Source organism: Alligator mississippiensis, chromosome 3 (assembly GCF_030867095.1).
Source record: "Alligator mississippiensis isolate rAllMis1 chromosome 3, rAllMis1, whole genome shotgun sequence".
NCBI lineage: Eukaryota > Metazoa > Chordata > Crocodylia > Alligatoridae > Alligator > Alligator mississippiensis.
The window spans coordinates 175948323-176525038 of record NC_081826.1 but is presented as its reverse complement, the minus strand read 5'-3'; the positions used below and the strand labels follow the sequence as shown (position 1 = coordinate 176525038).

Sequence of the window (576716 nt, the reverse complement as noted above, 5' to 3'; positions counted from 1 at the left end):
GGCGCTCTGGTGTAGTGCCCGAAGACTGGAAGAAGGCCAATGTGGTGCCTATCTTCAAGAAAGGGAGGAAAGTGGATCCGGCTAACTATAGGCCCATCAGCCTGACTTCTATCCCAGGGAAGATCTTAGAAAAGTTTATTAAGGAGGCCATCCTTAATGGACTGGCCGACGCCAACATCTTAAGGGATAGCCAGCACGGGTTTGTTGCGGGTAGGTCTTGCTTGACCAATCTCATTTCCTTCTACGACCAGGTGACCTATCACCTGGACAAGGGAGATGAGATTGATGTCATATATCTTGACTTCAAAAAAGCCTTCGATCTGGTGTCCCATGATCGTCTCTTGGAGAAACTGGCCAATTGTCGCCTTGGGTCCCCCACGATCCACTGGCTGGAAAATTGGCTCCGGGGTCGGACCCAGAGGGTAGTAATTGATGGAAGTCACTCATCGTGGTGTCCTGTGACCAGTGGGGTCCCCCAGGGCTCTGTCCTTGGACCCATACTGTTCAACATCTTCATTAATGATGTGGACACTGGAGTCAGAAGCGGACTGGCCAAGTTTGCCGATGACACCAAACTTTGGGGCAAAGCATCCACACCAGAAGACAGGCGGGTGATCCAGGCTGACCTGGACAGGCTCAGCAAGTGGGCAGATGAGAATCTGATGGTGTTCAACGCCGATAAATGCAAGGTTCTCCACCTTGGGAAAAAAAAACCCGCAGCATCCTTATAGGCTCAGCAGTGCTATGTTGGTTAGCACTATGGAAGAAAGAGACTTGGGGGTCATCATTGACCACAAGATGAACATGAGCCTGCAATGCGATGCTGCGGCTAGTAAAGCGACCAAAACGCTGGCTTGCATCCATAGATGCTTCTCAAGCAAATCCCGGGACGTCATTCTCCCCCTGTACTCGGCCTTAGTGAGGCCGCAGCTGGAGTACTGCGTCCAGTTTTGGGCTCCACAATTCAAAAAGGATGTGGAGAAGCTTGAGAGAGTCCAGAGAAGAGCCACGCGCATGATCAGAGGTCAAGGAAGCAGACCCTACGATGACAGGCTGAGAGCCCTGGGGCTCTTTAGCCTGGAAAAGCGCAGGCTCAGGGGTGATCTGATGGCCACCTACAAGTTTATCAGGGGTGACCACCAGTATCTAGGGGAACGTTTGTTCACCAGAGCGCCCCAAGGGATGACGAGGATGAATGGTCACAAACTACTACAAGATCGTTTCAGGCTGGACATAAGGAAGAATTTCTTTACTGTCCGAGCCCCCAAGGTCTGGAACAGCCTGCCACCGGAGGTTGTTCAAGCGCCTTCATTGAACACCTTCAAGATGAAACTGGATGCTTATCTTGCTGGGATCCTATGACCCCAGCTGACGTCCTGCCCTTTGGGCGGGGGGCTGGACTCGATGATCTTCCGAGGTCCCTTCCAGCCCTAATGTCTATGAAATCTATGATTTATGCACAGTAATTGCATAACTGGAGTACTGTGTCCAGTTCTGGGCACCCCACTTCAAGAGGGATGTGGACAACATTGAAAGGGTCCAGAGGAGGGAGACCTGCATGATCCGGGGACAATGAGAGGCTACGGGACCTGAACGTATTCAGCCTTCACAAGAGAAGACTGAGGGGGGACCTTGTGACCATCTATAAACTTACTAGGGGGGACCAGAAGGGTTTGGGGGAGACCTGGTTTCCCCTAGCGCCCCCCGGGATAACAAGGAATAACGGCCACAAGTTGTTGGAGAGTAGGTTTAGATTAGACATCCGCAAGAACTACTTCACAGTTAGGGCGGCTAAGATCTGGAACCAACTTCCAAGGGATGTGGTGCTGGCTCCTACCCTGGGGGTCTTTAAGAAGCGTCTCAATGCCTACCTGGCTGGGGTCATTTGAGCCCAGTTTTCTTCCTGCCCAGGCAGGGGGTCGGACTTGAAGATCTACAAGGTTCCTTCTGACCCTACTTCTATGATTCTCTGATAACATTTTGACTACAATTATTCTCCTTTAGAACAACCACTCTATAGTGAGCAAGTTGCTTGTGACGCTGTAGGTATTATAGGGCTTGCTAGTACTGCCCTGCGCTCATCTGCCTACAGGTGGCAACAGGGTAGACCTTGGCTCTGGATCACCAGGTCTGCCAGGAAGTGGATCTTACGTTTTCTCATCTGCCACGGCTTTGATGACGTATATATTCCTGGGAGGCAATGCCCACAGTGATCCTGCCTGGTCTTGATACCTGTATCTTCTGTGGGGCTCTAAACCTCCCCTTTACCCCAGCCTAGCCTCTCCAGATGGTGTTTTACGATATTCTTCCACAGCCAGGTTGCAGTCCTGCCAATTATAACCTTATTTGCCCCTACCCCAGGGTGTCCTAGTGCCTCTTTTGGGTACACCCTTCCAGGGGCCGGTCTTGGCCTATGCTCAAAAAATCAAAGTAAACAGCAAAAAGAAATTACAGAAAACCCTGGCTGCTTCTCAGTCTTCTTGTCAGGTTCTGGTAATGTCCCCTTTTCTCATGATCAGGTGCTCAACCTCCCAATTACCATAATTCAGGCAAACAATCCCCTAATCCATTTTTTGCTGTGTGCTAGCCTGCCCTGCACCCCTATGAATGCTCACAGTCTCTTTGGGGTTTTCCTCCCTGTGCAGGAATGCTCTACCTGTGACTGTAGATTTTTTCCTTCAGGCCCTCCTCTGGATTCTCTGCTGGAAAACTCCACTCCGGAGATTCTCTCAGGCCTTGTGGACTCCCTCACTCTGGATCTTCAGCTGCAGCTCCGCTCTGGAGATTACCACTAGCCGCTTGGTTGCAGGCCTCTGCCTGCCTCAGGTTCACTCCCACAGCGTTACTCAGGCAAGTTCTGCAGTTTCCGCCTGCTGAGACGCTCAGCCGCTTCTCTCTCTCTGCAGCCTGCAGGGAACTGACCCCTCTCTGGGGCTGGAAATACCTTTGAGTGACCTCCCTCCACCAATCCTGAGTGAGATGCTGCTCTGGAAATTGGGTGGGTATTTTCCTTCCTTTCTGGGCTGCAGCTGCAGCCCTGCCAGCCCTTCATGCTGTAAGTTCTGTCTCACTCCTTCACATTGCTATAACTAAGTTTAGAAATCCATGAACGCATAAATGTCATTTAAATTCCCAGGGCTCCTATACACGTGTGGAATCTGCTCTGATGCACTGGAAATAGGGTCTGTTGGAGCATAGAAACTGATGCACTCTGGTAGTCTTCCTCATCACGTGCATCAGCATCCCAGTACATCTCAGCACTGAAAAAATGGTGGTGAGCGTCCTTTGAAATAAAACATGTTCAACGAGCATCAGTTCAAAGTGCCCCACTGCCATTTTTTCAGTACGAAGGATGCGTGTGGATGCTAATACACATGATGCATGGGCACTTTTAATTAGTGCAACTCATTAATTAAAGCACCTGGCACCATGTCCCACACCACGTCTAAAAATGTCCCCAGATTCCAACACATGGATAACAGTGCACCAGGCTATGTGAATTTCATTTATCCTCTAGTTGCCCAGCTTTTTTACATTCTCTGGAAATTACCCACTCTCTTCACTTGTTCTGACCAACCTATGCCACCTGCATATTATAACTGTCACCCTGATCATCATTCTTTTCCAGAATCATTAAGGAATTATGCTTATCCAGAGGGATCACTGACTAAGTTCCTGGGGAACCTCTACTGTTAGCTATTTTCTAGTCATCGGCAGAACTTTAGCTCTTACCACATGACTATTTTAATCTCCTTATTGTTCTACTCTCTAACTTGGCTTTTGGAAAATGGAAATAAATTATGTCAATCAGTTCTCTTTTATGTTCGATTTGTAAGTTGCTCAAAAATTATAATATATTGGCAATAAAAAAATTGTGTACAGAAAAATGTTGTAGGCCCTTATCACATCATGTCTTTTAATACGTGCACTAAAGAAAACTCTAAGAATAGTTATCTTAAACAATTGCTTCTGCTGATTTAACTACCAGAAGAGCAGGATTAACTGACTTATGATTCCAAATTTACTTTATGACTTTTTGGAAGAAAAAACGATGAATGCAGTCACTGGTTGGAGTCAGGGTAGCAGTAGGTAATGTAATTGGCTGACCTGATAACATCACATTCTGGAAAAGTCAGACATAGTAAACTTATTTCAGTGCTACATTAGACGTAGAGCTTTTGTTGCTTCTTAATATGCCACTTCTGACCACGAAGGCCCATTTATTTCAGGATCTATTATTTCATGAATGACGGGAATGGGAGCTCAGAGCAAGAAGCCCTTTGATGGAGCAACAAGATGTCTTTTCAAACAGACAACAGCAGCCAGAGCAGTAACTATAAAATTTCAGTTTTATTTTAATTCAGTGGCAATGCATCCCTTAGGTACTGTACTACAATCAGAGACCATTATAAACGGCACCGCAAATGGGCTTATGTCATGTAATCTTACATTACGCATAAAGAAAGAAACCTGTAGATTTTAACATGGATACTCAGAAGAGTCAACTGTGGAAGAACTATGGTAAATAAAATCCTAAATCAAACATAAGTACCATGAATCCTAAATGCTCATCATGGTGTCAGATAACTCTAATTCCTGTTCTTTATCAAGTCCATCACAAAGCTCTTGAAGCCACACAAATTTCTTTCATTTTGGTACCTTTAAAATCACAATTAATGTCACAATAGTTTTAGTTTTGGTTAAGTTTTTGTATTTTAGGGGAAAACTAATTGACTGAAGAGTCAAATAAGAGCTCATGCCTTTACTGTGGGACTGTTCTCTAATAAACACTGATGCCTAGCAAACTGAACTTTTGAAACTAAACATTATTTTATAGTTTGTCTGTGAAGCTCTAAGCAGTGCCAAGATAACTCTACAAATGCTGAAGTCTTTTTTTAGCATGTTATAAATTAATTCAGCTCAGCATTAACAACAAGCATGAAACATTTTAGCTTCAGTGGCAATTTTTTGGAAAAAGTTGTACAACGACTGGCAACAGAGGTTTCGAATGAAAATGCCATCTCAACCATAAGTATAGCATTGCTAGTGCCATGCTATAAAGGGGATCCTGTTCAGCTACATACCTTCTGTATTTTACAACCTTTCCATGCACCAGGGGATCAGTCATTAAAAAGCCACTTCAGAAATAAAATAAAGCCCTTCTTCTCCGCCTGTGACAAGTTTCCATCAAGTGAAAACCTAACACTAATGCCTCGATAGCAGGCTGTTTATTGCCTGTTCCAGACAGTTTAAATGTGGGCTCTGAATAGGGTGGGGGGAACGAAGACACGCAACAGGCTTCAGGAGAAGAAAGGCTTGATTTGGGTGGCTTGAAAACTTCCTCTCTGCCCTTCCACCTAAAGGTAAGGCAGACTTCCAACAAGATTCCTTCTCTACCCCTCAAGGGTATTTTAATTCTATTCTCTCAGCCACAACCCACTGCACTTTAAAAAAACAAAACAAACTATGGTAGATCAAGTCTGCCAAAAGAAAATGGTTAAAATGCTTACTCCTCAGAAGCAAGTTACATTTTGAATTATATGGGTTGTCCAGCTAGATACATAAAAGAAAATATGTAAACAATTTTTTGGTGGGGGAATGTAGGAGTTAATTTCTTAGGTCAGTTTGTCGCAGGGCACCTCGGTGCCCCTGCTCCTATAGAGGAGAAACTGCCAGGGAGCGAGTGAGCGCACCCTGGCCTGACATAACGAGCCCAGCTGAGGCTTGCTCAGGTAATGAGCGCAGCTGCAGGTTGCCGGAGCAACCAAGCGGAGCCAGCTGCCTGTAGGGGGCAGGGCCTGGCCCTTATAAAGCCCAGGGCCGAAGCCAGGCTGGCAGTTCTCTGCCAGCAGCCAGAGAGGCAGGAGCTCCCTCAGCCGAGATATGGGAAGGAGCCTGAGTTGCAAGTACAGCTCATGATAGCCCTGGAGGCTCGAGCTATGATACTGAGTTATGGCCATGCGGCTTGTGGTTATGTTACAGCCTAGGGGCTTGTGGTTTTGTGTTGTGTTTGTGCTATTACACCCGGAGGCTTGGGTGAGGCTGTAGGGGTTGGAGGAGGCCTCAATCACAGGGACCCCAGAGAGTGTGGGGTGCCCTAGCGCCAAGAGGGCGCTTTATTTCCATAGCACCAGGGAAGGCGCAGCTCGCACGCCAGTGCATGAGCAACTGGCGGCGAGGAGCGCGGCCAGTGGGTTGCAGGCGCAACCCGTAGGTTGCGGACGGGGACCTAGACCCCGGATTGCGTGTGGGGGGGAACATAGACCCCGGCCCCAGGAAAGGGGCAATAGTATTGAGTAGCCCAGTGTGGGCACGGCGAACCCCAAAGAGGGGGAGCGCCACTGTACGTTATTGAGTAGCCCAGTGTGGGCACGGCGAACCCCAAAGAGGGGGAGCGCCATTGTATGTTATTGAGTAGTCCAGTGTGGGCACAGCGAGCCCCAGAGAGGGGGGAGCGCCATGCCGAGGAGCCCAAGACGGGCATAGCGAGCCCAGCCGCAGGCTAGTGCGGCAACACCCCTCAGACTGAGGCAGGGCGCTGCGGTTGCCCCGAGAAGACAGGGAGTAGCAGAGCGGTGAGCCAGGGTCAGAGAGGGTGCCCGTGCGGTTGGCCCATAGGACCGGAGGCCCGCTAGAGAGTTGTATATGATTGAGAAGCCCCGTGGGGGCGTGGCGAGACCCAAAGAGGGGGAGCGCCATTGTATATGATTAAGAAGCCCCGTGGGGGCGTGGTGAGCCCCAAAGAGGGGGAGCGCCATACTGAGGAGCCCTAGAGAGGGGCCATTACTGAGGAGCCCTAGAGGGGCCATATCGAGGAGCCCGAGACGGGCATAGCGAGCCTGGCCGCAGGCTAGTGCAGCAACACCCCTCAGACCGAGGCAGGGAGCTGCGGTTGCCCCTGGGAAGACAGGGAGTAGCAGCGCGGTGAGCCGAGGTCAGAGAGGGTACCCGTGCGGTTGGCCGGAAGGGCCGGGACCCACTAGAGAGTCCCTGAGCGGAACCACACCGGCAGGGGAGGCCCAGAGTGGGCTAGACGAGAGTCCCAGCAAGAGGCTGGGCATGAGAGAGGGAGCCCATGGAGGCCCGGGAAGTGGGCGAACAGACCGGACAACGTCTATTACATCTGCGAGGCTTGGGGCGTGGTATTAGGGGTTGGTAGGAGCCACGCATAGCCCCTAAGGCTGGGGTGCTTGGGTAGCGCCCATTGTACGGGGAGACCCACGAGGGGTCCAGGAGCTTACGTGCCCGAGGAAACACAAGGCAGCCTCCCTATTACATATTCCATCAAGACGTGGCGGGCGAGAATGGAGGGTGCCCTCGGGCCGAAGTAGCGCGGTGAGAGGGCCTCAAGGAGATCACGGCCCTCCATGAGGACCCCGCCATGACACAGTTTATTATTCCAAGTTCAGTTTTCCTCTATAGGGTGAATATATTTTAGAAAATAATTAAGACTGGTTAGAGAACTGACCTTTTCAGGAGGGAAAACAGTTTCACGATAGTCTCTTACTTCTGCTACTAAAAATTCATTAACATATTTTGAAGAAATAAAATTGTAAGTGGCAATATGATAATATTTCTCTCAAAGAATGACACATTATTCTGTATAACCAAAATGAAAAACACTTAGAACGCATAAGAAACTCACCTTTAGTGAGACTTCCTGAGCACTCTGTCCATTTAACATTCGTAGGACTTTTCTTTTTCCTGCCTAATGCACTAAATGCCCACAAGTACTCAAGACTGGATCACTATAGTGTGCATTTTAGGGACATATGGAGACCCCAAATGCATGTAAGCATTTCATAACTGCAAAAGCAAAAAGTGCCATGCTGGGAAGAAACCACCAGCAGTCAAGGGAAAACTGGCTCACAGGGCAAACCAAGAGAGAAAGGAAAGAGTGCACAAGGGACAAGTTGCTCCTTCTCATCCCCTATCCTTTCTTTTACTCAACTTGGGGAATACTCCCCCATCAGGCACTTGACTGGGGAATTTTAGAACTCCACACACTTCCCTACCAATAGATGAAGCAACAAGCAGCAGCAAAGGCCTTTCAGTTGACATTCCTGTAACTTTCTTGACAATAATGTCCCCTCACCAACAACAAGGGAAGAGGTCACAGGAACCTTTACAACTTTCCCCAGTGTAATTTCTAGCCTATCATACCAGGACAAGTAGCATCAACTAACCTCCCTGAACATTCAATATGTAGGCTGCAGATTGATAATGGCTGCAACCCATCTGACACAAATGTTGCTGCTGTGAAGAGAGGGAGAGAGGGAGAATGCTGAATCACAGGTGAAAGGATACATATATAGATGTTTGCAATGCATGACGCTGGATGGAAGCACTGATAGACCTAGCGGAAGTATGAAAGACTAGGTGGTATATGATCTACAGATGGTAAAACGCATCAGTAACAGAGGCAAATATTTTCAAGCAGCTTCCTATTGGAAGTCTGGAAGCACATCATTAACCTGATGCCAGATACACACAATATTTTGTGAATGCTACTTAAAAATTCATGTAAAGATAAATCTTGGTAAGACCTCCTCTGGCAGGAAGGCATAAAGCCAACCAACTTACTCAGATCAAAGTGAGTCTGATTACTAGACCCATACTTAATCAATATTTCTGGGACATGCCCTTTCCTGGTCACCTTTCCATTGCAAAAGGAACATGAATATCACAGGTGTACAAAGACAAAATATATTATTTAATTATAATACATAAAAATGACAATGTAGATTAAAAATTAAACTCTATGAATGACTTCAGTGATTCACTCATCTGCTATTAAAAAAACCTAAAAGAATAAGTCACATAAGCCTACCGTTATACCCTCCTCGAAAGCCCCACCTCAGCTGCTCTCTCCATCACCTTCTGGATGCTTCAACTAAGTTTAGCAACACAAAATTCCCAGTCTTTCCTACAAAGCCTGTTTCCCTATTTCACACCACCATGTTACCTGTCTATCCCTAGGAGTCAGCTTTGACACCATTTCTCTCACATGCGCATAGCTATGTTGTAGCCAATCTTGCTGCTGCATCCAGGCCCTCATCTCTTGTCTTGATGCCTGTAACCCTCTTTTCATCCCATTCCAACATACATAAGACAAACTTCTGAACAGAGGTTAATGGCCCTTTTCAAAGCCCTCCTTGTCCAGTGACTATATCAAGTAACTGTTTCTTCTAACTTTCAAGAATTTCATAGGCCTCTGTCTCTCTCTGATATTACCTATTCTTCCTTCTGTGTTTTTCTACCATGCTGTTTGACCAATGACGCTAAGCTTAACCATCCACCTGCTCATCCCAAAAACCATACCTTCACCCTTGCTTCCAAAATACCTCTTGTTTATAATCTTATTCCTTTTCTTCTAACCCCTTTCAAGACCTAATCCTACTGCAACAGCAATATGGCATAAGCCAAAATTAGGCTGACTGATAGGCTGTTGTTAAAACCTGCTTTTCAGTAATTTTCAAACTCAAAATAGTTGTAAACATGCACACAGAAATATATTAATGCATATAGAACATACCTAGATTTGACTCCCTTGCTGCCTCTCCTTTGTGTATGGACTGTGATCTTACAACATGAACTCTGTAAGGTAGGACCACATCTAAGTAAAACATCTGTCCAGGACAAGATGTAATGGTCCTGGTCATGACTACTAGCAGCTCCCACAATAGAAATGTTAACACTGTTAACATAAAATTGCTGTAAGAACTTCCATAACAGCATATAGTCAGTGACTTGTCATGGAGGCATCTTCCTCACAGAGAAAGTAAATGATACAAAAAGCTATATTTTAATCAAGACAGAGCTTGAGTTAGCACTATTAATATTAAAAATGCAGTCAGATTTCTGTGCCACAGGTCAGCCCTCCAAAAACAGGATATGGGAAGCCATATGTTAAAAAAACAGTGTTTAGTTTCTTGTTTTCACATCTGTATAACTAAACGCAACCCTAGCTAAGCAAGTAAGAAATATACCAACACTGAACTAATAAGCAACTCTAAACCTTGCTCTTCAATGTCATTTTTCTCTATATTCATGCTTATGAAGTTTCTAATATTATTGCCTTCCTTTATTGTTCTCTTATACCTCTGATACATCCACATTCCCACCCCCAACCCCCACCCAATACAAACCTCTGGAATATGAAACAAGCCTTTCAATTAATCTCTCAAAAAGGTGCTGCTGATTTCTTTGGAAGGAAAATGATACGGCACTGATAATTCCAACCATTTTGAATGATGTTAAATTGATCAGAATAAAGGAGCCAAATTATGCTTTAATCTGTATAATATAGCCAAAATACCCAAATATTTAAGATAACTGATGGTTAAACACCCATAATTGTGGATAGTTTATGATAGAAACCTAGAAGCCCATCTACAAACCATCAGATGAAACTGAAAACTTTATGAAAGAACAAAAAATACAATTGAATACAACCAAATACATGATCAGAACTTGGAAAAAGGTAAACAAAAACTAAAAGTCACTTACTTCAGATTTAGAGGACACATTTTCCTCCATGTCAGAATCATTGGGATCCACAATATCATCAAATGGTGGTAAAGTAGGTTTTTTTTTCTCAAGTGACTCACTTTCCATTTTGACTTTCCCCATTTTAGGCTGAGATTTATCCTTTGTTTGCTTTTTGTCAGAAGAACAAGTAAGTATCAGTGGAGGAGCACTAGAAAAACTTTTAAATAAAGACTCTGAGCTATTTTTTTTCCTTTTTTTGGCAGAAAGTTCCTCAGAATCTGTAACAGTCGGCCTTTTTGTTGGGGCCTTCTTTTCTTGCTGGTGTCCACCGGTTATAGTAAGGATGTTGTTCTCAGATTTTGGCTCCTTAGACATGGTTTTAGGTTCCTTGAAAGCCATCTTAGGAACTATTTTTTCATCTTTTAGTGGTTTGTTTTCTTTGGGTTTCTTAGAGGATTCTTTGGAAGATTTGTTGTGTTCCCTGGAAGGTTCTTTGAAGGCACTTTTATGGTCTTTTGAGTCCTTAGAAGGTTTTTCTTTGTGCTCCTTTGTTAATTTGTGGGGCTTTGAAAAACTGTTACTACTGCTGCTGCCGCTACTGCTGCTTGTGTTTATACTCCTACTTGGGTCCTGCAACAAGTATAAGCACAAGAAAAATTTAGAAACAAAGGAAAAAGGAACAAACAGGATCTACATCAAGAATCTAGACTGTAGAGCTTAATCACTCAAAGAATGTGTACATAGGCAAGAATATTACTTCCAGGTTTACTTAAAAGTAGCATCCTTTCCATTTAAAATAAATTGTCTATACATTTCTTAAGATAAAATCAGTTTTCAAACATGAATACAGTACCTCAACAGCTAAAGATAGTGGACTTTTTCATTAATCTGTAGTGGATATAAGAAAATCTATGAGACTCTGGAAAGCTAATTTAGAATGCTTGGCAGATAAAGTAGGCCAATTTTATCTCCAGAACAAACTAGGATGCTAAAAACAGAAGCATAAAATGATGAGGACAAAAACAAGAGTTTTGGAAATTCTAATACAATGTCAAGTTTTAAAGAAAAAACGTTGCAATGATAAGCCAGTGGAAGAACTTGTACTTTATATTTATAGCAAAATAATGTAAGGGTTGGAACCAACACAGCCTTATCATAATGTTTCAGACAAAGCATTATGTTGCCCCACCTTTTGATAGAGCCCATTTTTCATATCTAGTGCTAAATGTGGATCTGCATTGGAGAACAACTATCAGCACCCTCCTGGCTGTCCAGTATTCTAATGAATGAAGGAGTTTCTTGGTTGTTTTTGAAAACTGCATTGGAGGATAAAGTTTTAGTAGGTTCCGGTGTTTCATACTGTTGCTTTGTCCTTTCCTTGATTTTATGATCTTTATTTCATTCTGCTCCAAACTCAATCTTTGACAAAGAACAACATTACTTCTTTAAAAAGGTCTGTATTTCAGGATTTTTCCTAGGCATACAATAGCTTCACAATAGGTTTCTTTGCCCAAATCCACTATTGTAAAAACCTAAAAGGTCAAATCTAAAGTGGAGCCAGAATCTTTAAATGGAACCAGGAATAATCACATTTTAAAACTCCTGAAAATGTTATTTTTGGGAAGGTCTTTCTTTTATGAACTGGCATTACTGTTACCTTGCCCTATTTTCAAAAGATGCTGAACGTGCCTGCAGCTCCCATTGACTTAATGGTTAGTAACTAGTGATCAGTGCCTCTGAAAATTCATTTTACTCCAGGGATGCAAGCACCAAATATGTACAATAATTCTTCCCCCAAATAAGCCTCTTTTTACTGAATCAACAATTCCATAAGAAAGAAATTCACTTTATAAAGTATAACATTAATTAAATAATGCTGAATAGTTTCTTAGGTTGATTATACAACAACAAACTTAATATATGTATTTCTATATACCAAGTTTTTATGAAGACATGTATATGAAAAGAATTACTGTTTACAGTTGTTAGGGGTCTGCGAAGTTTCAGTCGCCAATTCTATTCAGAAAAGATTTGGCTCAATTCAGAGGCCGAATCACCGAATCAGAATCAAATCAGGAAACAAAAAAAACCCCACACTGAATCGATTTGGAGCCTCCAAATTGATTTTAAAAAGATTCAGAAAAAGATTCAGAGATTTGGCGATCTGGAATGCAATCTTGCAGGGAAACAGAAACTGAGAGAAGGGAGGGGAAGCAGGGGGAAAAACTGGTATCTGTAGCTGGCCAGTGACTGTGATCTTTTCCAGAGTCCCCTTCCAATCACGGTGCTTTGGGGGAGGGACGTAGAAACAGCATATAAGCCTCTGTCTGCAGCCTTTCTGTCGCTTTTGTGAGCTGTTTCTGCCTGAGCAACAGCATCTGAAAGGTACTACTGGACTGGCTTGGCTTCCTAGTCGGTCTCCTGCTAGTGTCTCTTCTTGGAAAGGATTGGATACAGCTTACTAGTTACCCTTGCCTAGAATCCCTCTACTTATCCAATCCATTTCTTTCAACTTATTCTTCTCCCAAAAAAACTCTTATTTGTTCTTCTTATTCCCTCCCACCACCACCACACACACACACACTTTTTAAAAAGAAAGCTGTGTTTTGCTTGCCTGGCAGTGTGTGATCCATCACTGTGCAGGAAAGCACATACATTATACACACTCGCACACATAAAGTAAACAGAGAAGAAAATATATTACAGTTACACACACATACAGTAAACAGAGAGAAGAAGAGATATTACAGTTGTGTACGCGCACATATTTTCCAGCACAGCAAACATCATGAAGCATGCTGGAAAGGCAGGTGCCAGGCCTTAGGGTAGGGGAAGAGCTGCAAGTTCCCCCCATCCCCTCAAACAGACGCATCCTCTTTCTTGGCAGCAATGACTCCTCTGCTGCCAGTGGGTGCAAGGAGGTGGAAGCAGTACCTCTCCCTGCACCATCTCCCCTAACACCAGAAATAGCCACAAGTACCAGCATGACAGTCTCCTCCACCCCAATTTCATCTCCCAGCGAGAGCCTTCCAGTGCCGGAGGAGGAGCTGGATCTGGAAGCAGGGGACCCGAGCACGCTAGCAAAAGAAATTCTGGGGAATGAGGGGGAATCTGAGTTTGTGCTCCGCACCCCTCAAAGTTCCCCTAGAGCCAGATCTCCTTTTCCAGAAGGCACCTCGAAGGAGGTTGTGGGGGCAGATGGCTCAGCTTCCCCTGTTGTTGTGCCTCTGCCTGCTGAGGAAAGGATAAGGCAGGATCCCCACCTGCAACCCAGAAGCTGAAGGGTAGTGTAGTGTGGGATCATTTTGAAGTGGCAGATGATCCCAAGTATGCTATCTGCCAGCACTGCTGAAAGCAGATCAGCCAGATCAAGGAAGTGAAACACTTCACCACCACAGCGATGCTGCTGCAACTCAGGAGACAGGACCCCCTTAGCCCTTGTTCCTCCTCAGCCTGGCACCAGTGTGAGTGTGCCCAAAAAGAAGTCCCCCTCTCACTCCAAAGCCCCCATCCCAATGAAGCAGAGGCAGGTCACCCTGGAGCAGTGGGGGAAAGCCACAGACAAAGCGGGGGGCACACTGCATAGGCAAATAAGGTAATCCAGAACATTGGGGACATGCTTGCCCTCGATGGCCAGCCCTTTTCCTTAGTTGAGCATCCAGGGTTCATAGATTCATAGATGTTAGGGTCGGAAGGGACCTCAATAGATCATTGAGTCCGACCCCCTGCATAAGCAGGAAAGAGTGCTGGGTCTAGATGACCCCAGCTAGATATTCATCTAACCTCCTCTTGAAGACCCCCAGGGTAGGGGAGAGCACCACCTCCCTTGGGAGCCCGTTCCAGACCTTGGCCACTCGAACTGTGAAGAAGTTCTTCCTAATGTCCAATCTAAATCTGCTCTCTGCTAGCTTGTGGCCATTATTTCTTGTAACCCCCAGGGGCGCCTTGGTGAATAAATACTCACCAATTCCCTTCTGTGCCCCCGTGATGAACTTATAGGCAGCCACAAGGTCGCCTCTCAACCTTCTCTTGTGGAGGCTGAAAAGGTCCAGTTTCTCTAGTCTCTCCTCGTAGGGCTTGGTCTGCAGGCCCTTAACCATACGAGTGGCCCTTCTCTGGACCCTCTCCAGGTTATCCACATCCTTCTTGAAGTGTGGCACCCAGAATTGCACGCAGTACTCCAACTGCGGTCTGACCAGCGCCCGATAGAGGGGAAGTATCACCTCCTTGGACCTATTCGTCATGCATCTGCTGATGCACGATAAAGTGCCATTGGCTTTTTTGATGGCTTCGTCACACTGCCGACTCATGTTCATCTTGGAGTCCACTAGGATTCCAAGATCCCTTTCCACTTCCGTGCCACCCAGCAGGTCATTCCCTAGGCTGTAGGTGTGCTGGACATTTTTCCTCCCTAGGTGCAGCACTTTGCATTTCTCCTTGTTGAACTGCATTCTGTTGTTTTCTGCCCACTTGTCCAACCTGTCCAGGTCTGTTTGCAGCTGTTCCCTGCCCTCCGGCGTGTCCACATCTCCCCATAGCTTTGTGTCATCTGCAAACTTGGACAGAGTACATTTCACTCCCTCGTTCAAGTCACTGATGAAGACATTAAAGAGTATCGGTCCAAGGACTAAGCCCTGCAGGACCCCACTGCCCACACCCTTCCAGGTCGAAACCGACCCATCTACCACGACTCTCTGGGTGCGACCCTCCAGCCAATTCGCCACCCACCGGACTGTGCAGTCATCCACATCACAGCCTCTTAACTTGTTCACCAGTATGGGGTGGGATACCGTATCGAAGGCCTTCCTGAAGTCTAAGTATACGACATCCACCCCTCCTCCTGTGTCCACGCGTTTCGTAACCTGGTCATAAAAAGAGACTAGATTGGTCAGGCACGATCTGCCTGCCATGAACCCGTGCTGGTTTCCCCTCAGCATAATTTGTCCTTCTGGGCTCTCACAAATGTGAGCCTTGATAATTTTTTCAAAGACTTTGCCAAGGATGGAGGTGAGACTGACTGGCCTATAGTTGCCTGGGTCCTCCTTCCTCCCCTTTTTGAAAATGGGGACCACATTGGCCCTTTTCCAGTCCTCCGGGACTTGGCCCGTGCGCCACGAGCTTTCAAATATTCCCGCCAGTGGCTCTGCAATTATGTTGGCCAGTGCCTTCAGCACCCTCGGATGGAGCTCATCTGGGCCTGCTGACTTAAAGGCATCCAGTTCTTCCAAGTGACTCTGCACCATCTCAGGGTCTACGCATGGAAGTCTGGTGCCTTGCTGCTGCCTCTCTACAACCCCAGTGAGAGACTTGTCGTGCCCCTCGCTTAGGAGGTTCAGATGGCTGAACCTCTGGCACTCCTGGCCCCATACCACCAAGTGCCCACATGGCATCACCTTTAGCAGAACGGTGGTGCCCTCCCTGTATGAGGCATGCAGGGAGTACTTGAGGGAGGAGCTGCACAAGGCAGAGTCGCAAGTAGGCTTGCACTTCACCTCGGACATCTGGAGCAGCTGGGGTGGAGATCATGCCTATCTCTCCCTCACAGGGCACTGGTGCCATCAGTCAGGCTGTTGGTGGGCTCTCCTCCAGGTGGAGGTGATGGATGAGTCCCACACAGCAATTAAGACCATGGTCGCCATAAACTGCATGGTGCAGCGGTGGCTTGTTGGGCAGGGTGAGCTCACCTGTGGGTTCATGGTCACCAACAATGAGGCCAATATGGTCAAGGAAGTGCATGATGTGTTCGCATCCACTATGTGGCACACAAGTTCCACTTCATAGTCAGGAATGACTTGGAGGGGGACAGAGCTGCCAGTGATGGTGCCATCACTACCACCCAGATGATTTCAAAATGCAGGAAGGTGATGGGCTACTTCCACCACAGAATCAAGGGGGGCAAGATGTTGTAGGACAAACAGGCAGAGCTGAATGTCCCAAAGCACAAAATCATGCAGGATGTGGAGACTCGGTAGAACTCCATATACCTGATGCTGGAAAGGCTGGTGGAACAACAGAAGGCCATCCATGAGATGCCTCTCAGGGAGACTGGGATCAGTGGCCCCCTTAAAGCGGGATGGGATACCATCTCCCAAATGTTGGTGGTCATCAAGCCGTTCCTCGAGGCCACTGAGACCCTCAGCACTGGTGATGCTCTCCTTAGCCAGGTGATCCCAGTAGTCAAGGAGCTTGAGAACCAAATAGGGAATGTTCCTGGCTGGGGCAAACCACTTCAACCAGATGTGCAAGCATTGGTGAAGTGCCTGAAGGAGGACATCAAAAAATGGTTGGATCCGTTGCAGTCCAGTACAGTCCATGTGCTGGCGGGCATGTGTGATGCAAGCATCAAGGGGAGCATGTGCAGCACCAAAACCCTCGATCACTGGATGGAGGTGCTGGTGAATAGAGTCAGGAAGGCAGAAGGGCAGAGGCGAGGGGATGTGGAAAAGTCCACTTTCACGCACCAGGATTCCCACCACCAACCAGTCTCCTTCAAGCCAGCCACTGCCAATGTGGGCCAAGGGCATGGCTTCAATGTTGGGGTCCAGAGGCACCAGACCCCAGCCTCAGGCAGGCAGTACCGAGGCTTCAGTGGCTACCTATTTCGCCAAGGACATGGAGCCACTGGACTGTGAACACTTGGCCTATTGGGTAACCCACAGCCAGATGTGGCAGGATTTGGTCATGGTTACCTGGGAACACCTGTCCTGTCCACCGATCAGTGTTCCAAGCGAGAGGGTGTTCAGCATTGCTGGGGATGTTTTGACAACCCACCACAACTCCTTGGATCTTCATTTGGTAGAGCAGCTAGTGTTCCTGAAGGTGAACCTCCCGCTGCTGGGGTTTCCCAAGCTCCACCTGCAGATGGAGTGAGTGCCACCCTCCTCACTCTGTCCACACCTATTCCCTTTTTTTTTTTTTAAACCATTTAATGCCCCGCTCTCAGAGCTGGAGGAGGCAATCACTGCATCACCAGCCACCAGGGAAAGAACATCTCTCTCCTGAGCTCCTGTGTCAGGATGAACTTGGAGGTATGGGCTGGGGCTAAGGGGAAGGAGGAGACCCCCGGTCTTGGGTATGACCTAAAACTGTACCAGGGTCAGGAGGCCTGGCGGGACTGCCAGTGGTGCAGCAGACCCCAAGAAATGCCAGGATCATGAACCTCGCTGGTGAAAGACAGGTAGGAGGCACCTTATAATCTCCAGCCACCACATGCACGCACTGTCCTGACTAGGGAAAGCCCAGACCTGTAAGATCTTTGAGAAGCCTGAGACTTGCTGGTTGCAGTGGAGTTGTGAGGCTCCAAGTGAGCTTAGCTGCCTTAGATGCCATCTGTAAAGCATGGGCTGCAGTGTAGGGGGAGGTATGGAGCTGTGGAACACGTCACCCCTAGACATCAGGGGCCTAAATGGGCAGCCTCCCACCAGGGTAACATCTGAATCAGTTTTCCATCAAGGTGTGGTGGGTGGTTGGCCCAGAAACAGGTGGGCGGGCCACGATCTCACCCACACCAGGAAGGCACCCTGTTACAGGCTACCATCCTGGCTGGTTTCATCCCACTCTGCCTTAACAAACACAAGGCAGACAAGGGTCTTTGGATCAATCTGATATCTTGTATTAGACCAACTGAATAGTTGGAGAAATGTATCTTAGCAAGCTGTTGGGTTTGAAAACTCTTTGTCAGGCTGAGGAAGCATCTGCAGTTGGTGTGTGCACTCTTCCTTGATGGAAGAAATAGTAAAGAAGTCAGCGGCTGGCATGCAATGCATGTAAGAAAAACAGTCAGTAAAAATGTAAGATTGAGGCATCAGGAGGTCAGAGACAGGCTGGGAGGGGGAAGCACGGGAAGGGGGATATTGCAGGTAAAATTGGAGAGGTACCTGCTACCTAGGGAGTCAGATGTCCATCAGGTTGTAGTGCGTCATAAATCCAATATCTATAATGAGTCCATGAGTTTCTGTATCTAGGAGGTTGATGAAGTGAAGTTCATAGTGAAAAGTGGTTTGTAAATTCCCTTTGAGGATCAGGCCTGAGAGACTGGAGAGAGAGTGGCTTTCTTGTGAAAAATGTGCCCCCACAGGTAGTTTGGTATTCTTCTCTGCAATAGATTTTTGGTATGCATTCATTTTGGTGTACAGTTGTTGCTTGGTGTCTCCCATGTATTTTCCATCAGGGCATTTGGTGCACTGGATGAAATGTATAACATTTCTGGAGGTGCAGCTGTAAGACCCAGGAATGGTGATGGTTCTGTTGTGGAGTGTAATAATTGTGGGGTAATGGAGATATGTTGGCAGGTTTTGCATTTCTTGTCAGGGCATGGTCTGGATCCATTCAGTGTGTTTTGGGCTGTAGGAAGTTGGTTTCTGGTGACTGGGTTAGAGAGGTTCGGTGCTTGTTTGAATTTACAAACCACTTTTCACAGATGAGCCTATGAGCTTCACTTCATCGACCTTCTGGATACAGAAACTCATGGACTCAATATAGACATTGGATTTATGACACATTGCAACCTGCCTGACATCCAACTCCCTATGTAGCAGGTACCTCTCCACTTTTACCTGCAACACCTCCTTCCTGCACCACCCCTCCACGCCCCACCTCCCCAGCCTGTCTCTCACCCCCTGATGCATCCATTTCCATTTTCACTGACTGGCTTTCTTGCCTGCATTGCATGCCAGCCTCCAGCTTCTTTACTATTCCTTCCATCCAGGAAGAGCACACACACCAGCTGCAGACGCTTCCTCAGCCTGACAAAGGGTTTTAAACCCAAAAGCTTGCTAAGATATATTTCTCCAACTATTCAGTTGGTCTAAAAAAGTATATCAGAGGTACCCTCGACTGATCCATGCTGGGGCTAAGACCCAAAGTGGGGTCAAAGGGCCAGGGGCCATGAGGAATGCCCAGAGCAAGAGGCTCAGGATTCTGACTGGCCTGAAGGCAGGGCTGTTACGCCTCAGCTCTGTATTCTTGAGCAACCCTGGCACAGGATGCAGTCTGTCTGACTCACAAAGGACTCCCCCCCGCCCCTCTACCTAAACGAAACTGATTAAGATGCAGTGAGAGACGCACCTAAAACTCTCCAGATAAGGGTGATAAGAGTGAAACAACTGCCCTAGGTCTCATTTACATCCGAGATGGAACCAGATGACCATTCATTTACATGAGAGATGGAAAACAGAAAGCCTGAAGCAGAGACTGCAGTGAATTCTGGGACCAGAGAAGCAGGAGAGCGCTGCATGATGGGGAATCTGTGCTTCCAATGTTAATTAACCCATGTTCACACACACCCAGCTCAGCATTTATCAGACCAGTTCTAATCTGGATTTGCTAAGGACTCCCCCCCCCCCCCCCCCGACACACACACACACACACACACACACACACACACACACAGCTCTAAGTTTAATAGGCATCTCGGGCCGTACATTCCCCGGTCCCACTATGGGAGGCCTATTTAAACTTGATTGACTAAAACTCGGTTGCCGGGTTAGGGAATGCTGAGGCAAGAGACCGAGTCTGAGGGGGTACGGGCAACATTTGAACAATGGTTAAGGGTTCATCACAGCATCCAGCCTGCTGGAGCCCTAATCCCAGGTGTTGTCGTATCTTTCCCGAGACGACTGGTGGGAGTCCTCTCCACAAAAGGTTATGAGCACCCCAATAATTGCTTTAAGTCTGTTAAAAGACTATAGTAAAATCTGGAAAAGTCATGCTAAGCTGAGGCTTGTGCACAACAAGTAAAAATCCAAAATCCTGATACTGCAAGCTATCTATTGTTCCTGAAGAAACCATGAGATATCCCATCAGGATATCTGCCATCCATAGGAATCTCAAGCTGGCTCCCAAGTATTTGGGTTACTCCCTAATCTTAAGTGTTTCCTGATTATCAATCAGTTTCCTGAGATGGTCCAAACCAGATAACCCCTTGTCAATAGAAAAGACAATGATTTACACTACTGAGGGTGCTTCAAAGCAGCTGAACTGAGGGTATAAAAATCTGTAAGTGTGTGTGCTTAAAAAGGAGAAAGAGAAAGAAAAAGAAGAAGCAGGAGGAAAGAGGGAGAAAGAAAGAAGAAGAAGAAAACTCCTGTGCTGACACCATCCCCTGTTGTTCTTGGGACGCTGGAAGAACAGATCGTCTCTCTCTTCAAGGATTGTGCCTGTCAGCTTTGCAGCCTGGGTACCGTGGACTCGGTGAGATTCCCAGCGTTCTCTCTTCTTTCTAGGCATAAACTTCTGAACCTGAACTGTATCAGTTAAGCTTGAGCTAAGTTTCCCCAAATACTTAGTGAAACCAGGGTAGTATTGTCATTGTTTGTGTTTGTTTTTCTTTTGCATGTCTATTACTACTAGTACTATTATATATTTCATATGCTTAGCAATAAATAACTTTTATAGTCAAACTGGTAGTAATTGGGTATATTTTTCCTTCTCTGCTTCTTTTTCCTTCTGTGCTCTGCAGCAACGCTTCTTTTACCTATGCTAAAGATCCCGGTGAAGCCTAAATTATTGTGGGGTCTGCTCATCAAGAGGCCAAAGATTGGGACGTGCTGAGTTTGAAACACATAAGGGGATCAGCTTGTACAGGCTGATTGACCCAGTTTGACTCAGACGTGCCCTTATGAACTGAATGCTGGCCCATGAGGGTATCAGCTGGACACCCAGCCGGATTCAGAGGGATTCTGTTTACCTGTGTGCTTGTGTCTGACTGCATTTTATTGTTGCTCTTATGAACTGATTCTTGGCATATGAGGGTGTCAGCCTGTCCATGCTGATCAGTCCGGCCAGGTCAGGCGTGTCACGTTAATTTGTGTGTGTTTGTGTGTATGACTGATTTGGTGACTGGAGGAACCCAGTCCCATTGAGATTGAGTCCTGCAAGATAGCTCCACTGGGGGTGAGGGCTTGCAGAAGGGAGAAATACAGCTCCATATAGTAACACAAGCAGCACATTGACAGAATCACCAAGACCCTAGAAACTATCCCTAATAAATGAGCACACCCCAAAGTATTGGGCAAATTTGGTAACAGGGCCAGGGCCTAAAGGGATGCCAAAGGTCCCAGAGAGGGGACCACAGCTGGAGAGGGTAAAGGATGCAATCTGGAAGGTATGGGCCACAGTGTAAAGAGAGGTACGGAGCTGCACAATGAATGTCACCCCAAGACGCCTAAATGGGCAGCCTCCCACCTGGGAAACATCTGGATCAGTTTTCCAGCAAGGCATGGCAGGTAAAAGAGGGCCGGGCGGCTGGCCTAGAAACAGGTGGCCGGGCAGAGATCTAACTGGCACTCTTACAGGCTACCATCCCTGCTGTTTTCATCCCACTGTGCCTTTTCACACACAAAGTCACCTATGTCATGAGTTTTGTTTTGAACAGTTTGAGGTGCAGTTTCCAGAAACCCCTGCACCTATCTCCTTGAAACTTGGCAGGCCTCATGCCCTTAGAATGAGCTACCACTCCTGCTGTTTTCATCCAAATCTAACAAAAAATGACAAAGTTACAAAGTTATAGGCATTTCAGTGATTCCCTATTATAGTCTATGGTCAAATCTCTCTGAATCAGCGCCAAATCTTCCGAAGCCAATTCAGCCGAATCAATTCAGGACAGTGATCCGGATCTCCGAATCGAATCACTGTCCTCCGAATTGGCCAAATCCAAATCAAATACTTTCTTATTTGCACAGGCCTAATAGTTTTCAAAACAACTAGCAATTCTCTTTTCTCAAAGGCTAAGTGTAAATGTGGTAGAAATTAAAGTATATTTATACAACTTAACTTAAAATTTCACGAACTCAAGGAGATTCTTCATTGTAAAGACCACCCCCCCAAAAATCTAATAAATATTTCCAATTGGGTTTGTATAAACTTATCAAAATGTACACAGATATTTGTAAATAAATCTAGTTCATTTAATAAGGGCATGCTAAAACAAAGGAACAAGAAACTCTGCACCAACTTCCCATGGAATATCCACTTTTAAAGTCATTCATGATCCAGCCAAACAAGGTTCTTTGGGTAAATCTGATATCTTTTATTAGACGAACTCAAGTAGTTGGAAAAAATTCTCCTTTGCAAGCTTTTAAGCAAAAACACCCCTCATCAGATTGAGGAAGCATCTTCAGTTGATCTGTACTAGAAACCAGAGGCTGGTACGCATGTAAGAAAGCCAACCGATAACTGGCTTTATGGAAGTATCAATTTTGACAAAATTTTATTTGGCCGGGGGGAGGAAAAAATGAAATACTATTGTAATGAGATGCAATTGTTCCATATACATTTTTTCATGGAACACCATATTTTTTAATTTAATGTGCTGAAATCAAGCACAATATATTCCTTATGCAAAACTGCCTTGTAAAAAAATTGTTTTAGATCTTTTTATTTTGCTTTTGAATAGAAGAAAATTGGAATATTGCAGAATCTTTCACTAAATGAAAATATCTGCTTCCTAACCAGCTTTACCACAGAAGACAAATGTGGCTGGGATAAACTGTCAGAGAATACTCTTATTAGTTGGAGTACTACGAATGCACTTTTCATTGTGGCTCAAAACCACACTAGTATTTTAAATACAGACTGCTTTTGAAATTTCCTGAGTTATCTATCAGTTTAATATACACTACTGATGTGCCATACCAATGTAAGACACATGACTGCAAATGCTAAGCAGTAAATTAAATCTATTATTCTTTTTAACAGTGAAAACTATTCTGATGACATTTGAATGTCTGAAAGTAAGCCACTTCCCCATTTCCCATACTTCTAATTAAAAAGTTAAATGAAAACATCAATCACTCCTGATTTCAGACCATTTTCCTGGAGTTTTCTAAAGTTAACTGAGAAAAGAAAAAGAAGTGCATTTGTATACCTTAAGTTTTATGTAAAACATAACCCACAGACATGCCTTCTGATTTGGTTACTAGTATTCTTTTTGTGCAAGAGGTCAAGTTTTGATTCTTAGTTTCTCAGGGCACAAGCAGCGCTTCAGTACCAAATCCTAAAAAGAGTCCCTGCATCACTTAACTATCTCGATTGTGAGCAAACTGAAGCACTTTTAGAAGGGAACCTCATTGTAGTGCTATTCAGCAGGAAAGGTAACAGCTGTGAAATGAGTTCAGTGGTGGCATAAAGTAGTATGAGAACCTTAGACCCCTCCTTGGGATTTAAAAAAAACCCAAAACAAAACAAAAAACACCCACAATGTTATATTATCTGCCAAACCAAGGAGGTTGATATGCTCATTGAAAGCATTATGTTCACCAAGGATTTATTTGCCTAGCAAGCATGTGTGTGAAGAATTATTTCACCATACATTACAACAGCCACTAAAGTTCCTAGGTTCACTCTCATTTAAGTGAATAATGTTCTATTCCACTTCCCAACTTAGATAGCTCTACAGAGTTCAACAGATAGGAGGAAAACGGATAATGACAGGCAAAAATTGAAATAATAAGGGAAAAAAAGTATTTTTATATATTCAATTAATACAAATGTAAATTGGTTATACTGGCAGGGGCATACTGTGAAAAAATACATGTACATTCTTTGGCGTACATGCTTTGTGCTAAAAAAATATTGATTCATGTTTTTTCCTTGCTTATCTAACAGAGATCAAAATGTTTGTTTCCCTCGCTGCCCTAAGAAATGCCGCAAGCAACAAGTGAGCAATACATTCTGGCACACTGGTTACTTTCAAGTTATGACTGGAACATTGAGATTGTGGATTACTGGCTGATGATATATTTACAAACCACTGCTTGCACATTTGTGTACCATAACATAAATGAATTCCTTTATGGTTTTGTTGATACACACACACACACGCATACAGACACACACACACACACACACACGCATACAGACACACACACGCATACACACACACCCCAGGCTTGTCCAACATACGGGCAAGCCATTTTCTGAGGCCCAAGGTGCTGCGAAGGGAAACAAAAGTAAACAACGTACTTTTGTTTCTGGGGGGTGATGTGATACCACTTCCTGTGAAGTCTTTGAATATGGCTCGCCGGCCCACTGGATAATAAAAAGTTCATGATCTGGCCCCACATTCAAAAAGGTTGGGCACCCCTGATATACACACACACATATATATAAAAACACACACACATCTTTATACACACACACACCTATATACACATATACATACAAACACACACATATACACACACACACACGCATATATAGATGTACACACACACACACACACACACACACCCATCAAACTACAGGCCCATCAGCCTGACCTTGTCAGGATGACCTTGCCTATCCTGGGCAAGGTCTTAGAAAAATCTATTAAAGAGGCCATCCTTAATGGACTGGCCAACGCCAACTTCCTGTGGGACAGCCAGCACAGGTTTGCTACGGGTAGGTCTTCCTTGACCAATCCCATTTCCTTTTATGACCAGGTGACCTATCACCTACACAAGGGAGAAGAGAGTGATGTCATATATCTTGACTTCAAAAAAGCCTTTGATCTGGTATCCCATGACACTGGCCAACTCTGGCCTTGGGTCCACCATAATCAGCAGGCTGGGGAATTGGCTCCATGGTCAGACCCAGAGGGTGGTGGTTGTCGGAAGTCAATAGTCATGGTGCCCCGTGACCAGTGGGGTCCCCGAAGGCTCTGTTCTTGGACCCATATTGTTCAACATCTTCATTAATGATGTGGACATTGGAGTCAGAAGCGGACTGGCCAAGTTCGCCAACGACACCAAACTCTGAGGCAAAGCATCCACACCTGAAGACAGGAGGGCGATCCAGGCTGACCTGGGCAGGCTCAGCAAATGGATGGACAAGAACCTGATGGCATTTAACACTGAAAAATGCAAGGTTCTCCACCTTGGGAGGAAAAACCTGCAGCATACTCATAGGCTCAGCACTGCTATGCTGGCTAGCACTATGGAAGAAAGAGACTTGGGGGTCATCATTCACTACAAGATGAACATGAGCCTGCAATGCGATGCTGAGCCTAGTAAAGCGAGCAAAACACTGGCTTGCATCCATAGATGCTTCTCAAGCAAATCCCAGGACGTCATTCTCCCCTTGTACTCAGGCTTGGTGAGGCTGCAGCTGCAGTACTGCGTCCAGTTTTGGGCCCCACAATTCAAAAAGGATGTGGAGAAGCTTGAGTACAGAGAAGAGCCACACACACGATCAGAAGTCAGGAAAACAGACCTTATGACAACAGGCTGAGACCTATGAGGCTCTTTAGCCTGGAAAAGCGCAGGCTCAGGGATGATCTGGTGGCCACCTATAAGTTTATCAGGGGTGACCACCAGTATCTGGGGGAATGATTTTTCACCAGAGCGCCCCAAAGGATCACGAAGTCGAACAGTTATAAACTACTGCAAGACCGTTTCAGGCTGGACAGAAGGAAGAATTTCTTTACTGTCCAAGCCCCCAAAGTCTGGAATAGCTTGCCATCAGAGGTGGTTCAAGCACCTGCATTGAACACCTTCAAGAGAAATTTGGATGCTTATCTTGCTGGGATCCTATGACCCCAGCTGACTTCCTGCCCCTTGGGCAGAGGACTGGACTCGATGATCTTCCGAGGTCCCTTCCAGCCCTAATGTCTATGAAATCTACACACACACACCCCCCCTCTCTATATATAGACATGTGCATATATGTGTGTGTATACGCACACACATACATACACATACACACACACACACATATACACATACACACACACACATACATATACACATACACACACATACACATATATAAACACAGACATATATACATATATACACACATACGTATACATATATATACACACGTATATATACCCATATATGCATACACACACACACACACACACACACACACACACACATGTACACACGTATATATACACACACATGCACACATGTAGCAGGGGTGTAGGTTGTTGCCGTGTTGGTCTAAGGACATAGGCAGACAAGGGTCCTTGGGTGAATTTGATATCTTTTATTAGACCAACCCAAATAGTTGGAGAATAGTTATTAAGCAAGCTTTCGGGTTCAAAAACCCTTTGTCGGGCTAAGGAAGTTTCAGCAGCTGGTGTACACAGCTTCCTTAGGGTTCGAAGGGTTTTTGAACCCGAAAGCTTGCTTAATAACTATTCTCCAACTATTTGGGTTGGTCTAATAAAAGATATCAAATTCACCCAAGGACCCTTGTCTGCCTATGCACACATGTATACACACTCGTATATCTATACACACACACACACACATATATATATTTATCTATATGTTTATATACACACATACAGACACATGTGTGTATATACACACACAACCACATGTGTGTGTACACACATGTATATATACACACAGATATATACACAAATGTATATATACACACACATACACATGCACATACAAATACACGCATGGACATATACATACAAATACACGCATGGACATATACATACAAATACACGCATACACACGTGCACACATACCCACGCATACACACACACACACGTGTGCACACACACACACATAGATACACACACACGCATACACACACAGATACACACACTATACACACAAATACACACATACACACAAATGTGCACACACATATACACACATACACACAAATGTGCACACACATATACACACATACACACACACACGCCTATATACACACATGCACATAAACACACATATACACCCATGCCCACCCATACCCACATACACACACGCATACATAAACCCACACACACGTATACACACACACGCATATGCACACACCCAGACACATATGCACACATACACACATATATATACACAAACATGAACAGACACACAGAGACACATACACACAGACACGCACATATACACTCACATGCATGGACAGATACACACACATATACACATACATGCTCACACACAAATATATACACACGCACAAATATATACATGCATACACATACCCACATATATGCACAGACACAAACACACATACACACGCATACACAGATATACACATACACACAGACGCATGCACACACAGACACATATGCACACACCCACACAAACACATGTATACACATAAACATGAACAGACACACTGACACACAGACACTCACACGAACAGACATATACACGCACATGTACACACAGAAATATACACATATACACGCATACACACACCCACACACATGCACACAGACACACACACAGACACAGACACATGCACAGACACAGACACACCCTCACATACACACCCACACACACACGCATGCACACACACACACGTGCACACACACACATTATGATGACCAGAACCAGAGGGATTAATAAGCAATAAATATGTGCTTCTTAGAGGCATTTGGTATTTTGCCTAAACAGGTAATATTAGTTAATATAAAGCTTGTAAGTTTGTAAACTGCAAATGTAACTTGTCTGTCATAAGTTTAACCAAAATGATAAAATTAACTGTTTGTGGAACTTACTGGGCCCCATAGGCAAAGCTGTAGATGCAAGATTAGCTGACCTAACGGTTTCTGCTCAGGGTTCAGCTTTAGCTATAAAAAACTGGATCCAACTGCCTGGCACACCCAACACATTCCAGGAAAGCACATCCCAAGAAAGCATATTCAAATGAAACCTAAAAGGGGTTGGGGCTTAGGCGGAGCAATGTCAATTTCAAACCTAAAGGTGCTGCATTATAATTTGCTTATTGGATAAACCCGAGTTCAGGTAGTAACCTTTCATGATAATTTTTAACACCTTTCAATCCCATAGGGTAACAGCTATAGGGCAACATTGTGAGTGGCTCTAAAGCCAACAAATTAGCATAAGACTAGGTATAAAAAGCGTGTGCATCAGGTGACCAGCAGGAAGGAGGGAACAGAACGATCAATTCTGTTCCATGCCCAGACCCCGGACTCCCAGTGTGAGTGAGGATCAGATCCTGATCAAGGGATCTTCCCCGGTAACCCCTCTGACAGCATCAATTGGGGACACCTGACTTCACTGGAATCACTTGACGCATACCTGGCACTGAGGGACTATCAATAAGTTGCCAAGCCACGTCTGTCTGTCTGTTGTTTTGAACAGCCCAGTGGCTAATACTTTGCAGTGCCCAGTTGGCCTGCAACAGAACTGATCTATCTATCTGTTGTTATTATCTGTTGTTTACTATTAGCTCTTTAATACTGCATGATCTGCTTATTGCATTTATCTTTCTGTTAACTGTTGTGTATGTGTAAGCTATAATAAATTTGCCTTTACTTCACTCCTAACTTTGCCTCCTCGATCCAAAACTGAATCAAACAGCTCAGTTGGTCTGTGATCAAATTGATACACTCACAGTGCCCAGCTGGCCTGTGACAACACATATACACACAGTCAAAAATACACACACATATATATACACACATGCACATACACACATGCATTATGTACACATACACCCACATATATACAGACACACATATATACACACATGCACATATGCATATGCACACACCCACACATATATACGCACAAACACGCACACATGTATACACACACGCACATATAAATACACACATACATACACACGCATGCTTACATAAACACACTCACATACACACATGCACACACATACACACGCACACATATATACATGAATACACACACCCACACATACATACACACACACAGGCACACACACAAACACATGTATACACACAGAGGCACACAGACACACACACATACACACACTCACATGCACATATACACACACATATGCAGACACCCACACATATATGCACACACAGACACAAACACGGACACACATGTATACACACAGATATTTATACACACAGACAGAGACATGTATACACACACACGCACATACACATATATATACACCCACACCCACCCACATATATAGATACACACACACATATACACGCATACCCACACCCACAGACACACACATACATGACACATATACACAGATGTGTGTGTGTAGTTAGTGTGTGTGTTTGTGTATGTATAGTGTGTATACAATACACTATAGTGTGTATATACACAGAGAGACACCCAACAAATATCAACAGAATACTTAATGTGAAGAAAATATGCTTGTTAAAATAACTGTAGGCGTTTCCCTTTATGAGCAGAGTAGCTTGTTTGTTTTTTTTTAAGTACACAAATTTCTTTAAGAAACATAATTCCCTTAATATAGTGGGGCTAACAGACCTTCAAAAAGACAAAATATTTAGGAAAGCAAGATACAATCATAATATAGAAGTTGAGACATTGAGTGAAAACTAAAATGACTCGAGAACTAAACATCATGTCTTACAGAACCAAGTGTTGTGTTGGATTCTTCCTCTGCACCCTACCTGCAATTTCTTCACACGGACCTTCACATTACAAAATGTAGTCTCTCAATTTAGTTAAAAATGTTGCCCTAGGGCAAGCAACTTCCCAAGAAAACAGTCTCAAAGAACTCAAGTAGCTGATATACTTTATGAAGCTAGCTAGCAAATTAAGCATTTTTCTGGTTCATTAAGTGGTTCATTAAATTTGATTTAGTCATTAAATTGGCTACCTCAGCACTACCAACCTAAACTACTGTATTCTGTGTTTAGTCTAGAAATTTAAGGTTAGCAGTCATTAAAAATGCACGTTATTTTATTTTCACTTGTAATAAAAAAAAGTTAGTTCAAATTTTACTGCAATCTCTGGATAACCTGGATGTGCTAAGGTGAAGCCAGGGAGTTTGTGTTAAATTTGGCTCTTGAGGTAGGAGTTGGCTCTCAAGTGGGAAAAACTGAATAATTTCAGAACATTTATTTTTTCCAATGAATCATGAACTATTTAGTAACACAAAATTTCTAATATAAATACCTTTAAAAATATTACTAAACAAAGTTCATCCATTTGTAAAGATTTTGGTGTACAACAGAAAGGGAATGCTAAATACACAGAACTCTAGCAGAGAAAGAAGGTAAAAGGGGAAAATCAATTTTGAAGAGGGATGCTTAAAGTACTTTTGAAGTGTTTTCCCTCCTCTTTTCATTCACTGCTTTTTCAGTTGTCTCCTAAAAAGTATTTCCCTTACTGATTATTCTTTTTACAGATATTTTTTGCCCTCACCCTCCTAAAGCTTTCAGCACTTGGCTTGTCTTTTCTGTCTGATCCATATTACAGGTTACCCTTAAGGCCAGCAGAAATGGGGAACAGTGTTAGTTGGCAGGTGTCAAAAAACCAGTATGGGGAGCACAAGACATTGTGGTTTCTATAAATGAGAAAAAATGCCCTCCTTCTCAACCCACTGATTTTTTGGGGAAGGTTATTGTTATTATTCAAAAATAATGAACCATTTGATTCTAAGACCCTCCACAACAGATGATGATGATCGTCATCATCATGAGATCAAAATATATATCTACAGTACTGCTCTTAAATATTTTGCATAATTTACAAAAAATCACTACAATGCATTTAAGAGCAACACAATGATTATTACTAGCCAGATTTAAAATGCTACTTGAGATATCTGTGCATCCCAAAAGCATACAGAGTCCCTGAGAATGTGCACAATAAGGAGTGCTGAAGACAAGACTTGTAGCTCTTCACCAAATCCCCATCACCTTGCCACATTTTGAAAGGGTCAATCTACATCAATTTGGGCCCACTGCTGGGAACCATTTGAACATCATGGTCATCACACTGAATTATAGACATTAAGAAGTACAGACACTTGTATGCTTAAATCTGTATTTTAGAAGCTTGCGTGATTGCAAGGAAACTGTGAGAGTTGTCATTACCAATCAATGTGTTCTGGATTTTGATAAATAAAAATTTAGCCAATAATATCATTTTTAAATTTTCTGTCAATCAGGTGCTGAAAGGCAGCTGTGAAATTCTTCCTTGTGTGAACTTGAGTACAGAAGTTGAAAACTGTCAGGGAAGAAATAACATTCTTGGGTTCTTTGCCTCAAATATTTATGAAGAGAAACTGACCTGAGTTTTAGTATTCGTAAATACCAATCTAAACAAATTTAAAAGTGCTATCTGTGAAATAGAGGCTAAATTAATCTTCTTTTTTTTTTAATTGTATTTACTGGATTTTTTTTAAGAGTGTTGGGAAACTTGCATGCAGGCATTTGTACCAAGACCACATGACATGCACAAAACTACACTGACGTTGATAGAATTACTCCACTTTACATGCACTCAGAGTCTGGCTTTAGTAGAAGACGCTACTCAAATTCGAACTGAAAAAACTCCTCAAAGAGTGGATTTCAGTTTGTGGAATTTTAGCATATAAGAATACACAACATTTTAATCAGACTGAATAAAATTATATTGCATTTCCATCCCTCCAAATCCAACCAATACACCTAAATAAAACAGCACATTGGAACATAGCTTTGCAGACATTTCTTGTCACATGATGTACAAATGGGGAACTGATTTTGTACATGGCGGGGGGGGGGGGGTTGAAGGACAAAAGTTGCTGCAGAGGCAGGAAATGCTGGGCAATATTTTAAACTGATGCAATGACTTGTCCTGCTGTTAAATATTGCAATGAACAGCAGTTAAGATTGAACAAAGAAGAGAGCAGTTAATTGGTACAGCATCTCCCATGGCTCAGAGCTCAGTGTTAATTTTATTCTAAGAGCAGGCTTGGTATTTTCCCTCAATAATCTCTGCCAAAGTAAAAATAAAAAACCCAACCCTCCCCCCCTCAAAAAAAAAAAAAACACCTAGGGACTTGTGGATAAAATGAAAACAGTGATTTCAGTTTGACAGTACTGCTGTTGAATAGTCCTATTTTGTAACCAGATAATGCAGCATCTTTCCCTTTTACCAGTTTCATAGAACACAAGCCTCAATTGATCTGTATCTACATTTGCACTACTTACTGCAGCAGCCGTTGTACTGTCAGGCATCAGAAATTGGTGACATCTCCATCAAGTGGTAATTTATATTGAGTATTAACTCCTGAGGCAGGAATGCAACAAACATGCAACCACCTTTTTCTGCTGTCAGACCCAACTCCCTGTCCCACATTTACTAGCAGATTTTTCCACTAAACAAATGGACCCAGAATAGACACACAGTAAAACAACAGCAACAACAAACAACAAACCCCCCTGTCATCATTTGCTAAGTGCCTACCTGCCCTTCCCTTAGGAAACTGTTGATAAACAAGCTATCAAGCAAAGCATTTGAGACTGAGATGGCAATACAAGGTTCAGAGGAGGGAGAATGGTCAATAAAGCACTCTGAGTGTTGGTCCAATTCCCTGACCCAGTGGAGACTTCCTATGTGAACCTGGGCAAGCTACTGAGCCACTCCATGTATATTATTCAACAGGTACGCTTAGGAATGTCCCTCTTTGAGACAACTCATTTATTCGGTGCTTTAATATCATACACAGATGCAGGTACTTGAAATTTGTCTACAGAGCAATATTTTGTACATTTATAAACTATATAAAATAAAAGAAATCATCACCATCCTAGCCGTACAAAATCAGGTCAAACAATGAACTTCAAAACCAGTGTCAAGAAACAAAGGAAATAAAACCTATAAATGACACAGTATTTAACAGAAGGGAACAAACAGGATAAAGAGGACTTCTCTGTTAAACAGCTGTTTCTATTACGTTACTATATTTACTCGAATATAAGACAAAGTTCCACCCCCACCCCCCACCAGCATAGGGGAAAAGACCCTCATCTTACATTCATATACAAGGAAACCACATTAAATACATTGTCTATTGTTAAACTGCTGCCAAAAGCAGCATGTGCTTAGTAATGGAAACAAAGTTGATTAAAATGCAGCCAGTACACATGGTCCATATTGGGTGTACATACTGATGGGAACCTACTACTTTTTTTTTTTTTTGGTGGCCCTTAAAGGCAGTTGCTTCCCCAGGAGGGAAAGAACACCAGATCTGGAGGTACTAAAATACTAGGCCAGTACTTGGAGATACCGGAACAAGCTACGACACTCTCCCGTGGTGCCAAAAATGCTGATGGGTACTAACCAAACGGATAGGTTGGTGTAGTCCATCTGAATATGGTAGCTCCCATTGCTCTCAGTCCCCCTCAGCATGGACTATCTTTCAAGTTATGGTGATCTAATGTATTGCATATATTTCAACGACTTCTTCACTCCCACAGCTAAGCTGCACTTTTCTTTCCCATTTCCAGTTATTCCTGTTTCTTCATGTGTAGTGTCTACTATTGGGAGGTGGAGGGGAGGAGTGGTCTGTTTACTTTGGCAGTTAAAGAAAGCCAAGAGAGGCCATGACCAGCCTGGTGGAAAAAACAGGTGTGGAGCACTGGTAGAATGAAGGGATGCTGGTGATGGCGGCAGATTTCTATCAGGAGCTCTACGCCGTAAGACTGGAGGACCCAGGGGCTATGTAGGACTGTCTGCAGAGGCTCATCTGGGTCCTCAGAGAGTAAAAAGGGCTGATACTGGTAAAGGAGTGGACCATGGAGAAGGTTGACAGGCCCCTGTGCAGTTTCAAGAACAGTAAGACTCTTGGGGTAGACAGGCTCCCCAAGGAATTCTTTGTTACCTTCTGGGATCAGGTGGTCCCCAATCTGCTGAAGGTCTTCAAAGACATAGGAGGAGGGCAGGGATGGACTAAGGCCTTATGACCCTCTTGTACAAGAAGGGTCCAAGAGAGGAGTTGAAGAACTGGAGGTCTATAACCCTCCTGAACTTCAACTATAAACTGCTGGCCAAGATGTTAACTGAGCGCCTTAAATCTGTTATAGGGACAGTGATACACGAAGACCAGACATGCGCAGTACCAGGGAGACCAATCCATGGAGCCCTGCTGCAGCTATAGGACGTACTGCAGTACCATCAAGAGAGGGGCCAGAGCATTGCTGTGCTGCACCTCTACCTGGAGAAAGCCTACGACCAAGTATCCTACCAACTCCTGTTCAAGACACTAAAGATGGGAATCCCATCGACCTTCATTGCCTGTATAAAGAAGTATATGTGGATGAGAGCAGCCAGGTGCTGGTAAACAGGCTCATGACTGTACCAATAGTGGTGGAGTTGAGAGTCTGGCAGGTGTTCTCACTCTCCCCAATCCTGTTCATCTGCATAATGAAACCTCTAGCTAGGAGGCTCAAATAGACCCCAGAATTAATGGAGTGCAGGCCCCAGACACAACCAAAAGGAACCAAGGGCCCTAGCCTACATGGATGACCTCCATGTCTTCTGCATGGACAAGTGGTCAGTCAAAAAAGTACTGAAACACACACAAGTATACAAAAGCAGTAGTAGAGGCCAAGTTCAATGTGAGCAAGAGCACCTGCCTGGTAATGGGTGATCTGGGGGACCTGTCATCCCTGGGGGTCTGCAACTGACCAGATGGAGGGCATGGGAAAAGACTGAGGCCAAAGTTAACTGCCAGAGTCTCTGAAACTGAAACTCTGGCAAACACACCACCTCTCGGGGGGGGGGGGGGGGAGGGGTGCGTGGCACTCATGACGGCAGTGTTCCTATCAGTGCTTCTGTACACCACACTGCTCTTCCCTCCCCCTCAGAATCTACACAGCCATCTGTGTTTTCTTCTGGGGCTCCAGATGGGACAACACGAGGAAAACCTCATACAAGACAAAACAGGCAGGAAGCTAAGTTAAAGTATGTTTGTGAAATATCTGTATTAAAACTTTATTCAGTTAAAAAAAAGAAAGATAAAATGGGTCAATTCAGTCAGTGTTTTCAAATTTGCTCCTCACTTCCATGTGCTCGGAAAGAGCATTCCATTCTCATAAAGAGGCTGTGACAGATGTTTACACAGTCCAGTGTGTGGCAAATTTGCTTAGTGGTCACACCCAGAGAGTGGTAGTAGATGGGTCAGTATTGACTTGGAAGGATGTGGGTAGTGGAGTCCTGCAGGGTTCGGTCCTTGGACCTGTAGTCTTCAATATCTTCATCAGCGACGGATGTGGGTGCGAAGTGTACTCTGTCCAAGGTTGTGGATGATACTAAATTGTGGGATGAAGTGCACACTCCGGAGGGTAGGGAACGATTGCAGGCAGACCTGGACAGATTGGAAAAGTGGGCAGTACACAATAGGATGCAGTACAACAAGGATAAGTGCACCTAGGGCGCAAAAATATCCAGCACACCTACAAGCTGGGAAGTGACCTTCTCAGCAGCATGGAAGCAGAAAGTGATCTCGGAGTCATAGTGGACTCCAAGATGAACATGAGTCGTCAGTGTGACAAAATCATCAGCAAAGCTAACACACTTTATCATGCATCAACAGATGCATGACAAATAGAACCAAGGAGGTGATACTTCCCCTCTATTGGTCAGACTGCAGTTGGAGTACTGCGTCCAATTTTGGGCACCTTACTTCAAGAAGGATGTTGATAGACTTGAGAGGGTCCAGGGGAGGGCCACTCATATGGTTAGGGGCTTACAGGACAAGCTGTATGAGGAGAGCCTGAGGGAACTGGACCTCTTCAGCCTCCACAAGAGAAGGCTGAGATGTGATCCTGTGGCCACCTACAAATCCATTAAGGGGATGCAGAAAGGGATTGGAGACGCTCTGTTCACTAGGGTGACTCTTGGGGTAACAAAGAACAATGTTCAAAAACTGACAGAGGGCAGATTTAGGCTAGATATCAGGAAAAACTTCTTCATGGTAAGGGTGGCATAAATTTGGAATGGGCTTCCAAGGGAGGTGGTGCTCTCCCCTACCTTGGGGGTCTTTAAGAGAAGGCTGGATAGGCACTGTTTTCTGCCTAGGCAGAGGATCAGACTCGATGATCTGTTGAGGTCCCTTCATCTATGCATCTATGATGAGGGTGGGTGGGGTAAGGGGGCCTCCCAGATTCATTTTCCCTGCTGTAGTAGTGGGAAGGGGACAAATTCAAGGCAAACCTCCAATAAGTAGATTCTATACCTGGAAAATTATAACAAATTTATAAGTAATTCATATATAAAATCTAATTATTGGGGGAGTTAACTTACAATCAGGGTCATCTTATATTTGAATAAATGCAGTATTTTTTTTATTTTGGCTAGAAAAAGAAGTCATGCTATGCTATTTATTCACTTCCTCTCACAGTCAATTCATGTACCACATTTACTCAAATCCAAGATGAGCTTTCCCCCCTCCATTTCACATGTAGAAAAAACACCCTCATTTTGGATTACAGAAATGGTTGTCAGCCTTTTTTGTATAGGGACCTATTTGTAAACATCAGTGGACAGTCCCAAACCAGTGCCCCTCACTGCCGCCCCCAGGCCCCAGCCCCCCAGTGTGTGGGGCAGGGGGCAGGTGTGTGGGGCAAAGGATGGGTGTGTGTGGAGTGGGGGGGGGCCAAGCAACCCCAGGCAGGCTGGAACTACCAGCCTGCAAGGGAAAAGCTACAGTTTTCCACGTTTTTCTCTTTTGATTTTTAAGTTTGTTGATCCATTTTTAAAAAGCTATCTGTGACCCTTTAATATATTCTTGCACCCCACTTTCGGGTCACGACGCATGGGTTGAGGAACACTGGGTTACAGTATCAAGCTAGTGCAGGCAGCAGCAGCTGGAGTCTGAGCCAGAGCTACAGGAGTGACTACATGGTGTGCAGCTCAGGGGGAGAGCAGGGGACACTGTGCAGTGGAAAGGAAGCTGCTACAACTTTGGGTCCGGCTTTGGCTGTGACCCAGACCCAGGCTTGCAGATGCTGATGTTTGGCCAGGACTGGAGCCATCATGTTCTCTAGAACCACAGAAGGGAGGTGGGGCACCAACACTGGGGAGAGGAGTCAGGCTGTCTGCCTCCCTTCTCAGTGGTTGGGGAAAGAATTTAAGACGGCCCTCCAATCATTAAATTCTACACACGGAAAATTATAATATATTTATGTATAGAGTTTAACAATTGGGTGGTCATTTTAAATTCCAGCTTGTCTTGGTTTCAGGATTCTCTGCTGTTTACAACAGGTTAATTGTTCAGAAAGCCTCACTGGAATAATCACACTTTTGTGGAAGAATCTTGTTTCTATTATTTACTAGCTTTACTTATTTGCAGTGATGATTTGGAGACTGATAGCAGATTATTAAATTTTAAAATAGCAGGTAGAAAAATACATGCAAATTTTACACAACAAAGAAAAAGAGAATACCACATCACAAGACGTATTTTGCCTGTTTATTTTACATGTTAATTTTATTAATTACAGTAAAAGCTCTGTTATCTGGCATCCGCCGGGAATGGGGGATGCCAGATAACAAAATATGCTGGTTAATTGAGCGGCCCGAATAGGTGTCCTTGCCTGTTCGTGCTGCCGCCCCTCCCGCGGCATCACTGCCCCTCCCATGGGCCCTGCGGGCCCCACAGGACAGGGAGATGGGCCCCATGCAACCTGTTATGCCCCTGGGCCATGGGGGCTTGGCAGCGCAGGCTGGGGGCTTGGAGAAGCTGGAAGTGCCAAGGTGGGCACTTCCGGTTTCACTTTACCTTACAAGCCAGCATGCCGCTTAATAGAGTGTGCTGGCTTGTAGGGGCCAATTATTGGAACTTTTACTGTATTCAATTAGATTATGCAAAACTCTAGAACTTTTTGTTCAGAGATTATACCTTTTATTCATTAGTTAATCTTTTATCTATTTTGGAATATTCTAATAACTATTCTATGGTATATTTTGTAAGATTAATAATGAGATCATTGTCACATGAAGCAAGAAGATTTTTTTGTGAACACTATGTTCAAAGATTAGTGACATGAGTATCACAGAGATTCTACAGTACTCGGCATGCACTATACATAGAAAGACAGGTTTATTGTAGTGATTTGAGTATAGTAAATCTGCTTAATAAAATTTTACTGAATTGCTTTCTATAAACGTAAGACATGTAAAAAAATGACTATTTTTTTCCATTAATAGAAAAAAAGAAACCAAACCTCTCACTCACTACAAAAAAGTATCACGCACACACACACACAACACAAATTTACTCATTTAGAAAATTCAAAGTCTTATATTTGAATAAATATCCCACATTATCTCAAATATAAGATCACTCTGAATATAAGACAACCCCTAGTAATTAGTTTATCTATATGGGCAATTTATACATTTTGATTTAATTTACCAGGTATAGAATCTTATTATTGGAGATCTGTCTTGCATTTGTCCCCCTCCCACTGTTGCACCAGGAAATAAAAATCTGAGGATTCAGGTAGCCCCTTTGCCTCCCCGCCAACTTCTTCTCCCTGCATCCCCTTGCCCTGCTCCTGTCAGATCTTGCTTTCATTGAGCACATGGCAGTAAGAACCAAATTTGAAGAAACTGACCTTGAAATAAAACACAGCTGCGGGCCCCATGGGACAGGGAGATGGGCCCCATGCAGCTTGTTATGCCCCCAGGCCAGGGGGGGATGCAGCCTGTCTGAGTTGTTGGACAGGACAAGTTTTTATGGGACAGGTGTGTGTGTATAAAGAAAGGGGCTGTAATCCTAGATGTCTCTAGGAAGCAGTCTCCAAGGAGCCTAGGATTGTCCTTCAATTTGCATAGAATACCCATACACTTAGTTCACCCAGAACAGATTAATTTACCTTTTTCTGAAACTGCTGTAAGTTAGCACAGATACTCCATAAACACACTTTTAAGTAACACTTTGGTACCTACCTATATATAGAAAAAAAACTATGCATGATATTAGTCTAAAGCCAAAAGGCTCATGATTTACCATAGAGTTCATTGGGTTGGGCCCCAGCCAGAATCAACAGCATTTTAAGACATGGTGACTACAGCTCAATATTTGTGCATACTCTGGATAAACCCTCACAAAGGATCCATGTGCTAATTATCCCACCACTCATGACTAGAACTGGGTGTTCTTTTCATAAGTCCTGGAGTGCTCCAAAATGTATATAGGCAATTTGGTTCAGTTCTACCTCATAGAAGGTGAGGCTACACAAGGATCATATGCACAAGGTGAGAGAGGGGATGACAGGGATTTGGGGTGAACTGTTTGGGGCCCCATTTGGTGATGTTTGCCAGACATTTAAGGCTGGTGAAGAAACAGGAATAATTGGAAATGGGAAAAAGATGCAGCTCAGCTGTGGTAATCAAGAGGAAGTCAAAATGTAATGTATGCAATGTGGTGGCTCTCCATGACCTGGGAATCAGCGCTAAGGGGGGCTCTGCTCAATGGACACTACCATATATCTTATTCAGATAGGTTGTACTAGCCTATGCTTGGGGTAGGTTCCCATCAGCCTGTTTGCCCCACATGGACTGTATACTTTATAGTCATGCTCAGAGTTGGCTGCATTTAATCAGCTTCATAGTTAGTTTCCATTACTGAGCACATGCTGTGATAGGCAATGTATTTAATGTGGTTTTCCTGTATGGGAATGCAAGATGAGGGATTTTTTCCCCCTTTGCTGACTGGGGGAAAACCTTGCATTTAAGTAAATACGGTTAATACTTTGAACTGCTATTTATTCTCTCTCTATTCAAATTCTGCATTTGTTTCTAAGGGGTGAATAAATGTTCATGGTGAAGGGGCTGCACCTAAACATATTGACCCTGTATTGCAGGTGTGAAAAAGCAAAAGCTGCCTCATCTCAATTTCTTGCATCAAAATAGGTCTCACCTTTTGCCCATGAGATGATTTCTTCTTCACTTCAGAAAAAGACAGGGAGTTACTGGGAAGGCTGGGGAGATGAAGGCTCTGTCCCGAAGGAATTGATGTGCCGTCTGACATTACCATGATCTGCCATAAAAGAGAGGGAAAATAATACAGTATTTCCCCCTTCAATATTTGACTATCTTAGGAGTTAGCAATCACTTTAAGGGTGAACAGACAAATAAGCCTCCAATACAGCCAGCACTCTTGCTCTCCTCTCTCAGGGACTGCATTGATAAAATTACTGACTCATCCTCCATTCCAATGAGCAAAACAAATCTTGTTAATTTGTTTGTAAAGACAACTTAAGCTGAAAAGAGTTGGCACATTCTATTCCAGTAGAGAAAGTGTTTTACAAAAAGACTTGTTGAAGTCTACAAATTTTACATATAGACTTCAGACCACTTCTGAGTAAGATTAAAATCCTCTTTGTACATAAAGTCCACATGCGCAAAGACATTCAATACTTTAGAACCTTATTGGCCAAAACCATTACATTTATCCACTTTGGAGCAGGAAGCTGTCCCGTTAATTGTCATGCCAGTACAAAATATAAATGCGAATTAATTTTTGCTCAAGAAGAATAAAGCAGTATGACAGAAGATGTACTGAAGATGCAACAGAAAGTCTTGCAAACTGCTTCCAGTACTGGACTTAAGCAATATGACTCCAACATCCTCTAAAAGAAGGAATCCATCTTACTAGTGAGGCAGGTAAAATGCAAGGCCAATATTTCAAGGTCCTCCATGTGCACGCACCAGATGGTCAAGCACCTGGATAAGCACCAGGTGGTCAATAAGAGCGAATAGGTTTTTAAGCTATCAAATCCTTCTGGATCTTCTAGAAACAAACCCTATCCTGTTCTTAAAGACCATTCTTGCCTTCTGAATGCACAGAGATTAGAGACCCTATAGGAGATGATTGCTTGGCCAAATAGGATGCAGATTTATACTCCATCTTTGACCAACCAGCACAAGTCAAGGGGAACTCTGTTTACTGTTTTAAAATGCAAGTGGACTCTGGGGAGAAACTAATCCACAGTACTATTAATAAGTATATCTCTAAGCTACAAGAGCTCCTTCCACATGTTTGTTTAACTCCCCAAGATAGCTGGCAAAGATGAGGAGTAGGTGATGTAGGATGTCAAACCCATGATAACAATTTCCCATTTTTGATAGTTTAAGTATCATACGTGGACATCCATTTACTATACCCACTCAATTACTGATTAACTTGTATTTTCTCATCTTATAGTAAATAGGGTGAGGTCTCAGAATCACACTAACAGGGCTACCAATTTGAGCAATAGGCATTCAGGTTTACCCAAAGGACATCTAATAAAGTAGGTCCTTGATGCATTGGTTCAACTGACTCAGGCTCCTAATATAGGGGAATTCCAGAAAACAGTGCTGTCACAGATCGACTGTCCAGGAGATAGTGCACAATGGATAGTCAAGTGAGAACACTTCAACTTCACTAATTGGTTTGAGTTAAAGAATAGGCGACTTTACTTTCATCTGCTAGATATTCTTTAACCAAAGCACATCAAAGCTTAAGGCTGAAGTCAGCACGATAAGCTGCAAGGAAGGAGGCTGTAACACATGCACAGCATGTCTAGTGTCAAGGGTAAGTCTCCAGTGGAGTTTACACATATGCTTAAACTAGTACTGTTACAGAGTATACACACTTTGCCTCTACAGTTCAGGTTTTCTCCCCAGAAGCAGACTCCACATCACAATACTGTAACAAATATGTACCTATTTTTTATATAAAATATTTTTTGTATTAAAAACTGTTTGAACTGCAGGATAAAAAGGCAAGAGCACACCCTCCATTACGGAGTTTAATCATCTTTACCTCCTTGACTGAATGTCTGCCTTCAGCAAGTCAGGGCACCAGGCCAGATGTGAGTTCAAAAGTGCCTGTTATTGCTTGAAAATTAAAAAGCAAGTGAAATACAGAGCCAAGGAACCATCTCAGGTGGTGCCAAAAGTTAGAACTTGAAAGATCATTAGTAATTACAACCACCACTTGCTTAATGCTCAGCTTGTTTTTGTAGAATTATAGAAAGGGACCTTGAGGGCCATTTGGCCCAAACCCCATGCATGAATACAGGAATAGGCCAAGAAGGATGCAGGCTGGCATGGGAGGTTCAAACCGAGGCCCTGCACTTGATGGGCTGCCAGCCAAACCACGTGGCTAGCTGGAAAAGGCTGTGTGTGTTTTAGAAGTAAACTATAGCCTTTAAAAAACACTAAGCTGTAGAAAGTAAAAAAGCAATAGAAACATAAACATCAGGAATATATCAGTGTCTCCCTCCTTCCATAACCCATGGGTAGGGACTTACTGAAACTGTGATTTCACAGAATCCAGCATTGCCCACAAAAGCGGGCAATGCCCACAAAAAAAAAAATTACTAAAAAATAAAATGCTGGCTCTCCAGAGGGAGCCAGCAGTCCTCACTGTGCTGTGGCTCAGCTGCACAACACACTGGGGGGAAGTGGAAAGGGGGGCTGCTCACATGATGGGCAGCCCAAGTTGGCTGTTGCCCCCACCCCTCACTGCTGATTGGCTGCAAGAATTGTCCATCATATCCCTGCCCCTCTCCACCAATCAGCAGTGAGGGGCAGAGCTGCATGATGAACAGCCCTCACAGGCAATTGCTGGCAAGGGACAGGGCCACTGGAGCTCCTTAGCCGGAAGCGTTGGGGGCCCACCACACTGAGCCCACGAAAATGGTTGCTGGGCCCGCATTCTCCCCATGAAATCAGCTGGCAAGCACCTCAGATTCAATAGGTCCCTACCCATGAGATAAAGCATCCTCTTCATATATCCAGTTACTCCAGACCGACCTTCAAAAAAGCCCCTCAAGCTGAGAACACATCTGTGGAAACTGAATAAATTCCCTTGAGAACTGAATTAAAAAAGGAGAAAATCAGAGGTCCAGTTAAAGTACTGTTGGAAAATTTAAGCTACTAGATTACAGTAACATTTTGAAGGCAAGAGGGTACAGCTACTACTCTGCAATTAAGAGAAGCCATTTTGAAAAATACTTTACAGTGAAGAAATACTATCCCAAAACAGCTGATTTTAGATCAAGGCTCAATTATAATGTAGCTGTCTCCCCTGAGCCCACTCCAGGCAATAAAGAAAAGCCTCTGATCAAGTCTTAAGGATGATCCAGGTCTACAGTAGACTCTACAGTGGAAGGCTAGGTTTGCAACTCAGGCCAAGGCTTGCAACTTATCTATTTGGAAGCAAGGATTCAAGCTATTTAAGGCCACCCACTGACAATTTTCAATGCCTTTCAAATACACGAGGGCCATTTCTTCTTTTGCTCTTAGTCACTGTTATGCACTGAAGGTCATATGTTAGGTTATATATTTCCAACTCAGAGAAATCCTCCTCGTGGTGTGCTGATGACTGTTTTGAAATGGGAATCAACTATCTGGTGAAGCTCTTCAAATCAAGACTTAGTGTAAGAAATGTTTTGAAGAGATAGACTCACACCATCAAAGTACAGGGAAATCTAACAACTTGCTAGAAAGGGGATTCAGCAGATGGAATCTCTTTACAGGAAGTCAGTCAGTGAGGAGGAGGAGGACATGATCACAATGGGCAAATATCAAAGTACCAAGGCCATGTCCACTCAAGAGATCATTGGAAAGTACAGCTGGAAGGGACCTCACAAGATCATCTAGTCCATCCCCTGCTCAAAGGAGGATCATACCCTAACTATACTATCCCAGCCAAATGTCTATCCAAGCTGTTCTTGAAATTTCCAAGGACAGATATTTCCCAACTTCTCCAGGTAGCCTGTTCCAATACTTGACCACCCTCAGAAAGATCTTCCTAATTTCCAACCTAAATTTCCCCAGCTGCAGCTTGAGATCATTGCTCCTAGTCCTGTCTCCAATGGCCACAGAGAAAAGCCCATCTCCATCTTCTCTGATATTTGAAGACTATTAACAAATGCACCTCAGCCTTCTTTTCTCCAGACAGAATAACCCTAAGCTCTTCAGCCTGTCCTTATAAGTCATACTTCCCAGGGCCCTAATAATTTTCGTTGTTATGAACAGAACTCTTTCCAAATCTGTGCTTCCTGAAGTGTGGGGCCCAAAACTCAACACAGTACTTCAGGTGAGACCTCATCAATGTTGAAAAGACCAGAAGAATCTCTTGGCCTGATCTGCAAGTGACACTTCTGTTCATACAACCCAGGATGCTGCTAGATTATTATTTTTATTTATTTATTTATTTTGAAAAATGAGTGCACTGTTGGCTTAAATTCAGTTTATGGTCTACTGTAATCCCCAGGTCCATCTCTGCTGCACTGCAGCCTAGCCAGTCATTCCCCAGTCAGTATTTGGTCATGCAAATACACTCTATCCCAAGGACAAGGCTTTACCCTTACACTTGTTCTGTTCTTGGTGCATCACATCTCATCTCACTGATTGCGGACCATTTCTCCAGTTCATTCAGGACATTCTGGATCATAGCCCTACCCTCTGGAGTATCTGCAATCCCATTCAACTTGGTGCCAGCTACAAATTTGCCAAGTGTACACTTGATACCCTCATCCAAATCATTAATGAAGATACTAAACAACACTGGACCCAGGACAGACCCCTGGAGAACCCCATTTGATACCTGCTCCCTACTAGACATTGAGCCATTGATGACTACCCATTGAGTACAATGATCCAACCACTCACATATCCACCTTATAGTACTTTCATCTAGCCTTAGCTTGTTAAATGAGAATGTTGTGGAAGGCAGCATCAAAAGTCTTGCTACTGTCAATCTATATGACATCCACTGCTCTCTCCCCATCCACAGAGCCTATAACCTTATCAGAGAAGGAAATCAGGCTGGTCAGACATAACTTACTCTTGGTGAATCCATGCTGACTGTGCCTGATCCCCTTGTTCTCCCCTCTAAATGTTTCACAACAGATTCCTTGAGGACCTGCTCCCAGGTCTTTCCACGTATCGAGGTAGTTCCCTTCTGCTTCCTTTTCTTTAAAGATGAGTACTACATATGCCCTTTTCCAACCATCTAGGGCTTCACCTGACCTCCATGAGTTCTCAAAGAGGTTAGCCAATGGCTCTGAAGTTACCTAAGCCAACTCCTACACTACCTTATAGTGCATCCCATCTCGGCCTGCCAACTTGAAAGCATCTAGCTTCTCTAAGTTGTCTCCTTCCCTATCTTTCCTGCCTATCAAACCTGTCATCTGGTAGCTGTTCCTATTTGTGAAAGCTTAAGTAAAGCAGGCATTAATACTTCAGCCTCCTTTTTTATCATTTGTAACTAGATTGCCTATGGTTTCTCTGGCCTTCCTCTTGCTTTTGACATGCTTGTAAAATCCCTTTTTATTGCCTGTTACATTCCTTGTCAACTGCATCTCAAATTGTGCCTCGGCCTTCCAAATTTTGTGCCTGCATGCCCATGCAATTCTCTGATACTCCTTAGCACTATGACTAAGTTTCCATTTTTGTAGGGTTCCTTTTTGAGTTTCAGCTTGTTAAAGAGCTTGCTGTCTAGCTAACTCCAGCCTCACTTCCTAGTCTTCTGGTGCATTAAAATAGCTTGCTCCAGCATCCTTAAGAGGTCCTCCTTAAAGTAAAGGCAACTGTCCAGGAATCCTTTTGCTCTTGCCACCCAGGGGATCCCGCCCACTAGTTCCCTGAGTTTGTTAAAGTCCAGTGTACATTTTCTGCTGCTCTCCTTAGGATCTTGAAGTTTATCATTTTGTGGTCACCATCACCCAAGCTACCTGCCATCTTCACATTTTCAACCAATTGCCCCTCTTCCCTTCCCCTCCCTCGCAGTTGGCCTCACTACCACCTGTATCAAAAAGTTATCGCCAAGACACTCTAGGGATTTGCTGGACTGCTTGTGCACTGCTGTTTCCTTCCCAGAAGATGCCTTGATAATTAAAGTCCCCCATAAAAAAAAAAAAAGCAAAAAACAAACAACCCCCCCCCCCATATCTGGAAGCTTCCATCAATTATTTAAGACTTCATCTACCTCCTCCCCTTCGTTTGGTGGCCTGTAGTTGATACCCATTATGACATCTCCCCTGCTATTCTCTTTTGACCCCTGCTATTGTCCTTTTTGACATTTACCCAGAGGCTTTCAATAGACCAACTTTCCACTTCATACACAGCATGCATACATTGCCTTTATATATATGGCAATACCTCCTCCTCTTTTCCCCTGCCTATGCTTCCAGAACAAGCTATACCCATCCACAAACATACTTGTCAGTTAAACCATCCCCTTACATTTCCATAATCCCAATTACATCATAATTCTGTGCTTGAACTAGGACCTGCAATTCTTCCTGTTTGTTCCTCATATTTCTCATATTAGTATATACATGCTTCAGGTATCTAACTGACTATCTTATCTTCTCCCTGAAAACATTTCTAAGGGTTCTGCTGTTGTTCCCCTTACTAAGTTTTTATCCAGGTCCCCAGGCTTCTTATTTACGTCTGGGCTTTTGTCTCCATTCTTGGATGAACCTACTTTAAAACTCTTCTCACTAGGTTAGCAAGCCTGTACACAAAAACATTCTTCCTTCTCTGTCAGGTAGACCCTATCTCTATCCAGAAGTTTATCTTCCTGGAACACCATCCCAGAGTCAAGAAAGCTGAAACCCTGCTGGTGACATAATTTTTGCCGCCACATGTTGATCTCTATGATGCGTCTTCTCCTAGCTGGACCTTTACCCTTGACTAGAAGGATTGATAAGAACCTCAGCAAGGGTGAAGGGGCCTCCCATCCCCTTCACCCTTGCACCCAGAGCCATGTAGTCCCTTTTGATCTGCTCAAGGTCACCCCTAGCAGTATCATCAGTGCCCACATGGATAAACAACATAGGATAAGAAAGAACTAGATGAGTCTCATCAGTCTGTCTGTGATGTCTCAGATGCACATTCCTGGCAGGCAGCAGACCTCCTGAGCTAGCAGGTCAGGCCAGCAGATGGATGCTTCCATTCCCCACAGGAGGGAGTCACCAACAACCACCACCCCATTGCTTCTTGGCAACAGTGGTCTTGATCCTCCTCCCACAGGGGTGCATGGTATGGTTTCTCCTTGTCACTGTGGTGGGCTCCTTCTCATACAACGCTAGGGCCTCGTACCTATGCTCCATCTGGACAGCCACAGGTCTAAAAGAGGAGTGCTGCATGTTGCCAGACAAGCCAGTTTCCACCTTCTAGAGTACCTGTGTTTTGCATCTTCCAATGCCTTCTCTGGAGGTCTTTGTACATTGAGCTGATGCAGGTTTCATGCTCATAGATGCTCTGAGCACCTGAATCTCCTCCTGCAGCTCCCTTACCTGATTCCTGAGAGAATACACTAGGAGGCACCTCTCACACTGCAAGCACTCTCCCACCTGGTTGTCCCTGGCAGTGACAGGTAGGCTTCAGTCCCTGCCAAGTTAGACCAGAAACTGGATGGAAGCCTTGGTGGTCAATAGCCATGCTTGGACAGAGCCCACAGGTTCAGGCAGAAGAAGAGCTGGCAGAAGCTTTAGCATTGCAGTGTTTTCCAGATATCCTGTTGATTCTCCTGCCAGCTCCATCATCTTCTGTTGGAACCTCCTGGAAAAAAATCCTTTTCCTCCTTTACCTGCTCTTACTTAGCAAGCATAGAAGGAAGGGTGAAAAAGAGTGTCCAGGCCAACTCCCCACTCAGACTCCCCTGTTTGCTTACCTGCTCACCGGTCCTGAGGTGCTGGCTCCTGTGTTGCTGTTGTGGAATCAGAAAAAAATAAATGCCTTAAACTTTGATCATTTGAGTTATAAGATGACAACCGCTTTGTGGAAAATTGCTGGCTCTGTACAGTAGAACAGATAAGGGAAAGTGTTTGTTCTTTGTAACTCCTCTGCAACTGCTTTGCTCACCACGGACTTGAAGATAGCAAAAAGTATGTACAACTCTGATTTCCAGGTGCAGGCAGGGAGTGTTATTTCTCTCTTGTCTCCTCCATAGATCTCATCTCAGCAAAGAAGTAATGAAGTAATGTTTATAGCTGCTTTTCTAGCTAATTTCACTATATAATCACGTGAGTTGTAAGTGACTGTTAAAAAGTATATAAGCCTCCTGATTTTGCTCTTGCGGGGGAACCCCTTCCAAGTGCTTGGGAAATCCATGTCACTTTGGAGTCCCCCCTACAGCTGTAGTTTCTTTTGAATAAAAGCTTCTGCTGACCTGACCCAAAAGTATGCTGCGTGTGTTTCCACGACAATTCTTGGTGCCATGACTCAGATCCAGAACACGTGCTGAGGAAGGAGGACCGTGGACTGCCCCCCCTCCCCAACCCGAGGCACCAAACTTGAGAGGTAAGAGACCTAATTCAAAATCTCTATTGGGGTTTTGGAGGAGGACTGCCCGTAGGCTCCCAACTTGGCCGTGGTAACTGGATATGAACCTTGTTAAAACAGGTCAGTCTGAACCTTACTGCCGGCTAAAATTTTCTGTCTGGTAAAGGATCCAATTTTGTGTCTGGTAACGTACGTTTTATTCAGGGAGAAACCGTTTGAAGCACCTTCATCCAACAGCACATCGGGCTTTTAGTTAATTAACTAAGGCGGTGTGGGGGAGGAGGTCTGGCTGACTCAATGAATGTGTGTGTGTGTATTTAGAAATATGAGTCACTGACCAGGTCTGAGACTACGGCTGGGTTCAGCCGTCCCAATTCTGCCTGACAGGGCAGTTTTGAAAGCGAAGGGGCCCAACTGGAACCTCGTGACCTAGTGGACAGGGCTTCAGAGTGATTTTGTCTTTTCCAAACCCCTTGTCCCAGTAGCTTCTGCCAAAACAGAAGTAAAAGGATCCCTTTTGTGTTTCCCTCCCCATTTCCATTTTATGAGCCAGTGTCAGGTCAGAAGGCTTTTGTCTGGGCAGTGAAAAACTGCAGGGCAAGGCACTGAGCGGCCCGGACATCCTAAATAAGCTATCCTACGTCTCCCTGTGTGACTGAAAATGGGAACATGTCAGTCAAAACAAGTTCCTGTCCCCTCTAAGGGGACTCTGGTGTACTTTATATACACACACTATTCTCCCGAGGCTTGCAAGTACCTGGATAAGTGGAACTGGTATACTAAGGGTGATCCCGTGAAGCATTTTCCACAGGAAGGAACATTTGATCAGGATAAAATAGTGCACTTAAGAGGGGCTTTAGAGTCCCGTGGATCCAAAACACCACAAAACCAGTGTGACACGTTCTTTTATTGGTATGATGAGATGTCCAAAAGGCGGACAGAATCTCAAACTAGAAGTCTAAAAGACAATCAAGAAAAATTAAAACAGCAGTTAAAAGCTGTTCAGGAGAAATTGGTTGCTCCCCCAAATTACACGCCGGCCACTGCTCCGATGTATCCAGCATTGCCCGGTGTGCCCCCACCGCCAAGGCCAGCAGAGGATATCCTTGACCTTTGTTCGAGCCCTGCTCTCCTGGGACTCCTACATCAGCAACAACCCGTTCAACATCAGGCTGCAGCCCAGGCTAGTAACCCATTAACTGAAGCTCCTTTGGTAAATTCATCCACGGAGCTTAATAGTCCAGACTCATCCACCACATCTGCCACTCAATCATCACCAGTGTGGCAATTTACTCCTGGGTCACAACCCACCACAGGTGTATTTAGAAGAATGGGAATAGGCACGGAAAGATCTCCCATCAATCTTAGATCCCGAGTTGCACAAGTTTACCCCCTAAGACAAATGCCAGGCATTGGCACCGATGGACAAAATATAGTAACCGTGCACACACCCTGGACTCCAGGTGATCTCTACAATTTAACTCAAAAATTCCCAAAAATCAGGGATGACCCAGAAACATTTCAGGAAGAATTGCAGACTGTTATAAATTGTTATAATCCAACATGGGCTGACATTAATCAGCTCACGCGATCCATTTTGCCCAAGGAAACTATGCTGCGTCTGTACGCTGCCTGTACTTGGCCAGATCAAAACCCAGGGACTGGCCAAGACTTTATTGACAAGAGAAATGCTTTGGTTCGGGCAGTTCTCACAATTTTCCCGAAAAAGGCAGACTGGACCAAAATAAATACCTGTAAACAAAACAAAAATGAACACCCCAATGACTATTTGGAACGCCTCAAACAGGCATTTGAACAATATTCAGGAATGGATGACCTGGTCGGAAATGCTAAACAAGCAATAGTGGCAGCATTCGTCCTGGGACTTAACCCTAAAATTGCTGAGAAAATTCAAACAGTAATTATTGGCTGGGAAACTAAAGATTTGACTGAAGTCCTTGCTGCAGCTAACCATTTTCATAACAAATTGGAACAGTCTAAAGACAATGCTGAGTTTAAGTTAATGGCCTTACAGATTTCTCAGTTGCAGGGTCCAGGTAGAAGAAGGGGACGAGGACGGGGAAGGGGAGGCCCGAGTAGATTCAGGGGAAGAGCTAGATCCTCGGGCCCACAAAACCCAGGCTATGGGAACCAATGTCATTATTGCAAGCAAGAAGGACACTGGAAATCAGAATGCCCCAACCGCCCCGGCCAAAGACCCAGCCCCCACCTCCTCTTCCTGTCAATTTTCCAGTGTTGAATAGGACAGCCTGAGGGACAGTGACATCATCGCTCCTTTGCTTGCTACTGACCAATCTGGTCCGTTTGTTGAATGCTTTATTTCTGGTAAACCTGTCTCCTGTCTTGTTGATACCAGAGCCTCCCGCTCCATGCTAAAGGCTACTGAGTTTCCTTTCCTACCTCATTCTCCTGAAACTGTAAATGCTGTCGGTATAGGCAGACAACCTATCCCACATCCTGTCTCTGAACCTGTCTCCATCTCTATTGGCCCTTTGTCTGAAAATCATGCCTTTCTTCTTAGACCCTGTGCACCTGTCAACCTTCTTGGAAAGGATTTCCTGTGTAAACTGGGATGCGTGATTTATTGTAGCCCAGATGGTGTTTACCTTGAGGTACCGGAACATAGGGAAACCGAGCTTGTGGCTTTGCTAACCCAGGAGTACTCTGATCCTGACACTTCCTACTTGCAAGAGGAACTGTTGGCATGAGTACCTCCACAGCTGTGCTCCATCCATGTAAATAAAGTGGGGCACATGCTGAGTGCTGAACTGGTGCGTATCACCTTGAACCCTGCCAAGCCACTTCCTCATGTCCCACAGTATCCCATCTCAAAGGAAGCTGAGGAATGGATCAAGCCTGTCATTTCCTCACTCCTTGAGCAAGGGATTATTGTCCCAATACGCTCCCCTTGTAACACACCTATCCTACCTGTCAAGAAACCTGGTAAAGATACTTATCACTTTGTGCAAGACCTTTGAGCTGTAAATGCCGCTGTTTTACCCGCTTTCCCCGTGGTCCCTAACCCTGACACTATTCTTTCCTGTATCCCTTCAGATGCCACATATTTCACAGTAGTGGACCTTTGTTCTGCTTTTTTCTCTATCCCCTTTCATGAGGATAGCCAGTATCTGTTTGCATTTACTTATCAGGGATTCCAATATACCTGGACAAGACTCCCTCAGCGATATACAGAGTCCCCCACCCTGTTTTCCCAGATCCTGAAGAAGGATTTGGATCCTATCATGTTCAAAGGGGAGTCCACCCTTGTTCAGTATGTTGATGATCTGTTGTTAGCCTCACCCACTTTGGAGGCCTGTAAGCAAGATACTTTGACACTCCTCACAGCTTTAGCTCAGAAAGGCCACAAGGCCTCAAAATCTAAATTGCAGCTCTGTAAGTCTAAGGTACATTATTTAGGGCATGATATCTCAGCAGGAGAACGACACCTTTCCCCTAGTACAGTTTAAGCTATCCTCAACATTCCCAAACCTATGACTAGAAAACAAATGAGGGGATTCTTAGGTGCAACGGGTTATTGTAGACAGTGGATCCTGGGTTATACTGCTTTTGCAAAACCCTTGCAAGCATTTACTCATGATACCACCCCGGAACCCCTCCCTTGGACTCCTGAAGCCGAACAAGCATTTGTAGCCCTTAAGCAAGCCCTCACTGTTGCTCCCGCTCTTGGACTCCCTAATTATAAGTAATCCTTTACCTTGTTTTGTCATGAACGGGAAGGAATCACTTTAGGAGTACTCACTCAGCTGCGTGGTGAAAAGCATCGCCCAATTGCATATTACAGCTCTGCCCATGATCCTGTGGCTGCGGGACTTCCTCCTTGCCTCCGTTCAGTTGCAACTGCTGCCTTGTTGGTTGAAAAGGCAGATTCTCTAGTTTTGGGACACTCTTTAACCATTGCGGTTCCACATGCTGTGATGGCCCTTTTCCTTAAGGGCAAAACTCAGCACATTTCCAATTCCTGTCTTACTAAATATGTGAAACTTCTACTGTCTGCTGCAAATGTAACCTTAAATCGCTGTTCAATTCTGAATCCTGCGTCACTTCTGCCAATCGCCTCTGATGGTGAGCCTCGTGATTGCCTGTCTGTCACAACTCAATTGTTAACCCCTCGAACTGACCTCAAGGACATTCCTATCCCGAACTCTGACCTTGTTTTGTTTGTTGATGGTTCCTGTCTTAGAAATGACGTAGGCAAATTAGTTGCGGGATATGCAGTATGCACTCAGTATGCTGTTTTGGAAGCCTATTCTTTACCCCAAGATCGTTCTGCTCAAGTTGCTGAACTCATTGCTTTACCACGTGCTTGCATTCTTGCAAAAAATCAAACCACAACCATTTATACTGACTCTAAGTATGCTTTTGGTGTTGTTCATGATTTTGGACAAATCTGGAAACAAAGAGGGTTCCTCACTTCATCAGGGACCCAAATCAGTCATGCTTGTTATGTAAAAGCGCTCTTAGAAGCTGTTCAATTGCCTTCTGCTATTGCTATTGTTAAATGCAAAGCTCATGAGAAACCCTTTGATGATGTCACACGAGGAAATATCTGGCAGACCATTCTGCCAGAAACGCGGCCCTTTCTGGCCCACAGGCTCCTAACTCTGTTTTTGTTTGTTTTTCAGCAGACCAGTCTCCTTTGGCTAGCCTTTCAAGTCTGGCCCTTCTTCAAAATCAGGCCCCCAAAAAAGAAAGAAATGGCTGGCTGCGTGCAGGATGTTCACTGCACCCCAACTCTCTCTGGCGCTCCCTGGACGGCCGCCTGGTGGCGCCTAGAAAGCTTTTGCCATATCTTGCTCGTTTAACCCACTCTGTGGCCCATATGAGCAAAGGGGGGATGATTGCTACAGTACAAAGAGATTGGTTTGCCCCAAATTTTCCTTCCATGGCACAACAGTACTGTAGCTCCTGTCCCATCTGTTTAGTTCACAAAATTGGGCGATGGGTAAAAACAACACCCGCAGCCCATCCCCCTCCATGGGGACCGTTTGTAAATCTGCAAATTGATTTCGTGCAGCTACCTAAGTGCTGTTCTTATGAGTACATTCTTGTTATTATTGATGTGTTCTCTGGATGGGTAGAAGCCTACCCATGCGTACATGCTGATTCCATCACTGTAGAGAAGAAATTGCTCAAAGAATTGATCCCTAGATTTGGAATGCCCCTCACAATAGATAGCGACGAGGCACCCATTTCACAGGACAGATAGTAAAAAACATCTGCCAAGCACTCAACATACAGCAACACCTACACTGTAGTTATCATCCACAATCAAGTGGTGCTGTAGAACATAAAAACTCTGATTTGAAAATGCGCATTTCGAAAGTTTGTGCTGAAACAGGCCTCAAATGGCCTGATGCCCTGCCCATTGCTCTTATGCACATTAGGAACACTGTTAACAGAAAACATGGCCTAACCCCTTATGAAATACTCATAGCACAACCCATGAGGATGCCAGCTACACCACCTGTTGCCCCACACCAAACAGACCTACAATTAACTGATGAAACTGTACTACATTATTGCAAGGCATTAATGAAGTATGCCAGGTCTGTTCATTCACAGGTCCAAGCTTTACCTCAACCACCGGATGTTCCCCGTCACAACCTCGAACCAGGAGATTGGGTCTACGTAAAGGTCTATCAACGGAAAAACGCACTTCAACCCAGATGGAAGGGACCTTTCCAGGTACTTCTGACCACTAATTCTGCTGTTCGTTGCCAAGGTCACCAAACGTGGGCTCACGCCTCACACTGCAAAAAGGTATCACCTCCATTGGACCCTGAAGCAGCTGAATTCCAACCAAAGTTGGGACCTTTCCCTGAAGCCAAGGACAAAGACCCTCAGGACCTCACTCAGGCAAGTGAGGAGCATCAGGGTGCAAGTGCTAGTAACCTTTCCCCTGAACCCAACACCTCAGCCCAGCAGGATTCATCAGTTGAAGAACGAAGATATCATCTCCAGCCTCGAAGAAAGTGAATACTCCCATTCGGAAGATCACCACCTCGATCAAAACCAAGAGCCGACGTTATCAGTCCTTTAGGTAACCTGAGCCCAGAGGACGAAGAAATACTTTGGCTGCCATCCTGGGTTTGGCTGGTAGTGTTTTTTTTCTTACTGGTGCTGGTTATGTTTGTTGTTGAAATTCTTTGTCCCTCCTGTCTCTAAAATGGCACTGATATCCTTATACATCACACTTGGGTATCTTAGTATCACCCAAGGGGGGATGAGAGGAAAATTTGTACTTGCAGATCTCCCTTACGGTGGCTCAAGCTGGAAATAAAAGTGACTGCTGGATATGCTCTTACAGCCCAGCGCACCTGCACCAAGGAATCCCAATGATCGGAGTACCAATATCCCTCCAGCAATGGGGAAAAATAAACGATGGCTTCGTTAGACCCTACTCGTTAGCTGCCCATCAGTCTGCTCCTAAGGAATGGAGGGCCGCCCCTGCTAACTGGATAATCTCCCCAAGAGTAGAGGCGCCTTTCTGTTACAGATCCAACAACACCAGAGCTTATAATAAAGCCACACCTGTAGGACACTACCCTCATTGCCTAACTACTCTAGACTATAGCCCTAATAGCACAAGTGGAATCTTGTTGGGTAACGTACCCTCTCTCAATTGTACAGGATTCATGGTCTACAACTTCTCTAATGAACCTCATGTTGCTCTCATTGCAAACAGATCGGAATTTTACATTCACTCCAATTTTACTTCTTGTAATATATCTCGGTCCAGCAGGATAGCAGCCAAACGTGGTCCGTCCTATACGATGCATGTCAATCAAAAGTGCCAGATAAGGCAGAACACCTGTTCATATTTGAGTATCCTTTCTGCCCCAGGCCTTTACTGGCTCTGCGGAAACAGAGCTCATAAAATCTTGCCCTGGAATTGGGTGGGGGCATGCACTCTTGGACGTGTTATCCCTGGTTTCAAAATGCATAGTGCAATATATCTGGAACAAATAAAAAATTTCAACCATCACATGAAAAGGGCAGTTAACCCCTTAGCTACCAGAAACACAGGGTTCCATCAATTTGTGAGAACCTTCATACCGTGGCTTGGAGTAAGAGGATTGGAACTAGCCATAATTAACATTTCAGCCACAATGGAAGCTATGGGAAATGCCACTGCAGATGCAATTCAGGCTCTGCAAGAAGAGATCTCCCAGATCTCACAAGTAACCATACAACACCACATAGCCCTAGATTACCTAGTGGTATCCCAGGGAGGAGTATGTGCCTTAGTAAACTCCACCTGTTGTGTCTATGTCAATCAGGACATGCGAATAGAAACCGACATTAGTAAAATTCGAAATCAGTTAAGGGTCCTACATCAAGTGGCCTCAAAAAATACCGAATGGGGTCTAGAAGAAATGTGGTCTTGGCTAACCTCCTGGCTCCCAGATTTCGGGGCCCTTCGTAAGAAAATTCTGTATAGAATATTGTTTGTCTTGATAGTTCTGACAATGTTTTATGTCTTAGTGCAACTGATCCTCTGCTGCGTGAAAGCCAGCAGGAGAAGCTTTAGCAAGGTAAGAAAACACACGGCAGAGTCTAGAATAATGGTGTTACAAAAGTGTGAGCAGATTGAAAGAAAACATGAAAGACTGCATGATGAAATAGAGGGACTCATGAGAATGGAAGTGTAAGGCTAAAGTGAGACTAAATAGTCTCAAAGGGTGGACTGTGAAATCAGAAAAAAATAAATGCCTTAAACTTTGATCATTTGAGTTATAAGATGACATAACCGCTTTATGGAGAATTGCTGGCTCTGTACAGTAGAGCAGATAAGGGAAAGTGTTTGTTCTTTGTAACTCCTCTGCAACTGCTTCGCTCACTGCGGCCTTGAAGATAGCAAAAAGTATGTACAACTCTGATTTCCAGGTGCAGGCAGGGAGTGTTATTTCTCTCGTCTCCTCCATAGATCTCATCTCAGCAAAGAAGTAATGAAGTAATGTTTATAGCTGCTTTTCTAGCTAATTTCACTATATGATCACGTGAGTTGTAAGTGACTGTTAAAAAGTATATAAGCCTCCTGATTTTGCTCTTGCAGGGGAACCCCTTCCAAGTGCTTGGGAAATCCATGTCACTTTGGAGTCCCCCTACAGCTGTAGTTTCTTTTGAATAAAAGCTTCTGCTGACCTGACCCAAAAGTATGCTGCATGTGTTTCCACGACACTGATCTGGCAAGCCTAGCCTTTCTGCTTAGGCACCTCCTTGTTCACACTGCAATCAGCCACAATCACCCAATTACTTAAAGAAGCTAGATGCTTTCAAGTCAGCAAGGCTGGATGGGATACACTGTGGTACTGAGGAGTTGGCCGAGGTAATGTCAGAGCCAGTGGCTATCCTTTTTGAGGACTCATGGAAGTTGGGTGAGGTCCTGTATGACTGGAAAAGGGCAAATGTAATGCTCATCTTTAAGAAAGGGAAGATGAATTTGACCAGGTGGTCATCACCGCTTTGAGTAAGAATAATGCCTCACCCTCCTGCCTTCATTGTGCTGGATGTGCTTACAGATGAGTGCTAGTGCTGACCACCATACCACCAAGTGTGTGAGCCAGCAATCTGGTTGACTTAACCAAATTCACAGTCCAAGTCCATCACCAGTTTACAAATGCAACTAAACTTCCTGCTGACACCTGGACCTATACCAGTGTGGCTTTTTCAGTTGGTTCATAGGATCATAGAAAAGTAGGGCTAGAAGGGACCTTATGAGGTTATCTAGTCCAACCTCCTGCTCAAGGCAAGGTAATCCTCAACTAAACCATGTTAGTAGTTAGTGAAGGATAGCCTGCTTCTTCTGTTGTCATACAGTATTTTAAGTAGCTGCCACCAATTTCAGCAATGGGCACAGACACCCCCTTGATATCTTTGTTACTGAAAAGAAATAAAGCCCTTGCTTGTCCACATTTGAAGATGCTCCATAATACATTTGGTATCTTGCATCCTGTCAGCACACTCTATAGTGTTGTTCAAGAACCTGCCTTATTATTGACCAGGGCCTGTGTAAGTGAGCAGTACCTTTTCTGCATCATCATTTTAACATGTACCATTAATGGTTCCAGCACTCAAAATTCTCACTTATTCTAGAGATATTCTGACTCCTAACTACATTTAGATACAGCACAGTAATAACTACTTGGTTAACTTCTATCATCAAAAACAGTTGACTTGCCAACACCAAATTGGTTAACTATCCATTCATAGCAGCCCTGGATAACACCCCAAACTCCTGATAGCAACAACCACCTACATTTAGCCTAGAACGGTTTCTCTCATTTACATGTCCTGACATTGAAGGGCTGGGGCAAGTTCCTCATTTGGCATGTGGCCTTTGATGTGCAAGTTCTGCATTTGCTGCTGGTCATCCAAGGACTGTATTGGCATTAAGAAAATAAGTCCTTCACTTGACACTTGTAAGCTCTGCCCCACAACTGCTAGTCAGCGCTGGAAGACTCTAAAGCTATTAAAACCTGTATCAGATGCTCACTGATTTTTAAAGTCTTAAGCAAAGACCAACAAGATTTTTTTTTCCTTATCCAACTATTAAAATGTATATTAGGGTTCAACATACTGAAGTAGGCAGTATCAACTAAAACCAACAAAAATTGCCTCCAACAGCTGTCATTTCTATTCATTAAAACAAAAAGGAATATAACCCAATCAGAATTCTTTCAGTTGTGTGTTAGAAGATAGGAATAAATGTGAAACCACAGCTTAACCAAATTCAATTAACCAATCATGGAGAGCAAAGATTAAAAGATAATCCTTTGCCTAGAGCATCCATATACCTAAGGATAGTCCTGAATAGAGTCCAGTTTTCTCAACTGATGCATAGAAACTGCAGCTGGGGGGTGTGAAAGGAGGCAATAGCTTTGTCTTCATTATGGTAAATTACATGTCTTGCAATTCCTATACACACACACACAACACACACTATACAGCATAAACCATCAGAGATATTTATCAACTATTACTAATTCAAAATATAGGGAATCTCCAATAGTAGTATCATGTGATGTCCCTTAGCAAATGCCAATTCTTAACATGGACAGTTAAGGAGAACAAAGGACTATTTTATCACAATTTGCAACCAGTTTATTGTCATTACTTAAGTGTACCACCTCACAATGGCCCTTTTAAATTTTTTTCCCTGCAGGCATTATTAGACCAGCTGCCTGCCCAGGAACATAGAAGTTACTGTCACTTCTAAATTTATATCAGAAAAAAATACAGGCAAAAGAAAACAACTGTAGATAAAAATTCACTGCTTCAGGAATTAAAATTGACTATTCCTTGCATTCTCTAGATCCAAAACTTCAAAAACTGATCATTAAGAATCATACATATTAGTAGCAACTCCCCACAGTGTTATAAACTGTATAGTTCTCATACATTTTCATAGTTGCTCACAAAGGTTATTTTAAAAACTTCCTTGTATGAAAGGAAAAAAGTAAAAGGTTGTCTGTGTAAAGTGGTTAAGAGAGTACTGATGGATCTGGAGCACCTTTGCAAAAAGTCAGGAGTATTAGTTACACAACTACACTCTGCACAAACATTTTTTTTCTGCACCTTTGGCAGACGGGGCCGTATTACATTTCTGTCTCAACATGAACGAAAAATATTTTCACTGTCTTTTCCTGCAAGCCTCACAAGACAGTTGTTTGTAATAATATATTGAAACGGATGGCACTTTAGGAAGATTGGGCTTTCCAAAGGCAAAAATTCAATTTAACTGTTACTACGCTGCCATGTACAATCTTCAGAATTAGCTGTTCTCTATGGACAAGAAGCAGAAAGGATCTGACTTATTTTTTTAAACTGTAAACAGTGCAATGGAACCAAGTGAGCCATTTTTACCTCCTATATAAAGTATGCAAAGTGTGCCACATCATGCCCATACCCTGGACACTGTCCAGAACAAAAACAATCTACACATTATTCTGCAACAACTGCTTGCTTTAGATCAGAAAAAGATGTCCTCATTCAAGAGCTTTCATTCATAGATAAAGAAATTTGTAATACTTTTCCCTCCTTTGGGATCTGGCCTAGTAATCCAGTTCATGGCATATATCAGCTGTCAGAGACCTTCTCAGGTTGTGGCCTGGAATGACCCAGTTTGGGTGAGAGGCAAATGAGCAGGCAGCTACTAGAACCCATGCCCCCTCCCCCCACCATACTTCTTCCTGTGGAAGCACAGAGAGAACTCCCTCTGCTGAAGGCTCCTTGATACCAAAGTCCTATATCTGCAGACCAGAACTGGCCTGTATGCCATAGTTACCAGCACCAGGTGTTCTCTTTTCCATAGCACACTTCCTGTTCTGAAACAAATTCTACTTCAGTGTCACAAGATAAACAGACGAGACTTCACTAGTGATACAAATCTGTATCTGAACATGCAGTTATTTCTGTTCCTGGAAATCCTTCTCTTTCTTCTTCCCCACCAAGAGATTCTAAAATCCAGAGATTAAATTCAGTGTTGGCAGAAAGAAGCTGTGGAGCCAAGCTAAATCATTTTGATGGGGCTTCCACACAGAAAATCTATGTCCACAGAAGCCAAGCTCTCAGGAAGGACTTTATAAATTAAACATTGCTTTGTAAGACTATTTGGAGCAAATGTTCTTATCAACTTTCCTGTTTAGAAAAATATCAGATACAAAGCAAAATCAACTCCTGCTCCTTCCTGTGAGGAGAAAAAGCATGCTTCTTAATTGGAAAGGAAATCTGATGTTATGGATCTGAATCTTTAGACCCTGTTGCTAATGAGGTTTAAGGATACGTAGTGCTTCACTTCTGTTGATATCAAAAAACAATATTAGAGTATATTCTTACTTACTGCAAAGCTAGTCTGTATAACTGGTATATGAATCTGAGCACAAAGTTCAGCCAACTGCAGGTACACACAGCCACCCTGCAAAGCCCTAAGCAAGTTACTGTCTTCTCACTGGTACACTTACCTGCCTGTGTCACTAGGACACTTGAGGGCATATTCCATAGTTCTTTCTGTTGAGCAAGCTGAGCCACTCTATGGGTTTCCCAGTGAATTACAAAACATGCATGTCTTTCTGAATGAATAGTGATGAGTCACAGAAAAACAGTGGAGGACTATCTGTACTTAAATAATTTGACATCAATAAAAAGGATGTCATGAATGAATGCAGAAGCTGTGTTCTTGTCAATATCCACAGCCAGGTAACCTAGTGCAGATCTGAAGCACTCAACACAATTTGTATGTGTAGAGAAGTGTATAGCTACAGACAGTTCCCAAGTAGGAATCTAAAAGAATTCTGCGGTGAACACAGATATCCAAAATAAAAGTCTATATTGTTTCAAAGACCTTATTCCACAGTGGCCCTATTGGGTGAACTCCAGTATATTCCAACAGGCATTCGAATTGGTTCTCTACTGTACCTTTTTTCTTCCTGCGTGGGAAGAAAGTCCCCATTTATTTCCAAAGCATGTTTACACAAAGACTACCTTTCATCTGATAGAAGAGGAGAATGTGGAGTTGTGTTTATCATTTAGAAAGACATCCTGGGATAGGCACAGTACGGAATCAGTGCAGCACAAAAGAACAGGGCAATATTCAGGCAAATGTACCTACTTATCTGAGCAAGTAAAGATAAAGAGAAATGCAGGATGTGAGTTCTGGAGACATTCTGGGCATTTATACACATCCCTTTTTGTCCCGCGACGTGCCAAAGATCCACTGCTCCAGAGCAGACTCAATTAATTGAGTCTGCTGTGCACGCGAGTTGATGCAAACTGTGCGGTGCCACATGCAGTTGTATAAGTGGCAAAATGCATGCTAGCATGCAGAAAATGGCGGCAGTGCACTTTTGAACTGAAACACCTTTTATGTGCATTAGTTCAAAAGAGTGCCACCACCATTTTCGCAGCAATGATGCACATGTCACTGCTTATACAACTGCATGCATCACAGCACTGGGCACTTTGCGAAGTGCCTGGCACTGCTGTGCTTGCATGTGTAAAAATGCCCAAAAGTTCTCCATAAAAACTATTAAAAAAGAAAATTAAAGTCCTCAATTTTGGAGCACTGGTTATAAAACCAATCTTTTTCTTCTGAAAAGAAAACACAGTATTTTATATTTAAGTACCACTACTCATCTCAAGATCTTAAGGGAGATTAATGTGATTTTGTCTTAGATGCTGCAACTGGAGGAATTTACCACTAAACCTCTGATTTAGATCTTTTGAGATTGCTGCGCTTGGCTACAAAAGTGCAGACAGGATTATCCATTGCTTGGTCCTTTATATAAGGGAAATTCACTACATGCATTTCCCTTCTATGTGCAAGTACTTCTCAGTTAATTCCCCTGCAATGCTCATCTTGCTCTGAAGTATAATAGCTGCCTCAAGAGTTCTTTCAACTGTCCCTTCTATCATCCATGCTAGCCAGGAAAAAGAGAGTGCCCCTTAGTCAAAAAGCATGGAAAAATATATATTAAAATGGGCTTACTAATGCTGAAGCTATATCGACCTTCAGTTATTCATGCATATGTTTTTAAGCTAATGAATGAACTAGTCCTTATTATGTTTTAAGTCCCAAATTGACTAGACAAACAGTTGACAGCATTTTCGACTGTAGACTGGAACAAACTGAGGCAAGCCACTGTTCCAACCTGACCACCACTACTGCCTTTTCCTGCCGCCAATTCTCCCCACCCCCTGGTATGGCATAGGCAGGGTCCTCATTGCCCAGCCCTGGTGCAGACAAAGCCTCCCACAGTTGCAATGCCTCCAAAGCCCCCCATTGCCAAGACACCACCAAAACCTCCAGCTCCTTGGACCAGATTCAATGACTCCACAGGATGGATCTGGCTCGCCAGCCAGCTGAACCCTGGACTAGACCGATTATTAGCAGATAGAATTTTCATGGGGAAAATATGCAAGACTGGCAGCTTCAGATTACTAGTTATCTGGCACAAGAGCGAGAAGAGTCAGTGACTGGTTGGTCTTTTCTAAAAGGCAACGGGGAATGATGCAAAATAATTTTTAAGTCACACTAATATATTCACAGCAGCAGATTGCCAACAGTTCTTTCCTTTATAAAGATATAAATATACAGATGAAATTGAGAAATGAGATGGTCACAAAATAGTCAACCCAACCTGATTATTTTTAAACAAACCATGTATAACAGGTGTCCGTGCTACTTTTTCTAGAGAAGCCCTGACTAGCGTACAATAAATTAAAGCATGCAAAAGCAGTAACTTTTCAAATGTTCCAGATTATAATTTTAGTTTATTTCTAAACACTTTAAAGCAGCAAGTAATCCATGGTTACACTCTACCTAGCAAATGCAAGTTAAGAACAGCTTATTTTTCTATCCCTACGTAAGACAACAGCAGCAACAATTTTATTCTGTTGCCCAGAAACATGTCTACCTCCCTCTTCCCAACTACATATGCCATTTACGTGTGTTTCTTTTTCTTTCTTTTTTTAGAGAATATCATCAAAACAATATTTTGCCTAATACAAAACTAGGCCTCCTCTTAAACTTCAATTCAGGACCTCAAATTGCTGCTTCTTCACAATATAGTAAATAAAAAGCATGGGCTAAAAGGGGCGGAATAGTTGAAGACATTTAACCATTCCTCCCCCTTTGGCCCATGCTTTTTATTTACTATATTTACTTGTACAAAACCTGTTAGTTGAACTTAAAAACAATCCCCTCTACCAGCCAAAAAAAAAAAACTTTTATTATTTTTAATCAAAGTGAAAGCACAAACGAGGCTTAACACAACCACTTAACACCAAGTCATTTACTTCTCATTTAGAAGCATGTAGTAATATAATATAAAGTGACCCTCCCCACACACTGACTTCCTACTTGCATCCATCCTACTAATGTAGAAAATGTACGCTGGCACACCTTACACTTCCAGAAGTTGTCTTTTGGTTCCCAGTGTGCACAATTGAAGACTACTTCAAAGTCTACTTTTATCTGTTCTCCTATATAAGAATGACTAAAAAGTCATGCAATTTATAAATTTAATCCATTTAATTTTTCATATGCTATACTCGTGACTTCCGTTTTCAACACCAAAATTTAACTGTTACTTGATCTTGCCACACTGCATCCTGCATTTCTGCTCCAGGGGCCCCTATAAAACAATGTTTCATTTATAAGGTTTCAGTTCCTTATTGCCTTTGCAGAAATACACCTGAATTCCCGTGACCTTAAAAAGGCAAAGGCACCTTTAGCTAACACTGTACTTTGGGACAATATAATTCACCTTTAAGGGGAAAAAAAAAGTTTGCTTACCTGTTTCCTCTCAGACAATACACATAAAGCTAATCACTCGGACACTCAATTTTATTCTCAAAACAACTTTTATTATACTCATAATGTACCAGCAATAAGCAGCAAGTTCTTTAATTTGGTGGCTCCCCACATGGGTGTGGGACTCACCCCTCCAGCCTTCAGTAGCTTTCTTCGGAATTCCTCTGTTGGGTTGTTGAATGTGAGCTTTTCACAGCGGAGGTGATTTACAGGTGGATGGCCTTCAAGGTGCAGGAATAAGTCATAGTCAAAGCGGACTTTCTTAGGTTCTTCCTAAAGGTTAAAAAAAACAGCCAGGTAAATTCTACCACCACAAGCAATGACCTTGAATACAAAGGCTACGTAAAGAGTTAATTTAAAAAAGGTGTCAGCTAAAATGAGAGTCAAAATTTTTTTTACTGTTGGTTAACATAAAAATTAGTGAAACTGAGGTCATTTCAGTTCATTGAAAATGTAAGTTCCTATGTAGAAACCTGAGGGGTGACTCTTCTTCACAAGTGGTAAAAAAAGGAATGGAACTGTTAAAGCATACCATATAAGAATGCCTGTCTGTGGCCTCTGCTCATTTTTTTAATCATTATTAATGAAATTTCAATATACTAGATCCAGTCTATCCAACTATATTGCAACATTCAACCAGAAAAAAAAAGGTATCTTGAACCCAACTTGAATGCAATTAATTTTCCTTGTATTGAGGAGTGAAACTTAATAGATAGTAATTTTATATAAAACTTTGCAATGTTCCCTGTACCAATATGAAGAACAAAAAAAGGAGACAGATACACCCTGGAAAGGATCATCGCTGCTCTATCACTTGGAGAGCTCTCCACCAAAAAAAGTCACTGATCAGACTCCAGTTTGTAACACCAGAAAAAGTAACTGAGTAAATGTTAGGTGATAGGTTTACAGTGTTCTAGCTTATTTCTCCCTTAGAAATCCCAAATGCTGTAACTGCAGCAGAATAAGCTTTGTGATAAGGCAGGCTTAGGCATGCCTTACTCTGTACAACCCCTTTCCTTCCCTATGCAATGTATAACACAAGCTATCAAATAATGGAACTCTTCTAAGACAAGGTACAAATAAAAACAAATAAGAAGTTTGATTTATAAATTGTCTTTAAGCTCTCCAAGGTAAAAATAGGTAAAATTTCAGTGTATATCACACACATCTTTTTCAACAAAACCTCCTCAGAGAAGGGAGCTGTAGGTGTGCCATATTCAGTGACAAACGTATCATTTGCACTTGTAAAAAGATCACAAAATGTTTACTTTTGACCCAGGATTCCAAGGATATGGCCAGCAGGAAGCTTGGAAATCTTAATTATAGTCAAAGCCAAAGCAAAGATTTCAAATAAAGTCAGGTCAAGTCCTCAAAGCTATCCTATCTCTGAACTTGAAGGAGTGGCCCATGAATAGGGGCTGGGATAAGAATCCTGCAGTAGCTTGTTTTTGAAGTCCGAGGAGAGCAGTTCCTTTTAGATGCACCAGTTGCTTGATAGACCACTTTGAAATATATCATGGATGAAGATATTAGGGTTATTTTTAGAGAAGCTAATACCTGTTTTCTTGGGTAAAATGAAGTGAACTTCTACTTGGACAGAGAGCTGTAATGGTCCCATGGGCCATCAGTTGATACCAAAGGGTATGCTATAAAGATGAAGTTTTAAGAATTTACAAACTGGAGTCTTCAAAGAGTTCTGCTGAAAGTTAGATGACCAGTCACTTCAAAGTAGAGAAGCACTACTGCAAGAAGCATCTCTAAAAGCCATGACTATTGTTTAATAGCAGCCCTGACAGTGAGCGCATATTGCAGTTCATCAGGCTCCCCTATGGAGTATGTAAAAATTTAAAAAATTGAATTTTCAACCTAGGGAATCCTTGGATTTAAAAACCTGTTTTTCAGGTATTAACAAGCACACCTCAATTGTTACTATCTGCACCCTGTTGCTGCAGAACACATGATGAGTTTTTCTGCATTCCTGAGATTCCTTAAAGCTTGGAATATTTTCCAGAGGGAAGAACCTATTGGATTTTCTACCAATGTCTTTTAGGCTCAGGAGCCAGAATACTGTAATTCTTCGAGTCCAAGATGTAAAGCTGATGGCTTCCTGCACCCCCTTCCTTGTTCTAGATATTAGGATACTTTCCAAATCAGAAATGGAAAATTTGTCTACCTTGAATAAGTGATGACCATCTGTCTCCTCTTCCTCCACCAATCTATCCCCTCTTTTTTCTGCATTGGAGTCACTGTGAAGCAACTTGGGGGAGGAAGAGTAGCTGAAGCAGGAGAAAGCTGCATTTTTACTGAAGAATGATGGCTCTATTTTTGTCCCTGTTTTTCTTTAGCATGCTATCAACCCCAGAAGGGCTCCACTGATGCATCAATGTGAAGAACTGGCCAACTCACAGTCTGACTGCTGCTTGTTGCATTCCATGGCACCAAGATAGGGGTGAGGGATGTTTGCAGCTTCCTAATTCCAAATGCTGTTTGAGAGTGATGTGAGCTGTAATCATTGGAGCCTTCTTGATTTCAGTACATGCGACAGCTCCTGCTGGAGATCTCCTGAGGCCTCCGCATTCAGCTAAGGCAGCCAAAAGTCTGGGTGGAAAACAAAAAAAGAAATGTCGGGCAGGAAGCCTCTGTAGAGGTGCTTCAATGAATCTCTCTTCTGACTGTCTCCCCAGTTTTGGGATGAACTCTGAACAGGAGGGAGGTTAAAGACCCAGAAAATGGGTTTCTTTTTCTATAATTCAGTCAGATTTCTTGGAATGAAACATGCTGCTTTCCTAAAGAAGACAAAGCTGAAAAAAAAGTACCCAAAAAAGCCAGTTACCCATTGAAGCAGTTTTCATTTCTTTCTTTGCCAGCAGATGAAATAAAATGAGCCCTACACTCCACAGATTGATACAGGGAACATTTCAGAATTAGGAGTCAAAACCTACAACCAAGGTGGTACCTGAGCAGTTCCTAAACTAGGATGAGCAGAATAAATATACCTTGCACCTTGACAGAACTGTCCATGGAAGGAATAGTAACATCAAAGTACCCACTTAAAGGCATACAAAAACTCATGTAAGTGCACTTATCTATGCCACATTTTAAAATGAGCAGGTTTTCAGCAAATAATTTGACTCTACAGATCAATTTCCATTCTCCAACAATCTTATTTAAAAGTTCTGATAAAGTACCTATTTGTTTCAAATAATGGCTTTAAATTATATTTTAGTACTAGCAGATAATTAAACAAAAACAGTAGTAAAAAGTAACAGCAGGAGCTGGTAGGTACAAAACTTGAAATACTATCAGCCTTAAAACACTGTATATTAAAATCCAAGAAACTGTGCAAACTTGGAATATTTCTGATTCTTTTTTTATCTGAAAAGTTTAGACATACAGTCCATCTCACATATACTAAAATCTCAATATTTACTATCACAGGGTCCTGGAATAAGCATAGGAGTTATTTATGTTTAAAATGTGAAATTTCACAGTACCACTACTTAGAAGAATTGCATAAGGTCTATTTTTAAATGGTACCTCCTGGGAAGCTGGTAATGTTGAGTTAAAAAGAATCAATATTCACACATACTCTAACAGAACGTCCTTTCAAATTGAGATGTAGTACAAAAAGGTTCCCTCTGAAAGGCCAAAAAGTGAACCAATTATAGGAAATTGGCAATATTAAATAGAACAATGGGCTCATCACAAAAATCAACAGTATCAAAATCAACTTCCTTTATTTAAGTCCAACCACCACTTTAAGAACTTCCCAAAATATGGGTTGAAAACCCTACCAGTTTCTGACAAAGAGGTTTGTAATATTTCTGGATAAACTGGATATTTTACCACCAAATTCTAATGTCATATGGCAATCTTCACAAGTTACTATGCAAGTTAAAAAATATATAGTGCAGTCATTCAGCCCAACTATATTTTAAGATTGTATTTGCCAGGATTATGAGTTGTGAATTGAAATGTGAGTATTAAAAATTGCCTACTATATTAATTTTTGTAGACAGCTGAAAAAAGGTCAGAGTACATACCTTATTTTTGAAGTAAACTTCAATTGGCAAAATGAAACCAGCATACCCAGATTCTTCAACTTTATAAGGTGGATCTTTGCACACTGAAAAAAGAAAAAGTATCTGCTTAACAACAAAAGTAATTTGCATCTAAAAGAAGACAGGAAGAACAGCCAGCAAATAACTTGTGGGATAATACTGTTGACTAATTTGATGCTCTTACTGTTCATATTTAGGAGCACATCCTGGTCCCATTGAGGTCAATGAGAGTTTTGACATTCACTTCCATACAACCAAGGCTTGCCTCCAATGCATACCTTAAGCTCATTTATTATGCATATAGATCCAGTGTGGGTAACAATGTTCCCTATTCCTCCCCTCTAGACTCCAGAGAGGAAGAAGAGTAGGTACAGAAGCCAATTGATTAAAATACGGTGGGCACACAAGACACCATAATCTAGGGCCTGATATATGAGTGGAAAATTTGCAGAACTCCATCCAGGAAAGGTAAAAAATACAAAGCATTAATGGGATGCACTTATAGAGGAGACAGACTTGCACCGTAAACACAGCATATTTCCCAAACTAAATCATCATCTACTACATACTCAGATTGAGAGTGCTGCTCTGCAGATGCAACTCTCTTATGAAACCATGGGGCCTCTACGCAACTGACCAATGTGTTTGTCAGGAGTAGCAAACCATGGATAATCTCCTGAGATGCTTGGTAGCACCATAATGCACCCCACAAGATTTGCAAATACCAACACCAGAAGCAGTGGCCTGCGCAAAATATTGGGATCAGACCATATAGAAAGGGTGGACTGGAGACATGACAAGTCAACAATGATGACTACACACTGATAAACCAAGCATCCTAGCATATTGCAATTTGCTGCTGTCAGCAAGGTGAATTGTATTTTCAGTATTAGAGCCATATACTACTGTCCAGTAAGATACAGACTCCTACAAATAGGATAGAGATTAATATTAAAACAAAAATCCCTAAATAACATTTTCCCTTAAGTTGTCAATATGGCTCCCAATTCAAGTCAGAATACAATGCCAACATTTAAAAAAAACAAAACAAAAACAGTTAAAACGCAGGATAGAGGCTTCTTTTTTTCTATCTTTTTTTATTTTGTTCACTGATTGCAGAATTCAGGACACATTAGAAAAAAAAGAGATCGTGTAAAGGCAGTTCAGGCTCAGGAAACCCAGCATCTCCAGTGGAAAGTCAGATGCTTTAAAATGTTACATCGGTGTTTGTGCCAACTAATTTCCTGGGTGATTTCTATCATCTTAATTATACTATGCAAGACTGCCAGATTCTCTGTGGATGAATGGCACAGCCGATGCAGCTCCTCTATGAAGATTCAACTTCTCTGGAATGATTAGGGTCTAGTTATATCAATGATCATTGTTACCAAATGCTTAGGTTCAGTCTGTCAGTCAATTCCCAAGGTATATTAATAGCTACTATAGTGTAAGAGCTCTTTAGGATTGCCAGAAAGGTTGCATTACAAAAAAGGTACTTTGTGTAAAATGAATGATTTTATATGCCTTCAAGTACTATGTTATTACTGCAGGTTCTCTGTATAGTAGTAACAACCAATAAGTGTGAAATGAAGTTTACAGACCAGCAGGAGACAAGCTGCCTACCACAAATATGTTGTCTAGACATGTGGTGCTCAACCTTTTTCGTATCAGGACCCATTTGTAAACATTGATGGCCAGTCTTGACCCACTGCCCCCCACCCCCAGTCCCCCGTGTGAGGTAGGGGGGTGGGTATGTTGGGCATGGGTGCCCCAAGCAGCCCCTTGCATGCTGGAACTCTGCCAGCCTACAAAGGAAAAGCCATAACTTTTTTCTCCCTTAAAGGAAAATCCATTTTTAAAGTTTGTTTGCAACCCTTTCATATATCTTTGTGACCCACCTTTGAGTCACGACCCATGGGTTGAGAAACACTGGTCTGGACAGCCAGAGAAATACAGGTTTCTCTTACTTTATGCGGGTTCTGTATGTGCAAATTAGCACTTATGAGATGACACTTTTTATACCAAAAATTTGTTATATGCAAGATAAATTCACTCTTATGTGATCAGTGTGGTGGAAGCCTGCAGTCAGCAGCTTTGTGCAGTGCATTGTGGAAGTGACATGCACCAAAATATAGTCTTTGTGTGGACCTGTGCTCCTAACTCATTGTCTGCAACACATTTCTGTAGTTGCCATCCCCATTATGATAGTGCCCTGTGCTTGTGTGTACTTGTGCTGTTGGTTTGTACCAAAATTGTCTGGTAAAAGTGGTAGAAATGGGTCTGGGCAGTCGAGACCTTGAGGTCTCAGAACGTATCCCTATTTGTTAGACTGTAAAGTGGGTTCCCTTTATGTGAATTCAAGTTATGCGCCGTTTTCCAGGAACGCATGTACAGCATAAAGTGAGGGAAACCCATAACTGACATTTAAGGGCTCCTACAGATGAGGGCAGAACCTATTCAAATGCGCTGAAAATCCAGCATGTCAGAGCAGACTCAATTAATCAACTCTGCTAGAGCACAGAAACTGACACACTCCAGCAGCCTTCTGCATCACATGTATCAGCATCCCACACGTCTCTGCACTAAAAAAATGGTGGTGGGACACTCTGAAATAAAACACATTCTATGAGCTTTAGTTCAAAGCGCCCTGCACCAGGGCGGGGATGTGCAGGGATGCTGATACACGTATAGCACGGGCACTTTTAATTAGCGCAGCTCACTAATTAAAGTGCCCGGTGTCACGTCCCAAAACATACGTAAAAATGCTCTAAGATGCTAATGGGTGTTCCTGGTACAGAACCTGTCAGAAAGATCTGGCTTCCAGGATAAGTGTAGTTGCTACTACACAGTTAGATGGGCGGCAAATTGGCTAGATGGTCACACCCAGAGAATGGTGGTGGATGGGTCGTTTTCGACCTGGAGAGATGTGGGCAGTGGAGTCCCCCAGGGCTTGGTCCTGGGGCCTGTACTGTTCAACATCTTTATGAGCAATCTGGATGTGGGTGTGGAATGCACACTGCCCAAATTCACTGATGACACCAAGATGTGGGGTGAGGTGGGTGTGCTGGAGAGGAGGGACAGAATCCAGCTTGAGCTAGACAGGTTACAGAGGTGGGCGGATGAGAATAGGATGAAATTCAACGCAGCCAAATGCAGGGTACTGCATCTAGGGAGAAGGAACCAGCAACACACCTATAGGCTGAGGAACAACCTTCTTGTCAACACAGTGGCAGAAAGGGATCTTGGATTCACTGTTGACTCCAGGATGAACATGAGCCGCCAATGCAAGGAAGTGGTCAGTAAGGCTAATCGCACCTTGTCGTGCATCTACAGATGCATTACAAGCAGGTCCAGGGAGGTGATCCTTCCCCTCTATGCAGCATTGGTCAGCCACAGTTGGAGTACTGTGTCCAGTTCTGCACACCACACTTCAAGAGGGATGTGACTAGCATTGAGAGGGTACAGAGGAGGGCCACTCATATGGTCAAGGGGCAGCGGGTCAGGCCCTATGAAGAGAAGCTAAAGGGCCCGAATCTATTCAGCCTCCACAAAAGGAGGAGAGGGGATCTGGTGGCCATTTACAAACTCACCAGGGGGGACCAGTGGAAATTGGGTGAGGCTCTGTTTCCTCAGGAACCACCAGGGGTTACTAGGAATAACAACCACAAATTGTTAGAGAGAAGGTTCAGGCTGGACATCAGGAGATACTACTTTACAGTTAGGGCTGGAATGGATTCCCAAGGGAGGTGGTGCTCTCTCCTACCTTGGGGGTCTTTAAGAGGAGGCTGGACAGATATTTGGCTGGGGTGTTATCACCCCGGCACTCAATCCTGCCCAGGACAGGGGGTCAGACCTGATACTTTGTTTAGGTCCCTTCCAACCCTAAACACTATGAAACTACTACAACCTAAAGGGAAGTGAAGCAGGTGCTTTCTCATGTATTACTAGGCAAACTCTGCTGCTTGCTGTACAACAGGATAGAGCCACAGTTCCTTTTCCTGTGGGGTGACTGGCATAGCTAGCCCCATGCTGTTCTTTGCCAACAGCCTGTGAAGGGCATGCAATGATAAGGAAGATTCTATGCAATGCTGCTTCCCTTCCTCTCTAGCTGTGCAGCCTTCACAATCTGGTTTAGGGGTGATGGATAGGAGAAGGGATGGCATGGAAATCAGCAGGAATAAACTATAGTATTTTACATTTGTTGTATTTATTCTGTTATTTCCTCCCTCCCCCCAATCTTTATTTGAAAAAGAGATTGGCAGAAAAAAAGAGAAATATAGTTTTAAAATGTCCCTTAGCAGAGCTGCTCCTTAAGAAAGATTCTGAAGGACAGCATTTAGGCATGATAGAGTATGGGGGTGGAAGGAGGGTCACAGGGGGCTTTTAAGCTTCACTCTCAGCCTCTTACTTGAAAATGCGCAGAGGCGGTATTCCACATAACACATACAGTTCACAAGTCTCCTCTTTAAGGCAGCAAAGCCTCTGCATGGTGAAACAACATTTCAAAATTTACCACAACAGCCTTAGTTAAGAGCAGTTACTTGTTATAACAACAGCTATTGACAATCTCCTGAATTCAGGTTACATGAGCCCCACTCCTGTTGGCTGCCCTTGGAAGAAAAGCCTTACTTGTATTACTCCACTGACTTTTGACCCTACAGGTGTAGAGACAGGAGACTGAAAACCATTTATAAAAACAGGGAGAGGTTAAGCTGCAAGATGTTTACCCAGATGGAAGTGATGCAACACAGAAACTTTTTATAGACGAGAATAATAGGCTGGCTGGCGCTGAAGTTTCAGGCTCCTATTATATGACATGCACTGAGGGTTTAGTCACCTTTCACATTTCTCTGGTATCATGTTAATTACTTCTTGCACACTGAACTGGTCCAGAAAACACCTTCAACATAAATATTTTCTTCCCTTTCCCTTGAATAGCTATTCTCTTAGATTTACACAGCTGTTGCAAATATTGAACAAGTACTTTGACAATGTTTCACTTTACCACTCTGAAAATAAAACCTGTTACACTTACAGCTCTTGTAAAAACTTGGGGTGATGGGTTACAAAACACATTCCATCATGAGGATGGTATTTCCTTTACCACAGAATGAGCCAGCTCTGCCAGTGGCAAGTAGAATTCTACCGGCTAGCATACAGAGGGCTACTGAACAAAGAGAATGACCAAGAAAAGTGGCAGAAACCTACACATGCAGGAAGCACAGCATTGCAAACAAACACCACCCACACTTCCCTATGCTCTTGTAGCAGATACCAATACATGTGCTAGCAGAAGCAGTCCCTGCGTACTGATTCAGCTAACAGCACTTGCAGCACAAGCTTCTCCAGCTTTAACAGTTCCCACAGTACTCGGAGCTGCTGCAACTCTATCTGTAACTTAACCATTGGGTAATCATTGCCTAGAACATTTTGGAGAGCTCGAGAACAGGAGTATGGGTATGACAGGATCTGGGAAAGCCATAAATAGCACAAAGATCAATGTGGCACAATAGGGAAGAATCAGCAAATACAAGCCAACAGCATACAAAAAAATGCAGAGGTTGGGTTCAAGTAGATGTGGGAATGCAGGAACCAGTGCACTAAAAATATGTATAAAATGATAGATGCCATAAAAAAAATTTGGAATTTTCAGGTGGCACAGTTAAAAACGTAAAAGTCAGTAAAGTGACTTCTACAGCAGTGCTAACTTGGTCAGATTGTGCATCATTTATTTGCTGGCATACTTTTCAATGCAAAGAGTAAGATACATATTTAACAGAAATGCAAGGAAAACTGTAGGCACATAGCAAGGGAAAGTTAGCTAAAGATAGTCAAATTTCCACAACATTTTTGAGCAGGCATTTCTTGTATGTGATACTTCCGGATACTCTTCCCTCCATATATTCTGATCAATTATACTGCTTCAGGCAAGAGCCTATGAAGGTAGCGTCTATAGAGGTTCCAAAGAAAAAGAAAGCAACCCCCTCATGCCAAGGGCCATACAAGTTAATGATAAGTATTAGTAGTCTAAAAAGCTTATACATCTACTTACTAGGAGCCTTGAAAGTTTGATCTAAGGCTACAAAACAAAAAGGGCGGGGGAGGGCAGAGAGGAGATAAAGGGGCAAAGGGAGAGGGTGGATGAAAATTATGCGCTCTCAATGAATTCTAAGAAGTGTACATACGTGCATGTTGGGCTCCTATACACGTGCAGGGAGCCAGCTCCAATGCACTGGAAATCCAGCATGTCAGAGCAGACTCAATTAAAATCAAGTTTGTTGGAGTGCAGAAATTACTGTGCTTCAGCAGACTCTAGCATCACATGCAAAGCATCCTCGCACTGAAAAATGATGGCGGGGTGCTTTGAATTAAAGCTTGAACAAGCTTTAGTTCAAAGTGCCCCGCTGCCATTTTTTCAGCACGGGGACGCTGATGTGTGTAACGATCAGGTGCTTTTAATTAGTACAGCTTGCTAATTAAAGCGCCCCCCCACACCTTCTGGAGCATGTGTAAAAAGGTCCATATACTTAATTATGTACCTTATAACTTAAATTTCCTATTACACAGTCCGTATATGCAAGGTTCAAGCACTCTAAACCAGGGATGTCAAAGATATAGCTCAGAGGGCTCACAGAAGAGGTGGGCATTTGGTGGCAGGGTACACAACTGAACTGCAGCGTACAGAAACCCTGTTGAGGATGGACGTCAGTAGTGGAGGGGCAAGCAACAGGTTCATTATCTATGTAGTTCAGGAGGCTGCAGTGGTTAAGGACATGACTGCTTGTCCCACTGCCAGAGGCAGGTCCAGATCTGGCCCACAAGGACCATTACAGTCTGGAGCCAGCCCAAGAGGTATAATTAAATATAATGGAAATCACCCAGGACATTAGTCTGGATCCAACCTGCGAAAAACCCCACAGTCCAGAGCTGGCCTGAGGAGGGGAAGTAGGAAGCAAGGGAGTTTGACACCCCTGCTCTAAACTTTGTTCAAGTGTAACAGAAAACACACCCACTTAGCAGAAGTTATAGGGAAGTGTGATATATAGCAGCATAAGTTCATACTATATATCCTTGCTGAAGCCCAAAACAAATTACAAAGCAACTATAACCTCATTTAGAATATGGAAAAGCAGTATTTTCTGTACTTCCACAATTCCGCGTTTTCTGTACTTCCACAATCCAAGAAAGGGAGAGTGCTTTTCCTCAGACCTTCTACACTTGCACACAAAAGCCCACCTTTGAGCAGAATAGGCAGAAAGTTTGACCACATAGAGTAAGTTCTGGGAAAGTCATCAGTAAGTAAAATCAGGGGTTGTTAGAGTAGTAACTGTCTTGTGACATTAGCCATGACATAATTCTTGAGAATACTCTGGTCACCATTAAAAAGGTCAATATTTACCTAAAGTGTGGTATCTGAAATATTTTGTTATTCTTTTTGCTGAGAATAGACAATAGCTGTGGTATTTCAGATGCCACTATAAATTCAACTGTGGGTTAGTGTTGACTTATGGTGAATGTACTGTTACATGTTCTACATAAAAGTATAGAGAGAATACAAGCTAGATTAAAAACTTCTCAAACCACAATAGTAAATCGGTAACAATATGATCCATTGGTCCTGCAGAGCTTTGCCATTTGCTTCTACAAGCAGTGTACCTCACAATTGCTAAAATGCTATAAAGAGTGCCCTCTAAACAAAATAACAGTTCCCAGGGATCTCTGCAGCATTTTGGAATTTGAGTTTCTTGTAAGGAACCATTGCAAAATTATAATCAGATTGTAAATCAATAAATGCTACTTGGCACTTTTACACTACTATCTGTAGCATCTTAGACTTCCATACAAGTAACTATCTGCATCTCCTCCTTTTATATGAGGAAACTGAAGCACAGAGAAGCTAACACTGAGAACCCATTTCCCATTCAATTCCAGCACAACTCAAGTGTCTAAGATGTTGCATTTGTGTCCCAGGATAAAAATGGATAAACCATTTTATCCTGGGACTGAGTGCAATCATTCAGATGTCCATGGCTGCTGTTCAAGGATACATCCTAAAAAGGTTCACAGGATAAGAAGTACTAACAGTTTATCCTGGGGCATCACAAAGTGCATTTAAACACTTACCTTGGGATTGCATAAATGGTAGAAAAGCAACAAGCATTCAGCCACTCACTAAACCCTGATTAGAAGACCAATGAGTGTATACACCCATCCTAGAATTATCTCTGTTCTGGGACAAACATAGGCACAACTTGTCCAGGGACAAACGCAATGTCTGTTCCTAGCCTTAGTTACTAGGCTACCTTTGGAAAACACTATCTAATGAATTGCCTAATGATACAGAAAGAATGGGAGTCTAAAGATACCAGTCCTGTTCCTGGTTCTACTATTGCTTTCTACTCCACTCTCCAGGAGAACTAATATGCCAATCTATTTGATTTTTCTACTTCATCAGTCCTAGGTATCACTTATTTTTCTGGTGGTTGTACCAGCCAAAACCATGCATAGGGTTGTAATCTAAACCTAGAAAACTAACTGGAATTGAATTAAGAACCTTCAGTTGTTTGTGCAATCTAGTAAGTACAACTATAGGAAAATGGCATGGACTGTAAACACATATAGTAGGATGTCTGAAGATACAGACGATGAGATCTAAAACTAAAACACAGTTTTGCATTAGCATAGAATATGGTGTAGCAGAAAGCCCCTTTTCCTCTTGCCTCCATTTGCTCTCCCCTCTTTAAATATGTTTTTCCTCTTCTACCTTTTCTTCCTTCCTCTTTCTTTCACTTTAAGATAAAGAATTGTATTTTAAAATTTGTATGTGTGCATTTTGTATCTCCCTGTGTATTTTGGTATTTTTATCTATTTGTGTGCCATGGCATTACTTTTGTAGCTTATATTTTATACTCCTCACCTTTCAACTTTCAACTAAATGTGTTTAGTTTCATAAGTAAGTTATACATTGTAACAATGTTAACAAGGGCAGGAATCAAACTGCCCTTCCCTGTATCAGGCTGGCCCCTGAAAGAGCGAGTGAATCAGTAACACTGTAGCAGCAGACAGCAATTAACACCTGGGAAACTGCAGATCAACCAAGGGAAGAACTCAATACAAGACAATGTAACAACCGGGAAATCTCTAAACGTCACTGATCAAGGGCTAGAAGCCCTGGCCTGAGTTAATCAATGCCAGAGACCAACTTTTGGGCTCAGTATCTCCAGATCGACCGCTCCCAGAGCCCTATTCAAAATTCATCAACAGACTCCCAAACCTGCACATACATGCGGACGACCCCTGGGGCTGACAGATGCCATCCAGTAGCCACCGAAGGGGGAAGTCCCACGAGGGTCAACGACCCCTGGATTGGGCAAACCTGAAAACTGGGGAGTCGCCAAAGTCTGCCAAGGACAGATAAAAAGCAGTGAAAAGTGACCCTCAGCGGCGCCCTCTTGATCTCCAACTTGACCAGCACCCGACCTGTCCAGCCAGAAGGACCAGCCGGCGACCCCCTTCTGGAAGATAACACCACGTTGAAAGAAGCTTCAACGACAGACTCCAGCACCTGTGGGATAGGTATACCTGACTCTTGTAGCTTGCTAGTGTGTGTGTGTGTGTGTGTGTGTGTGTGTGTGTGTGTGTGTAAGGACCAGCCCCAAGGTTTATGATTTAACTCATTACAGTGTTTCAATCCGCCTAATAAACCAGAATTTTAAGGATCCCGAGTTGGACATTTGTAGCCAACATTGGCATGGCATATAAACATTCATTTTACTGTTTTAGGATTAAATTTGTGTAATTTCTTCTTCTTCACATGTATACATACATTTGCATACTACTCTCTATGGACGAATATTGTATTATATAGGAGGAACCCTATATTTTGAGGTATACGCACAAAAGGACATTGTGCTTTCAATCTTACTTTTTTATGAATGCTGAACTCTTTGCACCTGTCTTCCCAAATACAGACACATTCCAATTACAGACCTCTGCCAATTTCATCACTTAGAGATAAATAATTTATCTCCCTAATATAGTGCACATAACATGCATTGTGGGTATTTTATAAACTCTTCCCTGCTGCCCATCCATTTTCTCACTGGAACTCTCTTCCTAGAATCGAGATTAACTTCATGAGGCTCTTCTAAACCATATGAAGAAAACTGTCATACCAAACCATTTTTTCCATAAGAAAATATTACTGATACTATCACTGGAGCCCTGATTACAGTTTTTATTAGTTAAATGTTGCCACAGGACCAGCAGAGGGAGTAGTAAACAATCATTCAAAACCAAAACTAACATCATATTTTTGGAATTATAATAATACATCTAAGCTTGCACAGTTACGCACGTGGAAGTCCAGAAACGCCAAATTCAAACTTGTATGTACAAGCCTAATCCTACTTTGTGTTTAAAGAGAGCAGCAGATCTTGAACATATGATTGCAATTGTTTCTCAAACAACAGTAGTTTTTCTTACATCTTTAGATTCACCTGTAACAGCCGGTAATATTTTTCATTGTTTTGTATTACACGTCACTAATTTAGACATTTTTATGGCAAGATCTCTTCTCTCTAAATTACCTATAGGTGTTAATGACTGTCACTAAGTTACTACGCATTTTCAACCTCTCTTTTGCAGAGTTCAGAGCATTAGGTAGTGAATCACAAAATTAGCATAGCTATTAATTTACATGGCCTAATGACAGGAGTTAACTGTCATTACTGCTCTGTCATATGCACCTTCTATGTTTTGAAAGTATAGATTACCAAATATTCAAGTAAATACCCATCAAAGATAGTCCAGCATGCCCAAAAAACACCCAGTACTGCAAAATGCTATACATGTATATACCTAGTGTATGCATGCTATAGGGAAGAAGTGAAATACCACATTGTATGGTAATGCACACGTGTACAGGAAAATTCACACTAAGTTTTGTACAGCAAACCTAACTTTGACATTCATTCCTTTCTACCACTTAGCTGTGCAACCTTAAAAGGTTGTATTACTTTTTTTTTTTTTTTTAATATACAGGATTTTCTAATTTTTAAAATGCAGCACTTCACTCTCCAGGACTGTGCTGACTCACAAGAAATTGTCCAGAGTACTTGAAATTTCATAACCAGAAACTGTGTCTGTCCTTCCCTTTTCAGAAGTTCCATTAGGGTCCTGAGCACATAAAGAACTCCATCAAACAAAGCTATGCATAGAAGGAACCTAGCTCTGAAGTGCACAGAAACCTTCTCTTATCTATTTTCATATTACAAGGGCTGCAGGAACCTTGCTCCTAGCTTCAGGTATACAGAAAGTAATTTCAACTAGGCTCTCCCCTATACAGCTAACTTATTCTTGCATACAAAGGCAGCTATCCTTCCCCCCACCACCACACAAGACATGATTTTTATGGTCTTAAATCAGTCCAAGAAAAAAAAATCCAGGTTTCCTTCAAAACAAGCAAAAGGTATTTTTCAATTAGAATTATTCTTATACTACACCTCAACCTACAAGAGAACATTTGCTCAACTGGTTACAATAATTAGTTAAAATATAAAGTGGAATAAAGTATTTTCTCTTTTGTACAGACTCAAGACAGAACAATTCTTGATAAATTTCAGCCCTAAGAGTACTTGGTAAGAAAAGTGAACATTTTACTGTTGTCCATCACTTTCTGAGAATGCATTAGAACAAAAAATGGCATAAACAGTTTCAATGCAACTGTTTAAATCAAGTTAATAATTGTTTAATTTGATTAATTGATGCAGTTTATGCTGCTACTTCTATAAATACTTATTCTGAATAAGCTGTTTTTGAATACAGGTTTCCCTCGATTTATGCGAATTTGCTCTTATGCGATGACCCTTTTTATACCTGAAATTTGTTATATGTGAGGTAAATTCACTATTATGCAAATCAGCATAGGCACGCTCTCCTCTCCCCCAAGCAGGTAAGTCTGTGAGGGAAGGGGAAAAGGGCTGTGAGTAGAGCGGAGGGGTAAGGGCCCCACTCACTGCAGCCCCTGCTGCAGCTGCTCTGGGAGCAGCCGATGCCAGCAGCTTGCAACCACTGTGCTGTGCCATGCCCCGGAACCCCACGGGGCTCCGCTTCCCCCAGGGTACTGTGCCCCAAACCGCCCGGCACAGTGCAGCCCAGCAGCTACAAGCAAGCGGCGTCCAACACTCCCAGGGTTGCAGTAGGGGTAGGCAACTGCCTGCAGTGGGATGAGAGCAGGCTGGGCTGACAGCAGCACCAGGTTCTTCCTGGTGCTCAGGGTGGGCTGTGGTGATGGGAGGGTGGCTGCTACCACCCCAAAATTTGCTGTATCCCCCCCTTGCAATCTGCCCTCCCAGCACTGCTGCCGAGCACCAAGAAGAGCCTGGTGCCACCGCCAGCCCTAGCCTGCAGCAGCCACCAGCCCCAGCCTGCTCTCATCCCACTGCAGGCTGCTGCCAGCCCCTGCTGCAGCCTTGGGAGTGGCAGATGCCACCTGCTTGCAGCCACTGGGGTCCACCATGCCAGGGGTGCAGGGCATGGTACAGCCCAGTGGCTGCAGGCAGCTGGAATAGGCCACTCCCGGGGCTGCTACAGGAGGGGCTGCGGTGAGTGAGGAGAAGCAGAGAAGTGGGGTGAGTGGAGCTGCTGCCCACCCCAAGCGTCATGAAGAGCCCAGTGCCACCCCTGCTACAGCCCTGGGAGCAGCAGACACCACCTGCTTGAAGCCACTGGCCTGCACTGTACCCCTGTCCCCGCCCCTTCCCTAGCCATAGCCTCACTCCCTCCCTTCCTCAACACCATGGGAACACATCCCTATCTGTTTCATTGTAAACTGGGTTCGCTTTATGCAAATTTGATTTATGCTCCAATCCCTGGGAACGCATCTACTGCATAAATCGAGGGAAACCTGTATTACAAAACAGTAGGTTTACATGTAGCCCTGAATATAAACTAAACTGTGAAAACTGCAAAATGAACATTAACAAAGAGTTTTTTTCTAGTGTTTCTTCTGGTAACTTCCCACTTCTTCTTCATATAACGCAGAAATTTTGTTCCTAAAACTTCTTGTTTTTCTTCCTCCTCATCCCTACCCCCTGACTCTCAGACAAAGAACTAAAAATCAGAGGTTCAATGATGCATCCTGTAACAATGCACAAAAGGATGTTTTATTACTATATGTTCTTGCTCCAGAGAAACAAATTAAAACTTAAATTTGCAGACTCTGAACAGTTAAGCTTACAGTGCTAAGGTTCTTTCACTGACCAAAAGTAACTGAGTGCATGGACATTTTGGACTAAGAAAGATAGGGTAACTTTCTCAGTTGATTCAGTCTGTGTGGGGAAGGAAGGTGGAGGGAGATGGCAATCTCAAAAAAGTGCTTCTTTGCACAGTTTCCTTCTGTATACTATATATCCAGTTTCAATCTTGTTTCCATTGAGCCAAACAGAACATGTTTCAGTTGCAACATACAACCTTGTGGAGCCAATTTACCTTTCTGTAGGTTATATATTCACACGCAAAAGGTGGGTTTTTACTACTGCATAACTAAATACACATTAGCTATTTAGATGTAAAAACAGAACAGAAACAAGGCCCTGTAGTTAATAGTGCTGACCTTGCCTTCCTACCTTGCAATAAAACTACAAGTACCCTAGCTCTACTTAGGGTTTTACACAGAGAAAATTATCATGCATTAGTTATCCTGTTCTAAACAAACACACACACACACACACACCTGTGTCACTGAAGACAAAAACCTCATGTTTGCTTTAGACCTCTACCTGCCTTAGTTCAGTGCTCTGACCCTCTCCTCCACTCAGCAAGTGTTTTCTGACACTGGGATTTCATACAGAACTGCCAGCCTTCCATTAAAAGAGGTCTGGAATATCATAAATGGTCATGGCTTTGGAAGTTTAACATACAGAAAGTCTTGCCATATGAAATGAGTGAGAAGCCCTCATCTGAGAGGATGACAGAAGGAATCCTAAATCAGGTGGTCACCAATTTTGTATTTTAAGTTTTCATGTTACAGTGAATGGTCTACAAATTTCAATTTTTACTTCAGAGGTCATTAACATTTGAAGAGGAATAAACGTATTTATATTTTGCATATTCCTATATCTTCATGTGGATTTCCATGGAATGCATGTTGAAATAAATATACAAATATGCTTCCCTAAATATTCATGTATATTCACAACAGAAAGTGTCTAATAATTCTGCTTTTAGCAAAAGAGTATGCATTTTTAATCACACAATTGATAAATTCAATTTTTGAAGCATGAAAAGACTCAAACTTTAAAAACTATATATATATTATACATACACACATACACACACACATATACATATATGTTCTTGTCCATACTGAAAAAAGTCAACCTAAAAGAATAATATCAATTCTGCACAATTATTTGCACAAGTAGTCTGTGTTTTATCTTGATTGCCAAAGTACATTTTTTTAAAACTACTAAATAAATAATATATAGTGAAAACAATAATGGTTGGTCTTTCCTAAAATCTGGCATAAAGGATTGAGAATGCCAAATATATCTCTGCATGCCTCTATTTTCAGTCTGAGAACAATTATTTTCTGAGCCATCAGAATTACTTCATGCTTGTGTCAGGTTTCTTCCTGGGGCTACAAGCACAGGCTTAGAATTTACTTATCACATCTTCCATTGCTTCTTTGTGTCAGCTTCATTTGATTAATAATTAGCAAATACTACTCCTTTTATTAAACACATTTAATCCAACTGAACACAGACCACAAATATGGACAGGGATCTGAACTATTCCATCTTCACACGATCTTCCAAAGACCTCAGAACTAGTTCTCCAACTAAAAGACACATCACAGAAATGAGAAATAGTTTTTACTAGAGAACTGGAGAAAGCTGATAACATTAACTTTTAATTAAGAAATGGGAAACAAAATCTAAAGAAATCTGTCAGAAGGGGTCCACTCCAAAGGTAATGACAATCTATTAATGGATATCAGATCAGGCCCCACTGTTAGTTATCTAATCTGTTATAATTGCTATGAACATTTATTACCCCAACCTACAATATCTGCTATTTCCCTACTCTTGACTGTGCCAGTTAAAACAGATGTATATTTTTTCCCAAATGGACAAGTTAATAGGGGACAGATTCTTATTACAAGGTTCTAGCATCCGCCAGACTGTATCAGAGCTCTCCTCTGAAGTAAGAGGTAAAAAACAGAGCTTTTTTAGAATCAGAAAGTAATAAAATGATTAAAACTAAGAGATGGAGAAGGCAGATTATTAGGTGGATTCTCCAGGAAAGGTGACATAAACTGAAAAATGCAAGACAAGGATATTTGTGGGTGATATATTTTTTACTGGATCAAATGGAAGGGTTTTGTTCTTCCCATTTTTCCTGGACCATCACTACTACATCACCCCAAAACTATGACAAGTTCAAAAAGCCAGTTAATGTGAGTTTAGATTTTGTTTTTTGAATAATTAACTTTGTGTCTAAGAAGGACATTTGTATAAAAGAGGCATGTCCTGACTGGGCATTGGTAACCAACATTATTACATTAGACATCTATCTTATTGCCATATTGTATTCAAAAGGTACAGTACCTGTTAGGCCCATTTCTCACACTTTGAAGCCTATAGAACAAGATAAAGTATGCATCTAGGTCAATAGAAAATAGTTCCTTAAGAAAAGTCTTATAAGAAAAACAAAATTATTTCCTTAAAAAATAAACATATTGAAACAAAAATGCTTGTAAAATTTCCCAATCGTGTATTAACACCCATAGGAACACAAACACTACACTACATTTTGCAGTTAATTCAGCAACTAGGGAGCAGGGCTAATGGCAAATAAACTACATTTTCAAGGATAGTCTGTTGTTTTCAATCTGATCATGAACAGTATTTATATTCATGTATGCTATCCTATGCGTTTTAGCCCATTTAAACTAACAGTAATATTCCTTCCTTTTCATGTCCTTGTGACAAGGTTTTTAGCAGAATCCATAGATTTCTTGGACTCTGCAAAAGCCACACCAGGAGTGCTTCTACCGTGGCCTAACAGCGATATTAGTGTGATATAAGCTTAAGGGAGAATGAGGGTGCAGTTGAAAGGACTGTCTACACAGATTGTCTACAGGAATGCTACACTTGATTGTTCTGGCTTCTGTTCAACATTACTTCTGTGAGTTAAGGAACATCACAAAGTTCTACAACTCCAAATGCCCTAAAGCACATATATTGGTAATCTCTAAGCAAATCCATTCTATAATGAACAGGATGTAAATACATACTACAAAGGAAATTCAGCTCAATAGCTTTGCATGTAGTGGTATGCAGGTAGTATAGCATACAGGTAATTGGGGAAGTGGTGGGGAAAGGATGTCAGAGTTAATGAGAAACTGTTCTTGATACCCAGATTAAAGCTATGCATGAGGAGTGGCATATACAGTTGAGTTTTTATACAATTTGGGACTGTTTCAATCTAAAAAAAAAAACAAAACTGAAATAATTAGGCTCCTTAACCAAGATTTTTTTTTCTTTTCTTGGGAGACTTACAAGTAAAAAAAAGTCAGTGAATGATATTTACTAACAGCTCAATAGTCTCTGAAACTCTGGTTGTGTCATGTATCATTTGTACCAAAAAAATCTACACTGTAAATAAGGAATTCGAGGGCAAATTATATTAGATTTTTGCAAATGAAGAATCTTTGAACTGACATAGGGTTTAATCTTTGGTGTCTGTTTCATCATTTTCTTTTATTGTAAATCAACTGTAAACAGGATTAAAAAACAAAAAAAGTGATGCACACAAGCAGATGCATTTTTATCAGACTACTAGTACATAATACATGTAAGGAAAATATGTGGAACAAGAAATACAATGCATTGACACTACAATCCAAACACACATTGTTAGATTTTGACTGGATTGATTAAGAAAGCAGCTGGCTTTATTAGTTATAAAATCTATTCACTCTCAATTTCTCCAGTGAAACACATATGTCTAGTCACTTTTCGGAGTAAAATCTCCTTGAGGCAGTTTTGCTAGCTCTCTTCCCCCCCCAGCCTCCCCAATGTATAAAGTGTTTCCTCAAGTTTTGTAAAAAGCACTAGGCAGTTTCAACATTGACTAGTGTTACAGAATGCCTCAACCTTTCTTTTAAGCAAGATTGTTGGCATATATTGTATGAAAAATAATTTTTAGAGTCACTAATAATGGGAAGTATGTTTGGATAAAGAATTATGCCATAGCCCTAGCCTACAATGTGTTTCACAAAGCAAACAATTTTAAAACATTACTATAGTGAATGAGGCAAAACTTGACTAAGTTGCCCTGAAAAATCAAGTACAGTTATCAGACTGAAGTGATAAAAGTTCTCATTAAGCTGAATTAAATCCTCCAATATATGGCATTTTCAGCAAAACATCCTTTCCTACAGGATGAGCAGAGGCAGCAAATGCTGTTTTTTGTTACCCCAGTTCATAGAGAAACTCAGAAAGTAAATTAAAGGCTTGACAAATAAGTTGCGTTTTAAAAATTATTTGTACTTTGATAGTCTCCAGTAGTATTACCACAGTACGACTTATCCCTGACGCTGAACAAGTTTCTTTGTTGACCCAACTCTTGAAAGATTCCTAAGACTGATGCATGTTTATACAGTCACGTGTTTTCTTTACCTCTAGCCCTTAGCATATAACCAAGACTGAATTAGACACCCTTATTTACATGCAAAGCTGCATTAATTTAATTCAAATGTGATTTTTAAAATAATCTAATGAAGCCAGTACCAAATAAAATGTGGACATTCTAAACTCTTTCAACCTTGTTTCCATAAATTCAATTCAATTCAATTCAATAAGGAATCTGTGGAAACCATATGGATGGATTAAACTGAATTCAGTGTCCTCATTCTTTGGTACTGCTTTAACCACATCAGTTTAACTAATTTTCAAGGCAAATGGGTAAAACCTTGAAAATGGACAAAAGCTACACGAACATTCCTTCTTCTCATGTCTTTGTCATAAACTAGATATGAACATCTATGAATATCCCTGTTTTAAAACAAAACCTAGCACTGAAATAGCTAAAAAAAGTATTGTTTCTAAGTAGCACTGTGGTCAAGACTTGACTGAGTTCTTCTCCAAGCTTAACTGCAATTTGAGTTCTCTTCAACAGTTTTCCTTCTCTGGGCATTTCATCTGATGTCTATTTCTGTTTACATCCTTCCTCTTAAGCATAGGGTTAAAAATTGGAGAATGGGGAGGACTTAGTCAAGCAAGGGGTCCTGTACAAAACAAAGGCAAGACACAATCCAGGGAAGCTCTGAAAACAAGAAACTCCTCTCCCATGATTTTAAGAAACTGATGGTAGCTACTTAAAATACTGCATGACAACAGAAATATTTATGCCTTTTTGCACCCCAAATAAATCATTACTTCAATTTAAATCCACAAAATTATATACAGCCGGCTATAAATCACTTCAATATAAAGTAAATGTTCCCACAGTTACTGGACTCTTGAGACAGAAAGCTTTCTGAAATTATAGTAGGTTTGCTATATTGAGTGTACACATGCTATACACTTTGAAGAAATTAAAGCAAAACAAAAATGAAATATAACAACTTAGCATCCAGTATCTACTCTGAAGGGACATATATGCAGTTGTAACTACCACTGCTTAAGTCCAGCAATTGGATGGCTTATTTTTCCAAAATCCAATAATAAGATATCTTGCAGATTTATGAGGGTTGTAAATATGCAGACAACTACTGATATATCTATAGATATAGATATCAGATTTGAAGGTCAAATTCTAATGTTAGCTACCACAGACCATGAGAGAATACAATTTGGCATGAAGAGTTTTTTAAATACATATACATATAAACTAGGGCTATGCAAAACTTCAGGTGCCAATTCAATTCGGAGGAGATTCAGCCCGATTTGGTGGCCGAATCTCCAAATCCAAATCAGATCAGGGGACCAATAAAAAGGTCCAAATCGATTCGGAAAAGATTCGAACAGCTTCAATGATTCGGGCAGTCCCCGCCTGCTGAAGCAGGGAGCTGAAGACAGACTAGAAGCTGGTAAGTAGGGACCGGGCTAGGGGAGGCTGGAGGAGGGGAAAGGGGACCCCTACTAGGGCCCATCCCCTGCCTGCTCCCCCTGCCCCCCCCCCCATGGTTGCCCTGCCTGCCCCAGCTCCTGGCCCTTTAAGAAAACAAAAAAAACCAAAAAACCCCCAGACTCACTGGCTCTTGCATTGGCCTCGGGGCTTTGGAAGGCTCGTGCAGAGCCCCCAACACAGCATCGGGAAGTAGGGATTGCCACCTGCTGGGCAGAAACCAGTGAGTCGGCAGGTTTTGGAGGGGGGGGTTTCCCTTAAAGGGCCGGAGCTGGGGTGGGTGGGGCAGCCATGGGGGGGCTGAGACAGTGCAGGGGGCATTGGGGGGCTCATGCAGAGCCTTCCCATGCATCGTGGGGCAGTGGGAATCGCCCCCCACCTGGTAGCACCTGGTGAATCAGGGCTTTTTTTTTTTTCTTCAAAGTGCTAGGAGCTGGGGCTGGGAGAGCAGGTGGGGGATGGGCCTGTGCTGTCACCACAGGAACAGGGGAGCAGTTCCTGTGGTGAATCGATTTGGAACAGTGATTCAAATCACCAAATGGAATCACTGTTCCCTTAATCGTTCGAATCCAAATCCAAAGTGAATACTAGCTGTTTCGCACAAGTCTAATATACACATATATACTGTATAATATGGGAGGTGCCCCACCCCCTACTCGCCATCTTGGTCCCACCCCCTAACTCCTGACCTTTGCCACTGGAAGCCCCTCCCTTTGCCCCCAAAAGTACTTCTTTTGGGAAGGGGGTTTGCCATCTTGGAACTGGAAAAAAAAAATTGTGTACTAAAAATCAAACATTGACAATAACAGATTTTAATTTTTTAAAATATTTTTGTCCTTATTTGTGTGCGTGTGTGTGGTGTATATAGAGGTGATTGCATAATAGCTCAATATGAGATCTTACACTTGTATATTGTAGGGGAGTGTGGAAGGGTAGGGGGGTATTAAGGGGTCGGTATGTTGTTTGTGGGGGGCTGTATGTGTTTGTGTGTGTGTGAACATGTGTGTCTATTTGAGAGAGAGAGAAGGTGTGGGGGTATGTGTGGATGTCAGTGGGTTTATGAAAGGGGACTGGGTGTGGGAGTCCCACGTGGGCTCTGGGTGGCTGCAGCAGGGAACTGCCGGCAGTGGGAGGGACCGCTTTTCAGCCATGCTGAGCAACAGCTTGTGTTGCGCTGGCGCTGCTAAGCCTGGACAAGTGAGCCGGGAGTAGGCGCAGGGCATGCGGAGTTGTGGCTGCACGTGTGGGTCCCCACTGGTACTATAGGGCTGAGGCCAAAGGCAGCGGCAGCTGGAAGGAGCCACCGCCAGCCAGGCTGTCTTGAAAGGCAGTCCAGCTGCGGAGCAGCCCCAGCCCCACTGTGTGCCCAGAGGACAGCAGGACACGCCACGGCTGGACTGTGCCTGGGCCAGGGGACCCACCACGGACTGGACAAATACAGCCCATGGGCCAGATCCAGCCCATGGCAGGTATTTTGCCCACCCCTGCCCTACTGCCATGGTACAGCTGGAGCACTATCAAAAGCTGGTGCTGCTTCCTCACCAATGGCAGTGGAAACTGTTCCTGCTGCTGCCACTGTAAGAACAACAGAAGTTGTCAGTGCTCTTGCAGCAATAGCTGGAAGAGACGCTGGTCCTGCGGGCACTGTGGCAGTCATTACCACTGCCAGTCCCTCCCCCCAGGAACAACTAAAAGCTCCCCTGTTCCTGTAGTGACAGCAGCAGCAGAAAGAGCCTGGAAGAGCCACTGATCACTGGCAGCCTGCTAGAGATGACAGGCTGTCAGCAATGGGCTCAGAAAGGCTCCTCTTCTAAGGTCAGAGGGAACACAAGTGCAGCCCCTATGCTTCCTGGTTAAGGGAGCACACCTTTGAGATGACTTTTGTAGCTCTCCAGCCAAGGGGCTGGAACACCTGAATGCCCAACAGCACTATTTGTGTAATACTACGAATAAACATCAGTTCACAGTCTCACAGCATAAGGCACTAACAGATCTAACTGACTTTGTGTCTACACAACTGAGGCAGCTTTCTCCAAAATGTAAGAATGACATGTGGACACTCCACTCCCAAGTTAGAGAGAGACAGTAAAATTGCTGTCAAGGTTCCTTACTGTGTGTGTGGTATATATAGAGGTGATTGCATAATAGCTCAATATGAGATCTTACTCTTGTATATTGGAGGGGAGTGTAGTTCTTATGACATCATTAAAATGTCAACAGATACCACAGAATTACTAAAAATACTGCCCACCCTAATTTTAAGGTAGGGAAGTAGTTATTCCTCGAGCAGGGGTAGGCAACAGTTTTGGCCGAAGTGCTGAAAAACCCCACAATGCCTACCTTGGAAGGCACCGGAGTACCGGCATGCCAGAAAAACAAAACAAGGGCAGGGGACACACAGTAGGATGCCCTGCTTGTGCCCCTTGCTCCCCACCCAAAACCCCTGCCCCCCAGCCCAGGCTCCGTGGCTATCAGCAGCTACCCAGAACCTGGGCCAGCTGCAAACATCTGCTGCCTCTCTGCCCTGGCTCTGGCTCCAGGCTCAGCTGCCTCCGAGCCCTAGACCCAGCCCCGGGCTCCGGGGAGGCCCCAGATACCAGTGATGCTCCCCACTGTGCTGCCCTTGCCGCCACCTCTGCAGAGCAGCATTGGAACCCAGAGTGGAGGGGCACAGTGGGGGATGCAGAAAGTTGCCTGCCGCTACAAGCTCCCCATTGCCCTGGCCACACTTCCCCTGCAGGTGGGGGCAGCAACGAGGGGCACAACCCTGCGTGCTGCCCATGCTGCTCCCGTGCACGCAGGGGAACTGTGACCCGGGCAGCATGGAGCTTGCAGCAGCAGGCAGTTTCCCTGCACATCCCCTCTGTGTGCTGCCACTCCAGGTCACACACGTTGCGCTCTGGAGGGCCCAGGGGAGGGCAACAGGGCTGGGAGCTGTGCCAGGTTCCAACGCTGCTCTGCAGAAGCAGTGGCGAGGGCAGCACAGTGGGGAGCACTGCCGGTATCTGCTGCCTCCCCAGAGACTGGAGGCAGCTAGGGCCAGGGCCAGGGCAGAGGCAGCAGATGTTTCCAGAGGGCCCAGGTTCTGGGTAGCTGCTGATAGCCATGGAGCCCAGGCTGCTTGCAGCAGGGCTTCCATCCTCCCAGCTGGCTTCTGGGAGCAGCCCAAACTGTTAAATATTGTTGTCACTGGTTGTGATGCATCAGCCTCTGAAAATATGAACTAGAGGGTGCTGGGCAGTTGGAAGGTGGGGGACAGAGGAAGGGAGCAAAAGATCAGACCTAAGTATCTAGAAGCTGAGATAATATCTGCTTAAAATTTTTGTCAGGCATTCTTTTTTATAAAGCAGTCTCCCAACTTCTAGTATTCTTCTAAAGACAGTGGTTAAGCCCTTTTATACTCAAGGAACTCCTTGAAATATGCCAACTCCCAGCTTCCAGGGCTATTCTTTTCTTGCAAGGAACTCAGAAAAAACACAAAAGATCAGAATGTTTTTGACACACAGATTCCTATTGGGAATCTCTGGGTTTATCTTGCAAATCATGCTGTGGCACCCTGGTTGACAATCACTGTACTACAAGCCTTTGTAGTGAGGTGTCCTGAATTCGACATCGTAAACCGGGTCCAGCTGCAGCCAGTGAAAGATGTGCACTCCTGCTCACTTCTGCAATGCCTCTTTATATGCACATCAGAACTGCAGCAGCTGGTTCTGGCTCTGTATTCCCAGCAAACTGTCAAATGTGCAGTCTGCTGTGACACCAAGTCTTTCAGCTTGACTTTTTTTTTAGCTTAATCCCTCTATCGCATCAAATTATTTATGCATCAGCTTGTATTTTATCCAAGTTAAATCTCATTTCGTGATTTTTTTGCCTGTTTCTTAATCACTCACAGTCCCCTCTGTATTATTTCCTCTGTGTTCACAACTACTCCCAATTCAGCATCATTTGCAATTTCATTAGCGAGCTGTTTACTCCTTCTACATGGTTAATGAGGATCTTAAATAAGACAGGACTTAACACAGATCCCCTTGATACTTTACTGAACACCTTCCACTGAACATGATATGCTTTCCCATTTGCCATAACCTTTGTTTATGGTCCTTCAAGCTAGTTTCCAAACCAGGAGAGCATTCACATTCAAGCTGATTTGAATTAATTTTGAGAATTAGATTGCATGAGACTATCAGGTACTTGTAACTGTTGCATGTTTTACAAATTTGACTTGTTTGATATTTACATTGGTACAGCAGAGGAAATAAATCAAAGTATAACAGCCACTGACTTGTGAATTATGCTAGCAAGTTAAATGTTTCAATTCTGCCTTGTTACTCTTACAGGTATGAAAGATAGGTTTTTAGATAGTCCCCTGTGTCAGTCTCTGAGTGAACTGAAGAACTGGCAGGGACTTTGGTGAACAACTCCTGTACGGTTAGTTGATGTTATGGGGTATTATCACAATTGTAATAAACTTCCATTTTTCTTCTTGCCAAATTCAAGACATACCTTCTCCCTTCTCTCTCCATTCTTGAATCTGGAATGGGTCAAGCCACGAACAAACACATACCACTCTGGATTCATGTGGTAATATAGAAATAGGCATTTAAAATGTGATGCAGGTTCATGAATTATGTATAATCCCCCCAGTAGTTTTGACATACTTTTGCAAGATTCCCTTCCCTCCTTTTGCCTCTGCCGCTTCCCATAATACGTTCTGCCTCTACAACGTGAGAGTCATACAGACACAGCCTTTGTAATTTGCTTTATGGGTGCCTACATGACTCTCACTGCTCTAGTACTTACGCACTTCGGTCATGAATAGATTTTATCCTAAAAATCTGTGAAAATGGGAAATATTATCGCAATTTTACATGCAGAGCTCCGAGACCGAGTTATCAAAGTGGCCCTGGAAGTCTGTGGTCGAGCCAGGAATTGATTTATAATCCCAGATGGGCAGCATGTGCATTCAAACCATTCTTCAATTTTTCTCTCTCCTCTTCCTCAAACACCTTCTCCACATAGATTTCTCAAATCCTTTAAAAAACAGCATTTAAAATAATTATGTTGAAAACACCCCCATGTTCCAAGCACATCTGTTTTCATCTCTGCAGGGAGTGGGCAGGAAGGAGTCATAAGGAGGTAGGGGAAAAGGTAAGAGCATGTTAGCCCTATACTGGCTGCCTCTACTGGAGTACAACTAAGAGTGTAGGTAGTTTCCGGCTGCAGTTTAATAGCCTACTTTGAAATTCAAGTTTGCTCGTTCCTTCCTCCAAAATAATTATTTTAATTGTGAAACCAGGACCTGCCTGACAGCAATATTGGCACAAGGCTCTAGGCAAGCCCGTTCCTTTGCCTTTTTACTTTCCTCCTCCCAGAAGACTGTGACAAGTCATTTATTTGTCTGTAGTTGGCAAGTAGAGAAAGGAACCCCTTTCATAATATACCTTCAGAGTGGAGGGATTTTAAAAGAAAGCATTGGAGATAGTTTAGTTGAGTACCTGCCTAGTTAATAGGAGACTGGGGTTTATATTTGAGTTTCAGCTACTAACATCAAATTAAGCTGTTCTCTTTTGTTCCAGTTTCTCCTCTAGGCAGCTGTACATGTGTGGACAGCTTCTTCCGTTCACCTGGATGCCTGTTAACTCTCTCATCTCCTTGAGGTCTCAGCTTCCTTAAACTTCCTCCAAAAAGTCTCCCCATTGAGATCTGAGAAAAAGTGAGGGAGATGCAAAGGAACAAGGATTTTCAATCTCTGACCCCTGACAACACCCAGCTGGCTGTGTCAAATGAAGAGCTCAGGGAGAGAAAAGCCGAGGAGAATCGTGGTGGTCCAGTTTAGATCCAAACTTTCAGCATCAACCATGGCTTCACGGAACAGATAGAGAGAAGTCCAAATCTACTTCCCTGCCTCTGAATTGATCTTGAGAGTGTCCAGCTTAAGAGCACTGTCCATTCACTGTCCTATTGCCACCCACCTCTAAACTTGAGGATTCTGAGCTAAGTGAAAATAGGACTCATCTAACAAAGCTGAGAAACTCTTGTGTATGAAAAAGACCTTCTGTGCAACTCCAGGAGGAGTTCCTAACACATTAGAAAATAAGGTCATGGACTATGAACATGCATACACTGTTACAAACCACCTTAATTATCCTCCAAAACTACACCCGTTTCCCTGTAAGGACCATCCCCTAGCTCAATGGCTGACAACTTTTTAAAGTGGCAGGTCGAAACAACTGGCTAAGGTCAGAAGTGGGCCAATATTTCCCACCCAGCCACTGCCACCACTTTTCCTTGGTGCCCAGCTGCAGCATGGACAAATCCCCCTTGCTGCCAGGTCGCCAAAGCCTCCCAGTTTCCTGGGCTGGATCCAATGGTGAGCCAGTTCTGGCCCACAGGCCATATGTTGCTAACCCCTGCCTTATCTAGCCAAGAGAATGATGGGAGGGGAGAGACCAACATATGTTTCATCCGAGACATGGGGTAGCAAGGGGGGAAGGGGCCCACCCAAGAGGAGTCGGCATGCATAAGCCCACCCATCATTTAAAATGGGAGGGAGGGAGAGATTCCCTTCAACTCTTCAGGACAACTTTGTTAGTCAGGATTCAGATATGCATTGTTCACATCATAGCCTAGAATTCTGCACATCCAGTGCTACATATCTTGATCTTCTATCTTCCATTACAGTAAAAAGTTATTTTATTAAAGCATTTGGAGACTGATTATTTTATGAATTGTGCTGTGTTTTTTCCTTTACATCATTAAACTACAATATTCTCCAATGGAGCCCTTAATATATACCATGCGTCAGGATGAATTTCCCAGAGGCTAGTAGCCAATTCCACTTGCCAAAATGTCCTTGGCACCTACATTTTTTTTCTTCATAGAGCCAGCTGTTGTTATAAATTAACTGTTAAGAGAACTGAATGAGACATTTAACCTCTTGGGCATCAAAATTATATTATAGTTAGAAAAATGCCTGTAGAAGAGCACCTGGGCACCAAAGTTATCAGTTTCACTTGTATCCTCCAAGTAATTATTTTGGTTACTGACAGGCAAATTGTATATTACTGTTTGATCTGCATGGCTGCAGAAGGGCAAGCTGTACTAGGGATATGTTAGGACAGATTGGTGATTTATTTCATTCGGCATACTGATGTTTTTGCAGGCATAACATGTTCCCTCATCCCCACTTTGATAACGCGCTTAACTGTATCTATTTGAGAGGATGAAACATCTCACCAGCTCAGTCTGGTTATAATCAGATACCTAAGCTTATCAAGAGAGGGTATTATTTACAAAAGATTTACAAAATCCTTTTGGGAAACCTTACTAAGCTATTTCTTCTCCTCCCAACCTCCAAAATGTTGCCATAATTAAATTCCATGGATTTATTATACTTTACAAGAAAAAGATGTATGTATGTATTTCCTTGCTTTGGGATCATAGGAAGTATGAGCAGCTGACTGGATCTGTCCCATCACTATTTTATATCTACCATCTATCTCTTTTTTATCTTCTTCTTAGCCAAACTAAATGGTCCATAGAGATGTACTTCTCAGAGGCAAAGCTCCCATTAGCTCAGCCCTTTTAATGGCCTTACCAAATAGAAAACTGGATAGGATAGAAAACTGGTACAGTATTACATGTCAACAATTTGTGAAAAGTGCCTTATTCCCCTAATCCTTAATATACCAAGAATATCTAGATCACAGAAAGAGAACTAGAAACTATATGAAAAATTATTTTGTTTTAAGGAGGAAGGCAGTATTTACCTAGAGGTGAAACTTCATTGCATTAGACCTAATTGAAAAAATAAATTCACTGAATTCAGGAAGTGACTTTGATCATCTGTGTTCTGTATAACACCTCCAATATTGGTTGAAGTAGAGGCATAAGTTATATAAGCTGGTAAAATGGCTGGTAATATGAATATTTCTCTATATAGTATCTTATTTGCGATGATTGCTGCATTTTATCTCATTGCCTTTTGCTTCTACATAAGCTAATAATAACAAATAGTGTCCAATACAACTTTCCATACTCTTGAGACTTTTTGCCTCACTTGCAATGATGGGAAAAAAGTCCATGAAATCAGATCTTGAGAAAACATAACTCGGTCACTACTTTAAAAAGAAAATAAATTTTGAGTTGCACAGGTAAGACATCAACCAAGAAGCTGTGTGGCTCTCTTATCCCTCAGATTGGTATTTTAGGGTCAGTGTGCTTCTTTTATTTTGTTTTTTAAATAAGAGCTAAAGTACCAACATTGATTTACCAAAACCAGGATTCTCAGCAAGTTGTTTTTCATGAGGATGGCAAATCTAATATTTTGGAACTATCATTATTTAACAAAAAGACAAGTATTTAAAATAAAAATAAATGATAACTGTCATATTGAATGTAATATTTGAATGTTTGTAATAGTTGCCCATTAGCCAGTTTAGGAAGAAGACAAGATTTATCTTCTTATCTAGGCCATTGTTTTGGTCTACGTGCGGAAGGTCCTGACTTTGCTCAAAGTCTTAACTCTTGAATTTTATCTTTAGAGGCCTTTAACAAAGTTAACCTAAAAATGACCCTTAAGCAAACATCCCACATTCCGAGAAATCAAAACCTAGGAGTCAATTCAGTGATATGGAAATTCCTCAAAGTAATTAAATGGTCAAGAAAAGAAACTAATTACCCAGCAGAAATCTGCTGAGTAAGATCTGAGTCCAAATTTGGGATTAGTGAAAGGTTTGGGTAGGAGGGGCCCAAGATGGCAACTCACTCAATAAAAACTGTAACCTACTGTCCCAATTTGAAGGTAACCTCACTTGCAGAACAACGAAGGAAGAATCGCAAGTGTAGGCCAGATCAGACTGATCACCTGAACCACCCTCTCCGTGAACACGAATCTCTTAGTTCACGCTGAAGCTGCGGAGCACCCAAAAGGGACTGAAGGAAGGGGACTTAGTCCTATCAGTATTGAGGCCAGCCCGCTGAGGCCAGCCCATTGAACCGTACTACTGAGGCCAACCCATTAAATTGTACTACTGAGGAATGAAACCGTATTTAGGTGTTTGGCTTCTCGGAATTCTAGGATTGTAAGTATATTATGAAAAATAATAGTATTGATTCAAATTTAACTTTGAGTTGTAATTGTAATTGTTTTAAAGAAGTGCATTTGGAGCATTGTTTCTGATATCAGTAGTTATTGTGTTCTTAATATTTGTGGTGTTTCTTAAAGCTAAGCAGTGTTATATGCGTAGCAAAGAATTTTAAAATAAAATTGTGTTGTATGAATTAAGTGTGTAATCATTGTGAAATCGTGCAATCAACTAGATACTACCCCAGCCAGCGCATCAAACGAATCAGTAAGTTGTGTGGGATTTTCTCTATTCCATAACCCACTAGAGACAATAACATGGGACCCAATTTTATGGACAAACTGGATTCTTCAAGTCAATAATTACCTGGTTTTGTGCAGGATTTTGCATAAGGGGACATTAACCAAAAAATATATTATGTTTTATGATTATAATGTTTATATCATAACACAATATTATATACAATATTAATGTTATAATACATTAGGCTGATTATAATATTGTTTAAATGATGTTGCAGTTACCAAACCATGCACCCTGTTTAAAGTCAGTATTTTTCTGGAAAAAGAACCTTATGAATCAGTGCAAGATGAGTCATAGTTGCAAATAATTAAATTTCCAAAAGAACCCAAAATGAATGAACTGTTATAATCTCCAATTAGCCTGTTAAAGTTGTAGACTAAGACTTCCGATGTCAGAAAACATGAGGAAGAAAGGGAAAAGCTTACATTATAAAGTTAGATAATAAGTAAATGTAGTTTAAAAACTAAAAAAACAAAAACAACAAAAAAAAACCTAAAACAAAAAATAACCCACTGCAAAAATTACATTTCGTGAACAATTACTGCATCATGTAAAGAGCTGCTACAACCCTATGTCTAACTCCAAAGGAATACCACTACTATAGATCAAAAGTAGTTTAATGCCAGTACAAGAGAAGAGCCAACTAAAAAAAAACCAACAATAGATGGAAGAGTAGATTCTGGATTAACATGTCAAGTTTGCACATGATCTTTATTTCAGTTTCTGTCAAAGGGTAACAAGCTTAATTCAAACATTCTACAGTGTAAAACTAAAACTTATTTCCTGGGAGGGGTCCAAAAAAAAAAAGTTTAAAGTAGACTATGCCAAAAACCTAAAAAAGATTACTTTGTTTTAAACATGCTAACCTACTTGAAAAAAATTCATTCTCAAAAAAAAATTAATAAATAAAAAAGAAGTGCTGCAAGGTTGGGAAACAAGGTTCCTTCGATGAATTTGATATCTTGTATTAGACCAACCCAAATAGTTGGAGAATAGTTATTAAGCAAGCTTTCGGGTTCAAAAACCCTTTGTCAGGCTAAGGAAGTTTCAGCAGTTGGTGTGTGCTCTTCCTGGATGGAATGAAACGTAAAAAAGCCAGAGGCTGAGCTGGGGAGTCAGTTGCCAGGCAGATTATAATGTGTCAAAAATCCAATGTCTATGTTTAGTCCATGATCTCTAGTATCCAAGAGGTTGATGAAATGGAGTTCATGGGCTCGTCTCTGGGAAGTGTTGTGTAAGTTTCCTTTGAGGATCAGGACTGAGAGATTGGAGAGAGAGTGGCCCTCCTGTGAGAAATGTGCCCCCACCAGTAATTGGGTATTTCTTTGATAGATTTCCGGTGTGCGTTCATTCTGGTGCACAGTTGTTGTTTGGTCTCTCCTACATATTTTCCATCAGGCCATTTGGTGCATTGGATGAGATATATTACATTTCTGGAGGTGCAGCTGTAAGATCGAGGAATGCTGATGGCTCTGTTGTGGGGTGTAGTAATAGTGGGGGTGGTGGAGATGTGTTGGCAGGTTTTGCATTTCTTGTCCTGGCACAGTCTGGATCCTTTCGGTGTGTTCTGGGCTTGAGGAAGTTTGCTTCTAGAGATGAGGTTGGTGAGGTTCGGTGCTGGAGTATTCTAGAGAAAGTTGGATGGAGGGATGGTGATTGTTGAATTTCTGATGGAACTCAATCAGAGATTGTAGGTTTTCAGTCCAAATGATGAAGATGTCATCAATATATCTTAAGTATAGCAAGGGTTTGATGGTGCAGTTCTTGAGGAAGTCTTCTTCCAGGTGGCTCATAAAAAGGTTGGCATGCTGTGGGGCCATTTTAGTGCCCATTGCTGTTCCCATCATCTGGAGGAAGTGTTGATTATTAAAAGTGAAATTGTTGTGTGTGAGGATGAAGTGTATAAGGTCAGTAATATCTTTGGGTCTGTATTCTGAGTTGTAATCTTGTTCCTGTAGATATGTAAGGCAGGCTTGGATGCCATCCTGGTGCGGGATGTTGGTATATAGGCTGGTAACGTCCATGGTGGCTAGGAGTGTGTTGTTGGGAAGGTGGTCTATGTTTTTAAGTTTCTGTAGAAAGTCTGTGGTGTCTTGTACAAAACTTGCTCTGTGGGTGACAAGCAGTTTTAGGATTGAGTCAACGAAACCTGATATTTCCTCTGTTAGGGTCCCATGGTTGGATATGATAGGTCTGGCAGGGTTCCCTTGTTTATGGATTTTAGGGAGCATGTAAAAAGTCCCTGGGTTAGGTAGCGGGGGGATCAAGGTCTGTAGTTTTTCTTGTAGTCTTGATGGAAATGATTTGATGGTATTGTTGAGTTTTTTGGTGAAAAGGGGAGTAGGATCTTCTTGTAGTTCTTTGTAGTAGGTGGTGTCAGAGAGCTGTCTCTTGGCTTCCTTTATGTAATCCTCATGGTTTAGGATGACTATGGCTCCTTCTTTATCTGCTGGTTTTATTACTATTTGGTGGTTAGATCTTAGAGATTCTATGGCCTTTTTCTCTGGTAGAGAAAGGTTGTTGTGGTGGTGTGTGTTGCTGATTATTTCAGTATTCATTCTTTCCCTGAAGCAGTCAATGTAGCGGTCAAGGTTAGGGTTTCATCCACTGTGAGGTGTCCAGTCTGATGTTTTTTGGGGCTTTTTGGCATTGATCCTTTCCTGAATGTTGTCAGAGGATGAGTTGTTGTTGGGAGTGGGTTCATTTTGGTCGTGGAAATTTTCTTTGAGGCGCAGGCGTCGGAAGAATTCTTCTAGTTCTCCACATTGAAGTACTTTATTAGGGTATTTTTCTGGACAGAAATTTAGGTCTTTAGAAAGGACAGATTTTTCAGTTTTGGTAAGCATGTGTGGAGAGATTGATAATATTTGTGGGTTGGTTGCTGCTTTCAGTTTTATCAAGTTTGAGGTTGGAATGTTGTAAAGTGTTGGCATTATTCCTCTGATGGTTGTTTTGTGGCTGGGGAGTTTGTTCTTGGAGTAATTTGTTCCATTTCTTCTTTTTATGTAGGATGAATGCTGTAGAAAGTTTTTCGTAGTCTCTTTGAATCCACCGTATATTGTCAGGGAACATGCATGGATTTCTGTCTTTTAAGTTGTTGTAGTATATGGTGATTTTCTTCCTGAGTTGGTCTCTTTTGGAGTAGAGTAGGTGAAGTAGATTATTTCTAAGTTTCTCTGAAGTTTTTCTGCATAGCTGTGAAGCATATTTGGAGTTGTGTGTAGTAGTCAGGGGATTGTAGATGTTTAGTCCTCGGGGAATGAAGTTGTGTTTCTTGCAAAGGCTTAGAAAATATGTCGCTGTTGAGTTTGGCTTCTTTCTTCTTTCAAGGTTGGGAAGAATTCACTTTGAAAAAAAGAAAGATACTCTTAGAGGTGTAGCAACCTCAGGAGCACCTGGGGCAGGGGAGAGAGGATGAAAGATGGTATGTTGACCACTGTAGATGGAGAGAGGGAAGATGTGGGTGAGGGGAAAGGAAGGGAAGGCTTATCTTCTTGAGCTACTGCTCAGATGACAGCTGGGCTCCTTGGGAGCCAACCCTGGTGCCCCATTTGCTCCCTCCTCCTCAAAACACATACATATAGGATGTAGGGCTATGCCTGCTCTGGCAAAGGCTCTCTGGAGAGGTGGGCAAGAAAGCATCATTCTACTCCCCCCCCCCCCCCCCCCGGATATACTGCTTGGTGGGCACTGCAATGCCCAGTTCCTACAGCTGGGCAGGGCCAGTTCCAGGTTGTGCCTGCCATGGCAAAGACCCAGGGGATATATCCAAATGACCACACACATGTGGTTTGCAGTGCTGAAAGCTTATCCGTGGTGCTGCAAAACAAATGCCCTGCACATGCATAGGGTCACTGCACTGCTAATTAGCTATGTGGCAGTGCACATGGCAGCAGCATGTGCCGCCCAACACCAGAGGCTAGCCAGCCAGAGCCAAACTCTAGCTGCCGACCAAGCTCCATGCACCCAGGATCACTGCCACTGCAGCCCCGGGAGGCCCCCAGGATCCCAGGTAAGGCTGCTGGCACTATCCCAGGTGCTGGATGCAGCCTCCCGTGCCCTACCCAGGGCAACTTGCCGCATACCAAAGCACATGTGCAGTGGCGTTCCCCAGGGTCATGTAGCAGCGGCACAAATATGTGCTGCTGCCATTTGTCCCAGAGGAAACAAGTTCCTCCCTGTGGGGATGCATCCAGGGAGGCAATTCCGGCACCCCCTCATAGTTGGTGCCCCATCCTAGTTACACTACAGGATATTGTATACCTGCTTCAAGTGCACATTTCTATGCAACACTATCAAGAAAGGTAAAACAAAGTAAAAAATTTGAGCAAAACACATTTTCTCTCTGTCTTCCAGTTCTTGAGCCTTTAAGTTTCACCTGTTTCAAGTTTTCTCCCCTAACCACAAAGACTAAAGTTAAACTTACTTAAAAATAATGAAACATTCTCAGTAATAGCTTGACTCCAAAACTTGGGGCTTTGAAAATAAACACCAAAAATATCACAAGACTTGAAATTAAATTATTCAAGTAAGAGGAAATAGTTGAAATGGAGCACCGGTCTATTGTATATCCATAAACTAAACTAAATACTTATTTACACTCTTGCATATATTACCCACAAAGATAGTTCTCAGCTTGTGGAATATTAGTAAGTAGCCCATTTATTGCTCCCTTCAGGATACAATGGCTCTGGAGATTTTGAACAGAATATCTGCTCTATATCATCATCTTGAACACAGTGCAATAAATACCATGGCAATTTTGTAACTATGTGAAATAGCTTCTGGTTTTAGTCCATGACTGATCTCACAACTCCTTACATTTAGGAAAAGGATGCCACTTAGGAATAAATATCATTTGAAATAGTGTGTTTTTTAAAAAAAGGTGAAGCAATGAAGCTTTTAAACATCTAGCGTATGCTAAATTGGGAAGCAGCACAGTTCAGTGTCCTTTGAAATGGTATTAGAAGGTTTCAGTTTTGTCTTCTACCATTCAGTCAATGGAGCTATGACAATATAGTAGGGCCAACAGGCAGCCCCCATGAAGTTTAAGTATACAGACATTTTCTATTGTGGAAATAGATTATACTATTATACTCATGCAGAATAAAATCATTTTGATTTCACTTTAGTCTATATTGGTTTTAACCATCATATAGTAAACGGCTGCGGAAAAAAGTATATGGAGGAAGCAGGCTATAATCAAAATCTACAAGCAGAAAGCTAATTTGATTAAATGGAAATTAAAGCATCAGTTAAATCACTTTCTATTAAAGTCTTTCTTACTTTTATGAAGTGAATATCCAATACTCATGAAGCTTGCTTATTCTAATTCAAAACTAATTGTTTTGCGTAATTGGCATCAGTATTATTTTAATTGTTTTACACTTGTAAAATGGTTGAAGCATATTAATGAAGCAATCTCATCCATCACAAGGTGTGGTTCAGAATGGTAGCCTAGACAAGCAAGATGCTATGTTTGAAATTCTGCCATCTGCATTCATACGTAGTTTACCAAACAATGAGAACTGTGACTTTTTAACAAAGTAACTGTCTTTTATAGTCTACATTACAAATTGATGACAACAGGACAATGCAGCAATTATCCAAAGCCCCCCAAAACAGGCTATCCAAGCCAAAGATCATCACCTTAGGTAACAGAGTAATGCATGTTTTCTTTCTGACTTTAGCACTAGAATTACTGCTGCATTCAAATAATTATGATGTGCTTTCAGGACTGATCTGCTTTTTAATCCAGACAATAGCATTGCTACAGGGATGAAACAAGAAGTAGAGAAAATAGGAAAGTCCAACTGTCTGATGAACATTCCCAACTAAACAAATAAACAAATTTCCATCTTGATGCTGGGAATAGCTCTGGATAATCTTTGGATGGGAAGTGGGGTGTGATGTTGACCTGTCCTTACTTCATTTTCCTTAACATCTTGTTGGTTTTTCCATATAAACTTTTATTTATCATTAGAAGCTGGAGTTTGTAAGTCTCAGCATTGCCAGCTGTTGTGGTAACCCAACTAACTCAATACAGTGAAGTGATATTAAGCATTTGTTAGCTTGGAAAAAGAAGGGCATCCTTTCTTTTTATATAAAGTTCTCCCCCATCCCCATTGTTATTAATGATAATTTAGGATCTTCAAAGTGGAGTTGGTTTTCCAGTGACATGTATAATATTTTCCAGTTTGTACCATTCACTTCCATATGCTATTAATTATGCAGATGGAAAGGGTTTGTTGGCATATCCTGGGCACATGGACCATCACAGACAGCTCAAAACTCCTACTCTGAAAGTATGCGTTTCCCCCGCTATTCATTCTCTAAGCTCAGGATGCTGAGCATAGCTCTATCAGGAGGACTGAAGGTAATATTTCGTGATTGCACCACTTTATTTGGAGTGGTGTGGGCAGGGAAAATTACTTTGATGGCCTTTTCAATGCAGGATTTTTAGCCTGGCTGAAGAGTTCATCATGATTTTCCATTTCTCCTTCCACCATACGACACAGAGTAGGAAGCTATGGACCTGATAGTATCTATATTTTCCTGCTTGGTCTTTCTGGAGAAGCCCTGCAGGTGGCAGCAGCTCAGGCTTGGACTTTCACATTCTGCATTGATGTTCTCAGCTTGGCATTAAACTAGCAACTCCCCAATAGCCACAAAAAAAAAAAAAAAAAAAAAAAAAAGATATTTCCTTGAAATTCCCTTCTCCACCCCCCCTCCCTCCCCCACTCGTGATGCAAAAAAAAATAGTTTAAAATACAGGCAGAAAGATTTTTCAGAGGACACAGATTACAACTGGATTTTAAGACGGTATGTTTCTGATGTTGTTCATGGAGCATCTTTCTTACCGCAGAGATCATCACTGTAACCATTCACCTTTACAAAGGCTGCATAACAAAAAGACACTAAATACCTGCAGCTCCTAATTAATTCAGCAGCAGAAGCAAGTAATCTACAACCTGAGGAAACAAGTCCAGAGTACAGCAATGCTACTTTTTTTGTTTTGTTTTACAAATGTCAGGCTTCATCACTCATGTAAAACAAATCACTTTCTGATTCCATTTCTCCATCTGTAAACAAGCTGATGCTTACACAAATTACGAAATTAATGTAGGGAGTTAAAGCTAATAACAGGACGCCTAAAATGCCCCCCCTCCCATCCTATGCTGCCAACAACTGTAAAGATAAATCCTATCTGCTGAAAAGTGAACACTTTGCTCTGAAGTTACTACAAAAATGTCATCAGGGGAGTTCTATATGAACTGCATCTTCAACACAGTGATTCTCAACCAAGGTGCTGGGGAACCCTGGGATGCCACCAGGTCTTCTGAAAGCTACTGTGAGGAGGTAAGTGAAGTGTTAGGGGATAAACAGGTTAAACTAAGCAGATACACCCAGGAGCAGTTGCTGGGCCCCTCTGCAAGTAGGTAAGCACTGTAATATATAATTAGTTTTTGAAATTCTGTGCTAGTCAATACATGAAAGTTATGGGGCAGCTAGAAGAAAATTACTTAGCAGAGGTCCTCCAAGATAAATCCCAAGACCTATCCAATTAAATTAGGGGTGCACCGATGGAGATTTTTGGGGCTGATACCAATGGCCAATTTTTAACGAGCCATATCAGCTGATACCGATCTGACTGCCAATAGACAACTGGGCAACATGGAGAGCAGCGTCAGGCTAGTAGGTCTGTTGTGGGGGAAGAGGTGGGGGGGAGGGAAGGGGCACGGGGAGGGCAGATTAATACCCCAGCAGTGAGAGATAGAGTGGGGTTGAGGCAAGGGCAGGGCGCTGCATGACCAGGGTGGGGCATGGGACCAAGTCGTGAATGGTTCATCTGGGGGATGCGGGGGAGGGGAAGGGCATCTCCTGCTGCTGCATGCATACCAGGAAGACATGGGGAGATGCCCCTGGATCTGTGTGTGGGGTAAGGACAGGAGAAAATCTTGAGCATATTGTTCCTGTGCCCACCTATACTCTAATAGGCGTTCCCACGCAGCTTTTGCCCAGGTAGTTGATCTGATTAGTCCCGGACTTGCGGGGGGCCCCAGAGGGTACCTCGGCTGATGTCAGGAGACCCCCTTAACTTGCCTGCCACGACTTTTGATGGATCCTCAGTGGAGGGGGTCTCCTTCGAGGGAGCCTCCAGGGTCGTCATGCCTTGCGGTGGGCACTCACGGGGCTCCGACCTCCCCTACACCCCGGCCAAATGCCACCTTCAGCTGGAGGTCTTCACGGCTTGCTTTACCACTGGCTCCTACTTGTTTCTTCACCCAGACGTCCCATTGTTCACCGGCAACAGGACCTGGTGTCCTGGGCCGTGCTCCGGCACGAGGCTGAAAGGCTCTTAATTTTTGCCGCCCTCACTCCTATCCTAACACCCTCTGTGACACCACGTTAAATACCCACCACCGTGCTAGCCTGAGGGGTGCAGCCGTCAGGCCAGAAGGGGTCTAGAAGGAAAGCCGAGTGACTCGGCCCATGAGACCCTGTGCTTCCCCGGTGCCCCCTCGGCTCCCAGCTTCCCCATAGCTTCTTCCTCTGCTGTCCTCACCACTGGCTTCGCTGCCAGCTTTCTGACTGGCTCCTTCAGCGGTTTCTTCACCCACTTCCTTGTTGGCTCTTCTGCCGGCTCCGCTGCCAGGTCCGTTGCGGGCTCCTCTGCCTGCTTCGCAGCTCCCTCCCTCGCCGGCTCCGCTGCCGGCTCCCACGCCGGCTCCGCTGCCGGCTCCGCTGCCGGCTCCCACGCCGGCTCCGCTGCCGGCTCCGCTGCCGGCTCCCTCGCCGGCTCCGCTGCCGGCTCCCTCGCCGGCTCCGCTGCCGCTGCCGGCTCCGCTGCCGCTGCCGGCTCCCTCGCCGGCTCCGCTGCCGCTGCCGGCTCCCTCGCCGGCTCCGCTGCCGCTGCCGGCTCCGCTGCCGCTGCCGGCTCCGCTGCCGGCTCCGCTGCCGCTGCCGGCTCCGCTGCCGCTGCCGGCTCCCTCGCCGGCTCCGCTGCCGCTGCCGGCTCCCTCGCCGGCTCCGCTGCCGCTGCCGGCTCCCTCGCCGGCTCCGCTGCCGCTGCCGGCTCCCTCGCCGGCTCCGCTGCCGCTGCCGGCTCCGCTGCCGCTGCCGGCTCCGCTGCCGGCTCCGCTGCCGCTGCCGGCTCCGCTGCCGCTGCCGGCTCCCTCGCCGGCTCCCTCGCCGGCTCCGCTGCCGCTGCCGGCTCCCTCGCCGGCTCCCTCGCCGGCTCCGCTGCCGCTGCCGGCTCCCTCGCCGGCTCCCTCGCCGGCTCCGCTGCCGCTGCCGGCTCCCTCGCCGGCTCCGCTGCCGCTGCCGGCTCCCTCGCCGGCTCCGCTGCCGCTGCCGGCTCCCTCGCCGGCTCCGCTGCCGCTGCCGGCTCCCTCGCCGGCTCCGCTGCCGGCTCCGCTGCCGCTGCCGGCTCCGCTGCCGCTGCCGGCTCCCTCGCCGGCTCCCTCGCCGGCTCCGCTGCCGCTGCCGGCTCCCTCGCCGGCTCCCTCGCCGGCTCCGCTGCCGCTGCCGGCTCCCTCGCCGGCTCCCTCGCCGGCTCCGCTGCCGCTGCCGGCTCCCTCGCCGGCTCCGCTGCCGCTGCCGGCTCCCTCGCCGGCTCCCTCGCCGGCTCCGCTGCCGCTGCCGGCTCCGCTGCCGCTGCCGGCTCCCTCGCCGGCTCCCTCGCCGGCTCCGCTGCCGCTGCCGGCTCCCTCGCCGGCTCCCTCGCCGGCTCCGCTGCCGCTGCCGGCTCCGCTGCCGCTGCCGGCTCCGCTGCCGCTGCCGGCTCCCTCGCCGGCTCCGCTGCCGGCTCCCTCGCCGGCTCCCTCGCCGGCTCCGCTGCCGGCTCCCTCGCCGGCTCCGCTGCCGGCTCCCTCGCCGGCTCCGCTGCCGGCTCCGCTGCCGGCTCCGCTGCCGGCTCCCTCGCCGGCTCCCTCGCCGGCTCCGCTGCCGGCTCCGCTGCCGGCTCCCTCGCCGGCTCCGCTGCCGGCTCCGCTGCCGGCTCCCTCGCCGGCTCCGCTGCCGGCTCCGCTGCCGGCTCCCTCGCCGGCTCCGCTGCCGGCTCCCTCGCCGGCTCTCTCGCCGGCTCCGCTGCCGGCTCCCTCGCCGGCTCCCTCGCCGGCTCCGCTGCCGGCTCCCTCGCCGGCTCCCTCGCCGGCTCCGCTGCCGGCTCCCTCGCCGGCTCCGCTGCCGCTGCCGGCTCCGCTGCCGCTGCCGGCTCCCTCGCCGGCTCCGCTGCCGCTGCCGGCTCCCTCGCCGGCTCCGCTGCCGCTGCCGGCTCCCTCGCCGGCTCCGCTGCCGCTGCCGGCTCCCTCGCCGGCTCCGCTGCCGCTGCCGGCTCCGCTGCCGGCTCCGCTGCCGCTGCCGGCTCCGCTGCCGCTGCCGGCTCCGCGACCGGCTCCGCTGCCGCTGCCGGCTCCGCTGCCGGCTCCGCTGCCGCTGCCGGCTCCCTCGCCGGCTCCCTCGCCGGCTCCGCTGCCGCTGCCGGCTCCCTCGCCGGCTCCCTCGCCGGCTCCGCTGCCGCTGCCGGCTCCCTCGCCGGCTCCCTCGCCGGCTCCGCTGCCGCTGCCGGCTCCCTCGCCGGCTCCGCTGCCGCTGCCGGCTCCCTCGCCGGCTCCCTCGCCGGCTCCGCTGCCGCTGCCGGCTCCCTCGCCGGCTCCGCTGCCGCTGCCGGCTCCCTCGCCGGCTCCGCTGCCGCTGCCGGCTCCCTCGCCGGCTCCGCTGCCGGCTCCCTCGCCGGCTCCGCTGCCGGCTCCCTCGCCGGCTCCGCTGCCGGCTCCCTCGCCGGCTCCCTCGCCGGCTCCGCTGCCGGCTCCGCCGCCGGCTCCCTCGCCGGCTCCGCTGCCGGCTCCCTCGCCGGCTCCGCTGCCGGCTCCCTCGCCGGCTCCGCTGCCGGCTCCCTCGCCGGCTCCGCTGCCGGCTCCCTCGCCGGCTCCGCTGCCGGCTCCCTCGCCGGCTCCCTCGCCGGCTCCGCTGCCGGCTCCCTCGCCGGCTCCCTCGCCGGCTCCGCTGCCGGCTCCCTCGCCGGCTCCCTCGCCGGCTCCGCTGCCGGCTCCCTCGCCGGCTCCCTCGCCGGCTCCGCTGCCGGCTCCCTCGCCGGCTCCGCTGCCGGCTCCCTCGCCGGCTCCCTCGCCGGCTCCGCTGCCGGCTCCCTCGCCGGCTCCGCTGCCGGCTCCCTCGCCGGCTCCGCTGCCGCTGCCGGCTCCGCTGCCGCTGCCGGCTCCCTCGCCGGCTCCGCTGCCGCTGCCGGCTCCCTCGCCGGCTCCGCTGCCGCTGCCGGCTCCGCTGCCGCTGCCGCTGCCGGCTCCGCTGCCGGCTCCGCTGCCGCTGCCGGCTCCGCTGCCGCTGCTGGCTCCGCTGCCGCTGCCGGCTCCCTCGCCGGCTCCCTCGCCGGCTCCGCTGCCGCTGCCGGCTCCGCTGCCGCTGCCGGCTCCCTCGCCGGCTCCCTCGCCGGCTCCGCTGCCGCTGCCGGCTCCGCTGCCGCTGCCGGCTCCCTCGCCGGCTCCCTCGCCGGCTCCCCCGCCGGCTCCCTCGCCGGCTCCCCCGCCGGCTCCCTCGCCGGCTCCGCCGCCGGCTCCCTCGCCGGCTCCGCCGCCGGCTCCCTCGCCGGCTCCCTCGCCGGCTCCGCCGCCGGCTCCCTCGCCGGCTCCCTCGCCGGCTCCGCCGCCGGCTCCCTCGCCGGCTCCCTCGCCGGCTCCGCCGCCGGCTCCGCCGCCGGCTCCCTCGCCGGCGCCGCCGCCGGCTCCCTCGCCGGCTCCGCCGCCGGCTCCCTCGCCGGCTCCCTCGCCGGCTCCGCTGCCGGCTCCCTCGCCGGCTCCCTCGCCGGCTCCGCTGCCGGCTCCCTCGCCGGCTCCGCTGCCGGCTCCCTCGCCGGCTCCCTCGCCGGCTCCGCTGCCGGCTCCCTCGCCGGCTCCGCTGCCGGCTCCCTCGCCGGCTCCGCTGCCGGCTCCCTCGCCGGCTCCGCTGCCGGCTCCCTCGCCGGCTCCGCTGCCGGCTCCCTCGCCGGCTCCGCTGCCGGCTCCGCTGCCGGCTCCCTCGCCGGCTCCCTCGCCGGCTCCGCTGCCGCTGCCGGCTCCGCTGCCGCTGCCGGCTCCCTCGCCGGCTCCGCTGCCGCTGCCGGCTCCCTCGCCGGCTCCGCTGCCGCTGCCGGCTCCCTCGCCGGCTCCGCTGCCGCTGCCGGCTCCCTCGCCGGCTCCGCTGCCGCTGCCGGCTCCGCTGCCGCTGCCGCTGCCGGCTCCGCTGCTGCTGCCGCTGCCGGCTCCGCTGCCGGCTCCGCTGCCGCTGCCGGCTCCGCTGCCGCTGCCGCTGCCGGCTCCGCTGCCGCTGCCGCTGCCGGCTCCGCTGCCGGCTCCGCTGCCGCTGCCGGCTCCGCTGCCGGCTCCGCTGCCGCTGCCGGCTCCCTCGCCGGCTCCCTCGCCGGCTCCGCTGCCGCTGCCGGCTCCCTCGCCGGCTCCCTCGCCGGCTCCGCTGCCGCTGCCGGCTCCCTCGCCGGCTCCCTCGCCGGCTCCGCTGCCGGCTCCCTCGCCGGCTCCCTCGCCGGCTCCGCTGCCGGCTCCCTCGCCGGCTCCCTCGCCGGCTCCGCTGCCGGCTCCCTCGCCGGCTCCGCTGCCGGCTCCGCTGCCGGCTCCCTCGCCGGCTCCGCTGCCGGCTCCCTCGCCGGCTCCCTCGCCGGCTCCGCTGCCGGCTCCGCTGCCGCTGCCGGCTCCGCTGCCGCTGCCGGCTCCCTCGCCGGCTCCGCTGCCGCTGCCGGCTCCCTCGCCGGCTCCGCTGCCGCTGCCGGCTCCGCTGCCGCTGCCGGCTCCGCTGCCGGCTCCGCTGCCGCTGCCGGCTCCGCTGCCGCTGCCGGCTCCCTCGCCGGCTCCCTCGCCGGCTCCGCTGCCGCTGCCGGCTCCGCTGCCGCTGCCGGCTCCCTCGCCGGCTCCGCTGCCGCTGCCGGCTCCCTCGCCGGCTCCGCTGCCGCTGCCGGCTCCCTCGCCGGCTCCGCTGCCGCTGCCGGCTCCGCTGCCGCTGCCGGCTCCCTCGCCGGCTCCGCTGCCGGCTCCGCTGCCGCTGCCGGCTCCCTCGCCGGCTCCGCTGCCGCTGCCGGCTCCCTCGCCGGCTCCGCTGCCGCTGCCGGCTCCCTCGCCGGCTCCGCTGCCGGCTCCGCTGCCGCTGCCGGCTCCGCTGCCGCTGCCGGCTCCCTCGCCGGCTCTGCTGCCGGCTCCTTTGCCGGCTTCTCTGCCGCTGCTGCAGCTGCAGCAGCAGCAGCTGCTTTCACTGTCCTGGACAGTCATCCGCCGCGGGTGCGTGCTGCTTGCCTCGGGTCCTCCTGCGGGCTCTCTGGTAGCCTGCCTGTCCCCAGTGCCCTTGGGGGTTTGTTTTTTTTATTTCTGCCGGGTGGTGTCCCCTGCTGACGTCACCCAGCCCCAACTGAATATGGGCGCAGCTAATGAACCGCACAGGCGGTTTTCCTGCGCGCGCTTTCCTGTTCCTTCCGGCCCCTGCAAATGGTAAGTAGGGGCTTTCTTCCTCTTCTATTTTGGCTTGGGGTTCCCCCATAACCCTGGCATCCCCCTCTTCTAAACTTGCATCCCGGGGACAGTTCCCAAAGCAAAATAAGCCACTAATGTGATGTAGCAAAAATAACAAATTCTAGGATAATTGCAGAGGCATTTCCAAGACAGACAGTGAATTACACTATATAAATCACTGGTGAGAATTCACCTGAATTCAATGTACAATTCTGGCTACTCAAGAAGAATGAAATTAAACTGAAACAGGTACAGAAGAGTGCTACAGGGAGGATTGGAGGAATGCAGAACCAGTACTTGGAAAGGAAAAAGTTTGGTTTGTTAAGCCTAGCAAAACAAAAGTCGCTCTGTGTATAGGGTTAGTTTAAAACTAGAAAGACAAAAAAAACTTTAATTTTAAGGACAGTGTTCACCCAACAATAAGGTATTAGGCTGGAAATTAGAATGTTTTTAACCATAAGCAGAGCAAGGTTCTTTCAGAATAGCTGTCCAATGGAAGCAATGAAGGCAAAAGGAAAAAACTATATCCATTTAAAGATTTATTAGCATGATCATATGATATGGAGGGATGGAGCATAAAATTAGCCTTTCAGAATTTATTTCAGAGTATCCTCACTGAGCATCTGTTAAAGTTTTTGGAAAAGCTTACATGACATGCCCCTCCTTTGTCATATTATATTTTTCTACCATTATTTCTACCTAGTCTGTCAGAAAGAGGGCCTGCTGCAGAAACAAAACTGTAAAAGTTCCAAGAGAGCCAAAACCTGCCAAGTTACCCCTCAGTTAGCCCGCTCACTCTAATAAAATTTAAAGCTAAATCAACACAGAAAAAACCCAGAAAACTAGATACTCACATTAATAAAACTTCAAATCTGCACATTTATTGCCTACAAGTTGGAAATACAAAAAAAGGGAGGTTACCACTGCCTCCTATGTAACCTTTTTGTAACTGTTTTTCTAGTTAATATCTTACTTTTTGCCTTATCACATAGAATAGATGACAAAGGCTGTACATGGTTGGAACTGATGCTGCTCTTGGCTCTAACAGAACCACAGAGTCAGTAAATGTAATTATGCAGCCTTAACACTGCATTAACAATTTTTGCAGTTGTTATAAAACAGAACATAAAAATTGATATATACTAAAGGAATGTATTACAAAGTCTGCTGAAGACTGTCAGTGCTTAAGATCAGGTAACATATATGGCTATGCTAAAGGCTGCAATTCAACTGAGGGGTACTGTTAAAACTTTCTCTACTTTCTATTTCTGCAACTTGTGGCCAGCTTTACCTTAAATGGTCCCTTATTGTTTCTATATATTTCTAGTCTTTTTTTCACTATCCTCCTTAACATTTTAAAACATATTCCATTAAAAAACATTCTGCAGGATTGTTCTACATCATTCTGATAAATTATTCTATTTAAAACAATAATAATGTTGAACTCTCAACTTTTACATACCATAACAACCATCACTACTTGTGGCATTGAACAACCAACCAACATGCATTACCAAGGTAGGATTTTCAAAGAACATTGCAAAAGGTAATTTGGGAGCAGAAGGAAAATTAAGCACCTGAAGTATATATGAATTAAGGCTACTCATCTTTCTGTCTGCAAAATTCCCACAGACATTTATCCTCAAGGAAACATTTCTTCATTGGGTTCATATTCTGGATAAACCAGACTTGGTCATCCTATTATGGTATGACACAAGTAAAGGTAGCAGTTCTTTTAATCCAGCTGCATTGACCCTGAGCCAAAAACCAGGCTTGACATTGGTTTACTACCAAAGGAATCTATAGTACATTTAGAGACGCTGTAAAACCTGCATTTAGGAAAAAAGAACTGAAAGGGGACTTCTAGATCCAGGCATACAATCTATTTTATAAAATGATCAAATTCCATCCTAGTAACTTTTTTGTTTGCCACTACTCTAATTATAAGGTTCTGAAACAGCCTTACAATCATTTGATTCTTTTCCTACTCCCCACCGACAAACACACACACCCCTAACACAAGAGCATAAGCACTCACTTGCAATCAAGGTCAATGGGAGCTTAGAGTGTTCGGAAGCAAAACAGAATCAGGCCCTATATTTGAAAGAGACAACAGAATTTTACATTTGGCCAAAACCTCTATCTTCTTGTGGAAATGAATCTGTCCCAGCAGCACCTCTAACAAATACTACAAAAGACTCTTTAAAAAATCATGCATGTGTATCTCAGTTTAATCAGCAAAGCAGCAGCAGCAGAGGAAGGAAGGTAAAATGTCTTCTTTAGGTTACATATGAAATATGAAGCATAGCTAAAAAAATAATCTGAGGAAGCCCGATACACTATCCTGAACTATCTAGGCATATTACTTCTGTAGTATTAGCTTCTTTTAGCTTGTTTAGTTTTGTCTGTATGACTTATTGCAAACAAGGTCACAGGAATGAATGTCTCTTCCTCCCTTTTTAATAGATGTGTAACTGTCCATGAAAAGACAGAAGGCAGGCCAAGATGGTACATACAGCCTAACAAGCTACACATCTGAGGAAGTAGGCTGTAGCATACAAAAGCTCATGCCTCTCAACGTATCTACAAAGGTGCCACCCTGTCCCGCCTTCCTTAAAGCTAACATAGCTAACTACGTCTCACTACATTCAAAGTTACCGAAGTTTTTTCTATCAGAGGGAAATATCCACAGACGCTATCAGTATAAAACAATTTGGTGCTAAATAAAGAAACCACCCAGCCTCCACTCCCATCCTAACAGAGAACAAATATGTTGTTAGCTATTGTCCATTCCTTTAGTATAGTAGAAAATACCAAAAAAAAAAAAAATGCACCTTTCTTTACCATTGCTTTAAAAAGACTAAATTAATACTGAAAAAATGATTTTGTGTACCAAAACTACTTTAATGACAGAGGGAGAGAAGCATGCATTTGTAGTGACCTTGGGACTGAACAGACTTGCTTTTGAGATTTGACAGGAATGGTTTGCAGACCAGAGAAATAAAAAGCATGTGTAGTAAGGATACAGTTGCATTTGATCTGGAATGAAAACAAGAGCTTTAGCTGTCATTTAAAACTTCTGAGCCTCCTTTACAACAAAAATTGATTCGTCACGTTTCCCTCAAACTTTTAAATGTTCATTGTCAAGACACTTCTTCCTCACTACCTTCCTTGATTTATGAAAAAAGGTTTTGACCCTTATTTCTCAACAGCTCTTACTGGTCTTTCTTATCCCAATTTAACAGTTATCCTTCAAAATTCATTTTTGAAAAATTCTGTGTGGCCATTTATAAACTCATTAATGCAAAAGCTTTATTGTTTATGGGGAAACTTCCTAACAATGACAGACAGACAGACACTCTACAATCACTTTTTGGGAAAACAAATGACTGTGCTTCTATGGCTAAGGTCTGTATTGAAGCATCCAAGCCTGAAGAATCAAAAGCAATTCTCAACTATACCATCAAAACAGACCAGCATCATTATCTACTACCTTACCACTCCTTCATATATTCCCATATCAAAATCCAGATTTTTATGACATCTAAATTTGTGTTGGATATCTATAGTAACTTACAGGGAAGGTGGCACTGGAAAAAATTACTTGCAATCTCTGACAATGGTTTATCTAACTTTGTCAGAGCAAAGACACCTGCACTCAGAATATCAATATTTGAAGGTCTTTTTTCCAAATATGGAGCAGACTATAACTGACAACACAAAACCTTTAAATGGAGCACATCTTGCTACACACAGACACATATCCTTTTGTGTTCCAGACTTTAAAACTGAGGAATTTTAAAAAGGGAGAGAAATACATACTGCTTGCCTAATCTATTTCTAAATCTGGTGAAAAATTTAAGGAGGTTTAGTACAAACTGTGTAATTTATAAAGAGTTTTGCTTAGAATTCTCTTGGCTTGTATCATTTTACTTGTTGTTATATAATCATGTGTCAAGAAAGAATTTAGTGGATATTAACTTGCTGGAGTGCTTGTATTCTCACTGCCATGTATTTGCATTTTCACAGACCTGTATTTTGCATGTTGGCTTCTATTCCATCTAGGAGAACACAAAACACCATCAGACTCTCCCTATACCTCAAGACAGGTGTTTGTACCCAAAACCTTGCAAAGAACAATTTTTCCAACTGTTTGGCTGGTCAAATAAAAGAACCTTGTCTGTGTAGAATCATTGTACAAATATATTATTTATAAATAATATATATAATAAATATATACAATATTTATTATATTATTTCCAAGATGAGAGGCAAAAAGAACTGGACTGCTTGCTAGCAAAAAGACAAATCAGAGAAGCAAGCATGAAGAAGCTTCACCTTTACTTCATGTGGCTGGTGTAGCCATTGTTTTTTCCATTACTTTAATTATTCAACTCAAGTTATATTCTCTAATGTATTCTCTTCTCCTGCTCAATATTGATTTATTTCAATTTCTGATCATCAGTTATTTCCATTACTCTTTATTTCAAACATGCTTTTCAGTGCCTTTCATTGAATTTTCTTTGTACTGCCCATGGATGAGACAATTAAAAGGGATGGATTACATTAAAATTTAGGGAGGTAGAAAGACTGACAAGTGGGGCATAAGAAAAATAAAAGGAGAAGGAAAGAATATATTTTGTTGCGTATGTATGTTACCATGCTTGTCACATTGGGCAAAACAAATATTCTTGCCTTCAGGCATATGGCACAGGCACATGTAAGATTCACTATTTTCAAACCTTATTTATTTGACGCAGACTCTACAACTATTTAATTTTGTACTTGCATCATCTAAAATTTCTTTACAGATTTTAGAATAATGAAGAGTGAGGGTATTTTTTCTTGAAAAAATTCTGTCCTGCAAAACCAGAATGTGTTCATCTCAATTTTTGTTTTATGATGGAGTTTGTCAATTTCACCTATATTTGCCCAGACATCCTGTCCTACTTTGTTGTGCCAGTGGGAATGGTTGTTGTCTGACCAACAGATATCCGTTTTCATCTTGTCTGACCATACTGTTACAGATCATCTGTACTACACTAATTTATTCTCTTTCTTCAAAGCAAAGGAAGTCTGCAAAGTTGAATTTATAAAAATACTCAAGTATTAGTACAGTTGTTAAGGATCTCACAGAGATTAACCAATAACCTTTTTTTACCATCTCCTAAAGGCAAACTGACTCGTGGATTGTGCTCAATTTCCCAAAGTCAAGACTGAACACAGTTATACCCCCAGTAATTAATTTTTTAAATGGTATAAGACATTTTAGCTAATTACCATTACAACATTAGGATTAATAATCCTCCATCAGATTACTTGTGCAATGTAAAAATATGAAGGGAGTCTATCATAATAATAGCATTTATTTCATGAAGGTACCAGTTTAGTCTATATTTAGTCCATGATCTCTAGTATCCAGCAGGTTGATGAAATGGAGTCCATAGGCTCATCTCTGGGAAGTGTTGTGTAAATTTCCCTTGAGGATCAGGACTGAAAGATTGGAGAGAGAGTGGCCCTCCTGTGAGAAATGTGCCCCCACCGGTAATTGGGTGTTTCTGTCTTTGATGGATTTCCGGTGTGCGTTCATTCTGGTGCGCAGTTGTTGTTTGGTCTCTCCTACGTATTTTCCATCAGGGCATTTGGTGCATTGGATGAGATACATTACATTTCTGGAGGTGCAGCTGTAAGAACCAGGGATGCTGATGGCTCTGTTGTGGGGTGTAGTAATAGTGGGGGTGGTGGAGATGTGTTGGCAGGTTTTGCATTTCTTGTCCTGGCACGGTCTGGATCCTTTTGGTGTGTTCTGGGCTTGAGGAAGTTTGCTTCTGGTGATGACGTTGGCAAGGTTCGGTGCTTGTTTGAAGGCTAGGATGGGTGGCTCATCCAACGCACCAAATGCCCTGATAGAAAATACATAGGAGAGACCAAACAACAACTGCGCACCAGAATGACATTGGATTTTTGACACATTATAATCTGCCTGACAACTGACTCCCCAGCCCAGCCTCTGGCTTCTTTACTTTTCATTCCATCCAGGAAGAGCACACACCAACTGCTGAAACTTCCTTAGCCTGACGAAGGGTTTTTGAACCCGAAAGCTTGCTTAATAAATATTCTCCAACTATTTGGGTTGGTCTAATAAAAGATATCAAATTCACCCAAGGAACCTTGTCTGCCTATGTCCCTAGACCAACACGGCTACAACCTACAAAGTCAAGAGTAATTTGAGCTCAAATTCAACAAAGTAGCTAATGTGAAGGCACATAAGTCATTTTGGTGTGTTAAAATAATGCAGGGTGCTTCACTGAATACATTTAAGTACTTTGCTGAATCAGGGCCTTGCATGGAATGGGGGGTAGTGTCTCTAAAGTAGTTATTAGCAAAACCCTTAAAGGCTTGGAGTGATGCAGTATCAATTTAGAACCTAGAAATCAAGTTGAATTCAAAATTCCTTTAAATAATCAAATGCATTTAAAAAATGCAAGCACAAATCATTGTGCAAGAGAAAGACACTTAAAACGAGGAGTGAACCTGCACATTTTTAAAACTGATTCAAAATTCTATTAAAATCCAGTCTGGCCCATCAATCTCATTTAGCATGTCTTAAAAGAAAAAAAAAAAAGAACCAAGACTAGGAAATGAACAAAGATGGCTTTGGTTTAGACTGCAAACACCAGATTGAGAAAATGATCAGTACTCATTGCTCATAGTTTTCCTCTCTTCTTTACATTCGATTTCTAGAATCAGCCCCTACCTAAAGCAAAATAAAATACTAACCTCCCTCACTGACGAAGCTACTCAGTAGGTCTTCTTTACATTTATCTTCAGTTCAGTTTCCAAGAGCCACCATAGTAAAATTCTGGAAACAGTCCTTTTTCTTTTTCCTCTTTGTTAAATTTAAATGTTCAATTGCTTTGTCTTCTTTGGGGGGAAAAGTCTTAGTCCAATCTTTTAAAGTTTCTCAAATCAATTTAAAGAAAATAAGAGGCCTCCAATAACAAAAGCAATGATGAAAAGAAATCTCCACCAAAGCGTATCATCTGCTGTAACAAGAGGATAAAGAAAAAAATATTACGAGGGACATCAGCAAGACTCCATTGTTACAGGAGTAAGTCCCAGGTATTGCCATATCCTTCCACTTCCAAGACTTACTTAGAACGTGGGGGGAAGCCACTTTCACATCACATTAAAAGGCACATTTTTATGTAAATGAGTTCAAGTAAGATCTGTGATGAGGAGCTGAGTTAATGCTGATGTCACAAATCCACTAACTCATCCTTCAAAAGCATCCCAAGTATCTTAAAGTTACCGTCAGAGAAAGTGTACATTATACACCTATGTTCCTGACAAGTAAGACGGTATTGAAGCTTCAGTAGCAGATTCGATTCAGGGGAGATTTGGCCCGATTCCGCAGCCAAATCTCTGAATCCAAATTGAATTGGGAGACCCATTAAAAGGTCCAAATCAATTCGGAGAGATTCAGAGATTCGGCCATAGACTGAACAGGCAGCAGTCCTTGACCATGCTGGACACAGCTGCCTCCAACTGGTAAGTTTGTTGTGGTGGGCAGAGGGAGGGGGTGTGGTGGACAGATCAATGCCCCCATAGTGAGGGAGGGATTGGGACTGGGGCAAGCTGCCCAGCAGGGGAGGGGGAGCCCAGGACTCTAGGAGTGGGGCTCCTGCCACTGTGCGCTGCTGGTCCGGGAGCTGCTTTTCCGGTGGCTCCTTCGGCATCTCTTGCTGTCAGTATGGGAAGGCATGGGAGAAGGTGTGTGCCCCTGGATGTGGGTGGGGAGGGCTGGACCAGGCTGCACTCTAGATGGGCAGCAGAAGGCGCTGGGAGCGGGACCTATACCCTCCTGTCACTCACCCAGTTGGGGCAGGGAGGCGCAAGATGATGCCACTGTGCAGCCTCGGACAAAGAGCATGCAGCAGTGGAAGCCTCTCCAGCCTCCCCTCGAGTCCCAGACAAGCCGCAGTGTCGCCCCGGCTGCACAAATTCCTCCCTCTCTGTGGAGGCATTGATCTGCCCCTCCCATCTCCCTCCACCCACCACAACAGTCTTACCAGCTGTAGGCAGCTGTTTCCAGTGTGGTCAAGGACTGCTGCCTGTTTAGTCTATGGCCGAATCTTCAGATCAGAATCAAATCACTGTCCCTCTGAATCGGCCGAATCCGAAGCAAATACTTGCTGCTTTGTACAGGCCTACTGACAAGCCCACACACAGCACGTTTCACTGAATTTCTCTACTAAGACATGCAATATTCTTAATAAGAATGTATAGCCATAACAACACATACAGGTTTTAAATTATACGTATCAATACAGAAATAATCTGCTTAATCTTACATGTGAAGTATAAAAACACAAACAAGGACAGAGGAGCTATCTTTTATAAAATTACTTTTTCCCAGAAGAAACAAATAAAAAGGTAATATATTCCCACCATACACAGAATCAACAAAAGAATGGTTTAAAGAGTGTGAAAAAAAGCAAAGGGAACTGCGCTCTATTTAAATATCTGAAGCAATGGAGGGTGACTGACTCAACTCACCTTGTACCATTTAGAACTTTTATGAAGCTGAAAAAGAGAAGTTATATTTGGCAGCAACAACATACAAAAAGAATCTTTGGTAGGTTGGTGGAAATGATATTTTTCTTTGTGTCTCATTACATTTTACAAATTGCATTGCATCTTACGCTGAACCTGATTCTTCCTTCTGAAAGTGGTAACACCTCCCCTGGAGAAAGCCTGCTTTGTTGATGATATCCCTATGCATAACACTTGATTAATCAAGAAAAATGAAATTGCAAAAATGTTTAGTGGTTACATTATTTTGCAATGAAGACATTCCTGAATATTAGCAGCAAAGGACCCATCACCACATAGGCAGAAAGGAATTATTTCTGCACAAAAACTTATTTGTCACAATTGTACTTGTCAACACAGAAGTGATGGATTGTTGTAATTCTGTATGACTGTCTGTTTTTAAAACTGCTGCTTTTACTTCTCCATCATAATGGAATACATAATAAGGACTCAACAAGGTGGTCAGAAAGGAATCAGATATAGTTGATGTGGCTTGAAAAACTGGTAAACCAGCAGAAATTATGAAGAAAGGAACATGTTCTCCTGACAGTTTCCAATTACAAACATAGCTAGAAATTCTTAAGGTAAAACTCTGAGGAGGGGAACTGAACTACTGCTCAGGTCTACCATGAAGGTTAAACTGTGGCAAGAAGTGAGAATAAGTGGAATTTCCCTTCTGGGGCACTAGGACTGATAGATATGAACTGGGACCAGTTTGTAAGCAGAACAGAGGAGAGGAAAGAAAGCCACATGGACAAAGAAGAATAAACATCAGCTACAATGTTACAATAGCAGACAGGAAAAACTGAAATACTAGCCTTGAGGAAAAAAAAAAAAAAATTAGATGGCAAGATAAACTGCACATCCTAACTACTGCATTTTTACTTTTTTTCCTCCTTTTCCCCTATACTTTTCTACTCCCATATTGCAGTTTTATACAGATTTCCCTCGCTTTGTGCTGTACATGTGTTCCTAGAAAAGGGTGCATAACTCAAATTTGCATAAAGGGAACCCACTTTACAATGTAACAAATAGGGATATGTTCTGAGACCTCGACTGTACTGATGCCCAGACCCATTTCTACTACTTTTACCAGACAATTTTGGTATTCACCAACAACAGACAGTACACACAAGCACCAAGGGCACTATCATAATGGGGATGGCAACTACAGGAACACGTGTTGCAGATGACGAGCAAGAAGCACAGATCCACACAGGACACTATATTTTGGTGAACGTCACTCCCGCAAAGCACCACACAAAGCTGCTGACAGAGGGCTTCTACCACACCGACCGCATAAAAGTGAATTACCTCACATATAACAAATTTTTGGTATAAAAAGGGTCATCGTATAAGAGTGAATTCACATGTACAGAGCCTGCAAAAAGTAAGGGAAACCTGTATACCAGGGGTGGGCAATTATTTTGGGCAGAGGGCCGCTTAGTGAGTTTTGGCAAGCTGTCGAGGGCTGCGTGGGTAACCCCTCCCCTTGACAGGCACCCCGCCCCCTTGTCACCAGCCTGGGACTGGAAGTCCCGCTGCTGACCTCTGACCCTTGCCACTGGAAGTACTCCTTCGGAGAAGAGAGTTTGCCATCTTAGAACCGGAAAAAAAAAAAATTATGTACTAAAAATCAAATACTCAATATTATATTTTAATTCAATTAAAAGTATATTTTTATCCTGATGCCTGTGTGTTTGTGCTTTATATATAGAAGTGATTGCATAATAGTTCAAAATGTAGTCTTATTCTTGTATAGCATCTGGGGTGTGCAGCAGTGTTGGGGCGTATGGGTGGGTGGATGTGGGGAGCTGTGGATGTGTGTGTGATATTTGTGGGATGTGTGATTGCATCTGGAGGAAGGTGTGGCTGTGGGGTTTGCAGGAAGGGTTGCAAGCGGGGAGCCAGCTGGGCCCTTGCTGTCCTAAGCCTCATGGCCGCATTTGCACTCTGGCAGCTCCTGCTGCTGTCAGGAGGCCGAGGCCTGCCAAAGTAGGGCCTGTCAGGCTTGGGGGGCAGTGCAGGGGGCTCCAGGAGCCACTGGGGGTGGCACAAGTCGGTGGGGATGTGGCCCGGGAAGCGGGAAGCCCAAGGAGGTGGTGCAGAACTTGCATCCTACGCCTGAGGCTTGGAGCAGCAAAGGCTTGGCTGCCCCACCCACAGATGGCCCGAGGGTTGCCACCACCCTGTGGGGATGGCCCAGCACCCCCACCCCACAGGGGCCCGGCAGCCTGACAGCAGCTTGCCCCCTGGCCCTGGAACAGGCAGGGAGGCTGTGCCAGGAGCCAGAGCAAAGCCGCAGCTGCTTTTCTGCTTCAGAAGCTCCTGCAGCTTCCAGGAGGCTGGGAACCCCGGGGAAGCTCCTGGCTGGCCCTGGGTGCAGTGCGGTGAGCCACCTGAGGCCACTGGGGGCAGCACGTGGCCTAGGATGCAGGAAGTCCAGGAATGTGGCATGAAAGTTGCATCCTGCGCCTGAGGCTTGGGATGGCAACAGCCTGGATGCACCCCCCACGAGTGGCCCTGGTCAGTGCTGCCACCCTGGGGGGAAGGCCCGCCCCCCCCACCCCACAGGGGCCCAGCGGCCTGGCAGCAGCTTGCCCCTCCAAGCCTCCAGGATGGGCAGGAGGCTTCGCAAGGAGCCGGAGCAGAGCCACGGCTGCTTTTTTTCCCTCTGAAAGCTCCTGCGGCTTCCCTGAGCTTCCTGTGCCCTGGGCTGGGACCCTGCCAGGTTGTGCCAGCCCCAGCAGCCTCAGGAGGTGACCCATGCTGCCCCCAGGGCTGGCCACAAGCTTCCCCAGGGCCCCTGGGCTCCTCATGGCTGCAGGAACTTCTGGAGCAGAAAAACGGCCGTGAATACTATCCTGCTCCTGTTGCAGCCTCCCTGCCCATCCTGGGGTCAGGTAGCGAGCTGCCACTGGGCCCCTGTGGGGAGGGGGGGCCCAGGCCTTCCCCCTAGGGCAGCAGCACCCACCAGAGCCTCCCGTGGTGGGGGCAGCCAAGCCATTGCTGCCTCAAGCCTCAGGTGCGGGACAGAAGTTCTGCACTGCCTCCCTGTGCCCTGGGCCATGCTGCCCCCCAGGGCTGGACAGGGGGGTTGGGAGCCAGCAACAGCTGGGCGGTTCCCCAGAGCCAGTGCCGACAGGGCCCAGAGCAGGGTGGCAGAAGACCAGGGCACAGCTGGCTGGCCTCTATGGAGCCAGGCTGGGCTGCCCCATCAGGGAGAGAGCGAAGCCACCCCGCTCTGGGCCACACCAGTGGTGGTTCCCACATGCTCCCTCGCTCCCAGCCCCCAGCCCCAGCCCCTTAGCCAAATGGGGACCAGCATGCCCCCCGACCCCCTCTTACCTGAGCTTCCCAATCCAGCACGGGCAGGAACAGCCTCATGGTCCCTCCAGCTGTGCAGGGTGGGGCAAGGCAGGCCCTGCTCTTCCAGGAGTCTGCTGTGGCTTCCACTGGGTCCTACCGCCCCTGGCTCCTGTCACTTTTGACAGGAACCAGAGGCAAATATAATAATTTTTTTTTAATTTGTAGGGGCCCTGCGGGCCAGACAGAATGGCCTGGTGGGCTGGATGCGGCCCACGGGCCATGTTTTGCCCACCCCTGCTGTACACTAAAGATTACTGAGCATGGTTTCTATTTTGTTGCCATGTAAAATGTAGCTTTTATTGTTGGCATTTTTATCACCTATTTCCAAAACACACTTTTTAATTCTCTTCACCTCAATTATTTTAAAAAGCTGGAGTATAAAAAATGAAGGAATTACAACTTGTATGCCAAACATAACTCATTCATTGCATTTGATAGCAAAGGTGAGGGAAAAAACCCAAAATACTTAAAATGGTTCAGTTTTCAAAATTAAAATAAAATGTTTAAGCTACACATTTTATTTCAGAAATCTTTCAAAACACACTTCCTAAACAAAACATAAAATACATGTCTGCCATTTTCCTTAATATTACTTTAAAATCACTTTTGATTACAATTTTTCATCTGGAAATTTTTTCAGTTGAAAATTTAAACTAGCTATAGGAAACAGTTAATGTAACAACTTTGTCTAAAAAGAATAGCAACTATTTAAATTATCTTTAAATCCTTGCTCTGATTAAAAAAAGACCACTGGAGAAATAAAAAAGTGTTTTAGCCTAGAAAAAATAGATTGTTTTAAAACAATTTATAGCTCACTTCAGTTACGGATTCTACACAGACCTATTGCATACAAGCAGCTTTTAAAAATAAATCAGTGGTATCTCCTCATGAGCCTATCACAATAGGCTCCTCATGAAATGTAAAGTACCTCCATTTAAAATCTAAATGTTTATAAGAAAACAATTAAACCATCCTACATTTCACAAAGTTCAAGCTCTCCCTCTCCCCTTCCCTGAGGGAAGCCAAATAAACTGGCTTTCTACAGCAGTGGTGGTGAGACATACAATTCTCCCACCCCATACAATGATATGAGATCATGGAGCACCCAAGGGTATTTCCTAGCATTGAGTGTGGTTCCTCAAGTATATATTGCCTTTAACAAGTCTCCATAGCCACCTTCCCCTTTGAGAACAAGGTTTGAAACCAAAGGGGAAATCCCACCTTCCCCTTTGAGAACAAGGTTTGAAACATAACTTTTTTGCCAACTTGAATGGTTAACCATGTACTTTTTTTTTTTTGTTAACAGCACTCCATTTGCTTGCCGTCTTTCTTGGCAATACTCTAATTTTACCAAAAATAAAACTTATCACCTCAATAACAGTTATTTTTAAATTTGAACTTGCATCAGAAATATGAAACAGAGGAATGTCAAGTAATTCCCTGGATTTTATGCTGAAGATGAAATGTCACTCAGTACCTTCATTTTAAGCCCAAAACAAAAGAAGACATGGAATAACAACACCAAGATGTTCTATTAAATTAAGCCCAGATATTAAGTTTGGTAGGTAAACAATTCAGAGGCCAAGTAAGTATTATTCTAGTTTGCCACATTATACTAATAGGTGAATGTTCATAAGCAAAAAAATGTGAATGCTGAACACAACTGCATTACAACGATTTAAGCTTGTAAAGGTTTTTTAAAAAGTCAGCTCCATGTTTACCATATATACTTGAATCTAAAATGATCCCCCCCCACCTCATCACCACTGGGCGGGGAAGCCCCTCATCTTAGATTCACATACTGGGGGGGGCAGGCAGCTGCTGCAGCTCTGACTGGCCCCAAGCCTGGGTTGGGACTACAGTCAGACCTATAGAAGCTTCCTGCCCTCCCCCCGCAGCTTCTGCACCCTCCTCCCTCTCTCTTATTGTCAGTCACAGCAGGATGGATTCCCTCCTGGGCATGGAGCACATGGAAATTCTATCCCTTGCCCAGCCAATCAGCAGCACCAACACTACTGCATGGTCCAAGGGAAAAATGGCACAAGCAGCATCTGACAGCAAGGAGGGTGTGGGGAGTGGGGAAGACAGAGGAAGAAGAAAACTGGGGAGCAGGAGAAAGGGGCAGAGGCTGCATGGAGCTACAAGTAAGAGGGTGCAGATGGCAGGGAAGCAGGAAGGCTGCAGGGGGAAGAAGTGGGGGGGAGGGGGCAGAGGGCATGTGGGATGCCTGATTTCCCCTCCGCCCCTCAGCTACTGCTTCTCCAGCTGTACCAACGGTGGGGAGCGAGTGAATTTAAGATGACCGCCCTAATAATTTGGTTCCATACCTGGAAAATTATAACAAATGTATAATACATTTTCCATATATAGAATCAAATTATTTTGGGGGGGGGGGGGTTCTTAAATTCAGGGTAGCCTTATTTTTGAGTAAATATGGTACTCTCTCTAACTTTGTGACTCCAGTGTTATATCCACTATAAAATGTACTCTTTCCTACATGCATAGTCATTTAATAATAGAGATAAGAATTTATATGTACACAAGCAAGTAAAAGAGAAAGAACGGGAACAAATGCGGCATTAAGGCAAATCACTGTTTTGATCATCCACTTGAGTTTTAAACACAGAGACTAGAACCACGCCCATTCCCAAAGCAGCACCCATAGAGTGGTAAAATAACATGCAGCATATCAGGCTCACTACACAGCCACCTTTACCCAACAGTCCTTTCAGCTGAAAACTCATAATTCTCAGACACACACACCCCTCACCAACAAAAGTTCTTCAGGCCGAATCCAGATTTTATATTATCATCATACAAACAGACCTCACAAGGGAATAGTTCAACTATTTTGCATTCTCCATGATGCAACAATTAATCCCCACTGTAAGAATCCTCCTCCCCTCTCCCACTAGGTCCAAGTGCTAGCTGTTTGTTTGAAATTCCACATTTATGTTATTTAATTGGCACCACACTAGGGACATAACAGTTGCTGAGTAACATGTCTTATATGACCTTCATTAAAGGGACATTAATGACTGCAATCAGCCCAATTCCACTATCTTGCCCAATGATTTAACTTCCTGTACAGTACTGCTTTCAGCTCGCCTTTGAAAATCTTCTCATCCAGCATTCCTCTTCAGACCTCTGTTCTCTATTACGCAACAGAATTCAAACTCGCTGGTATACAGCCAGCCTACAAATTGTAACAAATTATGTCACTCACCCCTTCCTGAAGAACCCTGCTGAAACACAGTTGTAGAAACTCAGTTCAGAAATGCTCAAGCCCTTTGTGTTTATTGTTCAACATTATATTTATTATCCCGGTTGCGAGCTAAAGACAACGATTTCTTAAGTAAGACCCCCCCCCCCAAGCACAAAAAAGCACCCCACAACTCAAGAGCTGCATCAAAATGAAACAAAAAGGGGGCACGTAAAGCTTAGAAAAGGTGGCATGTACAGAAAATTCTTGAGGGCTAGTGAGGGGGGAAAACGCAGCTAAGTGCTTAAAAGAACTCCAAGCAAACCAAAACTGAAAACGTATCGGTATACTGGTACTACTTGTGGTATAAGAAGGTTTTTCTTATTAACAGTGTAGAGAATTTTGGCATACATGTTGCATACCAGAAGAAAATTAATATCAGAAGCAGTGGTTTTGACGTTGTATAAATTAATTGCAAAAATTCTATTTTTTGTTATTCAGCTTATTTGGTAAGCTTTATTTTACTTTCGGTGCTGGCAAAAGTATGCTAATTTAAATGGCTATTTTAATCAGGAATAGTTAAAATCTTGATCAAAGCTATGACAAGCCTTGAACACTCTTGGCTCTGACAGCTGCAACTAGATGGCCTGAGCCAAAATCTTTGTTCTGCATGCCCCTAAGCTGTGAGAAAGCTTGGCCCAAGCCACAAAGTGAGGTACCACCTCTGACTACAGTACTCTTAGCACATTAAGGCCATACAGGCAATCTGGGGAATTCCAGATTTTGCACAGTTGGGTAAAGAGGTAATCACAGAACCATAAAAAAGTATAGTTTAAAAGGACCTCATGAGGTCACCTAGTCCAACCCCCTGCTCAAAGCAGGACCATCCCCAACTATATTATCTCAGTCAAGGCTTTGTCTAGCTGGGTCTTGAAAATCTCCAAGGATGGAGCTTCTACACCTCTCTGGGTAACCTGTTCCAGTGTTTTACTATCCTCCTAGTGATAAAATTCTTCCTAATATCTAAACTAAACTTCCCTTGCTGCAACTTGAGATCATTGCTACATTTGCTGTCATCTGCCACCACTGAGAACACTATAGCTCCAATTTCTTTGGAACCACCCCCTTCAGGTAGTTGAAGGCTACTATTAAATCCCACCTCAATCTTCTCCAGACTAATTTATGAATCGAGACAAGAACAATGCTTTTGCCATTTCATCTGACTAGCAGATGTCGATAGAAAGTACATAAGCTGAAAATAAGACATGAAGAGATTTATATAGGCAGGTTTGCATGATTTTCACAAGGTCTGAATACTAGGGCTGTGCAAAATGTCACTGGCTGTTTCATTTCGACTGGTTTTGAGCTCGAAACAGCAAAATCAAAACAAAAAAAAAGGGCTTTGAAACAGCCTCAAAATGAAGCCAGTCGAAACATTTCAAAACGTTTTGAGTTTCGAAGCTGAAGCTGGACTTGCCTGCAGGGAAACAAAAGTAAGGAGGGAAGGGCTGCTGTTATATTGATTGTGTAGCTGGCCAGTGACTGTGATCCTTCCCTGAGGTCCCTTCCAATCCCAGTGCTCTGGGGGAGGGATGGAAAAACAGCATAAAAGGAAGCATTATTTGAACTGACCTGCTTTTTGCCCTGAGGTCTGACAGTTACTGAGCTGAGCTACCTCCCAGCAGCTCAGGTGCTTTAAACAATGAAGGCTACTAGCACTGATCTGAAGAATTTCCTACTTGCTAGCCCAGCCCAGCCTAGCAAGAGGGATTCCAGAATACCTTTTTCTTTCTTCCAGATGCTTTTATTTTATTATTACATTAATTGATTTATTCTTTTCAATTATATAACTATATTGGATAGGATATTACATTATAGAATTTAATTTATATAGGAAAGGAAATACATTTATATTTTATTTCTATACATTTATACTTTGCACCACACGTACATTATCAAATTTGTATAGGAAGAAAGATATATTTATATATTTGTATAAAAGCAAGACATTATGGAACATACCATGAAGCGTGATGGAAAGGCAGGTAGCAAGCCTTCATGGAAGGGCAAAAGAGGGGGTAGAGGGAGAGGTGTAAACTCCCTGCCCCCAAACTGAGACGCAGCCTCTTTCCTCCAACTAACAGGGATGAGGCTTCCACAAGCAGCAAGGAGAGGGGAGCAGTGCCAGTGCCACTGCCTGAGAATGCATGCCCTCCAAGAGCACCAGTCATAACTGCCTCCACCACCACCATCACAACAAGCAAGAGCACCAGCACGAGTCTCCTCCACCCCCATTTCACTTCCCATGCTGAGCCTTCCGGTGCCAGAGGAAGAGCTGGATCAAAGTGCCCTAAGCAAGGGAAATTCTGGGGAAGGAGGGGGAAATCAGCTGAGTTTGTGATCCACACCCCTCAAATTTCCCCTTGAGCCAGGTCTCCTTCCCCAGAAGGCACTTCAGAGGAAGCTGAGGTAGAGGTTGTGGAGGCAAGCGGCTCAGCTGAGTCCGCTCCTCCTCTTGCTGTGCCTCTGCCTGCTGAGGAGCGGGAAACTGCAGCATCCACACACGCACCCGCACCCCAGAAGCAAGCGGGTAGTGTGGTCTGGGATCATTCCGAGCTGGCAGATGATCCCACATACGCTATCTGCCTGCACTGCCAAGCCCAAACCAGCCAAAGCAAGGAAACAAAACGCATGAGCAACACAGGGATGCTGATGCATCTCCACAGGCACCACCCCTTGCCCTTGTTCCTCCTCAGCAGGGCACCAGCAGGAGCATGCCCAAAGGGAAGTCCCCCTCTCCCTCCAAGGCCCCCGTCCCCACAAAGCAGAGACACGCTATCCTGGAACAGTGAGGGAAAGGTGGACAGAAAGCGGGGTGCTTTGCAAGGGCAAGCAAGATCACCCTGAGCATTGAGAAGATGCTTCCTGTCAAAGGCCAGCCCTTCTCCTTAGTTGAATGGCCAGAGTTCAGGTGGCTCATGGCCTCATCCTACCAAGTGACCGCATGCACCACCTTCAGCAGAACAGTGGTACCCTCGCTGTATAAGGCATGCAGGCAGTACTTAAGGGAGGAGCTGCGCAAGGCAGGTCCACAGGTGGCCTTACACTTCAGCCCGGACATCTGGAACAGCTGGGGTGGATATCATGCCCTCACAGGGCACTAATGCAACCAGTCAGGCCGTCGGCAGGCTCTCCTTCAAGCTGAGGTAATGGACGAGTCCCACATGGCAACAGAGATCATGGGGGGCATGAACTGCTTGGTGCAGGGGTGGTTTGTTGGGCAGGGAGAGCTCACCTGTGGGTTCATGGTCACCGACAATGGGGCCAATATGGTCAAGATAGTCTGTGATGCCAACTTTGTGGCATCCGCTGTGTGGAACACAAGTTTCACCTCATTGTCAGGGACACCTTGGAGGGGGACAGGGCTGCTGGTAACAGCACCAGCAAGCTCATTTCCAAATGCAGGAAGGTGGCAGACTACTTCCAATGGAGCATCAATGGAGGCAAAATGGTCTGGGACAAACAAGCAGAGCTGAACATCCCGCAACACAAAACCATGCAGGTATGTGGAACTCCACATACCTGATGCTTGAGAGGCTGAAGGAGCAACAGAAGGCCATCCATGAGACAGCCTTGCTCAGGGAGACTGGGATCAGGGGCCCCCTTAACAGAGCTAAGTGGGATACCATCTCCCAGATCTTGGTGGCCCTCAAGCCCTTCCTCAAGGCCACCGAGACCCTCACAGCTGGCAATGCCCTCCTTAGCCAGCAAGCTATCCACCAGCCAGTCTCTTGCTCCACCACAGGTGTTGCCAATGTGGGCCAAGGGCATGGCTTCCATGGTGGGGTCCAGAGGCACCAGAGCCTATCAGGCAGGCAGCACTCAAGCCTTGGTGGCTGCCTATCTTGCTGAGGTTGTGGAGCCACTGCTGTGCGGCCCCTTCGCTTACTGGGCAAGCCATAGCCAGATATGGCTAGATCTAGCCACAGTTGCCCTTGAACACTTGTGCTGTCCACCAACCAGTGCTCCAAGCGAGAGGGTGTTCAGCAATCCTGGAGATGTAGTGACACCCCACTTCACCTGCTTGGATCCTGGTTTGGTGGTGGAGCTGGTGTTCCTCAAGGTGAACCTCCCGCTGCTGGGGTTCCCCAAGCTCCAGGTGCAGATGGAATGAATGCCACCCCCTCACTCCATCCTTACTTATTTCCTTTTTAAAAAGCTTGTTAATTACCTGCTGTGGAGTTGGAGGGGGCACTCACTGCATCACCAGCCAACAGGGGAAGAATATGTTCCTGCTGAGCTCCCATGCCAAGATGAACTTGGAGGTATGGGCTGGGCCTATGGGGAAGGAGGAGGCCCCAGGTCCTGGGCATGACCACTAAAACTGCACTCTGCTAGGGTCGGGTAGGCCTGGTGGGACTGCTGGTGGTGTGGCAGCCTCAGGAAACGCCAGGATTGAGGAACCCCCTGGCGAAAGGTGGGTAGACTTGCTGATTGCTGTGGAGTTGAGGATCCAGGTGAGCTCAGCTTAGCTGCCTGGAATGACAGCTTTCAGGTTGAAAAACCCTTCATCAGGCTGGGGAAGCACCTGCAGTTGGTTTCCGCATGTGTTGTTCCTGGATGGAAGGAAGGAATAGTAAAGCAGCCATATGCTGGCATACAATGCAGGCAAGAAAGCCAGTCAGTGAAAATGGAAATGGAGATATCAGGGGGTGAAAGACAGGCTGGGAGGGTGGGAAGGGGGATGTAGCTGTGCAGGTAAAAGTGGAGAGGTACCTGGGGAGTCAGATGTCCAGCAGGTTGCAGTGTGTAAGAACTCCGCTGTCTATATCAGGGGTGGGCAATTATTTTGGGCAGAGGGCTGCTTACCCAGTTCAGGCAGGCTGTCGAGAGCTGCATGGGTAGCCCCACCTCTTCACAGGTGCCTCGCCCCCTGGTTACCACCTTGGGACCAATGTCCCAATGTCTTGGGACCAATGTCTCAGGGCCAGCACCGGTGGGACCCAAAGCGGGGCACAGGCTGGCAGGGACCTGTGGAGCTGGACCAGGCTGCACCAGCAGGGAGTGTGGGGAGCTGGCCCAGCTCCATATAGCCTCTGCCAGCTGGGACCCCGTGCTCCTGCCACCTTGCTCTGGGCCCCACTGGCACTGGCCCCGGGACCCCAGTGTGGGCCCCGTGTTCCCACTGGCTCCCATGCCCACCCACACCCAGTGCCACAAGCCCCGGGGTACAGGTGGGGGTCAGCGCACAGCCCCGACCCCCTGCTCACCAGCAGGGAAGAAGCTGATACTGAGCACAGGGAAAAACGGCCCCTCGCCCTCCCTGTGCCCGGCACCCCACACTGCAGCCACTCACAGCCCACTTGGGGCTGTTTGTGCCTGCTCCAGACAGCCCCACATGGGCTGTGAGTGGCTGCAGCACGGGGCACCAGCCACAGGGTGGGGGAGGGTCCACTTTCCTCCATGCCAGGAAGGAGCCCAGGGAAGAGCTGAGCACAGGGGAAAGCAGCCCCTCCCCCACCCCGTGGCCGGTGCTCCCTGCTACAGCCACTCAAAGCCCATGGGGCTGTCCGGAGCAGGCACAGACAGCCCCATGCAGACTGTCAGCGACTGCAGCACGGGGTGCCAGCCACGGAGCGGGCAAGGGGTCGCTTTCCCCCTGCCTGCGCTCAGCTTTTCCCCAGGCTCCTTCCCTGCCCAGGGTCTTCCCCTGCCCTTCCCCCTTACTTGAGTTTCCGGTGCCACTGGGGCAGCCATGTGCCCATGTACCCAGCATGGCTGGGTGGGCCCTGCTGTTGTGGGAGCCCGCCAGGCTTCCCCTGGGTCCTACTGCCCATGGTTCCTGTCATTTTTGACAGGAACTGAGGGCAGATAAGTATTAATTTTCTAAATTTTTTAGGGGCCCCACGGGCCAGATATAATGGCCTCGTGGTCTGGATCCAGCCCGCGGGCAATATTTTGCCCACCCCTGCTCTATATTGAGTCCATGAGTTTCTGTACCTACTACCTAGTAGGCACTTTTCACAGCTGGGCCTATAAACTTCACTTATTCAGCCTCTTCGGTACAGAAACAGGGAAAGCAGTGGTGGAAGGGCTGATGGGGGGCGGGGGGGAAGACAAGGAACTCCCTTGCTTTCTACCCACCCCAAACTTCTTCCCCCTGCAGCCTCTGCCCTCCACCTTCCCCCTCTGAACTCTTCCCTGACCCTTACTGTCAGACACAGCTCTGGCTCTATTCTCTCCCAAGCACAGAGTACATGAAAGTGTGGCTGGCTCCTTCCAAGCCATGCAGTAGCATCCCAAAACCAGAGCTGCACAGCTGCTGATTAGCTGGGCAGGGGATAGTTTTTATGCGCTCCATAACCCGGAAGGGAACGAAGCTGGAGCCAAACCCCTCCCCACTCCCCAGTCGCCAATCGATCACTGGGTGACCTCCCACCTCGTATGCCTTCTCGACTGGCCACTGGGGGTACACTGATCAAAAAAGGTTGCAAACCCCTGCTATAAGGTAATGTGCTTTTCTAACATCGTATGTTTTCATGTATCTGAAGGCTGAGATAAACTTTTATTTATAATTGGTGGATATAAAGCTGTAGCGGTTGGGAGAGAGTCTGTGTATTAGCATTAATGCTGCTGAGAAGCTATTGCAAGCATAATTATTACCAAAGCAAACAGAGCTTTTGTGTAGGCATTCTTTTTAAATGTCAACTGCAAATAAAAAATCTTTAATATCACCAAGTATGACAATCATGTGACAACCTGGAATCAGTCAGAAGATTCCAAACAGATGCATTCCAGGGTTAGTAGTTTGGGGGTGGGGGGGGGGTTGTTTGTTTGTTTTTAATTCTAGAACTATCCAGCAAAAACCCACACAGCTCAAACTGCAGAAATATAAAACAGCAATTAAGTCAGTTTAGACGCAAAGTCAAAGGCAGTACATTGAGACAATTATACAACTTGATAATCCATATACTTTCCTTACTCTTTCAGAGAGACTAAATAAAGATAAGCAGTCTTTTTAATTAAAAACACTAATACTAGCTAACAAAGGCTGCCACTTCTTGGGCTCCCCTTATGTTTCAGAGAAAAATCTAAAGTTGTTCTATTTCCACTGCCTATACTGAGATAGGTTAGTTGCTGCCAAAAACACCTCCAAATGATTTTTTTGGTGTTTCAGGTTTTAATTTACTGTGGAAACATCATTTATAAGAGTAGTGGTCTGGCTGACCAGCCCCTTCCATCAGGAAAGGAAAATAGAAACATTATTCCAAAGTGATGCAACAGCTTTAATGAAACACTCTTTCACCTTTGAACCTTGTATTCACATTATCTATTGCAGGGGTTCTCAACCTTTTTCTTCCTGAGGCCCCCACTAGCATGCTATAAAAACCCCAGTTGGACAGCGCCTCCAGCCCCAGCCGCCAACCTTGCCCCATTCTATCCCTTACTGTGGCTACCACTGCCACTTCTATCTGTCCCCCACCCTCCCCCAAGCATCGCCTATGCCTCCCCTCCGATAGACTTAGCTGTAGGCAGCTGGGGCAGCTGCTCTCCCCCACTGCCTGGTGGTATTGCTGGCCACATGCAGGTGTGCATATGCACACCTGCATGTGCCACCCCCTGCATCCCACTCCCCCCAGCCCCAAGCAGCCCCTTGCAAGCTGGAACTCTGCCATCCTGAAAGGGGAAACCCATGGTTTCCCACATATTTCTCCAGTAAACGGAAAACCTGGATCCCTGCTTATGTCACACACTGCCTACTTCCTACTTCCCACTCCTTCTGGCTTCTTTCCAAAAAAACTTCTTTGCTTCAGGAGCAGGCACAATTGTTACAGCCTGATGGCCGCAGGAGTCTGTTTACTTATCACAACCACATCATATGATGCTGCTCTATGGACCCTACACTAAATTCTCAAGCAGAAATGGGCGTAGCTTGAGATCGCACAAGTGGAGAAACATAATGATGCCTCCCCCAAGTGGGGGGAGGATGGCAAGGAGAACCAAAGGTGGGAAGAGGTGGGAGAGAGAGAGCACACAAGAGCAAGCAATCAAGCGATCACAGTGGGGTAACAATATAAGCCTGTGGGTTGGAAATCCCCCAGCATCGCCTCCCATGCTGGCTCACCAGATTGGAGATTTCCCATTCCCACTGCCAAGGTCACCCCCAGCTGGCCCTGAGGGAGTGGGACAGCCACACTCACCCCATGTCTTGGTACAGCTACTCCTTGCTTAACATCATAGTTATGTTCTTGAAAAATGCGACTCAGTGAAACTATATTAAGCAAATCCAATTATATCACAATAGTTACCTACTAGCAGGCTGCAGGCAAGCAACGTTATAACCAAACACTGCGCAACTTTAAACAAGTATGTTCTCTAATAGGTCAGCGATGTAATAACAAAACAAGGTTTACTGGGATGACATTAAGTGAGGAGTACCTGTACTTGTCTCCAGTAGCAGCCTCCACCCAATACCCAAGCAACACAGACCCCTTGAAACCTGCTTGTGGCCCCACAGGGGACCACAGACCTTCAGTTGAGAACCGCTGCTCTACTGGATCAGAGCAGAAATGTAGTTTCCCCAATTGTTAGTTCCTCTCAGATACTGATCCACATCACACAAGCCTGACAACAAAACTGGCAGTCCTGCATCAGGAATGAGAATAACAAGTATGTATCTACAGTCAGACGAGTCAACAGGTTTATGAGTTAGGAGACATCTTGCTCTCCTTACAAACAGGAAAGTAAGCAACTTTTACCTATTTGCTCCATACTCTGTATAGTAATTAGGGTGAGTTCTGGGTTCTAAGTCAGTTCTTCCATTAACTTGAACAGTGCTGGATGTGACAACTTGTTTCTTAATTATGCTTCTTTACTTGACATCTATGCCATAGACTCACAAGTTGATGTACTCAAAATATAAGCTTTTCATCTACCTGTGCATCAGCATTACTGATCATCCATCCATACTATAATTACTCATATCCAGAATTTGTATTCAAACATTCATATTCCACAGACCTTATTGATTAAAAAATCCCACCCTCGTATAAGAGAACTTAAGCCCCTTCTCAACTGATTTATTATATGATTTGCAGGGGGGGGGGGGGAGACAAATAAACAACTGAACCCCTGCTTCAGCATCCCTATCTGTACTTCAGCATAATAATGCTTTTCTGTCTTAATAAAACACTTGGAGATGTATGGAGAGAAATGCTAAATATTATTACCAGACTTTCAGCACCCTTAGAGGCATGAACACAGCTGTCTTCAGATCACAAAGGGAATCTGTGCAAGGAGCAATGTTAATATTCCCACATTTTAATTCATGCTTCCTCTGAGTTCCATAGTCTGTGATTCTCAGCTTTAAATACCCCACAGCGTATCTGAGATTTTTGCTACATTTAAGAGCCTGCTGGATTTTTTTCTTCCTTCCAGCTAGGACCTTGTCTACACCTCTTGCCTATAGACACAAAGAACAAAGGATGGTGAGAGCTACAGATTTCTGCCCTTGACCTTCTTTACATAGTAAAGATGTCTACCACGTTAATGCAGTAAGAGGAAAGGAATGTAGGACAATCTTAATGGAAGAGTCAAGCCAAAATTCTCATTTGATATGATCTGCTCTTGAAAGTAAACTGTAATATTTCAAACTATTGCAAAAGCAAGAACAGTTTTTTTTAGAAAGTGTTTTCCTCTCTCTCCCCCGCACCCAAAAAAACCAAGAAAAAAACCCAAAGATTTAGCTAATTTTGGTGATTTAATGTTAGTCTGTTTTTATTTATTTTGAATATACACATGAAAAAGCATACAAGATACACTCCATGTAATATTCTGAGCTGTCAATCAGGAAACATATTGGTTCTATTCTTTCAAACTGTGATAAAGAAAAGAAAGAAAAATGACCAAACGCCAAATGTAGGAGCAAGTTGTGCTCATGGCGTGGGGGAAGTAGTGGGCGCGGCCTGATAGCCGCGAGATCGGCGGTCCCGGGTTGATTGGCAGGGGGCGGGCGGATGCAGCCCGTTTAAAAAGGCAAGCACGCCAAAAGGAAGTGGGGACCCGCGCAATATCGGAGAGGCCTGATCACCCTCACCAGAGGTCCTGCATCCACGAAATCCCTTCCCCCCGGACGCCCCCATCACGACTGGGTATACCATCTGAACGTGTTTAAGAGCTCTCGAGTTATCAGCGAGTTTAACCTTGAAACAGCTGTTAAGAAGTTTTTTTCTGCCTAAACTGTGAGCAAAGCATTTGCTTATCTCACCGCCTCCTTGGTGTTTTTCTGTCAACGGAAGGAGAGACAGAAGAGGGAGGAATAAGGCCCCGAAACCCTTTTGTCTCCAGCCTGCTCGCATAATCTGGGTCCTACCATCCATTGTCAGGTTGAACACAAACAAATGAAATCCCAACTCCCTTTTCCCTACCCACCTACGGTGCGTCTACACATGTAAGCACGTGCGCTTGCAGCAGTTCAAATATAGAAATGATGTAAATTTGAGCCGGGGCTTTTTTGCCTCAGTGCATGTGCCTGGACATGCACTTCGGTGTGGAGCAAATTGTGCCACTTGGGGCAAAATAACCCTGCCTGGCTCCTCCCGTATCTGCAGCCAGGGGGAGCTAGAGCCTGGGGCCAGCACCTGTGCTGTCCCCACCAGTACAAAAACCTGCCCTGGCCAGCAGCTCAGGACTACCTGCCCTCAGGAGCTCCTGGGCACCCCAGTGGCTGAGTCTGTACAACACCCTCATCCCACAAGCCACTGGGGACCTCAGCATGCAGCTCCTCCATGGAGCCATCGTCACAGACATGTATGTGGCGAGCTTCACGGACACCCCAGTCTCCTGCCCCTTATGCGGGCAGAGGGAGACCCTGGTGCCTATGACCCGCGAGTTCACCAGGCTGCATCCCCTCCATCTCCAGAACTTCCTCTTGAGGTTTTGGTTGAATTTCACCCCACCGCTTTTGGCCTCCACGGCCCCACCAAGTCCCAGGACCTCCTGGTCAACCTCCTCCTGGCCCTGGCCAAGTGAGCCCTGTACTTGACCAAGAAGGAAGCTCTGGCCAGGAAAGTGCCTGGAGACTGTGGGGCTGCTTTCCTTTCACTTGTCCATGCACGTTTCCAGGCAGAGCACCAATGGGCAGCATCCACCGGCTCCTTGGATGTCTTTGATGACCAGTGGGTGCAGCCTGGGGGGCTCTGCTTGGTGTGCCCCTCAGGCACACTTATTTTCATGTTTTGACCCTTTGACCTACACGACATTCCTATCCTGTTTTGTTCATTAGCTGCCCCAAGTATTTTGTTGCAACATTCACCCATTAGCCTCCATACAATAGGAGCTACTCATTAGCCAGGTGGGCCTTAGAGCCCACGGTATTTGAATGTGACAAATAAACAAGAGCTTCTGTAGCCCAGTCACTTGGTATCTGGGGACACTAGCCCCTTATGCCAGTTGGACTGCTGAAGCAGCATCCCAAATTAACTTTTTTAAATACCCCAAAATCCACATTCTTCCACAGTTAGAACAAAGGGGGGGGGGAACGACAGGAATTGATCAGCTGGGCAATGTTTTATTGCTATACTTACAATGTTAAAGAAATTTGGAAGCCTACCACAGTGTCTCTAGCATCATAATAAAATAAATCCTAAATATCTCTATGTTTTAATGTTTGCTTTTGGCTTCCTTTGGGGATAGGTGTATGATGGGGGAATGTGGGGTTTGTGGGAGGAGGTGGGAAGGTGGGTGGGGGGGATGTGCATGGGTGTGTAAGTGCATGGGCAACTAGTGCCTCCCGAGCCTGGGGGTGCACCAGATTGCTGACAATCTGGGGGGGACCCAGCACCTGCCAAGCTTCTGCCCCTCCCCCCCATGCACTCCCTCCACCAGGGCATCCTTGCCAGGTGCTCAGGGCAGCAAATCCCAGTCCCTGCATACATAGGCTTTCCTTGCAGCCTCCGGCAGGGCTGATGCTGCCTCCTGCTCTACCTCCCGTGCACTGCCCACCCCTGCAGCCCCCGTGCTTGGCAGAGCCACTGCTCATGGAGGAGCCAGAGCCCCAGGATGGGCAGGCACTTTTGTGGCTGCAGAATCAGCAGTCACAGGCTCCACAGGGGAAATCAGTGGCTCCGGCTTGGGATAAGCACAGGGCCAGGTTGGAGGAGCCTGGACAGGGGGGATGAGGGCTGTGTGGGCCAGCAGGGATGAAGTGGGGGAAAAGCCCCTTGCCCTGGGGCTGGGGCTCCTCCGCAGCCCTGATGTCCCACCAGCAGGAGCTAGGCAGACCCAAGGCAGTGGCCGGGTCTGCCTTCCCCTGCCCTGCTCCTGACTCCCAGCCCTGGCCCCGCATGCAGGCTCCCCTGGCACCTGTGCCCAGCTGGCCCATGTATTCGTCTGCTTATGCGCACCCCCCCACCCCTCGCTCCGCATCCAGCCCCACATCACCCACCTTTCCCCTGTTCCACGTCTGCCTGACCCGCTCCACTGGAGCCATGCCCCACACATCATTCTGAATGAGCATTCCTCCTCCAGCCTAAGATGACCAGCGGTATAGGCGGTGGGGGGAGGGGGGCCCAGCGGTGACCACCCACAGGCACTGCCAGCAGCACCTTTTTGTAGGGGGTGTAATGCCATGTTCAGGGGGTACATGTGCACTCGCTACACGTCTCCAGTGTGTGGGTGCATGTGGAGGGATGCAGGTCAGTGTGTGATTAGGTGTGGGGCAACTGTGGGTGTGGGGGCTGCTTAGGAGGGGTGGGTCCCCTGCCCCCCACAGGGCAGAGCCCCCCTCCACACACAGACTACCCTGCCTGCACAGTCCCAGCCCCCCCAGGGGCTACAGCTGCCCCCCAGTCCCTCCGCTGGTCTCCAGCCCCCTGTTCATCTCCAGCCTCTGGGCCAAGCCCTGACCATGCCCTGCCCCGCTTTTTTCCCCCCCAAGGTATTGTTTGACCCCTGGATATCCAGGGGACTAATTTTGCCCCCAGGCTGCAAATCTGCAGTGTGAGAAACATTTTTTTGTTCCCACACATGCCTCTTGCAGCATCTCAAAGGGGTTTGAGACGCTGCAAGAGGCACACGCGTGCTTGTCTGGATGCACCCCTGGGGGCTAAGTGGCTGATACTAAAAAATATGAAGTCATTAAAGTTCTGCTCCTGCCACATATACACAAAGCAAGAACTGTGCTGATGGTCTTGTGCCATCCTCCTAACCCCCTGCTGGCCTGATGCAACACATACAAGCAAGCAAAGCAAAGCGAGGACGGGGGGAAGGGCAGGGAGAGAGAGAAAGCGAGAGAGTTCAGACTTCTGCTCCTCCAGGCATGCATGAATTCCTTAGTGATGAAACAAACAGATGTTTATCAGAAGAAATCAAGGTAGAGTGATAAGCTCAGTCCACTAATTTGGGATGGCAAAAAACAAACCCCTGACATCAGGGTGACAATGTCTATGCCAGATTTCAAGTGCTTTCATTAGAACGTAAGAGAACTAGAGCTTCTTTGCAGAACAGCAGCAGCAAGAAGAATTTTGTTTTTATGTGGACATATTATCATTAATAATAACAATAAATAACAACAAATAATAATTCCCCCAAAATTTGTTCTTGAAAATAACTAAACCATTTTTGTTGAAACTCTCCAAAAACATTCAGCCTGAAGAACACTTTCACCATAGAAATATATATGCCCAAACAGTTAGGCCAAGTACAGACATTACACTTTTACTGATATAAGTGATCAGAAAACAGTTTATACCCATACCAGAACAAAAGCTCAGAGCAGAGACTCGTTTAAAAATAGTGGAACCCTTCTAAGATTTGCCCCTCCCACCAAAGGGCAAATGTGTGTTCTGTTCACTACAGATCTAAACTACATCACTTACAGAAAACCACATAACTTAGCTCAACTCTACCTCTGGCTTTTTGAATCTTTGTACCTAACCTTGAAGCCTAGCAAAGTTATAAGCAGCTAGAAATAGAATCTTAAAATTGCACTAACCTTCCTATTATAAATGCAGGCAGCACTACCAGCTTGAGATGTAAAGATTAACAGTAAAGCTTGAAAGGTATAAGCCATATATATGTCAAGAGTATAACTTCCAAAGCTACAAAAAGCAGGAGCTAACACAAGCATTAGCGGCAGGCAAAACCAAAACGCAAAGAACAAAGTTACTAATTTCACTCTCTATGATTTGCTGATTTGGCATTCAGGCCAGCAAGAGAGCCAGCCCAGAATGTGTTTCCTCTCCTGTCTTCATTTGTCCCCTGCCTTAACTTTTGTTGTTTTACTCTTCTGTTCTTCCAGAGAAAACTTCACACACTCCGAATTCTTCTCACTTTGCTCAGCCTAAATAATAGAATCCAAAAGCTGAAAATTATGAACACATGCTAATGACTAACAAAACTCAAGACTTCACAAAGCACCCAGACAAATTTATTTCTCTAATCAACTGTATAAGGCTAGACTACCTCAAGGGACACGTTTACAACTAAATACATACAGAAAAGCAATATAGAAGAACCCCCCAAAGGCAGACCTCCTTAGACTCAAGGCACTCATTAGAAAATGCAGCTTAGTTTTCACTCTTTTTTTAACTACAGAAAAATAGTAGAGCAATTCTTGTGTTGCACAGAACTCTGACCACAACAGGCCACAAGGTTTTTAACACTATGGATTCCCCTTTGAAATATGGGGGTTTATCTTGTGAATCATGTGTGTACATCCAACAGTGCTCACATTGCAGGGCGCCCTACAGCACCCTTGAAAGGACTGAGGTATCCCAGGATGCTATGGCACCTTGCCTGAGACTCACTGCCCTAGAGGCATAAGGAATGATTTTCAGCCTCTTTTGGCCCTTAAGCAAAACACACATTGTAATATTTAAACTTGCTACTTCCCAATGAGGGTGAGACGTTACCTCACACAGTTTGTCCTTACAGACAATCAAAGAGAACACCCTTCCCCACTTTTACCATCCCAATACAAACAAGAGAGGCTACTTTGCCCTGGCTATCATTTCCAATGGGGATGAACGCCCTGCTGTGTTCACATCACAACTTCTAAGAACACAGATGCTAGCTTCCCTTGAAAAGAATATAAGGACCCTGACTATACCATATTTTTAATTCCCACAATATTTTTGAACCAAAACTACATGTATAAAAGGTGTGGTGGTACAAGAGGCTGTTGTGCAATAAAACTGTCAACAATATCAGACGTAAGTGCCAGATTCCATCTGCTCTCCTCTTTGCCTTCAACCCACTTCCTAATCATACAACAACTCAAAGATTAGGGATGTAGCCTCTGGTACCTCTAAGCCAATGCTAGTGGATTTCAAGGACAGTAATGACTGGAGGATAGATCACTCTACATATACCCACGTCAATTCTTTACCGCTAAAGCAGTGGTGCTAAAGCAGGAAGCTGGTTACCAGCTCTCCACCATGCTCCACCTAACCACTAGTCCTTATTCAGCACAGCTCTAAGAAATGCCTTGATGCTTTCCCAGGATACAGCACAGGACCTCATGACTTAACTTACAAAGGTTAGAAATAGGGTCGCTGCACTGTTGCAGCTATAATGGTCAAGGGAATATGGAAGAAGCAAGGTTTGGAAGTATCTCCTATTGGACCAACTACCGGTATATAGCCGAGAAAGATGTTAGATAAGCTTTCAAGCACAAAACACCCTTCTTCAGGAATCTTGTGCCCAACATCTCTAATTCTAGTAAAAGATATTTCCAAACACTTTGTCTCATGCATAAGTTGGAAAAGAATTAATGTTTATATTCTGGTAGTACCCTGAAGAGTTAAACCAGGGTTAAAATCCCATTATGCTGGATGGCACATAAAAGAAACCACACTGAACACAACACACTTGTCAGGAAAGACCAACAATGGGAAGCATAACAGGACAGACAGTGGTGCAGTGGCTTCCCCCAGGTGTACATGTACATGTTCTGTCACCATAATTGAAATTCATATGTTCAGAAACAAGGGACTTAGTACAAGGTGACTGGAAATATGGAAACAGAATTACCTTCAGTGAGAAGAATTACCATTAGTGACAGAACTTAAAAGTGTTAACTAAGGTTTCCAGTATTAACAATATATTTTTTCTTAAAGCTAGGAGTCATTTAAAAGGACAATGTAGTTTCAGCCTTAACTGTACCATATGGCTTTTTGTCTGAGAATTCAAAACTGTGACCATGTGAATTTCAATACACTTGTTGTATTAGTCAAATTGGCATTCTTTTAGCATGAAGATTCTCTCTCATTTAAGGCCAAGTAGTGGTCCAAACAGAAGCCTATGCAAGTTTTACTACTGACTTCAATTAGACAATTCCCAGAAAGTTTGTTCAATTGGCTTAGTGGTCAGGAATCAAGGACAAAAGAAAAGAGGGTAGGGGAGAAGAATAATCTCCCAGCAGCTTCTCTTATCTTGTGCATATTTTAAGTTACCCCTCAAGGTCATTAACATAGAAAGCCAAGAAATGAAAAACTCGTATTTCAGAAACCACTAAAAAAGCAAAACCAGCAACGAATATCAGCATTTCACTAAGTACATATCTGCTTCAATCAAAGCCAAATTCTATCACATGTGTACGTTTTCTAAGTAGGTATGTACATCTTGCCAGTTTTCAAAACAGAAAAACAACAGAAACATTTTTTTTAAATACTGCCTATGACTACAGCTCCAAATGATACAACATAAAAAAAGAGAAGAGAAGAAATCGGTTGATAAGCAAAAAGCCAGAAATTTAAGATGTCATTGAAACAAGATTGGAGGTGAAAACTAACTGGCATTGCAGCATAAGGCTAATTTAAATTGTTCATATTACTTTGTTAAAGCTCAATGCTAAATGGTGTGCACTGCAATGCTCAGAACATTAATAACAGATATTTATTATTTCAGTGTATATTACAACTACAAAGACTTCAAATCTTCTGGGATATTTCTTGGTAAGTTTGACTTCCAAAGTCCTTTGGCTCCCAACTGTTTATTTAAAACTTTAAAATTATTCAAAGCATACTGAAGATTATTCAGAGATTAAATGCCTTTGCAAAATTACTATACAATTACTTTTTCCATTAAAAGCTCAAAAAATAAATAACTGAACTGGTGCATATTATGATACATTTAGCAACTCTTAGTTAATAAATCAATCCAAAACTTGCCAAGTCTCTAAACCAGCAGAAGTCAACCTTTTAGGCAGGCATGCCACAAATGAGCCTCACACCCTCCCCAAGTGCTACCCTGAGTGCCTACCCTTCACCTGTCCCATCTGCTGCTCTGCTTTCTGCTTCCTGTTCTGTCTGTCACTGTACTGTCTGTCCCCTCCCCAATCTGTCAGGTGCTACACACATACTGCCCATGCCACATGTGGCATGTGTGCCACAGGTAGAGCATACTGGCTTTCATCATGTCTTGCTTGGAATGCTTAATTTACTGCAGACTACTAGATGGTATTTTTTATTCTGTTCTTAAATAAATAAATCCTGTGTCTGGGTTTAGGATCCTACATTCCCTAAGTTGAATAGTAAGAAACTTGCTTCATCTCTTTTGATAGGCTGAAGTGGTTTGAAATATTTTTTTTAAACAGAGTTTGAAAGAAAAACATGCATTCCACACAAACACATTGCATAAGTGTCTCTAGCAGTCCTCACTGGCCTATTTGCCACTTATCTTCCTGGCTGCATCACTTGACATTGTAATGAACAACCAGCAAAAATAAACAATTTGCATCAGAAAAGAAAGAAGTAGACAAATTCAGAATTTTCTCACCCCTGGGAGTACACAAAACATCTCTGGAGGGTATGCAGGAGAAATTGTGTAATGGTAGATTTAAATTTTCGTTATAATTGGCACCTAAGGGGTTAAAGTATGCTGGTAGGAGTACATGGGGAAACTGGTAAATCTAGAAGAGGGTAGGCAATAAGAAAAGGTTTGGGAACCTATTTCACCAGACAACTGCTTGAGACTCCATATCTGCAGGTCTGGACCATTGCTCAGTTCCCACAAAGCCAAGTTTTGGGCACTCACAATTCTGTTTCTTTGTTGACTTTTGTCTTTCTTCACCTAGCTGTGGAATCAAAAGAGGGAAGGCAAATCACAGTATTCTCTCTCTCTCAGAAAAGGGCTCTTCAGCAACAGAAAACAGCTCTTCTGTCCCATCCTTTCTCCACCACCCCAAAAATCCCAACAAGTTCTGGTGAAATGCATTTTATCTTCCTGTAAGTGCTACACAGCAAACACTAATAAAGCTGATTTCTGTATCAGGATGCTGCAGAAGCAAAGAGTGAAGATTGAGATTAACTGATTAAAGGGTACTTATCTTTTAATGTTAATAATACTATGGCATGGCATGGCATGGCATCTATTTGCTAAATGCTTCTTAGGGAAGGTGGGCCCCTCCCCATTAATCTTCCTCATATTTAGGATTCAGAATACACAGCATGTTGTATTTTATTCCACCTGCATGCCTCATAGTCTGTTTCCATTCCAAATCAGCATCCAGTTCCCTGTTAAGGGATTTCCACAATTGTCCACATCCTTTCTATAGCATAACTACTACTCCCTCCAGCTTGGTGTCATCTTCACATTTGCTGAGGATGCACTCTATGCCATCTTCCAGGTCATTGATGAAGACATTGAACAAAATCGACCCCAGGACAATCCCTGGGGCGCTCCACTTGATACCGGCTGCCAACCAGACATTGAGCCATTGATTACCGTTCTCTGAGCCCAATGCTTCAGCCAGTTTTCTATCCACTTTACAGCCCATTCACCCAGCCCATACTTCCTTAGCTTGCCTGCAAGAAAGTTGAGGGAGACCATATCAAAAGCCTTGCTAAAAATCAAGGTACACCACATCCACCAGTCTCCCTGAATCCACAGAACCAGTCAGCTCATCATAGAAGACAATCAGGTTGGTCAGGCCTGACTTGCCTCTGGTGAATCCATGCTGACTGTTCCTAATCACCTTCTCCTCCAAGTGCTTAGAAATGAATTCCTTAAGGATCTTCTCCATGATTTTTCCAGGGACTGAGGTAAGGCTGACTGGTGTCTGTAGTTCCCTGAATCCTCCTTTTTCCCTTTCTTAAAATATGGGCACTATGTTTGCCCTTTTCCAATCATCTGGGACCTCTCCTGATCGCCATGAGATTTCAAAGATGATGGCCAGTGGCTCTGCAATCACATCAGCCAGCTCCCTAGCACACACACATGTGCATCCCATAGGGTTCCATGAACTTGTATATGTCCAAGTCTTCTAAATAGTCCATAACCTGTTCTTTTGCCACTGTTGGCTGCTTACCTCCTCCCCAAACTGTGCTGCCCAGTGCAGTAGTTTGACAGCTGACCTTGCCTGTGAAGACAGGCAAAATAGGCATTGAACACTTCAGCCTTTTCTGCATCCTCTGTCACAAGGTTGCCTCCCCGGTTCAGTAAAGGACACACACTTTCCCTGATCCTCCTCTTGCTACCGATATACTTGCAGAAACCCTTCTTGTTACCCTTCAGATCTCTTGCTAGCTGCAACTCCAATTGCACTTTGGCCTCCGTGACTTCATCCCTGCATGGTTGAGCAATGCTTTTATATTCTTCCCTAGTTATTTGTCCAAGTTTCCTCTTATAAGCTTCCTTTTTGTGATTTACTTTACTGAAGAGTTCCCTGCTAAGCCAAGCTGATCTTCTGCCATACTTGCTAGTCTTCCGGCACATCAGGATGGTTTGTTCCTGCACTTTCAGTAAGTCTTCTTTAAAAGTACAGCCAGTTCTCCTAGACTGCTCTCCCCCCAAGACTGGTTTCCCAGGGGATCCTGCCCACGGTTTCCGAGGAAATCCTGCCCATGAGTTCCCTTAGCAAGTGAAGTCTGCTTTTCTGAACTCCAGAGTACTTAATATGCTGCTCTCCATCCTTCCCTTCTCAGGATCCTGATGGTCACTCCTGCCCAAGTTGCCATCCACTACTACATTACCCATTAATTCTTCCCTGTTTGTGAGCAGCAGGTCAAGAAGAGCATGGCCCCTAGTTGGTGCTCCAGCACTTGCACCAGGAAGTTGTCCCCAATACTCTCCAAAAACTTCCTGTATTGACTGTGCACTGCTGTATTGCTCTCCCAGCAATAGGTTCTCTCTAAACTACTATTAATGTGACAGCAACTGAGGTTCCAGGTTTAAGACTGATTCATTCTTCAAGTAGTTGTATTGCTATCAGAATTACTTACAAAGGTAAAAATATAAACTCGGTGTATTTTTTAAATGTTTAGACATTTAAAAAAAGTTACTAGTCTCACATTTGGTTACATAAGTATGTTGAAAAACCTTTAACATCTTCTAACCTGTTATTTTGGGTTTCTTAATGTTCACACTGGTCAAACACAGAAACTTAGCAAGCTGACACAGAAAGCAGTTTTGTTTTAATATCCTACTTTCCATAAGAGGCTTGTGAGCTTACAGAATTCTGTTTATACCTCACAGAACAGTGGGGAAATAACTATTTGAAAAGTGAGAACAAAGAAATAATAACACACATATAGCAGTTCAAACCAGTAAGATGAGCAGCTATTTTTGAAGCAAATAGGTAATTCATACATTCTTTTTGAAGAAGGTAATCAACAGCCCTCCTCACCACACCACTATGGTTTATCATTGCCTACCTATATTCGTCATAGCATTGTGAAGGTGGTCAGTAGAGGCAAAACCATATAAATGTTTTAGGGAAAATTGTACAATTAGCACTTACTGGAAGAGTAGGAATGTTATTCTGTGTCCTAACCCAATGCCAATATATGTAATTGAAATGTGACTTTCATCTAAATTTTATGTGATTGACATATGCTAACTACTCGCCTTAAAAAAAAAAAAAATTAAGAGTCTTGATGTTGACTGTGGATCAATCTGGCTCTTGAAGAAAGACAGAAAATTTTCAGTGGTAAAAGAGGCTCTTTCATGTACCATTTTTGCAATCGCTAAAATTTGCTACTTGCAATTGAGAGTTCAGAGATTTTTGTAGAGGAATGCACTATATAATGAAAAATACTTTTCTTTCAAGACAGCAGCAACATCAACCTACAATCTTCACATGGAGAGACAAAAGATCAGTTATTAGGTGTATACCAGTAAGGCTACATTATGCTAGGCGCTATACAAACAACAAGAAAGACTGTACTTAGATCTAGGGCAGGACCAAAGATGATAAACTGTAGACTGCAGAGATAAAAACCCAATCTAACAGTAAAATAATTACGATCACTTTTATTAGCATCTATCAGAGAACATCAGATGCAAAAAGTCTGAGAATCAAGAACAGTATTAGCAAATGCTTCCCTAGTATTATAAAAGTTGCTTCAACATGGCAGTATTATACAATGTGAGAAAAAAATACAATAAAACATTACTTTTCCAGAATGGTTAGCATCCCCATCATTCTGGATATTTTTTCCAAAAGAATCAAAACATCACAGTATACTTTATTCACTGTCATTTGTGCTGTGCAGCAATTATTAAAATAATAAATCAATGAATAAGTAAACATACTTAAAAACTTTAAAATTTCAAAGCACTACTAGTACATAAACGATGCACAGTTGTCTCACCAACCAGCAAAGCTCAAATGTAGGCTGATGGTTTTCCTAATATAAAACCTTCTGGTTAACTGCTATTCCAGATAAATCAGCTTAATCGTTTTGCAGTTCTGAAGGAACTGTTAGGGGAATTCTAGGCTGATACAGAACACACTTTAGTAGGTGCTAATCTGATACCATGCCCTTGTTCTCAAGTATCCAAGAATGATCTATGAAAGGTGAACTCATTCTTTGGGTATTGACTTTGCATAGCGAAAGTGACATCAAAACTAGCTACTATATTTTACCAGTAACAGCATGGGAATGACAACAAAAATTAGATATCATTTTAGTTTCAAAGGTGATGTCACTCTGACATCACCCTAGTAATGACATACAACCATACAAAGGATTAAAATCAATATCCTCTTCAGGGTATAGGCTGTCTTTGCAATGCACCTGTGGGTGGAAGCGGAAAACAAGATTTGTGCAAATTCAGTGAGGCAGTTTTCAAAACAGACATTCAAGGATGAAACAACTATTTTTACCCTTGCAGGAAACTGTATCCCCATGTAAAGCATCACCTTGCTTTTTGCTATTTTCCTATATGACAGCTAGTATATTAGCATCAGGAAAAAAATCTTTATCATTGCATCTTTCTCAAATTCAACAACTCTGATACCACCCTGTAGTTGGAGAGAATGGTTTGGTGGACAAGGCGAATAATGGATTAATTTAGGCTACATCTACAGTGCTAATCAAAAGGTATGACTGCAGCACATGTAGACAAGCTACTGTTAACCTAGTTCAGGTACCACAAGTGATGGAACAGCAGCAACATAAGCTTTATTCCAGCCTATATATACAGCTTGACCTGAAGACCATATTGACACATATTCTCTACTCATCTACCAAAAGCAGCAAATGTAAGGTATGCTTAAATCATTGTGCCATCACAGTGTGACCGCAGCAAACAAACTGCTTTAAGTAACAGCCCCAGCTTGAAAGGGGTTCTTAAGTTGTATTGCCAGATACTTAGCCAGGCAGGTTAGTGGCTGCTAACATTTTATGATCCTGTCTGATCTACCCAACCTTTTGACTAGACAAATCCTATGCTTTGAACCAAGATAACAAATAGTAGAATCAGACATAACTGATCCATGTCAATGGAGGTATCTGCTTATTGAACCGTCTAGTCCATATGCTTCTTGAAGAGTACAGACCATAAGTCACAGGTAACCCACTTGGTGCTAACAGACATAACAAAGTCTTAGATTTCAATTTTGATACTTTGTTTCAAGTGACCTTATAAATTTAAAATAAAAGGGGAGAAAAAGGCAACCAAGTGAAAATTTAGCTGTCTGAAATTGTGGGGTTGGGGGGGGGGAGGGGACGGACGGGTGTTGGGTGTGTAATGTCTAATAGGGCTGTGTGAAGCTTCAGGGGCAGATTTGATTCGGAGGAGATTTGGCCCGATTCGTTGGCCAAATCTCCAAATCTGAATTGAACTGGGAGACCAATAAAAAGGTCCAAATCAATTCAAAGCTCTCTGAACTGATTCAGACAGCTTTGGAGATTCGAGCAGTCCCCACTCACCTCTGCAGGGAGCTGGACCTGGACTCCATGCCGGTAAGTAGGGGGCATGGGAGGGGTGCTGGAGGAGGGGGAAGAAGACCATGGGGGGACCCCCACCAGGCCCCATCCCCTGCCTGCTCCCCCAGCCCTCCTGAGCACCCTCTGTCCCACACCCACTGTCCCAGACACATCAATGGCTGGCCTGCCCAGCCCCAGCTCCTGGAGCTTAAAAAAAAAAAAGCCCCACACTCACCGGTAGTGCTGCACCCCACTACCCTGTGCTGCATGGGGGGCTTTGCCACGAGCCCCCAGCCTCTGCCCACTCTTCCAGCCCTGCCGAACCCCAGCTCCCGGTTCTTTAAAAAAAAGCCCCACACTCACCGACTGCTGTGGCTTCTGGGGGCTTGTGGCAGAGCTCCCTCATGCAGCATGGGCAGTGAGGATTGCCCCCCAGCCTGGCAGCAGCCAGTGCCTTTTTTTTTTTGAAGAGCCAGGACACTGGCAGCCTAGGACAGCAGACAGGGGACGTGGCCTGTTTGATTCAGAGATTCAGCACCATCAGCCGAATCTCCAAATCAGATTCAGACAAATCTATTCAGGACAGCGATTCAAATCACCAAATTGAATCACTGTCCCCCAAATCAGCTGAATCCAAATCCGAACCAAATACTAGCTGCTTCACAAAGGCCTAATGTCTAATATTTCCTAGACCATCATGGCTACAACTTTCCAATCCCACCGAAGTTTAGATAAGTGATTCTCAACCAGAATACTGTGGCAGTTTGGAGAAATCTTTCCAAGGGTGACAAACAATGTTAGTACTGTTAGGTATGCACACTTGATGCACAAGATAAACCTAGAGTTTTCATATATGAATCTGTAGTGTTAAGACATGCTGTGAGCTTTGAGGTCTTGTAACAGAAAGAAATTCTCTATTATTTTTCTGTAATTAAAAGTATTGAAAATTAAGAGCCAGAATTTTCCGAGTGGTGCCTCAAATCTATTGAAGGGTGCCTTAAGTCCACCAGGAGCTACTTTGAGTATAAGAAGTTTGAAAACCAAAGGTTTAGATATGCTCAGTAATATACAGGTTTGGTTTTTGGATATGTATGTTTATAATATGTTTCTGGAATGCTGAAGTGATATTTTGTCAGTCATGCAGGGAATATGCAAGAGGCAAGAATTCTTGTGGATGATATCTTTTTTGGCCCAACTGCATGGTTGGGATGGACAGGCATGCTTTCAAGATTTACAGTACCCTTTGACCTGAGGAAGGGTATTGCGATGCTCAAAAGCTTGTGTGTGTCCATCCCAACTATGCACTAGGCCCAATAAAAAACATCACCCACAAGAAATCTTACCTCTTGCACATATCTTACCAGCATTTCACAAAGAAATATCAGAACTTATATAAAGTGCTCTTAAAAGTTTCACAGGAGTTAATATTTGTAAATATCAGTAAAAGTGGCAGCAAGCTTTGGTAGTTTTAAAAATAATTTTATTGAATAATAATAATAGCGATATTAATAATAGTAATAATACAGTCAAGACATCAGGACTCTGTCTAGTCCTGGTTTCTGCTGTATGTAGTGGACAAAATCACTTGGGCTAGGTACAGACATTTAAAAAGCCCGAGGTGGAATTGATCCAAGTTACAAGATTTCCTGCAAGTGGCATAGTTTAGATCAGTAGCGAACAACACACATTTGCCCTTTGATAGGGGTGGGAGGGGGCACATGCAGGCTTCCTATCTTAGACCGGTTTCCACCATTTTTAAACCAGTCTGTGTGTGCCAAACTTCTGTTCTGTTATGGGTATAAGAATTTCCAAAACACTTACACCACGGTGTAAAAGTGTAATGTCTGTACCTGGCCTGAACGTGTAAGACCAGTGACAGCCAGGATGGCTGAAGACACAGGTTCTCACACCAAAAGCAGTTGAAGGGGAAAAAGGGGGCTTAGAAATCCAGTTACTTTAGCAGTGAAATTCAATAAAATGTGTTCCCCAAGATCAGCTGTACTGCACTTCTCTATCCACAAGAGCCAGTGGATCAGGCCTCCATCTGAAACCTTGTTCACTCATCTACCTAGAGCAACATGGCCAGAGAGTGCAACACAACTCTGCTATACCTACAGCTAAAACCTGAAGCCTGTTTCTTTGCACTTAACCATTTGTTAACCATGTGTTACATTCCTTTATCCTTATTACATTTTGTTTTGAAATTTAAAATAAATGGAATGCTGGATGTTGTTAAGTTACACTGTGTGCACTGGTATGTCAGCAACTAGGTTTTAAATAGATGAGTTACTGCCATTCAGTTCTGACATTTAGGCCATAAACCAAGTTTGTGTGTTATCCTGACAGGATCTCTTTCATGGAGCCCAGTAGTTTGTTAGATCTACAAAAATACACCTATGACATAATAGGTGCAGAAGGGGGTTTTTTTGTTTTGTTTTAATTTTACAACATTGCAATGCCTAAGTCAAGTGAATATGCAAACAGACCAAAACTTTAAATAGTCAGCCCTTCAGGAAGCACTTGAAACAGTAGAGTGAACCATGCTCATACGCATCACGTTTTCAAGTCTATTAGATAAGCAACTGAAATATTCTACTTTTTTGGAAGGTTAGGGGAAGAGGAAGAACAATAAAAGGAGAGAAAAAAAAGTGATGTACCTTTTAATTAATAACAGTTTTTAAAGTCTTACAGAGGCTAACAATGCATTACCTAGATGTTATAAACAGAAAAATTATGAGAGAAAAATCAAGACACATTAAACCTCAACTACACCACCACCCCCCACACACACTGCTGATTTCAAAAGGATAAAATGAAATTTGTAACCGTTAAACTGAAGTTTCAAAAGTACAAATTTTAATTGCTGGTAGGATATGCAATTTGAAACAAACAAACAAGCAAACAAAACAAATAAAGCAAAACACTGAAAATGAAGGCTATCATTCTGGCAAACAGTTAACCAGGTCCATTCATTCATATGACTTCAATGAACCTTAGTTATTTAAAGTATTTGTAGCATCAGGAACTAATTTTATTCAAAACACATTTTTCTCTTAGTAATACAAGAGATCCTTCAAAACACAATTACTGTGTTAAACAATAAAAAAAATTAAAGCCTTTCAATACATTAATAGTTGTTTGATCTTTTTTTAAATATACATTATCCAGCTCAGAAGCCCAAAGATGCTCTGGGATGACCTTTTTAGAAGTACCTGGTAGTACATCTTTACTAATGCCAAAGAACAAGCCCCACTTAACCCCATGCTTATTGAGGTATGCCCAAGCATGTTCTCAGGATCTCAGTCTTGAGCACGTCCCTTGAGTGGGATGTGCCATACACAACATAGGAGTGAGTAGGTCATGCTTGTTTCTGGATTGCAGCCTCAAAACCACTGCATAGAAAGCACAGACTTACCTTGAGTTACCTGGAAGCACAAATCTCTCTGACTTCAAACTACAAGCGTGATGGTATAGGGCAGAGGTAAGCAAAAATTTTTGGCCAGCGCTGAAAAAAAACACAATGTCTACCTTGGAAGGTGCGGGAGTGCCGACATGCCAGAGCCCAGAGAAGCTGTTTGCAGCCTCCCGGCAGCAGCCAGCCCAAGGAGCCTGGTCTGCTTGCAGCAGGGCTTGCAGCCTCTCGGCCGCCTGCTGGGAGCAGCCTGGGCTCCGCGGCTGGCAGCAGCTGCTTAGAGCCCAGGCTGGCAGTGGTGTGCCAAGCAAAATGGCCTTGCATGCCATGCTTGGCACGCATGCCGGGGGTTACTGACCCCTGCCATAGGGTTTAATTTATATCTCCCTTCACTGTCTTGGAAAGAGAGACAGTGCTGCATTGTTAGCAATTTGCTCATCCATTTCCATTTGAGGTTATGTGGTCCTCAAAGCAAGCACATTGCAAAAGCCCTGGACATAACTTTCTTACGGCCCCTCTACACATGCTGGTGAAGTCATGATGGGATCTACATGCACAATCCATATAATCGCTCCTCCTCCCATGTCACACATGATCCTGTCACAGCATATTGCTGGTGCAAGAGGAAACTGATCCCAGGCTCCCCCTGCACCAGCAAAAACTGCACCACAGCTGAGGGGCTCCCAGCCATGGGGGCATCTCACATACCACTGGGGCAGCTGCACCCTGCTCCCCTCCCACTGCCAGGACACAGCAGGGCCCTAGCTTAGTGCACCTGTGCAGCTGGGAGCTCACAGCCGTGCAGGGAGACCCTGCTACATGTGCAAATTAAAGCTGGATAGCAACCAGCTACAAAGTTAGTACGTATTTTTGAGGTCTAACTTGATAGCTGGTTAGAGCTTTCTATGGTGACAGCTATTTTACACGTGAAGCTGGTCTCAGGGTAACTGTGCAATTAACCAGCTAATTGTGCAATACCTGTAACGTGTAGAGGTGACCTAAAAATGAAAAATTTTAGCATGAAAAAATAAAAGATATAAATCAGAGATGCTATTAGAAAGAAACTAAAATAAATACAAAACTTCTACTATAACTATGAAAGAGATTTAAAGAACACTGAAATGAAATACCTTGTTTAATTTTTTTGAATATTTTTTATAAGGATTAAGACTTCCCCCTTCCCTCCACCTCTATTTTCTGTTCAAACCTCTGTGATTAAACAGGCTCAAGCCTCCTAAAGAAGCTGGATAAAAAGACAAACCTTCAAAACAAAACCAAAAAACAAAACAAAAGAAAAAAAACCCCACAACTCCCCCTCTCCCCCCCCACAAACATTTTCCTTGGGACAGATCGCCTTTTAACTGACCTACACAAGTTTTCCTGCATCCTCCTTTGCAAAAGCTGATACTGACTACTATCTATGATGAAGTAGTAAACTAGGACAACACTAGTTTGGTCAAGTCTGCAAATTCTTATTTTTCTACTCTCCATTTGTCTGACAACTGAAGTCTGATCCAGATCCTCAACTTGATAAAGAAACACTGATTAAGGTTCAGGCTGCACTATAAACTGGAACCTTATGTAACTATGCAAAAGGACAACCAGATTCACCAAGAAGATAGCAGATGTAGGCGAGAATTGATGTAGCATTTTCCTGCAACTCAAGAAGACTAAAGGCTGGGAACATGACCTGCAAGTCAAAGAACATCTAACAGCTTAATATGCATAAATACTAAAATAAAATTCAAGGACCATACATTTCAAAGAACTTTATGAACAGAGGCAGGTATTGTGACCCTTATTATATAGGTGGGAAAACTGACACATTGAGGTCACAAGGCAGACCAGTAGCATAACCGAAGTTTCTCAAGTTCAAAAAGAAAAAGCACCAGAGAGAGAAAGAACCAAGTGGAACTTCCCGATATCTACACCTCTGCCAAATTAAAAACTGTAATGAGTAAAATAGTTTTTGATCCGCTTGGAGGTCTGTATCACACCACCACTTAGTATTTTTATGCACACATACTCCAAAGAAGGACTATCCAATACCATGGGGTCCGCAACGGGTTGAGGCTCAATGGTTTCCATCCAGGCACCACTCCCCACTCTTCTACCTTTAACTGCCTGCCTCTGCCCTTGGGAGTGGGACAGGGAGGCCCAAGAAGCCCAGAAGGGGGCAAAAACAGTGTAGTTTGACAGATTTTAGAAATACATTGATTTTATCCTCAGACTTAGCTAGTAAAATATATTACCAAACGTATTTTTACCTGCTCTTGCCACTTCTCTTTTCTTATGACCTGAGTCAAGTAAAAAATATTAAAGAAATTGTTGCTCTCTCAATACTGAACAAAGAATTTCCTTAAAATAATCCTAAAACTATAAGCTTTCTTGCTCCATCCCACGACATCAACCCACAGCCTTCTCCAGCCTTCCTCCTTACTGGCTTCCTGCTACTCATATAAATACACAGTAAACCTTCTCTTGTGTGCATGACAGGATTTGGAAAAAGCAAGGCCAAATATTTACCATGTCTCATACCCCGAACTGCTAAGTCACCTCTCACGTCATTCAAATTTCTTCTAAATAAATCACTGCTGGCAATGATTTTTACAAGATATCAAAGGCCAGACACCACAAGATGAGTATGAATAAGCAAATCATTGCTCAACTACGTTTCTGTAATCTTGTGCATCGCCACTCGTTTTCTTTCAACCTTGCTTGAATTTGAGGCCAAATTAAGTTAATTTGTCCAAGTGCTCTGCTAGGTATTAAAACAGCTAGCCTCACTGACATGATACAGCAAAACAGAAGGTTACTGCAACGTATTTGAGCAGCTGGCATCACAGACTGTCCTGTGTTAATCAAAATCTTTTTACATGTACTTTCTGAGAAATCTCAGCTTTCCACCTCATTAATATGAATGAAGATATGCAGTCATAGCCATTTTGATTGAAGAAAACCAAACAACCAACCCTGTTCAACAGGTAGTTTAGAATTCCTTTTTCTCTCTCATCTTCCCCAAATACAGTGACTCTGTACCCTGTCTTACACAATAACTTCTTTGAGGGCATAGATAACACAAAGATAAAATTACAAGTAATATCAATTTACAGAAAGTTTCTACAACACAAGTCCATACAGCACCTTATCTGGAGGCATAATTGAAATATGACATTTGTAGCCAGTTAATTTTAAAGGGTCTTATATTTTTGTTTTGTTTTGTTTTGGGGGGGGGGGAGGGGTAGAGAGCAGTAGGTTATCAATGGAGAAAGACAGAAGTTTAAAAATCTTAAGGGGGCAGGTGCTAAGGAATGATAAAAGAAATGTCCTGCAGGACCCAGCATCCATACAACCGTTGATTTATTAGTATTAGTAATCAATGCTTTAGCATCAGGGGTGCCAAGGCAATCTCTTTCCTGTACTGAAAGAGATGGGTGATCATGAATTTGCTTTGTAGCTAGCTGTGATGCATTCTGGATGAGAGGATGAGTATGCGTTCTGGTCTCCATTTCCCAATCTGAAAAATTGGTTCTTCACTGCAAAACTAGGCTCAGCATGGAGTTACACATCACCACCACTCAGGCCATGTCTACAGTACAGCCTGCTACAACTGGTGCAAACCAGTTCACATGGTACTGAAAGTACTTTAGAACGTCTGAACTAGTAGACAGATGAGCACAACAGTCTTTGATTGCACAGCTATTCAGCTGTAAGTCATTTTTGTCCAATAAACCGATTCTGACAACACACTTGTACCTACGGTCAGTTCCACTTTCCACTGGCACAATATGCCAGATGTGAAATTCAAACCATCTAGCAACAAACAGCCAGGGTTTGGGAAACATTATTAAGGCAGACTAACAAAGAATTAAGCTTACTATCACAGAGGGAAAAGGGCCTCTGCCAGTGAGAACCAGGAGCCACACCCAGCAAGAAGCACAGCTTCCCAGCTACCCGAGTGTCACTGAATGGAGCCCCAAGAAACCTCTTTTGTTGATCCACCTCTGGCATCTGATGAATATGAAATGCTCTCATTTCAGTTCCTGGAAAGAGGAAAAAGCAGCTCTCCTTCAGGTTTTTCCACTGCTTTGTATTGCTCAAGGTTTCTGTTAAGTCATCCTCGCTGAGTCTTTTGAACTTGTATCTTACATATCAACAGTGAGTCTGATTTAATGATAAACTGTGTCACTGCTCTGCATAGGACTCTGAAAGGCAGCTGTGAAACTGGCCAGAGTTATCTTGAACATACCCAGGATTCTGCCTGGCAAGCATCAGCAGATGCAGATTTAGGCACACAGTTTGCAGATTTAGGAAAATGACACAGTCTCTTTTTATCCTTTGCAGTGTGGGGGATTTCCTCTACCATCACAGAAAGGAGGTAGAATTCCTTTCCTAAAAGAAATAGCTTTGATTTTCTAGAGCCTGGTGGTAAAGAGCCCTTTCTGAAGATAGAAAAAAAATCTCAAAAGCAAATTTTTCAAGCTTTGATCTGGACGTCTTCATTTCAAAAGCCTTAGCAGTACATAATTAGCAGTAAGATATGACTGAAAAAACAACAAAGGCTATACTAAAAAATGATAATTGCAGATTAATGTAAATATTGTAGATTATTTTTATTAAATGAGAATGATTTCCAAGTTGAAAACATTTGTAAGGAAGCAAGCAGCCAATTCAGCTTTGGTCTGAATGGATTCCTCAGTAAAGTCAGCTAGACATTTTGCTGCCAGAACTAACCTGAAGTGGCAAGTATCCATGTTAACTTCTTAAAGTTTAACCTTTGAGATCAAATATTTAGGTTGTGCTATATGAAAAAAAATCACAGATCAGTTCAAAATCAAGTCAGGTCCTACTGTATTTCCATGCCTACATTCAAACATAAGACTGTATTATGCCTATATAACTCCCTCATCTTATATTAATTGCAGCGTAAAGGTCAGTCACACAGTTCAACTTCCTAGTCACTGACAGGCTGCAATGTGTTCAGCAGTGCTTCAGAAAACAATGTAGTCAGCGACCATGTCTATCAGAGCACCAAATGAAATCTCTGAACAAACTGCTTACGAAATCAAGAAGGATGTTAAAAGATTTGACTGTCAATAGGACCATTCAAATCTCTGGCACAGGGAAAAAAGAGGACCTTTGTCTGTGGCAACAGCAGATACAATACTCATTTTAAACAAATACAGTAAAAAGACAAATATTTTTCAAACAATTTTTAAATTTCCTAAGACTTCCCGCCCCTCCACCATGCACTAAACAAGGCAACAAACAGGCTGGCTCAAGTCCTGGCTGCATTTTGGAAGACAAACAGGAGGAATATATGGATATCATAGATGCAAGGACAAGTCAGCTTTTCGACCAGCCACCTTGGACAGTTTCTCTTTAAATACTGAGTTAGGCAACCACGTTTCCTGGAGTGCGGCCACATACCTGTTACTGGTAGCCTACCCGGCAGCCAGAGAGACTTAATTTCTCTTCTGAACTATACAAGTCACAAGAACACAAGTGAGATAGCTGTCTTTCTGAAATGGGCTGTGTGACAGTCACGGCTGCAACTCTGTTACTAAAGAAGGACGACAGCTGAGGGTAGTTACCTCGGCCGGACCACACACACACACAAGAGAGCCAATGAGGCTCCGAAAGGGGTATAAGAATGCGAGGAAGACAGAAGGAAGTTGCCTTCGGGCACCTCTACACTGTGAGAGAAGCGGGCGAGAAGCCTGGAGTCCAAGAACCCGTGGGAAGGTCAAGAGATTGGGACTCACTCCACAGACAGCGAAAGGTGGATCGACGTCCTTGGAGTCACAGTCAGCCCGAATAAACTGTTGCGGTGAGTCCCGGGAGACAGAGGAGTGACATGGTGAAAGCCGCGGCTCCGAGTCAGGGCGCAGCAGGACTACCTGAGAGAGAAGGGCGTGGGGAAGGAACTCCCTATCCGGTCCGGCAGAAGCAGGGACCCGACCCCTCATCCCGAGAGAGAGTGAAAAGGAAAGCGAAAAGAAGAAAAAACAGGAGAGAACAGAGAACAGCGATACGCGAGCCGACAGAACGAAGCCAGGGAAGCCCGTTATCTGCATTAATCAGTCGCTAATGAGGCAATTGGCGGCTGATCGCGGAACCCGCCTCTGATGTTTTGACTGCTGAGCCAGAGCCTAGGTACTCCAGATAAGCCCCGGGCGGGGGTCTGGCAACTTTTTAAATTTGGGAGGGGGGGGGGAAACAACCTCGTGCTCCCCACGAGAGAGAGAGAGGGGAGAACATATTAAGAGTAATAAAGCACCTAAATCAGAACTCGAGCTTGCCTGGTCATTAGCGTGGGTACCCGCGATACCACTTCCTTCACCCCAATTTTGTTAAAGATCGAAGTCGTGGCAGGCGAGAATAGCGGGGTATGGGGGTACCCAACTCGAACCCTCTGACAGGCTGCTTAATGTTTTGGTCACCCAGTAGATTAGGAACGTTGGTAAATGTTTCAGTTATCTCATTATTTAGAAATTAAATGGAAGAAGACAAGAAAATATTACACTTCTACTTTCCATCATTTATAAAGGAACGCATCATGTTTGCTGATGGCTGTTTGCTCCAAATGAAAACCACAATGTTTCATTAACAAGTCCATAGTAAGATGACTTCCCTTTCCTCAGGACAAACATGTGAGCTATTTAAAACATGGGTGCAGGTACCTTTTATTGCATGTCATGCAAATACAGTCTCAAGTTTTTCTAACATTACAGTTATTACCAAAGTCTTACTTCTAGGAGAGGTATGAAAGACTAGGTTCTGCAATTCTTAGCCATACTCAATAGCACTTATGCAATAAAAGTAATCTCAATGAAGTTAAGCTAGAGTCTTAGAGGAGGAGCTTTCTGCATGAAAGTATATAGGTTTTGGAATCAGACAAACAGTGCATTTAACTTGCACAAATTCAACTACATGCAGGTGGGGGGGCGGAGCTTGAGTCTGCACTCAGCACTGCCGCTTACCTGTGTCAGAGCAGAGCTTAGTGGTTGAGTGCCTCGGCACAGTGGAACTTTCTAGCACAAGGCACAGTGAGATTTTTGTATAAGGGAATTTCTCGGCACAGTGGAGATTATTGGCCGGTTCTAAATTAGTCCTACATAGCGACTAGCAATTGGCTCGCTAGCTGTATAAAAGGTTGGAGCAGTTTCCGCCCAAGTGGGAGAACTCCGCGTCCATCTCGGAGTTAACGTGGCGGACTGATCAACCGCTGACGACTCCCCGTCGCTGACCGACCCCGACGTATCCCCCATGTCCTGCATGCTCATATCAAAGATATCTCGTCGAATTAGAGCTCTCGGTTAAACTGAAACTGAAGTTTGAAGTTAACTTTCTTCCTACGCTGTACATCTCGACAGCGTAAGTAAAGCCATCTTTGTTTGAACCAGTACGTGTTTGTGCCTAATTCTACTCCAGCGGTCGAAAGTACCCATCTGTACATGCCGGGTTTGTGGCCACAACCCAGCCAACCCTTTCCCGGATCCCCCTTGGCCCCCACAACCTGGAGGCCTGGCCACCACCACGCTGTTAGCGGTGACTGCCTCTGCCTCCAAAACCTCCCGCTGCCGCCATGGAGCCGTGCCTGGACCTCTGTGGCTGGCCGCCGGGCGTGGTGGTGGCCAGGCGGTACACAGCCATCCCCACGCTGCACAGCTCTAAGCGCGGCTCCACAGCAGCAACGGGAGGTTTTGGAGGCAGAGGCAGTCGCCTCTGGCACAGTAATATGTGATTTCACTATAAGAGATTTTTCGCCTTTACGCGCTGCCTTTAGAACGTAACCCCCGCGTGAGATGCCTGTATATGACAAGTCTGTTCGGGTTGAGGGTCCTCTCAACCCAAAGTTTATAACTATTACAAAGGTAGATTACTGTTGCTAAATTATTCCATTTTCGGGCAAAAATGTATTTTAGTTAAGACAGAACAAGTACTCTGATTTTTACAATAGCAAATTCAGTAGACTGTGTGCACACAATTTGATGCGTGTCCAATGCGTCAATCTACTTTTTGTAGCTCAAGGACTCTTTCTATAAACATTTTAAAGAGCGAAAGGAATTTTATTTTGTTCTAAGCTTTGCAGAATAAAGACAGTTACAGAGACATGGCAGAAGCATTTTTTTAAAAGTAGTATAAACAAGACAGTTAGCAAGGAAATAAATTTATATTTTGAGGCGTTACGAAAACAAGACTAAAAATAAAAACAGAAATATCTGACTGCACCCTCAGGAATTCTGTCTTGTACGCAAGTTAAGAATGGTGGAATAGGGTAGCAATGGCTAGCAATGGGGTGCCTACGTGTTGCAGCAGGAATAAGGGGAATTGAACCATTATGATGCATCTGCTTTCGTGTGTAATGGGGGCAGGGTGCAGAGGGCAGCAGTGGGGAAAGCCTAGTGCAGAGGTGGAGGAGAGAGTGGGAGCATCCATACTTCGCATGGCTTGATGGATCATGGCTTATTGGTGCAGCCCACACAGCATGAGTGACTGGTGCATTCTGAGTCAGGGGGAGCACTTGCCCCCCCAGTGGCCAGTCAGCAACTGGGAAGGGTCCCCCCACAGCCGATCCCACCAACCTGCAAGTGGCAGTGGTGTGCCGCTGGCACTTCCGGGTGCACTGCTGACACTTCAGGGTGAGCGTAACCAGCCACAGGGGGACCGCAGGGATCGCTTCTCTTGACGCCCCAGCCAGCGCTCTCAGGGGGGGCACCAATGCTCGCCTGCCCTCTTCCGCGCGCCCCCCCCACCCCGTGCCCAGGAACACTGGCTGTCAAGGGGTGCACCAGCACTCTCGGGGGGGGGGGGGGAAGGGGCGTATATGCACCCCCATGCACCTCCTACATGTCACCACTGCCACATAACATGCAGTCTCCACTGCTATGGCCCCCAAAGGCTTAGAAGTTGTCCCTGTCCCATGTCATGTCTGATAGGGCAGGAACGATTTCAACAGAGCTCAGGCTGCGTGGCAAAACCCCCAGTTTTTTTTTTTTTTCTTCTTTTTCTTTTAAAATGCATTCCCTCCCCTTCCCCAACCATTTCTGACTCTTTTTTTTTTTTTTTTTTTTTTTGTCTCTCCCTTTCTATTCCCTATAGATATATATAAGTCATATAAGACATAGAATAAGCTTCAGCACTTTATTTTGGTAGCAAGTTCTATTTGTGTTGTTTTTTCTCCTTCTTTATATTGATTTTTACTGTTCTATATTGCTGTTTTACTGATATATGATTTAGGTTTACGTATGTAATGTCAAGTTTCCATCTTGTAATGTTAAGCCTCCATCTTATGTCCCCTGATGTTCTGTAACCTATGACTCGCACCTACCCCTCCTATGTAACTTAGTTCCTGAATGAATGGGGATGAATGACGGTGCTTGAAACTATGGCAGTAGGTCTAAAAATAGCTCCCTCTGAATGACCAAACCAACAACACCAATACCTGGACCAACGACCCAGCCATTGGAACCACCCTCCACTTTCAAGAAACAAAAGATGAGGCAACCCACCATTGGGCCCAGGCTACACATGCTCAGTAAGAACACCTGCCACCTCTAACACCTGTCCTGAGCTCCTCTCTGCCTGCAAAGCCCATTTCTTTGCCACTGTCTTATCCCCACTGCCTTTGCCCCGGATCTCTGCCACTGTTATTGCCTTGTCCCCTCTGCCTCTTCCCCTGAGCAACCAGGTTTCTGCCTCGGTTTCTTTCCTAGCTGTCTCCTCCTTGCCACCACTTATCTGACTCCCACCCTGCCCCAATATCTCGGGTGTCTGCCTCAGTTTCCAGCCCCAAGCTCCCAGGTTTTTGCCCCTCTCTCTCTTTCCTGGCTGTCTCCTTCTTGCTACCTGGCTTTTCCCCTTGCACTGGTGACCTCAAGTAACCCTGGGGCCACTTGACCTTAAGTAACCCCAAGCCTCAGTTCCTCAGCAATGTTCTCTCTAGTCCACCAGTTCTAATCCCAGTTCTGGCAATTTTCACTCCCTACACTAACTCACTCTCACCTTAACCTTCCCCCATATCCCAGGTACCCCAAGCATACACATATATAGCGTACCATCCAAGTTAGGAACTAACCTATGTGTAGGTGGGTTGTATGTGTGTGAACTAGTGAGTGTATGCGTGTGTATATATGTCATTGTGTGCATGATATATGAATTAGTAATCCATGTGTGGGTATCAACAACTGATTTTTGTCAAACTTTTGGTGTGTGTAGGTGCTTGAATTGGTGATAAGTATGCATGCCTAGGCTGGTTTGGATGTGTAGGTGCCTGAGTTGGTTGTGTGTGTGTGTGTGTGTGTGTGTAGGCACCTAACTGATTTGTGTGTTTGTACACATGCAATTGTGTCACACCCTCCTGTCTAACTGTACAATATTGAGATCCTGGGAGTTGGCCTGACCCCACAGGGCAACAGCTGCTCACTATTACCAGACTGGTAGTAAGATGTTGTTATTACAGCAGGCATCCCAACTTCCATAATAAAAGAAAAAAAAGATTTGTGGGCAGGGAAGTGTCTAAACCCAATGATTCTCAACTATGGTGCCAGGAGATGCCACATAAATGTTAACACTGTTAGGCGTGCAAACATGATTTGCAAGATAAACCCAGAGTTTTCAAACTGCTTTCTACCCTGTATATTGCTCTCTCACCTGTTGCTGTCTTTCTAAATTTGTAATTTTTCTGTAGTCAAAAAAATAAGTGAAAAATAATTGCTGACATTTTCCAAGGTGGTGCCTTTAGAGTCTAACCAGAGGTGCCTTGAATCTACAAAGGTTGACAACTGGTCTAGTGAATGTGAAAAACCTCTATGTAAGGGGGAAAGCTTATACTGAAAAGAAAAGATGGTCTTGTGGGAATGTCAGAAGATATTGGTTCAATCCTTGGCTCTGCTACAGACTCACTATGTGACCCTCATCTACACATCTCTCTACTCAGATTTCTGTAAAGTGCCTTGTCTGCTTCCTCTTTGCAGTAGGTGGTATTCTGAGTATGCACTGCTTAATACAATGATCCTGATCTTGGGCATCTAGGTACTGGCAAGTAATTATACTCTTTCTATTTTATATCTAACAAGTATAACAATTACTGCTGACAGCAGTTGTTTTCTTTAAACAACTCAGCATCCCAGAGACTTAACAGATAGCCAGATGTGGCCACCACTTTTCCTTTCTGCTTCTCATGCCACTGTTATTTCAAGTCTCCCACTAGAAACTGCTTCTGACTGAAGAGAATGCACTCCAATTAGCACTGCTGCCATTCCCACAGGTGCCCAATCCAATTCTCAGTGGTGGCATGACCACACAGATTTTGTGTGTTCAGACTGCCCAGCACAGACAACTGAAAAACACAACAAACTCAAGTAAGTTATGGTTACCAGTAGCCGAACAAAGCCCTGAAGAGTATATACAAAGTAGAGCAGAATGCCCTAAACTGGTGCTTTTTAGCCACTGAGCCCTTAAAACAACACTTTTTTTTTTTTTTTTTTTAACAGCTAGAGAGTCCCTTACCTGACCACTTGGAAGAATTGCTTAAATGTGATTATTTAAAAATCCAAGTGTTTATCACAAATAGTAGGTGGACAGTAACCCAAGGCAATTATTCAACCTTTTTGAATCATATGAAAGTGCTGACACTATGCAGAGCAAATAATTCCATTTCAAAAGTTCCTAGGAGTAAATGAACACCTAGTTTCTGTGGTAGAATGGCCTAACATAAACAGCATGCATTTCCTGTTCTCTTTTCAACATGGGTTTGGTTTTGGGGTTTTCTTTTTCAATAATATATTTTTAGACTATAATAATTTTTATATAGGAACAAACAAATGTGCAGTTCCATAGTGTAAGTACATATTAAATATCCTTAAGGCAGACAGGGTCCTTGTTAACTTAGCTTCAATAAAAAGCTTCCTAAATCCTGCTTCCTTTTTGTTCCTTTGAGAAAACGGTGAAGCAATTCGCATTTACAGCTTAGTTCCTGTTTCCAAAATACCCCTCTAACTTTGTCTTTTCTCTCTTTATGGCGGATATAACTGGCACCAAACTGTCAAATCACAGCTATTTTGTGTGCTACCTCTACAAATAGGTCTGATTTCTGACAAGTCATAAAACAATTACTGCTCAATTCCTGTAGCCCTTTGATATCCTAGCTTGCCTGCAGGGCTCCAAAGTCATCCTCCAGCACTTGTCTTGGAGCACTGCTAAAAAAGTCTGAACAGACATTGAGGGAAGATGAAACATCCCCATTCCTACACATACAAACAGAAATAATTACCCCAGTGTTAGACTTTGGTTTATTTCTGAAGCAAAACGTAACTTCTAGTACTGTAGGCAAAAGAAAATTGAAGTCAACATACCATGTTACCATTTCCCCTATTCTTGCCTCCCACTAATCAGGTTAAAAAAAAAACAAACAAACAAACAAAAAAAACCCACACACAAAACACCCAAGTTGGCTTTTATGGAGAAAAGTTCTCTGCTTTACTAGGCCAGCTTTCTTGTTGCAGTTTAATAGGAGTCAATCTTAATTCAGCTGCTTGGGTGCTATTTATACCAGCCAGAATAAATTACTGCTTTTATCCAGGAAGATTCTTACCAATTTATTACCCAATGTCAACACCATTTAAAAAAGCTAATTTTAGAAGACAGATGGAAGATGGGAACAAATACTACACACAAAAAAACATGTTCTAACCAGGAATTTTAAAAAGAAATTGGGGAGATACAGGAAGGAAAAGAGGGGGTGAAAGAAAAAAGAAAAAAAAGGAAGAAAGAATTATTCTAGGTATTCCACCTGCCTCTGAATTCCCACCAGTTTTTGTGGGTTGGGAAACACATTTTTTTTCCTTAAGCATTCCTCACTCCTTAACTGTTGTCTGAAAGCAAAGAAAGGGATTTGGGAAAATATCCCAAGGGTAAAAGATAAATTGGCTATGTACAAAGTAATATGAAGTGCACAAAACAAACACCCTGAAAAGAAATAACTGAAAGAATGGAAAAAAAAGTTATTGTCATTTAGATGTTACTTGTAGCAAGAAGGAAGAATAACTTAATCTCTGCAACCACAGATATAGCAAAAGTGAGATCGTGTAGGTAACCATCACTATATTTAATTATTGTGCTGTTATCTTCTCAGATGTCTTGTAGTCTCCCCTTTATCTTAGGCAAAAAGAGAGAGGGAAAAAAAGAGAGGAGGAAAAAAGAGAAGGAAAACAATTTTAAAAATTACTTTTTACTTCTGGCAATACCACCGCAACATATGATATGCACTTAATGCATGCCAGAGAGAGAAGCTGGTGGCCAGATTTTCACTCCCTCTATATAAATCACACAAATGCTCTCACCCCCCCCCCAATGTATCCATGGACATGTAGAAGAATACACATGTGAACAAACTAAGAAATGATAAAAAGAGAAATTTGCCTTGTCAAATCAGGAGATATGTGATTTACAGATCCCACGTTATTTTAAGGATTAAAACGAAATCCAACCCCCCCCACCCAAAAAAACAAAACCCCAAACAAACAACCACCCAACTTTGAACTTTTTCCTTGGTTTGAGGGTCACTGGCATTTTCCTCCTCCTAGTCCCAAACTGTCACAACCTTTTTTCCTGTCTCCCACCCTGTCCCCTGCACTATATGGATTAAAACATGTGGTACACATTGTTTATTTAGATTATAAATTGATGTGTGCTTTCCATTGGTACTATTCTATTATTCGTAAAGTAATGATTTATGCAGTTCAAAAGCTTGCCCACACTTTGAGTACATAGTTTTGCCCCACACACATCCTGTTTTGGTAATACATGTACCAAGTAAAATCAATATAAACTTTTTAAGATTGCTAGGTTTTATCCAGTCTAAAAAGGAGGAAAATATTCTTCTGTAGAACTGTCAAACTATTTACAAATATTAAGAAACCCATAAAAATGAATGCCAAAAAGAGAGAGAGAGAAAAATCAATGTTTTTATTGATTTTCATACTCTTGTGGTACTTTTGAATAAATCTCATCTAGGGATTGGTTAGGCCATTACTTTTAGCTTGGCAAGACAAGAGTTGCAAACCATAATAACTGCATAGCTGACTATGGGTGGAAAGCCCTTTAGTACTTATTGTGCCCATAATTTACAATAAGTCTTTGGGCTCCCACACTAGCTTTGCAAAACCAGTTTATTGCTTAAATCTTTTAAAGACTGTTTAATTTATATTAATAAAAATACATATTACATAAAGTGTTGTTGTTTGAAAGGAATAAACACACTGATGTATGTGTGCACGCGCACACACACTACTGAAAACTTACCTTCAGCTTCTGACTGCATGACAAAATTTGACCACTGCTAATTTGCTTCAGCCTTTTTCATGCAAAGATACAGAGGCCAGTCGTCATTTATCAAGAGTATTATTTTCAAATAAAAAACATGTCAGAAATTTTCAGTAGAGTCTTGAGTTTAGATTGAATGACTAGAGCCCTGAGGCAAACACACTGATCTAATCACAGCAAAAGATTTCAAAATCATATCTTGTTCAAGCCAAAAAAAATAATGTCAGCTGTTCTAAAACTACAATATGCATGAAAACTTTCATAACATACAAAAATAGTTATGTTGGCTACATTAGTTTGACCTTAAAACTTTAATGGTAACATTTTGTGTATGTACACCTCCCACCCAAAATATAATTGTGGAAAATAAATTTAAGCATTGAAAAATAATTTAAATTTAAAAACACTAACTCCTTGACTCATGTAGACTACAGAACAGGCCATGAAGAAAGCAATCAAAACTAAAGCCTTAAACTATCCAACTGTCTAGACGCACAATTTGATACCTTCCAAGATTCAAGCTAGTTATAAAAAATAAGTGCTATTCCTGCATATAACATTTGAAATAATATCTAAAATACATAAAAGTGAATAAAGAACTTTATCTATATATAAAGTTGCACTGTATAATCATAGGTTGATAGCATTATTCCTGAAATCTGCAATTCAAGTGTTAACATGGAAATATATCTATCCCAGCAAAGATCCAACCAAAATAGAAGTATCAAAAAAGTAGTAGGGTTAGGCTCCTTTTGTTTTGTTGGGGGTTTTTTTTTTGGGGGGGGGGGGGGGAAGGAGGGGAGTTAGGAACTAACAAAATCTACAGCAGCTGTTTAACTTTGCCTTTAACTAAAATATCAAAAACTCAAGGAAGTGATCTAATGCAGCATTGCTTCATGGAAACCAAATCGTTTCTATTTAATTTCCAGCAAATGGCATGGATAATGAAAACAAAATTATTCCACAGTCGGCCTGTTTATTTGTCAATCTAATTTTTGTCAAATATTAATTTTTATTCTCGTGGACAACCTACAGAGTCATTTATTTTGTCTACAGAAAACATCCAGAGGTGAAAACTAAACTTTCTAGTATGTAATAACTAAACATTTGACCAAAAAAAGTGTGTAATGAATAATAAAGCATGTAAACCATTCATAATTCAAACTTTTGTACAACTGCAAGTTTCTGTTACTAGTGCTACAGAATGCTGTGAAGTCCCTGCTGTTCCTTACTGTAGGAATTCCCCTTCCCCCTCATCAGAATCCAGGTTATATTTTTTACAAAGGAAACTGGTCAATATTTAAAAAAATCTACACTTAATTTCCTCTACAGAGATTTATTACTAATATTGGTCTCAGTCCTGCAACCAGATCTGCATTAACAGACCTTAAAATGAATGCAGAATCCCAATAAGGCAACTGGCTCTAATTACAGATTCACACAAATCAACTCAAATTTTACTGGAATTATCCTTGATTTCACTGCAGAATATTACTAAATTTTTAGTAAAGATTCACCTAATTTATACTATCCTCTTCCACTGAAATCTTAATATATTCCATTTGCCCTTTAAAAGGGAATTGATGGGAATGAACAACAGCAATATTTAAAAGCAAATTAAGTTTGTTGTTTATATTGTTAATGGGCTACTTGATTTACTTTGAAGTTAGAGACTGACAATCTTGTATAAATACATGAAACAGATCAAAGGTACCCCCTAAAAAATTCCTTTATTGCAATTTAGTGGCATGCAACATTTATTTTTATTTATATGATTTTTTTGCCAGGCAATGGCTTGTTGAAAGAGTAATTAGAAAAGGCTGCAAAGGGAAGACAATACTAGGTAAATACTGGGGGCCAATATAAGCTAGAATCTATAATAAAAATGAATAAAATGTCATTTAAAAATTAAAATATCTAAGGTGTTTGTTAGACAAATGCAAGGGCTAGCTGCAATACCACTGACTTCCACAATTTTCAGTAATGTGACAGAGAAGATTCAAACCCAGAAAAATCCTTAGCTATGTTATTTATAGGAAAAGCCCTAAACCTCAAAACAAAACTACCTTGAAGTTGCTCATAAACTAAGGAATAAAACTTTCAAAGTCAATGCATTAATACTGGGGATATAGGATTGATAACTCCTTTCAGTGTACTTCCTACTAGCCAAACGCTGGCAGCACATATTGCTGAGAAGAGTGCTTTCTACTTTAAGGAATCACCAGTAGAGCTGCAAGAAATGGCTGTGTTTCGATTCGGTTTTGGATTCGGCCATTTCGGAGGACAGCAATTTGTATCAGTGTTTCGGATCACTGTCTTGTTTCGTTTCGGCTGAATCTCCTCCGAATATGTTTCAAACGGGCTGCAAGTTTCACACAGCCCTACCCAGCCAGGTGGGGCTTGGGGCCAGGGGCTTGGGGCCCCAGCGGGAAGCAGGACGGGGCCGTGAGTGGCTTGTCTGGGGGAGGGCTGCTGCCCTCCATGCAGGCAAGGAGACCCCTGCACAGATATCTGATCCCTGTCAGGCCGGGTCGCGAGACAGGGAAACAGCACAGAGCAGCGAGCAAGCCTCCTGGTCCCTGCCACACGACTTGGATCCACAGGGAGCAGAAATCCACACCAGGGTCTCCTCACCACCACTGCTGCCTGCCCTGTGCAGCCCCGGATCTCTGCCCCCTGTGGAGCCAGATCATGTGGCAGGGACCAGCACTGCACCCTGCAGAGCCAGGTCATGCACCAGAGCAGCAGCATACAGCTTTTTCCCTGCAAGCCTGGCTCCAAAACTCCGAAATTTTCCGAAACATTTCCAAAATGTTTAAAATGCCTCATTTTGGAGATGTTTCTGAGCATTCCGTTTCAATTCAGATTCAGTGTTTAGGGTGCTGAAACAGCCCAAAACACCACCAAAATGAAAGGGCTGCCAAAATTTTGCACAGCCGTAGCCACCAGCGATAAGCATTTGCCCACCAGGCTGACATTCTGGCATGATCAAAGGTATGGACCCTGGGTATCTGGAGCTGTTTCAAAAGGGGAGCTGCTAAACTGGAGCATAAAGCTGCTGTTAGGATCTAACAGTTACCTGTGGAAAAGCTGGGAGTGATACAATGTAGCAAAACAGGTCTTTTAACTTTGCTCATCCAGGGTTAAAGTTGGAGTTACTTTGCTACTACATTTTTACCCTTCCAAGCTTGTCTGCATATAGCTGTTCGAATATTGTACAGTTCAGAGGAAGAGACCCCCTCCCCTTTGAAATGGCTCCAAATGTACCTGTGTCCATATCCTGACCATCAGCATTCAATGGAGTCAGAAATTTCACTCCAGATCTTGCCAGATGTAAAGGAGGTCTGGACAATACCCTGCACACATTTAAGCAGCACTCTGATAGAGCAATCAGCAAATGCTTAATCAGCGGCCTGGTAAATATATTCTCTATAATTTTAAACCATAAAAAGCCAGAAATTTAACCCTACACACATTTTATGGCATAAGAAAGTGGAGATATATGAAACACCTGCTCCGTTTTAAAAGCAGCAACATTAAAATGAGTATTGAACCTTGACATATGACAAGAGAATTCAATATTTGGCCTACAAGCTTTACAAGTTGGACCGAATAAAGAAACTTGCTTTAATCTCCCATTAAAATAGCATTCTTGACTAGAGATAGCTCAAACCAAAGACACACACAATATGAGGGTTGGTTTTCAAGTCAATTAACACCTCTGCTCAAAGGATCATGCTTTCTAGGCATTACTGGGCAAAATGTGCTTTCTGTTTTGATGCCCAACTCCTGCTAGCTAATTTCAAGTTGATCAGTAGTTATCCATAAATTTTATTAAATAAATTCCTGAACCACACAACTCTATAGCCCATCCACCATAAAGAAAGCTTCTCTTCCTGAAATAGTGAATGCTTTCTTTTAATTGCAGGCCTAAGAGCATGAGAAACAAGACAATGAAAACACCATGTATGCTGGTCTCCAGTCAACCCTTGTCACCCCTCCAACATCAAGGAGTTCTCTTTCTGTTAGATTTCAAGATTATCCTTTTTGTATTATTTCCCTTCAAAATTTGCATATGAAAGGTTTAATAGTGTCTCCCTACAGCACATAAAGAAAACCTTGATTTCCTTTACAAGCCTGAAAAAACATAGAACACCTTGTCCTTCAGCCCTTGTTTCATAGCTATACACAACTCTCCTGCAATTTGTTCAATAAACAAACCAACCAATGAACCAACAGCAAAAGCAAAAATGATTGAGTGCCTCTGACTGAACATAGGATTTGCTTTTGGGTTTTTTTGGGCACTGGTCCTTATAATAATAACCAGCCAATGCAAACAATGCATTTAGGCTTCCTACAAACTGTTCAGTCTTAACAATGAATGGCAATAGCTATCTATCAGTAGGCAACAGAAGATGTTTTTCGTTTAGATCTGTACTTCCGTTCTCCCTTCTGTCTCTGCCATGCCAACAGTTTAAAACCAGCACATTTGCCTTGCTGTTCTATCCTTCTGTGAGGTTATTTAAAAGGGAAAAAAAACCCACCCTCACTGTATAAAGTTATGCTTGTTTGTAGAAAATTATGGAATAAGAAAAATAAAAGACATGAAAAGGCAATTCGTATGCACCAACAACTCAGAATAGGCTTAGTTAGATAAGTCAATCATTTACATGCAGTTGTGGAAGTTAAGACATTTGGGGCCGTAGCATGCTATTGATTTTAGAACAGACGCTTCCACCACCACCCAGATTTCTCTAGGGAATTCAAAGAAACAAATCTGAACTCCCCAGTAGAGCCAGTGGGGAGTTCTGCCCTTTGTTGGCAATTAATGGAAATAGTTAAGCATTAATACTATATATGGGAACACTGCCACAATATTAACATGACTGCAGTTTCTAACTGGTGCTAAGCAGAATCCCATTTCCTAACCCCTTACAAAAATTAGAGAGAGAGAGAGAGAGAGAGAGAGAGAGAGGTTTGTGGCAAGATAGTAAATTTATACTGATGCAATAAGCTTTATTCAGAAGTTTACAAACCTTCTGAAATTAGTGAATTACATCCTACAACCTTGATGATTGACACAGTGCTGTGTCACTGAAATATGACACAGAACATAAATTTTCAGTAAGATGTCTACATAAACATTTGAGTAAGCATAAGCCACTTCTACATCCCTCTCCTCAAATCACGCTGCACAGTTAAGCAAAAATACAGACACAATTAATGTAGTAGGAAACAATTAACAAAAATGTTTTTACCTAGAACACAATGTATTTTGCAACCAAAAACGCCACCATTTTTGTACAAATCACATGTTGAGTATTAACACATCTATATACATACGTTTCTTTATTTTCACATTCCTCTAATTATATAATTCAAAACAGCTGCATATGCAAGTACACTCATCCCCATATACCAAAAAGTATATTGTAGTGCAAGAGTGATGCTGTAGCCTTAATGGTCCAGAAATTGTAAAAAAAAAATAAATAATAATAATAATAATAATAATCAACTTCTTAAAGTAACTCATTAGACCAGACACAGGTAGTAAAAAGTTGACATGCCACAAACATTAGGGATTATGCCCTCCTCTCCAACCTGTTGTTTCCAAGAAATGTTATTTAGATTCCACTAAAAGCAAAAGACAGAGGTACTATTTGTTCCCCAGGACAAATGTTGTATATCCAAGATTTCTTTTGCAGATGTTTTGACCCTGTTGGAAAAGATTTATTCAGTTTTAAAATGTCAAACCTAATGTAGAGAAATGAAACTAGATGTCTACATCAGATATCTAGTTAGATTCTGTACTAGCAAACTCAGTATGAGAAATTTCTTTTGCATCTTGTATTTTTCCTAAGGAAAAAAAAAAAAGGTACACAAAAAAATCCTGCTCGTGGAATAAACTCCTCTAATGCTAAAGGAAAAAAAAATTCTATCACTTTCAAAGGAGTCTAGAATTCTAGCATGTTTCAGAAGTATGCTAAACAAGAAACACACACAGACACTGATCACACATGTACTTAACTAAAGTATTTTACCCCTTTAAAGTGCATCTCAAATGTGATACAAGGTAATGTAATTTTCCCCTCTAGGTTAGCACCAAAAGATTTAAATAACTAATATGTATCAACCAAATTTTTCTAGATCTGCAAAATGATTTTTTTAAAGCTAGAAATACTGTATTAACCCTGAAATATTGTTTAGCAGGCACAATACATTTCCATTGAGATTATTTTATCCATATTGCTCTGTTATTACATGCTAAGCATCTCCAAGGCTTTTATGCTACCTTCTCCTATCTTCATCCAACTTTTTAAGAAATGTCAGATAAGTATCTAGACTGAATTATTTAAATTCCTAGATTGCAGTTACTTTATTGCAGGTTAAGTTCAACAGTTGCACGTAATTTTACCGGGGGGGGAGGAGGGGGGGGACCCCCACATAAATGGTATATTTGGCAGAAACTAAGTGGTTCAATGACAACAGATTTATATTAAAGATTACTAGATAAACATAAACTGCTCTAAAAAGGTAGAGTTGTTGACTGAACTGAGATATTGTGATGTTCCAGTCCTATGAGAAACACTACACGCTCACATGCTTCAATCCAGCAGCTAAAAGCTCAATAGTCTTGGGTAACTCTGGGTAAACTTTGACATTGACACTACTAACTATGAAAGTTTAGCCTGAAGTGGCATGCCAAAGACTTGAAAATGCCTCTTAAAAATGCAGTTCCCAAAATGATCAAGAATAAGTGATAAATATTACAAATACAACCTAGATAAGCATAACAAGATAACTAAATATTAACTAGATAAACATTTTAAGTTCCAATATGGCACATAAATTATTACAGGGGAGGAGAAAACAAAAGCCTCAAGGTTTATGAAACACTTCCAATACAATACACATTTGATAGAATCACAAGCCACACTTAACTTTTTTGTACTCTCAAGTTATACCTATTTTATTAATTCATTAGTGATTTTCACCTTCATAATTTTCTAGCTAATTACTATATTGTCCTCTGAGTGCTAGAGAAAAATCACATCAGACCTTAGTCAAAATCCATTGGTGGGGAATGGGAACTAACTGTTCTGTATATGAAAAGGCAGTACCATGAAGGCATCAAGCCTGATATTTTATGAACACCATTTTAAACATACATATTCCATTACTAAGACACCCACAAACTTTGAATATATCGCGGGGGGGAGGTCGTCAGTTTACTTCTAAAAAGGGAGAAAGATGCAGCCACAATAGACTTAGACTTACAAGTAGCAGAAGTCCTTCTTAGTATTTAATTTTCCCTCTTCTAGATTATCTGCTAATATTATTATAGGAAGCACACAAAGTAGACAAGTCAGACAGCATCTGTTCCCAGGTTCCAATCCTGTTACTACAATCAGTAAGTACTCGCTTCTCAACTCAACAGGTGTTCTGCCACTGACTTTAAGGCAGAAGCAGCCAATCTTTGAATTCTTAATCTCCAAAATAGAGCCAGGGTGATGGGACACACAATATTTACCTCAAATGATTTCGTTGTAGCATTTCTGAGACACCTGAACACCAAAAAACAAACGTACTATATGGTGGAGCCAACAAATGAAGATAACTGGCCTACTGAGAGAGTAGGAAGACAGAAAGAGACTTTCAGAGGGGCAGGAGTGGAGGAGAGTAACAGTAACAAGGAAAAAAAAATCTGTATTTTCAACAGCATTATATTTATTCTATTAAGCTATTTAATTGACCCTTCTTATTATAAGCCCATTCATGGCAAATGCTTTTGCATACTGTATTTGAAAAAATATTGTCAAACAATTTTAAAAGGAAAAAAATGTAGATTATTAGAAGCTACTATAAAGCCTAGTAATGGACGTGCTTTTTCGAAAGCATTACATTGTTAATGTAAACCATTTTACCTGAAGTCAAACATTCGGTTTAATTGACAGCCTAAACACTATTTGTGATGGTAGGGAAGGCCTGGCCTGTACCAGTCTGCACCACTGAGACTATGCTAATCCAACTACACCAATCGAAAGACTGATGGAGTTAAAAAAAAAAAAAAAAAAAAAGAAAAAAAAATACAGTGCGCTTTCTACAGGGTCTTCATAAAAAGTCGTTGTGCACGTTTAAACTTTAACAATTTAGGTTGTAGGTATGATAGAAACAATGTGTAAATGGCATTTAAAAGCAAATGCATTAACGTTTTAGGACAACTAGAGTACACTATGCTAGACTTTATAAATAATAACAAATTTATGCTTATTTCAGATCCTTTGCCAAAAAAAATGGATACTGTCGATGAGAAGGTAAACTGTCCTAGGGCTAGCAGAATTAAATCCATATCAGGTGTGAGAAGAAAATGGTGGTTATGTTGAAGTCTAGCATTGTGTACTGTAGTTGTCCTAAAACTTTAATAAATTTGCTTTTAAATGCCGTTTACAGATTGTTTCTATCATACCTACAACCTAAGTTAAAGTTTGAAAGTACACAAGGACTTGATGAAGACCCTGTATATAAAAACAAGGAGAAAAGCCTGAAAGTGAAGCTGACAAAGCTCTTTTGTATCTACATAATCAGGAAAAAGCGAACAGCAACTAAGATTTTCTTTAAGATTGTTTATTGCTCCAAACATTATCAGTAAAGCAGAGCTGTATGAAAGCTACCAGAAACCAGGGCTATATTTTCTTTACTAAGTAATTTTGAGTCAGAAAGACTCGCCCATAACTTCTGCCCTTGGAGGCAATATATTATTTGTTTAGGTAATGTACAAATTGATGAAAAATCCTAATGCAATGATGGAAGGATTCTATGCATGTACATCTGTGTATGCCAGTGCTCCCTAACCTGTGCTCCCAAAAAGCCCCCCTGATGTTGCTTGAGACAACAGGAAATTAAAGTTCAAACTGAGCCTAACAAGAAGACCAAAATTAAGATATTGTCCATGGCACATCCATTGCTCAGTACTGTTGCCTATGGGCCAGTAATACAGAGGACTCTACTGTAGACAGAGGGATTAGAGCCAAAACCAGGTGACAATCATACAGTACATGCCATGCCATGCCATACAATGATTTGTTAGAGTTCTATGTTTGTGCAGACATGAAAAGCAGCACATCTCAAATCATTAGCGCCATGTTTCCTATAAAAGATTCTTATTATAAATCAGGTATAGCTTTTGCCTTGGTAAAGCTCTCTTTGCAATTAATGGAAACAAGAACTGCAGAATTCAGTTCTGTAAGGAAAAATAAATACTATAGGTTCTTTCAGGATTAGTCATGACTCTCTTGAAGGAGACTTCGTAAAACAGCAGCTTAGAACATGATTATTGGGCAAGACATATTAAAATAAGTCTACTTCAGAATGGTATACTTGGTATAAACTTTCATACAAAATGAGAAGGCATCTTAACACAAATCAAGCTAAGGTAGAAAACTGCAATAAGTCCAATGCATGGTAGGTCAGCGGAAAAGTTCACTGCACTTTTAAGGAGGTCAGCTGTAAATTTAGACCATCACCACCACTACCATAAATTAATATTTTGGACCAAACACAGCTTATATGTTTCCATATACATCAGAGCAAGTTATTCTGTCTCTCTAAGTGAGATATGCCAGTGGCCAAAGTGACCCAGACTCTCATACTTTCAACAGTACAAAAACATGCATCTAGTACTCCCTTAAACAAAAGCGAGGAAAGGGTGAGGGGGGCAAAGAGAAGAAACACATTGTGGGGGGGGACACCCCATGACATTGTCTGAAAAAGAACAGGTTCTTTCTTAAAATGACACAGCTTTCAAAACTTATCCAAGAACATTAGTCATACTAGTACCAACACATGGTTTTTATATAAATACCATTTAAAAAAAAAAAAAAAAGACACCTGAAGCACTGAATAGGTGATTTCTTATCTAAATGAAGTACAGAAAAGCAACAGCAGACAAATCAACAAATATTATGCCAGTGTACCAATAGCCATCAGATTTTAAAGAAAAAAGATTAAAATCTTCATGAACCATTTCATACAACAGAAATCCAATACAATCACAGAGCAACAGCTCTTCCTTTGAAGATACCTCAGTAGTACTGCAGCAAAGCGACAGGAAACACCCTGGGATTTTAATAAAACAAAGTCAGCGGAATCACATGATCCTGCACATCTATATGAATGATTAGCTTCCCAACTATGTGAAGAGAGTGGAAGAAAGACACTTTATTATAACAGTGTTCTGTGCTATACGTCAGATGATACCTGTCACTTGTCTTGGTGCCACAAACTAAAAAGTGATCCCAGAACTAATCCTTTTAAAATAATTGTATGGCCTGGTAGTAGTACCACTGTTTCAAAAAGCCCCTTTCATGCAAGCTGTATCCCAAAATACAAAATCTGGACAGGAGCCTACCATCTTTAGACAAAGTGGTAGTCCCATGGTGTTCAGAGGATCCCCTCATGGGAATCAGATGGCAAGATGAGGCCATTAAAAAAGGAAAGTATAGAGAACATGTTACTGTGCACTTTTGATGCAAAACTAGTATCTAGTGATTGTAAGATGAGTAACAGAGGAAGAAAATTCAGTTATAAGTAAAAGGTTTTAGGATGAGGTTTGATGAAAGATGGAGAGGTAGGCAGGTTGCTTGTAAGAGGCAGCAGCTGTGTGTGGAAAGACAGAAAAGGACTGTGAAAAAGAGAATGTTTCTATAGGTAACTCTAAAGTGCTTTTAAAAAACAAGCAAACAAAAAAAACCCCACTAGAAAATATTCATAACTACATCTCCATGGTAAATTATTGTTTGTACAGTGGTTCCAATTAACAGAATGAGTGTTAAATAAACAGAATCTGGGCATACCTTTGCTTTTAAAACTGACCAACCCTTATTAGTTGTAATATTATCAATGAGGGCAAAGTGTCAGAAGTGACAGGTGACATAGCTGTATGAAGTGTTTTGACCATATACCCTTTTTGTAAGATAGTTGTGTGTAAACATAGTTTTAACATGTAGGGGCTTGAAGTTTCAGAATGTTTTCTTATAAAAGAAAATCCTTTTACTGTCATTTAATTGCAGTAAGTGTGCCAGTAGTGGAAATTTATCTGATAATGAAATAAGATTAAATATATTTAATATTCTCAAATCATTTTGAAGACTGCAAATAGTTTCTAGTATGCATGTTAAAGCACTTTTAGAGTGCTTTAACATGAGTTTATGGAAACACCATACAAAAACCACCTATGCAAAAACTAAAGAAAAATCTTTTAAACAGGCAGTCCATGAAGCAACACTGATTTTAATTGTACTCCCACTTCCTTCCTGCTAAACCAGGATTCAAGGCTCACCTGAGAAGTTATCTTACACCAAAAGCCAACAAACTGAGACACTAGTTGATAACATTCATCTTACTGAAAGCATACCGTTTATATTTAACATGTAATATTTGGGATAAAAGAGTGAAGACCATCTGAGATCAAATCAAACTCATCATTTACAAAGAAAGAAAATGAAAAAACAAACAAACAGGGCTTCACCATCTTATAAGACAAAAAGATGAAAACAAAACTTTCCACCATTAAACAACAAAGGACACACAAGACAATACTATCAGAAGAGAATCTTTTCTGAGGCTTTTGAACAGATAAATACTGAATTGTTAAAAACAAATGCAAAAATGTCCTTAATACCATGACAGTGATCTAGTGCACTTTGAAGGATTAGGTCCAAAATGACTATGAAATTTCTACTGTATCTTTTCTATACTCGTTACCAGGGATCCAGGTTTTCCGCTTTCCATGGAAAAATGGAGAAAACCATGGATTCCCTGTTTTTAATCAGAGAAAACACGGATTTCTCTTTTTAGAATCCGTGGATTCTCTGCTTTTGCAATGAGCTCTTGCAGGCTGGCACAACTCCAGCCTGCAAGAGCCAATTGCAAAAAGGGCAGGAAACCCCCAGCCCTGGCTGGAGGAGGAGGGAAAGGGGGGAGGGAGGAGCCTGAGCCTCTAAGGCAGCCAAGGCTGGGCTTAGGCTCAGGCTTGCCCTTCGCCCCTGGAGCATGGAGGTAAGTGGGGCTGTAGGGCAGGGCTAGGGAAGATGGTTGGGGGCTGAGGGAGCAGGGGGTGCTGCCGGCTCCAGGTGGCACACAGCAGCTTGAAGCAAGGCCAGGGGTTGAGGGCAGGGGTGCCCCTCTGTGGGGGGCCTTTGTTGGAAAGCACATGCCGCCCGGCCAGCTGCCCAGGGGAGGGGGAGAGGGAGGCTGGCATGCAGCTGGAGCAGAGATCTGCAGCCACGGCGAGAGATGGGTGCATGGGGTGGGGTAGGCTGGGGCTTGGGCTTGCACGGAACGGCCACTGCCACTTACTTGCAGGGCCGTGATGGAAGTGACGGCCACTGCCTCCAAAACCTTCCACTGCCACCACAGAGCCGTGCCTGGAGCTGTGCGTCCAGCCACTGGGCAGCAGCGGCAGCGTGGTCGTGGCTGGGTGGCACGCAGCTATCCCAACACCACCCCACAGCGCGCCGCTGCCGCCAGCCGCACAGCTCCAAGCACGGCTCCGTGGCAGAAGTGGGAGGTTGCGGAGGCAGCGGCAGTCACCACTGGCATGGGCAGCCGCTGCCACTTGCCTGTGGGGCTTCCCGTGCCAGCGGTGGCAGCCACTGCCTCCACCACCTCCTGCTGCCACTGCGGAGCTGTGCGGCCAGCAGCAGCGGCACAGTGGTGGAGCTGGGAATAGCTGCATGCCGCCCAGCCACCACCACCCCACGCTGCTGCCACCAGCCACACAGCTCCAGGCACGGCTCCACGGCAGCAGTGGGAGGTTTTGGAGGCAGTGGCCGTCACCGCCATCACAGGCCTCCAAGTAAGTGGCAGTGGCCGCTGCATGCAAGCCTAAGCCCCAGCCACCCCTGTGCCCCCATCCCTCACCGTGGCTTCAGCCACATGCCAGCCTCCCTCTTCCCTGGGCAGCTGGGTACATGGTGGGCACCACCACACTTTCCCCCGTATCACTTGCCTGCAAAGTGTCCTGCAGAGGGGCACCCTGCCCTCACCCCCTGGCCTTGCTCCCAGCTGCGATGTGCCACCTAGGACTGGCAGCACACCCTGCTCCCTCAGCCCCCAACCATCTTCCCCAGCTCTGCCCCACAGCCCTCAAGCCCCACTTACCTCTAGGATCCAGGGGCGAAGGGCATGGCTCTGCAGTGGCAGTGCTTGCCCACAAAGCCCCCCCACCCTGCATGCAGCCGCCACCACCCCACCACTGCAGAGCTGTGCAGCCGGTTGTTGGTCATGCCACTGCATGCAAGCCCCCCATTTCACCTCCTGGCTGGGCAGCACATATGTGGCCCACACACAGTGGCTGCCACCACACTGCTGCTGCCGCGCCCTGCAACACTTGCCCACAAAGCCATTCAGGTGGCCGTGGGATGGTAGCGCAGGGTGCAGTGGCAGAGTTGTAGTGGCAGCCTCCGTGTGCGAACCTCCTGTCAGGCTGGCCGGCATGCGTGTGGCCCACAGTGTGACACCCATGCCCTCACTCCCTGGCCCTGCTCCTGGGAGTGGGCACAGGGGCACACTCCCCCAGTTCTTGATCTACCCCTCCAGCACCTTCCCTTTCCCCCCACACTGCCCCGCCCCTTCCCCCCCACACACTTTACCTGCTGGGGTGGGTGTCAGTGTCTGTGGGTCTGGTCTGGGGGGCTGTTGCGAGGGGCATCAGGAGGGCTGTTGAGACTGTGGGGGGCGGAGTGCAGGGCCTTTAATTTTTATCACAGATTTTGGGTTAACTAGAGAATTTGCAATTTTTAATCAGAGAAAACCAGGATCCCTGCTCATTACTGTAAATATGAAAGGCCCAGAAAGCTGAAGTAAAACAACAGGAGTAAGTGGAGGGTTGAGCATTGCTTGAGCTTACAACAAGCTGCTCTCAAAGAAGAGAAAATGTTCCCTTCCAATCCGAGCTATGTGTAATTACAGTATGAAGAATGCTCTCTCCCTGGCTATACAAACTGGCATTTTTCCCAGCAGGTGTCACATCATGGAAAACACATATACAAATAAAAATCCAAAATAAATATTTTTAAACAATAGTTTAAACGGCTGCATAAACATAACTCAATAGCCTAACATACACAACAAAACACTCCCAGAAGCAACCTTCTTTCTTGCACTAGCAAAATCCTAAAATACATCCCCATTAACCAGCTCTACACCACACCTAGCAACAATCCCCAAGTCTGGGCTACAGAGTCATGTTCCCTCAGGCTTGCAGGGACTGTCCCTCAGACAATCATTAAGCATGAGGAATAAAGGCAATGCGTCACAGAACAGCATACATTATGATATGGAACGTATTTTCTACCATTGATTTCAGCATATCCATCAGTTCACTTGATGTAGATTTTAAAAAAAGACAGACTATCTCAATTATTTAAACTACACTCAGGATGGGTTTCCCTGTTTTGTCAGGTGTTTACACAAATTACTGTTTTTATTTAAATCAAATGTCTTTCTGTACAATTAACAGAAGAAAATAGAAAGCAATGAAGAAAAACAAATTCTTACAAAGAGATATCTATTTTGTTTAAAGTATGGTAGCAATAAAATAACTGAAAACTGCTCTGTACGCTTCTGCACAATAGTTATATCTCGACAAGAGCGCACTGCACAACTGTTTCAGGAATGTGAGCAAAAAACAGGCTTTATGATGAGCGAAAGCTAGCTAGTGGCATGTACTCTAGAGAAGCATCATTTAAATTCTATTTCCTCCCGACTACACATCTTTCACCTCAAAGATCAAATAAGTACAGATTAAGCAAAATTAAGTGGCAAAAGAAATACATAAAAGTCAACCTAAAAAGAAATTTGGAAAACTGAATGCACGTAAACATGCTGAACTTAATAATAACCATAATAAGAATTTTGCTATCTCCAAACTCACCACTGAAATGTCCCTCTCTCTATTCACTCCCTACAAGCTCAATAATTCCCACATAGCTCTAAGCAGAATGGATTTATTATGATGTTGTTCTAAGGAACTGCAGCAGTTCTAGATGCCAATAAAAATTACAGATCAAATGGGAGATAACTACTAACCACTGTGTCTACTTAGATAAATAAACCTGCACACAAACAAAGCACCTTATTGTATTTGTACTGTTAACTCCACTAAGCCAACTAAAACAATCAGACAGCAGCTCTAAAGGAATCAAAACTGAATAAAGGCTTTTTATTTTCTTTTTTTGAACTTCCTGAAATCAAATAAAACGGCATCTCCCTTCCTCCTTCCCCCCCACCTTTTTTTTTTTTTTTTTTTTTTTAATAGCATCTCCCTTTCTCTCTCCCTTTTTTTAAAACATCCTCACGCATTGCAAAATTAAAACATTGCATGGAGACTGTCCGGCAAACTCAAAAACATAAAAATAAAACAAATCCAAACCCTCTCAGAAAATGTAACTGTAGCAAAGAAACAAGTGAAGCACATATCCATACAAAAAACTTGGCAGCAACACTTCCACCTACTTCCCTCCAGCCCATTCATCCCATAGACTGAAGGGAAAGGTGAAGACCAAGGAGATAATGCAATGTGTATGGGGGGAACCCCGTCCCCCCATAGAGCTGATTTACAGCACAGAGAATTGCCAACACCATTAAAAAAGCAAGGAAGATGCTCTGGGGGAAAATGGCATATAAATGCAAGCTTTGTCCCAGGTATCCAGATTCATAGATGTTTGGGTTGGAAGAGATCTCAGTAGATCAAGTCTGACCCCCTACCCTGTGCAGAAAAGAGCAATGGGGTTAGATGACCCCAGCCAGGTGCATGTTGACTAATACAGTTGTAGCTGTATTGGTCTAGCAGCAAAAGGAATTAGGACTCATGGTAGAGGTGATATCTTTTATTAGACCAACTAGATTATTGCAAAGAAAATTTAAACAAAAATTTTCCCAAAAATCTAGTTGGTCTAATAAAAGATATCACCTCTACCATGAGCTTTGTCCCAGGCACCAGTGATTAAAAGATCATTGCTGCAGCCACTGATTTGAGTGATTGTGTGCGTGTGTGGGGGAGGGGGGCGGAGATGCAGAAATAAATGACACTGATAACCCAAATTGCAGTAAAAGGATTGGCAAAGCCTGTAAGAAGAAGAGATGGCTGCTTTTGTTCCCCACCTCAGCCTGCACAAACCCATCCGCTGCCAACTCTCTGCTCAATCAGCTGGGTTAGGGTTTGGAGGAAAAATAATAATAATAATTTTTTAAAACCCACGGTACACCTGATGGTGCTTTGTAGGCAGGGAGCTGTGTTGCAGCCAGAAGCCGGTCTGTCGTCTGTGTGCAGCAGCAAGCAGCAGCCTCTGCTGCCGCAGCCTCCCAGCACTCAGAGCATGCCGAGGAAGCCGATTGTTCCTCTCCCCCTAAGCAAACAACACTCAAGCCATATTTCTCGAGACACCTCGGAGTGGGGCCCTACCTCTTTTTGGCCGGGGGAAGCTCTCGTGCAGGTGAAAGACGACTTTCTCCACAAAGTGCTGAATGTTACTGTGCTCAGGGCCCCTCACGAACACCATCCAGTCATGGGTGAAGCCCTCCACAGTGGGTTTCTTCCTCACCTGGGCTCGGTGGCCCAGCTCCAGTTTCACCTGAACGGCACACTAGAGAGAGACACACACAACCGTGAGGCGAAGGCAGAGCTAGGGCTGCATGGGGGGGCGAGGGGGCATAAACCCCACTGCACAAAAAGAAGAAGAGGGCAGGGAAGGGAAGAGCCCCGCAGGGCGAAGCGCTGGGCGCGCATTGCAACGGAATGCGGGCGGACACACGAGCTGGGCCGGGCGATAAAGAGGGGAGCCCGTGGGGTTGGAAATGAGAAAGTAAGTCAGTCCCCTTTGCTGGGGAGGGTGGAGGGAAGGGGGGGGGGGCTGCACCTCCCCGGCAGCGTATGCAACAATTCAAGGGAGAGCAGGATTCAAGAGAAAGAAATACAATCTTCCCCCTCCACTGATGCACGAATAAGTCATCATAACTACCCCCCCGCCCCCCCCCCCCCAAACGGGCTTGCCAGGGTGGTAGGATAGAGAGCAGCCAGGATCCCTTACCTTCCCCGCTGTTGGTAGGAAAGCAGGGGTCCGAGGGAGGGGGGCATCAATAGCTGCGCGCACACACACATACACACGAGGATCACGCACCCCTACACACATAGGGGCATGCATGGGGGCCACACAGGCGCGCACACGGAGGCACAGGGGCATGCAGGAGGGTGAAGCTCCTGGGGTGCCCCCGGCTGTCAGAGCCCGCCGAGAGAACGCACCATCCTACAGCGGTGCCTCCTGCGCAGAGTCCCCTGTACTGTACTCACTGCTCCCCTGGCTGCTGCTGCAGCTGCAGAAATATGGCTGGGTTATTATTCGCCTCCACCGTCTCTGTGTCTCCCTGGATGTGTGTGCGTGTGCGCTGTGCTTCATGCAATTGCAAAGAGAGGCAAGGAGGGGAGGGAGGGAGAGGAAAAGCTACACACACACAAAAAAAATCCCCAACACACCAACCTTTCTCTAATTGGAAGCACTAAACTGTGTCTGGGCAGCGCAGGGTGAAGGAGGAGGAGAAAGAGCAGAGGGAAGGGAAGGTAGAGAGGGGGGTTGTATGTACTTACCGAGCTGGCCATGCTGGGGGCCCTGGGGTTTGCACTTCCCCCCGCCCCCCGAGCTCTAATTCATGAAGAAGCGGCTATCACTGGAAGTGCGCCCAGGAGAGGAGGGGAGATGGCGGACATTCTCTTTCTTTCTTTTTCCCCCTGTCTCTTTCTCTCGCTCTTATTAAACTGAGCCCCCAGCAGCAGCTCCAGCTCCAGCTCCAGCGCCTGGAGCGCAGCTGTTAGAGCATGCGCCCTGCACATCCAGCCTGACACCGAGACACAGACATAACAGTGCAAAGGAGGGAGACTGCCGGAGCCAATCACACGCCACAACTAAATCACTTCGCCCCTCAGGGGCTGATCCGGGCTAGCGCAGCCCCAGCGCGGGGCTTAAAGCAACAGGTTACTGTGGGGCAGGGGGAAACCGCCCCTCCCCAGAGGAAACTGCTCAGATCTGACAATAAAAAACGGATTAAAACTGCTGGAATGTAACCAATGCCTGCAGTCTCCCCTCCCCAGCTGTAGGGAATGAGGAGGTGGCACTGCCTGCCGGCTCCAGCTTGCCTGTCTGGAGGGATCTGGGCAGACAAGGTTTTTTGGGAAAACGTTTTCTCTAATCAGACCAACTAAAGAGTTGGGGGTGTTCTCCGCAAGCTTTCGGGCACAAACACCCTTCTTCAGGCAAAGGGGGAGTCTGTATTGTGTTGGACGGATCTGTGCTTTCCAGTACGAGAAAAGGGAAAGATCTTTTTTAAGGCACCTCCCCAAATAAAAGCAAACTACACTTGGAATTTACATGGTTGGGGAGAGCAGATGAAAGAGAGGGGGGGTTGTTTGTTTGTTTGGGCTTTTTTGTAAAGAAAAAGAAGTGATTTCCACTCCTCACCCAGTGCCTCTAGGAAACCCTCCAGCTGACTGCAAGGAGTCTGGCCCCAGCAATCATCAGGGCTGAATGACACTGTCTCCTAAGTGCCTGGCAATAGCAAAAGTAATCAGAACTGGTGGCAGAGGTGATATCTTTTATGAGAACAACTATATTTGCAAAAAAAAAAAAAATCTTTATTTGCAACCTTTTGGGCACGTGCGCCCTTCTTCAGGCATAGAAGAGAGTAAAGATTGTAAAAGTTCTCCTAGGCAGAAATGAAAATTCATTACCTGGATACCCGAGGATAGCTACTCTGGCAGCTAGCAGTGCGTGAGAGGGTGCCACCTGAAGGTGTTTCTGTGGTGAAGCCTGGCAGGTACACTGCAGCAGAGCTGGGTAGAAGCCTGCCAGCACACCCAGGATGCAACCCTCTACCCAATCGAGAAAGAGATCGGGTAACCATTACCACACTGTAACAGGCACGCAGCAGAATAAGTGATTGAGCGTGGCAGAAAGTGGAACCCTTTGTCCTTATATTTTGCGGAAGGAAGAGAGCACAGAAGACAGTTTCCTAGAGTCAGCAACTCAAGATCCATAAATATCCCCAAATTGATTCCACAGATATATAGTTATAGACCTATATGTATATTATATATATATCTATATGGGAGAGAAAAAGTTCATATATGTGTGTGTGTGTATTTCCTCACAATAGATATAGGTCCATGTATATATCTATAGATATAGGTCCATATATATATCTATATGTATATGTATAGATATATAGAAAAAAGGTCCCTACACACACACACACATTCATATACATACATATATACATATATGTATGTGTATGTACATACACATATACAGGGACCTTTTTTCTCTCCAGTGTTTTTTCTTGTTTTTCTTCTTTCTTTTTTCTTCTGTTTATTTAGAGAGAGAGAGAGAGAGAGAGAAGAAGAAGGTCCCTATCTGTCTCTGTCATATATAAGACCTCTCTCTCTCATATATATATACATATATATGAGAGAGAGAGGTCTTACACACACACACACACACATACTGTATATAAAATAGAGAAGAAAAAAGAAATAAAAATATTGGAGAAAAAAGGTCCGTGTGTGTGTGTGTAAGTACATATACATACATACACGTATATGTACACACACACGCATTCATACACACACACACACACACACACACACACACAAACATACATAAATATAGATATAGATATTTATTATTTAGAAATCATCCTGGACTGATTTGCAATTCATGCCTTTTAAAAGCAAATAAATTTTTTCCCAGAGTTTCATAAAGCAAACAATGGAGCCCTGTAGGAGGCGGAAATGAACTGGACTAGGAAAGAACTTGGAACAAAAGTGAAACTCACCAATGTCTTTTCTTTGCCTGAGAAATGCAAAAGGCAAACAGGAGGCATTCCTGACAGGCAGCATGCTCAGATCTGTCCCATCAACTTCAGATGTAACAACCCAAGAGCCCAATCCTGCAAAAATACTAACAAGCTTTCCTACCTGCACTGAGACCAATGGGCCCTTTGAAGTCAGTGGAGCTGCTCAACTATGTAAAGCTCTCCCTTGCTTGCAGGATCTGGCCCCAAAGTATTATTTGTGATAATAGGTAGCAAACTTCTTTTCCAATAGCATTTTTTATCCTACTGGACAGGATAGCTTTACACTCTTCAAATGGCAGTGTGCTTGGGGTGGTGAGGGTGGGGGAGTTCACCTTTTCCATTGATGGGGTCTCCAAGCCTTGCCTTCTATAAGATCCGCAATGCAAATAAACAGGAGAGCACTGCATATCAAATATACCAGCACAGAAAATAATAAAAAAAAGAAGCAACTTTCAAAGCCCAAGCCTCTGCCTTAGCTATTCAAACAAACCCATGTTCCTGGAGAACCAGAAAAGTCCTTTTAGCAAGCATTGGGCAGGAAATATGCATTAATTGAGCAAGCATGACAAGTGAGGATGGGCAGTGGAAAGGAAATGACATATAAGTTTATTTCAGTATACACAAGTAGCACTCTGAACTGGTTGAAAGCATCTGAAAAAGCACCCGAACCAAAACTGTAGATCTATTCTACAGATGGAGTAATGCTGAATCAGGGGCATGTGGACATAACAAGAAGAAACTAGGTATAATTGATTTATGGTGGGCTTCTGGGTCACTCTGCCTTGTTGCAATAAGAGTAATGTTTGAAATCTACAAGGATAATGCTTTTGCCACATGTAAGATTGTCCTGTTTGAGTAAAAAGAATGACAACTGACTTGGTCAATAATAACCAAAAAATCATCCCCTTTAAGTAACAAGTATTGTTAATATACTGTCCTTAAAGCTGTGAAATAGCCTCTGGAAATTCTGTCTTTTACCAACAGATGGCACAATGAGTACTTGAGCTGATGTCCTCATTTGACCCCTTAAATATGCACTAAATAACTCCAGAGGGGTTTTTTTAATCTTCTTTACATTCAATTTGAGAGTAAAGAGCAAATGTATCATTAACATGATTTTAAAATTAATTCATCTGGGTTTACTAGTGCAATTTAAACCATACTGAAAAAATAGCTGATTTTTTCTACCTATATCCTTCACTTTAAATTAAGCTCTGTTTGTTTTCACCCACATTTAGAAGAACATGCATAAACAACCGTTTTTTGCTAGCTTCTCTCTAAAATCTGCCTATAAGATCTTTCAGGCATATAACTAATAATGAAACTGGTACTAACCAGTCATGGGCAAGAAGGAAATAAAAATCATATAAAAAGCACAAGTCATGATGTAAAATAATATAACAACATTCATCCATCAAGGATACATATATATTTAAAATAAGCACCACTTCAGTATTGCTTGCCTGGAGGGAACCAGAAAGCCATCGTAGACAAAAAAGTTTGTAGAATCAGCCCCTAAGGTCCTATAACCTTTCTGTCATGCAAGTACCTCTTAAATATGCATGGAGTCCCAGTTAAGACAATGGAGCTATTAACGTAAGTAAGAATTACTGCTATGGGGAAGGGTTGCAAGTTTAGACCCCTATTCCAGTGTGTAACAGGGTCTCTCTCGGGAACCTGGTTACATGGAGAAACACCTGGGGGCTGTTAATGATGACACCCAGCCAGGTGGGGGAGAATTCCCCACATTGCTCAAGATTGGCTAATAAGATGTAGCTTCTGGGGATAAAATCAGAGGGAGGATCCAGAGAGAATGCCTGCAGGCATGCAAAGGATGGTGGATTATGCAGGTCAGACTCTTACCCAGGGATGTAACTGTGGCGGTGAGTTCAAAGGGGCTGAGGCCCCTCTCCATGAATGGAAGGGGGAATCTGGTGAAGATAAGTAGGGTCCTAGCTTAAGAGAGGCTATGCCTAGCTGCAAGTAACAGCCAGGGATGCTCCCACTCATGAGGAGGGGATTAGGAAGTAGGCTTTAACGAGCGCAGTCACAAAACCGATCAGGGAGCGGCAGCGGGGGTAAAAGAAGAAAAGAAAAGCCGGGGAAAGCCTTGGTAACACAAGGGAGACTGAGCACCAGCTATACTGCTCAGCCTCAGATAAACCTAGTCGGGTAACTGTGAAAAAGGGTTGCCCGGGGTTTTATACCAGCAAGAGGGAAAGAGACTGTAATGAGTTTAATTAGTGCCTCAGAACACCAGCAGAGACTTACCTTAAGGTATCTGGAGGCAGGGATCACTTCCAAAGCTGATGAGTGGTTCAGGGAGAAAGCTGAGTAGGCTGCTGCCTGCAACCTGGGCCGCTCTAAAAGAAAAGAGAATAAAAATACCTGGAGTGACTTAACGTGTCAGGGGAAGTTATTCTGCAAGTACCAATTAACATCATACCAATCGCTTTCCTTCCCTCATAAGATCAAAGTCATGGCAGGTGAGAACCAGAGGAAACAGGCGGTATTACACAATCCCGATAACGCAGTTCAAGGGGACTTTGTGTGAGTTCAAGGGTCCACCTTGAATTCTGAGTCCCAGAGGCTCAGAGTCCTAGACCACAGGATCTTCTGAAGCAGAATGTCACTTTGCCATGGTGTTAAGCCTTTGTTCCATGTGTCCAACATGGAGTTGAAGAACCTCCCAGACATTCCGTGTTGCTTTGATTCTTATGTTGTCTTCTAAGTTTGTGCAGAAGTGAAAATGTATTCTGCACTCAATAAATAACAAGGGATAATACATTGCACCAATATATTATATTTTAGTCAAGGATTTCAGATTGCTTTTGAATATTAAAATATCATCCTTAGGTGATAGGCACATATTATCATAGCTGTTGTACAGATGGAGGAAAAATTAAGCCCAGAAGCTGTGAGATGCATGGTATAGTGGCAAACTGGGTTTAGGATTTTTTAGTCTTGGTCAGGATTTCAAAAACTGGGATTGTAGGTACCTCAGTTTGAAACAACTTGAAGGTCTTAAAGGAGGAATGTTTAATAGACTACTACTTTGAAAACCAGTGAATAGAGCACTTCTGGAATGTAAGAGTACTTGAAACTGGACACCCAAAGACTGAGATGTCCAAATAACTAGTAACCTTGAAAAATTTTGCTTGACTCTTCCATTACTCTAAGCCAGTATATCTCAAAATTTGGGGGGGGGGGGTCACATGCCCCTTTTTAAATGTTACACTCATGTGTACCCCTATAATGCCATGTTACGATAACAAAAACAAAGTAACACTTTTGGTCACCACAACAATATTGGAATCTCTCCCACCTTCATTCTTTTTTTTTTTTTTCCTATTTCTCCCAGTCCCTCTATTTATGTCCCCGTCCCCCCCTTCCCTCTTCCTGCTTTCTGTTCCTTCCTCTCATATACATTCTCAAAGCTTGCTGCATGCCTGCAGGGTACACATACCCCAGCTACACAAACTTACTCTAAGCACCAGCCAATTCTAGAATAGTAAGATGATTGCCATATTTAAACAAATCAGAATTCCCTTTATTTCCCTTCTCCCCCACCTCCAATTATTTTCTAACTACACATTACTCACAAATCTCATTGCAGGAAACAATTTTCAGTGAAGAAAAGGACGACTCTTGCTAAACAAAACACATTCTTAGTGCATTACATACAGTGTATACCAAGGAAATCTTTATTTGCATGTCACTTCTTTAAAACCTTTTTTTAATTATTATATTTAGTGAATTCCATTGTGCTTTCTGTGCTGTCCTTGAGAGTGAAAGCACACCTTAGTGTAGATAGGCAAGGCCATAATTATGACACTTGGATACTTGCAGTTGGATATCTAAATGAATATTTAAAATCTTAGTATTTTCCCTTTCAGAGGTGTTAGACATGTATTGTCTCAAACTATGGCTTCAGAATCGGGCCCTAAGAATCTTTTTCCATTCCTTATGTGCCCCAAATCCCAAATAATGTCAGGAATGCAGGACTGGGCCTTAAATATGAAGAAAGAGACATTATTTTATTAAGGGAATTTACACTGGAATATTTGCAGCTTAAAATCCTGTTATATTTGAACTCCTGTCCTCAATAAATGTTACTAGCTAGACAGGAAATCCATTTACAGTACCTTTCTATATTTCTGGGCAACTCTTCAAAGATCTTGGCTGCCTGTTTGTGTTTTTCTTCCTTATTTACACAGTTGTTTGACATCATGAGGAACATATTTCCTTCTCTGCAATACCACCAAGTGTTTGTGGGCACCATTCTGTTAATCTTATTTGACCCTAATGCATTAATGACCAATCTCTGGACGGCATATTAGGATAAAACAAACAAGTTGTTCATAATCTTAGCCTAAAGAGGAAAACAAATTACATGAGTCAATTTTTTGTGAACCCCACTACATTCTTCTGGTTGGAAAGAAATATAGGAGAAAAATAAAGGAGTGAAAAAGAGAAATCATGTTATACACTGATGCTCTTCTTGCTTACCTTCTTCAGTCTTCTCTTCCTCCCCAAGATATCTTGAATCATTCTTCCCACATTTATTTTGGAAGCTGGTTTTACCTTTATATCTATTTATATCTCTCCTTCTGTATAAGAACCAAAGCTATCTCAGCATGTCTGTGAAGGTACTGACCACCTGGAAGAATGTGATCTCAGATAACTTATTTCTAGACATAATATACTTTTGCATATGCAAAGCTATTCAGCCATGGTTTTCTTTAGCAGGTGACAATGGTAGATTTTGATTTTTCCCTTCTCATTTCAACTATAACTTTCTGAATCATGAGGGTCTTAGGGTCTGCCATTATCACAAGAGACATGTATATTATTTAAAAAGTTAATCGATCAGTTGATCAATGAGGAAAGTCTGTGTTCTTCCTGTGTTACAATGAAGTTTGTTGAGAAGCTAAAGATCAGGTTTGAATCTGATAGTGTTGTTCCTGAGGGCCATAAAACTATAAACACATTAATGGCAGTTTGTCTGCTGCTTGTTTTATGTCTTTGGTTGTTCTGTTTTATTAGAAATAGAATGTAGAGTTAAAGAGCAGCTTTTTATACTCAGGATGCTTTACAAAATAATGAGTTGAAATCAGCTGATACCGTGACTGTATAGCTAAACAGAGCAGCTTTTAGGCATTCAGCAATAGGCTTCATGCAGCCTTAAATATTTAAACCTCTTTACTTGAAAAGGACATGTGTCCCAGGCATAAGGGATGTCTCTCACACTTTTTGAACTTAGCCATTTGATCTTTTTTCTCCACCTGTGTAAGCAGGAGGAAAGTAAAAATGGGATCTGAGCATGTTTTATGTTCAAGGTGGTACTTTTGGTTTCTTTTTTCTTTCATGGTTACAGTTATTTGTTGTGCATCTTCTACCATGACCAGCTTGAGTTCTTGTAGAGAAGGAACTGAAGTAAAGTTAAAGTGCATTGGGAAAGCAGTAAATGAAAAATCTGTGCATTTTTAATGGGGATCAGTGATAGTCTTCTTTTTATGGGGATTCCTTTAAAGTTACATTTTGTACTTTGATTCAGATTCCGCCTCTTAACCCCACAAAAGAAGATTCCAGGGGAAGGTCTTTGTGAATGGGTCTAGATAGCTTTGGATTTTTTTCTGAGCCAGGTTTGTTCTTTTTATATTTGGCCAACAGTATTAGATGCTAGTCTTAGAATGAAATTTAAAGTGAGTTTTGTTTTTCTAGCTTGTGCCTTAGCAAAATTCTGCAAAAGATGTCATAACTTGACAACGCAAAACCTTCTCATAGGAATAAGTATCTTTCTTTGGGTAGAAGGCAGGGTAGCGTGCACCTTATAGACTAACTAAAACAGATATGCATAAGCTTTTATGAGCCTGGGCTCACTTCATCAAACCCTGTCTTTTTAACTGCTCAAATGAAACCACTTGACTGCAAAGTGATTACTCAGGTAAGACATGCAGGATAATACCTATATTTTGGGAGATTCCACACTAACTCCAGTTTATTAAATAAATATCTATTGTGAATCAGTGGCTTAAAAACCCTGTTACTAAATAACTTGAAGTTTTTCTTGATATGATTACTTCCATGAAGAAAACACATTGCCCTGACATACATGTGCAGTTATGATAAAAGTGAACATATTCAGGAAGGAAATATGGTATAGTGCCTTTGCAAAGCTATCATAATTCTGAATTTTACTTAATTTGAGATCTTTAAATCCCTCTTTCAGACACGTATAAAGCCATGTCCTACTCTAGCTACAAGCCAGACATTTTGATCAGAGAACTAGGACACTGGTCTGAATATGAGCCAAAACTTAAAAGGAGCCTAAACAGCTTATTATATACACATGACAAGAAATGGGTATAAATTGTCTTGTAATGTCACTTGGGCTGCCAGGAAGTAATGACAAAATATTCTAACTGAACTGGCTCTTCCTTGAATCAATGACATTTATTTATAGATACTGAGCTGAGCTAAAACCAAATAGCACAAACTGAACATGGGTCTGTTGTGAGGTTTTATTGGTTTGTACTCATCTAATCAGAAGTAAAATGGACAATGAGCCCTTTAGTTGGTAAGATATTTAAACCATGAGTCAATAGTAAAGATCTTTAAAAGTGATGTCTGGACACTTTAGAAAACAATATAAAGTTGTTTACAACTCACCACCAACCACCTCAATGATAGGGATAAAGATTGTTTAAAAAGGGAGTCCTGGCTACATACAATACTACAGTATGAAAGGTAAAAAATAAAATCTTTAGAGGCCTCTAGAGACACATAAGGAAACCTGTTCAGAGTGAAAAGTCCTGTTGCAAAACCTACAAGGAAATACTTAGTTTCTGATTTCCTCACAATGATATATTCCCTGGAGGGAATATTCTTGTTAACCAAATAAAGAAAATGCAGTTAAAATGATTCTCAGTTTAAGCCAGTGTAATGTATTAATTTAGTGTAGTCTCACTAAATTCTTCACCAGTGTAACTGGGACTGAGTGAAATTCTTCACTCAGTCTTCACCAGTGTAACTGGGACTGATTCAGATCACACTTTCACTGGAGTTAAAGAATAACTTTACTGAAATCAGTGCTTCCATGACTTTTCTTGTTTGGAGATGTCATCAGTGCTGAAGAGAGGAAAGAAGGGATTGGTTATAGTTCCCTGACTGTGCTCATACATCTATGCCAGCCCATGCCCTGGCATGGAGTACAACAGGCTTGGGGCTTTTTTAAGGTACACCAAGTCGCAGTGGTTCATACTTGACAGTACAAGAGTGAACAGCATGAGCATGCTCTAGCCCTAGCTCCAACAGTCCTCTGTACTAGGATGTGCTTGGGGGATGTCAGGAGGCATGGTGCAAAGTCTCTATAGCTTATGAAATCTCCTCAGTTCCTTGGTAGAATTCACAGCTGGCCATACTAGTTAAAATCAGTCTGGGAGATCAGAATTATTTCTTTATCAGTGTAGTATTGAGTACCTCCCAAATGGTAAGGCATTTACATATATTTATTATCCTTATAATACTTCTGGTGTAGGTGAATATTTTTATCCTAATTTTTCAGATGGGGAACTGAAGAAATAAGACTCAATGGCTTGCCCAAAGTCACAAAAAACATCTATGGTAGAGCAATGACTTTGGTCCATTGAGAGCAGAATTTGTCCCTAAAAAGAACAAAAATCAAGGAAAATGAACAATAAAAAAGAGTGTTGGAGGGAGCAGAGGTTGATAACTCACAGTTAGGTGGGCAATTAAAAACACATTTGTCAAATACTGGATTCTGAGAACATGACAAGATACGGTTTAATCATTGTGTTTTCAGGATTCAGGCCTTGTAGGTTACATAGGCATATTTCAGAAATCTAAACATAACTCAGCAGAAAACCAAGCTGCATTTACAGGAGAAAGCTGTAAAGCAAGACTGCTCAGCACATGGGCATTTAGGAGCCAGCTTCCAATAACAGCATTACAAGGGAGCTGGAGGTAATTTTATGGAGACACAGAGGGGGGCATGGCAGAATAATATGAGGTGGAAATTAGGGCTGTGCAAGGCTTCGGACAGAGCTTCAGATATGTAGAAGCTTTGGACACTTTGGCATCCAAAGCAGCATGTCCAAATTGAAGCACTGGCTTTGTTAGGCTTCCGAAGCACTTCAGAAAAGCTTCGGTGCTGCCTGGGAGATCCGGCCATAGGGTATAATGGGGAAAAAATGAAATATCTGTAACCTTGTTGTTTTATGTCTGATTTGGATGAAATTTGCAGAGATTGTAGTCTCTGCTAAGAGCATGACACAGGCCAAGTTTCAAGAAGATCGGTGCAGGGGTTCGGAGGAAATTGCACCCCAAATTCTTGAAAGCAAAACTGATGTTATGTCTTATGTCTGACAACACAGGGGGGTGAAAACTGCAGGGGTGGTGGCTGCTGGTGAGGCCACAAAGCCTGCCAAGTTTCAAGAAGATCAGTGCAAAGGTTTGGGGGGAACTGCACCTCAAGCTGCAGACAAGCAAAACTCGTGACATGGGTGACACAGTGTGTGTTAAGGCGCAGCAGGGTGAAAGCTGCAGGGATGGTAGCCCTTGCTGTGGCTACAAAGCCTGCCAGCTGTCAAGCAGATTGGTACAGGGGTTCTGGGGCCCTGTACCCCTAGCTGCTGACAGACAAAACTTGTGACATGGGTGCTTGTGCAACTGACTGTCTCAATCTTGGGGCATGGGAGACACTACAGTAGGCCTGGCTGCTAAGCTACTGTGTTACCAGTTACCAATCAATCATGATTCACTCGGGGACCAGCTCAATACACAGTACCTAGCTAATGTAGCCAGTTAATTACCATCAATTAACACCTACAAAATCAGAGACTAAGGAGAGGAAATAATCAATACAGACAATCAACTGCCTCAAGACAGAGTCAGTCAGTTGCACAAGCACCCATGTCACGAGTTTTGTCTGTCAGCAGCTAGGGGTGCAAGGCCCCAGAACCCTCCTGCACTGATCTCCGCAACAGCTGGCAGGCTCTGTGGCCACAGCAGGGGCCACCACCCCTGCAGCTTTCACCCTGCTGCGCATTAACACATACAGGGTCACCCATGTCATGAGTTTTGCTTGTCTGCAGCTTGAGGTGCAGTTCCCCCCCCCCCCCAAACTCCTATACCGATCTTCTTGAAACTTGGCAGGCTTTTTGGCCTCACCAGGAACTACCACCCCTGCAATTTTGACCCCCCCTGTGTTGTAACACCTAGACATGAGTTTTTTGCTTTCAAGAATTTGGGGTACAAGTCTCCCAAAACCCTTGCACTGATCTTCTTGAAACTTGGCAGACTTCATGCTGTCAGCAGGGGCTACCAGACCTGCAAGGTTCATCCAAATCAGACATAAAAACAACCAAGTTATCAATATTTAATTGATTCCCCATTATACCCTTTGGCCAGATCTCTGAGGCAGCTCCGAAGCTTCGGAGCTGCTTTGGCTGAATCGAAGCAGAAACCCGGTCCAGAGCTTCGGATCAGATTGCTGGCATCCGGAGCAGCCGGATCCGAAGCTGGATTGGATTGCTGCTGACTCACACAGGCCTAGCAGAAATGCCTTGCAAACTGTGGGGGAATTAAAGTAGCTTTGTAGCATACGTATTTGTCACTCTCACAGATTTTTACAAACCCTTCCCCAAAAGTTCTGTGTGGTCCACTGAATCTAACAAGTTTCTGTAGAAGCAGCTGTGCTCAGTTTACACTCCTTCTAATAGTATGCACGTATCAACACCCAGCAGATTTCTCATTAGAAACACTTTGCCACTACATGACCTTAATGCCAGACACTTTTCCACACAGTGGTATATTAAAATAATACACTGAAACTAACAATATACAAATGTAACAAGCCCTTTTATCATTACCTCTCTCCACGGTAATTCTCCTCCTCAGATCCCTCATTCAATCTTCCTTTGTCATCTCTCTCTCAAACATCAGCTGCAGATTTAAACTGCTGAGAGCAGGAACCTACTGCAGTTATTTATCTGCTAAATGCCACAAATGTTATGACATGATAACAATAGTAATGATTAATCAAGCGCCATTCATTCCTCTTTTTGCACCTGCATACTTCTTGGAGATGGTGATTCTGAACAGTGGTAGTTTCAGAGGCCAAAAGGAGCACCACTCCTAACATATCCGGGCTGCCAGAGTGAAGAAGACAAAATGGGAAAAAGGTGGCAAGCACTTTCTCATGGATAGATGCTGGGATGTATAAAATCTGCTTCTGCAGTCCAGAACTCTAGGCAGGAAGAGTTTACAGACTGTATGATCTATCTCAGGGATAGGCAATGTTTTAGGCTGGCATGCTAAAAAAAAAAAAACAACACCACAACGCCTACCTCGGAAGGTGCTGGAGTGCTGGCATGGCAGAAAAACAAAATGAGCGCAAGGGGTACATGGCAGGATGCCCTGCTTGTGCCCCTTGCCCTCCACCCAAAGCCCCTGCCCCCCCAGCCCTACTGCCCCACAACCCAGGCTCTGTGGCTGCCAGCAGCTACCCCAGCTCTGGGTAGCTGCTGGAGCCTGGGCTGCTCCCAGCAGGGCTTGCAGCCTCCCAGCTGCCTGCTGGGAGCAGCCCAGGCTCCTGGCTGGCAGCAGCTCCTCAGAGCTGGGAGGCTCCAAACAGCTGTGCCAGGCTCTGGGCTCAGGCATTAACCACGCATTGGAGAAGGCAGTGAGAGGGGCCTGAGGCAGCGCAGCACCAGTCTCTCCTCTGCTCCCGGCACAGAGGTGATGGTAGGGTTCTGGAGCTCGGTGCAGCTGTTTGTAGCCAGCCCAGGCTCTGGGCAGCTGCAGCAAGCAGCGGGCAGGCTACAAACAGCTCCACCAGGCTCTACAGCTCTGGCATCAGCTCTGTGATGGCAGTGACTGCACGTGCACCTTGGGGTGGGCTGCACTGCCCTGTTGTCTGTCCCGAGGTGCACATGTGCTCAGCAGCAAACATGGAAGTAGACTGGAAGTACTTCTGGTCCACTTCATAGTATCATAGTAACTAGGGTCAGGAAGGACCTGAACAGATCATCTAGCCTGACCCCCTGCCACAGGCAGGAATGAATGCTGGGTTCACAAGACCCCAGACAGGTGATCGTCCAACCTCCTCTTGAATATGCCCAAGGTAGGGGCAAGGACCACCTCTCTGGGAAGTTTGGTTCCAGATTTTGGCCACCATAACTGCAAAATATTACCTTCTGATCTCCAACCTAAACCTGTTCTCCATCAGCTTATGACCATTGTTCCTCGTCACCCTAGGTGGTGCTGGGGAGAAAAGAGCTCTGCCTATTTGCTGTTGATTCCCCCCTGATGAGCTTGTAGGCAGCCACCAGGTCCCCCCTCAGCCTCCTCTTGCTGAGGCTGAACAGGTTCAGGTCCTTCAGCCTCTCCTGCTGCCCTCTCACCAAGCAGGTGGTCCTCCTCTGAACCCTCTCCAGGCTGGCCACATCCCTTTTGAAGTGCGGTGCCCAGTACTGGATGCAGTACTCCAACTGCGGCCTGACCAAAGTCGCATAGAGGGGGAGTATCACCTCTCTGGACTGGCTTGAGATGCACCTTTGGATGCATGACAAGGTATGGGTGGCCTTGCTGGCTGCAGTCTGGCATTGGCGGCTCATGTTCATCTTGGAGTCAATAATGACTGCAAGATCCCTTTCCGCCTCTGTGCTTTCAAGAAGGGAACTCCCCAGCCTGTATGTATGCTGTGGATTCTTCTCCCAAGGTGCAGCACCCTGCATTTGTCTACGTTGAACCCCATCCTAGTCTCATCTGCCCACTTCTGTAGTCTGTCTAATTCTAGCTGCAGTCTCTCTCTCCCCTACACGTGTGTCCACCTCGCCCCACATCTTAGTGTAATCAGCAAACTTGGACAGCGTGCTTTCCACCCCCTCGTCCAAGTCGCTGATGAAGATGTTAAACTGTGCGGGCCTGAGGACCGAACCCTGGGTACCCCACTGCTCACATCTTGCCAGGTTGAGTACAACCCATCCACCACTACTCTCTGGCTGCACCCCATCAGCCAATTTTTTTTACCCATCCAACTGTGCAGGCATCAATGCTGCAGTCGCTTAATTTATCGATGAGGATGGGGTAAGACAGTGTCAAAGGCCTTCTTAAAGTCTAGAAAGACTATGTCCACAGCGACACCACCATCCAAGGATTTAGTTACTTGGTCGTAAAAGGCAATCAGGTTGGTCTGGCAGGACCTGCCTTTGGTGAAGCCATGCTGATTGTCCCTGAGCATGATCTCCCCTGCAGGCCCCCCACAGATATGCTCCTTGATGATCCTCTCCAAGAGCTTCCCGAGCACCAAGGTGAGGCTTGCAGGCCTATAATTACTTGGGTCCTCCTTCCTCCCCTTCTTGAAAATAGGGACCACATTAGCCAGTTTCCAATCCCCCGGCACCTGGCCAGATGACCACGAATACTCATACAGCCGGGCCAAAGGCTCCGCAATGACCCCTGCCAGCTCCCTCAACACCCTTGGGTGGAGGGCATCTGGACCTGAAGATTTAAAAATGTCTAGCCCTTCCAGAAGATCCCTAATTAAATCTGCACTGACTGAAGGCTTGATAGAGCTATCCCCAAGAATGTCCCTACCTCTGGTAGGTGGGATATCCCGGTCCCTGCTCAGGAAAACAGAGGCAAAGAAACTGTTAAAAATATCAGCTTTCTTGTCTGGCGTGGCCACCAGATTACCGTTCGTGTCTTGCAGGGGCCCTGCATTGCCTGGTGCCCTCTTCTTGCTCCCAATGTATTTGAAAAAGGACTTTTTGTTGTCCTTAATCCTGGACACTAGCCTGGGTTCCATCTCTACCTTGCCCTTCCTAATAGCCCTCCTACACTTCCGGGCCGAGGAGGAGTACTCCTCCTTGGTGATAGTTCCTCCCTTCCACTGGTTGTATGTCTCCCTTTTAGTCCTTAGGCATTGCTGAATGCCCTTGTTGAGCCAAGGGGGTTTCTGAGCACTTTTACCCCCCTTGCTTCTCTTAGGGACTGTTATCCTTTAGGCCTGGAGGATCGCCGCCTTAAGGTATGGCCATTCCTCATGGGCTCCCATCTCCTCTACCTTCTGGGCCCTTAGTGCCTCCCCCACTAGTCTCCTAAGCTCATTGAAGTTGGCCCTTCTGAAGTCAAGGGCTTTAGGCTTGGTGTAAGCCCTAGACGCCCTGCATTGGATAGTGAAATCCAGCAGGTGATGATCGCTATTGCCCAGGTGGTCAAGGACCTGCAGTCCCCTCACCAGGTCATCCGCCGTGGCCAGGACCAGGTCCAGCAAGGTATTACCCCTAGTAGTGCTGTGCACTTCCTGGATAAGGTGAAGGTCCTGTAATACAGCCAGGAACCTATGCGAGCGGTCAGACCTGGCTGTCTGCTCCTCCCAGCAAATGTCTGGGTAGCTTAGGTCACCCATGACAATAACACCTCTTGACCTAATTGCCTCCATAAGCCAACTGGAGGAGTCCTGGTCTAGCTCTTCCCCTTGGTTGGGTGGTCTGTAGTAGACACCCACTGTAAGGTCCCTTTTGCCTTGCCCCCCTTGTAGTTTGACCCATAGTGTCTCTACCCGACCCTCCTCTAACCCGAAGCTAATCCTTGATGATATGAGGTGCTCTTTGACATAGAGCGCAACCCCCTGACCTTTCTTCTCTGTCCTGTCTCTTCTATATAGGGTGTACCCCCAAATGCTCACCACCCAGTCATAGGTAGGGTCCCACCAGGTTTCTGTGAGCCCTACTAAGTCTGGGTTCTTACTTGCAATCTGGAGGCATAGTTCTTCCTGCTTACACCCCATACTACGAGCATTAGTGTAGAGGCACCTGAGGCCTCTGCTTCTGGGTCTGCAGGGGAGCATGCACGGGGGGGGCTCTAGACCCCTTCAGCTCAGATTGGCCATGGGGGAGGCCCCAAGTACTCTCCCAGACCCAGGAGGCACCAGTCACTGAGCTGGGGGGAGGGGTCCTGTGTGCTCCCTGGAAGATCCGGAAATGCTTCTGGTCCACTTCCGGGTCTGCTGTTGAGCGCACTAGGGAGCCCCCTGTGCTTCTGTGGGATGCTCCATCTGCCCTACCATCGCAGCATTCACAAGCCTCCTGGTACCTTGAGGTATGTAGAAAAAACATTTAAAGCTGTGTCTATGCCTGAATCTCTCTCTGTCGGAGGGTTCCAATTTCTTTCAGAGAGATGAAAGGGGTCTACTGATTCGGAGATTTGGCCTCTGAGTCAGGCCAGATCTCCGTCGAATTGGATCGGGGACCAAAGTTTCGCATAGCCCTAGTGTTCAGCCCAAGAAATGCTTTTTGTTTGTCTATATCCAGTTCAACTGATGTTAGCCCTTGTATGAGATAGCTTGTAAATACAAGTGGTTGAGTTAGAAATGGAAGAAATACAGAGGGTTCCAAAAAGCAGAATCCTAAGTTGCCTCAAAAGAGCTGTTACTTAAATGAGCAACAGAAAAATAAGACTTTAGCAACATAGTTCCAAAAGAGCACTGAAGAATATAATGGGAAATGAGCAACTAAGAATATCAGAAAGTAATTCTGATCCATTAGGAAAATGAAGAAGCATAAGACCTCTCAGATAACAGCAAAACCAGACTTAGTTTCATCAAATGAGTTTTCTCAATTAATAAATGGTATTGATAGCAAATTTACTCATTTGAGTTGTCATTTCTCACACTGCTGGTATCTTCAATATGAGTAGCACTACCTGTATCAAGTAGTGGTTGTGAGCAATGCATTACAGAAATGAACCCCCCTAAAAGCTATGCTTACTCTGGCTACTTTTCATTCCAAACTGATGGTCCAATTTAGATGACTTTACTGGCTTGAACTCTCACTGAGTTCAATGGGAGTCTGAAAAAGTTAAAACTGAGGGCACAGCCCTACAAAGAACCTAAGTATTCAGTAACTTGAAATACAAAAGTAGTCTTATTGATTTACTGCTGACATTACCTGGAATGATCATATGTTTAAAATTAGTCTCTGAAGGCAACTTCTTGCAAGATTTGGTTTTGAAATAATGCCCAGTGAAGTCCATGAAAGAGGTCCCACTGACTTCAACAGGTCTGGGAGGAGGTTGTCATTCCCTCAGGCCTCCTTTACCTGTGTGATATGGTAATTCATTCTCATGCTAATTACGATGGCAGTTTGTGACATGGATACTTGTACACTCATATTTCACATAAGTCGTATTACTGCTATTAGATGTCAATGACACTAAGACTAGAAACCTGGGTCATGTTCTTATTGGTAAACTAGAAAGAAAAAGGCTCGCTTGCTAATACTTATGTAGCCCCACAAATGAAACATCCTATAAAGTAAAACAAAGTATAATTTTTAAACATATCAGGACAAAAGCCATGCATAATATACTTGGAATTTTTTTCTACCTTATGTCTACTATTCAACTGCTGCTTCAATCTGCTTGCAAAGCTCATGGAACCTTGTTGCTCCTAGAAGGGGAAAATCACAGGACATCTTTCTGATTCCTAGAATGCCTGCACTGACACAGACAATGTTTTCCTTCTTTCTGACACTTCTCCACATTCATAATTTTACAAAACTGTGAATGTATACTGCTCCAGATGACCTGTCTGAGGATGAGAGGCTGCAATGTGAGTATCAGGCATTAGGCAATTGGACTGCAATTCTAAGCAATTCTATCCCCAGGGAGGCTGGTATGTGAATGACCTCAATTTGAATTAGAGGCACTTCAATCTCACAAAGGTTTATAACACAACCAGAAAAATGCCCACCACTAAGACCTAAAAGGACAAAATCAAGATGAAAATTGTGGGCCAAATGGCATCCTCAGTTACCTCCATATAATCCCCTTAGCTTTCATTATACTGTATTATGTGAAATGAAAAAAGCAGAATGTGCTGCCACTTACTTTTATACTTACTATTGTTATTTAAGTAATATCATAATCTTGTGATCTAGTGTTATTATTTATGAGTTGTCAATCTCTTGTCCTGAGCTTGGGGCCAGCTATTTTCTTAGAGCTTAAGGATGCGTGTATCTGACACGCGCTCTTCATTAACAGCCCCCAAAACTTTAACACGGCTTTTATTTTTTTTTTTTTTTTTTTTTTATTTTTTTTGTGCGGTGCGTTTGTGTTTGCATGACACGGCATTCATGCTTGCACAAACAGTACTTTTGAGCAAGTGGTGTCATTTTAAGCCTCATGTGTCATTTCCCGCAGATTTCACTAGGGGGAGTCAAATACCAATTTACCCCCTATAACATCTCTTCTAACCTATTATAGCAGGAGGTGCATGTAAACTACCCTGCCTCCCCAGTCCTCATCCCTGGGCCCTCACTGGGAGTCTCCCCTGGGCACGGGCACCCCAAAACCCTTGTCACTTGTGCTCACCTATGCTTGGTCAGTCTGGTCTCTCTCTGTCAGTACACAGTCCCAAAGACAAGCCGCGTGAATCCTCCCCTCCCGTTCTTTTCCCTTCCCATCCCACTATGTTACAAATGTGTTTTTTGAGCTAGGGGCTCATTCAGATGTAGGTGACAGTGACTAATGCCCCCCTCCCCAACCACTGACAGTCTGGAAGCAGCAAGCCCCTAGCCCAGTCCACATTTCCTCCTCCTTTCCCTGACCATCTTCCCCTCTGCCCCCCATCCATGCCACCGCACTCCCTTATATACTACCACAGATTTGAAGTATAAATGAATTTATTTTAACATAATCAAGAGAAAGCACTCCTAGGTGCTGTTGTCAGCAATATATCCTGCCAGACAATCATGCACAAGGGCCGTCTGACCAGCATCTCCTTGAGGATATTTCCTTGGTCCCTGTGCTGCTGCTGCTACCCAGACTCATCTTTTTTTTGTGTGTGGCCACTGCCTGTCGCGCTGCTTCTTCCCATGACTTGAAAACCTTTCCACATCTCTCATAGATATTGTGCAGCATGCAGGCTGCCACTACAAAGGCTGTGACATTTTCTGGCTCCATCTTGAGCAGGCATGTAAGTGCCCTCCATCATCTTTCAGTCGGCCAAATGCACATTTCACGGCCATCCTGCAACTGCTCAGAGGAAAGTTAAAAACCAGCTTTTGCAGGTTGGTGACGTTCCCTCCATAAGGCTTCATGAGCCAGGGCTTTAGGGGCTAGGCAGCGTCTGCTAAAATAACCAGGGAAATGGCAACACTGTAGATTAGGGCTGTGCAAAGCTTCAGACTGCAATTTGGATTTGGAAAAGATTCGGATGCTGAGTCAGCATGTCCAAATTGAATCGCTGATTGTTTTAGGCTTTCCGAATGTATTTGGAACTCCCGAATCAATTTAGAAAAGATTTGATGATTCAGAGGGCTGTCTGTATGGGGAAACAGAAACGTAGAAGAGGGAGGGGGAGCGGGGGGAAGAGAAGGGGAGTAGGGGGAGGAAAGACTGACATGTCTAGGTAGCCAGTGAGCAAAATTTCTCTCTGACTGCCTTTCCAATTACAGTGTCTGAGGGGAGGGCCATAGAAACAGCATAAAAGCCTCTGTTTGCAGGCTTGCTGTGCTTTCTGTAAACTGGTTCTGTCTGGGGAACAGTGTGACAAAGGTATTGTGCACTGCCTAGTTTGCTTTATAGTCAGCAATTGAACTTGCCAGCTCCTTTCTGTTGTTAGAAAGGATTGGGTAGGATTTAGCTTAACTTAGCATCTTAAATTGAAATAAATGAATTGACTAGTATTATATTTGCTCTCTTTTTTGTGGACTTTGAAAAAAGAAAGCTGTGTTTTTTCCCTGCCAGCGTGATCCACCACTGTGCAGGGAGGCGCACAGTGTGTGTGTGTGTGTGTGTGTGTGTGTGTGTGTGTGTGCGCACACACACACAGAAGAAGAAAAATCAGATATTCATAGGAGAAGAGAGTCATATCATATATAGTAGTCATTAGTTTACATAGAGACTGAAGACAACACAGAAGTCAGATTCAGATTGAGACTAACACAAAACTCAGGGTCTTAGAAGAAGGAGATGCATCATTTTAGGTACACATTACAACACACAAGAAGAACAAGAAGTACAGTAGTAGTCACACATTCACATTAATGGAACATCACAGAAGTTGACACCATATATAGTTATTAATAATCAAAGAAGAGTCCAGTGCACGCATGCAAGAGAGGGAATAACAGAATAAAATAGACAACAGAGTCACACTTCACATTCATAATTCATACTAAATAAACACATCACAGCAGAGAAGACAGACAGCACACATTTTTTTTACATAGTTCTTAACACTTATTATTACTGAATCAAACAATCAAAGAGTCCACTGCATGCACACAACACAGAAGAAATAAAACAACACAAAAGGAATCTTTCTCACACACACACACCCCTTTTGCAGCGCAGGGAAGTTTAATATGAAGTGTGCTGGAAAGGCAGGTGCCGGGTCTTCTGGCAGGGGAGGGAGAGGGGGTAGAGAAAGAGCTATAGCTGCAAGTCGCACCCTCCCAAAAATAGATACATTCTCTTCCCAAGCAGCCATGACACTTGTGCTGCCAGTAGAAGCAAGGAGGTGGGAGCCGTGTCTGCACCCGACATCCCTGCATCTGCACCATCTCCCTGCAGTCCAGAAATAGGCACCAGCAGCTGAATCACTGTCTCCACCATCCCAATATCATCTCTCAGGGTAAGCCTCCCACTGCCAGAGGAGGAGCTTGAGCTGGAACCAGGGAAGCTGAGCATCCTGGTTCAAGCAATTCTGGGGACTGAGGGGGAATCAGAGTTTGTGTTCCACACCCCTCAAATTTCCCCTACACCCAGGTCTTCTCTGGAAAGCAACACCTTGGAGGAGGTTGAGGCTGTGGAGGCAAGTGGTTCAGCTAAGGCAGCTCCTCCTGCTGTTCAGCCTCGGCCGGCTGGGAAGTGGGATAAGGTAGGATCCTCACCCTCAACCCAGAAGTGGGTGAGTAGCATAGTGTAAGAGCATTTTGAGGTGGCAGATAATCCCAGGTTTGCCATCTGCCAGCACTGCCGAAGGCACATCAGGCAGGGCAAGGATGTGAAACACTTTTTCATCATAGCAATCCTGCTGCATCTGAGGACGCACCACTCCCTTGCCATTCTTGCTGCTGCTCAGCCTGGCATCAGTGCAAGTATGCTGATAGGGAAGTCCCCCACTCTCACCAAAGACCCCTATTCTCCAAAAGCAGAGGCAGGCCACCCTGGACCAGTGGAGGAAAGGTGGACAGAAAGGGGGGTGAGTTGCAAAGGCAAGCGAGATCACCCAGACTATTGGAGAGATGCTTGCTCTGGATAGCCAGCCCTTCTCCCTAGTTGAGCGGCCAGGGTTCAGGTGGCTTGTAGCACTTTTGGCCCCATCTTACAAAGTACCTGCATGCACCACCTTTAGCCGGGTGGGGGTGCCCTCCCTGTATTAGGCATGCAGGGAGTACTTGAGGGAGGAGTCACGAAAGGCAGAGCCGGAGGTAGCCTTGCACTTCACCTCTAACATCTGGAGCAGCCGGGGTGGCAATCATGACTACCTTTCCCTCCCAGGACACTGGTGTGCTCAGTCAGGCCATCAGTGGGCTCTACTGCAAGTTGACGTGCTGGATGAGTCCCACACAGCAAAGGGAGATCATGGGGGCCATGAACCGCATGGTGCAGGTGTGGCTCATTAGGCAGGCTGAGCTCACCTGTGGCTTCATGGTCACTGACAAAGGGACCAACACGGTGAAGGCTGTCCATGATGCCAACTTTGTTTGCATCCACTCTGTGGCACACAGGCTGCATCTCATAGTGAGGGATGCTTCGGAGGGGGACAGGGCTGCCAGTGATGGCACCACCACCAGTACTGGTATAAGCCAGCTGATTTCAAAATGCAGGAAAGTGGCAGGGTACTTCCACTGCAGCATCAAGGGGGGCAAGATGCTGCAGGACAAACGAGCAGAGCTGAGCATCCCACGGCACAAAATCATGCAGGATGTGGAGCCTCGGTGGAACTCCACATACCTGATGCTCAAAGGGATGGTGGAGCAACAGAAGGCCATCCATGAGACGGTCTTGTTTGGGGAGATTGGGATCAGCAGCCCACTGAACAGAGCTGAGTGGGGTACCATCTCTCAGATCTTGGTGGTCCTCAAGCCCTCCTTGAGGCCACCGAGACCCTTAGTGCTGGCAATGCCCTCCTCAGCCAGATGATCCCCCTAGTGAGGGAACTGGAGAACTAAATGGAGAAGATCCAGGGGATCAATGTTACTGACTGGGCAGACTCTGCTGTCACTAGACATGCAGGCACCGGGTGAGGCGGCTGAAGGAGGGCATCAGGAGATGGCTGGATCCCTTGTGGTCCAGTACGGTCTACTTGATGGCAGGCATATGAGACCTCAGGGTGAAGGGGAGCATGTCAGTCTCACCTCCATCCTTGGTAAAGTCTTTGAAAAAATCATCAAGGCTCACATTTGTGAGAGCCTGGCAGGGCAAATTATGCTGAGGGGAAACCAGCATGGGTTTGTGGCGGGCAGATCGTGCCTGACCAACCTAGTCTCTTTCTATGACCAGGTTACAAAACGCCTGGACACAGGAGGAGGGGTGGATGTCGTATACCTGGACTTCAGGAAGGCCTTCGATACGGCATCCCACCCCATACTGGTGAACAAATTAAGAGGCTGTGATGTGGATGACTGCACAGTCCGGTGGGTGGCGAATTGGCTAGAGGGTCGCACCCAAAGAGTCGTGGTAGATGGGTCGGTCTCGACCTGGAAGGGTGTGGGCAGTGGGGTCCCGCAGGGTTCGGTCCTTGGACCGATACTCTTTAATGTCTTCATCAATGACTTGGACATGGGAGTGAAATGTACTCTGTCCAAGTTTGCAGATGACACAAAGCTATGGGGAGAAGTGGACACGCCGGAGGGCAGGGAACAGCTGCAGGCAGACCTGGATAGGCTGGACAAGTGGGCAGAAAACAACAGGATGCAGTTCAACAAGGAGAAATGCAAAGTGCTGCACCTAGGGAGGAAAAATGTCCAGCACACCTACAGCCTAGGGAATGACCTGCTGGGTGGCACAGAGGTGGAAAGGGATCTTGGAGTCCTAGTGGACTCCAAGATGAACATGAGCCGGCAGTGTGACGAAGCCATCAGAAAAGCCAATGGCACTTTATCGTGCATCAGCAGATGCATGACAAATAGGTCCAGGGAGGTGATACTTCCCCTCTATAGGGCGTTGGTCAGACCGCAGTTGGAGTACTGCGTGCAATTCTAGGCGCCACACTTCAAGAAGGATGCGGATAACCTGGAGAGGGTACAGCGAAGGGCAACTCGTATGGTCAAGGGCCTGCAGACCAAGCCCTACGAGGAGAGACTAGAGAAACTGGACCTTTTCAGCCTCCGCAAGAGAAGGTTGAGAGGCGACCTTGTGGCTGCCTATAAGTTCATCACGGGGGCACAGAAGGGAATTGGTGAGGATTTATTCACCAAGGCGCCCCCGGGGGTTACAAGAAACAATGGCCACAAGCTAGCAGAGAGCAGATTCAGACTGGACATTAGGAAGAACTTCTTCACAGTTCGAGTGGCCAAGGTCTGGAACGGGCTCCCAAGGGAGGTGGTGCTCTCCCCTACCCTGGGGGTCTTCAAGAGGAGGTTAGACGAGTATCTAGCTGGGGTCATTTAGACCCAGCACTCTTTCCTGCTTATGCAGGGGGTCGGACTTGATGATCTACTGAGGTCCCTTCCGACCCTAACATCTATGAATCTATAAGCAGAGACTGCAGTGAATTCTGGGACCACAGAAGCAGGAGAGCGCTGCATGATGGGGAATCTATGCTTCCAATGTTAATCAACCCATGTTCACACACACCCAGCTCAGCATTTATCAGACCAGTTCTAATCTGGATTTACTAAGGACTCCCTCCCCCCCCCCCCCCCCCCCCCCCCAGACACACACACACAGCTCTAAGTTTAATAGGCATCTCGGGCCGTACATTCCCCGGTCCCACTATGGGAGGCCTATTTAAACTTGATTGACTAAAACTCGGTTGCCGGGTTAGGGAATGCTGAGGCAAGAGTCTGAGTCAGAGGGGGTATGGGCAACATTGGAACAACGGTTAAGGGTTCATCACAGCATCCAGCCTGCTGGAGCCCTAATCCCATGTGTTGTCATATCTTTCCCGAGACGACTGATGGAAGTCCTCTCCACAAAAGGTTATGAGCACCCCAATAATATAATAAGATCTGGAAAAGTCATGCTAAGCTGAGGCTTGTGCACAACAAGTAAGAATCCAAAATCCTGATGCTGCAAGCTATCTATTGTTCCTGAAGAAACCATGAGATATCCCATCAGTATATCTGCCATCCATAGGAATTTCAAGCTGGCTCCCAAGTATTTGGGTTACTCCCTAATCTTAAGTGTTTCCTGATTATCAATCAGTTTCCTGAGATGGTCCAAACCAGATAACCCCTTGTCAATAGAAAAGACAATGATTTACACTACTGAGGGTGCTTCGAAGCAGCTGAACTGAGGGTATAAAAATCTGTAAGTGTGTGTGCTGAAAGAAGAGAAAAAAAAGCAGCAGGAGGAAAGGAGAAGGAGAGGAAAAGGAAAGAAGAAGAAAACTCCTGTGCTGACACCATCCCCTGTCATTCTTGGGACACTGGAAGAACAGATCGTCTCTCTCTTCAAGGATTGTGCTATGGACTGTGCCTGTCAGCTTTGCAGCCTGAGTACCGTGGACTAGGTGAGATCCCAGCGTTCTCTCTTCTTTCTAGGCATAAATTTCTGAACCTGAACTGTATCAGTTAAGCTTGAGCTAAGTTTCCCCAAATACTTAGTGAAACCAGGGTAGTATTGTCATTGTTTGTGTTTGTTTTTCTTTTGCATGTCTATTACTACTAGTACTATTATATATTTCATATGCTCAGCAATAAATAACTTTTATAGTCAAACTGGTAGTAATTGGGTATATTTTTCCTTCTCTGCTTCTTTTTCTTCCTGTGCTCTGCAGCAACGCTTCTTTTACCTATGCTAAAGATCCCTGTGAAGCCCAAATTATTGTGGGGTCTGCTCATCAAGAGGCCAAACATTGGGACGTGCTGAGTTTGAAACACATAAGGGGATCAGCTTGTACAGGCTGATTGACCCAGTTTGACTCAGATGTGCCCTTATGAACTGAATGCTGGCCCATGAGGGTGTCAGCTGGACACCCAGCCGGATTCAGAGGGATTCTGTTCACCTGTGTGCTTGTGTTTGACTGCATTTTATTGTTGCTCTTATGAACTGATTCTTGGCATATGAGGGTGTCAGCCTGTCCATGCTGATCAGCCCGGCCAGGTCAGGCGTGTCACGTTAATTTGTGTGTGTTTGTGTGTATGACTGATTTGGTGACTGGAGGAACCCAGTCCCATTGAGATTGAGTCCTGCAAGATAGCTCCACTGGGGGTGAGGGCTTGCAGAAGGGAGAAATACAGCTCCGTATAGTAACACAAGCAGCACATTGACAGAATCACCAAGACCCTAGAAACTATCCTTTAAAAAATGAGCACACCCCAAAGTAATGGGCAAATTTGGTAACAGTGAGGACATTTCATGCCGTGACTTGCTCTAAATTAGTTGAAAAATTATACATACAAAGTCAGGTATCCACATTTTGCGTGGAATATGGCTAAATATCCATTGAAAGCTGAAATTCAAGCTAATTCAAGTCACAGGATTGCAATGCTGTGACACAAACTCTGTAATATTGTGGCATTTCACATCTCTGTGACTCTCCACAGCTCTTCCTTAATTTAAGGTATTATACCTAAGCATTGTGAATTTCCTTAACCGCATCTCCTATCTTATTTCCTCTGCCCTTTTTCATATTTTCATAGAAATTTATGGTTGGAAGGGACCTCGGGAGGTCATCTAGTCCAACCCTGTACTCAAAGCAGGACCATCTCCAACTAGATCATTCCAGCCAGGAATTTGTCAAGCCAGGCCTTAAAAAAACTTCCAAGGATGGAGATTGTACCACCTCTCTAGGTAAATTGTTCCAGTGCTTTACCACCTTCCTAGTGAGAAAGTTTTGCCTAATATCCAACCTAAACCTCCCTTGCTGCCACTTGAGACCATTGCTCCTTGTTCTGTCATCACCAAGGATCCAGGTTTTTCCGTTTCCCACGGAAAAATGGAGAAAACCACAGATTTCCTGGTTTAATCAGAAAAAACATGGATTTTCCCTTTCAGCAGGGAAACCCAGGGATTTCCCCCTTCTGCAAAGAGCTCTGCAGGCTGGCTGAGTTCCAGTCTGCAAGAGCTGTTTGCAAAAGCGGCAGGAAAGGCCCAACCCTGCCTGGAGGGAGAGGAAGAGGGGGAAAGGGCAGGACCCGAAGTTCTCACTTACCGGAGGCTGCCTTAGGATCAGTCTTCTTTATTTCTGGAGGTATGTGGGGCTTAGGGGTTGTGGGGCAGGGCTGCGGAGAAGCTGGCTAGGGGCTGAGGGAGTGAGGATGTGTTGGGGGAAGACATGAAGTGTCTGTGGGCTGGTGGGCACTCCTGGTGAGGCTTTCCCCAAAACTTTCCCCTCCCTCAGCCTGGCCAGGCAGGTGGGCAGATGGGGAAAAGGGGGGGGAGGAACAGAGTGCGCACCAGTGGACGGGCAAGAGGCACTGCCAGCCCCCCACCTCACATTCTGTGCCTGCTCCCAGGAGGAGAGCCAGGGAGGTGAGGGCAGCAGTGCCCCTCTGCAGGCCAGATGTGCAGCCTGGCCAGAGGGGGAGGGGGAGCTTGCACGCAGCAGCTACCACCACCACTGCACCACCACCATCAAACTTTGCACTGCTTGCCTATGGCCGGTGGCAGAAAAGCTGCATGGGACACAGGGTGCAGTGGTGTGGTGGCAGCTGCCGTGTGCAAGCCTTGCCCGGCTGAGCAGGCATGTGAGGCCCTCAAAGGGGCACTGCTGCCCTTATTCCTGCTTTGGGCAAGCGATGTGGGGTACAGCAGTGGCAGTGCACTGGTGCAGGGTACTGGTGGCTGTCACCATGTGTGAACACAGGAGAGGTGTGGGGGCAGCTGCCAACGGTGGTACGATGGCAGCAGCAGTGTGGTGGCGATGGCAGTCACCATGTACCAACACCACTGCACCGCTCCACCATGCGCCGCACAGCCCGGGGGCTAAGGGCAGCAGTGCCCCTCAATGAGTTGCACATGCCTGCCTGGATGGAGGGAACAGGGGCTCACTCACAGCAGCCGCCACCACACCACTGAGTCCCGTGCAGCTTTCCTGCTGCCAGCTGCGGGCAAGAGGTGCAAGGTGCAGTGGTGGCAGTGCAGTGGTGGTGGTGGCCGCTGCGTGCATCCCCCACAAGCTGGGCAGTGCATGTGAGGCCTAGAGAGAGGCACTGCTGCTCTCGTCCCCCCAGCCCTGTTCCTTGGAGCAGGCACAGAGTGAGCCGAGGTGGAGGGTGGGGACACCATGGTGTGTTGTGTGGGGCCAGCAGTGCCCCTTACCTCTCCGCTGCCATGCCCCGGGTTGCACTCTGTTTCCCACGCCCCACCTGTTCACCCACCTGCGCTGAAGGAGGGGAAGGTGTTGGGGAAAGCCCCACCAGGAGTGCCTGCTGGCCGGCAGGCACTTCATGTCTTCCCCCAACACATCCTCACCCCGTCACCCCCCAGCCAGCTTCCCCCCCAGTGGCAGTGGTGTGGTGGTGGCCACTGCGTGTGAACTTCCCTCCTCCCCGGCTGGGCGGTGCATGTGTGGCCTGCAGAGGGGCACTGCTGCCCTTACCCCCTGCCCTCCTGGGAGCAGGCACAAAGATACACTCCTCTTCCCCCATTCTCAATCTGCCCCCCAAACCCTTCCTTTCTCCCCATCCCCACACACACACCTACCTGCTGGGGGTTTGTGTTTGTTTGTGTATCTGTGTCTGCATGTGTGGGGCTACGGGGCTGTTCTGGGGGGCATAGGGGTACAAGCAGGACTCAGGAGGCTGTGGGGGGGAGTAAGGGGCCTTTAATTTTTATCATGGATTTTGGGTTTTTTAATCAGAGAATTTGCAATTTTTTATCACAAAATTCGTAATTTTTTATTAGATAATTTGTAATTTTTTATCAGGGAAAACCCTGATAAATCCCTGGTTATCACTGAGAACAGTTTAGCTCCATCTTCTTTGGAAACCACCCTTCAGGTGGTTAAAAGCTGCTATCAAATCCCCTATGTCTTCTCTTCTCCAAGCTAAATTAACCCAGTTCCCTCAGCCTCTCCTCGTAAGTTATGTGCCCCAGTCCCTGAACCATTTTTGCTGCTCTCTACTGTACTCTCTCCAAGTTGTCCACATCCTTTTTATAGTGGGGGGCCCAAAACTGAACACAGTACTCCAGATGTGGCCTCACCAGTGCAGAATAGAGCAGAATAATTACTACCCTCAATATGCTGATAGCGCTTCTACTAATGCAGCTCAGTATGATGTTAGCCTTCTTGGCAACAAGGCCACACATTTTGTTCTGCTTCTTTTCTTTTTTTACTTACATTGGAATGGCCCAAGTAATTTGCTTCTCCACTGACTTGTCATTTACTTTGGGATTGATGGAGTTAGATTATCATTAATATTTTAAAGCTGGGCACTTTATATGCACAGAAGTTACTTTTCATGCCATTATTATCCACTCTGAGAATGACATCAGTGGCATGTTATGGTGACCATAGTATTGATTTAGACTGAAGTATCACAATATACATTATACTTAATAGCAAAATCAAGGAAATTGTTGATAGAGTGAAAAGAAAAGCTATAATGACTCCAAGGAAATTGTTTTGGGTCCATTGGCCTTTATGACCTAATACATTTTTAGTGGAATTATTTTAGAGCACATTGTTTCTTAATAGCAAAATACAGAAGAATAGGATTATTTTCAATGTGCAATATTATTACCAGACACTACATGGCAAAAGGTTCAGAACTATTATAGCACTGATGAAAGGAGTGTACCTATTTATTCCAGTTTCTTCACTGAGGGCCAAATACAGAATCTGAGTATTTCTAGGCTGGACATAAGCCAGGTACATTAGTGTGGGCCCATATTCTGACAGGCCGCAGTCCCTTCTCTGCTGATTGTGCCAGGTGCAGAAATAATGATGTGTGAGAAGTGGGATAGCCAGATAAGAACTATAATTGCTAACATGTGAAAAACATCTCTTTGAAATGCTTTCTTTATGACTTTGAGCACTCTGCAGATTTTGGGGCAGCACAGACGAGGCACAGAGGAAATATATGACTTACCCAGTCAAAAGGCTAAATGTAATCCATTGTTTTGGATACTCAATGTTATGTCAGTGCTGAGCATCTAATTGTATGTGTGTGGGTTGTATATAGTAAAAAACCAAAACAAATCTATGTTAGAGAGACATAGTATTGTTATTAAAAATGTAGGGATAGGATGAACCATTTGAAAAACTATTAAAAACCTATTTTGCTAAAAAATTCTTTATGTTCTTATTAAAGCATTATTAAACTTCCCATTACATTAAACTTCACATTTTGCCAATAGGAACTATCTGACCAATGTTGTAATAGTTGATCAGAAAAATGAAGTTCAAATTTGCATGGTTTTCCCATGGTTTTCATTGAAAAGTTGACACCAGTATTCTGAGGAGCTTTTAGGAAAGCTGTGAAAACTCCTTCCTTCTAACATCTCCTAGTGTGGACACAGACATTGGCTTTGTGCCACCACAAAACATTTTATGGTGCCACAAAGTGAAGCCACATAGACGTCCCTATCTTCTGTTATGCTACAAATACTTAAATTTGTGGTCATGATAGGGTTACCATATTTTCAGTTTCCAAAAAGAGGACACCGGGGGGGGGGGGGGGGGGAAGGGGTATATGATTGTGGGGGGGCAATGATATGGCCATGCCCTAGCCCTGCCCCTCACTCCCAAGCCATAGCCTCCCTGTTCCTGCTGATACCCCTCACTTCTGACTCACAGGCCCCTGCCCCACCCAGTCCTGCAGGTATCCCTCAATCCCGACCTGCAGCCCTCTGCCCCACAGCCCACGCAGATTTCTCTCTCACCTGCCTGCAGCTGCTGGGGTCCACGCACAGAGCATATGATGCTCCTGCTTCCAATCACCTTCCTCCACTGCCTCCAGCCCCAGGCTCCTTCTTGCTAGGGCAAGCAGGAAGTGCTGGGAAAAAGCAGAGGCAGAGCAAAAACCTGGACATTTGCTTGCATTTCAAAAACCCACCCAGAGAGAGGACCAAAAAAGAGGACATGTCCAGGAAAACTTGTATGCATGGTAACCCTAGCCATGACAGAAGGCAGTGATAAACTATGCTGCTTTATTGCAGCCAATGTCTGTTTGCTTAAAGCGAGGGAATACAGGCAGACTGAAGATGCCTTCACTCTCCAATGACCCCTGGCAGGGGCTCAGTGGGCTTGATGGGCTCAGTTCTGGGCATCCTAGCAATTCCCAGGCAGGATTGGGCCCCTCAGGACCTGGGAGCTCCAGCCTTGCTGCTTTCCCTGCTTACCCAGACTCCAGGGATGTGTCTTTGTAAGCAGGAAAAGTCTGGGTTTTTTTCACTTACTCAGACATATCCTCGGGGTCTCCAGAGCACTCTGGGAAATTTCGGGCTTCACCCCAACTTGGGGCATGTGTCTACAAACAGGGGGGAAACTCCCATAGGAGGTTCCTCTTCTGTGCTTGCAGATGCATGCCAGGGAAATCCTCTTCCAAAGGATTCACGCAGCACATGTATTTGGAACCTGACACAGGAGGCCCAGCTGCAAGTGGGGGATTTTTCTGTGCTTACAGATCCAGCAGCATCTGTGGAGCATGGTAGGCTGTGCTGTAACTTAACTATTTCCAACCTTAGGGTGTGGATACATGAAATTTGAAGCTCTTCTAATTGTTGTGTGTGAACAAGCTGAAAATGATTCAAATGTAGCAAAACCGAATCAACTTTAACCCTGGATGAAGAAGTGTTAAAGCTGGAATAGTTTTGCTACTTCTGAATTATTCTCAGCTTGTTCACACATAACAATTAGAATGTTCCAGCTGCTTCACTTCTGAAACATTCCCCTTTTGAAAGGGATACAAGCATTCATGTGTTCATACCCTAGTGTTCATTCCTTAGAGATTTTTTTCTGAAAGATCCTTTAGGGGTCAGAAGAAGAATATCTTAACTGAAAACTGATTGCATTTACCTAAATCCAAGACAACTTTGATTTTAAGATGATCCTCCAGTAATTAAATTGTATACTTGGCAAATGTATGAATTATAATTTTTCATGTATAGGATCTAACTATTGGAGGGTCATTTTAAATTTGTCCCACTCACCTCTGCAGCATTGCAAGCAGTGGTAGGGGGTCAGGTGGCAAGGGAGTCAACTGGCCTGCCCTCTGCACCTTTCCCCTTACAGTCTATCTCCCATACCACTTTCCCCCAACCTCCTTCCCCTCCATCACTTGTCTCCCATACACTTCCTGGCACATGCTCCACTGCCACTTGCCCCTCCTCTCATCTGTCCCATCCTGTGGTACCTGTGCCCCTGATGCCTGCTCCCTCTCCCTCAATGCCATTGCAGCTTTGGCTTCAGCCCTGCCTGGGCATGGGGCATGGGGCACAAGGTCACTTCATTCCCTGCCTGGCCACAGTGGTTGTGGTGGTAGCAGCAGCAGCTCCAGCTGGAGCAGGAGCCAGAGATCCTGCTACCTCTGCTGCTGCTGCATGGCCAGGTGGGGAGCAGAGCTCCAGCTCCAGCTCCAGCTCCAGTCCTGAGTGCTCCAGCCCTGGATGTAGTCAAGTCCAAGATGAGGGGCTTCCAAGCATATTGAATGGCGATATAACTTTGTCTTGGATTTGAGTAAAAACCAAAAACAATTCATCAGAATTTTCCTGTCTATAAAGTGTTCCCCAGGAAAAAAAAAAAATTGGGTAATACTTCAGCTAATGATTTAAATGGAAATGTTGCTAAATTCCCAATTAGTTTGAATACTAGCCCCAAAATACCTGGGAGTTCTGATCAAAACCCAGGTTTCTGAGATGAGAATTCCTGAAGTTCTAATTCTTGCCTTTCTTATTGTAGATTCAAGTGAAACCATGGCAACTGCTAACCAACCTTATCTCACTTTTCCCATCTGCAAAATGGGAATAAGGCATTTACATTTGTAAAGTGCTTTGAAGATAAGTATAATTATCACTATTATTATTATCATCATCATCTCACAGTTCACTCACCAAACATAGCTCTGCCTTTTTTACTATACACAATAGAGGCCTATTACAGTAAACAGTAAGAATGTTTATGTCAGCTACCAAGTAAAGTTCTTCATGACATGAACTCACACATGCAATAGTAAAAAATACTGCAGATGCACACCTAAAGATAAGGGGAAAAAAGGAAGGCCTGACACAATAAGCACTCAGTTTTGTATTATACTACCCAGATATTTGATCAGCTAGAGAAGGACCTTTTTTATAATTAGGCTGGGAGAACCTAAAAATTTAGGTCAGATAATGTTAAGATCCTTAAATCAGGTGTATTCAAAACTTATCTTCTGTGGCCTGATTCTCCACTGCTTCTGCTCTCAGGACTCCTTCTGAAGTCATTGGAAATTTTGTGTGTAGGAATGCTCAAGCCTGGTGGTAATTTTCAAGGAGAAGGAACCTCAAAATGAAGAAAACAATATTCAAAGTGAGAAATCTTTTTATGGCATTAAAACCTTCCTGAGATCCCATTATTTTATATGCAGTCATGCCTCACCAATCCAAATCTGTTTGCAATCTCCATTTTTATGTGCTCAAAAATAAAATTAGATTAACAACACAGCAATGAGTAAGTGCTGTAAGACTGCTTAGCCAGGTAAATGGACAAATCATTTATAGATTAACTATGTCCAAGGACAATAAAATCAGAGGACAAACACAATCAACCAAGAATGTGTGCTTACAAAGACTTCCTGCCTGGACGTTGCTGTGTCACAAAGAATAAAAGACTTTATTTCAACAAATTAAGGATTTGATCCCATACGGCATTAAGCACCTTTAATTCCCACAGAACTCAACAGGGAATAAGGATACTCAGCCTCTCGCAAGATTAGTCTCAGAACGTGTTCAGGCCTTCTGGCTGTGAAGATAGTTTTCTTACTGCAATTCCATTTACTGCTGTCCTGTTAGTGCTCCAATAAAGAAAAAAATGCAGCACCAGATATGTGAATCCTCTATTTATCTCATATAAAAATTATCTTCTTGGACCAGTTTAAATTATTTGAATATATATGCAATTAAATCTGTTTATTCAAAACAGAAACTTCAGTTTCTAGTTGTGATGAGACCAATGCATCACAGTTATGGAGGATACTGGCTCAAGAAAAGTAGCAATAAGGAGTGATGAAGACCCTTTGATAAGGGTCCTGCACCCAATAGTAGATGCAGAACTTTGCAGCACAAAGATTACTTGCTTCCTGCCCCAAGCCCCAGAAGTGAAGACATATCATACTGTAGGACTGGGTAGGGACTGGACTGGTGAATCTGTGAGTTGGCAGATTCACTAGCTGTTTTCCACCCTGGAGTATAAGCTAGGCCTCAAAGCAGCTGCTGCAGCTCTCTACTGCTTTTCTGTGGACTTGGAGGAAAAGAACTTTGTAACAGGGCTGTCTAGCCCTTCAGTAGGCAGCATACAGCCCTGTTGTAGAAGCCCAGCTGTGGACATGTAGCTAATGAGGGAGTGTTCCATTAGCAGTTACAACCCCACAGCAGAGAGAGCAGAGAGCTGGGGGAAGGAGGAACTGGAACCCAGTTAAGTTTGCTATCTGGAAGGGGCCTCTCATTGCCTGGAGAACATCTAAGAGTTTTATTTCAAGGTTTATTTTCTGCAAGGATTGTGTTGTACAGTATTTAAAGGCATGGCTGAGGAGCTACCAAGGGAGCCAAGCCAGCCTGCAACACGACAAGCTTACCAACTCACAAGTTTCCTTTCCCTGAGCCCAGTAGTGGTCTTGACCTTGCAGTCCATTTTAAAAGTTAGTATAAGTACTGTTCACTATAGAAAGAAAAGGGAATCAGAGCCTAACACCATTAGCAGATGCACGATAAACAGGTCCAGGGAGGTGATGCTTTCCCTTTATGCAGCACTGATCAGGCCACAGTTGGAGTACTGCATCCAGGTTTGGGTGCCACACTTTAAGAGGGATGTGGAGAATCTTGAGAGGGTTCAGAGGAGGCCACTCGTATGGTCAGAGGCCTGCAAGCAAGGCCCTATGAGGAGAGACTGAGGGAGCTAGATCTTTGCAAGAGAAGGCTGAGAGGTGACCTTGTGGCTGCCTATAAATTCATCAGGGGAGGGCAGCAGGGAATAGGAGATGCTCTGTTTACTAGGGCACCCCCTGGAGTAACTAGGAACAACAGCCACAAATTGATGGAGAGCAGATTTAGCTTGGACATTAGGAAGAACTTCTTCACAGTAAGGGTAGCCAGAATCTGGAATGGGCTTCCAAGGGAGGTGATGCTCTTCCCTACCTTGGGGTTCTTCAAGAGGAGACTGGACAAGCACCTAACTGGGGTCATCTGACCCCAGTGCTCTTTCCTACCCAGGGCAGGGGGTCAGACTTGATGACCTACTGAGGTCCCTTCCAACCCTAATATCTATAAATCTATGAACCATTCTTCTATCCCCAAGTCCAAGGACTATGACCCTATTCACATAGACAATGTTTGAAAATCTCTGGGTTTTTGTTGGAAAGGCTAACCAAAAGGAGGGGGCAAATTATTCAGGGGAAAAGAATTCTCTGGTCATGTTTATTCTGTAATAAAGAGATGCATTATTAATTTTGTGCTGGCTAACCCAAGTTAGCTAAGTATGGTTAAAATCACAGAAAAATAAGACTGGAAGAGATCTCAAGAACTCTTCCAGTCCATGCACCTGCTCAAGAGATGCCTGCCCAGATAAACATTTATTTCATCTGTACTTAAATACTTCCACTGATGAAGATTCCACAGTCTTTCTAGGTCACCTGTTCCACTTCTTTACCACCCTCACAGTTAGAATGTATTTTCTAATATCTAAGATAATTATCCTTTGTTGCAATTTAAGCCCATTACTTATAGTCAAAATAGATTACTGATGATAACACAAATTAGGTTATCATCTTGTTCTAGAACGGAAAATTCAAGAGACTTTGGGTAGCACACTGGCCTCTCTCTGCAATCAATGGGATCTGGGCTGCATTCAGGTAAAAAACCCTATTTACTCCTCTTTTTAATAAATACATTTTGAAAGCCCCATATTGCCAGGACTTTGTAAATTGTACACAACTCTGAAGTCATTGTGTATGTCACACTCCCAGTAAAGTCAGTGGGAGTTTTCCATGTGTTTACTGCTGGATCATGCTCTTGAAGTGATTTCAGGGCCAGTTTACACATTGTGGCATGCCGCCTAGAAAATTCTAAGCAGCCTTAGTTCCCATAGACCTCAACCGGCCTTGAGGATATATGCATAGGCAAATCTAGGATTTTAAAGAGGAAGAGCTGAACTGGTGTTGCAGCTCAACCATGTGGGGAATGGGAGTGAAGTATGGCTGGGGCCGTAAGGCCTGCAGGGGCCACAGGGGCAACCAGGGAGCACTGTTTGCTGCCATCACTGTCCCCAGCCAAGCATGGCTCCCTCTGGCTGGTAAGGGAAACTCAGCAGGGGAAGCAGGGAGTGGGCACAGGAAGGAGGACTGCCTGCTGCTGCCACAGTGCCTGGCTGAGCCTCCAGCCCCAGCTGGAGCAGGGCAGGAGTGACCTGCACCTGAGTCAGCCAGAGACAGTAGAGTTAGTAGGCAGATCCCCCCTCTTCAAGTTCCTGTTCCCAGTTGCTTCAGCTGTGTGGAGTAGGTATGTGTGGTCTAGGCTCAGCTGGGAATGATGGCAGTGGCAGGCAGGTCACTGCTCTGTGGCTGCCCTCCCACCCCATGTTTCTTCTGCAAACCCAGAGGCTCCAGCTGTGAGAAGCAACTGCACAGGGTGCTGGGCTTGGCCAGGGTCAGGGTCAGCAAGGTGTCCCCTGCCAGCCTTGGGGTTGGAGAGCTCACTGTGCTACACAGCAGAAGGGGAGGGAGATGACCACACCCCTGCATCCCCCACTCTACCCCAAATATGTTTCTGCCCTGTATGAGAGATTTACAGCTATGCCTTGTCATTATTTTACTCACTAAACTTTGATTAAAGTCCATGGAAATTTTGTATATAGGAGAATGGCCCTTGAGAGCCCATCACTATGTGCTGTAAAACATGCTGCTTCTAGAAGTTTAATGCATTTTAGATCACTCTTAATCTTAGCAATGATGGCTAAAGTTATAGCTGACTGGGCTCATTTGTTAAAATATATATTTTATTATCCAGCTTAAGAGATTTTAAACAAATGCATTTTAAAGGTGACAGGTTTTGCTGTTAATGATTTCTGTAATAAATTCTAAGCTGTAAACCCCTCATTTCATTCTTTATTTTTTAAATTAGAGTTCCTTCCTAGATGCCATATATGTCTATGTAAGAAATGAGAAATCTAATCATGTTCTTACATGACTTTCATTTACACAGATTTTTTGTAAGAAGAATACAGAGGACTTCACAATAGCTGGAAAGAAAAGTTACCACTATCTGTATTTAGTTGAGTAAGCTGCCTCCACATCTTCCCACTGTTGGAGCATAAGCTTGGAACTTCCTACACAATAGTATAGAAGAGGTCCTTATCTTTCTCCCTCTGTAACAGAATTCTTAGACTATTAAAAAGGGCAGTTTTCTTAAACTAGTTCACTGCAGAATTAGTACAGACTGTTGACTCATGCTTTAGAGAATAACAGGTTTATCTGACAGCCAACTATATCCTAACAAATTGAAGGAAAGACAGCTTTTACCATTTCAAGAGTAAAAGTCCAAATAAAAAAAAGTATAGGACCATCATGGGTCTGTTCTCCAGAGCAGTGAGTTTTGTTTGAATCAGAATAGTACAAGAAGATTTCCGGGCATCATTTTCACCTGCCTTAGTATAGAGGCAGGCCCAGATCTATTTATGACCTTGGCAGTCAAGCTGTTGTTTTAAAAGACTCCAATGGCTTTGTTTAACCTACACACAAGGGCTTGGGAGGTACAGAAAGTCTGTTGTGCCCTTTCAGAGAACAACATTCTAAGCTTTGAAAAGCCTTTAGCCAAGACACCCGACAATCAAAGGTAACACTTTGACAGCAGATTATGCATCTGTTAAGAGTTTTCCTACTACTTCTGTGTTGCTCCCTTTAGCCAGGCAAGGAAAATAATGGATGCTAGCACAGAGACCTTAGCACAATAAACAGGTTTCACACAAAGGAGATACCCATAAGGATCTGTGTTTTTGATGAAATGTGAAAGCCCTTAATAACATTTTTTTAAAAGTGCATTTGGGATAGGATTCCCCCCATATTGATGGTATTATGCCCCTGGCATTGTACTTGGTTGACATAAATGAGATCCAGGACCTCAGACTACCAAGGCTGGGTAAAAAGGCCTCTGGAATAAGTACCACCCCGATGAAAAGTGTATGGAAGCAAGATGCCCTTCCACAGCAGATAGGGCAAAGGTTAATAAAGCCAGGTACCTCACTGCCACTACCACCTGGGAGAAAGCCCGATTAGTAAATGAACAGAGCTAGATTTTCAGTGCTGCACTCATTTGACCTGGCTGATGGTGAGGGAAGTCTCCAAGAACAGAGCCCTTCCGAGGAAGAGTGCTTGGGAAATGATTGTGCTGGAGCCTTTGCCAACCTAGAAACCTCCAAGGACTCCAGTACTGCTTGCTGCAGATATAGTGGTGAGCAGATTTCCAAATCTGAGGAGACTTCCTTGTCAGTAGGCTTTTGAGAGACAGGTACAACCACACTTCACCAGCCTAGTGAAAAGTGAGGAAGGATATCAAATATGCTTAGAGTTCACTACTGTTAGCTTGCTAGTTCCTATGCTGCACATGCCTCAGCCCAGCTGTTGGGTATGGTAGACAGCTCAGAGGCATCCTGAGTACATGCCCCACTGTTGCTTTCAGGCTCTTCTGCTACCGAGGGCCTGAGAACAGTACTGGGGCATGAGGTTATGGCTATGTAGCAGGTTTGGTCCCTGATGTTGGCTGTGGCAACCCCTGTTGGCCACATAAAGCCTGCCCCACTCCAGCTGCCTGCCCCACCATGATGTATATGAAATGGGAGGCTACTCTGAGTCCTGGACTGATCCTGGTCATCTTTAATTGACCTAGCCAGACTCTTGGTCCTATTGATTGCTGGTCTCTGGACCCTTACTTTGCCACCCAATTTTTCTATGTTCTCCTGGATTTTGTCCTGTCCTATGGGCACCAGTCATGGCCCTTTCCATGCCTCAGAGCACTAAATTGCCTTAGAGATGTTAATCATGGCTTCCCCCATAGCCACACCCAAGCTTCATAGGAATTAGTCACTACTAGTTAGCAATTCCATCCACCCCCTTAGACCTTGGCCTTTACAACCTTGACTCCTTTCTTCTGGAGGTCACCTTTGGCCCTTGCCCACTCATCCCAGCTATGGGCCTCAGCATTAGTTACTGTTCAGTTCCCAGCCATGGCCCGTCTGGCCTCAACCTTCTCTTTAGACTCCTAGCCCCGTTGTGGCTTCAATCCCTCTGCCTTAGCTCTAATTATCACAGCCTTAGCCCACCTCTGTTCAGGCTTCAGCTTTCCCAGCCTTAGCCCAGTCATACTCCTGCTCAGTGCAGAGATTGCCACCCACAGTGCCCCAGACACTTTGCTACATGGCCTCCTGTCCAACCTGATAGCCACAGCTCAGTCCTCCTGTGTTTAACAGCCCACAATAATAAAAAAACACAATCAACAACATCAACGGGGGCTGAATGCCTCTCTCCAGCTCCTATACTGTTTGCGTGGCTTCTCCCAGCTCTGGTTCTCCTGAGCCTACTCACAGTTTCACTTCTACCCAAGTGTGTGTCATATTGAAGGTAGTAATCTAAAGGCTTGTAATAAATGCCCATTAGCCAGTTTAGAAAAAAGACAAGATTCATCTTCTTATCTAAGTCATTGTTTGTGTAGCCTGGCCTTGCTCAACATCTTAATTCTTGAATTTTATCTCTAGAAGCCTTTAACAAGGTTAACATAAAAACAACCCTTAAGCAAACATCCCACATTCCAAGAAATCAAACCCCAGGGGCCTTCGAAAGGAGGTTGTAAAGAAGGGTCACTGCAGTAGTGTGGAAATTCCCCAAAGCTGTTAAGAGAGATCCGAGCCCAAATTTGGGAGTAGTGACAGGTTTGGGTAGGAGGGGCCCAAGACAGCAACTCACTCAATAAAAACTGTAACCTACTGTCTCAATTTGGAGGTAACCTCACTTGCAGAACAATGAAGGAAGAATCGCAAGTGTAGGCCGGATCAGACTGATCACCTGAACCACCCTCTCTGTGAACACGAATCTCTTAGTTCACGCTGAAGCCGTGGAGTGCCCGAAAGGGACTGAAGGAAGGGGACTTGTTCCTATCACTGCTGAGGCCAACCCATTGAACCGTACTACTGAGGCCAGCCCATTAAATTGTACTACTGAAGAATGAAACCATATTTAGGTGTTTGGCTTCTTGGAATTCTGGAATTGTAAGTATATTATGAAAAATAATAGTATTAACTCAAATTTAACGTTTAGTTGTAATTGTAGTTGTTTTTGTAATATTAATTCTTATAACATTGTTTGGGAAGGAAGTGCATTTGGAGCATTGTTTCTGATATACGTAGTTATTGTGTTCTCAATGTTTGTGGTATTTCTTAAAGCTAAGCAGTGTTATATGCGTAGCAAAGAAATTTAAAATAAAATTGTGTTGTATGAATTAAGTGTGCAATCTTTGTGAAGTTGTGCGATCAACTAAATACTCCCCCATCCAGGCACATCAAACAAATCAGTAAGTTGTGTGGGACCTTTCTCTATTCCATAACCCACTAAAGAGTCTGCACCAAAGCCACCTTCTTTTAGCACAGTCTAAGATAGGCTAGCTCTTGTGGCTCAGGAGCTTAAATCTTTCAGAACTCCACCTCTTCTGGTCAAGTGATCCCTTGACCACGTATAGGTGTCTTCCCTCAACTTAAAGGGCAGCCTGCCTTCATCTGCTACAGTTTGCCCATCTACTTCTCTGGAGATCTGCCCTTTTGTCTTGCAGCTGGCTCCTATATAGCTACACTACAGCATTTTTTTTAAAGGTCCTGATCCAAAGTGTACTGAAGTCAATGGAAGTCTTTCTATTGATAACTATGCTTTGTATCGGGCTCTTAAACTGGTATAGGCATTTTATACTTTGCGGAAGTCCCTGACTCCACAAAGTACAAAGCTGTGAAGAATCAGACATTTCATCAGAGCAAGATTGTTGCATCACAAATATCTTATCAGACTTCAAGGGCAAAGTATGGATAGAGCTGAGGCATTCCACAAAGTATCTGCGATCAAAGGGACATAAATTACAATAATTAGAAACAAGAATAGCTGGAAAAAATCAGTTTCTTTTTCACTTACCTATTGCTAGTTCAAGGAAGGATTAAATGAGAACCTCCTGGGGACTATGAGAAAAGCTTGCAGTTAAAACATTCATTATTGCTAGGAAGCCTTCTAGTCCAAAATATTTGGATAAAGTCTTTGTAGTGGCATAAAACGGTGTCTTTTACTTGATGCAAGAATGCCTATGCCTTGGTTCTTGGGGCTGCATCTTAGCCCAGACCCACAAGGAAGTAAGTAGATCTCTCTACCCTAACAAGTAGGTTAAAATATTCCACTGGATGGCTTCTGTTTACAATACATAACTCCCTGAAAACCTACCTTGAAAACTCAGCCTGACCTGAAGTCCCCTACTCCAAAGAATGGGCTTTTAAGGCCTGTTAACAAAGGACTTGCCAGAGCGGCTGGTCTAGTCCACTAGTTTTTCTGTGACAGTGGCCAGCATGAGGTGTGCATTAGAGGAAAATGTCAAGACCATAGGGAATAATCAACCCCTGCAGCATAAAATTTGCTATCTGTTCCAAACAAAATTGCTATTCAGGAATACGGGCCTTCAACAACTTTGTGGAATCCTACCAAAATACTGATTTCCGGTGAATGTTGTAAAGGAACAAAGCTACTCCTATCCTTTTGTTTAGGATGTTTTGTTTGTCTGAGTGAAACAAAAACCCCAAATGGCCTCAAACCTTGGGGAACACAAAACTTAGCTCTGTAAGTCACAGTCAAGTTATGAGGTCTCATCACAGCCCCAAACGAAGCCCTGGGTCCAAAACGCTCGCTGTCAACCCTTTTATTTTGGCATTATTCTTAAAGTCTACACTTTGGGATATATATACATTTTAGGGACATTTGGATCTGATCGCCACTTGCAGGGCGCGGGACCAGCTACGTTCCAGCGCCAAAGACAAGCGGGACGTAAAGCGGCGAGAGCGCGTGCGCCTTTTTGCGGGCAGAGGCTTCACAGCTGAGAGAGCGCATGCTCCCCCACTCCGGGCATGCGCAGTAGCGCCGTAGGGGGAAGACTCTTACGGGGACTTCCTTTGGCAGCTCGGGGAGGAAGAAGCCGCTGTAGTGCGTAACTGCGCTTGGCAGAAAGCGTCGCCGCGGCAGGTGAGTGGCGCAGTAGGGCATCGAGAATCGCTGGGTGGGGGTGGTTGGCTCTCTCCTCCCAGGTTGACGCGTCACACCGGTTTGGGCACCGTGGGGGGTCCCGTGTGAACCCGCTGCTGAAGGCTTGATTCGCATTGGGACCGGAGCGAGCGGGGAAACACTCCCCACAGCCCTGCGCCTGGGGGCAATGGCGGCTGCGTGTCAAGGGGGTTCTGAGTGCGATCGCTCCTATTGGAAAAAGCTCCGTGTGCGACGACCAATCAGATGCGCTTCCCACAGCGAGGCGGGCTACATCAGGCCAGTGCGGGCGGTAGGGGGAGGGGGAAGGTTTGTTTGATCTTGATTGCGGCCAGGTGTACGGTAATAATTACCGTGTTTACACGATCATTTCGACCCTTGTAGGGTGTATCATCAATAATAGCAAACGTGTTCAAAATGTACCATGTTTCAGGGGTATGTATCATATGGTATGTACCATAATTTTTGAGGCATTTCATGGATACAATATGTGCAAAACCCAAGTCACTCAGGGAAACTTAACTGACTTAGGTTTGCTGTCAGCACTTTCTTATGACAGCTAGCCAGGAAATAAATAAGTGCTTCAGCTCTGATGACCCAGTTCTCACTCAGTCACTGCAAAGTTACAGTGAGCAATATAAAGTAAGAAGATGACTTATTTGCATATTTTTTCAGTGTACGTTGTTTTTCAGTGAATATAATCATTTGGAGCTTCCAGTACAATAATTTAATATTTAAGACCTGGCAACGCTGCCTGTCTTTTCTGTTCAGGTTGTGGGTGAATGACGCATGTCATGGCCTTCCATGCCAAGGTAGAAGAAGAGGGCTGGGATAGCCAAGACAGGCTAGAAGCCCAGCCAGAGAGGCGGAGGTTTTGCAGGGTGATTCCGCTAGAGAGGTGAGGGTTTTGCAGGGTGATACCGCAAGCCAGACTTGCGATGGTGCTGTTTTTGGGATGACGTTAGACAAGCTTTCGATGAAGAGCATCTGGCAGGCCTTGGAAATGCTTGTCTAACTTTATCCCACCTCTACTGAGTTGTTTGGGATGATATACTGCCCCATGGGCCCTGCCAATATTACATATTGCACCAGTGAACTGCGCAGTATACATTGAGACCAGCCAAACATGCAAAGGAATGAGCATGCAATTCACTGGTCAGTCATGCAGTAAATTAAGACTGGCCTAGCGTGCACAGGAACCATCAAGCAGTTCATTGATTGGTCACACAATAAGTGGACTGGATGTGCAAAGTACTGAGCACACAATAAAAATGACTCTCCAGTGGGCCTGCGCGAGTTGGTAATGATCCGATCCAGCTTCGGATCCAGCCGCTTCGGATGGCTGCGATCCTATCCAGAGCCCCGGATCGGTTTGCCACTTCGATCTGGCTGAAGTGGCACCGAAGCTTTGGAGCTGCCTTGGCTATCTGGCTATAGGTTATAATGGGGGATAAATTAAATATCTATAACTTTGTTATTTTAGTTCCGATTTGGGTGCAACTTGTAGCCTAGCCTGCCAGGTTTCAAGAAGATCGGTGCAGGGGCTTGGGGGGGAACTGTGCCCCAAATTCTTGAAAGCAAAACTTTTGTCATATCTGCGTGTTACATCACACGGCCCTGAAAACTGCAGGGGTGGTAGCCCCGGGTGAGGCCACAAAGCCTGCCAAGTTTCAAGAAGATCAGTGCCGGGGTTTGGGGGGAATTGCACCCCAAGCTGCTGACAGGCAAAACTTGTCATGTGGGTGGGTGCTTGGGCGACTGTGTCTGTCTTGGGGCACAGGGGAGTTAAATCTAGTGCAGGCTTGATTGCTGGGCTCTGCCAGGCCACAAAGCTTGCCTGATGTGTGCGTCTCGCTGGGAGACAGGCTGGGGTGGGGGGAAAGGGGATGTAGCAGCTCAGGTAAAAGTGCAGAGGTGCCTGGGGTGTCAGATATCCGGCAGGTCGCAGTGTGCCAGAATTCCACTGTCTATATTGAGTCCATGAGTCTGTGTACTTACTACCTAGGAGACTGATGAACTGCAGTTCATAGGCCCAGCTCTGAAAAGTGGTTTGTACATTCAAACAAGCGCCTAACCTCATCACCAGAACTGAAGCCAACTTCCTACAGCTCAAAACACAAAACCTGCCAACTATCTCCAGTGTTTTTTTGGTGAGGAATGTGCCCCCACAGGTAGTTGGGTTTTGTTGTTTTTGATAAGATTCTGGTGTGCAGTTTGTGGACCCCCACAAACTGCACACCAGAATCTTATCAAAAACAACAAAACCCAACTACCTGTGGGGGCACATTCCTCATCAAAAAAACACTCTGCCTCCACTCTCTCAGGCCTGATCCTGAGAAGGAAGAAATTACAATGCAAACCACTTTTCATAGCCGGGCCTATGAACTGCACTTCATCAGCCTCCTAGGTAGTAAGTACACAAACTCATGGACTTCATATAGACAGTGGAGTTCTGGCACACTGCGACCTGCCGGATATCTGACACCCCAGGCACCTCTGCACTTTTAGCTGTGTTGTGACATCCGCCTTTCCCCCCTCCTCCCCACATAACTTGTCTCTCCCCCCATGATGCCTCTATTTCCATTTTCACTGACTGGCTTTCTTGCCTGCACTGTGCGCCAGGCCAGCCTCTGGCTTTACTATTCCTTCCATCCAGGACCACCTGCTGGTACATCCTCAGCCTAACAAAGAGGTTTGCAACCCTAAAGCTGGTGTTCCGGGCAGCTAAGCTGAGCTCACCAGGAGTCTCGCAACTGCACTGCAACCAGCAAGTGTCAAGCTTGTCAAAGATGTGACAGGTCTGGGCTTTCCCCAGCCAGGACATTGTGTGTGAGTACATTAGCTAGAGGTTATGATGCCTCCTCCCCGCCTTTCACGAGGGGATTGTTGGTCCTGGCATTTACGGGGCTGCCATGCTGCCAGCAGTTTGTCCCACCAGGCCTCCCTACCCTGGCAGGGTGCAGTTTTAGTGGTCATGCCCAGGACCTGGGGCCTCCTCTTTCTCCATAGCCCCAATCCCATACCTCCAAGTTCATCCTGGCAGGGGAATGAGCTCAGCAGGGGCATGTTCTTCCCCTGCTGGCTGGTGATGCAGTCAGTGCCCCCCTCCAGCTGAAAGCGGGGCATTACTTGGCTTTTCAAAAACTCAAAAAAGGAAATTGGTACAGACAGAGTGAGGAGGGTGGCACTTGGTCTGTCTGTAGGTGGAGCTTGGGGAACCCCAGCAGTGGGAGGTTCACCTTTAGGAACACCAGTTGCTCCACCAACGTAAGATCCAAGCAGGTGCAGTGGGGTGTCACAACATCCCCAGCAATGCTGAACACCCTTTCGCTTGGAACACTGGTCGGTGGAGAGGACAGGTGTTGCCCGGCAACTGTGGCCAGATCTTGCCACACCTGCCTGTGGTTTGCCCAGTAGGCCAAGGGGTTGCAGTCCAAAGGCTCCACATTCTCAGTGAGATAGGTAGCTACTGAATCCTCGGCGCTACCTGCCCGATGCTGGGGTCTGGTGCGTTTGCGTTTGGACCCCAGCATTGAAGTCATGCCCATGGCCCACATTGACAGTGGCTGGTGTGGAGGAGATTGGCTGGTGCTGGTACTGGTGCTGGTGTTAGGAGTGCTGGCACGGAAAAGTGGATCCCCCTCTTCCACATTCCCTCGTCTCTGCACTTCAGCCTCCTGGACTTTGTTCACCAGTACCTGTGTCCAGTGATCAAGGGTTTTGGGGCTGCCAGTGCACATGCTCCCCTTCACCCTCAGGTCACACATGCCCGCCATCATGTGGACTGTACTGGACCGCAAGGGATCCAGCCATCTCCTGATGCCCTCCTTCAGCCGCCTCACCAGTGCCTGCATGCCTAGTGACAGTGGCCTGCCCCAGCCAGCAACATTGATCCTCTGGAACTTCTCCATTTGGTTCTCCAGTTCCCTCACTAGGGGGATCACCTGGCTGAGCAGGGAAGGCCAGCACTAAGGGTCTTGGTGGCCTCGAGGAAGGTCTTGAGGACCACCAACATCTGGGAAATGGTATCCCGCTCAGCTCTGTTCAGCGGGCCGCTGATCCCGATCTCCCCAAAGAAGGCCATCTCATGGATGGCCTTCTGTTGCTCCACCAGCCTCTCGAGCGTATGTGGAGTTCCACTGAGGTTCCACATCCCACATGATTCTGTGCTGCGGGATGCTCAGCTCTGGCTCTTTCTCCTGCAGCATCTTGCCCCCCGTGATGCTGCGGTGGAAGTAGCCTGCCACCTTCCTGCATTTTGAAATCAGCTGGCTTGTAGCAGTACTGGTCTCAGTGCCGTCACCAGCAGCCCTGTCCCTTTCCAAGGCATCCCTCACTATTAGGTGCAGCCTGTGTGCCACACAGAGGATGCCAACAAAATTGGCAACATGGACAGCCTTCACCATATTGGCCCCATTGTCAGTGACCATGAAGCCGCGGGTGAGCTCAGCCTGCCCAATGAGCCACCCCTGTACCATGCGGTTCATGGCCCCCATGATCTCCCTTGCCGTGTGGGACTCATCCAGCACGTCGACTTGCAGTAGAGCCCACCGACGACCTGACTGAGTGCACCAGTGCCCTGTGAGGGAGAAGTAAGCGTGATCACCACCCTGGTTGCTCCAGATGTCAGAAGTGAAGTGCAAGGCTACCTGCGGCTCTGCCTTGTGTAGCTACTCCCTCAAGTACTCCCTGCATGCCTGATACAGGGAGGGCACCCCCATCCGGCTAAAGGTGGTGCATGCAGGCACTTTGTAAGATGGGGCCAAAAGTGCTACAAACTGCCTGAACCCTGGCCGCTCAACTAGGGAGAAGGGCTGGCTATCCAGAGCAAGCATCTCTCCAATAGTCTGGGTGATCTCGCTTGCCTTTGCAACTCACCCCCCTTTCTGTCCACCTTTCCTCCACTGGTCCAGGGTGGCCTGCCTCTGCTTTTGGGGGATATGGGTTTTTGGTGTGAGTGGGGGACTTCCCTATCAGCATACTCGCACTGGTGCCAGGCTGAGCAGCAGCAAGAAGGGCAAGGGGGTGTTGCCTCCTCAGATGCAGCAGCATGGCCGTGGTGAAGTGTCTCACGTCTTTGCCATGGCTCATGTGCCTTCGGCAGTGCTGGCAGATGGCAAACCTGGGATCATCTGCCACCTCAAAATGATCCCACACTACACCACTCCCCTGCTTCTGGGTTGAGGGTGAGGATTCTGCCTTTTCCTCCTTCTCAGCAGGCTGAGGCTAAACAGCAGGAGGAGCTGCCTTAGCTGAGCCATTTGCCTCTACAAGCTCAGCCTCCTCCGAGGTGCTGCTTTCCAGAGGGGACCTGGGTTTAGGGGAAACTTGAGGGGTGTGGAGCACAAACTCTGATTCCTCCTCAGTCCCCAGAATTGCCTGAGCCAGCGCGCTCAGTATCCCTGGTTCCAGCTCCTCCTCTGGCAGTGGGAGATTCACACTGAGAACTGAAATTGGGGTGGAGGAGGTAGTGATTCCACTGCTGGTGCCCACTTTTGGACTGAGTGGAGGTGGTGCAGGTACAGGGACGGCAGGTGCAGACACTGCTCCCACTGCCTTGGCTTCCACCTGCAGCACTCTTGTCATGGCTGCTTGGGAATAGAATGTGTATGTGTTTGGGATGGGGGCCTTGCAGCTGTAGCTCTCTCCCTACCCCCTCTCCCTCCCCTGCTAGAAGACCTGGCACCTGCCTTTCCAGCACGCTTCATATTGATCTTTCCTGTGCTGCAAAAGGTCGCTGTGTGAGTGAATCCTTTTGTATATCTGTCTGTCTTGTTCTCCTGTGAATATCTGTGTCTTGTTCTCCTGTGAATATATTATCTGTGTCTCTTTGTGCACTCAGGATATGATCTGTGTGTCTTGTTCTGTTGTGAATATCTGTCTGTCTTGTGCTGTGATTTTTTTTTTTTTTTTTTTTCTATATTGTGGGTCTCTGTGTTTGCATGCGTGGAAGCAATCTATGCCTCCCTGCACAGTGATAGTTAACACGGGCTGGGAAAACACTCCTTTCTTTTTGCAAAGTTTCCAAGAAAAAAAGAGAAAATACAAATTCAAAGAAATAAATTGAATTGTAATACTAATAATAATTGAATAGAATAGCTAAGCTAAGCTAAATCCTAACTACTCCTTCATAACAAGAAAAAGGAGCAAGCAAGTCTCAGTCTGAGTGCTCCTCTCTCACACAGTTGCTGACAGGGAACGAGCTGCAAAAGGTACTGAAGGGCTGGAAACAGAGGCTTTTATGCTGTTTCTAGTCCCACCCCACAGATGCTGCCATTAGAAAGGTAGCTAGGGAGAAATCCTTCTCACTGGCTCCCTACAGACATCAGTCTTCGCTCCCCCTCCTTTCCCCCTCCCACTCTCCGTCCGTCCCCCACTCCCCCTCCCTCTTCTAATTGTGCCTCAAAATGGCCGAAGCGGGTCCGAAGCAGATCCAAAGCACTTTGGATGCCCCTGACCCACTCTGGATACCATTGCTGGAACCCTGCTTCAATTCGGACATGCCGCTTCGGACCCGAAGCATCTGAAGCAGCTCCGGATCTGAAGCGGGATCTGAAGACTCGTACAGCCCTACTCTCCAGCTATAAAAAGAGCTGACCAACTAGAAAGTTAGTGCTTGAAAATGTCTAACAACTCTATAGCTGGTTTCTATTCACCTTTATTTTGAAAGTGTAGCAGGGCCCTAAGAAAACCTTGCCTCTTGCATAATTTTTGGACAGTCACTGCTGCAACATGGCTCTAATGCTACATTTAAGGGGAAGAATAGACAACCAGCTTGGTGTGAGACATTTTGGCTCTGTCCATGACTCCCCCTAGAACAGGTGTGGTCCACCTGTTTATTCACTCGGCTTAAATGGAAGTTAAGTTATATAAATTTTAGGGACGTTTGGATCTGATCCCATTTGCAGAGCACGAGAGTGCGGGACCACTCCAGTGACAGGAACAGGCTAAAATGGGTGGGCGACACAGCAGGGAGAGCCCATGCTCCTTTTCTGTGGGCAGAGGCTTCACAGCTGAGAGAGCGCGTGCTCCCCCGCTCCAGGCATGCACTTGGATTGTTCCAAGGCAAAGTGTTAATTCCAGTAATTCAGTGGGGCTTAACAGGGTACATTGAGCTTGTTTGTCTGGATTTGGTGTGTCCCAAAACCCTCTGGTGCGAATGAAACTAGTTGCCTGTTTTTAGCCTAAGCCTTGTGTGTAAGCATATGGGCTGTGTCTGCTTTGGTGCGAGTCATATCCCAGCCTTGTTGGAGCCACATCAGACTGGTTGTTTATTTTTAGCCTCTGAGTCTGTCTTGAAAATCACCAGCAGGTGTCTGCATCTCAAGGGGCTAATTTTGGTGACATCCTTAAAAGGTTTGTGTAGCTATTTGCTGCATCCCTCTAGCTGAGACCCCCTGCTCTGACCTAAACAAAGAGCAGAAAGCCCTGATGCTCTGAGGAAGGGACCTCTTGGATTCTATGCTCCTTCCTCCCTCTTCTTCCCAGAGCTGGTTGTCAAAGCCAGGGATATTTACCAACCTCATCATTGCAGAGGGAAATAGCACCAGTCCTTCAGCATTTGGGACCTAATCTGACCATTCCCTGTGTGGGTCAGCTTTCTCCTTCTTAATTTTGTGTCATGGTGGAAGTGAGGGCCTTGTTACATGTTAATTTTAAGTGGCTCCTGAAGCTCTTAACACCTGGGTTGTCCTCACATTAACACCTGAAACTGGTGTTACTCACTTGTTGTGCAGCTCAAAGTTATGTCACTCCAGGGAACGATTATCTGTGATCTGTGTTATCCAGCTCCTGCTATAGGTGTACACCTTATATCAGGGGTGGGCAAAATGCGGCCCACCAAGCCATTCTGTCCAGCCCCTGGGGCCCCTAAAAAATTTACAAAATTAATATTTATCTGCCCTGGGCTGCCTGTCATGCAGCCCTCAATGGCTTGCCAAAACTCAGTAAGCGGCCCTCTGCCCAAAATGATTGCCTGCCCCTGCCTTATATAAACCGTGTTAACCCTTCTCTGCCTGCTCCTCTGGGACAGACAGCATTGGCAGCCACAAATAAGTGGGTGGGTGGGTGGGTGGGAGAGCCAGGGGACATGGGGGAGGGGTTTGTTACCTTCAGTCCTCCAGCCCGCTGCCGGTCTAGATATGTGACTGCTCCAAAGTCAAGCTAGTACTAATACTAATCAACATTTGTGCTGCTCAGAGTGGTTAAGTACAAATATTCGGGGGCATTAGGGGGAGGTGAAATTGATTCAAAATGGCTGTCCAATATCAGGTAAGTCAGGATGGGGGGCTAGCTGAGGGGTTGGGGGTCCAGTAGGCTGGAGGGGATCATGGGTCTGCCAGGGGATGGGCAGGTATGACACACAAAGGACAGGGGGAGCAGGTACAACCTGCAGGGGGGGCAGGTGTGACCCATGAGGGCTGCAGCTGCCCTGCACTGCATGGGGCGGGGGCTCTGCCACAAGCCCCCAGATGCCCTACTAGCTGCTGCATAGCCGGTGAGTGCTTCCAACCATAGGTCTTTCTGAGCTGGAATTGGAAATAGCTGAACTGCTAGTGTATAGACCAGACTAAAACCATGACTGAGATTTGGAGCTGGGTCCTCCGGTGTGATCTGGGTACATTATGCCATTCTGCTGGTAAGCCATTTTAATGAATTACCCAGGGACTTCCTAAGTATAAGGGAAATCCATGACTGGCATACACCTAGCATAATGTTCCATTTCTGTTACACTTGCAGACTATTGTCAGCACTGGCATTTACAAAGAAAAGGGAGGATGGCTGGAGCCTCTTGGAGGAAGCTTTAGTTATGATTTTTTGGTGGGAGGGGGTAGAGTGGGATTAAAGAGCTGGATAAAATTTATCACAGCTTTTGGACTTTTCTTGGCTATTCCAATGATCAATATTCAGATCCTGGCTGAATCTAGAGTGTGGGGAGACTGCAAATGGTACAAATACATCTTTGCAGTCCCCTCCTACTGCACCATTTAAGGCTGGGAAGCACCTGGCACAGGTTGAGAATTTGATTGCACTGTGAGAGTATAATTGACTCTGACTGGTTGTGTGTCAAAGGCCCTGCACTGTTAGTAGTTACTGGAAACATTGCTTTGGGTCAGCAGAACTTTGATTTACATTCTTTAACTGTGTTTATTCCTCCTAGAATTTGCTCTAACTTTAACTGTGTTAACTCCTAGATTTGCTCTATATATGTTTATGGTTAATATATGGTAGTAAGTAGTCAACTTATTAGAGATGCATCTAATACATAAAATAAATCATCTTCAACATCTCTGTTTTTTTCCATTGCTTTCTGAAAAAATGAACTTTCTCTTGCCAGAAGTAGCAATGAGATTATTATAAGTGGAAGAGATTGGGAAGAAAATCTTTCTTCTCTGATTCTTCTACATTTACTTTGTGCATTTGACAGTAAATGTTCTGGATACAGTCTGTGTTCTTAATTTCTCTTTATGTGTGCGTTGGGTAGTTTTGGGGCGTGGTCTTGCATATAGTGACAGGCATGAGAAAAAACATTTAACAAAGGGAAAAGGGTGGTTGTAAGACCATAACTGGTCAGGAGAACTTGGGAACTCAGTTTTGCTCAGTGGTTAGTAAAAAGCAGCATTAGATATGTGGGAACTCTTATTTGAATGGTGTAAAGAGTATTTTTCCATAAGGTGTCAATTAGCTTCATTCAATTTAGATGCAATATACAGCATACTATAGGTAAGTATGTAGCTTGGGAATGGGAAAAAAAGGCTGCGCACTTACCCAAGGCACTTAGAGCCTTGTCTTGAGCTTTTCATACTGTCTTAAGACACCTTGTGCCTCCTAGTAGCAGCCTTGAAGTTGATAGGACTTGTCAGTTCAGGGCTGCTTCAGAGGCTTTGAAATTGACAGCTATTAGTCAGTTTTACTAATTATGCACTAAAACAAAATGCATTTGCCTTACAGAGTAGACTAGACTTTCTCAACCTTTTTAGACCCAAGGCACTCCTCAGAAAATGCCAGCTTTTTTTTTTTTTTTTTTGTCCATAGAAAAATAATAGAGCATTCTATTTCTGTTGCAAAGAGCTCAGAAAGACCATAGCAGGTCAGACTGTTTGTTACGCTAAGGATTCCTGTATGAAATCTCTGGATTTATCTTGTGAATCATGTATATACATTTGCGCACCTAACTGTTAATATTGTGCAATACTGTGTGGCCCCCTTAAATAGGTCTTATGGTACATCAGAGTGGCACCCTGGTTGAAAATTTCTGCAGTAGACAGTGGGGCAGAAAGCTCTATCCACTTACTGATATGCAAATAACCCATGTCTGTTACAGTGGAAGCATAAGACTGGTGGTATATTATGCAATTAAGCAAATTATCTGCTTATTCAGTATTCATCAAAGTGGAGTATGCTGTAATGCTTCCTTCTGCTCCCTGGAAAATGACTCGTTAAAAATCCTAAATTGAATGATGGGATATGCTAAGGTTATACTAATATTGTTGTCTCACTGTTTTACTGGTTTGCAGATAGGTTGAGTATCAAGCCACTGCTCATGCAAATTGGCTGGGTTGGGAAAAACAAACAAAGGAGTCTTATGGTCTTTATTTATCCTTTGTGTGTTTTTTCCTTTTTCCTGCTCTCTAGGTGGCTGATTTTTGTAAAGTACCTCTTTAGCAGTCATGGTAGGAAAATGCTATTGTCTCAACGCTGTTGTCTCAGGACAAACAAAAACCTAGTCGTGGTATGTGAAATGTAATTACTTAATGCTTAACAAGGCAAGCTGCTAACCTGCATTCAACACACTCCCAAGCTTCTTGAGTGGGAGATGTGTCTAAATTGAGATGAGCAATTTGGACCTTAACAACTTCAGTGTTCTTACAGATAAAAATTATTTACTATATAACCTACTCTTGTGTAGTAGGTAGACTAATGGGCAGAGTAGTAGAAGGGATTTTCTGGAGGAAGTAACTTCCAACCTGGAGTTTGATGGTTTATTTGCGGAGAGAGGTAGTTAGCTATGTTAGTCTGAAGTCAGGCAGAAGGTGGGGTAGAGGTACATGTACACCATCTTAGACTAACTGAATCAGAGATGCATAAACTTCCATGAGGGACTTACATTTGTTTTATGGGAATGCGGGTCCCTTCTGGAAAGGAATCTTTTATAAAATGGTAGTGATTTAGGATCAGTTGTAGTGAGGTTGTGAATTTATATAAACATTTTTTTTAAAGATTTAAAACACCTTTCCAGTTATTCATTTGAAGTCAATTTCTGTTCCAAATGCATGGGCTGGAATCTGTTAGGACAGAGGTTCTTAAACTGTGCTTTAGAGTAGCTTGCATGGCGCTTATGGGTAATAGAAAAACCTTATCACTTACATGGCACTGACAAGCTTCCTTGTTTCCACAGCTAAACACAGTTGTATTCTGCATTCTTGCACAGCAACAACAAATTAATTATTTTTTGGTATTTTTCCATATGACCAATTGCTGTAGCCATTGCCACATAGATGTTTTGTGGAATGGAGTAAAATGTGTACATACGTACATATGAGTCAGTCTTTCTGATTAAATGAAGTCAAATGTAATCAAATGATGAAGAACCCAAGTGTCAGCAGCATAGCTCCCCTGCAGAACACCTGTTTTCTTTAAGGGATGCTGTTGTCCCTGTGGTTGCAGCATAGGACCGGAGGGGACCTGCAAGATCATCAAGTCTGGTCCCCTGCCACGGGTAGGAAGTTATTGGGCTCAGACAAGCTCAATAAAATGCCTGTCCAGCCTCATCTTGAACACCTTCAAGGATGGTGACTACACCGCCTCTGCTGGGAGTGTGTTCCAGATTCTGCTGACCCTTTAAGAGAAGTTGTTTTTTCTTATGTCCAGTCTGAATTTACCTTCTGTTAGCTTATGCCCATTTGTCCTCATCCTCCCTTGAGGTGCCTTCCTGAAGAGTTGCTCCCCTAGATCTTGATGCTCACCCCGATGTACTTGTAGGCGGCTATCGAGTCACCTCTCAGCCTTCACTTACTCAGACTGAACAGGCCCAGTTCCCAGAGTCTCTCCTCATAGGGCCTCCCCTCCATGCCCTTGAACGTACAGGTGGCCCTTCTTTGTACCCTCTCAAGCTTATCCACATCCTTCTTGAAGTGCGGTGCCCAGAACTGGACACTACTCCAGCTTTGGCCTCACGAACACTGAATAGAGAGGGAGGAGCACCTCCCTGGATCTGTTGGCCACGCATCGGCTGATACATGCCAGAGTTCTATTTGCCCTTCTGGCAACCTCATTGCAGTTTTGGCTCATGTTCATCTTCCAGTCTATTGTGACCCCCAGGTCCCATTCAGATGCTGTGCCAGCCAGTGGACTACCACCCATTGGGTAGTTATGGTGAAGGTCCTTCCTACCCAGATGAAGAACCCAGCACTCCTCCTTGTTAAACCTCATCTGATTCTGTTCAGCCCATAAATCCAGTCTGCCTAAATCCAGTCTGGCTAAGTCATCCTATATCTTTACGCTATCCTCTGATGTGCCTACATTTCCCCACAGCTTGGTATCATCTGCAAACTTAATCATTGAGCTTTCCACCCCCTCATCCAAGTCATTAGTAAATATGTTAAAGAGCATGGGTCCAAGCACCAATCCCTGGGGGACATCACGGGAGATGGCCTTCCAGGATGAGGCCATGCTATCAATTACAACTCTCTGGGATTGGTTTCTAAGCCAGTTGTCTACCTGCCTCCCTGGAGACTGGTCCAGCCCCATACTCTCCAATTTGGTTGAAAGAATCCTGTGGGAAACAGAATTAAAGGCTATACTGAAGTCTAAGTAAATAACATCAACCTCATGTCCCTCATCCAGATGGCTAGTTACCTGGTTGTAGAAGGGCACCAGGTTTGTCAGACATGATCTATCCTCAACAAAGCCATGCTGGCTGCTTCTTAACACCCTATTTGCTAGCAGCTTGTAATTGATGGCCTCCTTAACAAATTTTTCAAAAATTTTACCCAGGACTGAAGTCAGACTGACTAGTCTGTAGTTTGCAGGGTCAGCCCTCTTCCCTTTCTTGAAGATGGACACCATGTTGGCCCTCTTCCAGCCATCAGGGACCACTCCTGAGTTTTACGACTCTTCAAACAATTTTGCCAGTGGTGCTGCTATAAGCCCAGCCAGTTCTTTCAGGACTCTCAGGTGCAGGTCATCTGGCCTGGCACACATGAAAACGTCCGAGTGTTGTAGGAGATCCCTCACCTGTTTAGGAATGATTTCATGTAGTTTGTTGTCTTCCCTATATTCCCTGGGCCTCTGGTCAGATGAACAGCCCCCATTTGATTTAAGGAATACTGATGTGAAGTAGGTATTAAGTAGTTCTGCCTTTTTGCAGGGATTGACTGTGGGCTGTTCCTGAGTATTCAGTAGGGGGTCCCCACAGTGGAGCCTGACTTTTTTCTTGCTCCCTATGTATCTATAAAATGACTTTTTGTTGTCCTTCATTCTGGCTGCCAGCTTGGCTTTTTGTGTTTCGTATCTGCAGGCCCTGGTGATATGGGTGTACTCCTCTCTGGCTGCTGAACCATTCTTCTGTTACTTGTGTATTTCTTCTTTCAATAGTTCCCTAACATCCCCACTGAGCCAAGGGGGTCTCTTGGCTCCTTTCCTGCTTTTTGTCCGTGTGGGGATGGCTTGTTTTTGGGCAGCAAGAATTGTCTCCTTAAAGAAGCACCACTGTTCCTGAACTCCCAAATTGTCCAGTCGCTGGTTACAGAGGGCCTCTCCAACTGCCAGCAGATGGGTAAGAGAAAAAGTATGATGCATATACTGTAGTTGCCACTTAAGTACAAGAGCACTCTAGGATTCTTGTGGGAAAATGGCAGAGTTCTATGTCATAGAGATGAGGTAGTACTTTGGTGTTGTACATTATATTTTAGTGGTAGTCCTTTGAATTAGCAAATGTGTGGTGGACTTACCAGAACAGCCTGGCAGCCTCCCCCAACTGGCTTAGGGACTGCACCCAGAGAGTGGTGGTGGATGGTTCCTTCTCGGCCTGGAGGGAGGCGGGCAGTGGGGTCCCGCAGGGTTTGGTCCTCGGACCGATATTATTTAATATCTTCATCAGCGATTTGGACAAGGGCGTGGAGAGCACCCTCTCCAAGTTCACTGATGTTACCAAGTTATGGGGCAAAGATAGTAAACTGGAGGGCAGGGAGCAGATTCAGGCCGACCTGGACAGGTTGGATCAATGGGCAGAGATAGGATGCAATTTAATAAAGAAAAATGTAAGGTACTCCACCTGGGAAGGAGGACCCAGCACACCTATAGGTTGGGGAGTGTCCTTCTCAGCAGCTTGGAGGCAGAGAGGGATCTTGGAGTCATAATTGACTCCAAGATGAACATGAGCCAGCAGTGTAATGAGGCTATCAACAAGGCCAATTGCACCTTGTCTGCATTAGCAGGTGTATGACTAATAGATCAAAGGAGATGATGCTCCCCCTCTATGCGGCACTGGTCAGGCTGCAGTTGGAGTACTGTGTTCAGTTTTGGGCGCCACACTTCAAGAGGGACGCGGAGAATCTGGAGAGGGTCCAGAGGAGGGCCACTTGCATGATTAGTGGCCTTCGTGATAGATCGTATGGGGGGAGGTTGAGAGAGCTGAATCTCTTCAGCCTTCACAAGAGATGGCTGAGGGGAGATCTTGTGGCTGTCTATAAATTTATTAGGGGAGGTCAATGCGGAATAGGTGACGCGCTGTTTACTAGGGCGCCCCAGGAAGTGACTAGGAATAACAGGTATAAACTAGTTGAGAGTGGATTTAGGTTAGATATTAGGAAGAAATTTTTCACAGTAAGGGTGGCCAGGATCTGGAATGGGCTTCCAAGAGAGGTGGTGCTATCACCTACCTTGGAAGTCTTCAGGAAGAGGCTAGATAGTCACCTGGCTGGGGGCATCTGACCTCGGTCCTCTTTCCTGCTGGGGCAGGGGGTCGTACATGATCCATTGTGGTCCCTTCCGACTCTACAATCTATGAATCCGCATCGGGATTGGTGGAGCCCATCCACCAATTGAGGGAAAGGCAGGTAGGAGCTTGCCTTGCCCCTGCTCAGGGCGAAGCAGGAAAAAGTCCTGAACCTGGTTCGAGACCCTGCTCTACCAGGTCTGACAGAAACCAGTGGGCAGAGCCTCCGAGGTGAATAAAATAAATTGCATGCTCAGCATGAGGGAGATGCACCAAGGGACAAAATGGAGCGGAGCTAGGAAGAGCTACCCACTGGGGGTGGTTCCTGTTGCCCCTGAAGAGCTCCAGAAAACTGCCCACGGCGGTGGGGAGCAGAAGTCGGCTCCGACTCCAGTACACGGTGCGCAGAGCGGTGCACAGGGATTTGGTGCAGGCAGTGCTGCACGGAGCTAGACCTTGGGAGCAAGGGGCTCAGGTCTGTAACCCCTGGTGTGCGGCCAGGTTGCATTGCAGGCACTGCTGCATGGAGCTGGACCCTGGGAGCCACGAAAGGCAGCTTGCGTTTGTAACCTCTGGTGAATGGCCAGGGCCTTGGTGCACAGGTACGGTGCACAGTGGAATCCAGACCCTGGGAGCGGATAGCAGTGGCTTGGGTCTCTAAGCCCTGGCACGGGGCCAGGGCATGGGGCCAATTGCTACATGAAGGGTTCAGAGTGGACAGAGCCCCAGCATCACGTGAGGCAGCCCGGGCCTCCAGCCCCAAGGAGAAGGCAGTAGCCTCCAGGAGCACGTGACTGCTTGGGACCACTAGCAGGCAGGCAGCTGGGATGGAGCCAGGACCTGAGAGGCTTGTCAGCAAAGAGCAGTTTAGCTGGAAGAGCACTGATCCCCCTTTATGGCCCTGGAGTCATGAGTTATTGGGCAAGGGTTTCCCACAGGGGAGGAAACCCCTTGGAAGAGGGGGTGGGAACTGTGAAAGGGCCCTGAAGGATAAGGGTCCTGGCTGTGCCTTGGAGGGCGGGGAGGTATTGAGGACCTTGCCCTTTCCCTCTTTTTCAGGAGCTGGGCCCATGTTCTTTTCCCCTAGGGGAGATTCTAATAATCACAGTGATATTGATACTGTGAAGGAGGGTATGCGCCTTATATTTTGTATCCATTGCCTCATATTTTGTCATTAATAACCATTTTTTTATTTGTGGGATGTGTGTATATGTATATATCTTGTTGAAACCCCCTTGTTGACACGTCCCTCTGATTGCCAGTATTTATCTGGGTGTGCCTATGTGTGTTTGCTGATTACCTGAACTTGCTTGTATTTGCCTGTTCCAGATTCCTTACTTACATGTATAGGTTCAAGGCCCTTCAGAGCAATCCCCCAGAAGTAAATTATAGATGTATAGCAATTTACATATGTATAAATAATGTGTTGAGTATATATGTGTGTGTGTGTGTGTGTGTGTGTGTATACATTGTTATGAATTTTATTCCTTTCCTTCTGTACGTTGTACATACATTAATACATTTGTACATAGTTAAATTCCCTAACTGTCCTGGCCTGGTTCTATAGGGACAGGTGGGAATTGTGAGTGGTCTGCAGTTTGTCCTACAGCACACCTGTCAGCTAACAATTCCCCTTCAGTTTGGTAGGAGTACTTATTTGAGTATACCTGGGATACATCTGTAAATTCAAATGCTTGGAACTAAGTGGGGTTTTTTGTTTGTTTGTTTGTTTTTAAAGCACCTTTTATGTTCTTGTTCCTGATTGCAGAAGCTGGGTGAAAACTTCGAGTCCATGTTAATTATGCCATTGCACTTGGGTAGGAAGAATGAACAAAGTGAAAGTATACTTCCCCTATCGTGGTAATATAGCTTTTCCAACTGATGAGACTATCTCTTTTTTTTGATTACTAAAGGAAGGTACTTACTAGGACACTATATGTTTGCATGCTCATAGCATTGGGGTCAGTGGTGTAGGGTGACTGCATAATTTTTGTCAAGCAATAACAGCACAGTAGTTTGAGTGTAGATTTTAGTGTTCTACATGCGAAGAAGGGAAACTGCACGCATATGTGTGTATTACATTAATTTTTTATCTGCATTGTTCGAGTGGTGCCTTGAGTCTAAAAATGTTGAGAATCACTGACCTACGCATTTTTTGAGGTTATCTGAGAGAGAACCATTTGTTCCCATTTACTGAATTTTGATTTGTAACCTGGACTTGTTTTGTTTGTTTGCTTGTTTTTTGCAGAATGAGGCCATTACCTAAATTCCTACCTAGGACCTGTACTTCTACTCCTAGCCTTTCCCTTTGCTACTCTGAAAGGCAGCAGACATTCTGTCTTGCATAATGTAGGTCCCAGAGAGGTCCAACACTTGGTTGTCAAAGCCCTTTGCATGTTGCATGGCAGTACCTGTGTGGGAAGACCAAAATTAGAACTAATAGACATACTGAAAGCCAGGATGTATGTGAATTGGCTGCATGATTGAAGAGTTGCCTGACTCAAAGCTCCTTAGACCTTCTTTATAATGAGTAAATATGGTATTACATGCTGAGTGTCAAGGCTAGATTTGCAATCGTCAGTGGTCCCTTGAAGTCCAGGATGACGTTCTTCAGGCTTGATGGGTTCTCTGGTGACAGAGGAGCCTGATTCTGGATGTACACCTTCAGCAATGGGGGCATGTTTTTTGCACGGGGGAGTGGGATTTGCAGCCCCGGGTTGGTCTCCTTCTTTCTCTGCCATTCCCGTTCCACCTCAGTATCGAGTCATTGGGCCTTAAAGTGATCGGTGCCTTGGTGGACCAGGTGGTGCCACGCCGAACGGTCAGCAGCTTGCTCCTTCCAGCCATTGGTGTGGATGCTTCTGTGCTTGAGGACAACCTTGAGCATGTCCTTGTACTGTTTCCTTTGGCTTTCCTTTGAGTGTTGGCCAACAGAGAGCTGAGAGAAGAGAATCTGATGAGGGAGGTGGTTCTCGGACATTCGGATGCAGCGGCCTGTCCATTGGAGTTGATTCCTCAAGAGCAAGGCTTCAATGCTGATGGACGCAGCTTCATGGAGGACACTTGTGCTGGTCCCGCGGTCCTCCCATTTGATTCCTAGGATTTGACACAAGCACTGCTGGTGAAAGCTCTCAAGGGTCTTAATGTGGTGTTGGTAGGTGGTCCAGGCTTTACAGCAGTAGATGAGGGTGGTTAGTGTGATGGTCTTATAAACCAGGACCTTCGTAAACTTCCGCAGATCTCTATTTTCAAAGACATATTGTTGCAGCTTGAAGAAGGTGGCACTGGTGAAGTTGACCCAGTGCTGGACTTCTTCATTGATAGTAGTCCATTGAGAGAGGTGGCTGCTGAGATATGGAAAATGCTCCACGTACTCCAGAACCTCCTTGTCTATGTAGAGAGTGTGAGGGATGTTCACCTGGCCCAGGGAGGGTTGGTGGAGAACCTTTGTCTTGGCAACGTTCAAGGACAGGCCAAGTCTCTTATACAAAGCATTGAAGAGATCTAGGGTCGCTTGCACATCCTGTACAGTGATCCATTACACAGCAGTCATCTGCAAACTGAAGGTCGTGGATGTCCTTGGTGGTGAATTTCATTTTTGCCCGGAAGCACCCAAGATTGAAAAACTTCCTGCCCAGTTGATACTGGATACTGACACCAGATGGTAGATCATGTCGGATGAGGTGGATGATGACGATCAGATAGATGGTGAACAGAGTGGGGGCGATCACGTAACCTTGTTTGACCCTGGTCCGAATGTGGAAGGTGTTGGTTTCAGATCTCCAGTCAGGACAGTGGCATTCATATTGCCATGTAGGAGTGACAAACTTCAGTGGGCAGCCAAGGCATTGGAGGATGATCCATAGAGCTTCATGTTTTAAGGAATCCAACACCTTGGTCAGGTCAATGAAGGCGAGGAACAGTTCTTGATTTTGCTCCCAACATTTTTCTTGGATCTGCCTGGCAACGAAAACCATGTCCACAGTGCCCTGGGATGGTCAGAAGCTGCCCTAGGTTTCCGGAAGGATCTTCTCAGTGATGGGATGAAGGCGGTTCAAGAGGATGCGGGCTAGGATCTCATCTGCAATGGACAGGAGGGAAATACCCCTGTAGTTCCCACAGTCAGATTTGTCCCCCTTCTTGTAGATGGTCACAGTGGTCATGTTCTTGAGATCCCCGGGGATGTCTTCTTCATCCGAAAGGCAGAGGATAAGCTGGTGGAGTTGTGATGTGAGCTGGAAGCCGCCTGCATGGTAGACCTCTGCGGGTATACCACCTGGCCCGCAGGCTTTGTTGGTTTTCATCTGTTGGATGGCGTACTTCAGCTCTCTGATGTTTGGTGGATCACTGAGGGAATCCACCACAGGGTGTTGCGGGATGGCTTGCAGGGTCTCTTCTGATATAGTGGACTCCTGGTTCAGAATGCTCGTTCCAGCACAGACAGGTGGCATCATCATCCTTGAGGAGCTGGGAGCTGTCCTGTGATCAGAGGGGGTTTTGTACAATGGAGCGGGGTCCAAAGGTTGTCTTGGTAGCCTGGAAGAAGTTACGCATGTCATGCTGGTTGGCATAGCCCTGGATTGTGCACACCGTCTCCACCCACCAGTTGTTCTTTATGTCATGGATGCATTGTTGGACCTCAGCCTTCAGCTGGTGGTACAATGCTTATCTTTTTCTGAGTTTGTGGATTTCTTTGCCAGGTGGTGGATGGCTTTGCCAGGTGATGAAGGCTGCATGCTTCTGCTCGAGGAGATTGTGAATCTGAGTGTCATTGTCATTAAACCAGTCCTGGTTCCGTTGCAATGTGAACCCAATAGTCTGGGCGCAAGCGTCTTGAACAGCGGACTTGAGTTGCTCCCAGTGTGCCTGGATGGAGATGTCACCATTGGTAGGGATGTGCTCCAGTGCACCATGCAACTGGGCCTGGAACTCCTCCCACTATCTAGAGTCCTTCAGAGCTGCGATGTTCAGCCATCTCCGGGCGGCCTTCTGGGTCTTCCGGTGTCTTGGCACCAGGTGGGTGTTCATCACCGAGCGCACAAGTCGGTGATCCATCCAGCAGTCTTTAGACCCCTTCGTGGCCCTTGTGGCAAGCACGTCCCTCAGGTCTCTACCTCAGATGATGTAGCCCAAGAGGTGCCAGTGCTCCGACCTCAGATGCCTCCACATGGTCTTGAGCCGGTCTTTCTGGTGGAGTCCTGAAACACTGGAGGTTGGGACGGGGTGTTGCTGGGCCCCCAACATTGGGGCTAGGGACAGATATTCAAAAAGTGTGAGCCTGAATTAATTCAATCTTTTCAGGTTAATCTAACCTGGGTAGGGTAAACCAGTTTGTAACTGTACAGACATCTCCTTTGAACTGAGGAAATTTAGGCATGTGTCTGCAGTGGCTCAGGCTAGAAGTGGGAGGAGGAGGGGTGCTAGAGCAGCCCTCTCTTCCATTCCATGATGCTGAGCTGAGGGGCCAGGCCATGGCAAGGTGCTCTGATTAGGGAGGGTGGGAGGGTCCCTCCCCCCCCCCCCCCCCCCCTTAATAACAGAGCATTTATCATCTCTGTTATCAGCATTTTACACCCCATCAGGAAAAGCCCCTCATTAGTTTAAGCTCTTAAACAACTTTTTGCAAGGAAACATTCTAAGTAGGGACATTGCCAGCTGCCTATAGATTAGCTCCAAAAAGCCCTAAATATACTGTCCTGTCTGCCTTACACAGACACCTCTCAGCATTAGCTAGTATACCACATGATGGCTACTGTCTGTGCTGTGGGGGGGAGGAGGGAGGGATTCCTGCTTGAGAAGTGGGTGTGGGGGGAGTACCAGGAGGAAGCCAGGCTCTGTGCCTGCAAATCTTTGCTAGAGCTCCAGCAAGGGAGTAGAGGGGAGGGGCCAGCTCAGCTCTTTGGAGCAGAGAGAGCATGCCAGGATGGGGGAGTCTGGTTTAAATTAAACCAGGAAGGGGTCTGGGGCAGACATTCCATACCGGTTTGACCCAAATCAGTTGTCTGATACTACATTCAACCCAGTTTATCTCAAACCGGTTTCAGCCGTTTTCAAACTGGTTTATGTACACTGAATGTCTGTTCTGTTACAAGTTTAAACCAGTTTCTGATCGCTTAAACTGGTTTATGTGTAATGTTTGTTTCTATCCTTGGGGACAGGAGGGGTAGTACCTGGCCCAAGTTCTTTTTTTCCTGTGCAGAAGTGGTAAGTATTTGGCATCTCAGAATTGGGCTCATAGGGATTTTGCAACATGCAAATACTTTGGGTAATGAAGCATGATCCATCAAGGTTAAGTTTGCAAATGGTTGTTTTGTAGGCAAGTTGTTTATGCAGGAAATTGCCTCTGCTGGTTATTCAAGATCTTCATAAGAATTTGGGACAATCAGTTAACTTTTTTGGGGTGAGGGGGGTGCTTTTTACTCATGTGCAGGATGACCATATATTTGGTCAGTGCTTGTAGGCTTAGATTTTGTTCTTCAAGTGTATCGTAATAAATCTTCAGTACTGCATTTTCCTGGTATGTAATTTTCTGTAACAGGTTATGGCTGCACCCAGCTGATTACCTGTTAGTGAACCCCGGCAGGAAGTTCTGGCCCTACTTCCAGACTTGCCCACCATGACTTCATGTTAAATTTTAGAATTCTTCCACTGGGGCCCTACTGCTCTGCCGGGGTGGTAGTGCTGGCCAGCCTGGTCCATTTTAATGTATATAGCCACTGCTGTCATACAAGTGCGGCATCGCTGTCTTTATGATGCCCAGTCTGATGTTGATGTATCCTCCCTCTTTGGGCATGATAGCCCACAGGAGGTGGCCCTGTCTCCGCTACCAATGGACACCAACCTGATTGAGGACCACAGGGCCTATTGGGGGCTCCTCCACCCATACACTCCCTCCACAAACCTTCAAGTTGTCTGGTCAGTCCTTGGGCCCTGTGTCAGGCTGGGAGTGCTTCAGACTGCATGCAATCTCCAGGCTGGAGTCAGAGTGCTTTCTTACGTACTCAATCCTAGTCTTCCTGCTTGGGTTGCTTCACCAGTTCTCGGTTTTCACTCAGCTTCTCATTCAGGGTTCCTCACTCTCACTCGTGTCCCAGTCTTTGAGCTGCCTCTGTGGTGCTCCAGCTGGCCAGGGTCGAGTACTTCCAGTGTGTCTGTGTTTCTGGCTCCTGCAGTTGAAGGGGAACCTGCTCACTGGGGAAAGCTTTCAGTGGAGCCAGAACTCCCCGGCTTTCGCAGTGTCCTGCACAGGGCTTCCCTGGTGCTGTCAGCAGGGCTTCTTCTCCACTTTCCAGTGGAGCTGGTTATAAGGATGGACTGGTTTGCTTTTTGCCCCAGAAAAGGACAGCCTCCACTCTGGGTTGACTCAGGCCGTGCTCAGGCAGGGGTGGGAGTACTGGCCTCACCCCCTGCCCTCTGCTGCAGAGGGGCAAAAGACCTGATCTTTGCCAGCTTGGGCAGTGAGTCTGCACACTAGCAGGTCAACGTGTTCGCTCCGGTAAGGGGGAGGGTGCGAATAAGCTTGTTCCCTTGCCCTATCACATATACCTTCTTAGTTTGCACTAAACAACATGTTTGTGTTTTTTCCTAATCTTTGTTGCAGGACTTGAATTAGTAGCATTTGAAAGACGTAAAAATGTCAGAAGATATCAAGAAGCGATTTGAATTTCCTAACACGCTCATTCAGACACAGGTAATTCTCCTTTGTCAAACAAACATTTGGCCCAAAGACCTACTGTGCTACTTCAGTAGAGGAGACCAAAAGAATGTTTTCCCTCACTTTCCCCATAGTCATAGATGGCATTACAGCTAGCAGAGTTTTCTTAAGTAGTGAATATTGGTTATTCAATTTGCCGCTAACTGAACCATTGGGCACCATCACCCACCATTCTACAAATAAAAATAACAGGAACTCTCTAAGAGAGAAAACATTAAATTAAGCCAGCAGGCACTGAATCATCTATTGCCACCCTGTGAACACAGATCTGAGAGGGTTCAACTCAAAGCGATACAAATTCTAGTTCTTGAAGTCCACCTATAAAAGATCCCTGTCCTTCCTGCTAGGTGAGAGTTGATGACAAACAGCTGCATCCATCAGGTCTCTTTCATCATATCAAAACCATGAACTCACTCCCAGAAGTGAACAGTTTCTTTATTTACATAACATATTTCTACCACCATTATTTTTAATTGGTCATAGAGAAAAGAGAGATGCCTAAAATGATTTAAAAGTCCATTGAGTTTTTCTGCTGTACAGGCATTTAATCCTATGACCAACTTCCCCTTTTCTCCATCTCTCCCTGTCTTGCCTACCTACTGCAGCAATTTCTTAATCTGCCTTAAGAACTGAAATGTCATAAAAATCCTCTTTAATTCAGTGCTGTTCTTATGGCAATCTGCCTGTGCAACACCATGGTTCATTGTGAACATCATTTGCTTAACCTGTGCATTGCTTCCATGTTAACCTCAGCTATGGAAATGTGGAAAAGCTAATCCAGTGTGGAAAAGATAGACATAGGTCTCAGTGGCCAAATCCACATTTGGCAGGAAGAGATGGAGCATTTCTATCAAGCTGGAGGGGGAAGGAGGGTGGGGTTTTGTTTTTTTTACCACAAAGGGGACCAGATCATTTATGTTTTAAGAGTAATCAAACAAAATCCTGATGGTTTGAATCACTTTGAACCAGTAGCCGTTTTCATTAATTGAAAGAGAGCCACTCTCAAATAACACTGAAATGTGTCCTCTCCCACTCAGTCCACTGGCATGAATGGTCAGCCTTGAGGGCTTCCATTGCTGTGTTTGTGCTGTGCTCTAGTAGCTCCACTAACTCTTGCTTTGCTTCTGTTCAAGGACTCACCCTGCTCTTCAGAGGCATCAGTGGCAAAATCCAACCGCAAAAATTGTCACATTTATTTATGATGCCCCAAACAGAATACCCAATGTAAAGAGTGAGAGAGCCATAGGTACAGTGTTCTTGGTCAGAAGGTTTTGCTGGTGAAATGAGGTTAGAATAGAAGAGATTGCAGCCAGCTTCTGGGTCATTTTATAGCGTAGTACCCTGCTATTTTAATGAAAGTTTCCCACCCAAATGAATAGTTGCAGGGATGGGAGTGTACATCTGTCTGAAATGGGGTCCTTACAATCAGGAAAAGAAAGGGAAGAAAGTTAATTTAGGTCCACTAAGGCTGTACCATGTAAATCTAATTTGCCTGGGAAATGGTTATAGAAACCCCTAAGATAAATATCTGACTCTGTCCCATTATCTTTCTTGAGTCGTACACTAATAAGACATTTGCATAATTGTTATTTTTTTAGGAAAATGTGTCTGAATTCTTGTCATTTTGGATTGCGTGAATTGTTTCCAATTTGACAAAGTATTTATGTTATGCTAAATGTAATTTAGTTCCAGTGAGCTGTAATCTAGAGGAAGTTGTAATTAGTTTATAAAAGAAGGAACCTGGAAAGGTTTAAATAATTTATGCTCTTCTCCATATGTCTGTACATCTTAATGAAATGTATTGAGCTTTCACACTCTTGTCTTATACTAAACTCTCTTGACGTTAAAGAGCTAACTTAGCCAGTAATGAGTACATTTGGTTTTTCTTTTGAATATAGCCATGTTCCTAAGTACCATCATTTCATAGACATTAGACATTAGGGCTGGAAGGGACCTCAGAAGATCATCGAGTCCAGCCCCCATATTTTTATTGTGAGAGGATCTGCCTCTTATAGAGGATTTTTTTGTTTGAAGATAATGCATAAATATGAGAGAGAGCAAGGTGAGCCAAGAAACAAAACTCTGAATCAAAACACCTCGTGCATCTTTTAGGCTGTTTAAAATCTAAGCTGGGGTAGAAATTTTAAATGAAGTCCTTGTAACTGAGATGCATCTTCCTTTAAACCAGAATGAACATCTCAGTCCTGGGTCTGGGTTTTTGGTTTTAGCTGTGTTGGCCTAAGAGCATAGTCCTGGATCTAAATTTGGCAAATTTCCTCCCTCAGTTTCTCCACTTTTGCAAATATTTATTAGATCCAATATGTTAAAGTAACTGCTTATGGGTTAAGGCCCTAATTTTGCAGGTTGTTTCAGTTGTGCAGACACTTATGTATATGTGGAGCCCTTTTTACTCTGTAAGATAGCAAGTATTATGGCTGCAGGCAAGAGATTGTTGGTTCTAGAAGATGCTTCAGTGCTCAAATTATTTGGCTCCTGTTTGTGTCCAGATGTTGCATTAACAAACTATTTGGCCATCCTCTTGATGCAGATGCAGCTGCAGCTTGACTTCTTGTTTCTTTCTGCGTGTGAAATGATCAGTTTTTTACCACCTCTATTAATTGGTTCTATTGTATTTTATAGGCAGTGGGTCATCTAATTGCTGCAGTACTAAGAGAAAAAGTTTCATCAGCCAAGATCAATCAGTCCTCTAACCAGGTCTGTATTACTTTGCTTCCAGTTTTTTTCTCTTGCATTGGATTCTAAGCTTCTTCTGAAGTCTCTATATCTTATGTTCCACTTTTAATAAAATTACAATTACAGTGCTGAATAAGGTACCCTGCAACATGTTTCTGAGAATACAATCAGAAACTGGAAATCTATAATCAGAAGATAAATTTATTTTCCCATGTAGAGACCAAATGGCTAATAAGTAACAGACTGCAGAATGTCTGTTAGTTTACTGTCTGTCAGATTCCAGCTAATGTGTTTTTTGGTTTTTTAAGATTTATATTGTAGCAGATAGGGATTCCTCAACATGGCAAACTAATGCCAAAGACAAGGATATTTGTGGGTAATATTTTTTTTTATTGGGCCAACTGCATGGTAGGGGTAAGATTAGACAAGCTTTTGAATGCAAGGCATTCCTCATCAGGTTTGAGCGAAGAAGCAGGCACAGGGATGATTAAGAAGAGTGTTTAAGGCTGTGAAAGTGGAGGAGAGAGAGATTCCCAGGAGCAGCATACAGAACCTTGATTAATGAGAGATCAAGTCCTATCAAAATCTTTGCTTCTCAGATGATTCCTGGACCATCAGGGCTATAACATCACTCCAGCACTACTAAATTAATGCTAGTAAACTAGTTGTTCAAGCAGATCACCACCACATTATGATCCTGCAACAATCATTGCTGTTCTACATATAAACATCTTTCAAGTTAGCTCTCACAGTTAAAATAGGACTTGGATTTCAATTAGATTTCAAATCTGTTACAAAATATTTCCTTTTTGCATCAGCAAATTGGGGTTCATGTTTCCTTACAAGCCAGTGCAGCTTGAAGCTTTAATTTACTTTTTCAGTTTGTCCAAGCATTGTTAATTGAGATGAGTATAAATGAATGACACAGAGCAGCAGTAGGCATTTCTTTTTTTTTTTTTTCATTTAATTCTTTAAAAGGTGATCTGTAAAATGGGGAAGAAATCTGGTTGGGGTCACCTCTGCACTTCCCCAGTGTATTTAACCAAGCAAAAAAAGAAACCTGAAAGATCTTTTTAAATTCCTTTTAAAATATCAAGCATATTCTTGTGCGGTTTTTAAACTACTGCAACACTTTTTAGTTAAATGAGTAGTAAGACAGAGCAAACAAAACTCCAGAAGTTTAACAACTGGAAAGAAAATGACTTTCTTTGTCTGAGGCCCTGTTTCAGGAAGTTCCTTCAGCCGTGTATAATATTAAGCGTACAGATAGTTACTGGAGATGTATGTGTATTTAAAATCATGCAGTCTTGTTAAATTAGGGTCTAATGGAGAAGAGGAGTACTTCTCTGGACCGGAATCTCCATAGAGTTTTATTTCTTCAGTGAAATGTTCTTATTAGTGCTTTTGTCATCTATAAAATGTGTTATTGTAGGCAGTTAAGTTCTAATGGGAAAAAAATCAAACTCCTGTATAGGAGGGAAAAGAAATTTTGTTTGCAAGATCTTATATTTTATTTTTAAAATCAAAATAAACACCTTTCCCAAGGGGCATAAGCTATGATTTCTTTTTTCTTTTTTTTTTTTTTTCAGTCAACTGGATTTAGACACCTATGTTTTAATTTCAATTGAAGATATGCATCTTAATTACTTCAACTCAGTTGCTTCTAAAACATCTCGATTTTATATTTCCTACCTATTATAGACTGGTCACTGGTGTAAGTTTATTGATCTCGGCTTCAGGAAGGACTGAGTTTAGATGTAAGCAACACTTGAAAGTATTTAGGACCTGAAACTAAAACTCCTGTAATACTGAGGAGGATAGTTTAAGCATCCTATATGGATGCAATTTCCCAGACTCCCCCCCCCCCCCCCCCCACACACACACACACACACACACACACGAGAGATTGAATTGAAACAGGGTGGCATGTTTTGGTCTAGCAGTAAATCATCAGTTATGTAGTAGTTTCACTCGACATGCTTCGTGTTCTTTTTGTGTAAAAATTTTAGAACGTTGATTTGTTAGTTTTCCTGGTACCTTCATTCATATATTGTCATGATGAACAAACATAAACTTCATAACAGAAATGTAGCATCGAAATTAAATGTGAGCCTGATCCAAAACACAGTAAAGCCAGTGAAGTTTGGATTAGGTTCCTTTATTTTTAAAAGCAAAAAATGCTCTTTATATGGAATTAAGGTCAAATGAATCTTGCAACTGCTTCACTGTAAAATAGGAATTATTGTCATTGTTATATAAAATATTCATACCTTGGATAAAGTAAAAATTTGTAACAGAACACAGGTCAAATTTTGCCTCACTGTTGAGCATAACTAAACCTAGTAGAAAGTAAATGTGATTGACTACTTCTCCTTTTCCAGTGGGCAGATGCAGGTTGGAAAAGTTCAGCCAACTCTACTGCTTAAATACTTGAAGTTTTTTTAACTGGACGTTTTATTTGTGGGAAATGATACATTGAAATTTTGAACAGATTTTTGTATCATTTTCTTAGCAGCTCTTGTAAACAAACAGGACCAGTACCAAAGTACATTATAGAGGTTTCTGAAAAAACCTCCAGAGTTAGTGATCTAAAATTTTAGTAATAATAAAGACTGAGGACTCTTTAAATACTGAATGCCAGTGCTGGTTTGAGTTCTAACCTTTTCCTCTTTGTTAAAGCTACAGAAACTTAAAAATCCCAACGAGAACTGAATTATGTTGGTGGCTTCCTTAGGCAACTGGGATTTGATTTCTGTTTTTCTCTGTGGTTACTATGGAGTGCAAAGAACTTGATTTCTAGTTTTATCCTTTTGTTGCTTTAAACAGCAGCAGCCCTATCTGGAAGCAGATACAGAACACAATATTTTTGTATAAGAGAATGCTCAAAATGACTGGTACTGAAATTCTGTCTCTACACTAATTCTTGGTCCTTGTGCTTTGGATTTCAGACGCCTGCATTAAACTTGCTTTGGGAGAAATGCTGCAGTGAGAATGTGACTGTGTGGACAGCATGCTGTGAGAGCCTTGTGGCACTTGTGGCACAGGAACATGCAGAGTTCAGTTATGTCCTTAATGGAGCTCTCAATCTGATTCCCTCTGCCAGGTAATGTTCTCTGTCACTACTTTGTACCTATTGCTGGCTGATTATCCCTAGTGTTTTAGGTCTTGTCCTAAATTGTGAACTCTGTGGACTTGTGGACCATATTTGTGTGACCAGAGTCTAATTCCAACACATCCTGGTCCATGACTGGGGCTCCTACTCACTACCACAGTGTGAAAAATAATAGTCCCACTTAATCTCAAAGGTGTATTTTATGCAGTGCAAGTCATTTTATTGACTTCACTGGGATCTCTTTTCATAAAGTTAAGTATATATCCAAGATTTTGCCTTCCTGATTAGCCTAAAATACCTGTTTAAATCACCATCTAATTCCATTTAATATATGTTGTACTTTTTCTCCTATTCCAGTTCAACTGAATTTTACTTACAGAGTCCAGTTAGGCAGTTACAAAGGTTTAGGTGGTCTCTAGTGGTTAATAAACAGTTAAGTAAAAGAAAATAGGGGAACAATTGCAAAGCAGTTTTGGCATAATGTGCTAGAGGCAAGAATTAATGTAAGATCCTTGGTGATGTGGACAAGATAAGGTGGGGTAAGTACAAATGGTATGAGAGAGGCTTGCCTTAGACATTGGTTTTAGTCCTGCGAATGCTGAAACAAGTGCCTAATTTCATGCATATGTATGGCCCTATTGGTTGAGATACAGTAGAGTTGCTCACTTGTAGAATAACTCTCTTGTATTGAGCTTGCAGGAATAAGTGCTAAAATTACCCTGCCGAGTTCTGTTATGTTTTTAATGGAGCTCTTGAACTGATTTCCTCTGTCAGGTAACAGATGTGAACAGTATTTGTGACCTTTTTCTGCTAATGTTTTAGGCTCTTTTCCTTATCCAGTGCTTAAATTCTAAGCTCTACAGGAGCACAAGAGATTTGTGGTTATGGTCCTAAAAGGGGCTCAGAAATGTTGGGTTCTATCCCCTGTTCTGCTATAAATTCAGTGTCACTAAAGGCAAATCATTTTACCTTTTAATGTTCTGGTATACCCTCTGTAAAACAAGGATAATAAAGCATAGTTATATCACCTGTGTGTTTTCAGATAAATCTATTGTGAGCTTCTGAGAGATCCTGAGAGAGTCTAACCTTACAGGCATGTAAATGTGGGGAAGTACATTAGAATAATGTTGTTTGAAGATGTTTTCTTTCCTAAACTTGTAAAATTGGTGGAGCTGCTGCGTATCTCCTGACTTCTGGCAAGTGTTTGAGTTTTTCTGCTAAGCCTTCCTACTTTCTTTATACAGAACACTACTATATTATCTTGCTCAAGGTCACTTATTGGTCCTACACTTTGGTAGTATTATGGGATCATGGAAATGACTCTACACTCAAGGTTGCAGGAGCCATGCCATTCAAAACTCTTTTCACCTTCTAATTTGCACAGTTAGTTTTTAGGCTGACATTTTTTCAGGGAGGATTTGATTTAAATCAAATTGATTTAAACCACAATTAAAATCACTGGTCAGGAAACCTCAATTTAATCATTTTTTTTTTTATTTTTTTTTTTTTAAAGAAAACAAAAAAAAAAAAGGTACAGTCTTGTTGTTTGTTGTCCTGTATTCATTTAACTTCATGAAACTTTGCACTTTTAGAGCGGATCCACACATGCAGGCACGTGAGCCTGCAGCAACTCAAACAGAAGTGGTACAAATTTGAGCTGGGGCTTTTTGCCTCAGCACACATGCCCGAACTTGGTGTGGTGCAAGTTGTACCACTTGGGGCAAAATAACCCTGCCTGGCTCCTCCCAGATCTGCAGCCAGGGGAAGCTAGAGCTAGAGTCAGCAGGGTGCCGCATGTCTCTGCACGCTGTCGGGCAACTGAGGCAGCTGTGGCTGTCACCCAGGGTCCAGCACTGCTCTAACTGAGCTGCCCCAGCTGCCTGATGGTGTGTGGAGCTGCGCAGTACCCTGCCGACCCTGGCTGCACCCATGCAATGGGACAGTGGCAGCACGGGTGCCAGGTGGCTGGGATGGATCCCTGCTGCCCTGTGCTGTGCAGGTGGGCTTTCCCAGGAGGCCCCAGTGACCCTGGTGGCAGATGCTACTGCTGGTGAGTGCGGGACCTTTTTAATTGCCAGGATGCTGGGGCCAGGTGGAGCAGTGATTAGGGGGGTGGGGGTAGGTGGGGGATGGGGCCAGGTGGGGCAGCGATTGCGGGGGGTAGGGGGGATGGGGCCGGGCAGGGCAGTGATTGGGGGGGGAGGGGGGCAGGTGGGGGCTGGGGCTGGGCGGGGCAGTGATCAGGGGGGAATTGGGGGGCGGGGAAAGGCAGGGGATGGGGACAGGCAGGGCAGCCGGGGGATGGATACGGAGGGCTCAGGGAGTGGGCAAGGGATGGGGCCGGTGGGGGGTCCCCCCCCCCCCTTTCTCTCCCCCACTTACCAGTATGGAGCCTGGGTGCAGCTCCTTGCAGCTGGCCCGTGCCCTGCCTGTGCAAAGCAGGCAGTGTGCTTCAGCACCAGGGTGAGGGCCAGCCATAGAGACCCTCTGGCTGGCTACCAGATAATCTCCGTGGGGGACCCAAGCCTCTAGTTGCCTGGTCCTGGACTGTGCCCTGTCCCGCTTTTTTTGCCCGGGGTATTTTTATTGACCCCTGGATATCCAGGGTTCTAATTTTGCCCCCCGTTGCAAATTTGCAGCGTGGGGAACATTTTTATTTGTTCCCACACGTGCCTTTTGTAGCGTCCCAAAGCCCTTTGGGACGCTGCAAGAGGTACATGTGCGCTTGTCTGGACGTACCCTTAGAGAAAGGTAAGGGCTTGACTCTCTGTACATAAACTTGCAGATGGACAATAGGGCTATCATTGCTCATCTCCCTATACTGCTGTTGACAAGGACATTATCTCTGGAGACAAATCCAGTTTGAGAACTGAAACTAAGCATCACAGAAATGCTTAATGGGATCTCCTAGAGAGCACTGAGTCGTATTGTGTAGAGTGGTTTTCTTTACTAATCGATAGAGAAACCTCTGGGAACCTGGTAAGATTTGACCCCTAATATAGTCTATGGCTGGTTGTGACCTATTTATAAAACTTTTCTAAAAAGGTTACATGAATATATTGTCTTAAATAGTATATACTTAGAAGTTAAAATCCCTATTCCTTGATGATATCTTTTAACTTTGACATAAATTAAAACTATATATAAATTTATTTTTTTAAAAGTGTCTTAAAAATAAAAAAAAAAGATTAAATAAAAATCTGATTTAAATTGAAAAAAATCCAATGTTTAAAATAAAAAAAAATCATTTTTATCTACCCTGCATTTTTTTCATGCTGAATTTTTGGCATGCGGTGAATGAGAGAGAGACATCTTGCAATAGCCAGATAGGATACCAAATTTTAATTCCAGTATTTTGGATGTTTCATACAAATGGTGTAGATATGCTTTGTAGCTAACTGGCTGGCATGTGCACACTACTGCTCCCTGCAAGATGGAATCAGGACTGCTCAGCTGTGAATAAGAGCTTCCTTATTGGTCGCAAAGGGTGCTTTTGAAGCATGATAATCTGAATCCTATTTCTGTTGCTGCCACAAAGCTTTTACTTGCTGCAATTTGCAGCGTAGGAAGAAGTGTGAAATCCCTTAAATAACTAAGGGTTCATTTCAGTATCTGTAATTTACAGGGAATATTTTAACCTAATGTTGCACTTCAGAAAAATATATAAAACAGGGCATTCAAAGTTTAGGTTAACCTTAAAAATAAAGACGTGGTAAAGCAAAGGTAATGTATTATGAAAACTTTAATTTGACCTCCATTTTTGCACTGCTCTGTGCACTGTCATTGTGAAACCAGTTCATGTCTCTGACTGATATTGCATCTGCTTGATATGTTAAACTGCGGCTGTGTTGACAGTTTACCCAGAAGCTCTTTTTCAAATATGTAAATTGTTTAATATCATTGGCATTTTTCCTCCAATTCCATAGTTCAAACCACGTCCACTATAATTTTGCAAAACAGGGTTTATGGAGCCTACCCACAAGAATGCATAAGTTTTTAAAATACCTGCAGCCACAGGCAGTTAAATAATTTAGTTTTTTTCTCATTGGTTTGCTTCAGTGTTGGTCTCATTTACACCCTCTTAGAACCTTGGCTAGGAGTTCCTTCATCTTGTTCCCTGCCAAGGTTTCATTCAAATTTGCTCTGGGGCTTTGCAGCACTACGTGCGCCAGGTCTTTAAAAGCATGTAGATACAAAATTGTCAATCAATGAAACACCTGCTAAAAGGTCAGCAGAACTTATGAACTCTTACCTGTTCTGCTTAAGGTCACTGTGCATTTTGACAGGAGAAGACTATTCACTATTTGCTCCTAATTACCTTCCTACTTTTACAATAACCTTGGCCCTTGCTTGATATACCCAGTGGATTTTCTGCCAAGTCATGTTTTTCATATTCCATATATGCCGGGAAAGACTTTCTTTATTGTGTGATATCCATGTCCTCAGCTCATGTGGCTTGCTTTTTGCATGTGCCAACTAATGATTTTTCATTGTAGTAATCCTCTTCACTGATGTCTTGTTCCTTTGTTCCATTGTCTAATGACTATTTTTCTTTTATCAGTTGCACAACTCTGATTCCCTCTCATCCTCCAAGCTCCCTACACTTATAGAAAACTGCTATAAAATTTTATCTTCTGTGGGATTTTTTTTAAATGGCCCTTTTTACATGCACGAATGAAATGACCAAGTATATTTTAGAGAGCACTATTGGGAGAGACTGATAGATGTATGACAAAGCAAACAATAGGAGACTCTACTTGTTTAGGAAAAAGATAATTGTTTGGAACCTAAAGGCATGTCTACATGGCCTCCATGTCATGCTTGGGAGTGCTGCTGTGGAGCATGTACCACCCATTCATTCCCATTCTGGGTGTGCCAAACCCTGGAAGTCAGGCAATGGTAGCAGCTTTGGGCATGTCAAGTGCGATTCTGGGAATGTACTCATGGCTACTTCTAGATGATAGCTATATTGCCTCATTTTGGAGAGTCGGCATGAACAGGAGTTAAGGGTCCTTTACAATGATATTCCAGGTACAACTATGGGTGGATCCAGGGTTTTGTAAAGTGGGGTGTGGGAGCAGTGACCAGTGCTGTAGGGGTGGTTGTACTCACACTTTCAGTCTCCTCCCTGGGCTGGGCAGACTGTGCCATGGGGGAAATATTTGGCAAGTTTAAGGCCCTGAATTGAGTAAGAATCCAGCTCTCCTTTCCTTTCCAGCTCTCAGCACTCACTCCCCTACCATCTCTGCTTAGCGGCATCCTATTCCCTCCCTAGTATGGGGGGAGCTCCTGAGCTGCTTCTGCCCTGCAGCTGGGCTGTGCCCCTGCATCTTCTGGATCCACCTTTGGGTGAAGCATTGAGGTCCTAAACACATATGGAGTATATCTTTAGGTTGCTTAAAAGAACAACTCCTGTACAATAATTTTTTTTTTTAAATCCCATGTTTACCATGACCTGTGTTTTAGCATAAAGACAATGGAGCAGATCCTAAGCTTGTGTAAACTGTCATAGCTCCACCTGCCCTAAGAAAGGGTAAAATTCTACAGCCTGTTATACAGGGTATTGGATTAGATGATCAACATCATCCTTGTAACGTTTCTAGGATGCTATTTTCAAAAGTATTTTTGGTTATATTCTTTCATAGTTTCATAGTGTCATAATAGCTAGGGTCAGGAGGGACCTGAACAGATCATCTAGCTTGACCCCCTGCCACCAGCAGGAATGAATGCTGGGATCACAAGACCCCAGACAAGAGATTGTCCAATCTCCTCTTGAATTTGCCCAAGGTAGGGGCGAGGACCACTTCCCTGGGAAGTTGGTTCCAGATTTTGGCCACCCTAACTGTAAAATATTGCCTTCTCTAACCTAAACCTATTCTCCATCAGCTTATTACCATTGTTCCTTGTCACCCCAGGTGGTGCTAGGGAGAAAAGGGCTCTACCTGTTCGCTGTTGATCTCCCCTGATGAGTTTATAGGCAGCCACCAGGTCTCCCCTCGGTCTCCTCTTGCTGATGCTGAACAGGTTCAGGTCCCTCAGTCTCTCCTCATAGGGCCTGTCCTGCTGCCCTCTCACCAAGCGGGTGGCCCTCCTCTGAACCCTCTCCAGGCTGGCCACATCCCTTTTGAAGTGCGGCACCCAGTACTGGACACAGTACTCTAACTGCGGTCTGACCAAAGTCACATAGAGGGGGAGTATCACCTCTTTGGACCAGCTTGAGATGCATCTTTGGATGCATGACAAGGTATGGGTGGCCTTGCTGGCTGCAGTCTGGCATTGGTGGCACATGTTAATCTTGGAGTCAATAATGACTCCAAGATCCCTTTCCAGCTTGGGAGATTCCTTCTCCCAAGGTGCAGCACCCTGCATTTATTTATATTGAACCCCATCCTATTCTCATCTACCCACTTTTGTAGTCTGTGTAAATCTAGTTGCAGCCTCTCTCTCCCTTCAAGTGTGTCCACCTTGCCCCACATCTTAGTGTCATCAGCAAACTTGGGCAGCGTGCTTTTCCACCCCCTCGTCCAAGTTGCTGATGAAGATGTTAAACAGTGCGGGCCCTAGGACCAAGCCCTGGGGTACCCCACTGCTCACATCTCGTCAGGTTGAGTACAACCTGTCCACCACTACTCTCTGGGTGCACCCCGTCAGCCAATTTTTTACCCATCCAACTGTTATCCAACAGTCGTTTAATTTATTGATGAGGAGAGACAGTGTCAAAGGCCTTCTTAAAGTCTAGAAAGACTACATCCACGGCGACACCATCATCCAAGGATTTAGTTACTTGGTCATAAAAGGCAATCAGGTTGGTCTGGCAGGACCTACCTTTGATAAACCCATGCTGATTGCTGCTGAGCATGATCTCCCGTGCAGGCCCCCCACAGATGTGCTCCTTGATGATTCTGTCCAAGATCTTCCCGAGCACTGAGGTGAGGCTTACAGGCCTATTGTTACTTGGGTCCTCCTTCCTCCCTTTCTTGAAAATTGGGACCACATTAGCCAGTTTCCAATCCCCCGGCACCTGGCCAGATGACCACGAATGCTCATACAGCTAGGCCAAGGGCTCCGCGATGACCCCTGCCAGCTCCCTCAACACCCTTGGGTGGAGGGCATCTGGACCTGCAGATTTAAAAATGTCTAGCCCTTCCAGAAGAACCCTAATTACATCTGCACTGACTGAAGGCCTAACAGACCTATCCCTGAGGTTGTCCCTCCCTCTGGAAGGTGGGATGTCCCGGTCCCTGTTCAAGAAAACAGAGGCGAAGAAACTGTTAAAAATATCAGCTTTCTCATCTGGCATAGCCACCAGATTACTGTTTGTGTCTTGCAGGGGCCCTACATTGCCTGGTGCCCTCTTGCTCCCAGTGTACTTGCAAGAGGACTTTTTGTTGTCCTTAATCCTGGACACTAGCCTGGGTTCCATCTCTACCTTGGCCTTCCTAATAGCCCTCCTACACTCCCGGGCCGAGGAGGAGTACTCCTCCTTGGTGATAGTTCCTCCCTTCCACTGGTTGTACGCCTCCCTTTTAGTCCTCAGGCATTGCTGAATGCCCTTGCTGAGCCAAGGGGGTTTCTGAGCACTCTTACCCCCCTTGCTTCTCTCAGGGACTGTTATCCTTTAGGCCTGGAGGATCGCCCCCTTAAGGTACGGCCATCCCTCGTGGGCTCCCATCTCCTCTACCTTCTGGGCCCTTAGTGCCTCCCCCACTAGTCTCCTAAGCTCATTGAAGTTGGCCCTTCTGAAGTCAAGGGCTTTAGCCTTGGTGTAAGCCCTAGACACCCTGCGTTGTATAGTGAAATCCAGCAGGTGATGATCGCTATTGCCCAGGTGGTCAAGGGCCTGCAGTCCCCTCACCAGGTCATCCCCTGTGGCCAGGACCAGGTCCAGAAACGCGTTACTCCTAGTGGGGCTGTGCACTTCCTGGATAAGGTGAAGGTCCTATAATACAGCCAGGAACCTATGTTAGCGGTCAGACCTGGCTGTCTGCTCCTCCCAGCAAATGTCTGGGTACTTTAGGTCACCCATGACAATAACATCTCTTGACCTAACCACCTCCATAAGCTGTCTGGAGAAGTCCTGGTCGAGCTCTTCCCCCTGGTTGGGTGGTCTGTAGTAGACACCCACTGTAAGGTCCCTTTCCCCACGCCCCCCTTGTAGTTTGACCCAAAGTGTCTCTGCCCGACCCTCCTCTAACCCGAAGCTAATCCTTGATGAAGTGAGGTGCTCTTTGACATAGAACGCAACCTCCTGACCTTTCCTCTCTGTCCTGTCTCTTCCATATAGGGTGATATCTCTCATGTTAGCATTAATGCCTGTGGGTGAGCAGGTCCTTAATCCATGTGATAGTTTATAATGAGGACATTTTGCTTAGTTCCAAAGTTGTATGTAAACCTGAAAGTAACTAAAATCCTAAAATAAGCCCCTCAAAATCTGAAGCGGGAATTAGGACAGACTATTATTGGTGTTTCTTAGAAACAAGGAGTTCTACATAGCTGGTTTTGAGGTCCCCCATCCCCCTTTCCTCAGTTCATAGTTGCTTTATTTTGATTCAGTGACATGTTATTAGGGTTAGTGGTAACTGCCTTTTCACATGCCCTGAATATCCCCTAAGGTCAAACATTCCAAAAAAGGACCTTCTCTCTTTCTCCATCTCTTCCATTTAGTTCACCAATATCTAGAAGCCTATTGTACTCACTTTTTTTTTTTACAGCTGTTGCTTGGCAACATGATTGTGAATAAAACTGTAATCTCTCATATAGTAAGGCTTTTAGTGTTTTGATGCTCAGGTATCATGACAGCGTGTAATTTTAGTGATTACACTAAAGAAGAACATTTGGAACTGGACTTTTTTAATTAAAGGAAACCTTTAGCAGCAGTATTCTACCCCTAATGAACTTTGCCAGTGTTCAGTAGTACTTTTATATAAGAGTGTAAAAGGATCATGTATAGGGAGAAAAGAACAACTCTCTCTACCCTATATCATGGATGTTGGTGTTAGCTGTTGACTAACATTGGGGAAAATTCACTGAATTTTTAAAATCTTCTGCTACTTGTATAAAGTTATACAAGTCATGCCTTTTGATTAGGCTGTGGTGGTAAAGTGATGAAGTTGCAGCAATCTCCAATTATTTTTGTCTGTTTTTGGTTGTTTTTTTTGTTTGTTTTTGTTTTTTTGTTTTTAATGAATTACATGGATTTAGCATTATGGCACTGTAGATAAAGATAATGGAGATGCTTTTGCTCTTTATGTAGTTCTTGTTTTCATGAATAGGAAAGCACTGTACAGGCATTCAGTCCCAAAATATTCCTTTGGTGAATGGCATTTTTTTTTCTTTGAGGAAAAATTCCTTTAAGGTATTGTCTACATAAAAAAACTTATACTGATTTAATTAAATTGGTGCAACCCTCAGATGTGAATTTCTAGTTCATTTCAATAGTGTCCACACAGCAAGTTGCAGTGACTGATTCATTCACTTGATAAGTTTGCTCAATTACTGTTATATAGGTGGCCTGAGCATGTCCAGATTAAACTGGTATGTAGGGTTCCATCCAGAACTAATCCACTAAAGATTAATATAATGCATAATGTACTTTGTGCATGTCACTTCATGTTGTACCTCAGTTTCCCCATTAGTTAAATGGGAATAATAAAGTTTACTTGGCTTTTGAAATGTGTGTGCGAGTACCATATAAATGTTAATCTGATTCTTTTGACCAATTCTGCTTGGTGGTTAGGAGCTGCCAGTGTTTCACATTTCACTGATGAGGGAATTCATTTCACTGAAGATACAGGCTAAGTGACTTGGATCTGACGAATTGCTGCCAAGGGACAAGAGGAGAATGGAAAAAAGCACTCTAATATGTATACTTGGGGTTTTTTTTCTTTACCCATCCCTTTATTAATGTTAAAAGGAATTTTTCCCCTGTGTCTTGATGTCGTTTCATTACTGTTTTATTTTTGTTATGCTTTTAATTGATATGATTGTTTTGCCTTACATTTCTCCTGAGCATGAGGAACAAACCTTATATCATTTTTCTTTTTTCAACAACATAATACCTGAAAGTTGTTTTTGCCCCCCTCTTCCTTTCCCCCGCACACCCCTCTACCTTTTTTAACTGAGGACTTGATTGTAGAATTCAAGCCATTTATCTGAGGTGGTGTCATGTTATTATACAACTGCTGTAGTTTTGAAAGATTTGAAATATTTAATAAAAAAAAAAATAAATCCAATCATCAGAACGACCCCTCCACTGAAACCAGACAATGAATTGTTGAAATCATGGTCTGTATAAGGTTTCTGATTGGCTGGCAGACTCTAGACTGCACAACATTCTCTTAGACTCTGTTTTGAAGATAATAAAGAATCCTGTAATGCTGCCAGAAATCCTATTGCTACTCAGTAGATTTCATGAATAGTCAACAAAGTGAGGTGGGTGGAATGAGAGCTGTTTGGCAAGGCTCCTTCAGCTGCAATCCAAACTTGGAAGGACAAGCCAGTTGTCCAGAGTCTGTCTTGGGATTTAGTTTCAGTTTGAGGGATTTAAGCATATGATTCTAGTAATCATGGTTAAATCGCTGCTGAATATTTGTGCTTAATCTTTCATTCATTTCGGAGTCCAGGTTTGGTTTTAACATGATAAAAAAATTTGTGTTCAGTTATTAACTGAAGGGTTTCCTTCCTCAGAGTTCTTTGTAGATATTAACTGGTGCATTATTTTTCTCTTAACTCTTCTGTGGCACAGGTAACTGAGCTCTCTTTTGCATATGAGGAAGCTAAAATAAGCCCTGTCTTCCTTCTTTTACTTCACATACTCCAGACTTGGAACTGTGGCAGCAAGGATGCTCCCAACCACAGAATAAATAGTTCATCCTAATTGTTCTCAGTGCCTCTCTTCTGAGTTTGGAACAGCTGGCCTAGAGCATTTTCAGCAACAGTCTTAGGAAGAGTGAGATTGTTTTGGCCCAAGACCTGTAATAATTCACTTTACCAAATAAAACTGATGAGCATCATCATTGGGCATTTGGCTCATCCCACAGTTCCAAATCTGCTTGCTAAAAGTGGCCCAGTAGAACTGGGCCTCTTACTCATTTAAAGTTTGAGAATAGGTTGAGATCAGTCTTGGGAAGAGTGTGGATTCAGTTCAGATGAGCCCATAATCACGAAGGCAGTTGGTACAAATGCAGAGCAGTGCTCAAGAGTTCCTGGATCACAGTTCTGCTTGGATCATGACACCCTTCCTCTAATAGTCAACTAATTCAACTACCCTTTGGATGGTAATGCTATTTTGTATTCATTGTTTTGACAGGAATGTGCATGGTTTGATAAAAACAATTGGGAAATTGCTACAGATGCAAGCCCTTACCGTGGGAAAAAACGGAGATGAGGCTGTTCGAAATTTGTATGCAATCAGGTGAGCCTCATGTTAATTAGTTTGTTTTTTAAATATTCTCCTTTTATAAATAATAGATTACAGATAAACATCCCCTAAGACTTTCACTGGTCCCAAATGCACCCAGTTTGTTACTGAAGCTAAAGGAGAGCTTATACTACTACCTAATCAGTAGTAATAGTTCTATTTGCATCCTCTAGCTGAGGTTTCAGCATTCACTCAGATCTTTAAATAACATGATTCCCTTCCTTTTTGTAGGGGAAAAACCAAAGTAGAGGTCCTGGATTAATATATGCACAGTAATTGTTGATACAATAGGAAGTATATAGAGGAGATATTAGATGCTCTGGAGAGAACCCTGGGGTGGAAGGGGAACCCTTTTTAACCCACTAGTTGGGGTACAGGCTTGGAAGGGATATTGAGGGGTGGTGGAGGGATATCCTTTTGGGGGTTAAATGGGAGTGGGTGGGTAAGGAGTGGGGGAAGTGGAAAGAGGTTTCTCGTATCTGGGTGTAAATGGTGACAGGGAAGCATGGTTGGAATTAGCCAGTGGGCTTGCATATGTGAAGCAGCAGTTGCGGGGGTGGGGAGGGGAGTTGGTGGTCTCAAGTTTTGGGGTGTTATTTAGGAAATCCTGTTTGTGGGTTGTATGTTTATTGTAAGCCCCCCTTTTGGATAAGCAAGATATATACATCTAAATAAATGAACAATAGTCAATAAGTGGTGTGAGAGTAAGAAGACGTTATTTGCTGAGTGCTTTCAGAATTAGAGATTTTCAAGACACCTGAAACATGGTCTCACAGTAATAATGAAGTAAGTATAAGGGCTATTTATATAAATGCATAGTTTGCTTAACTGCATAACACAATGGCAATGCCAATTTGGTACTTAATGCTTACATTGGTTAATTATGTATTGGTTAAGTGTATTCACTGCTTAAGTGCCTACCCTATTTCAACCCAACTGTCTTTGAAATGTAATTGCACTCTGGTTAACTGCATAGCAATGGTGGTGGGAAAGTAGCTGTAAAAGGCTGTTTTTAGAAAAGGAAACTTATTTTCAAGGCTTCAGGGGTGTAATTAAAAGCCTTGAAGAGTATGGGAATTAGCCTATTTGAAGGCTGCTGTTTGAAAATGAGGGGACACAGCAGCCCCAAAAATGTCTAGTTCCCATAATTTTTAAGGCTTCTTATGGTAGCCCGGAAACTCATTAATAGATTACAGGGGAAACTGACTAGTTGACAATTACAGGAGCTAATGGGAGTACTATGTACTCAGCTGAGTATTGTTTATGTTGTACTGGAAAAATTCACGCTCCAGGTAAAGGCATACTTTCTTCAGTCCAAATACTATGAACTTAAATGTAGTACACTGTAACAGTTTACATTTACAGAACCCCTCTGATCCCCAAAGCCCTCCACTAGTTCCGCCTCTTGGGCAAATGAAAATTTGCATTCTTGTCAACACGTGATGGTTTTAGCATAAGGAATAAAAAATATTGAAAAACAAGTAATGTTACCAGCAAGTCTAAGCAGTTGCCAGAATATAACTGCCTGATTGATGTTAAACCAGGGTCCTTATTCCAGTTGTAGAACTATTTCAGGGTCTTTGTTATGTCTTTTAAAGACCTGAGTGGGCTGGGTCTGGAATATATCAGTTTGTCCATCTTTTGGTCGTGTGCCGTGACAGGTACATCCAGTGGGGATGGTGAAGCTGAGACCAATTTTAGGAAAGCCCCAAGTAATTAGAGGAAGACATTTTTTTGGTGGAAGGTCTTATGCCATGGATTTACCTACAATTAGAAATCTGAAGCCAAATCTTGCTACTTTTGGGAGAGATGGATAGGCTTTCCTTTTGCTTTGTATAGACTTTCTCTTATAGACTTGGATTGTGGCTAGCTAGGCTATGTGCTCTTTTGAAGGCAACCAGCAAATAGATCACAACAGTCACAGTAAGAACCAAGACAGCAGTGAGGAATTTAGTCCTAATTTGTGTATTTAAATAAATTGCATCTCAGTTGTATGAAGTGATAGGTTCTTTAACAGTGCTTGGCTGAATAAAAACTAGGTTGTCTCCCCTCCCCCCCCATTCACAATCATAGAATCAGTGGACGGAAAGGGACCTGGAAAATCACCAAGGACATCCAGTCCTCTGCTGTAGGCATGAGGCTAATGAGCTCAAAGTAGCTCAATGAGGTGCTTATGCAGCCTCCTTTTGAACACCTCCAAGTATGGTGACTGCACCACCTCTGCTGGGAGTGTGTTCCAGGTTTTAGTTAACTATACGGAGAAGTTCTTCCTTATGTCCAGTCTAAATCTTCCCTTTGTTAGTTTGTGTCCATTGGTCCTCATCCTCCCAAAGGATGCCTTCCTGAAGAGTTGCTTCCCCAGATCTTGGTACTTCCCCATGACGTACTTGTAGGCGGCGATCAAGTCACCTCTCAGCCTCCTCTTACTCAGACTGAACAAGCCTAGTTCCCAGAGTCTCTTCTTATATGGCCTTTCCTCCAGGTCCCTGATCATGCAAGTGACCTTTCTCTGCACCCTCTGGAGCTTATCCATATCCTTCTTGAAGTGTGATACCCAAAACTGGGCACAGTACTCCAGCTGCAGCCTCACCAGTGCTAGTAGAGAGGGAGAAGCCCCTCTCTGGATCTGTTGGCAACACATTAGCTGATATCTGCCAGAATTCTGTTTGACCTGCTGGCGACTTCATCACACTGTTGATTCATTCATCTTCTGGTAGATTGTGACCCCCCAGGTCCTGTTCAGATGTGCCAGTGAGTGGTCTTCCACCTATCCTGTAGTTATGGTGAAGGTTCTTCCTACCCAGATGGAGGACCCAGTACTTTTCCTTGTTGAACCTCATCTGATTCTGATCAGCATATAGAACCAGTCTGTTTGGGTGTCCTGGATCCTTACCCTATCCCCTGGTGTGCCCGCATTTCCCTACAGCTTGGTATCATCGGTAAACTTAATCATAGAGCATTCCACCCATTCATCCAAGTCATTAATAAATATGTTAAAAAGCATGGGTCCAAGCACCAATCCCTGTGGGACACCACCAGAGACAGCCCTCCAAAACGAGGCAGGCTCATTGACTACAACGCTCTGGGGTTGGCTTCTAAGCCAGTTATCCACCCACCTCACCATAGGCTGATCTAGGCCAGTACCCTCCAGTTTAATTGAGAGAATTTCGTGGGAGACCGAGTCAAAGGCCTTACTGAAGTCTAGGTAAATGATGCCTACTTCATGTCCCTTGTCCAGCTGGTTAGTTGCCTGGTCGTAAAAGGGCACTAGGTTTGTTAGGCATGATCTACCCTCCACAAAGCCAGGATGGTTGCTTCTTAATACCCTGTCAGTTACAAGCTTGTAATTGATGGCCTACTTAACAATTTTTTCAAAAGTATTTCCTAGGACTGAAGTCAGACTGACCAGTTTATAGTTTGCAGGATCATCCCTCCTCCCTTTCTTAAAGATGGGTACTACATTGGCCCTTTTCCAGTCATCTGGTACCACTCCCGAGTTCCATGACTTTTTTCAAATGTTTTCGCCAAAGGACCTGCAATGAGTTCAGCCAGTTCTTTAAGGACTCTTGGGTGTAAGTCATTTGGCCCAGAGAACTTGAAAATGTCCAGTTGTTCTAAGAGGACCCTCGCTTAGTCGGGGCTGATTTTATATTGACTGTTGACTTCCCCATATTCCCTGGGCCTGTGGACAGGTGCATAGTTCCTGTTAGCTTTCTGGAATACCAGCGTGAAGTAACCATTTAGGACTGCTGCCTTTTCATGGGGCTCTATTGTGGGCTGCCTTTCTGTATTCAGTAGGGGTCCCACATTGGAGCTCGATGTATTTATTTTCCCAGCTCTCCATGTACATGTAGAAGGACTTTTTGTTGTCCTTAATTTTGGATGCTAGCTTGATCTCCATGCCTGGTTTGGCTTTCCGTATCTCATACCTGCAGACCCTGGTTACATGAGTGAACTCTTCTCAGGGTGCTGATCCTTTTTTCCGTTGCCTATATGTGTCCTTTTTCTTTTTCAAAAGTTCTCTGATATCCCTGTTGAGCCAAGGAGTCTCTTGGCTCCTTTCCCTCTTTTTGATCTCATAGAAATGGCCTCTTTTTGAGCAGAGAGGACAGGTCTCTTGAGGAGGCACCATTGTTCCTGAGCCCCCAAATCCTTCAGTTGGTGGTTGCAGAGGCCTTTTTAACAAGACTTCTTAGTTTTTTAAAGTCTTCCCTTCTGAAATTGAGGACCTCTGTTCTACTAGTTGAAATCCTAGCCTTCCGGTGGATGGTGAACCTAATCAGATCATGGTCACTGTCACCCAGGGTACCACCAATCTTCAGGTCCCCTACCATGCCCTCCCATTTGGTAAGCACAAAGTACAGAGTGGCTTCCCCCCTAGTTGGTCCTTTGACAACCTGTGATAGAAACAGGTCATCATTACTTACCAAGAAATTGGCTGACCTGCTGAAGCTGGCCCAATGATCCCCCCCAACAGATGTCAGGGTAGTTGAAGTCACCCATGACAGTCAGGTCTTTAGTGCTGGCTGCATCAGCCAGTTCCCTTGAGAATGCCTGATTGTTCTCCTCTTTTTGGGAGGGAGGCCTGTAGTAGACTCCCACCATCAGGTCTCCCTCTCCTGAACCCCCATGTATCTTGACCCGGAGGGTCTCAAGGGACCTCTCCCTGCTATCAGACCTGACCTGCAGGGAGGGGTACCGCTGTTTCACATAGCGGGCTACCCCTCCTTGTTTCTTCCCAATGTGATCCTTCCTGTAGAGCCTATAGCTATCAGTATCCACTGCCCAATCATGCGTGTCATCCCACCAGGTCTCTGTCAATCATATGAGGTTAAATTCCTCATCTGTCAGGAGAGCCAGTTCCTTCTGTTTGTTGTCCATGGTTCTGGCATTCGCATAAAGGCACCTGAGTTCCCCTCTGGTCGTCTCAGGTTTTCTGTCACCTATACAAGCATCTTGGGGTGTTGGTGCGCATCTGGGTGTCCTCTACATCAATGCCCTCTCCTGGGCCACAATCCCAAACTTCTGTCAGAAACTTTTTTTTTTGCTATATTTTGTTACATTTGTATGTCATCTGATTGTTAAAGTGGTTGCCATATAAAAAGAAAGTCAAAATGTATGCACAACTAGTAATGCTCATTTCTCTGTGATGCTATAGTCATTTTAATTGAGGAAAATCTTTGACATATCAGTTAGATCTTGAGGAACTCTTGACTAGACATTGACTTGTTATTTGCTGTCCCTGCAATCTGTTTTCAAGGCATGAATATAATTTTGATAACTCCCACAATTCTTTGTTCTGTATAAGTGGCCTGCACAGTAAGGTATTGACATAGCAGTTTTTACCAACTGGGTAGGCTAGACTTTGGAAAGAATGTAGCTTTAAGCTTAGTGGTAGCTAGGGCTTCAGCATACAAGTATGAAACTTTCAGTTTTCAGTCTTTTCTCTTAGCCATCTAGAGTGTCGTAATTGAGTCCTGAAATCCATGTCAGACTTCCTCTCCTTAGGAGAGAAAATGACTTCCAAAGAATAACTGCTGACAGGATAACAGTATGGTTTAATAGTAAATTGGAGCTGTTTGAAACTGGGCCTTATGACATATTTAGATCTTGTTCTAGTCTTGAGCAGTGTCTGACTTCTGATGGTGCCAGTTTAATGTGTTAGAGAGATGGATTTGGACTGTAAAATGTGGACGTGCTCTTTCAATGTGTACTTGGTCAGGTTACTAAGATTCTGGCACATGGTTTGCACCTTTTTCTGCATTAGGAACATTTCTTTGTTCAAGACTTGTCAGGTTACATTTTTAGTTGCATAGTTTTATCAAATGCTGTATTGTGTTTCTAGCTTGTAATTACTGTGTTACACCTGAGGGTTATTGTGAAGTTGTCACAAGACTTGCTCTCATTTTTCCTCAGGAAATTATACCCTGAGGACTGTTCAAGCAACTCATGAACAGTAATATCCTATTACAATATTCATAACTTGAACTGTCAGATATGCAAAAATATTCAAGGCAAAATCATTATTGGAGGATTGATAAAGCACCAAAAGTTGTGTACTGAAATAAGCAATTATTGTAATCTTTTCTGGAATCATTTTAAAGCGGTGCTAAAAGCTTATTTGTTAACTTGCATTTGCAGGATAGAGATTTTATGTCAAGTAACTGCAATGTAACATGGTTTCTTTGCTGCGATGACATTGACAATGAAGAACTTTTGGAAGGAGATTGTGAGCCATCAGGTTCTTCAACACCTTGTGTGTGGTGGGGAAGGGAGAGTGCTACTTAAAGTCTGCCTTGAAGCTTGCTTTTTTTAAGGACTGGTATTGAGAAGAGTGAGGCAAGGGAACTCTGGCACCTTCCATTTTCTACACAGTTATAAATGAATCCTTTTTTTCTGGAAGGAAGAAAAATAATTATAATGTTCTCATCTTTGAATATATGATTGGTATTCATTTGACCCCCTTTTAAGTATGTGGATTCTTGCACTCATTACCAGGACAGTGTTGATTTGGGTTCACTTCCTTTTTTCAGCTTTAGATGACCCTGGTCTCTGGTCAGTGTTGCTTTCTAGTAATGGACAGATACCAAAGCAGACTTAAATATAAACTGTAAAGTTTAGGTACATTTTTTTTTTAAAGATACCTAAAATAAGTGATGTGAGTTACTATGTGTTCAACAGTTCAGAAGTTGGGATCAGCTGCGACTCTTCAGCTGGTTGTCCCTAGACTGTTACATGTATTTGTGGTCCAGGTTAGTCATTCCCAGCAGGGGGCTCTCAGTTCTCAAATTTTCTGCTTCTCTTTTGTCCAACATGGCCAGCTTTTGGTGGCTTTAGGTTGTGTCATGTGCCTCATCTATAACTTGGGTATGAGTTGAGTTAAATGTGGGGAAGAGTTTCTTCTGGTGGGAATTGAGAATTTTTGTGGGGACCGCTAGTGACAATGGTTCAGGTGAGCAAATGGTAAAATGTTGATAACTGGGGATGTGATAGGCATTAGTTACTGTGGAAACATACATTTCCCATACAGATGCTTTGAACTTAGTTTAGAACAGAATTTGAATAACTCATGATTTATTGTGAAGGTGAGTAATTCATATTTCTAGACTGGTAATCTGTGATAAGGCTAGAAGATTTTTGATGTATGAGAGATGTATTTAGGAATACTTTTTTATTATTCTTGGGGTTGATAGAACACCTGTGGTGGTAACATTTGTGGTTAATGTAGTTCAAGATAGCTAACTTGCATCTTCTATTGTAGCCAGATGGTCCACTGCTTTGAGGTTGTATATCCTATGTGGGATGGATATATAGTTTAATCTTTTGACCATTAAACAGATGTGAACACAAAAAAATTCTAATTTTGTGTGTGATCTCCATGAAATGAATTTCATGAGATTTCTGTTAAATCTTCAACACTTGAAGTGCATTAATAATAGGTGAATGCAGTGAGTATGTTCATAAAGACAGCTTTAAAATAAAATGGAACAATTTCAGCAGCAAAATCAACACAATAGAGAGAGAAACTTGGCTTTAACATTTTGCTAAGAGTCCCTTTCTTGCCACTCATTTCACTAATATTTTCTGACTATTTTGTATTTTCCATAATTATTCACCATGTATGTTTTTGTTGTGTGAAAGTGCTGAAGAACTGACACCCCCCATGTCTTTTTTGGATTCCAACCAGCACTCTGAAATCAAAATTCAGAGCAGGTAGAAAAATGCTTTTAGAATGCATATTTGATATAGTAAAGTGCTGTGCCGTGTTTCTGAAAGAGCCAGGGTCACAGCTGCATACATGAAAATGCATGGTGACTGCAGACACTGTTTCTTCATACAGAAAAAGCAATCTGTCTGTCACTGAATTTATGACGTAAATCAAGTTGTAGCTCTCCTGTGTTCAGAGATGTAACAAAAAGGATGACGTGACCTAAAGGTTGCATCAAACTTTTGCAGTCATTGTTGTCTACCATAAGACTAATTTTTATTTCCCTTGACATTGGGTTGTATTTACACTTGGATAGTTGAATCAGGTTGCATATCCTGCTTTATCTTTTGGTCTTGCCAGTGAAATCAAAAAGCATAGCATTTTAACTTCTTTTACATTATGTGTATATATTAGAGCACTGTTAGAACTGTGTAATGTAAGGTAGGATGCCTCCTTTCAGCCATGTCTGCCTTTCTCTAATTGAATTGTTTGGTGCTGCATCTCTAAATGTTTAGTTTTCAAATCACTGTTAGAAACGAGATATTTTGGTCAGTTTGGTGTGTTGTCATTTAGATACTTGAATTTTAAGAATCCAAAGTTGGATTTTTTTTCTTTCTTTTTTATGTTTTTAACTTAGCAGCTTTTTTTTTTTTTTTTAGTTTGGTGCTTAGTAATTACAAGAAAAAATATTTTAAAAATAACTGAAATCTAGGAATATGCAGGGGACTGAGGCATATATGGCAGTGCAAGATCTTCATCATGTATAAATAGTATATCTCACTTGACAGCCAGAGAAATATCCAGTTTCCCTGTGTTTATGATCCTGTTTGATTCTGGTGCCAGTATAGGGCATAAACTGAAATTTAAATTTTAGCACAAAGGTGCATTTCAGTGAACTATATATATGTCTATATATAGAGGTCACCTCAAACCAAATAGCTGTATCAAAGGAGGCTTATAAGAACAGAAGGACTGAAGAGGACAGATGTAGTATGTGTGTATATAACAAGGACGTACATATTTGGAAACCGATTGTAGATGAGGAAGGGACAGGCTGCAACTGTGGGGTGTTTTAGTTCTTTTTGACCCCTGAAGACCTATGCCAGCCATGTATAGTTTGTCATCTTTCTCCTGTGGTGATCAGAGAACATATTTTTGGTAATGGGCAACTTGGTCAGATGAAGTTCTCTGTAGTATGTACGGCTGATTTGAATACCTCAGAATGGGAAAAATCATTTTGTCAGATGACAGAATTGGGGGTTTTCTTTTAAGAGCCTGGCACGCAGATTCCAGTGTGTGGACTAGGACCTTAAGATGTCCTCTTCCTCTTAGTTCCCTAGACTCTCAGCACTGAATAGTTGCTTTTAAAATCTGCATAGTAATGAGTACTGTCCCCGCTCTCCCCAAGGCAAAATACAAAGTCCTTGTCATGGGAGACTCCATCTTGAGGGGGACTGAGGGGGCAATTTGCTGCTCCGACCCCTTAGCCCGGGAAGCAGTCTGCTGCTTCCTGGGAGCCCGTATCTGAGACATTGAGGAGAAGATCCCTGGGCTCCTCTGGCCCATTGACCACTACCCTATGCTCCTTATCCATGTGTGCACCCATGACATGGCTTGGAGCAATCCCAGCCGGGTCATGAAGCATTACAGGGATTTGGGATCAGGGCTTAAGGGGTTGGGGGTGCAGGTGGTGTTCTTTTTGATCCTCCCAGTCTCAGGCTACGGGCTGTGGAGGGAGAGGAGGATTGAGGTAGCAAACCAATGACTGCGGCGCTGGTGTTATCAGGAAGGCTTTGACTTCCATGACCACAGTCCGCTCTTTGATGAGAGAGGCAGTGAGTTGCTGGGAAGGGATGGCCTCCACTTCTCTCCGCTGGGGAGGAGGCTCTTCTCAGCCAGACTGGCTGACCTGCTCCACCAGCCTTTAAACTAAGCCCGCCAGGGGATAGGGGCACTACTGCCACTGCTGGGCCACTGAGCAACCCTTGCAAAGCCAGAAGGCCAAGGCACTCTAGGGGGCCCACCCCTGCCCCACCTCTGGAACGTTCTGCGGGCAAGCCAGGGGCCCCCAAAGGGACACTTGCCTGCTTGTATGCAAATGCAAGGAGCTTGGGGAATAAACAGGAGGAACTTGTCCTCCTACTAAACACAAATAAATATGATGTCATAGGGATAACGGAGACCTGGTGGATTTCCACCCATGACTGGGCCACAGGTATACACGGCTGTACCTTGTACAGGAGCGATCGTGTGGACAGAAGGGGCGTGGGTGTAGCTCTCTATGTCAAGGAAAGCTACACGACCCTGCAAGCCAACACTGGCGCCCAGGGTGGACAACTGGAGACCCTCTGGGTGAAAATCCGTGGGGAACACGGCACAGGGGACACAATGGTGGGAGTCAATTACAGACCTCCTACCCAGGATCAAGAGCTTGACCAGGAGTTCGCCGGGGAATTGGCTGAGGCTGCATGCTCCTGGTCCACGGTTGTCATGGGAGAATTTAACTACCGGACATCTCATGGGAAGAGCGCTCGGCCATATTCGAATGGTCACAAAGTTTTGTCATGTGTGTGGATGACCTCTATCTGATGCAAGAAGTCTACGGGCTGACGAGAGGTAGAGCACTGCTCGACCTTGTACTGGCAACGGAGGATGACCTTATCGGCAACCTAACAGTAGAGGGGAAGCTGGGTGACAGTGACCACGAGCTGATCACCTTCACCATCCTCCGTAAAGCTGGCAAGTCAGTCAGCAATATAGAAGTCCTCGACTTCAGGAAAGCTGACTTTGACAAGCTCAGGAAGCTTGTCAGTGAGGCCCTAAATGGCCTTAGCCCAAAGGGGAGTTGAGGATGAGTGGCTGTTCCTCAAGGGAGCGATCCTCCATGCACAAGCAAAGTCTATCCCATCTCAGAGGAAAGGCAGCAAAAGGGCACAGCAGCCCCCTTGGCTCTCCAGGGAACTAGCGAACCTCCTGCGTCTAAAAAGAGAGGCCTGCAAAGGATGGGGGACGGGATCCATCTCCAAGGAGGAATATTCTGCGCTGGTTTGAACCTGCAGAGACCAAACAAGGAAAGCCAAGGCTTTGACGGAACTCCAACTGGCTACAAGTATCAAGGACAATAAAAAGTCCTTTTTTAGATATGTGGGGAGCTGGAGGAAAAGCAAGGGCAACATTGGAACCCTGCTAAACCAGATGGGACATCTGACAACCGACACCCATGAAAAAGCCAACTTGCTAAATGGGTACTTTGTGTTGGTCTTTCACCAGTCCCAAAGGACACCCCTGCCCATTACGGGACAGGAAGGCTTGGATGAGGGAGATGCCTTACCCTCCATCAGTGCTGACCTAGTGAAGGAACACCTTGAGAGGCTGGATACCTTCAAGTCAGCTGGCCCTGACAACTTACACCCCAGGGTACTCGAGGATTTGGCGAGCATCATAGCCCAGCCCCTGGCATGGATCTTTAAGAACTCCTGGTGCTCTGGTGAAGTGCCCGAAGATTGGAAGAAGGCCAGTGTGGTGTCTGTCTTCAAGAAGGGGAGGAAAGTGGATCCAGCAAACTACAGGCCTCTCAGCCTGACCTCTATCCCGGGGAAGGTCCTAGAAAAGATTATCAAAAAGACCATTCTCAACAGACTGGCTGATGGCAAAATCCTGAGGGATAGTCATCACGGGTTTGCTGTGGGTAGGTCTTGCTTGACCAATCTTATTTCCTTTTATGACCAGGTGACCTATCACTTGGACAAGGGGGAAGAGATTGATATCTTATATCTTGACTTCAAAAAAGCCTTCTATCTGGTATCCCATGATCACCTCTTGGCTAAAGTGGCCAACTGCGGCTTCAGCTTCTCCACAATCCGCTGGCTGGGGAATTGGCTATGTGGTTGGACCCAGAGAGCGGTGGTTGATGGAACTCGATCATCGTGTTGCCCTGTGACCAGTGGGGTCCCTCAAGGCTTGGTTCTTGGGCCTGTGTTGTTCAACATCATCATTAATGATGTGGACATTGGCATCAGAAGCGGACTGGCCAAGTTCGCCGACAAAACCAAATTTTGGGGTAAAGTGTCCACACCTGAGGACAGGAGGGCAATCCAGGTTGACCTCGACAGGCTCAAGAAATGGGTAGACGAGAATCTGATGGCATTTAACACTGAAAAATGCAAGGTTCTCTACCTTGGGAGGAGAAGCCTGCAGCATGCTTATAGGCTCAGCGGTGCTACACTGACTAGCACTTCGGACGAAAGGGACTTGGGGGTGATGATTGACCACAAGATGAACACGAGCCTTCAATGTGATGCTGTAGCTAGTAAAGCAAACAAAACGTTTTGGGCTCCACAATTCAAAAAGGACATGGAGAAGCTTGAGAGAGTCCAGAGGAGAGCCACGTGCATGATCAGAGGCCAGGAAAACAGACCTTATGATGAGACGCTGAGCTCTGGGGCTCTTTAGCCTGGAAAAGCTCAGGCTCAGGGGTGATCTGATGGCCACTTAAAAGTTTATCAGGGGTGCTCACCAGGATCTGAGGGAACATTTGTTCACCAGAGCGCCCCAAGGGATAGTTCATAGTTCATAGAGTTCATAGATGTTAGGGTTGGAAGGGACCTCAATAGATCATCGAGTCCGACCCCCTGCATAAGCAGGAAAGAGTGCTGGGTCTAGATGACCCCAGCTAGATACTCATCTAACCTCCTCTTGAAGACCCCCAGGGTAGGGGAGATCACCACCTCCCTTGGGAGCCCGTTCCAGACCTTGGCCACTCGAACTGTGAAGAAGTTCTTCCTAATGTCCAATCTAAACCTGCTCTCTGCTAGCTTGTGGCCATTGTTTCTTGTAACCCCCAGGGGCGCCTTGGTGAATAAATACTCACCAATTCCCTTCTGTTCCCCCGTGATGAACTTATAGGCAGCCACAAGGTCGCCTCTCAACCTTCTCTTGCGGAGGCTGAAAAGGTCCAGTTTCTCTAGTCTCTCCTCGTAGGGCTTGGTCTGCAGGCCTTTGACCATACGAGTTGCTCTTCTCTGGACCCTCTCCAGGTTGTCCGCATCCTTCTTGAAGTGTGGCGCCCAGAATTGCACACAGTACTCCAACTGCGGTCTGACCAGCGTCCGATAGAGGGGAAGTATCACCTCCTTGGACCTATTCGTCATGCATCTGCTGATGCATGATAAAGTGCCATTGGCTTTTTTGATGGCTTCGTCACACTGCCGGCTCATGTTCATCTTGGAGTCCACTAGGACTCCAAGATCCCTTTCCACCTCTGTGCCACCCAGCAGGTCATTCCCTAGGCTGTAGGTGTGCTGGACATTTTTCCTCCCTAGGTGCAGCACTTTGCATTTCTCCTTGTTGAACTGCATCCTGTTGTTTTCTTCCCACTTGTCCAACTTATCCAGGTCTGCCTGCAGCTGTTCCCTGCCCTCTGGCGTGTCCACTTTTCCCCATAGCTTTGTGTCATCTGCAAACTTGGACAGGAGTACATTTGACTCCCTCGTCCAAGTCACTGATGAAGACATTAAAGAGTATCGGTCCAAGGACCGAGCCCTGCGGGACCCCACTGCCCACACCCTTCCAGGTCTAGACCGACCCATCTACCACGACTCTCTGGGTGTGGCCCTCTAGCCAGTTCACCACCCGGACTGTGTAGTCATCCATGTCACAGCCTCTTAACTTGTTCACCAGTATGGGGTGGGATACCGTATCGAAGGCCTTCCTGAAGTCTAAGTATACGACATCCACCCCTCCTCCTGTGTCCACGCGTTTCGTAACCTGGTCATAGAAAGAGACTAGATTGGTCAGGCACGATCTGCCTGCCACGAACCCGTGCTGGTTTCCCCTCAGCATAATTTGCCCTGCTGGGCTCTCACAAGTGTGAGCCTTGATAATTTTTTCAAAGACTTTACCAAGGATGGAGGTGAGACTGACTGGCCTATAGTTGCCCGGGTCCTCCTTCCTCCCCTTTTTGAAAATGGGGACCACGTTAGCCCTTTTCCAGTCCTCCGGGACTTGGCCCGTGCGCCACGAGCGTTCGAATATTCCTGCCAGTGGCTCTGCAATGATGTTGGCCAGTGCCTTCAGCACCCTCGGATGGAGCTCATCAGGGCCTGCTGACTTAAAGGCATCCAGTTCTTCCAAGTGACTCTGCACCACCTCAGGATCTAGTATGGAAGTCTGGCGCCTTGCTGCTGCCTCTCTACAACCCCAGTGAGAGACTTGTCGTGTCCCTCGCTTAGGAACACTGAGGCAAAGAACTCGTTGAGGAGTTCAGCCTTGTCCCCCCTGTCTGTCACCAATTGTTTCTGCCCATTTAGCAGGGGTCCTATTCCTCCCTGGGCCTTCCTTTTACTCCCAATATATCTAAAAAACAATTTCTTGTTGTCTTTTACTTGGGTTGCCATCCTCAGCTCCATGGTAGCTTTGGCCTGTCTAACTGCCTCCCTACAAGCACGAGCAGAGGAGGTATATTCATCTTTAGTGATCTCACCTTGGGAGCACATAAAAAGTGGAAACCTTTTGGCCCTTAGGCTGCCCTGGATTTCTTTGGTCAGCCATGGAAGCCTCCTGGCCCCTTTCCCTCTTTTGCCTCTCTCGGGGATTGTCTTGATTTGTGCCCGAAGGATCGTTTCCTTAAGGCACAGCCACCCTTCTTGGGCTCCCATCCCTTCAAAACTCCTACTCTGCAGTGCGTCCTTGACTAATCGCCTGAGTTCATTGAGATCAGCTTTCCTAAAGTCTAGCACTTTCACCCTACTAGTTACCTTACCCACTCAACGTCTTATGTTGAATTCTATTATTAGGTGATCACTGTCTCCCAAATGGCTACTGATCTGGAGGTCCCCTATCATGTCATCCCCTGTTGCCAATACCAGATCCAGTATGGCATTCCCCCTAGTGGGACCATGTACCTCCTGTGTCAGGTGGAGGTCCTGTATACAGGTTAGAAACCTGCGTGAGCGGTGGGACTTTGCTGTTTGCGTCTCCCAGCAGATGTCCGGCTAGTTTAGGTCCCCCATGACTACCGCCTCTTTAGCTTTTATGGTCTCCGAGAGTTGCCTCAGGAGCCCCGCATCTATTTCTTCCCCTTGGTGTGGGGGTCTGTAGCAGACCCCTACCACCAAATCCCTTTCTCCTTGCCCCCCATGTAGCCTAACCCACAATCTTTCTACTTCCTCAACCTTGGATTCTGTCTTGATGAGGGTTGATATATATTGCTCACTGACATAAAGTGCAACCCCCCCCCCCCCCCTTCTTCCCCGACCTGTCCTTTCTGTACAATCTATAGCCCTGAATATGTACCGCCCAGTCATGGGATGAATCCCACCAGTCATAGCCCCACTAAGTCATAGGTGTTTAGTGCAAGCAGGAGCGCTAGTTCATTCTGCTTGTTCCCCATGTTCCTAGCATTAGTATATAGGCACTTGAGCCCTGCGACTGGTGCCTTTGCTGCCCCCCTGCTCCGAGTCCCAAGGGGCCCATTGTTTCTTACCTTCTTGATTCTTACCTGTTCTGTAGTGCTGGTCTCCCCATGGCTTTCAGGTTTCCAATGCTCTCTTTCTTCAGGCTGGGCTGTCCTTGTGGGTGCCACATGGTTTGGTGGTCCACAGCTTCCCCTGCCCTCGTACTTTCCTCCCCCCGACGAGCCTAGTTTAAAGCCTGCCGGAGGAGATCCGCCAACCTAGAAGAAAACACATGCTTACCTTTGGGGGACAGGTGAAGCCCATCCCAGCTGAGCATGTCCCTCGTCGTGATGTGCGGGTCATTGTCCAGGAAGCCGAAGCCTGCCTCGAGACACCACTGCCGAAGCCGCCAGTTGGTTTCTCGGATGCAGTTCTCCTGCCGTCTTCCTCGTCCGGTCACTGGTAGGATGGAAGAGAATACCACCTGTGCACCGAACTCCTTCAGCATGCCGCCCAGAGCACTGTAGTCCGCCATCAGGTGATCGGGGGTTCTCCTGGCCGTATCATTAGTACCCACGTGGACTAGGACCATGGGGTAATAATCGGTGGGCTTGATCCTGGCCTGGATTACCTCCGTCACATCCCGAATCTTTGCTCCAGGGAGGCAGCATACCTCTCATGCTGAGGGGTCCTGGCAACAGATGGGTCCTTCCATACCTCTCAGGATGGAGTCGCCTATGACGAGCACTCGATGATGACAAGATCGAACGGTCACAAACTCCTCCATGACCCTTTTAGGCTGAACGTAAGAAAGAACTTCTTTACTGTCTGAGCCCCCAAGGTTTGGAATAGACTGCTGCCGGAGGTAGTTCAAGCACCTACCTTGAACGCCTTCAAGAGACATTTGGATGTCTATCTTGCTGGGATCCTATGACCCCTGCTGACTTCCTGCCCTTTCGGCAGGGGACTGGACTCGATGATCTTCCGAGGTCCCTTCCAGCCCTAATGTCTATGAAATCTATGAGTATGCTGAATGGCATGTGGAGGAGGCTGCTGAGAGGTTAACTCTTATGACAAAAAAAGACAAGAAGTCTCAGCTACAGAACTCACATCATGAAGAACACATCATTTCTTACATAAGCTCTGGAAGTAGAAGCTAAGGCATGTTTGTTAATGGAATTTTGCCTAGGTGCCCAAAGAATCTCAGATAAATTTTATATTCTTTATTCCCAAGTCCTAAGAGTTTGTAAAGATGAGAGAGAAAAATAAAACTTCAAAATGCAAATCTTATCTGTAGCCATCCCATATTGGAGCGGCATGCATATGCTTCTTTAGATGTGGGGTGAACTAAAATAAACCTGAGAAGCAGCTAGTCTCTGAGTTTTTCAAATATAGCTGTAAATAGATTTACTTAAGATATTTAAAGTTCTAAGCCTTGACCCCTCTTTCCATCGCAATGACTTAGTTGGTTGACACATCCAATCAAAAACTACCCTATCACCTCATGTTTTAAACGAGGATAGCAAGGTGCAGTTTCATAGTGCTTAGGGTTGGAAGGGACCTAAACAGATCATCAGGTCTGACCCCCTGCCCTGGGCAGGAACGAGTGCTGGGGTCATAACACCCCAGCCATATATCTATTCAGCCTCCTCCTGAAAACCCCCAAGGTAGGAGAGAGCGTCACCTCCCTTGGGAGTCTATTCCAGAGCCTGGCGGCCCTAACCGTAAAGTAATGCCTCCTGATATCCAGCCTGAACCTTCTCGCTAATAATTTCTGGCTGTTATTCCTAGTAACTCCTGGTGGTGCCCAATGGAACAGAGCCGCACCCAGTTTCCGCTGGTCCACCCTGGTGAGTTTGTAAATGGCCACTAGATCCCCTCTCAGCCTTCTCTTGTGGAGGCTGAATAGATTTAGGCCCTTTAGCCTCTCTTCGTAGGGCCTGACTCCCTGCCCCTTCAAGGGCCCATTGGCTCCTGTCTCCAGCTGGGGGTGAACCACTGCCAGGACAGTCATGGGGACCGGGTCCCCACAGCTGCAGGAAACAGTGTGGCTGTCTATGGTTTTCCACAAGCAGGAGATGATGGCTGTAGAAGAGCGAAGGGAGTTAGAGGAAAAAAATATATGTTCGCTCCCTTCCCCTCAGCATCAGTAAGGAAACCGGCCTCCCAAGTGAGGGGCCTAGCTGCAGAGCAGCTGAAACAGGGCAGCTGTAGCCCCTGTCCCAAAGCAGCAAACCCAGGATTCCCCAAGACAAGTCTGGGAGCACCAGGGAAACAAATCCCTTACCTCCAGAGGTCTACCTAGCTGAGGTGCCAACTGCCATAGCAGGAAAAGCACGGGCTACAGGGAGGTTCCAGGGGGCAGAGCAATACAGGCTTCAGAATCTATAGTAGGCTATAAAACAAAACACTTAAACGAGAGCAACTCTCTTGTATACTTGTATCTGCAAAGAACATTAGTACTTGTATGTATTACAGTCTTGCAGAATCACTAACTGGCATGATAGAAATTGATGCAGTTTTACAATTAAGATGTCACAGCACTATCAAATAGCAGAGGGAAGGCTGCTATTATAGGTTTTCCTCATTTTATGCTGTACATGTGTTCCTGGAAAATGGCACATAACTCAAATTCGCATAAAGGGAACACACTTTACAATGTAACAAATAGGGATATGTTCCAAGACCTTGACTGTACTGATCCCCAGACCCATTTCTACCACTTTTTTACAAGACAATTTTGGTAATTGCCAACAGCAGATAGTACAAACAAGCACAGGGCACTATCATAATGGGGATGGCAACTACAGAAACAAGTGCTTCAGACAATGAGCGAGGAGCACAGATCCACACAAGAGACTATATTTTGGTGTGTGTCACTCCCATAATGCACCGGACAAACCACACTGATTGCATAAGAGTGAATTTACCTTGCATATAATGAAGTTTTGGTATAAAAAGGGTAATTGCATAAGAGCAAATTTGCACATATAGAACCTGCATAAAGTAAGGGAAACCTGTAGTGCTTTTGTAAAAAACACAGGTGGCCAAATTTTCAAAAGGGTTCCCAGTGTTTGGAGCCTTAGGTCTTGGGCATGTTACTTCTACAAGGGTGTCTGTAGTGCTACAACACTACAAGCAGGAAGTATGCAGATGTTCATGCCGTCTGTAGTAACCCCCTCAAATAGTGGATTTCTCATCTTTCCCAAAATGGCTCTTTGGCAGTGTCAAGGAGAGTAGGGGGTTGGTTGTGGGCTGCAGCCACAAGTACCAACCACAGCCCGTAGCCACCCACAGGGCCATTGGTGACACGTAGGAGGTGCCCACGGGTGTATTGTGCATCTCCTGAGATTGGCGGTGCACTCCCTGAGAGAAGTGCCGCTGCTGCTGCCAGTGGTGCCTGCAGGCAGTTGCCACTTGCCCCCCCCCCCCACTGCCAACACTGCTGGTGGTGCCTGCAGGTGGTTGCCACTCGTCCCCCCTCCCCCCGCCCACCCCACTGCTTGCTGCCGCCACTGTTGCCTATGGGCTGTCACTGCCCCCCCAGCCTCCAGGGGCATGTATCAGTCATGCACAGGGCTGCTGGGAGTGAGGAGAGTATGCCATGTCACCCCCACAGGCAGCTGGTGGTCTCTGCCACCACTGTCTTCTGAGGCAGCTTCTGTCCTGTGGTAGCAGGGGAAGTAAAAGCCTGGTGCCCCCCTAGCTGGAGAATGTGCCTTTGCGGTGACTGCCCTAGCCAGCCAGCCAGCCAGCCATCACATTCTATTTTGTAGGCATTTGTTCATTGTACAAATGAATGAATGTTCAAGGCCTTATGATACCTCCATTTTAAGGCCAGAAGGATTCATTGTGGTTGTGTAGTTTGTAACAGGGACTCAGACAAGAGCCCTGTTACTTAGGATAGCTCTGGAAGGAGTGACCCCTGGATGTACCCTGCCAGGTGGAAAGGATTTCACACCTGGGGGAAGATTGGGTGATTTGCCTGCGAAAACCGGAGATAAAACCAGCAGTGGGAAAGCTACTGATTGCCTTCAGGCACAAGACGATGAGTGTGGGGGTAACTGAGACCCTGGAGACACGAGAGAGACAGGAAAGTTCTGATCTGCAGCTTGGAAGGATGTTGGAAACCCGGACTTCTTGGAAATGACACAGGTCAGACCCAAATGGACGTGGCTGCTGAGGATCGTGCCACTGGATGAGTGCAGGAAGGCACTGAGGCTCTGGGAACCGGCCTGGTGGGGAGCCAAGTTAAAAACAGTGCCTCGAGAGCGGAGCACAGGGAAGTACAGTCTCAGCCTGGCCCTTACCTCCTGGGACTACAAGTGCGGAGGGATAGCCAGAGAGCCTGCAGGGGAGCAGCAGTCAATGAGTGACAGATGCAGAGACCACGTCCTGCTAATAAGGCAATTAGTGGTTTAGTTTACTTTAAACAATGTAACTTTAACAACTACCTGCTTAAGGTTTTTCCTCTCCTCCAACACAGATTACCCTGGCCAATGAAGAAATTGGCAGGGTTACACTTACTGTATCTGTTGCATTGTAAAATAAACCTACAAGTTGAGCGGGATAATATCTGGGTGATATTTATTGATCGCAGACATCGAGAACTCACAGATCTCCTCCCTTTTCTTATTACATCTAAGTCGTGGCAGACGAGTACAGGAAGAAGTCTAATTTCTTACATAAAATAGACAGTGGAATATTTGTGAATGAACTCCAGCTTCTAAAAGGTCTACAAGCTGTCTTTGAACTGTATCATAGATATTTGAGAAAAAAACTTCTATCTTGATTTATAGATATTCATTGATATGCTGGTGATAGATTGTTTAGCCTTCTTAAAAGCTTTTCATTTATGCATCTAGATAGAGATGTAGGCATCCAGTTTTGAAAATTTGAGCCCAGTATATCCCCCATATTTATTCAAATATAAGATGATCCCCTCCCCCTAAATTAGATTATTTATGAGGAAAACTTATAAATTCCTTATAATTTTTAGGGTATAGAATCTAATTGCTGGTGATTTTGCTTTGATATTATTCCCCTCCCACTGTTACAGCAGGCAAAATAAATTTGGGTGGTGGTCAGGTAGCCCTCTTTCCCTCTGCCCCCCAACTTCTTTGCCCTGTAGCCCCTTCCCCCTTTACTATCAGACCCTGCTTTCTCTGAGCACATGGAAGTGAGGGGCAAATTTGAAAACACTGACAGATGAATTGATACTTTTTTTTTCTTTTGAAATTGCTGCAAGTTTTAGTGCAGGTATTCCACAAGCATACTTGTAAGCAACACTTTTGTACTTACTTATACAGTATAGAGCACAATCTTTTCCTTTAAAAATAAAAAAAAAATTGTGTTCCAAGTCAAATCAGCCAAATCAATTCCAATTCCGTGAGTCAGTCAAGAACTACTACTGTGGCCCTGCTACTGGCAAACATCCTCCACCACCTCCTAGGGCTTCAGATGCTTCCAAGTCCTTTGGTCAGCATCCTATGTGCAGGCTTGGGGTTCAGATGCCCCTGAGTTTTGTTTACTCTCAGCGTATGGCCACAGGAGCCAGGCTAGGGAGAACTCTCCCATTTCCATAAAGTTGGCATATAGCCAGTATCTTCCCACTAGAAGTGAAAGTGGGAGACTAACTGTGCCTTACCTTGGTCAAGGTACTGCTCCCTGCCAAGAAAGTGGTTTTCCCCTGCCAGTAGGAAAACTGCCTTAGTGGTCATGGTATTTCCCCTGCCAGTACAAACTATGCATGATATTAGTCTAGAGCAAAAAGGCTCATGATTTACCATATAGTTCATTGGCATGTTCCCCAGCAGAGTTGGCAGCATTTCAAGCCATGCCAACCCCATTGCTCAGCATTGCTCAGTACATGTGTGTACTCCAGGTGTCATTTCCCCCCCCCCAGGATTCGTATGCAAATTAGCCTCAGACTCAAGAACTGGATGTTCTTGTCGTGAGTCCTGGGATCCTCCAAATATTTATATGCAGATGAGGTCCAGGGCAACCTGGTCTGGTTCTACTTCATGTAGCATAGGGCCACACCAATCGCATTCAACAGGCTGGAGGGGTGACAGAGAGGTCTGGGTGAACTGTGACAAGACATATACTTGCAAGTTAGATGAGTATCCCTCTTCTGAGCTTCACTGAAGTTTGAACCCTTTAGCAAGAAATGAAACTTGCTTTCACTTTGGATGCCACAACATTTTTCTTAGGAAGAGAAGGGTATTGCAGGTCCTTGAAGTCCTGCAGCTGTGCACTATCAGTTGAACTCCACAACTGCAGAGTTCAGTGGGTCATGTTCAACTATTGTCACTTTTTGAAGTAGATGCAGTAATATTTGTAATTTGCTTGGCTGTTTGTTTTCCTCTGACACACTCCTAAAGAAAACAAGGGGCATTAGGTATGAAAAGTTATTTTACAGTGAGCTTGTGTAACCCATCAGCCCGTTCATTTTGGTAGCTGACATTTATTAAGCTTTAAGGAAACTGAAACCCAACCAGCTGCCCAGAATTCTGATAAGGTCACCAAGAGTGCTAAAGGAGCATAATAGTATGGCATATTATAGAGCATCTCCTCTTGTTCTACACATGTATCCATTTGATAAGGTTTCAAAAATATTAAAATAAGAATAATACTATACAGCATTTCTTTCTATAGAGTCATATTTATATCAGGTGGAGATTGTCTTGCTAGTTCAGTGAGACCCTAAAGGTACACTCATATTATTTAATCTCTCTGTGTTGCATAATGGAGAAAAGAATTATATGTTGTGTAATGTTAAAAGGAACTATTAGCTTGATTTTTCTTACCTCCCTCTCTCCACTCTGAAGGTCCCTCCTCCACTGCCTCCCGACAAGCTGTGCCTCTGTCCCATGCCTGCCCCAGCCCCGGCTGGGTGGCCCCTTCCCCAGTGCCAACCCCACAGCTTTCCTCACCACGGGGACCTTGATTTGCCCCCCCCAATGCCCTTCCCCCTTCCCTTTTCTCTTCCACCAAAACAGACTTACCAGCTGCACGCAGCACTCCACACTGCCGGCTCTGCTCCTCATTGCCTATGTGCTGTGCTGCAGCTGCGTGTGCACATGGGCATTAATTGAACAAATTATCGGCCACATTGGGCCAATTTCCAATACAGAAAACTTTATTTATATTGTTGCTGATCCAATATCAGACCGATGTATCGGTGCATCTCTACTTATTTGCAAAGGTGAGAAGGGTAGTGATTCCAAAATGTGTTGGGATTTCTGCTCAGGCACTAAGAGCAATTATGGCAGCTTCTCTCATGGGTGAGAACTTCTTAGATTGATAATTCCCAGATCATTTAGTGCTTTACAGGTCGAAACATTTACTCTAGTGATCAGAGAGAGACTTTTTGAAGCCCTTCATGTGACCCTGTAGCATATTGCTACAGGGGTCATGTGACCCCTGGAGCATATTGCTCCATGCATCCCAAACTATTGCTCCTCACTACCACCTCCTCCCTTCTCCTACTGTAACTGGTGCTAAGAAATGCAGCCAGAATTCTACTGCATGTCTTCCTTTTTTTTTTAAATGCCCTTTTGTTGGTGCTTTATCAGTGAACTTCCTTAGACTGCCTGTTCAGTACAAATTTTATTGTTACTCCTTACTCCACTTCACCCCTAGGGAAACTGAAAACATAGGTTTTCAGTTGGCACTAGCCCCTTCTCCTATACTCCCAATTGCTCCAGGCACCCCAAGTCAGACAAATACCTTGCAGAGTTCAGTACAGTGCAAGCTGTAGAACTTTACTGAACTCATGTTTAGAGAGAAGAGGAAAGCAAAAGTGCTCCTATTCACAATTCATCTACCCTTAGGACCCCCAAAGCATGTGTGGAAGCAATCCCCACTTCCCTCCCTCTGCCTGGGTAAACCAGTCACTGTGGACAGCCTCTGGTGGTTAAACATCTCCTAAGAGATGGGTGACTGGCGGATCCAAATTCTCATCTGAGTACTACTTACTATATTTTTGTAGTGTATAGACCGACACAGTGTATAAGTCAACCCCATTTTTCTGATGCAAAAAGTTAAGAATTTCGTAGATCCGGTGTATAAGTCAACTTAACTTTTTGGATCAGAACAATGAGGTCGACCTATACTGGCCCCTGCATGTCCTCATTGTGGGCTAGGCATGTGGGGGATGGATACGTGCTGCAGTGCTGCTGGCAAGGGATGGGTCCGGGCTTGGCACTTGGCTGGTGTGGCCCCATCCCCTGCGAGTGGCATGGCCTGAGCTGCACCAGCTGAGCATTGAACCTGGCGCCACTCGCAGGGATTGGGGCTGTGCGAGCCGAGTGATAAGCTTGGCCCTGTCTGGAGTGAGTGGCACTTCTGAGCCCATCCCCGTCCCCTGTCAGTGGCACCAGGCTTGGCACTTGGCTGGCACGGCCCAGGCAGCACCACTCATAGGAGGTGGGGCCAAGTCCCAAGCCCGGTGCCGCTTGCAGAGTATGGGGCTGGGCTCAGTGCTTGGCAGTGCTGCTCACAGGAGACAGAACCAAGCTTGGCACTTGGCTGGCGGGGCCCAGGCAGTGCTGCTATAGGGGATGGGGCCACATCAGCCAAGCCTGGCCCCATCCCCTGCAAGCAGCACTGCAACATATGTCCACCCCCTGCGTGTCTGGCCCATAGCGAGGGTGTGCAGGAGTCGATATTAGTCAAGTGCCAAGCCTGACGCCACTTGCAGGGGACAGTGATATGGTATATAGGTCAAGGTTGAATTTTAAGAGTTAAAAATTTGGCTTCAAAACTTGACTTGTACACTGTGAAATATGGTAATAGCTAGTAAATACCGATTTGTGTCCTAGTTGTTTATTAAACAATATGTTTCTGGTTTGAGCTGAAAAGTATCTGTGGCTTTTCTAATGATTTAGGACTAGTTCCTTCACTGGAGAGAGGATTTAATAACTTGCCCTGTGAACTAAGCTCCTTTCATTTTGTTATAAAATATGTTCTGATGTGCTAGGCTGTGTGTGAAACTTAGTGCTGAGCAGACCAAGGCTCCTTTGGTGGGTTAATTGATTGGTATGTTTTTTGGAATCCAAGCTAATTGCTTTAAACAGTTTTTAGGAATATCTTATTATGAAAGGTGCTCCATGAATACCAAGACCCAAGCTTCTAAAACTAGGAACTTAAAACTAAGATGCTGAAGAGAAACTTTCAAAGGTGTAAAGGGCCCAACTCCTATTCACTTTCAGTGGGAGTTGGGCACTTGGCTTACCTTTTTGCCATTGAAAATTATTTCCCTAGTGTATGTTTAAACAACTGTTATAAATGAAGTACCTGGTTTTTAAAATGCTGACTGTAAAGCAGCAACCCTTAATTTAAGATAGGTCACACATTTGGGAATCTTTATTAGCTTAATTATAGGCAAGACTGTAAAATTAAATATTTTATCTTAGATTCTTTTCTGATAAAAAGTAGGCTTAATTCTTGTTTTCAGAGAACCCCAGAAGAGACATTGTTTTGACATATAATTGTCTTGATAAAACTAGTGAAGGAGACTGGAAAAGGCAAGGGTTAAATAGTTTACTTCTGTACTGGTTTTATTTTGAAGGTAGTTACTGTACAAATTTGTCTTACCTTGCTGATGCAAATATTATTTCTATTTTTCAGGAACCCTCCTCATCCACTAATCAGTGTACTTGAAAACAGACCTGTTTGCTGGCCAGTTGTCCTGCAGCAGATAACAGTATTCTTCCAACAGTGCCAAGAGAGGTAACCCCCCCTCTCCCCCCTCTATATAAATACCTGGATTATGTCTGTGGAATGCACTCAAAAAAGTGTTTGATGCACTGTGAGAGAAATGTACGTAAATAGGAATAGTTGTCTGTTTTTTGTTTAAAAAAAAAATCTTAGACTTCCTTGAATGATATACATTGTAGACTAGACCTAGTTGAAAAATCAAAAAGTAGTTTAGCCAAAATGTAAAATGTTACAGTGACTTGTAAAGTATTGGGTGTGGAGAATTTATTTGCTAAATTCCATAATGAAAAATGTTATGATAAAGTCTATTGAAAATGCTGTGGAATTGGTTATCAAAGGTTTTCATTGATAATGTTTTGGAAAATGTATTTGGTTTTAAAAAGTCACTAACTTCTACATGGAAAATAAAATGTTTCAACAAACTTGATAATCTGAACCCCCCCCCCCCCCACAAATTTTTAAAAATGTTTTTTAATTACAATTTTTTAAATTGTAATTAAAATAGTTTCTCATTATAGCTTCATTCACCCTTTTTAGACTATTTTGGCGTGACCAGACGAGCACAGTTGTGCGGTACATGGCACTGCGAACACGTTTGCAGTGCCACATACCACTCAGTCCTGTGTTCTCCATGCTACAAGGGTCTGCTGCATGAGTGTGCTCTGTGCCATTTTTTCTTCTGTAGGTTTTTTGACCCTTGGATATCCAGGGGTCCAAAAAAACCATGGAAAGCACCCCCGGAGCAATGCACGCTTGGCCAGCATGTCGCTGAAAAGCAGAACTGGCCCTCCCAGAGGTGTGCTCTGCTGCCAGCCAGGCTTAGTGGCAGAATCACCGCAGCTGCAGCCCCGGGAGGCTCCCAGCCTCCCCCACCCCACCTGGGGTAACAAGCCACTCACCAAAGTGCACATGGCACAGGCATTCCCTGGTGACAAGAAGCAGTGGTGCAAGGTGCACCGCCACTACTTGTCCCCGGGGAACCAAATGTCCATGCACGTCTGGACACACCTTTAGAGTCCATTCATAGCATATGATGAAGTAGGCTGTCTCCTGCAAAAGCTCATGCTTTTCTGAACAAGTTAGTCACAAGGGCCCCCTCTACACATGCAGGTAAAGGTACAGTTGAATCTAATGCATGATTCACACAATTGCGTCATGCTACACATGCATGGCAGGAGGTGCAATTATGGGATTGTGCGTTAGATCTAATTGTGCCTTATTGTTTGTGTAGAGGGAGTCTGATCCCGGGTTCCCTCTGCATTGACAAGAAGCAGGCTCCTATGGCTGGGAGACCTCTTTGCTGAGGGGGCTCTCAGCTGCAGGGGCCATACAAAGCCGGGAGAGAGTGCCTTGTCAGGTGCAGGTCTCTTGGTCCTAGCGGCACGTGTGGACCTGGGGGTTTCATGCGCATCAGAGTCTCGGGGCAGCTGCGATCATCAGGGCTTGAGGGTTTCACACTGAGCATGGTACACCCCTGCAGCTGGGAGCCCTGTCAATTGATGGGGCTCCCAGCTGCGGGGAAGACCCTGCTACACCTGCTCTTTAAAGCTGAGTAGCAACCAATACACATTTTTGAGGTCTGCCTTTATAGCTGTTTGGAGCTTTTTATCATGTGATAGCTACTTTGCAAGTGTAGCTGGCCTTAAGGTAATTGCACAATAAACCAGTTAATTGCTTCATACCTGTAATGTGTAGAGGGGGCTTAAGGTACAGAGTAGATAAATGTTATTTATCCTTTTCCACAACATAACGCTATATGGCAGGGGTTGGAAACGTTTTTAGCCAGAGTGCCAAATACACCCCAACTTTGACCCATGCTTTGACTTGGCATGCCAGAGGGAGAAGGCAGGGGAGCTGTGAGAGGCCTCATCCTTGTTGTTGGCAGCAGGTGCATGTGTGCCTCCAGGGAGATGGTAAGGGAACGGCTGGAGATGCGCTGTCCCAGGCCCCTTTCCCACCATGCACCCTGAGGTGCACGTATATCCACCAGTGCTGGGGCTTTGGACCCCAGTGCAGCTGTTTGCAGCTTGCCTACCTGCTGCAGCTGCCCAGAGCTTGGGCCAACTGTGGCAGGCATCCAGGAGGCTGCAAACAGCTGCATTGGGTTCTTTGGGGGCAGTAGTGGCTGCATGCACACCTCAGGATGCATCACAACCCCAGGCATTCTGCGCTGTCTGTCTGAAGATGCACAGCAGCTGCTGCTGCCGCCATGGAGCCTGACCAGAGCCCCGGTGCAACTGTTTCCAGCCTCCTGGCTATTTGCCACAGCCACCCCAGGCTCTGGACAGCTGCTTCCTGCCACAGAGCCTGGGGTGCTTGCAGCAGGACTTGTAGGCTCCTGGCCTCCTGCTGAGAACATCCCAGGCTTCCTGGCCAGTGGCAGCTGCCCAGAGCCTGGGCTGGCTGTGACGTGCCGAGCAAAATGTTCTTGCATGCCTTGCTCTGGCACATGCATCAGGGGTTACCAACCTCTGCTATAGGGTTTTTCAGTGAAATTTAAAATATAACCAATTTAAAACTGGTAAGAGGAAATGTTTATACATAAAAGGTCTCTGGAACTTTCAGCCCAAGACATCGTCACTGAGACCCTGATCACCTCTTGGCAAAAATGGCCAATTGTGGCCTTGGGTCCACCACAATCCGCTGGCTGGGAAATTGGCTCTGTGGTCGGACCCAGAGGGTGGTAATTGATGGAAGTCAATTGTCATGGTGCCCTGTGACTGGTGGGGTCCCCCAAGGCTCTGTCCTTGGACCCATATTGTTCAACATCTTCATTAATGATGTAGACATTGGAGTCAGAAGTGGACTTGCCAAGTTCGCCAATGACACCAAACTTTGGGGCAAAGCATCCACACCTGAAGACAGGAGGGCGATCCAGGCTGACCTGGACAGGCTCAGCAAATGGCGGACGAGAACCTGATGGTGTTTAAAACTGAAAAATGCAAGGTTCTCCACCATGGGAGGAAAAACCTGCAGCATCCTCATAGGCTCGGCAATGCTACGTTGGCTAGCACTACGGAAAAAGAGACTTGGGGGTCATCATTCACCACAAGATGAACATGAGCCTTCAATGCGATGCTGTGGCTAGTAAAGTGAGCAAAACGCTGCCTTGCATCCATAGATGCTTCTCAAGCAAATCCCGGGACGTCATTCTCCCCTTGTACTTGGCCTTGGTGAGGCCACAGCTGGAGTACTGCATCCAAGTTTTGGGCCTCACAATTCAAAAAGGACATGGAGAAGCTTAAGAGTCCAGAGAAGAGCCACGCGCATGATCAGAGGTCAGGAAAACAGATCTTATGACAACAGGCTGAGAGCCATGGGGCTCTTTAGCTTGGAAAAGCGTAGGCTCAGGGATGATCTGATGGCCACCTATAAGTTTTATCTGGGGTGCTCACCAGGATCTGGGGAACGTTTGTTCACCTGAGCGCCCCAAGGGATGACGAGGTCGAACGGTTATAAACTCCAGCAAGACAGTTTCAGGCTGGAGATAAGGAAGAATTTCTTTACTGTCCAAGCTCCCAAGGTCTGGAATAGCCTGCCATCGGAGGTGGTTCAAGCACTTGCATTGAACACCTTCAAGAGAAAATTGGATGCTTATCTTGCTGGGATCCTATGACCCCAGCTGACTTCCTGCCCCTTGGGCGGGGGGCTGAACTCGATCTTCTGAGGTCCCTTCCAGCCCTAATTTCTATGAAATCTATGAATGTCAAAGATGAAGTTTCATATACTTCTTTCGAAGGGACTTGGTATTGTTGTCAGACATCAGATTTTGAATGAAATAAAGTGTTGGCATGATCTGGCATGGAAAGTCTTGTGTTTCTAAGAAAATTCTGATTTCTTCCATGCGAATCTCTTGCTTCCTCTCTGTTCAGCAGTGAAATGGCATTGCTGAACAGAAGCCATTTAAAAGTCAACATTTGCATAGCATAACCATGCAAGTATCCGAAGTGTCTGCTAATACGTGGCTTGGGAGAAATGATATTAATCTTAAATGCCACCATGTGAAAATTGTTGGCAAATCCTGGTATTTTAATAGACTGCTGTATAACATCACAGTTCCATAATGAAATGATTCTTGAAAAATCTTTTAAATGTGAATGTCTTTTTATTGCTGGATACTAGAGTGTGTTTGAGAGAGAGATACAGGTTGTAGCTGTATTGATCTACAGGCAAAAGGAATTGGAACTCTTGGCAGAAGTGAAGATAACACCTCTGCCAAAAGTTCCGATTCTTTATGAGAGCTAGAGAAATAAGTAAGTCTGATGCATAGATTTTTGGTGGTATTTCAAACCATATTATGTCTAGTACTTCAGTAAGTAGAAAACTTTCACCTTGAATACCATTCCTTTTTTTTTCATTTTCAATTTTATGAGATCTAACTTATGAGATGTATTTTATGCTTCATAATTTTTACCGGTAAGGAGTCATTTCAGTTCCCTTAGTTGGCTTAGTTATCTCTCCTCCAACCAGCAGAAGAAAAAAATCTCTGCTTTTCTAGTTGGAAAATGTGAAACAGTGTTTCTTTCTTAATACTTGATACTTCATTTTTATAGGAAAAAATGTCTCTTTAAATAAAAGCGTTTTTGTGCAAAGGGTAATTTGGGGTAGATGAAATGAGATCTTGGGGGTCAGGGGGAACTCCCTTACTTGTTTGTACAGTGAAGGCCGTAGGATAGATTGCCTGGGGAGGTTGTAGAATCTCTATCAGTGGAGGTTTTAAAAAAGAAGCAGGATAAACATCTGACAGGGATGGTTTAGAAGTAGTTTCCCAGGAAGGTGGATTTGATTTAATCAATTTAATCAAATCAATTTAAATCATGATTTTAAATTGCAACATATATCACTGGTCAGGGAGCCTCGATTTAATAAGTGTTTTTTTACAAAAAGCACATACTTGTTGTTTGATATAACCCTCGTACATATTATTCATAACTCAGATGTAGGTTTCATTTTTAGAAGGTACATACTATACACTTTAAAACAGTGATTTATTTTGATATTTTTTCAGATTTATTTTGCAGCTACATCAGAAAACTGAATTATGATTCGGTTATTTTATTTACCAAAGCTAGAAGTTATAATCCCTATTCCATGATGATATCTATGAGCTCTAACGTACCTTAAATTAAAACTATATAGGTTTATTAAAAAAAAAAAGCACATTTTAACAAAAAAAAGAAATAAAAAGATCTGATTTAAATTTTTTTAAAATCTATTTTTTTTATTTAATTGTTGATTTTTATCTATCCTGCTTTCCAGTGTTCACAGTGTTCTTGGTCCTATCCAACCCTATGATTCTCTTATATTGTTTTTCTGAGATTGTTTAATAATCAAGTATCATAGTTAAAAGCCATTTCTCTTCTGAATAAATGGTGTCACAATTTTTTAATTTAAAAATTTGAACTGAAAATCCTTGTAATATAAATGATCATATATAAACAAGAACTGAATCGCATACCAGTTTCATATGTGTGATGACCAGGGATCCTGGTTTTCTGATTTAAAAATTGCAAATTCTCTGCTTAAAAACCCAAAATCCGTGATAAAAATTAAAGGCCCCACACTCCCCCTCCCCCCCCCCCCACAGTCTCAACAGCGCTCCTGATGCCCCTCGCAACAGCCCCCCAGACCAGACCCACAGACACTGACATCCACCCCAGCAGGTAAAGTGTGGGGGGAAAGGGGTGGGGCGAGGGGAAAGGGAAGGTGCTGTGTGGGTAAATCAAGAAGTGGGGAGTGTGCCCCTGTGCCCAGTCCCAGGAGCAGGGCCGGGGGTGAGGGCAGGGGTGCCACTCTGTGGGCCACACACATGCCGGCCAGCCTGACAGGAGGTTCGCACACGGAGGCTGCCACCGCAACTCCGCCACTGCACCCTGTGCTACCATCCCACGGCCACCTGAATGGCTTTGTGGGCAAGTGTCGCAGGGTGCGGCAGCAGCAGTGTGGTGGCAGCCATCGTGTGCAGACCACATGTGCCGCCTGGCTGGGGGGTGGAATGTGGGGCTTGCATGCAGCGGCATGACTGACAACCAGCTGCACAGCTCCATGGTGGTGTGGAGTGGTGGCAGCTGCATGCAGGGTGGTGGGGCTTTGTGGGCAAGCGCTGCCACCGTGGAGCCATGCCCTTCGCCCCTAGATCCTAGAGGTAAGTGGGGCTTGGGGGCTGTGGGGCATGGCTGGGGAAGATGGTTGGGGGTTGAGGGAGCGGGGGGTGCTGCCAGTCCCAGGCGGCACGTTGCAGCTGGGAGCAGGGCCAGGGGGTGAGGGCAGGGTGCCCCTCTGCAGGGCACTTTGTGGGCAAGTGATACAGGGGGCAGTGGAGTGGTGCCTGCCGTGTGCGGGTCACACATGCTGCCCGGCCAGCTGCCCAGGGGAGGGGGAGAGTGAGGATGGCATGCAGCCAGAGCACAGTTCCGTGGCCGATGCTGCAGCCACAGCGAAGGATGGGGGCATGGGGGCTGGAGCTGGGGCTTGGGCTAGCGTGCAGGAGCCGCTGCCACTTACTTGGAGGGCTGTGATGGCAGTGATGGCTGCTGCCTCCACAACCTCCCGCTGCCGCTGTGGAGCCACGCCCGGAGGTGTGCGGCCAGTCGCTGGGTGGCAGCAGCAGTGTGGTGGTGGCCAGGCAGCACGTGTCACCACACCCTGCGCTGCGTTTCTGCCGCCGGCTGCACAGCTCCATGGCGGCAGCGGGAGATTGTGGAGGCAGTGGCCATGACCGCTGGTGCGAGCGGCAGCTGCTGCTTGCCTGTGGGGCTGCCTGTGCGAGCAGTGATGGCCGCTGCATAGAAAACCTCCTGCTGCTGCTATGGAACCGTGCTTGGAGCTGCAGTCGGCAGTGCAGCGTGATGGTGGCCGGGCGGCATGTGGCCATTCAGAGCCCCACCACCGCTCTGCGCCACTGCCGCCGGCCGCACAGCTCCGAGCATGGCTCCGCGGTGGCAGCGGGAGGTTTTGTACACAGCGGCTGTCACCACTGGCACAGGTGGTCCCACAGGCAAGTGGCAGCGGGCACCCGTGCCAGCGGTGACGGCCGTTACCTCCACAACCTCCTGCTGCCGCCATGGAGCCGTGCTCGGAGCTGTGTGGCGGGTGGCAGTGGTGCAGCACGGAACGATGGGGGTGGCTGCGTGCCGCCCCGCCACCACCACGCTGCCGCCCAGTGGCCGGCCGCATAGCTCCAGGCATGGCTCTGCGGCGGCAGCAGGAGGTTTTGGAGGCAGCAGCTGTGACCACCATCACGGACCTCCAAGTAAGCGGGAGCGGCCGCTGCGTGCTAGCCCAAGCCTCCGCTCTCCCACCTCCATCCCTCGCTGTGGCTGCAGCATCAGTCCCAGAGCTGTGCTCTGGCTGCTTGCCAGCTGTTAGAAATTGTGCGCAGAGAAAGGGGTTTCCTTTGGCAATACAGGAAGCACAGCCTATACCTTCAGGGGCCCACAACTTCCCCCATAGTAACTAAGCATGATAGACAAGCTTAACGGCAGACCTGTGCCTTATTTGGTCTTACCCTGCAGGTTGAAGAAGAGTCATGCAATACTAGTAATTTTCCGCTAAAGCTTTGCGCATGCGAAATATCATGTAACCAGAGAATATAAATACGTGTGTGAGAGTGCAACGGGGGCCCCCTCTGCCTTTCTAAGGTCAGGGGACCTTCGGCCGAATAAACTGAAAAGACCACACCCTCGTTTCCTGCTTATTTGGGTCTCAGCTGGGAAACGAGCCCCATTGGGGTCAGGAGTATTCGCAGGTGTTCCCTTTCCAGGTTGGGAGCTTAAGCGAATAATTTCTCCGACAAATTTGACGAGCCAGCCAGGAGCACCCAGCTCGTCACGTCGCCGCTGCTGCCTGAACCCAACCCCCAGCTGGCCATAACAGTGGTGAGTTCACCATGGGAGTCTTGGGTTGAGGCTGCAGACACGGTGGGACGATAAGGTGACTCCTTCAATTTTATCGGCATGGTGTGGTCTTTTATATGTTGTGTATGTCTTGTCTAATGTGTTATAGGCCAGTCTGCTCTCCGGTTCCTCAAACCTGGGCACACAGGCAATTTTAGATAATTGCCCGTTTGACTCTTTTGAGCCAATAAATCTGTGTGGCGCATTTTATGTTTCTATTTGCGCACTGAGTAACCGTCTCTGTCTCTGACCTTCTAACTGGATAAGTCCTCCAACCTGTTTGAGGCATCCTAGAACCTGCCTTTCCAGATTGGTTATGTTTAGGGTAGCCAAGAAAGCAGGGTCCTTGGGGAGATTTATAATGTATCAGGTTATCTGGGAAAAGGGACGTCTGCCAAGAGTGACGATGGGACAGAAACGGTCAATTCCTGGTAGGAGTCCTCTTGGAGAATTGTTAAGTAACTGGAATAAGTTATCTGGACATGGCCAATTGAGTAAGAAGCGCGCTACAGCCTTATGCACTAGTGTCTGGCCCGGCTACACTTATGAAAACCCCGAACTCCAGTGGCCAGTACTGGGATCCCTCAGTGTAAATAAATTAAGGTACCTCAAGGGGTTCCTAGAGGAACCCCATCCCCGACAAATGGATTATTGGTATCCCAAATTGGGAAATAAACAGAGATAATCATGAAAGAGAAAGATTACAATTAGCTAGACAAACCTTGTTAGAAAAAATAAACAGGGCAGGACGCAAAACTACTGACTAAACCAAGGTAACTTCTGTAGTACAAGGTCCAAACGAGCATCCGCAACATTTCTACAACAGGCTGCTGAAAGCCATTGCAATCCATGGAGGAAGTTTCAACATACAGGCTCCGCAAAATCAAACCATTGTAACATCTACTTTTGTAGCGGGTTGTGTAACAGATACTAAAAAAAAAACAAACCATAGTCAAATATAACCCTGATTGAAACACGAAAACTATACAACAATTAGTAGACTTAGCTAATCACGCCTTCGATCGGAGACCGGAAGTTCAAAAAAAGCTGAAAAAAAATTAAAAATGAAACAACAAGAAGCTAAATTTTTGGCTGCTGCTCTCAGCTCTCAGTTCCAGTCAAAGGAAAGAAGAAGAGGCAGAGGAAGTTATAGGGAGGCCTAATACCTCAAGGGAACTGGCCCCTGATGATATGTGTAATTATTGCAAACAATTAGGGCATTAGAAACGAGAGTACCCAAACCGCCCTAGGGGACCCCCCCCCTTATGGAGGGAAAAAAAGCGGGGAACCCAGGGAAATAACGGGGCTCCAAGCACCGATCCTACAGACCCCTGGATCCAAGGCTTGCAACAGGACATAGATGACTCCCAATGAAATGAAGGGGGGCTCTTCCACATGATATATCTGGGGGAATCTTCTAGTGCTGAGCCTGGGGGTGCACTGGGCTGAGGGGGGAGTAGGCCTCAGACTGATGTGTGCCAACCTCAGCAGCAGTTGGACAGGGAGAGGAAGGTCCCAGGTACTGCCCTCTATGCAGCTGTGTGCCTCGCTGGCATTATCACCCATGAGGGTATGGATACTTATAATGAATGGAGCAAGTCAGGATCCAAAGTATAAGGGTCCACCCTGGGTGTATTAGCTGTGGCACAGAGGGTGGGGATGCCAGCTCGGGTGCCCACAGCCTGCAGTCTGGATGCATGGGTAACACTACCACAATGTGCTGTGTTAGCATGAATGTAAAAGCCAGGTAGGACTTCAGACTCCTCAACCAGAGTAGAAGGACTTGTGGGGAAGCTGGGGGCTGTGTTGAAAAAACAGTGTGCAGTGGTAAAGGGCTGTAGTCCTGCCTGTGTGCCCCAGGTGCTGGGGGACGGGCAGGCTCGACCCTAGCTGCCTGGTGAAGTTTATTTTCTTCTCCCTTTTGTTAGTGGGATAAGGGAGGTTCTGTAAATAGTGTCACATACAGGAAGGGGGTTCTGTTAATAAGCAGGCTGGCTGGAAGCCCTCCAGAGCTCTATCCGGCTTGGCCGGCATGTGGAGCGAGCAGGGCTGAAGAAATATGCTGCCTCACACGCTGCTGTGGGCTCCTCAGCCTGCAACCCTTGGAGCTGCTGTTGCTCACCTCTGCCAAGGGGGCCTGGGAGCACAGGGCTATTGCTGCCTGGCCAGGAGCATGGAGACAGCCTAGAAGTCTCCAGAGGGGCAGGGGGTTCCATACACAGAAGAGTTGAACCAGAAGTGTCATGGGGGAATGGAATCTCAAAGGGAGATGCCAGCCTCTATGAAGCCAAAGATGTTGGTAACCTTAACATTGGGACTGTGTATGCTAGTACAGTGCTGTGCTTGGCATCATGGCAGCTCACCCCTGACAGATGTCAGCAGCAGCTCTCTAGTAATAGGTCCCTGGGGTGGCAAGATCCCTAAGGAGCTATGGTACTCTGCTGCTGTCAAAGCTAGATCCAGGACAACCTTTACCTTGTGTACCTTCCACTGGTGAGGGAAGGAGCTAGGTATACTGGCCACCCACAAGCCCAGGGCCACCCAGAGCTATTCACATACACTGTAAGAGCAGTATTCCCAGTGTGTTGCCCCCCTCAGCAGCAGCGGGTTTTTTGGGGCTCCTCACACTCCTCCTTGCAGCCCTACACCCTGGCTTGCCCCTGCTCTGTAACGTACAGAAAGGGCCTCTGGTTGTCACGCTCTTTCCTGCCTATGCAGGGGGTCGGACTCGATGATCTGTTGAGGTCCCTTCTGACCTTAACATCTATGAATCTATAAATCTTTTGAGTATACCTGTGCCCCTTCATCCCCTTATGTCCCACTTCAAGTAGCAGGAAAAATGTATGTGTCTTATAGATACGGGAGCAGATTTATCCTCACTGGGAGAATCTCCAAAAAGGGCGGGAATTGCAGTCTCAGGAACTGAAAAAATTATGGGAGTAACTGGGAAATCTATGCGAGTGCCCCGTGGCGCTGAGACGCAAGTGCAGATAGGACCCTTTACCTTATTCACTCATGAGAATCGAGGCATTGCTTCATGTGTCTTAACTCAGCCGTGGGAAATTTCCAACCATCCCATAGCATACTATGCTCAGCTAGATCTTGTAGCGAGGGCAGCAGTTCTCTGTCTCAGAGTGTTAGGACACCCTCTTGTGGTTCAAGTGCCTCATACGATAAAAGCTCTCCTATTACAACACAACACCCAACATTTTTCTAACCAGTGTCTGAACAGATATGAAGTACTGCTGTTAGCAGCAGAAAATGTGCAACTTCAGTGATGTACAGTTCTAAATCCAGCCACTTTACTTCCGAATCCTGAGGATGGGGACCCTCATCATGACTGCTGTCAGTTGGTGGAGGCCCAAGAGAAACCTCGTTCTGATTTATTAGACGTCCCCTTAAGTAATCCTGATTATGTGCTTTTCACTGATGGCTTTTCATTCGTTCGAGAAGGAATTCAGCACGCAGGATATGCAGTTGTTACCCATCATTGGGTGTGGGAAGCGCAACCTTTGCCAGCAGGGACCAGCGCCCAGGCCGCTGAGCTAGTGGCACTCCGATGTGCATGCGAATTGGCCACAGCCTCCCGGCTCACTATCTATACTGACTCTAAATATGCTTTTGGGATCTGTCATGCAATAGGACAGTTGTGGCGACAAAGAGGTTTTATCACGTCCTCTGGTCGTGCAATCGGTAATGCTACTGAAGTCCAAGAACTACTAAAGGCTATCATGTTACTGGCTGAAATAGCGGTAATACACTGTCCCGGACATTCCAGAGAGGACTCCGAAATTGCTAAAGGAAACCATCTTGCAGATGCTGCCGCTAGAGCCACTGCACTACAGACTAAAGAAAGCCTCCGCGGATCTCAGGTTGTTCTTCCACCCTTGTCTGTTGTTTATGACAAAATCCCAGCAGATGAAATTTCCACAGGGACCCAAAAGTGGCAAGCTGTGCAAGGAAAAGATGGAGTGTGGCGTGTGCCAGACGGCAGATCAATTGCTCCTCGCACCTTGCTCCGAACTCTGGCTCAAGATGCCCACAGATACAGCCACTTGGGAAAAGAAAAAATAGCAGAACAGGTCCTATCCACCTGGTTTGCCCCAGGTATACATTTAGAAGCTGCTCAAATAACTTTGCAATGTTCAGAGTGCAGAGCCTTCAACAAGTACAGAGGGCACAAAAAACTAGGAGGGGCCCGACCATGGGCATATTTACCCTTTGAAAAACTGCAAATTGACTACATGGATTTGTCCAAGGCTGCATATTTCAAGCACTGTCTAGTAGTGGTAGATCAACTAACAGAATGGCCAGAAGCTTCCCCCACTCGAAAAACAGATTCAGTGGCAGTAGTTAAACACTTATTAAAAGAGATAATTCCACGTTTCGGCATTCTAGAAGAGATAAACTCTGACCGAGGAACTCACTTTACAGAAACTGTTTTAAAAGAAGTCTACAGAGTTCTTGGAATAGCAGCGCACTTCCACACACCCTATCACCCCCAGTCCTCGGGTCAGGTAGAGCGTATGAATCGGAGTATAAAATCCCTTTTAGGAAAGATCTGCTCCCAAACCAAATTAAAGTGGCCAGATGCTTTACCAATAGGGTTGTTCGCTATAAGAACCAAGCCCAAGCGACCTTTCAACCTTTCCCCCTATGAGTTATTGTTTGGTCATGCTCCTATTACATATAAAAAAATGGGAAAATCCACATGTTAGTCTACTCAGCAGAGATGAAGCTTTAACTAGTTATGTTTTATCCTTACAGGAGTCTCTCCAGTATTACACAGGTCAGCTGCTTTAGCTCAGCCAGTACCTTTAAACTGTAATCTTCACCCGTATCAACCAGGAAGTTAAGTTTGAGTAAAACAACATTGGCGAAAAAACACCTTGGCTCCAGTCTGGGAAGGTCCATATCAAGTTCTCCTTACTACGCACACTGCTGTGAAAATTGCCGAGGAAAAAAAGCTGGATTCATCACAGTCACCTCAAACCTGGCACCGAACCCAGTTCTGAAAACGAGACATTAGCAAGTCACGACCAACCGACCTCTGTTCTGCCCCTGTGGCTAAAAAGAATCGGAAAATCTTGGACTGTCCAGACTCCTTAACAAGAATGCAAGAACATTTAATATCTGTGTTTTTAGGATTGCTTTGTATTACCTTTCTTGTCATATTTTGTGTTTGTATTTCACTGTGGAAGCAGGGGAAATTATAAGTTAATAATGGCATTTCAGTAGGTTATCCTGACAGGATTATTGCTCGGGGCGCATAGGACAAACACCTGTTTGTGGGAAAGTGATACAGAACAGGAAGGTCAGTGGAAAGATAATAGTTACCTGATTTCCACTATAGCCATAGCGCAGGCCCTAAATTTATCTGATTGCTGGATATGTGGCAAACAGCCCCCCTCCACTAACTTTCCACCCTATCTTTTAATCCCCTGGGAAAGAAACTTCTCTAGTCCAGAATGAGCTGATACAGATAGGATTAGAGTGAGTACCTGGCAAAGTAACCCTTACTTTAAAGTAGTGCTCTCAGATGCCGTGTTATCGGCCCAAGTGCGTTGGGAAAATCCTTGTAGAAGAGGAAAGATTTTTAGAATGGCAGCCAGGTTGTAAACTAACCATTAACACCACACACCTAATATGGCCAAACAATACTGCGGTAGGGGCCAAGGAAGCTGAAAGAAAAGGGTACCGCCCCTGGAATGTCTCTGCCCCCTGCAGCTCCTTACAGCTTCCTTATGTATGGTGGTTTATGAAAGATTCTATAGGATGCTCCACTTCTAATAAAACTTGGAGCTTATTACCATTACCACAGCAGAGAGCATTGAATTATTGCAAGGACAGGCTTCTGCCAACCGTGCTATGACTTTAGAAAATCGCCTAGCATTAGACTATTTGTTAGCTAGAGAAAGAGGGGTATATGCTTTAATCACAGGAGGACCCTGCTGCACCTACATTCCTGACCACACTGACAATATAACTGCCGTAGTAAAAACAATTCGAGACACAGCACGATGGGTAAACTCTTTGGGAAGTTGGTCAGTAATGGAATGGATCGCCTTAAGTCTAGGAATGTGGGGAAGGTATATCTTAGAATACATTTTGTGGGGATTAGGAATTTTCTTAGTTATTATTTTAGTAATTGCTGTAATTAAAGCATGTGTAGTTCACGTTATGCAAAAAGTATTTCATCTCAATGTCATGCAAGCCTGGGAAATGGCCAGCAGGCCATAGGCCTTTGGCCATAAGGGGGGATTGGTAGAAATTGTGCGCAGAGAAAGGGGTTTCCTTTGGCAATACGGGAAGCACAGCCTATACCTTCAGGGGCCCACAACTTCCCCCATATTAACTAAGCATGATAGACAAGCTTAACGGCAGACCTGTGCCTTATTTGGTCTTACCCTGCAGGTTGAAGAAGAGTCATGCAATACTAGTAATTTTCCGCTAAAGCTTTGCGCGTGCGAAATATCATGTAACCAGAGAATATAAATACGTGTGTGAGAGTGCAACGGGGGCCCCCTCTGCCTTTCTAAGGTCAGGGGACCTTCGGCCGAATAAACTGAAAAGACCACACCCTCGTTTCCTGCTTATTTGGGTCTCAGCTGGGAAACGAGCCCCATTGGGGTCAGGAGTATTCGCAGGTGTTCCCTTTCCAGGTTGGGAGCTTAAGCGAATAATTTCTCTGATACAGCCTTGCTGTCCCCTCCCCTGGGAAGGTGGCTGGGCGGCATGTGTGTGGCCCACGCATGGTGGGCACCACCATACTGCCTCCTGTATCACTTGCCCGCAAAGCCCCTCTGCAGAGGGGCACCCCTGCCCTCACCTCCTGGCCCTGCTCCCAGCTGTGGTGTGCCGCCTGGGGCCAGCAGCACGTCCGGCTTCCTCAGCCACCAACTATCTTCCCCAGCCCTGCCCCAAACCCCACTTATCTCTATGCTCCAGGGGCGAAGGGCGAGTGTGAGCCTGAGCTTGGCCTTGGCTGCCTCAGAGGCTCAGGCCCTGCCCTCGCCCCTCTCCGTCCCCCTCCAGCCAGGGCTGGGGGTTTCCTGCCCTTTTTGCAATTAGCTCTTGCAGGCTGGAGCTGTGCCAGCCTGCAAGAACTCTTTGCAAAAGTGGAGAATCCGCAGATTTCTCTGCTAAGAAGAGACATCCGCGTTTTCTCTGATAAAAACCGTGATCCGTGGTTTTCTCCATTTTTCTGTGGGAAACGGAAAACCTGGATCCCTGGTGATGACCTAATGGATTCTATCAACCTACCAACTCTTGTGCTTTTGCAACCAGTTTTCTGTAGGTTTTTTTTTAAATGTCTTTATTTTTCTCTGTCCTAAAACAAATAGGGAAAACTGACTAACCGTTATAATACTATATTCTGTAGAGCAGATAATTAAAAGAAATGTTTGTTTAATTTATTGTGGTCCCAAGTGGAGTGATGAAAGAGAGAGAGACATTTTTTAGCAGAGGTGTATTTTTCATTTAATTCATTTTCTTTAGTACGTTTCAGAGGTGTAATTTCATAATGTCACATTAAAAAGTCAGTTTCATTTAAAAGTAAAATATTTAGAAGCCTGTTTCTCCAGTCACCTAGCAAGTCCAGAGTTCTGTGTTCTCCCATATTCTTGTCCAAAGTGGGCATGGGTATAATCTAAAGCTAAATGGACAGTGCACAAATCCAGGGTGAAATCTGAAGCTCATTGAAATCAAAAGCAAACTCCTCTTGACTTCAGGATTTTATGTAGGCCTTGTGCCTTCAAGTATGACCCTGTAAGAACTTATCCATGTTGAGGTGAATAACTTCATTTGCTCACAAAATTAAGCAGGCAGTGTTGGGGCCTTAATTTGTACTTTGTTATGCTTTCTTATTATTTGTTTCATAATGATATGGCCAATGGGAACATGTGTATATATATGGAATGGGAAGATTTGCTGGGTTTTTGGGAGTTCAGTTGATGTTGATCCATTAAAATGCTAATGGATGTTTTCATAATTAATAGATCTTGTCAGAAAGCAGGGATGTGCTTTTAAAAAAAATCACATCACTTTGTTTCTGTTTTTCATGCAGACTTTTTCCTCACAAAACTGAAATTCTGCAAGTAATCATACGATGTGTTTAAATTTAGTTATTTCAATTTTGGGCTCAATCCTCACTTAAGTGAATCTCCTACAGAAATGGTACCTGAGCAGGGTGCGTTCTTCAGGAAATATAAATCTTTATTTTCCACAATTGAAGTCATAAAAAAGTGTTTTAAAAACTGACTTTTAAAATTTTGGTAGAAAGAGTGTTCCCTATTTAGGCTTTCATAAACAGTATCAGACAGTGACCATTCTTTATGGAGTTGGGGACCTGATTCTCACAGCCTTTCTTTGAAGTCATTGAAGAAACTCCCTTTAACTTCTTTGAAGTTTGGTTTAAATACAGAATAATTATGGTCCTGATTCTGCTCCCCCTGAAGTAAAACTTACCTTGACAAAACCCCCTGACAAAACTTACCTTGACTCTAGAGCATCGTGCCCCATGGGCTGGACCTGGTAAGTGGAGCCACATCATCTGTCCTGCAGGGCACCCTATAGGTCTGAATTTGATGGTAGGATAAATGGCAGCAGCATAAATTGCCATAGCTCTAGAAGCCACAGCAATTAATGTTGCCATCCTGCCCCTACCACCAAATTTCTGGTCCCATGGGGAGCCCTGCTGGCCATATTTGGTCACCCCTGCTCTAGAGGGTTTAGAATTATGCTCCTATTCATAGATACTAGGGTCAGAAGGGACCTCAACAGACCATCGAGTCCGACCCCCTGCCTAAGCAGGAAAGAGTGCTAGGGTCAGATGACCCCAGCCAGATGCCTATCCAGCCTTCTCTTAAAGACCCCTGAGGTAGGGGAGAGCACCACATCCCTTGGAAGCCCATTCCAAATTTTGGCCACCCTTGCCATGAAGACGTTTTTCCTGATATCTAGCCCAAATCTGCTCTCTGTCAGTTTGTGACCATTGTTTCTTGCCTATCTACGAACCCATTAGGAGACTTATCTTGAACCCTGTTCAGGAACACCGAGGCAAAAAGCTCATTGAATAGCTCAGCCTTGTCCCCCCTGTTTGTCACTAATTGCTCCTTCTTGTTTAGTAGGAGACCTATGCTCCCCTGCGCCTTCCTTTTACTCCCTGCATACCTAAAATAAGACTTTTTGTTGTCTTTAATTTGTGTTGCCAGCCTCAGCTCTGTAGTCGCTTTGGCCTTTGTAACTGCCTCCCTGCAAGTGTGGGACAAGTAGGTATACTCCTTGGTAGCTTCCCCCTGCTTCCACTGCCTATATGCCTTCTTTTTTGCCCTTAGGCTCCCCTGGATCTCCCTGTTTAGCCAAGGAAGTTTTTTGGCTCCTTTCCCCCTTTTCCCTCATACTGGGATCGTCTCCCTCTGTACCTGAAGGATCGCTTCCTTTAGAACTGACCACCTTTCCTGGACTCCCATCTCGCCAATACTCTTCTCCTGCAGTGTGTCATTGACTAGACTCTTAAGCATACTGAAGTTAGCCTTCCTAAATTCAAGCACTTCTACCCTACTAGTTATCTTACCCACCCTACGCCATGTGATGAATTTGATTGATTGGTGGTCACTGTCCCCAAGGTGACCATGAATCTGCAGCTCTCCTACCAGGTCCTCCCCCGTAGCCAACACCAAGTCCAGTAAGGCATTCCCACCAATGGGACCGTATACCTCCTGTGTTAGCTGAAGATCTTGCACGCAGGTTAAGAACCTATGTGAATGGCTGGATTTGGCTGACTGCTCCTCCCAGCAGATGTCAGGGTAGCTTAGCTCGCCCATGACAACCACATCCCTAGACTGTACAGCCTCTGACAGCTGCCTCAAGAATTCCAAGTCTAGCTTTTCCTCTTGGTGTAGTAGTCGGTAGCAGACCTCCCCCCCCCCCCCCCCCCCCCCCCCCAGTCGCTTTCCCCTCGACCTCCATGTATCCTAATCCACAATGCCTCAACTTTCTCTTCCTCTGATCCCATTCTGATTAGGGTAGATGTATAATGCTCCTTTACATAGAGAGCAACACCGCCCCCTTTCTTCCCTGTTCTGTCCCTTCTGTACAAACTGTAGCCCTCAATGTGTAGTGCCCAGTCATGGGTAGGGTCCCACCAGGTTTCCATTAGCCCCACTAAATCAAAGTTATTATCTGCAAGCAGAAGTGTGAGTTCTTCCTGCTTGTTCCCCCTGCTCCTAGCATTAGTATAGAGGCACTTGAGCCCTCCAAATGGTGCCTTTGGTACCCCCCCCCGTTCTGATGACCAAAGGGCCTCTTGGTACTTACCTGGGGTGTAGTGCTGCATGTCTTGCAGTTTGTAAGTTCTAGACTCTCTCCATCTCCTGCCTCCCTGTCCCCTGCTATACTTAGTTTAAAGTACAAAGTAGTTTAAAGCTGCTGTAGCTTTCTGGGTACTGCTCAGCTCCCCCTGCCTTTAACAGCTCCTCCTCCACTTCCTGCCCCTGCTTTGTTGCTCTGGGAAGCAGCAGTGGCAGCCATGGGGACTAAGTGTGCTGGGCACTACATGCCCAGCTGGGTGTGGGGGAAGCTGCAACTGGATGGGTCCTGCCCCAGTGTGTGGGGCTCCAGCTCTAGTCCCTGTCCATCTTCCACCTACTCTGCCTGCCTGGTGCAATGAGCAGCCAGGTATAGGTGGCTGAGTGAGTGGAAGGCAGCTGTAGCAGCACAGCAGGGGCAGGAGGAGGAGGAGGGGCCGGTGGGGCAGGGGAGGGAGCTGAGCAGTATCCTGGTGGCTGCAGCAGCTCTGGCTGGGGCGGTGGTGGTGCTGTTAGGAGTGTGGCGTGGGTGGGGGTTGGCCCCATGCAGAGAGCTGCAGGGGAAGCTGTGGCCTGAATGTGCTGTGGGGAGGAGGGAGCTGACTGCACCTGCACTACACCTGGTGCAGCTCTGCTGCATGCGCCCCCTGCTCTTTCCCACAAGAGTAAGACTATTTTGATGTACTAATTTGAACTGTACTATTGACATATAAGATCACGTGATACTATTTTGTGTTAGTAACTCAAATTGTTGTTTATTTGACACTTTAACAGTGACTCCTGGTGCCAACACCCTCAAAGTTGATACCTGAATTCATCTTACTGTTGTGCAATTTTTTTATTTTTTTTTTAACTAATAAAAATGATCTTGGTGATCTTATTTCTTGAGCTGCAGGGCACAGAGTTCATGTGTCTGCATAATGGAGCCATTTCTAAGATACCTGTATTGTGAACCAGCCCAGTTGCGGGAACATGCTGAACTGCGAATGGGTCTACTTAAAATACTACTTCAACCGCGAAGTCCAGAGAACAAAGAGGCACCTTCTGTGCTAGAACACCATATTCTTCAGTTACTCTGCGACTTGATTCCATATTTTCAGGTAAAAGTTATTTCCTGCCTGGCCCTGTCTTCTGAAAATACCATTGTCAAAGCAGCTTTGTTGCCATATTGCTTGTGTGTGTGTGTATGTGTGTGTGCAAATGCATCGCTGCTTTTGTATTCTCGCAAATTATATTTGGTCACCAGCTCAGAAATATAAGATAAATGTGCCTTTCTCAGGGAAGGCAATGCTTTTTTGAAGTGATCAAATCTGATTGTATGAGGTCTAATTAGACATATGTATTGTATTTGCACTACTAACAACACTAGTTGCCTTGTATGTAATAAAGCTAGGAGAGCATTATGTGAAAGACAGTGTTGTTGTCCTGCATTATTCACTCTCTGCTGTTACTGCTTTTTGTCAACGTAACAAGCTGTTTTAGAAAACATGCAATGCTTGAGTTTGGGTGGATTTTTAATGTGAAGTTAGTTCCTGATTTAATACAAAAAATGCACTGAAAAATGTTGCTATTCGTTTTACAGGCATGACTCATTGAAACAGGGAAACTGCATAACTGAATCCTGTTTGTATAGACTGAGATTTTCAGCTGTGCTTGAAAGTGCCTATCTCTTGTTGAAACTCTTGAGCTGAGGCCAGTAAAGTCAAGTGCTCTTTCAAAATCCCTGCCATTAAGTAATTTAGGGCAGCAGTGTCCATCAGACAGCCCCTGGGCTCCTGGTCTATGCAGTGCTCCCTTCTTCACCTTCCAGCCTCTGCCACTGGAGTCTTTGGGTTCCCCCTTCTCCTACTTTCACTGCCTGCCCCTGAAGGTTCTAGGGACAGGGTGGGGCCACATGGTGCAGAACAGCCTGGAGCTGAGGGAGGCTGTGGCTGGGGAGTTGGAGGAAACCTGGGGACCTCTGGTGGTGCAACACAGTACAGTGCAGTACAGCCCGGGGAGCATGCATGGTGCAATTCGGGACATGGGATGTGGCATGGTGTAATGCAGTGGAGAGGGCATGTGACCTGCATGGTGTGTGACTGGTAGTCTGTATCCCTTGGCTTATCAGAATTTGGACAGCCCTGATTTAGGATGTAGACAGATGTAACATTTACATTGGTATAATCTGCATTAAATCATTAAATCAAAAGAAAATCTCCCTAAACCAGGGTAAATTTGCCCAATCCTGTAAAGATTTCCCCCTTGTAAAAATCAAGTATATAAAACTAGAGATGTAAGTTATTTAGATTTCAAATATCTGATTGTTTATATCTGATTGTGTACACCTCTGGGTAATTGTTTGCTAAAAGCAGATTGCCAGCTGCTCCCCAGATCATGCAGGCTAAGTACAGACATTTGGGTAGGTTGAAATCGGGTTCAGACTGGCTGCCTGATTTAAACTTGACTCATCCCAGTCCCAACCTTACACTTATAGACCTGGTCTGTAAGTGTAAACCTGTAACTGTACAGAAGTTCCATGCACATAAACCTGTCTAAAAATTGCAGAACCTGTTTTAAGATAAACCTAGATCTGTGTAATATCCAACTTATTCGATTTACGTCAAACCAGTGCATGGAACTTCTGTACATTTTCTATGTGCATCTCTGGGGCTGGGAAGACACAGCCGCTGGCCCCAGTCTTGGGGCTGCTTTTTTTACTCTTCCCTCCCCCTGCACTGGGCTATTTTTTTTTTGTCATCCAGCCCATTGCTCTCTTCCCCCCAACCAGTCAGCCCTTTCAATCCGCAAGCTGCTCGGGGTGCAGTTACGTTTATCATTGTTTGTCGCTGCTGGACCTGAGCAAGTCAGTCCTAGTGCAGGGAGGGGTGGGAGGGATGGGGGTATAGGTTCAGTGGGGGGTAACCCACCCCACCTTCCCTCCATCCCCCAGCAGGCCCCAAACCCCCTTGCTATCCAACCCCCCAATGCTGACTTACCTGATATTGGGAAGCTGTTTCGAGTTGATTTAACCTCCCCCTAAAGCCCCCAAATGTCTGTACTTAGCCCCAGTCACAAGGCACCATACTAGCCATCTTCTGTGAGAGCTAACCTTGGAGAGCTGTGTCTCTTGGTTCCTGACTTTGGTGTAAGTTACATAAGGATACAAAACTAAACAATAGAAATTTCACTAGGGTATGTGTATGTTTCTCCATGACCTCATTGATGGAAAGGGTGTTCCAGTAGTTAAGGTGCAAGTTTGGGACTTGGGATATAATATGTTCCCTTCCCTGCTCTGGACTGCCTGCCAATTGGACAGGTTACTGAAGGTTCATCTGCACAGCACAATGCAGTGTCAATTAAGGCATCATTGTGTGAAGTTATCTGAGTTATCTCTGCACATGCCAGATGTGGAACTAAGAGCTGTAGAGGCATGGTGCTGTACTTGGATTACCGCTTTTTCTTGACAAAACTAGTTAGCCTGGGCAAAGTACCACATGAGTGTGGCTGTACTTATTTTGGTTCTAGATCTAACGTGCAGAATTGTCTTGGGTATCTCAGTAAGTTGCAGTTTTGTGTCTTTTATAGACCAGCCCTTTGTTTCCCTGTGCCTTGATTTCCCCTCCCTTACTTCCTCCTCCAGTGTCTAAAATGGGGATAATAGAATCTCCTTAACTAATAAGGGCATTTCAAGGATGAATACATTAAAGACTGTGAGATGCTAAGATATAATGATACTGGGGATCATTTGAGAGAGGGAGACAGATTTTCATAATGTAACAAAAAACGGTGTAAAGATGATTAATATTTTTTTCCTCAGGTCTTTTAGTACCATAGCATACTTTTTTCTAGTTGTTGCCTCTTTATTGTAGTTTGGATACAATAGTTTGTGTTATATAAATGTAACTGAATTCAGAAGATTCTCAAATATGAGTTTTAAGGGGTAAAATATTGCTTTTTTGGCATTCAAACAATTACAGCTTCTGTTTATTGCATCCTTGCCTCAGGGTAACTTACCTCTGCTTGCTGAGTATGTCACTAAGTCCCATGTATCCAATATAGTAGACATAGACACAAAAAGGGAGACTGGACAATTCGCAATGAAATACAGTTCTGATCCTGCTTTCATTCCTCTCTGTCCATACATGGACATGTAAAAAAAGCTATAGATGTGTACTATAGTTTGCTAGAAATCACTTTTTTTCTTATTTGCACAAAGGTTCATGGTTTCTTTGTTGTGCTTTTTTGACTTGTCCAGATAGTGTTTCTCAGTATTGTAAAATAAATTTTTGTACCAAGAACTTCCAAGCTTATTACCATACTTTCCTTCCTCCTGCCTCCAAACCCAGAACCCTTTTTATCCTTTCTTTATCTAAGCACTTACTTAGTCCAGTTGCTCTGTATTGCATAAATGCTTTCAGAATCATTTTGGTGTATTATGGTGGCAACCACTGGTGAAAGGTACAGCTGGTTACCTGCAGACTTTTATCTTGATGAATTCAGCAAACACAAGGCTTCTGATTAGAGCAGATGGGTTCGTTGTTCTTAATCCCTTGGAATAAATGCCAACATGGGTGAGATCAGGACCTTAACACCAGCTCCAGAATTTTGATAAGAACATCTGGCTTTGGCTGGAATTGGAGTTTTTCAAGGGCAGAACATCTCTCGTAATGGGTACATCAGACTGTGGAGGCAACCTGCCACCTCACTTCTTTTTTCTGTACTGCTTCCAAATGTAGAAACAACACTTTAACCTAGGGAGTTTTCATTTGTTTGTTTGTTTTTTTAATAGATTAACTGCATTGTGCATGGGGAAAAGTAAGAGACAGACTTGCTACTTCAAGGATTAAGTTGAAATCTTGGATTAGATTGTTGTTATGTAGAGCCAGGCCAACTCTCAGAATCTCAAAATCGTGCTGTTAGACAGGAGGGTGTGACACAATTGAACATGCACGCACAAACACACCCCCCTCCCCACCCACCCCCCTCCCAGCTAGGCGCATACACATACACTAGGTGCATACATACGCACTACCAACTCGGGCACATACACATCCAAGATTACCAGTCTAAGCACATGCACACCTATCACCAACTCAACCACATACACACTACGCACACCAAAAATTAGACAAAAATCAGTTGTCAATACCCGCACACCCAATACATGGATTACTAATTTGTATACCATGCACGCAATGATATATTTGTATATGTATTTGTCAGTTCTCTCACACACACACACACACACACACACACACACACACACACACACACACACACACACACACACACGTGAGTTCCTAACTTGGGTGGTATGGTGTGTATGTGTGTACTTGAGGTACCTAGGGTGCTTGGTGACAATAGGAGGGGGAATCAAGGGTCAAAGATTTCTGGAAGGAGGGAGATGGATGGAGGTTAAGATGAGGGAAAAATAAGAGAGTGAAAGTGCCAGGAGTGAAAGTTGCTGGGGCTGGGATTAGAACCGGCTGACTGGAGGGGAGCTGGGGTTACTTAAGGTCAAGTTCCCCAGGGTTACTTAGGGGCAATGGGCCCCAGGGTTACTGGGGGTCACCTGGTGCTGGGGTGGAAGCAAGGGGAAAAGCCTGGTGGCAAGGAGGAGATGACCAGGAAACAGAGAAGCAGAAAACTGGGAAATTGGGGCTGGAAACTGGGAGGTAGAAAGCTGGGAGATAGCCGGGAAATCAAGGAGGGGGGTCGGGAGGTGAATAAGACAAAAACTCACCTCAGGGTTTCAGAATAACAGGTCTGTTAAACAGACAACACACTACACAGCCCCATGAAGTTATTGGTTCTTACACATACACAGGCACTCACATACGCATCCACACAATGGTAGCAGAAGAGAAAAAGGCTTGGTGGAGGGATTGAAGTCAAGGTGTGTAGGGACAGAGTCCAGGTCCTTTGCTTGGGAAAGGAAGGTGGGTGATAGTTACCTATCCTGGGTTGTGAGTTGATCCTCGATGGCCAGTTGGGGTCTTCTCCAGCAAGGTGTTGTCCAGAGGGGGTTGCCGGCTGGGCCTCTGGGTGGATACGTGATGTGGCATGGTGCTGGCCCAGATGGAGAGGGCATCCCACTGGGTCTGTCTTCACTACCTCTTTTTATAGGGGCAGACCTTCTATGACCCTAGTGGCAGGGACATGCCCAGGCAAGGATCATCCCTGGTGTAATGAGCATGTGCAATGTAGACGAGGACATGCAGTTCCAGGTGCCTGCGTTGCAATAGTGGGTCAACTGATTTCTGTAGGGTCTTTGTCTTTCAGATGCTGGGTCCGTGGTTCCTGGGCGAGTCAATGGAAGGCAATGGTCCAATCATTGAGCTGATGGTCCAGTCGTTGAGTTGATTATTCAGTAGACACCTGCTACCATTGTATCTTAAGCACCCTCATTCATCCCCATTAATTCAGAAACCAATTTACATGAGACTGGTTAGGCATGAGTCATAGGTTACACCTGGGCAGAGGACACAAGATAGAGGCTTGACATTCAAAATGGAAACTTGACATTACTTATGCTAACTTACACATGTAGGCCTAAATCATATAGTATCAATTAAAAAAAACAATAAAAATCAGTAAAACAGTATAAACATAATAATTATACAACATAAAACAGTGGATCAAAGAAGGAGGGAGAAAGGAAAAAAAAAGCTTGCTATAAAAATGCTAAAGCTTATCCTGTATCTTAACTTACTCATACATATCTATAGGGAATAGAAAGGGATAGAAGAAATCAGAAAAAGTTGGGGAAGGGTGGGAATGCATTTCAAAAGGAAAAAAAAAAGAAACTGGGAGTTTTGCTAAAAGAGCACAAGAAAAATGAGTTTTGGAGATTCAGTATTTACCCTTTAAGAATCTCTTGCAGAGCTTGATTCATTGGTAATCCCTCACCCAGGAATTCAACTATATGCTGTAGCAAATCACAACCCCAAGCAACTGATGTTTCCTTGTCACCTTTTTAAGAGGATAAGGACAATTTTTTTTTTAATTTTGAAAGTGTTTTGTCTAATTTTACTTATTGACTTCCAACTTTGCAGTTAATCATCTTGTTTAAAGACTGCTCTGACCTGGAGCTCTTGTTGCTGGCATTGGCATTCCTTGTGAAGTTCTACAAAGATTAGCAGTGAGGAAAAAATCATGCTACTATTTGTCTGACTATAGAAATGTCTTCACCCTTTTCAGAAGGCAAATTAACTTATGTGTCATATCTTTTCCCCATATGTCTTCTGCCTACAGATAAAAGATTTGCCACAAATTACAGAAGTATTGTTGTTTCTAGAAGACTTATTCCAGAGTCTACTGCGCTACCCAGTATTTTGGAAACTCCAGTTGTCCCAGCTTTGTCTGCAGGTTTTATGCTTCTGTGAGGTGTGTCTGGACATAACGGGGGAGTGTTCATCTTTGATTGGCCTACTAGAACAGAATGTTGAGCTTTTGCAAGAGGTAAGATTTGGGAAGAAAATACAAAACCTAGTCAAATGGAAGGATGGTTGCCACTTTAGCAGTGGTGTATTTGCCACTTCAGCAGTGCTCTGTCAAAAGAGAGATATACACAGCGTTCACCCAGATCTAATTGTTTTGCCTTGGAAAACACTGGGAATAGCAGTTTCCTGTGGTATAAAACAACTGCTTTCAGGCTTTCAGAGTCTGAGAAATTGAGGTCAGGGCACTTGGAATTTTGACACCCCATCCTGTTTGCTATTCCGCTTTTCCATTTGATTCGTGACCTGATTTTGGTGGGAGTTGGAAGCTCTTTGGGAAACTATGCATTTATGCTCTCTGGATTTGTAAAATCCTTTGTTTTCCAATGGTATGAAGCATTATCAGCTAGTTGTGTGAGTTCCTGTATGTATTGGCTGGTATCTCTTTCATGTTGGAATTATCTGGATCTGGGTTAAAGTAAAACATCAACTGGAAAAAAATATTGTAAAGACTAGGTAGGTACCTATTAATATTTTAATTTCCAAACTTTTGTTAGGTAACTTTTTCACCTTTACAGAAAACTTCAAGGAACTACATAATATCTGCTTCAGATTTTTGTCTTTGCCATCAAGGCCCAGTTAATTTAAATTAAACAGTTCTTGGATTCTCACCTTTTTATTGCATTCTGAACTTTATTGCTTTTTGTGATTGGCCAAAATTTTGGCATCTAGCTACAACCTGTGGAAATCCTTGGAAGGCTCAAAAGAAAAGCTACTTTTGGTAGAACTGTGTGTGTATAGCACAGTTTGCATGTTTAGAAAGTAAGGTGAATTAAAAGTCAAGATTTGTTTTTCTAAATTAAAATATTTTTTAAAATAGCTTTTCTAATGTTAGAATATATATATAAAACACCCAGCCTACCCTTGTAGGGTTTTTACCCTGACAAGAGAGAAGCAACACAGGCTTGAGTTCTATGAAGTCTCTGTTGGTACTGATTTCTATATGAAAAGCACTCAGTTACTGCAAGGATTTGGTGGCAGTATAAAATCTTAAGATAGGATATATTTTTAATTGTAGTTGATTTTTTTTTCTAATTTTAAATAAAAAATTTTGTATTTTATACTTACTTTTTCAGTCATAAATTATTACATTTGTACTTGACTCTTTAGTCACCAAGTCAAGATCTACTTTGACCTTTGGATAAGTCCTCAGTCAATGTTAGTATTTCCAGTGAATGGGATGTGTCTAAATCATTTAATCAACTTCTATAATCTCAACATCCAAAGCTTAACTTTAGACTAGATAATTTTGAAAAAAAATGGCTTCTGTGTATGTGTGTGTGTGTGTGTGTACATTTATATACATATTTTTCAAATTTTGTATACAAGTTCCCAGTAACTGTTAGTGTACTAACATAACTAAATAACGTTTCTGTATTAACACTGGAAGTTTTCTTTTGATATGTGATGGATGTCATGCCTTCAAAGAATAATAGTTGATAGTGCTGCTGACAGCCATGACAAGACCTGCCCTGGGCAAAAGCCAATGTTCTGGCTGGGGGTCCCCTGGGAACAGCTCCAGGTCCTGCAGGGTACAGGACAGCTCCCAGAGCAGCTCCCTGCTTGTAGAAACCATGGGAAAATCTCCAGTTTCTGTAGGATGAGCAGCATCTACTAGAGCTGCTCCCCTCTCTGCAGGAAACCTGTGAACAGGGGTTGTTTCTCAGGGCTGTTCCCATGGTTCCTGGAGGTGGGTTGGGGGGAGGAAAACAGGAGGCAGCTCTGGATTGTAGCAGCGTTCTCCCTCTCGAGCTGCCTGGGAATCCTTTAAAGTTTCTAGCTGGCAGGCAGCTGGAGAATGCCTGCTGCAGCAGAACTGTCTGCCAGCTGGGAACTTTAAAGGACTCTAGGCAGCATCAGACCAGCTTGGGCCAGCTGTCAAGCTACCCTGGAGTAGGAAACTTTAAAGGGCTCCTGTGCAGCCCAAGACTAAGGAAGGCCACTGCAGTGGCAGTTTCTAGTCTCAATCAGCTGCTGCCAAAGCAAGAACAGCTGATTAGACAAGCCTGTCAGTGAGCATGTCCTGCTCGCTGGGGAGGGGGGAGTGGGGAGAGAGTAGCGGCTTATCACCCCCTGATTGGAGAGCATGCCTTTGTGGCAACTTTGTTGTGCTCCAGTCAGGGGGCTTTTCATGTGTGTCCGCCCATAGTACTCTTGTTTTTTGTAGTGCTACAATCTTTGTATTAGAACGAAAATGTCTGTCAGAGTCCTTAATTTACAGGTTTTGAGCAGGCAGAGTGTGTTCAGTATGCTGTGGATGGAAACAAATCATACCCTAATATCATGGCTGTTTATTTCTACCTCTCACCCTTCCCAAATACAGAAGTCTTAAAACATTTTTTTCCCCTTTAGGATTTTCCTGTTGAACAGACCATAATTGGATTAGGATTGCTTTTGCTACAGACTCCAGCAAGTCAGCAAAAACCCATTTTAAATCTAGGTAAAGGTCCACTTGTTGTATCTAGTATTTAAGACTGTAGCTTCCTGTTTGTTTCTTTTAATTAAATTTCAGGTATTGCCTTTTGCAGTTTGTCTTCTCAGAAGTTAGATGAGGTGGTTGATATATTCTTTGTGTTAGGCTGGAAATCTTCTTTATTAACCAGTAGAAGTTAGATATGCTGAAGCCTAAGGCAACAAGAGATTTTTTTCCACCTCTGTGAGACAGTTTGCATTTTTTTAAGCCAGCAGCAGTGTGTTCTTTACAGAACCTGGTACTTCAGAGCTAGTTGTTGGGGATCTTTCGAGGCACAGTGGAAAGACTTTTTTTTGTTTGACTGGACTTTCAACTTCTTGTTTTAGTGATAGGGAATGGACTCTAGTAATTTTATTAACAAGCAGGGGTTTTTGTAGAGTCCATTATTGCATTTCTTGGAAGTTGGGTTTCTTGGTATAAAGCAGAGGTGTAAAACATTTGGCTCATGAAGCTGTTTCATCCATCCTGCAGACCTCCTGGAGGTGCAAGGAATTTGGGAGTGGAGCCCACCAGTGAATTTTGGGGTACAGATCCCCTTTGGGGATGTTTTTTAGGGGTGGTAGCATGGGCGATGGCTGCATTAACTCAATGGTACTTCCATTGCCACTGGAAGTGGGTCCAGATTCAGCCTGGGGAGCCCAATGAGTTTGCTTTTCATGTAAAGGAAAGGAATGGTAGTGTTACCACACAATAGTTTGTACTGTGGCACAGTATGTACATTGTAACTATTTGGGACTGGTGCCGTGCTAGACCAGTGTGTTTCTTAGAAAATGCACGTCATGCTGAAAACTATAACTGCTTTTTCCCATCTACATTTTTTCTCTTGTTCTAATAGCCTGCAAGCTCCTTTCCTGTTCAGAAACACAGAAAATTCCAACCACATCCCTTGTCTTGGTGATGCCAGCACTGCAGATCTTATCTTCTACAGCAGTTGAGGACTGCATATCACAGGAAGATGCTGGCTCCACTAGGCAACAGTTGGCTATAAATCTTTTGGAAATAGTACAGCAGGAAGGCATGAAAGATGGAAAGCAATTGGTAAAGTTTTGCATTCAAGCTTTTATCCTTCTTTGGGGCAGGCAGAGGGAGAATTTAACAGTTTTATTATGTTGTTACATGTAGTCATTTACATTTAAAGGATGAGAGAGGCTGCGTGTGCTATCATTTCTGTTTGGAAACTGCCAAAATGTTTGTTAAAGATTAGTAAAAAATATAAAGTACAAAGGAAATGGTTTATAATAATAATAATAATAATTATTATTATTATTGGTATCAGTTCTATCTGTGAAAATACTTTTCTACAGAATTTTATGGCTCTTGAATTGGCCCCTTTCTTTGCCACAGTTACAGTCTACTATTTTCTCCTCTTTGTTGAAGGATGGAAGAGAACAACAACAAAGACAAAAGGGAAATTAAAAATAGCACACTTGGAACTATCGTGTGCTACCTGTGTGCTCTTATTTATTTACGAGTAGGCATTTGAGAAATCTTACCCATATCCTGAGGGTACATGATAGCTGCCCATTCTCTGATCCTTGTGATCCAGGCTTCTTCAACATTTAGGACTTTTCTTCATGTGGCTCTTTACAGTCCTTTTTCAGTTGGTACTGGAGTCTACTAAGAGTGATAGTACAGTTGAATTAGCAAAACATTTCTGCTTCTGTGTCTAATATTCCCTTCTCCTAGGCCTTGTCTCTCCAGAAGTTCATAGAAGTAATAGCTGCGAATGCAGCCAATATGCCAGGTTAACAGAAGACTTATAAACTTCCAGGTTATTGGGAGCCCCTATATCAAGAAATAGAATCTTAAAGATTAACTTAACTTGAAACTTAAATGGTCCTCTCTCCATTGTAGAACACAGACACTCCCGAAGGCCTGTGTCAGTGGGCACTGAGTGAAAAAATAATGTCTATAATTGAAGTCTTTTGGAGCATATTTTCTGTGCCTCACCCAGTACCTAGTCCAGAGTTGCTCAACCCTCAGTTTGTGGACCAAATCCAGCCTACAGAGCCATGGCATTCAGTCAAGAAAGTTGGTGGCCTTGGAGCAGTGCCATTAATACTGCCACCCTCCCCTGCTGCCCAATTACCAAGCCCCGCATAGCTGGATTGCAGCTGGGCTGGTGTAGGCAGTTGCCATGCAACCAAACTGGGGCCAGGCCCACCTACCCTGCACACTGGATTGGGCACCCACTGGCTGGATCCAGTCTGTGGATGGACTGGGCACTGCCCATCTGGCCTTCAGGGTAAAAATGTTGGGCACCACTGACCTAGTGTAATCGCTGCAGGTCATCACAGGACACAGGGAATAAAATGCTATATATTTTTTTATGAAGAGAGTTTTGCTATTTAGCTGCTGCAGTGTTCTCCCTACCTCCAAACAGGAGGTTTCTCTTCCGTTAATGTAGAAGTTTCTGTTGTCTGTAGCTTTTTAAATATTCAGCCTCTAAGCACTTCATGTTGGCAAGATTGGTCAAGATCAGTCTTGAGAAAAATCTGTGCTTTAGTAATGCATGTCAAGAGATGCAAAGTAGAATCTGTAGGCTGTAGCAGATGTGTGCTATTGTCTGTTGTCAGTGTGATATCCTGTGGTTCTACAACCAAAAATTCAGCATCCTGTGATTCTGGGTTTTATACTATTCCAACACACTTGCTCAGTGAATTTGTGCATCAGGGACAAATTGCTAAGAGGAAATCCTTTGTAATGGACACTTCTCACATGAACTTTCACAGCTCTGTGCTCTTACTTCCTGCTTATTGGTGAGAAAAGTGAGCATGCTTCTACAAACATGTCTCTGAGTTACAGGATTCATTAGCAGATGTAAAGGATCTATCCCTTGTAGTTCAGTTGTGTGGCTCCCTCCCCTCACTTCCCCCTGCCAAAAGCAGTAATAATAAAACTGAAATCTGTAGTTCTGCCAGTAAAGACTGTATTTTCTGTCATTGCTCATGCACTTAAGTTTGTATCCAGTGGAAGTTACCCAGCTAGATTTGTGCAAAGCAGTGTTTAAGCTGGCATGGAAGTTTGAATCTGCCAGCCCTCCACTCCCTACGAAGACTCAATATACTTCAGCTTCTTCAGTCTTTCCTTAATTCAACCTGAAGCAGTGAAAACTAGTGGCATAAACATGCTTCCCAGTCCCAGTCCTAGCAGCTGTTCTGTGTTGAAAAACTCCCTGAGGCCTGATCCCAGTTTTCTCCAAGCTCCAGAGGGAGCTTAAGCCATTCAGAATTTTGTAGGAGCGGACATGTTTACATTAACACCAAAAGATCCCAAACCCTTTAGGCCACAGTCTGCTCTTAGAAAAGCCTATGCAAAAACAGGTGGAGTCAGTAAAAGCCCTGGATACATTGAGGGGAGAATTGAGCTGTAAATTATCTTATTGGACAGAGGGACGGTGTTCTGGTGGTTTAATTTTTCGTATATGGTAGCTATAATGGAATAAATATTAGATCGAGTTAATTTTAATTTAAATGCTGTTCTAAAAAAGGTCAGTTAAAGTACAGGGGCATTATCCTTGCCATTATCCCAAATGAATTTACATTACATTAAACAATGTGATTAAAATGAAACTGTCATTTTTGGCAGAATGGCTATAGCTGCTCATTGAAAATATCTCTTCCACTTGGAACTTCAAGGGTGAATAGGTCTTACCCCCACCTGGGGCTGAAATACTTGAGATGGACCAGCTTTTAATCTCCAGCTGGAAAACTTCTTTCAAATGCTATCTTGATCTCCTTAATATTGAATGTGTGGTGCACCTAAATGTTCCCTCTCAATATGATTTTTAGATTGGATTTGGAAGAACATTTAAAAATGTTTCCTTTTATACGAGCATGTGGTATTGGTGTGATGTGAATGTCTAATTTAGATAAATGACTAATTTAATGGTTTGTTTCCTTTAAAACACAAATAGAACTTTCCATGAACTTCAGAACAGGGTAAGCATAGTTAACAATTCCTTGTTGGGTTTTTAACTTTTTCCTGCTGTTTCCCAGCCTTACACAATGCAATCTGCCCTGGAACCTGAGAAGGTAGCATGACTAGTTTCATTGCCCAGATCTGGGTAAAATACAGAAGGTAAATCAAAAAAGTGAAATTGGTCAAAAACAGTTATATCAGCCATGATTATTTACGGTGTTTTTAATAAGAGTTAAGGGAATTCCTTTTTAAACTGTATCTATCATTCATAATCTGCCAGTTTAAAGCACCATGGGTCAGTCTCCAAAATGAGTGGTATTTTGCAGAAGCAGATACTCTTAATAAATTCCAGTTGTATTGTGTCCATTTCAGTTTGGAGGTAGAACCATAATTATCAGTTGGGATAAGGATAATTGCTACCAAATAAAAAGGCAACTTCAGGGCAGGGAACTGGCATCATGTTGTTCATTAGTCCCAGAACCCACAAACTTGGATATAAAGAAAATATAGTGATTATTTTTATAGTGTTGGAAACCTCAGATGAAAGATTTGCTTAGGCACTTTGCCTACTTTTCAAGATTAGAACTTTCACTTTCATGGTACTAATCTGGATTTTTTTTCCAGTCATCCTGCAAGCTTGTCTTCCCTATTACCAGTATTTACAGTTCATTGTATACAACCTGGAAGATCTTAGAGCTTATGAAAGAGAGGTCTACAGTGTCTGATTGGCTGTCTTCCCTTAAATCACTGCTACCTGTTATTACTCAAGTCCCCACTCATGCTTTTCTTCTACTGGCTTATCTCTTGGTTCAAGAAAATGGAGACAGTCTTCGTGCAGTACTAAGTGCCACTACAGAAACAGCCAAAGCAGATTACTCTCAGGTAAGATCTTCCTACTAATGGATTACTTTTATTTATTTGTTTACATTGTATATGTGGTGCGGTGAAATCTGTGCTTAAGAAAAAAAATCCCTGGTCTTTTCTATTTACTGTTGGTGTAGCTGGAAATTTTTGATGCCTGTTCTGTAAATTTTAATTGAGAATTAAAATTTACTACTGTAAATTATATCACTGTATCTATGAAATATCACTTGTTATTGGGAAGATAAATATCTTTCACAGTGCAGAGTGAAATAACATGCAAGACTGAGGGGTGGGGGCGCTTTTTTGTTTTTTTATTTAAATACATTGAAAATAGTACTCTAAAAATGATTTGTGGTCTTCTCATTTTGCTGGCTGCTCAGTGGCTGCCATCTTGAACGTGCCCTTCTGAAGTATCAGATCACTGAATCTAAAAAAGCTTTGAGTTTACTCCAGTGTGACTCAGTTGAAAACTGTACAGTTTCAAACCTAAAACTGGTATGGCAGAATGGATGGGGGTTGAGTGTGCTGGCTGGTTGGAGGGGGCAAAAAAATAGCTCCGTGCAAGTGGGGGTGTGAAAAGAGCAGCCCCAGGGCTGGGGCCAGTGGCTGGGTTTTCCAAGCCCCAGGGCTGCGTAGGGAAAGCGTACAGAAGTTTCATGCACTGGTTTGATATAAATCATATGAGTTTGATACTGTGTAGATCTGGGTTTATCTTAAACTGGGTTCTGCAATTTTTGACTGGTTTATATGCATGGAGCTTCTGTACAGTTACAGGTTTAGACTGACTGCTGGTCACTGAGACTGGGTTTGTAAGTGTAAGATTGGTTGTAGGATGAGCTAAGTGCAAATCAGGTGGGCATTTTGAACCTGATTTAACCTCCCCAAATGTGTGCAGGCCTCACTGTTCATAGCCTTTTAAATGGTGTTAATGCCTTTGTGGTGGAGCACAGTTGGGTTGCTTATCATGTCAGGGGCTGCAGCAGACTGTGTTGCCCTGGGGGGTCAGGCTAACTCTCAGGATCTCAATATTGCACTGTTAGACAGGAGGGTGTAACACAATTTCACATATGCAAATGCACAAATCAATTAGGTGCATATACACACACACTACCAGCTCAGGCACATACACATTCAGACCAACCTAGGCACATCCATACCTATCAGCAATTCAAGCACATACACTATACACCCCAAAAGTTAGACACAGATCACTAATTTGTATATCACGCACACAATGACACACACACACACACACACACACACACACACACACACACACCCCCTCAGATACACACATGTTCAAAATAATTAGTCTAGGTTCACGCACACCTATCACCAGTTTAAGCCCATACATGCTACGCACCAAATTTAGATAGAATCAGTTACCAGTTATTAACACCTGCACATCCAATACACATATGTGGATTACTAATTCATATACCACACACACACAATGATATCTAGATATGTATATATATATGTATTCACTAATTCACACACATACCACCCACCTACACATACACATCACAACACCCAACTTAGGAACTCACCTGTGTGTATGTATGTATGTGTGTGGTGTACTTGGGATACCTGGAGAAAGGTTAAGGTAAGAAAGTAGAAGTGTAGGGAGTTAAAGTTACCAGGACTGGGATTAGAACTGGTAGACTACAGGGGCCTGGGCTGAAGAACTGAGGCTCAGGGGTAACTTTAGGTTAATTGATTAAAAGACAACGCCCAAAGCCTGCAGAACAGTGAAGTGATGCTGGCACAGAAGTTGAGGTTGGGACTGGAGCCAGAGCTACGGGGGAGCTGAAAAGGTAGGTGGGGAGAGGGAAAATGGGACTAAGAGAAAGTGTGGGTGTTAAAGGGGGGTTCTGGATGTGGGGAGCCAGAGGATGGCTCCAGGGCAGCTAGAGAAGTTGCAGGGAGCGGCAGTAGGTGCTGGGAGCTGGAGAAAGGCTTCAACTGTTAGAGAAAACTGCAGGACAGCCAAGAGGAACTAGGAAGCTGCAAAGGAGTGGGGTGGGGGAGGACTACAGAAGGTGCGGGGGAAGCCTGAAAACAGAGACGGACAGCAGAAAATCACAGGAAAAGCAGCAGGAGAGACTGAAAGGTGGCAGGGGCAGCAGGAAAGCAGAGAAAGGCAGCAGAAAGTCACAGGGAAAAGGCAGTAGGAGCGTGGAAAGCAAGGGGACAGCAGAAAATCACAGAAAAAGTGGCAGGAGAGACTGAAAGGCAACAGGGACAACAGGAAAGCAGAGAAAGGCAGCAGAAAGTTGCAGGAAAAAGGCAGTAGGAATTGAGAGGAGATTGGGAAACTAGTGGAGAGGGGTGGGGGCTGGAATTGAGAGAGAGAGAGAGAGAGAGAGAATGAAGCTGGAATTTTAGATAAGGAAGGGACTGGGATTCAGTAAAACATGACCCAACTTGGGGTTGCAAATGTCAGTGGTTTTATTGAACAGGGGAGATGGTGACACAATGTCTTATTGTTTCCCTTGTACCCCCCCCCCACACACACACACAATGGCAGCAGGGGTTAGAGAGGCTTGGTGCAGGGGCTGAAGTCTACTGAAGTCCAGGAGGAGAGAGAGAGACGGGGAGAGAGTCCAAATTGTAGGAGGAGGTGTGCAGGTAATATCTACCTATCCAGGCTGGAAAGGGGTCCTTGTCCAATAGGTGTTGTCCAGAGTGGGGTCGCCGGCAGGGCCTCTGGGTGGATAGGTGGTGTGGCATGGTGCTGGTCCAGATGGAAAGGGCGTCCCACTGGATCTGTCTTCACTGCCCCTTTTTATAGGGGCAGACCTTGTGACCCTAGTGACAGGAGGCATGCCCAGGCAAGGGTCAGCCCCTGGCATACCGAGCATGATTGCTGCATGTAGGGATGTGCAGTTTTGGGTGTCTGTAATGGTGGGGTACAATGGTAGAGTTGCTGGCTCTGCAGGGTCTTTTGTCTTTCGAATGCTGGTCTTGTCTCTGTTCCTGGGTGAGGTTCGTGGTTCCTGGATGAATCAATGCGAGGTGATGGCCCAGTCATTACAGGCCATTCAGTAGAGGCCTGCTACCATTGTATTTCAGTCATTCCCAATCATTCTCATTCATCGGGAAACCAATTTACATGGGAGGGGTACAATGAATCATAGTGTTGCAATATGGGATGCCCAGGCAGAGGACAGAAGATGGAGGCTTACAATATAAAACAGTGGATATTCAAAACCAAAAACTTGCTACCAAAATAAAAATGTTTAAACTTATCTTAAGTCTGAGCTCACTTATCTATAGGGAATAGATAGGGAGAGAAAAAGTCAGAAATGGGAAAGTGGGAGGGAATGCATTTTAAAATAAAAGAAAGAAAAACTGGGGGTTTTGCTACAACTGGGACTAAGCCAGCAGACAAGGCAGCCAAGTGAAGCCCCTGAATGTAATTTTTAAGGGGGAAGGTATGTGGCAGAGCACCTTTGGTGTCTGCCACTTTAAGACTGTGAAGAGGTAACCAACAGGTGCAGCCCCAGCTCTCATGAGTGGCCATTTTAAGATTCAGGCCAGCAGAGCTGAGGCAGCAATGTGCTGCCTGGCACCGAGGAAACAACATCTCCAGATGGACCTGCTGCTCCAGTAACACTAGAGGTAAAGGCAAGAGCTTATGGGGATGGCTAGGAGGCTCTTGGTCCTGGACATGACTTGAAACACTACCCTGTCAGGGAAGGGTGGCCTGGTGGGGCTCCTAGTGGTGAGAGAGCACCAGGAAATGCCAGGCCAGTTACCTCCCCAGTGAAAGATGAGGAAGGGTGCCTTAACCGCAGCCCCCACCTTCAGGTGGGTTTATTTAACACTAGAAGCAGTAGCAGGCCAGGCACGTCTAGGTGACTGGCACCTGAGCCCAGTGGGTGCAAGGCCCCGGAGAGTGAGTACTGGGGCCAGGCATGGCTGCAGTCACCTGAGCCCATGTGGAATGCAGGACACCGGAGAGTGAGAGTTGTGGGCCAGGCATGCCCAGGGTGTCACATGAGCTTTTTGGGGCATAAGGCCCGGAGAATGGGTGGTGGGGCCAGACGGTGTAGGACCCTGGCGAGTGAGGTGAAGTCCTGAGAGCAAGGGGATGAGTGTGAGTTCCAGGTAAGCCTTTGGGCGCCTGAGGCCAAAGGTGGGACAGAGGCTGAGGAGAGGCCCTGAGAGCAAGGGGCATTAGTAGGGGCCTGAGGAAGGGGCATTATGTTCTGGTGTGGAGCCAGGGCTAAAGTAGGCCCACAGTTGAGCAATCGCTCAGTCAATACACAGTGAGGTAGCGGGAGATGCCCGGCTGACTGAAGAGTGAAGACCTAAGCCCAAGGATCTCACAGAGTAGGGCGGGATGAGTGGGGCAGTATGCAAGGGACCGGGTGAGAGCTGCTGGAGTGTAAGAGGCCCCGGTGAGAGAGAGGTGGTATGAATGTGGCTTGTAATACAGCAGTGCAAGAGAGAGACAGCTGTGTTCCTTGAGCCGGCAACTGAACAGCAGGTTATCTGCGAGGCTTGGGATGCAGTACAGGGGTGGTTGGAGCTGCATACCTAGGCCCAGGAGAACTGGGCATACAAAGGGCAGCCTCCTGCTTAATTAAGACCCTGATTATTTAACAACAAGGCATGGCAGGCGATAGAGGAGGGTGGCGTGCCCAGAGGCAGGTGGGAGACTAGCACTGTGGCTGGTCGGGGAGTTCCCATGTTGCCACAGTCTTATGGGGTATTCTTGAGGATTAAATAGTAAAATATTGAGACCTTCAATAGAAGCTGCTGTTGAGGTGTTATGTAGTACTAAATGCTTTGACTATAGTCCTCTGAATCTTTGGAGGAGTACATTCAACAAATTAATATGGTAGTCTTTGAAACTATTCATTACAAAAGCAGCTTTTCCAGATTCTTAGAGGTTTATACTTTAGCTGTTAGAAAAAACAATGCAGTTTAGATTTCTTTTAGTTTTGGTTGTGCACGGTTAGAAAAATGACTTTTATTTGTATTCTTGCCTAGTAAATATGACTCTCACAATTCAAGAAATTTGAAGATGAAGATTGACAAACCATTTCTAGCTTCTGGTGACCTCATAAATCATTCTCCCTGTGACCTTGTGGTGACCAGGATGACCTCAGAATCCCTTGATGTCTGTAGACTTGCATCTCAAAATTATCTAAATAGTCTTTACTATCTTTGTGTGCTTCACGTTTCCTAAATTCAGTCCAGACTTATAGAATATGTATTTACATAGCAGTGTAAGTTGAAACACAAAGAAAGATACCAGGCTGCTTAGTTTAGAAATCATGATGCCTGGTTGTCTTTTTTGTGAATTAGGGTAGGACCTGTGGCATTAAACAAAGACATTCCAAATTTTTTTGAGGGGGAGGGTCATGGAGGGTGGTGGAAATTTCCAAATCCATGTTTTTATTTTGGGAGGAAAGAGTTATTAATGAATTTGAGATGTTTCATAAAGAGGTTTATTTCAAATAGTAGTTTTTATACCTCCTTGGAACAGAAGGGGGCTTGTGTAGTATAGGCTCAGTCCTGCCATATGCTAAGCTTTATAGTTGTGCTCCAATTAAGTGCTTAGGATGTGCTTACAGTTGAGCTTGTGCTTAAGAGCTTTGGCAGATCGCAGTCATAAGACAGTACTCTCCAAGGGAACTATGCTGTATAGGCAGGGAAAGTTGAAAGTGGATGATCGGATTCTTTCTGCTATTGAACGCCTACAGTTTACCTTCCTCTTTTTTTTTAAAGGCTTTTTGAGCTTGTATGTTGTTTTTTTTGGGGGGGGGGAGGGGGCAGGTTTCTTGTACATATGTGCTAGCTTTGTGTATGTGTTAATTTGGAGAGGACAAGAAATTTCTCTTGTTGTTAGGTTGGTTGTTTTTTTTTTGGCTTGGATTTTTGTTAGTTTGTTGCTTTTGTTTTTTTGGTCATGTTTCTATTTTAATTTTATTTTATAAAGCCTTTTTCTTTATCGATTGAAATTAAAAACAGTTTCCTTTGAATTTTTATCACTTCTGAAATTTGCATTTTCGAAGTATTTTCTTTAAAGGTTTCTACTTTTTTGTATCACATTCAGACATTCTAAGTGTTTTTTGAAAGATTTAAAGCCACTTAACCCTCCAACTGTTCTACAGGTCATACAGAAATATCAGTCTTGATCCACTTGTAAAGACATATAACGTCAAATTTTAAAATTCAGTCTGGAAAATATTTTGGACTCCTGCACTTGAGTTACTCGTTAAGTCTACAAGCATTGTGTATGCATGGAAGAATTTACAGAATGTGTTAATTTTCATGAGCTGTAAGATCACTGCTGTGGAAAAAAAGGATAAAATGTATTATTTATGTCTAAGCTAGACCAACAAAAAGCTCTGGGAATGCATTGTTCTGTACTGTAGCCTAGTTTCTAGGAATTGGATAACTCCTTGAAGTCATTTTGCTTCTTGTGTTTCTCAACAAGCGGAAACCCTAACAAACAGTAGTTTGAAAAAAGATCTCTGTGCATACGGTGAGGATGGCTCTCTGCAGCGCCTGTACTCATTGTGTTGATTATGTCTCAAAGCCAACAATGGATATAGCACTTCATTAAGAGACATGACAATAAAAAGACAAAATTGCAAACGAGAGCTGAGGGATATAGCTACCTCAATCTGTCTGTAGCCCATCTCTTGTGCCTGTCAACCCTCCCCAAAAAGTAGAGTGGAAAGAGGTTATCTGTTAATTCACTCTTATAATGTTTCCATGCATTTATGGCAATTAAATACAGTTGCTGTCCTTTGTTCATGTTTTTGTCATTTGAAGTCGTGCTTCATGCTATATACAAAATTTATATAACTAGCATGGTGCTAATTTGGGAGGGGGGAAGGTATTGTCTTGATCTGGTGAGTGTACAGGTGGTCATGCATTCAAGGTAAAACTTTGCACAGAATCTGGACAGTCCTTGATGTTTGCAGAATTCTTAGAATAAACAGTATAATGTTGCAAGCTCTTGAGAGTTTTGAATAGAGCAGGCTCCCTTTGGACAGGGATTTGGCTCATTGCTTTTTGTTATTTGAGTGCTTTCAATAAGTTTATTGTTAAGCAGAAAACAGGACACAAGTTTCCAGGGGGAAGGAGGGGGTTTACATTTTAAGATTCTCATTCTAACTTTCAGCAGCCATGTAGTTCCGTTATCTTTACAGTTAATCATCTAAGAGAGACATACAATACAAAGCACTCTTCTTTTTCCCCAGCTGTTTTTCTCCTTTCTTCGCTACATCCATTTTGTTCATATTTTCTATTTTATGGCAGTTGTGATTCCTTTGCACACCAGTGGCTCCCTCCTGTTTTAACTCAAGTTCAAAGTTCTCCTCCTCCATTATATCTTTTCGCTGCTGTTTACTTTTAGAGAGCAAACAAAGCAAAGACAAAAAGGGAAGTCAAAGCCTCACAATAGTGTTCTCAGACAGAAGGGAACTGTTTCAGACTTCTCTGGCAATAAGGCATATTGGAAATTGTCTCTGCTACCTCATATAGTTTGTGATTCATACCTCTTCTGCCTACACTTTCTAACCCCAGTTCAGCATAAAATACTCTATTTTATTTAATTACCGCTAGTTCTCCTACATTATATAATGTCTGATTTCAAAGACCCTGGATATATAGTAGAACATAAAACAATTATTGGGAATTCAACCACTAGACTTATTTTCCTGATTCATTGTTTGTGTTTGAAAAAGCTCAACATAAGAAATGCAAAGCAATACTTGTTAGACCTCCCAAAATGTTGGTGCTGCTGCTGGTGTACAGCTTAACATAGCAATCTGTAAAGGTTTTCCTGAAGAGGTTTTTACTGTGTTTTGATTCTGACCAGATAAATGCATACTGTTCTGAAAGAAATGAGAATCTGTGTATGTGCAGGTGCATGCATGGTGTTTTTTCCAAGCCTTTCTTCTTCCAATGGCTTTATCTAAAAGGTGGATAAAAATGTATGCACCAAAAATAATATGAAAACTCAAAGATGTGGACGTGGTGTGTGCAGTGGTACTGCACAGTGTTGTAAATTATTTGCATAGTTGTAGATTATGATACAGCTAAACTCCTGGGCTAAGTACAGCCAGTCAAAAAGCCCAAGGATTTTAGTCTAAAATGCAGAAATTAAACTGAGAAACCGCTGGACAGACATTTACTTTTCATTCAGGAATTGCAGCCACTGTATGCAGTGGCTAAGGCCAGAAGCCAGGGGGCTTTAGAGCATAGCCCTCTGGCATGTAGCCAGCATGAGCGTGCATTTGTTTCTTCTTCCTGCTGCTCACAAGGTCTCTGGGATTTGTAGTCCACAGTCACAGCCAGCAGAAAGTTTAACAGGGAAGGACATCTCTGTACTTGGGTGAAGGGGGTTTAACCCTCCTCCCTAGCCCAGACCTCAGCTGGGGTTTGCCTGGGGGGACAGTCCTTGCTTCTCCTCCCCCACCCCTTCTCTGCTGGAGCAAACAGCATAGCCCAGCCCAGGGCTGGGAAGCATGCTGGGGGACTGTGATTTAACTTGAACCAGGAAGGGATCTGGCACAGAAGTCTCGTAAACTCATTTGACCCAAATCAGTTAAGTCTGATGCTACACTCAACCAGGTTTATCCTAAAACAGTTTCAGCCATTTTGAAATTGGTTTATGTGGACTGAACCTCTGTTCTTTTACAGGTTTATATCAGTTTCTGATGACTTAAACTGGATTATGTGTAACTTCTGTCCCTAGTCCTGGTTATTCATAGATTCATAGTAGTTAGGGGCTGGAAGGGACCTCAGAGATCATCAGGTCCAGTCCCCCTGCTCAAGGCAGGAAAGACTGCTGAGGTCAGATGACCCCAGCAAGGTGTTCGTTCACTCATCTTTTGAAGATCCTGGTTGGGAGACATTGGTGCCGAGAACTCCTTGACAGGTGCCGAGAACTCTTGACTCTCTCACATGGAATCCCCAGCTCCTTGGCCCCCAGGGCCATGTCTTCCCTTTTGAGGACCATGCACCTGTGGCCCTCACCAATGCCTGGGGGTCATGTCAGGCAGCCGACCCCCAACAGGGGACTGCCTATCCTTGCCAAGGCTATGCCACTCTCCCACAGTGGGACCTGGGCCAGGAGTGGTGCCACGGGGAGCAGAAGAACTCCCTCTTAGACCTCCTGACTGGTGGGTGAACAAACTGGGGCCACCAGGCTCTGCTGCTAGGAGCTGTACCAGTGACTGCCTGGCCTGGCAGGCCAGTAGGCCATGCTCTCCCCTGCTTTTCTGAGTGTTCCTACACCCCTTCAAGACTGACCTAGAACCTCTTGGGAAGCACCTTTTTGGATTGATAAAATTGGTATTTGTTAGGGCTCTGTGAAATTTTGACAGGTGTTTTTTTTCAAAGCTGTTTCGATGCATTTCGAGCTTGAACCAATGAAATCAAAACAAAAGAAAAGGCTTTGAACCAGCTTCAAAATGAAATGAGGGCACTCAAAACATTTTGAAAGCTTCAAAATGTTTTGAGTTTTGAAGCAGCCTTGTGGTGGGAGTCAGGGGAGAGTCAGGGCTACGCTCCAAGTGGCTCTGTGAGCCCCATGGAGCTCACCCTGGCAGCGGGAGAGCCAGCGGTGGAGCCACTTGGAGTGCAGCCCTGGACAGTGGCTGTTCCCCTGCCTCCCACCACCAGGTTCAGCTTCATGAGGCTGTGGAGCCTCCTACCACCAGGCTGTGCTTGCTGGGGCTGCGCTCCAAGCAGCTCCACCACTGGCTCTTCCGCTGCTGAGCTGAGCTCTGTGGAGCTGGTGGAGCCGCGTGGAGTGCAGCCCTGGCAAGCACAGGCTGGAGACCACGCAGCCCCACAGAGCTGAGCCTGGCAGCAGGAGGCGGGGGAGGGCCACTGGCCAGGGCTGCGCTCAGAGCCAGGGCTATGCTCTGGGTGGCTCTGCCACTGACTCTCCCACCGCCTCCCGCCACCGGGCTCAGCTCCGTGGGGCTGGCAGAGCCACTTGGAGTGCAGCCCTGGCTCTCCCCCGCCTCCAGCCACTGGGCTGAGCTCCATGGGTTGCCCTGGCTCTCCCCCGCCTCCAGCCACTGGGCTGAGCTCCAAGTGGCTCTTTCAGCCCCATGGAGCTGAGTCTGGCGGTGGGAGGGGGGAGAGCCACTGGCCAGGGCTGCACTTGGAGCCAGGGCTGTGCTCCTGCCGTCTCCCGCTGCCAGGGTCAGCTCCACGGGGCTGCGGAGCCTCCAGCCACTGAGCTGTGCTTGCCAGGGCTGTGCTCGGAGCCAGGTCTCTGCTCCATCAGCTCTGCCAGCCCCATGGAGCTCAGCCTGGAGGCAGGATGTGGCAGGAGAGTCAGTGGCGGATCCTCTCAGACCGCAGTCCTGGCTCCAATTGCAGCCCTGGCCAGTGGCTGTTCTCCACCTCCCGCTGCCAGGCTCAGCTCCGTGGGGCTGTGGAGCTGGGCTGTGTTCTCCAGAGCTGCACTCCAAGTGGCTCCACCACTGGCTTTTCCGCTGCCAGGCTGAGCTCCATGAGGCTGGCAGAGCCACTCAGAGTGCAGCCTAGCAGTGGGAGGCAGGGAGAGCCAGGGCTGCGCTCTGAGCAGCTGCGCCAGCCCCACAGAGCTCAAGCTGCCCTCCTAGCACTGCCGGACTCCTCCCGGGGGTGTGGGCCCCCAGATCTGTGTGCGGGATGACAGGAGGCTGCTGCAGTCTTCCCGGCACTGGGTGCGGGCTGCACCCATCGGTGGTCTGAAGCGGTGGTGACAGCAGCCTCCTGTCATCCTGTGTGCAGATCTAGAGGCCCACACCCCTGGGAGGAGTCTGGCACAGCCTTCCTGGGGGTGCAGGCCCCTGGATCTGCGTGCAGGATCACAGGAGGCTGCCGCTGCTGCCTGGGGCCAGCGGCAGCAACAGTTTTTCCGGTGTTGGGCACGGGCTGTGCCCAGTGCTGGTCCCAGGTGGCAGCAGCAGCCCCCTGTCATCCCACATGCGGATCCGGGGGTCCGCACCCCCAGGAGGTGTCCAGCACAACCCCACAGCCCTCCCAGGGGTGCGGGCCCCTAGCTCTATGCGCGGGATGACAAGAGGCTGCCACTGCCGGGAAGTGACATGAGTTTTGCTTTTAGCAGTTTGAGCTTCAGTTTACCAGAAACCCCTGCACCTATCTCCTTGAAATATTTGGATACTTAAAATACCGTGGAAACTGTAATTTAATTGAGGGGACTTCCATTGGGGGAAAAATGAAAGTGCAAATTACAGAAGCTTATGTGGGCAATGGGTGTGGGTTCCCAGATCCTACATAGTGATCTTCAATCACTGCTGGATAAATTTGCAAGGCATTGTATCTGGGGGTGTTTCTTGCTACAATTGTATGATTTGTTTTAGTGCATGAGAGAAGGTAATGCAAATGACTTCCACTTGTTTAGCTTAGCCATGTTGGCAACAGTTATCTGGTTAATGGAAATCTATTTCTAAAGAAAATCATGGGTTTATAATATACCTTGAATAGAATATGAACCATAAATGCATAAATACATTGGACGGATAGGGTAAGCAGCGCTAACTAAACTGTTAGACATGTTGTGTCTGGTGGTGGGAAATAGATCAAGGGTGAAATGGAGTTGATTTGAAGCATTGTCTTCTACTTAATCATTAGCCCTGGGTTTTTTTTTCCAATTAATGTATTAAGTTTAAGAATTTAGGTCTCATGCTAATATCATACACTTTCACTGACTGGTACAACATGTGCGGACCAAAGAGAAGTTAAAATCCCGGACACATGACATATTAGCAGACTGACTTAGATGCAGTCTAAATTCTGTGTGTGGTAAATTATAAGACCATTTCAGAATTTAAAATAGTGACTGTTAGTGCCTCACTACTTACACGTATTTAAAAAGCTTTCTTTCTCCCCCCTTTCCTCTCCCCCCAAATGTGATAAAAATATCAATTTAAAAGAGAAAAGAGAACTAACTTCCAGGACTGTAGCAATGCAGTACCTACCTGGTATGAGCTGAGATGATGCTATATGGAGACATTCTGCTCTTAGTTACATTAATATGAATCTAGAATAATTCTGACTTCATAGTAAGATGCAGAAAGAAATTAAATGTGTAAATCTCATCAGTTACACAAGATTTCATTTAGGTGTAACTGAGCAGAACTGGACCCAGAATGTCAGTCTTAGCATGAAGTGCTTGGTTTGTGTTGTGTGATATTTACCTTTAATAATTGGCTTTTATAAACTAATATATTATACAAAGGTTGTCTAAAACATCACCAGTTTATTAAACCTGGTGGTGTCTCTACCTTGTACTCTGTTTGTGTCCAGAGTGATGAATTTTAAAATCCGATAAACTTTTTTTTCCCCCAGATGACCAGTAGCAGGCATGCAACCTGAAACTCAAACTATATATTTTTTTTATCCTTTAATTGGGTCACATTTGGCTTTTTAGCTGGGACTGTACACAGTGATATTTTTGTTTTAAAACATTGGTAATTTGAAAATGTTTTTGTCAAGAATGTGAAGTATCTTTTTCCAGGTATCTTCTTACTGATACCACATAATAAAGCAATTGTTTAAATAGTAATGCAGTTGTCATTCTTGTAGGTAATCTTCCAAAAATTGGAACAAGTAGAATACTGTGTTAAATTTTCTGAGGGCATATCCCCTCTCAGTCTCTAGATGAGTACTGCTGAGAAGACTTCAATATGCTTCACAGAGGGTGGCATAATAATACCACCCTAAACCTTTATATAGCTCTTTTAATCTCAGAACTTCCCAAAGCTTTTTACAGAATGAGAGATTGTCTTGTCTGGTTGAGCTGTGCAATGTACAATGTTATTTGGTTGGAGAGCAAATCAGAGGTGGTTTTAAGCCACTGTTCTGCCTCCCGAATCCAGAGACCATCTGGCTGCACTCCTCTGCATGTAGTAGAGCAGCCCTAAAGCTGCTCTAATCTATGCCAGCTGTCAATGGCTCCAACAAGTTACTTTATAGTTAGGCATCATTCTCCTAAAGGATTATTCCATGGTTTTTAACTGCAAAACCTGCAGCACCAGGGCTAGAGGGGGAGGTATCTAGGAGATGTCATAGCTGATGTATGTAAACCAAGCATTTACCCTATCTGAAATGATGTCAAACTAAAGGGGCTGGACCACAGAATCAGGCTGTGCCTGTCCGTAGCCCTGGAATTTCTCTCCCACTGGGATGCCCACACTTTTAAAACAGACAATGGAAGCCAGTTAGATGTCTGCTACATCGTATAAGGATATTATACCGCAATGCGCATTTGGGATCAGTAGCATAACTTGGAGGGTGGAGGAGCACCCTCTTCCTGTCCTGGCTGCTATAGCAGCAACTACTGGAATAAGGTGACTGCACCATGGAAGCGGCAGTCAAGGCCTTTTTTTGATTTCCCAGAGCTGGTAAGACTCCCCACCTCCAAGGTGCTGTTAGCATCCCCTCCTGTGCAGCGCTCAGCAGCACCCTCCCCCCTGTCCAGTTACTAACCTTGCTAGTTATGGTTCTGTGTGGTAGGACATTTTACTTAGGAGAAATATCCCAGGATTTTCCTGAAAACCAAGAGTGAGTAAGACTTCGTTTTTAAAGGTCTCATCTGAAACTTGCCTACAGACTGAACTGTGGAGAACTCTTCTGGTTTTTTTTGTCTGACAACAGTGAAGGAACAAGTCGACTTGGTTGACATTTGAAACAAGTAGAGTTCATATTTGAGAAGTTAGGTGTTTACCGCAGAGCCAGCTCCTCCATTATCATTGTTTTGTATTTGCATAAAATGTTTCCTGTACTGCATGGCTTTACAGAAGGCTATCTGATACCCAAAGCTGTGAGATTACTACATTTTCATTCCATTCAATAAGTCATCTCCTTCTACACCCCAATTAATATGTTTTGTATCCCCAAATAAAATCTGGACTTTCTACTATCCTGCCTGGCTGTATTTATTCTGTGCCTGCCATCTCTTAATAGGGGTCCTTCTACTCCCATTCCTGTTTTCCTAGTTGCATAAGAATTTTTTTCCCCTAGGTCCCTTTTATCTCTCCATTTTGCTTGCTCTTCCCCATTTTTTTCCACTCCTGAGAGGTAGCTGTTGGCTTCCCTGTCCCTCTTGTCCATTGTGAGTCTCTAAATATGGGATTTTCATGTGTTAAAGTTGATAAGCGATGCTTGAAGGGAAGAAGAAATAACTTACCTTGGAATTAAAAATTTTAATAGAGAATGTTTTCTGGACCATCTTGATGAGTGAAACAGCAGGTATACAGCTAGCACAATTTTTTACAAACAATTGCATTATGGTAACTTAGAATATCTGTAAAGAAACTGTGTAATATTGAGGGGGTAGCTATTACAATTATGTTTGATAAAGTATCACATTTACTTGATTCTAAAATGGGGCTCCCCCCCCACTTCACATGGGGAGGCCTTGTCTTGAAATCAAGTACGAGATGATTAGAGGGCAGGCAGCAGCTGTGCCTCTTGCAGGCCTCCCTGCAGTCACTCCCTCCCTCCCTCCCTTCCTCCTCACTCCCCCTGTTGCTGCTTACCCATGCTCCATCACTGGCAAGGTCTGTACCCGCTCCATCCTGGAGCATAAAGCACATGATTTCCTCGGCCCCAGTCCTGGCCCAGAGCTGCTCCATCACTGCTCCCAGGCTGCGCTGGAGCAGGAGCAAGGGTGAGTGTGGAACATGCGAAAGCAGGGTGGGTGGGGGGGAAGGAAGGGAGGGAGGTGGTAACAGTAGATTCCAAAGCTGGCGGGGGGGAGAGATGCAGGAGGGAGGCACTGGGGAGGCAGGCAGCAATAGGGGCAAGTGTGGGGGGGGGCACAGACACTAGGGAGCAAGATGGGGGCAAGGTTCAGGAGTCGAGCTGCTTGATCCCCCTCCCTCCCCCCGCCACAAATTTACCCCCCAACTGCTACAGCAATAAAAGTTAAGACCCCTCCAATAATTAGATTCTGTACATGGAAAATTGTAACAAATGTATAAATTTTCCATGTATAGAATCTAATTATTGGGAAGTCTTCTTGGAATCAGGTAAGTACTGTATATAATATAGTATAACAGGTAATATCAGCAAAATGATATATGGCGTTCAGCACTTTTATGTTAGGGGTATCTTATTAAAAAACAAACAACCTCTTCCCCCAAAACAGCCAAACCCATGATAAAAGCACAAAAGTAGTTTTTCTGAATACTCTTCCTTTATTTCTCAGGACCTTTTGAAAGATGTTGTGGAAGGTGGCATATAATATAATAATAAAAATGTCATTCTAAGAGAAGTATGCCAGAAAGTCTCAAGTTCTGAGTCATGTAGTGTCACGTGTAGACATGCCCTATGGGTTCCTATTTGAAATCTCTGGGTAAATTTCTTGTGAATCTCATGGGTGTTTCTACATCTAACAGTGATAATATTGCAAGACACTCTGTGGTACCCTTAAAATGATCTCACATCACCCAGATTGAGGAACAACACCTTAGACCAGAATTTGTGGAAGTGCCCTGATGTTCTGGTGGCAAAGGGAAAAAGCTGACCTGCTTTAAGAAAAGATATTTGAAACTTTATACAATACATTTTAGCAACCGAGATAATACTGTAGCTCTGATGATGAAATTCCATTTTTTGTGATGCTAATAGTTGTTTTGAAGTCTTGTGGATATTCAGTTGCAAAGGTAGAAATGCTTGCAATGGGGAGTTAGTTCTGAGTGGGAGAACGATGTGTTGCAAGATGAGAGGCTGAGAAAGAGGCAGTCAGTGAGTAGAACTATTGTTTTATTACTTGAATTTAGCCTTTTAGACTTCACATCTTTTCCTTTGTTTTTGCATTTTTTACAACTCTATATCATGAGAGTAGCTGGGGTTTAGAAACAGACACTTAAATCCTGAAATGTCCTTTTCACACAAAAGCCATAGGATCTATAATAAATTAATGGGGTATTGCAGAAGTCTTGTGAAGCATAAAAATAGTTGCAATAGCTGGTTGTGCGCACAGTGCCCTTCTGTCTCTCCCCCCCCCCCCCCGTTTTAATGATGTCTGTGGAGGGCTTTTGCTTCAGGCCCCTCTCCACCTCCCCCCCCCCCCCAAAAAAAAAAAAAAAGAAAAAGCTAGTGTAGGAGCATAACAGCCTTTTAAAGGTTCAGAATGAGTGATTATATACGATCATTTTTTTTGCTACTTTCCCAGCTGAGGAATTTTGAAGTAATGAACTGAAACATTCTGGAACAAAGTCCAGAAATCTTTCTAAAAGGCCAAACAATTAAGATCAGTGCATATGTTATTAGGCTGTCTTAAATCAAATCATTGCTGAAGCTTCAGTGATGCATGCTGTTCATGAAAGACTTAATGCAGTCCTTCTAATCAGATGAATTCTCTTGTTGTGCAAAAACTGTTATTACATTGTGTGTGAAACCAACCATGCTGCAAGGGGGAAAAATTAAATAGTCTGACTGAGAGGTCACTTGTGAATAGTAACACAAGATCTATTACCATTATTAGAGGATTATGAGGCTCTAGAGGACATGCATTCTGGTCTTTCAACTCCTGGAATGAAATATTTTAGTGGTAAATTACATCCTTCTTGGAAATCCATCTGAAGATGCATTATCTTTCATTCTTTGGGAGGAAGAAAAGAATGCATCGTGGAACAAAAGGCAAAATATGTTCTTATTCAGGTAGAAGTCATGGGTAAGGATCCACTGAAGTTGGCTGAAAAGAGTCTTAAGTAATACTTGGTGGCACTGTAGATCAGTGTAAATCTGCTGATATTAATACCAGACAATGGAGTTAGGGGAATGGGATATTATCACACATTTCTGTGGCTAGATTGTTGGTGGGGTGTTTGGGACAGATTTATTGGCTAAGGTGCTACTTGACATGAAATTGTATGGAGAATATCACTAGATATTCAGGAGAACGATGCATCTACTTTTTTCATAGGTTCATAGATGCTAGGGCCAAAAGGGACCTCAACAGATCATTTAGTCTGACCCCCTGCCTAGGCAGGAAGGAGTGCTAGGGTCAGATGACCCCAGCCAGATGCCTATCCAGCATTCTATTAAAGAGCCCCAAGGTAGGGGAAAGCACCACCTCCCTTGGAAGCCCATTCCAAATTTTGGCCACCCTCACCATGAAGAAGTTTCTCCTGATATCTAGCCTAAATCTACTCTGTCAGTTTGTGACCATTGTGTCTTGTTACCCCAAGAGGCGCCCTGGTAAACAGAGCATCTCCGATCCCTTGCTGCATTCCCCTAATGAATTTGTAGGCGACCACAAGATCACCTCCCAGCCTTCTCTTGCGGAGGCTGAAGTGGTCCAGGTCCCTCAGTCTCTCCTCATACGGCTTGTCCTGTAGCCCCTAACCATACGAATGGCCCTTTTTGGGACCCTCTCAAGTCTATCAACATCCTTCTTCAAGTACGGCACCTAAAACTGGATGCAGTACTCCAACTGCAGTCTGACCAATGCCGCATAGAGGGGAAGTATCACCTCCTTCTATTTGTTATGCACCTGCTGATGCATGATAAAGTGTGGTTAGCTTTGCTGATGATTTTGTCACACTGACGACTCATGTTTATCTTGGAGTCCACTATGGCTTCGAGATCACTTTCTGCTTCTGTGCTGCTGGGAGGGTTACTTCCCAGCCTGTAGGTGTGCTGGATATTTTTACGCTCTAGGTGCAGCAGTCTGCACTTATCCTTGTTGTACTGCATCCTATTGTGTACTGTCCACTTTTCCAATCTGTCCAGGTCTGCCTGCAATCATTCCCTACCCTCCGAAGTGTGCTCTTCACCCCACAATTTACTATCATCCGCAAACTTGGGCAGAGTACACTTCACACCCACATCTAAGTCACTGATGAAGATATTGAAGAGTACAGGTCTAAGGACACCGAACCCTGCGGGACCTCACTACCCACATCCTTCCAGCTTGATACCGACCCATCTCCTGCCACTCTCTGGGTGCAACTGCTAAGCCAATCTGCCATCCACTGGACCATGTAAACATCTAAGTCACAGCATCTTAGTTTATTTTTGAGAATGGGATGAGATACCATATTGAAAGCCTTGCTAAAATCCAAAAAAACAACATCCACCTCTACTTCTGTGGCTAAGTGTTTTGTGACCCTGTCATAAAACCAAACTGGATTGGTTAGGCATGATCTACCTACTACGAATCCATGCTGGTTTCCCTGCTGCATTATTTTTCCCTCTGGACTCCCACAGATTTGATCCTCAATAATTTTTTCAAAGACCTTTCCAAGGATGGAGGTGAGACTGCCTGGTCTCTAATTACTCAGATCCTCCTTCCTCCCCTTCTTGAAAATAGGGACTACATTGGCCCTTTTCCAGTCCTCTGGGACCTGTCCTGAGCGCCATGAGCGCTCAAATCACAGTGCCAGTGGTTCTCCAATGACACCGGCCAATTCCTTCAGTACTCTCGGATGCAGCTCATCCGGGCCTGCTGACTTGAACACATCCAGTCCATCCAGGTGACTGTGCCAAGTCAGTATCAACAGTTGGTGGGCTGGTGTCCCTCTGATGCCCATTTACAGACCCATTAGGAGACTTATTTTAAGCCCTGTTCAAGAACGCTGAGGCAAAAAACTCATTGAAGTTTGTTACAACCTTGTCCCCCCGTCTGTTACTAATTGCTCCTTGTTCAGCAGGGGTCTTATGCTGCCCTACATACCTACAAAAAAGACTTTTGGCTCCTTTCCCCCTTTTCCCTTGTACTAGGATCATCTCCCTCTGTTCCCGAAGGATCACTTCCTTTAGAACTGACCACCCTTCCTGGACTCCTATCTTGCCAATATTATTATCCTGCAGTGCGTCATTGACTAGACACTTAAGCACACTAAAGTTAGCCTTCCTAAAGTCAAGCACTTCCACCCTACTTGTTATCTTGCCCATCCTATGGTCACCATGGTTACCCTATGCCGTATGGTAAATTTGTTTGATTGGTGGTCACTGTCCCCAAGGTGACCACGAATCTGCAGCTCCCCTACCAGGTCCTCCCCCATAGCCAACACCAAGTCCAGTAAGGTATTCCCCCCAGTGGGACCGTATACCTCCTGTGTTAGCTGAAGATCCTGCACGCAGGTTAAGAACCTATGTGAATGGTTGGATTTGGCTGACTACTCCTCCCAGCAGTTGTCAGGGTATTTTAGGTCCCCCATGACAACCACTTCTGGCTCTTTATTAAAAAAAAAAAATTTGCTGCAGCTGTTATATAAGCATCAGAAAGAAGTGACAAGTTTTTCAACAGTTCTGATCCACTGGAAACTGCCACAAGCCAACAATCTTTTGAAAAACAGTGAATTCCTTTAGGTGTCGAAATGGGAACTGGCAAAATGCAGGGCAGGGTGCCACGTTATAAATGGACTAGTTCAGAGAGACATAAGCTGTCATAAGTGACAGCCTACTCTGTCAGATGTTATCACTTATGAAAGCTTTTGCCTTTCTGAACCATTTAGTCTCTAAGGTGCCACCTTGTCTTGCCACCTTCTTGCCTAGAGGCAAATGTGGCTAACTACCTCTCTCTAATAAATGGGAACATTTTTTGTAACCCAAAACTTTGGGTTACAATTTTTTTGTAACCCAAAACCCAACGCTGTGTATCTCGCATTATAAATGTTTGAAGTAACGCTTAGAAAATTCTTAATGCAGTTACATTTGCTTTTCTGGTTTTGTTTAGGGTTCTGCAAGGACCTCTATTCCATACTTTATTATGACTAACACAGATAAATTCTTTGTCACGTGTCTTTTAAGCTATGAAAGTCAGGTGTAAATGAGGAGATATTCATCTGAAGTCAAGTTCTACAACCACACTTTTTAAAATGCCAAATTTAGATTTTTATTTATTTGTATTTGACAATAGCTTTTTTTAATATGGTTTCTGTTGACACTGGATTTTAGGAACCCAGCCCTTATACCTTTGTTCTGGGTGGGCACACCCCTCAGACTGACCACAACACCTGCTAGTTGATAATAGGTGAGTTATTGACACAGAGTGATAACAAAAAAGCAACAATACAAACAATCCTATATCTACCAATCCTAGGGCTGTCATCAGAGACGAAGTACATCTGGTCAGGATGCAGGCTCCACTCTGAGGCTCTTTCTCTTAGATGTCAGCAGTGTGGAGGTGGGATGCTGAGGCCCACAGCCCCACTCCAGTGGGGTGCATAAGATGGGCTGCTAGTGTGCCCTCAGTCCATGGTGGCCTCAGGGACCCTTCCTGGGGAATAGGGATGGGAACCCCTCTCAAAGAGGGACCCTTTGTTAATCTCAAGTCTGCTTTTGTATTCTCTTTCCCCCTTGATGATTCCTGATGATTCTTCATTCATGGCCATCTCTGATTGGTTGTCTCTCTGTGGTCACATGTCTACGTAACCTTCCGGGCCTTCTCTTAATTTGGTCTGTTCCCCCAAAACCAGGGCTTAGGCCCCCTTCTCTCTGAGGACAGTATGATACATACTTCTTTGGTTCCCAGGCTGTGTGTCCTTGTTGTATTAGAAAACCTGTCTGCCTTGAAGGCTGTGATCTCATGTTATGGCATGCCCCGCTCAATTCTCAGGCTGTCTATCTGTTGGCCTTGTTGTGCTAGACAGCCTGTCTGCTTTCAGGGCCCTGAGAAGCTGTGTGTATGTCTCCCAAGCTCTTTAGAAATCCATTTAATCCCTGCTGCTTATCTTGACCCCTTATAATGCATATATCTATACCTATAAGCCAATTTGCAAAAAACAGGCCTTTAAATGCCATTTTTAAGCCAACAGTTTCATGATCTCAAGCTGATATTTTATTAGCAGCAGCACGAGCTGTATAGGGGAGAAATACTCCTTTTAAAAACATGTAGGGAGATGACGAAGAATGAAAGTGGGGAAGGGATAAATTATTATTCTCCTTTCTATCAGTTAATTACATCCTCTGCTTTTTAAAAGACTAATTGTTTTATAGCTAAAACATCATAAAATTGTAGGAGGGCCGTGACTGGGCATATAAATCCTGCTGGAATGGATAGTAGCATCTTTTATTACATTTGGGTCTTTGTTTAGCATATTGAAACTTATTTTTAAGGAGATTTTTTGGGGATACTGTATTTGAGTATGATTTTAAAATACAAATAATTATTTTTAAAAATCCTGTAAACCCTTTGTTGGGTTGCTAATGAGAGGTTTGACCTAACCACTGCATCTTGGGGGATGATGAGGGATATAGAATGCACTGTTGCTAGGCAACACATTTGTTTGCCTTCTGAGCAGGTTCATATACACTAAAAGCTAATGAATCTTCATGTTGGCTTTTTGAAACTGTTCAACAACTGATGTAAACTTAATATTCCTTTTAGCATTGATATGTACAGGGGACAGAAGTGTTTATCCATGAAATAAGGGAGTTGGATATATTATATGAAAGCATTATTCTGTTTCTGCAATTAGAAAAAGAAACTTTTTTTTTTTTTTTTTGCAATGTAGAAGTTTAGAAGAAAGTACTGGTAGGATAATGTACTACTGCTAGTTAAACATGTTTATTAGCAAGTGTTTAATATTTCCTGTGTAGCTTCAGATGATGTTTCAGTGGCTAGTCTTCCTGGGAAGATTCTAATTGTTGCAGAGCACCATGTAACCTTCCCATTGGCAGACAAAACCATCAAATAATGAACTAACACAGACACCAGATTTCAAAGTCAGCTTCTGATTACTGCATATGAAGCATGGGACTGGAGAAGGTGACCTTTCGGGACTTGAAGAGGGCTGTAACCAAAAATCTGTCATGCTTTTATAAGCATCTAGGTAGTTTTTAAATGCAGTTCCATCCGATATCAATAATGCTTGCTTTGATTAAAATAAGATCCAACTTTCAAGAGCAGAAGGTTAACTTGGTGAGTAGGCCACTAGCAGTGGAGTAACAGATTGGCACCTAGGGCAAAAACCCTATATAGGAAGGGGAGGGGAGTTGGCCCATGGTTCCAAGAACTGGGGGAAATGGTTGTGGCTTTGGGGGGCACAGGTTAATGGGGAGCAGTGGGCTATGGGCCCTGAGTGTGGGGGAGGCTGGGTTCCAAGAGCAGGAGTGGGGCAGGGACAGCTACTGGGGCACAGAGTTCGTAGGGGAGCAGGGTGATTCCAACACCACTCCTAACTTGGCACTCAGAGTGGGTGCCTCTCTCGCTCACTCTTAGTTATGCTACTAGGCACTAGCGTAGGACTTGGGATAGCTGGATTCAAGTCACTTGTCCTGCAGAAATTTCCTGCGTGACTTTGGGGGAGTCATTTAAGTTGTCTTTATTGCAGACTTACCATGGCTAGTCACTGCATCCTCAGGCATGCCAAATAGCTCCACATGTACTGCTGGTTGGAGCAGAAATAATGTGACTGCACTTGTGTGGTGGTGGGGATGAGATGTTAGTGCTAACCAGTGGGAATGATAGGATTAACAAACAGGGGTGTTGTAAGCATGAGCATATTATAAAACAGGGGTGGGCAACCTCTGGTGTGGGTGCTGCAAGTGAAACAGGCAGCCCCTATATGTTGCACACAGTGGTTTTGGGGTGGGGGGGGAATTGGGCAGGAAGCATAAAACAAAGCAGCAGATAGGGCAGGGAGCAAAGATTAGGAATCAGAAAGCAGGGTGGCTGATCAGGCAGGAGAAGTGGGTAGAGTGGCACTTGGGGAGGGTGTGGGGTTAATCTGTGGAGTGCCTGCCAAAAAAGTTGGCTTCCACTGTTATGTAAGATGCAAGGCAATGCGCATCATGTAAGCATGCTAGAACTTTAGCTCTTACTCTCTATTTTCAGTTTCTCATAGCTTCTTTAAACAGATCTTTTTTAAGTTGGAAGTTTTCCTTCATTGGTGTCAGCCCAAATGTGACTTTCACAAATGTTTATGTGGATTCCTGGCTCTGCTGACCTTATTCGTTGCCATTAACTTCAATGGAGACAGGATTTCAGTCCTAAAGTCTGTAGCACTGTAGCCTGTTTCAGGATCATGGAAATTCCAAGCTTTGGTGTTACAGCCACTGAATCTTGTATGCTTTCAAAATTAAGGAACTCAAGACTTGTTTATCTCTTCCTTTTCCTCCTTTTAAAGGAAATGGATGTAAAAAGTCTAGATTTAATAGAATATTTTAATGGTAGAATCAAAATGTATAAATTTAAGAAATCCCAAACACTTAAATTGCGGACACTAATTCAGCCACGCTTCACAGACCTGTAATATTCTTTTTTCCTTGCTAAAGATAGTCTCTTAAAAGGACACTATATAGACAGGCCAAGGTAATACTGTGCTAGCAGCTTAATCCTTTTGAATAGCTTGAGTTTTCTGAACTTGCTTTTTCTTACTCTTTAGTTAATTGAGAAAGTTAAAGCACCTCAGGACCACAAAGAAAAGAGTCTGTTGGGGGAGGGGTCTAAGAGAACTGAAAATTTCTGCATTATCCAGTTCTAATAAATTAGTCACTAATTTTACTGAAGGCCAGTAATCTGAAAAGGAAGATCCATGTTACAAAATTAAAAGCAGCATTTTTTCGGTGCTTTTAAAATATCATCTGGAGTTTTTGTTTTTCCTCCAAAGTCTTGGCTTTACATGTATCATGTAATTCGGCATTTGTATTTCAGACAAATTATCATCTTTAAGCAGCAACTTTATTTGTTCATAACTTATTGATTTCAGTCTCTAGTTTTTCTCTACAATTTTAAAAAACTAGCTAGGTTTTGATCTGGAAATTTATGCTACTCGTATAACAGGGTTACCATAGTCATTTCTCCAGTCCCATTACAGAGGCAGAATGGTTTTGCTGAAGTCAAATGATAAAAGGGAGGTCAGATAGCCGTGTGTAGTATCTTGCTTAGCTATGTTGAAAATTGAAAAAGATATGTAAATCTTACAGGCACTAGAAGAAGCAAACAGCTTTTTATTACCTTCTGTTAATTGGCTGTCAGGTTAAGGTGACCATATTTCCAAAAGGAAAAAAATGGGGATACTAGCACCAGTGTTTGAGGCTGTGAAATAGTTCAGCAAAAGACAAAAGGGAACAGATACATATATCTGTTACTGCTTGTTTCTGGATCAACCATAATTTGTGCATATTTCTTGGAAGAGAGGGAGTGTCTTCCTTGGAGTTTAACAACACTTATCTCTGGGCTTTTGTCTCCAGAATAAGTAAAGATCCTGTGGATCTGGACAAAAGCGTAGTAAGGGGATGCAAGAGCAGAGAACCCTTAGTAATGCTGCCAGGGAGAGGACAGGACAGTTGGTTACATACCTCAAATGTTTATATACTAATGCAAGAAGTATAGGGAACAAACAGGAAGAATTGCAGGTCCTAGTACAAGCACAGATTTATGATGCAAGTGGGATTATGGAGAATTTGGGAGATAATTCACATGACTGGAGAATGGTCATGGATGGGTATAGGTTGTTCAGGAAGGATAGGCAGAGGAAAAATAGAGGAGGTTTTGCCCTATATATAAACATGATATACATATGTTCTGAGATGCAGTACGAAGTGAAAGGTAGGCCTGTTGAAAGTCTTTGGGCAAAGGTCAGAGAGGAGAGCAATGTGGGGGATGTCATGGAGGTCTCCAAATCAGGAGGAAGAGGTACATGAGGCCTTCTTTAAACAGCTGACAGAAGCATCCAAATTACAATAATTGGTTCTTCTCATGGGGTACCTTAATTATTGGGATGTCTGGTGGGAGAAAAACACAGCAATGCACAAGCAATTCGGCAAATTCATTGTGTGTGTTAGGGATATGTTGGGTGACAGTTTAAGTCTGCTTTTATGAAGTCAGTGCCCTTATTCTGCTGTTCCTCTTCCTTCTTCCACTTAGGATCTTGAACACTATAAGTTTACAATCACTAGGGGAACTGGTGGGCAGAATCCCCTTGGAGTCAAGCCTGACGGGAAAAGGAGTACAGGAGAACTAGCTGTACTTTACTTTAAGAAGGTCCTTTTAAGGGTACAGAAGCAAGCTATCCCAAAGTGATAGAAGAATGGGAAGTGCAACAGGAGGTCAGCCTGGCTGGACAGCAATCTCTTCAGTGAGTTGAAACAAAAAAAGTGGAAACTTGGTCATAATACTTGGGAAGAGTATCAGAGCATCGCCTGGGCTTTCAGGGGCAAAATTAGAAAGGCCAAAGCACAATTTGAGATGCAGCTGGCAAGGGACATAAAAGGCAATAAAAAGGGATTTTACAAGTAAGTCGAAAGTAAGATGAAGACCAGGGAAACCATAGGTTCCTTATGGAATGCAGAAGGCAGTGTAGTTGCAGCTGATTCAGAGGAGGCTGAAGTATTTAATGCTTCTTTTACTTCATTCTTCACAAATAGAGGCAGCTAACAGATGATAAGTGCAGTTGGCAGTAAAGATAGGGGAGGAGGCAAACATTCAAGAGTAATAGAGGAACAGGATGGAAATTCCTTAGAAACAAAAGTTAGATGCCTTTAAGCTGGTAGGGCTAGATGCGATGAACCCTAGGGTACTGAAAGAATTCTCTGAGATAACTTCAGAGCCATTGGCTAACCTCTTTGAGAATTCATGGAGGTCAGGTGGAAAAGGGCACGTATAGTCCTCATCTTTAAGAAAGGGAAGCAGGAGGATATGGAGAACTACCGACCAGTCAGCCTGACCTTGATACCTGGAAAGATCAGGGAGCAGGTCTTCAAGGATTCTGTTGTGAAGCATCCAGAGGAGAATAAGGGGATCAGGAACAGCCAGCATGGATTCACCAAGAGCAAGTTATGCCTGACCAGTTTGATTTCCTTCTCTGATAAGGTGATAGGCTCTGTGGTTGGGGGGAGAGCAGTGGATGTGATATACTTGGATTTTAGCAGGTCTTTTGATGCCGTCTCCCATGACATTCTCATGTAATAGGCCAGGGAAATACAGATTAGATAAGTACTGTAAGGTGAATATGTAACTGGTTGAATCATTGTACTTGATGAGTATGGCTCAATGTCTAGTTGGGAGGAGGTATCAAGTGAGGTTCTCCAAGTGTCTGTCCTGTGCCCAGTATTGTTCAGCATCTTCACTAATGATTTGGATGATGGGATCAAGTGCACATTTAGCAAATTTGCAGACATCAAGGTGGATGGAGTTGCAGATATTCCAGAGTGTTAGAGCTGTGATGCAAAATAATCTGAATAGATTGGCGAAATAGTCTGTGTTCAATGAGATGAGATGCACCAAGAACAAGTAAAGGGCTGCACTTGGGATGGAATAATTGCATGCCCAAATACAAACTGGGGAATGACTGGCTAGGCTTCAGTACTGCAGAGAAGCATCTGGGGGTTAGAGTAGACCATAAACTGAATATGAAGTAACAGTGTGCTCTTGTTGCAAAAAAGAAAAAAAAGCCACCAGCATCCTGGGTTGTATTAACAGGAGTGTCACTTACTAATCAAAGGAAGTGATTATTTTGCTCTACTCAACACTAACGAGGCTTTATGTGGAGTACTATGTCTTCAAGATGGATTTGAACAGTTTGGAAAGAGTTCAGTGCAGAGCAAAAAAAAAAAAAGATTAGGGTCCTGGGAGGCAAGACTTGCAAGAAAAGGCTGAAAGAATGAAGGTTTTAGTCTGGAGAAGACTGAAGGGGGATTTGATAGTCTTCAAGTACCTGAAAGGTGATTATGGAGAGGATGGAAACGGACTTTTCTCTAAATGTGCACCGATATATTGGTCCCATATTGGACTGGCACCAATAAAAGGAAAATTAACATTATTGGCTATCGGCTTTTTTTTGGCTGGTATAGCTGGTAATGTACTGATAAATATAATGTGCCTTCTGACTGGGGCCCCGGAAACCGTGTGGATGCATGCAGCCACAGCATGCATGTGACCAGGAATGCAGCCAGGAAGTGTGGAAGGTAGAGCCTTGCAGGTAAGTCTGTGGAAAGGAAGGAGCATGGGGGAAGGAAGGGATATGGGGGGTGCAGATTGAGGCCTGCATGGTGTGGAAGCATCCCTGTGCTTAAAAATGGTGGTGGCAGTGTTTGAACTAAAGCTTTTTTGACCAGGCTTAGTTAACGCACCCCCACCACTACTTTTAAGTGCCAGGATGCTGATCCCCCGAACGAGTTGCCCATGACTCCGTCCCACTCCCTGCCCCGGCCCCAAGGTCCCATTCACCACCCTGGCTGGGCAATGACCCCGGTCCCAGCCCCTGCCCGTCCCACTCCCTGCCTCACCATGGGGGCCTTGATCTGTGCCCCCATGCACCTTCCCCTCCACAGACTTACCTGCAGGGTGCTGCTCTCCACACTGCCCAGCTGCATTCCTGTAAATCGGGTATCAGAACAGTATTGGCCGGTATGGCTAGTTAATAATCGGCTATTGGTATCCGCCAAGAAAATCTTTGTCGGTGCACCCCTACCTTTCTCTGCAGTTATAGAGCATGGGACTAGGAGCAATGCCTAGGGGCAAGGGAAATTCAAGAGACCAGGAGGTACTGTACTGACTGTGAACATGCCAAGCGTTAGAACATGCTACTTGGGGAAACTGTGGAATCTTCACTTAGGAAGTTTTTAAGAGCAGGTTAGCCAGATGCTTTCTGGTATGGTTTATTCAGGGATGATCCAGCCATGAGCAGGGGCCTAGATTAAATGATCTTGGGAGGTTCCTTCTAGCCCTACCCTCGTGTGATCCTATAACTGTATGATTTCCCATTCCTTATTTGACTAAAACGTTCAATTTTGATAGCATCTGTTCATTCTGTTTCGCTCTTCTATTCAAATTTTGTTTATTAAACATTTGTTCTATAGAATTGCTTGTTACTGGAGCAGATTCTAGTCACCATAGAAATAGGTCTTGAGCAACAATTTAGTAGTTACAAAAATGTACTGGGATACACTGGTCTTACCAGTGAAGTACCAGAGTTGTCCTGGTAGAAGTGGGGTTCACGGTCAATTTAATATTAAAATATTAGAAGTGAATTAATCTTGTTTGAGACCTTGACATTACCTTGCATGGCTGTGAGGAGTTCAAAACTACCAAGTCAGGCTTTGTTCATGGCCCTTCTCAGTAGGTGACTTACATGTAAATGCAGCTAACTAGACTTGGGACAGAGTTTATGGGACCTAGAGATAAAGCAGTCTTGGTTAAGAACATTCAGTTTTGGAACAACTCCTTTGAGAATATAAAATGAAACTGAAATTTTACAATTTACAGAATGCTATATCTCACCTATCTATTTTACAGACCTTTATACCTTACTGTAGTGAGAGCATTAATATAGAGTTGAGAGAAAAAAAGTTTAGAAAAATATCTGACAGAGTTGAAGAGTTGAATCTACTTTTAAGTCTGCCACAGGCAGGAGCTTTCACACTTTTTCAAGCATTTGGTTTGTAAAAATAGTAAATCCTACATTACTTTTGAAATGAAACTCTAAAATCACCTTACATTTCATTCTTATTATATTATCAATTTGCCTGTTCATCTCTGCGTTAAAATTTAAATGTAAAATGAATATTTAAAACATTTGTCTGAAAACTAACCTGAAGGATGAAGCTTTCAAACTGTAGCCCATATGGAGCCTTGTTTGCAGAAACAATTACAATACACGTGAAATCAGAGAATGAGCCCATATCATATGGGAAATGTAGCCTAAAGAATTACTTATTTTTGCATAAAATCAATTCAGTTTTAGCTTCATATCAACTTTCATCATCTTTCTACCCATTTCTTTTTCCTTTGCTTCTTTTTGCCACCTTTTGTTCAAGGTCAAATATATTTTTTAAAAACATAATGCTAATAAATGACCATAAGCTTTCTACTTTATCTGTAATTGGTTGAAACCATACAACATGGGATAAGCAAAATGAACTCTTCTTGTTTGACAAAGAAGACATTTCTCAGTGAGACTTTAGTTAAAAGTGTCTTTTGTTGAAATTCTTTTTGTCTGTGCCTTGCCTTAAACTATTGTTCTGTTATATGATAGTATCACAAAAGCTTTTACTAGACTTATATCAAAGCTGCTTATACTTCTAGATCTATTTAAGGGTTGCTTCCTATATGAATGGTGGACCACCTTCTTGGGAAATGGGGGTGAAGAAAATGGGGCCTGAATAACTTCCAGTCTCAAATAGTGAAGGAATTGGTACACAAAATAGCAATTTCTCTAGCACAAATCTTCATGGAATTTGCTAACTCAAGGAGAGAATCATAGAAAATTAGTGCTCAAAAGGACCTCAGGAGGTCATCTAGTCCAACCCCCATCTCAAAGCAGGACCATCCCCAACTAAATTATCCCCACCCAGTGCTTTGTCTAGTCACGTCTTAAAAACCTTCAAGGATGGCGATTCCACAGCCTCTCTGGGTAACTTGTTCCAGTGCTTTACTACCCACCTACTGAGAAAGTTATTCCTAATATTTAACCTAAACTTCCCTTGCTGGAACTTGAGACCATTCCTCCTTGTTCTGTATCTTATTTAGTCTGGAGAAGAGAAGACTGAGGGGAGATTTAATAGTAGACTGTTCTGTCATCTGGTACCATTGAATATAGTTTAGCTCCATCCTGTTTATACCTTACTAAATAAGAAATAAGTTCAGCTGCCTTAGCCTTTCCTAAGTCATGTGCCCTGCCCCCTTAACCATTTTTGTTGCTCTTCGCTGGACTCTCTCCAATTTGTCCACATCCTTTCTGTAGTGGGGCCCCCAAAACTAGACACAGTACTCCAGATGCTGAGTGGAGGGGAATAATCACTTCCCTTGATTTGCTGGCAATGCTTCAACTGATGCAGCCCGATTATGCCATTAGCTTTCTTCACAAGGGCACACTGGCTCATATTCAGCTTATTGTTCACTGGAACCCCCAGGTCCTTATCTGCAGAACTGCCCAGCTAGTCAGCCCGCAGCCTGTACTGGTACATGGGATTGTTCCATCCTAAGTGCAGGGCTTTGCACTTGTCTTTGTTAAACCTCACGAGATTCCTTTCGGCCCAGTCCTCCAATATGTCAAAGTCTCTCTGAATCCAAGCCCTACTCTCCAATGTAACTGCTACTCCCTCTAGCTTGGTGTCATCTGCAAATTGGGTGAGGGTGCATTCCATCCCATTTTCCAGGTTGTTGATGAAAATATTGAACAAGACAGGACCCAGTGTTGGCTATAAAGGACTAACTCACAGGATTGTCATAAATTCTAGATTATTAGATGGGATGTGAAGTTTTAATAAAATTATAAATGCAAACTCCAGGAGGTTATGATCGGTACTGGTTACCTTGGTGTGCGTGCGCACACACACACACTCATTCAAACCTATGTAGAATAGTATATAGTAGCTGCTGTAGTGATTGTGAGAGCACTGGGGTTAATATGTCTACCTATCAAGACCCTACGGATCTGCTGTTGATGGTTAGCTTCCTCCAAGGTGGTGTCTTCTCCAGAAGGGGGTCACCTGCTTGTCCTTCTGTCTCAGTAGGTTGGGTGCTGGAAGAGAGGGTGCCATTGAGGGTCACACTTCCTTGCCTTTTATCCCTTTCTGGCAGACTTGTGCGATTCCCCCAGCATAATCTTGGCTGTCCAGTCTGGATGTTGCTGTCCCATGTGGGTCTGGAGTAGTACATGACAGATATCAGTCACAATCATTGGGGTTCTGCCCGCTGGTATGTGCAGTTTCAGGAGTCCACCCTTGACTTATTGACTTAATGGCTGTATTGCCATGAGTTACAAGAATAGTCAGTAGGGTGGGTGCTGAGCTCCAGGAATCAGTTTCTTGGCTTGATTAGCCTAAAATGGCTTGTAGAGTAGAGTTTTGTAATGGTAAGTTTCTCTGGTTAGGCTGTTGTCAATTAACAGCCAGAGGCTCTTGTTTTGTCATTCAGTTATCTGTTGATTCATACATACTTGAATTCACTTGGGAGGACCAGCCCAATAAAGCATTATAATTCCAGTGATTACAATTCCAATGCATTCTTATAATAATAATTTTAGTAATACAAGGTATGACTTGAAAGAAAGATACATTTGTTAAAAGTTAAAAAGGTGTAAAATACAGAATGCCAGGTAACGATAAGACAGATGAAATATAAAAAGAAATATATCTTCAATAAATGCAAATGGGAGGTAGTGAGGATCAAACACTGGGGACAGTAAGTGTGTTAGGTTAGATGCAGTAGACCAGGCTTGTCCAACATGCAGCCCGTGGGCCGCCACGCGGCCCACCAAGCTGTTTTCTGAGGCCCGAGGTCCTTTGCTTGGGAGAGGCAGGTGGGGGAGGGGAGCTGCTCACCCCTGCAGGGCCGGGCTCGCGTAACCTCCCACGGCACGTGAGCCGGGTCCCACTGCCGCCCTAAGGGCTGTGCAGTGTGGGGCTGTCCCGGCCACACCTGATGGGATGAGCTGGGGACAGCACCCACTTTTACTTGTCTCCGGTTCAGCCTCTCACCCCTGGCGTCCTACACGTCTCCCAGGACCTGCCGGGCTCAGCGGCTGTGGGGCGGGGCAGGAATGGGGCATGGCACCTGGTGTAGGCAGTTGGCAGGGCAGCCCCGGGGGTGGCCTCAGCAGGCGGGGTCCTGGCATGACCTCTGGGGGGGGAGGCGGCGGGAGCTGGCATCTGCTGGGCCCCGCGCTCCAGGCTCACAGCACTGAGGCTGCCGGGGCTGCGTGCGCGGGTGACCGGGCACCATGGTGAGCGGGGCCGTGCGGGTGGGTGGGTGAGGGGCTGTGGTGCAGTGGCCACCTCGCTCTGGGCCCCCTCGGGCAGCGCTGGCTCATGGGGCTGTGCTGCTCGGGGGCAGCCCGGAGGGGGAAGGGGGATTGTCACTCCTTGGGCCGGGCGCTGCTTTCCTGCCGTGGCGGCTGCCTGCACCCTCCCAGGGGCCATTTGCCTTCACCTCAGGGAAGTACGGAGGAGTGGAGCAGCCCGTGTTCCCCCGAGGCCTTCCTCTGCCAGGAGCTGCCCTGGGCAGACCAGGCCTGAGACCCTGCCAGGCTGAGAACTGGCTTTGTTCCCGCAGTTCCGCTGTCCCCGGTCTCACGCATTGGCTGGGCCCCAGTCGTGTCTGTCCGAGTGCTGCCAAGACTTTGGGCAGTGGTGTTGCTGGTGTGGGCAAGGCCTGGGGAAACAGTGGCATAGGCGGCCCCTTGGCCTGCGTGAGAGCACCGGCTACATTGGTTTGGTCATGTATTTTAACACGGCTGTCAAATATCTTCTGGTGCTGCCTTCAAATGGTGGTTGTAGTAGGTAGAATATGGCTCACTGGCCTACTGGGTGATAAAAAGTTCATGATCCGGCCCCACATTCAAAAAGGTTGGACACCCCTGCAGTAGACTGATTTAGCATAAACTTCAGACAGATATGGGAAGTTTGCTTTGGAAAATAGGCTTTAATCAAAGGGGGAATGTGTTAACCAGGATATATTTACAGTCATGTAAACCCATGCTGACTGACTGTTTCTAATCACCTTCTTCTCCCCCAAGTGCTTAGAAATGGATTCCTTGAGGATCTGCTCCATGATTTTTCCAGGGACTGAGGTGAGGCTGACTAGTTTGCAGTTCTGTGGAACCTCCTTTTTCCCTTTCTTAATGATGAGTGCTACATTTTCCCTTTTCCAATCATCCAGGACCTCACCCAATGTCCACAGATTTTTCAAAGATTTTCTACAGTCACATCAGCCACCTCCCTCAACACCCTCGGGTGCATTGCATCGAGCCCCATGGATGCATCCAGCTTTCTTTTTCTAAACAGTCCCTAACCCAGGTTTGGGCAAAATACAGCCCACTAACAGGTTTGATCCAGTCTGGGGGTGGATGGCCACCAACTCATTGTCTCTGGCTCTCAGACAGCTTGCAGCTCTGGCTGCTACGTAGTGCTGAGCAGGCAGGCAGGACTGCTTTCACTCAACAACATCAGCTCTTGATGTGGCGGCATCAGCTGTTGACCTTGGCAGAGCTTCCAGTGCAGGAGGCGGGTGGTGGGATCAGTTGTGACACCGCCGGCAGGTTCTACGTCAGGGCCCCGAAACCTGCTGGCTGCACCTGCAGCTAAAACTGCTGTTCACCTGCTGCGATGGAGGTCTCTGTCTGGGTCTACAGCTGAGCTTTGGGACTCTTGGTGAACTACAGCTTTTTGCTGGGTTCTGGGGTTAGGGAGAAGAATGGAGGGGAGGGGCATATGGTCCTTGACAGGTTCCCAAAACTCATTAAGTGGCTCTCCACCTGAAATAATTGCACCCCCCTGCCCTAACCTGTTCTTTCACCACTGTCAGCTGTTCACCTCCTCCCCAAACTTCTGCCAAGTGCAGTAGCCTGGGAGCTGTCCTTTCCTGTGAAGACTGACGTAAAAAAGGCAATGAGTACTCCAGTCTTTTCCATATTATCTGTCACTAGATTGCCTCCCCCATTTAGTAAGGGACCCACACTTTTCCTGATCTTCCTCTTGTTGCTGACATATTTGTAGAAACTTTTAGTTACTCTTCATGTCCCTTGCTAGCTGTAGTTCCAATTACGCTTTGACCTTCCTGATTTCATCCCTGCATGCCCAAGCAATACCCTTATACTCCTTAGTTTTGTCCAAGTTTTCACCTCTAATCTTCTTTTTTCTGTTTTAGCACACTAAAGTGTTTCCCACTAAGCTAAGCTGGCCTTCTGCCATAGTCTTTCTGTGCATCAGGATAGTTGGTTCCTGTGCCCTCAGTAAGGTTTCTTTAAAATACAACCAGCTCTCCTGGACTCCTTTCCTCCCCAGACAGGCCTCCCAGGGGATCCTGCCCATCCCTTCCTTGAGTGAGTTGAAGTCTGCTTTTCTGAAGCCCAAGGTCCTTACTCTGCTGCTCTCCATCCTTCCTTTCTTTAGGACCCTGAACTCAATCATTTCTTGGTGGCTGCTGCTGAAGTTACCATTTACTACTACATTCCCCACCAATACTTCAAGTTTTCCCCATCTTTCTCCAAGAACTTTCTGGCTTGCCTATGCACTGCTGTATTGCCTTCCCAGGAGATGTCAGGGTGCTAAGAAGCCCCTCATGTCACAGGGCCTGTGATTGGTAAACTTCTGTTAGGTGTTTGAAGAAAACCTCATCTTCCTGGTCTGGTGGTTTGTAGCAGACACCCACCATGACATCACCCTTGTTTCTTTCCACTCTGACCTGAACCCAGAGACTTTCAACAGGCCTACCTCCAGTTTCATACTGGAGCTCTGAGCAGTTATACAGATAGTTTACATAAAGTGGAACTCCACCTCCTCCTCTCCTCTGCCTGTCCTTCCTGAACAGTTTATATCCATCCATGACAGTGCGTCAGTCTTATAAGCTATCCCATCAAGTCTCTGTTATTCCAATCATATAATAGTACTGTGACTGTGCAGTGACTTCCAGTTCCTCCTGCTTGCTTCCCAGGCTCTGTGCATTCATGTACAGATGCCTGAGGTAACCAACTTATGGCTCTTCTTTCTCAGGAAGAATGAGGCAGTCTCCCCTGTTTCCTGCTCCTGCTTGTGCTTCCTCCAGGTCACCCACTTCTCTTACCTCAGGATTTGATTTCCATCCCCTGGTGAACCTAGTTTAAAGCCCTCATCACTAGGCTAGCTAACCTATGTGTAAAGATGAGCTCTCTCTTCATCAGGTGGATCCCATCTCTTCCTAGCAATCCTTCTTGGAACAACATCCCATGGTCGAAAAAGTCAAACCCTTGCTGTTGATACCGTCTGCACAGCCATGCATTGATCTACAGGATGCATCCTCTCCTGCTAGGTCCCTTCCTCTTGACTGGAAAGATTGAGGAGAACACCACCTGAGTCCCTGTCTCCTTCACTCTTGGACCCAGAATCCTGTAGTCACTTTTGATCTGGCAGTATTATTGGTGCCCACATGGATGAGCAATATGGGATAGTAGAAAGAGGGTGGGTTGCGTCTTGGTAATCCTTCTGTGATATCTTGGATCTGGACAGTGGGCAAGCAGCAGACTTTCCAAGACAACAGATCAGGGCACCAAATGGACACCTCCATCCCTCACAGAAGGGAGTTTCCAGTTGCCACCAACTGTAGCTTCCTTTTTGTGGCAGTGGTCTCAATCCTCCTAGCCTTGGTGATGCCTGGCCTGGCCTCCATCAATGGAACATGCTCCTGCTCCTCCTCCTCTGTTGTTAGGGCTTCATATCTGTTCTCCAGATAAACACAACTGCTTATTGTGAGAGGTCACAAGCATCCAGCTTCCACCTTCCTGGGAGTCTGTCCTCTTCCTTCTCTTGAACTGCCTCTGGCAATTCTTCTTCCACAGTCCTAGATGTCTCTTCCAGCATTGAATCAATGAACTTCTCATGGCGGAAGATGGTTTGGAGCCTCACCACCTCTTCCTGTAGCTCTCTTGCTTGCTTTAGGAGGCACTGCTCACATTGCAGGCATTCCCCTACCTGGCTGTCGCTGAAAGGAATCTGCAAACTGCAGTCTCCACAGCATCAACTAGGACTTGGGTGGAAGCCTCGATGGTGAGTGTCCTGCCTGGACAGACAACTCACAGGTGCAGAGGATGAGCTGGCAATGGCAATCACTCTGGTGTTGCAACATCCTCCAGCCATTTCTCTGGGTCCCTTAATCTGTTGCCTCCCTTTTCCTGCTCTTCTTTCTAAGCAGACCTTCTCTACCAAACTCTCCTGTTATCTGGCTTGTTCACTGCCTCTTGGTCCCAAAAGGTTCCCTTTTTTCCTGATAACTTGCTGCCTCTCACCAAGTTTATGGTGAAGTAATGTGAGAGAGTTTTCAGACAAACTCCCTAGAGAACTCCCCCTTGCTCTGGACTCCAGTTAAACCAGAGGTTTAAGTATTGGTCCAACTGATGAGTTTTAGCTACTAGAAGATGAGGTTCTTTGGGTAAATTGGGTATCTTTTATTAGACCAACTCAAAATTTGAGTTGGTCTAATAAAAGATATCCAATTTACCCAAAGAACCTTGTCTGCCTATGTCCTTAGTACACCCTTTTTAGCTACTGGAGTGCATGGCCAGGCTGGGTCAAACTGATGAATGTGGGGCTCCCCCTCCCCTGGCACCAGCTGTGGCTCACGAGTCTCTGATCCCCAGCATGGGTAGGGGCAACCCACCAGTTACCTGCTACTTCAGGTAGACAGCCTGAGCAGCTGCTGGTGGTGAGGGGGAGAGGTGCTGTGTGGCTGCACAGTGCTGGTTGGTGGAGGCCAACGGGGTGCTACACAGGGGCTGCTCCCAGCTGGGTCCAGCCTCTGCACACTGGGAATGGAATCTGGCTGCAGACCTCTATGCTGACCTGCCCTGCCATCAGGGCTCCTGGAGTGCGCACGCACACACCCTGATCCCCTGGCTCCCAGGAGCCTTGATGGCAGGGTGGGATAGGACAGGACAGCATGGAGGCCCGCAGCCAAGCTCCTTCCCCTGTGGGCAGAGGCTGGAGGAGCCATGCTCAGGCTCCAGCTCTGACCTCTGCTGGCACCATTGGGGATGTTTAGTGGAAACGGCCCTGCCCACCTGCCTGGCTCCACTGGTATTGGATGAGCACGGCTACTTTTATCCTGCATCCCCCACAGTGCTTGAGAGAAGGAGTCTGGTCTTGCAGGCCCTAGGTGCCTCCTGCCAACAGAGGCCTGGGTCCATGCATGGCACATCCAGGGTATGCTGTGTGGTGCTGCCACCCGCCTGCATGTGGGCTGGATAAAAATCAGTTGGCAGGCTGGATCTTGCCCACCCTTGGCTTGGCTTAGCTTGTTTAGTGTAATAAAATGGAGTTTGAGACGGGACGTGATCACTCTATTAAAGGATATACATGGGGTGAATTTTTGGGAGAGTGAAGAATGTTCTAGGCTGAAAAACAGCATGGGCACAAGGTCAAATGAGTAGAAATTGATTATGATAAATTTAGATTGGAAATTAGAAAAAGATTTCTAATGATCAGAAATCTATATTACACTCTCTCTCTAGTAGGGACAAGGAACCTGAATCTCTTTTAACATTGAACTAGATACATTTATGGAAGGGATGGTATGATAGGACAACGTGTTCTGACACACCATTTGTTTTTATGATGTAGAATCATATAATTGCCGTCTCCAGGTTAGGTTAACAAGGTAGCAGTGTAGTGTGTGGGAGATTGGTAATCCCAGATTTCAGGGTTTTTCTGGTTGCCAAGGAGTGTCAGGAAGGAATTTTTTTCTTCTCGTAAAAACTACTGGTTTCTGCAAGTTTTGTTTTTTGGGTGTTTGTTTTTTTTCCCAACCTTCCTCTCAAGCCTTGTGATGTTGGCCGTAGCTAGGGCTGGTGACTTTTTTAAATGAGATGTCTTGGTGTTTTGTTTCTACCAGCACTGGAAACTCAGAGGTTCCTGGCTAGATGGTCTCACTCTTTCACTTATGGTCATACTGACAATGGAATTTTGTGTTGCAAAGGAAATTTTACTTTGTTGGATTGGTACATAGGGGGTCTTCCTCTGTAGTATGAGGCGCCATGGTCCTTTTTCTCGGATCTTCTATCATATATTAACTGTCTACTTCCTTATGTGGTTGTAGGGCATTTATAGTGCTTTTATCTATCTCAGATTTTAGGGTGATCTTGGTGGTGTTATTCCTTTTTGTTTCAGGGGAGGGCTTGAAGTGACAGATTCCTTAGGTTAATGATATCCTGTGGAAGTGGGGGACTAGACTTAGTGGCCCAAGAGGCCTGTTACAATCTAATGTTCACATGAGTCCCTTCTCCAAAAAATTGGTAGGGAGAGAATCTTTTTACTTTAAAGAACTCTTTTCACTAGGTCAGTGGTTGTCAACCAGGGATACACATACCTCTTTGGGTACTTGGGAAGGCCCTAAGGAGTACATGCAGGTGGGCAGGGATGGAGCGCCACCACCCCGTATTGCTGCCTCCCGTGGAGTGGTGGGGTGGAGGTGTCCCTCTGTGGGCTGTGTAGGTCCAGCCGTGTGCCACCTGCCCTCATCCTCCCTCCTCCCCATCCCCACCCCCAGCTCTGCATTTGGCCGCTGGGGGTACACTTATTAAAAAAGGTTGAAAACCCCTGCACTAGGGGATTCAAAAAAAGAAGAGAAAGCCTATAAGAATTGTCTTTCAAACTTAAGTTAATTGTATAAATATTGTATGCGATTCCCAGATGCAAATTTTGGAATTTGGATCTATGCTTCAGACTTAACAAATGTGCGAAAGTTCCTATCTGGACTTTTAATTTAATCCATTATGGAGATAATGATGATTTGCAAAATAAGCTGAGGTCCTGTTTGGGATCCTGTCTAAACTTTGCACATGGAAATTTGCAATCTGGTGGTTGTGAAAATCCCAGAGCTCACTTAATAGAAATTGCCTTCCTATTACTAGATAAGTTATTTTTGTGAGATAGAAAGGGATCTTCTACATGTTGTCAGGTTAAGCTACATTAGAGTGAGCTGTCGCTATGGTGGTCCAGGAATTATGCAAGAGGCAAGGATTTCTTAGGGTATCTTTTATTGAACCAGTTGCACAGCTGAGATGGACAAGCTTTTAAATACAAGATATTCATGTTCGGGTCTGAGGATAAGGCATACCATTGTATGCATGGGTTACTGGGAGAAAGCTACTGTGGAATCCTACAGTAATGGTCAAAAGTACTACTTCCTACACGTGTTAAAGGTTGTCTACACTGTGCTGAATTTTTCAGAGAGGTTTGGGATCTATTTGGCTTACAGCTGTTTTGAGGGATTTAGGTTGATGGCCTCTGTCTCTTATATGAGCCAGTCTAATCATTGCAAATAAGTATGGGGTTTCTTTGAATTTATCCTCCTGTTTCGAAGCCACACAAAATTGCCCAATCTTGTGCTCTTTGAATAAGTTCTAAAGTTACAGTTGTTTAAGATAATAGAAAAACACTTGAAAGAGATCCACTCAGGAAGCAAATCCTATGACTGAAATGGAGAACTCTGCAGACCTGGCTGACAGCATAATGAAAATAATTGTATAAAATCTAGAGGATGTGGAAATAAGCATAGTCACATATTACTAAATACTGAATTTCCTAGCATGCTTTACTTCTCTGTAAGAGAATGACAGGATCCTTTGATACATTATTTTAAATGAGAGATTCATTTTCGTGATAGTATAATTTTGTGAAAACAATAGCTAAAAGAAAGACAAACTGGGAGTTAAATGACATGCCACTTCCATCCGTTTCATTTTGTGGTGGCAATACTTCAGAAAAATGCTGTTGTCTATTAAAAATTCAATAAATAATCATTTACATTAATACTATATGGTGAAAATTGTAACAGTGGTATTAGAATTCTAGTGTAATGGTGCATCTGCATTTGAATTCTTTCTTCACTGACATGGAATGGGAATTGTTCTTGGGGATCTTCTTTGCCTGTCTGCTCCTTTCAGAATGTCTAAAATTAATTATGGAAATTAGATTCAGAAGAAAGTGAGAACTTTGTAAATGTTCAAGGTGTTGAAACAATTTTATTGTAAGCAGACAGTGAGAAAACCTTATATTTCTTTACATATTAAAATGACACTGAAAATCTGTATTTATTATTATGAAACCAGTAAAAAGTTAATATGTATACATTTATTTTAAATAATAGCTATATGGAATATTGCAAATACTCTGAGGCAGTCATTAGGTTTTTGGGCTTGAACAGTATGAAGTGTTAAGCTCTTGGAACAAATCTTCTGACACAACTTCCAAAATGAAAGCTCAGCTGAAATATGTGCTATATGAGTAGCATTGCCCAGGGTTAGAACATGTGACTGGGAATTAAAAAAAAAAAAAAAAAGCATGGCTTCGATTTCTTTCACTGATTTTTATATTTTATGACTGTGAGCATGTCCCTTTTAATCTTTTGCTGATTCAGTTTTCCTGTCCATGGAGTAAGGCTAATTTGTTACTGATTATTTGTGCTGAAAACTGCTATGTAAAGTTTCTTGTCACTTTTATTTTGGTGCATATTACTTCATTTCTTACATTAATAAAATATTTATTATAAAAATTGTAATAGATTTTCCCCCATGATTGTAGGTGGCTCTAAAGGATATGTCAATTCTAAGAGAACAACTGAGAGGAGGAAAAAAAGCAATAAATGAGTCTTCTGATATGTCAGTTTTTTATTCCTCCCTCTTTCATGAGTACACATTTTAATGCAACAAGAGTGACGTGTTGGGTGTTCTCATGGGTTCATTGCTGGTCTTCCCGTCGGCCATTTACCATGTCAATAACATCTGGTTTCCTTGATGCCAGCAGTAAATGCTTTTGAATAAATACTTTCCATGTATTTTTTAGGTCCCAAATCTAATCCCAGTTTTGATGTTTAAACTGGGAAGGCCACTGGAGCCTGTGCTGTATCGCGATATTTTGTATGCTTTGCCTACTCTGGGTGTGCATAAGGTCAGTATGAAGAGAAATTCAACTTCCTTTGAAATATTTTTTTAATGAAACAAGTGTACCTGTAACGAGTAGTTAAATTGCATGCAATAGCAGATGCAGAAATATATATATATAAATATATAAATATAACTTGCTCATAATTTTAAATTTATTTGTAAGTGTCTACATAGCATGTTAATATTTATGATGGGATCTGACATTTGTTTTAAAGGATGAAGTATGTCTTGTGCTTCAGCTATCAACATTATATCATTATTGTATCTATATGGACATTTTCATTGGATTTTAAAATCAGTATGAATTTACAATTTATCAGAAAATGACTCTGTTTCTTCCTGACACTGCAGTAGGCTTAATTATTTACTTATGGTATTCACGGCAAGTGAAGATTTATAGACACCTTCTTGTTCAAGGATATTAACATAACCATGTCCTAAAAAATCTCTTTCAGATTTGTGTTGCTCAAATTCTACGTGTAATACAGGTTCTGGGGAACACACCAAAGCTTAGAGCTGTTTCTTTACGCCTGATGACATCTTTATGGGAGAGACAGGTTAGAAAAATTGTGCAGTATAAGATAAATTGCTGAAGAAACTATTTTAACATGCTTCTTCTAACTAGAGAAGGCTTTGGATAATTGTTTATGCTAGGGCCTAATTGTTAGCAGTGGAAAGCAAGTGGTGTCAGTGATATACTTATTAATTCTCATGTACTGAACAACTTCTAAAGTTGGCCTTTCATGGAACCTATTATGCATCACATTGAGCCTTGGAATAAAATTATGAAATAATTTTGTGTGTAAAAGACATCATTTTGCTTTTTGCATAATGCACCAAAAGTACCAGAGATGAGTGATAAGTCATTTACATTTGGTTATGTCATAGTAGCTTGCTGCTTAGTTTACGGTAAAAAGCCAAACAATGTGGATTCTGTTCACAGAAGCTACTTACATCCCATCATAGCATTCATCTCCACTGCTGAAGAAAAATATACTATGATTTGCAATATAAATGTTCATTTAGGAAGCTGTGCACAGGTTTTAGCAGCATACAATCCTGTCACTAATGTACAGAAAATTAATTACATATTATTTTAAAAGTCAGTTTTTTCCTAGGATCGGGTTTACCCAGAACTGCAGCGGTTTATGGCAATGTCTGACATGCCCTCTTTGTCTGTTGGCAAGGATATTCAGTGGGAAAAGCTAATTGCTAAAGCTGCGTCTATCAGAGATATATGTAGACAGAGGTAAGAAGAAGAGTTAATTACACAACATTTTGTTATCCAGCCTGTTTCAGTGCAGAGATGGTGCATGATGTTTAAAGGAAAGTTATGCTAATGGCTTCTAAGTAGCCTGTTGTTATAATTGTGGGATATGTACTTTTTCATAGCTGTAATAGATGCAATATCTTGGTAACTGGTAAGTATAATACACATTGCATGCATTTTGTTCTGAACAAAGTAGAAATATGAAAAAGACAAATGGTAAGAACATATACATTGATTTATTTTTTTTTAAAGCGATGCTTCAAAACAAACTTGAGAAGGAATTTTAATTCCTCAGGATCTTTTTAAAAAGAACTTTGTAATTTTGGCTCATTTTCCAAAATGTACTTGGTGTTTATTATAAAGTAAGAACTAGATTACTGATTCCACTGTTTTGTCCTGCATTCACATGCTGATGTGGAACCACTGTTTAAAGGGATTTTGGTGTATGTAAAGAACAATGTACCCAACTGACATGTTGAGGGCTTGTCTACATCATCTTGGTATTGTGTCATGGCTGCTGCAAAAAGGCACACAACATCCCTTCTTTATGTATTGTCTGTGCAGCTGCTTTGTTGGCTAGGGACAGAGGTTACACATAAACCGGTTTAAATGATCAGAAACTTGTTTGAACCTGTAACAGGACATAAATTCAGTGCATTTAAACAAGTTTCAAAATGGCTGAAACTGGTTTAAGATAACCTGGTTGAATGTAGTATCACACTTAACTGATTTATGTCAAATCAGTTTATGACATTTCTGTCCCAGACCCCTTCCTGGTTTAAGTTAAACCAATGTCCCCCAACATCTCAGCATGCTTTCCAGCCCTGGGCCGAGTTGTGGTATCTGCTCCAGAGAGCAGAGTTGGCCCCACTCTCTTTAGCCTGAGCAGGGGCAGGGACTTGGCCGGACTAGAGATGTAAAATTTCCAGAAATTTTGAAGCCGTGGGGGGAAAAAAAAAGGTTTTTTTCCTGGTTTTTTTTTTTTGGAAAAAAATTGAATTTTTGGGAAAATTTAAATATATGCAATATTTAATTTCTTAGGACCCTTTACAGATCTAAATTCACTTTGCTGCTTTAAGAACATAAAATGTATTATGTATAACTTGGTTTGCTCATAAAATTATCATGTTTGGTATATTTATTAAATTTAAAAGTATAGATCATTCAGACAATTACAAATTTACTAATTAAATTTACTTTAAAATGTTTTTAATTTTTGTTACAACATTTTTGTTACATCTGCTGAACTATAAGGAACCTAGGATCGCTTAGTTTTTGCCAGTTTATAAGAAGCAGGCAAAAATTAAAGCTCAAATTAGAAGGCACCATCAACATTATAGTAAAACAAAGGAAGTTATTATGTATTCTGGACTTAGTCTCCTCCACAGTGTCAAACAGATACAGAAAGCACTCATTTTTAGAAAAAGGGCTGAGGGAAAAAAAAGGAAAAAAACCCCAAGAATCATTTAATAAAAGTTTTGCTACATTAAACTTCTTCTAATCAGTCTCATTTTCTGAGCTATCAGTGTCAGCAGTTTCTGCTTCTTCTGATCCTTCATTTTCATCATCTTCATGGACTTCCGAAAACTGACAGTTTGTCTGGACTGAGACAAGCTTCTCTGCTCTGCACATGTTAGTTTATTTCTTGATTTGGTGTATTTCCAAACATAGATCAGTTTCTTTCACATACTGCAGAAGATGGAGGAATCTGAAGCAGGTGAGAGCCAAGAGGAGTCAGAAGCTGTGTTGTGCAAAGGCCTTGCTACCATGTTGCAGGAGGGATATGCTTGGCAGAGTCCCAGACTGCATTCCTGGACCAAATACCTGAAGATGTTCTGTATTCTCCAACATTTGAAAGTACATTTCCAACATCAAGTCCTAAGCGTGTTGCTTGTTTTGTAATCAAGTGCAAATGCAGTTAATCATCACTAACACTTCTTCCTTTGAATCTTGGATCCAAGAGATTTGCAGCAGCATGAATTGATTGACAACAAAATTCTTCCCATCTGTTAATAAAGTCTTTCACTTTTCTTTCTTCTGTACTTGTAAGCAGCACATAGATTCTCAAAGACAGTTGATTTTATCTGGGCCATGTGGTAAGGAATGTCTGACAAAAGTGCACTGTCTGATTCAGATGCAGTGACTGCTGAAGAAATTGGCTTTAGAATCTTCAGGGAGTTCTGCAGCTAAACTCAGAAGACATCCTCATTGAGGACAGTGTTCTTTACACTTTTGGGTACTTTAAGATCCTCTATTACTGTTTATTGAAGAGCTACTTTGTTTCTTAGTAAACTTTCAAATGAGATCACCACTCCACCCCATCTAATTTTTACTACAGAGTTTGAGAGTCACTATTTTATTCCTTGCATTCTTTTCTTCCTGCTGCTTCTTAAAGACTACAGCTACAATATGAGTAGCTTTTACATGTTTTATAACTTCTTTTGCTCTTCTGTAGATCTTTTGCAGAGTGTCCAACTTAACGATGTCATTAAGAAGCAAGTTTACCTCATGGGATGCACATTCTATTGTAGTAATATGTGGATATTTATCCATTATGATCTTCCATGCTTTTTTCATGTTACTTGCCTTGTCAGTCAGCAAAGCAAATACTTTACCACTCCCAATCTTCTGTAGGACTTCACATATTTTATTACTGATATACTCTGCAGTATGCCTGTTTTCTCCTGTTTCAATGCTTCTATAAAAGACTGGTTGAGGTGTTGTTATCACAAAGTTCATGATTGCTTCTCCCCACACATTTGTCTATCCAGTAAGTACTGCAAGACATGGTGCTTCATTGATTCTTTCCTTGCACAGATTGCATTACACGTTCATATTCTGATTTTAAAAGAGGCTTCCTCAAAGAGTATCTGGTGGGTAAACAGTATGATGGTCTTAGTAATTTAAAAGTTTCCTGCCAGTAGCATTTTCAGTTATTGACAACGGCGTCCCAGAATATATTGGTCTTGCAAGAGCTTGGTCAGTTTTTTCCTTGATCTTCAGGTGTCATCTTGTCTACAAATGAAGCTATTTGGAGAGTCTTTTATATACAGGTGTTTGAAATATTTGGTTTCTTGAGGATGTTGGTTGGGCAACCCCTTGTGATGCTGATATTATAGAAGAAAAAGAAGCAGCAGTAGGAGGACTTCTGGACCAAGAACGTTGGAAATAGCTACTTGCATCATGATCTACCTTCATGTACACCCATGAGGGATTTTTTAATACCTTCATAGATTCATAGATTCATAGATGTTAGGGTCGGAAGGGACCTCAATAGATCATCAAGTCCGACCCCCTGCATAAGCAGGAAAGAGTGCTGGGTCTAGATGACCCCAGCTAGATACTTGTCTAACCTCCTCTTGAAGACCCCCAGGGTAGGGGAGAGCACCACCTCCCTTGGGAGCCCGTTCCAGACCTTGGCCACTCGAACTGTGAAGAAGTTCTTCCTTATGTCCAATCTAAATCTGCTCTCTACTAGCTTGTGGCCATTGTTTCTTGTAACCCCCAGGGGCGCCTTGGTGAATAAATCCTCACCAATTCCCTTCTGTGCCCCTGTGATGAACTTATAGGCAGCCACAAGGTCGCCTCTCAACCTTCTCTTGCGGAGGCTGAAAAGGTCCAGTTTCTCTAGTCTCTCCTCGTAGGGCTTGGTCTGCAGGCCCTTGACCATACGAGTTGCCCTTCGCTGTACCCTCTCCAGGTTATCCGCATCCTTCTTGAAGTGTGGCGCCCAGAATTGCACGCAGTACTCCAACTGCGGTCTGACCAACGCCCTATAGAGGGGAAGTATCACCTCCCTGGACCTATTTGTCATGCATCTGCTGATGCACGATAAAGTGCCATTGGCTTTTCTGATGGCTTCGTCACACTGCCGGCTCATGTTCAACTTGGAGTCCACTAGGACTCCAAGATCCCTTTCCACCTCTGTGCCACCCAGCAGGTCATTCCCTAGGCTGTAGGTGTGCTGGACATTTTTCCTCCCTAGGTGCAGCACTTTGCATTTCTCCTTGTTGAACTGCATCCTGTTGTTTTCTGCCCACTTGTCCAGCCTATCCAGGTCTGCCTGCAGCTGTTCCCTGCCCTCCGGCGTGTCCACTTCTCCCCATAGCTTTGTGTCATCTGCAAACTTGGACAGAGTACATTTCACTCCCTCGTCCAAGTCACTGATGAAGACATTAAAGAGTATCGGTCCAAGGACCGAGCCCTGCGGGACCCCACTGCCCACACCCTTCCAGGTCTAGACCGACCCATCTACCACGACTCTTTGGGTGCGACCCTCTAGCCAATTCGCCACCCACCGGACTGTGCAGTCATCCACATCACAGCCTCTTAACTTGTTCACCAGTATGGGGTGGGATACCGTATCGAAGGCCTTCCTGAAGTCTAAGTATACGACATCCACCCCTCCTCCTGTGTTCAGGATGCTTCTTACATACAAGGATTTTTTTGGTTGCTGTAGTAGCATTTGGAAATGCATATTTCATTTGATAGTATTTGCAAATCACATATTTTTATCAGAATAACTTGCAGTGTGGAAATGTTTCCACATGCTAGAAGTTGGTTGCACCATTTTGCTGAGGAAGAAAAGAGAAAAATGTAATTTAGTGGCTAGCTTGCATATATAAACACCAAGCTACAGCATGTACAAATTTAGTAATGGATGGAGGAGAGGCCTCCTCAGAGTTAACTGTGAACAACTTCCCTGCCCTTCAGGCCTCACTTCACTGCTAAGGTTGGGTGATTTGTCATAAAACATCAGATTAGTAGGAATTCAATTATGAATTACATAAGTTATGAAAAAATATACTAATGCAACTAAAATATAGTTTAATATACTGAATTTAGAGCAGTTTAAGCTCTTACCTTTCAATAAAGAAGTATACTTTTCTTTCAGCTCCTTTGTGCTGCTTCTGTACTTCTGTGGATCTCAAGGTCATAGGGCCAGGAGGAAGCAGGTTTTTTCCAACTCTAGAGCTGGCCAGCGTGAATCTGCTGTCCACCTCCCTTGCCTGTGGCTGGGGGCTGAGCCGAGCTGACCCACGGGCATTGCTGAAGGTGGATGCGGAGGGGCCAGCTTAGGCTGGACCACAGTGGCAGGGCCCTTTCCAGCTGGCTGCGGCTCAGGCTGGAACTGTGGGAGCTGTGCAGCGGGATTGCTCCCAGATACCCACGCACAGGCCAGGAACTGCTGGCATGGAGCTGCAGTTGGCTGGTAAAGGCCTAGTGGGGCTGTCCTGGGGCAAGGCCTTTCCCAGTCAGCTGTCGCTCTGTGACAGCCTGGTAGAATGGCCTGGTAGAATGGCCTGGGCAGCCACAGGGCTTATATGTCTGCAACCGCCACTGCACCCCCTGTCCTGTGCAACACCCTGTCTTCTGCAGCCTCACCACAAACTGTGTGCTGGCTGGGGTCAGCAGGGCTGTTCTGCCTCCCTGACCTCCAGTTTTCACTGCTACACCTGACCCTGCCACTCTGGGTGCCTGGGTGGGAAGCACGGTGCTCTGGCTCCAGGTCCCGGATACCTTCCATCTACTCATCATATCAGGCAGGCAGAGCAGCCCCTGCAGGTAGGTGGAGCAGGTGGAAGGCATCCGAGAACTGGAGCCAGAGCTCCATGTGCTGGGCAGAAGCTGCCAGGTTGAAGCTTCCACCCTAGAGCAGCGCAGCATGAGCAGGAGCTGCTGCTGGAGGTGAGGGGAGCAGAACAGCCCTGCTGGCCCCAGCCAGCACACAGCTTCTGGTGTAGCTGTTCCCCATGCTGCTCTGCTCCCCTTGCCTCCAGTGGTTCCTTTTGCTGTCACTCCTGCCCCTGCTGCACCTTGCCAGGTGGCAGGGGGTGGGGGGAAGCTTCAGCCTGGCAGCTTCTGCTAGCCTGAGCCATTGTAGGCATGTGCCTGCATTTCTAGAATCAAGTGAATATCTATTCACTTGCAAATCAATTCAGTCTACATAGGTTAGACTAACCTGCAAAGATTGAATCAATTCAGGCTTGGGCTTTTTGAATGTCTGTCTCTAGCCATTGTTGCTCTTGGCATGTCTGTGCTACTGTTTTAGATGTTGTCTGCACATAGCATGTGCTTGCTAGAATGATAGTGAGATTGTGTAGACATGCACTGACTGTCCTCACTTAGCATCTGTGGGATGAGATTTTGGGGAGAACACTAAATATTGCACACCTCTTCATCAAATCATGAGATTTGGCAAAATGAAAGTTCTTTAATATATTCCCAGGGTGATATCCTGGTCCAGTTGAAGTCAAAGAGAATTGTGCTGTTGATTTTGATGGAACCAAGCTTTCATCTAGAGATTATAAATTCATAAGAAACTATTGGGCATCCGTAGATGAAACGAGGGGCAGCATGTGCACGACACTTTAAAGTGGGTTAAATGCTTTTGCACCACTTTAATGGTGTTGGTGTTTGCATGTGTCAACAGTGTATTGTGTATTAATTCCAGCTGCTGTAGCACATTCGGTGGTGTAATGTGCCTTAAATGACTTTGGGGCTCAGCAAACTAAAACACCTCTGAGGAGTTTTAGTTTACTGCCCTACAGCCGCAGCACAAAGCACTGGGCTCCGTGTGGCTCAGGGACTGCAGGCAGCCTGGCAGCAGCCCTGGAAGGCAGGCTCCATTGAAGAGAAAAAAGCAATGAGCCTGATCTTCTTCTTTTCCACCCCCACCCTGGAGTTTGCCTTTCTGTATGAGCTGTGTGAGGACCCAGTCTTTCCCTGTGTGGCTGTGGTGCCGCACCCCCCCCCCCCCCCCCCCCCCCCCGGATCACCTGAAATTGGTGCCTGCTTACAGGTGCTGCCTGGACAGCAGGAGCGCTGCTGCCACGGAGGGAAACACCAGCCCACCTCTCTCCTGGCACCCCCCCCCCAGCCCAGGGACCGTTTCGCTTACCCTCCCCTCCCCACTGCCAGGTGTACATGACAGAGGGGTTTACTTCACCCTAAATTGAAGCAGTGTTTTTAAAAACCTACCACTTCAGTGTAGGGCCCCTGTTTCATCTACACATGCCCATTATGATCAAGAGGTTTGAACATCTGCATAGTGCAAGTCAGTCACCAAGTGATTCCTGGATTTACCACGGTAACGTGTAACTAAACTTATTTTTTAAGTCAAAATTTTAAGTAAAAATTAGATCTCTTTTTTTAAGACTCCAAGTAATAAATCCACTTGAACAGCATAATTCATCATTTAGAACACTCCCTATATATGCAGTGCGAATGAGTGAAGGATATTGTAAGAACCAGCATTTTTTCATTTCCTGACTTCATAGAATCATAGAAGTAGGGTCGGAAGGGAACTTGTAGATCTTCAGGTCTGCCCCCCTGCTTGGGCAGGAAGAAAACTGGGCTCAAATGACCCCAGCCAGGTAGGCAACAAGCCACTTCTTAAAGACCCCCAGGGTAGGAGCCAGCACCACTTCCCTTGGAAGTCGGTTCCGGATCCTAGCCGCCCTAACTGTGAAGTAGTTCTTACGGATGTCTAATCTAAACCTACTCTCCAACAACTTGTGGCTGTTATTCCTTGTTATCCTGGGGGGCACTAGGGGAAACAATGTTATCATTGGTTGGTGTGCAAGCATGATGTGCAAGATGAACCCAGAGATTTCAGATAGAAATCCATGATGTTAAAAACTATTCTCACCTGTTGTGCCCTTTCTGAGTTCTTTGCAACAGAAGAATTAGTCTGTTATTTTTCTGTGGTCAAAAAACAAGTGAAAACTAAGAGCCAACATATTTTCTAAGGGGGTACCATGAGTCTACACAAGATGTTTACTAAGCATTTGCTTAATTAACTGTGCAGTAAATGTCTCAGTGTCTACATGTGTACCCTTATTAGGGTGCATGAAACTAATGAACTCCACAGCAGGCTAGGACTTGTATTTACAGGTCCTAGCCTGCTGTGGAGTTTTTTCATGCATAACACTGCATATGTAGATGCTGATCCAGCTGGCAGGGGTATGAGGGTATTTCAGTGTGTGGGCTGCCTGCCAGCTAGCCGCATGCTAAAGTACCCTTGTGCCCCAGCCAGCCCCTTCACAGCACATTGAGCTCAGATGGAGCAGCCCCAGGCTGGCAAGCTGATCCCCTGGGCCCTCTGCCAGCCAGGGCTTCTGCGATTCAGCTCAACGTGCTGTTCTTGGGTGCATGTGTAAACCGTGTGCCTGGGAACTTCCTAGGAGCAGTATACTGTGGAGGCGGAGCAATATACTATGGAGGCAGAGCAATAAACCCCAAAGTTTATTGCTGCCTATTAGTGGCACATGTAGAAGTTCCTCTTGAGTCTAAAAATGTTAAGAACAACTGTTTTAGTCAAATGCAAGATTTTAGACTTGATACAGAAGTAACTAGGTGAAATTCTGTGGCTGGTATTATAAAGGAGGTCAGACTTTATGGAAAGTATTCTGGTTGTATCTATGAACATCAGGTGCTACATAGTTCTCATCAGTACTGTTTTAAAACCTAATGCAGATTCCTTTCTCTACTGATGCAAAACTTTAAAAAAAAAGTTGTTTTTTTTTTCTCACCAGCTCTGTAGTTTCTTTCTCTTCCACTAACTCAGTGGGGGCCAAACTTTTTGTCAGGTATATCACAAGCTAAGCCCCATATCCTTTTCCAAGTGTTACTTGGTTCCCTTGCCTGATTTGCTGCTGTGCATTCTGCTGATTGCCCTTTGCTGCCTCCTTAATTTAATGCTTTGCTTTCTGTTCCCTGTTCTGTCTGCTGCTGTTCTCCCTGCTCTGTTCCCAACCTGTCACATGACACACACACATACTGACCATGCCACTTGTGGCACATGTACCACAGGTTGGCAACTCCTGCACTAAGTTTTTTGGAGGCCAATTCTCAGTGAAGACGATAAACCTGGGAAGTTTCTTGCCACATACCTTGCATGTACACAAAAGCAACTTTAGAAAACAACTTTACTTTTTTGGGTACAAGAAATATGATCAATTTTGTTCATTCAAAAAATTTTTTTTCAGGAAGTGGCAAGCAAATTTTGCAGGAAACTGAAAATTGGTTAAGGGAAATGTCAATGGAACAGTAACTACAACATTTGCTGCCAAACAAACACTATAATTAGAGCTAAAAGTTCAAAGGAGACTATATGTAAGACAGTAGAAATGACTTAATGGATAGTGAAAGAAAACATAGAAAGCATAAACATTCTGTATATATCATGGCCAGAAAGTATTTATACAAAGTTTTTAAAGAATTAACAAGGGGAATTGCCAAAGTAGTAGCATTCATTTTTTAAAAACAGGATATTGAGAGATGAAAAGATTGGATAAAAACAGAGTCACTGAAGATTAAACAGGAGTTATTTCTGTGCAGAAAAATATATGCTTGAAAATATTTTTTATGTCAAGAAGCTTTGGGCTATCAAGCCGATTTTTTTTAAAAATACGCTTGTACCTTCATATAATGTTGATTTTCCTCTAGGCCCTACCAGCATGGAGCAGATATGTTGGCTGCGATTTCCCAGGTACTGAATGAATGCACAAAGCCTGATCAAGCTACTCCTGCTGCCTTAGTATTACAAGGTCTTCATGCACTTTGCCAGGCTGAGGTAAGGTTGATTGAAACGGTTTTCTCAGTGTTGCACATTTCCTTTTTGCTTTGTTTTCTTTCTAGGAGGCATTTCTGTAGAATGCTCTGAAACATTTCCTTCTGTTAAATTAAACTTTATTTCTACCTATTCATTCATCAGCTATTTCTTTCAGTGGTTATTTGTTTAAATTTTCAGAGAAATGCATACATGTAGGCTGGTACATAATCCTGATTACTAAGAAATGTATGCATCCTATTACTTTAGTATCATCTTCCTGACCTGGCCAAACGACTGTTTCGTTCAAATCTTATATCTTTCACTGTGGTGTTTGCTGATTATGACTGTAAGCTCTTTTGGGCAAGGACTGTTATTTTCCTGTGTGTTATTTCATTGTGCCTAGCCTGAGGATTTGAGGTGTTATCAGAGTATAAATAAATAATGCCAGTGTTTAACTTGGTTACCAGGCTCCAGAATGATAGTTCCTGAGAAACCTGTAATATTGCATGATTTTTTTTTATATTGTACACAACATTGGGCTTACTTTTATGTCTTTTATCAAGAGAACAACATTTTTCTTTTGCGTTTCTCTGTAATGACTACCATTTAATAAGAGTGTCATGTGTATTGACTTGTATGTCAGAATTGTAAAATAGAGACAGTAGTTGTAGCCAGGCTACATTTCCTAATTCTGGGCAAATCTTTTGGGGTTTTTTGCCAGCATGATTTTAACAGAAGCCAGCATGTTTTCTATGAGGCCATCTATCTTAGTTTCTAATTGATTTAATGTGGAAAGTGTTGTATGCAGGCCAAGAAAAATTAAAGAATGAAATTGAAGCTGCTTAGCATAGTGTTTTAAACCCCTTTGTAAGCTGTTTCTGGAAATGGTTTCTTGCTGTTTACTCCATCATTCCACATTTAGCTTTGGTCATAGACCAAAAAAGAAAAGGGTGAAACAAAGTAGTATAATGAAATAAAATTATGTATAAAACAAATTACTTTGACAAAATTTGATGTTCATTAGCAGTTTTAATATTTGTTCTTAAAACAATGTACATTATAAATTGGCTATTAAAACTAAAGTTAAACTTTGTTTTCATACGTAATCCATTGAAAAGCTAATTTTGTCGTCTTTTTCTCCTTGGGTTAAGTTTTTCCCTGCATCCCTTATTAAACCTAGTCTCTTTCTTAACACCAGTCAGTTATATCTCCAGCCCCATGAAGCCCTGCATTACTGACATATTTGTTAAGGCCCCTCAGCCTGGAGTACATATACCATTTTTTTTAATCATCCAGAAGGGCTGCTATTGAAAGGTTTTCCTGCTTGGTGAATGAAATATGTAGGAAGGCACTGTCTAGTCTATAACATATCTGTTGGAGCAGGGGTTGTCAACCAGGGGTATGCATACCCCTCAAGGTACTTGCACCAGTCCTAGGTGGTACGTGCAGGTGGGCAGAGATGGAGTGCCGCTATGTTCCAGGACCAGGGCCGGGGCAGGTTGAGGGCAGTGGCACCCCTCTGTAGGGTGGGGAAGCTCACATGCACTGGCCATCTGGCCGCAGCCGCCCCCCCCTCCCCCCCCCCCGTCTGGCTGCCTTCGTACCAGGGGTACTTAGATTAAAAAAGGTTGAAAACCCCTGTGTCCTGGGAGGATAGTCACTGGTAGACGCTGCCCCCCCCCCCTCCCCGGTGGTGAGACAGGGAATGGGACAGCTCACCTGTGCACAAAAAGCCCTGAAACTAGGGTTACCTTACCCCTTTCAGGAGATGAAGAGGCAGCCACGCTGCGCTGGCTCCAAACGGCCATGCGGTTTGTAAGCCGCGTCTACTTCCGGCTTGAGCTGGCATGGGCAGGTGATGTCATCCTTGGACGCTGCCCAGCCGGAATAAAAGCCAGCACTGAGGGAGATGCCGGGGGAGCACCAAAGGGGATGCACTCCAAGGGTTCTTTGCACGCTGATCATTCACAATCCTGGTGTGCAGCAAGGGACACAGAGCTGGAGCATCAGAGAAGGCCTCCAGCGGGAGCGAGGATGCTGGATGATGTCAAGGGACAACGAAGACCATAATCCAAAGGGGCCATGAGTCAGAAAGAGGCAGACCAGACCCTACTCTGGATTACGGGCAAAATCCTTTTCTTTACACTTTTTCTTCTATGTTTTGTCCTTTTGCACGTGGTTCTCCTTGTAACTCCTTTGATGAGGATCAGCCCCGAGAGGCCCTGAGGCAAGGGCAGGAGTGCCTCTAGAGGTCCTGAAGGTAAGGGCAGGGACAAAGGCGGCACTCCAAAGGCAGGAGTTCAGCCAGTGACTGGGCTTAGCCAAAGGTCCGTTGGGTGGCCTTGAGCAACTCCAGAAGGAAGGGGTGACGTTGGAGGGTGAGCCTTAGGAACATCGAGGGACATCTTAGAGGCTGGCGCATGGATGGGGTATAGGGGAGGTGGAGCCCCACGAAGACCCGTCCAGGGTTGCAGCCAATCCAAGTGAGTCCACTGAAGGTATCCTTGAAGTCATGGCAGGCGAGTCTCTGGGTTTCCCCCCAGGTGATTGTGGATTCGTTCCAAGGTCGGTGACACCCACTTCACAGCCACTTTCGGGCGCATGTGCCAAGGCGGCTCACGAATGCATACTTGAGACCAGGCGGGCACAAAGTGGTGCATTGGCTGGGAAGTACCAAGGAGACCCGGCAGAGACAGATCAGCACAATGCAACTGGCAGTGACAGCCCCTCCGGGTGTGCTCAGCCCAGCAGCAAATGATGGACCACCAGTAAAACTGGCTATGCTATAGTCTGGCTACATTTAAAATGCCAAAGATGACCCGGGAGGATGACCTGGAGGCATACATAGAAGCCTTTGAGTGCCATGCAATTATGACAGGGTTAGACAAAGGGTATTGAGGTAGCCAATTGTGGGTGCTTGTCGTTGGTAAAGCCCAAACGGCCTACTGGGCTCTTCCTTGGGATGAAGCCTGGGACTATGATCAAGTCAAAGCAGCGATCCTGTATAGGCTCGAGATCAACCCAGAGCATTATCAGAAGCTGTTCTGGGCTAGGAAAGGGCCGGACGAGTGATGACCCAGGATTCTGTTGCAGCTTTTGCAGAATCTCTTGAATAAGTGGCTGAGCCCCACAGTCTATGACCAGGATGCCTTAGCGGACCAAGTATTGCTGGGACAGTTCCAGAATGATCTGGAGGAATGAACTCCGTGCTGGGTCCTTCAGCACTCCCCTCACAGTTGTGAAAAGGCCTTGAAGCTGGCCGAAGCATTTGCTGCATCAAAGGCGGGGTACAGCCGGGAGAAGCGAACCACTTTTCAGGTGACTCCACCCCCTAGAGAGGTAGAACAAAGGTTACCCTTTTCCAAGGGCAATCTGAAGGACACAGTCTGTTTCCAATGTGGAAGAACAAGTCACTTCTCCCGAGAATGCCCGGGTGGTCTCAGCGAATGATGGTGCCCCAACAATTCCTCAAGGGGACAAACAGAGACACAAAGAGGCAGATGCAAGCGAGCCAGTGGATTGTAGCTACACCTCGGGAGCAGATAACGCCATCTGGGGGCACCCGGTCGTGGACGCATGGGTAGAAAATCGCCCCGTCGAAGCCACAGTGGATTCTGGTTGCGCGCAATCGTTAGTACGGGCTGACATCATCACATCCTGGAGGAACCGCCAGGCAAATCCTGTGAGGGTGGCATGTATGCATGGAAAAGCTGAGCAAATCATGCACCAATGGGTCCAGCTCTGGGTAATGAAATACCAGGGGGAGCTGTTAGCGGGCGTGGCACCCTGGCTGGCATGTGATATGTTGATCAGATGAGATTGGGCGCCCATTTATGACACACTAGAGCGGATCCGAGACATTGAAGTAGAGCGTTGAAGAATCAAAGACCATGAAGGATAGGCAGGAGAACTTAATGAGGAAGAGGGATCAACGGGCAACGCTGATGAAGTCAACCCGCACGATGTGGCCAGTAGCCCGCAGTTTAGGGAAGCACAGGAGGAAGACCCAGAGCTCCAGACACTCAGGACTCAATCCCTCGATGCCAGGGATGGCCAGACAGGGACGCTGGTTGGAAACTCATATTTTGAGGTAAGGAATCACCTTCTGTACCGGGCTCAGAGAAGGAATATGGCAGAACAGCAGGGAATGCACTTAGTAGTCCCTACCCGGTTCTGCCAAATAATATGGAGACTCGCCCCATGGGGGGACATCTTGGTCATGATAAGACCATTGCCAGGGTGACCAAGTGGTTCTTCTGGCCAGGGTTGGGAGAAGAGGTTGCTTTCCAGTGTACAGCGTATCCTGAATGCCAGAAGGCAAGAGAAGACCGCCCAGCACGGGCCCCGCTCCAGCCCCTACCCGTCATTGATACACTATTCTCCAGGGTAGCAATAGATGTAGTCGGACCCTTGCCCCATAGTAGTGCAGGACACCTGTACATACAGGTGTTCATCGATTATGCCACTCACTACCCTGAGGCAACACCACTTTGGGTTGTGACCGTGCTCTGGATAGTGGAGGAACTCATGAAATGGATTGCAAGGATGGAGATACCGAAAGAAATCCTCACCAACCAAGGGCAGAATTTTATGTCGGGAGTATTACGAGTCGTATGCCACACCCCTCTGCATTAGGCAGCTCTGGACCTCCATATACCATCTCCAGACCAGCGGCCTGGTCGAGCGTCTTAATGGCACCATAAAATGTATGCTTCGACGGTGTATACAGGGTGATCCGTGGAAGTGGGATTTGCTTCTCCCATTGGTATTATTCATGATCTGGGACACCCTCCAAGAGGCAACAAAGCATTCACTGTTTGACCTCATACTGGGCCACTGCCTTAGGGGTCTGCTGAAAATACTGTGGGAGGACTAAAAGCAGGATACCGAAGGGGTGAGGAACCTTACTGCCCACCAACAAGAATTTCAGCAATGGGTCCAGGTCACCCAGGACCTCGCCAGGCATAACGTGTGTGAAGCACAGTGCTGGCAAAAGGAAAAGTACATCACCCATGCCAGAGAAAGGGAGTTTGAGCCCGGACAGAGGGTTCTAGTGCTTCTAGCTACATTCGCATGAACCTGGCACGATCCTGAGGGGTGGGCTGTGTTCTCAGAAGGTGATCTGGAGGACTTTGGTCCTCAAGGAGTGACACTAGGAGCTGCAGTCAAAGGCAGAAGACTTATTGATGCTCCAGAAATATGAAATGCAAACAATGGTGCATGAATTCAAGGACATTTTCCGCAGAGTCTGGTTGGGTCCAGGATGTCTGTCACACGATAATAACGCCTCCTGGAGTGATAGTACAAGAGAAATGGCACCCAATACCACATCATCTTCATGGGGGAATCCATAAGGAAATCCTAAAGATGCTCGAACAAGGCGTAATTCATCTGCCTGTAAACCAGGCAGCCTTCCTTTGGTCAGGCAGCAGATCATCGTAGCGAGGGGCCCATGAGGCGAGTGGAGTGGGCAAGGTTGCAACAGGTAACAAATCCGGTCCACCTTCCACTGGTGCTGGCAGGGTAGTTATTTCTTCATGAAGTTTGCTTACACCATTTGCGCACTCTTGTACGTACCACTTCATTTGATAATGCAGGACTCTTGGGCTCTCCCTATTCTGTTAGAGATGGAGTCCTGCATGACCCACTGCATTATGGGAATTTCTGGTCTAACACAAATCTCATGCCCCTCAGTTATTCATTCCATATCAACCAATACCCAATAGCACACCAGCAACTGCCGTTCAAAAGGGGTATAATTACTGTCTGCGTCAGATAATTTCCAAGTCCAAAAGCCTAATGGGCGCTTCTGATGTGTCCCTATGGGAGTCTGCCACAAACTCCATGATGCATGATCTTGATATACTGACACTTCTAATGTAATAGGGTCAGACTCTGAATAGGGGCCCAGGGGCAGAGCAGTCTGTACAGTTGCTTTTACAGCATTGAAAGCCTGGCGTTGTTCTTCTCCCCATTCAAAAGCAGCAGCTTTACGTGTTACTTTATACAGGGGCTGCATCAATATCCCAAGGTAAGCTATGGGTGCGCCAGAATCCAAAAAGCCCGATCAGTCTTTATGCTTCTTTTTTGGTAGTAGGGTCGGGGAGAGAGAGTAGTTTATCCTTTATTTTCTGTGGAATATCTCTAGTAGGTCCTGACCACTGAACTCCCAGAAATTTTACATTTTGGGCTGGACCTTGAATTTTCTGTGGATTTATCTCCCACCACCTCTCCCGCGTATGTTTCACCACACATTCTAGAGCTTCGGCCACAGGATTCAGGGTGTTGCCTATTAGCATTACATCATCAATATAATGTTTGGCTAACACTCCTTCAGGCAAAGAAATCTCACTTAAATCACGTCTGACCATATTGTAACAATAAGCAGGGGAGTTTAAATACCCTTGTGGAAGCACAGTGAAAGTGTATTGCTGTCCCTCCCAAGTAAAAGCAAACTGAGCTCGATGATCTGCATGCAGAGGGATAGAGAAAAAGGCATTAGGCAAGTCAATCACAGCGTACCGTTCGCCGGAGGCAGCACTCTAACATAGAAACCATATCTGGTACCGCAACTGAAATCGGGTCTACTACTTTGTTAAGCTCCCGATAATCTACTGTCAATCTCCACGACCCATCGAGTTTGCGAACTGGCCAGACAGGAGAACTGAACGGCGAGTTAACGGGCACCGGTACATCCGCCTCCTGCAAGCATTTGATCGTCTTGGTAATGTCTTCCTTCCTACCCAGAATTCGATATTGCTTAAGATTAACAATTTGGTGGGGAATCGGTAGTTCCAGGGGTTCCCACTTAGCATGACCCACCAATAAGCGTCTGATATTGTTCGGAGTGCCTACTTGGATATTTTCCCATTCCCCTAGAACATCAATCCCTACAATACATTCAGGAATAGGTGATACCACTACCCACATTAATCTGCGTTTGGTGGGTCCCACAGTAATATACACAGTCACCAGACACCCAGTCACAGACGCATTCCCATATCCTCCTAAAAGCATCTTTTCTCCTTTCAAGTTAGTTAGGTCTCCTGGTATATTGGTAATTTCAGAGCCAGTATCTAATAGTCCTAGAAAAGTTTGAACTCCTCCAGCTGGCCATTCCTCCGTCACTCAGGCATATGGTGTGCGGTCCCCCTGCCGGGGGAGGCTCGCACTCTGGCAGAAGGGACCTTGGCCATTATGTCATTGTGGCTGGGGAGTACGAAACTGCTTCAAATCAGGGTATAACGGGGAGGGGGGGGGAATGAGGGTTGGACTCCCTCTGCAAGAGCCCTCTGTCTACTTAAAAGCTGATACTTCTGCACCAAAACCTTCGTGGGTTGCCCATCAATTTCTTCCTTGGGCACCCCGTGGCTTATGAGCCAGATCCATAAATCCCGTTGAGTTAACAGCTTTTTATTCCCTCCCTGCTCCTTGTCTGCTTGCTTCTGAACCGCCCGCATTTGTGAACCCCCAGCCTCCACATGAGGAGTATTCTGTAACAATTTAGCAGCTATGTCCCCGACCGTTTTCCCCTGTTGTTCCGCCAATAGGAGGGATATATGGGCACGCAAATGGGAAGGAGCAGTATTGATTAACAAATTCTTAATCTGAGATGTAAAAGGCATATTCTCTAGACCATTCCCTACCCGCCCCCCATACATCCAATTTTGCATTGCTTCTTCCTGCAAAATCCCCAGTCCCTCCTCCATGGTCTGCCAAGACTGTGGCCCTGAGTCATCATGATCTCCCCTCTCTGGCCACCTATCCATCCAGCATTCTATACACCAATCTAATAGTAGAACATAGGTGCTCGCTGGGACTTGTGCAGTATGCATTGTAGCATTGTATAGAGTGTCTCTTGTCAGATTTTCTAATGCCTTCAATTCCCCTACAGTGACACTTACATGTGCACCACCTTCATCAAGTACCCTTAATATCCATGCTTTCAGTCCCTCTTTCAGCCCTTGTCGAAATTTCTCTGCCAAGGTACCCAATTCTGCTGTTGTGTACCCCCTGATCTCCTAGGATCTGCTGACTCCCGCAGGTCCCTGAGTGGTACAATCATAATGTACTGGTCGTGCAAATGCACGTTGGCCCTCCCCACTAGCCAGACTCTCAGCATGTTCACCCTCATCACTCCATATATTCTCATCCCACTCTTCCGGATCTATCCACCGACCTGTGATCCTCCTAGCATCCCGTAAAGGTATCCCTGTCGTCGCTGGAGCTGCCTCCAGCTTAGACGCCTGGGAGACCAGCTCTGGCGGGGAGGAGGAATGGTTAGGGGAGGCAGAATCAAGTTGTTTAGAACATAACTCATGCAATATTGCTTCATTTAAATTCAGAGGTGTCTGCCAACAGACAGCTTGATCAAGCTGTTCCTGCAGACGAGCATTTTGTGTACTCAGAAGTTCAAGCACTGTAAGGAGCAGCCAAGGGACAGTGCATCTAGCACCACTCTCCCCCTCAGACTTAAGCTCCTTCTCAACCCACTGTTGTACCTCAGCAGGAGTTACAGGGCACTCCTCCTTACTCCAATAAACAGATGGACTCAATTTACAGAGTGCCTTTGCTACCCCATACCACAACCCAATATCTGGCCAACCCGGCATCCTTCTTTCCGATCCCTCTTCCTTCCCCCTCCGTAGCCTCTTAAATAGGTCCAGGTCAAACGTCAGGGGAATCCTACTCTGACACCAGTTGTCTTGGAATGAACTACTGGGTTCAGAAGATTCCCCGTGCTTGAACAAAGGACGTACTCACGGTTCTCACTCTTGCAAAGCTTTATTTAAGGATACTCGCAGAGGCAGGCAATAGGACAGAGTAGAGAGGATGATCACTTCACATCAGCTCTAGGCAGCCACCCTGCATAGTTCCCCTGGCCCTGGAATGTCCTGATCCTGGGGATGCAATAGCCTGTGCCGGGCTCTGCGCAAGTCAGGATTCTTGCCAGAGTTGAGGAACTCCCCGTAATTTAAGAATGTACAGCTTATATAGTCTGGAGTAAATAACGTTATCTTGAACTAGGGATTTGGTTGATCTCAAGCTAAGAATTTGGGGATGAGTCGTGATCCAACACACCTGGTGTTTACCACATTCTGCTGTATTACAACATTCTACTATCTAGGTTCATGGTCCAGTCACGCTTACAGAGCAAGAAGCTACGTGCTATAATGCCTACTATGGAGTCAGCATACAAAACTCTTGCTATGAGCACTTAGCAAAGCCCTTACTATTACACGGATGTATCAGAAGAATTCTTCTAGCTCTCCACATTTAAGTATTTTAGTAGGGTATTTTTCTGGACAGAAGTTTAGGCCTTTCGAAAGGACAGATTTTCAGTTTTGGTAAGCGTGTGTGTGGAGAGAGTGATGATATTTGAGGATTGGTTGCTGCTTTCAGTTTCATCAGGTCTGAGGTTGGAATGTTGTAAGGTGTTGGTGTTGTTCCGTTCTCTTTGCCTCTGTCTCTGTGCAAAATTCCTCTGCTCTTCTGCACATTGCTTGGTTGTCCACACATTTTTAATTGTGGTTTTTAATTTTTTTAAGTTGCATATTCACAATTTTATGCTTTTTACCTTTCCAAGTACAATACATTTTGTATAGTTAGCCATAAGTGCTCCACATACTTTTGAATAAATACAGCCCTTTAAAATAAAGGGCACATCTGGTAGGATTTGCTGTAGTTGCCTCTTCTAAAAATCAGTTCTAATAGGATCTCTCCTACCTGTATTTTAGTGTAGAATCTGAACATTTTGGTTGTCCTGTAAATGGCACAAACCTGCTAAATGATAAATTGTGAATGCTGTATGTAACTTAGGCTGACAGATATTTTCTAGGGGTTTCTGAAGAATGGAGGCATATCTAGACTCCAGTCACAGCACAGCAGGACTTTTAGAATGGGTAGATGTGGATGTAGAATATTTTGTTTTAAAATTCCATTTCTCTTATTTTTTGTTCCAACTGTGAAAATAGACATTACTTTGGTTTTAAGAAGGCTGTCTTGGCAATTATATAAGCTATTGGTCCAAACTCCTGAGGAGAACCACTATAGGTGCCAAATGTAGCCAGACCTGCTGGGTGAGTGCTGCTTTTACACGGAGCATTGTAGCCCAGGATCCCAGGTAGGGGAATTAGAAAATTTCACCTCAGGGCATAGTCACAGCAGAAAGCCCAAAACCTAAGTGGATTTACTGATGCACCCAGAGAGACGAGCAAAACAGGTAGAGGTTCAGCTAATCTTGCAACTATGGGACCCACTATTTTTATCCTTATGAACTAGGTTCCTGATAAGAGTACAAGCAGCCACACTGAGGCTGGGGATAAATAGTGTGGTACTTGTAGCAAGGAAGATATTTCCTTCAAATGCCATGTTTCTCTCTGCCCCTTTCCCCTCCATTCAAGATTGACATTTAGTTAAAACACTAACAGTGCTCCTTCTATCCTTGAGATCAGCAGGGCTGAATATTTAAGACGTTTCTTTCCAGCAAATATTTTTCCAGTCAGTGTTCTCTCAGTAAGCTATTAATTTAAAAATAAAAAATACTGACTATATCAGAAACCCTAAAAGCCCATAAGTTATAAGGTTGTTAATGTTTCAAGATGGAAATGATCTGTCAATCTAAAAAGAATGAACAATGAATATAAAGTTGAAAACAAACTACAAAAAAATTGCACTAAAAGCCCTCGATTAGTGTACCTAGATTTATCAAAGCACTCTTTTCTGATCAGGAATGATTCTGTTGTAGTAAAAATTAATAGTCATCTCCGCATCATGAAGCAAAAGTCTTCCATCTTTCCTAGTTTCTAGAGCAGGGGTGGGCAAAATGTGGCTCGGGGGCTGGATGCGGCTCGCCAGGCCACTCTATCCAGCCCATGGGGCCCCCCCAAAAATTAGAAAATTAATATTAAATTGCCCTGGGCCGCCTGTCATGCGGCCCTTGATGGCTTGCCGAAAGTTAGTAAGCAACCCTCTGCCCAAAATAATTACCCGCCCCTGTTCAAGAGGGTGTTGTATTTTCGCAGAACAGCAGTGTACAATTCAGCAATCACTATCGAGGCACAGGGCATTTCCTTGGGATTCACAGCCAGTGGAGTAAGTTCACTTCAGGCTCTTTATCGCAGACAGTTAGCTATTCCTCTGGAAATGCGCCATGCCAAGGTCATTACTGCTATTACAACCTCTGTGTTTATTTACTTTTTGAAAATAAAGTATGTGTGTAAGGGGGAAAATACTTCTCCCCTTACCCATGGCTTCTTCACAACTCTACAGGGTAGATTATTTTCAACGGGTCTGCTGCTGTCAGACAATTCTAGGGAATTAATTCTTTATGAAAGTATGCAATCGGAACCCTGCATTTTAATATTTTCAAGGGTTATAAAAATAATTTATTTTCAGAATTGGTTGGCATAGTTGAAAGCCAGTAAATGCCTGGCCAGCTGCGTGTACAGTAAAGGGTTTTTGAGCAGTGTGTGACTTTTGTGTTTGTTACATTCAGGACAGTCTTTTGTTCGGTTGAACTGTGTTTCTTTTTAGATCAATTTTAAAGTTTATTTAATGTTATTTCTAAAGAGAAGATGCAGTAGGTCTGCTGCAGCCAAGGCAAAATCTCTAGTGAAAAGTGTTTATGCACAGACAAGACTTATTATCAATTCTAATCTTACTGAAAATGTTGCAGGGTTGGTTGGTTGGTTGGTTTATTTGTTAGTGAATTCTTCTTTCGTATTCCACTTTTTTTTTTTATGATCATGCCTGACTTAATTTATGTAAGACTTTGCATCTGTACATTATGATAACCTTAAAATGAGTGCAACTCATTTCGCCACCTAGATAGGCTTGATATTGTTTTTATTGCAAGTTTTAGTCAGATGGTTTGTATTTCCTGCCTTGTTATCAGCACCAAGAAGTTTAAAACAGAAAAAATTATCTTTTTGTTAGTCATAGAAGAAACTGATCTGCAGATGCAGACTACAGATGATGCATACATGCAACATGCTGTTTGTGTGGGAGGCATAGAAAGTAGAATTAAAGTGTACTCCACTTACAGCAGATAAATCCACAGTTTAACTGCAGAGCACAGTGTCAGTCCCAATTTGATGAGTATTTTTTAATACTAACAAATTTAGGTTATCTGTTTGTCAGTGAAATGCATAAACTGCTTAAGGCAGACAAGGTTCCTTGGGTGAATCTGATATCTTTTATTAGACCAACCCAAATAGTTGGAGAATAGTTATTAAGCAAGCTTTCGGGTTCAAAAACCCTTCATCAGGCTTAGGAAGTTTCAGCAGTTGGTGTGTGCTCTTCCTGGATGGAATGAAAAGTAAAGAAGCCAGGGGCTGGGCTGGGGAGTCAGTTGTCAGGCAGATTATAATGTGTCAAAAATCCAGTGTCTATATTTAGTCCATGATTTTTAGTATCCAGGAGGTTGATGAAATGGAGTTTATAGGCTCGTCTCTGGGAACTGTTGTGTAAGTTTCCTTTGAGGATCAGGACTGAGAGATTGGAGAGAGAGTGGTTTTCTTGTGAGAAATGTGCCCCCACCGGTAATTGGGTATTTCTGTCTTTGATAGATTTCCAGTGTTCATTCATTCTGGTGTACAGTTGTTTTTTGGTCTCTCCTACGTATTTTCCATCAGGGCATTTGGTGCATTGGATGAGGTATATTACATTTCTGGAGGTGCAGCTGTAAGATGCAGGGATGCTGATGGCTCTGTTGTGGGGTGTAGTAATTGTGGGGGTGGTGGAGATGTGTTGGCAGGTTTTGCATTTCTTGTCATGGCACGGTCTGGATCCTTTCGGTGTGTTCTGGGCTTGAGGAAGTTTGCTTTTGGTGATGAGGTTAGCGAGGTTCGGTGCTTGTTTGAAGGCTAGGATGGGTGGCTCTGGGAAGATCTTTTTAAGAATAGGGTCTTTTTCTAATATGGGTTGCAATTTTTTGAGGATTTTCCGTACAGGTTCAAGGGATGGGTGATAGGTCATAACCAGCGGTGTGAGATTTGTGGGTGTTTTTCTTGTGTACTGCAGCAGTTCTTCACGTGGTATCCGGGTGGCTCTTTCAAACGTGCGTTCTATCTCTCTGGACGAGTGTCCTTGTTGGGTGGAAGCCTTTTTAAGATTGGTGAGGTGGCAATCCCAGGTGTTCTCTTCAGTACAAATGCGATGGTATCTGAGGGCTTGGCTGTATATCACAGCTTTTTTGGTGTGTTTAGGGTGATTGCTGGTTCTGTGCAGATATGTATGTTGGTCTGTGGGTTTCTTGTATAACGTGGTCTGTATTTTATCATTCTGGATACTGATCATCGTGGCTAAAAAGGAGATGTTGGTGCTGGAGTATTCTAGAGAAAGTTGGATGGAGGGATGGTGATTGTTGAATTTCTGATGGAACTCAATCAGAGATTGTAGGTTTTCAGTCCAAATGATGAAGATGTCATCAATATATCTTAAGTATAGCAAGGGTTTGATGGTGCAGTTCTTGAGGAAGTCTTCTTCCAGGTGGCTCATAAAAAGGTTGGTATACTGTGGAGCCATTTTAGTCCCATAGCTGTTCCCATCATCTGGAGGAAGTGTTGATTATTAAAAGTGAAATTGTTGTGTGTGAGGATGAAGTGTATAAGGTCAGTAATATCTTTGGGTCTGTATTCTGAGTTGTAATCTTGTTCCTGTAGATATGTAAGGCAGGCTTGGATGCCATCCTGGTGTGGGATATTGGTATATAGGCTGGTAATGTCCATGGTGGCTAGGAGTGTGTTGCTGGGAAGGTGGTCTATGTTTTTAAGTTTCCGTAGAAAGTCTGTGGTGTCTTGTACAAAACTTGCTCTGTGGGTGACGAGCGGTTTTAGGATTGATTCAACGAAACCTGATATTTCCTCAGTTAGGGTCCCATGGTTGGATATGATAGGTCTGCCAGGGTTCCCTTGTTTGTGGATTTTAGGGAGCATGTAAAAAATCCCCGAGTTAGGTAGTGGAGGGGGATCAAGGTCTGTAGTTTTTCTTGTAGTCTTGATGGAAATGATTTGATGGTATTGTTAAGTTTTTTGGTGAAAAGGGGAGTAGGATCTTCTTGTAGTTCTTTGTAGTAGGTGGTGTCAGAGAGCTGTCTGTTGGCTTCCTTTATGTAATCTTCACGGTTTAGGATGACTATGGCTCCTCCTTTTTCTGCTGGTTTTATTACTATTTGATGGTTAGATCTTAGAGATTCTATGGCCTTTTTCTCTGGTAGAGAGGGGTTGTTATGGTGGCATGTGTTGCTGATTATTTCATTGTTCATTCTTTCCCTGAAGCAGTCAATGTAGCGGTCAAGGTTAGGGTTTCGTCTACTGTGAGGTGTCCAATCTGATGGTTTTTTGGGCTTTTTGGCGTTGATCTTTTCCTGAATGTTGTCAGAGGATGAGTTGTTGTTGGGAGTGGGTTCAGTTTGGTCGTGGAAATATTCTTTGAGGCGCAGGCGTCGGAAGAATTCTTCTAGTTCTCCACATTGAAGTATTTTATTAGGGTATTTTTCTGGACAGAAATTTAGGTCTTTAGAAAGGACAGATTTTTCAGTTTTGGTCAGCGTGTGTGTGGAGAGATTGAAAATATTTGTGGGTTGGTTGCTACTTTCAGTTTCATCAAGTCTGAGGTTGGAATGTTGTAAGGTGTTGGTGTTGTTCCTCTGATGGTTGTTTTGTGGCTGGGGAGCTTGTTCTTGGAATAATATGTTCCATTTCTTCTTTTTATGTAGGATGAATGCTGTAGAAAGTTTTTTGTAGTCTCTTTGTATCCATTGTATATTATCAGGGAAAATGCATGGATTTCTGTCTTTTAAGTTGTTGTAGTATATGGTGATTTCCTTCCTGAGTTGGTCTCTTTTGGAGTAGAGTAGGTAAAGTAGATGATTTCTAATTTTCTCTGAAGTTCTTCTGCATAGCTGTGAAGCATATTTGGAGTTGTGTGTAGTAGTCAGGGGATTGTAGATGTTTAGTCCTCGGGGAATGAAGTTGTGTTTTTTGCAAAGGCTTAGAAAATATGTCGCTGTTGAGTTTGGCTTCTTTCTTTTTCATGTAGTACAGTTTCCATTTCAGACGGCTGAATTTGATATCTTCCGTGTTGCAGGGGTGTAGGTTGTAGCCGTGTTGGTCTAAGGACATAAGCAGACAAGGTTCCTTGGGTGAATCTGATATCTTTTATTAGACCAACCCAAATAGTTGGAGAATAGTTATTAAGCAAGCTTTCGGGTTCAAAAACCCTTCGTCAGGCTAAGGAAGTTTCAGCAGTTGGTGTGTGCTCTTCCTGGATGGAACTGCTTAAGTGCATAGTCCTTCTTACCCTACTGCCTGCTCTGTAACTTAATTATATTCCATTTAACTGCATAGTAACCGTAATTGTGTCCTTCCACTTTGTAACTAATTGTACTCCAGCACAGTATAGTTAGTTGCATCTAGTTCTAATAGTTTCATGGCTGCTATTGGAAACCTTAAAAATAAAGGGAGCTGGTCAGCCTAGGGCAGGGATCGGCAACCTCTGGTACATATGCTGAGACTGACACGCAAGGCCATTTGCCTTGGCATGTGTTGGGGCCAGAGGAGGGAGGAAGCAGCTGTTTGCAGCCTCTCTGCTGCAGCCGGCCCTGGCTCTGGGTAGCTGCTGCCAGCTGGGGCTGCTCCCAGCAGGTGGCTAGGAGGCTGCAAGCCCCACTGCAAGCAGCCCAGGCACCATGGCTGGCAGCAGCTACTCCAGAGCCTGGGCCAGCTGCAGCCAGGTGGCTGCAAGCAGCTGCTGCCTCCCTACCCCGGCTCCAGCCCCAACTGGTGCAGTGCCAGCATCTGCTGCCTTCCTGGAGCAGCAGCTGTTTGCAGCATCCCGGCTGCAACTGGCTCTGTGTAGCTGCTGATAGCCACAGAGCCCTGGCTGCTTCCAGCAGCTGTCTGGTGTCGGGGTTGAGGGGCTGTGGCCAGCAGCCCGGGCACGTGGGCCGGGGAAGTCGGCACGGCGAACTAGAATTAGGCACTGACGCGTGGAGGTTGATTAAAGATTATTTTACTTACACCGTAGATGGTCGCGGTGCAGGCAGGAAAACTTGCTTGAGTTGCAGTTACAGACAAACACAAGTGGAGTTTGCTAGGCTCCACCGAATACACATGAGCGGAGTTGGCTAGGCTCCGCAAAACAAACACGATGAGAGCTCTCTGAACCCATAAGAGAGTCCGAGCTGTGACTCTCAACGAGCGTGCAGGGCAGGGGTTCGTCAAGGATCGTCCGGTGACGGGGAGAGATTCTTGATGGGTGATCAAATCACCATTCGGTCTGAGATATACGTAGAAATCCACGAGATAATCGTGGACTGCTTGCCGGAATTCTCTCGGATTTCTCCCGGAATTCTTGGAATCGGGGTTCTCAGGATCCTCCTGAGATTCTCGGAGATCTCCGACTTGGGCAGAAACTGCTCAAGCCTCTTATACGGCTAGCAAGCCAATTGCTAGCTGCCACGTGGGAATAATTTAGAAACGGCCAATAATGGGACACAAATTTGCATGCGAGCAGCGGGAACTCCTTTGCACCGGGGTTTTCTCTCTGCAGCTGAGACTTGCACCGTGCAAAGAAAGCTCCATGTGGCGGGAAATAATTCTGCAGTGCCGAAGCGCGCACACAATCATTGGGTAATGACATCCCCCCTTGCTGAAGGCACAGCTGAATTATACCACATGCTCGTCACTCGGGTCGTCGGAAGCTCTCACAACTGGTTGCTGAACTAAACGGGTAAAAACAAAATTAGCTAACATAAAAAGTTCGTTTTCTAGGTATCGAATTAAATAATAGTCGGCACATACACATGCGCACACAACCAGATTCATAACAAAAAACTGCATGATCAGGGCTTCAGTGGGCGTCATGGCGAAGGCGCGCGTCAAGCCCTCGCTTTTGCCGATGATGTTGTCCCTCTGTTTCTCAGGGCTTCTCTCCGCCACGCACTCTGAGTCCTGAACCTGTATACAAAACTCTCAGAAAATAAGTTAACGTATATCAAAATATTTACAAAAACCCGCACACAATAGGGTGGTTAGTTAAATGCGCTACCACTTTCCCAAAACATATAATACAGGTGTTCAAACATGGCTAGAGTGGAGCCAACTCTCTCTTGCATGATCAGCTAGATGAAATCGTCGAGGAGCCGTCGTCTAGCTCTTCCAAATAATGAAAACCCAACTCATAGGCCAGTCGCCATTGGCCTGCGTCTCCCAAAATCCGAAGTTGCCGTTTACTGAGTCCAGAACGCTGTAGGAGGAATCCAAACATGAATCGCTCCTCTGGTGTTCTCTGTGGCAACGGTGGAAGATCGGATTCACGATGTTTTGTGCCTTGAGCCTCGGTCGGGTGTCGATATTCCCGATCATTGGATATTCTTGGCTCCATCAGGATATGCAGTCGTGACAACTGACGCAGAAGATTACTCACGGGTTGGTTCACCATTGGGTTAAGCAGAATCCAGAGGACAGCGATGTTCTTTTGTACATAAACCTCAAGACAACTATCTATGCTGTGGATGGTCACTGGAACGGTTCCAGGGTTATGTAGATGACGGTGAGGCCGTGGTCTTATTTGCTGGAGTGGTGTCAGTCCCAGTGTACATGTTTGGGGGTTCCAGGCACAGTATGATACTCCGATGATCGCTAACATAAGATGTTCTACGCTGGTATGTTCTGGCCGTCCGTCATGCCATGCGTGGGCTTTCTGGCTTATCTGTCCTGCAACAAGCGCTGGAAGTGGAATAGGCCAGTGAGCGTTAAACGTCACCATGTCGATGTCAGTGACATGTCCTCTACTCCACGATGCTTGTCTGACCAAGAAGCTTGCTTCTTCCCGATTCAGCAGGTCAGACCCAAGTTCCACAACCAGACGTCCCAACCACACAGCTAGAGTTTCCTGGGGTTGGATTCTTGATTCTCTACACAACTCCTGTAGTTCAGTTCTGGTGCAAGCGTAATAGGCAGTAGCGACGTGGCTGGTTGTTGCTACAGGTTGAGGCGTTGCTGCTGTGGGAGTCATTGCTGTTATTGCTTCTGGTAGGAGGGGCGGATGCACTCCTCCACTCGATTCTCCCTTCCGTCGACAAGAAGGCGTGGTTGCCGGAAGCGACGCTGCGTCGGTGGGCGGGGTCGCTGGCCGAACTCTCGTGAGTTCCTCCGAAGCTCCACCCTTCTCTTCCGGTTCTTCTATGCGGTCTCTCTCCTGCTCGGCTCCATCTTGGCGTGGCGTCTCAAGATTTTCTTTCGCAGCCGCTTCTTTGACCGCTTGAACGGCCATATGCAGCTGGGCTCTTAAACTTGCATTTTTCTGCATCAAATCAGTTATGGTACGAAATGTTGCAGTTAACATTCTCCCCTTGTCGTACTTTGGGGCCACCCTCTCATCTGCAGCGCGTCCCTCCGTCTCCAGATCTTCACGGAGCTCGGATAGATGCTCGCAACCCCTCAATTTAGACACCACCATAAAGGGGGGGAACCAGTCAATCGGCACCGGTTCTTCACTCTCCCGAGCACATCTTAGGCAACGGGCACACTCCTGGGTGAGGGTCGGGTTTACTGCACCTGCCGGGCTGACTCTGGCGAGGGACACAGTGTCGAGGGGACTAAACAGGACCCGTTCATTATTCATTATACACCCGAATGCCGCAGGGTGAAGATACACTTCCCTCTCTCTTGGGGCTCCGTCTTCAGAAGCTCCCTCTTCTCCCTTCAGCGAAAGGCGTCCGCTGATAAACCTTTCACCCATTCTGCCCGCCTGGTGGTAAGTGATATGCGCCTCCAGTTCCACAACGCTTGCTACATCGCGTTTCCCACTTCGTCAGGGGCAGTTCTCAACTAATTCTAGTTCTATCATGCTTTCCCCGTATCCCATCCTCGTTGCCATGTCGGGGCCGAGGGGCTGTGGCTAGCAGCCCGGGCACATGGGCTGGGGAAGTCGGCACGGTGAACTAGAATTAGGCACTGACGCGTGGAGGTTGATTAAAGATTATTTTACTTGCACCGTAGGTGGTCGCGGTGCAGGCAGGAAAACTTGCTTGAGTTGCAGTTACAGACAAACACAAGTGGAGTTTGCTAGGCTCCACTGAAGACACATGAGCGGAGTTGGCTAGGCTCCACAAAACAAACACGATGAGAGCTCTCTGAACCGATACGAGAGTCCGAGCTGTGACTCTCAATGAGCGCACAGGGCAGAGTATGTCAAGGATCGTTTGGTGACAGGGAGAGATTCTTGATGGGTGATCAAACCACCATTCGGTTTGAGATATACGTAGAAATCCACGAGATAATCGTGGACTGCTTGCCGGAATTCTCTCGGATTTCTCCCGGAATTCTTGGAATCGGGGTTCTCAGGATCCTCCTGAGATTCTCGGAGATCTCCGACTTGGGCAGAAACTGCTCAAGCCTCTTATACGGCTAGCAAGCCAATCGCTAGCCGCCACGTGGGAATAATTTAGAAACGGCCAATAATGGGACACAAATTTGCATGCGAGCAGCAGGAACTCCTTTGCACCGGGGTTTTCTCTCTGCAGCTGAGACTTGCACCGTGCAAAGAAAGCTCCATGTGGCAGGAAATAATTCTGCAGTGCCGAAGCGCACGCACAATCATTGGGTAATGACATCTGGGAGGATGAAAACCCTGTGGGGTGGGCATGAGCAGGGCTGAGGGGCTGTTGTGGGGGGACCCACACAAAACAAATACACAAGATCAAAGGGAGTATCAGAAGTTTTATTTATTGTCACCAGGTTTAGAATTTTTAGAAAATCTGGTATTTACTGTAAAAAAGGGCAACGTTTACGATTATTAACTATACTAATATGCAGTGCATCCTGCCACGTGCCCCCTGCCCTTGTTTTGTTTTTCTGGCATGCCAGCACTCTGGCACCTTCCGAGGTAGACATTGTGGTTTTTTTCAGCACTTCAGCCGAATGTTGCCTACCCCTGGTCTAGGAAGAAGTTCTAGTTAATACTATGCTATTAGCATCAATATGAACTTAACAAGCATTGTTTACATTAAGTTGGAGTAAGTGCAGAAATGCATAGGATTTTTTTGGTTTGTTTTCTCTCTTTTTGGGGGGGGTGGGGGTGGGGGTTGTGTGCTTAAGTCCTGAGGCTGTGCACTTAAATGGAGTATTTGATTTTGGGGGAGAATCCTTGATATATTACAAAAATAAATAAATAAAACCAGAAGATCTGATAGCAATTAAAAAAAAAAGTTACGTATCTTGTAAATTTTATTCTGTGTTTTAAAATGTTGTCATTCAGAAGTATTATGGTACTCCATGAGCTTTGGAAGCAGTGTTACGAAAATACATTTTCACTTTATTTTTTTAATCAAGGGCCAGATTTTCAGCTGCTTACACTTATTTACCAATGCCCCTAGCCCTGGGTCTAAAGATTGTTAGAATGAACTGATTTGGGTGTGAGTTGACCCTTTTAGCTCAGTGTGCTATCAGTGTTCTGTTGGGCCCTCTAGTTTTGATTAGAAAATTCTGTTGCAGAACACATACATTATTGTGCTGAGCACCGGAGAGTTTCTGGATTTCAATCAAGCTCTGAGGGCACTCTTAGAAAACAACAGCATCACACACTGGGAGGGTTTAAATTTTATCGCTTAATAACAAAAGGAGGTTTACTCAGTAGCTGGAAATTATGACAATCTGAATGGATGGCACTGAACTAGAAATAATATAATGACTCTATTATAATTGTCTGTGCAAGTGTGCTTTTGCAGCAAATAGAGCATTGATATAACTGCACCTTTTTTTTGTTACCGTGTTATGTTAAATTTGGAATGAGGTTTGACTTAAGAACACTGAGCCCCAATGCCACCATGATAGGTGACCTGTAAATGTGAACATATCTTAAATATAGACCTTTTAAATTAGTTACTAGAGTATTATGTGCCTTGCTAATTTGAGGGAATGTTGGCAGTTGACAATTCCATTGATATTTAAGCTGTGGTATACAGTGTCATGCACAGCTGTTTAACTGAGGCATTGAAAGAGATCCTCTTCAGTAGAGCTCAAGAATGCCACATGTTGAGAAGTAGAGAGCCTATCTGTTAAATACAAGAGCATCCTTATGGATAAAGAGCCCTTGTACATATCAGTCCTGCTGACGTTTCTGTGTTCCACAGGACTGAAGCTTCAATCCTGCTGAGCTTGTAGGCTCTGTAAGAGTGGATCTGTGAAGTCAACAAGCTTTGGGGAAGCAACTAATTTCTTAGAATGAAGGGGTTGGCTTATCACCTGGATGGTCTTTTCAACTAATTATCTGACTCCCTGATTCTCTGATGATTTGCCGTGTCTATTTAACTTTGAGAGCATTGGTGCATAAAGGACAGGGTCATGGGAGATCTGATCTAGTGCTTAAGCCATGGGGCGAGAGCAGGAATCAAACCACAAGCCCGGAGGCAGAAATGTGAGACCAAGTTACTGGATCCAGTGGGAAATCTTGAGGTAGAGCCTGAAATGCAGGCAGGGGCAACACAGGAGTCAGACGCTGGGTTATCAGTTTCAGGGGGGAATCTAGGGCCAGGGTCCAAGTCTATGAGCCAAGTCAGGGTTCAGGAGGAGGCAGAAACCAAATTAGTAGACCCAAGGGGAAATCCAAAAGCCAGGGTCTAGGAACAAAGCCAAACTGGGGTCAGAAAACAGGAAACCCTGAGTTAACAGATCACAGAGACTTGCCAGAGTAGACCTTCAGCAGACCATATTGGCTAGCCTGGAGTCTGTTGCTGCTGCTGGAGCTAAATGGGGAAGCAGCAGACCATCGGGAGGTGCAGATAGTGACCAGTTAGAGTAATCAGCAGGCTTAGGGCTTCTGGTCAAAGCCCCAGGCAGGTGTTCCCCACTGGGCAATTGTTCCAGGCTGGGCTGCCTGTAACGGCCCCTGACATAATGTTTTCTTACAGTGAAGTAACGTATGCTATTAAAAGCAACGTTAGGGAAACCTCTAAACTCCCCCAGCAAAATTATCTGTAGAGACTGATTACATGGTGTTTTTTAGTTAGTTCCCCAACTCAGTAAAATGCACAGATGTCCTTTAAAAACTGAAATTGAAATGTAAAGCACATTCACAAATGTGCTTTACCTAATTGAACATGAAGTACCAAGTAAAGGTGTGTATACCTTTGCTCAGCCTGTGCGTGCGTGCCTGCCTACGCGCACACCTGTGTGCCTTCTGATACATGTTGCTAATCTCTTAAATCTGCATAATACAAGTTTTTGGTGACTTTAGGTAAGGCACACATATAGTTGTGTTGCATTGTGCTTGGCGTGATCTGTGAATGTCAGTTATGTGAATATTATGCTTAAAAGCTCCAATTCAGCAAAATACTTCAGCATCTCTTCAACTTCAGGCAAGTGAGTGAGTAGCATTACTGAGTACAAAATTAAGGAAACCAAGTACAGTAAATATGAATTGACGATTTAAAATCCATCAGTGAGATCTAGTGTATTTTACTGTGAGGACAGTACACTTCTAAAGTACACTCAAGCCCTTAACAAAGGACAGTACACACAGTTTCTCTTTTAACTTGTGCAAAAATCAGTTTCTGGTTGACTGGTACTTCTGGATCAGAAATAATCCTACATTTAAAATGATTAACATACTCTTATAAAGTCTATATACAACATTCATATGTAAACTAAAGAGGCATATGTACAATATTTTAATGAAAATAAATCCTTAATATTTGTTTGAGAGCATGACTAAAATCTCCCACTTCCTACATTAATACATGTATACTGAACTACTAAAATAATTTGAGTCAAAGTAAAAAAGATACTGGTTCATATCTGATTGTGAAATTTCTGGAAGTGCATAAAATGTTCCTATGCAGCATATTGCACAAAGATTGACTGGAGAATAACTGGCCAAGCTGCAGTACTAGAGAACACCATTTGGGGTTACAATGAACCATAAACTGAATATGTGCCAATAGTGTGCTCTTGTTGTAATAAAAGCTGGTAGTATACTGGTTTCTATTAGGGCTAGAGTGTCACTTGCAAATCAGTGAAAGCGATCCTTCTTCTCTATTGAACACTGCTGAGCCCTCACCTGGAGGTTTGTGTCCAGTTTTGAGCCCTGCACTTCAAGAACAATATGGACAGATTGGCAAGAGTCCAGTGAAGATGAACACTAACGATTAGAGGTCTGGGAAACAGTTTACAGGGAAAGGCTGAAAGAACTGGTATTATATAGTTTGGAGAGAAGAGAAGACTGGGGGGTTGATAAGTCTTCAGATACCTAAAGAGTGATTATAAAGAGAATGATTATAGACTATTCTCTGTGGCCACAGGAGACAGAAATAGGAACAATGATCTCAAGCTACAACAGTAGAAATTTAGATTGGATATTAAGAAGAACTTTTTCACCATGAGGGTAGGTAAACACTGGAACCAACTACCCAAAGCGTTTGTGGAATATCTATTCTTGGACTTTTTCAAAAGTAAGACAGTTTAGTCCAGGAGAATCCTGCCTTGAGCAAGTGTTAGACTAGATGATCTCCATGAGGTTACCTTCCAGCACTACGTTGCCATAATTTGATCTGTGTAGAAAACATTACATCATATAAGTTTATTGTTTGAAAAATGGTATCTGTTCATGTAGTTAAAAACTGTACTCTGTCAGATGCTAACTACTGAAGATTATAAGTAGATGAATATATGTTAGGCTTTTTGCTTTCCAAACACCTCATCACTGTCTGTATATAATGTTATGGCTAGTTCTGACATTTTCCTTTCTTATGACAGAAATATAAACTACTAAATATACCTTTATTACATACTCTGCAACTAATATTCCTGCGTATCTCTTGGTCTTTTTCTTTGGTGGTGGCTGCATTCTTCAGTGAATTTTTTTTTTGTAGTTTTTATTTTACAAATATTTATACAGGTTAGAAGTTATGCAGCTGGTATGTGCTTAGAAGTAAAAGACACTGAAATAAAAAAGCACTTATGATATTTTATATTTTATAAAATGCTATACAAACACTAGTGAATGAATTGATTCCCTTTGAAGTTACATAAGATTTGCAATGGATTTTACACTCTGCTTCAGCCAAAAGGATAGATTTTAAAACCTGTTTTTCTTAATGGGGTAAATGCAAAGAACTAATCGAGCAAATCAAGAACTGATCATTTACAAAAATACAATAATACCTGATTGATGAAGAGTGCAGGGGGAAGTTGCATTTTACCTACATTATGGTATTCAGAGCTCCAGTAAAACAGTCTTACATTAGTTTTCTGGGTATATTGCAAACTAGGCTCACCTGCTATGCAAAACTCAACATCAAACCACTGGTCCCAGCTACAGGATAAGCTGTAGTGCATGGTTTTTTTCTCTCTTGTCATCCTTTTCTGGCTCACCTGAGTGCATAGGCTAATGCATCATGTCATGGGTCTTTCTTGGTTGAATTTTGCAAGTCTTCTGCTCTTAGACCAGGCTCTGGACTAGAGCATGCTGCTTATCCATTGTCTTTACCTGGAACCTTCAACTGGGTGGTGCACATAGGTTCTTCCTTTTTGGAATTGGTGACCATTGGACATTTTCAAACAAGATGATTGTTTCTTCTAGCAGTAAGAGTTTTCTAGAGAAAAAGAATCCTAAAACAACATAATGCCAACTTGCATATCTGTCTTACTTAAAGGTTGGTATCCTACAGTCCAACTTTATCCAGGCGTACCATTGAAGTCTTTGAATTTGAATCGGGTTCCTCTGAATATGATAAATTAAAAATGGCTGTTAGGAAGAACTTTCTAACCCTGATGGTGGTTGATCACAAGAATGAGTTAACTTGTAAAAGTTCCATCACTGGAAGTTTTTAGGTGCAGGTTAGACAAACACTTGGCTGGGATGATGTAGACAGGAGTGATCCTGCCTAGAACAGGGGATTGGACTAAATGACCTTATGAGGTCCCTGCTAGCCTCATCTTTTCTATGATTCTGTGAACTTCCTAAGAAGAGGATATCTTCAAATACCATTTGACTTTTTTATTATTATTTTGTCCTCTGGTCCTCATCTTTGAGTGGTTAGGTTTTTTGTTTTTGTTTTGTTTTGTGTTTTTTTTTAAAGATCTTTTAGGCTTAGAATTGAGCTATGGTTTTCAAAACCAGTGGTCCCTTACCCAACTGAAGTAACTACTGAGAGTTGGTTTAACTTGAACTATTCTTTTCTTTTCCATCTGCTTTTTCACACACAGCTACAGGGTTAACTCAATATATTTATAAAATAAACAGCCTGTTAACCAGGTTACCATCATAATTGCAGCTCAAGGTCAACCTCAAATCCATCACCACCTTTCCCCAATCACATGAATTCATTTTCTTTTTCAGTGCCCACAATAGTCTGGCCTATAACTGAGTCTTCTGTGTCCAGCTGCTCTATAACAAAAAAAGAAGCTTGCTGAGGTTTAACAGATACAAATACTTTAGTTTCAGTTCTAGGTATCCAAGAACAATTGCAAACTTTTTTTAGCATCAATGTGTTCTTGAGTATGTTAATGTCTGTGTCTATGCTAGGAAAAAGAAAAGGTGAAGGTTAGGCTTCATCTGAGCATGTGGAGACATATACACTTGGTTTTTGCCAGTCTCAGATATTTCAGTTCAAAATTTTTAGTACATAGATTTCATAGATTTTAGGGTCAGAAGGGACCTATTAGATCATCAAGTCCGACCCCCTGCCCTTGGCAGGAAAGAGTGCTGGGGTCAGATGACCCCAGCCAGGTGTTTGTCCAATCTCCTCTTAAATACCTCCAAGGAAGGGGACAGCACCACCTCTCTTGGAAGCGTATTCCATATTTTGGCAACCCTCACTGTAAAGAATTTTTTCCTGATGTCCAGTCTAAATTTGCTGTCCTTCAGTTTGTGGCCATTGTTTGTAGTTACCCCGATGGGCACACTGGTAAACATTGTATCACCCATTTCCTGCTGTCCCCCCCCAGTGAGTTTGTAGACAGCCACAAGATCACCTCTTAGCCTTTTCTTGCGGAGGCTGAAAAGATTCAGGTCCCTCGATCAGTTCTTGTAGGGTTTTTCCTGCAGGCCTTTTGTGGCCCTCCTCTGAACCCTTTCCAGGTTATCTACATCACTCCTGAAGTGCGGCGCCCAAAACTGGACACAGTACTCCAGCTGCGGCCTGACCAATGCCAAATAAAGGGGAAGTATCACCTCCCTAGACCTATTTGTGATGCACCTACTTACGCAAGAAAGAGTGCAGTTAGCTTTACTTATTACTTCATCACATTCCTGACTCACGTTCATTTTGGAGTCGACTGTGACTCCGAGATCACTTTCCGCAGTTGTGCTACTTAGAATGGTACCTCCCAAGCTATAGGAGTGTTGATGATTCTTCCTCCCTAGATGCAACACATGGCACTTACCTTTGTTAAACTCCTATTCTGTTCTGCCCACTTCCCCAGTCTGTCCAAATCCACCTGGATTCATTCCCTGCCTTCTAGTTTGTTTACCTTTCCCCATAGTTTGGTGTTGTCTGCAAACTTGGACAGCGTGCTTTCTACTCCCTCGTCCAAGTCACTAATGAAGATATTGAACAGAGCCTTGGGGAACTCTGCTGCCTACATTTCTCCAGGTAGAAACTGACCCATCCACCACCACTCTCTGGGTGCATCCCATAAGCCAATTTTCCACCCACTAAACTGTGTAATAATCTACATTGCATCTGTTTAGTTTATTTATAAGAATTACGCGCGACACTGTGTCAAAGGCTTTTTAAAATCTAAGTAAATAACATCTACCTCTGTTCCTTCATCCAAGCATTTTGTGACTCAGTCATAAAAAGAAACCAGGTTAGTCGGGCAGGATCTGCCTGCTATGAACCCATGCTGATTGCCCCTTAGCATTATTTTACCTGTTGGTCCCCCACATATGTGATCCTTAACAATTTTCTCAAAGGTCTTGCCAAGGATAGAGGTGAGGCTAACCAGCCTATAGTTACGTGTTTTCTCCTTCCTCCCCTTCTTGAAAATAGGGACCATGTTAGCCCTTTTCTAGTCCTCCAGGACCTGCCTTGAGTGCCATGAGTGCTCAAACAGTTGCGCCAGCAGATCTGCTATGACTCCAGCTAATTCCCTAAGTACCCTAGGATGAAGATCATCAGGGCCTGTTGACTTAAATACATTCAACCCCTCCAGGTGCCCCTTTACTAGGTCAGCACTAACAGTTGGAGGGGTGGTATCTGTCTTGCGCTTACCTAAAGTCCCATTGGGATGCATGTTTGTATTCATGTCCAGGACCACAGATGCAAAGAAATCATTTAGAAGCTCTGCTTTGGCCATCCTATCTGTTACCAGTTGCCCTAGTCCATCTTGAAGGGGTCCTATGTTACCCTGTGCTTTCTTTTTGCATCCTGTGAATTTAAGAATGGCTTTCTATTATCCTTAACTTTTGCTGCCAGCCTAAGCTCCATTTCTGCTTTGGGTGTCCTCACTGCTTCCCTGCAAGCTCGAGCCAAGCAGGTATACTCCTCATTGGTGGCTGCCCCCTGCCTTCACAGCCTGTAGACCTCTCTTTTCCCCTCCAGGCTCTCCTGGATTGCCCTCCTCAACCAAGAGGGTTTCTTGCTTTTTTGCCCCCCTTTATGTGTACTGGGATGGGCCCTTTCTGTGCCTGCAGGATCAGACCCTTGAGAAACACCCACCCTTCTTGGACTCTCATCTCTCTGATGCTTTTTCCCGTCAGTCCCTCCCCAACTAATCTCCCGAGTTTGTTGAAGTTGGCCTTCCTGAAATCTGGCATTTCAGCCCTACTAGTTATCCTCCCCACCTTTCACCAGATAGTGAACTCTATCAATAGGTGGTCACTATCCCCTAGGTTATCTTGTACCTGCAGATCCCCCACCAGGTCATCACCTGTGGCCAGCACCATGTCTAGTAAGGCATTTCCCCTAGTGGAAACATTTACCTCCTGTGATAGGTGAAGGTCCTGTAAGCAGGTTGGAAACTTATGTGAACGGGCAGACCTGGCCACCTGTTCTTCCCAGCAGATGTCTGGGAAGTTTAGGTCACCCATGACAATCAGATCCTTTGAGCGCACTGCCTCTGAGAGCTGTCCCAAGAATTCTAGGTCTAACTCATCCCCCTGGTGTGGGGGTCTGTAATTCGTATTGTAAGATCTTTGACTACAGTACATTTATGCTAAAACAAGGGTGTCCAACCCCAAAGGGCTGGATGAGAGCCATGGGGTTAGTTTGTGTGTGTCAACTCCAGTCTCACAAACCACATGCAGCACATGCTAGTCCCAGCTCAGCATTCGGCATGCAGGCCCATGGGCCAGTTTGGATTGTGTTACATACGACACTTGGGGCTAGTGTGGAGTGCATGTTGCATGTGGTGCTACTCCAGGCCCATCCTTTACATTGGATCTGGCATGTGAGGCTAATCTGTGTGCCTGATCTGGACTTCTCCTGGATGTAGCGTGCAGGGCTGGTCTGGTATAGGCACCAAATGCAGTGCATGTCCTGGACCAGCCCACATGCTGCATGCAGCATGTTCTGACTCCTGTCCCTGAACACTGCATGCAGCATACATTGGCCGTAGCTCAGCACAGTACATGGGGCCAGTCCAGGGTGCCTGCTGCATGTGACACCCATGCCATACCAGCTCCACGTAGTGTTTTGGTCCCTGGATCCAGTGTGTGGGTGCTGCATGGCAGCATGTACCCTAGAACAGCGCTTCTCAAAGCGGTGGTCCGCAGACCGGTGCCAGTCCGCGAGCCTCTGGTCTCCGGTCCGCAGCGAGTTGCCAGAAAAGAAGGAAATATATTTTCAGAAGCATAACATTGATATGTCATAGTGCCACAGTTCGTACATTCCAACACTTCAGGTGACATCGTGTCGTGCGAGGTGAGGAAAGAGAAAGAAACAGCCGGTCGTGCATTTGTGTAGCGCTGTTACATGCAGTTGCTGCCACTGGCTGAACTGGGCACTGGTCCCTGGCCCACTGGAAAAAAAATTGCTGGTCTGCCACATCAGATAGTTTGAGAAGCACTGCCCTAGAATGGCTCCATGTGCTGCCTGCAATGCATGCTGGCTTCAGCCCCTGTGCCAGCTCCAGACTAAGTCAGACGAGCTGTGCCTACCACATGCAGCATACAGACCCATGGCCAACTTGTACTGCTTGCAGCATATTGGTCCTAGACTTCCATGCAGGCTGGATCTGGCCCATGGGCTGGATCTTTGACCCTCCTCCCCATGCTAAAATATTGAGGTATGCAGATCTAGGTAACAAGAATCATCCTGCTGCTGGTTGTAAAGCAAGGCTTGGGAATAGGTTGCAGACATTATGCAGAAAGGTGGGAGATAGGTGCAAGAATTAATGCCATAGACAAAACATCCATATGTGGTGAGACTTGCCTTCTTTCTGCTCTCTTGGTCTGCGTTGAGTGTAGATTTGAAACACAACTCATTCTTTTTATCATGGTAGACAGCTTTGTATTTGGAACTTACATTGGAGTATGAGACGCCATCCAACTTTGAGATCTAGATTACAGATTTCAGCATCACTCAGAATTGATTAAATCTCACTTTTTCTTTTATGTGTTGAGATACTGACACAGAACCCAAACTTCTGTGTATTAGATCCTGAAGACCTTAACTGCTGTTGACTAAATTTCCCTTCCAGAACCTTCACCTCCAATGCTAAGTGATAAAGAGCGACTGTATTTTAGTTTCTGTTAACTACTTTTCATACACAATAAAATAGAACCTCTTTGATGGTAGGGTAAGGACAGATGCAACTTAATTTCCCCCATTCTAGCTCTTTCTCGCCATTCCCTTAGGACAGGGATGTCAAACTCATCCAGCCTCCTGGACTAGACAAGTGGGGTAAGGCAGGTCTGCAGGTCAGAACAGACCCCAGACTTGCCCTGCATTCCAGAGGATGTCGTGGAGCAGACAGAGTGGGTGCAATATGCGGCCCAGTCCTGCTCCAGCCTCTTCAGGGCTGTGCTGCACAGCTCCAGAGCTGCTGCTACATACAGCATGGCCCCGTAGTGGCATGTGACTACTCTAGGGCTATGCTGTATTTGGTGGCCACTCTGCAGCTCTGGACATGAGCTGGAGTAGGCACTGTATACAGTGCACGGGACTATCCAGCCTGTGAGTCAGATGTGTGGCTTGGTGGGCTGGATCTGGCCCACAGGCCGTATCTTTGACACTCCTGTCTTAGGATATGTAAACAGTAAAAGAATATCCATGAAATTTAAAGTATCCTTCAGGTTTCTGAGTTGTGCTTTTAAGTACATTTGTGCTATGGAGCCCAGAAAGCATGCCATCCTTCTCCACACACCTTAAGCCTTTTCACAATGGATATTTTCCTGCAATAAAATATAATGCGTTCTGTCATGTCAGCATTTATTCTGGTAGCTATATTGATGTTGGAAGTTTAAACACAAAGTCTAAGTAACTTGCATCTGGTCATTGCATATGATCTGTGACTGTACATGAATGTGTAACGTATGGGAGCTACACTTGAAGCTGTGACGGTTTAGCAGTTGGATATCTGAAGCTGGAGGGTTTAAATGATTCTTAGAAAAGTCATGAAAGTGCCCTTTGCTACACTTTACTACCTATGTACTTTTCCTAAACACACTAGTTGATCAAACTCTACAATAGTATAGATTTGTTTTTATTTAATTTGTTTCCTCTCATGATAAATCAAGATGTATCATATCTCCATATGACCAGCTTATTACTTTTTTTTCTAAAGTTATAACCTCTTCAGATTGTAGAAGATGTGTGTTTTTGTGAACACTGAAGGGGTATTGTTCTTTCTAATTCTTGAGAAATGGTATTTTTAATAGCAAGGGCAAATGGGTGTCATTTTCACTGAATATGTAATCAGATTAAGTTTCAGTAGCTGTCAACATTAGGTACCATAGAAATGTATTCACAGATTTGCCTATTTCTAAAATGGATTTAACTCAATAGGCATTCCTAAAAGCTTCATCTTCACAGGTTTTGAAATTGCTCTCTAAAGTGTTTTCACAGTCACTGAAGTGACTGTTTAATTCAGCAATTACTTTTGATACTCAGCATGCTGATTTTTCAATATAAAGTATCACTAAACTGAACGCTCAGTCCCTTTATGGAATGCGTTCATAGAAGTCCCTTCAGTTCATGCTGTAGCATTGATGGATATTTGATTCTCCTTGTTGACTGAGCCTTCTTTTGCTTTGCTTGTAATTATGTATACATCAGAAAAACGTTCGTAATGTTTATTTTGTTGATTTAAAGAAAATATTTAGACTTTCAATCGCAGCATAATTTAGCCCTTAATACTCAGACTTTTATTTAGTTGTACTGTGTTATAGCAGACGTTATTTTTATGAGCTTCTGTAATTTCTGTTTTCTTTTTAATTTTTTTTTTTTAACATTTATCTTGCTTTTTTTATCCTCTCTTGTTGTAGCAGAGACCTAAAGGATGAATAGCAATAACAGATAATTAATCCAAGCAGGATAGTATAGATATGGTAGCAAAATCTGAGGAGTGGAATTGTCTGCAGTGAGCTCTGTGAGGTTCTATCAGATGCTTCAGAGAAATTATTGATGTCTTCATTAAAATACATTGCTACGTGCGGAGACACAACTTGAGGAACCTGCAGAATCTCACTGGGGAAAACAGGCAGCTTTTTATCACCAGTCACCACTGTAGAGTCTAGTCCTGCAAGGGACTCAACAGCCTAAGCCTGATTTTTTTTATGTCTCGTCTTTATGACATGGCTGAGCATATGAGTGTGTTCAGCAGTCCATTAAGCTAGCTCAGCAGTCCATTCAGCTGCCAATGTCCTCCCAAAGAGTACTCTTTGCCCTGGCAGTACAGCTGCTATAGTGGGGTCACATGGAATCACCAGAAGCATGCATATATGCATGCACTTTTGTGGCATGGTGGTGGTAGTTGCTGCTTGCTGCCGGAAGTCCTGGTGACAAAGTACTCTTTGTATGTAGTAGCTCATGGGAGGATCCAGGACTTTGTGACGGGGAGTACAGGGAAAGTGACCAGTGCTTCAGGGGTGGCTGCACCCCCCTTTCCATGAGGAGTGGGTACAGCATACCACAGGAGCAGCAGCAGGGACATTATGTCCTCAGAAAGGTAAGGATCCCATCCCCACTCTGCTCTCAGCATTTGCTCTTTCCCATTTTGTCATCAGCAATACGTCCTTTCCCCTTCTCTCCCATTTTCCACCTTCCTGCCAGCTCTTTCATTGCCTCTGCTGATCTGGGAGTGGGTGGGGAGGGGAAGGTGCTCGAGAACCATTGCAGTCATGTTCAGCAGGGAAAGCAGCAGCAGTGGGTGGGTTCCCTCCCCCCTAGGCTTGTTCTTGGGCTGGCAGGGAGTACCTGGGGAGACTAGGTAGAGGGGAGGAACCCACCCATTGCTGTCCTGATTTTGCCTGGAGTGTGGCAGGAGCGACTTGGAGTCCCCTGCCCTTCTCATCCCACTCCCAGATCTGTTGAGGACAGCCGAAACTGCAGCGATGGCAGGCAGGGGTGGGAAGGAACGGGAGGAGGTGTGAGATTTTTACCTTTTTGGGGACTACAAAAAACCAAGTCCCTGGCTGCTGCTGCCACAGTGGAGTCAGAAAGGGGAGGTGCATCCACACTACTGCACCTCCTAAGGATCTGCCCTTGTAGTATTCTCTTAGGAGGCCCTTTTCTTGCACCAGAAGCCCATTATACCTTGTTCTATACACGTACAGAGCGAAGAGATGGTCACTGTTCCAGAGAACTGTAAGGCATCAGATGGTACTGACAGATGGGCGGAGCATAAGGAAACAAAGGATGATACTGCTTAGTATGATCCAAGACATTTGTAGCATGTCAGCAGCTGTGCTAAATTTAGAAATTATATCTAAGTGTTATTTAAAGAGGAATCTAAAGGAGCTCAATGAAGTGCCTTTGTGGGAGACTGTGAAAGGGTTTGAATGCAAAAATAAACAGTGTGTGTTCAATGTGGTTAAGAAGGGAGAACACGTTGAGGGACTTTCATAGATTCATAGATGCTAGGGTCGGAAGGGACCTCAATAGATCATCGAGTCCGACCCCCTACATAGGCAGGAAAGAGTGCTGGGTCTAGATGACTCCAGCTAGATGCTTATCTAACCTCCTCTTGAAGACCCCCAGAGTAGGGGAGAGCACCACCTCCCTTGGGAGCCCATTCCAGACCTTGGCCACTCTAACTGTGAAGAAGTTCTTCCTAATGTCTAGTCTAAATCTGCTCTCTGCTAGCTTGTGGCCATTATTTCTTGTAACCCCCAGGGGCACCTTGGTGAATAAAACCTCACCAATTCCCTTCTGTGCCCCCGTGATGAACTTATAGGCAGTCACAAGGTCGCCTCTCAACTTTCTCTTGCGGAGGCTGAAGAGGTCCAGGTGCCCCAGTCTCTCCTCATAGGGCTTGGCCTGCAAGCCCTTAACCATACGAGTGGCCCTTCTCCGGACCCTCTCCAGGTTATCCACATCTCTCTTGAAGTTTGGCGCCCAAAACTGCACGCAGTATTCCAACTGCGGTCTGACCAGTGCCCGATAGAGGGGAAGTATCACCTCCTTGGATCTGTTCGTCATGCATCCGCTGATGCACGATAAAGTGCCATTAGCTTTTCTGATGGCTTCATCATGCTGACAACTCATGTTCATCTTGGAGTCCACTAGGACTCCAAGATCCCTTTCCGCTTCCGTGCCACCAAGCAGGTCATTTCCTAGGCAGTAGGTATGCTGGACATTTTTCCTCCCTAGGTGCAGTACTTTGCATTTCTCCTTGTTGAATTGCATTCTGTTGTTTTCTGCCCATTTGTCCAACATGTCCAGGTCTGCTTGTAGTTGTTCCCTGCCCTCTGGCCTGTCTGTTTCTCCCCACATTTTTGTGTCATCTGCAAACTTGGACAGAGTACACTTCACTCCCTCGTCCAAGTCGCTGATGAAGACATTGAAGAGTATCAGTCCTAGGACCGAGCCCTGTGGGACTCCACTGCCCACACCCTTCCAGGTCGATACCGACCCATCCACTACGACTCTCTGGGTGCGACCCTCTAGCCAATTCGCCACCCACCGGACTGTGTAGTCATCCAAGTCACAGCCTCTTAACTTGTTCAGCAGTATGGTGTGGGATACCGTATCAAAGGCCTTCCTGAAATCTAAGTATATGCCGTCAACCCCTACTCCTGCGTCCAGGCGTTTTGTAACCTGGTCATAAAAAGAGACTAGATTAGTCAGGTATGATCTACCTGCTACGAACCTGTGCTGGTTTCCCCTCAGCATAATTTTTCCTGCCTTAGAAATGATTGCCATGGTCAAGTTAATGATCTTTCTCACTTTCTAACTAGATGCTCAAGAAATATTCCCACAAAATTTCCAAGGGATGTACAAATATGCAAGTTATTTTCAGACTCCTTTCAAGCAGAAGCCCAAGTAGAGGCCAAAGTTCAGTTAGTATTGTTCCAGTCTACCACTGTATAAAGAAACTGAAAGAATCTGTTTCTGTCATGTGACAGATATTATAGGTTTGTATGAGAGAGAATTGCTGCTTGTAAAGACCTTGGTGGAAGTACTTACATTTGTAAGCAGATCATTTCTTTGACCCTGAATAAGTGAATACTGCAGTTGCCTAAGATTTGAATCTTATTTACTGATTTGTGCGTTAGCACTGGAAACCAAGCTGAACATCAAGAACTTTTGGGTTAAGTGGAATGGTACCAGTCACTTAATTTATATGACATCCCTTGCAGCTCTCCACGTTCTGTATTTAGCTCCTTTATAAAGTGCTACATCCACTTGCAGCACTTAAAAACAAAGAATAAATTAGGCAGACAAGGTTCTTTGGGTAAATTTGATATCTTTTATTAGACCAACCCAAATGGTTGGAGAATAGTTCTTAAGCAAGCTTTCGGGTTCAAAAACCCTTCGTCAGGCTAAGGAAGCTTCAGCAGTTGGTGTGTGCTTTTCCTGGATGGAATCTGCGCAGAATCAGCAATCACCCGAAATGCACCAAAAAAGCTGTGATATACAGCCAAGCCCTCAGATACCACTGCACCTGTACTGAAGAGAACACCCGGGATTGCCACCTCACCAATCTTAAAAAGGCTTTTACCCAGCAAGGATACTCCTCCAGAGAGGTAGATCGCACGTTTGAAAGAGCCACCTGGATACCACGTGAAGAACTGCTGCAGTACAGAAGAAAAACACCCACAAATCTCACACTGTTGGTTATGACCTATCACCCATCCCTTGAACCTGTATGGAAAATCCTTAAAAAATTGCAACCCATATTAGAAAAAGACCCTATTCTTAAAAAGATCTTCCCAGAGCCACCCATCTTAGCCTTCAGACAAGCACCAAACCTCGCCAACCTCACCACCAGAAGCAAACTTTCTCAAGCCCAGAACACACCGAAAGGATCCAGACCGTGCCATGACAAGAAATGCAAAACCTGCCCCCACATCTCCACCACCTCCACTATTACTACACCCCGCAACAGAGCCATCAGCATCCCAGCATCTTACAGCTGCACCTCCAAGAATGTAGTTATACCTCATCCAATGTACCAAATGCCCTGATGGAAGATATGTAGGAGAGACCAGACAACAACTGCGCACCAGAATGAACGCACACCGGAAATCCATCAAAGACGGAAACACCCAATTACCGGTGGGGGCACATTTCTCACAGGAGGGCCACTCTCTCTCCAATCTCTCAGTCCTGATCCTCAAGGGAAACTTACACAACACTTCCCAGAGACGAGCCTATGAGCTCCATTTCATCAACCTGCTGGATACTAGAGATCATGGACTAAACATAGACATTGGATTTTTGATACATTACAATCTGCCTGGCAACTGACTCCCCAGCCCAGCCCAGCTCCTGGCTTGTTTACTTTTCATTCCATCCAGGAAGAGCACACACCAACTGCTGAAGCTTCCTTAGACTTACGAAGGGTTTTTGAACCCGAAAGCTTGCTTAAGAACTATTCTCCAACCATTTGGGTTGGTCTAATAAAAGATATGAAATTCACCCAAGGAACCTTGTCTGCCTACATCCTTAGACCAACACGGCTACAACCTAAAACCCTGCAACAAGAATAAATTATGCACTTACTCCTAAATGACTACAAACCAGTAACACTTTTTCACTTTAAGAGTGATTTCCATCAAATTTGTTTTTGTAAACATTTAATTAAGCTGCATAACAACTCCGTGAGTTAAGATTTCATAGACATTAGGGCTGGAAGGGACCTCGGAAGATCATCGAGTCCAGCCCCCTGCCCAAAGGGCAGGAAGTTAGCTGGGGTCATAGGATCCCAGCAAGATAAGCATCCAGTTTGCTCTTGAAGGTGTTCAATGTAGGTGCTTGAACCACCTCCGGTGGCAGGCTGTTCCAGACCTTGGGGGCTTGGACAGTAAAGAAATTCTTCCTTATGTCCAGCCTAAAACGGTCTTGTCGTAGTTTATGACCATTCAACCTAGTCGTCATCCCTTGGTGTGCTCTGGTGAACAAACGTTCCCCCAGATACTGGTGGTCACCCCTGATAAACTTATAGGTGGCCATCAGATCACCCCTGAGCCTGCGCTTTTCCAGGCTAAAGAGCCCCAAGGCTCTCAGCCTGTCATCATAGGGTCTGCTTCCCTGACCTCTGATCATGCGCGTGGCTCTTCTCTGGGCTCTCTCAAGCTTCTCCACATCCTTTTTGAATTGTGGAGCCCAAAACTGGACGCAGTACTCCAGCTGCGGCCTCACCAAAGCTGAGTACAAGGGGAGAATGACGTCCCGGGATTTACTTGAGAAGCATCTATGGATGCAAGCCAGCGTTTTGGTCGCTTTACTAGCCGCAGCATCGCACTGCAGGCTCATGTTCATCTTGTGGTCAGTGATGACCCCCAAGTCTCTTTCTTCCATAGTGCTAACCAACATAGCACTGCCGAGCCTATAAGGATGCTGCGGGTTTTTCTTCCCAAGGTGGAGGACCTTGCATTTATCGGCGTTGAACACCATCAGATTCTCATCCGCCCACTTGCTGAGCCTGTCCAGGTCAGCCTGGATCACCTGCCTGTCTTCTGGTGTGGATGCTTTGCCCCAAAGTTTGGTGTCATCGGCGAACTTGGCCAGTCCGCTTCTGACTCCAGTGTCCACATCATTAATGAAGATGTTGAACAGTATGGGTCCAAGGACAGAGCCTTGGGGGACCCCACTGGTCACAGGACACCATGATGAGTGACTTCCATCAATTACTACCCTCTGGGTCTGACCACGGAGCCAATTTTCCAGCCAGTGGATCGTGGAGGACCCAAGGTGACAATTGGCCAGTTTCTCCAAGAGGTGATCATGGGAAACCAGATCAAAGGCTTTTTTGAAGTCAAGGTATATGACATCAGTCTCTTCTCCCTTGTCCAGGTGTTAGGTCACCTGGTCGTAGAAGGAAATGAGATTGGTCAAGCAAGACCTACCCGCAACAAACCCGTGCTGGCTATCCCTTAAGGTGTTGGCGTTGGCCAGTCCATTAAGGGTGGTCTCTTTAATAAACTTTTCTAAGATCTTCCCCGGGATAGAAGTCAGGCTGATGGGCATATAGTTAGCCGGATCCACTTTCCTCCCTTTCTTGAAGATAGGCACCACATTGGCCTTCTTCCAGTCTTCGGGCACTTCACCAGAGCGCCAAGAGTTTTCAAAGATCCGTGCTAGAGCCTGGGCTATGATGCTCGCCAGCTCCTTGAGTACCCTGTGGTGAAGATTGTCGGGGCCGGCTGTCTTGAAGGTATCCAGCTTCTCAAGATGTTCCTTCATGAAGTCAGCATCAATGGAGGGCAGGGGATCACCCTCACCTGGACTTCCCTGTCCCGTAGCGGGCATGGGCGTCCTGTGGGACTGATGAAAGACCTTAATAATACTTAAGGAAGTATTATTTCATTTTCCATGTGGGAAAAACTAAAGCATAGGAAAGTTTAGTGAGGGTCTCAGATGAAATAGCCTTAATGTTTCCTTCCCAGTGTCCTATTCTGTTACATGCAAAACCCCCTTCCTCTTTAACTATAAAATTATATGTTAATTTGCCTGGAACCTGAGTACTGCACTTAATTATCAACATGGGCTTTAGCGCAGCAAAATGTTGCCACCACTCACGTTAGGACTTTAATTGTGAAAGCATTTTTTTCTAGGCCTTGTTAGGAAAAGATGAGAGGTCTGGACTCTGAATTCAGACATGTCATAATTCTTCATTTGTTGCATAAGACAAGGAGAAAGAAAAACTTTCCTGGGCTTCTAGGAAAAGATTTTTTAAGTATCAAGATTCTTTGGCAAATATTTGAGGGACTAATTGTCCCTCTCTGTAAGTACAAAGCCATATATAGAGCTGCCCATGGATTGGAAGCTAGGAGACACGTTTTTTTTCCCATAGTCATTTAACTTTCTTTTTTAAGAGATGCATTTCATTCTTCATATCAAGTAAGTTTTATTAAATATGCTTTATGAGACTGTTTCCTGGCGTATTAACTCAGCCAGCATCTTGCACTTTTCTCACTCCTTTCCTTAAGAAATGGTGATGTCATGACATTGTGCATGAGTTTGGTACTTCTCTAGTTGAAGTTTCAGATTAGAATCCCATTTTCATGAATTTTTGTAACTAAGAGCTTTACAAGTGTCTTTGCAAGATCTTTTAAAATCACTCTTACTTTTTATATTTTTACTGGAAAAAATATGTTCAAATTTGGATATGTTTTAATCTGTGAATGTGTACATGTTTCATAGCAACAAGGCCTTATTGGGAAAATTGCATATGAAATGCTATGACAGAAAATTAATTTCCAAAATGGCACTCAAATCAGGAGCTGGTTTAATTGTTTTGTTGAAACTTTTTTGGACAAAATATAATTTCCTAATTAAAAAAAAAAAAAGAGAGATTTTTTTTTTTTAGGTAAATGTCTATTTTTTACAGTTTCCCAGGTCCCAAAAGCTTGTCCAGCAGTTTTCCCAACTATACGGTTGGTCCACTAAAAGATATCACAAAAGATCCTTGTCTCATTACATTAGTAGAAAGATTACAATGGACGTTTTAATTTTTGCCAGTGTGTTTCTTCAGTGGGAGGGGCTAATTCCCAGTTCCTTACTCAAGTTCTTGCTTTTACTAACATCTTCTGAATGGTAAGCATTTTGTTTTTGCTGAACAGATTAAAGTTGAGAATGTGTGCTGTGCCCTGCCTCTTAGTGTTAGACTGCTCAGCAGCTTGATAGTCAATTAACTACTTTTAGTGAAGACCTGGTGCAGCAAGGTATTTAAATACATTCATAATTTTAAGCACATGTATAATAATGTTCATTAATATTAAGGATAAAGTTGTATATCATTTTGAATGTGGGTCTACATGCATTTGAAGTGAATTATTAAAAGCTTCCAGAGTCAACCTTTCAAACAATTGCCATGAGATTTCACCATGTATTACTTGATAAATAGAGTTAATATTTTCATGATGTTTTGTAATATAGTGGCTATTATAAATATTTCTAACAGCACCTTCACTTTTTGTTTTTATTGGATTTCTTGTTTATAATCCTCAAGAGGCGTATCTAAGAGGCAAAAAAGTCAACAGTTTCAATTTGGTGATTGTGAAATAGTAAATTTGAGAGGCATTAACAGAAGGAAGATGAACATAGTGCTCTGGCATCAATAATTCCATTCCAGTCTAAAAAAAACAAACTGGAAGAAACATCTTAGTTTTCTCTCTCAGGTGGCATAATTTTGCCTGGGCTTGACTGTCAGCTATTACCAGGCATAAAACTTTGTTTTCCTTGTTTTTCTGAAGAAATGGCTTGCATTCTTAACTTTCAGAATGCAATGTTCAGAACTTTCTCTTTTTTATCTGCAGACAGTAAAGACTGGGGCAAGAGTAGCTTGTTTTTGTTGATTTCTAACCAGTTTTTAAAAAATCTTAACATTTATTCCTAGGCTTCTGAAAGCATGCAGGACCTTGCAGAGGAACTTTACACTAACTTTTAGAGGTACTTGCCTTCGTTGCCATATCAGGCCCTTGGGTTAGTTACTGAATTGGCATCTTTTTTCCATTAAAGATTATGTTCTTTACCTGACACAGCATCCGACTCTTAGAATGTTTGGTGCTTTTCTTAAGGTCCCAGTGACTGGAACAAAGAGATTTTATTTAAATGGATGCTGAGATTCGAATGCAGAATGAGTATCCACCCTCACGGCTAATCATAGTAAGAAGTTTGAAAAAGTAAAACTATTGCATCATAAGGACTCATAAACCACCCCCCCCCAACAAACTCCCCGCCCCAACCTCCCCCCCCCCCACAACTAAGTAGAACCCCAGATGTACTAAAAAAAAGAAAAAAAAAACCCTGATTTTTAAGCTAGCTGCATCACATTGCAGGGCCAGACTCATAATTTTTGATGACATAAGAATGGAAGTGTGGTTGGTAATGTTTCATAAAATACAGTCCGAATTGTTGTTTCCAAGACATAACCTGTTGGAATGGTCTCCATTGCAGTGAAGTTGGTGGTGGGAAGTTGATCTATTTGTTGCTGGGTATGAATGAAAGAGCTTTGTTTTGGGGTTTTTTTGTTTTTTTTAAGTTTCTCACCTTGACATTTCTGTGTGTGTGAGTGGTTGGTTTGGTTGATTGCTTTAAAGGTATTAGACCCAGCAGCTTGCTGTTTTATTTTTTCCTCTTCCCTGGAAATTTGCTAAGAGATTTGTTGGGGTTATTTATTCATAGATTCATAGATGTTAGGGTCGGAAGGGACCTCAATAGATCATTGAGTCCGACCCCTTGCATAGGCAGGAAAGAGTGCTGGGTCTAGATGACCCCAGCTAGATGCATATCTAACCTCCTCTTGAAGACCCCCAGGGTAGGGGAGAGCACCACCTCCCTTGGGAGCCCATTCCAGACCTTGGCCACTCGAACTGTGAAGAAGTTCTTCCTAATGTCCAGTCTAAATCTGCTCTCTGCTAGCTTGTGGCCATTATTTCTTGTAACCCCCAGGGGTGCCTTGGTGAATAAATACTCACCAATTCCCTTCTGTGCCCCTGTGATGGACTTATAGGCAGCCACAAGGTCGCCTCTCAACCTTCTCTTGTGGAGGCTGAAAAGGTCCAGTTTCTCTAGTCTCTCCTCGTAGGGCTTGGTCTGCAGGCCCTTAACCATATGAGTGGCCCTTCTCTGGACCCTCTCCAGGTTATCCGCATCCCTCTTGAAGTGCGGCGCCCAGAATTGCACGCAGTACTCCAACTGCGGTCTGACCAGCACCCGATAGAGGGGAAGTATCACCTCCTTGGACCTATTCGTCATGCATCTGCTGATGCACGATAAAGTGCCATTGGCTTTTCTGATGGCTTCGTCACACTGCCGACTCATGTTCATCTTGGAGTCCACTAGGACTCCAAGATCCCTTTCCACTTCCGTGCCACCCAGCAGGTCATTCCCTAGGCTGTAGGTGTGCTGGACATTTTTCCTCCCTAGGTGCAGCACTTTGCATTTCTCCTTGTTGAACTGCATCTTGTTGTTTTCTTCCCACTTGTCCAACCTATCCAGGTCTGCCTGCAGCTGTTCCCTGCCCTCCGGCGTGTCCACTTCTCCCCATAGCTTTGTGTCATCTGCAAACTTGGACAGAGTACATTTGACTCCCTTGTCCAAGTCGCTGATGAAGACATTAAAGAGTATCGGTCCAAGGACCGAGCCCTGCGGGACCCCACTGCCCACACCCTTCCAAGTCGAGACCGACCCATCCACCACAACTCTCTGGGTGTGACCCTCCAGCCAATTCTCCACCCACCGGACTGTGTAGTCATCCAAGTCACAGCCTCTTAACTTGTTCAGCAGTATGGTGTGGGCTACCATATCGAAGGCCTTCCTGAAGTATAAATATACGACATCCACCCCTCCTCCTGTGTCCAGGTGTTATGTGCATTTTGTTCTGCATGGTGACTGCTCATGCTCGCATCCTGCTGCAGTCCCATTGCAATTTGTTTTTAAACTACTTTAAGCAAATAAAGCAGTGTAATTTATTAAGTCCCCTGTTCAAGCCAGGATCATTTCTACCTAAATCAACATAGACAAGTGCCTGTCTAACCTGCTCTTAAAAACATCTAAGGGTGGATATTCTGCAAGTTTGGGGGGTCACCTGTTCTAGTACTTTACCATTGACATAGTGAGAAAGATCTTAGTAATATTCAGCCTAAATTTCCCTTGCTGCAATTTTAAGACCATTACTCCTTGTCCTGTTCCATGCAGCCACAGTTTATCTCCATCCTCCATATAAACCCCCTTCAGGAATGTGAAAACCAAATCATAGAATCATAGAATTAGGGTCGGAAGGGACCTTGTAGATCTTCAGGTCCGACCCCCTGCCTGGGCAGGAAGAAAACTGGGCTCAAATGACCCCAGCCACGTAGGCATCAAGCCGCTTCTTAAAGACCCCCAGGGTAGGAGCCAGCACCACTTCACTTGGAAGTCGGTTCCAGATCCTAGCCGCCCTAACTATGAAGTAGTTCTTACGGATGTCTAATCTAAACCTACTCTCCAACAACTTGTGGCCATTATTCCTTGTTATCCCGGGAGGCGTTAGGGGAAACAAGGTCTCCCCCAACCCCTTCTGGTCCCCCCCCTAGTGAGTTTATAGACAGTCACCAGGTCCCCCTTCAGCCTTCTCTTGTGAAGGCTGAACAGGTTCAGGTCCCATGGCCTCTCATTGTAGGGTCTGCCCTGCTGTCCCCGGATCATGCGGGTGGCCTTCCTCTGGACCCTCTCAATGTTGTCCACATCCCTCTTGAAGTGGGGTGCCCAGAACTGGACACAGTACTCCAGCTGCGGCCCAGTGTTGCGTAGAGGGGGAGGATCAACCTCCTTGGCCCTACTTGAGATGCACCTGTTGATGCACGATAGGGTCCGGTTAGCCCTGCCGACCGTGACCTCACATTGTCGGCCCATGTTCATCTTGGGATCAGTGATGACTCCAAGATCCCTTTCTGCCTCCGTGCTCTCAAGAAGGGAGTTTCCCATCTTATAAGTGTGCTGCTGGTTACTACTGCCCAAGTGCAGCACCCTGCACTTGTCAGTATTGAAACGCATCCTGTTTTTGTTAGCCCACCCCTGCAACTTATCCAGGTCTTTCTGCAGTCTTTCCCTCCCTGCTAACGTGCCCACCTCTCCCCAAATTTTGGTATCATCAGCAAATTTGAACAGGCTGCTTTTCACCCCGTCGTCCAAATCGCTGATAAAGAAATTGAACAGTGTGGACCCAAGGATCGAGCCCTGGGGGACTCCGCTGCCCACTTCCCCTCAGGTCGAATATGACCCGTCCACCACCACCCTATGAGTACGACCCTTCAGCCAATTAGCAATCCATCTGACCGTGTAGGCATCAATGCCACAGTTGCCTAGTTTTTTAATGAGGATGGGGTGGGAGACAGTGTTAAAGGCCTTGCTGAAGTCCAGAAAGACTACATCCACGGTGACACCTGCATCCAATGCTTTTGTGACCTGATCGTAAAAGGCAGTCAGGTTGGTCTGACATGACCTGCCTCTAATGAAATTGTGCTAGTTGCCCTTGAGCATCATCCCCAATGCCGGGCCATCACAGATGTGCTCCTTGATGATCTTCTCAAAGAGTTTCCGCAGGATTGAGGTAAGACTGGCGGGCCTATAGTTGCCCGCGTCCTCCCTCCTCCCTTTTTTAAAGATGGGGACCACATTGGCTATCTTCCAGTCATCTGGCACCTGGCCTGAGCACCATGAGTGCTCGTAAAGCTGTGCCAAGGGCCCTGCAATAACCCCTGCTAGCTCCCTCAACACCCTGGGATGGAGAGCATCTGGACCTGCTGATATGAACACGTCCAGCCCCTCCAGAAGCACTCTAACCCAGTCCTCCTCAACCTTAGGTCTTGAGGCATTCCCCTCTAGTCTGTCTTGAATCACGGTGGCGGAGTCGCAGTCCCTGCACAAGAAAACGGAGGTGAAGAATTTGTTAGAGGTCTGCTTTCTCCTCTGGCGCAACAACCAGATTGCCCAGCGTATCTTGCAGGGGCCCCACATTTCCCGGCGCCTTCTTCATCCTCCCTATATATTTGAAAAAGGACTTTTTATTATCTTTGATCTTGGACGCTAGTCCTAGTTCTATGTCCGCCTTAGCTTTCCTAACAGCCCCCCTACAGGCCCAAGCAGTGGAGGTATACTCCTCTTTGGAGATCTCCCCCCTCTTTCACCTGGTGTACGCCACCTTTTTGGCAACCTGGCATTCCCAGACGTCCTTGATGAGCCAGGGAGGCTTTTGGGCACTCTTACCCAAAATTCCCTCAGTCTTCTCTTCTACAGGATAAATAATTTTCGTTCTTCCAACCTTTCCTCATAAATCATGTTTCCTAGACCTGTAATCATTTTGTAAGTCTGTGGTGCCCAAAACTGGATGTAGTTTTCCACACATACTTCTTCCTCCTGACCAAGTGAGGGTCTGGAAAACAGAAGGGTTTTTTGTGTTTCTTTCGTTCTATAAAGTTACTTCATTTGGAACAGTGAAGCAGCTGCTTTATCTGGAGAAATGCCATTTATTGTTATGACATTCCTTTGTGTGCTGTCAGGCTGTTAATATAACAGAATTTTTCATGTTAACATTCTTCTTTAATGTGCTCTGTATTAATTTGCTGCTTCAGAGCAGAGAAACAGGAAAGTGCTCCAGATCAACAACCTGCCATGCAGGTTGGGCTCTCCCACTCTAGTGATACCTCTCATTTTCCTTCCAGGTCGTTTGTATTCGTTCTACATGGAACGCGCTTTCGCCAAAGCTGAGTTGTGACAGGCGTCCGCTCATTTTGAAAACACTGAACGAACTGTTTGCCTTGGTTCCCTCATTAACGGTGAATACAAATGACTATGAGGTACGTCTCTTAAGTCTGAAGTGGATATTTCTGCATGTGAGTTTTCAATGTGTTACCTCATTTTAGAGACATCTCTAGTCTGATTGTAACAGTTCATGGTACCCTTATAGTTGCACAGCATTTTCAAAGTGCTTTTATATGCATTAACTAGTTGAACCTGTGAGTTCAGGTAAGAACACGCCTATTCATCTCCCACAGGTGCAGTGTTGGCAATAGACTTCGTATCTCAAGAACCCCTGGCATATGGGAAAAGATACTCTTCTCTTATTACAAATAATTCTGCAGTTTTTGGGTGCCCTCTTTTGCGCGAAGTTGAGATGGGTTTTGGGTGCCCTCATTTTTCCCTTGTTCATTGAGTGAATGTGGAGTTGGAAGCCATTTCCTTTGTACAGGCAGACAACTGAAGTGGCTTTTGTTTTCACTTTCATGGTCACACAGATTGAGGCGCAAGGGGTGGCTTGGCTTTCTGTCTATTTTCTTCTCTTTCTCCCAGGAAAAAAGGTGGGATATGGAGAAAGAAGATGCATATATGCACTCTGTTCATTGTTTCCTTTTCCGACATGAAGCACATGGGGAGGAGCAGGATTGCCACCAAGATCCCTGTGCAGGGTTTGAAATACAGGTTTGGGGGGGCCTGAGCCCCCCTATAAGAAACAAGAGCCCCCATAAGCCCTCTTATAAGAGATGAGAGCCCCAAACCGCCCCACGCCTTTCTAAGCAGCTCAAGCACAAAACCTTCCCAAAGAGTTGGAGTGTAATTCCTATCCCTGTGGTTGGATATGGGATGCAGTATAATCAGCATTTGCATACCAATGTGATAGGTGCCCTAGATAGATAGATGAATGTTCTGATGTTTTTCAAACATGTATCTCTTGCGCTGCAAATTATGCTAGCTGCATCTTTAACCCTGAAAGCCATGCTGTGATTCTGCCATGCAGATATATCAAACTATATCACCATTATAGCCCTAAACAGAAAGACATTTCAATAATGGGTGCAGTTTATTTGTAAGGTTGTGGGGAGGGAGGGGAAATTTTTCCTCCACACAAGCAGAATTCAGGAGCAGATTACCAGACTAAGTGTTTTTGGTACGTATTTTCAACCTACCAGCAATATACAGAAAGACACCTGTGTTGTTTTAAGGACTGAGCCTTAGTGTTTTAATTCCCTCGTAACAAGGCTTTTAGCAGATCTTTTTGGCTGCTTTTTTTCTTTCATAATGCAGTAATTCTGTCTTTAGGTTTCAGGTTAGCAGGTGACTCTGCTGTTGCTGTTGTGGTTTTTAGACTGTGGAACTCTTATCCCTTTAATCTGTCTCATTTCTTCTCTTTCTTCTTTGTCTTTTTTTTAATCTCTCTCCGCCAGAGGCAACGCTTTATTTTAAGCACAGTTGGGTAGTGCATAGAGAACCTTTTACACTTTTTTCCTTCCTGTTTTGGAATACTTGCTTTGTCTGGTTATGGTTAGAGCGTATATTTTTATTATACTTTCATTACGCTTTTATATATTTTTATTATATTTTTATTATTACTTTCATTGTAGTTTGTTTGTTTTTTTTCTTGTACTAATTAAGTGTTTTGCATTCCTCACACCATATCTGAGTGCCTAGTGCTGGAAATCAAAGGCTGGTTCTGGGAATTGTAACCTCTTAAGATGACATATTTAACTGAAGTACTTTTGCTGGAATGCAGCTTCTCTTCCCTTCCACAAACTTTAAAAGATTTGAACTTCAGTCCTGTACATCCTGAATTCATTATGACTACTTGTATGCTTAACATTAAGCGTGTGCATCAGTGTTGCAAAACCCAGCCCTGGAGAAGGGAAGTTGCCTCTGTGTGTGTGTGTGTGTGTGTGTGTACTGAACCAGATAAATGAAGGTCACTTGCACTACAGTATCAAGGTATTTATACTAGACTAATCACTGGGGTATCCAATACTAGGGCTTTGCAAAATGGCAACATTTCATTTCGATTTCAGATTCGCTGTTTTGAAGGGACAGTGTTTCATTTCACTATCTCGAAGCACTATTCTGTTCCATTTCACCAAAACTGTTTTGCTGTTTCAAAGCTGTTTCAACACGTTTTGGTGTTTTGCCCATAGGCTATAATGGGGAATCACAAAAATCCCTATAACTTTGTCATTTTATGCCTGATTTGGATGAAAACAGCTGGGATGCTAGCCCCTTCTCAGGCAATGAAGCCTGCCAGCTTTCAAGGAGATAGGTGCAGGATTTTCTGGGAAACTACACTTTGTCATGGAGTAGGGTCCCTAGTGATGGCTGTGATACCCCTAGGGTCATGTGACCATGCTAGCTCCGCCCTGCTGGTGCCTTCTCTTCTCACCTGCCGCCACGTCTTGTTGGAAAAGATAACAGATAGGGAGGCTGCCCTTGAGCTTCAGCTCAGTCACAGTCCTAATGGACCCCACTAAACCCTGTAGGTTCTTGATCTCCTTGCTGGGACCCACTCTAATTAGGTACCTCAAGGGGACACCCTAAACCTTATGGGCTAGATGCATGGCTCCTACAATCCCTTACCATGCCCCATGACTCGCAGATAGTATATCAGTATCGTCCTTGTAATGAGCTCTCGGTCTCACTCTACTTTTGTTGTTGCTGGGCACTCTATGCCCCTGTTGCTGTGCTCGCACTGGCATTGGGGCCTCTACACGACAGTAGTGTGCCCCAATGAGACCTCTCTTCCCCTAAAGCCTCAGTCCACCACTTTTAATAACAACAGGTAAGCAGCGCACTAGCATCTCAGGCAGCCAAACTGTTACAGAGCCTTTCTTTCCTTTCCTGCAGGAGCTTCTTCTCCAGCAGCTGCCAGCCCCAGCCCTGGGGCTTAGATGTGCCCAGGGCCATGCCTCCTTCCGGTCAGCTAACCAGAGACAGGTGCTAGGGGTATAGGTTGTAGCCGTGTTGGTCTAAGGACATGGCACTGGCACACAAGGTTCTTTGGGTCAATCTGATATCTTTTAGTAGACTAATGGAATAGTTATAGAAATATATCTTAGCAAGCTTTTGGGTTGAAAACACTTACTCAGGCTGAGGAAGCACCTGCAGTTGGTGTATGTGCTCTTCCTGGATGGAAGGAATAGTAAAGAAGCCAGAGGCTGGCATGCAATGCAGGCAAGAAAGGCAGTCAGTGAAAATGGAAAAGGAGGTGTCAGGGGGTGAGGGACAGGTTAGGGTAGAGGGGAAGGGGGATGTAGCAGGTAAAAGTGGTGGAGAGGTACCTGGACTGGCTGGTGGGTGGCATGTTGGCACAGGAAAATGGATCCCCCTCTTCCACGTCTCCTCACCTGTGCTCTTCTACCTCCCAGACTCTGTTCACCAGGACCACCATCCAGTGATCCAGGGTTTTGCTGCTGCATACGCTCCCCTTCACCCTTGGGTTACACACAGCCACCAGCACATGGACCGTACTGGACCGCAACAGATCTAGCCATTTCTTGATGCCCTCCTTCAGCTGCTTCACCAGTGCCTGCACCTGTGGTGACGGTGGCTTGCCCCAGCCAAGAACATCAATCCCCTGGAACTTCTGCATTTCGTTTTCAAGTTCCGTCACTACAGGGAACACCTGGCTCAGGAGGGCAACAGCTCTGCCCCCCCCCCCCCCCCAACTAGTGTTCCTAGGTGGGGACACAAGGTGTCCCTCACTATGAGGTGCAGCTTTTGTGCCAAACAGATGGCCTTGACCATATTGGCCCCATTGTCAGTGACCATGAACCTGTGGGTGAGCTCACCCTGCCCAATGAGCCACCCCTGCACCATGCGGTTCATGGCCCCCATGATCTCTGTTGCCATGTGGGATTTATCCATCACCTCGGCTTGAAGGAGAGCCCACCAGTGACCTGACTGGTTACACCAGTGCCCTGTGAGGGAGAGGTAGGCGTGATCTTCTCCCTGGCTGCTTCAGATGTCCAAGTTGAAATGTAAGGCCACCTGTGGACCTGCCTTGCGCAGCTTCTCCCTCAAGTACTCCCTGTATGGCTCATACAGGGTGGGCACCAGCATCCTGCTGAAGGTGGCACATGTGGCCCATGCATTTTGTACGGTGGGGCCACAAGTGCCATGAGCCACCTGAACCCTGGCCGCTCAACTAAGGAGAAGGGCTGGCCATTGACTGCAAGCACCTCCCCAATGCTTTGGATGACGTTGCTCACCTTGGGAACACCCCCCCCCCCCCCCGTGTGCCCACTTTTCCCCCACTGTTCCAGGGTGGCTTACCTCGGCTTTGGGGGGATGATTCCCCCTTCTTGGGCTTTGGAGGGAGAGGGGGAATTCTTTTTGAGCACACTCCCACTGGTGCCAGGCTGAGGAGGGGCAAGGGCGTCGTGCCTGCGGAGATGCTCATGATGCTTATGCTTTTCGCTCCCTTGCCCCATTTGGTTTTGGCTCAGCAGTGCAGGCAGGTAGCATATGTGAAGTTATCTGCCAGCTCAAAATGATCCCAGACCACGCTACCTGCTCACTTCTAGGGTGTGGGTGCGTGTGCGGATGTTGCCTTTGCCCCCTCCTCAGCAGGCAGAGGCGCAGCAACAGGAGGAGCGAACTCAGCTGAGCCACTTGCCTCCACAACCTGTACCTCAGCTTCCTCTGAAGTGCCTTCTGGGGAAGGAGACCTGGCTGTAGGGGAAACTTGAGGGGTGTGGAGCACAAACTCAGATTAAACTCAGATGATTCCCCCTCCTTCCTCAGAATTTCCCTTGCTGTGGCACTCAGATCCAGATCCAGTTCCAGTTCTTCCTCTGGCACTGGAAGGATCAGCTTGGGAATTGAAATTGGGGTGGAGGAGATTGGGGTGCTGGTGCTACTTGTTGTTGTTATGGTGGTAGTGCTCAGGGTTGTCGTTATTATGGCAGGTGTTATTGGAGGGGATGCAGACACTGCTCCCATCTCCTTGGTGCTGCTAGCAGCGGAAGTGGGATGGCTGCTAGTTGTTGGAAAGAGGCTGCATTTAAGTTTTGGGGCAGGAGGGCACTTAGAGCTCTCCCTCTGCCCCCTCTTTCACCCTGGCCAGAAGAGTGGCCACCTGCCTTTTCAGCACACTTTATGTTTGATGTGCTGGAAAATCTGTGTGTTTCTGTAATGCAATGTATATATTTACGTAATATATAAACATATATTCTGTAATATATGTTGTGCTTTTCTGAACAGTCAATGCAGACTGGCAGGGAAAACATAGATTTCTTTTATGTGGAGAAAGAATTACAGAGAATAACAAAAACAAAAAGTTGATTTAAGGGGGAGGAATAAATTGAAAGGAACAAATTAGGAAAGGGTATTGGGGTATTTCGGAAAGGATTGGATACCACTTGCTAGGAACAGACTAACAAGTAGGAAGTGAGAGCCTTCCTGATGCTCTTGATGGTGCTGGAGGACACAGCTCAGTAAGCTGACAAAGCTCATTTCAAACAATACTTTTATGCTCCTTCTCCATCCCTCCCCCAGAGCACTGGGCTTGGAAGGGACCTCAGGGAAGGATCACGGTCAGTGTCCAGCAACACATGTCAATATCAGAGCAATCCTTCCCTCCTCTTCTCCTTAGTTTGTATTTCCCTGCAAACCCAGCTTCGAAACTGGAAACTGTTCAAAATTTTCAAAATGTTTCAAGTGCCCTCATTTCACTTCAAAGCTGTTTCAAAGCTTTGCGTTTCGATTCAGTTTTGGTGTTTCAAGCTTGAAACGCATCAAAACACCTTCGAAATTGAATGTCCATTGAAATTTTGCACAACCCTAGTATCCACATGTTACTCTGAAAAATATGTAATGTCCCTGATCCTTTGTATGCTTTAAGTTTGTCTGTTACTTGAAATTAAAGGTTTTTTTTGTTGTTTTTTGTTAATTTTATAGAAATTTAAAGTTCAAGTTGTCAGCTTCCTTTGGAGTCATACTCAGAACAAGGTAAATGAAGGATCAGAAAATGTTAAAACGTTCAGTTTATATGTTAAAGATACTTTCCCCTCCCTCTGAAAATATTACTGTCAGTGTCAGGTACCTATTTTCTGATATATTTTCTTTCCTGTCCGTGCTACTGACTGACTGTTTCCCCCTCACCCCTCCACTGACTGAGCTTGGTGCCTGTCAGGGGTGTGAGATTTAGAGCCTTACGTATCTTTTCTGCTCCTCATCAGCACAAGAATATAGTGCAGGCAAGTACAGCTCAAGGTGACAGAAGTATCTTCAGCGTAGACCAAGAAATGGCCCGCAGGCTGGATTCTGTCCATGGGGCCACATCACCTGGCCCACAAGGCTTGCCACAGATCTGGAAATTTGATGGTGGCAGTATTAATTATCACAGTTTCAGTGGCACTCTGTACAGTGAAAGGATGGGTCAGTTTTCATTAATTTTACCCTTTGCAGTTGAGGATGCCTATATGGATATTACTTTTGATCTTCCCCAGGTGTACGTTACTATCTAAAGGAAATAATTAGGGCTGTGCTTCCTGGGAGACTTCATTACACATTAAAAAAGAAAGTCACAGAAGAATTTGACGCTCAGCTGCTAGTACATAAACTCATTTGGCATTAATGGATAGCCAGAGGGTTTCTGTCCCATTTTGCAGCTAATGTTTGCTTTGCTTGTGATATTATTGTCTCCTAGGATCCTGATGTAGGAATTTCAGCATACAAATCTCTGTCTGAATTTGGTTCTGAGGAACACACCATCCTTCATCTTCCTGAACAGGTATGTAACAGGGGACCAAAGCCCTGTTATGGAGAAAAGGCTGATGGGCAGGAGAAAATGACATGGCACCTTTTTAAAAGCAGAACTTTTGTGGCCCAGAGGGGTAAGGACTAACAGGAGAAGTGCTGCGAAAGAGCACAGTAAGAGGCCTTAGTCCTGGACCCTATAGAGAAAAGAACCCTGATCAGGGGAAGAAGGAAACCATGGCAGATGTACTCCAACAAACTGCTTCATCAGATGCTGCACTGAAGTTGAGCTCTGGGCTAAAACTGACTTCCAGACTGCTAACTGATGGAGCTGCAAATGGTCCAGGCCTACCTTTGGCAGAGATGGCCAGAGGCAAAAATGTTAAAGGGATAATAAAAAAACCCTTTGTCAGAGCTGCCTATCAGGGCCCAGATGATTGGTGAGGGTGGGACTGGACCACTATACAAGCTGGGCCAGGAAAGCAGGGGCATGGTGACCTGGAGTGGCAGGGAGGAAGGAGCTCTATGGCTGAGTGAGTAAGCTCTGGCCCAGAAGAGAAATGGAAGGGACACTATCAGAGGGCAGAGAAGTCACCCTCCTGCAGTGGGGGAGTGTGCCTAGATGGTTAAAATTTTGTTGAAAGTTATTTTTGTTCACTCAGCATAGTGTGTTTTGAGTTAGAGCTTTTGCTAGGAATGTACTGAGTTTGACCAGTGGTTTGGAAGTGGTTGAGAAGGGTGTTTGGAGGCCACACAGTAGGATGCTTCGGCACTCTGCAGCTGGAGCCCTGGCAAGGGGCAGGGATGCGAGGAGGGCTGTGGCTGAGAAGCTGAGACCCAGTTAGTGGGCAAAGTCTGAAGGCTACAACCAGAAGAAGAGGGCTAAGGCTGGGAAGACCTGAAGCCTGGACAGCAAGGCTGGCTTGAGTGGAGTGATTCAAGGAAAGGAAACCGAGTAAAACCTGTGAGGCATGGTGGTGGCTATGGGGAGGCTGAAGGCCACAGTTAATGCCTGTAAGGCCATAATTGGGAAAATGGAGGGGGGTGGGGATGGCTTGAGAGGCAATCAGTTTCACATAAAGGGAAAGTAGTACAGGAGGAAGATAGGAGTATGGGCAGATGCTGCTGTCTTCATGGCTGCTCACCCCAGGCAGCAGTAATGGCTCCTGTCCTGGGCCTGGGTTGAGGCCAGGGCCAGGGCCAGAGCTGCAGGAGCTGGCTGCCCTGGGCTGGTACTAATGTTCAAGTTGAGGCTTTTTTTCCTGATGTTGAATGGGGGGAAAAGCCCTCATCTTGGATTCTAGTAAATACAATAAATACTTCAGAGCAAGAACAGGTGCTACCTCCTCAGAAATGAAACAGAAAAGGAAAGGGCAAGACCACGCACAAGGTGGGAAATACTTGCTAGGTAGATAGGATCTGCCTGAGGAAAAATGAGCCACATTGGCTCCTAAGAGAGTTATAAATGAATTGATGGCCTGTTTTGGTGAGCATGGGTCATTGATTTATAGCTTCTGAAAGTGTTTGGGAGTGGGTTTTGATTTGTCTGGGAGTAGTTGTGGACATCAGCTCTGGAGGGCTGTCTCTCAGAGAATGGCCCACTGAACTCATGTTTAAAGTTTCTGTTGGGAAACTAACTTGCTTCTTAGATACTTTATGCTTGTTTTGAATACAGGTGCTATCTTGTGTGCTTCTGTGTTCCTAAATTTCAAGATATATGGTACTTAGCCTTCCCCAAAAAGGAGGCAAGGTAAAAAGAAAGTGATGTTAGTTGTTTAATGCATATATAGAGAACTGTTTCCTCTTAAATTTCTTCCTCAAAAATGTAAATCTGTACCCTTATGGAATGGAAGACTATAGAGTGCCACATGTCAGGTAATCTCTCCTAGTTATTTTTTTAAATAACCTTGTGAGAAACTGAGTGGACAATAATGGGTAATCACTGCTACTTCATGGCTATGCTAAATACTTCTGTATGTTTTGATTTCCTGCAGTATTGCAAAATTGCCTCCATATGGGTGCTACAACTGTGTATTATGAAAAGATTTTTAAATATCACAAATAACTTTAAAATTAAAATCCATACTTTACAGAAACTTATAAAGCAGTGTCTAGTGGAAACTTGGGTATAAACAAAATTTATTTTTTATCTGAAAACCGAAGAGACTGATTAAGGGTAAACCTCTAACCACTGATACAATAATAAATAATTGTGTGCTGGCATATAGTGATCACTGAACTCTGTGTACTGTTCCCTTTACATCAGAAAGAGAATCCATTTGTTTATTTAAAAGTATGATCCACTAAAAACTACTGCAGTCTTCAATGTACCGAAAAAAAAGACATTCCTGTGAGCCTTCTCCTTTCAGAAGGTGCTTTACAGGTTGAATTCTAATGTAAAATAGATCCTTTTCCTGAGTTGTTACAAAGAAATCAGACTAAGAATCAAATCCAAGACTCACTAGAATGAAGAGTATTACCATTCTGTTCCTAAATTTATTAAGTTTTACCACAAATGGTAGTTCAGATCCATGAGTCTCACTACTTTTGTAAATCTGTTCTGCACCTTCGGTCTGATAGAAGACAGCTGTTTACCTTCTCAGCTTAAAGACTAGTTGTTTGAACTAAAAGGTGATCGCTATCTTCATTATTCTGGACCATGAAGTTATATATGGATTTCAAGTGAGATATTTATTTCTCCTAGTATTTTATTTATGTTTTTTACTATTCAATGTGTTTGACATCACTTAGGCAAGACCAGAAGTTGATCAGCCAGAAGAGATGGATGTCACTGAAGAGGAAGAAGAGAAGGGGATGGACCTTTCTGTTCCTGGCTCTGCTTATATCAAACTTTTGTCCCTAACACCTTCTGTGATTTTACCAGGTAGTTTACATTTAGCGAAGAAACTATGATATAGCTTTATAACCTAAAGCTGCTTGCAGATGTGGAATCCCTCTCCCCTTCTCCCCCCCAATAGCACTTTATTTTAAACTCAGCACACTCCTGTGCCAAGCCCAGCTCATGCCCAGAAGTGGCAGGGTGCTACTTGCACCTGTCTTTTCCAATGTCTGTATGGATCGGGTGCTTTAGTGGGGCTTTTTTTGTGCTTTTGTCTAATAGCTGATTGAATCAACTTTAACTAAAAGCGCCAAAAAGCCATGCTGAAGCGCCCGATCTATACAGATGCTGCAGAGCCGGGTAGAAGTAATGCGCTGCTGCTTCCAGTAAAGTGTGTTATTTTATTTTTTTCCTATGCCTGTCAATACCCCAAATGATTATGTTAGGGGGATCCACTGAAATGGAGACTGTTGTGGGGCTGGGGCCTTATTTGGTTTGTCTTCCATAAAAATAGTATCCCAAAGTAGGTCACAAAGTTAAATAATAGTGTCTTACTTAAAGAAAAAAAAAAAAAAAAAAGCAGGGGTGTGGGGGTGGATACTGCATTTTTACATGTACCTTCTTTCCAAAATCCAGCTGCTGGAAATTAGAGTGTGCATTATATGTGAAGAATATGGCAAGAGCAGTTTCTCCTACTTATCAGGGGAAACTGAAAGTAAAGTCTGCCCATGATCCACAGAGAACAGAGTGGTGAGCGGGTGCTGCTACCTAGCTACTGCTACCCAATTATTTACCACAAGGAAAGATTCCTGCCCCCACCCCAGCTCCCTTCCCTCTTCATTCTGCTTTTCCTAAATAAGGTGTGTATCTTATTCCAGGGCATATTGTGTATGAGGAAATATGGTTTTGATATAGGAGGAAAGGTGCTAATGCTAGAGACAGGTGTTATGATATTACTTAAGAATACTATTTTAGAATTCTATGTTTTTCTCTAATTCCCTAGCTAAGGTTGGCTGCAAGTTACCAACATTGTTCTCTAATTATGATTTAGGCCTAAAGCGGAGAACTAGAGGAATCATGTCTAAAAGGCAGCTCTGTTTTTTCAGACATAAGACTGTACAAAATGGAAAGTTACAGGTTTTGTAAATTTGTTTTTTCTTGTTTGTTTTTTTAATTTTCTCAGTGCTGTTATGGTTTGGAGGTTTGTTTTTTGAATAACGTTTATGAAATGTTTTTCATACCTTAACTAACCTCAGTGTCAGGTGAAGAGATTGGGTGTGTAAAATGATAGACATCCTCTTGGAGTCACTGTATCTCTATAGGGATGGGGCTATGGACTCTGAACTGCTGCTGGATAGTACCAAGATCACGCGCAATTTTCTTACTGTTGGCTGAACTCAGGAACCCAGGTGCATCTAATGGAGGATATAGTTAGGCAGTTAGTATGTCCTGGAGTGTTTCCTAAAATCCCCATTACTGCTACAGCAGGTAAACTGGAACTTCCACAGTGATTGTTTGTGAGTGTTGGCTGAAACTTTACTTTTCCTGACTGAATCCATGACCTTTTTCACTTTTGTTTTGGTTTGATTCTTCCCCCTTCCTGCTGCCCCCGGCCTTCCACGCGCGCCCCCTTCCGCCCCCCCCCCGAAAAAAAGTTTTTAGGATTATCCTAGCTTCCATATCATTGATTTTTAACCAGGGGGCCATGGCACTGTTAGGCTCCCTCTACACATGCAGGTAAAGACACAATTAGATTTCATGCATGATCCACACAATTGCGCCTCCTCCTATGCCACATGTGCATGGCAATAGGCACAATTATGGGATCATACATTAGATCCAATTATACCTTATTGCTGGTACAGGGGGAGACAAATAGTGGGTTCCCCCTGCATTTACAAGAAATAATGGCCACAAGCTAGCAGAGAGCAGATTTAGACTGGACATTAGGAAGAACTTCTTCACAGTTAGAGTGGCCAAGGTCTGGAATGGGCTCCCAAGGGAGGTGGTGCTCTCCCCTACCCTGGGGGTCTTCAAGAGGAGGTTGGATATGCATCTAGCTGGGGTCATCTAGACCCAGCACTCTTTCCTGCCTATGCAGGGGGTCGGACTCGATGATCTATTGAGGTCCCTTCCGGCCCTAACATCTATGAATCTATGCATTGGCAAAAAGTGAGCCCCCATAGCTGAGAGACCACTTTGCTGAGGGGGTTCACAGCTGTGGGGGCCAGGTGTAGCCAGGACTGAGAGTCTCCATAACTGACGAGGCTCCCAGTCCTGGTTGTGCCTCATGGTGATGGTGATGCATCAGTTGCAGGACTCTCAGCCTGGCTGCTTGTACAGAGAGTGAGCCAGGAGTTTCATGCATGTCTGAGCCTTGGGGATCATGGCATCCAATGGAACCACTAGCTGCAGGGGAGGCCCTGCTATATCTGCAAATGAAAGCTCACTAGCAACCAGCTAAAGTTAGTACACAGTTTTGAAGTCTAACTTTATAGCTGGTTGTAGCTTTTTATTGTGTGATAGCTCCTTTGCGCATGTAGCTGGTAATTGCGCAATTAACCAGTTAATTGCATGATATCTGTATTGTGTAGAGGGGCCCTAGGTATGCAAACATGGGCACGTCTACACATGCAATTATGAATAAAATAAATAGTTTGAATAAAATCAGGAGCTTTTTGCTTTGGAGTTTTTTGCTTCTGGATGCACCGTTTGAACATACACCTGGGAGCGAAAAAACTCTGGAGCATATTGTGTTAGACTAGGGACAGACGTTACACACAAACCAGTTTAAGTGATCAGAAACTAGTTTAAACCTGTAACAGAACAGATGTTCAGTGCACGTAAACCAGTTTGAAAATGGTTGAAACCAGTTTGAGATAAACCTGGTTGAATGTAGTATCAGACTTAACTGATTTGGGTCAAACCGGTTTATGCAGTATCTGTCTAGACCCTTTGCTGGTTTAATTTAAATCTGATTCCCCAAGCATTCCAGCATGCTGTCTGGGCTGGGTGGGGCTCTCTGCTCCACAGCAGGGCTGGCCTCCTCCCTGTGCTCCCTGGCTGGAGCTCCGGCAGAGACTTGCAAGCACAGCAAGGTCAACTTGCTTCCCCATGCCCCCCTTGCCACCCCTCACCACTCACTGCTTAAGCAGAGATCCCTTCCTCCTCTCTCCCACAGTGCGAACCATAGCCAGAATGTGGTATGCTAGCTAATGCTGTGTAAGGCAAATAGGACAGTGTCTGCTTAGGGATTTTTGGAGCTAATGAACAGCTCACATGGTTGTCCCTGCATTCCTTCCTTTGGAAAAAGCTGTTTAGGAAGAGCTTGAACTAATGTGTGAGGCTTTGTTTTCTGATAGGGTGCTAAATGCTGATAACAGAGATGATAAATGCTCTGTTATCAAGGGAGGGGAGCCCTGCCTAAACACAGTGTCCTGCCAGGGCCTGCCATGCCCCCCTCAACTCTGCGCTGTGGAAGGGAAGGGAGGGCTTCTCTAGCACCCCCACTTTCTTGCACCCTCAGTTTCTAGCCTGAGCCACTGGAGGCATGTGCTGGCATTTTTTCAGTTCAGAGGGGATATCTGTGCAGTTACAAAGTGATTTAGCCTAGCCAGGTTAGACTAACCTGCAAAGATTGAATCAATTCAGGCTCAGGCTTGAATGTCTATCCCTAGCCTGAGAGTTTATTTGTGCAGGGAGCGGGCTGGCTGAGGCACAAGGGTGCTTCAGCAGGTGGGACTGTACCCTTGTGCCAGAACCAGCCCCCCCTGCTGCACATGGAGCCCAGTTGGAGCAGCCCTGGGGTGGCAAGCTGACCCCCTCAGGTTTCCTGCAAGCCCAGGGCTGCTCTGACCAGTCTCTATATGCTGGGGAAGGGCGGGCGCTGGCTGAGTCATGAAAGTGCTTCATCATGGGGCCTGCGTGCTGGGGCATCAGGGTGCTTCAGTGACAGGCTAGCTCTCAGGCAGCCTCTGCACTGAAGCAACCTCATGCCCCAGCCAGCCTCATTACCATCTACGTGTGTACTCAGACAACTAAAGCAATGCCACCACAGGGTACTACTTGTGTTTAGACGTACTACCTTGCAGTGGCATTTATTAATCTACTGCAACCTAATAGGTTTGGGCATCTAGATGGTGATGTTTTGCTGTGGTGCTAATTAGTCAGCTCTGCAGTAAATGTCTTGTGTAGATGTGCCCACGATTTACAGGATAAATCTAGAATTTTCAAATAGAAATCCATAGTTATGGTTTTTCTGAGTTCTTTGCAACAGAAAAAATGTTCTGTTTTTCTAGTGAAAAAAAATGAGTGAAAACTAAGAGCTGGCATTTTCTGAGGGGTGCCTAAAGTCTATCCAGGGTGCCTCATGTCTAAAAAGGTTGAGAACCGCTGCTCTGTATATTATTTTCTGAAGAGAGAAGCTCTTATTGCTATGGTAACAAGATATAAAATCTAAAGCACCTATCAGAATAGCTTCTATATAGGAATTACTTTTGAGTGAGGGTTTGTCTTCCCTTGCCTTTCAGGAGAAGATGGTGTTGACTCTCAAACCAGCTTGCAAGGGCCAACTCAGCTACATAGCTAAGAATCAAAAATGATATTAAAAAATGAAAGTTAAATATGAACCAAAACAAAGCAAAGACTTTCTGCGACACAAGCTGACTGTAGTTCCCATTTACTCTTATTGTATGGACCATGGGAAACTGGAACTGAGAAATCTTCCCTTGTCTGGGCCCTTTGAAAGAGCATGTTATTTGTTCAGTGGTTCAAAGGAACAGAGCCAGGAAGGGGAATGAAGGGATAATAATTGTCTGCACACATAAGCATCAGGGGTTTCACTAAATCCATTTGTCTCTGGATTGGCATTTGTTGGGCATTGTACATAAGCTGGAAACATACTATCGTATTTTTATTAAAGGTTCTTCCTATATAACAGTTCTAAAGGACAACAGTTAAATCCTTTGTTTTATTGTGGCATACTGTGTGTGCGCCAATATTTTGATTCATGGTAAATGTCAACAGTGGTTGCCTCTGGGATTTTTTGTTTACTTACTGGTCTAAAACTTTATGATGTATTATAATTTTTTTCAGAACCAGATCTTCTTTCATGAAGTTAGCTTGATTTCCAGTGTGATTTATGCCTTATCTATATCTGTAGGTTAGATTTGTTTACCATTATGACTAGAAGTAGCAGAATCATAGTATCTTCAAAATCTCTCTTTTAATTATAATTAATAAGCAATCTTAAAATGTGAGGAAGTACACAAGTAGGCATTACAGTAATGATTAGGCTATAAAACCTGATTTAAACTCCAACAGCAAGTACTGAGATGTTAAAGTAGCAAATATGCTACTAAAGTAGCAAGTATAGCAAGGGTCTTGGAACCAAGATTGAGTGCTCTTTCATCTTAGATGGGCTCTGATTCCTAGGCAAAACAGCATTGCATCTGGTTTGGAAACTTGCATGCCGAAGTTTCAAGCCTAATGTAAAACAGTTGTTATAAATCCCTTTAAAACATGGTTATAAAATGAAAACAGACTCTTAAATCTATCAGTGTTGTCAGGTGCTGGTATGAAGTTTGCTTCATGTTGGGATGCAGTAACACTGCACATGCACATTCGTGTGCACACACACTTCCACCCCAGGCCCGTCCCCTCCCCCAGCTCCAACAATAAAGGCTACTTAAGCTTATTTCACAGCCAAGCAATAACTTTACATTAATTCTTTATAATGTTGAACTCGGCTAGAATATAAAAGACTTAGCTTGAAAGCATACAGCTTTATAAACAGTACCAGAACTGTGTTCACAGAAATTAGAGTACTGGCTTTGTATTTTTCTAATGCTGGAAAGTCCTGCAGAAAAATATCATTTGAGAGAAACTTTTTATTCATTGGTCAATGTAAATTTAATTTCTGATTGTCCCTTTTTTCACTTTGAGCAAACATCAATGGCATAACCATCAAACAAAGAGTACATTGATCGACAGCTTGGAGAACAGTTCAGGCTATTTTTCTTTTGAGTCTGAGCATCTGACATCACTTATTCAGAGCTTCCTGAGCTGAAGTTTGAGTGGAGGTGAACATGGAGTCAGGAAGACTTCAGGAGTTCTAAATCCCTGACCTTGGAGCTTTCATCTGAATATGTACTTGCTGGAAACTTTAGTTAGGCATAACTGCCCTGAAGCACAGCTGTGGTTTTGGGTTTGTTGGAATTTTTTTTTGGTCTGTCTTTCTTTTCAGCCGCTGACCTTTGTCTTTCCCCCTACTTCCTCCAGCATTTGAAGAGTTTGCAGCATCACTTGTGAAACAAGAAATGGCCAACATGCCCCGTGGTGTTTATCATTCTGCACTGAGAAGAGGGGCCACACGCTCAGATCAAGGGAAGACTGTAGCAGGAGTTCCAAACTTCTTGTTGAAAATGTATGAGAGGAACAAGCAACCAGGTCTGAAGCCTGGCCTGGCAGGTGAGCTTTCATTGTTAATGGGTAAGTCACTTCCTTGATTAATGTTTCAAAAAATCTGGGTGCTGTACACTAAATGTTTAAAATCTATTAATGTCTGTGATTCAGGAAAGTTCTTAGACACATACCTAAGTCTAACCCATTTCATGGTAGCACTTAAGCACATGGGTATGTTAGAGTTAAGCGATATGCTTAACTATTGCCCAGAAGAAACTTTTTTTTGAATTTTAGAAAAGGATCAGTTTAAGCAACAGTCATATACTGTTACCTCTAATGCTCCCTTCACTATTTTCTCTGCTTCTTTCAAAAACCATAAGCTCGTTATCTTCATAAGGCTCTTAATACCAGTAGTCTGGGAGCTGTGAATCATGAAGTGATTTCAGAGCTCCTGTCCCACTTCTCAGTGTCACTCTTTGTAGACAAGCTTTTATATCTGTTAGATTTTTAATTGGCTTTAGAGGCATTTTCTTAAGCATTTTATTGCACTGTGTACCTCACATTTTTGCTGTATTCAGCAGTATTTTCTATTGATGCACTTACTTTTTTTTCTCTTTTTAAGCTGGCATGTTGTTATGTTATGATCTTCCAGTCCATATGGGCAAAGATGGCAAACCTATTAATCGATTTTTGGTCAGTAGGGGGCGCAATTTCCAGCAAATGTTAATAGCTCTCATTCATGAGGTAAGTGTTCTTGGCTTTTCTTCCCTTTTCAGAAATAATGTACTGCTTTCCTCTCTGTACTCCCTAAGGAGTCACATTTACTTATTTTAATTAGAAAATACTAGCTACAAGCTATGTAATGTTTTTAATGTACCATAATTAACTAAAGTTGCTGTGAGGGACAATTAACGTGAATAGAATGTGTAAATACATCTAATAAAATGCTCTCTTTGCTGAAAAGCTCCCTCAGAAGATCACTGGAGTAAATTGAAGCTGACATTCCCCCTTTGCCCTCCTCCACTCACCCAGTGGTTGTGTTAATCAGGCTACAGTGCTCTAGAATTGTGGTGTGTCTGTCTGAACAACAACTATGGGATTCTAGCATAGGGAGCAATCTCCACCTCCTCGTCAGAGTAATAACAACACAGCATATCTCTAAATTGTTTCCAACTTCCTGGAATATTATGCTGATGTGGCTGATCTTGTGCAGTGAACTTTGCTAAACTGGAGCTGTAACATGTAAATTTGTGTGGTTTTGGGAAAGGAACAAAATGATATCCAATTAATCATTACAGAAAAAAGAGCTTGTTAAAATCTTTCAGGGAATTTAGAATTATGGTATTATGCTTGATATAAAAACTGCAGAGGCCATTAAAACAAATAAGTGGTTAAGACAGGATATGGGGAAATGAATGTGCCTTTCCCATTTTTATGCCAGCATGAGCTTTTATAAAACCTAGTGCAAATGATAGTCTCTCTTGCACAGTTAATAAAAAAAGAAAAGTTAATGTGACCTGTTTGTTACTGCTGAGGTTTATTATGTGCATCTCAGTTCCCAGGTTGTAAATGAGAACGTCAACATTATATAGGCTTATCCTGGCATGTGTGAGATGGACAGAGTAGCATAGATGAGTATAGAGGTGCCTTGTATAGAAAATCGGAATATTTTTCCACTCCTAGAATAATCCCTGTAGGAATAACAATAAAATGTCCAGTTATCTTTATTTTAAGACTGCTGTCAGGACAGTGCCAGCTATTCTTTTGTTTGTACAACAGCAAAATAAAGGTTTAGGGTGACTATATAGCACAATATGAAATCTGTAACTCTGCCCAAGGCCCCCTTACTCCCCCATCCAGGGAGTCAAAGGCCAGTTAATGACCCCGTTGTTCTTTACTTCGTAAGTGTTAACAGTCACCTGTTTAAGTAACGATTAGTATTAATGTTCATTCCACTAATCAAGCCTAATCTATCTATGGCAATATTGCGATCTGCTAAAGCTTCCTATTTCACAGGTCATACTGCTCTACCTTCATGCCTATGCCTGGGGCACTCATTTTAATTTTCACCAGCTGGCTGGGACCAGCCTTCAAAATCTGGGACTGTTCAAGTCAAACTGAGACATATGGTCACCCTACTTAGATACAAGAGCTCTCATGTTTATAGGCTCAGCACAGCATGCTTATAGGCTTGGCAGTGCTACACTGGCTAGCACTACGGACGAAAGGGACTTGGGCGTCACGATTGGCCACAAGATGGACATGAGCCTTCAATGTGATGCTGCAGCTGGTAAAGCGAGCAAAACACTGGCTTGCATCCATAGATGCTTCTCAAGCAAATCCCATTCCATTGTACTTGGCCTTGGTGAGGCCGCAGCTGGAGTACTGCATCCAGTTTTGGGCTCCACAATTTAAAAAGGATGTGGAGAAGCTTGAGAGAGTCCACAGGAGAGCCATGCATATGATCAGAAGTCAGGAAAACAGACCTTATGATGAAAGGCTGAGAGCTATGGGACTCTTCAGCCTGGAAAAGCGCAGGCTCAGGGTTGATCTGATGGCCACCTATAAGTTTATCAGGGGTGCTCACCAGGATTTGAGGGAACATCTGTTCACCAGAGCACCCCAAGGGATGACAAGATCGAAAGGTCACAAACTCCTCCAGGACCGTTTCACATTGGACATAAGGAAGAACTTCTTTACTGTCCGAGCCCCCAAGTTTTGGAATAGACTGCTGCTGGAGGTGGTTCAAGCACCTACTTTGAACACCTTCAAGAGACATTTGGATGTTTATCTTGCTGGTATCCTATGACCCCTGCTGACTTCGATGGGCTGGACTCGATCTTCCGAGGTCCCTTCCAGCCCTAATGTCTATGAAATTTACGTTTTATTGTGTGGTTCCCTTTTCCTTTATATTAAGAGTAGCCATCCTCCTTTATACAAATAGCAGTTAGAAGTTCTTTTTATAGATGGAATGGGTAGCACCACCTGGAGATAAAATTGTTTGATGCTTTTATTTACAAGACCCTTATAACTTTGTCAGACTTCATCCAGCAGGGCTGAATTTTTCCATGCTGATTGTCTGCTTCAGGGCAAGATTTTTTTTTAATTTTTTTTTTTAAGTTTTTGGTGGAAACAGTTTTAGCTTTTTCTGAGAGTGATTTTCAGGAAAAATATGTTTTGAAAATATTCTTACAGCTGTTTTGTTTAGGAACCTAGCTCCTTTGTGGTTTAGAACAGGAACTTGAGATTTGGCTGGGGGCTTGCCTGGGTGTCAGGTATCTGTATTTTCTTTTGCCTGTGAAATTTGATCAAATGCATGTGCAGAGTTGGCAAATTTGTATGGCTGACCAAAGGCCTTATTTGCTGCTGTTTCTCTCAGTAAGTAGAGGCTGCTGTGGCATTGGGTACAGGAACTGAGACCAGGGAACCAACCTCCCTTGAGGTTGCCAGTGCCCTTTCTGAGCCCAGACATCAAAGAGGAAATAGAAAGTAGCCTGAGTGAAATAGAGCGCTGTGGAACTGAGGATGCATGGGTGGAAGTGGAAATGGAGAGATAAGACTGTCATGGAGTCTGTGCAGGATGTAAGGGAGTTAGGAAGGAAGAATGACTGGCAGGCACCAGATGAAGTGGAGACAGAGTCCAGGGAAGATTTGGGATATGGGAACCAGTTTGTGGGGGGGGAATGACAAATGGTGGGGAGGTGGCAGGGAAGAGTAGAAGCGGGGCAGGAAGACTTACTTGAAACCATAGCTGAAGAGCCTGGGGGAGGGTGGGGGAGTGATTGTCACTTAGGAGGGCTCATCTGGAGATTGGCCAAGGAGTCTGGGATTTCAATAAGGAGTTGACACGTAAAAGAGACAGGTAGGTGGGGTAGCAGAGGTCAAGCTGGAGGGAAAGGTGTTGGGGGGGGGGGGGGGGGGGGGCTTGGGGCAGATCAGTTTTGATCGAAACTATCCTCCAGAACTAGGAAATAAATCCAGGGTTCTCTATTCTCAACTGTCTTTTTTGGTGTCTGAAATCTATGGGTAAAGTGAGTAGTTCAGCTCCCTTTAGTGGCTGGCCACATGAAAGATGACAGCCTATTACAGCTTCTGGTTGCTTTGTTAGCACAAGTGGCAGAGATCTGTGCAGTGAACCCAGAGGTCCCAACACTAGTGATGAGCCATGAGCATTTCAGTATAATACCACATGATGGAGTTTCTGATTTTTTTTTTTCCCCCCCTCAGGTTGCTTTAAAAATAAAAATTGAATATTGATTTAGAGGGAATGCCAAAATGGTGGCTCCAGAGAGCTTCTCCCCACTCTCCAGAATCTCTGCCTAAGGTGCAAAAATTGCTAATTATGCCTCTGCTAAGTGTTGTACAGAGTATGATGATTACCCAGATCCAAGACAAGGTTTTTCCCCCCTTTCAACATTGGGGATGAGGGAGGGGGTGGGAAGGAAACCTCATTTTGGGTTTGTGTATGGTCTGGGGTAGGCAGCTGCTGCTGTGGCTCCAACAGGAGAAAAGGTCATAGCTAGGTCCCAACCCAGCCTGACGGGGAAAGGGGTTGTGGCACAGCCCTAATGGGAGGGAAAAGGGGCACGGTCTGGCCCTGATCCAGAAGCAGGGGTGCCTGGCCTGGCCCTGTGGGTTAAGGGGGCATAGCTTGGCTCCAACCAGCCATACAGGGAATGGGGTTTGGGTATTTGGTAAAGGGGAGGATGTCCATATCAATGGCCACTGCTCCCCTATTGCCAAATTTCTGGACCTGTGAGGAGCCCTGCAGGCCAGATGTGATGGCTCTGTGGGTCTCATTTGACCTATGGACTAGAGCTTGAGCTTGAGCTGCCCTATTATAGAGTGATTCAACCCACGCTTCTTTCTAATAAGTTTTATTTGGAAATAAATCAGTTTTATTACAATGCATGTTGGCCTGCAGTTTTTCAGGTTAAAAACATTATAAGGATTTTGTAATTATTTTCATATGTAAGCTCTACAAATCCAGGCAATTCAGAGTAAAGGGCAAAGTTGAAAGAAAACCAAACATATTTAAGATATAAATGTACAGTAAAGTCTTCTAAATAACTTTAATTCTGCTGTTTAGTTACACCATGAAATAACTATACAATTATTTAGTATATAATTGTTTGTGTAGACTCAGTTTAAAGGTGAGAGTAATTTTTTTCCTTTTTGCATTTTTTCTCATTCTGTTGCTACAGAGTGGAGGTTATTTAGCCATATTTGTGTGAAGTCTGTCAGATAGCAGGGCAGGGTGGCACGTTAGAGACTAACTCATTCAAAGAGGCATAAACTTTCATAGGTGTCAGCTGCCTTTGTCAGATGCTCTGAGTTGGCTCCCATTCTGAGCAAAGTGACCTAATCAGGCTGCTCATTACACTAAGCCCCAGGATCCAAATTCTTACTGATAGAATAATAGGCCTGAAGTTGACATGTACATGTGTTCCATGTACACGCAGCATTTAAAGCATTTAAAGTCTGCAGGGCCATGAACTGAGGCGGGAATCCCCCGGCTTTGCAATCCCTGCCTCTGCTGTCCAGCTGGGGAGGATAGCCTCCCAGAGCCCAATTCCCAGTCCCTGGAGCTTTGCGATTCCTGAGGGACTGGCCAACTTGGGGAAGAAGGAGAAACTGTGAGTGCTGCTCTGCTTCCCACCCAACCCTGTCCCAACCTGGCAGTCCCTGGTTTGGGGAAAAGTCAGGGAGCAGCTGTTGCTGCCCTGGTCCCCTCCGGGACCAGACCAGGAGAGAAGCATACAAGCATTCACTCTTCTGTGAGAAACTCTCAAAACCTGGAAAATCTCCTCCCAGAAACAATCGGGACTCATGGTAGAGGTGATGTCTTTATTACACCAACACACCAACACAAGATATCACCTCTAGCATGAGTCTTGATTCCTTTTTGCCTCTAGACCAATACGGCTACAACCTGAATACCTTCTCCCAAAAGGGGCATTTTTCTCCTGGGGGAAATTTAGTGAACGCTTGAGCACCTATTTTTGTCAGGAAAATGGTGCTTCTCCTGGTATAAATGTAATGTCTGCATGGATTTAGGACTGATTGTTTGTTAAGAGTACTTGGCAAGAAAAGTTTAATGAGCAGTACGGACAGGTCACTTTGCTTGAAACTGAAGTAAATTCCCCAGCTCAACTCATGACTGGATTGCAGGGTTGAGCATTTAGTTAAAATGTTCATTATAAGTGTAAAAAAAAAAAGAAAAGAGAAAAGCTACAAGTTTCATTGCTGAAGCTATCAAATGGCAGCAGGTGGGTGACTGGGGAGCATATTTCTGAATGAAAATTGGGGAGACTTGTAATCAAGTAGCAGTTTTGAAACTTTGTCAAGGATTTTAATCAGTGATATCTTTTATTGGACTATCTGTGTGGTTGGGAGAGATTTAGGCAGTGTTTTTAAGGTTCTTCTTCAGGTCTAGAATTCTTTGCATTCAAAAGCCTGTCTAAGTCTGTCCCAACCCTGCAGTTGGTCCAGTAAAAGATACCACCCAGAAAAATCCTTGCATCCTGTATACTTCCCAGACCAACACAGCTACCACATCACTTTCACAGTTATTCAGTATTCCCTGTTCACAACACAAGGATTCACTAGATACCAGGTTGTTACTAGATTCAGGCACAGTTTTCACTTATATCATGTAGCTGGGTGTTCCTGTCTGGACTTACCTTTGAGTTTTAATACTTTATTTTCTTGTTCTTCCCAATCATTTATTTTGAATATAATTCTTTATACTTATTTCTCCCTGGATGTTTTTCTCTACCTTATGGTGACTGTTGTATTTAAAGTAATTGTAGTTATAGCCTATAAAGAAGGCTTAAAGTCTAACACAACTACTTTATTTTGTATTACTTAGTGTTATAGTTGCAAGTAGACACTGTCTAGCCAAGGTAAGTGTAAACATGAAAACAAAGTGTTAGTTGGAAAAAATTAATTTATTTTATCCTCTACTGAGAAGATCCAGTGAATGTCACTTGGGCAGTAGAGGGTTTGCAGTTATCACAGTGGTACACCCAGGTTTGTCTCTTTGGAGATCTATTGTGTGCTCCCCACAATGGACTTTCGACACCCAAGTTATTTTTTATACATCTAATGGGATATTAACTTGAGCAATTGTATGAAAATAAGCTATGTAATTGAACTTTTATTTTTAATGTGTGTGTTTGTAAATCAGACTGTTGAAAAGTGGGGTTGAAGCCACCAACATTTTGGGGGGCTTTTTGTGAGATTTATCAATGTTCAGAGTTGCCAAACGCTGAGTAAGGAGACTTGAGACTCTCTCTCTTCCCGCGTGCCGCCACCCCCCCCCCCGCCTATTTGGACTTGCCGTATTTTAGTACATTAATTAAAAAATACCTAGGCAGAATTTTTTACCACTGCACTTTTTGTATTAGCATTTTTACTTCATGTAACCTTTTGGATTCTTCTTTTGTTTATTTGATTGTCCTATGATATTGTCTAAGGGCAATAACAGTTCAAAGTCTTTACCTGTAGTTTGACTTATATTTGGGCAAGACGTATTTTTTTCCTAAAATTGAACCTGAAACTTGGGGTCGATTTAGATGCAGTCTACTCATAATAAAAACAACATGGTAAAATGATTATGCAGGAGGGAAGAACATTAAACAACTTTTCTTATTTGTAAATATCTGTAAAATAAAAGCAAGTAAAAAGTATCAGTGTTTACCTGCAGTTTAAATCTAGCAACAACAGTAGCACAAAGGCAATTTGCTATTGAACCTTGAGAGACTAAACTCTTACTGTTCATCTCCTAGGTGCTATTCTAGTTGAAGCATTAGATGCAGGTCTAATATCTGTCAACAAGCGTAGATTAAGATGCACAGGATTTTTTTTCCATGTTATTTGAGCTGGTTTCTCATGGGAGGCAGAACATACCTTCAATAAACAGTGATGTGTTTGAAGGATTGTATTGCTCTTTACTGGTCACTGGTGACTAGCAGGAGCAGCTCATCTCTCCCACAGAAATGCCCACACACAATTTTGTTGTTCGGTAAGCAAAGCATGGCAGTGGGCCTTTGAAAGGACGTTGGAGTTACTGGAGTCACGTAGGTCAGAGGTCACTTAAATCATGTTCTGCTTTAATATTTTCTAAAGGGCCTACCTCCTGATGTATCTGGGATGGTGTTGTGCAAGAAATCTCAGAGTCTTATCACCATCACCTGGGCTAGATTAGCCAGTAATTACCTGCGACTGTTTCAGCAGTTTGGAATCATTTTTGCTCAGGGGTTTAAGGGAATAATCCCTTTTAGGCTTCACTTGTCTTTATTATGAAAATGAATCAGTAGGAACAGTCAGATATATGTTCACATCATGGCCCATATGTTTTGATGGTTCTGTAAATGTAGGTGTTGGGTTAGAGGCTTTAAAGCTGTTAAGAGTTAACCCAGCTACTGATCTTTTTATTTCTTTAATGGAGGTGAAGTGGATTCTGTTTGTTACATGTGAATGGCATTTGAAGCCGTCTGCTTATGGTACAAAAGCACAGCAAACTGGTATCTAAATCCCTGATTCCTGGAGCATCTTTCAAAAGATTACATTTCTGCCAAGTTACTTTACATTTCTGCCTAATTTAATCTTTTTTTTTTTCCATTGGAAAGAAATGAATTTTTAGGATTAATAAAAACAACAATATTTGTATTGTAGTATTGTAGTTGCAATACTGGTCCCATGTAGAAAAGGGGGCCACTTAGATTATCAAGTCTTTGGACCAGGGTGTGAAGGTTTATACAGTGGCCAGCACAATGGCGTCCTTCTCTTTGTACATATGGCCCTATACACACATGTAAAAACATCCCTGCTCCAGAGAATGTACAGTGTAAGCAAGCTGTATTATGATAAAATGACTTTGTGAAACGGGCACATTCCTCTTGCTCATTTCTGGGATGATTTGGTTTTTAATGTAATCACAGGGTTTAAGGATTTATTTGAAATATATAAAAGTGGAAAAATTCAGAACAATGACCAGAGTTCTGTTTTAATGTACTTTTTGTGCCTTGTTATTGTGATAGTGTATAATTTCAGGTTAAGTGCTTTTTAATCCCTATTCCCACAATTGGATGTAGTGGCAAGGAACCCAGCATTATTCAGTAAACTGCATTATTCAGAGTTGAGGCTGTTTCAGCAAAGTTCTTGGACTGTGATTTATGGACGTATCCATGTACAAGAAGGACACTTCAGCATGTTTAAGCACTTTTCTGAATGGGGTCCTATTTGGATGGTTTGTTTAAGGCCAACAGGAAACTCATGGCAGGCTGTAACGGAATATAACTGTGCTAAGAAATTTATGCAATTAAAACCAGAGTTTAATTTACTAATCTCAAAATGTCTTGTGTGCCCTCTACTGGCTATGCATCAGCAGTGACTAAACAAACTTGATTCATTAGAATCAAGTAGCAGAGCCAGGGCAAATTCCAAGAGTGAAAATTTATGCAGATCGCTTTCTCTGGGTCAGGCTTTTATAGAAAGGGATCTTATTTAAACCAAACTGACCTTTGTTTGGCAGAAGCTTGTGGCTGCATTCATGCCACACTGTTTTACAAGCAGTAAACTAATAATTAAAAAAGACCACCCCCCGCGCACACACCCAAACCCCAAATCCAGTAACGTACAAAACCAAGAGAGCAAGTCTCTTGTAACTTTCTTTCCAAATCTCCTTCTCCTGACTTGTGGTCATGCAACTTCTTTGCTTGCTTGTCCTCTGAGAGAAATGCACCATATGCCTTTCAGCTGTATGTAATTATCAGTAGTTTCATCTGTATGTAATTATCTCTCAGCTGGTAGTATTTTCCTGAGTTGCTTCTATACCCAGGTAGGGAATTCTTCTCCAAAATTGTAGGTTGTCATCTTGTATGACAAGGTCTTCTCCTAGGACTACTGCCAGAGCAAGGTGTGGCAGAGTTTCCTGATCCCCTAGAAAGGGTTCTAAAAAACTCCTGTGCCTATCATTAACTTGAATACCAAAAGGACATCAACTTGCCGATATTAACAAATCCATGAAGTTTCAGAGACCACTGAGATGAGGTATCTTATGGCCAGGTTATTGAATCTAGCTTTTTATGAAGCTTTGTCCATCTAATGAGAGAACAAAAACATGTGGCTTGGAACAGCTGTTCCTAAGCTAGAATAAAGAATACCAATAATACCTGACAGATTCTCCAATATTGTGCATTGTTCATTTTCAATTTTTGTTGAACATTCCCAAAAAACCTAATGTTTGAAAAGGACGACTGGTTCATTTTTATTTTTGTTTCCTTACAAAATAACTAAATACTCTTTAACAGTTTTACTATTCAGGGACCTCTGACAACTCCAATTATGTGGGTTGTATGCATTGTGTCACCTACAAGACTGCTGATAACATGGTATGCTCAAATAGTACTTTTGATTCAAAGGTATCAGGGGACTTAAGAAAGAGCATTCCTGCTGTCATGCGAGGACCTGGTAGGCTATAATGACCAGCCCTTGCTCCCAGGAATAGCAATGTGGATTTTGCTTTGGCTTCAGTCAGTATGAGTGACTGCACATACACTTGTTAAAACTGGTTTCAAGATAGAAGGATTGAAATTTCTGTTGAAGGTAAGGGAAAGTAGAAGAGCTGAACAAGATAAATCACAAAGATACAGTAGGTGAAACCATGTCTGAGATGAAAGCAGAGGGAAAGAATGGAAGAATCGATTGACTTGAAAATGAGTAGATAGTCTCTCTTAACTTGTAAGGTGAACAGTTTGAGGATGATTGTATTGAGTAGAGGACAGAAGGATGTCAGCCAAACAAGAAGTCAGAATATGTAATTATTTATAAAGAGTTACACAACCTTTGTAAGTAATGTGTAATTATTGAAAGAGAGTTACAAGAGAAGAAAAAGGCAACAATTCTGATTGTGACGGGAAATGCCAATAGCACCTTGACAAATACTGAGAAAAGGTGCTGTTTAATGGGTTTTGTCAAAGATTGAGGATCTGATTTAAGAGTTAAAAGCTTTTCTGGGTTTTTTTTTTCTCTTTATGGTCTTCTGGTTGAAGTAAATTATCTCCATTTGCTTATTTAAGGCTGTAGGCTGATCAACTTAATTAGTACTTAATTAATATGTCTGGCTGGCTACAGGGAAACTGGCTACAGGGTAGGACCCAGAGAGTTCTTATGAATGGATCTGTCGTCCTGGCACTAAGTGGCCAGTGGTGTCACTCAAGGGTTTGTGCTTGGACCGGTCCTTTTCAACATCTTTATCAATGATTTGGATGGGGGAGTAAAAAGCTCACTGGCCAAGTTCGTGGATGACGGGGATTCGCCGCATAAGGACGTGGCCCACTGCAACCCGATGACATCCAGGAGCCTGCCAAAAGAAAACCCTGGCAACTTAGCCAGACTGGGGTTCCTCCTTGCTTTCACCTGCCATGACTTTGATGTTTTACTGAGTACAAGGAGGGATGGTGTTCACCCAGACTGACCCAGCTGTAGGCATCTCCAGTGGGTTCGGCTCTGGGAGAAAAAAACACAACAATAAAAAGAAGAAAAGGAACAAAAACTTGTCCAGCAGGTTTAGCTGCTACCCTGCCTACAGCCCACCGGCTCTTGCAGCTCTTGTAGCTCCTGCCACACAATCTTTATAGCCAAATCAATTAACTGAAATGCTGCCGCGATAATTGAGAGACTGTGGTGGCGATTAACACCCGTTACGAGTAATGAGCTCCGCTGAACTCTCAGATCAATCGATCTGTTGCCCCATTCCCTGGGAAGTTCTCCACAAATGGAATGTTCAGCCGGTCCATGCTAAGAGCTGGGGGGCTGGACCCGATGATTTGCAAGGTCCCTTCCAGCCCCTAACAATTTATGAATCTATGAATACTACTAATATTAGTATAACAGTACTATTGCTGTGATGTGGTTACTTTAAGCCCAATTATTGACATTCAGAACTCATTTTTTAATGTTAGGAACATTGGAAGATAATTGATGAAGTAAATGAATTCAGCCAATTTTCTTGGTTATGTTTTCTATGTTTAGGAACTAGAAGAAACCACTGGAGGTGTCAGTAGCGTAGGAGCTTGGGTTCATTCAGCACTGGAGTACTTTCCATGTTGAATTGTGCCTGCTGTCTCAGTGTAATAAAAAAGGATAACAACACCCTTCTGGATTAAGCTTAGCAAGATTTGTTACTGAAGGTGAGCTTTAGACCAGATATGACGACAGCAAGAGGGGGAGTTCTATAACTTTGAGAATTTGGCATGTTCTTTTAATTTAAAAATGAAAAGTGTATACCTTAAAAAGTGGATACTGAGACATATCCTGTCTCGCCTGTCACAGGCCAGCTGGGCACTGTGAGTGTATCAATTTTATTACAGGCCAACTGGGCTGTTTGATTCAGTTTCGGATTGAGGCGGCAAAGTTGGGAGTGAAATAAAGACAAATTTATTATAGCTTACACACATACAACAGTTAACAGAAAGATAAATGCGATAAGCAGATAATGTAGTATAAAGAGCTAATAGTAAATAATAACACAATAACAGATAGATAGATCAATCTGTCGCAGGCTAACTGGGCACTGTGAGGGTGTCAGTCACTGGGCTGTTCAACGCAACATATAGACCGACATGGGTTGGCAACTTATCGATAGTCCCTCAATGCCAGGTGCGCGCCAAGTGATTCCAGCGAAGTCAGGCATCCCCGTTCGACTCTGTCAGAGGGATTACTGGGGAAGATGCCTAGGGGAAGGACAGTAGAAATAATTTGACACTAGCAGTAAAAAAAAAAAGAATTCTTTCTGCCTGCTATGGAGTTTTTTGAGACATCAATTCACAGCAGTCATTTTAATTACAGAACTCATTTTTGGTATGGCCCTGAAAACACAGATGTTAAGGAGGGGGAGAGGGGCACACCTCAGGAACTTTCTTTTAATAAAATGTTGCTGTAATTAAATTTCCAAGTGGGGAGGTAGGGGCAGAGGGAGAGTATACTGTTTTGGTTTCTAATATTTGATTAGCTTGGGATGTAATCAGACAATAAACTTCTATACGCTAAATAATAATATGCCATTTCTGTAATACATACAATAAAATTGCTGTTCAAGAGAGACCATGGTTTTTTATGATGGAGTTTCACATTCTTTAGTATCAATATCCCACTTCTCCTAGGCTTTATCTGTTGTAGGTATACACAATTATGGGTATTTAGGCCCAAGTCCATCAAAGTTGTTAAGCACCTTCTTGATCCTGAGTGATTCAGTAGTCCTATTGCTACATACTTGATTACTCTAGGATGTTACAGTATTACATACAGCTATAATAAATGACCTTCGTTTAAGCTTTATGGCCAGGAAAGGGAGACGCGACCAATGGATATGGAGAGCCAAATAATTTACTGGCCGGTAGAAAATTAAATAATTACTAAGTCAGTACATCTTGTATTGTTTTCTGTTGTGAAATTTCCAATTTTAAATACTACAATTTTCAGAGCATGCTGAAAAAGCAAATATGCCTTTGTAAATTAGTATTTGTTGTGAGAGTTAATGCAGGAAAAGGTTTTATGCTTCAGTTTGAGAGTATGCATGTGCATCAGGCTGCAGACTGAGTTCGTCCTTTAACGCTGACCTTTTTGTAAGTTCATTGTGCAGTTGTAACTGGCTATAGACTTTCCTAGAAAATTGTCCAGATTTTTGTAATTTGGAAGAGGTTTTTCCAGAACAAATTATTTCCTGACTGCTACTCATGTTTGAAGAACATGGTTGCGTTGAAAACTGCCTCCTTCCCTCCTTTTATGCTGGAGCTGGTGGTATCTAACATGAAGCCAGAATTTTTTTTTTGTTTATTTAAAAAGAGCTCAATATGTTTGTGTCAGGCTATGTTGCACGACTGCAACTATCCTGACTTACATACCTCAACCTTTGTTTCCAGCTTAAAACTCACTACTTCGGGTTAATCTTCCACAGATGACTTCCTTGTGCCACTTACTTCATTTTTGTGTGTAACAGCACTCCTAAAGTAGTATTTGTGTTTTTAAGGCAGACAAAAGTACTCAAGAGGTATGGTAAACACCAAATTAGTGATGCTTTTTCTTTGTTCTGTTGCATCCTTAAACCCGCCCCCCTACAAACACTTGCTTAGTTTAGGTATCAATCCTGCACACCCTGTCAGTAGTGATTCCACTGATCTCTGTGAGATCATTTAATTGATTGACTCTATTGATCCATCTTGGGGTTTTCTATGATATGCTTCGCTATATTTGAGTGCTGTTGCTCACTAACCACAGTAGTAATTATGGTACTTGGATGTTTCCAGTGTCAGACCATTAAATTGTGAACTGCCTTGAATTCAGACATTCTCTCCTGTTTGTGAAAGAACTATCGTATTTAGGGCACAGCACAAATTATCATTGTTTCCTCTGACCTTTCCCTTCTGTGACCAAAAGCAGTTTAACTTGAAAAACAATTCTAGTTGGCAATATTCAGATGTCTAGATTGATTATCCTTGGCTTTACTATTGGAATTTTTTGTTTTGCGGGGGAGAGGGAGGGCAGGGAGGGAGATAAGAATAGTACAAAGAAAATACAATCATTGAATTATAATGCTAGAGAGCTGGCTGTGAATTACACTTTTGGCAAATTAATTCTAAGAGAGTTGTCCTTTCTGTTTATGTCATACAGGTTAACATACAGCCTTCTGAATGGTACCGCTCTCTCCTGCTCCCTCAGTCTTGGCTTGGATTTATGAGCAGAACATACCATGCAGTTTTACAGGTAGTTGGAGTGATGTGCCCTTTTCTGTATTTTCAGTTTTCCCATCAAGCAATTGAACTGTAAATATCAGCCACAATTCAGTAAAATGAAACCTGCATTTTAACTGTAAAATTTAAAATAACAAAATATAGACAAGTCTCCATATTAAAGGTTTGGTTAGAGTTCAGCCAGTGTTGGAGGTACGTTTTGACAAAGGTGCTGATTTGGCTGAAATACTGGGACTTTCGGAACTGTACTTCTCTGCTGAGATGCTTGTCCCAACTGTGAATAATCCCTTGAGCTGAATTTTAATCAGTTATTCTTTGTGGAAAGAAATTATCTGAAGACGCTGGAGAGTATGACAAACTAGATGATGAGGATGTGAGAACCCTGAACTCCTTCAAAAAAGTATTGCTTAAATTTTTATTTTTTTTCTCCGCTTTTCTGTTTGTTTTATTTGAGTTTTAGTCGGAATTAACAAGAGAGCTGCTGTCATACTCTGAGCGAGAGACCAGACTACTGTTGTTTCTGAGCCATTCCAAGCCAGGGTGAACTGAAAATTTCACCAGAAAGTCTCTTCTGATGAGATTATCTGGTCTAATTTCTTGACCAAAAAGATTCTGATATACTTTGCACACCAAATCATCTATAATATTTAGAGCAACAGTTTTCCTTTGAAAGCAGTGAATAGCTTGCTTTGTCTTGCTATCTTGGATGATTCATGTTTGTCTCCCCACATGTGTCAAGTGATACTGGCCACTTCCACAGTGTCAGCAACTCAGACTGCTGAGCAAATTCCTCAAATTTTAACTTTTCATGGTGGGATAATGTAACAGAATTTTACCTTATGAGAGTTGGCTAGGCAAGAGGCCATTTTCAAAATAAATTGTTTTAGTTAGTAGCAGAATGTCAGATTTAAATGCTTGTTAAAAAACAACCTACTTTTAAAATAACTATTTAAGGTCTGAACTTCAGAGAGTGTCAGTTGGTGCTTTGTTACTCTCTTGTTTCATGCTTCCACTTCTGACTCTATTTCATAAGCACAGCTTTTACTCATCTGGCTACTGAAATCCTCTCTAGGATTGACTGGATTGTTGGAGTTTACCATTGTGACTTTGAAGTTTGCTTCTGTGTATGCATACTTTATGTTTAAAAGATCTATTATTATTATGATTACATTTCAGGCTTCTATAGCCCTGTTCATCTGCAACTGGCAAAAAGCTTTACAAGTATAAATTAATTAGTTCACGTTGCTAACATATCCCTGGGGAGTAGGTAAGTAGTAATATCCCAGTTTACTAACTGGGCACAGAGGCTAAAAGATCCTAAAGACTTAATCGTGCTACCCCCTGATGACCACTTTGTTTTCCCCATTCCAATTTGCCAAAACACTTATGTGCTAACAGCAGGGGTGTCAAAAATATGGCCAAATCCAGATCAGAACCTCATGGGGCATGGTGTACACCTGTAGCACAGGGCTGGTGCAGAGGCCAGATCCAACTCATGGATCTCCTTCCCTTCTGCTCTCTCTTCCCTAGCATACCTGATCTAGCAGCTGCTGCATGTGGTTTGGGACCTGTGCTGTGGAAGTGGGAGGGGAAAGGGAAAGGGGTCCATGGGCCTGGTCCAGCCCAGGGACAAGACTCATCTACCTTGTCGGGCCAGATGAGTTTTACACCCCTGACTTTATGCAAACAAAAAAAACCCCTTGTTGCTTTCAGTGAACCTCTGACATGCTAAAGCAGTTTGCAGAGTTGGGGGCAGCATGCTTAGCTTTCAGGATCAAACCTACCTGACTAAAATCAGACAGATCTAGATTTAATGTGCCTTGGGGAATTGGAATGGACTCCAAACACATCCTTAACTTTAAGCATGTGTTTAACACGTTGCTGAATCCAGACCTTCGTGAGAGTAGTCAAGCTGAGAAAAGAGGAGTGCTGACTCCCAGTCCTCAGGGGAACAAACTTCCTCTTTGCTTAATAGTAGATGAGAGATTCAGATTTTGTGAATGACATCAGGATTTACTCTCAAATTTTCACAAAAACGAATTCCTAACAGTGCTGAATATTCGAAAAAAGATGCTTATGATCTGCTGTTTTTAAGAGCCTTGCTGGAAAAATACATGTCTCAACCCAGTTATGATGACCAATAGTTGCTTTAGGGGTTAAAACTAAACCTGCCCACCCTTACCCAGTCTCCTACTCTGGAGATTTGCCTAACACCTTCAGATCAGTCCTCATCAGATGCCAGAAGCACCCTATAAACCAGCATTTCCCCACCTTATTCACCCTGCGGCACACTTGCATGGCCTCCCCCACCCCACGGCACACTGGCTGAGCAGGGGAAGATGGGCATGGTGAGCGGCCAAACACTGCAGACCAGAGGGGGGTGGAGAGGTGAGCAGCAAAACGCTGCAGAGCAGGGTTGGGGAGAGAGGGGAGGGATCAGGTGGCAAGTGGCTGAATGCCACAGACTGGGAGGAGGTTGTAACGTGCGGTGGGAAGCAGGTGGCACAATTTGAATCACTAGATGAAGCCACAACCCCTGCCTGTCTGGCTGCCCACAGCAGCAGCAGGGGGGGGAGGGGGGGCATGGGTCCAGCCCAAAGTGCTGCAGCACAATGGTTTATAGCAGCGTTCTCCAACCAGTTGGGGAACGCTGCTATAAACCATTGTAGTGAATCTTGGAGTACATCCTTTAAAGTACAGCTACAGCTGTCATCAAGGATTGCAAGGAGAATGGAGTCATTTCAAGTAAAAAGAATGTGAAATTCTGGTTAAAATGATATATTTACTAAATGATGGTTGTTGCTGTCATGTAACCTTGGAGGTAGTTGGATTTCAAAGCTGCTTTCATATGCTGTTCTTTTTGGTCCATGATTAAGAAGGACTTTTTAAGGGTGCAAATGAAGCATGAAGAGGTTGGAAGTTGTTCCCTTTATTTTTCCTGGGGTCGTTTCTGAGGCAGAACTGCTCTATTTGAAGTGCTTCATTGGCTACATGCTTCTGTATCCTCACTTTTTGAAGCACTTTACAGGCACTTGGTGAACTTCAAATATTACATTTGTCCATACCCTAAGTAGCTTTAACCATTTAGCTGCATCTGCAGCTGCCACCCCCATTGCTCAGAATAAAAAAATTACAATGGTTTTGCTTAATATATTATATATTACAGTGGGGTATTATGTCAAGAACAATCGGGTCCAATCATGAAGTGGCCCACAAGGGAAGGGTTACATCCGTTACGCAAGGGTTCCCCACAGAAATCTCATGATTATTACCCTTTTAAGATCTTCTGATTTATGCTGTGCTTTGGCAGGGGAGACAGGCAGAGCTGGAGATGCAGTTAAAACATGGAAAAGAGGATCTTGAAGAGGTGCAGTACAAACAATTTACAGCCTGGCTCTGGTAAGAGAATGACTGTCTGCTCCTCTTCACTTGTAATGTTGAGTGAGGCTGGCAAAGGAGGAGGGGAATACTTCAAAGAATTTAATGTTACCAGTTTAGCTGTCTGTATGAGCACTAATGGAAGAAAAACAGATATGATCTCTAGCTTTCAGGGGGGAAAAAGAAAAAAGAGAGTTTCGGGTAAAAGGTTGCTGGAATACACAGTAGCTATCCCTTTGCAATGCCTGAAAACTTATGACAGTAGCTGGAGGTTTGCATCTAGTTTGTCCAACCTTTGGATGGAAATGATGCCAACTTTAATGAATGACTTGGTACCATATCAGGGCTTACACATCTATTACATTACAAAGGTCTCTATGCACACCAACAATATCCAAAGTAAAAATAGTTCTTGCAATGAGAAGATATAGTTATGGTCAATAGGGAACATGTAATTTGTATCTCTGTCTTATTTAACTAAGGCTGAGCCAGGGGTTATTTAACAAGATGTAAAGTAACTAGATACAATAGAACAGACTGGAGAACCACGTCCATCTGCAATCTGCTTCTATCTTTAGCTTTGTGGGCCAGATCAGGGCTTGTCATGGGCCAGATCTGGACCCACCTAAAGCACTGGGACAAGCAGCAGTAGCATTAATAGGGTCCACGTAGGTTAATGCCACCATTGCTCATCCAGCTACTGCCAAAAAAAATAAGTCCCCAGTGGGGATCCATATCTTGGATTTTGGTGGCAAAGTTAATGATAATGGCATCAATCCGTGCAGCTCCCTAAGTCAGCAAAGTGGGTTAGACAACCATGGGGATTAATGCCACCACTACCCACACCACTACAGAAATCCAGGCACCTCCAGGAATGCTGTGGGCCAAATGACTCAGCTCCATGGGCCAGATCCAGCCTACGGGCCACATATTTTATAACTTATGGTATGAAAAGAAAAGCTTTAGCTTTCACAGAGGTACAGAATCTGCCTTAGCCCCTTATTTCTAGCATAATCCCTCACTCATGTTATCCTAAACTGCACTAACATGAACAATTGAAAATTCATTTTGTACATGTGCATATTTAAAAGGCAGCTTGATAGATGAACTCAATGGCTCAATGGAAGCATGTTAAGTGTCTCCTCAGGCTGCTCCTTGAGCCCAGTCCAAGCAAGGCGCTGAATAACCTCTTTTGACTTTAGAACAAGGCCAGAGGATGGCTTCACACAGAGGGACCTACTAGGCCTTTACCAGCGTTTCCTACTTCTCAGTCTGGCCCTGACTTTGTTCTGACATGAACAAGATAATAGAAGATTTTTACTGTTTGTTGGGGGGAGGGAGGTTTGCATCATTTCTATTTAATGTTCACGTAAAAGATTTCAACTTAAGTGAGTTTTCTAATGACAGTACTCAGAAATAAATATTGTGCTTAAGAATGAAGAATCAATTTAATTTTTTTGAAGTATTATGTGACTGAAAGGTAGATATCTTTCTGCATGGGATGACAGTCATAGTTAAGATTTACTATTTCATATTGTAAATTCTGGAGTGCCCAGTTTATATGTTTATTTTTTAAAAAAAAAGCTTGGCTGTATAAAAGATTTGCTGCAGCCCTGGCTCTGTCTGGAAATGAATGCAAAACTAAACAAATACAGGCAAGTCATGTATTGTAAATTGATTACAGTAACATAAAAGGAATTCTAAGTGCCCCTATAGCTTTCATTTCAATAAATTCAGGCCATAATGCCACCTAATAGCTTAACCATGCATAGTTATGTTCTGAAGTATAGTAAACATTGGATAAATTGTTATAGTTATCCATTGTAGAACATTTTCATTTTATTAGGCTAAGACATAACACATTGATTTGGAAAGCTGTCTGTAACAGCTAGATGAACAGATTTATGGCTGCTGCATGAACTTGAATTTTTACAAGAAAAGAATAAAATATGATAAAAAAGCCCCTTTAGAAAATTATTTCAGTTGGTCCAAGGATATGAAAACGTAAAATGACAGAGGATATGTACATATTTGGTAAATATTTATTTACCATTTTATATCTGTGATGTATTTGCTCTTAAGTCCTATGGAATGGCTATTGGGTTGTGATAGTCTAAGAATGGAAGGACATTTGGAGGGAAGGACTACAGGCAGAAAGTCCCGACTGCCATGATATATATATATATTGTGCTAACTCTCGTTTGTATTGCAGGGTCAGAGACATGCTGACTGATGTTATCAAGGGTGCTTCAAAGTAAGGTTTGCTCATGTAATGAGAGGTTACGGGGAGGGGCAGCCAGTAAGAAGGGAAGGATGATGCAAGCCAGTATTTTCTATTAATAATGGCCCATATTATTCATGCTTTTGCCTGATTACTGCTTAAATGTAAGGAAGGGCGCTTTTCCTTCAAAATCAGCATTTTACAGTTGCCAAGGAGCATTATATGTAGTCTGATTTAAATGTGGAATACAACTCTACTGTTTTGATCCAGTCTGTTATAGAACTCCTTCCCTCCCCCTTTTTTTTTTTTTTGTCTTTAACTCATTCGTTTTAACAATTACTTAGCTGTCTCTGGTGTGGAGCATGACCTCATCACAGCTGGCCCATTATCTATCTTTCATACTTGAAGCTTCCTCCATGTGTCCGTATCTGTCCCCCTTGTGAGGACAGAAAAAAGATGTTTTCAGACTGTTACTCATTTGCTCATCTATCACTGAACTTAGTCCATGGCTTTCAGGGCAGATACAAACATGTTGACCCCACCCACCCTCAGAAACTGCTGAAAAACTTTAGGGATGCTTGGTAGCAGCTTGATGTCACCCCTGCATTCCTCCTCCAACAGATATCACTTTGTTATGGTTGTGGAATCCTGAAAACGACTCCTTATGCTGGACCATATAGAGGTGTCAAAAGTAGCAAATCTGGATAAAAGCCCTTTTGAAAATTCTAGGGTCTGAGGTGGAGGAGAGGAAGAGAACTGAACTGAAGTGGCCTCTATTTATTAAATACCTATGAAAAATTGGATCCATAATTTAGTGTAAAGCCAAATAAAATATATGGATGTCATAAACTCCAGAAAATATTGAATCCTTTCTCTCAGATTGGGAGCCAAGTTTTTATTAATAAAATTCATTCAGTTGTCAAACTATTTCAGTTGGTATCATTTCATTATTGGTTCCTAGGGTTAAACTTTTCCCAGCTAGTAACGAGTATTATCCATTGGCAAGTCATGCTTCCCAACCCTTGTCTATGCAAAATTCAGTGCTGAAACAAGAACATATTTGTTTGTTTCACTGTGCAGTATTTTTCATTTTGAATAATAAGAAATGAGAAATATTATTTTTCAACATAGCATCAAGATGGCTTGTGTGTCAATGGTGGTGATCTTTTTGCTGGAAGGGTTATGCTTTTGCAAATCATAAGGTCATAGGAAAGTAGGGCTGGAAAGGACCCCACATGATCATCATCCTGTCCACCCTCCTGCTCAAAGGGGATCATTTCTGACTAAATCATCCCAGCCAAGTGTCTGTCCAACCCAGAGGCATAACAAGCAAGATTTGTGACCTGGGGAAACCCTGTGGGAGAGTGGAGGGGGAAGTGCTGCTCAATGCTGGGCAGACAAAGAGGGTTCAGAAGTCTTATGTATGGTGGGGACTCAGAAAACAAACCCTGACTGCTGCTGCTGCCAGTGCTGCTTCCATTGCAACTGCAGTGTGCATGGCCTGCTCCAGTTGTTGCTCCTACAGCAACAGTGTGGTATCCATGTACCCACCTGTTGCTGCAAGAACAACTTCATGGGACTACTGCTACTGGGGCACAGACTCCATGGGAGTTGCAGTTCAGTTCTGGTGCCTCTGTAAAGTTTGCACCTGTGGCTGGTTCCCTGCTTGCCCACCCCAAGTTACACTACTGGTCAAACCTGCTCTTGACAATTTCCAGGGTTGGAGATTCTACAATTTCTTTTCCAACACTTAACCATAGTTAGAAAGTTTCTCCTAATCTCCAACTTAAATTTCCCCTGCTGCAGCTTGAGTCTGCAGCTAGTCCTGTCCCCTTCAGCAACAGAGAATAGCCCATCTCAAACCTTTCCATAATTGCCCTTCAGATATTTGAAGATTATTATCAAATCCCTCCTCAGTGTTCTCTTCTCCAGACTTCATCCTTTCCTCATAAGTCTTGCTTCCCAGACTTCTAATAATTTTTGTTGTTCTTTGCTGGACTCTTTCAAATCCATCCACATCTTTCAAATGTAAAGTCTTTGGGTGTCATAGGTACAATATAAAAGTTTTTGACAATCTGAGACCTATCATGACATGCAACCACTATAACTGACACTAGATACCAACATAAATGTCAAAATCAATACATGAGGAAGTGATTTTAAAGCAATGTGAGGATCCTCTAAGAAATGACCTATTGCCTACTTGTAATTATTTTTAGCTATCTCTTATCTAGAGGAGTCTGGATTCAGTGTCCCAGACATGAAAGGTCAGCAACAGTTCATTGAGACACATGTTTGTAGTCTCCAAAAAACTATTTTCAGATGCAAAAAGAAATTGCTGGAGACAGGAGGAAGAGTTTAAAATGGCAGCTGGGGCACTTTAACTAAAGCTCACTGAAGGCTTTTGGAGCCACTGTAATTCAAGCACCCTCTCCCCAGCCCCCCATCCACCTCCAGAGCACATGTAAAGATTCCCTATAGTGCTTATAATTGATCCTGCCTTGAGCAGAGGTTGTATAAGAGACTCTGAATGGAGGTGGTTAGTAATCTTCAAGAAATCATTATGTGCTTAGGTCTAGAAGCCATATGTCTTTCAAAAGTTGGCAGTGCTTAGAGAAGGAGATCCATATTGCAGTAGTGTTAGAAGAGATCAAGAAATAGGAAAATGAAAACTAGAGAGAGTCAAAGCTTAGTTTTTATGCATCTCTGGCTTATGTGAAGACCAAATATGGAATGCTTCTGCAGAGCCAGCAAACAATTTGGGAAAGGTGTTAGATTTTTGCATCTCAGTAAGGTCTCTACTAATACAGATTACCTTTAGCATGTGTTTCCCTGCTTCTCAACTGTGTGTTTTATTGTCCGGACCTCTTTTATGCCTTTTTATTACTGTTTGCTTATTCCAATAGGGAGAGCCCCGTGGTGAAAGGAAACTGTCTCTTAGCTTTAACTGGCCTTGTAGTTGCTGTAGCAAAATATGAAAGCAGCCTGTCCTCAGACATTGAGGGGGGACCAGAGGTGAGTTAAACTTTGGAAAAGTAATTTTGTAATCTTAATGTGATTTTTAGAACAAAACAAAAATAATGGGAGACTGGGTGTTTTGGTAGCTTGGTAACGGAATACAGAGTCTTTAGTACTTTAAATAAATTCATGTCTCATTCTGCTTGGGACTGACCATCTGATAGTGATTCTTGTGCTGTGAGTAAAATGAGCTTGGTAGTTTGTCAGAGGGTAGGTAACGCTCTACCCCTCCAGGCTGGATTTAACTAGATATTTCGAAAGATTATATTGCCATTGTCTGTATTGAACATATCTTGTTCAGAGGATTTCACTTCTAGAAGGGACAATATGATACTTTCCATGGCTAAAAACAGGCATCAGATTTATCTTGGGACAAGGCTTTTTATTTTGGGATTTTACAGACATACAAGCCTGTTGTCCCTATGTTAAGTACCTGGGAAGTACCAAGACAACACTTTTTCCCTAGGACAGTCAGGGCTAAATCAGGTTAATTGCCATTCAAGCTACGTGTGTAGAGGACTTCTGTGTCTGGAGTCTTCAGACCCTGGATAAACCCAACATCTGTTTTTAGCCCATGAGCTCAAAACCCACAAGTGCAAAAGTGGAAATTTGTTTAAGAGTATATAAATATATCCATAGTGTGAATGGCTGATTTATGTATAAGAATAATTATTAATGCATGCACATATATGTAACATTTCTGTCGGTGATTCTTCCATGTCAGTGTGTGAATAGAGAGAGCCTCCTCTCAGAGCTGTTCTTTGTTTCCATTTTGTGTCTTCACCTTCTGACCTCATAATTTTAACCTCAGTGCATTAATTTGGTCAGAGAAGACAACCCATTTTCCTTGAAGACAGCTGTAAATATGGATCTATTTTTCAGCTGGGTAAGGAATGTTAAAAAATTGCAGGTATCAGTGCAGTAAGTACCTTGCACTCAAAGCAGCAGCCTGAAACAATTTGTATAATCATATTAAATATAACTAGAAATATGGAATGCAGTCAATGTGAAAAGTAAAATCATTACACCAAAAATGGCAGATGAGTGGGCTAGCACAGGGCTGCTGTCCAGTTAGCAGTCTGCAGATGCATGCAGTCCATGAAGGGTTTGCAGCTTCCAGGTATCTGTATCTGCTGCTTCCCCCAGTGGTCCTCTGTTGCTACCTCTGGGGTCTCCAGGCTTCTACTCCCTTTTCCAGCTGCATGGGGTATAGTGTGCTTCAGGAGCATGTGGCCCTCAGTGTTCAGAAGTTGCCTGGTCCTGTACCACCATATGAGTGGTCTGATTTAAATATCATTCTACCAAACCAGCTGGTATCAGAAGGATTGCAAAGTGACCTAGCAGCTGAGAATGCCACCTGCTCTTCTGCATTGGGCGCTCTGGCAAGGTCAGGAACACTTTTGATAGGCCCTTGAGAGAAAATAAGCTAACTTTAATTGACCAAAAGCATGGTGAAAGTGCAAAGTTAAAAGTATGTATGTCTCTAAGACTCAGTGGACTTCAGAGGAAGAAGAATGAAGTCTGACTTAATGCATTCAGGTCTTCCAGTCTGCCAGCCTTTACACCAGAAGACAACTCTGCATGTGGTTTCCATAATGTGGCTAGTTTTCAGTTTTCTTGCATCTTGAAAATTCCTTGTAAACCCAGTCTGCACTACTGAGTCAATCTTTAAATTGCAGATATGAATAAATTTGGTGGCTGGATTTGTTTTGTTTTTGCATTTTAAAGGTTTTTTTTTAATTAGCCGGTATGATCCTTTTAAAGACAGGGCATGATATTTTGCCATAGCATGTCTGAGATTTCTAGTAGTGTTTAGGGGATTTTGCCTGTATCCAGATATCAGGAAATCCTACCTATAGAAACTCCAAAAAGGTCAGAATTTGAACATTATTAAATCAATTTATCTTTCTAGAAAGGAAGTCTAATTCTCAGAGGTTCGACATTAGTATCTGTTAGGGACTGATGATACAACTAGAAACCTGTAGAACCTTTCATTTAAAGATCACCAGTTTGATTGTAGTCCAGTTCAGGAGAGATTAAAAACTGCTTTCCTATTAATCAAGATTTTGGTGGTTTCTACAGAAGATATATGGTATGTGTTGCTTCAATCCTCACAATACAAACATATTTCTGTACCTTTCAGTAAATGTTAAGCTCTTTGGGGAAGAAACAGTCTCTTATTCTAATATAGTGCTTACTGCCAGGCCTGTCTGAATTCTCTAGTTAGCACTCCTGCCAGGGGAGAAGGGAATGTAAAATCTCAGTATTTGTAGTAAATTTGCAAGCATCAGTAATGCTATTTGTCATAGTTGCCGGAAGAGTTCAAAAAGAAGATGACAGACCAAAGGCATGATTATATCTTTTCATGTTTTTTAAATGATAGGGGTTGGTAGAACTAAATTTTTGATATGGCTCATTTGGAGGAGCCTTGCCAACCAATTCTATCAAGAAACGAAGCAATGAAGTATTAGTTAGAGGTCCCTTTAGAGAACTGACTTCCAAATTGTAGGGGGAAAAATCTATAATTTCAGTATATTGATTTATCTGGGTCTATAAACAAATCATATCAGGTTAATTAGCAAAAATACTATGACTTCTGTTCCCTTTGTAAGTTTCTAGGTCAGATGATGGTGGTCATTCTCGGTAGTCATTCTCAGTAGCAGGTTCTGGAGAACAAATCTGACCAAGTAAATTCATAAAATATTTATATGTTAAATGCTTACAGCTACTGAACACAAACGCATACTAACATGATTCTTTACCGAAAAGACTATTGAAATAAGCCTCTGTGACCGCCTAACCTAACTTCACACTAGGTTTTTTCCCTCCGTCCTTATTAAGATAAAGCTTGTCCTTTGGTTTGTTCTGGGATTTTGTTTCAAGGTCTGCATTTTCAAGGTCTTTGTGGAACCATGAGCAAGTCTCAGTTCATCTATTTTACCTGTAGAATGGGGATAATAATATCTCACAGAAATGATGTAAGGATCCATTAATTTCTGATTGTCAGTCGAGCTACTGAGACAGAGAGCACCACGTAAGCACACAAGATTCATTATTCTTTTGCTGATATCATCGCTGCTGAGGCATTCACTATTACATTTGAGATAATTTTGTCTCCCACTTCTTTTTCTGGAGGAAAAAAGGTAGTTGGGTCTTATTCCTAGTAAGCACATGGTGGTCTGTTTGAAGTGGAGTGGACAAAGGTTTTCCACTTTTAGTGACACCATTCCATTCATGGTACACTGTACTTCACATGTTATTTATTGCATTGGTAAGTTGTAGTTCCTATATCAGAAGGACCACTGCAAGTTGTGTTGTTTTGAGTAGGCCTGCATACTCTCCTGTCCTTATTACATAGAACATTTAAAACTATATGAAAAAAGGCATAATTTGACTTGGACATTTAAATCATGGTTGATCTACCTGTATGTGGTGGTTGCCCATGTAGTTTAAGTTAATTAGTAAAATATTGAATCCTGATTGGAGACAAATTCTCTATTCAAACTAAAATCATGTTTTAATACTTTGTGTTTATGCCTACATTTAATTTGTTAGGCACTGTGATTTGGGGCTACTTGCTTATATTCAACCAGATTGGATCACAGATTGGGGGAAGAAAGGGTGCCTGCTACTGTTACCAGAACTGTCTTAGCCATCTTTGTTTTCATTCGATAGCATTTTAGTCTCCACAGTGGGACCATTTGTAGAATAAAGTGTGAGGCTTACTGTGAGTAAGAGAGGTGGAATTAGACCCTGGGAGCTGGCACATCAACTGATAAATCTATATTCTGTTCTTGGATGGGGCCTGGTTTAAGACGAGATAGCCATGAACATTTAGGTGTATTGTTTTTACTAAAGTACTTATTGTCCTGTGTCACTTCTATCATTTGCAGACTCAGCCTGATTTTCTTCCCACACAGCACTGGATTTCCATGGTGGTAGAGACACTCCTTAGTATTGTGAACAGTCGCTATCGTCCTCAAGGTCAAGTCTTCCCATGGTTCTACCAGGTACATCCAGAAGTTTAAATAAACTTAAAGGAAGGAGTTAAACAGGAAATATTATGGATAAGACATTATGGACATGATTTAATGATCTTAGTATTTGTGATTGCAGGGAATACTTATTTGAACACTGAGTGTTTCCTGCAGCGGCTTGTTCTTGCAGAACATATAGGGACAGGGGCTTCTTTCTTTCTTCCTTTTGTTCTTAGCACTTTTTTTCTTACTTTATTCCAATTTTTTTCCTTCAGCCCTTTTTTTTGAAATTTGATATTCCAGAGTCTCACCTGCTGTTGATATTAGTCCTTTTAATGTTATTTATTTATTTATTTAATGCAATTACTGTAATGTTTCAGGCTGCACAGATAAAACAATACATGTCAAACAGGTCAAACTAAATAAGCTCTTGCCATGTTACAGTTCCAAAATCCTGAGACGAAGTGCCTCCTATATCATGTCCCCTAGGTTGTGAGACACTGGCTTTATTAAAAAGGAATAATTATGGAGGATCTTCCCTTGAAGATGCATCTCAAGAGTTTCAAATCTAGGGACTATTGGCAAAACGATCCTATCTTATTTCAAGCTCATAACCAGGACCTAAAATGTGAGAGGTTTTATGAAATACTACTGATTCTTGAAATGGCACCTGGAGGTGAAATGGGAGTCAATACAGGCACTCCTCACTTAATGACCGAGTTCTGTTCCTGCGACTAGGTCGTTAAGTGAATTGGTCGATATGCGAGGAGCTGCCCCTTGATACTGCGTGCCTTGGCTTGAGACGCCGTGCTGCCACGCTGCCGTTTCCACAATATGTTTTGTACGTATTGTGGAAACGGTCCGGCTCTGAGCAGCAAAGTGCTCCCCTGAAGCCAGGGCTGGTGGGAAGAGGATGCTGAGAGAGGGAAGGAGCTGGCACCAGGGAGCAGGAGGGAAGCTCGGCCCCGGCAGACAGAACTAACCACCGCCCTTAAACCCACCCTCCAGACCCGCGCGCGGGGCTGCTCTGCGCCCTGCCAGCTGTTGTCGCGTGGGGCCGGGGGCATCGCTCCCCCGGCTGCTGTGACCTGGGCTGGGGGTGTCAAGCCTTCCGCGGGGGCACTGGGTACTGGCTGGGCTGGGCTGTGCCAGTGCTCCGGCGGGGTGCGGCCCGGCTGGCGGCCCCAGGGCTGCTCCAGGACCTCCGCCCTGCCGCCCTCGCGCCTGCAGGCAGGTGGGAGCCGGCGGAGCTGCCCAGGCCCCAGCGAGGAAAGCCCGCTCCATGTGCCCCGCCCCGCCCGGGCTGGGAGTGTGGGAGCTGTCCGCCCTGCCGCGCTGAACACACAATGCCGACTGCTCGGAGAGCTGGTTGTAAGTCCGCGCGGTCATTAAACAGGTAAGTCCTTAAGTGAGGAGTACCCGTATAGTCTTCAGGCAACAAATAGAGTATAGATACCATTGCTAATTTTACTGCGGCTGTGATTTTTGTTTGTAAAATCTCCCCTTCTGTGTGATTTTTTGAGTGCTGTCCCTGTTGTAGAATATATTGAAGCAGGAATATAAATTAGCATATGATATTACTTACAAAGAGGGAACAATTCCCCTCCCAGGGAAAGACTCCATATCTGTCGCACTCTAAATACTGCCATCTTTCTAGCAATAAAACTTTATCTTATCTACTCTCATAGTCAGCCTTCTTCCATGTGCCTTTCTCTGGGAAAGCAGAGTTCGGGTCCAATTAACAAGACAAAATGAAGTCAGGCAGAAGGATGGCATGAATTAACCAACTGGTAAAACTACAGCTTTCACTCTTGTGGGCTTATATAAGAGGTCCCTCAATGAGGATGACTGTAACATATCTTGAGAGTCTTCCTGAAAGTAAGGAAAAGGTCCATAAAAGGCTGACTGCAGCTAGTTAGATGAAAAAAAGAAATCAATGATCAGCGGTTTTTAAAGATTACTGAGAGATCTGAAACAGTCAGCTCAGGCTCTTGACCTCTGTTGTCACCAAAAGGAGGTCCTGAAACAGCAAAACCAGTATAGTTTTAACACCTTATCCAAATATAACTCCAGACTGACAGAAGCCAAGGAAATTCAGCGACGACTCTGACCAGAATTGCCATGCTGTAACTTATCGAAAAACCTGCCTCCAAAAATAATATGATTTAAAAAGTATATTCTTGAGATGGAGCTTGGGGGTTTAATTTACACAGTTTTCTCTCCCAAAAATACAATATATATTTTTTTTAATGCTTTTTTTCCCCTTCTTCAGTTTTGTAAATTCCACAACAGCCTGTAGAAATCACTGTCTTTCAAGGTGCCTTGCATTCTCATTTGAATATTGTTCTCTTTCTTCCCACAGTTATGCATATGTTAATGCATAAACATCAAGCGATTACATACAGCTAATCCATAGATCTGTAAGTCATGGAAGTCATGTGGATTTCACCATTTAAAAAAAAAAAATGGAAAGGAATTTAAAGCCTTTGTGGAGAATAATTTTTCTGTTGGAAAGCCTAACCACCAGAAATTTTGCAAGATCTGCCGATACTTTTCTACATTAGACTTGATGCCTCTGAAGCATTATAGCAGCATTTTCTTCTCTCTGAATTTCTCACTTTCTATAATTATAGTTATGTTAACATTGCAGCTGTTTTTATTTACCTATCCAGAGAGTGGATCACTTTGCTGCATATTTTAGTAAGGGTTTCAAATATCAAAACAGATCAATATGTTTATCCCCTTACCAGGTATTGGATTCTGTTTTTTCCCCCCAACCTCATGCATATTTTTTACAGTCCTGTATTGAACAATACTTTTTAAACTCTGGAAAGAATAATATGGAGACTGAAATATAAAGCTAGTTAGGGGTTAAAAAAAAGAAAGGAACATTGCTTTCGGCCAGCCACGAGTACCACTTGCTCCCAAATAGAAATACTAGTATGATACTGTATGCTGTATAATTTTAAATGTCTAAAATTCTGAACATTATCTTTGGTAAAAGAAAATTCATTTTCCATCACCAAAGAGGTGTATAAAACCTAAAATTGTCTTCTTCCCCATCCCCCTTTTCCCTCTGCTATGTATACTAGAAATCATATTCAGGGGAAAACACAGCCAGTGCGATTGCTCGCTCCTGCGCAGCCATTGCTTTATCTCTCTTGGTGCCAGTTTTCATTGTATCCTGCAAGGAGAAGGTTGAGGAAGTCCTGAGCATGCTGACTGCCAGGTTACCTGGGAAACCAAATGCTGATGAGTCTCAAGCTGTTCAAATCCACATGGGCCTTGCTTTGGGGATGTTTATCTCGCGTTTGTGTGAAGAAAAAGTCAGGTATGGATTATAGTATACAGCAGGTGTGTAAATAACTTCCTCCTTTTCCCTGTCTGTGGCATTTTAGTTCTGGAGAGTAGAGTGTTTACATTTTGTAGTCAAATGATTCCCGGCGGCTCTGCATTGTTAGTTAAACACAAGCTTTTTTATTGGTCTTCTCTTTCCTCCCTCCTCCATACTGTATTGAATATGTTTCTTTAAATATAACACCAGCAGAGTCACATAAGGATGTTAAGGAGTGGGTTAGCTTCCCTCATTTGATAATAGTAAAATAGCATTCATAAAGATAAGAACATAATTTTTGTGAATGCAGTACTTTTTGTGTACTCCATAAGTAATGACATACAACAATATATGCAGTTACTTAACTCAAACAAAACATCTTGGACAGACTATGAGCTATGAGTGTACTATGAGTGTACATAGTAGGGGTGTGGTATCTTCTTTGAAGATTTGATGCTGATTCTGAGAATCAGTGATTTGGCCATAGACACAGTTTTTAATGTTTTTTTTTCTGCATACCTTGAGGTACCATGCATGACTCATGAACGTTGCGATGGTGGGGCTGATGGAGCTATATATGTGTAATACTTCTATAATATGTCTGTATATGTAGCAATGGTATGTTTGTTATGGAAGTAAGTAGAATTAGTTTTACATGTATATAGATATAGAGCTAGTTAGATATTGATATTCAAAAGCTAGTTACAGTATATAGATAGTAAAGATCTCTCTCTCTCTATATCTCTCTCTATATATAGATAGACATCTATGTAGATATCTCTCTATCTCTATATGTGTGTGTGTATATACACACATACAAACACAGACACACACAAACATGCACACAGATCTACTATCTATATAACTAGCTTTTCCATATCTATATCTAACTAGCTCTATATCTATAACTATATATATGTAAAACTCTCTCAGTATCTACTTACTTCTATAACAAACATACCATTACTACGTATACAGACTTTTTACACAGGTTTGTCTGGCTATAACTATTATTTATATCCTGTGAAGTTAATGGCTCTGAACCACCTGCCTTTGTTTAAATGTGTTTTGTATCAATATACCATCTTGATGCTAAGGAGCTAGAAGGAAGACAAGACTACTCTTTTTATTATTATTATTTTTAAACCAACCACACAACTGGATGATGCATTGCCTCTTGTCCATAGTGCCAACAGAGCAACAGATAAGCCATAAAAAGCTCCTGAGAAAGCAGAATTAGATTTTTGAAACATGTTAGGGAATTAGAGCCATAGTTGGGTTTTGTTTTGTTTTAAAGAAGAATGGTTTTGAAAGACACATTTTCTCAAAAAAGTAATGTTAAATAATAAAGCAAGTCAGCTTTCATGTTTTGCTCACAAAGTTTCTTTCTAGTCATAGATATTAGGGCTGTGCAAAGCTTCAGTCGCTGATTCAATTCAGTGGAGATACAGTCTGTTTCGGTGGCCGAATCTCTGAATCCAAATTGAACCAGAGAACCCTGTAATCTCTCTGAATCACATTGGAACCCTCCAAATCGATTTGGAGAGATTTGGAAGGATTCGGCAATTCAGAAATAAACACAGCTTCAAATGTTTTTTCTACATATCTCTGAGTAGCAAGTGGCTTGTGAATGTTGCAGTGCTGGGGCGGATAAAGTGCCCCACAGAACCACGGGGGCACCCCACCGCGCTTGGCAGCAGACCCGGGAGCGGACCAGAAGCACTTACGGGTCTACCGGGGAGCATGCGGGGGGGGCCCTCCCCGTGCCCCTCTGGCTCAGCGATTGGTGCCTTCTGGGTCTGGGGGGGGCAACCAGGGTCCCCCCGTGGCCTATTGCCACATTGGGGGAGAACCGCGGGGGGGGGCAGATGTGCCCTGCATGCTCCCCAGCAGACCCAGAAGTGGACCAGAAGAAGTTCTGGTCCACTTCTAGGTTGTCTGCCACACACGTGGAGGTCCCCCCAGCACTCCTGTGGGACGCTCCATCTGCCCTAGCATCACAGCATTCACAAGCCATGCTTGGTACCTCGAGGTACGTAGAAAAAACATTTAAAGCTGTGTCTGTGTCTGATTCGCTGATTCTCCAAATTAGCATTGAATCTTCAGATTTGGATTCGGCTGAATCGAATCAGGCACAGTGATCCAAATCAACTAATTGAATCACTGTCCGTGATTTGGACCGAATCCAAATCGAATAGGGTCCGCTTTGCATACACCTAATAGATATAGCTTAAATACATCTACTAAATTTGAGCTTACCTTGGAAGTATTTGGAAAGTATCCACGTTTAGCCTAGAGATTAATTTAGATCAAAACTTTCCTATTCCGTAAGGGGACTGAAAGTGCATTATTTAACCACAAGGTTTCTTGGGAGTGAGGTGCAGTGTGTGTTCAGACATCTTTTCTCCAAATAAGGCCCAAAGGAGTAGAAAGGAAAGGGAGACAGTTTTTCAAGAGCTTCAGAAAATTAAATCTTTAAAACATCATTTCTCTTCAGCCTATGAACAGCGTGACTATGCTTTACCTGAGGACCTGACCAGTAGTTCCCTTCTTCCCTTTCCCCTTCCCCTTTTTTGTGTTGTGTGCTGTAAAGATCTTCTGTTTCTGTTTGAGAGCTGAAAGGAGTAGGAGCTGTATGGGAGTGGGCATCAAAGTATGTTTAAGTATGTCAGTGGTTAGTCCTGGAATTGTATGCGACTTTAAATAAATTAAGAACCATACAGTTATTATTTATAAACTAATATAAAAACCTAATTTAGCAAATAAAGAACTATCTTAAGTGAGAATTTAATTGCTATCAATGTGGCTAATATCATAAAGTAGTCCAAAAAGTAGAACTGTATTTTTGCTTTCTGTTTTATAGTGATGTATCTGGCCAACAGATGAATCTACTTCTAATGAAGTCCCTGGATGCACTGGAAGCTTGCTGCTTTGATACCAGTCTAGAGTACAAGTAGGTTTATTCTATTCTTGGTGCTAGCATTTATGATGATTACTACCATTCATGTAGGGCCATGAAGCTTTAAAAACTGCATATTCTGAATTTAGAACTACAGCTACCCTGTTGCTAAAAGGAGACTGAACCTGCCCTTGAAAACTTTCACCTGAGCCGTGTCTTATAAACGAATCTTACTGTAATTCTTTTAAACATGCTTGTTAACAGACTGTGGAAAGTCTGGTGAGAGAGCTATGTGAGCACACAAAGGAAAAGAACACCAAGAAACACCATTGGGAATATGGTGGAAGAGAGGTTTAGAAATCCAAATCCGTTGTTCAATGGAGGTGGCATAGCAGGCAGTAGCAACAGTTTTAGGTGAAGCGTTGTCGTTCTCCTTACCTGCACATGTTCATTAATGAAAAGCACTTTTGAAAGTGCCCCCTTGGTGCTCTTCTATAGCTGCCAAGATGTTCAATGGAGTCTAGCTGCTGCTTGGGAGCCTATTACTGGAATGTGCATGTGTGCACAATACAGTCTGAGCCACAGGAGCAGCTGCCTCGCATGGCTCCTTTATCTGGGAGAGCCAGCCTGTTAAATTAACAGCTGTGGATGGCATGTAGAATATGGATGGAGGCAAATGTATTTTATTTTCCCAAGCAGGGTTATGCCTCAAGTGCCCTAAAGAGAGGAGCAGACTACCAGCAGGGTCACAAATTTATTGAGGAATATTACACAGTCACCAGCATAGGCTAACCCAGTAAAACCTACAAAATGAATTTTTTTTGTCTACATTATTTGCCATTAAACAGTACATATGTTCCATAAAGTGACATCCCGTGTGCTAGTTATTTCTTTTTAGAATAGGAATGAATTGTGATATGTCTGGTGCTGGTCTCATTTTCTATCTTTTTTTTTTATGCCAATCATTTCCACATTGATTCTTCTCTCACTGAAGATTGAAGAGCAACAATTTCTGTTCTCTCCCCCACATATTCTGTACCTTGTGAAAAACCCATGAGGGGTCACAGCTGCACTTCATTGGGCTATGAACTTGGAAATCTTACTTTGGATTCAGATCTGAGTTGTTCTGCCCCTTGACTGGCATAGAATAAGGCACATGGTGCACTGGGAACTGTATCAGCTGCATCACTTTGCTGTACTCACTGCTGTGTGTTTGCCTGCCCTATTAGCCAGAGATAAAAGCTTCACAGTAGCAGCCAAAATAGACTCCTCTACCAACACGAGGTAGTAGGTAGACAGAAGTACATGAAACAATGGCAAGGAGGGGAGGGAGGATTCAAGTTTTTTTTGTTTATTTTTTTCCCCTGCTTGACAAAGTTTAACTCTAGGGGTTTTAAAAAAGCTAGGTATAAAATTGGCATGTAATACTTTTTCTTTTTTCAATTGAGCAAGAAAGTAATTTTAAGCTGTGGATGCTGTTGACTCTAGTCTTGTAATGGCAGTAGTCTCCAAGTTGGTGTCCACTATTTTTTTAAAGTAAAGCCTTTTAGTCTGTGCTTTAGAAACTTCTGTTTATGGGAGTTAAATTGCCATACCATAAACTACCTTCATCATCTGCTATAAATTGAAAATGCCGTGCCATTTGTTCTCTTCCTGCCAAAAATAAAAGGTGTCTTACACCAAAAATAGTTTCCTTTCTCATTACAGGCATCATATTTAGCATGCCTCTGAAATCTGACTGTGGTGATAGCTCACCCACAGCAAATTCATTGTGCTGGCTTGATTTAAAAGGTGTGTAGCTTTTATTAAGATCCCTGTCTGTTCAGCTTGCCATGTGGTTGGAGGCAGAATATTTTATACCATGCTGCCATCTAGTGGAAAAGAAATCTGACCATGATTTTTTTCCACTCTTGTACAGTAGTAATTTTGTCTGAGTACAGGTTTCTGATATGTGGCACGCCCCCAGAAGCATTGTGGAAAATCAGTCACTGTGCCAATTAGCAGACATTTAAAGGGTGTTCATTGAGGCTTCCCATCCATTGAAGGGCATTATGGATTCTTGCTTCATGTCTGCTTAAAAGAAAACTTTCACAGACTGTGCCTTACACAAAATAGGAGTTCACACAACTTTGTACACACTTGGCTGATCATGTCAGTCCTGATAACAGTATTGTTCATACCAGTTCTTTGTTTACTCTATTTAATTGGAATAATTCTTTTTTGCATTTTAGTTAAGAAATTCCTTACTAATTTGTTGAAAAAAACAACAAAGACATGGAGTTACTTCAAGAAAAGAATAAGCAACACGATTGCCTATATTTTAGTAGAAAACACCTGCTCACCTAACCAAACAATTAAATAAAGATGGTGTTTTGATATTCCCAAGTTGCTCAGCTGTGGACATGATATAATATGCAGCTAAATCTCTCTCTATGAAAAGCCTGCCTTAAGCACGATACTCAGCATTGATATCCCCTTCCACCTAAAAATCCTCCATCTAACAAACTGGGAACCAGTGAAAGTTGAAGGGGAAATACCTAGAATAAATATAAATTGATAAAACTGTATAAAAATAGAACTATCTGAAACAAAAATTTGCACTAGAAAGGGGAAATGTTAGAGAGACGGAAGTTTACTAGGGACTTAGCTATAGCTGTAGCTATTGATAGATAGTTATAACAGTAGTTATTGATACTATTGATTTTACATAGAAGGCGCTCAGAGGTTATAATGGCAAGACAAGTATAAATCCCTGAGATAGGGATGGGAGAAGAAGGGAGAGGGGAAGAGAGAGAATTAAGTATTGTTGAAATCTATAGATATGCATGGTACTATTGAATATGTGTTAATATGTAAGTATGTATAAAATAGGATGTTTTGGGGGGAGGGTTTTAGACAAATAGTTTAACTTGTAGACGCCTTGATTATGGAAACTACACAACAGTTTCCAGAGAGAAAGAGAGACAGGCAGCTTCAAGATGTATTTATATTTATTACTATTAATCCTTTTTCTGTTATTGATCTAAGTTTTATTAAATATATTATCTTTCTGGAAGCATATCCAAAAGGATTACAGGGAACAGATAGAGAAAAGCAAGTGAAAGACAGCTTTCTAATGATGACCATTTGTTATAAAATTCATGCACAGACAGCAGATATATTATACTGTCTCTGGTCCTTATTTTGTAAATCAGTCTAGAAAGTTTTTCCCTTTCTAAACCAAAGTAAAACACTTAAGCTGTGTCCAGATGAGTGTGGCCGTGCCATACGCAGACACGTCTGCAGTGCCACATACTACATGTTCATGTGTTCTCCACGCTGCAAGGGAGCAGCACGGGGGTGTTTTTTGACCCTTAGATATCCAGGGGTCAACAAAAACTCGCGGGGGAAAAAAAAGCAGAGCAGCTCATGGAAGGGTAGTATGTGCCACTCAAAACTGGAATCAGGCCAGCTGGAGCCACACACTGGCTGTTGGCTAGCCTCTGTGTGGCAGGATCACCACTGCTGCAGCCCCAGGAGGCCCCCAGTACCCCAGGTAAGGCTGCTGGAGCCAGCCTCCCCAGCCACCTGGGGTAACTTGTCACATGGCAGAGCACTTGTGCCACAGGCGTTCCACAGGGACAACTAGCGGCAGCGCAAGGTGGAACCAAACGTCCATGCAAGTGCGGACACATCCTGAGTGTTTAACCCTGACCTCTTCATGGTCAACACATTCACCAAGTTTTGCAGAACACCAAAAAGTGGGATATTTGTGGCTTACCATATATATTTTCCTTACTAAGGGTATATTTTAACTACTCTTGCAGATGTGTTTTTCTGTATAAATCTGTGGCATAGTTGACCTGGTCTACAACTACTAGAAGCAAAAATTAGTGATTGTAGGTGTAAAAAAAATGAAGGTTGATGCTTAAGTGCTTAATATATTTGCAGCCAAAATCTCTCTGAATAATAAGATGCCTTGCCTCTACAAAGCTCTTAATAAGAACAAATAACTGTTTGAAAGCTGGACAGGGTATGACTTCAAGCATTTTTTTACATGACTGTCATTAATTCTTAATAAGAGAACTCTGGTTCCACACAATTCAGTGTAAAAAACCCCCCACTACAGTGGTGTCAGAATTTGACTCTTTAACCATATAACACATTTTTTAAAAAATCATATAATAAATACATGTGTTTTGTTAGGACTGCTTGTGAAACACCTACATACTTCTCTCTAGTACTGTACGCTGAATATTCCACAAGAGAAAAACATTATTGCTGTTATCTTAGAGATACTAAAATAAGGCTACATACATGTACTATGACAGTTAAGGTATTTTATTGTTGAAATGCACTGGAATTTTGATTTGTTTTTTAAGCAGCCATATAGATTGTGCGTGCGTGTGCACACACACACACGTATATATCTATATATATATGTATATATTAAAGACAAAATAGTAAATTGGAGAAGCCCACAAACTCTCCACCCATTCACAAAAATGAGTGTTTGTAACAAAATTTATTCCCTTTCTGTTTGTGTGTATGTTTAAAGTGTTGTCAAACTAAAATTTTGTGTTGGGTAATTAAACTAACTAGGAATATTATTTACCTTCTTATAGACAACCATTGGCATATTTTATCAAGTTTCATAGTATAAAATTGCGTGTAAAGAAAACTTGTGATAATCCATTTAGTTGGTTGATTTGTTACTGCATTTACCTGAATTTAAGACAACCCGCCAACTAGATTCTATACTTGGAAAATTATAAATGTGTTATGATTTTCCATGTTTACAATATAATTAGTGGGAAATTGTATTAATTTCCTGCCTCCCAATCAACTGCTATGCCAGAGAAAGCAATGGCTGGGGGCATGGAGCCAGACCCCTACTTCTTGCCCTTCCTGTCTAATTCCCACTACTTGCCCTCCTGCTGCCTGCCTCTCCATGCCTGGGGTTGTCCCATGGTGTCTGCTCCCCCCTGCAGCCTGCCCTCCAAACTTTGCCTCCCCATATCTCAGCCTTCCTCCTCAACCTGTGCCTGTCCATGCCACCTATCCCCTCCATGTCACTTACCTTCTGCTTCTGCATCTCTGCTCCAACTCCATGGCAGTCAGCAGCAGCAGCAGTCCTGGCCCAGCCAGCCCAGGGAGGAGCAGCTTTATCTCCCAGGTGAGCCAGGTCATGCCTGGAGGGACTGGAGGTGAAGCAGAAGGTAAGGGGAAGAGTGGGTAGCTGTTGCAGGGTAGGGGTGTAGGCTGCATAGTCTCCCCCATGCATCCCCCAAGCTGCACACATGGGTCTTCCCTGTTTCCCCCTTCCCCTACCAAACAAACCATCCTGGTCCTGGGCAGGCAGTGGCTTAGCTCTGGCTTCAGCCCTGAGCCCACGGCCAAAGTTAGAGCTGAGCTGCTGCCTGCCTTGGGCTGCTACTTAAATCCAAGACAAGGCTTTTCCCCTTATGTTGATTGCGGGAGGAAACACCTCATTTTGGATTTGAGTAAATACTCAAATCGTAAGTTCAATAAGCTAAAGAGGATTGTTGCTGCCATATACTACCTCTATTTTATGTTGATAAACAGTGCCTCTATCCATGAAGCTATTGCCAACTCCTTTGGCTGTTGACAAGCATTATACATTCAAAGTTGTGGCTGAAGTATTTTTTATGTTTATTTTTGTTTAATTTATTAAGTATAACTATGAACTCTCCCATTGTTTTTAAAGGATATCTCTAGTTCAAATGAGTCCTCAGGACTTCTGCTGTTGTTGTATTTTACACTAAATTGACTGCTGATGTTTAAAAGCTGATATTGCCATATCTGACATCCATTTACTGCATGAGCTTTACATTTAGAAATGATAGATTCCCAAAGCCATCTTTGCTTATTTAACCCTACACTCCCATTCTGTTTTCCCTCTCTCTTTAAAGCACTGGATGCATCTTGGGAGTAGGACTTGTTCTTTCACTTATGAGTCACACCAGCCAAACAGAGTCACGAGTTCACATCTCTTCCTCACTACAAAAACTCTGCAACTACCTGGATGAAAGTGAGGATCAAAGCAGAACATTCCAGGAGGTAGGATTGTTTAAGCAAAACTTTCTAATTTTCTCTCTTCTCTTACCAGTTCTTCCTGATAACACATCTTTATACTGAAGTCATATCCATATATAGTTTATTACTATTACTTTGAAATTGTCTTCATTCTCTCTGTGCCTTACGTTGACTTGTTTTTTTTTTCTTTTATAGTAACATTCCAGCTTCAATTTTTCCAAACAAAAATAGAATTTAGTAATTTCCAGTAGTGATGTGCAGGTGTAAAGAAAATTAAATCATCGCAGTGCTTTGCCTCTAATCTCTCTCATATACCTAAAATAAACTTGGGCCCAGGTCTCTAAAGATATTTAGGCACCTACCTCTTATCCAAGTGAATAGAAGTTGTGTGCCTAGAAAGGCCTAAATGCCTTTGTGGAGCTAAAACTTTCTTGTTTTGTTTTAGCTCCTTTGCTGCAAAGAGTAGTCTCCCACAAAGTACACAGCAAACTTCAACCCTTCCCCTTGCAAAGGTGGTCTTTGCTACCTTCTTTGAAAATTCCTTTCATTTTGGTAGTGTAAACACAGCAGGAGCACTGCTGTGGCCATGGGTTTTTTCTGTATTTCTTACTATAACAGTTCTCAAGAATTTTAGAAGTCAGGTGTACTAGGTTTAAGAGCAACATTATTTATATAGTGCCAATTGTGCATGGAACTTAACAGACAAATAAGACATGATCCCTGCCCCACAGGATTTCCAGTCTAAGTTGTGAGGTGACTTGAGTAGGGAAGCTGACAAAGCCAGGAAAAGAGTAATGGAGAGCAACAGTAAGAGCATGTGTTTATATTTAAAATGTTATCTGACATGTTTAAGCCCATTGCAAGCTAAACTGTTGAATCATGTAACCCTCTGTTTTTATAAGGGATTTATTATGTATTAATACAGAGTTCCCCCTTTTTTACACAACTTTTAAAAGCTCTTTGTATTTTAATAAACATATAATATTTTGAAGTTAAATTATTGTTGGCAGCTTACAGTTCCTGGATCAATTATTAAAATGATTTATAACTATAAAATCATTTCTGAACCCATAAACTCCTAAAGTGTTTTAGTGAAGTTAAACAGGTGTGCAGACTTTATATAGGGTCATTGCAGCAACTGAGGAGGTAAAATACAGCAGCTGTTTAACATCGCAGAACAGTACAGGATAATAAAGTAAAGCATCCCTTTTATTCCAGGAGGGTGGTATGTAATTTCATCAGTTAGAATTTGCCAAAGAACCTGCCGTTCTTACAAAAAGTCTTATAGGACCTTTAATGAACCAAAGCAATTAGGATCCCAGGCTGTTACAGTTGTACAACCACAACTCCTATTGCTACATATTGTCTGCTAAAAGCTATGCAGAGCATTATTTGTACACAGCTCAATTGTTGCCTGTCCTTGATAGCAGGTGCTGTCTGATTCTCTTGTATTAGTACACCATACTGCTACATACAGTGTGTGGAGAGGAGGCAGGCTCTAAGGAGCTGAGAAGTTTCCTCTCTTGTAGTTGAGTAGGAAGAAGTGGCAGGAGGGGGGAGAATCTTGACTTCACCTTCACAGTGTTACTTGAAAACATAATTATACCATAATCTTGGAGTGTGCACAGTGAAAGGCATAGTCCTTTCACCCTTTGATTCCCTCCCTGTAGCATTAGAGAATATGGTTTAGAGCAAGGGTGTCAAACTCCTTTGGCCCACCTAGGGCAGATGCAGACCATGGGGCTCCTTACAGGCTGGATCCAGATCCACCTCTGGCAGCAGGGCAAGCAGCAGCAGCATTAACTGCTGCAAGTTCTTGAGCCACAGGGATTAATGCACCTGTCGTTTGACTCTTGACTGCCAACACGTGCCCCCAGTAGGGCTACAGCAGTGGGACCCATTTAGCAGTGGTCTTCATCCCCAAATTCCCAGTCCCTCTAGGATCTCTGGAGGCCATACCTTGACAGCCCTGATTAAGAGTCATTGGAGGTGACAGTTTGGAGAGTTATGAGGCTGTTCCCTTAGGCAGTTTCAAAAGCAGTGCAATAATGTTCTGTAGGGGTGTGCAAAGCTTCGGTTGCTGATTTGATTCAGAGAAGATTTGACCCAATTTTGGAGGCTGAATCATCAAATCTGAATTGAATCGGGAGACCCATAAAAACTTCTGAATTGATTCAGAACATCTGAATCGATTCAGAAAAGATTCAGAGAAAGATTTGGTGATTCAGAAGGCAGTCTTGCAGGGAAACAGGAACTAAGAAGAGGGAGGAGGAGTGGGGGGGAAAGACTGACATCTGTAGCTAGCCAGTGACTGTGATCTTTCTCCGAGTTCCCTTCCAATGATAGTGCTCTGGGGAAGGGATATAGAAACAACATACTTCACTTCATCGACCTCCTAGATACAAAACCCCATGGACTCAATATAGACATTGGATATATAACACACTGTAACCTGCCTGACATCTGACTCCCTGAGTACATGTCCACTTTTACCTGCTCCATCTCCCCTCCCCCAGCCTGTCTCTCACCCCCTGACACCTCAGTTTACATTTTCACTGGCTGGCTTTTCTGCCTGCATACCAGCTTCTGGCTTCTTTACTGTTCATTCCACCCAGGAAGACCACACACACCAACTGCATATGCTTCCTCAGCCTGACAAAGGGTTTTTAAACCCAAAAGCTTGCTAAGATATATTTCTCTAACTATTCAGTTGGTCTAATAAAATATATCAGATTGACCCAAAGCACCTTGTCTGCCTGTGTCCTTAGACCAACACAGCTACAACCTACACCCCTTAACACACACGGGATACGAGTTTTGCTTTCAGAATCTTGAGGTGCACTTTCACAGAAACCCCTGCACCTGTTTCCTTGAAACCTGGCAGGCCTCATGCCATCAGAAGGGGCTACCATCTCTGCTATTTTCATCAAATTCCGCCTTAAAATGACAGTTATAGGTATTCCAATGATTCCCCATTATAGTCTATGGCCAAATCACCGAATCTCTCCGAATCGGCACCAAATCTTTCATAGCCGATTTGGCCAAATCAATTTGGGATACTGACCTGAATCACTCCTCCAAATTGGCCGAATCCGAATCCAAATTGAATACTTCCCTATTTGCACAGGCCTAATGATCTGCCCCATATACAGCACAATAATGCTCTGCCCCATATAGTTAGTTAAATCATAAAGTGATGATCCAGCACATGGAGGGAACAGAGTGCCACATACTGCACTGCATACAGCATCGATTCATTAAATATTTCCATAGTACACAGTAGAGCATGCCGACTGGCTATATTTTTGGTATCATTTTATGCAGAAGTTACACATCAGTACACTTAAGGTTAACCAGTAGAAATAGTCCTCTCATTGAATGCTCAGATCCCCTGCATGCCTTGTTTTCTACTGTCCTGACCTGAGGTTAACATAAAAAAAAAAGTGTAGTATGCTTGGAGAATAGCTCCATTAGGGGATGTGGGCATATGTCCATTAAGGATCATATTACTTTGTATGCAGAGAAGTGTGCAGTTACCTTCTCCTGTTTTGATGTACTTTTACTAGACCGATTAAAATTGATGGTGGTGCTCCAGAGCTCTCAGGGATGCAGGGCCATATCGTTATATAACTTTTGTTCCTATTCAGTATGCTGAGTACTAGGGCTGTGCAAAACTTCGGGTGCTGATTTGATTTGGATGAGATTCAGCCCAATTTGGTGGCCAAATCTCCAAATCCAAATTGAATCAGGGGATCAATTATAAGGTTTGATTCGAAGCTCTCCGAATCAATTTGGAAAGGATTCAAAGAGCTTCGGCGATTTGGGTAGTCCCCGCCTGCTGCAGCAGGGAGCTAGGCCCAGATTCCATGCTGGTAAGTAGGGGGTGGGGGAGGGGACCATGGGTAGAACCCCTCCAGGCCCCATCCCCTGCCTGCTCCCCCAGCCCTCCTGAGCACCTCCAACCCCTGCCTGCTTTTCCAGCCCACTCCTCCCCCCCATGGCTGCCCTGCCCAGCCAGCTCCTGGCCCTTTATAAAAAAAACAAAACATAGACCCAACTCGCCTGCTGTTGCAGTGGCATCAGGGCTTCTGCGGGTTTGTGGCAGAGCCCCCCATGCAGCGTGGGACAGTGTGGGGCAGCAAGGATTGCCTGGCAGCAGCCCAGCAGCCGGTGAGTCAGGGCTTTTTTTTTTTTTTAAGGGCTGGGAGTTGGGGCAGGTGAGGCAGCCATGGTGGCGGGGGGGGGGGGGGTCAGGGGGCTCATGGCAGAGCCCCCCATGCAGTGTGGGACAGTGCGGGTAGCAGGGATTGCTCCCCTGCCTGGCAGCAGCAAGTGAGTTGGGGCTTGCTTGTTTTTTTTCAAAGATCTCAGAGCTGGGGTTGGGCGGGGTTGGGAGAACGGGCGGGGGATGGGGCCTGTGCAATTTGGAGATTTGACTAATTCTACAGCAGCCAAATCTGCAAATTGATTTGGGACAATGATTTGCATCGCTATATCAAATCACTGTCCCCCGAATCGGCCAAATCTGAATTCAAAGTGAATATTAGCCACTTCACACAGGCCTACTGAGCACTCCACACCTATCTGCATTGTACAGAGCTGAACACTCTCTCATCAGTACCCTGTCTTTTTGCACCCATGTGTTTCTTAGAAGTCTCATGTAAATGGTAAACTAACCCAAACCCTGTTACATATGGGCACTTACATCACCAAAGCCTGTGCCCCCAAAGTGACTTTCTTTCAGCATATGAGGCCCTGATGGCCATGCTGAGAAGTGTGGGGGAAGTCAAGCAAAATCTTATTATCTGCAATTTAAAAAAAAGTTTGGATTTAAAAGAAGCATCTGCCCAAAAGATGACTCTAAAGAAATGATAAATGCAATTGTAATAACCTTTTCTGTCATAACTGTAATTATTCTAGCACATCACTGTATGTATTTTAAAATGTACTGTTGGTATCCCATGTTACCTAGAAGTATTTATAATCTTCATTGTATGTATTATTACTAGGGGTGTGCAAAGCAGATCCTATTGGATTTGGATTCAGGCCAAATCAGGGACAGTGATTCGATTAGTTGATTTGGATCGCTGTCCCTGATTCGATTCAGGCAAATCCAGATCTGAAGATTCAATGCTGATTTGGAGAATTAGCGATTCGGACACAAACACAGCTTTAAATGTTTTTTCTACGTACCTCGAGGTACCAGCGTGGCTCGTGAATGCTACAATGCTGGGGCAGATGAAGTGCGGGGGGGCCCTCTGGAGTACTTCTGGTCCACTTCCGGGTCCTGTGGGGAGCACACAGGCCCCCCTTCCCCCCCTTGCTCCCCCTCAATGTGGCAATAGGCTGTGGGGGGACCATGGGTGCCACCCCAGACCCAGGAGGCACCAGTCACTGAGCCAAAGGGTCATGGTGGGGGGTCCCCCATGTGCTTCCCGGTAGACCCGGAAGTGGACCAGAAATGCTTCTGGTCCACTTACGGGTTTGCTGCCAAGTGCAGTGGGGAGCCCCCTGCAGTTCTGTGGGGCGCTCCATCTGCGCCAGCCTTGCAGCATCCACGAGCCTCCTGGTACCTTGAGGTATGTAGAAAAAACATTTAAAGCTGTGTCTGAATCACTGAATCTTTCTGAATCAATTCGGAGGGTTCCAATTTGATTCAGAGAGATTAAAGGGTTCTCTGATTTGATTCAGCGGCTGAATCTCTGAATCTGAATTGCGCCGAATCTCCACCGAATCAAATTGGCAACTGAAGCTTCGCACAGCCATAATTATTACCCTTCTCTTGGCTGACACTAAACCAGGGATCTTTTTACCAACTCTGCACTTGTCAATAAATAAATAAAGGTCTTATCTTACCCTTTGGGAAGAGAGAGAAAATCTTGGTATCCTGGCCAGATTTTTTTTTCTCTTAGTATTTTACAGTATTAAAGAATTGAGGTCTTTTTGAGTTCATAATGGCTGTTGATGGAGCTTGCATAGGTTCATACTGTACTACCAGTATGAAACAGTTTTCCTTTATATACTGCTTCTGAGACTATGAAAATGTCCTTATGAACCCATCTTCTGTAATCTTCTGTAAACTTTATTTGCTAGAATCATGAAATTTAGGATATATCATAAAATTTCTCACCTTCTCCAAAAGGACAGTACAGGAGACCCTCACCATTTGCGGCAGATACATTCTAGGGATCCTCACGAGTAGGGAAATCCATGAATACTGTACTGTACCAATAATAGGCTAGGATAAACAGGCTGGAGACAGTAATTCCAATAAAATGCTAACTAGCATTTTATTCCCTGCTCTAATAAAACCTTTAGTTGATACTGCCACGTACTGACTGTAAAAGTATCACCAGAGTGCAGTAATAAGGTGTCATCATGCTGTATGGGAAGAGACCATGGGTTGGTGTGGTGCACCACAAATATTTGAAACCGTGAATCACAGATAGAAAGGGTTTCCTGTAAATACAAACTCTATATCAATGAAGATTTGATTACACATAAATGCATGCAACTAAAGACACCAGAGTTACAGCTAAATCAATATTGTAAGTAGTGGTTTCTCCCTTAAGAACTCACATACCTAACTAACAAACACTTAATTACTAGTAATTGTTAGTTACTAACTCTTTATAACAACTGGTCATGCAGTCTGGGTTGAAGCACTGGGTTGCCACAGCATAAGGTTTTCATACATTTGGAGAGTATCATTAAGTCATGACTTATAGGGTCTCTGACACATGTTACAGTTGAGAAGTAATTAACTGGTTAATCACTTCTTTAGTAATGACATAGCCATGCATTTGTTCAATTCATGGCCTGATAAAACAAGGAATAAGTGAAGAAGTTATTACGTCTATTTTGTGTAATAACAACTTTGTGGTTGGTTCCTATCACACCTTTAATTGTGTGTAACCAGTGGCCTCCAAAGCATGGTCAGTGATTGGAGCTTTCATTTGGGGGATGGGGTGGGGGGGGCACTTGCACTCCTGTAGCTGGGGACCCTGTCAGCTGATCAGAGCTCCCAGCCATGGGAGCGCGTGATGTGCCCCCCATGGCTGAGAGCTCCAGTCAACTGATGGGGCTCCCAGCCACAGAAGCCAAGATTGCCAGTGCAGAGGTGATCTGGGATCATGATCCTAGGTTCCCTTTGCACTGACAGTATGGTATGATGGGGTCTGATGCTCAGTTCCACAGTCATGCCTCTAACCATGCATGTGTGGCATAGCAGGAAGCACAGTTGTTGGGACTGCACATCAGATCCCAACACCTTTTCCCTGTCTGTCAGTGGCCTAATTGTAATACTTCTTGTTAGTGGCCAGCTGTTCTGTTTTGGGTGGTGTTCTACACTTAATACAAAGCATACAGCAGCATTGGAAACCATGTGGAAACTCATTTAGGTTTCATGGTTTTACAGTGCATCTAATAATACAGTGCATCTTCATGGCAGTCTCCACATTTTATTTCTCTTTTTCCTCAAACTAAATCTGGTTGAATTTGAGGGGGGAGTTATTGATTATCCAGGATGGAATAGCTAGGAACCTTGGTGTTCCCAGTAGTAACACCAAGGTTATGAGTAACACCATGTGGAATCTACAGTAGTAAGTAACTGAAACCCTGATCCTACCTGGGGAAATGTTAAGTTTTCTGACTTGTATTTTTTTTAATTGTATCTCCTTTTATTAGATCCTTGCCTATTCCATTGCCTGTTCCTGCATCTCTGCTTTCAGTGTTAGAATCATAGAAGCAGAGGAAGCTGACAAGGTTATGAACAAGTTGCGGACTTTAACAGAAAATAATCAGCAGGTTATATCCACAACGTGGATTCCTTACTTTCTGTTATGCTTTTTAAATGTCCTTTCTTTTGTACCATATACATTACATCCTCTTCCATCTATGCCAGTATTAGATGGAAGTCTCTTAGGACCTCTCAGGTATCTGTTGAAACAGTGTAATTTGAAGATGGTACCTTCAAGGCCATTTGTTTTATTCATGTATTTCTTATAGCAGCAGCTCATACTCTATCACTAAAATATTAAATAAAAACGGAATTTATATATATAAACATGTCTAAAAGAAAAGCTTATACTTTTCCAGTTGCATTCCCAAGGTTTTTTCTTCCTAGGCAAATATCCTTTCTCTGCCTTTCTCTTAGACTTATGGACAACTAAATTTTAATCTTCCTGTAGATATTAAACAGCAGATCATAGTCACAATCCTAACCAATTCAGATTAATGTCTCAAACTCAGATTTCTTTAGGTAGCCTTTTACCCACTTGGTACTACTGAATTTTCCCACTAACAGATGACAGCTCAGCATCTTCCCATTACCTCAGAATCCCTTGGTTGCTCATCAGTCACAATTTGACTCCCTGAGTATCAGTAACCCAGTTTCAGTGTTGCTCCTGTCTGTCCACTATCCACTGATTGACAATGTGGTGTTATACAACCTGTTAGAATCAAAACTGATCTTTGCAATAATCGCAATAATCAGCAGCCTTTTATTTTACTGGGGACGTAAAATTAGGGATCTCTTTTCTAACCATTTTCCTTCATGTTAGAAAACCATTCTCTAATACAGAGGCTTCCATACTGTAGCCTTTGGTTATTGGGTACCCATTGAGCATGTTCAGACAGCTGGCTGGTTCCATGGTGCTGGTTTTTCCTTCTTTCCAACTGCTAACTCGGGGTAAAGAAGCTAATTTGTATGATGTACTTTCCAAATATTACTGTCTTATATGAAAAATTACTGTGGTTGTTATGAGAATGCTGCATAATGGTGAATGAGGATGTTGGCGTTCCATGAAAACATGAATGGGTGAGAACTTGATCCCTGAGACAGTCATAGGATAAAATGTCATCCACCCTGTGAAGACTTGGGGAACACCCTACTCTAAAACACAAAAAATTACTCTAGTGTAGAAATTTTTGTTAAGACTCAATTCTTGTCATGGGAGGTGTCCAGGTATTTCAACTGTTAGATTGTCTCCATCCAGTGGCATCTTCCTCTTCTCTAGTTTCAGAAGACCCCTGATTATTTCCAAATGCTTAACTTCAATTACATCCAAAATCCACTGATTTCAGTAGGATTGTGTATATTCTTAGAGTTTAGCATTTGTTTATATATTTGCAGCATTGGGGTATAATTTCACTCTTGACCTAAATCTTTCTCAGAACTAGAACCCTCGTTCATTACCTTTGAAAAGAGTCTTACTTGACCTCACAAGTTCTGACAGGTAGTAGTAGCAGTCCCTGGAGCCTTTTTTGCTCTCTAGTCATTAGAGGGTGACATCATTCCTTTGTATACACATATATGCACAAACATACATGCTTAATCAGTATACTGCCATACGTAGGAGCCAGTATTTTGTAACTGGCTGCATCAGTTGCACTAGATTTGTACTTGTGGCACTCAACCGTATAGCCTTGTCGGCCAAATGAGTGACACAGGGTCAGCCCACAGGCCAAATCCTGCATGGGGTCATTCCATGGCTGCAATCCAGGATGTAAGCCCAATCCTGTGCATCCAGATTCTGCCACATACTGGCCCTATCCCATGGACCTGGATCTAGCTGCAGACCAGCCCCATCTTGTGCTCCCAGATCCAGCCATGCACCAGCCCTGTCTCATGTGCCTAGATCCAACCATGTGCTGGCCAGATCTGGTGTACGGGACCATGTTATATGGCCTGTGTGATTCACCATAGGTCCAGAAATTTGACAGTAGGGGAGTAGCAATTACCACCACCTCTGCCGCCCTGCTGCCAAATTTCTAGACCCTGGTGAAGCCCTGCAGGCTGAATGATGTAGCCTGATGGGCCAGATCTGGCCTGTGGGGTAGGAGTTAAGCACTTCTAGGTTAAGCCAACTATTTGTTTTAAAAGCACCAGCATTTTGGTTGACAACAGAAATTATGGTATATAGAATATGTCAGTGTGAAGTACTGCTCATGGAAGATGTGAGCTGTTATTTTGGGGAAAAAATGTGTGCGTGTGTGTGGGGGGAGTGTATTCACACACACACACCACCCTGCCTTTGTGGCAGTTGTTTTTACTGTCTTTTCCTTGGTTTTTTTTTTTATAGACATCTGGTTTTGCCTTGGCACTGGGTACCATAGTTCATGGTTTGTCAGTCTTTGGACATGGGAAAGCAGAAGACCTGAGCAACAGACTGTTACCTGCTTGGATAAAGATTGTACTTGCAGAGGTAGAGGAGACTGTCTCTATCCTTTTATAAAGAAATTGCTAAGGAGCTTATTTCATTAAAGGGGAAGAAATGGAGATCAGGAATAGTTTCACTGTTGGAGCAGGTGATTTGATTTGCTTTTAGAAACAGTAATCTCTCTAGTTTGCTTTAAGAAAAAAACGGGGCTTTCTTGATTTACAAAAAAACAATTATTGCTTTTGGTCTGAGAGCTCCATTCTGTTACCTTTACTCATCCTGAGTAGCAACCAAAGCTGCAAGTGCTCAGACTGACATCAGTTTCCTTACTGGAGTGAGGAACTCCATAACAAAAGTTAGACTAGTAGAATCCCGGGATCCTTGTGCTTTGCCATTTTACTGTAAATTTACCCTCTTGAATGGCTTTTTTATTAAATAATTAATGGCTGTAGCTCTGCTTTTATGAGCCAGTAATTGCTATGCCCAGTGAATACAGCAGCTACACTGAGATGTTTTGGCTGCATTTATAGTAGTAGCGGAGCTGAACAATTCTAGGCTTACTGAAGGTAACATTAATCACTGTCACGGTAACAGAATAGAGAACTGAGTGAAATGTATTCATTTGTTATACTTGCAATTCTGTACTAATAATTTAGCCTCTTGTACCAAAAATTACATATAAAATTAATTTTAAAAGCAACCCCTAAATGAATTCTTCAAGATAGGACTATAAGGTAAATATTAACAGCAACACAGAGTTTTAACAGCATGTTTGAAGACTAGGTCATCCCAGCATGTTTCCAGGCATACTTCATGTTAAAGGTATCAGATTAGAATACATAATAGAAAGGTGCTGCATCAATAGGAAATGCCTGCTTGTTTGAGTGAGAGAGAAGAAGGAGGTCCTATATAATGCAGTTCATTTTGCAGTTCATTGCAGGGGTAGCAATGTAATTAGGTTCCTCATCCAGAAGCCTGGCCCAGAAGTCTGTTGGTAGGGAAGGAATAGGTATAATCTTTAGAGTTAACAGTGCCCTCTTTTTGAGAAGAAAATTATTCTGTGCTTTGTCCACCATATTACAGCCCTTTGGGTTGCATTCATTTTGATTTGTGTTTTCAGGGGTCTCCCACAATGCTGCGCCTGGCTGCTGTGAATGGGTTGGTTGCATTGGTGGGTTCTGAAGGAGCCATGATACAGGTAAAAGAAACAAGCACATAAAACTTTCACTTTCTTTTAGAAACAAAGTGTCAAGGTATGACCTGAAAAATATATGAGATCATATCTCTGAGAATTTTTTTGTATGTTTTTGATGGGTAAGTTAATACATAATTAAATAACTAGCATTCATTTAATATCTCCACATTCAGTGTTCTGCAATGTTGGATTAATTGTACAACACTTTAATCTCTGAGAAGGTCTATCAAAACAGAATTTGGCTCTGGTTGCTTTCAAGCATACTTAGAGCTGGTGGCAACAAGAAGTAACCTTATTCCTCCTCCACTAGTTATATATGTCATTGTCTCATTTTCCTTTTCCTTGACAGTTGAAATTGGACACTATTCAGTCTTCCCAGTTTCAAAATAAACTTAATGAAGTCATCAGAACCTTGATTCAGGTGAGTGGGTGGTGTGTCATGTCTGTTTCTGATTCTGCTTTGGTAAACCTAGTGCTATGATACCTTGTGTAAAGGGCCAAATTGATTTTTTTTTTTAAAAAGCATAACTTGCATTTTGTGTTAGTTTGCTTTTGAAGTATTGGATGAGGTAATCAGCATTAATTGCGGCTAGAAATATTAATCCATGTCCTATGATTGTCTCCACAGATTGTCAGTTTTTCTGGACAGATTGCCCTGCAGACGAATGCAGCCTGGCTTTTAGGGCACCTTCATTTATCCAGTTTGTCCTCAGACCAGAGCAGGGCATCTGGTAAGAGGTTTTTGTTGTTAAGAATGCACTGTGGTAGCATCAAAAGGCCTCAATCAGTGGCCTCCTTATGCTAGGTTTGGAACCCACAAAAAGTGAAAGGACAGCCTTTGTGACACAAGAGAGCTCACACTTCACTGCACCACAACATTAAGCTCAAATACAGTTGACATTTATGCTCCAGCAGAGCCCCGTTGGAGTCAGTGCTGCTCAGTGCAAAGTCCACCCACATGCTTCTGTTTGGTGAAACTCTCCATAAAATATGTTCCTATCAAATCTGTGTGTTAAAATAATATCTAAAAAAAGCGAGTGTGTATGCTTGAAACTTATAGAATAATTCACAGTTTTGGTTTAAAATAGTGCAGAAAGGCCTTTCCCTCTGTTTTTGTAAGTAAAATGTGTATTCTGTGCTGAGAGCTAATCAGCTATCTGGTTTGGCCAACTTCATATTTCACGAGTTTCTGCTCTTAAATATGTCAACCATTTGGAAACCAGCCACTGCAAAAAGGAAAACAAGAGTAATTTTTTAAGAACTGTATGTTTGTAAAGAGCTGTTCTGTGATTAGCTGAAGCACACAGTCAGCCTCCGAAGGAAGTGCAGCACTACTATTTACTGAGGATGGAATTTACCCCCAGTAAGAGGGGAAGCTTTAGGACTATATACCACTTTACATGCTATATGAGCCTGCAAAATAGATGTTAAGTGGGCCACAGACTCTCAATCTCCCCTTAGCAAATAGGTGAATTTCATTCTGCTAATGATGATGGATTATCACTGCATGACATATACCAGATAAAATGATTGATGAAATATGTGTTCATTAAAGGGAGCTAATGATCCATGCTGTCAGTGAGTTGGTACTATCAAGTTGACACATGCTCAAACCACAAAAATATCTCATTGACCATGCTGGCAAGCACCAGAGAATGAGTAGGTATGAAGTGTGACTGTGTTATTACTTCCAGGTTGGGGTTGAGGCACATTAGGCCTGTGCATGTGTGTTATGGAGGGGGTCGGAGGGAGGAAGTTTCCATCATCATAGGTTCTCAGTTTATGAACAAACTAATTTTTCAGTGCTGCAGTATGGCAACTTTCACTAACCCTACATGTACTTGGAAAGAAAAGGGCAAGAGGAAGAAGTGATTATATTTGCATTAATCCTTTGGTCTAATAGAAATAATCACTGTAATAGAATGTTGACCAGTGATTAATTTGTAAATATCTCATGCTTGCCTTTTGAATTTAGTTGGAACCAGGAATCTCTTACTTTTCCTGCCACGTTGTTGACATATTTCAAAGTCTTTTCTCTTTCCAGTTCCTCCAGACTTCAGCTACTTGCCTGAAAACAGCTTTATTAGGGCAGCTATTGATTATGTCATTGAAGGAGGCAAGAAAGGTAAGAAAGAAGAAAATTCCCTAATTATGGGAAAAATGCTGCTGCTCTAAATTGACTCTCACATAAATGTTTTTGCTTGTTAGAAATGCTAAGAAAAATAATCACGGATCGATCCTAAAAAAAATCAATTTCAGTTAAGTATATTTCAATAAAAACATTAAATATGTGGGAAATATTTTTACATTGCCAACACTACAGAATACTTACATAAGAAAGCATTATAACTTGATTTTTCTGTTGAATTTTTTTACATTCACTGTTTCTTGAACATCTGTTAGGCTTGATATACTGTCCCAAGAGCAGAAATGAAAGCTACATCATTTGAAACATTCATAACTAGCTTGGACAATACACTCTAAGGAATAATTCAGCAATGGCATTAGCGTTGTTTCTCCCAATTCTTGTTTCTGTGATTTGATCTTTGCCTTCATTTGGATCCTTAAGTGGCATTCTGATGCATGTGATATATAAACTTCCAACTGAAGAAACTGTCCACATCAAGATGTTTAAATTAAGGGAGCTATCTTGTAAAATCTCAGTGGAGATGGGGCGCTGGGTGGTTTTGATATAATTGGCCAACCCTGTAACATTAGCCTGGGTGCACCTCAGTTGGTTACATTGAATTAACAACTCTCCACACCTTGTTTTCATTAGGATTTTACACTGAATTAGCTATTTTGAATCTAAAAAAATCCTACTTTCTTGCCAAAAGGACAAAGAATGGGGGTTAAATGAGAGCTTGGTTTGTAGGGAAGCTCTAATTTTAGTTTCAGTGCTGGTTCCCTCTGAGTCTGAATATACTATCCAATCTCTTTGTCTCTGTTTCCCTGTCTATAAACTAGAAAAGATTGCAAAACTCACGTGTTTGTAAGGACCAATTAATTAACCTATGACATGCTTTGAGGCCCAGGCTTAGAAGGGGCAGTAGAAGTATATTTTTTTTAATTTTAAGGCTTCAGTTTTATAATGGCTCCCCTTCAGCTGTGGTATAACACCACACCCTGAGCGCATGAATTGCTTTGCAATCCACAGTTGCATTTTAAGTGGCTTCCAGCATATTTAGCCAGTGATGTGGTACAGATGGCTGTTGTGTTATCAATAAACCCACGTTTATTGGTTTTTATTCCAGGATAATGCTGTAAACTCCAGGGTCTGTACACTTTCTTTTTTTGTTTAGCTGTTTTGCCTAGTTTATTATGATTTGCCCAATTTATTATTATATAATTCAGGTTGATTGTTCTATTGCAGGCCCTGAATCCATTCCCCCTACCTTGGTGAAGGTAGCCCTGGCACCCATTGCTTTAGTTGGAGAAAGTTACCAGTATCCACCTGTGAATTGGGGATCAATTCTTTCTCCTTTGATGAGACTAAACTTTGGTAAGATAATCCCTTGCATTTTTCTCATATGACTTGTGTACAAAATACCATACTATAAAATTCCAGAGTCTTTTCAAGGATTTAAGCTGGAGTGGGCAATTATTTTGGCTGCCAGGCCACTTAACAAGTTTTGGTGATCTCTCAAGGGCCACACAAACAATCTTTCAGAAGATAACCTTTTAACAAATTTCCCCCCCCCCAAATCTGGCTCATGGCTGCCCCCACAGTGCTCCACATGAGGCCGAGCCCTGCTTGCTTCTGCCTGGGGCAGCCTATGCCATGTTCCCACCCATGCCTGCTGACAGCCCCAGCTAGCACGTGCAGCTTCCTAGCGGGGCTGCTCCTGGTGTGGCTGCAGCTGCCCAGGTACTGCTCAGCTTCCCCTGCCTCTAGTGGCGCCTCCTTCAGTGACTCCATCTCCTGCCCCTGCTGTGCCACTCCAGGAAGCAGGTAGTACAGGGAAGTGCCGACAGCAGTTATGGAGATGTGTGCTAGGCACCACATGCCCAGCCAGGTGGAGGGGAAGCTGCAGCCAGGCAGCTCCTGTCCCAGCACCTGGGGTTTCCAGTTTCAGCTCCCTACCACCTTCTACCCAGTCTGCCCACCTGGCACTGCTTATCCGGCCTCGAGGAAGTTGTACATGCTGGTTGGGGCCAAGGTCATCAGCAGGTGCAGGCAGGAACATGGTGTAGGCTGTTTCTGGCAGGAGCAGGTGTGGCTCAGCCCCATGTGGAATGCTGCAGGGGCAGCCATAGCCGGACACAATCTGTTGGCAGGCAGCCACCCATGGGCAGGCTGGATTTTGCCTACCCCTGATCTACACATTTAATGTGCTCTGAATTATGATTTTATGAGTATCTACTTGCAGATATTCCCATAGGGATGTGAGAATTTCAGTGCTAGAACTGGCTAGAATGAACCAAAGCCAAAAATTTCAGAACTGAATTTGGACTTCTTCAATATTCAGATGAGTCTGAATTCATTTCTATTTGGCCCATTTTAGCAGCAGGCACCTACTGCAAAATGAAAGTCTGTATCCAAACTTCTACAGTGCCTGTGAGGGTGCTGGTGGGTATGTGGGTTTCAAATTCAAATGCCCTCTTTATAATCCTGAGTGTTTCATAGGAAATACTCTCCAACTATAATTAATCTGAACTTTTAGTCCTTTGGTGTTTTTGTTAGGGATTTTATTTTCCCCTCATGCTAGTCAGCAGTCAGTATCTGCCCTTAAACAAGATGTTTGACATATAATGTTTGTAATGTTTTCACTCTTAATATACCTGCTGGTGCTATCTTTATGGCTATAAATGTCTGATTTTTGGATTCTTTCCCTCAAAAATACCTCGGGTGCCAAGTTTTTTTTCCAGTGTTGCTTGATTTTATTTAATTATGTATTTCCTGCTTCAGGAATAGCAATTACTGGCATTTCAGGCTCTTACAGCTGAGCCATGCTAGTTCTTTTGGCTTTAGACTGATTAGCTTCATAGGGCTCAGGTATAGAAAGGCTGCTCTTTCTTGCTGTTATAAATAATATAGCTATGGGGCCTTGTGCCCCAAACAGTGGAAATTATTAAACAATCATTGTATGGGGGCAGAGCCTTTGCCACGTACAGAAAGATCTAGCAATTTACTGCTGGTTTTTACTGATTTTTTTTAATTTCCAGTTCTTACAATCATTTCTCTTAGGTTCATATTAGAAAAAAATGCAAGGATGTCTTGCATATTCAGCCACATTGACCATGTTGCAAATATAGGAACCACATGATGAATAGTAGAAACTTGTTAAACACTTGGGGAATTTTTTATTGCTGGGTTTTTTTTAACCTATGAAGAGGAGTTTCATTTTTGTAAATTATGGGAATTCCAGAAGAAACAGTATATCACTTTAGCGGCTTCACTTCAATTAAATTTCAGTGGCACTGAGAATTGCTCTGTATGATACAGACGTTCCTTGAGCTGTCCCTGTATAACATTATGGAAGTTAAACACATGTATCAAGAAATGAATACATCTCCTTTTATCTTAGTGTATCCTGAATAATTGTGTTGAGGGGCAAATGTATTAAGTTCAGCTCCCTAAGATTTGTTAGATCAGTAGTATTAGTTTTTCATGTCTGGCTGATATGAAAACTGAAAGTTTCACAAATTTCAACAGGAATGATTATTTAGGTGTAAGCAAAAGTAGATCATTCTATTTTAAAAAGGTTTGGGGCTGCACTCCTGGAACAGACTCAAGAATATGTGACAGACAACAAGCACACCTCATAAGTATTAAATAACAAACAGTTGAGGTGAACAGCTTGCAATCAACTAATTATGTGTATATTACTAACCTAAGCCAGCAGATGAATGCAGACAAATACATTTGTAGTAATCCAAATTAGAATGCACTTTGATAACTACTACTAAGACCCTGTTTTTTTCTGTTAGGATATTCAAAACAGTGGCCTAACAATAGGTCTTGAAATCTCTATTTAGATATTGTTTCACAAACAGACCTATTGAAGCCAACTTTCATTTCTGTTTGTCCTAATGAATAGGGCTGTGCGAGTCAGCAGCGATCTGATCCAGCAGTGATCTGATCCAGCTTCGGATCTGGCCACTTCGGATGGCCGCTATCCAATCTGGAGCTCCGGACTGGGTTTCCGGCTTGATCCGGCCGAAGCGGCTCTGAAGCCGCGGAGCCGCCTTGGAGATCCGGCCATAGGGTATAATGGGGAATCAATGGAAGATCTATAACTTTGTTGTTTTTTGTATGATTTGGATGAAACTTACAGGGATGGTAGCCTCTGCTAAGAGCATGAAGCCTGCCAAGTTTGAAGAAGATCAGTGCAGAGGTTTGGGTGGAACTGTACCCCAAATTCTTGAAAGTCAAACTCATGTCACGGCTGTGTGTTACACCACAGGGGGCTGAAAACTGCAGGGATGGTAGCTCTTGCAGAGGCCACAAAGCCTGCCACGTTTCAAGAAGATCGGTGCAGGGGTTGGGGGGAAATGCACCCCGAGCTGCTGACAGGCAAAACTTGTGACACAAATGACCTTGTGTATGTTAAGGCACAGCGGGCTGAAAACTGCAGGGGTGGTAGCTCTTGCCGAGGCCACAAAGCCTTCCAGCTGTGTGTGTCCTAGAGCAGGCCTGAGTGAGTGCTGGGCCCTGCCAGGCTGCGAAGCCTGCCTGCCACCTGTGTGTGTCTCGCTGGGGGAGTCTGTCGTCCAGGGCCCTGCACCCCAAGCTGTTGACAGACAAAACTCATGATGTGGGTAGGTGACACTGTGTGTGTTAAGATGCACCCTTCCTGGTGCTGGGGCCTCTGAACAACATGGCAGTGTGCCCCACTGAGGCCTCCTTCTCCCCTACAGCCTCATGCCCGGTCCTTCACTTTACGTGACAACAGGTAAAATAACTTAGCTGGCTCAACACCGGTAGCATCAGCAGCAGCATCAAGGGTATCCAAACAGAACTGTCACAGAGTCTTTCTTTTTATAAAGGAATTGACAGCAAGAAGTAAAGATGTTGTGTTGTGTTGGACATATGATGTTATCCATGGTGTGTGATGGCTTTTCTTGTGTTTTTATGTCTATATGTGTATTATGAAAAAAAAGGAGTACTTAAAAAATGTATCTTTGGAAGCTTTAGGGTTGAAAACCCCTTTGTCAGGCTGAGGAAGTACCTGCAGTTGGTCCTGGATAGAAGGAATAGTAAAGAAGCCATAGGCTGGCCTGGCACGCAGTGAAGGCAAGAAAGCCAGTCAGTGTGCCAGAACTCCACTGTGTATGTTGAGTCCATGAGTTACTGTACCCACTGCCTAGGAGGCCGATGAAGTGCAGTTCATAGGCCCAGCTCTGAAAAGAGCTTTGTACATTAAAACAAGCACCTAACCCCATCACCAGAACTGAAGCCAGCTTCCTAAAGCTCAAATCACAAAACCTGCCAACTATCTCCAGTACCCCCACAATCTGCACACCAGAATCTATCATAAACAAAAAAAACCCAACTACCTGTGGGGGCACATTCCTCACCAAAAAAACATTCTGCCTCCAGTCTCTCAGGCCTGATCCTGAGAGGGAACAAATTACAATGCAAACCACTTTTCAGAGCTGGGCCTATGAACTACACTTCAGCCTCCTAGGTAGTAGGTACAGAAACTCATGGACTCCGTATACACAGTGGAGTTCTGGCACACTGTGACCTGCCAGACATCTGACACTCCAGGCACTTCTGCACTTTCACCTGAGCTGCTACATCCCCTTTCCCCCCCCCCACCCCAGCATGTCTCTTCCCCTGCCCCGACGCCTCCATTTCCATTTTCACTGACTGGCTTTCTTGCCTGCATTGCGGGCCAGGCTAGCCTCTGGCTTCTTTACTATTCCTTCCATCCAGGACCAACTGCAAGTACTTCCTCAGCCTGACAAAGGGGTTTTCAACCCTAAAGCTGGCATCCTAGGCAGCTAAGCTGAGCTCACCAGGAGTCTCGCAACTGCACTGCAACCAGCAAGTGTCAAGCCTGTCAAAGATGTGACGGGTCTGGGCGTTCCCCAGCCAGGAATTTGTGTGAGAGTGCATTAGCTGGAGGTTATGGCGCCTCCTCCCCGCCTTTCACCAGGGGATCATTGGTCCTGGCATTTACGGGGCTGCTGCGCATCCAGCAGTCCCACCAGGCATCCCTACCCTGTCAGGGTGCAGTTTTAGTGGTCATGCCCAGGGCCGCCTCCTTCCCCGTAGCCTCAATCCCATACCTCCAAGTTCCTCCTGGCAGGGGAATGAGCTCAGCAGGGACATGTTCTTTCCCTGCTGGCTGATGATGCAGTCAGCGCCCCCTCCAGCTGAGAGCAGGCCATTACTTGGCTTTTCAAAACCTCAGAAAAGGAAATTGGTGCAGATGGAGTGAGGAGGGTGGCACTCAGTCCCCAGCAGCGGGAGGTTCACCTTTAGGAACACCAGCTGCTCCACCAATGTAAGATCCAAGCAGGTGCGGTGGTGTGTGACAACATCCCCAGCAATGCTGAACACCCTGTCTCTTGGAACACTAGTCAGTGGACAGGACAGATGTTGCCGGGCAACCATGGCCAGATCCTGCCACATCTGGCTGTGGCTTGCCCAGTAGGCCAAAGGGTCACATTCCAATGGGTCCACATCCTCAGCGAGATAAGCAGCCACCGAAGCTTCGGCGCTACCTGACCGAGGCTGCGGTCTGGTATGTTTGGACCCCAGCATTGAAGCCATGCCCATGGCCCAAATTGGCAGTGGCTGGTGTGGAGGAGACTGACTGGTGCTAGTGCTGGCGCCAGTGCTGGTGCTGGGAGTGCTGGCACGGGAAAGTGGATCCCCCTCTTCCACGTCCCATCGCCTCTGCACTTCAGCCTCCTGGACTTTCTTCAGCAGCACCTGCGTCCAGTGATCAAGGGTTTTGGGGCTGCCAGTGCACATGTTCCCCTACACCCTCAGGTCGCACAAACCCGCCATCATGTGGACCGTACTGGACCACAAGGGATCCAGCCGTCTCCTGATGCCCGCCTTCAGCTGCCTCACCAGTGCCTGCACATCTGGTGACAGTGGCCTGCCCCAGCCAGCAACATTGATCCCCTGGAACTGTTCCATTTGGTTCTCCGGTTCCCTCACTAGGGAGATCACCTGGCTGAGGAGGGCATCACCAGTGCTAAGGGTCTTGGTGGCCTCAAGGAAGGGCTTGAGGACCACCAACATCTTGGAGATGGTACCCCACTCAGCTCTGTTCAGGGGGGTGCTGATCCCAGTTTCCCCAAACAAGGCCATCTCATGGATGGCCTTCTGTTGCTCCACCAGCCTTTTGAGCATCAGGTATGTGGAGTTCCACCGAGTCTCCACATCCTGTATGATTCTGTGCTGCGGGATGCTGAGCTCTGCCGGTTTTTCCCACAGCATCTTGCCCCTCTTGATGCTGTGGTGGAAGTAGCCCGCCACCTTCCTGCATTTCGAAATCAGCTGACTTCTAGCAGTACTGGTGGCGATGCCGTCACTGGCAGCCCTGTCCCCCTTCAAGGCATCCCTCACTATTAGGTGTAGCCTGTGTGCCACACAGCAGATGCCAGCAAAGTTGGCATCACGGACAGTCTTCACCGTATTGGCCCCCTTGTCGATGACCACCAACCCATGGGTGATCTCGGCCTGCCCAACAAGCCACCCCTGCACCATGTAGTTCATGGCCCCCATGATCTCCCTTGCCATGTGGGACTCATCCAGCACCTTGGCTTGCAGTAGAGTGCACCAACAGCCTGACTGCTCACACCAATGCCCCGTGAGGGAGAGGTAGGTGTGATCGCCACCCCAGCTGCTCGAGATATCAGAGGTGAAGTGCAAGGCTACCTGTGGCCCTGCCTTGCACAGCTCCTCCCTCGAGTACTCCCTGCATGCCTGATACAGGGAGGGCACCACCACCCTGCTAAAGGTCGTGCATGTGGGCACTTTGTAAAATGGGGCCAGAAGTGCTACAAACCGCCTGAACCCTGGCCGCTCAACTAGGGAGAAGGGCTGGCTATCCAGAGCAAGCATCACCCCAATGTTCTGGGTGATCTCGCGTGCCTTGGGCATGCACCCCCCTTTCTGTGTACCTTTCCTTCACTGGTCCAGACTGGCCTGCCTCTGGTTTGGGGCTAAGGGGGCTTTGGAGCAAGCGGGGGTCTTCCCTTTTGGCGCACTCACACTGGTGCCAGGCTGAGCAGCGGCAAGAAAGACAAGGGGGTGGTGCCTCCTCAGATGCAGCAGCATGGCTGCGGTGAAGTGTCTTGCATTTTTGCCACAGCTCATGTGCCTTTGGCAGTGCTGGCAGATGGCAAACCTGGGATCATCTGCCACCTCAAAATTATCCCACACTACACTACTCCCCTGCTTCTGGGTTGAGGGTGAGGCTTCTGCCTTTTCCTCCTTCTCAGCAGGCTGAGGCTGAACAGCAGGAGGAGCTGCCTTAGCTGAGCCACTTGCCTCCACAACCTCAGCCTCCTCTGCGGTGCTGCTTTCCAGACGAGACCTGGGTCTAGGGGAAATGTGAGGGGTGTGGAGCACAAACTCTGATTCCCCCCAGTCCCCAGAATTGCCTGAGCCAGCGCGCTCAGCATCCCTGGTTCCAGCTCCAGGTCCTCCTCTGGCAGTGGGAGGCTCACGCTGAGAGCTGAAATTGGGGTGGAGGAGGCAATGATTCCACTGCTGGTGCCCACTTCTGGACTGAGCAGAGGTGGTGCAGGTACAGGGACATCAGGTGCAGACACTGCTCCCACCGCCTGGCTTCCACCGGCAGCACTCTTGTCACGTCTGCTCTGGAATAGAATACGTTTGTGTTTGGGATGGGCTGGGGGGAGGCTTGCAGCTCTAGCTCTGTCCTTACCCTCCCCCTCCCCCCCTTCTCCCCTCCCCCCCGCCAGAAGACCTGGCACCTACCTTTCCAGTACGCTTCATATTGATCTTTCCCTTGCTGCAAAAGGGGCGGGGGTGTGTGTGTGTTGCAAAAGGGGCGGGGGGGGTGTGTGTGTGTGTGTGTTGCAAAAGGGGTGTGTGTGTGTGTGTGTGTGTGTTGCAAAAGGGGTGTGTGTGTGTGAAAATTAATCCTTTTGTATATCTGTCTGTCTTGTTCTCCTGTGAATATCTGTCTACCTTGTGGTGTGAATGAAATTATTTGTGTGTATTCCTGTGTCTCAATATATTATCTGTGTCTTGCTCTTCCGTACATATCTGTCTGTCTGTTTCCACTGTGATTCTTTTTTTCTATATTCTGGGTCTCTGTGTATGTGTGTGTGCATGCATGCAAACAAGTAATCTGTGCCTCCCTGGATAGTGACAGGAAACACTTGCTGGGAAAAAACAACTGTCTTTTGCAAAGTTTCTGAAACAAGTTCCCAAAAAAACAATTCAAAGAAATAAATTGAATTGTTATACTACTAATAATTGAATTGAATAGCTAAGCTAAATTAAGCTAAATCCTAACCACTCCTATGTAACACGAAACAGCAGCAGTCAGGTCTCAGTTGCAGTGTTCCTCTCTCACACAGCTGCTGACAGGGAACGAGCTGCAAAAGGCACAGAAGGGCTGGAAACAGGGGCTTTTATACTTTTTTTTTAGTCCCACCCCACAGCTGCTGCCATTGGAAAGGTAGCCAGGGAGAAATCCTTCTCACTGGCTACCTACAGATGTCAATCTTTGCTCCCGCCCCCCCACCCCCCGCTCCCACTCTCTGTCCCTCCCCCGCTCCCTCTCCCTCTTCTAATTCCCTCAAAATGGCCAATGCGGCTCCAAAGCATCCGAAAGCGTGTCCGAAGCGTTTCGGATGCCCCCGACCCACTCTGGATACCATTACTGGTATCCCACTTCAGACGCCGAAGCATACGAAGCAGGTCCAGATCCAAAGTAGGATCCGAAGACTCGCACAGCCCTACTAATGAATAAGATTCATAACCTAATGGTTCTATTTCCAAATGATCCACAAATGTGTATAAAGCAATGTTGAATTATTTTTAAATGCCAGCAAATGTATGCCTACCCTTTCTTTATTTTTAGAATGGAGTGATATGTCACTCGAGTAATTTCCTTGGGCAGAGAAAACACTTTTCAGATTTTTATTCCTAGTTTTTCCTTATCAAGGGGCAAGCAGCTTGAGATATTTGGGGGATTCTATCAGGGAAAAGTCCCTCACTCATGGAAGGAGTCAAGAAATAATATAAGAATCTTGTAGTCTTTAAATATTTTCTACAGTCAGAACAAAAGAAAAGCTTTGCCCATAATTCAGCAGCAATAATAGTCAGTGACCTGTAATTCTGTGTTGGTGCTGTTGGTGGTTTCACCAATGGGCAGGACACTGAGGAGTATCCATAAATAGAACAGAAACAGACTGAGCTTATCAGTGCCTAAAATCCATGTTAATAGTTTGACTTTTCTCTCTGTTTAGCAAAGAATACTTTGATTCTCCCTCTGTAATGCTCTCATTTTAATGTTTTTCTTCCCTAATACATTTTGTGATGCCACCTACTTGGATTTGGATATATCCATGGCTCATTATGAAGTTATATAAATAGGGAGACAGATCTGCTTAAGTGTCTCTGCAAGAAACGTCATCAGTGTGGTCGTACGAAACTCAAAGTACCTGGTGTTCCTGCTAGAAGTTAAAGTTATCTTCCTTTTATTTTCCCCATGTTCTAAGTTGAGAACAAATTTAAAATTAAAAGAACTGCATCATAAACTCTGCTTTCTTTCCTTTTAGGTGAAGAGATACAACATCTGTGTATTGAACTTGCAGTGACCCAGGTCCAGTCTTCACAAAATGCTGCAATGCTTTTGGGGATGTGGGTAGTACCCCCTCTGATCTTCAGTCTTAGTGTAAGTGTCTGTATTAAGCTCCGAAAGGTTTATGAACCCATTGAACCTAATGTACCCTATATAAACTTCGTCATGTACAACAGGGCTACTTATTCCTAGCTGTCCATATCTAGCATCTCAACTATGCAGTATCCTATAGAAGTTTTGTAATATGAATGAATCTACCTTTTAGTGAATAATTACTCATACCAAGGCCAACTTATGACCATCAGTGACCCATTTATTTATTATATCAATTATGATTCTTTCCTTTCGTTTCATTTTTCTAAATTAATCTTTCTACATTTTAAAAGTGTGACCAGTGCTAAAATGCAAGTTGTTGTTATCCTCTATTAAGTGCAGTTCAGGTTGTGAAAATTGTGTGAGCTCTCCAAGCCCCCTGAAGCACAGCATGAAATCAGTTTATAGAAATCCTACAGAATTCTACATCATCGTTAGCTTATGCAAATATTCTAGAGTAATGTTACTTTGCAATTTCTGAGGATCTGGTCTTGAATAATTCTAAGAAAATCCAGTGGACTTTGGACTTCTGTCTTTGATCCTCCACTTCTCTAGACTTTTTTGTACTCATAATCCTTTAGACTTCACCCTTCTACGATTTGGTAATGGTGTGTGCTGCCAGCAAAAAGAAAATCTAAGCTTTAGCCTGTTATTTCTGAATACAGCAGAGTTTGATGGTCACAAAGACAGTGTTTCAAGGTCATAAAGGCAGTACATTCCGTCAAAGGAAGGGGAGTTTTGCAACATGCTGGGAATCTCCGCTCTGGCCGTTTATGGACAAGCTTGACAAGGTTTTGAGGAAACCATTTTAGCTTCTCTCTGTCAAAAAATCCTACTGCTTTGAATGTTTTGGGTAGGAATGGACCATAAGTTCTGTAGGAAGGCCATAATCATGTCCAGTTTGAAAATGGTTGAAACCGGTTTGACATAAACCTGGTTGAATGTACTATCAGACTAAACTGATTTAGGTCACACTGGTTTATGCAATGTCTGTCCCAGACCCCTTCCTGGTTTAAGTTAAATCAGAGTCCCCCAACATCCTGGCATGCTCTCTGGGCTGGGCAGGGCTCTCTGCTCCAGGAACCTAGGCTGGCCCCTCCCCTCTGCTCCCTGGCTGCAGCTTCAGCAGAGACTGCACATACAGGTTGCCTGCCTGGCTTTCCCCGCCCCCCCCAACCCCACTCCCTGCTAAGTAGGGATTCTCCCCTCCCCTCTGCCTTACACAAACACCTTTCAACATTAGCTAGCAGACCACGTGCTGGCTACAATCCGTGTTGTGGGAGACAGGACTGTGTTGCTTAGGGCTCTTTGATGCTAATCAACAGGTGGCTGGTAACGTCCCTCCATTCCTTCTTTGGAACAAGTTGTTTAAGAAGAGCTTGAACTAATGAGAGTTCCTTTTGTTTCGCTCATGGGGTGATAAATGCTCCCTGCTGTGTAAGTAAATGCTGTATAAATCCCAGCTGGCTCCTTCACTGACCAGCGGGGCGGGGGGGGGCGAGGAACACAACAACACACTAATCAGAGCCTCCTGCCAGGGCTTGGCCACGCCTCCCTCAGCTCAGCACTATGGCATGGAAAGGAGAGCTGCTCTAGCACCCCCCAGCTTCTAGCCTGAGCCTCTGGAGGCATGTGTCTGCATTTTTCAGTCCAGACGGGATGTCTGTATGGTTACAAACTGACTCAGCCTAGGCAGGTTAGATTAACCTGAAAAGAATGAATCTGGTCAAGCTCAGGCTTTTTGAATGTTTGTTCCTAGCCAGGGGGTTAATGCTTACTTGTGGTAAAACATAAATGCGCTGAATTCTTCTGCATTTGGTACATCTGAAATGGATTTTTAGACACTTTTGAAAATGTTGCACCTGGTATATAGGCAAAGGATGAAGAGGTTTGGATACAAAATTAAGAAAATGTTGGATCCAGAATTTTTAACATGAAAGGAGGGGAGAGAGTATTTGAACAATGATTGCCTTGAAACAAATAATGTTGGGTAGTTTGTTGGGTTCTGTGGTATTGGTTTACTGTTCTTCATAGTTGTTGAAAACAATCCAATACTTTTTCCAATTATTAATGAATGTTACTTGTAAGTTAGTGTACAGAACACTTGAGGAATTATGATAAATCTTAAGCATATGATGCCCTCTATTTGTCTTTCAGATGAAAACCAGGGAATATCTTTTTACTTCTTTGCCTCTGTGGATGAAACACATTGCAGAAGACAAACTGCAAACTTTTGCTGAAGTATTTCTGGTACAGCATTTTGAAGCAAAGAATCGTGCAAAAAATCCAAAGCTTTGCCAAAGTATCCTGCAGGGTCTCAGCCAAGCTATGAAACTTCCAACTCCTGCCCAGTATTGCTGGAGCTGTCTGTGTCAGGCCACTGAGAAAATATTTGACTTTTTACCAAATGAGATTCAGGTAAGTAAAATGAATGTTTACATTTTTTCATAGTTTAAGGCAGGGAAGGGCTAGTATACATATAAGGGATAGAAAATATGCTATAAAATGTTGTGCATGGTTGTTTGTTAATACTAGCAAAATATTTTTTTCATTTTTTTTCCTTTATAGTATATGGAGAAATTGTGAAACCAACTTCAGACTGGACTTTTCTTCATAAATGATCAGGCAATTGAGAAACACAAATTTTGTACTGAAGTAAAAGTTACTGCTGAAATTGAAGCAGAGACAAATTAGAGAGAAAGGGCTTTTTGCAGAGTGAAAAACTACTGAGAGCGCTCCTGTACAATATCATACAGAAAATTCAGTGGGGAAAAGCACTTTTCTTAAATGTTCCCTGGTATTGTTTTCATTTAGTTGCAAAAAATCATTCAAGTCCAGCATAAATGCAAAATAAAACTACAAATATTTCAAGCTTCATTTTACTGGAAAACTATTAAATGGTCATGATGAATTAAGGGGGCTCCTGGGTTCATTAATTTAGTGACATAAAAGTATGTGTGCCTGTCTGATATACAGTTATCTATCTTTATTTTTTCCAGAGAAGTGAAATGGAAATGTATATAGATATAGCAAAATGCCTGTCAGAAATGGCTGATACAGAGATTGACCGAATTGCCCAAATCTCTAAGGTAATCATATTTTATTCTACGTTTCCAGATGTCTTTATACCCTTTATATATGATATAAAGATTTGTCTTACACCTTTACTTGTTCCCAAACTATTTTAGCCCCTTGCAAGTCTTAATGACTTTGCAGGTTGTCTGGACCATCATAGCTACAACAACACCACAACACTACTTTCTTTTGTATCCAAAGATGTAGCTGTCATGTTTCATTGTCATACCATGTGAAGAAGAATGGTTTGCTTAATCCAATGGGTTTTCTTTTGTTGTTGCTTTGCAGAAAAATATAGAAAAGGCCTCTTTCATCAAAGTGTATCTAGTTTCTCAAGGCAGGTTACCTTTGATGAGTTTGAATGATGTGATTGGTAATGCAATAAAATGCTGCTGGAAAGAGCCTATTACATGGATGTTGTTGCATTGTTTCTACCATGCCCGAATCATAAGCCATGAAAACACAGGTAAGGCCATGTCTAAAGAAGAAAGCACAGAAACTAATGGATCTGCAATTATTTTCTGTAATAGAGGTTTTGGGGGCATTTGAAGCAACTTTAAAATGGTTTAATCAAGCAGTTGTAATTTCTTACGTATTATTTCTGAAGTGGTATAGATGGACTCAATGCTTTATACACTAAAAAAGATGGTGCTAGTTTTCTTTGCGGCTTAATGCCTAATTTACACCACTCTAATGGGCAAGGAAAGCAGGACTTCATCTTAGATTTGCAAAGGCTGATTTTAGTAGCTCTGACAAAAGCTCAGTGAAGCAATATAGGGCAAGGAGTATTGTTTAACACTGAATAGTTAAATGACAATGTACCCTGGGATATCAGAAGGCACTCCTCAAATCAGAGCATGCAGACTAGTTGATTAAACAAACTTGCTTCTGGATGTACTTTAGTGATCAGATCTGCATTGTAGGAGTCTTTGCACAACACCACCTACGTTCTCCAAATCCTTTTCCCAGTTAAGAGCTAGACTCTATACAACACCCAAATGAGTTATTTGGAAGTGGTCTAACAAAATACTCCCAGGAATTTTATTAGGGGATTTCCACAGAGCAGGTTGGAGGAATTTGTAGGCTGGAATTATTTGGAAGAAGTGTTTCTCCCCCACACCTTTTCCTCTTTTTCTCTTCCACTTCTTTTTAATGTGTTTTAGCTTGATGGTTTCAGAGCTTTTTACAGACATGTTGCTGATGTTATATTGTGAATTTTAGCTGCTGCCGCTACTATTATTATTAGTATTAGTAATTATTAGTATTATTAAAGTGTCCAATGCCTTTGGCCACAGGCAACCCCAAATTAAATGTTATGATTGTTGTTCCTCCACTAGCCTGCTGTTTGGTTCCTATGGTGATTTCTTCTGTTTGCTTTTTAAAGAAAAAACTAGCATTTTATGAAAGACAATATTCTTGTTCTTACAGGAGTGTTGAAGAGAATGGACTGGTTGTTAGAACTGATGGGCTATACTAGAAATGTTGCTTACAAGTCAACTTCTATACAAAATGTGGATCTTAAAGAGGTACATACTGTGAAAATAATTTGCAGCTTTCAAGAAAAAAATGGTTTCTGGTATAATTTATATTCTTTTTAAGGAACAAGTATTATTCCCTTACTTGTTATCATTTTAGAAAACTGTCATCTTATGACCTCCATAAAGAAAATCTCTGATTTTCCTTCTTTGTTTCTTAATGCTTTCTTATACTTAAGAGCTCTTAAATATTCAACCCTAGCATCTAAACTGTGAGAGTAATGAAAGAAAACAAAAATAAATCATTGTAGAAATCTCTACATTTAGAACCAGTGAAAAGAGCTGAGAAGTGCCTTTGCAATCTTCATGAATTCATCTCTATGGAAACTTGCTGTCCCTGCAGGTCAGAGTTCTACAACAATTTTTCAGAAGGGTCAGACAGTTTTAGCTCCACCTATGTTGTTTGTACTTGTGTGTAATGCTCCTGCTTATCCGAGGCTGAACTTTTTCTGGGTCCCCTCCAAGTTGGACCTCCCCTCAACTCACCTGTCACGACTTTGACAGTAACAAATTGGATAGGAGGGTTCAGTGGTTGTAAATACAGAGGTCCCACTTGGGGTTACTCATGAATCCGAAAGTGGTTGATGAAGAGGGCTCCACCTCCCCTTCACCCACAACCACATGCCAGCCATTGGTATTGAGGTGATGAATTATGTTGCTGGAGTCCAGTCTGTTCCAGGTTCTTTCAGAGGCAATCCTGATGGCGCTACCTGGACTTATCCAGTTAGGCTAAATGGCCTCTGGTCTACTAGGGGTTAACCTTTGAATTAAGCCCTGATGGAAGAACTCCGGGTGGATCCTAATATTTTCTTTCCACAAAATCAAGGAAAAAAAGAAGAAAAAGAGAGAAATTAAGAGGAGCCTTTTCCCATTCAGGTTGCTCCTATTCTGGCTAATACCTTTGTTAGCCAGTCTGCCACTCTCCCAGCTTCTTAGCTGGGTTAGTTGCTGGGTTGAGGCTCAGTTCCCTTGCATCAGATTCCCCACAGCTCTGTATGTATTGAGCCCCTGTGGCTCCGACACTTCTCTGCTTGGGTGTCCTAAACCTGCCTCTTCCTCGGGCGCAGCTTGCGCAGAGGCAAGCTCTCTCCTCCTCTTCCCGACACTCCAGGTGCCCTTTAAATCTTCCACGGTAGCGCCGGGGCCTGATGTCATCAGCCTGGCACCGCCCAGCTTGATTGACAGCAGGCTCTTAAACCGCAGCAGCGGGGGCGCATGTTGTTGCAGCCCTATTGCTTCCTGCTCCAGAGATAAGTTTCTCATTTTGTTGTGGGCTTGCTCAGCCCATTTGGGATTCCAGGGTTTGTTCATGGGGTCTCAGGCCCCTTTCGTAACATTGTGCTTGTTAAAATCATTAAATCTTGTACTTCTAGTCATCAGCTAATCCTTGCAGAGATCAGAAAAGAGGTTCATTTCCTTAGGGTACAGTACTGCACATGTGTATAGTTGGAAAGATGTGGGTAATTGTCTTAAAGTGTCAGCTAGCCCCTTCTGGGTACAGAGAGTCAAATACACTGGTGGGCTTGTCCATAAACACATTTCCAGTTTTAAATAAAAATAAATGAATAAATCAAGATCCTATTGCTAAAGAGGCCTAGTTAAGAAGCATTTCATTTTGCCTTTCTTTTTTTGTTCTCATACAGTTGTACTATTTACACTCCAAAGAAAAACCATAAAATTGCTCTTAATCCTCATCTTTGGCCAGCTTTCCAAGCTTTTATTTCAGCTGACTGCTGTGTAGGTTTACTCCTAAAAGACAAGACATGGTCACATTTTTTTCTATTGCTTATCTAATGAACCAAACTTGTATTAATTTCCTGTTTAGGCTGTAGATTTCCTGTTGTGGATATTCGCAGCTTCTGTAGTTGCCTGGGCTGACCATGCTGCACCACTACTACTTGGTCTCAGTGCCAGCTGGTCACCGTGGAAACCCAAAAACGCATCACCAGAATTGTGGGCAGATCGAATTGGCAAGCACCCGATCGATGAATTTGCTGTGCAGGAGATGTTTACTCTCCTTCCAAGCAGTATTCAACTTCTGCTAGCTAAAGAGCCTTGGAAGGAACAAACACAGAAGGTAAAGCTGCACATAATTTAACTTTCTCAGAGCCTGATCCTTCAAGATGCTGTTAGCACTTCTAGGGTGTCACCGGGTCATCCTCAGTACTCAGTACAGTCAGCTCAAGCCTTGTGTGAGGCAGCTAGTATTTCTTCTGTGTCTTTTGTATCTGACTGGTACTCTTTTTATCACGATCAGATATAGCGTGACCTACCAGACTCAACATATGTTCTTAAATAAGATATGTAAATTACAAGCAGATAAAGAACATTTTAGAGGTGGGAATTTTAATGTTAGGTCAGTTTAATTGGAAAGAAGGGAGTATACAAAACTCTACTTTCAAAGGACTAATTAAACATGCAGACCCTTAATAGTGAAATTGTCAACTGGTATAAATCATCATGACAAAGCTTTTGGAATTTATACTACCTGCAGAACTGCCTTCCAGGTTATAAAGCAATTCTTTCCTTGTAAACATTAGGTAGATATACACAAATGTGTGTGCATGTGTGATACTGTATATGTCTAATTTGGCAAATCTAGCCCATACTTTCTGTATTTGGTAAAATTGTTGAAATGTACATCAGACATTTAATTTTTTAAAATAGAATGGACACAGAAGAATGCTGAATGGTACAGGGAGACATACTCCAAACTCCCCTTGAAGTCAGTGTGTGGAATATGTGAGGAATGTGGCATCTAGGCCATTCATATACAAATGAATAAATAGGTTTTAGTAAAGCAGTGGGGCTTATGCCTTAAGAGTCATCTTCGGATACCTGAAATGTTGCATTCTCCTGTGGACAGTAAACATTATCAGAAGACTGAAGACTAAGAGAAGTCAAAAGAGTGATGAGGAAATTGACTCAATGGCCGCGTCCACACATGCAAGCATGTGCACTTGCAGCAGCTCAAATAGAAGCAGTGCAAATTTGAGCTGGGGCTTTTTGCCTCAGCGAACGTGCCAGGACATGCACTTTGGTGTGGGGAAAATTGTGTCACTTGGGGCAAAATGATCCTCCCTGGCTCCTCCTGGATCTGCAGCCAGGGGGAGCTAGAGCCCAGGGCCAGCACCTGTGCTGTCCCCAGCTGTAAAAAAAAGCTGCCCTGTCCTCACCCCATCAGTACAAAAAGCTGCCCTGTCAAGTAGCTCAGGTCTACTTGATCTCAGGAGCTTCTGGGGCCCAGCCAATTGGTACCTGTGGACACTACCCCTTGTGCCAGCTAGACTGCTGAAGCAGCCCTGAGAGTTCCCTGCATCCTCTACCCACTGCAGCAGCCTGGCAGTGGGCGCTGCTGCCTGGCTGTGACCTGCGCACCTGCCAGACCCAGATGGGGACGGCACTGCCAGTAGAGGGATCTGCCCCTCTGAGTCAGCTGCCAGTGGGCTGTGGAATTCTGGTGTTCCCTCTTTGAAAACTGAAAAATCCCTGATAAAAAAAATCCCAAAGTCACTCTGTAAAATACGCCGAAATCTATGTTCCTCCACAATTAAAACAAAAGACCACTACACCGAGACCAGTTGGGCAATGTTGTATTGATACATCTAAAGTGTTAAAGCAGTCTGGAAGCCACTCTCTCTCTCATCATATTAAAGTGAATTCTAAATATCTATATGTTTTGCTGCCTCTCACAGGGGTAACAGGCCCCCCAACAGGGGCCACAGTCCTCCCAACAGGGGCCAAATGACCCCTGAAGGGGCTACTACCCCCCTGCAGGGCCCACATGCCCCATCCCCACTTGCTCCCCCAGCCTCCCGGATTGCTGCCCTGCCTGGTCCAATCCCCACCCCCCACCTGTTCCCCCCACCTGTTCCCCCAGACCCCACAATGGCTGCCCCATCCCCTGCATGCACACCCAGCCCCCCCAATGGTTGCCCTCCCCCCAGCCTCCAGCACTTAAAAAAACAAGGAAAAAACCCCAACCCTCTACTCACCAGCAGTAGCAAGGACTCTGGGGCCCCCTGGCAGACCCCCTCCCCCCCCCGGGACAGTGGGGGGCAGCGGGGCCTGGGCTGGGGCCGCTGCAGCTGTCACCCAGCCCCACGCTGTGGGGGGGGGGGGCGCAGTGACCCCAGTGACTCCAACGGCAGCTGCTTCCGTGGGTGAGTGCGGGGGGGGTTGTTTTTTTAATTGCCAGGTTGCTGGGGACCAGAGGGGCAGAAGTCGGAAGGCCTGAGTGGGGCAGCGATGAGGGGACTTGGGGGGCAGGCGGGGGATGTGGTTGGGTGGGACAGCGATGGGGGGGCTCAGGGGCAGGTGGGGGATGGGGCTGGGCGAGGCAATGATTGGGGATCTCGGGGCAGAGGGGGTTGGGTTCAGGGGTTCGGGGGACAGGATGGGGATGGGTGGGGCAGCAATGGGGGGACTTGAGGGGGCAGGCGGGGCAGCGATCGGGGGGGCAGATGGGGGCTGGGGCTGGGTGGGGCAGTGATCTGGGGGCCAGGGAGAGTGGGCAGGGCTGATGGGGTCTCATAGTTTCATAGTAGCTATGGTCAGGAGGGACCTGAACAGATCATCTAGCCTGACCCCCTGCCACAGGCAGGAATGAATGCTGGGTTCACAAGACCCCAGACAGGTGATCATCCAACCTCCTCTTGAATATGCCCAAGGTAGGGGCAAAGACCACCTCCCTGGGAAGTTGGTTCCAGATTTTGGCCACCCTAACTGTAAAATATTGCCTTCTGATCTCCAACCTAAACCTATTCTCCATCAGCTTATGACCATTGCTTCTCATCACCCCAGGTGGTGCTGGGGAGAAAAGAGCTCTGCCTATTTGCTGTTGATCCCCCCTGATGAGCTTGTAGGCAGCCACCAGGTTCCCCCTCAGCCTCCTCAGGCTGAACAGGTTCAGGTCCTTCAGTCTCTCCTCATAGGGCCTGTCTTGCTGCCCTCTCACCAAGTGGGTGCCCCTCCTCTGAACCTTCTCCAGGCTGGCCACATCCCTTTTGAAGTGCGGTGCCCAGTACTGGATGCAGTACTCCAACTGCGGCCTGACCAAAGTCGCATAGAGGGAGAGTATCACCTCTCTGGACTGGCTTGAGATGCACCTTTGGATGCATGACAAGGTATGGGTGGCCTTGCTGCTGCGGTCTGGCATTGGCGGCTCATGTTCATCTGGAGTCAATAATGACTCCAAGATCCCTTTCCGCCTCTGTGCTTTCAAGGGAACTCCCTAGCCTGTTTGTATGCTGTGGATTCCTTCTCCCAAGGTGCAGCACCCTGCATTTGTCTATGTTGAACCCCATCCTAGTCTCATCTGCCCACTTTTGTAGTCTGTCTAAATCTAGCTGCAGTCTCTCTCTCCCTACAAGTGTGTCCACCTCGCCCTACATCTTAGTGTCATCAGCAAACTTGGACAGCATGCTTTCCACCACCTTGTCCAAGTCGCTGATGAAGATGTTAAATAGTGCGGGCCCGAGGACCGAGCCCTGGGGTACCCCACTGCTCACATCTCGTCAGGTTGAGTACAACCTGCCCACCACTACTCTCTGGGTGCACCCCGTCAGCCAATTTTTTACCCATCCAACTGTGCAGGCATCAATGCTGCAGTCACTTAATTTATTGATGAGGACGGGGTGAGAGACAGTGTCAAAGGCCTTCTTAAAGTCTAGAAAGACTATGTCCACAGGGACACCATCATCCAAGGCTTTAGTTACTTGGTCGTAAAAGGCAATCAGGTTGGTCTGGCAGGACCTGCCTTTGATGAGCCCATGCTGATTGCCCCTAAGCATGATCTCCCCTGCAGAGTCCCCACAGATGTGCTCCTTGATGATCCTCTCCAAGAGCTTCCCGAGCACCGAGGTGAGGCTTACAGGCCTATAGTTACTTGGGTCCTCCTTCCTCCCCTTCTTAAAAATAGGGACCACATTAGCCAGTTTCCAATCCCCCGGCACCTGGCCAAATGACCACAAATGCTCATACAGCCGGGCCAAAGGCTCCGTGATGATCCCTGCCAGCTCCCTCAACACCCTTGGGTGGAGGGCATCTGGCCGTGCAGATTTAAAAATGTCTAGCCCTTCCAGGAGATCCCTAACTACATCTGTACTGACTGAAGGCTTGATAGAGCTATCCCCAAGATTGTCCCTACCTTTGGTAGGTGGGATATCCTGGTCCCTGTTCAGGAAAACAGAGATAAAGAAACTGTTAAATATACCAGGTTTCTTGTCTGGCGTGGCCACCAGATTACTGTTTGTGTCTTGCAGGGGCCCTACATTGCCCAGTGCCCTCTTCTTGCTCCCAATGTACTTGAAAAAGGACTTTTTGTTGTCCTTAATCCTGGACACTAGCCTGAGTTCCATCTCTGCCTTGGCCTTCCTAATAGCCCTCCTACACTCCCAGGCCGAGGAGGAGTACTCCTCCTTGGTGATAGTTCCTCCCTTCCACTGGTTGTACGCCTCCCTTTTAGTCCTTAGGCATTCCTGAATGCCCTTGCTGAGCCAAAGGGGTTTCTGAGCACTCTTACCCCCCTTGCTTCTCTCAGGGACTGTTATTCTTTTGGGCCTGGAGGATCTCCCCCTTAAGGTACGACCATCCCTCATGGGCCCGCATCTCCTCTACTTTCTGGGTCCTTAGTGCCTCCCCCACTAGTCTCCTAAGCTCATTGAAGTTGGCCCTTCTGAAGACAAGGGCTTTAGCCTTGGTGTGAGCCCTAGACACCCTGCGTTGGATAGTGAAATCCAGCAGGTGATGATCGCTATTGCCCAGGTGGTCAAGGACCTGCAGTCCCCTCACCAGGTCATCCCCCATGACCAGGACCAGGTCCAGCAAGGCCTTACCCCTAGTGGGGCTGTGCACTTCCTGGATAAGGTGAAGGTCCTATAATACAGCCAGGAACCTACGCGAGCAGTCAGACCTGGGTGTCTGCTCCTCCCAGCAAATGTCTGGGTAGTTTAGGTCACCCATGACAATAACATCCCTTGACCTAACTGCCTCCATAAGCTGACTGGAGAAGTCCTGGTCTAGCTCTTCCCCTTGGTTGGGTGGTCTGTAGTAGACACCCACCATAAGGTCCCTTTCGCCACGTCCCCCCTGTAGTTTGACCCATAGTGCCTCTGCCCGACCCTCCTCTAACCCGAAGCTAATCCTTGATAATGTGAGGTGCTCTTTGACACGTATAACCAATTTTATAGTATAGCAGTGATTATTTTTTTTAATGTAAGGTAACTTTAAAAAGAATATAATTATTTTGATTTTGGTGTTTTTGCTGCCTCCACCCCTCTCCTCTGCCCCCCACTCCAACTAAACATGATGTCTTGACTGTTTATGGATCAAAGAAGACTACTACAACAAATGCTAGTCTCATTTTCATAATCCAAGAAAAGATCATTGGTTAATTTAGTCAGAGAGGCATACAAAGTTTTATTGTACTCGGTCATTCAGTTATGAGCAAACTAATTTGAATGGATTTGTTACTCAGTCTGAACAGGTTATACATAAATTTGAATAAGGATAACTGGTTACTCCCATCAGAAAGAAATTATGGAGCTGTGATACAGACATGCATTTAATTTTTTAATTTTGTTTTTCATTTTAATATTAGTTTATCGACTGGATTCTTAATATAATGGAAAGTCCTAAAGAAGCACTATCGGATTCTTCCGGAGACCTATTAAAAGGTACTGTATATATAGGTCTTTATTTATACACATCTTTCAACATGGGGGGGGAAGTCAATAGCTTTATTAAAGACACGTTATGTAGCTAAACTGTACACGTGTTTATGGGAAAACTACATATTGGCTCTAAAATAATCTCTGCAGGCAAAGAAGTATTCTTCTCTCTTAAAATCCTTTTTAGATTATTTGATTCTTAATTTTATCTCTGACACCCATCATGCTACTGAAAATTCAAAAACCATCAATGTGCAGATAAGATTACAAATGCATATCAGCTATTTGATGCATGTTACTTTTAAAGAGTTAACATTAAAAATACAACACAGTAGTGGGAGCATCTACACATTTAATTAATGCACTTTAAGTAATGCACATTAAATCTAGTACCTCTGGGCATTTTTACACATGCAAGCACCACAGCACTGTGCACTTTGAAAAGCACCTGGTGCTGTGGCACTTGTGGTTTTATAAGCGGCGAAATGCGTATAAGCGCTGAGAAATAGTGGCGGCGTGCTTTTGAACTAAAACACACCGGAGGTTCTCTAATTGAGAAGCTCACCACCACCATTTTCTGTGCGCTGATGTGCATTTCACCACGTATACAACTGCACGTGGTGCAGCGCTATTCGCCTCAGCTTGCATTCAGAGCAATCGATTAATCGATTTTGCTCCAAAGCGACAGATCTCCAGCTTGTTGCAGGACAAAAAAGTATGTGTATAAATGCCCTGTGTCAGGAAATACTAGAAGAATGTGCATTAGCCTGTTTTAATGTGCATTAGCTAAAGAACATGGGTTTTGTGTGATGCTTTAGTGCACATAAAATAGGCTAATGTAAATTAAAGTACACATGAAGATGTGCCCAAGTGTGTAGTTTAAAATCCCGCAAGCATTAGACTAGAATACGCTGACCACTGTTTGCGCTAAGGTCAATGTTCCAGTCAGTTAATTTGAGCTTTCAGCTTTCTTGGTGAATTCAAAAGCACTTAACCCTGAGAATACTGGCTTATACTCAAATGAAATCACTTAAATTAGGCATTTTTCTGGAGCACTTCTATTACAGTATTCCATAGATGCTTTAACAGGGATAAAGCCAAGCCTGTAGTGTCTATGAACAAGTTGGGTTTTGTGAGGAACAAATTATAACAGGCCTACTTTATCTTGGAAGAAGCTACATATGCTTTCTTAATCTTTTCATCTTGTCTCATACATCCTGTCTTCTCTCAGCTCAGTCTGTAGCAGTTGCACGTCAGCATTTCAAAAATGCCCACACAATGCTTCATCATTTTTAATCTCTGAAAGTAAATCAAGAGTAGGAACATCAGAAGCAATGCAGAATTGTGCTGGGGAACTTCTTGTACTGAATGCTTGGTATACCTTGATCAAGATAAAACTGCTAGTCAAATTTCGTTTGGGTGTCATTTTACCCAGACACTAAGTTCTTACAAAAAGAAAAGAAAAAAAAGATGGTCTGCCTAGTAATTGTGGATTATTCCTCAAAGGGTGAATCCTTCAAAAACTATTAACAAGCCAGTAAATGTCACTGAGGAAGCGAAGGCTCATATTCTATATTTGCCTAAAGTCTCTAATCTCCCCCCTCCCCCATCATAAGGCATTTGGATTTGCTTACAGATCACTCTGCATTGCATTCAGACTTTCTCCCCTTCAGTTGCTAGTTCCCTTGTTCTGTTTGCTAACCACTGCCCCTCCACCTCCCTTGTGGTGTTCTCTCAAACCTCAGGATGCTTTAGTGTTAGCTGACCCAGCTCTTACCTGCCAGTGTTAAACCGGAAACTCAGGTAATCTGGTAGTGGCTTGTGTGGGAGTACATGCTTAGGATTTATGCCGATAAAGGTTTCAGTTACCAGGCAGGTAGGACAGATAAATACTTGGTCCAGGTTACGGTCCAATTCAAGCCCATTTCTCAAATGTTGGCTTTCTGATACTTAGAATCCCTGGAGAGAACGCTAAGCATTACCCCTGAACTAGCACCTGAAAAGAACCAGTGAAAAGAATATATGACCAGATAAAATTGACACGGATGTGATTTTAAGTCATGAGTACTATCTCATCTCTTCATAATCATGTGATTCGTCTTTGTTTTCCCAGCTGCACTTCTGGCTTTGAGGTTTTTTCCAGAATTCAAAAAGAAAGCAGTGTGGACTAAGGCTTATGGTTGGTAGCCACAACAAAGCAACCTCATCTTATCTGATGAAGAGGATCATTAATACTGAGAGTATTCTGAGAAGTATTGAAACATCAAAAAAACTAATTCCAAAGAGGTTTCCTACCATGAAGTTTTATGGATTCCCTTTCCACCCCAGCTTGAGACAAGAGAAGAATCATTTCATTTTGTGTGTCAGTAGACCAGCTTCTGCTATGCACTGTCTTGCATTGGCTTGGGGATCCATTCTGGACTGTGGATTGCATTTGAATTATAATCTTGAATTTTGGAGGTGCTTTAAATGACATAATGAAAGCTGTGGAAGACAGCATCTCTCTGTATTGAGTGGAAAATGTGTATGAACAGTTGCAAAAATTAAAAACAAATATTGCAAAGTTGTGGGCATTTTGAATGCTGCATTCATTGCATATACACTCCCCCTAAATAAAACATGCACATTGTTTTTTGGAAGGCAGAATGTAGGGAAAAAGCTTTTTCCAGAGTCATGGCTGATTGTGTGACATCATTATAAGTGCTTCTGGAAACAGAGTTTACTGGAAGTGTGGTATTTTAGAAGGCAGCCTCTATGAGATGATAGGAACTTCCTAATGCTGCAGGGCAGTAGCAAGGCTAGGCTCCAAACTCTTTTATATAAGTTTCTGTGAATAATAAAGTGTTATTTCCAAACCACAAGCTTCATCAAGATACTACAGACTGCATGCAGCTGCTCAGTCACACTCAGTTAGCTCAGTGACTGTCTTCGACCAAAAGCTCAGGGTGTAGAAATTGGAATCTGGATAATCTTCCATAAATATGGACTCTAATCAGAATCTGCAGAGGCCCTAAACCTCTTACACTTTACAAATCTTCCACCTCACTAACAAGCTTCCCTTGCCTCAAAAGGAGACTCTCTCAGCTGTGAGCTGAGTATAGCAGCTATATTCTACCTTTACCATGTTAAATAGAAGGTGGCAGTCTCCTGTGTCTCCTTCAGCATCTCCTGGCATCTGTAGACATCTCTTTTTTTATTTTTTGTTTTTGTTTTCCTTATCCTTCTGGCAGGGGAAAGCTCAAAGAGAAGCTTAGCTGAGACTTAGCCTTACTCTTTACACTGCAGTAAATGTTTTCAGCAATCAACAGGGAAGAATTAATCCTCTACAGTTCTCTAATGACCTATGAAGTGACACAGTAGTTGTGCTGTGCCCTTGAAACACCCCTTTTATATCCAAGCGTGCTCTCTATTTCAGAATTTGTGAAAGGGTCTTTGGAAGATAGCCTTCAATGTCTGATGAAGGGTGTTTTTGCCCAAAAGCTTGCAATTAAAGAATTTTTTTTAGCAAAAATCTAGCTGATCTAATAAAAGATACTGCTCTACCATGAGTTCTTCTTGAATTCCTGTGCTTGAAGGAATTTATCCCTGCACTCAATCCAGTCTTCAGAGCTCTTTAACACTATTTTTGATTCTTCACACAGAGGGGCTAGAGTGAGAATAGGGGTCAGACCTATAAATCAGCCCTGCAAGAAATACAGTGGCTAAACTTGGGCCCCAGCCACATGTTACACTTAAGACATAATTAACCAGTTAATCACATCTTAATTTGTGACCCAGCAACACATTAAAGCCATTAATGGCATCATAAAACAAGCAATAAGCCATACAGTTATTTCACAAAAATGTGTAATAATTTTTATGCCTGGTTCCTGTCACATCATTAACTGAACATATAGGCAGGTGCCACCCATGCCACCCAGGTGCCACCCAAGCTGACTCTGGCTCCCACCCATGAGAGTGTATGCTGTGTCTGCACAGCTGGGGACTCTCAGCCATGGGAGCTTGCTACTTGCCAGTGCAGGGGGAGTCTAGGATCATGATCTCAGGCATGAACAGCGCATACCCCTGGTGGCTGGGGGGGCATAGCTGTGCCGGCAGCGGTGGGAGCCTGGCAGCAGGGAGCTCCTGCAGATGCCACCAGCACTGTCAGAAGCCGGGGAGGGGCGGGGGGCGAGCACTGACCATGGATCGGCGACCACCCACGGGCACTACTGGCAGCGTCAACAGTGGCCAGGGGCAATTAGGCACTGCTGGTGGCGGGGTGGTGAGCGGCAACTGCCGGAAGGCGCCACTGACAGAGGGGGTGTTTTGCAGGTGGTGCACCGCCATGCATAGGAGGTGCACGTGCGCCTGCGTGCACCCTCTATGCATCACCCCTGATCCCAGGCACCCCTTGCACTTGGAATAAGGTATGATAGGATCTAATGTTCGATACCACAATCACGCCTCCTGCCATGCCACACAATTGTATGGCTTGTGCATCAGATCCCATTGTGCTTCTATGTACATGTTTGGCAAGGGCCTTAAAAATATCACAGTTGCATAAATACTAACAGTATCCTAGTAATGATAGTTATTTTTGTAACAACTCTGAGAGCCAGTGATTCAATGCAAGACCTAGGCATTATTATCACTGTGCAGCTAATTATTAGTATCATACTGTGCACTGTTTAAATGCAAAGGCAAAATTGTGAAGTGCTCAGTGGTGCAGGGTTCCCTAGCAACATACAAATCTACTTCTCCATCTTAGAGAGAGCAATGCTATATTTTAGGTGGACATTAATCCAGGTCATTTTGCATATAATACTGATTTGCCCTCTTGGCAGTTATTTTCCAGGAATCAATCTGGTAAATGAAAAGGTATAGAAGTATTTAAGTGTTTGATGGTGCAGCAAAGGAAGTTGACTTGGAGATATTTGACACACTAGGCTGAGAAACTCATCGAACTACATCAAAACTGCTGCATGAGCAAATAGAATATAGCACATTTCACAGTAACTAGATAAGGAGAAATAAGAACTAAAAAAACAAGTTAGGGTTGTTTATTTTCATCTTTTTTTAAATTTCTTTTCTACACAGTATACACGTGCGCACACATATATATCCATGTATGCATATCACAGTAGATGTGCTATCTATACACACATTTAAAAAACATGTCAGAAAAATGCAGTAGTTAAATGATTTCCTTATGAATAAATGTTAATAAGATCCTGTAACCACATCACATGCTGAGATTTACAGCTTCCCCTGAACTACCTTCATGCCAAACACTGCAACTGCTGCCACCTCCTTCCAGAATCTGCAGTGCTATGTGCTTCATCCAAAAGATGTTGCAGGAAAGGTCTGTAACAGTGTGGTGTGACTGTTTTCTGAAGTGAATGAAGTAAAGCACTCCTTCCCTGGCTTAATATGGGTATTATAGAGCCCCTTTAAATACTCCAGGCTTTTAACACAGTATAACAGCCAGTATGTGGGGAGGGATAGTACTCTTAAGTTTTTTTTAACTTGGCTTTGCTGAATAATAAACTTATCCTAATGTTGACTCTTTCACTTCCCCAGCCAGTGTCTTAATTGTAAACAGTTTTGTGACTGACAAACATTACAAAATTACCAACAATAAAAAAAAAAAAATGCATCTCAGATTAGAACAATTAATGGTGGTTTTGTTCACAAGTAGTTTTTCTTTTTTGCTCCCTTTTCTCAGGCTGGAACCCCAACCAGCTTCTTTGTTATACCTCTTTTGCCAAACTGTTAGCAGCACCGTGTGAGCCTCAGTTGTATGTTCGGCCTGACTCCCTAGTGAGTGTTTTCAAAATGTGCTTGAATTTCTAAATCCCTTCCACTCATTTTTCAAAATACTGCATCAATTTAACAATGCTGTTTCACAGCTGCATATAATAACACTGAATATTTGCTATTTAATCTTCCTTAATACTTCACCAGAAACAGCTTTTCCTTGATGAAACATCAAACGTGAATGAAATGAAAAATGAAAACATATTTGACATTGCAGTTGCCATAGAGCTACTAAGCTCAGAACTAAAATTTTGTCTGAAGACAAATACATACCAAAGTTGTAAATTTTAGGAGCTTAGGTAGGGAAGAGAATTTTCACAACAGTAACTGTTCAATTCACTCTTTAATCCACACACTCACTTTTTTCTGTCATTTATTCCTAGTTCAGTGGAGGTGGTAAATGGGATGGGTAAGCCCAGAGTTATTTCTGTGCAGTAAGAAAATACATTCCTCATGCCCCACCCCCGCATGGGCTGTCTAACATGAAATAAAAGTACAGGTTTCCCTCACCAACCACAGTTTTGAGTATCTAAGCTTCAGAGAAGGGGGAGGTACAGTCTGAAAACCCCCCCACAGTCCTCCTGCTCATGCCTCTCACTCCCTCCCCCACAACCACGGGAACTTTCAGGAACCTAACCCCCGTGGCTGGCCAGGGAAACCTGTACAAACAACATACCATTGTCACTACTTTTTAACAGTACAGAATATGTGCTGTTGCTAATACAGGAACCAAATATTAGCATGAAAGAGAAGTTTGTGTTGGGTGATGTTTGTGCATGTAACCTATTGTTTTGTATTTGAAAAGAGTCTGGGCCTGAATGACTACTCTTAAAAAAAACAAAACAAAACAAAACAAAAAAATCCTATTCAGAGGGTAGCGCTTCCATTTTGAGCTGTCTTCAAAGGACCTTCTTTTCAGAAAGATCTAAGCAACCTAAGTGGCATAATTAATGGTATTTCAAGTTGGATAAAGTTGTTAGCTGCTTTTTAAAACCTTGGTCTAGATTATTTACACATGATATGTAAGCAAATGCCCATTCTAGAGTGTTGAGTTTTTTATAATTTATTATTACCAGCTACCACATTGGCTTAGCTCCTTTTCTTTTTGATGCTGCTTTCTCTTAAATGAGCTTTCCTTTCTGAGTACAGGTACTTGATGATAAAGTATGTACCTAAATCAAAACAGAAAATGGTGTAAGCACAGAGATGTAGTCCAGAGTCCCAGCATTCACCTAGAAACAACAGTGGTGGATTGGAACTTGCTAAACTTAATGGAATGAGACCCAAATGGTTCTTTGGGCCTCATCCCACTGAACTCAGAGAAGCAAAGCTTTACAGCTATGAAGCTTTACACCTTGGGTGCCTTGAGATCCTTCTAGGAATGCTACACATTGTTGGTACTGGTAGGTATGCAAACATGATTCACAATATAAATCCTGAGTTTTCAAATGGGAATCCCTAGTGTTAAACATATTCTGATTTGTTCTGAGTTCTTTGCAGCAGAATAGCTCTATTATTTTTTTTTAGTGAGAAAAGAGCAACAATTACAAGCTGGCATTTTCCAAAGGTGTCTACTGAGAGCTGCTTTGTCTATAAAGGTTGAGAGCCACTGTTTTACAGCATCAAGCTTTGTATTTCTTTTGCTAAGCATGCTGAATTTGTTTTATGAGTCTCAGTATCTGTCATCTTGGTATGTGTCTGGCCCTAACAGCTTGGGTTAATTGCCTAATTGACTACACCTGCCTGGGGGCTCTGGCTGTCTGGGTCTCCTAATTGACTGCTGGGAAGAACAGCCTCCCCATTTAGTTCTACTTATAGTCATAGGCTGCTGGTTAGCCAACTAGTTCTCCTGAAGGTCTGCTCTGGCAAGTCTCTGATCCTGTGCTTTCTGGTTTCCTGGTTTCCAGACCTGAGTGGCTCTGTACCTGGACTCTTACTTTTTGGATGTCTCCATTGATCTGGTAACTCACCCTGTAACTCTTGAGCCTTGACTCAGCCTGCAACTCAGATTCTGTCCTTAAATTTCCCCTTGGATCTGGTAACTTGCTATCTGGCTTCTGAACCTTAACTTGGCCTGTGTTTTGGACTCGGCCTCTAGATTTCTCCCCTTGGATCTGGTAACTTGGTTCCTAATACCTGTCCCTGTACTCGGCCTGCATTTTGGACTCTACCCCTGTCTCTGGTCCTCCTCTGATGGCCTAACCACTAGGCCAGACTGCCTTATGGCCTGGTTCTTACAGTAAGTAAAAACTAGCCAGTTAGTCCAGAAACCTGCTTTGCCCAAAAATGTGGCTCTTCAGATTTGGGGTTTTGGTTAGGCAAATTCAACAGAAAGAGCTGGCTGTAAAGTTAGACTAAGATCCAGATTCTTTTAAAGTTTGGCTCTGTCCAGATTTAAGGTCCTTGATCAACAATAAACATGGGTGGGGGAATAGGCTAAAAAGTTTAAATACGGATACAAATGCCTCTAGGTTTGGAGGGTGGTTTTGGTGGGATGTCATATCTCATTTGGTAGAGCAAATGCTGAATCTAATGCCCACTGATAAAAATCTGACTGGCATCAACTGGTACCAGAATCAAGCCCTGACTTAAGCCTACCTCTTGAATACCTATCTGTCATGACAAGCTAGGTAGAATGCATTACATTTTAGATGCACCTTATTTTTTCTTTTTAATACGATTTTCACTCAACACGTCCATCTCTCAAGAATCAGACTTCATTCACTTCTGAGTGTGATATTGGAATTCAATTGAAATTATAAGCAAAATAAACTGCCCTCTAATATATTGCTGTTAATACTAGTAATGCCTCAGAGAAGGGCATAGTTCATAATTAATGGCAGTTTTATGTCTGTCTCCATAGACTTGTCAGTTTCAGCATAATGGCATGAAGATCCTGCTCCAAGGAAATGAAGAGCTTACCTATAAACAGCATTACCAGGTACATTTTTAGTACGTAGGGGAAGTAGATCGAAAAGGTGAAGGGAAATGGTAGCTTGGTGGAGTACGTGCCAAAAGATTCAAAGTAAGGCAGTGATACGCAGATGGCAAATGCTGTAAAATAATGTTTTGATATATCTTTTAATCAGGGTTATGGCAAAAGGCTTCATGTACATAAGGGCCCATCTCTCTCTACTGTCTTGACTTAGGTAATTAATATATATTAAAATGCCACACTTGGGTTGCACGCATGGCTTTACATCTGAATTCAGTTTCATACGTGATTTAATGTTAAAGTTACTTTGATGACTAAGATTAACAAATACTGGCTGTCAACAGCTCTATACCAATGAGTTCAGCCACTGGTAACTATGGGTTTATAGCTGTACAAGTAGGGTTGTTCTGCAGTCTGCACAGGTATAACTTACTGCGGCATGGAACAGGGATTAGATGTACCTGTGCAAATAATTGTATGTCTCAACACAAGGGGTTACCTCAAGGTGTTCAGAATTAAACAGCTTCATGAACTGTAGGATAGTTTCAACAGCTCTGTATTCTCAGTGTGGAAATGACATTCTTTGTGGCTTTTATTATTACTTGTTAAGTTTTCAAGGGGGAAGAGAATCCCAGTAGATACCAAAAAGCCAGAGACCCAAATGAGAGAGAGCTGAAAAGATTACAGATAAGAATGAAGGAATAGTATATTTATTTCTACATGGGAAACACAGTGATAGGTCTTCTATTGCCTAAAAATACAGCAAACAAAATAAGCAAGGTCTTCTGCACAAGATGCTTAAAACAAGTAATTTCTTCTGTTCCCACTCCCACCCTTTTACCTTTAGCCACAATGGACAAGGGATATAAAGGAATCCATAGAGTATAGTTGAGCCATGTCAAAGGCGGGTAGTATATTCCTGTTATTGATAACATGCTGTATGTGTATCTGGAATGAGGGAGAAAAAAAAAGATGTGGGAAATGTTTATTTTTGAAGTTCAGATCAAATGGGAATGAAAACAATATAGTTGGTCTAATAAATATAGTTAAATATATTTGGTCTAATAAAAGATACCAACCTAAGAAATCCTTGCCTCCCTTTAAAATAAAATCATCTTACTGAGAAATCTGAGGATTTGAAGAACATTTTCTGTCTAGTTTTTCAGCTGCTCACCCGGAAAACTGGGATCAGAGGAAAATAGGGCTGGAAGGGACTTGCTTAGGCAAGATCATCCCTGACTAAACCATTCCAGCCATGACTTTGTTTAATCTGCTCTTGAAAATTTCCCAGCATGTAGATTCCATAACCTCTCTAAGCAATCTGTTCCAATACTTAACCACCTTTATAATATAGAAGTTCTTCCTAATTTCCAACCTAAATTGCCTCTGCTGGAGTTTGAAGCCATTGCTCCTTGTCTCGTCTCCTATGGCCACAGAAAATAGTCTATCTCCACCCTCTTTATATTGGCCCTTCATGTATTTAAAAACTGTTGTTAAATTCCTCCTCAGTCTTCTCTTCTTCAAACTAGAAGATGCAGACTAGGAATATATGTTAAAGGAAAACATAATCTATTTTGTCTAGTTTTAGACTCATGTCAGAAGACAGATGTGCAGCCTCATGGAAAGTTAATATTAGCAACCTTAGCGTGCAGTAGGGACCATGTGCAACAATGCAACAAAGCAACAATAAGTATATTTTGTAATATACATCTTGTCCCTAAGGTTCTTGAAACATAGATAGTTTCATTTTCCTATGTGTTTTCACACTGTTTTTTTTGGCAAATGGGCTACAGATGTACCTGAGTGTTTAGTGGGAGTCTTACACATGTAGCTAACACCAGAATATTGCGTTTGATATTAAAGATACAGAAGTATAAATGTAAAAATTGACAAATCATTATTGAAAAAGACCAGAAGGTGGCTTACTCTTGCAGTACCTAATAATATCACTATTCAGTAAAATGGCTTCCCCTATCAAAGGAGGTCAGCCATATCTCTAAGGGTATTCTGTTGCTCAGTCTGTACACCCATTCATCCTGTTTAATTTTTTCTTGCTGTAAGTGTAAGAACAGGATTTGGTCATGCTGAAAAAACCAAACTGGAAAGGTGTTTATATACTAATACAAGACCGTTGATAGTCAGTTGTCTAAGTGGAACTCTTGCTGCTTTGTCATAGGGATCTCTTATCCAGAGGCAAATGGCAATTAGCAATCTGATTTTACTTGGACAGTGTTATTTCAGTAAATGTATTCCAACTTTACTGCTCAGTCAATATCCCCAAGTGCAGCTGCTTCACAAGAATCCAGGAGTTGTGCTAGTGTCTCTGACAATTTGTTTTTTAGATTTCTGAGGTGGTCTAGTTCTTGCCGGCTAGTTTGACCTGGAGAACACAATAATTTTCTAAAGAGTTGAGAGACTGGTTTGATCACATTTTTGGTTAGAGGAGTGGTCAACAGTGCTCTCCTGCTATAGATTTCTAAATAAGACAGTTTAAGGTACCATTAGCCAGGACTGTTTCTTACAGATGGCATACCACTAAGCAAATTTCCTGGAGTGCCCGTTTCGCTCCTGCCATCTTCCCTCCCCGTATTAACATTTTGTGAAGTCCTGGGTGGTTCCCAGGCTGTAGATGCGGACGCTAATAGATTATGAATGCTTGCATGCTGTATGTTCTTTCCATACCTACCCTCCAGAACCCTGGATATTAATCCGGATATTCTTTAAGTATACTTGTAAAATACTAAAAAAGGTGGTAATATGTTAGGGTCTAGACTCCCTCTTCATACATCGATGTACTTAGAACATTTTTAGTAGTTAGATGTGTTGGCTATCTAGGTATGTGCAGAATTCCACTGCTAAGTACCACTAACCACAATACTCAGGAAATTTCAAGTCACTCAAGAGTGCATCAAGAACTGGTTGTTAGTGAATGGAATAGAATCCTTTTTCTGGTTTAACACCACCACCATTTTACTAGTGTAATCCTTCCACACTTGGATCTATAGCTTAAATCTACTAGTGGTATGGCACAAAATAGCTGTACCACAAAAGACTGGACCCTGAATGTGGAGCAGAATATCTAAGCATTGACAAACAAGAATCTAGATTTTTTTAATACTCTGGCTTTCTTGGAAGTTCAGACTTATTCAGCTCTTCAAGATAACATTAGTATTCCCCTCCACTGGAAATCAGAAAAATAATGAAAAATGTAACAAAAAATATAAAGATTTTTATTTTTATATGTTTTGTCTCCAGTGAAATTGGTTGTGTTTACAAGCTATTTGAAGGAATATCTTTTCCTTAAGGAGCAAGTACTTTTAGACAGTACACAACTACTCCTTAAAGCACATTTGTATTATTAATGTATCTTATATTCATGGATATGGTCTTAGTCCTGGATCTTTTGAGCAAATGGAAGATACTATTCCTCTTAAAACTCTGATGGTTACTTTTTACATGGCTATGTTAAGATCTTCTCTTCCAAAGTCCAAGTTATGGTGTATTCTAATACTATTTGTTGCTTTGCTTTGCTATAGTGTATTCGGATACTGTTTGTTTGCCTGAGATCTGAACTGCTCAGCAGTAAACAGGAAAGCAAATACAGGAAACTCTCCCCCTTTGCAGCAGGCTACCTAGAACTCAAGGAACTCTTTCCCATGGAGAACCCCAGATCTACATCTGGGTTAGTTGACCGTGCACGCACAATACAGTATTGTAAAATATTATAGCTTTTTATCACTTGTCTTCCTTTTTTGCTGTAGCAACACAGAGCAGTTTCATTGGGTATAATATTTACTTTCAGAGCTCTAAAATTTTCAGAGAACGTAGGAGGAAAGGGAACTATAAATAAAAACAAATCCACCTAGAAGCTGAATAAAAATTTTCTTTTCACACTTCCAACTGCCTCACTAATGCTGACCCTTACTGCCAGGTCCACTGAATAAAAATGAATGTATTTTAAATAGTGGGACTGACAGTACATGCAAGGTGAAATTCATCCCTGTGCAGAGGGCCAGCAGAAGGGCTATGTATTGTAAACATGCTGCTAATCCCGTATCTCTGCTCTGCCAAATTAAGTGAATTTGAGTATCACTTAAGCAAATTATAGCCCTTCAGCTGGCCTTTTGTAGGGTATTTTTTTCAATCAAGGCAAAAAAGGAGTAGGATGGGGTTTTCTAAAGCACAAGTCAAACAAAATGAGTTGGAAGAGAAGAAAAAATTATACTATATAAAGTTATGATTTGTAAGTAACTAGCAACTATCAGTTTAAGTGCTGTATCTCTCTCGGGTGTATGCCTTACTTAACACAAAATGTCAAATCATTGAGGCAAGAGCTCTTAGCTGTAGAAAAAGAACTTTCTAATTGACACAGAATAATTGAAACCTTAATAGCAAAAGACCTGAAGTTGCTCGGTTACTGTACTGTGAGTCCTGCACCTTAATGAGATGTAAAGAAATGACTGTGCTCTTAAGTATGACAGCAGTAGTTGTATATGTCAGTTTTGGGAAATGCCTTTCTTCTAAAAATACCTAGAGTTTTTTGTAATTTTATTCTATCCTTTGAAATAGAAATGTTAATACAAAGATTTACAATTAAAACATGGTGGTAGGCTTTCTTTCTGCCTAACAGATAATGCCAGTTATTGTAGAAATTACTGAGTATAGCTTATCAACTCCAGACTTTTATGTCAAATTTCTTTCAGTCAAAATGAAATCAGAGGGCATGCATTGTGTTGGGATATTTCCAGTTGACAAAACTGCTTACTTTACTTCTGTGAAGTTACTATGTCTTCTTACCTGACCACATCTAATATGGTCCAAAGGAAAAATAACGCACACACAATATATTTCCCTTGAACTTCTTCCTGACTGGTGATCACAACAAATAAAATTACGATTCTCTCCATTATCTGAAAAGACAAAAAAAAGATACTTTAACTGGTACTCTGTTTTTATGGGCAGTTAATGTGTGTCTCTGATTTCTACTTCATTTTAGCAAAGAGGATGCCACAAATCTCACTACTTTGTATTATCCTCACCACCCTTTCATACTAAAGCTTCCCTAAGGTCAGGAAGTGAAAACTGACTGGTTCAAGTTGGGGATTCTTCTGTTGCAAAGGGCTTGGTTTGCTCTAATGGAGGAAGAGTCCATGGGTTTAGTCCCCTGGATCTAAAACTTAAGGTCAAGCAGATCTACATAAGTCAGCACCGCTGCCTTACTTCCCTCTGTTTCATGATCCTGCAGCCCTGTGATGGCATGGCACTTACAGAGAGTGTTTTCAGGGCTCCTCTGGCCATTGGTGTCCAGCTTGCAAAATTGAGGTTTAAATTTTAGCAGGGAAAGCTGGAATTTCTCTTCTTTGCCATAAAAGATTTTGAGTAATGGAGAGCAAATATGCCACAAACAGGTCCCAATCCCTCCTCCCACTTCCAAATCTATGTTTCCCTCAGTCCATAGATCTGGCTCCCAACTGATCTCTGTTATGGAGGTTTTCACTCAGTCTAAGGGAAGGTGACATCACACCACAAAGCTAGTGTTCCTTCATCTCTTCTTCCTTCAACTAAGATTGCAGGGTTAGGCTCTGTGCCATTTGTGGAAACTGACTTTTTATTCTGTAAATTGCATTTAAAAACATCTGGCAGACAAGTGTGTACATGAAGTCAGTTTATGATTTGCTGATGATTCAGCAAATAGACTAAGGCACACAACTACTGGCTACTGGATCCAAATCTCCTGCTACAGGTTTTCTTTGTGACCTTAAACAAGATACTTAGTTCATACATCCCCAGCAAACTTTTACTGTCCCTGGCACTGGCACCTTCAAATGTCTCCCTCCTTGCTGCTCCTCACAGGCTACCTCATAAAATGGAAGTAGTGCTGCTGTGCCTGTACCATGCTGTGGACAGCTTATGGCACTGTCACTCAGCACTGCTAATTAGCCCACCCAAGCATTGTGCAGATATGTCTACATTGCATTACATGGAGCAGCTTGGCATGTCTGAGGACACTACTGCAGGCATGGTAAGTTTAACACAGGAAGTTGGTCTTAGTCTCTCTGTGTCAGTTGCCCAGCTGTAAAATGGAGATGACATTCCCCCTACCCTGTTCCATCTTGTCTATTGTAGGTAGGGTTTGTCACTTAAAGATAAGTTGGTACCAGAGTTGTCTTATTTCTCCTGTAACAGAGTTACGGTTACAGTTCTGTCTTTTGAGGGGTGTGGGAAGGAATACCACTTTACATGTATTTTCATGTTACTAGACCGTATGCACTGGACTGACTTCCTTTTCAACTGCATTGTCTTAGGCCCCGGTAGACATTTATTAAAGGCCTGATGGGATCTGTAACAGGGAACCCTAGCCCTGTTACCAGAAAGCAGGCAGGCCCCTTTAAGTTCACAATTTTCTGGGCACTGCCTGCTGGCAGGGTAGGGGTTAAAAGCTGAGCCCAGCTGGCTAGTCAGGTGACCGGAAGGGGGCAGGCCAGAACTATAAAACCCTGGGCAGAGCTGGCTAAGGGGGCTCGGCTGCAGAAAGAGTGGACTCCTGATTACTCCCAGAAAAGCTGCGGAAGCCCCACAAGAAGGAGCACAGCAGACAGTGGGAAGCAGAAGCACAGAGCCGTGGAAAATATGAGCTGGCAGACTGCCTTCCTTAACTTTATTTTGGTTCTAGCCCAGGGGCTTACTGTTTGTGTTTGATTGGTACTCTGGTGGTTTGTGGTTGAGGCTGTAGGGGAGGAAGAGGCCTCATTAGTATCATGGGGCACAGTCATAAAGGGCCAAAGAGCCCAGTGCACTATTGGGTGCAGCCAGGGGCCCAGAGCTGCCTGTGGGAAGATAGGACTTTGAAACTGGGTCCTAGTGGGTAGATCTAGGCTAGTAGCCTGAGCTATAAGAAAGGGGCCAAGCCTGATGAGGGAGAAGACCCAACAACTTGGCGCCCAGGGGTGCAGTGTGAAAGGAGGCCAGAAGGCCTGGTGCCATAGTGAGCACAAAAGGAGGGCCACAGGCCGAAAGAGTATTAAGGAGCTAGAGCCTCAGAGTCGAACCCTACCTGGTGGGTTTAGGCTGCTAGGCCTAGCTAGAGAAAGACGGGGGTGAAAAGCCCGCGGTGGCTGAGAACCTCAGCACAAAAGTACAAGCAACATCTGTGAGGCATGGGGCACATATAGGAATCGTCAGACCATGCAAAGACAGCCCTAGTCATCAGGACATACAATAGGGAGTCTCCCGCTTGTAAGGACAACTAAGCAATATTTACATCAAGACATGGTAGGGGAGTAGAGGTGGGCCACAGAACAAAATACAGGAGTGAAGTATTAAAGGACTTCGAGGGTGCCCCTCACAGGCCGCTAGAATGCCGCTGGGGATGGCAACCTGTTACAGGATCTAATCCATGATCACAACAGTTGTGCCTCCTGGTCTGTTACATGTACATGGCAGGAGGTGCAGTTGTGGGATCATGCCCAATCATGTCTTGATGCCAGTGCACCCGTAAGCAGCAAGCCAGGCATCTGGTTGGTGCCCCCAGCCTCAGGAGCACCCAATATGCTGACTGCTGCTCCCTCCCTCCCTTGGAGTGTGCTGGAGTTCTTGACTTTGATGTGTCCCTGTCATTGGGAGCCCCAATAAGCTGACTGCTACTTTGGGGGCACATCAGAGCCATCCTCTGGTGCACCCTGAAGGCTGGGAGCCCCGATGAGCTGATCAGCCCAGCCACACGTTCATTTTAAGGCACAATAGGAATCAGCCACAAAGGCATTACACATAAGGCCTGATGGCCTTTGTCCTGGGACAGAAAAACAAGCACACAGGGAGGGTAAAACAAGGAAAAACTACTTACCTTCAACAGGAGCCACAACACAACAGAAACAAAGGGAGAAGCCCATGCGGCTCATTAGCCACGCCTTTATTCAGCTGAGGCCAGCCAGTGACGTCACGAGGAATCCCCAGCCGGCGGGAATAAAAGGGTCGGACGGACAAGGAGAAGGAGAGGAGAGGAAGGACCCGAGGAGTGTGGGGACATCAGGCCCCTTCCTGGAATATCACTGGGAAGAAAGGGTGGTGTACGGGGAGCCAAGAGAGGCTCCTGACACCCACTGCGGTGACAATGGCCAGGATCAGACCACCAGTGTCGGAGGTGAGTGGGAAGCGGCTCTGCCAGCCTGCAAGAGTTTCAGCGGCAGGGGAAACAGCAGAGTACACACGAGAATCCTCACCACAGGTGGGAGTAGTGAGGGTCGGAGGGAGGAGGAGGAGCTCTACCCGGAGAGAGAGCCCCAGTGGAAGCAGCCAGAGGGACTGCACAGCACTCAGGTGTCGATCCTGAGTATGAGGGAGAACTGGCCACCCATCAGGGAATGGATAAGCCTCCAGACAGGGACGCTCCAGAGAGCAAAGGAGCAGCATAGCCCAGGGCTTATAGAGACAACAGAAAGAGAAGAAGAGAGGACCCAAACAGGGGTTAGCTCATAGCCAAGCTGTAGAGAGCCTGGCACCCAGGGTCTCTGAGGTAAGAGGCCTGGGAAGGGAGTTGCTTTTTGTTCTTTCTTTTTGTATGTTTCTTTTGAGTTTCCCCGAGCGAAGGGGTTGAGGAGTTGGAGAAGAGGTTGAGGAGTGGGAGAGACAGTGCAAAATGGCCCGTCAGGATAAGGTCAGGGGGAAGCTAACCCCAGGATAGTACGCACCCTATGAGTAAGACTGGCAAACACCACGCAGGATGGAATAAGCCAATCAGCCTCAAAAGTCAGTATTCTAAATCGTGAGGCTCTATGGTAGCAGAGGAAGAGCGACATGGTCACGAGCTTGGGACAACTCATCGAGGTGGTGCGAGGACGGGGTGTAGGGGTGGCGGAGCCCCGCTAGTAACCACCGGGACATCCATGCTGTGGAAGATCCTCAGGATAGCCACTCCTCCCACTGAGAAACATTCAAATCATGGCAGGCGAGATAGGGGAGAGCTTCCCGCGGAGGGAACACCAGCACGGGAATTTTCGGGAGGCTGCAGGGCATACAACCCTCTGTGCGCAAGCCAAGGTAGCACGTGACTGATTACTCGAGACCCAGCGGTCACAGCCTTCAACACCAAAAAATGCAAGGTACTCCACCTTGGGAAGAAAAACCCGCAGCATGCTTATAGGCTTAGCAGTGCTACACTTGCTAGCACCATGGCCGAAAAGGACTTGGAGGTCATAATTGGTGGCTCATATTCATTTTGTGGTCAATGTGATATTGTAGCTGGCAAAGTGATCAAAACTCTGGTTTGCATCCATAGATGCTTTTCTAGCAAATCCCAGGATGTCATCCTCCTGCTGTACTCACCCTTGGTGAGGCTGCAGCTGGAGTACTGCATCCAATTCTGGGCTCCACAATTTTAAAAGGATGTGGAGAAGCTTGAGAGAGTCCAGAGGAGAGCCACATGCATGATCAGAGGGCAGGAAAACAGGCCTGTTACATCTCTCCTTATGATGAGAGACTGAAAGCTATGGGACTCTTAAGCCTGGAAAAGTGCAGGCTCAGGGGGGACCTGGTGGCTGCCTATAAGTATATAAGGGGTGTACATCAGGATCTGGGGGAATGCCTGTTCACCAGAGCATCCCATCGGATGACAAGGTCAAATGGTCACAAACTCCTCCAAAACCATTTCAGACTGGACATAAGGAAGAACTTCATTAGTATGCGAGCCCCCAAGGCCTGGAACAGACTGCCACCAGAGGTAGTGCAAGCACCTACTCTGGACTCCTTTAAGAGTCAATTGGATGTTTATCTTGCTGGGATCCCGTGACCCCAGCTGACTTTCTGCCCCTGGGACAGGGGGCTGGACTCAATGATCTTCCAAAGTCCTTTCCAGCCCTAATGTCTATGAAATCTATGAAACTATTCTGTGTAATAACTTTTTGCCATATTCTCCATTTTATTGCACAATTAATTGCATGCACGTGTGGCCAGGTTACTTCTTAACACTTGATTAACTGGTTAATCATGTCTTTAAGGTAACATCTGCCAGGGGCCTTGGATCCCTGCATCCTGCTAGTTTCAGGGCTGCTGTTTTACCTGTGTGGTAGACAAGGGAACTTCAGTGTAGATTTACAGATCTAACTTTTCACTTCTGCAGACCTGAAATAAATGTTACTATCTCTGAAAGAGTTTGATGCTGCTTTTATACTACCTTCCTTCTCATCAGAAGAATGGTTTCAGCCACTAGGTGGAAAGCAGGTTCTCCTTCCTGTCTCATGTGAAAATTCTGAAAGCCGGAGATGTTTCTGTTGACTGAACCCTATCCTATAAACTAGGCTTTGCTTTTTCATTTATAAGATATATTTAGATCTAGATCTAGATATCATTTGAGAGAGAGAGAGAGAGATCTATATATGGTGTGTGTGTACATATATATGTATACATACAAAGTACATACACACATAAGTTGATCATATATCCCTTGCTTTAAGAGGATTCTGACAAAGTTAGAAATCAACAGTTTCCATGCTGAGCTCTCTACTACTTTCCTGCTTTGTACCATGGGCCTTTCAAAGCATTAGTATCAGCAGTATTTGTCTTTAGTAGTTGTGGAATCATCCCAAAATCGAGGTTATGTCACTTGGATATATACTTGCATTGAAAATAATATAAGTAAAGGGCCAGGTATCCAGCTGGCATTGATCAATATATCTCCATTGAGTTTAGATCAGTTGTGGATTGACCAATAGTGCCGTTGCTAACACCCACTCTTCCATTACCTCACAGGCATTTAAATTATTTTGTGGCTGCAGTATCAAACCGCTGTGAAGTCATGAAACAAAAAATAAACAACTAGCATATACATTTTGGTACTGTTCTCCGTTGCTGGGTTCCCCCCACCCAAACTCGATATGAAATTGACCACATAGTGAGTCGGTAGAGCAGTTTTGCTTTGTCATGGTTAGAAGTTCCTGTGTGGAACTTTTTGGTCACATTTTTAACCATCTCATTGCTCTGATGCATCTGTCAGATAAAGCAAAACAGAAGAAAGCATATACAACAGCATATTGTTTGGCATACTGATGCAAGAGGAGATTTCTTATAATCTTTGTCATATAGAAACAGAGACTTGCCCTCCCCAAGGGAACCCAGTTCCACATCTTGAAAATCATTAGGTGCCACAAACAGAAAAATAAGTTATTCCATTTTTATCCTCTATGACATGATTGTGAGTTGAATCTTTTCTTACTCTGCCATGTTCTTCTGTTCAGCCCTTAACATCAGATCCATTTCCTAAGCGAGTAGGATACTAAAAGAAATGCAGTTCGTGTGGCTGGGTATAATCAAGTCTGGTGAGAGAAGCCACTAAAATGTTTTAATTTATGGATCAAGTCTGGGCAATGAAACAGAAGAACTGGAACTACTAGTGCAGGATGTGAAACAGGATAGTAATGGGATAGCAGAAACAGTGGATTAGCAATTGTGATTGGAACATGACTATTGAGAGGTATCAGGAAAGATATAAAGAAAGGGAAAAGTGATGTTGTCATGTTGCACATTAATGGCGTGATAGATTCTAAAGATATATGTAGAGGTAACATAGATAAAATAGTATCACTTTTCAGACGGGTAAAAGAGGTTCTACTAGAATAATTCAGTGAGTCTATTAGGTACCCACAGGATCAAGTTTGAGTATGGATAGAGACCAGAGCCAATCCCAGGGGGGTGTGGGGCCCAGGGAAACTCAGCCCTTAACACTGCACAGGGTCGTGTCTCTGTGCTTCTTCCACAGCGTGGGGCTGAACCCCCAGTTCCAGGCAGGCCCCATGGGAGGGGCCATGGCCCCTCTGCTCTGCTGCGTGGAGCCCCCCCCCTCCCCCCCAAAAGCGTGGGGCCTGGGGTAGTCACCCCAATTTGCTGTACCCTAGGGACGGCTCTGATAGAGACTTCTGTAATATTAGAAAAATATACATTACAGGGCATTATGTGATCATGAGAGATTTTAACTTGTTACATACTGGTTGGAGACCAAATGTTACTAATAACAGTAGGGCCCAGACATTCCTGGATATGAGCACTAACAGATTTATTCATCAAATAGTTACTGAACCAAGAAGAGATGATGTTACTAAGGATCCCTTTTTCATAAGTAGTATAGGGACCTTATGAAAGAACTAATCCAAGAAAATAATCTTGGGTTGAAAGATCATAAATTAATTCAGTTTCATGGAAATGGAAAGTAAATAGCAATAGGTTCTAAGGTTCTCTATGTCAAAAGGGCAAGTAGTTTGAAACAGCTGATATGCTAAGGGAGCTGGTTACTGAATACAACTAGATTGAAAAGTTCACAGATTGAATATGAAGGAGGCTTGGAATTTCTTTAAGGGCTTTTCTACTTGGGGAAGTTTGTTTATGGTAAGCAAAGATGTAAATTTACAGCACATTACCTGCTCTACACAAGTTGTATGTGTGGATGAACTGTGTGGACATTTAGGTGCATGAAAAGTATCCATATGAAGAGTTAGTGCAGCGTAGTTTGTGTGTTGTGAATACCCTAGGGTACTGAGCACAAGATCACCACGCAGACAAGGCCCAGGCCAGAAGGGCAAAAACTCTAATTTTCCTCCTTTTGGCAGGATACAAATCTTGTAAGGAAGGGCTCTTGTCCTAACTGAAGCTATCACCTCAGAAAAGACATCAGGAATAAACAGAGAATCTACAAGGAATGGGAAAAAATGTTGAAATATTGGTCAGTGAGGAAAGCTGTCTTGAACACCAAGATTTATATAGATAAAGTGAAAATTACCAGAAGTAGAGCTGAGTTGCAAAGGAAGTTCAAGCAAATAGTAATAGGTTTTCTAGTCCATATAAATATAATAATAAGGAAAGAAAGAGACCGCTATGCAGTGAGAAGAGGGTAGAGATGAAAGATAATTTAGATATAGCCCAAAACCTAAATAGATGTTTTACTTAAGTATTCAAGCATGATTCTAATGAACATTGGAACAAAGACAGAATGTTTAATTGGAATGAAGATACAGAAATAAAAATTACTCCAATTGAGGTGGAAGCTATATAATACATTCAAGTCAGAGGTAATACATTCAAGTCAGAGGTAGGTATTTTCTATCTATTTTCTGTTCTGAGAACTAGCTCATGAAATCATCATCCTTATAGCAAGATTGTGGATGAGGAGTGAACATAGTTCCTCTGTTTAAGAAAAGAAACAAGTGCTCCTGGCATCTACAGGCTCATTAGTCTGATGTAATATGCCAGGCATCAAAACAAATTTTGATTAAAAGAATAATTAAAGATATGAAAACAAACTAAAAATGGAATTAAAAGTCAAGGTAGTTTGTGCAAAACTAACTTGATCCTTTCTTTGGTAATTGATTTTCTAGATAAGATTAATGTACAAGATCTTAACTATCTAGATTTCCATAAGGCATTTAACATAGCATCAGATGATAGATTTTTAGTGAAGAGCTGAAGATATTATGTAGATAGTAAGATAGTCTGTAAGAGATTATTCTTGATAATAGAGCAAAAATTGAAAGGTGGGAAGGACCTGACTTAAGAAAAGATGACAATGGGTAGTGTTGAAAGAAGAAATATGAGAGTGAAGGAAGATTACTAGTCGAGTTCCCCAAGGATATGTCTTGCAACCAGTCTTATATAATATTATCACTAATGACCTTGGTACAAAAGGCAGAAATGCACTGATGAATTCTGCTGATGGTTCCAACCTGGGAAACCCTCTCAATGTAGAGTAGGGTTGCAGTCTCATACAGGAACAAATGGATGACTATGAGGAGCAGTGTAATAGAGCTGCAATGAAATGTAATACTGCTATACAAAATGAAAGGCTATGCATTTCAGGACTAATAACAGAACTTCTGCTATAAGCTGTGAACTCATTTAGCAATGGGTAATGACTAAGGAAGAGAAAGTTCTGGTTGCACATTTTGATTGCAGGATGACCAGGTTGATTAAGCCTGTGAAAAGGATGGGTGACCCCTGGATGCATCAAATAAGCTATTTTCAGTAGAAAGAGGGATGTGTTAATGCCATTGTATGAGGCATTAGCAAGACTGCCTGTGAAATACTGAATGCAATACTCATCACCCATATCCCAGAAAGATGAATCCAAATGGGAATGGGGCAGAGAAGGGCTACCAGAATGATCAAGAGAATGAAGAGTCTGTCTTATAAGAGCAGATTGTAAGAACTTGGTTTATTTAATCTAGCAAAAAAATGATGCTGAAAAGGGATATGACTGGTCTCAATAAATACATCCAGAAGGTTAAAGAGCTCTTTGTTTTTCAGGAACAAATTAGCATAAACTAACCATGAATGAATATCCTCTGGAAACTAGAAGCTCTAACTATCCAAAGAGAGTACTGGTAGTTCTGAAACAGCCTTCAAATAGGATTAGTGAGGACTAAAAACAAGAAAACTGCTTTTAAGATTAAGTTGAATTTGTCAGTGAAAGGGATTGTTTAGTATGGTTGTTTGCGCTTGCAGGGAACTGTTCTTGACCCAAGAAGATTCTTCAATTCCCATCTTCCTGTTAAGATGTGGTCTTAGCCAGTGAACAAAGCTTAAAAAGGGCAAACAGTCCACTCATCAGGAAATAAGCTAAAAGAGACCCTTTCCTCGACAAGCCACATTTAAGTCAGTCAGGTTCTATGCAGGCTTAGGTGCCTCTCTGCACAGAGCAGTTCAAAGGATCAGCGTAGTAATAAATGGAGGAATGAATATGTGGTATTTCCTTATAGAAAAAGTGAATTTACAGTGTCTTTATGTATATATTGAGGGTGAGTATGTTTGTTCTTTCTTATCGTACAATTCCTAAATTGTTCTTTCTTTTCCTGCAGTTCCTATCTTAAATATTTTTTCTCTTATACTTTGGTATTTTTTTCAAAACTAAATGTCTACCATAACCCTTGTCTGTTCATTGCCATAGAAAGGGAAAAGGAAGCATTTGTAGTCATTTCACAAAATGTAAATAGAATGGTTTCATTTTTCTTTCATCCTTGTTCAGTGTGCTAAGGACTTCCTTTCTTTCCTCTCCCCTTCCCCCCTCCCCCCCAATCTAGCCAGTGCTGTAGAGGAGTTCAGATATCCACAGCATAATTTCAGTGAGAGAGAAAAAGGTAAGATTTATTTTAGGACAAAATAGATAGTTTAGGTAGGTAGGTAGTAGGACCAGCATTCCCCTTCACTCACCTCATATCAGAAATCCAGTAGAGTAAGTTAAATCTCCCTTCCCTCTCTCTCTCTGGGGTAGGGAGTAAATTCCTATGCCATTCCATAGTCCTCAACAGTTGTAAGATATTTAGCCTTTCTCTTCCAACCATGCTGCTAAAGCTCTGTTATTTTAGTAATTGCACCCTTCCTCTTTGGCTCTGACAAAGTGACCTTGCCCCTTCCTTTTAAATCCATTCAAAATGCAGCTGTAAAATTCATCTGCCTTCCTTATTGCTTCACCCACATTTCTCTGTAACCTCACCTGCTTTGCATCCCTCTGTTGAATTCCCAATTTTCCAGTGCATCAAACACAAATTACTTAGTTTGGCTGCTAAGGTACTTTGCAATTTATGTCTCAACCTCCTTAGTCTCAATCTCTTGTGGAATAGAGCCACCCACCCCAGCCCCTGTTCCATGAGTGAAGGCAAGGTCTCCTTAGGAAAATTTTCCAACAAACAACTTTGTGCTTTCTACTCTGCCACCCCTCACATATAAGAGTAGTTTCAAGTAAATATTGAAATACTCAGATCATGACTCTGGAGCCCCAGCAGAGGCTTTTCAGTTATCACCTGTGTCTTTTCACAGAAAATGTTATCAAAGGGGCTTTTTATTGAAATCTTTGTTTATAACTGCATACCTGATAAGATTGTGTGTGCTCAGCTTTTATTTTCCATTGTTTAGAACTAATTTATACCAGGGAAGCTTACCACAACTTGTAGGGATGTGTTATTAATACTGACTTTTCATGTGGCCCCTGGACCTAGTTAGTAGAGAAACACTTAGTCCTACATTATCCTCCAGCTTTCTCCTTGAATGTACCTCTGCTCTGATGCTACAAAACATTCTGCTTTGGTCATATAACAGGCATGCTGCTTGTTGCCTGTAATCATTTTAACTGTTTTCTTATATTCCGCCGTTTTGAAATATCTACCTGTTGTGTCTTATTTTAAGTTATCAGCTCTTTGGGACCAGCGTGCTGTGTACGTTTATACAGTGCCCTGATAGAAGCTTATAAAAAATGCTCAATTCAGAGTGAGTGCAGGTGATAGGCACAAGGTTTGCACAGCCACACACAAGATACTGCACCTCTCTGGACCTATAGTTATTCCTGTGTGTTCCTAAGACTTCTAGTTCCTTGTGCTGCAGTGAATAGATTCCCTCTATGATTTTTCTACCCTGTGTCTTGTAGGACTGTGGGGAAATTATGGGAAGGCACTCAATTGGTTTTACCTACAAAGTGAGCTAATGACCAGCTCCAGTGAAAGCAGAACCCTGGGCTCTAACTTGTACCACCAGCTGACCACTTCATCTAGGCCAAAAGCCTCATTCATCTCAGGTAATAATGTTTTCTTCATGGAGAGGAGAGAGTCTGGTGGCAACACTCAGGTAAGAGCTAACTCTGAAATTAAGACATACCATAAGTACTGCCATAATGTGAGTATCTGGCCCATCACTGCTCACTTCCCATGGCTCACCTGCAATCCTCCCAGTGCTCCCCTCAAGAGAAGTGCAGTAACTTGCAGTGTATAAAGAGGGTTACTTTTTTTGCTCAGGGTTCCACACTGGAAAAAGTCCCCCACTCTTCTCTCTACCCATGGGTCAGTGCTGTAGCGGTTAGGATTTGGCCACTTTCCAATTTGATGCCAAAGTGATTTCTTCCATGACTTCCACCCAACCTAGTTTCATGGTTTATCCACAACAGCAGTAGTGTCATAGAATTAACTCTTTAGGCAGGCCCTCCTCTTCTGGTTTTCCACAAGTCAGGTTTAGAATGGTTTACTGTATTAGTACTACAGCATGTGTTAGTTCAGGCAAGACTGACTTCTGTGTAATGAAATGGGCTTAGGCTTAATAAATTAATATATTCTCCAGAAGACGTGTGCATTTGCCACACAATGCATTGGACTTCTTTGCATGTGAGTGAGTTGGTTTAGTAAGATTGTGTACTATCAGTTCAAAAAAGTGACTGTGCTCTTAATTACTGCATTTGACATCATGGTTGGGAAGCAATGTATATGGGGGAGGAGGGAAAAGTACTGTTTCTGATGCTGATTTCAAAAGGGAAACATTGTTACATGTACTGTACCTCATTTAACCAAAGGGGGTTATCCAAAATGATAAAAACACAACTGAATACTCCTGGGTTTTTCACCTTTGTGCCATAAATAGTAGCACCAGTTTCATTGATATTCAGATATTAAGGATCCAAAGGTGAGCAGTTAAGTTAAACGCAGTTTTTGATGTTCCAGTTCATTCAGAAGACAACCAGAAATTCTAAGTTGACCCCATACTAAAAAACACAAATGATCTAGGATTCTGATATAATAAAGGGTTTAATCTGTCTGTCTGTAACGCTTTTGCTCAAGTGTGCATGTGCTGCCGAGATAGGTTTACCATATGTCTGGGTTTCCCCAGACGTGTCCCTGCTCTTTTTGAGCCCTCTGATCACCATCTGGGTGGGTTTTTTTAAATCTGCCAAAATGTCCAGGATTTCCCTTTGCTCTGGGGGTGGGAGCAGGGAGAGGGTGATCGGAGGCATTGGGGAGCACACACGGACCTGCCTGGAGCTCTGGAGGTGCACAGAGACCTATGCAGTGCTAACTGCTGCCTCCAGTCGCCTCCCCCTGCTCCCACCCCTGGTGCACAGCAAAATCCCGGACATTTGGTCAGGGCAGGGGGAATGGGGGCTGCAACTGCAACTGGGCAGGGGGAGGGGAAGGGGCAGGGAGGCAGTGGGGAACTCTGTGGCCGGGCTGACAGCACAGGCACCCATACCTGGAGGGGCTGAGCAGCCAGGAGCCACTGCCTGGGGTGGAAGGAAGGAGCAGGGAAGCAAGAGAGGGGACCTGGCCAGGCTGCCTGCAGGGCACTGCAACCCTATACCAGGACAGGGGTACCACAAGCCTCCCCTCCCTCCTCTTCCCTCCAGCCTGTGCTGGGGTCAGACACGCTCTGCCACCTGCATGAATCAGAGCCACTGTGCTCTGGCCTGGTCAGGATGGGGACAGCTGGGGCCCCTCTGGCAGGGCTGGGGGGGGTAGGGGGCTGTGGGGCAGGAGTAAGGGGCACTGGGTGGGGGACTGCAGATTGGGAATGCAGGGGGCACTGGCAATGCCAGGGGGCTGTGGGTCAGGAGTGAGGGGCACCAACAGGGATGGGGGGTAGTGGGTTGTGGGTTGGGAGTGCGGGGCACCATCATGTCCCAGGGGGGCAGGGTACTGAAATTTGGTGCATGAGGGGCACTGGTAGGGCTGGGATCAGTGGGTTGGGAGTGAGGGGCAGCAGCAAGGCTGGGGGGGCACTGTGGCTTGGTATTGAGGGGCAACAGAATGGGCAGAGGCAGGGCCACCCTTTGGGGCCAGTCATGTAAACACTCCTTTGAAATCTGTAATTCATGATGGGCAATTGGCTAGTTTAATAGAATTTTCTTGTTCTGCTAGAGCCCATGGTATCTCTCTTTTGCTCACTCACTCTCTCTCCTGCTCTCTCTCTGTCTCGGTCTCTGTCTCACCACACACACACACACACACACACACACACACACACACACACACCCCCCCCACACCACCATGCATATTATTTTCTCAAAACCTTCTGGCACATGCTGTAGATTGATAAGTGGGAACTCTTTTGGCATTCTAGTCCATGGAACCCTTACATTAAGGAATAAAACTCTGCTCTTGTCCCCCTTTCTGTCATTGAATTAGGCCTTCCCATCATCCTTCACCTTTATTCTCCTTCATGAGTGCCAGTAAATTTTTGTTTCCTGGAATTCAACAGGCTCAGCATGAAGCTGAAGTTAGTTTCATATTCCTGGTTCTTTATTCCTACCTCATAGGCTCACCCTAGTTGTGGGCTTCTCATAGTCACTGTGCTTCATTTCAGTGGCTTTTCCTTCTCATCTGTGGCTGGATACAGGTTGCCTCTCTACTGCTGTTTCTTGCTTTCAGAATGGTTAGACCAGCAGATCTTGCCAGACCCGTTCAGGGCTGTTGCAGTGTGGGTGCTGTAGCAGCAGCCAAGTAAGTGCCCCATGCACCTTGTACACAGCCAGACCATGAAGGACTGTAGCCTGAGTGCCTGCTCCTGTCTGCATTAGGGGTATCTAATAAAGAGATTCTGCTTGTGTCACAGTCGTTCCTGGTCAAGCCCCATATGGTTCTCCCAGAAACAGAGGCACACGGGACAGTTCCAGCTCCACTATGCACTCTGTTTCTGGGAGATGCTATGCAGGGTCAGACTGGGAGGGTCTATGGCAAGAGAGGATTCATCTACTTGCTGTAGACTTCTCAGAGAACTCTAATACAGGAGGAGTGCAGGGCATTTGTGTCTGATGGCAGTGGTACCTCAGGTTAAGAGCCAGATGTAAGATGAGGCAACACTATAATGGTTTTCAACCAGGGTGCCACCAAATTAAAAGAAGTTGAGGCAGGGGGAGGCCTGATTTCAAACAGGTTGAGAAACACTAGGTTAGGCACTGATGGCAGGCTGGGAGGCAGAGCTGAGAAGCATTACTCTGATTTAAATAAATGGGATTTACACTTAGTGTCCAGGAGAAAAATAAGGTGAATTTGAATTCTGAGGAGGAGTCAGTCAATAATATCACCTAGTTGCTCACCATCTTCCGTGCATTTTCCTCTACTAGGCTGTTTGGCAATAAGGTGTTCCATTTTCTGTTCATTGGGGAGGGAGTGGGGGGTTCTGACACTCTGATAATGCACACACATTTGCCTATGAAGGGCAAGAAAATGTTAGTTGCTAAAAATTAATGTAGGTGGTAACTTCTTCCATGTTAGTATAGATTTGTTACCGATTGTTGCTAAAGCCTGTATGTATCAGAATGAAACAGACATTGTATAGTTTGACTTACCTGTAAAAACCTTGGGAAAAAATGGTTTTCTTCAATACCAACTAGAATGTGCAGGAGTTCTAATGCAGACAGCGATTGGCACAGGCGCATAACAAGTCCTATGGAATAGAATGTATCGGCCAAAGAATCTACAACCACAAGGGAGAAATAGAAACAGTGTGTCATTTAAAGAAACTCAGTGGCAGTTTCTTACATCTTTTACTTATTTCCATACCAAGCCTGGTATATCACCATGGGAGAATTCAGGAAACAAAGTCCACATACCAACAATTTTCTAATGTAATGAGCAGATGACAAATAGTACCAATAATATCAAGTTAAAAGGGTGAGGACTTACTGCATGTCACTGACTTCTCTGAAACTCTCTGCTCTTCTGCTAAAGTAAATGAAAGCTAAGTTGGACAACTAAATTCTGCTAACTTAGCCCCTAAATGAAATGGGGCTAAGTTAGCAGAATTTAGCTCGCATTTACCACAGCATAGCAGTATACATACCAAACAGGTAACTAACAGACTAACTAAGGCACAGTGAATTTGTCTCCCTCCATTTATATTTAGTATGATTTGTTCATTTGTCCATACCCCAGGCAGAGTGAGGTAAGCACAGCAAATATTTCTAGGGTATAGGACACACAGGAATACAGGGTATAAGCTCTGAAAAATTCTGGGCAGAAGATAGATATGTAACGAGAGTTCTGTTCTTGTTTTATATCTATAGCCTTCTGATGGTTTATAAAATATGTTGTCTAGACTACTTGTTTGACCTATAAACTACTGCATTTGTATTTCAACCATCTCCCTCCACTTCTAAACATTCAAATTGATTGCTTTCTAGCCTATGCTTTGACTCCAGTCAACACCCTAATTTGCTAATTTTTTTTTTAAGATTATAGCTAAAGGCCATCTCCACAAAGATATGTAGGCATTTATCTCCCATTGATTTCAGTGGTAGCTGATAGACTGGAGTTACCTTTGTAGATCTGAACCTAAATCAAATCAAACACTTGTGAATATGAAGGTTCCTGAATAGAAAGCACAGAATATTGAGGATTCCTCCAAAGAAAATGCAACAGAATTCTTGCAGCTGTGTGAAATCTAGAGGCTTGCTACATCCTGTTCAAGACCCCCCCCCAACCCCCCATTCCCATTTTAGAAACAGGGAACATCTTGGGGACCTAGTACAACTGTAACCTGATTCCTCATCTCATTGGCCCTGAATATCACAAACATATTGATGTTGCTTTTCCAGCCTACCCAATGCTTATACATACTGGAAGAAAAACTGATCAGAAACTATTGCTACCTGACATTATAGGACTATACATCTATTTAGAGATAGTTAAACTGGTGAATAGATTTTGCCATTATGTGTAGTTTATCAAAATTATTTTATTTTAGAGTCCCTAAAGAAACATACAGTGAAAGAGTTGTACCTTTCCCAAATGACAGGAACCTGATGATCATATTTGTAAATATCCAGGAATGCCCACAGAACTGGATTAAATAATAGATGAAGAGATACATGTTCATTCTCCAGCTGTGAAGGTAGGAAAAGGGGAATAAATAAGTAAACCCAGAATGTGTTATTTTGTACAGTATTAGAACTGTTTGTCCCATAGTAAATCTACACTCTTGCAGGTTGTTTGCCACTGCCTGGAAAAAAAAAAGCTGCAACAACAACAATAAATAAAATTTAATTAACTGTGTATCTCAGCCAAGAGTCAGAATATCGGTCCTTTCCTAATGGACTTAAACCTGACCATGATAACTAATATATTGATTCATTGAAACTTGTTATCATTAGGAATTAAACCAGAAAGCCTGTAAAAGCTCTTGTTGGTTTACAATGCATTATCCTAGCAGACCACCAGGGTCACGTCATTCTAGTGTTCCACTCTCTGGGCTGTCTGCCCATTAAGTATGGTGTCTGGTTCAAACTCTCTGCCTTGATATACATGGGATTGGCTCTGGGAGATCTCTTCCGCCATCATCATTGTGACCTCTCCCTACAGTTATATTTCACTGGAAACATGTAAATGGGAGGGTCGTGTGGATGGGAAACAGAAGTTTCATAACAGCTGAACCTGGATTGTAAAATTTGCTCCTGTAAGAGAGAAGATTGACCCACAGATAACTCCTCACTCAGAATTAAGTTCACAACTTGTCTCTCTTGACAAACACTAAACAAGCTATTTTTCCTAAGGTGAGATTAGTGAATGAGAAAACTTACAATAAAAGCAGAAAATGAACAATATTGAACTAATGATTTGTGCCCTCAGTTAATAATCTGTGACTGGGTCTGTATATTATAACCAACAGGAAAGTTATAAATATTTGGAGGGATTCTGGCAAGATCCTCCACTACTATGTCACAGTCACCACATTTTAATGCTACGTAATGCGTGGCCTTTGTGCTGTGTTGATATCACTGTATCACATGTTTTCCTCTCTGTCAAGTACAAATAAATTAAATTTGCAGGATTAGTCTCATTGGTCCTCAGTACTTTTCCAAACTATTTTTTCAAAATGTATGGGAAACTTTCTGTTCCCCCGCCCCATCAGCCAGGTAGCTAGATAGTGTTGGCTACAAAGCTGGTGAGCTCTTATATACCAATTACCACATCAGACACACAATAGCCAAGAGGATGCATATAAATACTAACTACATGGGTAGTGTTTGGCTTATATGCGTGTCATGTTTCTTTACCACTCATCCCTGTAAGCCTTATAAAGGTGTTAGGGATTATGTTGGAATCCAAATGGATATTGCATGTTAGGAAACATCTACCTCACACTAAATTAAATGAATTTATAATTATTTAAATGAAAAGCCTGAATGTCATCCTGCACAGAAGGGACCAGGTTGGACTCCGTGGCTGTCATTGCTGTAGGCCAAGAGTGGCTGAAAGCACCATGTGTAAGTGGCTCGAGATCTTTCCATCGTTCTGTATGGGCTGTTGGGCTAAACAAAAGTTAGCTTTCTGCTCCAAAACGAGTCTCATCCAGCCCTCTTCACATAGAGAGGAAGTCCTTACCTTATGGGGCCTTTGGAGCAACTGAGGAAATCTGTAGAGCATGAGAGATTAGTTCAGTTTATTTAATTACATTTAAATGTCATTGTTTTCTTAAATGTTCATTGGAGAGAAGCTGCTAACAGGGAGCAGCAAGTCAGTTCTTTTGGCTCTTATGGGAGACTCCTTTGTGTGGGAGATTCCTATTTAGGAAAGGCAGGAGCAGCTATACCTTTAAATTTTTGAGAAGCAAAAGAAGTATTTGGAAGTTAATCTGTCACATTGTACCCAAATAAACATTCTGTTGTCATCTGTTTCCTGCTAATGAGCCAGTGTCAAAGGGGGGTGGCTTTTATTACACTTCCTGCTTCTGCTGGCTCCCAGCAAGCATCTGCCCCTAGTTGTGCTGTACTGCCTAATCTGACAGCATTCTTGGTGACTGAGCAAGTTCTATTAAATAAAGCGAGGACAGGAAGTCTGAAAATAGCCACTCTCTCGGCCTCTGCCTCCACCTCTGCCTCAGACTCATTATGTGATATAAGACATCTTTCTTAGCCCCTCAATGTCTTAATTTCCTCATCTCAAAAAAAACTGATGCTTCTCCATTTCAAGAGGTGCTGTACAATAATATTTTGGAGTTCTTGTTAAGTGCTTTAAGATCTATGGAGGGAAAATATTTAAGAAGAGTTGTCTTTGTCAAAACTGCCTGTGAGGGGAGAGACAGTAATTTGTATCGCTACAGACAAATGCAACGTGAAGAGTTTGACATTAGGCAGTTTAGTGCTGTTTTTTTATTTGTTTGTTTATTTTTATAGATAATGATTTATCCACAGATGATTTACCTGCAAGTGATAAATTATGTATAAACACACTGAACATTTATGGTGTTGTGACCCATTGGTATATCACAGCTTGTTTAGGAGGAAAACTCTCCTCTTTCATGCTAGCCCTTTGCTATGTAAACCTGAGGGGCTGGGTTTAGATATTGATTACCTTTATTTTCCCTATATTCTCCTAAAGTTACAATCGTTGTTATACTTAGACATCTATATTATCATTGTATTTATAAGTCTTGATAGTGTCCTCTTCGGGTTTCTGTCAGTTATAATGACAGACAGTATGTAAGGGGTACAGAGACAATAGCAGCCCAAGAAATGGGTAGGCATGGTGGATGAAGAACACAAACTAAACCCATAGTTAGGTCCTCCTCCAAGAGAGTCTCCTATAACAGCCAAGAGAATGACGTGCTACTCCTGTTAACCGCTCTAAAGTTTCACACTCCTCTCCACTGGACATTTGCCACCTAAAACAGTAGTAATATGATGAAGCAACCTCTTGCTGAAACCAGTGAGAAATGTTCCTTTTTTTATGTGAGAAGCGGTTAGAAAAACTCCTCTGCTGATACTGTTTCCTTTTAAGTCATCTTGGTCTGTGCTCCTAGCACCAGCAACAAACTTTACAGTTCAGTAGAAGAGAGACCACTGCAGAAACATATATTTTTGTGTGTGTATATATGTGTATATATATATATATATGTATATATATATATATATATGCCTCCCCCTTGACTTTCCTTTCTGTTTTGCATATGAATGATCTGGGTTGCTGGATTTACCTTTGCTCAAGAGAGAGTTGTTGTTGTAGACACCGGTTGCTGCTGCTGCTGCTGTGGCTTTTCTTTCCTTCTTCTCTCTTCGCTGTTGCAACAGCTGTTTGCAAAGAGGTTACCCCTCCTCCTTTCTCTCTCCCTCCCTACCACGTCACTGAGAGCAGCACCAAAGGAGAACAGAAGCTTCCTTAGTATGAAGAAAGGAGGCAGCACCCAAACAGCACTCACTTTGGTCCCACTTTCTGCAGGCATTAGGACAAGTTTATTTCTTGCTTTATTGTAAACATTCAGTCTGGAACAATGTATTTTGCAGTTAGTTAGAAGGAGTATTTGCAAAAACTGCAAGAGAGGAGGAATGCCTATTATATGGGGAGGAGACTCTTAGAATATAGTAAAGGAACATAATAATAGAGTATGAAAAGATATGAGAAGTGAAGCAATGTTAGTTAATTTTCAGCAGATTTTAAGGACTCCCAAGCAAATAGATGTGGTGCACAGCTGTTTCCATTACTGAATTTGAAATAGAGACTGAACCTTTTCTGCATTTGGTTTGAAAATGTGTGAATGGCTGGCCAGATGTTCTTGTGGGTATGCAAGACTTGTTTCAGCCACAGGGGCAACACCTTCATCTAGAAATGTGTTTTTATTTGTGCCGATAAGAAATAAGGATACTACCAGAAGAGGAGTGGGGAATATATTACACAGCTCTGTTCTGCCTATTAAGGTCTTCTGTTTTCATAATATAGCTAAAAACTCTCTTCTGTAGACCTACATTGTAAAAGCTGCCTTTTAGAATCCCAAACCACACAACTTCACTTACATTCTTGGGGGGAATCTTATATTTTGCTTTAGTGTGTGCGTATATAAAAACATCCGACTATACGATTATAGAGAAGCTAATGGTAACAAAATGTACTGTATCTCTATAGAAATAAAGGAGATGTTTATTAGCAATGATAAGATGTAGATTTTTTTTTCTTTTTTAATATAATCTATTTTACTACTGGCATTTACATGGATATATTGTCTGAAGATTCAAAATCTTCTGTTAAAGTGAGCTTTAGAAGTTAGGAATGAAATCAGGTTTAACTATTGAAGATAGTCACAGCAATCATTATCATGCAACAAAATGTGGCATAGAAATAAAAGAGAGTCTAATGAGTAAAACATGTTCCTGAACCTGTACATGTACATGAACCTGCCATAAGCTTTGCATAGATTCCCAGATCTACCTATATGAAGCTCAGTGCAGGATCAAGACTATTGTCCCTTCCTGTGATACCACAAAGAGACTATATAACCTCAACATAGTAAGGTACTGATCTTGCAAACACACTTGCAAAGTTATATGTAAATGTGTTTGCTGCCTCAGGACCTTCAGGTTCCATTGAACCTTTTTCTTATCCCTGCATAAAAAACATCTTATTTTTTAGATGTGTAGTATCATGTAATCAGAATGCAGGGTGAGAGAAGTAAGGAGGAAATCAACCCTCTTTGGCAGTAAATAAGAGTGAATGTAGAAATTATCACTTTCTGAGAGGTAGTTATGGTTCAGTTTGTGAATAAGCAATGGTCTCAGAGTAGATGATCCAGTCTACATTTCGTACTCAAAAAGTAATCTTGGGAAGATTGTGTGCCCTGACCTGGAGCTGAATCCACTTTGCCATTTACCTGGGTCTCTTTATGATCAAATTCTCTATCAGAAGGCAGCAGCAGCTTCCAAAACATCATTTACCTTGTGCCCATGCCTCTCAGTGGGCTCTTAATGAGGTCCAGGGTTTGTATGAAGGACTCAGTCCTATGAGGTCCTGAGAGCTCTGGACTTGAGCCAGTAAAACATTTAAGTACTTAGCAGTGTACTCAGTACCATGAAGGACTGAAGCAATAGGGAGAAGATAGACCATCAGGATGCCCATCATTCCCAAAGCAGCCACCAGAAAGTTAACAGACGTTCAAAAAGCCCAAGGTGGATCTAAGTTACGTGGTTTTCTCTAAGTGGCACAGTTTAGATTGGTAGCAAACATAGTGCATGTTCACCCTTTGGTTGGGAGGGGGAGAGGCAGAAGAAAAAATTAGACCAGGTTCTGCCAGTTTTAAACCAGTCTGTATGTGCTGAACTTCTGTTCTGTTATGGGTATAGACCAGTTTTGTGTGCCAAACTTCTGTTCTGTTAGGAGTATGGATTGGTTTCCAATCTCGCATCCCAGTAAAAGTGTAATGTCTGTACCTGGCTTGTAAATCTGCATTTCTAGGAAAAGTTTCAGATTTTTTTTTAAACTTGATACGGAAAAAACATGAGCACTGTTTGGTTGTTTTTTTAATGGTCAAGAAACATTCTGATTGCTTGACCATGTTTGTGCCTGCTTTTTCTATCTTTCTTCCCCCAGGTAGAAGGCTGAGGTGGGGTGAGAGGTTCCAGGAAGGTTGGCTGGTGGAAGAGTTCCTCCTTGTGTACCTCCATTAGCAATGAGCAGCTGGAGTGCTGAGGAAAGGTATATGTGTCCTAAAGTCAGTGAGAAATGTCTAGGATGTTAATCTCTAAATCCCACAAAAGACTGGTCTAGATAAAACTATTATGAAGGGAACCTACTGGCATTAACTTCCTTTATGGCCATTCATGGGGCTTGAGGATCTAGCTCAGAGGTGGTGCTTTGGTATTTAGTGTTTGATACACAAGTGCAAAATCTATGCTTTCTTCTTTGGATAGTGTGTCGACTTTTGGAAATTACCCTTGAAACATTATCCTCTCAAACCACAGGATATTAAGTAGAAACTTAATACCACACAGGGAGGTACAGGTTAGCCAATTGAAAATATTTGATTATGGTCTCAACATAGAATGAAAACTCTATTTTAGTGATGGATCTTAAGTCCCTCCCTCCCCTTTTTTTAACTCATAAGTGCACAGAAATGACTTCAGTTTATGATGTAAAGGCTTACTATAGTTTGAAATGACTGCTATGAATTGTTGTTTTTACTGCACTCAAAGAATCTGAGTCCACATATCAAATTACATAGGTCATGTATAAGCCAGTTAAAGGAACAATGTTGTCTTGCTTTTAAAAAAACAAAAACAAAGACATTTTTAAATTTCAGTTTCTGTCTGAGAACACTTGAAAAAGTATTTTGTGATATAGCTATCTTGTATCTATAAATTACATATGCCATAGATATATATGGTTATAGATATATTTCATCTCATAAATGGTAGCTACGTAGCTCAGTCAGTAGGGTGACTGGCTATGTATTCAATCCCAGGTGAGGGTGGTGGGGTTCCACTCATTGTTTCCATTTCTAGTACAGCTCTGAGGCCCACCCAGTCTCCTATCCAATGAGTAGCAGGAGCTGTCTGGGAGTAAAACTGGCCAGAGCGTGTTGTTGACCACATCACTATCCTCTTATGCTGAGGTTAAAGAAACAGTGGAGTGCTGCCTCAGTGGCCTGTAAACAGGACACCTTTATTTATATAGATATATATATAGATATATGTGATATAGGAGAAACTACCTAGTCATACCTGAGAAGCAATGAAAAGACTTGCACAAGAAGACCTCAATCTGTGCATGTGGTTTCTCTTGATCCCACTGCACAGATCAGCTCAGAGCACGACTAGGGATAAAAAGTCATCAAACATGCAGCTTTTGCAAACTGAAAAACAAACTGCAGTGTGGGGGGAGGGGATAGGGGCAAGGAAATTCTCTTATCTTCTCTTAAGTTGTCATGATCTCAGGTGTCACACAGACTTGACAAACTAAAATTTTGGGAGAGAAATCGTCCAGAATTTAAAAAACAGTATTCTGAACAAAACAATTCCAATAATATCATTGGGGCTAGGGATAGAAATTACAAATAAACTGGTATAAGTGATCAGAAACTAGTTCAAATATGTAACACAACAGAAGTTCAGTGCATGTGAACTGCTTTAAAAATGGCTAAAATCAGTTTAAGAGAAACCTGGATGGGTGTAGTATCAGACTTAACTGATTTAGGTTGCATCGGTTTATTGAACTTCTGTCCCAGATCCCCAAAGACTGTTGCCCTTGCAATGGGGGAAGGGTTATTGTCATGGAGTCCCCCTAAGGAAGGTTCTTGCTCACAGGCACCATGGTATTGTCTGGTCCCAGAGAATGTCCCTGGAAACCAGCCCAGGCGTGGCTTCTAGAGCAGGTAGGGGCAGTGGCATAACTAGGGTGGTTTGACCACCCTTGGTACTAACTTTGGAGGGGAGAGGTGGTGAAAAAAAGAGGTTGCTACTGGCAGCTGCTCATTTGCAATCATGATGACAACTGGAAGACACTGCTGCCCCTGTGCCCCAGGAACCTGGCTTTGTCCCTACACTGCTGAGTTGGCGAGTCCTGGCTCCACCTCACTCTGAGACCCTGGCATTTTGATCTCCAACCTTCCCAGTTTATTCCGTGACCCTGACTGAGCTAGGTTCCAGTTCAGTTCCTGAGAGAGGGACCACATTCCTTGTTGGGAAGAACAAGTGCAAAGTTCCAAGCAACGAAACAGACATCTCTTCTTCGATAGAAACATTTATTAGAGGAAAGGTCTCAGCAAGAAGACCTGGATTCCTCCAAAGGGTTAAGCTATCCCTCTATCCTCAAATCAGCCTGAGCATCCCCAAATTGCTCAAATGTTCCCTTTCCAATCTGCCCAGCTATCAAATTCCAAAGCTGTCCCACTGGTCTTGGTCTTCAGAGTCCTCTCCTCCTCCCAGGTCCCTACTGACTTTCCTTGATTCCTTTGTCCATTTTCATGCTTCTCTTGATCATCCCACCTTTATTGTTGTGTTAAAAAATCTAATCAAATCCTGTTGATGCTGGAACTCCATGTTGTCCTGTCCTACATATAGATTATTCTGGCTTCATTGTCTCTTTAACCCCTTCTTTCTTCCTGTATAAGTTAAACAGGGAAACTGAGGCACACAAAATGAACACAGTAAACACAGAAATATTACAGGAACCCATCCATGTCCTTCCAATAACAATCACAGCAAGATCTAAGGTCTCAACATGCCTAGTTTTGTTGTTGCTGTTCTTGCAAATTAATGGATAAATAATTGTGAAGTTGTTGCCCTCACTGATGTGCTTTGTCTTTTATCTAACAAGGAAGTAACAATATTTCAATAACTGGATTTTTGTCAGCTCTTAAGAACACACATTCACACTCCGAGCAAAACTTAGAATCTTTTTGCATTTTCCCCCTGCGTTGGGCGGTAATAACCCAGTGGATGCCCAGATGCATGCAGAATGAGGTAGGGAATGTTAGCTGGTGAATGATTTGCAGGGATCCGGGTTTTCCATTTGGCACAGAAAAACATGGTAATACCTTGGATTTTCTCAGTTTAAGGAGAAAAACCCAGATTTTTTTTTTCTTTAAAGGAGAAAAGGGCAGGTTTCCCTTTGCAGGCTGGCAGAGTTCCAGCCTGCAAGGAGCTAGGGGAGGGAGGGCCAGAGACAGGAGCAGGGTGGTCAGGCAGGGGCACCATGTGCATGTGCACATGCATGCATACACACAGCTGCCAGGCACCCTGGAGAGCAGCTCCCACACCTCCCTGCAGATAAGGGGGGAGGGATTGAGGCCCCCATACTGAGGGAGGGAATTGGACAGGCCTGGGGCTGGGGCTGCTGCTGGGTGGGACAGGGGGCTGTGGACCTGGGTCCCTGGCCACATAGTCCTGGCAGCTGGTGGAGCGAGGGGCTCTGGCAGAGGTGGGAGGCTGTGGGTGGGGAGTGAAGGGCACCAGCAGGGGTGGCGGGGGGGGGCTGTGGCTTAGGAGTGAGAGGCAATGGCATAGGCAGAGCACTGGCGTATCAGGGCTGCTCAGCACCACAAAGCAGGGCGGGGAGGGGGCAGCCTCAGCTGGACCTGCATCCTGGTGAGCAAATGGGGCAGGGGGAACTCTGATTTTCTATGATAAAAAAACCCGGAATCAAATGCCAAAATTAATAGGTATTTTAGGACTTATTTTGTTATAGTGATTGAGGCACTGGTAGGCTTGCAAATTGCTTTAAAATTGTAAATATATTAATAAAACATTGTGTTCAATTGATACCTATAGTGGTGTTTCATTTTAATCACAGAAAAATGTGGATTTTGGGGTTGTTAATCAGAGAATTTGCAGCGGTTCCCCTCTCCTCCCCCCATATTTGCAATTTTTAAACAGAGAAAACCAGGATCCCTAGTGATTTGAATGCTGCTTTCTATTCCCATGTGTTTCTTCAGGTCATCGGTTATCTATACAGTATATGATGGGGAAAAAGTGTAGATGTTATCCTGTTCCCTCAGTACAAAGCTTACTTCTGCATTCCTGCATATGCTTAAATGCTGTGCTGGGTCAGGGCCAGAGAGCTCAGCACTCTTGGCAGACTGAAGACTACTGTATGTAATACCTAAAACAAGAGCAAATCCTCTTTGAATATATTTGAGCTGCTGCATTCATTCTCTTGCAATAGCCAATGGCATAAATTCTACCACAGAGCAAGGAAAGCTTGTATTTTAAAATATTATTATAATGCAAGTTTTGTCCAAATAAGGAGTTCAGGACCATGCCCTACTCTAGAGTTGAATGGGGAAAATGTTAATCTGCATGTAAAGTATATAAAAGTTCAGGTGCAACCCAGTGCTTTCAAAATGACTAATTTGAAACTAGTGTAGGCATTTGGAGGAGTAGTATAACACTTTTTGTTTTATATAAATAAACCTTTCATGATATTTCCTTTCAAGACGCAATGAACCACAATGTACAATACTAAAGCTATAGCCCAAAGGAAGTCACTTGGCCTCTGGCCTGCCAAGATAAGAAACTTTAGGAATACAGCTGACATTAGGAGTTACAGCAAAGCTGCATTTTCTAGATAACTGGCTGTGCAAAAATAAAAAAAACTGAACAGAAGCAAAACATTATTCAAGAACTATCACCTTTCTCCCCATAAATGTATGTGTTTGTATTATCTGTTCGTTTGGGGTTTTTTCCCCAAGGATGTCAGCATGGGCAGTTCTTTTTGAAAAGTGAGGTGCAGATGGTAAACAACATATATTTTTCTCCAGTTAAAAAAACTAGAAGCTTTACTGTTATGCTAAGGTCCTAGGGCTGTATTATTAAGTTTAAGTTTGAAGCAAAAAGAAATATAACTTAATTTGTTAAAAATATCTGCAGGGCTGTGAAATAGCAACTTCATTTCTAGGAGCAGCTAACAGACAACAGATGCGCCTGTATACACTGTGGGTTTCAATCCTAATTAAATTAAATAGGTTTATAAAATTTAAACTTGTTTATTTTGGAGCGTCGCATCTGTGTTCACACCCACTAGGTTTTCAAACAAATTAAGCCTTGAAGTGTTGCATCTGTGCTTATATGCACTAGGTTTTCAAATGAATTAAGCTGTGTCCCTGGCTGGCTTTGCAGGAGAGTAGGATGGTCCAGCACTGCCCCCATAGCCCAGGGCTCCCCACCCACCCTGTGCCTATGCCCTGCCATGTAGCTGTGGAAGCAGGGAGCTGGCAAACCACACAAGAAAAAAAAGCAGAAGCCATTCAAATGCAAAAGCAATTCAAAGGAGTGAACTACAAAAAAGTTGCAGTGCTATCTGGTGGACAAAGAGGCTCATTACTCCTCTTTGAGTGCCTTTGTGTTTGCACACAATGAATCCATGGATGCAATGCTTTAATTCCCGGTAAGCCAAACTAAACTATGTTTGAGGAGTTTTAGTTTAATGCACAAGATTTTTAAAGTGTCGGGAAATCCTGCTCATGCAAATAGACATGCAGTTGCACCACATGAAAGGGCAAAAATCATGGTGTGTACATGAGCCTCATAATTGCAAAACAAAGGATAGCTTGACTGGTGGAACATCAAGACCATTAAAAAGAAGAGAGAGTCATTAACACCTGTGGATTAAAGAGTTTAGAAGGAATCAGGTAGATTCTAATGAGCCACAAAATCAAATGACTCCCTTGGTACTGCCTGAATAGAAATGCTGATGCCACTGCCAGGCAGTTGATTTTAAACTTTGGGTGGACCAGGAACCAAAGGGAGGTGCAAATGCACCATTGCATTCCCACCCCCCACCCCAAGATCCCCTTGAATGTTAAGTACTCACAGTTCTCTTTCACGGAAATGAACATTAAGCGGTGCATGTGCTCAACCCTTTTGAATAATCTCATCCTTCTTCCCTTAGGCAATTGATATTCTGATCCATACTTTCACCCATTGGGAAAAAAGTTTCATAATAATTGATTTTCAAAATAATCTCATCATATAACCTGCATTTATGTTCAAAGACAGCTAAATAAAACAACTGCCTGAGAATTTATAAGCAAACTCTCCAAATCACACAATGAATCCACCTTTTTATCACCACTGCTCATAGACTTGCTATCTTCTTATTAGAAAAGAAGCTAAGGATAAAAAACTTCCAGTCCTGGATTTCAAAACTCTTATTTAGGCATTTAAATAATACTTGCCTGATTTTCAAGGGTGACGGGTGCCTGCAGGTTTAAATGATGGCTATAAGGCTGAGTGTATTTGGAACTCAAAATAAGGCTACTTTATTTAGGCATTTAAATAGGGATTGAGGAGCCTACCTTTAGGCAATCAGCTTTGCAAATGAGAGAACAAATCAGCATGTTCTGTAGGTCAGGACACTGAGGCTGTAGTGAAATGAGGTAGGAAATAAATTCCAGAGTGGAAGCCTATTTAGCCAAGAACATTCTGCTCCTTTTCTTCCTCCCTGTACCTTAAAACAAACTAGATGAGAACTTGATTTTTAGGATCTCAGCAATCACAGTCATCCACGGGAAGAAAACAGATCTCTGAGCTATCTAGGACTCAATCCATTTCAAGTATTAAATCACACTCAGACAAAAAGTGGAATCCACCCTGCAATGCCTTGTGGAAGTAAACCCTGATGCTCATATAGAGAGTTAATGTTCTGTTAAGGGAGCTGTGTCTTCTCCAGCATTAGACTAATTTGTAAAGCAGTGCTGGTGTACTAGAGTTTCCACAGTGGAAACATTCTAAAGGGGCAGTCATTATATCCCTTCTTTTCAAAATCCTTTCAAAGGCCAATAAACTTTTTTCTATAATTCTGTTTGAGTAGTTCTCAATAAAAGCACTAAATGCCATAGTACCCCTGTAATCAGGTTGGTTCATATTTATTGCACTGTATCCACATTTAGAAACTCTTTGTCTGCAATTACATTACAGAATTTTTAGAGAATTTTTATGATTTTATGACACTTAACATCAACAGTATTCCTGGATTCTTTTTTAGCCGTATGCAGCTTCTCCTCATTAAAAAGATTCCCTACCCTCTTGAAATAACCCAGAACTTGAAATAACCAGAACCACAGATGCATCTCGAGCAGGTCCAAGGAGGTGATCCTCCCCCCTCTATGCGGCACTGGTCAGGCTGCAGTTGGAGTACTGTGTCCAGTTCTGGGCGCTGCACTTCAGGAGGGATGTGGACAGCATTGAGAGGATCCAGAGGAGGACCACCCGCATGATCAGGGAGCAGCAGGGCAGGCCCTACGAGGAGAGGCTAAGGGACCTGAACCTGTTCAGCCTCCACAAGAGAAGGCTGAGGGGGGATCTAGTGGCCTGTTACAAACTAGTCAGAGGGGACCAGCAGGCATTGGGGGAGTCCCTGTTCCCCCGAGCACTACCGGGAGTGACTAGAAATAATGGTCACAAGCTGGCAGAGGGTAGATTCAGACTAGTCATCAGGAGGCGCTACTTCACTGTCAGGGCAGCTAGGATCTGGAACCAACCTCCAAGCAAGTGGTGCTGGCTCCTAGCCTGGGCTCTTTAAGAGGAGGTTAGATGAACACCTTGCTGGGGTCATTTGACTCCAGTGCTCTTTCCTGCCATGGCAGGGGGTTGGACTTGATGATCTGCTCAGGTCTCTTCCCGACCCTACCAACTATGAAACTATTAAACTAGACAGGAAGATGTATTTGCAGTTCCAGTTTTGACCTTCCTCTCATATACTATCTCTGAATATCTAGAGTGCCTCCAATTACCATTTTTATTTTAATCTATACCTACAATATGTTCACTTACACTCTGAAGCTTGTCCTATAGTGGGAAAAGATCCTGATTGGTATTTTTATTGATGCACCTAAACCAGGGCCAGATTAACCCATTAGAGGGCCCTAGGCAAATAAACTCATGGACCCTGGGCTGGTCAAGACCCCCCTCCCAGCCCTGGCACTGCTGCCTGTGGGGACAGGGTCTTGGAGCTGCTTTTAGGAAGCAGCTGCCACAGTGGCAAGGCCAGCAGATGGGAGGGGAACAGAATGGAAGGGAGGTGGACAGGGCCATTCACGCAACTGCTGCGGAGGGAAGTCCCCTGCAGCTCAGGTCACTAGGTATATGCCTAGTTTGCCTATGCATTAATTCAGCCCTGACCTAAACCAAAGTAGACGCATTGCTCTCACTCTTTGGGGTTTCTGTGAAATGCGTGACTTGTTATAGGGTTGAAAGTCATGTATGAAGTAACAGCACATTTGAAGCTTGGGAGCAGGACTGTCAACATTTTGCTAAGCCATTACTGAAGATTAATGGCTAATTACTAAGAAACCCTGGCCTCTCGTGCCATTATTTTTAAGCAGAGTACCCACAGTTCTTTTATAACTATTCTGAAAGTTTCCCTGTGTTAAAAAGAAGGGGGAAAAACAAGGTCTTAGGCCCCCATGATTTAACTACTTGCCTTGCAGACAGGCTATATCCATATGAAATCCTGTTGACATTAGTGCATCTTTCCACAGATGCGGGACTCCATGTGTGCACAAGAAGTTTCAGGGTAGGGCCTTATATTAGAAATAGTTGTGTAGATTTTGACTGAAATCTGTATTGTATGCCTTTTAATGTCTATGTTATCATTATATCTCTATTAACAATTCCAAGCTGAAAGGTTTTGCAGAAAATTTTTGGTCTGTATAATTCCATTTGAGGCTAGGTGCTCATTTTGTTTATTCACACTCAAAAATGTTTGGGGCTAAATCTTGTATTTTATCATCATTATTTAATGTGGGGGTTTTTTAAAGTATGAAGAGTATAAGCTTCCAGAGGGCCCCAGTGATGATTTTGTGGCAAATTCAGTCATTGTAGCAAAAACCATAAATTAGGGTAATGAATTTTTTATTTTTAAATCTAAGCACCAAAATATTTCAGCAAGAGGAGAACGAACTGCTTCCTCCTAGTTTCTTCTGCCATTCCTTCATGCACTGGAGCAGAACAGGGCAATATTTTAGCTAGTTATTTTGTGGGTCTTTTGTTTTTTGTTTTTATACTGTTTCATATCAAGGGTGTCCTGGCTCAGAACTGGATCTTCTAGGCATTATCCTGTTGTTAATACTACAACCATTAATAATAATACTGCTTGTTTGGCTAAAATTAGTTGAAACAATATGCTAATTGGAGATTTGCTATTGTTTTCCATTTCAGTTGGTCTTTTCAAGGGTTTTTTGTTTTGTTTTGTGTCAATAATACTACAACAATCTCATTTGGGTTTTTCCCCGCCATAATAGAATTTTTATGAAGAGAAATAGTCTAACTAGAAGCAGTTGTCATCAGCAGCTTCATCTGTTTCTTCGGGAAACCTATAATCTCCTGCAATTCCTACTGCTTTAAAAACACTAATGTCACTTCAGCATGTCAGCTATAATCTCACTTTGCCCTCTAGTGCCCAATATAGTACTGTTTTCTGTATTACAGAGTTCCTGATTGGAACTAGTTAAACCATAGGTTTATTCAGCAGTGGAGCATAAATTACATTGCGATCGAAAAATAGGAATTGGTGGTTATGAACTGAAATCAATGCTAAGCTACCTTGAGAGTCTGGGACTGATTACTGTACTAGCCTTCTGTTAGTGCACTAAACTCTGTACTAGCCTTTTGTTCCTTTTCACCAGCTAGGTAAGAATCCCTATAATAAATTAACAGAAAAAAAAATCCATGTAACTTTAAAATCTCAATTGGAATGGTGTACTTCAGATTTTAACATACTTCACTGGGTCAGTGTGCCAGGGTTTGGGAACCAGAAAATGAAAATGACTAATTACGTTTTCATTGCACAGTTTTCAGGAAGTGCAGAAAGTAAACAAAGAGCTGAAACAAGGAGTTGCCTTTGGGTTGAAATGTTTTTCCAGTTTTTAATGTTCAAAAGTTTTCTTAGTTACACAAACAAAGGATATTTGTATAAATATTCCTTTTTACTAGTGTTTCATCCAAAAAAAGAAAAATAGAAATAGCTAGTACTTTTGTATTAATTTTGTTCCTTCAGTCTTTTTTTCCCATTATTTCAGGTCCTGGTGCCTTCTTTTGCATTTTGGATGTTTCTGTTTCACATCTGCTCTTCTTGAATCTTGTTCATTTAGCAGGTTCTTGATTTTGGCTTGAATCCACAACTGGATATCAGGTAAAAAAAAAAAAAAAAGTTAATGGATAGATCCTGCAGAAACCAGTGTCACATGCATTCTGAATTGCTGACTGTGGATTACTGTTGTCTTCATTGTTATCAGTAACCCTTCCATAAATTGATCCTTTACCACTACAGTTTTGTATCTTTGTTTTGAATGACTGAAGATGTGTTTTCCCCCAATTACCATACACCAAGATAGTGGGAGAAACTACCAGAAACTGACTTAGGGTAAATGGGCAAAATCCTGACCCCTCAGAACTCGATGGAAATTTTGACATTGACTTCAATAGATCTATGATTTCACCCAGGTAATTTATTTTTCTTGGGGGGAAAAAGAGGGGTGCTGTTTGTTTGTCAGAAAAGAGGGGTGCTGTTTGTTTTGTCAGGAATTCAGTTACTTTAGCAATTTTCTAACCACACAAGAAGTTTTTGTAAAATATGTTGAAATATCAAGGACTAAATCCTCCCACTGGTTGTGCTTGTGAGCAAAGGGTAAAAGGCAGAAAACTTTCAATAACACTAAAACACAGTGTGGGCAGTGATATGTGATATTTTGGCAGTGCAGATGAACACTACCAGGGTACACAAAAGAGCAACTGTCTAACCTGACCTCAGGGCAATCTTCCTAAGGACATTATTTTAAAATAAGGCCGGAGCATGAGCTTAATGTAATTAAAGCCAACTCAGAAAGAGATAGTTATTCCAGAATAAGTGTTTCCAGAGAGTAAACTACTATGAAGAAGGTATTACAGAATAACTTACTCCACAATAGCTATTCCAGTTATAGCTACTGGATAACTTGAACTGCCTAAAAAAATCAGATATTGAAAATTAATCAGACATATTTCTGGAAAACAGCATATCTTGAAAGAATCATGAATTATTTGAAATAAGCCAGATAATTAAAAATATTAATGTGGCAGAAAAATGCTGTCATTTAATTTTTTTTAATCCATAATAAATCAGTCATTTACAGGATTCTTGGAAAATGTCATAACTTGGTGGTTCTTTTGTGATTAAAGGATTTAGTTTACAAGAATTAAGTGGGGACCATTTCTAGTGGTATACTTTCTCAGAAAAGAAAGTAATGAGATAATACTACTTGCTGAAAAATTAATGTTCTTTCCTTTGCAGTCATTGACAGTGAAAAATGTTGTCAATTACTTTGTGGCCAATATGGGATTACTTGCTTAATAAGAAAGGTTTTGTTGTATATAAATAAAATATTACATTTTCAATAATATACATATGCAACATTAAATAATTGGCAACATATAGATAGTATTAGAAATCCACTGAAATTGAACTAAAAGTATGTTCACAATGTAAATACATAACTGCATAGGTTTCTAAGCCTAATTATTTCAGATCAAAATATTTGTACCTTATTTTCTAAGCCTTCTAGTCCTTTCTCAATAAGTTGAAGACATTTCCTCACTTCCTCACGGATGATCTCCCAGGAACACAGGCTATATTGCTTGCCTTTTAGAAAGTTGTCTATCCTTTGAAAGTATTTTTTCAGTTTCAGTCTGTTGGCTTCCACATCCCTTAAATATTGTGGCTTCTTTTTTATCTTCTTAATTGAGCATGCCTCTAGCTGCTCAATTTGTTGATAAAGTCCATTCTGGAAACTTTCAAGGGATCTGCCATCCCAGGCAGCTAAGGTTAAATTTTTGCTAAACATGTAGAAGATGCTTTGGAGTGTTTCCTGAACGGCCACCTTGACATTGTCTTTCTGACTGAGCTTCAGAATGTTGTGAGGAAACTTGAAGAGTACATGCTCACGTCTGCATTGCAGAGGAAATGCTTGTCCTATTTTGTCCAGAAGGTGTAAACTGCTCTGAATCGCTTTGCTTTGCTGTAAAGAAGGAATATTACAGTCCGGAGTTGAGATTTGCATGGTGCACAGCAGTATGAAGAACATCTGAAGCAAACAAAAACAGGTCATGTTGGGATGATGCCTTAAAACTTCCTTATCTGTACATAAATCCTGACAGACACTGGAATGTGCAGAAGGCCTTTTGTAGGCATTGGTGTGTTTCCTCCATATCTTTGAATTTAATTATGCTGTAGGAGTAGTTTTCTTTCATCATTTGTTGCTTTTCAAGGTTTTTCCCCTACTGTTTGCTTTTGAAAGTTACCACTTTCCTTTTTCACTTAGTGACTTCATTATCTACTTTCCTTTTTCTTAGAGCAGAACATTAAATCATAGCCTGTTTTTTTAGATTATCTATTCCATCTTCATACAAATTCTCTATTGCTCAGGATTGAAAGAAGCACCATACTGATACATTTTCACTAGTTCTTCCATGAGTTTGTTTTTAAAGCACTTAAAATGTTACTTCTCCCTTTCTAGGACAACAGAATGCTTAATGCTAGCTAGCAAGACTTATTCTTCCTGAAACTCAGTCAAGTGTTTTCTGCCTCAGTTTCCTATCTGTAAAAATGTTAAAATATTTGCTCTTGCTTAACTTTTGTCTATTTAGATACTAAAAGCACAGGTAGTTCTTTTCAGTATGGACAGTGTCTTGTAGAAAGCAGCTCTGACCTCATTAGGGGATTGTAAGCGCTACTGTGGTACAAAGGAGGAAGCAGGAACAACTTAGATACTCAGATGAAATGTTCTGAATTTGTCAGTCTGAATGCCCCTTTGACTGATCACTGACACTGCATTGTGAATTAATAGCTGAAGAAAGAGACATAGGAGACAGTATAGAACCTATCAGCCACAGGTCATCTCAGTTAGTTAATAAAGGTGCATGTTTGGTTGCTGAAGGACAAATTGCATAGTCCTGGTTTTCTTTTTGCATAGCTGACATTGTTTTTGCCTGTAGACATGGATTTATTTTAACTGTCACCCAGATTTTTGGATATGAAGTTCAGCATACTTCAAATGGCCTGGGATGATCTTTAATGATTAGAAGTATATATACTTTATTGCCTGTTTGTCTAACTGGTATTTCGTCCTACCAACTGGCCAAACATAGAGGATAAGGAATGTGCTATTATTATCACTTGAAATGAGCCATCCTTTAGCTTAATTGGCAAAAGGTCCTTGTTTCTGGAACTGGAAGAAAACTGCTCAAGATCCAACTTCCCAAGTTGTCTGCTGTACATCAAATTGTTATACATGCAGCAGTTGGAATTTCCAGAGAAAATTATCTCAAATGGGAAGATGGTTGCATGATCTTACACTGCTTTTGTTGTGGGCAATGGAAAGACAAAAACTCTTCCTCCTCCCATAAAACACACCCCATTCCCTAAAAATAGATAAATTTAGAGCCTTTTTAATAATTTAGGCCTAGGTATTAAGTGCCTAAATACACATGAAGTCCAAATTAAATCATTAGGAATTCAGCTTCTAGATACTATTGAAAGATATGGGTTTTAGTTAACATAGGATTTTCAAGCCTTTAAATTAATTCTTTTGCCCACTGAAAAACTTGTTCTAGTCATTTATGAAACACAAGAACAGGACTCTGCTTACTTTTGGGGAATAAAGTATGCTATTAACATAAATTGAGAAGCATCTCCATCAGCAGGATGGAGATGCTTTACAACTTAGTAGGGATATTATGTGATTCAGATGATTAAGCCTCCCAAACAGATTAAATCTCAATTATCACCCATGATTTAAATTGTTGTATGGTGTTCCCATATTCTAGTATGGTTTTTTAAAAAGGTAGCTATGTACAGCTATGTACAGTTCCTTAAGTGTTTGCAATATTTGAAAAAAATGTCAGTGAAAATGAACAGTGTGGTGCTTAAGTGAGGCAAATCTATACAGTTTACTATTTGAGTGTTGCCATCACGTATCACACAAACACGCGACATTGTTGTTGGCAGTTCCTCAATTCAAGGATGATCTCTACCTTGGCTCATTGATAGGTCTTGAGGTGACTTACAAGCCCAATCCTTGAGCCACAGATCTGTTGGCAGAAGTTGCAGGTTTTTCTGCAGGGGAGAGTAGACTGCAGGCTGGGATTCCGCTCCTCTTCCTTCCTCTGCTCTCTCTTCTGTGCTTTAAGGGCAAGATGCTTTGCACTGAAGTGGGCTGCTACTTGGTTAAGGTTGCAGCACTGAAGTCAGCTAGCAACCAACTCCTCCCAGGTCTTCATATTAGCATCTGTTTTCTTGAGGTATGCCTTCTTGTGGTGTTCTTGTACTGTTTTCTCTAGCTGCCATATGCACACACAATGTCAGGTCCAGTGAATTCATAGATTCATAGATTCATAGATGTTAGGGTCGGAAGGGACCTCAATAGATCATCAAGTCCGACCCCCTGCATAAGCAGGAAAGAGTGCTGGGTCTAGATGACCCCAGCTAGATACTCGTCTAACCTCCTCTTGAAGGCCCCCAGGGTACGGGAGAGCACCACCTCCCTTGGGAGCCCGTTCCAGACCTTGGCCACTCGAACTGTGAAGAAGATCTTCCTAATGTCCAATCTGAATCTGCTCTCTGCTAGCTTGTGGCCATTGTTTCTTGTAACCCCTGGGGGTGCCTTGGTAAATAAATCCTCACCAATTCCCTTCTGTGCCCCCGTGATGAACTTAAAGGCAGCCACAAGGTCGCCTCTCAACCTTCTCTTGCAGAGGCTGAAAAGGTCCAGTTTCTCTAGTCTCTCCTCGTAGGGCTTGGTCTGCAGGCCCTTGACCATACGAGTTGCCCTTCTCTGGACCCTCTCCAGGTTATCCGCATCCTTCTTGAAGTGTGGCGCCCAGAATTGCACGCAGTACTCCAACTGCGGTCTGACCAGCGCCCTATAGAGGGGAAGTATCACCTCCTTGGACCTATTCGTCATGCATCTGCTGATGCACGATAAAGTGCCATTGGCTTTTCTGATGGCTTCGTCACACTGCCGGCTCATGTTCATCTTGGAGTCCACTAGGACTCCAAGATCCCTTTCCACCTCTGTGCCACCCAGCAGGTCATTCCCTAGGCTGTAGGTGTGCTGGACATTTTTCCTCCCTAGGTGCAGCACTTTGCATTTCTTCTTGTTGAACTGCATCCTGTTGTTTTCTGCCCACTTGTCCAACCTGTCCAGGTCTGCCTGCAGCTGTTCCCTGCCCTCCGGCGTGTCCACTTCTCCCCATAGCTTTGTGTCATCTGCAAACTTGGACAGAGTACATTTGACTCCCTCGTCCAAGTCGCTGATGAAGACATTAAAGAGTATCGGTCCAAGGACCGAGCCCTGCGGGACCCCACTGCCCACACCCTTCCAGGTCGAGACCGACCCATCTACCACGACTCTTTGGGTGCGACCCTCTAGCCAATTCGCCACCCACCGGACCGTGCAGTCATCCACATCACAGCCTCTTAACTTGTTCACCAGTATGGGGTGGGATACCGTATCGAAGGCCTTCCTGAAGTCTAAGTATACGACATCCACCCCTCCTCCTGTGTCCAGGCGTTTCGTAACCTGGTCATAGAAAGAGACTAGGTTGGTCAGGCACGATCTGCCCGCCACAAACCCATGCTGGTTTCCCCTCAGCATAATTTGCCCTGCCGGGCTCTCACAAATGTGAGCCTTGATAATTTTTTCAAAGACTTTACCAAGGATGGAGGTGAGACTGACAGGCCTATAAGTGCCCGGGTCCTCCTTCCTCCCCTTTTTGAAAATGGGGACCACGTTAGCCCTTTTCCAGTCTTCTGGGATTTGGCCCGTGCGCCACGAGTGTTCTAATATTCCCGCCAGTGGCTCTGCAATGACGTCGGCCAGTGCCTTCAGCACCCTCGGATGGAGCCCATCCGGGCCTGCCGACTTAAAGGCATCCAGTTCTTCCAAGTGACTCTGCACCACCTCAGGATCTACGTATGGAAGTCTGGCGCCTTGCTGCTGCCTCTCTATAACCCCAGTGAGAGACTTGTCGTGCCCCTCACTTAGGAACACTGAGGCAAAGAACTCATCGAGGAGTTCAGCCTTGTCCCCCCTGTCTGTCACCAATTGTTTCTGCCCATTTAGCAGCGGTCCTATTCCTCCCTGGGCCTTCCTTTTACTCCCAATATATCTAAAAAACAATTTCTTGTTGTCCTTTACTTGGGTTGCCATCCTCAGCTCCATGGTAGCCTTGGCCCGCCTAACTGCCTCCGTACAAGCACGAGCAGAGGAGGTATATTCATCTTTAGTGATCTCACCCTGTTTCCACTTTTTATGTGCTCCCCTTTTGGCCCTTAGGCTGCCCTGGATTTCTCTGGTCAGCCATGGAAGCCTCCTGGCCCCTTTCCCTCTTTTGCCTCGCTCGGGGATCGTCATGCTTTGTGCCCGAAGGATCGTTTCCTTTAGGCACAGCCACCCTTCTTGGGCTCCCATCCCATCAAAACTCCTACTCTGCAGTGCTTCCTTGACTAATCGCCTGAGTGCATTGAGATCAGCTTTCCTAAAGTCTAGCACTTTCACCCTACTAGTTACCTTACCCACTCGCCGTCTTATGTTGAATTCTAATATAAGGTGATCACTGTCTCCCAAATGGCTACCGATCTGGAGGTCCCCTATCATGTCATCTCCCGTCGCCAATACCAGATCCAGTATGGCATTCCCCCTAGTGGGACCATGCACCTCCTGTGTCAGGTGGAGGTCCTGTACACAGGTTAGAAACCTGCGTGAGCGATGGGACCTTGCTGTCTGCGTCTCCCAGCAGATGTCCGGGTAGTTTAGGTCCCCCATGACTACCGCCTCTTTAGCTTTTATGGTCTCTGAGAGTTGCCTCAGGAGCCCTGCATCTATTTCTTCCCCTTGGTGTGGGGGTCTGTAGCAGACCCCTACCACCAAATCCCTTTCTCCTTGCCCCCCATGTAGCCTAACCCACAATCCTTCTACTTCATCAACCTCGGTTTCTGTTTTGATGAGGGTTGATGTATATTGCTCACTGACATAAAGTGCAACCCCCCCCCCCCTTTCTTCCCCGACCTGTCCTTTCTATACAATCTATAGCCCTCAATATGTACCGCCCAGTCATGGGATGAATCCCACCAGGTCTCTGTTATCCCCACTAAGTCATATGTGTTTAGTGCAAGCAGGAGCGTTAGTTCATCCTGCTTGTTCCCCATGCTCCTAGCATTAGTATATAGGCACTTGAGCCCTGCGACTGGTGCCTTTGCTGCCCCCCCGCTCCCAGTCCCATGGGGCCCATTGTTTCTTACCTTCTTGTTTCTTATTTCTTCTTCTTCTTGTGAAGTTGGTGCTTGACAATCATTGACTCAATGCTGGTACCATAGGCTTCAGGGAGGATGCTGGCGTTTGTGTGGCAGTCTTCCCATTTGATGCAGAAGATTTTCCAGAGGCACCATTAGTGATTTCTCTCCAGGTTCTTGAGATGTAAACAGTAGGTCAACAATGTTTCACATCCATAGAGAGGATGACAATTGCATTGTTGACCTGGATCCAAGTCTCTCTCCAGAGATCATGATCAATAAAAATACACCAAGCCAATTTCTCAAAGGAGGTGTGCACCAGATAATGTGCTGAATCTCCTAATTAATGTTCACTCTTTGAGAGAGGTGGTTACCTAGCTAAGGGAGTGCTCAACTACCTCCAGGTAATTTGAGGGGGGTGAGGGCATGGTCATATTCATGGCCCAAAGCAGACTGATAGACCACTTTAGTCTTCTCAATGTTGACAGATGCACCCCAAGTTCTGTATTCTTTTGCAAAGAGATTCAGTGTGGTCTGGGGAGGTTTTCTTCAGTGTGCACAAAGAAGACACTGTCATCAGCTATTTGGTAGTCAGTGTCAATTCTGGAATGGAGGAGATCCTTAGCAAGAACCGGGATGATGGTGAAAGAGATCTAATGGTAAGAGTTTACTACAGACCTCCTAATCAGGAGCAAGAACTTGACCACGAATTTGCTATGGAACTGGTTGAGGCTGCATGCTCTTGGTGCATGGTTATCATGGGTGACTTAAACTATCTTATAGATTCATAGATGTTAGGGTCGGAAGGGACCTCAATAGATCATCGAGTCCGACCCCCTGCATAAGCAGGAAAGAGTGCTGGGTCTAGATGACCCCAGCTAGATACTCGTCTAACCTCCTCTTGAAGACCCCCAGGGTAGGGGAGAGCACCACCTCCCCTGGGAGCCCGTTCCAGACCTTGGCCACTCAAACTGTGAAGAAGTTTTTCCTAATGTCCAATCTAAATCTGCTCTCTGCTAGCTTGTGGCCATTGTTTCTTGTAACCCCCGGGGGGGCCTTGGTGAATAAATACTCACCAATTCCCTTCTGTGCCCCTGTGATGAACTTAAAGGCAGCCACAAGGTCGCCTCTCAACCTTCTCTTGCAGAGGCTGAAAAGGTCCAGTTTCTCTAGTCTCTCCTCGTAGGGCTTGGTCTGCAGGCCCTTGACCATACGAGTTGCCCTTCTCTGGACCCTCTCCAGGTTATCCGCATCCTTCTTGAAGTGTGGCACCCAGAATTGCACGCAGTACTCCAACTGCGGTCTGACCAACGCCCTATAGAGGGGAAGTATCACCTCCCTGGACCTATTCGTCATGCATCTGCTGATGCACGATAAAGTGCCATTGGCTTTTCTGATGGCTTCGTCACACTGCCGGCTCATGTTCATCTTGGAGTCCACTAGGACTCCAAGATCCCTTTCCACCTCTGTGCCACCCAGCAGGTCATTCCCTAGGCTGTAGGTGTGCTGGACATTTTTCCTCCCTAGGTGCAGCACTTTGCATTTCTCCTTGTTGAACTGCATCCTGTTGTTTTCTGCCCACTTGTCCAGCCTATCCAGGTCTGCCTGCAGCTGTTCCCTGCCCTCCGGCGTGTCCACTTCTCCCCATAGCTTTGTGTCATCTGCAAACTTGGACAGAGTACATTTGACTCCCTCGTCCAAGTCGCTGATGAAGACATTAAAGAGTATCGGTCCAAGGACCGAGCCCTGCGGGACACCACTGCCCACACCCTTCCAGGTCGAGACCGACCCATCCACCACGACTCTTTGGATGTGACCCTGTAGCCAATTTGCCACCCACTGGACTGTGTAGTCATCCACATCACAGCCTCTTAACTTGTTCGCCAGTATGGGGTGGGATACCGTATCGAAGGCCTTCCTGAAGTCTAAGTATACGACATCCACCCCTCCTCCTGTGTCCAGGCGTTTCATAACCTGGTCATAGAAAGAGACTAGATTGGTCAGGCACGATCTGCCTGCCACAAACCCGTGCTGGTTTCCCCTCAGCATAATTTGCCCTGCCGGGCTCTCACAAATGTGAGCCTTGATAATTTTTTCAAAGACTTTACCAAGGATGGAGGTGAGACTGACTGGTCTATAGTTGCCTGGGTGCTCCTTCCTCCCCTTTTTGAAAATGGGGACCACGTTAGCCCTTTTCCAGTCCTCCGGGACTTGGCCTGTGTGCCACGAGCGTTCGAATATTCCTGCCAGTGGCTCTGCAATGATGTTGGCCAGTGCCTTCAGCACCCTCGGATGGAGCTCATCCGGGCCTGCTGACTTAAAGGCATCCAGTTCTTCCAAGTGACTCTGCACCACCTCCCTCAGGATCTACGTATGGAAGTCTGGCGCCTTGCTGCTTGACATCTCATGGGAAGAGCACTCAGCCAAATCCGATCAGTCTCAATGTTTCCTTGCATGCACTGATGAGCTCTATTTGTCCCAAGAATTCTACAGGCCGACAAGAGGCAAGGTGTTGCTGGTCCTGGTATTGGCCAAAGGGGATGATCTAGTCAGCATCCTAAGTATCAAAGGGAAGCTGGGAGACAGTGACCATGAGTTGATCACTTCCTTTATCCACTGCAAAGCTGGAAAGTCAGTCAGCAATGCAGAAGTCCTCGACTTTAGGAAAGCTGACTTTCACAAGCTCAGGAGGCCCTGTGAGGTCATAATCTGACAGAGAGGGGATTCTACAATGAGTGGTTGATCCTCAAGGATGCGATCCTTGAAGCACAAGGGAAGTCCATTCCAGCCTATAGAAAAAGTAGCAAAAGGGCTGGGCGACCCCCTGGCTCAGTAGGGAGCTCATGGATCTCCTGTGTCTAAAAAGAGAAGCTTATAAAGGATGGAAGATGGGAAACACCACTAAGGAGGAGGATTCTGTACTGGTCCATACCTGCAGGGAGTGAACTAGGAAAGCCAAGGCTGAAACTGATCTCAAACTGGCTACATGAATCAAGGACAATACGAAGTCCTTCTTAAGGTACATGAGTAGTTGGGAAAAAAATAAGGAGAACATTAGACCCTTGCTAAACCAAATGGGTTGGCTGATAACAAACACCCAGGAAAAAGCCAATCTCCTTAATGATTACTTTGTGTTGGTCTTCCACCAGCCCAAGGGGATCACCCCGCCTGACAAGATGCAAGATCACCAGGAAAAGGGTGAACATACGCCCATCATTGGCATGGTGTTCCTTGTGAGGGAACACCTTGACAGACTGGACATCCAAAAATTAGCTGGTCCAGATGAGTGCTAAAGGAACTGGCTGACATCATAGCACAACCACTGGTGAGGATATTCAAGAACTCATGGCAATTGGGTGAGGTACCTGAAGGTTGGAAGAGGGCCAATGTGGTGCCTATCTTCAAGAAAGGGAGGAAGGAAGGTCCAGGGAACTACAGGCCAATGAGTTTGACCTAAATCCCTGGAAAGATCTTGGAAAAAATCATCAAGGGAACCACTAACAACAGGTTAACAGACGGCAACACTCTGAGAGATAGCCAACACGGCTTCATTGTGGGTAGGTCTTGCCTGACCAATCTCATTTCCCCAGCAGCGAGGGAGGGAGTGGGGCACAGGCAGGAGCAGGGACTGGGTGGAGTGGGGCATGCACCCCCGAGACTTCCGCTTGTCCCACCACCCAGTCAGGCCAGGCCCACTCCCCCCAACCCCTGCTTCTGCCTGTGCCCTCTCCCTCCCTCACCACTGGGGCCTCTATCTGACCCTCCCCTCCCACGGCCCTTTCCCCTCCCTCTTGCCCCTTCCCCAACAGACTTACCTGCTGGGAGCGGGCATGCCCCCAAATACCTTTTTTCTTTCTCTGCCTTGATCTACCCCACCCATTTCCTCCCCACATACTGACCTCCAGGGTAGGGGTCAGGATAGATTTTGGGTTGCTTTTTAATTAGAGAAGTGATCTCCTACCCAAAAAGGTTGGAGATCACTATCCTATGCATTGCATTGAGCTGTTTTTGGTGTTTTGGAGCAAGCCAGATGTTCATAATGGATTTGACAAGATAATCAGTTCCTCACGTGGCTCATGTGATATGGACATCCATTAAATCACAGACTCTAACAATAACATAGTCAAGGAAATGCCAGTGCTTAAAGCAAAGGTATCTCTCTCTAGGCAGTTTTGTATTTGACATTCTATCTGGAGATGGTGTTCATAATGACAAGGCATCTGCTCAGGAGAAGGGTGCTGTTGGAGTTGGCTCTCCCTACTCCTTCCTTCCCAATAGTGCCACTCCAGAGTTCCAGGTCAGGCCTGACTTTGGTGTTGAAGTCACTGAGAATGATCTTGTCCTTCTTGCGAGTATTAGTCAGAACATATTCAAGGTTGGAGTGCAGTTGTTCTTTGACATCATCATCAGCAACAAGCGTTGGGGCATATTCACTAGTGACATTGGCATACCAGTTGTTGCTAAGCTTAAGACAGAGAGTCATAAGATATTCATTGATGACTATGATGAGCTCTGTAAGTTGTGTAATTAGCTGATTTTTGCTGGCAAATCTGATGCAATGGACACACCTTCCCTGGACTAGATTCCCCTTCCAGAAGAAGGTGTAGCCTCCACCCTCTTCCCTTAGCTGACTCTCATCAGTTGTCTTGTCTCCCTCAGAGCTGCAATGTCAGTGCTATATCTCACTCATTTCCTGGAGACGATGGCAGTTCTTGCCATTCATACATTGTCTTGACTGTCCACTAAGGTGTGAACATTCTATGTTGCAAAAATCATTGTCGTCGTATGTTTTTGATTGCAGAAAGAGCGACCCCACTGGATGTGGTTATCCAGGTAAGACAGCCTAGGTTTAGGGCACCTTTCCTAGCCCTTTCCCCATTTATAGGGTGAACAGAGAGGATCCTGAATAAGACTGCTCAGTCACGGTAGCAGCTGCTGAATTATACTCCTGTCTCAACCCAGATCCAAGAGAACCATGAAGCTACCACCACCTGCATGCCAATACATAGCTGGAAACTGCCAGCTTCACTGGACGTGTCTCTGTCACCGCTGGTCCATTGCTGCAGGACTTTTGAAGCCTGGCACAGGAAGTCTGAATGTGACTGTTTAACGTGAAGAGGCCAGCATGCAGAATCATCAACCACACTATCATGACACGGTGGAGATTTGGACAGAGTGTCAAAGGAGAATCCTAGACAACAGGAGACCTCCATCTTGCTTCACCCTTTGAGATCTTGACATCTTCTACTTGATCTGCTGTTGGGAACTTGGAGTTGGACCATAGTTTGCCTGGAACCTCCCCGCACGCCTGTTTGCCATGAGTGACCCTGACAAGAGTGTGAGACTCCAGGCAACAGCTTTTGAGGATCATTGCAACACACAAGCCTCTCTACCACTGCAAGGTCTTGGTCCATGGAGAGTAAACACACATACATACAGATATAAATAACAACATAGTAATGCTAGTAATTTCTGTTTCTTCATGAGTGAAGTTCAAATAAGAAATTTCTTTCATTCAGTGAAGAATTATCCTTCCAACAGTATCATAACTGGGAATTCAGGGTGAAGAGACAGCATTTCAGGGGTTTTTTTTTTCTAATTTTGAGTTACCAGGCATGCAGCACCACAGGGCTCAAGTTGGCCTATGAGCCTACAACACCTGTTGCATTTCATGACACGTATTTTCTCTTGTTACCATTCCTCTGCAGTATTGACTTAGTTCTTTTGTATAATGTCCATGTTATTCAGCATTCCAATTCCAGTACATTCTATTGGAATTTAATAGAATCATTCTACATTTGCTTTGGGGTAACTGAATTTAAAAATCTCTCTGTAATGACTGTTTCTTTCAATTTAGAGGGTTTTATTCTCCCATCATTTGCTTCTAGGGTCTGGATATGTCCACCTCACTTGCCCAGCCTCTAATTCTTTCTTAAGTTTCTTTCCCCCTCCAATCTTTTTTCTGTCCTTCCTAGAATTTGTTCTGTTTTTTTCACTGGGGGAAGCACTTTCTCATCTCCCTTCTCCTTCTAACCTACTTTCAATGGAAAAATAACTCATTGATTAAAATATTGAGAAATGTTTACTAACCTGTTAGGAAAGACTTAAAATTCCATGACAGTGGAAACTGTTCTGTTTGGACTACATGGTAAAACAACATTTTCACTAAGGAAATCTGTGGCCTGTTTATTAAGTCATGTTTGCTGACTTTATCACTGTACTACTATATTTCTTAGCTATTGCTTAGGGATCATTTTAAAAACTATCATCTGTTTAACCTCCTTTAATTATATTGGTTAAATGATTAACTAATGAGACAACTGCTGCTGGGAGCCGCTCCTCAGGCCCTTTGACTGGTGGGAGTAGGGGTGGGGGAGGGAGAGGAGGTGGTGGCAAGACCGGCCAGACAACACAGCCCATGTGAAGCCATGCACTGGGAGGGAGGGAGGAATCGCCTGTGAATGAGAAGCTAATTGCTTAATTGACAAATCATTAGGCCATCCACTGTTTTTCTCTTTAACCTCATAGGTTATGGGTACTAGTCCCCCCTCCCCTTCCCCTTCCCCTTGCTGTTCCCCCTGCCTCCCTCCCTTCCTCTTTCCTGCCATGCCACCATCTAGTTCCTGTTGGGGCACTGCATGTCTTTACTTCCCCTTCATTGCCTTGCCCTCCACTAAACGGTAACCAGTAATCTATAACTGATTATCACTGGGCTTATCAATTAAATGATTAATTGTTTAACCTTTCACATCCCTAATGTAGTTATACTGAAAATGAGCTGAATTGTATTCTGGTCTGTTAAAAATTGCTAGAATTTACCAATTTTCAAGTGCAGAATTGGGGGGGGGGCGGGGAGAGGAAGAGGGATGCAACAGAATACTTTGTCCTACAGAAATCTATTAAAGCCAGAAAGCTCACAGGCTGATTTTGAAGGGCTGTTAATTTAAAAAAACAACAGACACTTTTAAAAAACTTTTTAACTTAGTGTGGTGGGCTCGCCACTTTTGCCCAGCAAGCCTGGCTTGGAGAAGGACACTTTGGATTGGTGGAACATTTCTACCAATCAGGTAACAGCTGGGAGGGGCTTGCCCTACCCTTGCTCGGAGGCAGGGGGGGGGGGGTGAGGAGCCCCTGGACCTGATTGAAGACTGTGCTTTGCAGGTCTGGCAGACTTCAGGGGCAGGGCCTCCATGTAGAGCAAAGCCAAGAAACGCTGGGAAGCTCTCCCCCAGTGGGCAATAGGCCCAAGGCTCCTGAAGCTGCCACTGGAGGAGCAGCCTTGGGAGCAGTGTGAGACTGCTTGGGCTGTTGACGGCGCACAGGGATGGTGCATGGAGACCTAGCCCTGGGAGCAGTGTGAGACCACTCAGGCCCATCACGGTGCGTGGTTCAGTTCACAGAGCCCAGGCTTTGGGCGCTGCAAGCGGTGGTTTGAGCCTGCAACCCCAGAGGGCCAGCAGACCACATGGCGCACAGGGTAGTGCATGGGCCCGAGCCTTGGAAGCTGTGGCAGGGCAGCTCAGGCATCATTGTGAGTAACCCCATCAGGCAGCTGGGCAGGGAGGTGTGCAAGTGGTGCATGAGAGAGCGGAGCCAGGGAGCAGCAGAGGCTTTTTGGGTTAGCCACCTGGTGTAAGGACGGATGGCCAGAGCCTGAAGGGCCTGGCCTGTGCTAAAAGAGCCCTCAGTGCCAAGCCAGGGCATGGGGAAATAGTAGTGCTGTAGCGTGAAGCCCAGGAGCCAGCCGCAGTGTTGCAGCAGCTGAGAGGAGCTGAGCCCTTGGTGCTCAGAGCAGGGCATAGGGTGGGGAGGAGCCCAGCGGCATGGGAGAAGCCTGGAGAGGCACTCCAGCAGAGGAGGCCCCATTGAGCTGCACCCTGACCACTGCCACCTGAGGGAATGTGAGTCATTGGGCACTTGGGGTCCCACAGGGGAAAGAAATTTGGGGTGGGCAAACCCAGAGAAGGGGCTGAGTGAGCAGCCCCCCTACCTAGTCAAGGCCCTAAGGGGAGGAGCCCCTGGTGCTTCCTGGACACCCCCCTCCCCTGAATGGACCTCATAGCAAGGAGGACTATTTCTTTCCATGGGTCAGGGACTATATTAAGGAAATAGATGTTATTAAGGTTGTTTATGTTTGCACCTTATATTTTGTAATTGAAAAGTTGTATTGTAATGTATTGTGTTGATGCTGCTGAAATTGTTTTACTGTGATGGGTAAATAGTGTTACTTAGGGTTTGACCTTGGTTACTGGTTAATGTTCACTGTGTAAATATATGCATGTGATATTTAGTTTTATGTTTATGTATATTATAATTCAGTAAACTGTAAATAGTTAAGAGCATTGGCATGGGGTTGACTCTATAGAGGAAAGAGGGACCCACACTCAAAATCACCGTTATCCCTCTCACAGCACTGTCACCTGCCTCATCTATCCCTTCCAGTTGAGGACAGGCACACCGTTGGGTGTTCCCGGGTTACATTTTGGGGGCTTGGTCTGGGATTTGGGGCAGACGACCTGCTATTTTAGGTGCTGTGTTTCTCTATAGAGGACTCTCACAGGGAGGATGTCAGACACTAGTAGTCCCCAGGGTTTGGGAGCACCAGTGCTTAGGGAACCTCAGGGTCAGGGGAGCCATTGCCTCCTGCAGACTGGGTCTTGGCTTTATGGCAAGTCATCCGAGAGGTAGCCAATTCCTTTAATGATCGGGCTGCTTACAAACGGTTACGTAGCCTTTCAGGTAGCACCCCTGCCCCACTTGGGGAGGAGGAATTTAAAGCCTTGCTGGCACATATCCAAGAGACTTTATTAACCTGGCAAATTCCTGATGATGAAAAGCACCATTGTCTCTTTGAAGTGTTGAGGGAACCCATGTTTGGCATCGTCCGGACTGCAAAACAGCAGAATCCGGGGATCACCACCTTGCAGTATCTACAGGTCTTTCAGGACATGTATGGATGGCCATCTTAATGGGGTGGAGCATACTATGAACTGTTGGATACCTTTCAACACCAAAGAGACTACGTCCTCATACCTGCTATGCCTAGAGCAGGTCTTACAACAGGTAGTTAAGCAAGGGGCCCTCACCCCTGTGGAAACTGATCAGACAAGGCTATGCCAGGTCCAAGTAGGGGCCAGGTATAGTCTGGCCCTTAGAGATCTAAATTTGTCTGGGTGAAAATGCAATCCCCCAGGATTTAGTCAGTTGGTACAGGAGGTGGGAGAGGAGGAGATTCTCCAGTTGCAGGAATCTATGTGGATCCCTGAGGATTCCCCAGCCAGGAGGAGACCCATGGGCTGGGTGATGGCTATATCCCCTCAGGAGGATTTCCCTCCTGAGTTGGAGGAAGAACACTCTCCGCCTGTCTTATCAGCTGCGGTTAACAGTGTTCCCCCCAGGGAGCCTGCCAGGGCCCCTACATCAGCCCTGAGGCAAACCAGAACCCACTCTTATGCCTCTGGAATCTGTTATAAATGTGGAGAACCAGGCCATATGGCCAAGGGACTCATAGGAACTGAGAACCCCGAGTGGGTCTATCAGTACCTAAAGGCCCTGTGGGAACCAGGAAACAGTACCGGGACAGGACCAGGGAGTTGGTTCTGCCCCAGGCCCAGACAGACTCCCGAACCCCAGTCTCAGGTGGAATACATGAGGGATTAATAGGTCCCAGGGCAGAAGTCCCTGTGGATGTAAATGAGCATCCATGTGTAGCCCTTTTGGATAGTGGGTCCCAAGTAACTATTTTGTTCAAATCATTGTATAAAAAGCATTTTGAGCATTTGCCTTTGTATTCCTTGTCTGGTCAAGGTTTGTGTGGATTGAGCAGGGACCAATATCCATATCTGGGACACGTTAAGATCCTAATCAGATTTCCCGCCACTGTGGCTGGGACAAACTGGGGTGTCTCTGCTCATTTGAACCAATTCAAATATTTGTCAAGTGCTGGCACAACATTGCAGGCAGCAAGCAGGGCCCCACTACAGGAAGCAGTTGAGAATGAATGCTTTGTGTGCTGAGGCCGATGACCAATGGGAGGGAAGGGTGGAGGGGAAAGCCTCTCCTATCTTAGGGGCCTTACAATTTACAGGGCCAGCCCCACTGACCATCCCCACTAAGAGTCAACAGACCCTACTGGTCAAATGCACCTGGAACGAAGACCCCACCACCCAGGGCCCCATAATGTTAGAAACCTTCCCTGGGAAGTTGGGGCCCCGGAGACTAAGGGTCCCTGATGGGCTGTTCAACTCCTGGGGTCTGAGTCAAGGAACGGTGGCCATTCTAGTAACCAACCCTACACCTAACAGCATGGTAGTGCAACCGGGTTAGAGGGTGGCAGTGATTAGGAGGGCAGACGTAATGTTGAATGGCACAAAACCTCTGTTGACCCTGAACGGTTTCTCTTTGGTGATTCCCTAGCTCCTGATGCATGGAAAGCTCAGCTATGAGAGAAACTCTGCCACTGAGCCAATTTATTTTCTTTTCACAAATGGGACACAAGGAAAGCAACAGGGGTTGAACACCATATCCGCCTAAGTGATCCTCATCCACTGAGGGAAAGGTCTCGCAGGATTCCTCTGGCAGAGATGGAAGAAGTTCGGCGCCACCTCCAGGAGCTGCTAGATCGCCAGATCATCTCAGAGTCCAAAAGTCCCTACGCATCACCCATCGTGATCATGTGTAAGAAAAATGGCAAGCTAAGAATGTGCATAGACTATTGGGTGTTAAATGCTAGAACTATAATAGATCACTACACTGTGCCTAGAGTACAGGAGTCCTTGGACTGTCCGGGGGGCAGTCAGTGGTTCTCTGTTTTGGACCTCCGAAGTGGTTATTCATGGAAGAGGGGGGATCTACTGATCCATGCTAGCCTGCCATCCACCAGCCAGTCTAGTCCTCCACCACAGGTGCTGCCAATGTGAGCCAAGGGCATGGATTCCATAGTGGGGTCCAGAGGCACCAGATCCCACCATCAGGCAGGTAGCACTCAGGCCTTGGTGGATGCCTATATCGCCGAGGGTGTGGAGCCACTGCTGTGTGACCCCATGGCCTACTGGGCAAACCACAGCCAGATGTGGCTGGATTTGGCCACAATTGCCCGGGAACATCTGTCCACCAACCAGTGTTCCAAGTGAGAGGGTTTCCAGCATTGCTGGGGATTCATAGATTCTAGGGTTGGAAGGGACCTCAGTGGGCCATCTAGTCCGACCCCCTGCCCCTGGCAGGCAAGAAAAGGGTCACTAAACCTGAGATCATGTGATCCCAGCCAGGTGCCTGTCCAGTCTCCTCTTGAAGACCCCCCAAGGATGGGATGAGCACCACCTCCCTTGGAAGCCTGTTCCAGATCCTGGCAACCCTAACTGTGAAGAACTTCTTTCTAATTTCCAGTTGAAACCTACTCTCCAGTAGCTTATGGCCATTGTTCCTTGTTGTTGCAGGGGGTGCCCTGGTAAACAGATTGTCACCTACTTTATTTTGCTCTCTCCTTATGAATTTGTACACCACCACAAGGTTCCCTCTCAGCCTTCTCTTGGAGGGGCTGAAGAGGTTAAGGTCCCTTAGCCTTTCGTCGTAGGGCCTTCCCTGAAGTCCTCTAATCAGACAAGTGGCTCTTCTTTGGACCCTCTCCAGGTTGTCTGTATCCTGCTTGAATTGCCGCGTCCAGAACTGGACACAGTACTCCAGCTGCAGCCCAACCAGGGCCGCGTAGAGAGGGAGAATCACTTCCCTGGACCTGTTTGTGAAGCACCTACAGATGCACAACAAGGTGCAATTGGCTCTGCCGACTACTTCACACACATTGACGATTCATGTTCATCCTGGAGTCAACAGTGACTCCAAGATCTATTTCTGACTCAGTGATGCTGAGAAGGTCACCCCCACAGCCTATAGGAATGATGGCAGTTCTTTCTCCCTAGATGCAGCACCTTGCACTTGTCCTCATTGAATTGCATCCTGTTGCTCTCTGCCCACTTCCCCAACCTGTCTAGGTCAGCCTGGATCTGGTTCCTCCTCTCCAGGGTGTTAGCTTCACATATTTTTGTGTCATTCATGAATTTGGAAAGGGTGCTTCCCACCCCTTCATCCAGATCAGTGATGAAGATGTTGAACAGCACTGGCCCCAGAACTGAGCCCTGAGGGACTCCACTGCACATATCTGTCCAGGTTGACACTGACCCATCCACCACCACTCTCTGAGTCCGAACCTTGAGCCAGTTTGCTACCCAGTCTACCATATAATCATCTAAGGCAAATTTCCTCAGTTTATTTATAAGGATGGTATGAGATACTGTGTCAAAGGCCTTCTTGAAGTCCAGATAGATAACATCCACCTTGACTCCTGCATCTAAACATTTGGTGTTCTTGTTGTAAAAAGAAACTAGATTAGTCAGGCAGGACCTGCCTGCTATAAACCCATGTTGGTTACCGCTCTGCATCCCATTAGCCAGTGGGCTCCCACAGATGTGTTCCTTGATCATTTTTTCAAGGATTTTCCCAGAGATAGAGGTAAGGCTGACTGGTCTATAGTTCCCCGGTGTTACCAGATTTGCCCATTACTTTGGGGTGTGCTCTTTTATTAG

The 576716-nt window shown here is 44.1% G+C and overlaps 5 protein-coding genes across 19 annotated transcripts in view; 1 reads left to right on the top strand and 4 right to left on the bottom strand.

The window, feature by feature from the left end:
* MLLT3 (MLLT3 super elongation complex subunit) overlaps positions 1-183896 on the bottom strand; it is a 307823-nt gene extending 123927 nt beyond the window's left edge. For 2 of the 10 annotated variants that reach the window (XM_059724666.1, XM_059724667.1), the window contains exons 1-6: positions 183061-183221; positions 182436-182616; positions 67860-67942; positions 63946-64089; positions 40093-40212; positions 10510-11121 (exon numbers count right to left, since the gene is read on the bottom strand). In XM_059724666.1, the coding sequence (XP_059580649.1) occupies positions 10510-11121; positions 40093-40212; positions 63946-64089; positions 67860-67942; positions 182436-182616; positions 183061-183213 (1293 nt within the window). In that variant the 5' untranslated portion in view covers positions 183214-183221. Of the gene's footprint in view, positions 1-10509; positions 11122-40092; positions 40213-63945; positions 64090-67859; positions 67943-182435; positions 182617-183060; positions 183223-183272; positions 183445-183614 lie in introns of those variants that run through there. The other 8 variants (XM_019480772.2, XM_014601142.3, XM_019480774.2 and 5 more) reach the window with 8 other exon arrangements.
* LOC132249124 (transcriptional regulatory protein AlgP-like) lies at positions 106989-108260 on the bottom strand (the record flags this gene model as incomplete). The annotated part of the gene is made up of 2 exons (XM_059723490.1): positions 106989-107585; positions 107820-108260. Coding segments are annotated over 2 exons (1038 nt in total), but the record flags the coding sequence as incomplete, so codon positions are not given.
* Positions 183897-223209: 39313 nt separating the features above from the next.
* On the top strand, positions 223210-513715 carry FOCAD (focadhesin). 5 transcript variants are annotated; one of them, XM_059724664.1, is made up of 44 exons: positions 223210-223469; positions 248022-248111; positions 250776-250850; positions 253778-253932; positions 265250-265354; positions 290096-290197; positions 309277-309487; positions 315624-315830; positions 318221-318308; positions 319177-319379; positions 322887-323144; positions 363333-363437; positions 363889-363990; positions 364552-364682; positions 374154-374280; positions 419020-419154; positions 425012-425062; positions 425763-425846; positions 428564-428696; positions 434931-435119; positions 435676-435797; positions 449730-449822; positions 453120-453208; positions 455400-455441; positions 458315-458423; positions 462320-462436; positions 465496-465734; positions 468601-468690; positions 474549-474696; positions 482359-482478; positions 484755-484877; positions 485953-486030; positions 486377-486448; positions 486656-486758; positions 488072-488152; positions 489401-489529; positions 498754-498869; positions 501027-501287; positions 501869-501958; positions 502233-502410; positions 503373-503470; positions 505305-505556; positions 511080-511155; positions 513263-513715. In XM_059724664.1, exons 2-44 carry the CDS (start codon positions 248055-248057, stop codon positions 513334-513336), a joined length of 5418 nt encoding a protein of 1805 aa, XP_059580647.1. In that variant the 5' UTR covers positions 223210-223469; positions 248022-248054; the 3' UTR covers positions 513337-513715. The 5 variants fall into 5 exon arrangements, with proteins under 5 accessions (XP_059580647.1, XP_006266882.1, XP_019336310.1 ...); XM_006266820.4 differs by lacking the exon at positions 223210-223469 and adding an exon at positions 225358-225465 and having other exon boundaries at positions 309283-309487; XM_019480765.2 differs by lacking the exon at positions 223210-223469 and adding an exon at positions 225358-225465 and having other exon boundaries at positions 482359-482436.
* A 2461-nt stretch (positions 513716-516176) lies between these two features.
* Positions 516177-544694, bottom strand: HACD4 (3-hydroxyacyl-CoA dehydratase 4). The gene is made up of 7 exons (XM_019480777.2): positions 544586-544694; positions 541393-541496; positions 539961-540088; positions 524681-524793; positions 520725-520831; positions 519871-520002; positions 516177-518120 (listed from the first exon to the last, which is right to left on the bottom strand). The coding sequence occupies exons 2-7, from the start codon at positions 541487-541489 to the stop codon at positions 518038-518040; spliced, it is 660 nt and encodes a 219-aa protein (XP_019336322.1). The 5' UTR covers positions 541490-541496; positions 544586-544694; the 3' UTR covers positions 516177-518037.
* A 12013-nt stretch (positions 544695-556707) lies between these two features.
* LOC102563262 (interferon kappa) lies at positions 556708-559045 on the bottom strand. Of its 2 annotated transcripts, XM_019480776.2 has the most exons (3): positions 558392-559045; positions 557770-557815; positions 556905-556993 (listed from the first exon to the last, which is right to left on the bottom strand). In XM_019480776.2, the coding sequence occupies exons 1-2, from the start codon at positions 558953-558955 to the stop codon at positions 557795-557797; spliced, it is 585 nt and encodes a 194-aa protein (XP_019336321.1). In that variant the 5' UTR covers positions 558956-559045; the 3' UTR covers positions 556905-556993; positions 557770-557794. The 2 variants fall into 2 exon arrangements, with proteins under 2 accessions (XP_019336320.1, XP_019336321.1); XM_019480775.2 differs by lacking the exon at positions 557770-557815 and having other exon boundaries at positions 556708-556993; positions 558392-559043.
* Positions 559046-576716: the final 17671 nt, after the last annotated feature.

Coding starts and splice junctions, on each gene's coding strand:
- LOC102563262 (XM_019480775.2), bottom strand. CDS start 558,955: ATGACCTGTTTTTGTTTGCTTCAGATGTTCTTCATACTGCTGTGCACC. Junction 556,994..558,391: donor TAGAAGGCTTAGAAAATAAG/GTACAAATATTT, acceptor CCTGATATCCAG/TTGTGGATTCAAGCCAAAAT.
- FOCAD (XM_059724664.1), top strand. CDS start 248,055: ATGTCAGAAGATATCAAGAAGCGATTTGAATTTCCTAACACGCTCATT. Junction 265,355..290,095: donor CGAAATTTGTATGCAATCAG/GTGAGCCTCATG, acceptor TCTATTTTTCAG/GAACCCTCCTCATCCACTAA. Junction 501,959..502,232: donor GAATTGCCCAAATCTCTAAG/GTAATCATATTT, acceptor GTTGCTTTGCAG/AAAAATATAGAAAAGGCCTC.
- HACD4 (XM_019480777.2), bottom strand. CDS start 541,489: ATGAACATGTATCTCTTCATCTATTATTTAATCCAGTTCTGTGGGCAT. Junction 520,832..524,680: donor ACCATATTAGATGTGGTCAG/GTAAGAAGACAT, acceptor CCCTCATTCCAG/ATACACATACAGCATGTTAT. Junction 518,121..519,870: donor CCTGGTAATGCTGTTTATAG/GTAAGCTCTTCA, acceptor GTTTTGATTTAG/GTACATACTTTATCATCAAG.